This window comes from Phocoena sinus, chromosome 6 (genome assembly GCF_008692025.1).
Source record: "Phocoena sinus isolate mPhoSin1 chromosome 6, mPhoSin1.pri, whole genome shotgun sequence".
Taxonomy (NCBI): Eukaryota; Metazoa; Chordata; class Mammalia; order Artiodactyla; family Phocoenidae; genus Phocoena; species Phocoena sinus.
In genome coordinates this window covers 17,905,405-18,482,120 of record NC_045768.1, presented here as the reverse complement: position 1 = coordinate 18,482,120, position 576,716 = coordinate 17,905,405, and the positions used below count along the sequence as shown (strand labels likewise).

Sequence of the window (576,716 nt, the reverse complement as noted above, 5' to 3'; positions counted from 1 at the left end):
AAGTATTCTAATTGACACTCGGAAGATCAATGTTTGTTTGTTTGTTTCTAGTAGGAGACCTACTAGAGTTATGACTGATACATAGAATGTGATAAAACAACAAGAAGGACATAAAACTAAGAATGAATGTTGAGGCTGAATCATGAAAGGAACTCAGGGCCAGTGCAGGTGTCAGGAATGTTTTTAAATTAGTAGCTATGAACCCTGGCTGTACATCAAAATCACCTGGAGAACAGTTAAAACCTATCTATGCTGGTGGCTCATCTTCAGAAATTTAGTTAATGGTCTATACTGGAGCCCAGGCATCAGTATTTTTTAAACTCCCCAGATAAATGTAACATGCAGGTGTAGGTAAGAATCAATCATTCAGGTTATGGTGGCGTCACGGAATGTGTGAGGCAGGTGAAGGATATAACTGCAACAGTCCTATAATGAATTGCAGAGATTATTATCCTCTTGGCCATTGATATATGAACTGCTTTGGAAGGAGAGATCCTTCTTTTTAAAAGATGCCCTTTATGGTAGAAGTCATCCCTGGTTCCTGGACAGGTAGCATAAGGAAAAAAGAGTCTACTCTACATAATTAAGGTGAGAGAAAGACCAGAGACAAGATTGGCACTGCTTGGAGGAAGAGTTAGCATCAAGAGATGGGAGTGACCTAGATGGGGCTGGAGGTGAGGGGACTCTTAGGAGAGGAGATGTGTCTAATGGGTTTATTTCAAGTAAAAAGCTGTTGCCATACTACATTACTCTTTCTCAGAACCTCATAAATCTTCTGTAAAATATTTAACAAATGAAAAATGTTGGCTGTAGTAGGACTTCTTGTGGAAGCTCATGAAAGGCTAGATAGTGGTGTTGAGGCTTTCACGGTGAAAAAGAGCTACTGTGGACAACTAGCACGGTATATTCTAGGTTAGAGAACTGTGCGAAGCCACCTGGCACACCTTAGAGAACGTTCCCAAACACGACTGAGCCACAGAAACAATGAGTCAACTAATTATAAATGCAGATGCCTAGGCTCAATGCCAAACCTTATGTTAATCTGGGTTTTGATGGTGTGGCTTTTAACCAGTTCTGCAGATGCAAACTCTGTCAGAGGGTCTGAGTTCCGGCACGATTTATATGGAGGACATATAAGAATTGAGAATTAAGAAAGGAAAAAAGGATGCCTTGGATTTAGGTAATACTAGTAGGTTTGTATGGAGAGAATAAGATGGTTCAAATAACTGCGAGTCACATAAAACAAACAAATATTTCCATGTGTCTAGGCCTGGCCAAAGACATTACAAAACATCTTTTTTTTTTTTTCTTTTCTATTTCTGCTGTCCCTTGGGACAGACAGCTCTGGGCCTCATGGAGTTATGAATCAGAATTGTTCTGACATATGCACCTAATAGAACATGCATTAGCTTTAAAATTAGGAGCTCTGTTCTGAGTGCCCATGATTTCATTCTTTATTCCAAGAATATTAGCCTCGCCTAATATAGAAGAGATGTGAAATTTTCATACAAGTTTCACTGACTCTCTTACAATGGATCCACTACCCATTTAGTCTTTTTTTGTTTTATTTTTTGCCAATTCTACTCTCTCTACCTAGGAGCCAGCTCATAGAAATGATTCCCTACCAGCTTAATTTCAGAATTACTAAAGACTATTAACCATAGTGTCTTTGAGTGAGGAATTTTCATTTTAGGGTGTATATACCTCCTGCAATTAAACAAAAATGAATATGTGTGTGTATGTATTTCAAGCTCCCCTCCCTCCAGGGAGGGTGTCCATGAGATTTTCCAAGAAGGCCACAACCCGTACATTATGAAGTGTCCCTGGTGTATAAGAAAGAGCACTGCTAAATTCAAGTACTGGCCCTGACCCATGCATGCGTGTGATTTTGGAGAAGGTCATCACTCCACATCTCATTTTCCTTCCACACAGTACGGGGACGTGAATTCAAATGATCCAATGTATTTAAACAGGCCAAATAGAAAGCCACAGCATGCAGAGGGTTCCTGTAACCTCATAAACAACCTGATGTACACAGAGACTGGGACACCATACATTCCACTTGGAAGAAAAAAATCCATGAATGAAATAAATTTATGTACATTAATGATCTTTGTAACTGAAGTACTGTGTTCATATGAATTGAGTTTATTGAGTGCTTGCCATGTATAGGCAGTGTTTCATTTAAGCCCACAATCCTATTAGGTGGATATACTTATATCCACCATAGGAATGAGGAAGGAAACCTGAGAGGGGTTGAGTGAGTGTACCAAGGTCAGAGTTAGTGCCAGAGCCAGGGTTAGCAATCTGGGGGAAAGAAGTTTGTATGAAAGCTGCTCTCACTTATCTAAAAAGACAGCCAAAGGGAAGAGAAGTTGCTTTGATTCTGTGGGACTGCAGAGTAGCAGAACCCCGATCAGGAGGGGCTACACTGCGAGGCTGTGCGCGCCCAGCCCATTAGAAACATTCAAGCCGTTTGTCTAGAACATTATAGACAAGGTTTCTGATTTGGATGGAGGGATTAGGGTGGCCAGTTTTAGGGGTATCTTCCCAAAGTTGAAGCTTATGTTTGCATGATAAAAATGGTCTGCTCCCTCAGTGATGACTGTAAGCTCCTCAGGTGAGGAAACGGAACTGACATGGACTCTGACTCAGACTCCATAGTCTGTCTTAAACAAAACCACAGCCTGATTCAGTCTCAGCTCCCTGCTGACTTCAGAAACAGATGATGCTAGTAAATGCCCCAAACTCCTTGGGATGCTCACTTGAAAGGCGGTTTTGCTATTATTTTCATGGCTATGAAGAAGCTGGCCCATACATTTGTGAACTTACGGATGACATAATAACACTTCCCCCAAAAGGTGGCTGGGAGGCTCGAATGAGATAATGTATATAAAATGGCTGGACACAGTGTCTGGCACATAGTAAGTTTTCAGTAAATATTAGTATTAGTTGAATCTAGTTCTGTTCTGATAGGCACGGAGATGTGCTGCCCTGGGTCCCCTTTTAAGGAAGGTCATGCTACCCAGGGACCGGGGATGCAGTCAGCAGACAGCCTCCGCCTGCCAGCAACCCTGGACCCACCTGGCTGCAGAGAACTGCCTCGCAGAGCCTGCACCCTCTCTGAGAGAGTCTGCATCCAGAGACTGAGCCAGGCCAGTACTACATCTCACCATATTGGCCTAACGTGAGACACTCCGACAAATTCCTTTCTGGCCTGGCGGAGTCTTGGCCAGGCCTGCATGGCTGTGAAACTTCTCCCTCAATCAATCCCATATCTCCCTCTGCCTTTCACAGGTATCGATCCCTAATAAGCATATTGCATACTAAACTGCATCTCAGTGTCTACCCCCAGAGAACCCAACCTGCAACATGTGCCCACATCCCACAGACTTACGTGTAAATTGAGAAGATTCTCATTCCAGCTTCCTGGAATGTGTCACGAGAGCTGGGGTATTTCTCTAGCCTTCGGTTACCTGGTTTCCAGCAGGGAAGTTTGGGCCACATGACCTCTAAGCGTCCTCCCAGTGCTGACATTGCATGAGCTTTTATTTTCTCCATTCCTATTCTCATCACACCCATTAGGAAACCTTCTCTGTGTCTTGTTTTCTATCCTGTGTTCCCAAAGCATCCTGTGTTCACAGCAGAAAACCCTTCCACTGCATTGTCATTTTGCTTTTGCGCATCTATCTTCCTTACTGGATGGATACCTTTGGATTAAAGATGCTGTCTTTTACCTTAAAGTCACCTGTGGTACCTACTGCCTGGTCTAGAGCCTTGAAGGTGTTCGATAAATGGGTACTCAATAAATGAACCCATACAGGCATTCTCTGGGTTATTCTGACTGAGGAATACATGATGAATGGCACTCCATAACTCTCTTTCCAAATGCCCTCTTCTTCTGAACCATACCCCACTTAGTGAAGATCAATTTGTTTTCGAATTGCTGCAGGACACAAACGTGTCTAAGTGACTGGTTCAATAAATGAAGACGTGGTACTGTATTTTAGTCAACTGTCAAAATCAGGTGGTACAATACAACAAAACATCGTTCTTTCCCAACCAAACATGTCTTTTTAAAAATGAAATTACCATTGCTTTCTATTTATTTATTTTGTTTCCTTACAAGAAAGCAAGGATGAGAGCTACCAAAAGACAAAAGGTGATGAGGTAGCTGGCATGGGACTGACCACAAGGTTGCAGAAAAACTTGGGAAAGGAAACGAAATTATATGTATTAAATGCCTAATACATGCCAGGCACTGTTCCAAGCTCTTAGCATATATTTAGTTTAATAATTATCTGTAACAGACAAGAACACTGAGGAACAAATCGGTTAATGATTTGCCATGAGTCCTATGAGAGAGGTTTCAAAGGTGGAAATGGAAACTCAGACATTTCCTCTCCAATATGTATGTACATCTGTCTGAACAAATAAATGGAAATGGAGACCTGAGAGGTATCCCGATATCAAATCATCAAGGATGTTCTGTGTAGACTGTTCACAGGGTGGGAAAGGGGGAAGGGAAAGAGACAGAGAATTACCAGTAATCGTTTAACCAAATAATATTGATCTCACTTAAATGTAGAATCTAAAAAGAAAAAAAGTCAAACTCGTAACAACAGAGAGTAGAATGGTAGCTACCAGAGCCTAGAGGGTGAGGGGAGAGAGGAGCTATTGATCAGAGAGTACAAACTTTCAGTTATAAGATCAATAAATTCTGTAGATCTAATGCGCAGCCTGGTGACTACAGATGATAACCATGTATACTTGAAATTTGCTCAGACAGTAAATCACAAATGTTCTTCCCATCGCCCACCCCCAAAAATGTTGACTATGGGAAGTGAGGGCTATGTTAATTCGTTTGATTGTGGTAATCATTTCACCATGTACACATATGTCATCAAAGCATCACATTGTATACCTTAAATAGATACAATTTTTATCTGTCAAAAATAAATACATACAAACTTTAAAAGTACTTCTTGAGTAGGAAGCACTGGCCTAAACAGGAGGACACATGTAATTGCAAAGCATATTTCCTGCCCACAAAGAACTTCCAGTACATAGTTGGGAAGACAAGAGATGAGTGCATAAAAAAGAGAATTAGCTACCCAGGGCAATGAGGCAGGAATGTTCCATCCCCTTCACAAAAGTTCAGAGTCAAGAGATTGTTTCAAGTAGGGCAGTCAAGAGTGACGGGAAGGAAGACCTGTCCTCACTCCTAATTAATTTGGTGATGAATGTGAGCCATGTCCTGTTTCCTCTTCTTCTCTCTGATCTCTCCTTTCAGGGTCTCCCCACTAACGCCACAGAGCTATCAGAGGGGGGCTCATGAAAATAGAGGTCTTACCGTGACTCTCCTTGCTTAGCAGTTCCCCGCAAGGATAAAGGAGCTTGCTCTACACAGCCATGAGGTTTTTAGCAGTCTACTTACTAACTGAATCACTACAAATCCACCATAAGAGAAGAGGAAAAGAACTTCCAGTTTTTCTGAAATCAGCCCTATAGCCAGACAGGATGCCCCATTTCAAGGAGTCATGCGCACACTGCCCTGAAAATTATCCACATTTTTTTCAGTTTACTTTCAAATATGGATTGCCACGCAGACATAGAATTTGCCTACAACCATATCCAGCTGTGTACCTTGAGTATTTTAAAACACAGAATATATGATATGGAAGAATCAAAGAAATAAGGCTCCCTAAAAAACACTATCATTTCAGACAAAGGCTCTTAGCAGGAGAAAGCCTTTTAGTGAAAGCACCAGGACTCAAAAATACAAGGCTGCTTTAAAGTGGGAAGCTGTTCTGGTGAAAAACCATAGAAAAGCCAATCCTATCTGTGAAGATTTTGCATCTGGGTGTGTAATATAGACATAGTGGTCCGATTTCCTCTGCGGAGAAGGAATGTAACATTGTGACGTTTCTGAAATTCTAAACCTGAACAGGGGTCCAGAGGAGTCATTAGAGTCTGAACACACGTGCCAAGGTACGCTTTATGAATGCTAAAGCTGAAAAGATCGCGTTTAAGGACGTCCACAGGTTTCCCTCCTGGCCACCCTGCATCCGGCCTTTCTTAAAGGGTCTCTCTTGGAAAATAAAGTGTTTTTTTTTTCCTCTTTTCCGAATGGACCCACAAAGCAGGAACAGATGTGACACAAGTAACCTCTACTTTGTGCATACCTCAGAGAAAAACGACACGGACTAGAGCAGGGGATCTGGCTCTAGGCCAGAGAGAAGGACAATTGGAGTTTAGGCCTCTAATGACAGGGCTCACCTCAGTTCACTCCTTTGTACTCCTGCAGGGAGTGCAGGTGGGGAAAAGGGGCTGTGTTTATGCGTTACAAGCACAAATGAAGGATTTTCAAAAGGCTGCCATGTTCCTGAGCTCTCTGTCCTCCCTTTTCCCCACGTCACAATACCCACATTACTTTAGCTGACCACCTCTAAGTGCATGGAAGATGTGATCAAACATAATGTCTGTGGCTTGGGGCCAGATTCTGACACCCTGAGTTAGACTTCTGACTCTGCCACCTACTAACTGCTAAAAAATTATTTATGCTCTCTATGCCTCCTTCTTTATTAACAACACAAGGATAATAACATCAGCTACTTCACCAAGTTAATTTTGAGAATTTGATAGAAAATACATAAACAGCACTTCCAACAATGCCAAACACATAGCAAGGTTTCCATCCATGTTATTTGTTTTAAGCGTTAGGAATCACTTTCCATCATGTTTTATATTTATTTGGGTCCATCTCTCACTTTTCCTCACCAGAAAGGAAGGCCCTTGAGTGCAGGTTCACTTTAATATTGTACCGTCTGAACTCAGTTTCAGTGGTGTGCTGGTAAATGCTCAACAATGGGCTTTCTGAAAAGGAAGCTCGGATCTGTCGTGTTTGCCAATTTCTGTGGTGTAAATACTCCCACCATGGTTGTTTTCAAGCTATCAACAGGACATCAGCTGACTCACAAAATTCCTGAAAATTTAACAATAGTCTCTTGTGGGGCAATACAAGCCAGCTTCAGTACTCCTCTGAGTGCATGCATGAGAGACAAATGAGAAAGAATAAACATGTCAGCAAACAAATTTAGAAATTAATGATTCCCATCAGGGATTCTCAGTGGTAAGAATCAGCATGCTACCACTTATTTTCCCCGCAGCTTTACTGAGGTAAAATGGACAAATAAAAATTACGTGTATTTACAGCACACAACATGATGTTTTCATACACCCATACATTATGAAATGATTATCACAACCTAATTAACATACCCATCACCTCACAGAGTTATCTTTTTTTGGTATGGGAACACTAAAGATGTACTTTCTTAGCAAATTTCAAGTATACAATACAGTATTATTTTTTATTTTTAAATTTTATTTATTTATTTTTTTGCTGTACACGGGCCTCTCACTGTTTTGGCCTCTCCCATTGCGGAGCACAGGCTCCGGACGCGCAGGCTCAGCGGCCATGGCTCACGGGCCCAGCCACTCCGCAGCATGTGGGATCCTCCCAGACCGGGGCATGAACCCGTGTCCCCTGCATCGGCAGGTGGACTCTCAACCACTGCGCCACCAGGGAAGCCCAATACAGTTATAGTCACCATGCTGTACATTAGATCCCCAGAACTTTTTTTTTTTTTTTTTGGTCATGCCATGCAGCTTATGGGATCTTAGTTCCCTGACCAGGGATCGAACCCAGGTCCCCTGCAGTGGGAGCGCAGAGTCTTACCCACTGGACCACCTGGGAAGTCCCAGGACTTCCTTTTTTATGGATGAATAATATATTCATCTCACATTTACTTTATTCCTTCACTTATCAGCAGACAATTCAGTTGTTTCTGTATCTTGATTATTGTGAATAATGCTGTAGATATCTCTTTTCTACCATTAATTAGGTTTTAATAATCTTCTCTATCAACTTAAAAGAGGTCTCTGGCCAGAAGGAATCTTTACTGAAGATTTCTACAGAACATTGGTCCCTTGTGTTGCCCCTCCAAGAGAAGAATATTGATCCTAAACCTTGGGTACTGTCACACATTATATGTTTCTTGTGAACATTCATAATGCACATGGGTATGTTAAAGACACTAAGTCATATTAAAGAAACCAATTTCTTTACTGTAACGTAAATGTAAAGAAACATTTCCCAAACACATTTGATCACTAAAAGTGGTCTGTCTCAGTAAATAGTAACATCATAAGGAATTAATATCTCTGAAGAAGATACATTGGAAAACACTGACAGAGCTACTTTTTATAATCATATGGAAAGAAGTAAACGTCCTTAGTAATTTTTGGAGAATGTTTTTTTAAACTTGGAACAAAATACATCTTGGATAGTCATCAAAAGAAAAAGTGTATTAATAAAAATAACAGCTATTCTGTGCCAACGGCTGTCAATGCCCAATTCTGCAAAGTAGATAGAATTACCCCATTGTACAGATGACAAAATGAAGACTCAGGAAATTTAATTAATTTACTGTCATGCTGTCGAGCAGAATTCAAATCCAGCTCTTTGTGGCTACAAAGCCAACATTTTCCTACAACACAGACATGTGATGTCATTATGAAATTATGATCATCTGTTTCCATTTAACCCTTCACTCTTCAAGGCAATTGCAGTTTTGTTTTCATTTCCTTTTCTCCACAATAATTATTTCAAAATTTCTACATTCTCTCTGCCACCCCACTTGCAGAAGATTATTTCAGTTCCTTTTAGCCAACTACATAAAAACATTAAAAATAAATGTCCTCAACTGTCAACAACTTGACCTGTACATTTAGCTTTATATGTATCCATCTTCCCTTGTTCATCTCAAAAAAAAAGAAAGAAAGAAAGGAAAGGAAAAGAAAGTTTCCGTATCTGTGCTACACGATACATACGCCCAATCCTTTCTTGACTTTTCAGATCCCTTCCTTTATGCACATTTCTGTCGCATTCTCTACCTCCTCCTCCCCACTGGCTTTTTGCAACATTTTACACATGTTCAATTCTCTCCCTATAAACAATCTAGAACAACTCTTTCTCCTCCCTCTTGCCTCCCCTTCTATCTTCCAGTTTTTTCTTCCCTCTCCTTAGCCAAGCTTCTTGAAAATCTTGTCTACACTAGCTGTTTACGTATCTCCATTTCCCAGCCACTTTTCAAACCTCTCCAATTAGGTTTCCGCCACCTCTTCACTCAAACACTTTCAACAAGATCATCAGTGACCTCTCTGCTGCCGGATCTTCGGGCACCTTTCAATTGTTTACTTAATCGACCATCCTTTTCTTCTTGCGACATGCTATTCTCTTTCCTTCGTTGACAACTCACGTGACTTGGTTTCTTTCCACTTCTCTAGTGACTTTGTCTCAAACTGCCCTAGAGATTTCTCTTCCTCTAGCTGTCCTCTAAATGCTGGTTTTCCTCAGAGATGAATTCCAGGCTCATATTCCTTCTCAGTAGTCATGCCCTTCTTGAATGATCTCATCTACTCTTGTGGATCCAATTTCACTCTGTTATGCTGATTATTTCAGAGCCACATGCAGTAGAAGAACTCCTGGCTCCAAAGCACATCCAATTTCTTACATGAAATTTCAACTTGAATGACCTGCAGGTATGTCTAAATTGAAATTATTGATAATCTACCATCTCAATATGCTTTACCATACATGTTCCCTTTCAAAAGGAACTTGCACTCAGGCTTCTAAGCCAAATTAATGAATGAATGAATGGATAGTAAGGGTCAGTTTTTCTCTGTCTTATCTCAAATCTAATCCATCAACAAGTCCCTTTGATTCATCTACCTAATACTTCTAAAATTCATCCATTTCTTTCCAACACACCATAAGCATACTGTGACCCAATCCTTTTCTTCTTGGATATCAACAGCAGCCTTCTATCTGAACTTCTAACCTCTATTCTTGCCCCTCTGTAGTTCATTCTGTACTCTAAAGCTAGACATATATTTCTTTTTTTATCATTATTATTCAAATTGATTTCTTTATTGTTTGTTTTTTAATTTATTTTATTGACGTATAGTTGATTTACAATGTGTCTTAATTTCTGCTCTACAGCAAAGTGATTCAGTTACATATATATATATATAATATGTATTCTTTTTCATTTTCCTTTCCATTATGGTTTATCACAGGATATTGAACATAGTTCTCTGTGCTATACAGTAGGACCTTGTTGTTTATCCATCCTGTATATAATAGTTTGCATCTGCTAGTCCCAAACTCCCACTCCATCCCTCCCCCACCCCCTCCCTCCTTAGTAACCATGAATCGGTTAGAGAATCATTTCTAAAATTAAAATCTGATCTTTTCAGGCTTCTTTTTAAAAAGATCCTTCAATGTTACTCTTCGCTCTTCATCCGTACTTAGCATCTCAAATTTACTCTAAGTATGTCAGCCTTTGGCTGAAGCTCTTTAATTCCCCAGTATTTTCTAACACCTTCAGTAAATGCACATGTGCACACATGCTCAACCCTGTTATCCTGAGCAGTCCTTACTCAACCTCCATGTCTCAATGAATATTCATCTTCTCAGAAAGGCCTCTCCTCCTGTAGTTCCTAAGGTCTCCCTTCCACTTATTCTCACATATCCCTGAACTTTCACTGGCATAACGTTCACAAGTTTTGTCAAATCACGTGCTCCTTCTTCAATATGCTTGAGTTATGTGTTTTTGAAAAAGTACATGAGGCCTTGCAGGTGGTTAGAGGTCCGGCTCCACCAACGGTCAGCCAGGCACTGGTCCCTGTGGCACAGAATGCAGCAAGAGGTGGCTTGTGGCATTCTGCCTGGGACACTCTAGGCCCTTGGGCCTCATGCTAGCAGCCATGTGGCTGACAGGGTCTTGGTGCTCCGGCCGGGTGTCAGGCCTGTGCCTCTGAGGTGGAAGAGCTGAGTTCAGGACGTTGGTCCACCAGAGACCTCCCGGCTCCATGTAGTATCAAACGGCAAACGCTCTCCCAGAGATTTCCATCTCACTGCTAAGACCCAGCTCCACTCAATGACGAGCAAGCTACAGTGCTGGACACACTATGCCAAACAACTAGCAAGACAACAACACAAACCCACCCAACAGCAGAGAGGCTGCCTAAATTCATAAAAAGGTCAACAGGCACCCCCAAACACACCACTGGATGCGGTCCTGCACACCAGAAAGACAACTTCCAGCCTCATCCACCAGAACACAGGCACCAGTACCCTCCACCAGGAAGCCTACAAAAGGCACTGAACCAACCTTAGCCACTAGGGGCAGACACCAAAAACAACAGGAACTGCGAACCTGCAGCCTGCAAAAAGGAGACCCCAAACGCAGTAAGTTAAGCAAAATGAGAAGACAGAGAAACACACAGCAGATGAAGGAGCAAGGCAAAAACCCACCAGACCTAACAAATGAAGAGGAAATAGGCAGTCTACCTGAAAAAGAATTCAGAGTAATGACAGTAAAGATGATCCAAAATCTTGGAAAGAGAATGGAGAAAATACAAGAAACGTTTAACAAGTAACTAGAAGAACTAAACAGCAAACAAACAATGATGAACAACACAATAAATGAAAGTAAAAATTCTCTAGAAGGAATCAATAGCAGAATAACTGAGGCAGAAGAACGGATAAGTGACCTGGAAGATAAAATAGTGGAAATAACTACCACAGAGCAGAATAAAGAAAAAAGAATAAAAAGACTTGAGGACCATCTCAGAGACCTCCGGGACAACATTAAATGCACCAACATTCGAATTATAGGGGTCCCAGAAGAAGAAGAGAAAAAGAAAGAGACTGAGAAAATATTTGCAGAGATTATAGTTGAAAACTTCCCTAATACAGGAAAGGAAATAGTCATTCAAGTCTAGGAAGCGCAGAGAGTCCCATACAGGATAAATCCAGGGGGAAACACGCCAAGACACATATTAATCAAACTATCAAAAATTAAATACAAAGAAAAAGTATTAAAAGCACCAAGGGAAAAACAACAAATGACATCCAAGGGAATCCCCATAAGGTTAACAGCTGATCTTTCAGCAGAAACTCTGCAAGCCAGAAGGGAGTGGCAGGACATATTTAAAGAGATGAAAGGGAAAAACCTACAACCAAGGTTACTCTACCCAGCAAGGATCTCCTTCAGATTAGATGGAGAAATTAAAACCTTTATAGACAAGCAAAAGTTAAGAGAATTCAGCACCACCAAACCAGCTTCACAACAAACGCTAAAAGAACTTCTCTAGGCAGGAAACAAAAGAGATGGAAAGACCTACCATAACAAACCCAAAACAATTAAGAAAATGGTAATAGGAACATACATATTGATAATTATCTTGAATGTAAATAGATTAAATGCTCCAACCAAAAGACATAGACTGGCTGAATGGTACAAAAAGAAGACCCGTACATATGCTGTCTACAAGAGACCCACTTCAGACCTAGGGACACATACAGACTGAAAGTGAGGGGATGGAAAAAGGTACTCCATGAAAGTGGAAATCAAAAGAAAGCTGGAGCAGCAATTCTCATATCAGACAAACTATATTTTAAAATAAAGACTATTACAAGAGAAAAAGAAGGACACTACATAATAATGATCAAGGGATCAATCCAAGAAAAAGATGTAACAATGGTAAATATTTATGCACCCAACATAGGAGCACCGCAATACATAAGGCAAATGCTAACAGCCATAAAGGGGAAATTGACAGTAACACAATCATAGTAGGGGACTTTAACACCCCACCTTCACCAACGGATAGATCATCCAAAATGAAAATAAATAAGGAAATGCAAGCTTTAAATGATATATTAAACAAGGTGGACTTAATTGATATTTATAGGACATTCCACCCAAAACCAACAGAATACACTTTCTTCTCAAGGGCTCATGGAACATTCTCCAGGATAGATCATATCTTGGGTCACAAATGAAGCCTCAGTAAATTTAAGAAAATTGAAATCATATCAAGTATCTTTTCTGACCACAACACTATGAGACTAGATATCAATTACAGGAAAAAATGTGTTAAAAAGTACAAACACATGGAGGCTAAACAGTACACTACTAAATAACCAAGAGATCACTGAATAAATCAAAGAGGAAATCAAAAAATACCTAGAAACAAATGACAATGAAAACACGACGACCCAAAACATGGGATGCAGCAAAAGCATCTCTAGAAGGGAAGTTTACAGCAATGAAATCCTACCTCAAAAAACAGGAAACATCTCAAATAAATAACCTAACCTTACACCTAGAGCAATTAGAGAAAGGAAAACAAAGAAACCCCAAAGTTAGCAGAAGGAAAGAAATCATAAAGATCAGTTCAGAAATAAATGAAAAAGAAATGAAGGAAATGTTAGCAAAGATCAATAAAACTAAAAGCTGGTTGTTTGAGAAGATAAAAAAAAATTGATAAACCATTAGCCAGACTCATCAAGAAAAAAAGGGAAAAGACTCAAATCAATAGAATTAGAAATGAAAAAGGAGAAGTAACAACTGACACTGCAGAAATACAAAGGATCATAAGAGATTACTACAAGCAACTATATGCCAGTCAAATGGAAAACATGGAAGAAATCGACAAATTCTTAGAAAACCACAACCTTCCGAGACTTAACCAGGAAGAAACAGAAAATATAAACAGACCAATGACAAGCACTGAAATTGAGACTGTGATTAAAAATCTTCCAACAAACAAACCCCAGGACCAGATGGCTTCACAGGCGAATTCTGTCAAACATTTAGAGAAGAGCCAGCACCTACCCTTCTCAAATTCTTTCAAAATATAGCAGAGGGCGGAACACTCCCAAACTCATTCTACAAGGCCACCATCGCCCTGATACCAAAACCAGACAAACATGTCACAAAGAAAGAAAACTATAGGCCGATATCACTGATGAACACAGATGCAAAAATCCTCAACAAAATACTAGCAAACAGAATCCAACAGCACATTAAAAGGATCATACACCATGATCAAGTGGGGTTTATCCCAGGAATGCAAGGATTCTTCAGTATATCCAAATCAATCAATGTGATAAACCATATTAATAAACTGAAGGAGAAAAACCATATGATCATCTCAATAGGTGCAGAAAAAGCTTTTGACAAAATTCAACACCCATTTATGATAAAACCCTCCAGGAAGTAGGCATAGAGGGAACTTACCTCAACATAATAAAGGCCATATATGACAAACCCACAGTCAACATCAATCTCAATGGTGAAAACCTGAAACCATTTCCTGTAAGATCAGGAACAAGACAAGGTTGTCCACTCTCACCACTATTATTCAACATAGTTTTGGAAGTTTTAGCCACAGCAATCACAGAAGAAAAAGAAATAAAAGGAATCCAAATCAGAAAAGAAGAAGTAAAGCTGTCACTCTTTGCAGGTGACATGATACTACACATAGAGAATCCTAAGGATGCTACCAGAGAACTACTAGAGCTAATAAAGGAATTTGGTAAAGTTGCAGGATACAAAATTAATGCACAGAAATCTCTGGCATTCCTATATACTAAGGATGAAAAATCTGAAAGAGAAATTAAGGAAACACTCCCATTTACCATTGCAACAAAAAGAAGAAAATACCTAAGAATAAACCTACCTAAGGATACAAAAGACCTGTATGTGGAAAACTATAAGACACTGATGAAAGAAATTAAAGATGATACAAACAGATGGAGAGATATACCATGTTCCTGGATTGGAAGAATCAACATTGTGAAAATGACTATACTACCCAAAGCAATTTACAGATTCAATGCAATCCCTATCAAACTACCAATGGCATTTTTCACAGAACTAGAACAAAAAAATTCACAATTTGTATGGAAACACAAAAGACCCTGAATAGCCAAAGCAATCTTGAGAAAGAAAACTGGAGCTGGAGGAATCAGGTGCCCAGACTTCAGACTATACTACAAAGGTACAGGAATCAAGGCAGTATGGTACTGGCACAAAAACAGAAATATAGATCAATTGAACAGGATAGAAAGGCCAGAGATAAACCCATGCACATACGGTCACCTTATTTTTGATAAAGGAGGCAAGAATATACAATGGAGAAAAGACAGCCTCTTCAATAAGTGGTGCTCGGAAAACTGGACAGCTAGATGCAAAAGAATGAAATTAGAACTCTCTGTAACACCACAGAAAAAATCAACTCAAAATGGATTAAAGACCTAAAAGTAAGGCCAGACACTATAAAACTCCTAGAGGAAAACACAGGCAGAACACTCTATGACATCAATCACAGCAAGATCCTTTTTGACCCACCTCCGAGAGAAATGGAAATAAAAGCAAAAATAAACAAATGGCACCTAATGAAACTTCAAAGCTTTTGCACAGCAAAGGAAACCATAAACAAGACAAAAAGACAACCCTCAGAATGGGAGAAAGTATTTGCAAATGAAGTAACTGACAAAGGATTAATCTCCAAAATTTACAAGCAGCTCATGCAGCTCAATATCAAAAATAAACAACCCAATCCACAAATGGGCAGAAGACCTAAATAGACATTTCTCCAAAGAAGATATACAGATTGCCAACAAACACATGAAAGGATGCTCAACATCACTAATCATTAGAGAAATGCAAATCAAAGTTACAACGAGGTATCAACTCACAGCAGTCAGAATGGCTATCATCAAAAAATCTACAAATAATAAATGCAGAATGGGATGTGGAGAAAAGGGAACCCTGTTTCACTGTTGGTGGAAATGTAAATTGATACAGCCACTATGGAGAACAGTATGGAGGTTCCTTAAAAACTAAAAATACAACTACCATATGACCCAACAATCCCACTACTGGGCATATACTCTGAGAAAACCATAATTCAAAAAGAGTCATGTACCACAATGTTCATTGCAGCACTATTTACAATAGCTAGGACATGGAAGCAACCTAAGTGTCCAATGACAGATGAATAGATAAAGAAGATATGGCACATATATACAATGGAATATTACTTAGCCATAAAAAGAAACAAAATTGAGTTATTTGTAGTGAGGTGGGTGGATCTAGAGACTGTCATACAGAGTGAAGTATGTCAGAAAGAGAAAAACAAATACCGTATGCTAACACATATATATGGGTTCTAAAAAAAATAAAATAAAGTAAAATGGTTCTGAAGAACCTAGGGGCAGGACAGGAATAAAGACGCAGGCTTAGAGAATGGACTTGAGAACATGGGGAGTGGGAAGTGTTAGCTGAGACGAATTGAGAGAGTGGCATGGACATATATAGACTACCAAATGTAAAATAGATAGCTAGTGGGAAGCAGCCACACGGCACAGGGAGATCTGCTAGTTGCTTTTTGACCACCTAGAGGGGTGGGATAGGGAGGGTGGGAGGGAGACGAAAGAGGGAGGAAATATGGGGATATATGTATATGTATAGCTGATTCACTTTGTTATAAAGCAGAAACTAACACACTATTGTAAAGCAGTTATACTCCAATAAAGATGTTAAAAAAAAAGTACACGAGACCTAAAAATCCCTATATAGAGTAGTTCTAAGAAATAGTAGCAAAGGAATGGGTTCCAGGATTTCTACTGCATTTTGCAATTCTGGAAAGAATACATTTATATTATCTTTGTCAATAGTCATAATATTCAAATAACCTGTATTTATGTAATTTGCATCATACAAATTAATATCACATGAACATAAAGCAGAAAACTTTCAGTTAAAACGCTAATTTAGCATATGTGTTTTTTCTATGTTTCCTTCTGAATCACCAAGAAAATGATAGTAATGAAATTAATCAGAAACGAGATGACCTGGAAAAAAGGCATTAACAAGTTCTTGGAAGATGAAAAGTAAGTGAAGAAGTAGTAACTGACATAACAAACTGGAAAATCCTGAAACCCAAGTGCCTTTCAAAAGGGTTATTAATTAAAAAAAAAAAAAAAAAGCTGATTTGCATCACAGAACCCTGGAAAAGCTCAAAAACGGAAGGTGTTAGGTAGCTTGGAAGGTATAGGGCGAAAAGCCCAGACTAATGAAGAATCTATACAAGGAGTTAGAGCCCACGATGCTCTTGCATGTCCTGTGCAGCCAGGCAACTGTTCCTTCATGATTCTAGGAGGAGGCATTTTGTCATGTGAGGATGCAGAATGAGGGATGATTTAAAGGGAGAAGGCCAGTAAGGGAGAGGGTAGACATGATATGCCACTTTGAAAATAAGAGAATTTAGTGAATGTTCTTGATGGTGACCGCACCCTCCCTACCCTCTTTGGCCAACTAAAAGGCAGACAGGAGATTGAAGGGAGTTCTTCTCTGGGGGTACTGACTGCTCCATAGGAATAAACAGAAGATAATGACTTTTAAGGATCCTGCTGAAACAACTAGGTCATTATTAGGTCATCATACAAAGAGGGCAACCCAATAAATCAACAAACCCCACCCATTTTTATTCTTTCTCCCTAAATATAAATGGATAGTCAAGTATTCCCAGACATTAGTAGGCAGACTCTAAAGAAAGGTAAAACCCAAAATGTGAAATTATAATCAGAGGCTTAATATTTGTAAAAGAAATTATTATATTCACAATACAAGGATATGATGCTATAAAAAAATGCTCTGAACAAAAAATGTTATTAGAAATTAAAATCACAATTGCCCCTCAAAAATATTTTCAAATTGAATTGAAAAATAATGTAGAGAAAACACCCCACAAAGTAGAGAGAATAGATAAATATATGGAAAATAGGAGAGGAAAATGTTATAATATTAGAAAATCATCTCTAAAATCCAAGAAATAAGTAGTAGAGGTTCCAGAAAGAAGGACCACAGGTAGTGGAGGGGAGGAAATAAGTGTGTGTATGTATGTATGTGAAATACTTATACAAATACAAATCAAGGCACAACATGGTGAAGATCAGGAACACTGAGGATGGTGGGAAGACCATTAGAATTTTCAGGTTCAAGTTCATAAACAAAGTACTGGGGATCAAAATGTCCTCACAGTTCTCAAAATGGAGCAAGGTGTTTAAAATGGTAACGAATTTCTAACATCTGATTTTCTAGACTCTCATTCAAATGTAAAAGTAAAATAAGGACAGGTTGAAATGTGCAAGGGCTCAAAAATTAACTTTACACAGGAAGCTCATGTGCCCCATTAAAATCAGGCACCAAAATGTAAACAAGATGAGGTTGGGATTCAGAAAATAGTGGCTTTTATACTGAAGATGAGACAAAAGCGGTCCCTAGGATGATGTTAAAGGGAATGACTAACGTAAGAGCTGTTTGAAAAGCCTGGAGAGCAATTAGTATTAGGATGGTGGGCTCCAGGAGGGAGATCTCTAAGGAGAAAAAATAGATACATTATATACATACATACATACATATACAGACACACGCCAACACATATAGATGACTGATATATAGATACATAGAGTTTTAACAAAAATAATAAAAATTTTACTGTTCTGGTGGATATTTGGAGGCTTAAAAAAGTTCCTGAACAAATGGATTATTAAGATAATTTTTAACCCAAGGGGAGGAAAATTTATACAAAGAAAGGAAATAATTATGCTGTATTTCATGGCTCAGTTTTGAAAATATTTACACAGTCTAATAATATAAACACTGAAATGTTTATTTAATTAAAAGTGTGACAGAGCTATCTTGAAAAGTTAAGGGAAGGAAAACATGTGTGCTTATGTGTTGGTACAAAGGATGGGCCATGGAGCACATTGTAAAACAGTAGCCAGATCATCATAGTTAAGTCAATGGATAATGTCTAAAATTAAGACCAAAAATATATATTGCATAATTTAGAAAAATGGAAGCAAAAACCCAAAGAAATATTTTGAAAGTGTTGAAATTGTGAATCTCAGGGAACTAAGATTCGGTGATGAAAAGGGGCAAAGGATTGCTACTTTTTGCTAAAAGTTGGATAATACTCTTTGACTTTTAAAATATATTTCCATACAAATAACAAAGCAGTGAGATGGGTGGGGAGGAACACACTGGTCGATGTAAATCAAAGGTCATGTTCTTGTCTTTGAATTGGATGCTGAGTTCAAAACTGTTGATTATATTTTCATGCGTTATAGCATACGTAAAGCTTACATATATTATTCTGTATGTATCAAATACCTAAAAGGTATTTTAATGCATAATCATTTATTAAAGAAAACATACTAAAAGAAAAACTTGATAAATTTGTACAGCCACTTTGGAAAACTGTATGGAACTTCCTCAAAAAACTAAAAATAGAACTACCATATGATCCAGCAATTCCACTCCTGGGTATATATCCAGAAAAAAAAAGAAAACTAATTTGAAAAGATACATGCATCCCAATGTTCACAGCAGCATGATTTACAACAGTCAACACATGGAAGCAACCCAGGTGTCCATAAACAGAAGAATGGATAAAGCAGATATATAATGGAATATTACTCAGCCGTAAAAAAATAATGAAACTCTGCTATTTGCAGCAATGTGGATGTACCTAGAGAATATTATGCTTAGTGATATAAGTCAAAGACAAATACTGTATGATATCACTTAAATGTGGAATCTAAAAAATAATGCAAATGAATGTATATAATAAAACAGAAACAGACTCATAGATATAGAAAACAATCTAGTGGTTACCAAAGGGGAGAGGGAAGAGGGGAGGGGCAAGTTAGGGGTAAATTAAGAGATACAAACTACTCTATAAAATAGGTAAGCAACAAGGATATATTATACAGCACAAGGAATTATAGCCATTATCTTATAATAACTTTTGAAGGAGTATAATCTGTAAAAATGCTGAATCACCATGCTGTACATCTGAAACTAATGTAAAATTACTGTAAATCAACTATATTTCAATTAAAAAAAAACCCCTGAAACTAAAATACCTCATCTGTATTAAATGTTGAAGTTTGTAGAAATGGGAACATAGATTTCCCTAAGTCTCTAAAGACTATCGGCTGCAGAGTTTCCAATATGTTTATTTTTCTTTGACTAAAAACTAAGTAAATGAAACAGTAAAGTGTCAGGTGTTTTTGTTACACAAGTCTCTGGTAAACCATGGGTAAATCAATCTTTGGTATGTTTGAACAAAAGGTGCATTGTCAGACATAAGACGACAGAGACCACGGGGCTGCGAGAGGGGAGGCTGGATGCTGCATTTCACCGATGTCTGCTCTACTGCTATAGACTCTTGCTCAGGGCACCTTGGGGTTACCAGGTGCCCAGGTGTCTTGCCTCTTATCCCGGAATTTGCTGATAAAAACAGTGGGAAACTTATATCAACGTAGATCTAAACATTAATTGTCTACTCTTTCTAATGGATCTGCAAATGGGCAGATCTTATGCTTACTTATTGTTCCCTTCCCTTTTTGTCTGCAAGCTCCATGCAGCTTGGGACCTTGTGTCTTGTGCATTCCTGGATATGCCTGCCATTTGCCTGGCACATTGTGAGAACTAAATACATAGTAATTGAATGAATGATTGAACTATTGATTTTTTTTTGATTTGATTAACCTGAGGTTTGGCCTATAAAAAATTGTATAGATTATAGCCAAACCTTACCCTTGTTTACTTATCTGCTTCACTCTAAAATGACATGATGGCGAGAATATAAAGTTTAGTGACAAAAGACTACATGGTTAATTCCTGGATATGTCCTTTACTAACTGTGGCATTTTGAGCAACACTGCACAGTTTTCTGAGCCTAAGTTCTCTGATCCATTCATCCATTCTGTGATGATAATAAGACTTCTGTCATTATAGGGAGGGAATGAGTTAATAACTGTGTATTTTATAGGCTGTAAAGTAATATGTAAGTGTCTGTTGTTATCTATGACCGAAATCTTTCTGATATTTTCTGTATCTATGACAGAAATATTTCTGATATATATTTTCTATGTATTGTATCCATTTCATTCCCCTCTCTACATGTTATTTTTCCAAATTGAATCACAAGTGAGAAATTTAAGCACAATGCTGGTCTTCATGAGTTTATATTAAGAATTGTTAAGGTAGGAATTGCCACAAATATTTATATCTACCTCCTTGAGTCACAAGGCCTCAAATATGTGAACCAACTATATTTTTCCTGCCATTTTTCTGACAAGCAGACACAGAGTTGATCAGTTCTATTATAAAGTCACTAAGATATAGGGAAACACTGAATCATTTTTTATTTTCTTTTTTAAATTGCCTATGTTTTGGACAGGGCATACACTATGAAGTTACAGATAAAGTTCACTTTAACTGTTGAAGAACAAATAAACTATTATCATTAAATTACAATGAGTTCATTATTAGATCTCTATGTGTGTGGATAACCCTTCTTTTAGGATCAGTTAACCCCTCTGCAATGTAACAAAGATCAGACCTTTATATTAATTATTTAGAAGAGAATCTGATGCAGTAGAACAAGCCAAGGTTTTGTAGCAACATGCCCTGAATTCAAATTCTGACTCAGCCATTTCATCTCCTTGAGGCTGTTTCCTTCTATGGGAAAAAAAAAAAAAAAAAAGCAGCGATACTTGAAAGGATGAAAGAAATTATACAGGAAGTGCTTGATTGGCAATCAATTAATGTTAGCAATCACTGTTTTAGAGTCTGATTTTAGACTTCTCAACCCCTCGTACTCAGATATCATTCTCCAACTATGCCTGTATTTATATACTAAATTGGATTTGAGGAAAGCAGTTGATACCAGCTGGTTTCCAATAAAAAGAAATGTGGCTTGCCTGTGCGGGTATAGAGGAAGTAACATCCCCAGAAGGCAAGAGTGACTGGGCTGCATCTGTGTAGCTGTGTCACACATGATCAGAGAACCACAGATGCCAGAACTGTGCTAAGTGCTTTACATGTGGAGCAAGAACTAAAACAAAGGCAGAGACAGCAAACCAAGAGTGTCTGCTTGCCATCCCCAAACCACAAGTACGTTCAAAGGAGGACGAAGCCTGTCAGATAGAAAGAGCTTTGTTCTTCTGAAAACTTAATGGCTTTAGATAGGTATGTTTGGTATTAAAACCTGAGAAAAGCGGCCAATGCCCTGCTTTTAGGCCTTGCAGGATGAAGGGGATGAGTGGGAACAAAAGAAAGAGAGAAACGGAGAAGCCGAGAGCCTTATGACAGAGGTCTGTGCACAGCCTTCCAGGGAAGCCCCCCAAATGCTCGAGTAAAGTCTCCCAAACTTACGCACGCAAACGTGAGTGACTGTGTTGTTACAGTTAATGCAAACTGAAGGAGAAAACGATGCTTCAGTCAATGCAGTGAGGAGAGGTAAGTAGAGCATCATATCAAGGGAAACTAAAAGATCTTCCAGGGATTCGTATAAACCTTGAGCAGGACTTGGACTTCCACAGGCCAATTTGGGAGTTGGAAGCAATTTGATCAATTTCAAGTATTACATGCGTGTATGTTTGTTGGGGGACTCTTAGCTAACCCAGAGATTATGCATGGATCATAGTATTACTATCTCTGTTTTACAAACAAGGTTGGAAGATGTTTAAATGACTTGCCCAAGGTCACCCAGCTAAGTATCTGGGGCAGGGACAGCTGATATTTGAACCTATGCCCATCTGTTCCCTGAACAGAGGTCTCAGTTACCATGTCATGCTGTCTCTCTAAGACGATTCTCTGGATCATCTAGCGGGGCTTAGCTGGGTGGCTACATCATAAATCACGTCAGAGCTCTTTTGAATAAAACAAACAAGCAGGCCCCAACTGTGCATATTCTGATTCATTAAGTCTAGGTGACATCAGGGGAATCTGTAGTTTTTTAAATTTCACCAGACATTTCTAATAGGAATCCAGACTTCGGAACCTAAGATAGCCTAGTCTCTTAATACAAATATGGGAAGCTCAGGGTATCAAGTGGGAAGGGTCTTATACAAAGACAAACACTGAGAATTCGGCTTTATTCTAGAGTCGGGGATAGAGCCTATTATCTCTAGTCTGAACATTCAGTGGGAAATACACATGAGCACAAACTAAGAATCCATACAATATAGAGCTTATAGGGATCAAGTGACCAAAAAAAACGGTTTAATGACCACTTAATGATTAAATGGCTTAATCAAGTGACCCTTTCTTTGTAAAGAAACTCACTAGAAAGTCTAAGAACACTTCTGTAATTTTCTAGGTACTAATTCTATAAGGTAAGAAGTAGTATATTTTGTCAATAAAGAACCTGAGGCTAAGAGAAGAGACTACAACAGCAAACCAGGGTTCTAATTCAGTTCTATCACACTGAAAAGAAAGATTACACACTTGATATACAACACTCTCCTTTTCAAAGTGCGTATGTATTAAACCAGCTTCTCTTTAGGGTGTAAACACAGGGTCATTTTGTGCGTAATAAAAAGAATTCCTTTGGCGCTCATTCCCAGCCACTGTTGTGCAATCCCCAGTCCCTCCTAGAGTCTTGTCCAGGTACTTCTGAGGGTGATCCAAGGAGAATATACTACGTTCTCCTTACCAGCCTTCTCTGCCCTCAGTTTGAAACTAGCCTAGCAAACTGAAAAGTGAGAATGAAAGGCAGCTCAAATGAGAGAGGATGCAACTAAAATGAAAAGCAGACCCCTGGATAAGTAAGGAGCTAAAGGTCAGAGAGACAAGAACACTGATAGGGAAATATATGGTGAAATTCAGTCAGGATGAGTTTTACAGTTAAATGTCCTTTACATCCTGGAGCACAGTGGACTATACCACAGCTCTACCAATGTCTGTATAGCTGTAACTTGCCAACTGTTGTCTAAGCCTAGACCATGAGATTCCTTACAGCTATAATAAAATAAAAATAACAAACAGAATGTCTCTTCCTTCTCCCCTCTTTCCCTCTTCTCTTCCCTTTTCTTCACAGAGGCAAAAGCATGCCCTGCAGCTGAGGAAGTAGAGTTGGGATGGGATGGAGTCATGGCAGCATCAGCACACCTGGCTGCCCAGAAGTGTTCATGTGTGTGTGCAGTGGGGGAGTACATGAAGGCAGCCTATGCCTAGTGGCCAAGGGAGCAGATGGGGGAGGGGTGAAGATGAAACCAGGATGCTGGGACGATTGCTTACATTAAGCAAATCAGTCAAATGACTGAGCAAATGAGTGAATATTTTGAGAATAATGACAGCCAGTTTTCTCAATGTTGGAAAATTGATTTGGAAACATAAAAAGGGAGAAATCTAGATAGAATTCTGAGGTATTAGAATTGGAAGCCGTTCTAGTTATTTGTTGCTATATGACAGACCTTCCTGAAATCTAGTTGCATAGAACAATCACTTTTTCTGTTTGCATATCCTGTGGGTCAGGAATCCAGGCAAGCATAAGAGGGCGCGGAATGACCCTGCTCCATGGTGTCAGGGCCTCAGCTGGCGGTGATCTGACCTGGGGGCTGTAATCATCTGGAATCCCCAGGGTAGCTGAGCTTCTTACATGCTAGCGCAGGGCTTCCGTGGAAGTATTCTGGTGAACAAGGCAGAAACTGCATAGCGTTTTCTGACCTGGCCTCAGAAACCATGTAGCATCATTTCTGCCATAATCATCTGATTACACATGAGTCACAGGTTAACCCAGTTCAAGTGAAGGGAACATCAACTTACCCTCTGGTGGAAGGAGTGACAACACATTTATGGATGTTCAAGAACAGCCAAAGAGATTGCCATGAACTTGTATGTGTAGATATACATGTTTAAACATACATGTATACATGTGTATACATATATGTGCGTGTATATACATACATGCGTATGGATACATACATACATATATATTTTCCTACCTCTGTCCCTTGAGAGTTCCTAGAGCAATGACAGAAAAATAGTGATGAGCACGCAGAATACCCAGATGATCCTGGCTTCTAAATATCTTCCTCCACAAGAAGGAATGATGGGTCCTTAGAGAAATAGTTGTTTCCAGAGCTAAAAAAGGGAAAGAGATGAGCATGGGTTATCTTGTTTTGCCATAAAGTAAGGAAAAGCTCAAAGAATATGAAGCATGTCAAAAAGACACTGGAGTCAGAAGGTGCTCCCAATGACCAAAGATGGCACAATTTTAAGCACCAAAATAAACAGTGACAGTAACATATAACAACCCATTGAATTAACTGGAATTCATGAGTCCACACTTGATACAAATAAAAATATAAATAAACAGGGTAAGGGGATATTTCTTCCTTGAATGAGATGCCAACTAATAAACATAGAAGGAATGATGGAAACAGAAAAATCATGACTTGGCAATCATCACTGGTCAGCATTGATTTAGGCAGAAGTCATCAATGGATGCTCAGGCAGTGGGTGGGGTTCCGGGAAAAAACAAGATGCCAGGATAATTTCTGAATATCTACCCCCCAAGGACTCATCAACTACAAAGGAAAAATGGTGACTTCACTGTAGGGACATCTGGCAGTTAGCACTATGACCAGGTGACTGAGGTTGTCGTGACCATTGGTGGACAAGTCAACATCATGGGTCTCCTGATGCGAGTCATTGAGAAGAACACAGCATAATTTCTGTGGAGTTTCTAACAAGAAAGCGTGGCCTGTGTTAGGTCGTGAGGAAATAGTGGGGAGACTCTGGTTGAAGTCTGCTCTACAAAATGAACAGATTGTGCTCTTAAAAACTGTTAGAGAAAGGACAGAGAAAGGCCAAGCAACTGCTCCAGACTGCAGGAGAGTGGTGAGATCTATCAACTAAAATGACATATTCCTGCAGAGGTTCCTTGGCCAGAAGAACAAATAGGACACTGTTGAGACAGTGGTGAAATTTGCATGGGGTATGTCGATTGGATGGTAGTCCTGTATCAAGGTGGATTTTCTGACTTGGAGGGCTGTTTGGTGGTGAGGCAAGAGTGTCTTTGCTTGGGAGAAATACACACTGGAGAATTAAGAAGTCATGGGTGGGGGGGGGGTGTTAAATCAGCTATTCCTCTCAAATGGTTCAGAAAAAGACTAATGATAATGGGTGTGGGGAGAGAAGAGAGGACAGAGTAAAGGCAGAGAATCCATGGGTTGAATGACGTTCCCTCTTTCCAAATTCACATGTCCTATCCCCCAGAACCTCAGAACATAACCTTATTTCAAGACAGGGTCTTGAAAGAGGTAATTAAATTAAAGGGAGGTCATTAAGGTGGGCCTTAATTCACTATGAGTGATCTCTTTATAAGAAGAGAAAATCTGGACACAAGACACATAGAAGGAAGAAAGGTAAAGAGACATAAGGAGACCACCATGTACAAGCCAAGGGGAGAGAACTGGAACAGATCCTTTCTTTCACAAGCCCTCAGAAGGAATCTACCCTGCCTACACCTTGATTTCAGATTTTAGACTTCATTTTTGTCTCTCCAGAACTGAGACAGTAAGCTTCTGTTGTTTAAGCCGTCCAGTCTGTGGTACTTTGTTACAGCATCCCTAGCAAAACAACACCATGGGAAAAGGATACTGATTTCTTCGTATTGTTCTTGTAACTTTTCTGTAAGTTTGAAATTACTGCACAGTAAATTATTATTAAAATAGTGATAAGTTATAATTTTACATGTAATCATCTAGCAGCATTTTCACAGGTGCTATCTCCTTTGATCTTCACTACACCCCCAGAGAGGTAGTGATTATTAATTATTAATTGATTCATTTCACAGTCCAGTAGTCTCTGAGTAGGTTGCAAAAGGGTCTTTTGTAATGGAGAAAAATGAAGCTGAAAGAGGAAATACCATATGCTAACACATATATATGGAATTTAAGAAAAAAAAATGTCATGAAGAACCTAGGGGTAAGACAGGAATAAAGACACAGACCTACTAGAGAATGGACTTGAGGATGTGGGGAGGGCGAAGGGTAAGCTGTGACAAAGCGAGAGAGAGGCATGGACATATATACACTACCAAACGTAAGGCAGATAGCTAGTGGGAAGCAGCCGCATAGCACAGGGAGATCAGCTCGGTGCTTTGTGACCGCCTGGAGGGGTGGGATAGGGAGGGTGGGAGGGAGGGAGACGCAAGAGGGAAGAGATATGGGAACATATGTATAACTGATTCACTTTGTTATAGAGAAGAAACTAACACACCATTGTAAAGCAATTATACTCCAATAAAGATGTAAAAAAAATAATAATAATAAAATAAAAAAGAGGTATCCTCTGAGCCTCTAGTTTTGACAGCGGGAGAAGCCACTTGTTCATACATATAACCCTTTGATAAAGTTATCAGGAGAAAAGCAAGAAGAGACGTTCCTTTAGAGTATAGATTTAAAAATTGCCCTAAACCCTGTTTCCTTAAAGAAAAGACTTGGAGGAAGGATAGAAGAGAAGAGGACAGAGAGGAGAAGCAGAGAGAAGTGGGATGTAGAAAAAGGGCAGAGGAGAGAGAGGAGTAGGAATGAATACTGACTGCTTCTGCTCATCACTTGGAAGTTGATGAGCAGGCAGATGGGAGGCAAAGGAAGCGTCCTCTCCTCCCAAGTAGAGATGGTCCCTTCCTTGTCTCTCCTTCAGTTTGTTCATAAGATCTCCACAGTGTCCCCTACGAAGTGGTCTTGTCATAAAATGCTATTTTTTCTTCACTATTAAAACCTGAGGCATTGCAGCCTCTTCTGCTCCTTAGTTATAGAATCTTGGGTAAAGACGGCACCATGATCCTGCAAAAACACAGTCATATGAAGTCATTCCTGTGCTCAGAAGTCACTGGTGACTCTCAGTCTCATTCAGAATGAAATGCAAAGTCAGTCCCCAAACCAACATGGCCCTACATGATCTGTCCACCCGTTACCTCCCATATTGTATGACCTCGCTCCAGCCTCCAGAGACTCCTTAAGGTTCCTTAAACTCACCAAGGTGGCTCCAGCATTGGGGCTGTGTACGGTAGCCCCCCCACCAGCACCCCCCCTCAGCTGCAGTTTCACTTTCCTTGGTTTCAGTTACCCATGGTCAACCATGGTCTGAAAACATTAAATGGAAAATTCCAGAAATAAAAAATACATTAAGTTTTAAATCGCGCACCATTCTGAGTGGCATGATGAAATCTCGCGAGGTTCTACCAGGGACGTGGCTCCTCCCTTTGCTCAACATATCCTGCCCCTTAGCTAGTAGCCCTCTTGGTTATCAGATTGACTATCGTGGTATCACAGTGCTTGTGTTTAAGTAACCTTTATTTTACTTAATCATGACCTAAAGCGCAAGAGGAGTGATGCTGAAAATTCAGATATGCCGAAGAGAAGCCGTAAAGTGCTTCCATTAGGTGAAAAGATGAAAGTTCTTGACTTAATAAGGAAAGAAAAACATCGTATGCTGAGGTTGCTAAGATCTACCATTATAGCAAACCTTCCACCTGTGAAATTGTGAAGAAGAAAAAAGAAATCACCTGAAGCCGATGATTCTCCTGACGTATCATCAGAAGGTCAATAGCAGCCCTACATCCTTCACCCAACTTCACCTCATCACACAGGCTTTTTATCATCTTACATCATCACCAGAAGTGTGAGTACAGTATTTTGAAAAAAGACATTCACATAACTTTTATCAGAGTGTGTTGTTATAATTGTTCTATTTTATTATTGTTGTTGTTAATCTTTTATTGTGCCTAATTTATAAATTAAACTTTATCATAGGTATGTATGTATAGGAGAAAACAGAGTATATTTAGGGTTTGCTACTAGCCAAGGTTTCAGGCCTCCACTGGGGATCTTGAACCATATCCCCTGCAGTTAGCGGGGTGGCTACTATACTTGCTATTCCTCCAGCCTCCTGTGCTTCCTTCAGATATCCAGGAGGCTGGTCCCCTTACTTCCTCTCATCTTTTTTTTTTTTTTTTAACATTTAAAAAATTAAATTTATTTATTTTTGGCTGAGTTAGTTGTGTCTTCATTGCTGCAGCGAGCAGGGGCTACTCTACCTTGCGGTGCATGGGCTTCTCACTGTGGTGGCTTCTCTTGTTGCAGACCACCAGCTCTAGGAGCATGGTCTTCAGTAGTTGTGGCTCGTGGGCTCTAGAGCGCAGGCTCAGCAGTTGTGGCACACAGGCTTAGCTGCTCCGCGGCATGTGGGATCTTCCCGGGTCAGGGCTCGAACCCATGTCCCCTGCATTGGCAGGCGGATTCTTAACCACTGTTCCACCAGGGAAGTCCCCCTTCCTCTCATCTTTACTAAAATGTTACCTTCACAGCAAACCCTTTTTAAAATTTAAAGGCTACCCAACATGTCCCATTCCCCTTTCCCTACTTGGTTAATGTCCTTAGAGCTGGCTTCTGTGTAACATTCTGTGGTTTTTACTATTTGCCTTTCTTTTATACATTGCTTGTCTTTCTCACTGGAATATCTGTTTCACAAGGACAGAGGTTTTTGTTTTATTTGCTGCTGTATCCTTAGCACACAGAGTGGTATTTGGCTCAACAAATATTTATTGAATGAATAACTGGGGTTACTTGACCATCCTGTGTCTCAGTTACATGATCAAAACCAGTATAATAAATGTATGCTGGTGAGGGTGTGGAGAAACTGATCACTCAGATATTGCCGGTGAAAATCTGAAATGACACAGCCACTCTGAAAAAAGTTTGGCAGCTTCTTATTAAACTAAACATGCAATAACCATATGACCCAGCAATTGTAGCTTTGGGCATTTATCCCTGAGAATGAAAACTTATGTTCACATTAAAAAAAAAAAAACTGTACACGGATATTCGTAACAGCTGTGGTACATCTCCATACCATGGAATATGACTCAGCAATTTTAAAAAGTAACTGTTGATACAACTCAGATGAATCTCAAAATAAAAAACAAACAAGCAACAACAACAAAAAACAAATCCCCAAAGTCTATATACCGTATGATTCCATTTATATAATATTCTCAAATGGTAAACTTAAGGAAATGAAGAATTGATTACTGGTTTCCAGGGACTAGGTAGGGATGGAGATGGTGGAGGAGGCAAGTAGACGTGTTTATTAAAGGACAATATAATGGAAAAAAAAGAACAATATAAGGAACACATAGTATCAAATTGCTGTTTGACTGTGGTGGTATATATGCAAACCTATGTATGTGATAAAATTACACACATCTAAACACACACAAATTGTTACTGACCCTTTCCAGTCGGCCCGCAACAAGCGTCCTCCTGCCAGGTGGTGCTCGCACCAATGGAACGAGCTGGAGTTTGGTTCAGAAGCAAAGGAAATCTTGATTCTTTAATTTAAGAAGGCTGAGTTGCCAGCTCCGCCTGTAGAATCCACGCTCTCCCTGCCAGAGCGCACGCAGGTGGGGCTGCTTTATAGGCATCAGCTTTGTAGGAGGTCTCATCAGTGGGGGAGGGGGTGGAGTTCTCCCCTTGGCGCACGCTGCAGACCACAGTGCCGGGTGCAGCGTCTCTGCACACGGCCCACTGCCGCCATCTTGAATTGCAGTGCCGCGTACAGCGCTTCTGCGCGCGCAGCGTCTGCGAGCAGCCCAAGCGGCAGCGTCCGGCGGCAGCTTTTCGCGTTTGGAACTCTGGTCTGAAGTGCCGGGTGGAGGCCTCTGCCTGCAGCATCCTATAAGCAAGTGAAACTAGATGAAGCAGAACGGAAAACAAGCAGGCAAAAAAAAGGTTAGACTTTATTTTATTGCCTGGATTCTATTTTTGTTTCCCTGGGAATTTTGAATGGCCTTTGCTGGTGACAAAATGAATACATGTAAATCTTTGAACATCTGAATAATATAGATGTATTGTATCAATGCAGTTTCATGGTTGTGATATTGCAAGATGCTACCATTGAGGGAGACTAGGTAAATAGTACACGGGATCAATCTGCATTATTTCTTTATTTTTAGTTATTTTTTAAATTAATTAATTAATTTCGCGGTACGCGGGCCTCTCACTGCTGTGGCTCCTCCCGTTGCGGAGCACAGGCTCCAGGCGCGCAGGCTCAGCGGCCATGGCTCACGGGCCCAGCTGCTCCGCGGCGTGTGGGATCTTCCCGGACCGGGGCACGAGCCCGTGTTCCGTGCATCGGCAGGCGGGCTCTCAACCACTGTGCCACCAGGGAAGCCCCTGCATTATTTCTTACAAGCGTGTGTGAATCTCCAGTTCTCTCAAAATAAAAAGTGTAATTGAAACACTACAGTATTATTCTGAAAATATGCATTGAGTACTCAGTATGTGCGTCACCCTTCTAGGGGGATTGCGAACATTGAATGGATATATACGTGTACGTGTGTGTGTAAGTAATACAATTAGAGTGCTACTCAGCATATAATAAGCCCTTTTGAAATGTGCTATTTCAAAATAATAGTTGAAATAGTACATTTCAACTATTATTATTCCAATCCTTGAAGGCAGAGCCTCTGTTCAATTCATCTCTGATTCTCAGTATGTGTATTGTTTCTGATGCATATTGCGAGCACCTGTCAGTGTGAACCGAATAAATGGCTTCTAAAATCCCTTGCACCAACCTTCAAAGAGCAGGGGTCAATAAGAAGGGTGCTCTCAGTGGAGTCCAGAGTAATCAAGAAAACAGGAAAGTAAACAGGAAAACAATAAGACTACCTAGACTCCACCTCCCAGCTTTGCCACTAACTTATTATAAGCCCGTTTCTTCACTAAGTCTCAGTGTCACCATTTGTGAGAGGAGGGATTGGAATGGCATTATTTCCAGCCCTTAAATATACATGGTTCCATGTTTTATAAGAGAATTATTCTTTCCGAAACTTGAGCCTTGGGCCAGGAGTCCAAAGGTAATTATATACTGGCTCCAAAATTCTGGCCTCCAGTTGTGTTTGGGTAAAGTTGACTCTTCTGTTTCTGGCCTCCATTAAAGCACAGTTATTAGCAGCTGTTCTTTAGCTTTATAGATCTTTGAAGTATGTGGTAGTCAGAATATCTGTAGATGATAGCAAGCCAAGATTTTTGAAACCTTTAGGGGATAAGAAATTGTAGAAACTTAAGCCATAATTATGGTATTAATCACTACCATTGCATCATTATCCTCCAAAGCCAAGGGGAGTTATACTTGCTAAATTTAAAAACAATAAAGGCATGTTGTGATTTATGAAAACACAAAAAAAGCTCTCAAAAAAACACCAGCTTGTTTATTTTACTTAATATTTGCAATACAACCTAATGTATTTGTGTAGTGTTTTTGAGAGGACTCCTGGGTAATTTTTCATGCTAAAGGTTAGCCAAAAGCTGACAGATGTCTTTACTCAAACAGGCCAGGTTTTACAGTGCAATGAGCATTACATGTATCATTCTTGCCTGTCCTCTTACCCTTTGTCGGAGCATCTGGAATGTCCAGCCATTTCAGAGTTGAAATTCCTTATATTTTTGTACTAATTTGAGATTCCTTGAACATTACATCATTGAGTGCTTATTAAACACCTTGTATGAACTCACTTCTTGCAGAGACACTATGAAATAATTACAATGAAATATGCAATGTTCTCTGTTAATAATAAATATAATTTGTTGAGGAACTATTATACTTACAGTAACTCACCTAATTTAACTCTCACAACTCTATCAAAAATATATTAATAACTCCAGTTTATAGAGAAAGCAAACCAGATAAGAGTTTATGTAACAAAATCCTAAGTTTTTTCCAATGTGGTAGACGCTTTCAATCAAAAAATTTTTTTGAATTCAAATCAATAAATCTATGGATGCTGGCACTTAAATTATAATGACAAGAAATAGAAATCAACTAGGGCTAGAGTAATTGAAGAAAATGGGAAAATATTTTCAAAGTGCTGAAAAAAAATGGTTGGCTAGATTGTATTGTCAGCAAAACCATCCTTTAAGAATCAGGCTAAAATAAAGCCATTTTATGTAAACAATGAATAGATTATGAATAAATTCTCATAAAAGAAACTTGGAAAGGATGTACATATGGAAAAACATATTCCCAGTAATGAGGTCCATGATGCAAAGAAACAGCAAACATTTGGTCATACCCAAAGAAACACTGAGTATCTGAAAAACAGTAATAGTGTTTAATTTGAGGTGAAAAAATAAAAACCATCCAAGATGCAACTTAAATACTGGACAACAATAACACATGTATCGGGAAGGCGTGGGAAGAGAAAGTATTTTAAAGTCCATTGCGTTATTCAGCATGGGAACGAAAATATGTGTTAACTGGGGACTTAGTGTAAATTATGTATGTAATTATTAACAAAACCACTAAAACACTGGAAAGAGGAGATTAAATTAGAGCACATATGTTTAAATCCCCAAAATAAAGCAAACAAACCAAAAACAAAATCTACCAAAACAGGAGAGTAAGGTTCTCAGGCCAGAGCAAGTATGAGTGAGGCAAAAGGATGCTTTGTAATCAACAGGAATCTACTGAGGAGAACTTATCCATTCAAAAGCCATTTAAGGAAGATAGCATATTGACCAACAGACCTCCCTTTGAAAGAATTCTGTGCAGTGGGGCTTCCAAGCTCTCGTAGCTGAGGACCAGTTCTTAAGAATATAAACAATATAAATCTTCCAGTTAAAACTTGCCAAAGAGATCAGCCTACATTAGTAGTTCTCAAATGTAGGACTCAAGATTATACTTCCAAACATAGTGACTCAGTAGGGGTGTTTTTATCACACATCCCGAGAGATAATAGAGTGGAAGATTTGCAGACCACATTTGATAGTCACTATTCTGCACGAGAAAACTGAAGTTCCCCAGCAGTACTATTTCTCAATACAGATGACTACCGAGGTGCTTGGTTTATATCTCAATCTCTGGCAAAATTTGAGAAGAGAAAAAAGAGTGTACATTCATTTGAATAAGACATTACTCTTCACAATGGAAAAAAAAAAAGGATTTCTTGGCTTAAAACAACACAGCTGTGTACATTTGCTGGTTAATGTCTGTGAGTCTAATACCTCATGGGAGGCAGCCCACCTGGTCTCACCTGGTGACACCCAGCCCACAGTTCCTGCCATTTTTCTCATTTCAGAGGGACTGGGTAGGAAAAGAGGTTCTGCTAGTAAATCAAGGCCATCTTATTGAAGCCCCCAAGTCCCAATCTCGGGAGATATAGAAGAGTCAAACCTCAGACCTTCACAGAACTAAACTCTTCCTTCAGGGGAGAATACAGTTCAGAATTTATGACTTTGATGCAGACCAATAAATCGAACCCTTTCTCTGAGCACTAATTCCTACAAAATGCAGGATTTTTTTTTCTTGTGGAAAAACTGATTTTAATACATTTCTTGTGTAATACATTTCTTCCTTTAGTCAATCACATATTCATTTACTTTCATATTCACTTCTCCTTCCTCACCCATATGTATTCATTCATTTGTATTCATTCACATATTCCTGTATCAACTTATGTTTTATCAAGTCAGTCATTAACTAATTCATGACTCTCAATCACTTGATCATTTATGTTTTCACTTGTATTGTTTTTCACAGTTTTCTCATCCTTTGATTCTCCAGTTCATGTATTTGTTCATATCTTTTAATTCATTTCCTCATTCATTTAACACACACACACACACACACACACACACACACACACACACAATCTTCGTGCAAGTTTCGTCTCTGCTAGAGCCACAAGCAGAGATAAGCAATGCACCCGTGATTCCTTCTCAAGCTTTGAATTATTTCCTTTGGCTTTGTCTTTCCCAGATCTCCACCTAGAGAATGCACTGGAGAGTCCATTCTGTAGCTACAGGTTTCTTAGTTCATAAACAGGGACAATATTTTTAGTAGCTTCTAGATGTCAGTCAGGCCAGACTTGGATCAAAATTCTGTTTCTTCGCATCAGACATTAATCAGCCCAGAAACGTGAACCTAGTTTTAGGGCTCAGGTTTTTCCTTCCTATTTAGGGAAAGCCCAGTTCCTTACTGCTGTGTGTTACCTCCCTGTGAGTCTCTGCTACTCACATAACACACTTCACTTCTGACACTTTTCACCACCAAATGTGTGGAGACTTTTCCCCACACCAAGCAATTCTCTGCAACACCGGCTTGGTGTCCTGCAGTTTAATTCAGTTCTGACGTTGTTTATCTGGAGATGGCTTCAGATCCCACAGATTAAGGGCTCAGTCCCACAAGACTGCCTTCCCTGACACCCATACACTTCAGACACCCGTTGTAAGCCCAGTTTATCACTTGTGCTTCTGACCAGTTGGCTATAGGTGGGAGTTTCCATTTGATTAATTTGCTAGAGCAGCTCACAGAACTCAGGGAAACACTTACGCTTTCCAGTTTAATACGAGATATCATAAAGGATACAGATGAACAGCCAGATGAAGACATATATAGGGTGAGGTCTGGGAGGGTCCTCCCCCAGGAGCTTCTGTTGCTGTGGAGTTGGGGTGCATCACCCTCTCAGTGTGTATGTGTTCTGCAACCCCCATGCTCTCTGAACCTTGTCATTTTGTTTTTTTTTATGGAGCCTGCCTTACATAGGCATGATTGATTAACTCATTGGACATTGATGATTGATTCAACCTCCAGCCCTGCTCCCCTGCTTAGAGATTGAGGGGTGGGAGGTACTGAAACTTCCAACCCTCTAACCTTGTGGTTTGTTGCCCTGGAAGCCAGCCCCCTTCCTTAGGTTACCTAAGGGATTTTGGAAAGTCACCCTATTAACATAACAAAATAAATCTTTATGGCTCTAATCACAGGAAAGTCCAAGGGTTTTAGGAGCTCTATGCCAATAAGAGGGTCTAAGACCAAATATATATATATATATATATAGTTATGAATCAAAATATCACAGCCTCACAGGGCTCTCTCCCCCTGCCTTAAATGAGTGGGTCTTGATCATGACCTTGGTGGTGGCAGTGTAGTCCCTGAGTTCTAGTATTTTCTTAGCCTTCAATTGATCTATGTCAAAAGAAGAATGTTTACCCTAAGTCCCTCCTCCATGATTATAATTATAATATATTATGTTATAATCCAGTACAAATGACAATTGGCTTGTTTAAGCTCAAGTCTATACTCTCAAAGTGCAAAGTATTTTTCTTGATAACCCACACAACTGGTAATCGTTTAATATTTGTCTTTACTGCTAGGGAGTGTCAGGAGGGGAAAATTTCTCCTCTACACTTCTTGGTTCTTTGGCTGGATTAATTAAATTGACACAAGACAGATTAACAGGTGAAAAATACAAATTTAATTTATGTGTATGGAGGTGTCAGAGAAATAGGACCTCCAAAGTGACCAAAGCAAGCTATTTATATAAATTATTTTAACAATTATTTGTGAAGATTTAACAAAACACAGGGGTTTGCGCTTAGGGTTGCAAACTAATGAAGAAGTAACAAAGTTTGTTTATACAGTTTTCTTAGCCTTGAATTCCCTAACTCTGGTGATAAGGATGCTTTCTATCCTCCTGGTGTAGGGAGGGTACCTTCAGATGGGAGATTTATTTCCTGCTTTCAGGGGCAAAGAAGAGGTTCAGAGCATTGTTGTTGTTGCTGTTTTTAATAACATTTCACCCCACACCAGCTGTAACTGGTGTCAGTATGCCACTGTGGCATATCTTGGGGTAGGATGTCCTGACCCCCAGCAGGAGTAAGTTCTATGATGATAGCAACTTAGATGGTGCTATTCATCAATATATCCCTAGCCACTGGCATAGTGTTTGGCTACATGAATATTTTTCACAGATATAAGAGTAGCATGTGTTGTAACTGAGTAGATGCAAAAGGTCTAGGGATAGAATATGTGAAAGAAATTCAGCATCTGAGAGGTGGGAGTGATGGAGAGGGTGCACAGAGGACATGACATTTCAGATGTGCTTTGAACATTAGTAGGAGTTTGCCAGGCAACTGTGTGTGCGTGCGTGCGTGTGTGTGTGTGTGTGTGTGTGTGTGTGTGTGTGTGTGTGTGTTGGTTCCTGGTAAAGGAAACTGCATCTTCAATGATACAGAAGTGGTTGGATCATAGCGTGTAGGGAGATGGGATTGGGAATGGGGAAATGCTGGGTAAATGAGGCTGGGAAGACAGGCAGAGACCAATCATGCAATGTGTAATCCATGTTAAGGATCTTGGACTTAATTCTGAGGGCAAAGGAGTGGCAAAGAAGTGATTTACAGATGGAAGTAAACTGGACAGATTAATTTTTAAACAATTTTATTTTGGGAAGATCACCGATGACCAAAGCAAGACAAGATAAGGAGTTACAGCTCAGAAAAGATACTATTTTGTCTGTTGGGAAATGTCAGATACTAAAAACAGCTTAATGGGGCATTGTGAGCCATGCTTGTATCTAAGAACCACATTTCAGTCATAAGGGTGGGATCCATACTCTGTTTTACCTTGCCTCACCTCTCAAATATGTTAATCAGTACATCCTATCAGTGTCACTCCCTAAATTTCACCTGCTTCCCTTTATACCTACTGCCATTTCCCTGGTTCTGACTCCCATCATCCCTAACGTGAGCTATTGCTACCACTCCTTCGCTATTTTTGGAGCCTCTTAGATCTTTCCCACTAATCTGTGTCCCCCACTCGTTGTTAGAGTGAACATTCTGAATGGCTTCTTTCCTGTTTAATATTTTCCAATAGCTTCCCGTCCCCTAGAAGATCAAGTCTAAACTCCATAACGCACCTTGTTTCACAATGATGTCTCAGGTGGCTTCTCCAGCACAATTTCCCCCATCATTTGATCATTGTATTTTAAAAAAACCAGTCAAATCACCTAATTAGGAGCTCCTTCCTTACTGTCTGCCATAAGAAATGGCCACCTACTCATTAATATTATTTTTGTATCATGCACATGTCTCTTACTATACATAGTTCACTGTTGATACTTATTTGTGTGCACCTACTAATTCTGTCCTCCTTGGAGAAAAACTATGTCTTATTATTTGTAAACACTGTCTATTTAAATAGATGTCTCCCCTTCCTCCAATTTTTTTTTAATGAGCACATAAATGAACAATGATTAAAAAAATGAAAAGAATGAATCAAAGTAGAGAAATTGGGTCAGGTTCAACTAAGGTATTAAAAAAAAATCATGTGTTCTGGTATTTTTGAGCAGAGTAATATTTTCAGCTTCTTGGAAAGGTGCAGAAGACCTTTTACTCATTATTACTCATCCATTATGAATTTCAGTATTAAAAATATAATATGGTCTGATGGTTTTACTGTTGATCAACTCTAAGCATATATCTATTAATCCTTAGGGAGAAATGACTCACAGTGTTTCCAGTTATGCAGCCAGAAAGTACTTTGATTGGATAGTCACTGGGGTCAGGCCTGGAAGAGCTGAGAAATCCCAGTGTTTTCCCTCTATTCCCTACTAGCTTTTTGAATCTAATGAGAGCTACTTGGTCTCATCCTCCTATAAGGTAACTGTGGGTTCTCAAAACCAGATTAGGTGGGAAACCCTTCACAAACTGGGACTACTGACCTGAGAAATTCTATGACCAATGAACTGGGGACTTCTTCAGGTGCAATGGAGAATGTGGAAGCCACATAGGAAATGAAGAAAAACAGCTGAAAGTACTAAGAGAACGTTAGAAGGAAGGGTTGACGTGGCTGTGAGGATAAGCAGGTCTCTAGGAGGGTAACAAAATTGAGAGAATCGGGAAGAAAAGGCAGTTTGGTGTGGAATTTTAGGATTGCATGAGTGCATACTCTCGCATATCCTCTCTATAACATTCTGGAGTTGATACTGGCTTCTACAGGCAACTGGTCGTTGAGAATGGACAAAGGATGTAGTCAGATGAGAATTACTCAGACTTGTTATGTGGAAGGTGCTGGAGGTCAATCTATAGAAAGACTTTACATTGCCCTAAGTGAACTTTCCAACAACATAAGAGGTAGCTACAGCCATCCCCCATTTATAAGTAAGAAAAACTGAACTTGAAAGAGGTTCAGTGGATGGTTCTCACCTAGAAAGTAAGAACTAGACTATCCCAGAGAGTCTTGACTAGAAGAAAGGACGGGGAGGGCGTTTTCATGAATTAGTTTTTTCTTCTGCTATGACACAATGAATCCTGAAAAGATGTTACATTTTTCCTTTCTGAGAGACATTACTGGCGTGATGGAGAAGGATGCAGAGAATGGCATTGATCTGTTGGCCTTAACGGTGCTGTGGGGTCAGAAACTAACTGCTCCAGTGTGGCTGTTCTGTGTGACTTGGAAGCCCGTCTTTCTCAATACCCCTGGATTCTTTCATCCTAAAAGGAGCTAACAAGGCATGACTCACTCCATCTTTAAGTCTGTTCCAAGAATGGGGGATGTTCCCAGCTTACGTGGGATTATTGTCAAAAGAAGTGTTTTTATTTTCACGTATTCATTCTGTTACTGAGCTAATGCTGATCTGTTATCGTCACTGTAGCAAATGTTATGCAGACTCGACAAAAATATGGTTGGTGTGATATAAAGTGATAGGAACAAACATATAGAATATTTTAGGCGCCAAAGATGAATTTTAGTTTGAATTGTATAATTTAATATCCCAAAATGACTTTGTACAACTTTGAAATCTTCCCATCATTGTGCATTGCATAACTACAATATGTATCAAATCCAGAGTACAAGATCTTTCTGAATTAGCACCCAATAGTTTAATGTGACTATAGAATATAATAGAATAAGCAATACTATAACTCATGTCTTCGTTGAGACCCTAATTTTAATTAACTTTACCTATGAACCTTCTCCTGCAGATAGAACTGAAGTGAGACAAGCACACACGTCACTATTCATAAAATCATGTAAAAAATTCACTACATTCATTGATACTTTGAAACCCATATATTAGTTAAGAACCTGTGAGCTATGGTAATCCTTCCAGTTTACGGATGAAAGATTGAAGCCCATAGAGGTAAATTGATTTTCCACAAAACACTTTGTAACCACAGGATCCAGAATTTGAACTGAGTTTGAGTTCAATAATTTTTCAGCTGCATTTTGCCCATTTTCTTTGCTATAATATTTTACTTCTTTAGCATGTTTGCATTCCCTGGGAATAACAATTTAATCGGAGAAACTTATGGGAAACAGCACAATATTTAGGTGACTGAGAAGCAAATAAGAAATGATAATTAAGATAGAATTTTAACAGATAATCCAAGCTGTATGCAGAAATTTGAGGCGTTAGTCTCACTTCTACATCCTTTGGATGTGGAATTTTACAGCAGTGGCCCTGCAATATGAATGTTCTCAGTGCTCTATTCCTGCGTCAGCTCTAGAACTTTTTGGACTTTGTTCTTAGGTGCCCATCCACAGAAACCCCTGGAGATACTCTTGCTTACTGGCTTTCTGCCAGGGCTGACCACCAGCGTGACCTTGGAGATGTTTCTCCAAACTATAAATGATTAAGTCCCACCTGTGAAGATTCTGATTCACTAGATCACAGTGGCTTGAGCATCCTTAGAAGCTCTCACCCAGTAACTCTTTCAGTAGACCTAATTGAGAAACAATCCAGGAACACACATCCCACTTTTCCATTTTGCAGGTAGCATAATGGAAACCAGGAGAGGTAAGAGTCCCTCCAAAATTCACAGAGTTTATTTAGCCTGTTGCTCAAGAACTCCACAATGTAAACTGTAATGACCACATGACCCTTGATGTTCTGGTCTCTCAAGATCATGTCCGGATACAGAAACCCACAGGATACAGAAACACACAGGATTCTATGCATTTTCAAAAAGTGTAAGTGGGATTTTAGCCTAGGTCTACAGATACGTATAGATAACCTACTTTGTCCTAAGGATTATGCTGGCTTCTTCTCTGGTTTTCCCTCCTTGGCAAATGACAGGTGATGCTCAGCCGCTACAGGGGTCTCAGGAGCAGGTGATAAACCAAAGGGAAACTGAAGCCTGAGTCCTGGATGGCATTTCCTCCAGAGAGTAGTGACCATCCAGAGCATGAAGTTCCGTGGGACAAAGAGGGGCAGCTGCCACCCTAATAGCAATAACAGGTCAGTCCTCGTGGTCAGGAGCGAAGAATGAGAGGCAGAATTGAGGGAGATTTCTTAGGCTGAAGGCACGCAGGAGGCAGGAGACTTTCTTAAATCTATGCCAGCCCTGAAAGGTGCTCTCAGATGACTGAGCCTACGTGAAGAGCGCTGAGAACCAGAGATAAATAAGGAAAAAAATAGTCCTGCTTTCAAGAAATCACATTCTGCTTTGTTGCATAGGTACAAGGAACAGTGTTATGGGTTAATTAACAGAAGATTTCTGGTGAAGCTCTTCAGAGTAGGCCATGCCTGAGTATCACTGTGGAGGATGTTTTGTGGTTTACCACACAGACATGGTTAGCAGAATGAGGGCATTCCGGGCAGAGGAAAAGCATATGCAAACTGCAGAGCAGTGTAGCAGGAGGATCTATTAAGAGAGCTACAAGTCAGTGCTTGTGCTCAGAGTTGAAACACAAAGAGAATTGTTGAAGAATGGAGAGGTACCTGGGTGATGTCTCCCGAACCGCTTACATGCCATGTGAAGACATTCCCTCTGCTTCCTGTAAGCCACTGACTGGCAAGAATGCGGTGTTAAGTAGCACAAAGACAGAGCTGCTTTGGGGAATGTTAAGCTCCCTATGGGGGTCAGTACTCAAGGTTTTTAAGCATCAGACTAAAATTTATATGACTTCAAAGATCTTTTTCCAGCTATAAGATAGATAGTCTATAATATCTATTTAGGCAGGGTGGCCTTTCAAACCAGACATCACTCTTGTGGATAAGATGAGAATGAAAAAGAAGAAATAAAAATAAAGGTATAATGAGGTAGAGGAGCAGTGGAAGATGCTTAACATCAACACTGGAAATGGATGGGTAACCAGGAGTAGGGGAGAGAAAGCTACTCCAAAACATTTTATCCTGCCTGAATACTCAAAAGTCTCTTAACTGTTGTCTCCCATTTATTCTTGTTTCTCTCCGATCCAAGATCATGCAGACATCTGTCATGTCCCCGTACTGAAGCCTGGGTAATTTGAATGAAAGGGAAACCAGGTGATGCCATCTCTCTACCCTCAATACTTTAAGAGCTCCCTATGATTCTTCATGACCAAACTGTTTCACATGGGCTGCAGAGACTTTGATGTTCTGCCCATGTCTGTCTCCTCAGCCTCATTTGCTATCAGATTCCCCTACATTAGAGTGTCTCAGCATCGGCACTATTGACTTGTCAGACTGGATAATTCTGTGGGGCTGCCTAGGATACTTAGGAGCATCCCTGGTCCTCTACCCACTAGATAGTACTCGCTCCCAGTTATGACAACCAAAAAAATTTCTCCAGCTTGCCTAATGTCCCTGGGGTTGGGGGAAATTCCCCTGGTTGGGAACTACCGGTCTAGACCTTTCTTTCCCAGGTACCTGTTCATTCAAATGTACCATGCTTCCTCTCATTACAAGACTTCTGAAATTACCACTTCCTTTCTCTGAAATAATCTCCCTCTCCCCGCCCCTATGCCAATTATTAATGTCTAATCATTGCTTCTGTCCAAGTGTAATCATTACTTCCTCCATGGAGCCTATACTGATCCACCAATCACAGTGCTGTAATAACCCTTTCCTTTAGGGCTGTATTTGTAGCCGTGTGTTCATCACTGGCGTCATCGGAATAATTTCTGACTTCCCCTCCAGGCAGTATACTTCATAAAAACAGGACCCTTGCCTATTTTATTTACCATTATGTCCTCTGTACCTGGCATGGTAGAAACTCAATAAACATTTATTCAATGAATGACTGAACAACTGAACAAAAGTTGCAATTATCAGGAAAGTAAAAGCAGGACTTCCAGCCTCTGAAGTCAACAACTGTTTGCTGAGCACTGATTTTGGCATTAAGGCAGGATGCTGAGCCCTGGGACCACAGTAAAGAATATATACAGCCTTTGCCTAGGAGGCACAGCCTTGGGAAAGAAATTGACTTGTAAGTAGAAAGGAACGATACGGTATCCTAGGCGATCAGTGGAGGTCTGAACAACCTCAAGTTGGGTATATACAGAAGACTTCCAAGGTCTGCCTGTAGAGTGAGAAAAAGGTTCAGAAAAAAGATAATTCTTGAGCTCAGACTAAAGGGTTAGACAGAACTGGCTATGATGGACAAGGGTAATGGGGTAGGCAGGTATTAGAGCTGGTGTGATTGGTGGGAAAATTAGTCACAATGATGCTACAGGTGTACAGCAATCCAGCCAGCTGAGAATCTCCATACAGTTCTGAGAAATGAGCTTAAAGACTTAAAGCAGGAATAGAGGCGTGAGAATTTCTTGTGTAGGCTCAGAAGTCTGTGCTTTCTCCTGGAGACAATGGGGAGGTCACAGAAGGATGGCAAGCAGTGGGCGTGAATCAGATGTGCAGTTTCAATGTATGAGCTGAATGTTTGACCAGTAGATAGAGAGAAATACACCTTCATAACTCAGGGTCTCATTAAAAATGTTTTAAAACTTTGAGTGGCTGTGGGCCTGGCACATAGCAACTTCTCAACAAGGAAAATCAGAATGCAAACTCAGTATAAGGTTCAAGAGTGTGTAGACTCTGTTCTCACCAACAGGAGGGCAGAAGGCTTATTGCAACCAGTGAGTCCTTCTGGCCTCACTCCCATGAACCCATATTTGTTGTTAGTGGCAAGATATATACAGGGAGGTATAGGGATCAGGAGGCCAGTTCTAGACTTCAGAGAAAAAGAGGCAGACATAGGCATTTTCTGGACACTGCAGCATTCTGAAACCTGATGATTGAGTGTTTGTTTTCCCATTGTCTGCATTTCTGCCTAGTCCTCCAACATGAATAATTGTCAAGGTTTTGCTAGGCCAAAGTATATTCCAGAGAAATCGGATCTGCAATTTTGCAGAATTTCACAATGCCTTTTTGCAGTTCTGTGTCAAATTGTTTGTTTAAATCTAGTTTATTTTACCTTCTTGGTCCTGGACGTACTATCAGCTGAAATATTTATATCATTGCCTCTTAGGAGTTGTGCCTTTTCCCTTGTTCTGTGAAAAAATGTGCTGACCTGTTCTATGTGTATATGAGTAATTGTTTTTATTTTAATTACTTGAGTGCCTGTGGAAGGAGCCTGAGTTGTCTGGCCCGTTCTCTCTTTGACCATTTCTTGTCTTGCTTTCATTCACTCCCTTTTGTGGAGAAAATTCTTGCTCTCATCACGAACAATGTCTTTGGAGACCATGTGAAGTTGAAATCTTCATGCTCAATCTAGCCTTTTGAAAGGAGATGTGGGAATCATAAAGATAAACGTACCTTACCACACAATGCAGAAATCCCCTTCTCCCAGCCAGGCTCCAGGATGCTGGAAGAAAAAAAAAAAAACAATCCAAGCACATCCTTGCTGTTGTTCAGGTCTTAGTTTTGAAAACAAGCTTCCCGCACAAACATACACACACATTCCTTATTACATATAGCATTCCGTCCTCAACTCACCCCCTTCTGACCTCATTCATTCATTCAACACAATTATTGAATATTCATGGTGTGCCAAGCAGTGAGCAAAACAGGCAAGTCTCTGCCCTCACAGGGACCACAGTCTGACGTAGAAAGCAGACATTGCAGCAGTTACCACCATCATGGGGGTGGGGGGGGAGGAAACTCTACAAAAGGGGGTGCTGTCTTGTTCCAGGAAGTCATGGAAATTATGCCAGGAGAAGCGATACTCAAGCTGAGGAAAGAGAGGAATGGATGGAGGAGTCTAGCACCAGGGAGGAAAAATGTCCCAGGTTGGAGCTGGAATAACATTTGGTGAGATATTCAACTAGGGCGGTAAGGACCTAGATGGTATCTTTTAAAAATCTGGCTTCTACAACCATATGGTCAGACACACTTGTGCTCAACACCAGCTCCGACTCATCAGAGCTGTGTGATCTTGAGCAAACTGCCTAACCTCTCTCCGACTGACTGTCATTATCCGTCATTATTAGTTCATAGGGTGGATGTAAAGGTTGAAGAAGTTAGAACATGTACATTGTGTACACACCAGCTGACACCTGGTAACATCTTGACAAATAATAGGTTGTGTTGTGATTATCATCATTATTATGTATTATTATTTTCACTATGCCTTTGTTATCTTTTCCACTGTTTTTTGGTTACTGTTGTCGTCCCCTCAGCATGTTTCTGGAAGCTAGCCAACCCTGGATCCCCTGTCTTCTCTTCTTCCCTCTCCATCTTTCTTTTTCTTTTCCTTTTCCTTACCTTCTCACTCCTGTGGTTGACACCCCACCATGGTTGGGCCCCGGGAACTGGACAATGGGTAATATAAAATAATAGAGTCCTGCGTGTTATTAACTTCGTGCCAGGACCATGCTAAGAACAATTTCTGTGCATAGTTCAGTTGGAAATTCACGTTAGCATGCTCTACCACTTACGAGGGAAAATGAGCAGAGCGTAAATTATGGGTAAAATAATATTTCTCACTTAGCTGTCAGCATTGAAGAGATGTTTCCATTTCACTTTGGTAATGTGTCTCAATTTCTCTGCATTTCCATATTCATACTGCCATATCTGAAGTTAGGATTCATCTCTCATCCAAACTAGTGTGATATCATCCCCGATGTGCTCTTTCTTTCACTTTCTCTTTCTCTCTGACACTCTCCCTCTTCCTCTCCCCCACTTCCCCCCACCCCCCTTCTCTCCTTCCAAACTTGCCTGTTCCAATTCGGCTTCAACTGAAATATCAGAATGTTCTTCCTATAATATCACACTGATCACTATATATTCATGTTTGAAAACCTTCAAAGATGTTCTGTTTTCTGAATAGTGAGTCTATCAGGACACCTTGCACTGCAAGGAACAATAACAAACCTATCACATTAAAAGGTAATGAGAATATATTGCTTCACTTACCTGAAAAACCCAGAGGTGATTTGAGCTTTGGGCACAATTTGATCAGGACTTTAGCTCTGTTTCTCGGTTATTCTCTTGGTTCCTGTCCAAATGTCAGTCTTATTCTCTAGCTGGCTTCTTCTATGCTGGCAACATGTTTAAAGCAGTCATAGGTATCTTAAATCCACATCACACTATCCAGCTAGAACGAGACACACAAGTCAAGGATTTCTTCCAGTTGTTCCATCTTAAGCTGTGGCCCCCACCTAGGAAGCAATCACTGACTCTGAAGAGATGTCATAAGCTCATTGCCTTAGATTTGAGATTAAGGGCATCTCTGAGTTGAACACTGTAGGAAGGCATGTGGGGTTACTGTATTCTGTTAGTTTAGGGGAATCAGTACAAACCCCTTGCCAAACACTATAAACCATGTGGATGCAATAGAGGGTGCAATAGATACCAGAAAGGCAAACAATGATGCTACCCCCCACCCCCTGAGGATGTCACGCAAGACCTGTCACAGTCTAGCTTCAATCCACAATTCCAGGTTCCCATCATTTTTATTCTTATATTACTCTTGCCAGACTGAATTAACTGCCCCAAGTTTCCATCTGTGCTTTTGCTCCAGATGGACTTTCTCTGTGGCATGCCAAGCTCCTGCCATTCTTCGCCACAGAGAACCCTCCCTATCCTTTTAGACCCACCTTGAATGCTCTCTCCTCATGGATCCTATGATATTTTCCTCCCTCTCCCTTCAGCTGTAGTGGAGTAAAAAACACTGAATTTGCCATCATCCAATTTGGGCTTGCGTGAGGGAGCTGTCCTGTCCTCAGAGGGTGGCTAAGACTGTCTTGTTTCTTTGACTCTTTCTAGTTTCTTAAAGGACCTGCTCTCTGTCTTTCCTTTGCTTATCCAAGAAAGTACCAGTGCTTTGTTTTGGGACATTTCTCTTTAGGTCAATGATGTCACCTCTTATTTAAATACCTAAACCCTACTGAGTGAAATTTTTGAGCTAAAATTTTGGAAAATCTGGAGGGCTTCTTATTTTTTCAAAGGAATAGTCAGAGTTGTAAGTTAATAACCTATACATTATTACTTAAATGCATAAAAACTGATGAAGGCAGGCTACGAAAGTTACAATTCACCATACGTATGAGGTATTAGTATATATTTTCCTCTCATTTGCAAGTAAATCTTGTTCTGCGGAACACCTGTATTTCTGCAAAGCCATTTGTAAATCAAATATCATATGCTCATTTACATACATTTTAATTATAGAAATGAACTGTATGAATTTAAAAAATATTTTTAGTCACCTCTAATATCTCAGCTCCTTGTCAACTCATCAATAAACTGTCAATACATACAGATTGTCCCTGACTTAACAATGGTTTCACTCATGATTTGTTGACTCTAGGATGGTGCGAAAGCAGTATGTATTCAGTAGAAACTGTACTTTGAATTTTAAATTTTGAACTTTTCCTGGTCTAGGAATATGCTCTCTAGTGATATTGGGCAGTGAGAGCAGCCGCAGCCCCCCATCAGGCACACGGTCATGAGAGCAACCAGCCAATACCCGTACACCATTCTGGACTCATACAACCATTCTGTTTTTCACTTTCAGTACAGTATTCAGTACAGTATTTTGATTTCCTTTTGGGATAAATAAAGACATAAGTAGATTGACATGAGGGCATCATGAGACGAAATTATGGGTGCAAGATGTCAATTCCAGTTGAGAAGTAAGGACATGTCAAGAACTCATGGTTACCTTTTATGTCAATTCCAAACATTAGAGATAAATGACTGTGAACAGCTTTAATCATGCTTTTAAAGATGTGAGAATTTATATGGCTTTTGATATCTTTCCTTTTTGTGGACTACACTGTTTTTCTGGCAATTTCAATTTTACCAGTAATCCTGAAAAGCAACTAAATATCTAAAATCTTATTCACAGAAGTCAGTATAACATTGGGTTAAAAGTGCAAAACTAGGGACTTCCCTAGTGGTGCAGTGGTTAAGAATCTGCCTGCCAATGCAGGGGACATGCGTTCAAGCCCTGGTCTAGGAAGATCCCACGTGCTGCAGAGCAACTAAGTCCGTGAACCACAGCTGCTGAGCCCACGTGCCGCAACTACTGAAGCCTGCGCGCCCAGAGCCCGTGCTCCGCAACAAGGAGAAGCCACTGCAATGAGAGGCCCGCGCACCATAACAAAGAGTAGCCCCTGCTCACTGCAACTAGAGAAAACCCGCATGCATCAATGAAGACCCAGCACAGCCAAAAATAAATAAGTTTTTTTTAAAAAGGTGCAAAACTAGAGGGGAAGAACATGCCTCCATCAAATGATGGAGCTGTAGGAAGGACATAGGAGTCAATTTAAAGAAGTTCCCAGTGGCCAAATCTGGGATGACTTGGGCAACAAAATAGAAGATGAGATTATTGAATTGTAAGCCATGAAAGAAAATAAATGTCCATAAGTCAATGCTAGTATAGTAAATGAACAAGTGAATGAATGAATGAGTGAGTCCATAAATAAATGGAGGAAAGGGGTCACTCTTCCTTATGGTGAAGGAATGCATTAGTTTTCTTTTTTTCTGTCCTTATAAATGCTTTATTGATGTCTAAACCCATACATAGATAGAAACCATATACATACATGACAGATACCAATCACTTTTCCTATCAGGCCCAGCCCTATTGTGATGGAATTGTCCATGTCAAACACACAATTTCACTGTCTCTGGCCAAGAGACACCTAAGAAACATTGAGTCTCCCCAATTTCCAGCTTTCCTGTTCTCATAACTTTGTTTCTTGTCTTTTTCTTTTTTCAACTACAAGGCATAACTAAGCTACTGATACAAAAAGAGTCCAGAGGGGAGGGAATATTTTTAAACCATGTCAGTCTAACATAGTGGTCACATTCTGGGGACCCTTAGGCCAGATAGAGCATGCAGATATGTTGGCCTCTGAGTGTTAATTTTTTTTCAGATTTTTTTTTTTTAATATTGGAATATAGTTGGTTAACAGTGTTTTGTTAGTTTCAGGGTACAGCAGAGTGATTCAGTTATATGTATACTTGTATCTATTCTTTTTCAAATTCTTTTCTCATTTAGGTTATTACAGAATATTGAGCAGAGTTCCCTGTGCTATATAGTAGGTCCTTGTTGGTTACCTGTTTTAAATACAGCAGTATGTATACGTCAATCCCAAACTCCTAATCTATCCTCCCCCCACCCACCCTTCCCCCTGGTAACCATAAATTCATTCTCTAAGTCTGTGAGTCTGTTTCTGTTTTGGACATAAGTTCATTTTATCATTTTTTTTTAAGATTCCACGTATAAGCGATATAATATGATACTTGTATTTCTCTGTCTGATTTACTTTGTATGATAATCTCCAGGTCCATCCATGTTGCTGCAAATGGCATTATTTCAGTATTTTAATGGCTGCGTAATATTCCATTTTATATATATATATATATATATACACCACATCTTCTTTATCCATTCATCTGTTGATGGACATTTAGGTTGCTTTCATGTCTTGGCTATTGTAAACAGTGCTGCAATGAACATTGGGATGCATGTATCCTTTCAAACCATGTTTTTCTCTGGATATAAGCCCAGGAGTGGGATTGCTAGATCACATGGTAGCTCTATTTTTAGTTTCTTAAGGAACCTCCATACTGTTCTCCATAGTGACTGTGACTGTAACAAATTGCCACAAATTTAAAAGGTTAAAAAACACAAATTTGTTTTAAAATTTAAAAGTTTATAATTCTGGAGGTCAGAAATCTGAAATGGGTTTCAGTGGGCTAAAATCAAGTTGTTGACAAGAGTGCATTCCTTCCTGGAGGCTCTGTGGTGTGGGACAGTCTGTTTTCTTGCCTTTTCCATGTTCTACAGACTTCCAGCATCCTTAGCGGGGAGTACCAATCCCCCCCACAATGTCATTAAAGTCAGGAATGGCCAGTAGAATCTTTCTCACATCACATCATTCTGACACTAACTCTTCTGCCTCCTCCTTCCTCACTTAAAGGACCTATGTGATTACACTGGACCACCGAGATAGTTCAGGATAATCTCCTTATTAGCAACTATAATTCCATCTACACTCTTATTTCTTCCTTGCCATGTAACATTATAATTGACAGGGGTTTAGTACGTAAATGTCTTTGGAGGAGGGAGTTATTATTCTGTGTTTCACATACAATTACACTTAATGTAAAAGGAATGATGTAAATAGAAAATTACTATTTGGCAAGACTATAGTGATAATTATTGTATGCATCTGTGGATACTATATAGTTAGGGATGATGAGAAACAGAACATTTGAATAGTTTTAAAGGGTCTCCCCACATGTTACTTACTAATTGCAAATGGAGTTACTTTGCATGCATAAACATGGCAGATACCACCATAATCAAGTGACGAGTGAGCTATGTATGTATAATTGGAGTTCCCAAAGACAAGGAGAGAGAACAAAAAGAGTATTCAAAGAAATGACTGAAAATTATCCACATTTGATGAAAACTATAAACCCACATATCTGAGAAGCACAACAAACCCTTAGCAGAAGAAATATGAAGAAAACGACACCAAAGCATATCAGCATCAAATTTCTTAAATCAGTGTTAAAAAAAAAAAGTCTGAAGAGCAACAGAGGGGAAAAAAAACCACATTATAAACAGTGTCAAAGACGAGTATAACACTGACAACTCCTCAGGAAAAGTGGAGCTCTTTTTTGAACACAACAAATCAACGTTATTAAGTGTTGAATGAAAAAAAAAAGCCAATCTTCAATCTGGAATTTTATAACCAGAAAAAATATTTAAAAAAATTAAAGCAAAATGAAGTATTATACGAACAAAAGGAAAGCTGAACGTACTCATCTCTAGCCAAACTACCTCTAGAAGGAATGTCTTTAAAAAATCCTTTGAGCAGAAAATAATACCAAGGGGAAATTTGCCTCTATACAAAGGAATAGACAGTATTGGAGGTGGTAAATACATGTGTAACAATAAATATTTGTATCCAATTTTATTAAATTTAATTCAAATATAATTAAATGACTTTGGTTTCCCACCAGGAAGGAGTAACATATTTACCTTACTCCACTGAAACTAAACGCAAGCAGAAAACGTGAACCAGTGGTTTTGAAGACATCAGGCAATGAAGGGCAGTGGTCCTTCAGAGACAGCAGACGAATAATGTGAGCCCTGTAATGGTCACAGCTTGCTGCCTTGAGAGAGTTTCCAGACGTAGCAGCAAGAAAATGGAACACAGTCTGAGCCAGAGACTCTCTGAGTTGAGATGGAGCTCAGAATCCCAGAAGACCAAGGTGGCTAGAGTTTACAATATAAAGTAACAGAGAATTAGCTGCATAGACAGAGTTCTCTAAACGTATGCAGAGGGTGTCCCTCAGTTTGTTTTAGCTCAATATCGTTAGGACGTTAATTCTTCCAAACTTGACCTATAGATTCAATGTAATATACAAAACACTAACGTGGATTTTTGTAGAAATTAACAAACTTTCTGAAATTCAAATGAAAAAGCAAAAGACCTAGAATAGCTAAAATAATTTTTTAAAAAAAGTATGGTAGACAAACAGTACTTGACGTTAAGACTGCTCTGAGCTGGCATTTTTTCAGAATGCAAATATTGCTGATGCTTTGCCTCAGAGCTCACTTCTTCTGAGGTCATGTGAGCCAGAGACATGAAGACATCTGTTTCCCTTCAGGGGCCTCATCAGTAGCAGTTTTCTGTCACAAAGTTACACTCCATGTTTCCAAATACATATAATCTTGTTCTAGTACTGCCTGTCCTCAAACTGTCCTTTTCTTTCTTTCTTTGTTTCCATTCATGGGACTGCTAAAAAACATTGTAGATACCTTGACTGAAAAATATTGTCAACACCTTCCACAGTAGGTAGATGGATGATAGGTGGACAGGTCGGTATATACATAGATCTAGCTATCTTGGGGTAAGTGCAGGTAGTTGCTTGAACAAGTTGTCATTTCTTAGCGCCGATAAGGATTCTGGACGTCATGAACCTCAGTATCCTGGAGAGCAAGTCTTCTGTTGAACGTAATTTTCACATAGTAGCTCAAGAGTTCAGTAATTATTTCCTGTAAAAAATGGGGACTGTGAGATTGCTGATTTTTTAAAAATTTTATGTTACTGTGATATGACTACTTTGTATTTCTTTTATTTCTACATTCCTTGAATTATCGCCTAAGCATGTCCTTGCTTCTGTATATTACCATAAATCAAATTACCCTAATAATGGACACCAACAGAAACTCTAAAATAATCGTCTTATGGGATGCAAATTTAATTTAGTTCGGTTCCACAAACATTTTTGAAGCCCTACTGTATTTTTGACCCTAAGTTACACACATAAATAGTAGTGGTTTCTCTCCACAGAAAGAAACAGAATGAAAAGGAAATGCGAATATTAACTTTCATTGCAATTTCTCCAGCCTTCAGATGTAAGTTCGTATTGCCTCTAAATTTCAGAAGGTAATTATGAGAACCAGAATGAACCAACATGAAATAACGTGTGAATGTGTGATCTTTTCCAGGGCAAAAGCTATATAATCTAGGATAAAGAACGTTGGTTTGGCAAAGACAGTTCTGGATTTGAATCTTAGTTCCACACTTCCTCACTGTGGAACTTTTCCAGGCCTGTTACACTTTCTCGGCCTCTATTCTTACATCTCTAAGATGAGGATAATTATGTCTTTCTAACAGGGCTGTTTTGAAGGTAAAACGAGATAGTTGATATTAAGCTTCCAGTTTAGGACAGGACAACCTGGTCAGTGTTCAGTCCAACAAATTTTCTTCCTCTAGAATGGAACAAGGGACTGTCTGAAAGGCTGCTGATCATCAAGAGAAGGGAGAAGGCTGTCAGCAGTAGAACATAACAATTTATAAATTTCTTATTTCACAACAAGCTCTGGGACATCCATCGTCCATGGAAATAAACAAACTCTGAGTCTGGGGCCCGTTCCCAGCTGTGGAGTCCAATGCAAATGCACCTGAATGACTAAAGTGTGTTGCAAATGACTCACCAACCCCTGACTGCAATCTGGGTCCATCTGCTGAGCAGGGCCTACCACTCCCCCCAAAAGGGGCCCACGAGAACTTCTACAGATCATCTCTTGGAAAGAGGAAAGTTTGCTTCCTCTCAAGGTGTGTCTCAAGCCGTCATTCCAATTATTTAGCAGACTGTATTAAAGAAGCAGGCAGCTTTCTTCCAGAATCTTTAGAGCTCCTCAAGTTCCAATCCCTCTTTTAGCAAAACTGGTTTCAGGGAGGGGAGGTGTGACTTCCCCAAGGTCTCACAGGCAGACATCCACATCTCTTTTTCTTTAATCTGACACAGTTCCGCTTTGCAGTGTGCTGTACTCAGTAAAGTGTTTGCTGATAGCTCTTCCTTGAGAGTTATAGGATGGGAGTGGAATGACAGTGATGGTGAGCATGTCCCAAATCCCTCCAAGACCCACCCAATATCTTCACATGCTGAGGATTTTTCTGGATTCTTGGACACATGCAGTCTGATCCCTGGTTGCTAAACTACCCACACATGGCTTTTCTCTCTTCATCTGCTGTGATCTTTTGAATCCTTCTTTGCGAGAATTCAGTTACACAGTGCTGCAAATACATACTTCCATCCACTCACTTCTCTTAGCAGATAATGCTCATCACTGAGTCTGGCCCTTGTTCTCACTGACTTGGAAAGTTGCCTAAAATATTTTCTTAATACAGTCTTCTAAACAGCGAACAACACATGTGGGGAACATTTCCAAAGCTACTCACTGTGCTATCACAAAGAAAGGTGGACCTCCATTAGGCAATGTTCTCCTTCAAAGCAAACTTACACACACATACAAATGTGAATCTAGTATAACGATGCATCTAGAGGTTTGGCACATAGAAAGTGCTCAACAGTTATTTGTTGAACGGAAGACTGAAACAACTGAATAAATGTGGTGTTAGACCCACTTTCCCAAGTAACAATCACTCTTCTAGAGGATCTTGGATATAAAAGGGACATTACTGATCAAAGGGAACATCAAGAGATTCAGAGAGAGAGGGAACAACTGGACAAGGATTTCATTTGATTGTAATAGTATAATATTTATTTATTACTATTTATAATAGTAATAGTATTTCATTTGATTGTAATAGAATAGTACGTAGACTTTTCAGTAGAACGAAAATTAAAATGTCAGACATTTGAGCAGGGATGGGGATCCCATAAAACTTGTTTCTACCTACTTGTCCATAAAAATCAATGAGATTTTTATGGATTTTTAATAGTTAATAACACTTAGAGCAGTTTCTAAAATGAAAGCACATGCACACCCACACTTAGGATCTTGTACATTGAATTGTTTTCTCTGTAATCAGTAAAACACTGGGAAACGAAACTATCCACTGTGTTTTGTCTCTTTTTGTAGGGCTTTGAACTGTATATGTTTATTATACTGTAATGTGCTGAGATAAAAGTTTTGGCTTGCTATGGTAATGAGTGGAATTGGCTGCTTCTCTCACATTGAGGTGAATACAGAAATCATGGTGTCCAGAAAAAAGAGAGTGGCGGGGAAATAGGATTTGGGGGACATGACACTACTCCTTCTTTAATACAATGATAATTATTGACAAGTGTGGTCAAAAGCCAATGAGTCATCTTTATACCAAAACTTGCTAAGGAATCCCAGCCGACTCAAAGGTACATTGAAGACCTATGGCAATAACTGTCTGGGTTTTCCATTAGCGAGCCTTTCCACAAATGGCTATACTGTTTTCGTTTTGTTTTGTTGTTTTTAAATTAATTACTTAGAGAATTTTATCCTGAATTTTTAGAGAAGAGGAAGGAAAACATTTAGGCAGAAGACCAATGATAGACATGAATGAGCAAGTTTTTATTGGAATGGTTCAGAACAGGGGAGGGGAGTGAGCCATTGTGCTGGAAACAGAACTAAGTTTTGGAAGGCTGGCAGCCGGGGCCCAGCTCACTCTTGTTTGCTAAGTCCTTCCTCTCAAAGGACCTCACTTGTGCCATCTGTAAAAATGAAGGGATTTTGTACATCCCTTTGGAACATCCTTTGGCAGTATCTCCTACAGCTGATTATACGTATACCCTATGATTCAGCAATTGTACTGCTAAGTGTGTACCAACAGACACAAGTGAACATGTGCACCAAAAGATACGCACAGCGATGTTCATATCAGTATGACTTGTAATAATAAAACTGGGAGTATCCCAAGTGTCCATCAACCCTAAAACGTGTTATACTTATAAAATAGAATATTATATAGCAGTGAAAAGGAATGAGCAAAGCCATGGAAATGTGCCAGGCACAAAAGATTTCATGCTATGCGATGCCTTTCATGTATAGTTCAAAAATAGGCAAATCTAATTCATAGTGAGAAAAGTGGTTTGGGATTGAACAGATCTGGATTGGAATCTTGTACTAGAAAATTAATGGCTGTGGGGTTTTGGGCATGCTGAATTTCCTCTCAAAGTCTCAGTTTCCCCATCTGGCATAGAAAACACTTAACACAATGTGTTTTATATTAAAAATACATGGAAAATGGTAGTTCGTGGAGTTGTGTTCCAAACTCTGACATCCAGGGTTCCTTTGAGGTACATTATTTTAAGATTAGATAGGAATTCCTAAATCTGTTGCTCTAGGTATCTATCATGTCCCCTATCACATACATTTTGGTTCTTTCTTTCTTCTATTCCTCTTCCCAACCTCCTTGCTGTTCATTTTTTATTTTTCCTTTCTCCCAGTGCTTCCATCTTGGTTGCTTTTGAGCTTTCTGTGTTTCTCTAAGACCCCCCACTGACACCTTCTAAAGCTCTTTCAAGACAGAAAGAAGTGGCTAAAATTTTCTCTTTATATCTCACTCTCTCAATATATCACTCTCCTGTTTTTTGTGTGTGCATGTTACAGTCCCATGTAGGTTCATTGCTGAATTCAAGGCACAAATATGTCATGGCACAGATGTTTCATAGCATGTAAAGAAAGGTAATAGCGTCCTAAGGCTCATTTGACATGTTCTACTTGGACTGAAGTACTGTGAATCCTTCACTCCTTAGCCAGCCCTACTGCCTTGACCACCCCTCTCACCAGGATAAATCAAGTCTCCTAAATGAATTTTTTTTTTCCTCTTGGTCATGGTACTTCCCTTACCCCCTTGCAATAATTTACTGCAGTTTCTGTTCAGCAGAAAACCTTTTTAAAAAGTGTAAATCATGTCCTATCTTCTGTGTTTAAATCCCTCCAACAAAGACCAATGGAGTTGGAATAAAACATGAGTCATCACCTTGACTTACCAGGTCTCCCATGACCCGTCTCAGTACTCACCTACTCTCATCCTCTCCCTTTGTTACAATGGCCTTATTTCTGTTTCCTCGTATACATTATGCTTATACCAAACTCAGGGAGTTTGTACATGCCAAGCCCCCTATTAGAAAATTCTCCCAGAAAATTTCCTGGATAGCCCCATATAATCATTCAAGTCCAGGTATCACCTATTGAGAGAGCTTTGCCCAAGACCAGCCTAACTAAAGTAACATTTACCTCACCCCAAATTACTACCACATCACCTTATTATATATTCTTTACAGCAGTTTTCACTCACCTCATTTATGTGCCTTACTTTCTTGTGTTTACGTGGTTTTTGATGTGAATGTTGCAGTGAAGGGTGTTGATGTGGTTTACAGGTGATGCCGGTGGTATTGGTGGTACAGAGAGTAGCTATTCAATAACAGTTTTCCTGTGGTCTGGGTTTTCATCACTCCTTCTCATGGTTGAATTCAATAACTCCATGATCCAGTCAGAGGAATCCATGTGTGTAATAAAAGGAGTATGGCTTCAGACATCTTCCTCTCTTCATCTCTGATTCCAACATGATCATATTCACCGGCTTCCGCTCACTGGGTAAAGCCATTTCCCAGGCTTGATTTGAGAATGAGAACTTTACAGATTTCTCTCTCTCATTTACAGGCTTTAGTATGATCTGAGCACAGAATTCTCTCAAAAGGAAGAATATTCTTAGCAGATTTCTAGAACATTAACATGAACACCAATAGCTGAGTTCCAGTCACTTAACTTCTCCCTTGCATAGTATATCTGGGATAAAATAAAAACACCTTTTTGGTGCTTTGTATTTGTTTAGTTTATTTGTATTCTAATCCCGAGGAACCCAAGTACTCCCAACAGCATTGAGAGATGACAGTTTGCTGCCTGCTGTGTATTGTAGGAAATACATAGAAGCACCATGAATGCTTAATAAATATATGTACTCCCAAAATCTGAAGTTCTTTAAAAACTTTTCAGTGCTATGTTTACTGGATATTTACTCTTAGGCAGAGACTGCATATGTTAATTCCTTCAGACCCTCTTCCCTTCTTTAAAAGCATACATGGATTTAGGGGGGAGAAAAGAAAATAACAGATTGGCATTGAGATGTAGTATAAATATTTTGGAGTTTGATCTGCACTCAAGTCTTGGTTCAACACATAGTAGCTGTGTGAGGTTGACAAATTATTTGACCTCTCTGAGCTGCAATGTCCTCGGTAGTACAATAAGACACATAATACCTGCTTTGCTTTTTTGCTCGGTTATTGAAGGATGTAAATGAGTTTATTGAATCCTTGGGAATTCAATAATTGTCATTTCTCTTCATCAGCCACAAGATTCCACAAAAGTGGCCTTTACTTGAAATGTAGTCAAATGAAGGAGCTGGGTCTTTTTGTCGCCCCTTGAAGAGCACAATTACATAGGTAATTGCAGTTCTTTTGCTGTCAGTCTGGAGAGTATTAATCTCAGCTGAATGAAGCCTTGGTGTAAATATGCACCCACTGAGGAGTAGGATGAGTTTACAAACAATTATGCAAATATGGCTGTATGTTTTTCTCCAGACCTAACCACAGCATGAGTGGAGATTAATCAATGTGGACATTGTTGGCAAATGGAGCATTTCACTGTGTCCTTCCTGAGAAGATAAGAATTAGTGTCTGATGTTGAGTCTCAGTTCAACTGTATGAGTGGGGTCAAGATGAGGATTGGCTGAATTATCTCTGTTCTATTTCAAATAATTATCCCAAAAGAATCTAAACAGTGAAGCATAGCTGGGGTGATGGAGGTGAGAAGGATCCAAAGACAGTTTGTAAATTCCTGTTATTCCATGGTAAATATTAATGGAATTACCCATTTTATACTATCCAAACTAGCCCCCTAGACTACTATTACCTTTTATCTCTTAAATTTCAGTAAAAGAATGAATCCTGCCCTGTATGTAGAGGAGGTAAAAGATCCTTCTACAACTGTGAATTTTTTTTAATCATTCATCAAGGACAGTTGGAGAAGGAGGGGCCATTTATATTCATATCTAAATGTATTATTGTATATATTATATCCATATCTATATCGTATGTATTATATATCATAAATATTATACATAATATCCAAACTGTTGAGTGACCGAGTGACCAGGCTGAAGTCATCATTTCATTTCTATGAGCAAAAGTTTTCTTATGTGTACAGTGGGAATAAATTATATGAAAATTGTTACTTAAGGGTAAAATACTCTAAAATTTAAGAGACAATTTACATAACTTATTTCTATCAAAGGCACACTCGTTTATTTGGATAAGAATTTGAATTTATTTTATTTAAAAAAGTTTTTATTTTATATTGGAGTGTAGTTGATTAACAATGTTGGGTTAGTTTCAGGTGTACAGCAAAGTGATTCAGTTATACATGTACATATTTCTACTTTTCAGATTCTTTTCCCATTTAGGTTTTTAGAGAGTATTGAGCAGAATTCCCTGTGCTATACAGTAGGTCCTTGTTGTTTATCTATTTTAAATATAGCAGTGTGTACATATCAATCCCAGACTCCCGATCTGTCCTTCCCTCCCCACCTTTCCCTCTGATAACCATAAGTTCATTCTCTAAATCAGAGTCTGTTTCTGTTTTGTAAATAAGTTCATTTGTATCATTTTTTTTAGATCCCACATATAAGTGATATCATATGATGTTTGTGTTTCTCTGTCTGATTTACTTCACTTAGTATGATAATCTCCAGCTCCATCCATGTTCCATGTTGCTGCAACATGGAATGGCATTATTTCATTCTTTTTAATGGCTGAGTAATGTTCCATTGTAGATACGTACCACATTTTCTTTATCCATTCGTCTGTTGATGGACATTTAGGTTGCTTCCACATCTTGGCTATTGTAAACAGCGCTGCAGTGAACATTGGGGTGCATGTATCTTTTTTTGTTGTTGTTTGTTTTTTGTAGTTCTATAACTTTATTCAACAATCAGCAGTTCTCATCCACATTAACTGTCTGTAGATTTTTTTTTTCAAACCATGTTTTTCTCTGGATATATGCCTAGCAGTAGGATTGCTGGATCATATGGTAGCTCTATTTTTAGTTTCTTAAGGAACCTCCATACTGTTTTCCATAGTGGCTGCACCAATTTACATTCCCACCAACAGTGTAGAAAGGTTCTCTTTTCTCCACACCCTCTCCAGCATTTATTACTTGTTGACTTTTTGATTATGGCTGTTGGGACTGCTGTGAGGTGATATCTCATTATAGTTTTGATTTGCATTTCTGCATTTCTCTAATAATTAGCGATGTTGAGCATCTTTTCACATGCCTCTTGGCCATCTGTATGTCTTCTTTGGAGAAATGTCTATTTAGGCTTCTGCCCATTTTTTGATTGGGATTTTTGGGTTTTTTTTGATATTGAGCTGCATGAGCTGTTTGTAAGTTTTGGCGATTAATCCCTTGTTGGTCACATTGTTTGCAAATATTTTCTCCCATTCTGTCAGTTGTTTTATCATTTTGTTTATGGTTTCCTTTGCTGTGCAAAAGCTTTTGAGTTTAATTAGGTCCCACCCATTTGTTTATTTTTTAAAAGTTTCCATTACTGTAAGAGGTGGATTGAATAAGATATTGCTGCGATTTATGTCAAAGAGTGTCCTGCCTATGCTTTGCTCTAAGAGTTTTATAGTATCTGGTCTTAATTTTAGGTCTTTAATCCATTTTGAGCTTATTTTTGTGTATGTAAAAGAATATTCTAATTTCCTTTTTTTTACATGTAGCTGTCCAGTTTTCCCAGCACCACTACTGAAGTGATTGTCTTCTCCATTGTATAGTCTTGCCTCCTTTGTCATAGATTAATTGACCATAGGTGAGTGGCTATATTTCTGGGTGTTCTGTCCTGTTGCAGTAATCTATATTTCTGTTTTTGTGACAGTACCATACTGTTTTGATGACTGTAGCTTTGTAGTGTAGCCTGAAGTCTGGGTGCCTGATTGCTCTAGGTCCAGTTTTCTTTCTCAAGATCGTTTTGGCTTTTTGGGGTCTTTTGTGTCTCCATACAAATTTTAAGATTTTTTGTTCCAGTTTGGTGAAAAATGCCATTGGTAATTTGATAGGGATTGCATTGAATCTGTAGAAGAAATTGAATTTGTTAATTCATTTTTTAAACAAATTTTTACTGAGTACCTATTATGGATCAAGTTCAATTCTAGACACTGGAATAAATTATTAAACTAAAGATACAAAAACCACTGCCTTCATGGAGATTGCATTCTAGCATAGGGGCACAGACAACAGATAAATTATACATATCTGTATATGTATATATACATATATAACCTATTTATGCACACACACAAAAACTACATAGCGTATAGTACTATAAGTTTGATGGAAAAGAAATTGAATAAGATTTCCTGAGAAGGTTATATTTGAGCCAAGACTTAAAAGAGTTGAATCCCCTGAATATATAAAGATACTGATTAAAAGACCAAGTGAATATCTGTGTTGAATTCATTGAATTCTGTGAGTCTCTGTTTCTCCCTAATAATAGAACTTCCCATTCCTTTAAGACAAGTAAGCAGAATGTTTAAATTACACTAGAGAAAATGATAAATTTTCTGATAAAAATTTGATAAAATGATAAATGTGGTAAATTAAGTTACATCAGTGTGGCTTAAGTAGGAGGAAAGTTTAAAAGAGCACATACAGAACTAGGCACTAGGAACTGCAAGATCTGTGTTCTGTTCTCACTCTGGGTGTAACTAGCCTAGAAACCTTGGGTGAAAACTAACCTGAATTTTTCTGTCTCTCAGTAGCCTTTTTTTTTTTTCTCCAAAACTGGGATAATATTTGTTCTACCTATACCAAAGATATTTATGAGGATCATTTGGGTATAGCATAACTGTACCATGAAACATGTAAAAGTTCTATATGGAAGCAAGATGGTTTAAGCAAGATTGAATGAGCATAATGTCTTATTTGCCCGACAAGATCTGTTATAATCAGTCTACATCTTTTCAGTAAGTGTCTTACTACAAGTTTACTATTACAAGTACAGAAGCTCCTCTACTAAAGAAATTTCACATTATATAGGTTCATAGTATTTTTTTTCTTAAAAAGCTGCTCACCAGAACAAAAGTTACACTGACTATATCCAGGCAGATGAAATAGTCACATGAAATCATCCATACACTTTTTAATTGGTTTTAGTCTCATCCATTCTCTTTTTAATTGGTTTATGTCATATGCACTCTGATGTAGCACACTTTTACATTTTATGATGAAGACAGCCAAAATGGAAACATCTTTGGATATATATTTTAAGAGTTGACAGGAAACAATAAGATTCAGATTTAATGCTGTCAACATCTCTGGTTCTCCTGTGAAACTTCACTTTACATAGATGTTTAGCAATATTTTGGACATGTAATAGATGGACTTCTACACAGCGACTTAGAATCCAGCCTTGTCTAAAAGATCCTTCTATGCTCACTTTTAGACTATTTTGGAAATCATGGGTTTGCACAGATAGGTACTATTTTTAGGTGTATGTAGTAGGCTAGATAACAGCTCCCCCAGATGTCCATGTCCTAACCCCCAAAACCTACGAACGTTACTTCATATGGTAACAGGGATTTGATCCATGTGGTTCAGGATCTTGAGATAGAGAGAGTATCCCACGTTAGCCAGGTATGCTCTAAATGTAATCACAATGGTTCTATGAGAAGGAGGCAGAAGGAGATTTGACCTCAGAGACAGAAGAGGAGAAAGTGATGTGATGATGAAATAGAGACGTAAAGATGCTATGCTGCTGGCTTTGAAGCTGGAGGAATGGGTCATGAACCCAGAAATGCAGTTTTACAGGTTGGAGTAACCAAGGAAATGGATTCTCCCCAGAGAACTTCCCAAGGTGGCAAAACCAAGGTGCTGGCACCTTGGTTTTGACCCAGTGAAACTGATTTCAGACTTCTGAATCCTAGAACTGTAAAAGAATAAATGTGTGTTGTTTTAAGCTACCAAGTTTGTAATAATTTATAACAGCATTAATAGGAAATTAATACAGGGTGAACCTCAACTTATCAGCAGCATCCCCCTCTAGGAGATGCAATTTATTAAATCAACATTGGGCTACGCTCTGTTAAACAAGTTTCAGACGCATTGCACCCAGAATTTTGAGAGCATCTGGTACATCTTCACTATATCAGAGAGCAGAAAAATTTTTGTTCTGGAAGGGGATGAAACTAGATTAATACCCTGCTTCTACCTGGAATAATACAGTCTTCAATATGTTTCTGAACTTCTCTGGGCTTCGATATTCTTTTGTATAAAAGGGAGCTGATAATAATAATACCACAAGTCTTAGGTCAAGATGAGATGAAATAACGCATGCTCAGCACTTAGCATAGAGTTTTAGCATGTATTATGTATCAGGAACATATTAACTTCTTTTCTGGGGGCCGTGTCGGGTCTTAGTTGCGGCATGTGGGATCTTTTGTTGAGGCATGTGGGATCTTTCGTTGTGGTGTGCAGGTTTTCTCTCTCTAGTTGCGGCACGTGGGCTCCAGAGCTCATGGGCTATGTAGTTTGCAGCACGTGGGCTCCCTTGTTAAGGTGCACGGGCTCAGTAGTTGTGGCGCAAGGGCTTAGTTGCCCTGCAGCATGTGGGATCTTAGTTCCCCGACCAGGGATTGAACCCACATCCCCAGCATTGGAAGGCGGATTCTTTACCACTGGACCACCAGGGAAGTCGCTGTTTTGTTTTGTTTTGTTTTCCTTGATCACAGCAAACCCCAAGATGCAGCAATCTATTAGAAAGACCAGCATCTTCTCTAGACACAAGCTAGGTTGCCACAAACACTAAATGTAAGATTCAAAGTAAAAAGAAAACAATATTGAGTGTTTAACTTATTGGCACTTTTTTTTTTTTTTTTTTTTTTGTGGTATGTGGGCCTCTCACTGTTGTGGCCTCTCCCGTTGCGGAGCACAGGCTCCGGACGCGCAGGCTCAGCGGCCATGGCTCACGGGCCCAGCCGCTCTGCGGCATGTGGGACCGAGGCACGAACACGTGTCCCCTGCATCGGCAGGCGAACTCTCAACCACTGCGCCACCAGGGAAGCCCAATTGGCACTTACTGATTGAAAACACTTGTCCAGATGACCCATTGTTCCTTGTTCTCACTTCTGCCCCTGTGTGTTATTATAAACTCCCATCCCATAAATGCCCATGCAGAGCCCAGATGACCACACCTGTGTTAAAGAGCATCTGTCACCTGGGTGAAAATTATCATTCAGGGTTGGAGACCTGAGCTCTATCACTGACTAGAAAAATGATGACCGAAGCGTTCTTTTTTCCATATGTGCCTTAATTTTCTTGTATGTAAAATTGAGATATACTAAAGCTTCCTGTATCAGTGGGCTATCTTAAAGGTTCGATGCTACTTGAATACATAGAATTAAGGAAAATAGTAAAGCAAAGTGGCTAAAATATAGCAACTGCTCAAAAGATGACAATTATGAACAGTTATAATTGTTAGACACTGGGAATATAAAATCAATTAAAAATTGTATGATTTCTTCAAGGATTTTACAAGTCCTGGTATTAAACTTTGAGTGCTCAAGGAAATAGATGGATTGATAGATAGTTGGATAGATAGATAGATGATACTTAGATAGATAAAAATAACTGTAAGTGGCCTATGTTCTACATCAACTCTGTCCATTAGAAATATAATGCATACTACATATATCATTTTACATTTTCTAGTATCCACATTAAAAAAAAGCAAAAAGAAACAAGCGAAATAAGTAATGAGTAAACAAAATTATTTTAATAACACATATTATTAACTCACTATATCTAAAATAGTATGGCAAACATTTTGCATTCTTTTCAAAATACTTTGTCTTTCAAACATTATTGAACATTTTCAATAATTGAATTGAACATCCATTGTTAACTTTAAATTAATTAAAATTAATTACCATTTTAAAATGAGTTCCTCAGTCTTAGTACCTTTAAATGTTCAAATAATGGCTACTACATTGGACAATGTAGTTCTCTTTTTGTAAGATTACATATCAAGTAGTCTATGCCTTCTGGAAATTTATTCTCCTAGATTTTCAAATGCCATCCCGGAACTGAGCTGGGGGATTTCTTATGGTACTGTATATATTACTGACTATTACATTATTACACAGCACCCTGCAGAGCTGTGACCACTGCTTTAAAGATGAAATATTATGCACTGCAATTTTATAAAGCATAGGTTTAAGAAACATTCATTTGAAAAAAATAATTGGAAGGAATGTGGTGACAAAGGCAGAAATGTAAAGCATCAGTAAATGTAAATTGTCAGGGAAGGAAGTATAAAGTAAGTAAGGCATGTGGATATTCATTCATTCTATGGTAGAATTACCAACACTAAGCCAAGAGCCAGGAGACCTGGCTCTGTGATGAGAGTGCTAAAATCTTAGTGGGTTTTGCGGTTTTTTTTTCCTCTTCTGGCCTGACTTCCCACCTCTTGCAATATCATGGGCTGAGCCTTCAGAGACCCACAGTTACTCTGAACACATAGAGATACTGCATTAATTATAACAACAGCAGTAATATGCTAATCAATAACTAAGATCAAAAGAAGTAAATTCTGAAGGATAAGAATTAAGAGCTAGATCTAAGCCAAATGCATATGCTTTCAAGTTAATGCAATGGTTGGCTTAAAAAGGTAACAGGACAAGATAGGAATTGAACTCTCTGTAGAAAACAGGGAAGTATGGAGTTATGACTACAGGAAACTGGGAACTTTATGTGCTGTAAATAAAGCCAGGGCTCTGAAAGTATGTAGAATCCATGTAATAAGGGGACAAAATCTTCCTACAAGTCCAATAAAGTAGCAAGAGACTCATCTTCTGCATGTGCATATGGAGGGAAAAAAATGCATCTACATTGAGAAATTGAAAAATCTAGCATGTGCCATGCGTGGATTTTGGGTCAGAATAAACGTTATTCACATGGAGTAGGGATCACAAGGAGGGAAATAATGCAAAAAACACTCTAAGACCATAAACCCCATGGTTTTGGCAGAAACAAATAAAAGAAACCACACTGTGAAGACACTTCCAGGACCCAGAGGACATGTGTCTCTCATTGACAGAGGGGATAGAGTGTGGGGGAAAGACCACCACGAAAAATAAACACATAATCCAAAAATACAAATTACTTGAGGAAATGATCTACCACATGGGAGATCAACAGAAACAACAAAGCATAAAATTAATACCTCAAGACACTGAAATTACATGAACATAAGAAAGAGGCTATCAAATAAACACATTTTAAATGATTAAAGAGAAACATAGAAGGAAGCAAATTAAAAGTAGAACAAGAACTTATCAAAAATGAATAATTAGAATTAAAAAATAGATATTGTAAAACAAAAAATTTATATAATCTTAAATTTAAAAAAAAGTCAATGTCTGGGTTAAACAGATTAGTCATAGTGAAAGAAGTAAAGACCTGGAAGATAAAAAAGGTCAAGTTACCTAGATGGAAGCACAGAGATATAAGCAGATGTAAGTAAAGAAAAAAGAGGTTAAGAGTTATTGATCAGAAAATTAGAAGTTTCAGTATTTTATATTAGGAATATATTATTAACAGCCTAAAATAATATGTGGCACATAGAAGGTACTCTAGAAATATTTGCTGAGAGGATGAATGAATGAATAGAAATCCCAGAAAAAGAAGACAGATAATCCATGGCAAGAAAAAAAGTGAAAATTAAAGAGATAATAGCTCTAAATTTTTCAGAATCAGAGAGAGGTATAAGATGTAAGTTAAATACAGTGAGTCCTAAAGAGGAAAAGCTGAAATAAACATACACTTAAAAACCATAGACACAGTAAAAGTCTTACAAAGCAAACAAAGGAAAAAAATAATCTCGAAAACGGAAACTAGATGTTCAGTAGACTTAGCAGCAACAGTAGAGACTAGAATGAAATAATATATTTGACATGCCAAAGGATAGTAATTTTAAGCCAATGATTCTATAAGACCGCAAAGTTATTCAAGATCGATAATAAATTGAATATATTTTCAGCAGACTGAAGACTTACAAATCATCACAAAAAAGTGTTGCTAAAGGTTGTATTTCAGAAAGTTGCAAGTTGTATAGAGAAGGAATTAGAGATGGCAAAAAATAATAATGAATGAAGAAGTTACTTGATATGTAAGTAAACCTAAATAAAAAGAAACAGAAACAATATTAACTTAATTGAGGTAATTAGAAATAAGGTGAAAACAAACTATTCCAAAACAATAACATGAAAGATTGGGGTAATAATATGAACAAGATGAAATATTCTAGGCTCTTTGAATCGTTCAGTGGGAGTTTAAAGACATTGGTAAACCTTAGACTGTTGTTATATATGCATTTAAAATTTTAAAAGTAAATGCCAAAAAATAGAAGTGCCATATAGATAGTGTTTATGCATACATATAGTGTATATGTACCTTCACACACGTACCTTCAAAACTATTAGAGGAAATAAGAGAATAAACAAAATTTCATCAACCCAAATGAAGGCAGGAAGCAAGAAAAGAAAAACAAAGGAAACATATTGCATACAGAACGCACAGTAGAATAACAGACGTGAACTCAGAAAGTCAGTAATCACCATTTACGTGACAATATTTATCTTACCCGATTAAGGACAGAAATTCTCAGATTGGATTTTTAAAAATGACAGCTACATGTTGTATATAAGAAATTCAAGTAAAATACAAAAAATAGAGAAATGTCAGTAATAAAAAGATAGAATGAGATACACAAGCACATAGAGCCAAAAGAAAGCTGGAATAAGGAAATTAGTTTTACACAGAGCTTTAAGGCAAAAAGGCTTTTTAGGGATTAAAAAGTGCATTAGTTAATAATAAAGTGATAATCCCCCAGAATAAGACTCTTGAACATGTATGTCCTTAACATCAGAACTTTAAAATATATAAAGTAATAATTAACATAATAATGACAGTATGATACATTCATAATTATAGTGGGAGATTTTAATTTACTTCTCTCAAACTGGCAAGCAAAGAAAATCAAAAGAATAAATAAGCATATGAAATGTCCTTAAAGAATGTTTCATAAACTAGTGCACACAAGAGTTCTAAGCAAGTCCAAAGACCTGATATCAAAAAACCATATTATGTGACCACACTGCAAGCAAAATAGAAATCAGTAACAAAAAGGTAATCAAAGTCCTTCTTATACATTTAGGAAACTAAAATTAATTAAATTATCAGTTAAGAAAGCATAACGGAAACCAGGACACTGAGAACTAAACCACAATGGTAACATGCATTATTCAATCTTGTGTGATATGGCTAAAGCAGTGATGAGGGGAAATTTTATAGTCATCATTAAGAAAAGAAGATTATAAATAAATGCAATAGAAGGAGCTCCTGCCATTTATGACAACATGGAAGACCCTGGAGGACATCATGCAGAGTGAAATGAGCCAGGTACAGAAAGACAAACACTGCATGATCTCACTTATACATGGAATTTAAAATGGTCAAAATAGAAGCAGAGAATAGAATGGTGGTTGCCCAGGGACTAGGGGTTGGGAGAAAGATGTTGGTCAGAAGATATAAACTTTCAGTTATAAATAAGTTCTGTGGATCTAATGTATACCATGATAACTATGGTTAACAATACAATGTTGTATTTGCTTAGAGGGTGGTTATTAATTGTTCCCACAAAAAAGAAAGAAAGAAAGGAGGGAGGGAGGGAAGGAAGGAAGGAAAGGAAAGAGTGGTAATTAGGTATGGTGATGATATGTTAATTAGCATGATTGTGGTGATTATTTCACGATGTATATACATCTATCACAACATCAAGTTGTACACCTTAAATATATACAGTTTTTGTTAATTATACCTCAGTAAAACTGAAAACGATAAATGAGACAGCAGTGAATTTAAAAAATTAGAAAAAGTGTAGAAGAAAGAAAATAAAAGCAAAACATAAGGAAAATGAAAACAAAGAAATGATGTAATTGTATTCTTGAAAGGACTAACACAAACTAAGCTGACTCAAGAAAAGAGGGAAAAAAACGTATAACTCTAACCACTAAATGGCAAATTTCAACTCTTTTCTTATATCACACACAAGGAACAACTTGAAATAGATAGACAAATATAAGAGCTAAAACTATAAAAGTTCTAGAAGAAAACCTAGGAAGAAATTTTCATGACCTTGGATTGAGTAAAAAGTTCATAGATATGACATCAAAAGCATGATCCATAAAACAAAATTAATAAATTAGACTTTATAAAAATTAATATTTTTACAGCAAGAAAAGATTATGAAAATGCAAGTTATGGACTTGGGGAAAATATTTGCAATCTGATATCTGGTAAAGGACTTTTTTTCCAGAATATATAAAGAACTTATGGAACTCAATAATAAGATGACAAACAATCCAATTAAAATGGGCAAAATATTTGAATAGACATTTTATCAAATAAAATAAACAAGTGGCCAATAAGCACAGGAAAATATGCTTAACATTGTTAGTCATTAGGGAAACACAAATGGAAATCGTAATGAGATACCACTATACATCCACTACAATGTCTATAATCAAAAAGACAGACAACAATAGGTGTCAGTGAGGCTGTGGAAAAATGGAAATCTCCCTATATTGCTAGTAGTGTCGAGTGGTGCAGTCACTTTGTAAACCAGTATGGCAGTTTCTTAAGTTATATATAAGCTTACTGTGTGACCCAGCAATTCTGCTCTGACAACCCAGCAATTCTACTCTGGCTCAAATACCCAAAAGAAATATAAACATCTGTCACACAGACTTGCATGTGAACATTCATAATAGCATTACTTTTTTTATAAAATTATTTATTTTATTTATTTACTTTTGGCTGCATTGGGTCTTCGTTGCTGTGCATGGGCTTTCTCTAGTTGCGGTGAGCCGGGGCTACTCTTCATTGCGGTGCGCGGGCTTCTTGTTGCCGTGGCTTCTCTTGTTGCGGAGCATGGGCTCTAGGTGCGCAGGCTTCAGTAGTTGTGGCATGTGGGCTCAGTAGTTGTGGCTTGCGGGCTCTCGAGTTCAGGCTCAGTAGTTGTGGTGCACGGGCTTAGTTGCTCCACGGCATGTGGGATCTTCCCAGGCCAGGGCTCGAACCCGTGTCCCCTGTATTGGCAGGCGGATTCTTAACCACTGCGCCACCAGGGAAGCCCCCTGGAGACCTCTTCTGTTCCCTGCCAGCCAGCTGGGGTAGAGGTTCCGAGCCCTCCCCAGGAAAAGCCAACAGTCCCTTGGCCAGGTGATCAAGGTTAACATTACTAGTGACAGATCATGTTGACCTGATGTACTCCCTGATAAGATGTGATGAAATGTGCACTTCACCTCTGGACGTTCTTCCCCCAAACCTGTAATCTCAGTCTGAGTATGAGAAAAACATTACACAAACCTAAATTGAAGGACGTTATCCAAATACCTGACTCCAAACAGGTTTTTAAATTTTAGCCATTCTAGTGAGTGTGCGATGACATCGTTGTTTTTATTGCATTTTCAATCTAACATGCAGTAAAATTGACCTTTATGAATGTGCAGTTCAATGACGTTGATACACAGAGATAGATCTGTGTAATCACCATCTCAGTCAGGATAGGGAAGAGCTTCATCACCCCAGAATATCTCCCTCGGGCTCTCCCTTCACAGTCACACCCCCTCCTCTAGCCCGGCCACCACTGATCTGTCAGCAGAGTTTTGTCTTAGTGAGAGTGCCACCAGCAAAGGAGTCCCACAGTGTTTAACGTTTGAGACGGGCTTGTTTTCACTTGGCATAATGCCTTGGAGATTCATCCAAGCTGATGCCTGTATGAAGTTCATTCCTTTTATTGCTGAGTAGTATTTCACTGTGTGAATGCACAGCAGTTTGTTTATCCGTTCACTGCATAGCGCTGCCGTAACTATTCACGTAACAGGTTTCTGTGTGAACTTAAAATTTCTATTTCTCTAGGGTAAATGCCCAGGAGTGGAACTGGAGAGTCATATGGCAGTTGTATATTTAACTTCATAAAGTGTCAAACTATAAAAAAAAAAAATTATGCTATGTGAAAACAACTGGACATAAAAGACCACCTATTGTATGTTCAATTTATATGAAATGTCCAGAAAAGTTAAGCCTACAGAGAGAGACACAAGGGATATTTTTGGAGTGATTGAAATGTTCTAAATCTGGATAGTGGTCAGCCCTTTGTATTGTATTCCTAGGTTGCTCATCCAAGAATTCAACTAACCTTGAATTGAATGTGAATCAAATTTGACTGTAATGCAGATTATTTGAGATTAATTAAATTCGATATACATTCAATGGTAAAACTACTCAGTGTAGTTCCCAGAGAACATGTAATAATATGGTGGCATTCTTGAGAAGTCTCAGCTCCCACCTCTCTGATCTGGGGGAGGCAGAATGGCATAGTGGAAAAAAGATTTGGAATTGCAGTAGTCCTCCCTTATCTGAGGTTTTGCTTTCTGAGGTTTCAGTTACCCATGATCAACCGTGATTTGACAACATTACATGAAAAATTCCAGAAATAAACAATTCATAAGTTTTAAATTTTGCACCATTCTGAGTAGTGTGGTGAAATATCGGGCCATCCTGCTCCATCCAGAGTATCCCTTTATCTAGAGTATCCTGTCCATTAGTCACTTAGTAGCCATCTAGGTTATCAGATCAACTGTGAGGTATCACAGTGCTTGTGCTCAAGTAACACTTACTTCATTTAATAATGGCCCTGAAGCACGTGAGTAATGATGCTGGCAATTTGAATATGCCAAAGATAGGTTGTAAAGTGCTTTCATTAAGTGAAAAGATTAAAATTCTCGACTTAATAAGGAAAGAAAAAAAATCGTATGCTGAGGTTGCTAAGACCTACAGTAAGAATGAATCTTCTATCAATGAAAGTGTGAAGAAGGAAAACTAAATTTGTGCTAGTTTGGCTGTCATACCTCAAACTACAAAAGTTATGGCCGCAATGCATGATAAGTGCTTAGTTAAGGTGGGAAAGGAGTGCAATTTTGTGGATGGAAAACATAAACGGAAAACAAGTCCCAATTGACAGCAGCATGTTTTGCCTGAAACAAGTGGCACCAAACGTTTAAGGATGGTTACGTAGATTCAGAAATAGGTTGAGACTGGAAACCTAAAAAATTACTGGGGAAGCTATGTGTGTCTAGGAAGAAGCTGCTGCCACCATGTTGAAGTTAATTAAGGAGAGAGCATACCATCCAAACCAAGTCTTCAGCTGTGATGAAATCAGAACCTTCATTCATAAAACTGCAAAGGAGGCACCAGAGCCTGAGACATGAAAGGACAGGTGAACTCTTACATTATGTGGCATCTCACATCATCATCACCACCACCATCACCACCACCACCACCCCCATCACCATCATCATCATCATCATCATCATCATCATCATCATCATCAATCATCAGGGTCAGTACCAATATAACACAGTAAGACATTTTGAGAGAGAGAGAGACCACCTTCACGCAACTTTTATCATAGTATATCGTTATAATTGTTCTATGTCTTTATTAGTTCTGGTTGTTAATTTCTTTCTGTTCCTAATTCATAAATTAAACTTTGTTTTGTGTATAGGAAATAACAGTATATACAGGATACTATTCATGGTTTCAGGCATCCACTCGGGGTCTTGAAATAAAGCTGCTGAGGATAAGGGGGGACTACCGTATAGGTCTTAGTCATAACATTTAAAGGCTGCACAAGTAAGTTATTGATTACCTGGGTCTCATATTTCCCGCCTGTAAAATGGCCTAATACTGTTTTGGTAGTGACGATTAAGGGCTGCATTATATGGAGTAAATATATTGAAAACTGTAAAGTCCTGTGTAAAATATTAAATTGCAATTGCTAGTATGTTTAGGTAACTTCTATGTGCCAGGGGTTATTTTGAATCATATTATGTTTTGTTATCTCGTTAAATGTTTAAAAAAATACAAGTAATATCTCCATTTTACAGTGAGGATAAAGAGTTACTACTCAAGGTTATTAGACAGTATATAGCATGGTATTGTCTTCATATTTGATTTTTTAAAATTAATTAATTTTTTGGGCCATGTTGGGTCTTCGTTTCTGTGCGAGGGCTTTCTCTAGTTGTGGCGAGCAGGGGCCACTCTTCATTGCAGTGCGAGGGCCTCTCACTGTCGCGGCCTCTCTTGTTGCGGAGCACAGACTCCGCACGTGCAGGCTCAGTAGTTGTGGCTCACGGGCCTAGTTGCTCTGTGGCATGTGAGATCCTCCCAGACCAGGACTCGAACCCGTGTCCCCTGCATTGGCAGGCGATTCTCAACCGCTGCGCCACCAGGGAAGCCCCCCATATTTGATATTTTTAATTGTGGTTCCCTTCTCCTTTCCAATGTCATAGAACTAGATGAAACCTTTGTCTTTTCATGCTCACAGTATCACAGTGGCTTCCAAGTCATTCTCTCCACCTGCAGTCGCTCCCTTACCTTCATCTCAGAAGTAACATCTTTACTGTTAGACTGAAATCCTCAAAACGTCATGGCCATCATGTAATTTTCTCACCTACTGCATTTTTGTCTTTTAATTCCTTCCAAGATTACAAGGAACTTAAATAGCCATTTAGTATAATACCCTTTCTGAAACACAGAATTTCTCATTTTTAGAATTCTACAGTTTTGTGGCTTAATCCTCTTTTACTAAGGTAGATTTGCTGGATAACCAGTTAACTGGTTCAGAGAGGCAGAGGATTGAATGTGGTGGAGGACACGAAGCTCTCCTACCATGCTTTTGTCCAAGTGGTTCTATAGACAGGGAAATCCCTCTCTCCTTGTACCCACTTCACCCAGATAAGTCCTTCTTATCTTCCAGATCTTAGTTTAGTCTTCTTTACCTCCAGGAAGAGTTCTCTCATAGCCTAAGGCAGGCTCCTCTGACACAAAGTCCCATAGCTCTCTAATTTTCTTTCATAGCCCTATGAAGTGAGTGACTAACTTGCAAGTCTACAGCATGAGCTCCAGCAGGCGAACTGTGATGGTGCCACTCACCATTTTATCACCATTATCTACCGTAGTCCCTGAAACACAGAATGTATCCAGTAAATATTCATTGAATGAATGGATAAGTGAAGGAATGAATGAATCAATGAATGAAAAGAACAGACTGATTTTGGTGGCACCTTTGTCAAAAACCTTGGGAACTCTCAATTATGACATGCCTCCTAATATGCCGAAAACTTTACAGACACTACTACTGGTCCTCAGAGCCACCCTGAGGAGAAATTTATTGTTCCATTTTATAGAAGAGGAAACTGAAACTCATCAAGGCAAGTGGCTTGCCCAGATGCTGCACCATATATGAGACATACACATTATGGCACAGACCATCAAAGTTTACGTGAGGAACGTGGATGAGCTGTCCAAAGCATTTCATCAAAGGGAAAAGAAAAAGGTTTTCTGTTAACCACTAGGCTAGTGCTGTGATGAGTACGACAAAGTGGTGTTTTGAAACATAATGGCACTCTTTTATTTCACATTTTGGGGAAGGGTCTATATGTCTTGCTTTTCTCCAGAAGGTTTTGGTTTACATCTTTGTTATAGTGTAATTATGAGTAGCTTTCTCTTTCACTCTCAAAAGCCTCCTCCTTTAGAGATAGATTATATAGCCACCCTCCTTAACATGCCTCTAGCCTTTATCAGAACCCTAGAGGCATATCAGGGACTCATCAAATACCTGAATAACATATTGCCAAGCCAGGCATTAGAGTTTTATCGTGTCTCTCTCCTCTCCTCTTTGCTCCTCTCCTTCACAGTTCCTCCCTCCATCCTTTGTCTTTTCTCCTCCCAACGTTCTTCCATGCTTTTGGATTTATAGAAACCCCGCTCCTTGCCCAGACAAGCAGGTGAACTGTAGGATTCTTAGACCTTCTCATGCCAGAGGCAAATAAGGAAATTCAGACTAGTTTCAGAACTGTATCTACATCTTGAAGAATTTGGGGTTGGTTTCATTTCAGATTCTATATAATCCCAAATGTATTTGGCCAAACACTCTCCCTTGATTTTTTAAATCCCAGGTGCAATTTAAGGAAAACTGAATCCCTAGATTTAATTCACAAAATGTGAGTTTTCTGTAGGATATTTGATATTTTCTTTTAAAAATATACATTGAAATATTTTTGTCTTTCAAGCACCAGAAGGTTAGCGTTGATAGGTTTTGGCTTAAAGAATACAAACCCCAAATTCTGAGAATTCAAAATATGGATAAAAATATGTTTGACCTTCGTAGGCTGAGGTACAGACATATATGTTATCTGGGTTTGGATATGTTTTATTTCTCTGCCATCCCCCCAATTCTCTATCCTCAGTTTACAAAAAAAAATACTATTACCAAACAGTGAAAACGAATTACATTATTTTAGATCCATGGTTTGTAAAGATCTGTGCTTTAGAAAGAGTTTTTATATTCTTTTGTGTCTCATAATATCTTCTGAAATAGAATTTTTTTCAGAATTTGTACTCTAAAATATATTTTCCTACTTAAACCTTGAAATTGACTTTTTTCCTGCATAGCCTTTTATCGATTTGCTGGGGAGGGGAGGTGTTCAGGCACTTCACATCAAGGTCCTATTTCAGAGAACAGTGGTAACTTACTTTTTTAAAGAATAGTTTTAGATTTACATAAAAATTTCAAAGATGGTACAGACAGCTCCTGCATGTCATTTGCCCATTTTCTACTATTATTAGCATCTTCTGGTACTAGGATTCATTTGTCACAAATAAGAAACTAATATTGGCACATTATTATTAATTAAATGCCACCCCTTATTTAGAGTTCATCAGTTTTCCTTAATATCCTTTTCCTGTTTGAGAATTCCATTCAGGATACCACATCACATTTAGTTGGCAAGTCTCTTTAGATGACTCTGTCCCGTGACAATTTCTCAGACTTCCCTTGTTTTCGATGACCTTGACAGTTTTGAGGCGTACTAGTCAGGCATTTTGTAGAATGTCCCTCAATGTGGATTTGTCTCATATTTTTCTCATGGTTAAACTGGGGTTTGGGTCTTTGGAGAGGAAGACCTCAGAGATGAAGTGCTGTTCTCATCACGTCATGTAAAGGGTGCATGCCATCAACATGATTTATCACAGAGGGTGTTAACCTTGATGACCCGGCCTACATAGCATTTACCAGGTTGGAAATGGATGACTTTTCAACAGATTCTTCTTTAGTATTCAGAGAGGCATGGGGGAGAGGTTTGAGGTATCTGATCTCAGGTCAGGAAATATAAATTCTTAATCCTGGCCCTGCCATGGATTCCCTGTGTCACTTTTCTTCTCTGGGTCTCACTTGTAACCTATGGGGCTTAGAGAAAATGCTAAAAGGAAAAGGGAAAACTTTGGAGGTCTTCTTATGTCTTAGATTCTATGTTCTCTCCTTTTATTTTTATTGTACTTTATCAGAGTCCCGGTAGAAAGAAGGATGGGTAATTTGAGGAGAATATGATAAAAAAAAACTTTTGACAAAGGTGAGGATGGGGTATAGGGAAATCCCAAGCTTTAGTGCAGCCCTTTGGGTCTAGTGCCAGCGGGGTGCCTGCATCATACCTAGAACTGAAGGGGTGGGAGGACAGAGTACTTTGGGTGTCCTTGAGACTCAGATGCCCACACAGAGGGGCAAGGCTGTCAGAAAGGAGCTGTGGCCATCATCCAGAGAACACAGCCAGCCCATGCCTGTAAGCAGGGAGGAATCAATTCCCTGATTTCATGCTTCTTTCTCCCTCTAATCTGGATGAATCTACCCTAAAGCTAGAAGACAAGGAAAGGAATCCCAGAGAGATAAGACACTTGGGGCACACATAAGGGTGGAGAAGAGCAGAAAGTGTATCTGGAAGGAAAAATCAAAGATATGTATGTTGAACGCTGTGAGTTACAACTGAATCAATTCAGCCCAGCATATAACATGCCCAACATAATTTAATAATATAACTTTCACTTAAGTATTTGCAGAGACAGAGGACCCAATGAATTCCCGAACAGCCCATGCCAACATATCAGAGTTCTAATGACTACAGTCTGTCACTTAGTCTTTAATCCATTCATCTCAGACAATGGGTGTGATGTCTCTTCTACATCAAAATTTGAAGTATATGCAAATAGTTCCAATGGACTATCTCTCCAGCTAAATAATCCAAGTTTCTTCCAGAGTAGGTGGAAAATTAGACCAGGTTACTCTGAAGCGTCACCCAAGTCTAAGATCTGTAATTCCATGTGAATACAAACCACTTCCTTGGAAAGATTTATATCTCTAAGGTTCATTAATGTTGCACTGAGAATTAACATGAGGAGATGAAGAAAGGAGCCCAAGATTCTGAGGGATTAGATCAAAAAATAGAAGTTTAATGCCTATATCAGGGCCATATAGAACAAAACATCGATCATAATGGCAAGGGGGAAATTTAAGGCCCCCTTGTGAGTTAGGAACTTTGAATTGCATCAGATAGACAATTGTCCATTGCATAAAAATGACTCCATCTAAAATACAGTTCTAGGGACAGAAAAGGTATAATAAGTGAAAGATACTTTGCAAAAGTTGTTTTACATCTGACAAAGCTTTAATAGTTGTCACTCACATCATTGTGATATAGACATTATTATACCCATCTCAAAGATGAGGAAAAAGAGGCACACACATTAGGTACTTGGTCCAAAGTCACACCGTTCTCTCGAACAGGGCAAGACTTATATTTGACGCTCAACAAAGAAATCTTAAGGAGTAAAGCTTAATTATCTTAAGTGCTGAGCTAATCTTCTAGAAAGGACTGCCCAGCACGCCCTAACTTCTGGCACAGTTGTTGGGCACAGAGAGAAGTCAGCCAGGGTTCCTTTTTCATGTTCTAGCCAAAGAGGCTCATTTGGACACCTGAGTGAAAATAATTTTTATATTCTCTAATGACTATAACTCATTTTCTATTACTTAGTAAATGTGATGAAGAAAAGTGTTCTTGTGAAGCCAGGTAGCACTTGCAAATGGGCTGGTGTGACTTGACGGATGGATTTGGAACCCAGAGCTGGGAATAGAGTGGCTGAAAGCTGCAGATGTTGGCAGAAGCTGACTTCTTAGCCATTTCTCTTTCCTTGGATGGTGATAGTCTGGACTTTTTAATCAATTAGAAAATCTAAAAGGTGCTCTTGTGTTTTCAGTGTATGTGTAAGAATCAGCTAACTGTTGGAAGTCAGCAGGCCTTTCCTTCACTCTATCCACCTAGTTGTAGCCTCTCTCTTTACTTTGAGGACTGTCTAGCAAATGGATATAAAGTCCTGAAACCTAAGGGATTAGAAAGACTGACTGAGAGAATATCATCTATATTTCTGCTGGGAGCTAGAAAAATAAGAAAAGCCACAGCATAACTATTTTTACAAGCTACAAATTGTTTATACTGTTGAGTATTTTTAAAAGTATTTTAAGTGTTTGTTCTAAGGAAAAATTGGGTGCTTTAAGTACTATACCATGGTGGGTATAATGGAAAAGAACCCTGGTTTGGAGTTAGACAGCCCTAGGTTTGATTTTGAACGTATCACTTAATTTTTTTTAACTTTGGGCAGTTTTATTTGTACCCTTTCTATGTCCTGTATGAGAAAGGTAAACGGTTTGAAAATGCACCCTTTAGTGCTGTGGTTCTCAATCTTGGCTACACATCAGAATCTACTGGGGAGCTTTAAAAAAAAAATACAGATGCATGAGTCAACTAAATGCCTACATGTGGGACCTAGGTATTTAAAAAATACAACCCAAATGTAGAGTGAGAGTAGACAGCTAGTGCCTAACCAACCAGAATGAAAGGATCAGTTTTTCAGGGACACAGAAAATTGCAAGAGTTACTCTACACCTCCCATGAATGGGGAAGTTGAAGCTCAGGGAGATTCCTGGGTTTGTCCAGAATCACACAATTTACAGTAGATTTCAGGTCTTCTGAAATCTAGGTCAGAATATTTTCTTCAGTACTGTAAACTCAGCCTGAGTTGCTCATAAGCTGCCCAGAGCGGAAAACAGAGTTTGAGACGCGCCCTTAATAATAATTCATAATAATAATAATAAACAGTACTAGAGGCAGCCTGGCAGTGAGGTTATCCTCTACAATGGCCTGCCCTCTGATGACCAACATATGAAACCTTGAATTTGGCTTAAACCAGGAGTCACAGGCTCACGTGTCCACCAAGTTCAGGTAGGCAACTGACCTGGCACAAGACAGTACAGGGAGATGGGAGCCAGGATGAAATGGAGGGTCAGTTTTTCGAATTCAAATATTTAACAGATTTCAGAACAAACAGAACAAATTGGTAACCTGAATTCCCTCATAGGGTGCCGGTTTACTCAATCCCCACCGATGTATCACGTTGGATGCTAGATTTTAGGAAGAACTTGATAGCATTATCTGATCCAGAGTCTTGCCTTTAATCTGTTATTGTTGCGTCATCTCTTTTCTAGATCTAAGGAAACCAGAGGCTGGAGATGTTGAGTAACTGTCCCAGCTCTCAAGGTGATAGAGTGAGAACCAGAGCAGAAGTCTTTGTATTCCCTGCCTCACGCTCTTCTGGGTATTGTCAGAGCTTAAGAGCTGGAGTTAGAAGAGACAGCGGTTGAAATCCTGGTGACACCGCTTCCAAGCTGGGAGACTGTAAGTTACTTTCTCCTTACTAAACCTTGTTTTTTTTTCTCCACTATAAAAACTAGAATAATAAAACTAGTTACCTCATAATGGTAATATGGGGATTAAGTAAAAGAATGCATGTTAAACGCTTAGCTCGGTGCCAAGCACAGAGTGAGAACTCCTTCACTGTTTTTTTGTTATCATCGTCGTTGTTTTGTTGTGCAATATCACTTCCCATCCTGAAGTATGAACGTTCAGAGATCTTGTTTTTTTTAGGGACCAGATAGTTTCAAACTGGCTCTCTCTCCTCCTCCAAGCCTAGTCTCTTTGGTGTCCACATGCAGATATACTTGAGTTCACTCGACTGAGAGTTTCATATGTAGTACGTTCTAACCTGCAGCGTGGTGTTTGGAACTAGGGTATCACAGATTGAGGGTTGACTGGTATGTGACTGAGGCCAGGGACTTGGTATGTGGCCTTCCTGGGATATAACAATTCCATTTTATAATGTATCCATGAGAAAAAAAAAAAAGTGGTTATAAGAAGAAATAAATGGAATCAGAAGCTTGAAAATGTTCAGACCTCCTGGACCCTGAAAACAACAATGACATACTTTCCCCATAGCCTGAGTGAGAGGAGTTTGGCCTGGAAAACTGGCTCATCTCCTTCCGTCTTTGTCTCCAGTGTCTTGCCCCGGCCTCATTCCATCTGTCATTGTCCTGCAGACATAAGGAAGGGCATGTAAGTGTGCAGTGATGGGGGCAGACACGTTTTCCAAGCCTCTAGGCAGCCCCAAACTGTTATGAGAAGACACTCTTAGTATTTCTAAGCTGGATGAGGCTTCCAAGGGCTCAGGGACTTGGACTTGAAAGAAAACTCCTGTATCCCATTCATTGGATCCAGTCTCACGGGGAGGGAAGGGTAAGCGCTCCCTGCCCTTGGTCTTCTTCTGACACACAGCCTCTTCCCTGTCCCCAGTGCCGTCCTTGTCGATAACCACAAGGTGGCATCGCAGATTAAAGTGAAATACCGCAAACCTCCTTTGCGCTCCCAGGTGAGGCTCTGTCACTCCACACCTGGGAATTCAGAGGACATATATCCCCATCTGCTCATTCTACAGATGGTCACACTGAGGCTCAGAGACAAGGTGTAACCTGCTTGGGGAGTTACAGTGTAGAATGTAAGTCTCTCAAGTGCTAATCAGGCAGGAAAATGCATGACCCATTGTTAGGTACCCAGATAATGAAATATATCCCTTCAATTTAGCAAACTATGAAATATATCAATGTGATTTTCTAAAGAATAATTTCCTTGATTCAAGTGGGTAGAAGAAATTAGAATGTAAATGCCTCAAGGGCAGGGATTTTGTGCCTACTTTACTTGCCACATACAAGATCCTGGAATCAGTTTATAGAGTATTGATTGATGATTCCTAATACATGTTAGGTTCCTTCCTCTTTATAGTTTTTTCATCTTCAGACTAGATTTCTAGAAGTTAATGGGCAAAAATTACTTTTCTCTTGATCTCTCATTTATTCAGGTAACACGTGGTTATTGAGACCCTGCCAGGTCCAGAGGCTGGGCTGTGCCTCTGCTGGGAGCCCGGCCGTTAGTTTGGTACTGAGTAGATGCTCAGCTTTCATGGATTTACTGTTACCTCACTCACTGACTTAGGGAAACTGTGGGGTTTGAACAGGGATGTTTGAAGTTCCTTCCTCCTTCCCCCGTCTTTGGTTCCTCCCCAGAATTCAGGGTCCAGCTTTGTTTCTGATTCTTGGAGAAGCCAAGTGGCTTCTGAAGTCCAGTGGCAGAGCCCATTCCCCTGGATGGGACTTGTGACATCACTACTGTTATATTACATGGGGAATGCCGCCTCATCCCCTCACTCTCTGAGGCACCTTGGGAAAGTCATTTTTCTTTAGGTCTCAGGTCCCTGTGTCTAAAATGCACTCAAAGCCTAACATCCTATAGTTCTAGATATCTAACACCCTCCCCTCATGAGACTTGTTAGCAATTGCAACTTCTCCCCCATTGCTTCTGTTTGGGTTCCTTTGTACCAAAACATTGGCTGTCCAATGAGGGGTCCCTGACGACTGGATCTGGAATGTGTATTCTTTGGAAAGCTCTGAGGTTGGGACTTGAGGGAGAAAGAAATGCCATCATGCTGTTTTAGAAAAATTATCTTCCATCAGAGGAAAATTCAGTGATTCTCAGGAGGAAAAATGAAAAAAAACATATCATGTGCCCAGATGAAACTTCGTTGCTGTTGTATATTTTAATGCTCATATAAGCCAGAGGACCTCACTTGGGACCCTGCATTTCTTAGAGTGATGTTCAACAGTGGATCGGATTTTCTGATCCAAAATGTAAACATCCCATAGTATGAAAACCCACCAAGCTCGGAGACGGTGCTAAATTCAGTTGTCCATTTACAAGGTATGGGTCCTCTGACTGTACTCTAGGTTAGGTCTCTCCAGCCACAAGGAGTTTTGCTGACCAGTTCTCATGCTGCCTGTCATCCCTACCCCACCTTCCGTTCTCCTAGTTTAGAGCCTTTTCCATTCTTTCACTAGTTGCTCACATGACATGGTTTTCAGGCACAAATCCATCTTACTCCAGTGTCCCAGTGTCCTTTCTGAAGAGTGGCGGCCAGAACTGTATGGCCCCCCCATAGCAGCCCCCATGCAAGTTCTTCGTAGCCTTTCCTGTGCTAAGCAGGGCAATAAGGAGGTCAAGAAGACCTGGGCTGTGTCTTTGAAGAGCTCATTGTACAAAACAAAGGTATCATGTGTCTATAAACACAGAAAACAGAAACAAAAGGCAAGAGGTTTAAAGTCGTTTTCCATGGATGGGACAGAAAATAGCCCATATAACAGACACAGAGTTCTTAGCACATCATTTGTATTGTCAAGTTTCTGGGTGTTCTTATTCTGTTCCTAATATTTCATTAAAATGAGTGTCTGCATTTATTGCCAATGAATGTCACCCATATGAATATTAAAGAGAGCTGCATTCCCAGCGGAGAGACTAGTTACATCCTTCCTTTTGTTTGCCTCCTTTCCTCTTTTTAAGTCAGGGATGGCTGAGGACTCAGAGCAGAAATTTTGTTTCATTTATCCCTTTCTTTTGTGTGAATTGACACAGCTGAGACTCAGGGAGGGAATGGCGCTTGCCCTCAGTCTAGGATGGACCAACAGTGCTGGATTCTTGCTGCAGAGGAACTCATCTTTGCAGCAATGCTTATTTCTTCTTCGTGGCTGTTGCACTTGGGAGATCGTCAGGCTGAGAAACGCCGTGCTCTGGAGACAGGGTGTGAAAGCCGCTGCTTAGTGATGGGCTCCGCCTCTGTGTCTTTGGTGGCAGAGCCCTGCCGTTGGCTCTTCAAGGCTTCAGTAAAGGGGAGAATAATTCCCCAACTAATTTCAGGGGGCCTTCTGCTTTTCTTGTAATTAGCATAGAGCCCACTCTTTACCGTACGTTTACAGGACATCCTGCCAGTTGCAGAGCAAGGTTATATTCATCTTTTTGCTTCCTCCTCATGTCTCCCTGCAAGGCAAGGGGGAATATCACAGTTTATAGCCACAGGGACTGAGACTGTGAGACTGTAAGAGGTGGGTCCTGGATCATGCAGGAAAGATCAGGCAGAGAAGCAGAGGCTGATGTGAACTCGGGGTTTTTACCTCCGAGCCTTGATGAGTCTTCACGCCCTGTATCTGCCTCCCCAGCATATGCACTGTTGTGCATAATGTGATTGTTGACAGAGCTCTAGTCCCATGAACCCAGCTCATTTATTCCTCACAACCACCACATGGGATTGAGATGACTGTCTCTGCTTTACAACCAAGGCATAGAGCTTTCTTTGATTTTCTTCCCTTCATGTTTAGGAGAAATAGGACAACTGTATAAAATTGAAGGATGGAATTGTGTGTGTGTGTGTGTGTGTGTGTGTGTGTGTGTTTAATCAACACAGCTCTCCTCCCCACCTCAAGTTCTAGAAAACACAGTGGAGCAAAAAATTAGAATAAACCTAATTCCCTCTGCTTGTCTTCATTCCAGGACAGTGAAAATTTCCATTCACAAAAATGTTCCCAAAGCCCTGTCAGCTCTAAAATGTTTAAACAAAATTTACATTATTTCAATATAATCTATATCCCATGAGTAAAAACTGGAATTATGTGGTTTGTAAAGATGCTAAATATGCAAATCAAAGTTTGACTCTCTCAGTTAACTGTGATTTATGTTTGTCGGGAATTTACAATTGGACGAGAGCTTTTGAATATATTTTATTTAATTCTTCCAGCAATCATACAAGGTAGATATTATCTCCACTTTACAGACCTGGTAACCGAGGCATAGAGATGATCATACATTTCCCAATCACTGAGTGACAGATCCCAGTCATGCAGAACTTGGTCAGGTCTGCTTGATTCAAAATATCATGCACAAGTTCTTGGAATTTTCCACAAGGGGCAACTGCATCTTTTGCTCCACTGTCACTGGAAAATGTTCCTTCTGCCGGCAGTTGTCAATGTCTCAACAGTTTTAGTTCAGGGAAGTTCTTAATTAAACAAACAAACAAACTCAGGTTGCTGGAGATGGGACACAAAATAACTGAGAAATGGAGCTTTATTCATTCTGTCAGCTCAATTTGTGGTCACTTTTACATGTGAAAAATACAGATGACAGTTTCTCTATCTGTGACTTTGAAACCCTATATCATAAACAGTCCTCTCAGGTTTGCTGAAACAGCAGGAACAAGGTACTTCCAAGTTTTGAACTGGTAAGTAGTTAGGACTGAGACTGTTAAGAGTTATTAGCTTAAGTAACGTTCGCTCCACTCAGCATGTGGGGTTCCCAGATTTACCAGGAAACTTCTGAAAGCCTGTACTTGGGTGACATCAGACCCTGGAGTTGGAATAAATGCTTTGAAAAAAAATATGAAATCACCAAAGCATTTCATCCTGTATAGTTTGATGTATTTAATAGTGTCATATAATTAGAAGGGACCTTAACCATCTTCCAATCCAAACATTCCTAGAAAGGGAAGTGATTTGACTAAGATCCCATGGCAGGTCAGTTACAAGGCTGGATCTCTTGATTCCTAATGAAGACCTTTTCCTTGAGTTACGAAGTGAGATTTACTGAACCCCATCCCATTTTGGTACTAAGGATACAACAAAATTAAGTCACAGAACTGCAGTCCAGATCAAGTAGAAAACAGAGCAGTAAATAGAATTACAATACATGCAACAGGGTCTATAACAATATAGGATAATAATAATAATAGCTAACACATTTAAAGTGGAATATCTTGTATTGACCTCAGTACATGTAATGACCCCAAAAGGTGGGTGTGTTCTTGTTTTAAAGATGTGAAAGGAACCAACTATGCAGAGATTGAGTATTTACCCAAGGTTATGTCCAGTAAACAAAGGAACTAGAATTATGAGTACAAGTACAAAAAGACTTGGGTAAACAGAGGAGGAGAAATGACTATATTTAGGAGAAAGGAGTAAGTGATACCTGAACTGAGTTTTTAAGGGAAGCTAGGAATTAGCCAGGTAAAGAAGGGGAAAGGATACTAGAGACTGTGCCTTGGTATAATAACTATTTGATGGTGACTGTAATAAGGTAGAGGCATACAGTAAACCTTAGAGCGAGGACTAAAGAAAATAAAATGAGTGATATGATGTAGCCAGTACTGGAGACAAAAAGTAATCCTAAAAAGTACTCATTTACTCCAAGATAAGGCAGAAAAGGAAAAAAAAAAAAAAAGGAGTGAAGAACAAATCAGACACATTCCAACATGGTAGACTTAAACCGAAACACATCAATAGCTACATTAAACATGAATGATCTACAGATAAAAACACTCCAATAAAAAATTGGAGATCATTATATTAGAACAAGATCCAACCAATTGCTGACTACCAGTCCTGTGAGTTTATTTAACAAGTAACCCACTTTAAGTTTAAAAAAATATATAGGCTAAAAACTAAAAGTATAAAACATAAAAGTATAAGTAAAATTTATAAAAGTTAAAGTATAAAAATATATACAAAGCAAACATTTACTAAAAGAAAACTAGAGTGGCTATGCTAATATCAGTCAAAATAGACTGTAGGAAAATGGAAATTTCTAAAGATAAAGAGGGGCACTTCATAATAATAAAGGCAGTCAAGTCAGTTCACCTAGAAGACTTAACAATCCTAAATGTGCATTCTCGAAATAACAGTTTTAATATGCACGGGATCAACTGATAGGAATGAAGAGAGAAACATACAAATCCATGCTGGAGATTTTGACAAACAACACTATTAACAATCATTCTAATTGGCATTTATAGACCACTCCACCCAACAACAACAGAAAACACATTCTTTTCATGTGTACATAGACGTTCACCAAGATAAGCCATTTACTGGACAATAAAAAAGCATCAATACATTTTAAATGACTGGGTGAAAACCAAGGGTAGCATTTAGATCTGTTCTTAGCCTTAACATAAACTGATTATATCTGCATTATGTCAGTAGGATTAATAAGTTGATATTATTACAATTCAAGCCTGTTACTCTATTAACTCACTGTGTGACTGTTGGCAAGTTTCTCTGTATGTCTAAACCTCAGTTTTCCCGAACATTAATGTTTGGTATTAAGTAGACAACGTTTTCTTAAATTATTTTCCACCATTTGTTTATGAAGCCAGACCCTTGCACAATGCCTGTCGTATAGAAGGGCATCTCAACAAAGATTTGTCCAAAAAATATTAAGTGAATGAATAAGCGGTTGTTTTGATTTAAGAGATGCTTGACAAGCACTCTGCTGCATTTCATCCTTTACATTTCTGGCTTTAAAATATGCCTTCTTCCCAAAATGCAATGAATAGGGATTAGAAGTTTTTGTCCTTACTTAAGTACTTATCCCTACTTAATTTATTGTGAACTGTAATGGATATGTAGATTAAGTGCACTCTTCAGTTAGCTGCTTTATGGAGTAACAGTCTGATGTCTTTAGGTAAATGGCAGTAATAAAAGTATTTGTTGGTTGGAGCAGTGTATAAGAAATGTACAGACCTCTATGCTATACAGAATGTTATTAACGTTTGTGAAATTTCAGGTAGCAGTAATGGAATTCACCTAAAATTTTCAGATTATTAATTCATTTTGTCCCAATTTATGTATGATACCTTACAAAGTCCATTTTGCTATTGAAAACATGAATTCCACAATAATGATTATCACTAACAGTGTACCAGTTGTTTTAAGAATAAGAAAAAATATGTCATTTCTTTGCAACTATTTTTGACCTATTCTTAGGGCGGAGAATATTTAATTCAGTATTCTTCAGAGTGCATTCTGCAAAACCATAGTCCCACAGGCTGTAAATGTTATAAGGAAAGAGGGAAGGAAAGCACTGCAGTTTTTTAAAAGTTTTGGAATCATTGACTTAAACTCAGAGGACTTTAGAGATATTTAAGTATGTTAACGTGTATTATAAATTTCAAAATGATGCGGAGAGGGACCACTGTATAAAGGACTCCCCGAACATTTCAGCATGCTTGTTAGTGTCCTGTGGCTGCAGCACATCACTACAGGCTTAGTGGCTTATAGCAATAGAAAATGATTCTCACACAATTCTGGTATCTAAAAGCCCAAAATCAGTGTATCGGCAGAGCCAACTTTCCTATGGAACCTGTAGGGGAGAATCTGTTCTTTACCTCTTCCAGCTTCTGGTCGCTGTTTGTATTCCTTGGTTTGTGGCTGCATCGCTCCAATCCTGCTTGTCCTGGTCCCATTGCCACTTCCTGCCTGTGTGTCTGTTGAATGTCCCTCTGACTCGCTCGTATATTTGTCACTGGATTTAGGGCCCACCAAGATAATCCAGGACAAGCTCCTCCTTCCCCAATTCTTAACTTAGTTACATCTTTTGTGATATAAGTTAGAATTCTTTTTTTTTTTTTTTTAACCTTATATGGTAATATTCACAGGTTCCAGGGGTGAGGAAGTAGGCATATCCTTTTCAGGGCCACCATTCAGCCTAGTATACCATGGAACAATTTCGTGGAATTATTTTTTGTTCATTGATATATCACTGAGAAAATATCTTTTGAGCCACTACTATATGTCAGGTACTATTCTAGGTACAACAGACTCATCAACAGATAAAATTTTAGTAGAATAAATTTTAGAATACTGCCACTAATTAATAAATGTGATTTGAAAATGCTAAAGATTCATCAAAACATTTGAAAAGCTACATAATGAATACAATTTATCTTTTCTTTCAGTCAGAAATTTAGCTAATTTAGGATATATTGTTTGAATTTCTTGTGTTTATCAGGCACTGAGATATAGAAGTGGGTGAATAAGATACGGCCTCTACCTTCATGAGGCTTGGAGCTGCTTGGAAACATAGACATGAGCGTAAAATACCATACCCAGAGTAAAAAGAAAGTCTATTAGGAACAAAAGCAAGAAAATAAACTCTTTTTAAAAACTGAGATATCAGGTGGGCAGAATAAAATAATTGAAATAGAATTCTCATAATGAGTGAATGACAGAATGGATGCAGTGAAGAGTAAAGTAGTTCATTGGAAAATCAGATCAAAGACAATTCCTAGAAGGCATAGAAAATGACAAAAGATAAAAAATACTATTTTAAGTGAAGAAATGTGAAGGACAAAAAGGAGTATTAATCTTCACATAATAGGAGTACCGGGAAGGAAGGAAAATGGAGAGGTTGTCATATTTGAAGAAATAACAATTGAGAATGTCTCCCTTTTTTTTTTCTATCGAAGTACATTTTGTTTACAATGTTGTGTTAGTTTCTGGTGTGCAGCAAAGTGATTCAGATTCTTTTCCATTATAGTCTATAGCAAGATCCTGAATATAGTTCCTTGTGCTATACAGTAGAACCTTGCTGTTTATTTTATATACAGTAGTGTATATCTGCTAATTCCAAACACCTAATTTATTTCTCCCCCAACTTTTCCCTTTTGTAGCCATGAGTTTGTTTTCTGTGTGTATGAGTATGTTTCTGTTTTTTAAGTAAGTTCATTTGTATCATTTTTTAGATTCCACATACGAGCGATATCATATGATATTTATCTTTCTCTGTCTTACTTCACTTAGTATGATAATTTCTAGGTTCATAGAAATTGGCATTATTTCATTAAAAAAAATTTATTTATTTATTTATTTATTTCTGGCTGCGTTGGGTCTTTGTTGCCGTGCGCAGGCTTCTCTAGTTGTGGCGAGCGGGGGCTACTCTTGGTTGCGGCGCACAGGCTTCTCATTGCAGTGGCTTCTCTTGTTGTGGAGCACGTGTTCTAGGCATACAGGCTTCAGTAGTTGTGGCATGTGGGCTCCGTAGTTGTGGCTCATGGGCTGTAGAGCATAGGCTCAGTAGTTGTGGTGCTTGGGCTTAGGTGCTCTGTGGCATGTGGGATCTTCCTGGACCAGGGCTTGAACCTGTGTCCCCTGCATTGGCAGGTGGATTCCTAACCTCTGTGCCACCAGTGAAGCCCTATTTCATTCTTTTTTATGGCTGAGTAATATTCCTGTGTGTGTGTGTGTGTGTGTGTGTGTGTGTGCGTGTGTGCGCGTGTGTGCATGTGTGTGTGTGTGTGTTGGCTATTGTAAATAGAGCTGCTATGAACATTGGGGTGCATGTATCTTTTTCAGTTAGAGTTTTTCCAGATATATGCCCAGTAGTATGATTGCTGGATCATATGGTAGTTCTATCTTTAGTTTTTTAAGGAACCTTCATACAGTTTTCCACATTGGCTGCACCAATTTATATTCTCACTAACAGTGTAGGAGAGTTCCCTTTTCTCCACACTGTCTCCAGCATTTATTATTTGTAGAGTTGATGCTGGCCATTCTGACCGGTGTGAGGTGATACCTCATTATTGTTTTGATTTTTATGTCTCTAATAATTAGTGATGTTGAGCATCTTTTCATGTGCCTGTTGGCCATCTGTATGCCTTCTTTGGAGAAATTTCTATTTAGGTCTTCTATCCATTTTTTGCTTGGGTGGTTTGTGTTTTTGATATTGAGCTGTATGAGCTGTTTGTATATTTTGGAAATTAATCCCTTTATGGTCACATCATTTGCAAATATTTTCTCCCATTCTGTAGGTTGTCTTTTCATTTTGTTTATGGTTTCCTTTAATATGCAAAAGCTTATAAGTTTAATTAAGTCACATTGTTTATTTTTATTTCCATTATGGTAGGAGCTGGATCCAAAATAATATTGCTGTGATCTATGTCAAAGAGTGGCCTGCCTATGTTCTCTTCTAGGAGTTTGGTGTCAAGTCTTACAGTTAATTCTTTTAAGCCATCTTGAGTTTATTTTTGTGTATGGTATGAGGGTGTTTTCTAACTTCAGTGATTTACACACAGCTTGTCCAGCTTTCCCAACACCACTTGCTGAAGAGGTGTTTTTTCTCCGTTGTATGTTCTTGCCTCCTTTGTCGAAGATTAATTGACTGTAGGTGTGTGGGTTTATTTCTGGGCTTTCTATATTGTTCCATTGATCCATATGTTTGTTTTTGTGCCAATACCGTGCTGTTTTGATTACTGTAGCTTAACAGTATTGTCTGAAGTCTGGGAGGGTTATGCCTCATGCTTTGTTCTTTTTCCTCAGGATTGCTTTGGCAACTCTGGGTCTTCTGTGGTCCCATATAAATTTTAGGATTATTTGTTCTAGTTCTGTGAAAAAAAATCCAATTTTTTAAAGAAGTATTTCAAATAGAAAATTCTGAGTACTAAATAAGGTGGGTAAAGAAATCAACACAAAGGAGAAACAAAGAAATAACTAATTATATAGTACAATACAAATAAAAACTTCAGAAGAAGAGAGAATTTTATCCAATTCTAGAATAAAAATACATGACTTACAAGGGAATAGGAAATCAGGTTGAAATCAACATTCTGTGTGTAGTACTAGATTCAAGAGGAGAGTGGAGAAATATTTTCAAAGTGTTTTTTAAAAAAAGCATCTGTATATCGAATTCAAATGCAGAAATAAAATACAATCTTAGGCATACAAAGGATCAGAATTTTAATGCAAAAATACTATCTTTGAGGACACTTTTTTTTTTTTGGAAGACACTTTTATAGGCAGTATTACAACAAGTAGATAATTACTTATCTGAGGAATAACTGGGGAACAATATTAATTACCTTAGAAAAAGTTCTAGTGAAAAATCTCTCACATATAAAAATAGAAGAGAAAGGGAAATATATAGGAATTCAGACTAAAACTCAATATGATTTGGTGAGGTAGAGGGCAAGCTCAAGGAAGAAGAGAATGGGCTAAAAGTGTTTGTCTTGATCAAAGGAAGATATACACATTGAAATTCTTAAGAATGGACGAGAAAATGAAAACAAAATAATTACAAATTTTAATAAACTGCTTCTAACTATCTGAAAAATTTCAATAGAATGTGTAACTTTCAGAAACAGCAAAATGTGTAACTTTCAAAAACAGAAGAAAAAAAAAACTTTCAAAATCCAGCATTGGACAGTTTGAAAGGGGAAATGAAAAGGAAAAGAAAACATGGCAAATAAAAAGTACAAAATAAAGTTGCAAAAGTAAGTGGCAGTGTATCAATATAATGATGATAGATTAAATGTATGTGGTTTAAATTCACTGCTTAAAATCCAGAGATTTTCTGATTATATTTCTTATGCCAAGATCCACCAATTGGTTATCTTTCAGAGAAAATTTTTAAACAAAGGGATATAAAGAGTATGCACAAAGGTACAGAAACATGCATATGAGGAAGATGGGTACCACAGGAGGATGAGATAGCAGTTTTATAATAGATAAATATAATTTGAGATAAAAGTGGACATAAGAGTTCAAGAAATGGCTACTTAAAAGAACATTTCAAACAGGTACAATATTTTTAAACATAAGTGCACCTAAGATTGACTCAAAATTAATGAAGTAGCACTAGCAGAACTATATGGAGAAATAAATGTGGGAATACTTTGTAGGCTGAGATTTTAACATATTCCTCTAATAGATCAAGTAGATTTTAAAAATAAGAAAAAATATTTTTAAGTTATTAAAAATATACTTAGTATGTGTAAACTAAAAGATGTATGTAGAACCTATATCCAAGAAAGAATATGAATGTTTTCACAGGGAACAGTCTCAAAAATTAACATGTAAGAGGTCAAAAGTGCTACTCAATACACAGGTCAGTCAAGGCACATACACGACAAACTTATTCATAAAATATCTGTGGTTGTGGGCAAGTAGAGACCAGCAGACTGGATAAATTAAAAAGGAGAGGGTACTCATGATGGAGTAGTTACAGTCAGAAGAAATAAATTAGATGCCCTTAGAGGAATGATTTTAGCTATTGAAAACATAGTATTTATTGAATAAATTAAGAAATACAATAAAATAAAATAAACAGGAAATTCATAATTTTATTTATGTAAATGAAAAATGTATACACAAAATATTTTTCAAGGTTGACTCTATATCTAAGGAAACATCAAATACAATAGTCTGCATGCCTTGGGGAAGAAAGGGAATAGCAGGAAGGAGAGGAAATGAATGGAACATAAAATATAAAGTAAAATAAAACAAGTATGAAGCCTTGAAAGAATCAATGATAATTACCATGAAATAAAGAGTAATATTGACTCAATTATATGCGTCATCTGAGGTTAGAAAAAAAACCCCAATACAATGCAAGCAGACAAATCTGAATATAAAATTATACGAGCAGTATGCAAAGAGGGACAAAAACACAGAATAAAAACTAGGAAGAAATAGACCCATATACTTATAATATTGTGGGTGTGTAGCAGGGGTGGGTGTGTACATGTGTGTACACATGCTTGTGGTTGGTGATATATGGATGTTTTATATTTATCTTAAATTTCCCTTTATTTTTCACATTTTCTCCATTAAGCCTTTGTTCCTTACATAATCAGAAACAAGAAAAAAAACTGAAAAAGAAAAATTTGTGCCTAAGGCATCTATAGTCCATTTTGACATGTTGGTTTTTAATGTCATAACATGTGAAAGAAACACAAAATGAATTAGAAGAGATCAAACAGACAAAGAAAATGGCTGATGAAATTATTAAACCAAATAGTCAAGGCAAAGCAAAGTCCTAAATTGTTGACATACATATTCCCCAATTCTAAAAACCAGTGCACAAGCAGACTTGACTGCCTCTCAAGGCTAGTTTTTGCTGCACCATTAGCTGATTCTGTAGCATATATCAAGCAAAACTTCTTCCCCATGCTCTTCAGTTTAAGAATTAAATAAGGAGCCTTCTGTTCTCTCCTAGAGGAGCCTCATCACTGAGACTAAGTTTAAAAGGAGTTTTATTACTAAGCCTTCAAAAATGGTCATGCCAGTGATGACATGGAGAAAACCAAGACATGTGGCACTTTCTAAAGAAATAATACTATTTTTGTGTGTGTGTGCGGTATGCAGGCCTCTCACTGTTGCGGCCTCTCCCGTTGCGGAGCACAGGCTCCGGACGCGCAGGCTCAGCGGCCATGGCTCACGGGCCCAGCCGCTCCGCGGCATGTGGGATCTTCCCAGACCGGGGCACGAACCCGCGTCCCCTGCATTGGCAGGCGGACTCTCAACCACTGCGCCACCAGGGAAGCCCAGAAATAATACTTTTTAAAGGACAATTCCCTGAAGTCAAGTCTTGGCTCTTTTTAACTTTCATGAGCTATTTTTAAAAAATCAGACTTTTGAACCTAAATCAGGAAATCTAGTTGAGACCCTTGCAATTATGCTGCCTTGGGTCACAGAAAGAAAAGCCATGACCACCTTGGAATTCCAAGAAATTCACAAGTATAGAGCACTTCATCCTAAGAGATGTTGACCCACCTTTTTTTTTTTTTTTTTTTTTGCGGTACGCGGGCCTCTCACTGTTGTGGCCTCTCCCGTTGCGGAGCACAGGCCCCGGACGCGCAGCCCCAGCGGCCATGGCTCACGGGCCCAGCCGCTCCGCGGCATGTGGGATCCTCCCGGACCGGGGCACGAACCCGTGTCCCCTGCATCGGCAGGCGGACTCTCAACCACTGCGCCACCAGGGAAGCCCGACCCACCTTTTTAAATCATGATTAAAGCAACCTCATCCCGCTTCCTCTTATGGTATCCTTTGGTACAGACAAACTCCATCCACTAGGGCTGCTCTGGGCTGTAAACACTAAGAAATATTTCCCAGTGATAGCACTTGCTTTGTCTCAGCAACATGGATATCACATTTTATGTTCCTTAAAAAAATCCTTACATTTTTTCATCTTTCTATAACAATTTAATTGTTCTCTCCCTCCTCCTCCTCTGCAACCAGTGCCACCATTTTCATTAACAGGTGTATATTGAATGTCATCTATTGCCAGTAATTGGGCATACCATCTTCATAGACATGGCTAAAGCTGTAGATGCATTCTGACCCAAGATCTTCATTTTATAAATGGAGCGGGGGGTGGGGGGTGGTAGAGCGGGCGACTTCCCTGGTGGTGCAGTGGTTAAGAATCCACCTGCCAACGCAGGGGACCCGGGTTTGAGCCCTGGTCTGGGGGGATCCCGCATGCTGCGGAGCAACTAAGCCCGTGAACCACAACTACTGAGCCTGTGCTCTAGAGCCCGCAAGCCACAACTACTGAGCCCACGTGCCACAACTACTGAAGCCCACGCACCTAGAGCCTGTGCACCGCAACAAGAGAAGCCACCGCAATGAGAAGCCTGAGCACCACAACAAGGAGTAGCCCGTGCTTGCCGCAACTAGAGAAAGTCTGCATGCAGCAACGAAGACTCAGTGCAGCCAAAAATAAATAAATAAATAAGCAAACAAACAAATAAATCAATTTAAAAAATGGGGTGGGGGGGAGCAAAATGAATTTCATATGAGGTATACTATGCTAAATTCTGTACAGGATTTCATAAAATATTAGAACACCCTATGTGTTACATTTAATTAGGCCATGATATAGATGAGATAACTGAGCTTAAAGAATATAAATACATTTCACGTGTTCACAGAGTTACATGAAGATGCATGTAGGAAGTGAAACCAGATTTGCATCATGCCGAAATCAGTATTATTTCTACTGGATAGTACTGCCTCCAAGAGAAGGCAGGGACCTAAATTAGTGGCAGAGCTTGTGTTTAAGATACATTTATGTCAAGTATAATTGACTTTCCACTTTAATGCACTGACATTTCTTTGTAATATCATCTCGGCTTACCATGGAATGATAGATTATTTTTAACATCCAGACTTTGAAACATTCCCTGTGTGTTTCTTTATCTGGACAATGTGTGAAGTCTTTTATATTTTATAACTGTCTTCCAAGACTTTGTAAAAATAACTCATTCTTGTGGAGATTCATGTGAACTCATTCTAAAATAATGACTGGAAATTTCTTCCCAGTGGCATGTAGAAGATAACAGTTCAGTTCAGGAAAACTTTATTGAGCATCTGTTATGATAAAGGCACTGGGAAGTCTTTGGGGACACAGAGGAGGATAAAATAGTCACTGGCCTCAAAAGGAAGAAATACACAAAAAGAGAATCACAATTAAAGTGGACCATGCCAAAGTAGGGGTAAGCTCCAGGATCTTTGCCAGCACAATATAGAGGGGTCTCTATCCCACCCTAGGTATGCAGGATGGGAGAGGGTGGTGAATGGTATTCCCTGAAGAAAGTGATTGATGCTGAACTTGAATAATGAGAAAAAGTCAGCTGTGTGAAGAAAAGAGAAGAAAGCCCTTAGGGTAAATACTGTGAGCCAAAGATCTAGGGGCAAGAAATGCATAGGAAATTTAGAAGGTTGTGATTAGATCGATTGGCCTTGTAGGAGGCTAGTGAGAAACAAAATGGAAAATATAACAGAGGGACATGTAGAAGGTTCTGTCAGTGAGACTAAGAAGTCAGGACTGAATTGTTTGGACTAGTGTGGCAGGGAGCATTTTGGTGGGACTGTGGTCTGGAGCCATGAGATCAATAATGTCCTCCTTTAGTATACAGAGGAGGAAGCTGAGTCCCAGGAAGAGAAAGTTCCTTCCTCCAAGTCTCACGTTGACTTAATTGGCAGAGAGAAGTCCAGAATTCATACTCTTTTGTTTATTCATTTAGCTGTTCAATAAATAGTTATTAAGTGCCTGTAACAGTGGGAAGGATAATGTGTAAGGTACAGCCTTGCCCTCATGGATTTTCCTACCACTTGGTTTTTTATTTTATTTTATTTATTTATTTTTTGCGGTGTGCGGGCCTCTCACTGTTGCGGCCTCTCCCGCTGTGGAGCACAGGCTCCGGACGCGCAGGCTCAGTGGCCATGGCCCACGGGCCCAGCCGCTTCGCGGCATGGGGGATCTTCCCGGACCGGGGCACGAACCCGTGTCTCCTGCACCGGCAGGCGGACTCTCAACCACTGCGCCACCAGGGAAGCCCCCACTTGGTATTTTTAAATAACTACTATTTATTGAGCTATTACTATGTACCAGGAATTGTGATGAGCCTTTTGTTATTCCCATTTTTTTCACTGAAATAAGGAATTCTTCTGACTCCCATCCAGTAATTCTGGCTTTGGCCATGTCCTCCCTCTCCCTGTTTCCATCCTACCCCACTCTCTGGGAAGCTGGGGAAACAGACACAAATATAATCCCGTTTTCAAAGAGCTTGATCTTTCCTCCCAAGGCTCTGACACAACCCCCAGATGTGCACGGAGCAAAATGTGTGTCCCAGCAGCCTCTTCTAAGCAGCAGGGAATGGTATCACGGCATGGCTGTGCAGGTGGTACCCATTTTAACACTGGGGAGACAGGACTTTGAGGGGATGTCCCATGTTGGGACAGGATGGTTGATCCTGTAACACAGATTCCCAGGGGACTCTGGAAGAAAGTCTACATGTGCATCTAGGGTTTTGACAACGGCCCCACCTCCCAAGGCTGCAGGCCTGATGTGGAGACTGAGATATGTGTTCTGGCAGAGCACATGCTACTATTTAAACCCTCTATAGGTTTCATCTGGGACCCAAGGCTGCTTTTACAGGATTCCAGCACACAATTGGGACCACTTGACCTTCTCCACCCTTATCTCCCTCTCTGCCGATCCTCCCCCCAAGTCCTCTAACTTCTCATTAAATACTATGTTTAAAATAATAAAAGAGCATTTGGAAAGTTATGGAGTCATAGGCTCATAAAGTTGCAAGAAATCTTAAGAGGTCACCGAGCCCAATGTCTCTTAATGCAGGGAAAATGGTCCTTTTAAAAAGTACCTTAAAACATGGAAAATTGAAGTGATGTGAACAAAATCAATTATTATTTATGAAAAGTTTCATTTTTGTCTCAATGCATGGAATAGGCAAACCTCAGAGTCCATAGCAACTGGTAACACCCCGGTTAGGTTTTCCTAACCTACAGATATCCAGAGTGATCGATGAGGTTGAGGGTGGGGAAAGAAGAAACCTTTGGTAAGCAAACATGGGATCAGCAAAGTTTTTAATTTGTGCTCAGAGCTGGCTGTGGAGTGAATAATTTACAAAGTAAAGGGCAAGACTTTGCAAGTAAATGAAAAACTTTATGTAAACAAAATCACAGTGCCCCCTGACCTCTTTTACCACAAAAGATTCCGAGGGTTTTTTTTTAAGTGACTAAAATACATAGGACTCAGGATGATTAGACTCTATTGAATTATCAGAAGAATATGTCAGACGTTTTGATTTTTGATGAGCTGATGAACGTAAAGTGGTCTGTTTTGATGTTGTTATAGATGTTTGTTTCTGTTTTTGTTTTACTTTTCCCTTATTACTGGTGAGGTAGAGTATATTTCCCTAAATTTTAAGCCATTATTGGCTATTAAGTTTTTCTCTTTTGTGAATTAGCTATTCGCAACCTTTGCCCATTTTAATTGACTTATTTTTATTAATTTTCCTTGTTCTTTGTACGTTATGGACGTCAATCTTTTATCTGTTTATCTATGAATTTTTATAATTAAATATTTTTTTTAAAGACAGCTGTATCAAGCCCGTGAAAATATTTATTTTCCCCCAAAGGCGTATTAGGTTGTTACTATGTTTGGTCCTTGAAGAAGAGGATGGGGAGGTATAAATAGCATGTGGATTATGTAGGTCTTAGCCCTGCAATCTCCACGAATGGATGTGCCTGCAAACATCCACTGTCTTCACTGAAGGAAGAGCTGGAGATGTGGTTCTAGGCACCTCCCTCATCTCCTCTTCTTTCTTTGAGGACTGCAGGTTGCTGCAGCTTTTGGGAGGAAGACAGAGGGAACTCAAACCAGAGCCTCCATTTAATCTACTCTCTCTCAATGGGAACGGTTGGGAGGAGACAGAAAAACCGAAGCATAAGGAGCACCTCAACAAGAACACAAACTGAGATAAACAATTTGCAAAGCACTTTTTCATCTTTGAGTCTTCCTAGTAATTGTCTTAGTGTGATCCGCATTTTTACAGAAGGGCAAATTGAGATTAGGAAGGGTGCCTATGTTCACACAGCTAAAAATCAACAGGGCTGAGGTTCAAAATTCAGATCTTCTAGTTCTAGATCCTTTTGTCTGTTGAGGGCAGAGGTTGTGTTTTGATGAACTGTGTGTACTCTGCTTCCGCTAGTGCATCAATTCACTAACAGAGCCACACAGTGTATTTTTTGGTTAATTGTTTGTCCTATGGAAACTGCATTAACTTTCCCAAACTTTAAAGGGTGAGGGGATGGGAGCAGTGATCAGTAAATTATAAGTGCAATTCTCTATAAACTAATGTGAGGCAGGAAAGCCCAGATGTGTGTCTATAATTATTGAAGGCCATTCATGCAAGAACCCTTTGCTCAACACAGCCAGGAATTGCCATTTAAATATTATACTAATAATAATGATAATAAAGCTTGCTTTTTTTTCCCGTCTTCCCTAACCAGCACAGGTACATAGCCGTAATGTTCACTTTCCTCAAACACATATTTTTCCTATATTTATTTTTTCCTCAGAGTGAAGAGACTTCTGGAATGCTGACAGGGGCAATAGATGCTTAATTTTGGATTGTGATCTTCCCACAGCCTGTTGCCCAGTACTCAGCTCTATGAGGCCTTTGTTCATCCTGGGGCCCACACATAGCGCTGCCCTTAGAACCTGAATAAAAGCCCGCTGCTCAACCATGGCTTCCCAGATCCATCCCTGCCAGGTCCCCTCTTCCCAGGGCAATAATCCTTTTATTTATTTTTCTCACATGGAATGCCCCCCTTTCCATCTCATTTTTGCTTATTGAAATACCACATTAAGACTTGGCTCAAATGAAGAATTAAAGCCTTTCCCAACTCCTGCTCCTTTCCTTTTGCATGCACAAATGGCACCCTGTGATTCATGGCAACCAGCACACTATAGTGGCTACTTGGGGAGGCCTTGCCTACCCTGTGAGTCTGCAAGCTGTGCCCATGTTAATGCTCTTTTCCCCTCCTTGGTGAGAGTCATGGTTGTTGCTGCAGAGGATGTGCTGTATTTTCCTACACATGAGAGATGCATCTTCTGCCTGGGCTTTAAGCCACAAGTGATGACCACAAAGCCTTTTTCTACACCCTTCTCATGACCTCAGCAGGTGGGAAACACTGATCCCAAAGGGAAGAAGATCACAGAGGATGCAGGGTAAATAGGTGCTCACTTATTCCGCAAATGTCTATCAAGCACCTTCCTGTTACAGGGCTGGGAATATAAGAGTGAGTGGGGACCCCAGACTCGTGATGCTTACTATTAGGGGTTGGATATAGACAGTAAACCACAGAAATAAGTAAAATACGTAGCATGTCGGTTCGGAGAAGCGTTGTATAGAAAAACAAAGCTGGGAAAGGGGAAAAGGATTCTATGGCAATGTTAAGTGGGGTGGTCACGATGGGCCTTGTTGAGAAGAGGTCTTTGAGCAGAGCCCTGAGGAGGTGGGAAAGTGAGCCAGGCATATATCTAGGGTACATTTCCTCTAGCTGAGGAATGGCAAGTGCAAAGGCCCTGAGATGAAAGCAAGGGGGCCATGTTTGAGGACAGTCAAGGAGACTAAGGGAACTGTTGTGGAGAGAGAAAAGAAAAAGATATTGAAGTCTTGGGGAGGCTGATCAAAGAGAGCTTTGTAGGTCATTTTGAGGACTGGCTTCTGCTCTGCGTAGGATGGACATTTTAAGATGTTTTTTAAGCTAAGGAGAGAAGTCATATGATTTATGTTCCAAAAGAACCACTCAGTCTGCTGAGTTGAAAATAGGGGGACAGGGTGGCAGCAAAGAGACTAGCTAGGAAGCTACTGTAATAATTCAGCGAGAGAAAATGGCACCTTGGACTGTTCTGCAGAATAAAAGGTGAAGAAGTAAAAGAAGTGAATTCATTCTGTATTAGCTGATGGATTAGAAATGGGGATGGGGGTGTGGAGAAAAAGTGAGGGGGAAAAGTGTCAAAAATGACTCCAGTATCAGCAGGTTGGAAAGGTTATTTTCTGAGATGGGGAAAGTGCAGGAGAGATTTGTTTGCTTGTGGAGTGTATGTGGAGAAGACAGATAATTTGGTTTTAGACGTGTTAAGTTTGTGATGCTGATTGGGTGTCCATGTGGAGATACTGATCAGGCAGTTGGCTGAATACACAAGTCTAGAGTCTACAAAGCAGGTCTGGGCTGGAGAAGTATGTTTGAGATTCATTAGCAATAGGAATAGCCCCCCCCCCCCAGCCACCAAAAAAATAATTGAGTCTGGATGAGAAAAGTCTCAAAGGCTGAAACCTGGGCATTTCGATGTTCAGAAGTTCTAATGAGGAGAACCTAGCAAAGGAGACTGAGAAGATGTGAATCAAAAGGACAAGAAAGGTCAAGGAGAGTTTGATATTCTAGAAACAAGCAGAGTAGGTATTTCAAGGACAGGTTATTCCAGGGTAGTGTGTTAGCAGGTTGGTCACAGCCTCTCATGAAAGTGCAGCTGATTGCTTTGGCACTTAGGACCTCTCCAGAGAGGTTCCACGTGGAACCAGTGCATCTCAGAATAGCCTGTCAAAGGTAGAATGGAAAAAAAGCATTTATCTACTGGCAGCCTTGCAATCTTCTGTCTTCCATGGATAAAAGTCCTTCCTGTGGGCATTACCTCTGGGTTGGACCACCCAGCCTGTCTATGGAGCCAAAGGCTTTGTGGGTCCTATCATAGCTTAAGCTCCTGTGGCTCTAACTATGGCAGACCCAGTGGAGGTTATGACCAAAGCCAAGCTCTCAGCTGGGGAGAGGTCGTAGCTGGACTTTGCAACCATAAAGATGTTATGAGCCATCAGCAGGACCTCTGTGACTAGTAAGCAAGGCAAGTGACTGAGTTTCAGGAGGTATTCTTCACCATGTATCAATAGGCATGGAATATGCATAAACTGGGTTAGTACGTTTTGTGAAGGGATAGGAAGTCCTCCGTTTTGTTGCTTTGTCTCTCTCAATTCTACTAAAACCAAACTTTTAAAAAAAATTTTTTATTGGACTATAGTTAATTTACAATGTTGTGTTAGTTTCAGGTGTACAGCAAAGTGAATCAGTTATACATATACATATATCCATTCTGCTTTAGATTCTTTTCGCATATAGGCCATTACAGAGTATTGAGTAAAGTTCCCTGTGCTATACAGTAGGTCCTTGTTAGTTATCTGTTTTATAGGTAGTAGTGTGTGTATGTCAATCACATTCTCCCAACTTATCCCTCCCCCCTTAATTCCTGGAAACCTAAGTTTGTTTTCTGCATCTGTAACTCTATTTCTGTTTTGTATATAAGTTCATTTGTACCCTTTTTTTTAGATTCCACATATAAGCTATATCATATGATATTTGTCTTTGTCTGACTTCACTCTGACAATCTCTAGGTCCATCCACGTTGCTGCAAATGGCATTATTTCATTCTTTTTTATGGCTGAGTAATATTCCATTGTGTATACATACCATATCTTCCTTATCCATTCTTCTGTTGATGGACATTTAGGTTGCTTCCATGTCCTGGCTATTGTAAACAGTGCTGCAACGAACATTGGGGTACACATATCCTTTCGAATTATGGTTTTCTCTGGATATATGCCCAGGAGTGGGTTTGCTCTATCATATGGTAGCTCCATTTTTAGTTTCTTAAGGAAGCTCCATACTGTTCTGTATGGTGGCTGTACTAGTTTACATTCCCACCAACAATATAGGAGGGTTCCCTTTTCTACACACCCTCTCCAGCATTTATTGTTTGTTGACTTTTTGATGATGGCCATTCTGACCAGTGTGAAGTGATACCTCATTGTAGTTTTGATTTGCATTTCTTTAATAATTAGTGATGTTGAGCATCTTTTCATGTGCTTTTTGGCCATCCCAAACTCTTCTTACTCATCTTTCATACCCAGTGCATATGTTATCTCTTTCATAAAGCCTTCCCAAACTAGTTCAGCCTTTCTTCCTCTCTTCTTTCTTAGTGCCCATACTGGTCAATCAAGACTTGATTTCAGATTCAGATGTCCTGAGGTTTCAAGTTTTGTTCTACCGGCTACCAGCCAGGTGAACCTGATTTGACCATCTTTCCTCTCTTAGTATCAGTTTAATCATGAATAAGCTAGAAAAAATTCTGTTTGCTCACAGTTTCATTTGAAAAGACTTAATTAAGTTACAGCATGTGGTAATATTTTGATAAACCATAACATTGTATATTATTATTATTACTCCATCTTCATTTCATGTGATTGAGACCTTGAAGCCAAGGATCACACTTTTTCTTTTATCTGTTCCCCCAATTTCCAGCACAACAATAAGCCTCTCAAAGAAAACTTTTGGCCTGACCAAACTTGGAGAAGAAAAGAATTACAAATCTTTTGCTTCAAATCCTTTTTGGAACTCAGCTAACCATAAATAAATAAATAAATAAGCACATGAAAATGAATTACAAACCCAAATGCATGCCTTGCTCTGAAGTATGTATTTGACTTTAAAAACCGAGCCTCCCTCTTTTAAAATTGAAATATGAAACATTGTGTGTGATTATTTTTTTCCCTTTTAAAGACAGAGCCACAGTTGCAGAAATACTTTAATAGACTACGCGGCGTTTCCCCTGCAGTCGTGCCAGTTCTGATTCCGCGTTTCCAGATGCTGCTGTTTGTTGTGGTTCTTTCAGTACTACCTGGCCAAGGAGCTGGATGGCTTGTCTCTCTCAGCAGCTCTGGCCAGGAACACTCAGCTGATGTGTGCTCTAGGTGAAAAAGGCACGTGGGTGATTGTTCACCCTGGGGTCAGTGTGCTGGAGCCCTCTGGATCCCCATGCTCAGCACCTGTACCTTATGTGTTAGAGCCAAGAGACTGAGGAAGATGTTGAACTGTCCAAGATAGGACAGCAGGCAACAAGCCTAAAACAGATTTAATAAGAGACCTCATTCCTTTCCACTACGTTTTTGTGAGATATTTCATGGGAATTGCTACTTGAGAGCTACACGGAGCCAACCTGGGGCCTGGCCAGTCATAGACAGGGGGCTTAAAACCTTCATGGGCTGACTCCTGGTCTGTACACAGAAAACCTTGAGGAAGGAGACCTCTTCCAAGATACGCCAGCCCATGGGCTTTCGGCAGAAGTGTGGGAGTGGGCACTAGAAAGTACACTGTCTGAATACAGGGACTTGAATTCTAATTCAGCCATCCATCCACGACTACCTGAGATGAGTCAGTTTTTCTCTATGGGGCTCAGAATCCCTGTCTCTAAATCGAGGAGGCTTGAGTTTCTAAGGCATCACTTAATTCTTTTGTAAGCCTGCATTATTATGCTCTGTGGAAGGGAACGACTGTGTGATATGGGAGCACAGCTTGCAGGTTGGAGCCACTCGCCCTGGGTTCTCACCTCTACAGTCTTTACTGCCTTCTGACTGTAAGATGTTACCCAAGTTACCCCCTTCCTGAGCCTCAGTTTCCCAAAAGGTAAATTAAAGAAGGAAGCAAGCTTACGTGAGCTCTGTTTTGATGTTCTGGCATCCTATTCCACTCTACCCTGTTGTTTTACAGGAAGGCTGTACCCTATACACCATCAGTTCCCATACCAAGGGAGAAAGAAACCTGTAGAAACTTCCTAGGGGTGTTCAGGGATGCTTTCTTTGAACCCTCCTCCCCACCCCCCATCCTTTTCTGGTTACTAGAACTTCTACTCCAGAGAGAGGATTAGCTTGAAGTCTTATCTGTAGGGATGGAGGGAAAAAGGCTTACATGAGGTGAATCAGAATCTTCTCCTATCTTTGGTTTGTCTTTATTGGTGTAGGGGAGGGGGTAGTGGGTGGGCCCCAGAGGTGGACTCCAGTCCCAGGATTTACTTTCTGATTCTCCCTTTTATAAAGTGCTGTCACTTCACCTGTGTATTCAGTGCCCAGCCACCACATTACATTTTGGGTTCCAGCCCAAACATACTTGCTCAGGTTGCTCTCATTATCTAGAAAACCTACGCACCTTTTCCTGCCCCACTCCCTTCAGTAACAGATAACCATGATCATACTACTGCTACTACTGATGCTATAATAACAATAATTTTAAAACTGTCATCTACTAATTAATGATTATGCTCAAGGCAGTGCAGTGTGATTTACATCCATTTCTCATTTATTCCTCACACCTGTCCTGTGGATAGGTTCTAATCGCCCCCTCCTTTTATGGATATGGACTGAAACAGATGGAGGAAAAATGATAATGGAACTTTCAGTGGCTGAGGCCAGACTTTCATTTGGTGTCTGAGTCGTCTATCCTGCTCTAAATCTAACCATTTAATGCTTGTATTCCTTGTGTTGCTGTTGATTCGTGGAGATAGATCTTACCCCACAGTAGCTCCTAAACTTAGATTCCATGTATAAATGTCTGTATCTCTCACCTCATCTGGTGTCTGGTAGGGAATCAAAGGACAGTAATTCCAGTTGTCTCCTTTAATCATCATGGCATATTAAAGGAAAAAATGTTAAGAGACGTTAAGAATCTTCTCAAGGTCACACAGCTAATGTAAATGGCAGAGCTGAGATTCAAACAGAAGTCTGTAAGCCTATAAATTCCATGAGGTTCTGCATCACCACCAAGTACCTGTGTAAATCTCAAGCTTTTTTTTTTCTTAAACTTTGGGGGAAAAGTGATCAGGCAGTAATGGGGGCATGGCGAACTGGGAGTAGCAAGTAAGAGCAAGCTGGATCTAGAAGTTTCTGGTTGTTTCTATGTGTGTGTTTTGTTAGCAGGATTGGAGGGAGTAATGTGCATGGTAGCAGAATTGTTGCTGGCAGAGAATTCTTTTAGCATCCACTTGAACATCCTCTTTCTTTTAAGTATGTATTGATTAGAGTCCAAATACCTCCATTCTATTCTTAGCCCAGCACTTTAATTACAGTGGATTCTCAGTTAAGCCTGTTGGTTCAGTTCTCTGTCATCCTCTACCCCCAATCCTCTTTTTAACATACAGATCAGAATAATGCATTGAAATGACTTTCTTTAAAAAAAAAAAAAAAAAAAAAAGGTGCTCTGCAAGCAAAATATATGAACAATGTCATAATCATGTTGAAATTACAACCTTAATGACCCACAGAACCATTTTCCTTGACAGGCTGATTCCAGCACCTAACTTAAAAACATAGTTGGGTGTGTGTGTATAGTTATATTGTAAAATTAACAACAGCAGTATTAGTGATAATCAGTGTTAAACACTTTCTATGTGCCAGATAACATGCTAAAACAATCATATATATTATTTCATTAAATCTAACCAACATTCTATTAAAAAGTACTATTATTATTCCTACTTTGCAGAATCTGGGCTTAGAGAAGGAAGGGAATTTGCCCAAAGTTGCAGCTAGTGAGTGAAAAAGTCTGGAAACTTTCTGGTCTGGAGGCTGAATTCTTAATTATTAACATAAACTGATAGTCTTAGTGAAGAACAGGATGATGATTCAAGCACCATAAGACCATAAATTCGGGCCTCAGAGGGGTTAATCCTATAAGAGGAAACCTATCCTATTAGTAGAATAAGAAAACGTGTATGTGAGTGCCTTTGAATTTCTTTTTTTTTAATGGGTTAGGAAGATGTAAGTGACCTCTCCAGATGTCGTAGAACTTTGCAGCAGAGAGCAGACCTCAGTGATCCCTGGCAACACATATTAGCGCCTCTTTTATTTCAGTATCACTTCATAGTTATTTTGCAGAGCTCATCTAGTGCCATGATATTTTGTGAGGTAGCTCACTCAGATGAGGAGCTTTCAGCACAGAAAGTTTAAATGTCTTGCCGTAAGTCACAGAATTAATAAGTAGCAGAGCCAGGAACCAAATCTTTGTCTTCGTGTTCTAGGTACAGGACTCTTTTATTGCAAATAAGAAAAGCATTCGAGAGATTTTAAGTGCCTTGGCCAAAATCACAGTCATTTGGTGACAGATTCAAAGCTATTGTCAGGGACACTGGGTAAAAATCAGTGCAAAAAAATGTGCTTTGAGTAGCTCATCAGAAATATGATAACACCATTCCAGCCTTTCAAGAGATTTGAATGCTGTTACATGCACCAAACCGTGATCAGCAAAGATCTAAGTGATGAAACTCTGGCTGAAGGACTGATATCATGTAGCTCTTCCTGTACATGGGGAAAGGATCCAGAATTTCCCTTCCTCATAAATACTCAGAAATGAGGTCTCAGAAGATATGAGAGTTAAGATGTTAATCTTGTGCAGTTTTCTCTACAAGATTCTTAGATCCATCACTAAATCTACGCGAAATGTTAAAGCTGAACTTTATGTGTGAATTCAAACAGCGGGAACCGCTCTGTGTGAGTATATCTACCCAAATTTTCAGTCCAAATAGAATCCAGATCATAGGGGAAGAAGTCTGAGAGGCAGCATTATTTATACCACAGATTATTATTTTTTCTTCCTATTTTGTAAATTCCAGTCCAGGATGAAGCATTCAAGTTGTGGAAATACAAGAGATCAGTTTCTCTTGGTGACTGCCATTGCTAGGCTGAAATAAGAAGACCTAGCCCTGAGCTTTCTCATGGAAGCTTGTTTGGGATGTCTGTTCCAGGTTTGTTTGTAACCTAGATTTTGTGTGTGTGCGTGTATGTTTCTTATTCTATGCCGGTGATTTTTTCCAGACTGAATTCACTATTGTGGTTTCTATAGAGAAAGAGGATAGCTGGAATAAAATGCCATGGTATGTGTAGTTTGCTATTCTGTGTGGGGGGTTGGAAAGTGAAGAGGGACATAAAATAGCACAGGGCTCCTCCATCTGAGCAGAGGCTCAGTGGTGGGCTGGGCAGAGGAAGCCCTGCATTGTGAGTCAGTACAAAGGCTGGGACAGTCAAGGTGACACACCTCGATTATTTTTCTACATGTCATACATTCTGACTCCTTGTTGCTCCTCAGATACGACCAGCATGCTTCTGCCTCGGGGCCTTTGCACTGGTTATTATTTCTCTTTGAAATAATTTTCCACTAAGTTGCTCCCACGCCGTCCTCAGCTCTCATTGCAAGGTCATTTTCATTTACTCAGTGAAGCTCACTCTGACCATCTTATTTTAAAATGCATCTTTCCTCAAAATTTCCTTGTTTTTCCCCATAGCACTTATAACTTTCTAACATATCTGTCTGTATATCTATCTATCTATCTGTTTATCTCTGTGTAAATAAATAAATAAAAGGAATGTGCATGTATTTATTTGCTTAAAATAAATAAATATTTAAGCAAATAAATAAATGCACACACGAATGCCTTTTAGAAGAGGTACTCTGAAAGAGAGAAGAGCTTCATCTACTTTGTTCACCAATGAATCCCAAGCACACAGGATAGGCTTGGCACGGGCTGTAGGCGCTCAAATATTTGTCAAAGAAATAATTGTTTATTTATTTATTTATTTTTATTCCCTAACTATCCCTCCCCCCCCCCCCCGACCCTTCCCTCTGGTAGCCATGAGTTTGTTCTCTAAGTCTGTGAGTCTGTTTCTGTTTTGTAAATAAGTTCATCTGTATCATTTTTTTTCTTTAGATTCCACATGTAAACAATATCATACAATATGTCACTTTCTATCTAACTTACTTCACTCAGTATGACGATCTCTAGCTCCATCCATGTTTATTTTATATTGTTTCCTTCAGTTACTTTTCATTATGTTTGTGAAACCATTATGTTTTCATTATGACTGTAAATTAGTTTTTATTGTGCTTTTAAAGTGTATTTTTTTTTAAGTCACTGAATTTGAGAACAGGCTCAGGGGATGCAACTATACCTGCCCCCAAGTCATTTTCACTTTACAGATTCGTAATGAGTCCAACCAACCAACATGTTTGACGAATGAATAAATGTTAAACTGATGTTAAATAACCTTTAAGGAGAAAGAGTGAGGAGGCAGAGGTGCTTTGTACATATTACGTCCCGGGAGCCAGGCATTGTCATGTACCATTTTGCAAGGGAAAACCTGAAGTTTGAAAAAATGGTACAGATGAACTGGTTTGCAAGGCAGAAATAGAGACACAGATGTAGAGAACAAACGTATGGACACCGAGGGGGGAAAGCCGCACGGGTGGGGGGGGGTGGGATGAACTGGGAGATTGTATATACATATACACTGATAGGTATAAAATAGTTAACTAATAAGAAAATGCTGTATTTTAAAAAATAAAATAAAATTCAAAAAAAAAGAAATGGATACAAATGGGCATAGGACTTTATGAATTTATATAGAAAGGGAATCTAAATTCCGTGTATGACAAAATGAGCACCACCAGTTAATGAGAAAGAAACTGTTTAATGTTGAGATTAAAAAAAAATTTCTTATGCAGGTCATACAGCTAGTAAAAGGAAGAGACATCAGATTTGTTATTCCTGACCCCAAAGCCTATAATTAACTAGCAACACACTACACCATCTTCAAACTATGAATTCTCTAGAGATGATAGTCATAGATAATTGGTGTGTTGGATGTGGTAGTGTACCAGACAGATATCCTCCATTAGTACTAAAGGACTCGTGTGCCCAGACGTTGAGATTGCTGGTCACTGTCAGCTCTCCAGCTACCAGTCATCCTCCATGGAAGGTTGCAGGGTCAGCCCACATACAATGCTTCTTCCATGTGGGGTTCAAAGGTCTGGCCCGCTTGCCTCATGTGGAGCAACTCTGAGGGGTCATCCTAGCTCCAGAGCTCCCCAGTGGGATCATCTGAGGCCTCTGTTGTGACTACCTTGCAGCCCAATCCCCCTCTCTGCTCAGTTCTAGCACCTTCACTCTGCACAGGTATATCTCCCCAAAGCACTTCCTAATAAACATCTGGACATGCAAATGTCTGCCAGAGTCTGTTTCCAAAGAATCTGATCAGAGTCAGTTTATTAGGTGGTACTGCTGAGTTCAGATATTTGCACTAACAACGCCAGTAGCACATGCCTTACATCCAGTCGCAGATAGTAGGGCGTGTTGGAACCCATGGTTCCACAAAGCTTGAGGCACTCCTCTTAACTTCCAGAAGCATGTTGGAGAAAACAACTGTGGTACACAATTTGACCCTTGTGGGATCATCTGTTTTTCAATTAGCTTGATTTGAAATGTCACCAGTTTGACAGTCATCACATCTGGTAAGAACTTGCCCTGAAAGCTCCTTCATTCAATAAGTAAAGCCCACTGTGTGCTGGGCCTGAAGTTGCATTGCACTTGAGAGCATCAAAGATGCATAAACCCAGGTCCTGCTCTCAAGTAGCTCTTGGTTTAGAAAGTGATTCTCTAATGGTTGTACATCCAGAACCTCTTAAGAACTTGTTAAAAATGCCCATGACTGATCTTGGAATGGGGACCAAGAATTATTCCTACTTAATTTTTATATTCTGATACAAATCGTTCATGAACCACTTGTGGAGAAACCTGAATCCTGAAAATGGTATAAAGTGTGCACTGAACATGCATTGTTCGATCTGTTCTTACTGAGGAATGTGCTGCGGTGGGCTCTATAAAGTGTGTGTGTGCATGCACACGTATATATGTATTCTATACTTATGGAGTATAGTCCATAGTATCTACATTTACTGAGAAACCATTAGGTGTCAGATACTATGATAAGCTCCATGGAAGGATGAAGATGAAAAATTCTTGGGTCCTTTCCTCAAAAAGCTTAATTAGAACTAGATAAAAGTCATTAATTTCTGCCATCATTTATTTACCTATTTCATCAATGAATTCATCCCTTCATTTATTTAATAAATACTTACTAAATGAAATGTGCTATCAAAATGATAAATAAGGAAGTATATGAGAAGTACCTTACATGGAAATCCCAACCCTGTGGGAGGGTTGCCATCTTAGCTTCCATACATTTTGCAAAATTTAAGGCTTGGTTAATTAAAATGCTTCCTATGGCAGTGAACAAACGCACATCTGGAGGTGGTAATCACTGCTAAGACATTTGTGTTTGGATCATCTTAATTCCCTTCAGTTCACAAATCTGGGGCTGGGAGGAAGGCAGTAGTAAGAGTTCCTTCTGGTTTGCCTGACTCAAGTGAACCATTTTTGAATTTGGAGAATTTCACAATCATCAGTCAGACTGGCCCGTGCTAGCAGTTTTCTGGATTTCTGGGAAAAGCCTCTGATGTGTGTCATGGTAAGGAAATGTTCAAACAAGGAAAAGGGGTAAATGGAGAATCATGATCATTTAGAAAGAATTCACCAAGAAGTAGAGGTCTCCGTGGTGCAAGTGAGGAGTTGCACAGTGTGGTTACAGGAAATGCCAGATATGTGACAGGTGGGATTGAATTCTCCCCTCACCCCCCCAAGGCAGACGGCTTGAATCTAGCCTAGCTCTCTTTCCTATAGAGGCAGGTGGAACCACAGAATCCTTCTATAAGCACTGACTCCAGACATCCATTACCAGTTCATTATAATTGGTAGGAGAGAGGTTACCTAATACCCATTGCCAGTGCAGTGATTTGGGTTTAAGAGTGTGCAGATTTGGGATTTAGGTCCAGGTCTTCAGGCAACCAGAGGTTTTCATCTGACAGCCTCTTTGGACATCGGTTCACTAGGCTTTCCAGTGGATTACTTATCTTCTGCATGCCTCTGTGTGTTTATGAAAATCAAAGGTGAGAAGATACAGGATTCGGTTTCAGAAAAGAAAGTCTGAACTGTTCATGAGTACAGGACCCTCCTTGACATGCCTTCCTCAACCTTGTGCTCTCTCTCTCTCTCTCCTCCTGCCGCTCCTGGCCACTGGCCATTTACTTTTTTGGCCATTTTGAACTTCTGTCACTTTCCTGAATGTCCTTTCACTCTGTTCCTTGTAGGCTGTGATAAATACTGTTCCCTCTGCCTGGCAAACTTCTCCCTACCCTACTCACCTCATTCTCTATCCCTTGCCCAATCCCAGGCCACTTATCACTTGAATACATGGCGCATTTCAACTTATTCTTTAGCTTTCCTGGTCCTTCCTCTGGGAGTTTTTCTCTGATGACATCAGTCTGACTTGGACTATACTCTTCCATGATCCCCACTGGTACCCTTATCTGGGCACTAGCCTTTGACTTTGAGTGTAAAGACTATATGCTTTGATCTCCATCTTTTCTACAGTGCCTTGCATGGTGTCAACACATAGTAGGTGCTTAATAAACACATTGGAATTGGTGAATGTAGCAGCAAGCATTTGTTGCTAATAATGAACATGATGGTTATACCTCCCTTGTTTCATATGTCTCTTTTCATCTGTTTTCAGCTTTATTCCATATTTTATGTAATACACATTTATTTAATAAAATTATGTATTTTATTTAATAAAGTAGAGAATAATTTAAAAGAGAGTCATAAAAAACGAGGGACTTTTGGTTGTATGTTTATCCCATTAACATTTACTGAGTACCTTCTAAGTGCCAGAAAATGGAGAAACCAAGAAGAAAATGACACCATCGCTTCCATCAAAAAATTCAGTCTAGCAAAGGAGACAGACAGAAGTACTTGACTAAGATGACCATGAAATGAGTACTAATCATGTATTCATATTAATTGAATATCTACTATATACCAGGCCCCGTTCTAGGCAGTGAGGTTCTGTGTTCAGGGAGCTTCTATTACAGTGTTACAAGTGAGGGGTATCCAAAGAGGTGAGAAGCATGCAAGAGGAAGAAGGGACTTCTATGAGGAGGTGACATTTTTGGTAACCTGAGTGGAGCAAATGCAGTACTAACTTCTAAGGATGAAGGGATGCTTATTTAGTTATGCGATATCTAACGCACGATAGATGTGGCTGTAGGAGCAGAGTTCCTGGCACAAAGTGGTTGCTTGATAAACATGCCGTTCTGGATAACTAAGCCAAATCCAAAAATGAGTAAAAAGTGGTCCTTTCCCTCAAGATCATGCTTTCTAGTGGAAAAGAGGGTGTGGTACATGGTGGTGAATGAGAGGAGAAGCCGAGAGAAGAGTTGGAGCTCTGAAGCTCACACATTCCTCTCCTCCCACCACCCTTCCTTGTCCTTCAATTCCTTCCTCTGAAAAAGAATATTCTTGGGAGTTCTGAGTTCTCTGGTGTTACTGTTTGTTTGCTGGGTGCTCCACCTTGGCCTCCTCCCAGATGCCTCCTGCAAATGTTTATTTGTATAAATGTTGCATATACAAGGGCAGGAGATAGGGAAAGGGGTGAGCCAGAGTCATTTACGAAAGCACTTTGGCACACTGCTCCGGAAATCATTTCCTCAGGAGGCTGCCCTGGACAGAGTGCACTTATTCTCAGACCTTCTATCCCCATTTCCAAGCAGAATTGCAATTCTTATTTACAGTCAGAAGCTCCATGGCGTTCCGAGCCAAAAGCCTTCTTTCCTGAAAAGCCAGTCGTGGCCTCCAGCATTCCATTCTTACACTTAACAAGAATGCATTCCTGTTTGATCCAAACTAACCAGGTACCTGGACCAGATGGAGAACGGTAGCCCTAATTCATCTCCATCAGAGAGCATTTAATGGGCACCTATTTGGGCAGATCTTATCCCAGTCACTGAGGGCACAAGACATAGAATCCTAAAAGGGCAGGAAGGGACTACCTTTTATGAAGGACATGCCACATACTACCATGCTTTCCACACAAGACATTGTAAAATTCTTGTGAAATAGATATTATTATTCCACTTTACAGATCAAGGAAAGAGGAAGGAAGGGCAGAAAGAAGGGAGAGAGGGAGAGAGGGAAGCAGTAAAGTAGGGAGGAAGGGAAGAAAATGGAGGGATGAAGAATTTGAAGCTCTGTAACTTGCACAACTCCTGACACCTGGTGAATAGGCTCTCCACCCATTTTCCTCCATCACCTCTAATCAAGCTTTCACCTTCACAGCTCCCTCAGAGTTGTCCTTATCAAGGTTATCATTGACATCCACAGGGCTATACCAAGTAGTCAATTATCAGCCCTCATTTTGAGGTCCATCACCTATTAGCAGCATATAATACACTTCATCACCCCCTCCTCCTTGAAACACTTTTTTCACTTGGCTTCCAAGACGTACACACTCTCCTGGTTCTGCTGATGCCTCACTGCCACTCCTTCTTACTCTCTGCTGACTTCTGCTTATCAACCTGGTGTCTTGATGTTGGAGTTTCTCAGAACTCAGTCCTTGGACTGCCTCTGTTCTCTGTCTACATTCACTCCCTGGGTTATCTCATGCTTTTTCATCGCTTCAGATATCATCTGCACACCAACAGCTCTTTTTCCTTCCATTCTGGATCATTTCTCTGAACTTCAGATTGGTATATACAACCAGGTACTTGATATATCTCCTTGGATGTCTCAGACTTACTTTCATATTAAACTCCTTATCTTACCCATTAAACCCACTCCTGTGATGGACTCCCAATCTCAGTTCTGGAAGCTCCATCTTTCGCATTGCTCAGAACAACAACAACAGCAAACCCCTTCTATTTTGCTCATACCCCGTACCCAGTATTACAGGATATCTAGTTTGAGTTACCTTCAGAATACAGCCTGGTCATCTCCATGGTCACCAGCCTGATGCAAGCCTCCATTGTCTGTCACCCAGATTACTGTGTGGTCTCCCTCCCTTTGCATTTGCCCTAAAAGCTTGGCCTCAACTTGGTGTCCAGGGTGATCCTGAAAAACCTATCAGTTCCCCCTTTATAACTCTCCAGACTCTTCTCATCTCACTCAGAGTGAAATCCAAAGTTCTTAAAATGACCGACAGGGCCCTGCTCCATCTGGTCTCACGTCCCGGCCTGAACTCATCTCCCACTCATCCCGCTCCACGCGCGCTCACTCCGCTCCAGTCCCACTGGCTTCCTTGCTATTCCCCCTTCCTGGAATTCTGTCCCCTAGACATCTACATGGCTGATTTCTCCAACTCCTTCGGACCTTCACCTCAATATAACTTTTTCAGAAGGGATGTAATTGACCACTGTACTTAAAATTGTAACCCTACCCCAGCATTTTCTGTCCCCCTCCTTTGCTTTATTTTTCTCCATAATGCTCACCATCATCTATTATTTCATACAGCTTATTTGTTTTGTGGTTTTCCTCTCTCTCTCTCTCTCTCCACACTAGAAAGTAAGCTCCTCGAGTGCAGGTTTTTCTGCTGGTTTTCCACTGCTCTATGTAAAGCACTTTAGAGAAGTGTGTATGATAGACTGGGCCTTCAATTAATATTTATTAAGTAAATAAATCCCAACAAGTAAGGAAAGGGAGGCATCGGGAAGGTTTAATATAGGCAAGGGAAGCTTCATGGAGAAGGAAAAAAAGTTTGTTGAGTACTTACTGTGTACCAGGTACTAAGCTAATACCTTACATCCATTATCTCATTAAATCCTCCTACAACCCTGTGAAGTATGGTGGTGGTTGTTGTTTCCATTTTACAGAATAGAACACTGTAATGTCAAAAGGCTAATTCACCTTCTCAAGGTCACTACAACAATTTGTATAGACATCCAGAAGTCAGCTCCTTTTCTTTCTGGTTCCCGACCATGGGATACAATTTTAGAAGTCTCTCATGGGGGTGGGGCTATCCTACTTAAATTAAAGGAAGGAAAAAAATTAAAGGAAGGCATATATAAAAAAGCAAGTTTTCATTAATATTAATATTATTTTTTTCAATAACTATTATGATTTAATTCTTATAATAACTCTGTTATAGTATGTGCTATGTCCTTAAGGGAGAAGAATGAACAGAATATTCCCTGCCCTCAGTGAGATCACAATCTAGAAAAGATGACATTAATACAAAAATAAAAGTATTTTAATAGCTTTGTGCTTTAGGAGCACAGAGGAGGGAGCAATTGATTTCACGAGGATGGAGTCAGATAAGGAAGACCTCAGAGAAAGAGGACATCTAAACTTAATCCTACAGGATAGGGAAGACTTTGTAGTCCAGGCAGGGTTGCAGCAGAAGCAAAGGATGGAGCCATGGTAGAGTGGGAAAGAGCTTAGGTACAATAAAGAGAAGGTGTATATGTATAACTGAATCACTTTGCTGTATACCTGAAACTAATACAACATTGTTAATCAACTATACTCCAATATATAAAATAAAAAGTTAAAAAAAGAAGAAGAAGAAGGTGGGTCTGGGACTTCTCCCTAAGGGCAATAGGAAGCCATTGCAAGATTTAATCTGGGAAGTGGCCTTTTCAGGTCTGTGCTTAGCTGAGATCACTCAGCTTCTCATCATGGAGGATGGGTGGCAAGGAAACAAACTGGGGACAGGATGCTAGTATAGGGGGCCTAGCAAAATCTGGGGAGAAATGATGAAACCAATGCTGGGGCAGGAGAAGTGGGAATGATGGATGATGGTGATGTGGGTATGCACATTTAGAGTGTTAAAATCAGCTGTTCATTAAATTGCCTAGGAAGATTAAACAATTCTTCTACCCTGGACACAGCCCAAATCAAATGAATCAGAATTTCTAGGGTTTCCAATAGTTTATAAAGCCCCCCAGATGATTTCAATGCATAACCAAGTTGGAGAATCACTGGTTTATGAATTACTGGTATGGATGAGTAATTGGATATGACCAAAAAAGAAGAAGGAAGACAGAAAGGTAAGGTTTTCCAACCCACATGGCTTAAAGAAAGGCTATTGTTTCAATGACTTTTCTAAAGAATCAGACTGGCTACAGCTAGTACTTGATGAGTAGCCTTGGGCAAATGACACATGTCTCAGCTATAGAAAATGGTAAACTTACCTTATAAAAGTACTGTGGGGATTAAATGAGATAATGCATTTAAAGCACTAGCATGGTGCCAGGAACAATGAAATTTTTATTTCATTTATTTAATTCTTTTAGGCAAAAATGAGTCTATGGGAAAAGGAATGGTTTCCAGATGAGAGGTACTAAATTTGGATCTCAACATACCGGACTTATGAGTGTCTGTAGGATATCGAATAGTCATTTGGAAGTAATACTTTAGTTTTGAAGAGGTAGTTCAGAACTATAGGTACAAATTTGGTACTGTTTGGTGCTAATGCTCTTGTTGGCATATAAATGTATATGGCCACATGAATGTATCATGTCATTTGGAGGGAGAATAAAGTGAAGGGAATGAGTGAAGGACTAGTATATCAGGTACAGACAGATCATTTTGAACCTCAGTTTCCTTCTCTATAAAGTGAAGAAAATGGTAAATTATGCTTCAAAACATTTCTTGGAGAGTAAAATACGATAATACGGGTAAAGCACATTAAAAATGTGGGATATAGGAGGCATTAAAGTGCAAAATAGCCAGAAGAGAAAAAAGGAAACACATTTTCAAAAGAGTATTTTGTCAAGGAACAAAAGAGTCCCAAATTTGAGGAGAAGATCACCTGTGTCAAGTACATAAAATAAATCATTTGGGACCACAGTGTTCTCACTAGTATAATGAACCCTCGATGGAAGGATAATTACATAACTGTTAATTTATTGTCCTTATTTAGTTTTTTTAACGTTTTATTGGAGTATAATTGCTTTAAAATGGTGTATTAGTTGCTGCTTTATAACAAAGTGAATCAGCTATACATATACATATGTCACCATATGTCTTCCCTCTTGCGTCTCCCTCCCTCCCACCCTCCCTATCCCACCCCTCTAGGTGGTCACAAAGCACCGAGCTGATCTCCCTGTGCTATGTGGGTGCTTCCCACGAGCTATCTATTTTATATTTGGTAGTGAATATATGTCCATGCCACTCTGTCACTTCGTCCCAGCTTACCATTCCCCCTCACCGTGTCCTCAAGTCCATTCTCTACATGTGTGTCCTTATTCCTGTCCTGCCCCTAGGTTCTTAAGAACCATTTTTTTTCAGATTCCATATATATGTGTTAGCATACGGTATTTGTTTTTCTCTTTCTGACTTACTTCACTCTGTATGACAGACTCTAGGTCCATCCACCTCACTACAAATAACTCAATTTCATTTCCTTTTATAGCTGAGTAATATTCCATTGTATATATGTGCCACATCTTCTTTATCCATTCGTCTGTTGATGGACACTTAGGTTGCTTCCATGTCCTGGCTATTGTAAATAGAGCTGCAGTGAACATTGTGGTACATGACTCTTTTTGAGTTATGGTTTTCTCAGGATATATGCCCAGTAGTGGGATTGCTGTGTCTTATGGTAGTTCTATTTTCAGTTTTTTAAGGAATCTCCATACTGTCCTCCACAGTGGCTGTATCAGTTTACATTCCCACCAACAGTGCAAGAGGGTTCCCTTTTCTCCACACCCTCTCCAACATTTATTGTTTCTAGATTTTTTGATAATGGCCATTCTGACTGGTGTGAAGTGATACCTCATTGTAGTTTTGATGTGCATTCCTCTAATGATTAGTGATGTTGAGCATCCTTTCATGTGTTTGCTGGCAATCTGTATATCTTCTTTGGAGAAATGTCTATTTAGGTCTTCTGCCCATTTTTGGATTGGGTTGTTTCTTTTTTTGATATTGAGCTGCATGAGCTGCTTGTACATTTTGGAGATTAATCCTTTGTCAGTTGCTTCATTTGCAAATATTTTCTCCCATTTTGAGGGTTGTCTTTCCGTCTTAGTTATGGTTTCCTTTGCTGTGCAAAAGCCTTTAAGTTTCATTAGATCCCATTTGTTTATTTTTGTATTTATTTCCATTTCTGTAGGAGGTGGGTCAAGAAGGATCTTGCTGTGATTTATGTCCTAGAGTGTTCTGCCTATGTTTTCCTCTAAGAGTTTTATAGTGTCTGACCTTACATTTAGGTCTTTAATCCATTTGGAGTTTATTTTTGTATATGGTGTAAGGGAGCATTCTAATTTGATTCTTTTATGTGTAGCTGTCCAGTTTTCTGAGCACCGCTTATTGAAGAGGCTGTCTTTTCTCCATTGTATATTCTTGCCTCCTTTATCAAAAATAAGGTGACCATATATGTGTGGGTTTATCTCTGGGCTTTCTATCCTGTTCCATTGATCTGTATTTCTGTTTTTGTGCCAGTACCATACTGCCTTGATTACTGTACCTTTGTAGTCTAGTCTGAAGTCAGGGAGCCTGATTTCTCCAGCTCTGTGTTACTTTCTCAGAATTGCTTTGGCTATTCGGGGTCTTTTGTGTTTCCATACAAATTGTGAAATTTTTTGTTCTAGTTCTGTGAAAAAAGCCATTGGTAGTTTGATAAGGATTCCATTGAATCTGTAGATTGCTTAGGGTAGTATAGTCATTTTGTTGGTTCTTCCACTCCAAAAACATGGTATATCTCTCCAGCTGTTTGTATCATCTTTAATTTCTTTCATCAGTGTCTTATAGTTTCCTGCATACAGGTCTTTTGTCTCCTTAGGTAGGTTTATTCCTAGGTATTTTATTCTTTTTATTGCAATGGTAAGTAGGAGTGTTTTCTTAATTTCTCTTTCAGATTTTTCATAATTGGTGTATAGGTATGCAAGAGATTTCTGTGCATTAATTTTTTTTTTTTTTTTTTAATGCGTTACGCGGGCCTCTCACTGTTGTGGCCTCTCCCGTTGCGGAGGACAGGCTCCGGACGCGCAGGCTCAGCGGCCATGGCTCACGGGCCCAGCCGCTCCGCGGCATGTGGGATCTTCCCAGACCGGGGCACGAACCCGTGTCCCCTGCATCGGCAGGCGGACTCTCAACCACTGCGCCACCAGGGAAGCCCTGTGCATTAATTTTGTATCCTGCTACTTTACCAAATTCACTGATTAGCTCTAGTAGTTCTCTGGTAGCATCCGTAGGATTCTCTATGTGTAGTATCATGTCACCTGCAAACAGTGACAGCTCTTTACTTCTTCTTTTCCGCTTTGGAGTCCTTTTATTTCTTTTTCCTCCCTGATTGCTGTGGCTAAAACTTCCAAAACTATGTTAAGTAAGAGTGGTGAGAGTGGGCAGTCTTGTCTTGTTCCTGATCTTAGTGAAAATGGTTTCAGTTTTTCACCGTTGAGAATGATGTTGGCTGTGGGTTTGTCATATATGGTCTTTATCATGTTGAGGTAAGTTCCGTCTATGCCTACTTTCTGGAGGGTTTTTATCATAAATGGGTGTTGAATTTTGTATCCTGATAAAAAATTTTGAATTTTGTATCAAAAGCTTTTTCTGCATCTATTGAGAATATCATATGGTTTTTCTCCTTCAATTCGTTAATATGGTGTATCACATAGATTGATTTGCATATATTGAAGAATCCTTGCATTCCTGGGATAAAACCCACTCGATCATGGTGTATGATCCTTTTAATGTGCTGTTGGGTTCTGTTTGCTAGTATTTTGTTGAGGATTTTTGCATCTGTGTTCATCAGTGATATTGGCCTATAGTTTTCTTTCTTTCTGTCATCTTTGTCTGGTTTTGGTATCAGGCTGATGGTGGTCTCATAGAATGAGTTTGGGTGTGTTCCTCCCTCTGCTATATTTTGGAAGAGTTTGAGAAGGATAGGTGTTAGCTGTTCTATAAATGTTTGATAGAATTCGCCTGTGAAGCCCTCTGGTCCTGGGGTTTGTTTGTTGGAAGATTTTTAATCACAGTCTCAATTTCAGTGCTTGGGATTGGTCTGTTTATATTTTCTATTTCTTCCTGATTCAGTCTCAAAAGGTTGTGCTTATCTAAGAATTTGTCCATTTCTTCCGTGTTGTCTACTTTATTGGCATATAGTTGCTTGTAGTAATATCTCATGATCCTTTGTATTTCTGCAGTGTCATTTGTTCTTTTTCACTTCTAACTCTATTGATTTGAGTTTTCTCTCTTTTTTTCATGATGAGTCTGGCTAATGGTTTACCAATTTTGTTTATCTTCTCAAAGAACCAGCTTTTAGTTTTATTGATCTTTGCTAACATTTCCTTCATTTCTTTTTCATTTATTTCTGATCTGATCTTTATGATTTCTTTCCTTCTGCTAACTTTGGGGTTCTTTTGTTCTTCTTTCTCTGACTGGTTTAGGTGTAAGGTTAGGTTGTTTATTTGAGATGTTTCTTGTTTCTTGAGGTAGAATTGTATTGCTATAAACTTGCCTCCTAGAACTGCTTTTGCTGCATCCCATAGGTTTTGGGTTGTCATGTTTTCATTGTTATTTGTTTCTAGATATTTTTTTATTTCCTCTTGATTTCTTCAGTGATCTCTTGGTTATTAAGTGGTGTATTGTTTAGCCTCCATGTGTTTGTATTTTTTACAGATTTTTCTCCTGTAATTGATATCTAGTCTCACAGTGTTGTGGTAGGAAAAGATACTTGATACGATTTCAATTTTCTTAAATTTACCAAGGCTTGATTTGTGACCCAAGATATGATCTATCCTGGAGAATGTTCCATGAGCACTTGAGAAGAAAGTGTATTCTGTTGTTTTGGGATGGAATGTCCTATAGATATCAATTATATTTATATAATTGTCCATCTTGTTTAATGAGTCATTTAAAGCTTGTGTTTTCTTATTTATTTTCATTTTGTATGATCTGTCCTGTGGTGAAAGTGGGGTGTTAAAGTCCCCTACTATGATTGTGTTACTGTCGATTTCCCCTTTTATGGCTGTTAGTATTTGCCTTATGTATTGAGGTGCTCCTATGTTGGGTGCATAAATATTTACCATTGTTATATCTTCTTCTTGGATTGATCCCTTGATCATTATGTAGTGTCCTTCTTTTGTAATAGTCTTTATTTTAACGTCTATCCTGTCTGATATGAGAATTGCTACTCCAGCTTTCTTTTGATTTCCATTTGCATGGAATATCCTTTTCCATCCCTTCACTTTCAGTCTGTATGTGTCCCTAGGTCTGAAGTGGGTCTCTTGTCGACAGCATACATGTAGGTCTTGTATTTGTATCCATTCATCCAGTCTGTGTCTTTTGGTTGGAATAGTTAATCCATTTACATTTAAGGTAATTAACAATATGTATGTTCCTATTACCATTTCCTTAATTGTTTTGGGTTTGTTATTGTAGGTCTTTCCTCCTCTTGTGTTTCCTGCCTAGAGTAGTTCCTTTAGCCTTTGTTGTAAAGCTGGTTTGGTCGTGCTGAATTCCCTTAGCATTTGCTTGTCTTTAAAGGTTTTAATTTCTCCTTTGAATCTGAATGAGATCCTTGGTGGGTAGAGTCATCTTGGTTGTAGGTTTTTCCCTTTCATCACTTTAAGTATGTCCTGCCACTCCCTTCTGGCTTGCAGAGTTTTTGCTGAAAGATCAGCTGTTAACCTTATGCGGATTCCCTTGTATGTTATTTGTTCTCTCGTTGCTTTTAATAACTTTTCTTTGTGTTTAATTTTTGATGATCTAATATGTGTCTTGGTGGGTTTCTCCTGGGATTTATCCTGTATGGGACTCTCTGTGCTTTCTGGACTTGATTAACTGTATCCTTTCCCATATTAGGGAAGTTTTCAACTATAATCTCTGCAAATATTTTCTCAGTCCCTTTCTGTTTGTCTTCTTCTTCTGGGAGCCTGCTAATTTGAATGTTGGTGCGTTTAATGTTGTCCCAGACGTCTCTGAGACTGTCCTCAATTCTTTTCATTCTTTTTTCTTTATTCTGCTCTGCAGTCATAATTTCCACTATTTTATCTTCCAGGTCACTTATCCGTTCTTCTGCCTCAGTTTTTCTGCTGTTGATTCCTTCTAGAGAATTTTTAATTTCATTTATTGTGTTATTCATCATTGTTTGTTTGCTCTTTAGTTCTTCTGGGTGCCTGTTAAACATTTCTTGTATTTTCTCCATTCTATTTCCATGATTTTGGACCATCTTTACTCTCATTCCTCTGAATTCTTTTTCAGGTAGACTGCCTATTTCCTCCTCATTTGTTTGGTTTGGTGGGTTTTTACCTTGCTCCTTAACCTGCTATGTGTTTGTGTGTCTTCTCATTTTGCTTAACTTACTATGTTTGGTGTCTCCTTTTCGCAGGCTGCACTTTTGTAGTTCCCGTTGTTTTTGGTGTCTGCCCCCAGTGGCTAAGGTTGGTTCAGTGGGTTGTCTAGGCTTCTTGGTTGAGTGGACTGGTGGCTGTGTTCTGGTAAATGAGGCTGGATCTTGTCTTTCTGGTGGGCAGGACTGCATCCAGTGGTGTGTTTTGGGGTGTCTGTGACCTTATTATTATTTTAAGCAGCCTCTCTGCTAATGCCTGGGGTTGTGTTTCTGGCTTGCTAGTTGTTTGGTATAGGGTGTCCAGCACTGAAGCTTGCTGGTCGTTGAGTGGAGCTGGGTCTTAGAGTTTAGATGGAGATCTCTGGGAGACTTTTTGACATTTGATATTACATGGAGCTGGGAGGTCTCTGGTGGCCCAGTGTGCTGAACTTGGCTCTCCCACCTCAGAGGCACAGGTGTGACACCCAGCCAGAGCACCAAGACCCTGCCAGCCACACGGCTCAGAAGAAAAGGGAGAAAAAAATAATGAAAGTAAGAAAAAAAAATAAAATGAAGTTGTTATAATAAAAATTAATTATTAAAAGAAAAAAGTAAAATGTAATAAAAAAGAAGAAAAAAAAGGAAAGCAAGAAAGAAGAGAGCAACCAAACCCAAAAACAAATCCACCAATGATAACAAGTGCTTATTAAAACTATACTAAAAAAAACAGACAAACAAAAAACGGGCAGATAGAACGTTAGGCCGAATGGTAAAAGCAAAGCTGTACAGACAAAATCACACAAAGAAGCATACAGATACACACACTCATAAAAATAGAAAAAGGAAAAAAATGTATATATCATTGCTCCCAAAGTCCACTGCCTCAATTTTGGGATGATTCGTTGTGTCTTCAGGTATTCCACAGATGCAGGTACATCAAGTTGATTGTGGAGACTTAATCCGCTGCCCCTGAGGCTCTGGGAGAAATTTCACTTTCTCTACTTTGTTCTCACAGGTCCTGGGGTTCAGCTTTGGATTTAGTGTCGCCTCTGCGTATAGGCCGCCTGAGGGCCTCTGTTCTTCCCTCAGACAGGACGGGGTTAAAGGTGCAGCTGATACGGGGGCTCTGGCTCACTCAGGCCGGGGGGAGGGAGGGGTACAGATGCCGGGCGAGACTGCGGTGGCAACGGCCAGCATGACATTGCACCAGCCTGAGGCGCGCCGTGCGTTCTCCTGGGGAAGTTGTCCCTGGATCCCGGGAACCTGGCAGTGGTAGGCTACACAGGCTCCTCGGAGGAGGGGTGTGGAGAGTGACCTGTGCTCGCACACAGGCTTCATGGTGGCGGCAGCAGCAGCCTCAGCATTTCATGCCCGTCTCTGGGGTCCGCGCTGATAGCCGCGACTCGCGCCCGTCCCTGGAGCTCGTTTAGGCGGTGCTCTGAGCCCCCTCTCCTTGAGCATCCCGAAACAATGGTCTCTTGCCTCTTCGGCAGGTCCAGACTTTTCCCCGGACTCCCTCCCGGCTAGCTGTGGCGCACTAACCCCTTCAGGTTGTGTTCTCGCAGCCAACCCCAGTCCTCTCCCTGGGTTCTGATCTCCGAAGCCTGAGCCTCAGCTCCCAGCCATCACCTGCCCCAGCGGGTGAACAGACAAGCCCCTCGGGCTGGTGAGTGCTGGTCGGCACCGATCCTCTGTGCGGGAATCTCTCCGCTTTGCCCTCCGCACCCCTGTTGCTGTGCTCTCCTCCGTGCCTCCGAAGCTTCCCCCCCCCCACTACCCCCCGTCTGCACCAGTGAAGGGGCTTCCTAGTGTGTGGAAACTTTTCCTCCTTCACAGCTCCCTCCCACTGGTGCAGGTCCCGTCCCTATTCTTTTGTCTCTGTGTTTTCTTTTTCTTTTGCCCTTCCCAGGTACGTGGGGAGTTTCTTGCCTTTTGGGAGGTCTGAGGTCTTCTGCCAGCGTTCAGTAGTTGTCCTGTAGGAGTTGCTCCACATGTAGTTGTATTTCTGATGTATTTGTGGGGAGGAAGGTGATCTCCGCATCTTACTCTTCCACCACCTTGAAGGTCTCTCTGTTCTACTTTAAATGTGAGATTCCTACCATTGAAAACGGAAGTGCAGTCACTCACAAGATTTAAATACCATTTCTCAAGAGAAAAGTTATTTGCTGGTTTTAAAGCCGAACTCAGTTTCTTTCCTGGGTCCTCACTGGAGAATTCATGTGTGATGTAATGTGAGGTGTCCTCTTCAGTATCTCTAAAATGCTTTTTAAAATTAGTTTTATGAGCTTCCTCCTCGTAAAGTCTCTCTGTTTATAGTACTCCATAAATGCATATTTACTAGGGACCAGACAATAATAGTGTCTAATATTACCATAATAATGAAATCAGCCACCATTTAGCGAGCATTTATTATGTGTCAAGCACTGTGCAAAATATTTTTGTTTACATTGTTTTCATGCATCCCCAGAAGAAGGGAGAGGGCAAGAATTACTGTCCACACTTTCCATATGGTGAATCTGAGGTTCCAACAGGCTGGATGACCACCCAAGGTCAAACCACTAATAAAGTGTATGGCCAGGAAGCCTACTCACCTCCAAGGTCTGTGCGTTTAGTGCTGCTTTGCTCCACAGTTCAACCTACTGTTTTGGAAACATGGTTTTCAATATCAGTGGTTAAGGTAGAAATCAACTGATTTTCTCAATGAGGGAAAAGAGGCTCTGAAAGGTGAAATGCATTTCCTAGGGTCCCATGAGTCTTTTGACGTAAGGTGCCATGTGCTCAGCCCCTTCTGGCTGAAACTGTATTGTGTTCTGTTCTAGCAGATGTAACACTGGTTGACATGAACAGAGAACAGAGGTTCTTATGTTCCTGCCTTCTTATGGGCAGAGAATATTTTCAGAAAAGTATTGAAAATGTCAGGCAGATTGGTTTAGTTATAACTCCTGACTCCTAAGCATTCAAAAAATGTATTGCTTTCTACTTATTTTTTCTGCACAAAGCACTAATGTTACTTTTAAGGTGAGTCAGAGAAGAAGACTCTTAGTGGAAGAGTTTTCACCTAGATCATCTGGTTCAGTAACACATAATAAGGGCACACCCTCTCTGGGCGAGTGTTGTCAATCTCCTTGATTTCACAATTTACATTCTCTATCTCTCCTCAGCTACAAAGAAAAGCCCCTCCTGCACTTCAAACAGCAAAGTCCTGCTGATACCCTGCCCACATCAGTCTCCATTCAAATGCCCGCACAATGACCCCATGGTTACAGGTAGTGAGTTAACGAATCCGCATCCTTTAAGGTGTTTTTTCTTTTACTGACACAGGGAATTGGAATGACCACCTTTGAGAAAGAGGCAATGATGTGATACAGCCTATTGTCTAGACCTTTGGGACCTGCTGACAGTCCTGCTTTCGAATCTGGCCCAGTTGTTTACTTGCCATGTGTCCTAGAGTAAGTCCCTCACTCTCTGAGTCTCAGCTTTCTCGTTTGTAAAAAAGGCAAATTAATTGTACCTATTTCCTATGATAGTTGGGAACGTTGTTAGGGAGAAGGTTGTGTGTTTCCATGTGGAAGGAGGCCCATAAGCAAACACTTACTTGTAGGTTCTCACTGCCCCCCCATTTGTGTAATTGGGATGAAGAACAAGGAGTTCATAGTTCAGCACCATCCCTTTCCTCTTTAGAATCTTCCTGTCTTCTGAGAACCTGTGATCTGGTTTGCCCTCTGTCATGCAGTAAACTAGGCAGTAATGGTCCTGCACATGCCGGAGAGGCCTGGGGATATCCAGGGCTTCTGTGACCAGGTGGATGCCTCTGTCTCATTCTGAAAGAACTCCACTGTCCATTCTTAAACAGCTCTTTCAGTAATAAAGCCAACATTTTGCTCTCTCTCAGCCCAGTCCTTTGTGTAACTTGGTTACACAACTTCAGAACTTGGGAGACTCCCTAAATTCCCGGTGGGGTTTAAATAAAATAATACGGATGGAGTGATAAATACGGTGCTCTTGGTTCTGGTTAGGAGGCATGTTCGCAGGTGTACTTTCTTCAAATGTGAACTTTGTGTGGCTTAGGAGGCAGCATTCTAATTGATGCATCTGTTCCCCATTATTAATAATTAGTAATTATTGAGAATTTGCTAGGTGCGAAGTTCTCTGTTTGGCACTGTGTATAATGCAGTTGTGAAAGAGTGAACCTCACCCCACCCCTGCCAGGCTACTGGTGAGAAGAAGAAGAATGTGTGCATATTTGCACAACCAGGCAAGAAAGAAATATAGTGCAAGGGAGAGTAGATGAATTGCTAAGAGAAGCTGGTGTATATCAGGTACAGTTGATTGTTTTTATTCAAGGAGAAAGCAGTTTTTAATGTTTTTTAATCATGAAATTGATGTAAGGCCTTGAGAAAGCTCCTTATTTTCGTTGGGCCTCAGTCCCACATCTGAAAATAGAGGAGGGTCATTGAATGACACGGTCCTTTAGAGTCTTCCCAGGCTGACATGCTTCAGTCCATTCTCTTCCTCTATCTCAAGGTCTTTAAGGGCAGTAAGACAGGGGAGGATCCTTAAATAAACCTCATGGTGCCTTGGGGTCTAGGCTAGGAGGCAAGGGGAGGACAAGCCCTGCTTCCCTGTGCCCACCTTACCTCTGCGTGGTTTCATTTTATCCCAGTTCATCCCTCAGAGGAGTGATTCGTGCTTCTTGTTGGTGACATGACACCACTCATGTCCTCCTGGGTACCGTCTTCACTCTGTCTTTAGTCAAAACTAAAAGCAGCTTCAAAGAGAACCAGGTGTGCCTCTGGTCTTGCCCAGGCAAACTGTAATGAGGCAACACCAGATTTTGGTTCCATCTGTATGTAAGCAGAGAGTCACCACAAGTCCCAGGGGGAGCCCTACCTGAGGTGCAGAACTTGGCACTTCCATGCTTGCCACTGGGAGAGGGTGAAGAGTGGAGTAGAAGGAGCACACGGTGTATTCAAAATAGCCCATCCGCTTAGGTCAGGACTGGACTCCCTCATATCTGAGGCCATGTTAGGGTGAGAGAAGGAAAAGATGTGATGATCATCATAGTGGTTTTTTTAAATTTACTTAATTAATTTTTGTCTGTGTTGGGTCTTTGTTGCTGTGCATGGGCTTTCTCTAGTTGCGGCAAGTGTGGGTTACTCTTCATTGCGATGCACAGGCTTCTCATTGCAGTGGCTTCTCTTGTTGCACAGTACAGGCTCTAGGCACATGGACAATAGTAGTTGTGGCACACGGGCTCAGTAGTTGTGGCTCACGGGCTCTAGAGTGCAGGCTCAGTAGCTGTGGCGGACGGGCTTAGTTGCTCAGCGGCATGTGGGATCTTCCCAGGCCAAGGCTCGAACCTGTGTCCCCTCTGTTGGCAGGCGGATTCTTAACCACTGCGCCACCAGGGAAGTCCCAATCATAGTGATTATTTATTGAGTATCTACTATGTGCTAATTACTGATCTAAGTGCTTTATATGCCATTCCTTTTCATTCTTGAAATGACACTATGAGGTAGTTACATTATTATCCTTATTTTACACATGAGGAAACGGAGGCACACAGAGTTGCAGTAACTCATCCAAGGTCACATATCTAGTAAGTGGCCGAGCTGAGATTGAATATTTGTCCATCTCCAAAATCTCTGCCCTGTACTGCAGTTTTATATGACATCCCTCTTATGAGGTCTGTGTATGACAAGACAGTTTTTATCCACTGGCCTCACTTTTCCTTGTCTAAAAAATGGCTCTTTCCCTCAATAGAATTTTTTCTTTTTTTTTTTTTTTTTTGTGGTACGCGGGCCTCTCACTGTTGTGGCCTCTCCCTTTGCGGAACACAGGCTCCGGACGCGCAGGCTCAGCAGCCATGGCTCACAGGCCCAGCCGCTCCGCGGCATGTGGGATCTTCCCGGACCGGGACACGAACCCGCGTCCCCTGCATCAGCAGGCGGACTCTCAACCACTGCGCCACCAGGGAAGCCCCTAGAAATTTTTTTTATATCTGCTTTCTTCTCTCTATCCTGGCAACAGTGCCCTGGTCCAAAGCAATTTTCTTTCTCATCTAAAGTAGGTATTCTTACCCACTCATCTTCCACGATGAAGCATGTGGGATATTTCTTAAAAGCAACACTGGTCCCTGATCTAACCCTTACCTAATCTCTTCAGTCGCATAGCCCCTTTTACATGCAAAACAAATCTTTCCCATTCCAGTCCTGTGTCCTCCTCCAGCCTCACCCCTTGCCCCTTTTAAAAATATACTTTATTCTCTACTCAGGGTAAGTTTCTCCTGCTTCTACTAAGTGGCATAGTTTTCCCATGACCTTGTAACTTAGCATGTGCTGGTCCTTCAATCTGATTGTGCTACATCCCCAATGCACCCCACCTCAGTAATTCCTCTTTATCCTTCACTTGTAGATAGACTGCCATGGATGTCACTGCTACAGGGTGACTCCCCTGGTTGTCGTTATCCAGATTTAGGTGGCATCCTATGTACTTCCACCACAAGCTGCACAGACCTTGTTATACCTTCTCTCCTATGTCCATGTTTTTATTTCTTTATTTGCCTCACCAGATTGTCTGCTCTGTTGGAGCAAGGACTGTGCTTCTCATTATGTCCCCTTTCCCTACCTCCATTATATTTATTGAATGAATGAAGCAATAAATAAGAAACAGATGAGAGAGATTCAGGGTTGGTTATCATGGAAATTAGAATCCAGTCCCACTGTTTCCCTTGTTCTCCAAAGGTTCTTGGAAAATTGAAATATAAAAAGGCTAACATAGAGGGAACTGCAGCTCAGGTTCAAGTCACCAGTATTCCCACCCTCCTTATTGGACTCTTGCTTCCTGAAAACAGAAGTTATAGTGCCTGAATGCAGTGGGAAACTCAGCAGATGTGCTCTAAGCATGTCACACATCTGCCTGGAAGTATTAGAGCTGGCTGGATTAATAATGCATTAATAGCCCCACCATAAAATACCACAAGTATTTTAGATAACAGAAAAGAAGGCTTTTTGCCCTTGAATGCACTTTGATGTTCACTGAGAGAAGGAGAGTCTCCCAAAAGCAAGCGGGGCAAAAAAAAACTTCTAGGAAAGATTAGAATTTTGAAACTTCACCTCATTAAGAATACTGTGCAGTTTCCAGTCCTCTGAAGACCCTCGATAAATATTAATTGAGGGCTTCCCTAGTGGCGCAGTGGTTGAGAGTCCGCCTGCCGATGCAGGGGACACGGGTTCGTGCCCCGGTCTGGGAAGATCCCACAAGCCGCGGAGCGGCTGAGCCCCGTGAGCCATGGCCACTGAGCCTGCGCGTCTGGAGCCTGTGTTCCGCAACGGGAGAGGCCACAGCAGTGAGAGGCCTGCGTACTGCAAAAAAAAATTAATTGAATGTGAATTGAATTAAGTAGAAAACCTATTCATGATTTGTTATTTTCCTCAGAGCAATTTAGGGAGCACTAATAGCTGCCTATTATGTTTCAATAATAAAAATTTCTATGTCAGGTATAGAGGAGGGAAAGAAGTGAGATGAGAGAGAGGAGACATTACAATCAAACAGATCTGGGTTCAAATTCCAATTATGCCATTAAATCTCTGTGTCTTCCCTTATTCAAAGGACTTATTCAAATGAGTCTTGACCTTCTTGCCTATAAACTGAAGATATTGATATTTATTTTTTAGATATTATGATGTATTATGAGAATAAAATATATAAATATTTTAGACTCTAAGTTAGAATCTACATTAAAGAAATCACTCATCTATCCATACAAGTCATGCCAACATACCACCATGTCAACATATCCAGACATTTCCATCTCTCTCTCTTTCTGCATTTAAGTATACTTTATTAAAAATAAGTGATTGTTCCCTTCCAAGATTCTCTTTCTGGGCTAATGTCAGGGAATCGATTGTTCTATGCCACTTGAAGACTCTATTTTCACCTCCTAAGTTTTCCAGGTTTCTGAGAGCACCAGTCAGTTACATAGGGGATATATTTCTACCTCTGGACTGAAGGATTCCTGGGATTGGGGACTTTTAATGATAAAATCAGGAAAGTCCCAGACAAACTGGGATAAGTTTGTCACACGACTTCCTAGCTTTGGCCCAGTTGAAAAATAGGCTCAAGTGTCCCATAGGGAACAAAACCCACTTCAGAACTTACCACATGACAGCAACAGCTGGGAAGAGCAAGCATATCCTAAGATTAAGTTAATCCAAAAGAGGGGGAACTTCCAGGCCAGATGGAAACAGCAATTTTTAACACCCTAATTGTCCAGTAGAATAACAAGGCTCACCAGAAGCCAGGCTCCTACTGTCTCATTAATCAGGGAAGAATGGGTAAGAGTGGGAATGAGGAAGAGAAGGAAAGAGGGTCTGGCATGTTTTTCTCTTCAAGAAGTCCCTTCACCTGTCTGTGAGGAACTAGGAAGTAGATTTCTTGGTTAGGACACTACGTCTCTTCCAAGTCTCTATCTAAGATGAGCTGTGATATCGGCATGAATTTGAGACACCAGGGGACTAAGCTTGAGTCCTGGCTTCCCATGATCCCCAGCTGTGTGATCTTGGGCAAGTCATTTACTTTCTCAAAGTCTTAATGGCGAATTTAGTATATAATCTGTTTAAAAGAGCTTTGCAAAGTACTGCATGAATGTTTTGGTTTGTATCATTTAAAGCAGTAGTTGTCAACTGGTGGTAATTTCACTCTCCTCCCGGTGGACATTTGACAACATCTGGAGGCATTTGGGGTTGTCATACTTGGGGAGAGGGCAGTGTGCTATTGGCATCCAGGGGGTAGAGGGCAGGGATGCCACTCAGCATCCTACAGTACACAAGGCAGCCTCTTATCGCCTCCCAAAAGATAAATGTCCAGACCCAAATTGCATGGGTTGAGAAATCCTCATTTAAAGTTGATCTTTACTAATTGTCTTCTGCTCCATGGTTTAAAGGTGGTATCTGAATAAAAACATTCGAGGGGGGCTTCCCTGGTGGCGCAGTGGTTGAGAGTCCGCCTGCCGATGCAGGGGACACGGGTTCGTGCCCTGGCCGGGAAGATCCCACGTGCCGCGGAGCGGCTGGGCCCGTGAGCCATGGCCGCTGAGCCTGCGCGTCCGGAGCACAGGCTCCGTAACGGGAGAGGCCACAACGGTGAGAGGCCCGTGTACCATAAAAAAAAAAAAAAAAACATTCGAGGGGATTTTTTTTCCCCACATGATCAACCAGTAATAGTCACCAGTGATTAGATCCATCTTGTATTCTCTTTCGATGCATCCATATCAGGGGTGAAGATATTTGATTCCTTGATCTATCGGCTTTTCCGAATAAAGCGTTTGTTCATGTGCATATGTGTATATGCGTGCGCATGTGTGTTCAACATCCTCTTTGAATGCTGTTTGGTTTTACCTATAAAATAGTAGTTTGTGAAAGATCATAACAGGCCTGTGAAACTGTAGAATAATATTTTATTCTGGGGAAATGACACTATCCATAGCCTCTTACAGCTGTTGCGTATTTACCAGGATTCATAAAATTTTCACTTATCTTAGTTCATCCTCAGAGCACCCCTGTAAGGTAAGAAGAGCAGAAAATATCAATATTATCCCCATTTAACAAGGAAGCAAACTGATACCCAGGAATTCCATGACTTGCTTAGAATCACAAAGATATTAGGTAGTGAAGATTTCTGTGTCTCAACGCTAGAAAGTTAGCAGGTCTATATATGAAGCCAATATATATATTCCTTTGTGCTAAGATTATTTGTTTCGGTTTAACATTTCAGTTAAAATCAGCAAATGTTTGTTAAGCATGGACACTAAGTTTGGAGAGACCCAAGTGGCACAATTACTGCCATCAAATTTTCAGAGACTAGTTGAAATTTTTATCTAAATATTGGCTGGATATAATAATGTTAAGTAAAATTGTGTTGCTCTCTAAATTACTAGAAGGAACAGATGTTCAAATGAATTTGCTAGGAAAACTGTGTCATCACATGAAAGTTAATTAAAAAGTTAGCATAAATAATTAACTCGTTCCAACATGACATATGTTATATACTAAAACATGCATTTATGCAGATATATTTTGTATTCCCAGTTGGATTTTAAGGTCCTTGAAAGTAGTGAGGCTTCTCATATCACATGTGGGATGTTGCCTCGCTCATATTTGGGCCATAATTTAAAGAAAATGCTTGCAAGGAGGAGGGGCAATGACTGAATATATTGAAAAGATGGCCTAGAAAACCAAGGAAGAACTATACTGATAAAGTAATAATTATATTTAAAGTGTGTGGTGGATTATGGTTTTAAGTGTTTTCTATGATTAATATCACCCTTCCAAAGAAGTAGGACTCTTCACTGCATTGAATGTATGTATTCCCACTTATATATTAAATTTTCTGTCAGCAAGGAATGGAGAAGAGCCAAACAATTACAGGCTTTGTATTCCAACCCTCTACTTGGAACTTCCTTCAAATGTCCCCTGGGACACTGAAGTAGATTCTTCTCTTTCCCTCACTTATGGGACACAGTTGTTGTGAAGATCTAATAAGACACCTCTTTTCATGCTTAGCCATTGAGTTGACCATGTAGTATCCTAAACTGGCCTAACTCTCATCCAAGTGCCAGTACGTTAAAGGTTCTCCAAGAACCGATGAACTCATCCATCAAGAATATAACCGACTGAACAGAAAAGCAATTTAAAATAAGCATCTCTTTAAGAAATAGAAGGAGAAGGCTGGTAGGAAGAGGGGTGAGGGGAGATAAAAACATATCAGGAAAGGGGCAGGAAGCACCTCCAGTTCTTTGACCCCTCTAGTTTCTCCCTGTCAGTCATGCCCAGACTTCACTTCCTTCTTCCTTCCCCAGCTTAGATTCTGGATGGCCACTTTAAAGGCTTCCTTTATCCAGAAACTATTTTCATTTCCTTCACCATGGAACATTCACTGACCTCTCTGGGGAAACTATCCTGAATAAATCCAAAGATCTTCCTTATTGGTGTTGCCATCTGAACTCTGCTGCTGAACACTGGGAGAATAAATAATTGCCCCGTCCTGTGGACTGAAGCTACAGTAAATTCGTAGTCCCAAACCTCACTTTAGCCCTCAACACGGAAAGCAGTGTTTCATGTTATCAATCACACTGCTACTCTCAGGCTTCCTACTTTGCAGCTATTTCACTACCTCCTCTTGGTCTGGAAGCTCCATCAATTCTTTTTTGGCTCTCCACAGATAAACCCTCCTTTATAATAGAAGCCAGCACAGGGGAATTCCTTCAACATTCTCCCACAAGTCTTCAAGATAAGCTGCCTATCCATCCTCTGTCCTGTGTTCCTCCTATCACAGAAAACATTTGTTTATGTCTCTTCCTTATTCTCTAAAGATAATTCCTTCATCATAGTTCTGGTGAACTTCTCCAGTACTTTGTCCATTTAGCAACTCCTCATGTGTCATCAACCTCACTCCTCTTTCTCCCATGAACTGTTCCCATCAGCAGTAGAGTTCAGTTCACCCATGTTAAGATACTGAAGTTTCTCTCAGATTAACAAACTACAAAGAAACCTAAATCTTTATGTCTCCTTTCAAATAGTGACGTATTTTTTTCTGCCCTCTGAAGTCAGACTTCTTTAAACATTGTCTATTCTTCCAGTCTCCTCCTTTCTCATCCTTCATTTTCAATTCTAGCCATTACCATCTTTCTTCCCTTCATTCATTCCTCATCTGAATGGTATACACCAACATGTAATGTGCAATTTGTAAATATCAGTTGATGAATCAAATTTGCTTTGCCCCACCTCTCCACTATGTAATTAGCCAATTCATCAAAGACTTCACTGTTGCTAAATCCCATAAATGTTTCTCATTCCTTATATAAATGGTAATTCACAGCATATGACACTGCTGTCCCCATGTCTCCTGGTGTTCTCTTTTCTTTCTATACCAGCTCTATTGAGATACAATTCACACACCATAAAATTTACCTTTTAAAAGTACAATTCAGGGCTTCCCTGGTGGCGCAGTGGTTGAGAGTCCTCCTGCCGATGCAGGGGACACGGGTTCGTGTCCCAGTCCGGGAAGATCCCACATGCTGCGGAGCGGCTGGGCCCGTGAGCCATGGCCGCTGAGCCTGCGCATCCGGAGCCTGTGCTCTGCAATGGGAGAGGCCACAACAGGGAGAGGCCCGTGTACCGCAAAAAAAAAAAAAAAAAAAGTACAATTAAGTGTTTTTTTTTAGTATATTTACAGAGCTGTGCAACACTAACCACTGTCTAATTCCAGAACATTCACATCATTTGAAAGAAATTTCATATCCTGTAGCAGTCACTTTTAACTACCTTCTACTCAGTCCGTGGCAACCACTAATCTACTTTTTAGTTTTTTGTTTTTGTCTGTTCTGGACATTTTAAGTAAGTGAAGCAAATCAATGTGGTATTTGTTACTGGCACCTTTCACATAGAATAATATTTTCAAGGTTAATTCATACCGTAGCATGTTTCAGTGTATCATTCTTTCCTGGCTAAATAATATTCCATTGTATGGATGTACGACATTTGTTTATTCATTTATCTGTTGATGGATATTTGGTTCTTTCTTTTTAACATCTTTATTGGAGTATAATTGCTTTACAATGGTGTGTTAGTTTCTGCTGTATAACAAAGTGAATCAGCTATACATATACATATATCCCCATATCTCCTCCCTCTTGTGTCTCCCTCTGACCCTCCCTATCCCACCCCTCTAGGTAAACACACAGCACCGACCTGCTTTCCCTGTGCTATGCGGCTGCTTCCCACTAGCTATCTATTTTACATTTGGTAATGTATATATGTCCATGCCACTCTCTCACTTCGTCTCAGCTTACCCTTCCCCGGCCCCCATGTCTTCAAGTCCTTTCTCTAAGTCTGCATGTTTACTCCTGTCCTGCCCCTAGGTTCTTCAGAACCACTTTTTCTTTTTTTTTAGATTCCATATATATGTGTTAGCATACAGTTTTTGTTTTTCTCTTTCTGACTTACTTCACTCTGTATCACTACAAATAATCCAGTTTCGTTTCTTTTTATGGCTGAGTAATATTCCATTGTATATATGTGCCACAACTTCTTTATCCATTCATCTGTCGATGGACACTTAGGTTGCTTCCATGTCCTGGCTACTGTAAATAGAGCTGCAATGAACATTGTGGTACATGACTCTTTTTGAATTATGGTTTTCTCAGGATATATGCCCAGTAGTGGAATTGCTGGGTTGTATGGTAGTTCTATTTTTAGTTTTTTAAGGGACCTCCATACTGTTCTCCATAGTGGCTGTATCAGTTTACATTCCCACCAACAGTGCAAGAGGGTTCCCTTTTCTCCATACCCTCTCCAGCATTTATTGTTTGTAGATTTTTTGATGATGGCCGTTTTGACTGGTGTGAAGTGATACCTCATTGTAGTTTTGATTTGCATTTCTCTAATGATTAGTGATATTGAGCATCCTTTCATGTGTTTGTTGGAAATTGTTTTTTTTTTTCCTACTTTTTGGCTACTATGAATAATTCTGTTACGAATATTTGTGTACAAGTTTTTGTGTGGGAATATATTTTCATTTTTCTGGAGTATATTCTTAAGAGATAAATGTGCATTCAGATCTTTTGCCCTTTTTAAAATTATGTTATTTGTTTTTTTACCAATGAGTTATAATAACTTATATATTTTGGTTATAAGTCCTTTATCAGAGATGTAATTTCCAAATATTTTCTCCTAGTCTGTGTATTGTCTTTTTATTTTCTTGATGGTGCTTTTGAAGCAAAAAGATTTTAAACTTGATGAATTCCAGTTCATGTAGTTATTCTCTTTTCATTTACACTTTTGGTATCATATCTAAGAAAGGTTTGCCTAACTCAAAGACATGAAGATTTAATACTTTTAAGAATTTTGTAGTTTTATTTCTGATATTCAGGTCCACGACCCAGTTGAGTTAATTTTTCTGTATTGTGAAGGGTCCAACTTCATCCTTTTCCATGTGGATATCCAGTTGTCCCAGCACTATTTGTTGAAAAGACTTCTCTTCTCCTTTTGGTTTGTCTGAGCAACCTTATTAAAAACCAGTTAACTGTAAATGTAAGGATTTATTTCTGGACACTCAGTTCTGTGTCATTGAGCTATAGGCCTATCCTTATATCAGTACCACATTGTCTTGAATATTGTATCTTTGTTGTAAGGTATGAAATCAAGAAATATGAGTTCTTTGGCATTGTGGTCTTTTTCAAGATTTTTTTTGCTCTCCTGTGTTACTTGTACATCCTTAGGAGTTTTAGGATTACCTATTTTTCTGTGAAAAAAGGCAGCTGAGATTTTGATAGAGATAACATTGAATCTGTAGTTACATTTAGGAGTATTGCCATCTTAACAATATTAAGTCTTCCAGTACATGAATGTGGAATGTATTTCTGTTTACTTAGGTCTTCTTTGATTTTTTCAACAATGTATTGTTGTCTCAGTATACATCTTATACTTCTTTAAGACATTTATTCCTTGATTTTTATTATTTTGATGCTCTAATAAATGGAATTGTTAATTTTCTTTTTGAAATATTTATTGCTAGTGTATAAAATACAATTGATTTTTGCATATTGATACTGTATCCTGTAGTCTTGCTGAACTCACTTATTAGTTTTACAACTCTTTTGTGGATTCCTTAGAATTTTCTATATAAATAATCATGTCATCTACACATAGAGATAGTTTCATATTATTCTTTCTAATCTGGATGACTTTTATTTCTTTTCCTTGACTAATTGTCCTAGTTAGAACCTATAGCAAAAGTCAAATAGAAATGGACAGAATGGATGCCCTTGTCTTGTTTTTGATCCTAGGATTTCAGTCTTTCATTGTTAAGCATGATATTAGCTGTTGGTTTTTCTTAAATGCCTTTTAACAGTTGAAAAATTTCCCTTCTATTCATAGTTTGTTGAGTTGTTTTATGATGAAAGAGTATTGAATTTTGTCAAGTCATTTTTAGGTGTGTATTGAGATGACAGTGTGGTTTTTGTCCTTTATTAATATGATATATTACCTTGATTGATTTTTTTAGATATTAAAATAACCTTATATTTCTAGAGTCTTTGAGTAAGGTCAAATAAAGACAAGCTCTGTGAATGGGGTATTCCAGGGAGCTTCCAGGCAGAGCAAATAGTAATAATTCTCTGAGAATGGGACTTTTGGGAGATCTCTAAACTCTGTGGCTACTAGGCTGTGCTTTTCACAGCTACCATGATTATGACGCTGTTGGTTTTCATGGCTACTGTGTGGGAAGAAGGAAATAGACAAAGGACATGTTAAAATGCCACAAAGCTGCTTGCTATTGTTATTGAGATTCAGCTGTTTTTCTTCAACAGACACTTCAGATTATTGCAAGCTCTTGGTTAATTTCTAGAACTCTGAAAAGGCTGATTTTGAGTTTTTCCAGTATTCTCCTTGCTTTGATGGAGGAGTGGATTTTCAGAGGTCTCTGCTCTGCCATTCTGGAAGTGATCCTCCTAATTTCCTCTTATCTTTCTGGCTACTCTTATGAAATTTGAAGGCATCCCTCTTAATGTGCCTGACCCATTACTGTTGTTTTTGTTTATTTTTCAGGTTTCTGTATTGGACTCTCTTTCCTGCTCTCACAACTTTTATCATATTCTCAGATGTCCTGATCCATTGCTATGGCTTCACTTAGCATCTCAGTGCTAGCAACTCCACTTTTGGAACTCCAGCCCAAATAACTCGCTCTGAACAGCACACTCATACCTCTGTCTATCAGTATACCTTGGAGGACCTACAGGCATCTCAAACCCAGTCTGTCCCAAACTGAGTGCATCATTAACCTTTTTCTCCTACCTCATATCTGACACTGTGGTATATACACAGCCAAGAAAACCAATAGTTACCTCGACACCTTCCTTTCTTTAACCCCTCCGGCAAACCGAATGATCATTTTATTTGATCATCCCATTTTTGTGCTTCTTGATCATGTTACTTCTTTTCTGGCTCCTTGTCACATTTAGAATTGAATCCGAGGGCCTTAATGCTTCATGGGGTCTACAAAGAACTTCAGGATTTGGATTCTGTCATCTTTTCCAGTATCATCTCTCCCTATTCTCCCAGCCATCTTAAAATTTCTTTCCCATTATACTTTGCACAAGCTATTGCAGGAGAAATCCTTTGTGCTTTTGTTAGTTCTCACTTTTTTTTTTTTTTTTTTTGCTTATGCTACCTTGAGTTGGATCCTGTTGCTTGGAATCAAAGGATCCTAAATAACATGCTAAGCTTCTCAGTGTAGCTGCAGCATCTGAAACCTTGTTTTACTCATTATTCTAACTTCACTCATCAGTGTTTCCATACTCTTAAGCTGAACTGACCAGGCTGCTGAGACACCCACCGTTGTCCATGCTTTTCTGTTCCATCTTCTTGGTGTGTCCTCTTACCAGCAAAACTCTTTCATCTCTGCTTATACTATGCTAAGAGATTGGTACCACCCATTATTTCAACCCCTGAAGAGAAAGTTTCTCTCTGTCTCACTCTTTTTTTCTCTCTCCTCAAATAGAATTCCCCTTCTGATCACTTCTCCCGGGAGAGGAAAAATATGAATATTTACTAACGAAAATGTACATCTAGTATATGAAATTCTCTTGTCCTTGAGGCAAAACCCTTTTAGGCACTTTTAACTCTTCTGCATCCAGTATGTGTAGATTATATAACCCCTTTGAAAATTGTAAAGTCAAGTATGATGGTTATTCTTTATTCTAACTCTGGGGGAATGTAGGTCCTGGGTTCCTTATTAGTTTAAATCCACGTGCAATGATCATGGGGGCATCTCAAGGTAATACACTGTGGTCTGGGTCTGACTAGCATGTGTTGTAACCCTTTTTTCTCTTACCTGCTAGCTCCTGATTTTCATATAGTTTTTTCACCACTTAGTCCCAGTTTCGTTTTTTAAAATGTATTTATAAAATGGGGCAAATTCAGTCCAAATTCGAGATGATTGGTAGGGCTATGTGAATGGATGTGAAAAGCCTAACCCTGGATCTTATCAATGGTAACCACTCAATAGATGGCGGCTAGCTTCCTAGCATTATTGTGATTACCCAGCCTGCACCCTCTGTCCTGTTAACAGATTTCAGCCCGCTAATCTTTTGTTTCCTCACCCTAATCCTTCACTTCCTCTGACTGTTCCTTTTTGGTTCTGAGCAAACAGGCCACTTGTATCTGGATCTGGCAGATTCTGGAATCTCTGCTTGGCTTTGTCAGACAAGTTCAGGCAAGTACAGACATGTCCACGAGTTTCTCAGAAGGTTGACTTTGCCAAAGCCAGAACGCCACTTCCCCTCCCTTCCCACTGGGTCCTGTGCTCCAAGCTGTTGGACATAATAAGTTCGTGCTTTCGAAACTTCAGTATTTACACAGAGTCTGTGCCTCTGATTTACCCAGTGTCCAGCTGCTGACACTTATCTTGAAATTTCTAAGTGCAAGACTGCAATCAAAGTGTCAGGGCACAGAAATGAACAAATAAAGATGTTTGGGGACTGCCTGCTTTTCTCATGCGATTTGCAAATTTTTCTTGGCTTGTGTAATCTGAGGTGGCTGGGACCATGGGCCCCTTCATTCCTTGGCCCAGTGGTACAGCACATGGCAATGTTACAAATACAGGAGCTGGACATGCAGGAGGGGCCTCACCCCTGCTAGGAAAGCGTCCACCTCTGTGCCTCCCAGACAGCGTTGACGCATTCAGACAAGCTGGACAAAGAACGTACAGTCTACATTCCCTGGCCTTTGAAGGGAAGATGTTGCAATGTACAGGCAATTGGAGTGTTTGCCTAATTCATCAAAACATTCACATTTGCTAGTAATACAATGCATCTATGATGAGAAGGACCCAAGGGGAGCTCTGTGGATTGAGGGTAAAATGGCTCATGACTCCTAATTTCTACCATTTGGCTCAGCTTTGAAGCAGCCTTCCCTTCATTCATGAAAGTGTTGCAGTGTTGTTTAAAATGCATGGGCTTTGGAACCAGATGGATCTGTGGCTCAAACTTACTAGCTGTGGGATCTTGGGCAATATACCCTTTCTAAATTCTCTTCTCTCATCTGGAAAGTAAGGGTAGTAAAACTAAACTCAGAGTTTTTATGAGGATGCTTTGAGATAATGCGTAGTGCTTTAGCAGAGGAACAGACACAGTAAGTGCTATAAATGAACTTTTATCATTCACTTGCTTTATGAGCACCTACCACGTACCAAGCACTCTGCTGGGCCTTTCCCTTAGCATCATTTTCCACCTTAGAGTTGGTTGAACATTTGAATGGGAGTTGGGAGACAGGGAGAAGCATATTTCGAAAGAGGCAAAGAAGGCTTGAGTTTCATGCCATTATCACCTCTGACTAATCTACATGGTTTTAGACAAGAGACTTCTCTCTAAACCTCAGTTTCCTCCACTGTCAAGCAGATTAATTATTCCTATTCCACAGAGCAGATGGGACAATAATAATAATAGTAGTTATTATTAGAGCTAGTGTTAATATAGAGCTTATTAGTTTTCTAGCACTTTCTAAGCATTTCAGATTTACTGCTTTATTGAAACTTTGCAACATCTCTAGGAAGAATTATTATACACATTTTACAAATGAAAGGACCAAGGGACATAGAAGTTAAATGACTTGTCCATAGCTACCAGTCAGAAAGCAGCCAGTCTGGCTCCAGAGTCTCTTCTCTCAGTCATCACGTTTCGTATTAGGTGGACTATAAAACCCAACATAAATATGGAGATTTATTATTAAACTCTGAAAAAATTCTACCTAATGAACTACATTTTGCTTCTATGATCGTAGCGCCCAAAATGATTCTTTTTAAGGCGACTGAAACAATTGCTCTACAATGCATTTTTTCCCAACCGTTTATTGTGAAAATGTTCAAACATACAGACACATTGAAGTATTTTCCAGTCAGCATATATACCTACCATCTAGATTCTACAATGAACATTTTACTGTACTTGACTATCACGTACCTAGCCGTCTCTAGACCTCTCTCCCTCTGTCAGTCCGTCTTGTTTGTGATACATTTCTAAATGAGTTGTACTCATCGCCATACTTCACTCGAATTCTCCAGTATGCATACCATTCATTAGAATTTAATATACTTTATGATTTTTTTTTTTTTCTTTTCCAAAATGTGCTTTAGGTTCCATGTCTGGGATGAAGATTTGACAGCCTCAGAAAATCATTAAACTAACCTCAAACCATGGGATATTTTACCTTTAATATTATCATTTTATATTGTTGTTGTTGTTACTGCTCTTGTTGATTTCCACACCTGTTTTTCTTAACACTGAGGGCCAGTCTGCTCTTGAGCTGCTTTCTTCCCAGCTCAGACCTTCCATTTCATCCCAGACATAATGACTCCTGCTCAGTTTTTCCCACTCCCACCCTCACCCTCTTGTGCCCAAATCCAACCACAGTTTGCTCTCTGCCAGACCGCCATATATCCAGTGGCATTCCAACGCTGCCACAGAATTCCACATGGTATCCAAGTATCTGTCTGACCCAGCCAGTTATTACAATAACACCTTATATTTAGTGCTGGTTCATTATTTCATTCAGTAAGTATTTATCAGAAGTCTATTTAACCAGGTGACCGGGAGAGGGAGAGGCAGGGAGTGGGCAGCGGGCACTGAGTAACCAAATAACTAAATCAGTGAGCACACAGTCACTGCATGACTTCTGTGTACAGAGCGTCACCATCAAGGAGTTTAGAGTCAAGATGAAGGAAGAAAACAAAAGCTCAGGAAATAACTGGAGACCAGCTGTAGAGGGAGAAGCAAGCAAAAGGTCTGTTTGTGTGTCTGTCTGCCAAAGAGATGTAGAATAAGGATTTGATTGGGATTTCTGGAGAGGAATGAGGCTGTAAATAAATATTGGATAGACCCAGGGCCATGTATTAGTGGAGGGACGAAAGAAGGCTTTTTTGAAAGGAGGAAAGAATTATGTTAGGCAGTTGTTAAAATGTCTTAGAATATGTGGAGGAGTTGAATGATGACATCAGGGCTTTAGAGCTGGAAGGGATTGCCACAAGGATAGATTCTATAAAATTATAAAGATGGCTCTGTTGCGGCATCGAGACCTTTTCTAGGGTTGTTGAGGCTGAACTTGTTTGGCAACATGCTAGGCACCCCAAAGACAAAGGTGAGGACTGTTGTTGGACCTGGTGCGTGATCAGCCCTGCCCTTGAGCACACACGATGGCTTTGACTGAATAATAAAAAACATCTTTTAGGGCAAATTAATTTTTTAGATTGATCTCTCTCGACAGTTTAAAAACAAAACAAAACAAAACAAAACCCTCATTTCACCAAGCTCAGACACACAGCTTGGGGAGTAGAGCACAGATTGGATTTCAGCCCCCACTCATACTCTCAGGCGAGTATGACATGACAGCCCTGCCCATGTTTCCAAACAACATGACTGGGAGAGGAGAGAAATGAGTTTACCTTGGTACACCAAAAAAGGAGTCAGTAGGTGTCATCAAGGGCATGCAGGGAGTGCAGGGAGTGAAACCATCTCTCTGGGTGGCTGTGATGTTGAACAAAAGTGTTAGAAAACCTCCTGTGCTCTCTCCATCTTGAGGGTTTGGGGGCTGAGACGCTATTCTATGGTAACCTCAATTCCCCCCAGATTACACTGCCCTTTGTATACAAACAGGGTCACATTAAAGATGATAACACCTATTTTCTTCTGCATAGCAAGGAATTCCAGCTGCAGATCTCTACATGTTGACTCTCTGAAGACAGCAGCAGACCCATTTACTCTTTGTGGTACTTTATGGTGTCACCATGCGCGTCCTTTACTTTCTCAGTGCCCCCTCTTTTATGGTGGGTGATGATGAGTCCACGTGGAGAGGGGCTCTCAGCACTTCCAAGGGTACTGTTGTATTAGCGTGCTCCCAGGACTGGTACTTCCAGATGCTCTGCATTGTCAGGCATCTTCAAAATGCCCCAGTTTGACTGTGGTCTCCCTCAGAGTGAGGAGGAGATTTGCACCCATTCTGTGCCATGTTTCCTCTCCTGGGCACTGCAGATGCCCTCTTTGTACTTTTGTGCCCCACAGAACCTTTGAATAAATAGCTCCTTCAACTTCAGTCCCTGGACCATGCCAGACACATCATAGGCACCCAGTTGTTCTCACCATTCCTCTTTCCTCTTTCTCTGCAGCCTTCCCCACTCCACCCCCTCTAACCAGTGCAAACTACACATATAAATAAACACACACCTGGCCAGCTCTGCAGACATGCATGAATCCCAGTGTCAGCCTCAGTTGGGGCTCATAGTGCTACATAGTAAATCTATCACGAGTGTTTGTGAAGTCCTCACAGGATGTCCAACTGAACTGAGTTCTTGGGATACCTTTTAGATGGAAAATCAGTGGACCCTGCTGTGCAGAAATGCAGTCAAATAAGGACAAGTTTACTTTTAAAACATAACTTTGACTTTTTTTTTTGTTTTACAAAATAAAACAGTCTCATTTTAAGCATTTAAAAATTCAAACAAAAATGAAAAAAATAATGACTGAAAAATCTCACTATCCAGGCAAATATCTGCTAATTTTTGATTTTTATCATTCCAGGACTTTTCATAATTTATTTAACTAGGTCAGAAGTTTGAGAAGTACAAGTTATTTCTAACATTTTGTCGTTGTCAACCATGAACGTTCTTATAATCATATCTTTGAGGAGATCCGTGATTATTACCTTAGAATAAATTTCCCGAAGTGGAATTAGTGCCACAGACCTCCACAGTATATTCCATTTGGCAAGTTTTGCCAACTCCAACTTCACATTTATCCCAAGTCCCAGAACTGTTCACCAGTTCCGCTTCTACTGTTCTACTCCATGTCCTCTCACTCCTGGTCCACTTCCCCCTAATCCATCACCCTAGTCCATCTTCCTGTAGTCCATCACCCTAGAACTTCTCTCCCTAGTGTACCACTCTAGTTCACCTCCCCCTAATCCATCATCCTGGTCTGTCTCCCCCTAGTCCATCCCCCCTAGTCCATCCCCCCCAGTCCATCTTTCCCTAGTCCAGTCATCCTGGTCTATCTTCCACTAGTCCATCACTGTAGTCTATCTCTCCTCCTCTTTACTGCCATAGTTTGACAGTTGGTTTCTCTGTCTCTATATTGACTCCTTTAGGTTTTTTTCCCCACCTGTCAGAATGAGAAATCTTTTAAATGTAAAGGCAGACCATGTCGATCTCCTACTCCTAGAACACAGATTCAATCCCCCATCGTGGCCTTCAGTGCATCAAAGTTCTGTAAGATGTAGCCCCTTCCTATGCCTAAGGTCTCCTCTCCCTGCTACGCCCTCCCCACAGGCACATTCCTCTCCAGCTTAACTGGCCCTCCTACTGTTCCTTGAATGAAACATGCTCCATTACTGCCTCAAGACTAGCTTTTTCTCCTCCAGAAAGCTCTTTATCCTGATCTTTATATGAGCCCCTCCATTAATTCATTCTAAGGTTGTTTACCACCCATCACTCTCCCTCCTCCCCCACCACCAGAATTACCTTGTCAACACCCTGCTTTATTTTCACCATAGCATAAGTCCTCTTACTATAAGTGTACTTTACTGTCTCCCCACACTAGAATTTTAGCTTCATGAATCCTTCATCACTGTGCCCCCAGAAAACTAGAAAAAAATAACCTGCCTTACTAGATGTTCAATAAATAAATACAAATTGAATGTATAGATGAAAGATTATTCTATCAAAGTGTATGCAGAATATTAAAGTTTTAGATGTCTATTGCCGAATTGACCTTCAAAAAAAGTATACCTTACCTCTGCTCTCACTAGCAGAAAATTAAAGGAGATAGTTTTAATTTGATGTACCCAGATTTCCTTCATGTTTATTTTCTTAACATCTCCACAAAATGATGTTCTTAAAAGTGCTGTTGGTTAGAAAAGAGTACATTAGATAGTTCATCTCATTATAACTTTCCCTAGAAAATGACTCAAAATAAATGTAATATAAAATTCTCTGAAGGCACTTCCCTGGTGGCACAGTGGTTAAGAATCTGCCTGCCAACGCAGGGGACGCGGGTTCGAGCCGTGGTCTGGGAAGATCCCACGTGCCGCAGAGCAACTAAGCCCAGGCACCACAACTACTGAGCCTGCGCTCTAGAGCCTGCAAACCACAACTACTGAGCCCATGTTCCGCAACTACTGAAGCCCACACGCCTAGAGCCTGTGCTCCACAACAAGAGAAGCCACCGCAATGAGAAGCCCACACACTATAACTAGGGAAAGCCGGCATGCAGCAATGAAAACCCAACACAGCCAAAAATAAATGAATAAATTAATTAAAAAGAAAAGTTATATTAAAAAAAAAACTCTCTGAAGAGTAAGCAGATTTTTCCCCATAACTGAGCTTCCTTCTCTCTGCTTATAACTATATGTGTGAAGGGGGCAAGTAAAAGATGAAAAAAGTCAAAGTAGGTAAAACTTAAAAAACAGTTTGGTGTATGAGAAAGTTCTTGGTCCCTCGAATCAGACCTATCTGAATTCAATTTCTAGAACCACTGTTTACTGACTGAGCAACCAGGGACATCTCTTAATACCTCAGTGAGACTCAACGCCCTCATGTACAGAATGGAGATAATCATTGCTCCCCTTTCTGAGTTGCAGTTAGGATTAAATAAAATACCAGGCAGGGTTATTTTATTGAGCACATGTAGAGCAGGATCTAATGTGCTCCATGAATGATAGCTATTTTTATCTACATTCTTGTCATGTTGGTGACTTAAGCTGCTCATTATGAAACATTGAGGAGAAAGGATATCATGAGATACAAGAATTGTCCTCCAGTATGTGAGGAATCATTTTGTGAATGAAGGGGATGCATTTAGGAAAGAAGTAAAGGTACAGTTTAACAGACCCTGGGGAATAAAGGAACTTGGCTCCCCAAGCTAGATCTGTCCAGCAAATAATGAGGTTCATCATGAAGCAGTACACACCTGAAGAGGCTCGAAGGACAGGCACAGGTAAAATTTGACCCGGGATAATATCAGCTCTGAACTGTTCTCGATGCTTAAATTTCTCTATCAGTGCACCTGTGTTTTGCTTGTCAGTAACAGAGGCATTTGAAGGAAGAATTTTCCAATAGCTTCTAAGACAATGCCTCTCCATCTCCTTCTCCACCGATACAGAAACTTGGCCTTGGGCATTCATGGGCAATTGTGAGAGAAAATTAACCCCAACATTCTTACTATCTTAGTAGTTGACTGGGAGTGTGAAAATGCCAGTGTTCTGTGAAAACTCTTGTTTACTAAAATAATTTGCAGCTCCCAGGTCTTTGGTTGTCAACAGATTACAATAAGAATAAAATAACTTCTTTTATTCTGAAACTTACTAAGGGAATCCAACCCGTTGTCCCCTCTTTCTTCTTCTTTTAGCACATTCCCATCTTTAGTACTGAGGTCAGAGAACTAGACAGTTCATTGGGTGAAGACTTAACAGAAATAGAGGATTTACTGGTATCTTCCCAGTGAATTGTAGTTTCGTATTTTCTCCAAAATGCCTTGCATATATCTATACATAAGTCCTATAGTAGAACATCCCCGGGGTTTACCTAGCCTTCTCAGCTAAAACATGTGCTGTGTGACTCCAGTCCCTATAAAACTCTTGCTTACTGAATGACCTTGAGAAAGTTGCTCTCGCTCAGTCTCTAAGGTCATGATTAACAGTGCAGGCTTTGAATCACACTGACCTGGTCCAGATCCTAGCTTTGCCACTCACTAGTTTTTTGACCTTGGATGATTTTCTTCACCTTTCAGAGCCTGAGTTTCTACATCCCTAAAATGACTATTGCAATAACTGTTCATTCCTCCTAGAGGCATCATGACCAGTAATTGCCATACCATAATACACAATGCTTAACCAAGTGCCTAGCACGTTATAAGAGCTCAGGAAATGTTCCATTATTATAATAATTATATAAGTATGTCCTAGTCCTAGAGAAGCCTTATAGAAATAAGCTAGTGTCCTCAATTCTACATCATTAGTTGAATCTTTGTGACAACATGGCTGTTTTCCCAGTCACCCAAGCCAGAAATGTTTATTCATAAGCAAGGGGTCATCAAAGTCCTATCATGAGTCGGGCACTGTGCAAATTGTGTTTCAGATGCGTTTCTTCCTCCCAGGGTTCTTACCGTTTGCAAAGTCATCTTGGACTTCTTCCTCTCTGATACCCTTCCCCCAGCCAACAAGTGACTAAATTCAATTGATTCTACTACCTAAATACCTCTCCATCCCATCAGCTTCTCTCACTCCATCTCACTCTCACTCATCCTCAATTCTAGTTTCATCATCTCTTGCCTGTATCACCACAGCAGCATCTTCACTATTTTTCTCGGTTCCAGCTTCACACTCCTGCCAGCTACTCTCCAGTCCGACACAAATGTGTCGCTCAAATATCAACCTTATCCTGCTGAGAACAAAACTCAGACTCCTTGACATTTCATGTGAGGTCTTCCATCATTTGACTCCATTGGCCTCTAGCCTGATTTTTGGCTGCTTTCCTACATGAGCAGGCTCTGACCCAAGAAGCCACTTAAAATGACCCGAATATGCATTTGCTATTTCACATTTTATGCTTCCAAGCCTTCCCGCATACAGTTTTCCTCGTTTCAGAAGGCCCTTCCTCTCTGCCTACTGGGAAAAGCCACTCTTCAATATTTATTTCAAATGTCACCCCTACTGTGACCCATTCTCAGAGCGTTGATCACTTCATCTTCCGAACTATCTCTATACCTTGAATCTACTGTTTGTTTCTCTTAATTAGTCATTAGTTTTCAGGTCAGATGTCACCTCCTCAGAGAAGGCTTTCTTGACCGCTCCCTACCGCCAAAGAACCCCAAAGCCATGAATTTTTACACCAAATTATTTCTCCTGTGACTTCTTCCTGTTTACAAATACAGTTCGCTGAATCTTATGAACAAACTTTTGCAAAACAACCACATAGTTGTAAAACTATAAAACAACAGTTTTTCTCATACTACAAATTAAGAAAAATGATCATGTATTTCGTTTTTCATGCAGACACCAAGCAAAATCTTTACCATCTCAAGGTAATGCTGGACTAAAAGCATACAAACTGTTTAGACCTGTAAACGCTCCACGTTTTATTCCTACGTTAAGCCAGATCAGGAGAAAATCACATCCCTGGACTGTATTCTTTGGGCCCCCCTAAAGAATTGTCTTTATGGAATTATGATTTAACACTGTTGTCAGCGTTCATCCATGCTGCTGCTATTATAAAAAACAGATGTTTGCAGCACATCTTTTGGACTCTTGATCAAAGTGCTACTGAGAACATCTTCCAATATATTGCTCAGTGTCTTTTGTGACAAGTTCATCTCAGAAGTAAAACCCAGGACACTATATGTAACCTATGTTTTCTTCTATTAAATGCCAACGGATTGATACCCATCCTGTTTCTCTCTTTGCTTAGGCTTCCAGGAAACTCAGTGCTCATTTTGACACTCAACTGCTATAACTTGACCAAGATTTTTTTAAAATATACTTTTATTTTCTCGTTCCATTACTAACTCCCCTGCCTCTTTTCCAGATTTTAAAATATGACTTTTTCCAACTACTAGCAGGATTTATGGCCAAGAGAGGTGTGTGGTAGTAGAAAAAGCATGCATTTTAAAGTCACACAGTACTGAGTTTCAAGGTTGGCTCTGTTCGTTATTAGATGTATAACCTTAATTTCCTGTATTCTCAGTTATCTCAACTTGAAAACCAAAACATGGTGCCATCTAGGTGTGGTTATAAATATTATATGCGAAAATATGTAATATAAGAATACTTACTGCAGTCCTTGAGATGTGAGACATTTTTCACTTATGTTTGTTGCCTCCTCAAATCGTCTTGGAAAGTGGGGAATAAATGTACGGACAAATGATAAGAGGGAGAATAACAGTGAAGGCAACAAGATTGCCCATGATCAATTGTGTAACGGATGATAAGAACTTGATCTCGGATGACTTCATAGAGAAAATAAAATACTGGGCTTTAAAGGATGCAGAGGATTTACATACATGAAGACTTTTGTAGTAGAGGATGTTCTGGATGGGTGAGACTTTGGTAGGAAAGAATGAATTGAAAAAAATGAAAGCAGGCAGACCTGATCGTAAGTTTATGAACAAAAGCACCAGAGTAAGTACGACAATGAAAAGTTAAAAATTCAGAAAGTTTCTGTTGATACAATTGAGACTCACTGAGCATAGAATGAAGAGTTAATTTCTTAGAATATTAAAGGGAAAAACAAGGGTGATATTTGAAGCATTCCTCTCCCTCCTCAAAGTTTTAACAATTGAAGATACAGAAGCTGTAAACAGAAGTAGCTCTAGGAACCCCAGGATTATCCATTCACTCTTCAGAAGCCAAGGAACAGATTCACGGAATTAGAGAGCAGAGGAGCTAGATTGGGTTCTCAGTGTCACCTAGGGCTGCACATCTGAAGAAGAGAAGAGAGAGGTCCAAAGTCTCAAAACAAGATAGGGGTAGGATGGGGACCAAAATTCAAGTTCCTGCCGCCCAGTGCACCCTGGGACTCCTGCTTTGTCTGTACGCCAGGTCCTCTCCATCTCCAGGTCACCGCAATCTATCCTATCCCATCTGAGTATGTGAAAGGGAAGTTTGTTTAAGAGAAATATATTTTTATCTTCTACCTCTTGAATCGTGATCCATATTAGTGACAACTTTTATGCTGATCAGTGAGGCTGAAGAGGTCTGCATCGTGTGTGGAGCAGGCTTCTTGCTCATGTGTACGTCTGGATCTGAAATACCAGAAGAAAGGGTGTCTTGAGAGTCTGTTGTGCTGTTGCCAACTGAGTGTTTGAATTCAGATGGATCACATGCAACACTTCAAATGGTCTTCAGCTCAGTATCCAAACATTTGGTTTCTTATCTATGCTAATTCCAAATTTTCTAAAGTAGCTGGAAGTTTATTGTGGATGAGTTCATACATGCCTGAAAAAGACACAGCTGAAGTAGGTTTCACTTGTTGGGTGGGGCTGGGATTTGCCTTCCCAAATGTGTAAGAAAAATGTTTAAGTAGAATGAAGAGAAATAATTCCTGGAAATAGATTTTTTTTTTTAACCTAGAAAGAATATAAAGATCTGTTCTGGAGATGAACGGTAAATAGGTTGAGTAGTCAGCTGCTCTCTAGTGGAATGTGTTGAGGATCCTGAAGCTAAACTCTTGCAAATCACGAGAGAAGAGCACGTAGATTGGTGATGTCTGCCATGAGCTTGGAAGGTGTTGGTGGCAGCACACAGGTCAAACATAAGCCATCGATGGTCTGATCTAATGCGGTCACTCTCTAAAGTCAGAAGGTAATGGTGACTAGGTGGGTGTCATCCAGGTGCACAGCCTACATTTATGGGCTTCTCTTACATGACTTTTTATCATGCTGGGATGACTTCAGACCTGTTATCTTCCAGTTGATAAGAGAAGAGGCTCACTACTGCCCATCAGTTTCTCCATGTGTTTTTTTAACTTGAAGCAAAAACAAAACTATTAGTGAAATAAGGTCTCTTCCCATCCAAAAAAAAAAGGTCTCAGATGGGGCCCCTAGACCTCCATGTGGCCTTGTCATGGCATCTCAACTCTAGCTACTCCATTGGAAGAACATTTGGATTCCTCATAGATGTTCTCAAGTTAGAAGGAAAAGCCCAGCCTTTCCTGCCTTTCTCTAATTGATGCTTGTCTGCAAAGAGAGTAAACAAGGCCCAGATTTTTATTCATCTGTGGGGTTGTGGGTAGCTGTTTTTTTTTTTTCCCCTTGAGCCTGCCTGGTTCTATACTACATAAAGGAGAATTTTAGAAAGAAGAGCCCTGCCTAAATGCAGGGAAGAATCAGCCAGGCTAAACATGCTTGTAGCATATGGGAAGAGACTCCAGCAACGTGAGCAGTGTTGGACAGATGTGCTGAGGAGGGATGGTTAAGGAACAGAATCCTCTCCTCCATTTTTTAGTTCTTCCAGCTGACCCCACCCAAACAAAGCCTTCTTAGTGTTTCAGAGCCACAGATGGACAGAAAGCTGCCCATACTTTCTGTCTCTCAGTCTCTTATCCCCTTTCTCTCCTTAGTAGGATTTGAACCAAATGGCTTTGAGCTTTCCCCCACTAATTCCCTAGACTTCTAGGGAAACATACATCCCCACAAACATGTGTGGACAGAAATAAACATCTAATGCAAAAACTATAAACAGCTGCGTTTCAACGCCAATTTCTAGGATCCAGTGTGTTTTCCAAGAAGGGGAGGCTAGTGTCACCTAGACCTGAATAGAAACACATCCTAAAGATTTAGAAAATAAAATTCAAACAGTAGAGAGTAAGCAGCCCAGAGATGTACCAGATGGGTTGGACTTAATTTTAGAAGATCTGAACACTAGCCCTGTCTGTCTCTGTCTGTCTCTGTGTCTCTGTGTCTCTGTGTCTCTGTCTCTCTCTCTCTCTCTCTCTCTCTCTCTCTCTCTCACACACACACACACACACACACACACACACACACGCACGCACGCACAGACTGCACGTTCTTGGGAAAATTATTGTCATTTCTGGGCCTGAGTTCCTTCTCTACAAATGTTCTCTGCCATCCAGCCTCTTTGTCCCATAATAGCACTTGTTCCTACAGAACTTTGTCTTCAATTCAATTGCCTGATTGTCCTGCTGCATTGGACTGTGATCATGTGCTTGGTCTGCTAATGTGAGGTGAGAGAATCTGAGTTTTAGAGGCAGATTTGGATTAAAATCCTGGCTCCACCCCCTCAGATGTATGACCTCGAGCAAGCCATTTCTCCATGCTTAATTTTATAAAGGGAGGAAAACAAAACATGGTGATGATAATGTCTACTTACTAAGGTTCTTTTGAAGGCTGAAAGTTAGAGCACGTTCTTGTAATGTCTTGCAGTAGCCTATAATGGAAAATAATTTGAAAAAATATACATATATAACTGAATCACTTTGCTGTATACCTGAAACTAACACAGTATTGTAAATCAAACTATACTTCAATTTTTAAAAATCAGAGCACATATAAAAATGCCTACTTAGGTATAGTCTTAAGATACAGTAAATCTTAGTTTCCTTAAGTTTCCTTAATATGTAGCATAAGCCTGGCATGTAGTGGGTATTCCAAAAATTCATTTTGGAAAGAAAAAGAGAGAGTGAAACAGAGCAAGAGAAAAGAGGGGAGAAGGGAGAGGGAGGGAAAGATAAAAGGAAGGAAGGAAGGGAAAGAAGGAGGGAGAGAGAAAGAAAAGAGGAAGAGAAAAAAAGAAAAACAGGAAGGAAGAAATAAAGGTGGATAGGTAGAAGGGAAGAAGAAGTGATGGAGGAGGAAGGGAAATAGTGTTAGTCATGCCCTCTTCATCAGCCTGTTAGTTCCTACGGGGCATCTGTGGCATACTCATATCTTTACCCTCAATTCCGAGTATTGACATTAGCATATCATAACTACTCAAGTAATGTGTGCTGGCCAGATTTTATTAATCTTTAAAATGAGGATAATGATACATGTCACACTTTATATAAGGCTTCTCTAAGCATCGGATGAAATGTTGAGTGTGAAAATACTTCGTAAATATAGCAAAGGTGCTGATGATGGACCTCGGGTCTGGTCTAAGATGTTAAGCTTGTCCCAAGCCCCTGTTTGCATAATCTAATAAACTGGGAACTGAGGAGACTACTTAGTAAAAGTAGGTACAGACATATGCAGACACATTTAATAATACTCTGTGTGTGGAAGGATGAGCAGAGGAGAGAGCTGAAGACTGGAGTATACAATCCAGTTGGACAGTGGGTTTGCTGAGAAAAAATGCATCATAAAAGAAGGAGCTTGGGGAGTAAAAGGTGGGTAGAATGGGAAGAGCTGTCTAAATAAGCTCTTTATCACTTAGGAAACCAAGCAGCCCTACTGTGGGACTTCACCAAGTGAAGGAAGAAAAACATCTCCCTTAGCAGGAAAATGATGAGCTGCCACATAGGATTGGGGGCGTGGTATACCAGATGACTAAGTGTAGTCTGTGCCCAAGAAGATGTCCATGTAGACAACTTTGTGCAAACTCCACAGTGCAGAGGCTAGAGACAATGATTTATCACAGGTTTTTATGGTAGATACCAGTGTTTCATAGGAGGGAGACAACGCTGATTTAATAGACATATAAGACAACCGTCGAAGAAGTCAAAAATTATTGTGGTGGGGAAGAGAGTACAGGGGAAAATGGCAGAAGAGACCAGTATTGTTTTGTGATAAGCTTTGTTGGATTGGAAGCCAGATTTAATGTAATTATGTCTTTTCCACTCTGAAGATTCTAAAGAATAGGGACTTTAGGTTATGTAAAGTAGCATGGTACATAAACAGGATTGCTGGACTAGATATTCTAAGTTCACTGACCCAGAGTTTATATACTTCTCTGGGTATAGGAGCCATACATAAAATTTCATATCTCAGCCAGACCAGCTGTTTTCTCATTGGAGTGACTAAAGAATTGTGGATATAGAGAACCAAATCTTAAAATGGAATAGAAATTGTAGTGGGGCTGAAGGAGGAATCCCTTCCTAGGAAGGCAGTATATTCTTTATGGAACATGGATCCCAGAGCATTTTTCCATTCATAGGTGGCATTTGCTCAGACCAAGAAATATATATGTAGACCATTAATATATAGTTGTATAGGCATTGTACAGTGTGTATTTCCCCAGCAGGGAATTAAGAATGAGTTTCCTCTTCCTCAACTGTTCTTCCAGAACCGGGATGACTTTAGGAATTGCTTCTCATAAGAGACGATGCTTTTCTAGGTGCTGCTTACACTCTGTGAAATCCACCCAAAGGTGTGGGGGGCGGGGAGGAGGGGAATCTCCCAATGGTCAAGAGGATAAGTCCTAGAACATACACACCTGGACCTCAAGCAAACCTGGGGTCACTTTAGGCAACAGATACTCTTTTCTAAAATGAAGGACATATATACACTACCAAACGTAAAATAGATAGCTAGTGGGAAGCAGCTGCATAGCACAGGGAGATCAGCTCTGTGCTTTGTGACCACCTAGAGGGGTGGGATAGAGAGGGTGGGAGGGAGGGAGACGCAAGAGGGAAGAGATATGGGGACATATGTATATGTATAGCTGATTCACTTTGTTATAAAGCAGAAACTAACACACTGTTGTAAAGCAATTATACTCCAGTAAAGATGTTAAAAAAATAAATAAAATAAAATGAAGGTGGCCGTAGCTTTCTCAAAAAGGAGGCATTAAAGATGTGAAATGAAAAATAATTAGACCAGTACTTAGCAAGAGTAAGTAGTCAATAAATTGTTAACGTCAATACTATTGTTATTAGGCTGACTATTGCCTACAACATTAGGATAGAAATTTGACAGGAGGACCTCAGGGGTAATCCCATCATCCTACTGGAGGATGTCTCCATTCAATTCACTAAAATTTCTGAGCTCTTAATATTGGCAAGGCATTATAAGGGTTATAAAGGTTACTGAGACTTTCTTGTTTTTTTCAGTCACAGAAGATCAAAATTCATGAGATGCCAGTTAACAAAACTATCAGAGAGAACAAAGAGTAATTACACCCATTAATTGTTAAAAAACTGTTGTGACCTTTCAAAGGAGGGGATTATTTTACCTAAGGGGAGGGTCAGAACAGACTTCATAAAAGGGAGGTTTTCAACAGCCTTGGAAGAATGCATGAGGTATGGACACACACACATATGAATGAAGGAGGACAGATATTTTAGTGTGAGGAAGAAGGAAGTACAGAGAAACATACGGACTTGTTACATGTGACAAGAGGACTGAGAAATGAGGCTGAAAATGTAGGCTAGGAGCACACGCAGAAGGTCTTCAGAAATTCTTAATTTTATAGGCATTGGGGAAGCATCACATGCCTTTTTTGAATGGACTGTAAATTCTGTACGGATAGAATATTTAGTTTTGTGTCTGAATTTCTCATGATCTTAATGTAATGACTGGCAAGTACTCAATTATTATTTAAGTGAATAGTGGGTGGATGGGTGGATAGATGAACAGATGAATTAAATAACAGTTACGGAAGATGTGCACCCAGCTGCCTTGTACTCATCTGCTTGTTCATTCATTCATTCATCCCTTCAGTATTTAGTCGATATTAAATAAACAGGTATTTCAGAAACCGTGCTGCCTGCTGTTTGTGCCTTGTACCTGACAGCAGTTCTCCCCTCGACATAAGCCCAGGGAAGACCATCTTGCCTACCCTGTGGGGAGAGTAACTTTTAATGTAGGACACCCTACGTATTGGAAGCCAGGGATTTTTTTTTTTCCTTAGTCATTTTTGTTGAATCACTGAGTTGATTTTAATAAGGAGGACAATTCTTTAAAACTTTGGATCCCCCCCAAAGCCAATTTTTATGTTTCCCCGAGCACTGCAATTGAGGCTGCTCTGCCTGGCTACTAATACTCTAACGGAGCTGCGTGCCCTCTCGCAGAGGGGAAATCAGACATTGTGCTGAGCTGATTAGAAGTGATGGCATGGAGCTTCTTCCTGAGAACGGAAGTCCTGTAACCTCAAATACCAAGGACTATAAATCTCAGCAATATATAATGATAATTGGTTTGAAAGGCCTAATCGACACAGAGAACGGAAGCCAAGAGCAGAATGCTCAAAACTGGAAGCACCGGGCCTCCGCCTCCTTCCAGAAGGAGATGTGTCATTTTCTCCCTCAGTGCTGGGAACAGCAGTAAAGGATTTAAAAAGCTGACCTTCACTAAAGGCCAAACTGGAGGCCCTGCCTGATGGTTAGTAGGGTCTAAAATAGAAGTCTGTCTGCAGCACATTAAGCTGGGAAGCTGGTAAAAATCTGGATTCCTAGTTGTGATTTTAGACATAGTGAATCAGAATCTCTGAATGTGAGCCTAGAGGTTAGTATTTTGAACAAGTTCCTAACTGACCCTTATGCACAGTGATGTTTGAAGACCACTGCTGCAAATTTCAGTCTTCATCTAGTACTCTGTGAGATCTTCCTCAGTTTCCTGCCTCTCTGTGATAGTGGAAACACCTCTGATCTTGGGTTTAACAGACCCAAGTTCGAGGGGCTTTCAGCAAGCTCTGAATTCTTTCTCCAAATCCCTTTCTCCTGATTCGCAAAATGAACAAAACAAAGTCTACCAGGCTATGTTCTTGTAAGATCCTGAACAATTAGGCAGGATATGAAAACATGAGGACCTGGTAAAGAACCAATATTATTGGTCATGGACTTGAAACGTGCATAACCTTGGAGAATGTAAGAGAAGGATTGGGTATTATCTGTGCCTCAATTTGAGACTCGCAAAGTCAAACCTTTTTGAGCCCAAAGGCAGGTTGACAGATACAAAGCATTGGGCAGACCTGGACTTGACTCTCAGCCACATTGCTTTTCAGCTACAGAGGCTTAGGCAAGTCACTTATCCTCCCTCAGCCTCGAATTTGTCATCTGTAAAATGGGCATAAACCATCTGCCTCTTGTAGTTACTGTATTAGAGATATTTATGTAATGTATTTGGCACGTATGAATGCTAATACATGAAATCAATGATGATGACACAAGCTGGCTTGAAGTGGAACTGCTAAAGCCTCTCATAACCTTCCTTAGCCACGCCCCCATTATTTGATGTTACACAACTGACATTTTCTCTATCACGTGTAATATGTCATGCAAGTTTCAGGTGCCTAAGTTACCCCTTTCTAAACAGATAGTTATTTAAGTGCCCCCACCCCAAAGGAACTATGGAGTCCTCACTCCATAACCGTTTACCTGTTTAACATTTATGTAACTTTGAGGAGGTCACTTAGCTTCTCTAAGCATCACTTTCCTCCTCTGCACAGTGGCCATACTAACTGTACCTTTATTAGGATAAGTGTTGCTAAATGTTGTAACAGGTAAACCTTGAAATCCTAGTGCATCCTTATTAAGGTGAAAGATTATTGTCTACTCACGTCTTAGTCAAGTAAGAATTAGCCAGGTTTGGGAGATTTTTATCCATGCAGATTTTCAGGGACTCAGTCTCCTTCCAGTTTGTGGCTGCCATCTTTAACACGTTGTTGCCAAGGTCACTGCAGAAAGAGAAGGGAGACCATGGAGACAGAATGCCGGACACTCAAGTGCCTCAATGCAAAAGTGACACATCTCTTCTGCTCACGCTTCACTGACCAGAGCTGCTCACTCGGTCCCATGTAGATGCAACAGGGGCTTGAATAAAGTCCCTGGTAAGCACTCACTTCCTACCACCAACTTTACATTATGAAAGGAGAGTGCAAATCTCTGTCTCAGCCACCATTACTAAGTCATAAAGTTGCTGTGAAGATGAAATGAGAAAATACACATCGAATGCTTAGTGCAGAGACTGGTACATAGCATCTAATCAATAAACGTTAACTGAAGCCATCGTTCTTAATGCCACAAGGGTAATTTCATTCTTTGTAAACACTAGTGGAATCCTTTGGATGCTAATGACTTATTTAAATACCAGATTGGGGCTTCCCTGGTGGCACAGTGGTTGAGCGTCCGCCTGCCGATGCAGGGGACACGGGTTCGTGCCCTGGTCCGGGAAGATCCCACATGCCGCGGAGCGGCTGGGCCCGTGAGCCATGGCCGCTGAGCCTGCGCATCCGGAACCTGTGCTCCGCAGCGGGAGGGGCCACAACAGTGAGAGGCCGGCGTACCGCAAATAAATAAATAAATAAATAAATAAATACCAGATTGGCTATCTTGATGATCTATCCTGACTTTAATCTGATTTTCATTAATTCATTCAACTCACACTTATTGAAGGACTACTGAGTACCAGCAGTGAACCACACTCTCCCTTTGCCCAAGCATTACATGGAATGGTGCAGAGAAAGGACATGAACACTATGCAATTACATAAGTGGTTATTTAACTTGTAGTTGTGATGAGTTACATGACAGAGAAGTACAGAGTACTAAAAAGGTGCGTACCTAGAGGACCAGCCTAGGCTGTAGGTTAAGCAAGGCTTCTCTGAGACCTACAGAATGAATGGAAATTGACCAAATGAATAAATGGAGGAAAGATTTTCAGCAGGGGGAACAGACCTGAGCCTCTTCTTTCGGATCTCACTAACTCAGTCCTGGGGATCATTCAGCTCTGATAGCAGACCTTATGGAATGTTCCAAAGGATAATCAGTTTAAAAAATAAATAAATAAAAGCATCCTGGTAAGTGTGTCCACAAAGAACATTAGCAATTTACAAAGAATACACAACATCGGAACACTGTTAGCAGCTCCAAGGAACTTACAAATGTTGTTATGCAATTACAAACTTCCTTTTCTCTAATTTGAAATCTTCAACAAGTCTTTCTGTACATAACTTTTCTCAGCTTGATTCCAGTCACTGAATGTGTTCAAAATAGAAATACTTTTGTGATTTGGCCCACTCTTGGCTGTATATCCACCCCTCACCAGTTCTTCCAGCACCCCTCAAAATGCAGAAATATCTTAGATGTTCTTGTCACAGAATAATAATAATAAATAAGTCAGGAGGTAGCTTTTGAAGGTGATAGATAGGTTTATGGCTTAGATTGTGTTAATGGTTTCATGGGTGTATACTTAGCTCCAAACTTACCGAGTTGTATACATTAATTATGTACAGCTTTTCGTATGTCAAAAATAATAACTTTAAAAAGTGAAATAAAAATGCAGAAATAGTGTGCACATGTGGACTCCTGAGCACACACACATACACACATGCATACACAGAGTAGGGGAGTTTTACTGGGGGTGACGGAGAATTCTACTAAATAGACCTAAGGATTTTATGTCCTGGCTCTGCCATTTGCTTGTTGTGTGATCCAGACTCGTTAACACTGCATTCAGAGCCCCTCGTGGTACCCAAATCTGAGAGCTCAGCACCTTCCACCATTCTTCCCAGCATGTGCCCTCAGTTATAACCAGAGCAAGCATCTCAGGTCCCTGATGGATATCGTGCATCCGCTGTTTTATACATGATGTGAGCATATACCACCTGAGATGCTCTCCATAAGCACAGCCTCTGTCTCCACCCTCTTCCACACACACTCCTGCTCAGTATTAACATGGGTCTCGATCTCTGTCATTTAACTTTTATCTTGTATTTGCCTTATTCCCTGTGTTCCTGTTGCTGTGCTTAAGCCACTGGTAGCAGTTGTTGAGATATTTTCTAATTATTTATGTGCCTTCCTCTCTCACTAATCCTTGTAAGTTCCCTGGCAGGGGTCGATTGTGTGTGTGTGTGTGTGTGTTTCCCCAACACCTAGTGCAATGTCTGATTGCACATAATGGGCATTCAGTGCATGTTTGTTAATCACATGCCTTTTCTAATCATTTGTCCTCTCTGAGCCTCAGATTTTTCACCTGTGGAAATGAAAAATAATACCCTACTTAGTTCATCCATCCTCCTACCCTCCTATTAAATGAGAACATGCATGTACGGTGCTTAGCAAAGAGTCTACCATGAAGTATGTGGGAGTGATGGATTAACAAACATTTGAGTACCTACTGTGTCCTAGATCAGAAGCGTAAAAATTCTTTGCCGATGATTAAGCACTCTGCAAGAAGAGGCATATATTTAATAATCATAACGAGATTATTACAACATTAAGACAAATACGTGCATACGTTGCTGCTTGTTTAATTGTAATAATGATAATAATATGAATAACCCTGTTCATGCTCTTGCAGACTAACGGGAAGAGCAAGGAATGCAGAGTTTGTAAACACTGGGGTTCTGAACAAGATGATAATCCTTGATGCATAACCAGTTATGAATCCCAGGGTCAGTGAATTTAATACATTTTATATCATTGCAAATGTTTGCTCTACTCCCAGGGAAGATTAAAAAAACTATTCTTGTGTTTGGCTCAGAAGCTTGCTTCTCTCCTGGCAGTATGCATCAGACTAAATGTCACTAGAATATTTCAGCATATGTGGGTAAATATTTACACTCATTTTAAACAGATATTCCAAATTCCTTGTTGTTTTTCAGCAGAGGCCTAAACCTGGTGGTAAAAGTCAGGAATAGAACTTTTTCATTCTCACTAAGTGAGAAGGGACTTTTCGAGGATTCTTGCCTCCAGGGTGCTCTATTTTTCTCCTCCTTTCTCTTTGGGTTGAGTTGTTGGAAGGGAGAACTGGCCCTCTGCCATGGAACTCTCTACCGAGCCACTTCGAATTATTGCTACATGGTCCCTGAGAGCCAGTAGAGATTCAGCTGTGATCTCCGGGGGAAAAAGAAGTATAAAGGGAAAAAAATATGGAAGCTATGATATGAAGAAGTTAACTCTTGGAAAAATGCAAAATGCATAGTGTTATGGCCTTGGGTTGCACATGAATGGACAAGGACTTAGACCAAACTTCTGATTCTAAGAGGAATGAGAAATTATGATGGGAACAAATCAGAGATTGTACTTGTTCTTTGGAGATGTAGAGAGCAAAAAGGGTACATCAGTGGGAGGATATTGCTGGATTTACAGGTTGATAACAGACAGAGATTGGGTTATAGATGTTTTTGTTTGTGTTTGAGATGCACGAAAATGTGTATGTGTGCGTATATCTTTATGTATGTATGTATTAGCAATTTCCCTTGCTTTCTAAAATTCATCAGTAGTAGAGGCACTCATTTAGAAAAGGAAAAAAGACCTCTGCTAATAGAGCAAAGGAAGAAGCCAGGCAAAGCTTCAGTCTTGTCTAATGGGTTACCCTGAAGCACCATTGATGCCACAGAGTTGCCCCATCTTGAGGCAAGAGGATCCAGTTTTATGATCCTGTATCAGTTAATTCTTGTGCCTGCCGGGTTTCCAAGGGGTTTGAAGGTAAGGGCTACCTCCTAGGCTGTCTGAGTAACTCACCCTTGGCCAAGGGAAATTCTTTAGCTGTGAGTGCAGTGATCTCTTTGTGACTCACAATTGCTGAGGGGTGGAAGGGAATCTGTGTGGGCATCAACAGCAACTACTACATTGGGGTTGAAATCCATAGAGGGACAAGTTAGAGTCATAGAGTGCTGTAAATTCAGAGACAGAGGAACTGGTTCATTTATTCTATTGGTACATTGATTAAGCATCCATCCATTCCACTGGTAAAACTGCTATGCACCCGGAATACAAAGACCAGAGGCAGTTATTGTGTATTCTTCATCCTAGTATAATCGGTGTAAGAATTCTGCCTTAGAATCTAATAAAGGGGAGAAAAAGGACACATAAAGTCCTGATGACAAGGCAACACTTAAACATACTTGTGCACCTGCTAAGTGAGCAGCCCTACGCTTTGTATCATGGAGGCAACAAGGATGTGTAAGTGTGGCTTTCACTTTTGGGAAGGTAATAAGTGAAAAGGGCTTCATAAAATACAAGGCATGATGTACTCAGTGTCTCATAAGAAGCAGGAAGTTTAAGTACAGAAAGACCCAGAGGAAAGAGAGATCATCAACTGCAGAAATCGTGGAAATCTAAGAATTGACATTGGAGCTGACTCTTAAAGGATGGGCAGGCAGAATATGAGCATAGGTCAGTGGGGGAGAAGGTGTTCCAAACAGAAGGAGTGGCTTAAGTAAAGGTAGAGAAAAAATACAGTTTCACATAAATTGTGCTATGTGATTGCCAAATAGTGAAGTTTTGCCGGAATAGCAGGTGAAAAATAGGGAAGCAGTAGGAGGTGAGCATGGAGAAGTAGGCAGACCTTCAAATCTAGGCAGATGAGGATTTGAGAACTTGATCTTCAAAACGCTGGGTAGCTATGAATGAATTCTGAAGGATAAAAATTCATAATTAGAGCAGTCCAGTGGGCGGGTAAATTTGGCAATGCAGAAGGCAAAGACTGAAGCAGGAAAAGCTAGAAGAGACTAAAGTAAACTACATCCCAATTCTGCCTGACATACGGTTAACTGTCATGGGGTTGTTAGAACACTTCAGCACTAATAGTGAACCTTAATGTAAACTAGGGACCTTAATTAACAATAGTTTACAAATATTGGTTTATCAATTGCAGCAAATGTACCACAGGAATGCAAGATATTAATAATAGGGGAAAGGAAGGGAGTGGGGAGAGGAAGAGGAGATATATGGAAATTTTCTGTACTTTGAGGAGGTATGTGGAAATTTTCCGTACTTTATGCTCAAGTTTTATGTAAACCTAAAATTGCTCTTTAAAAATATGCAATTTTAAGAAAATCTAAAAAAAACAGAACAAAACAAAAAGACATCCCCACCACTTTTACCCAGCCCTTTCATCTGGTCAATTCTTACTCATTTTTGAGAATATCAGTTTAAACAGAGCATTTTTCTCTGTTCCTCTAATAGTTTAGATCCCTTCTAGATGGTTTCATACCACCCTGAACTTATTCTTAACTCTATTATCATCCTTATAAGGTTGATGGCTAGGAATATTCTCATTACACTGTTGTGTGAATGAAAAATGTGTTTTATTGTATTAATCCACTGAGATTATGGTGTTTCTCATAGTAACTAAAGTTGCTTACTCCATGTGTTCAAAAAATATTGAGCATCTTATGAATTAGGCTTGTGTGAGTTTTATTTACCCTACACCTGACTCATAGGAGGTACTCAGTAGATATTTACTGATTGCATGTTTCATTTAAAATTATTATTATTATTTATTTATTTATTTTAATTTTTTTTTTTTTTTTTTTTTTTTTGCGGTACACGGGCCTCTCACTGTTGTGGTCTCTCCCGTCGCGGAGCACAGGCTCCGGATGCGCAGGCTCAGCGGCCATGGCTCACGGGCCCAGCCGCTCCGCGGCATGTGGGATCCTCCCAGGCCGGGGCACGAACCCGTGTCTCCTGCATCGGCAGGCGGACTCCCAACCACTGCGCCACCAGGGAAGCCCTAAAAATTATTTTATCATAGATATGAGACATTGGTTAAGACTGAGGGCTTGGAAATAAGATAGTCTTTGGTTTAAATGTTAACTTGTCTTTTCATTTTTGCTTTGTGATATTGGCCAATTCATTTTACATCTTTAAACATTTCTTCTCCTCTGTAAATCGGGAATAAAAAGATTTCCTATGCCATAGAGTTGTTGTGAGAAGTAAATAGGATATTGTATGGTTTTAGCCCAGGTTCCCCAGAAAACAGAGCTTGATGCAAGGACTAAGCACAAATGCTCGGTTTCAGCAGGTGCCATCTCAGGGTAGCAAGACGGTGAGAAAAGTAGAGTGAGCCATGGAGGGATGGACATAAATGCAGGGTGATACACCACACTGCTGTCCACTGTTTGATGCTCAACCATGAGGAGACATGGCTGTATCATGAGACGGGGATCCCCTTGGTCTTTTGGGCCATCTCTAGGCAGTTAGTATAGAGAATCCATTCCTCAGAATGGTCGACATGAGAGAGGAAGGAAATGGGTCTCAGCCTCCCCTTCTGCCTGTGGTTTCTCACAGTTAATATCCCGTGCTTCTGGACTGCTGCATTTGGCTCTTTTGACAACTGCTCAGAAAATCTGATCTCCTACCCTGCGCTATGCATTTCACCCAAGTCTGGAAGTAGTAAAGGAAACTTGAAAGTCAGGACATGCAGCAGGTCAGTCTGGCGCTGCAGGGGCAAACAAGGGGTGGGAGGCTGACCTTCCTGGGGAAGCTGCTGGCCGGATCCAAGAGGCAGGAAGCATCCAAACCCAACCAGAGGTAGTTGGCCATAAGGGCAAGCTTGTCAAACTCCCCTCGCAAAGGAGCTATGATAGCTGACATGCTATATTCTCACATACAGTATATGGCATACAGTAAGGGCTGAGTAAAGACTGAATTTTATTTGAAATATTCATTGATCGAGTGTGTAAGTGAACAATAAAATCAATTAGAAAAAATTCTCAGCCATTAGACCTAGAGAGGATCTTAGAGATTGGCTGTTCCAAATTCCTCTTTTATAGAGGACAGTACTGGGGCTTGTGGAGGCAGATCACTTTTCGAAAGTCTAATGGCTGCTGAGCAGGCGTTCCAGAATTCTTTACAATCGCTTCATGCCGTGCTCCAGTAACTGCAATGCAATGGAGTCTGCTAAGCATAATGAAGGCAGCTATCTTAGTTTTCAGGTACTCAGAATGTGTCAAGCACTTTTCATCCCCCTGAGGTATTTGCTATCCCTGTTTCGTACGTAGGAGAACCACGGTTTCAAACGATAAAACACCCTGCGCCATTATTAAAAGGTAAAAGTCAGAAAACAAACACAACCTTGCTGTTCCTGATGTTCTTACCTTCTTTTCACTGCATTACACAAGCTGTCATGCTAGATGAGGAATTTTCCCTCCCGTGATGCTTACAAGATTCCTGTGCAGAGGGGAGATGGAAGTCCCACATAACAAGAAACAGGGGCACAGAGGGAAAGCAAGAGGAGTGAGCCTTGGACCAGCAGAAAATTTAAAACTGAGATTCCCCCTTCTCCAGCTGCTGTATTTGCCTTCTTTTTTTTACAAGAAAAAGTCCCTTCTGGGAAAGACTCACTCAACTCCGGATACTTTTCCAAGACATTCTTGGAGCTGAGACTAGCATATCCAATTTGGCGGCGAGAGGTGTGATTTTAATTAGGCCATTTCCCTCTGGGGACTGGGGGCTCTGTTGGCTGAACTTCATAAAGAAGCATGTGGGTGGGCAGCGTGTAAGGCGCTCAGAGATGAGCAGCCTTCAGGACAGGCCTCCCGGAGGGGACTGGCTGTCGTTTTGTGAAACTTTCCCTATTCCTTCTTCCTCCTAAAGTAATTGGAAATAGCTGCACCCGGGAAGAGATGTGGCCTCCTGCACATAGGAACGGGCTTTGGAGCTCTTGGGTCAGAGCCAGCTAATGTCCAGCGCATTTGTTTTTCAGCCCCAGGGCCCCTGTGTGGATCAGTCACTCAATCCAGACAGGTGTCCGCCTTCCTTGCTCCGTGGAATCCCTTTGGGTCCTAGAGAGACTGCTTGTGCCATTCCCCAAGTGAAAAGTTCATGTTCCTCCTGGTCACGAAATAATGTGGTCCCAGCCTTCCCTCCCGGGGTGTGTCCAGTGATTTAAGGCTTTTGACTTCTGCACTGGAGAACGGTACAGAGATAAATTGTTGGCTACCGACAGTGTCTCTTCCAGGCTGCAGAAAGCCAGGGCAGTGCAGCTGTGGGTGGGCTTGGTCGTTCAGGAGAGGCTGGCCAAAAGCCGCCTAGAGGATGGAAACCAAACAACTCTCAGAAAAACCGAGACTTGAAGGAGGACCCAGGAGGCATCGCCTGCACTTCTTCCCTGGTTCTTTAATCCTCCTTTGAGAACTGGACATCCACTTCCGAGTTCCAGAGAATCAGAGGGGATTTTTCTAAAATGCAAATCCAATCACATCAAGTTTCTGCGTTAAGACACCCTGGTGGGTCCCTGCACGTTAAAGTCCTTGCCACTGTATCGAGCTTTCCTTACGTTGTGGTTCACACGCATCTCTCCAGCTTCCTCTGCTCTTCTTCCACACCCACCCGCTACAGTTCCCAAACGAAATTATGCCCTTCACATACTCATCCATACCCTTCCCTGCAATTGCAATAATCTTTAAGGCTTCTCTCCTGTCAGTGGGCTCCCATGGCTTCCATCCTGAACCCCTCCTGTAGTTGCTTGGCTAAGTTTTGCTCATTATTCATGTCTCTGATTAGAAGATTAGAGGAAGGCTTCTCTGGAAAGCCTTCCCTGAATATTCCTCCCAGACTCATTGGCAAAATGGGAACACCTGTTTCGAGATCTATTTTAACACTTAACCTGCTCCATTATAATTGCCTGCTTAATTTGCCCTCCCCATTCACTGTAAACTGTGAAACTAAAGACCAGGTTTGTGTTTTGTTCATTATATTCCTTGTTGAGTGTCAGACATATTTTAGGCATTCGATAAATATTTGTTAAAGTAATAAATGAGACCCCAGAAGGCATCCTGTTAAACCTTTAATGCTCGTCATCATTTCCTGGGGATTAAATACTTCTCTTGAAAATCTGCAGAACTGGGGGGATTGGTGCAGCTTTTCACCAATAATTTACAAGCAGCCCATAAGGACTGCTGGTAGTAAACGGAGCTTTAACATTTTTCATACACACTGAGTGTTGGTAATACTTTAAAATATTGATATGAAGTATGTCAAGAACAAGTGTGGGTATCCTGTGTTAGGTCTGTCCTGTCTGTATATTTGCTCAGAGGGATACACGTGAGCAGGTTAATTAACGTGATTGGATTCTTTTGCATTCATGATACACAACTAAGAGATTGGACATAGGAATGTTGGTAGAGAAGAATGTAGGCATATTCAGGAGGTCATGAGACTCTGCTAAGAGAGAGACAGCTGTCCTTCTGTGTTTTTCCAAGAGGGAGAGTGCTAAGCTAAACCTTGAAAATGATTCAGCAAGGGTAAGAACCAGGGGACAGTCAAAAGGAGAATCTGGCTAGAGGAAAGCTTATTTGTAGTTGGAACAAGACAATAAGAAGAGTAACTGGAATAAATGAAAGTTTCAGACATAAATTTCACAAATACCTTTCCACTCTGGGCAGCATTCTATGCTTTATGGAACATGGATATACTCTGAAGGTCCCAGGGAACCTCAAAGTTGGTTTCCACCCAGATCATCAGTTTTAGCCAGAGGGATGGCAGAACATGCCATGGAGATGGTTATAGAGCTAAAGACATCCTGAAGGAAGATGGAGATGGTTATATAACTAAAGACCTCATGAAGGAATTTATAACCATAGGACAGAGTGCTGACAGTTGACTTCCAGGCTCAAATGATTGCCATGACCTAGGTTATCTCTCCCACTTGCTTCTTTCCTGTTACATGAGTTTTACATCAGGAAGAGGAGTAGAATTGGCAGAAATCCCCCAACACTTCTATTCTTAGGCACTCCTCATGGCCTCTTAACTTAGCAGAGGTGAACAATAGTTCCTCATAAAAATAATGGGCTTAATCCTCTCTATTTTCTAGTATAGTAATTCCCAAAGTGACTTCTGCAGAACATCTGTTCTGAGAAATGTTCATAGATGCTGAATAAAAAATGGTTCCAGGCCAAAAAGTTTGGGAAATTATACATGTTCTAGTCCTTTTGTAGGTAAGCATATTGTACATCAGGACATTTAGGACTTTGGTGAGTTCTTTTAGAGAAAACAATCAGATACTCCCCGTTTATTAAATGATAAAACTTTTTTTTTTTTTTTTTGCGGTACATGGGCCTCTCACTGTTGTGGCCTCTTCCGTTGCGGAGCACAGGCTCCGGACGCGCAGACTCAGCGGCCATGGCTCACGGGCCCAGCCGCTCCGCGGCATGTGGCATCTTCCCGGACCAGGGCACGAACCCGCGTCCCCTGCATCGGCAGACGGATTCTCAACCACTGCGCCACCAGGGAAGCCCAAAACTTTTTTTAAAGAAATACGAAATTAATATTCTACTGAAAAAACATTTAGGGAAAGTCTAGTACATCATCTAAGGATTGTGATTGTAGGTACTCAAATATCTTTACCCAATATTTTGTTTATAAAATTAATAGATGAATAATTTGTCTATTGACTTATCAGAATTGCATGTTAACTAGGCAGTCATCTGTTATTATAAATGTTTGTGACCTATTTTGTATCACCTCTGTTGTTTTGGATAAAACATAGTTTCTATTTTATATTAAGAACTAAAAAAATAAAGTTCACAAACATTTGTATAATGTCCTATAAGTGTAAGATGCTGAGTTATACATTAACACAGGAGATAGCCATTACTATTTACAAGGTTGTTAGTATTACTTTCTTTTATTGAACCCTTAAATATGGATCAGAAACTATATTGGGTACTTTTATAACTATTTTCTCATTTAATACTCCCAGTAGCCCTATAAAGACTATGTTATTATTATCTCCATTTTATAGGTGGAGAAACTGAGAACCAGAGAGTTTAAGAAAATTTCCCAAAGTTATACAGCTAGTAAGTGGTATAGACTGATTATGTAATTGGTGCTCTTGACCTTCAACAGACTACTGTTCTAGATCATAGAAATGAAGGGTTTATGCACACCAGGTCTAATTTTTGTTGCTTCTGGGAAAATAGTGCTTTTTATTCCATCTAAGATCAGAGTGAATTCTCTGCCCGAGCTAAACAAAGCATTAGGGGGCCTCCCAGCCTTCATTTAGAAAATAGCTTATAAAAGTAGGATGCAACAAATGCAACCCAGACTGGAGCCCTGGCTCCATAGATGAACATTATCTGTTAACTATTCTCCAAGAGAAGGATTGTTTGAATGTCTGAGAATATGCAAGCTCTAACCGAGTGAATTTAGATTTCTAAAATTTGAGGTTGGGCTTTTTGGGGTACAGTAATGGACCAAGAGTTCTGCACAGTTGTAATTAACATCCTAAAATGCATCTGAGAAGATATTTGTCATTCAAAGTCAAAACAAAATGAACCCTTGGCCAACTCAAAATTCTTAAACAGATGAAAGAGATTTTCTTGGGTGCAAAACTCCACATGGGTTATAAGGAAACTTCCCTCTTTTGACTAATGGAAGTCCTTGGTGAAGACATTTCAGGGCCGGTGAGCTGCTTTCAAACCGGCAACCCTGTCTTGAATGTCTACTGTGTGTTTCATTCTAAGGTGGACAGAATTAGTAAGACTCCTATAATCTAAACTGTCTTCTCCTTCTCTACCCCAGCAGCCAGACTTTCTATTCTAAAACACAAAGATGATCATGTCATACCCTTCTCAGAACACTCAGTGGCTTACCATCGCACTCAGTGTAATAAATCCTTATTGAAGTTTGAGGGCTTACATCGTTGGGCCTTTACTTCACCTCTCCAACCACATCTACAGAGGTATACCATGAAGAAATGTGTCGGCAAAGTAAGGCTTTGGATCCTTCTGTCAGGAATGGGAACTATTTTGAAGTTTTAAACAGAGGAGTGACATAATTAAATATTTGATTTACTTTATTTTTCTTTCATCTGTCCTGATCACATTCTCAGTGACACCGATTATATGTATGTTTTATCTCCTTTGTATGCCTTCTGTAAATATTTTTTTCCAATTCTTTTTTCTTTTAATATTTATTTTAAAATATTAAAATATAAGACCTGTGTCAGGTCTTAGTTGCGGCATGTGGGATCTTCATTGCAGTGTGCAGGTTTCTCTAGTTGTGGTGCACAGGCTCCCCAGAGCATGTGGGCTCCGCAGTTGCAGCACACGGACTCTCCAGTTGTGGTGCACGGGCTCCAGAGCTCATGGGCTCAGTAGCTGAGGCGCGCGGCCTCTCTAGTTGTGGCACATAGTCTTAGTTGACCAGTGGCATGTGGGATCCTAGTTCCCCGACCAGGGATTGAACCTGTGTCCCCTTCATTGAAAGGCAGGTTTTTAACCACTGGACCACCAGTCCCTCCAATTCTTTTTTAAAATTGCTTTCAATTCCTTTAGCTCACTTTCCTCAAGTCTGTATGCTTCTATAGCTCTAACATTACATCTACCCATAGAGATGGTGCTTTTAATGCAGGTTTCAGTGATGGCTGTATTTTTCACTTTTATTTCATTCCTGACCTTTTTGTGTAGTTAATTTATCTTATCGTTGTTGCTGTTGTGCCTTGAGTCCCTAAATCTTTTTTGAGCTTTGAATTCACAAAAAACTTGTGTTTACATCTTATAAATGCAGCAAAATATTTGGTAACAAATATTATCTTATCTGTGGTAAGATTTTTGAGGGTATTCGTCAGTTGTCAGTCCTTAAATTTCCTTTTCCCCTTTCTTCTTGCTGGTATTATTTTAGATACTATGTTGACTTTTCTTGTATTAACATCATCATTGATTAAGGTTAGTTTTTCCTTTATTGCTTTTTGTGGAAAATTAGTGGTGATGGGAGAGAATTGCCACTAGTAGGACTCACTTGCTCACAGTCTAACCCTTTGTAATATACAATACTCGTGTGTGTGTGTGTGTGTGTGTGTGTGTAAGGGTGTAAAAATGAGAAAGAAGTATTTGTTTCTTTTTGTTTTTATTGAATTTTGTTGGTTTTAGAGAAAAGAGTGGGATTAGAGATACATTCAGTTTTCCTTCTTAAAAAGCAAAATGAAGCCATGTGTCTTCAAAGATCATTCTAGCTACACTGAATAGATTGAAGGGAGGCAAGGAATGAGGTGAGGAGCTGTAAGGAGAATATTATAAAAGTGTATATAAAATAGGATGGCTGATGGCATTGGAGATAGAGTGAAGAGAGTGGAAGTAAAATCGATAAGACCTGATGATTGTTCCAGGCTGTGCCCTCAATAGCGTATGATCTTTTCAAAGGCTGAAGATATGCTTATCCATCTCTATACTCCCAAGGACCTAAACCAGGCACTGAGTATTTATTACAACCAGTCAAGAATGCATATTTTAGGGCTTCCCTGGTGGCGCAGTGGTTGAGAGTCTGCCTGCAGATGCAAGGGACACGGGTTTGTGCCCTGGTCCGGGAAGATCCCACATGCTGCATAGCGGCTGGGCCCGTGAGCATCTGGAGCTTGTGCTCCACAACGGGAGAGGCCACAACAGTGAGAGGCCCGCATACTGCAAAAAAAAAAAAAAAAAAAAAAGAATGCATATTTTAATTCCAATGAATTAAAACACTGTCCTGAATTAAATATTTTCCATTTCTCCTTAGAAACTGCTGAGATCACAGCTGGAGAATTTGCATTATACCTTCTTCTGGGGAATGTGTGTGTGTGTGAGATTTTATAGCTGTTTTTTTTAAAAGCCCTTTAATGCTTTGAAAGTAACTGATGTGATAAGTGGCTTCTCTCTAAACATGTTTCCACATTTTAAAAATGGGAATAATAAGCTCCTACTAATAATAACGTGATGGGTTTTTCCTGGGATGAGTGAGCACATGTTCAGTGTGCCTGTCACAGGCACACTGATTTCTTCTAGGTACTCCCTCAGGGAGCCCGCATTTACTCTTTCTCTCTCCTTTCTGTACAGAGGATCTCAGGTTTGGTTCGATTCTCACCTTGGTCTTGCCGATATTGCCTCTCTTTACGACAGCCGTTTCCACAGAGTTTTACAGTTATCTGTTTATGTGCTTGTACCCCCACTAGGCCAGTGATCATGACACTTTATCCTTGTATCTATCAGTACCTCTATGTAAAAGGTCTTCAGTACATTCTTAATGAATAAAATAATTGGTTCCTAATGGCAGGTCATTCCTACCATGACTGAGGATGCAAATAGCCCTCCCTACCCCCTTTCTTAGAAACACAAGGATTAAAGCGAGGCCACCCACAGCCTTTGATCCTTGAGTTTAATAGAGAGGCTCAGCAGTAACAGAAACAACCCAAATATGCCGTATTTGGAAGAGTATGTTTCTCAGACATATGGGCTTCTGTGAGCAAGAGTCACAAGCTATCATGTTTTGGTGAGTCATGAATGGCTTTAGTGTCAGACCAGTTCCAGAAGAAAAGGAGAAAATGGCTTTAATTCATGAAAGAATACATTTCATCAGAGAAGATACATATTTCAGAAGCAGAATACAGCATCTTAGGAAAACAGAGTCTCTCTCTATAAATGTATAAAATAAAGCAAAATTGCATCATCATCCAACAGCTAGATTTTTTTTTCCTCCTTTGAAAGTGTAATTTGTTACTTAGTAAGCCCTTTATTTTTATTTGGGAAATTGAATAGTTGTAACTAGCCCAATGGAATTGTGCTTTGTAAAAGTTGGCCTCCTACAAATCAATTTCACTTCCTTGTCTCTAGTGGTGCCGTAGCTCATCCCAGCAAGACAGTCAGTTGGCAGTTGTTTTCTGAACTCCTGCAAGGTTCTCAGCAGTGCATTAAATGATGGATGGCTAGAAAGTTGATGACTGAGGATGGGGAGGGGAGTGTCTACTGTTAGTTTAGTCACCATTTTATTGAAGCTGGCAGAAGAACTATTGCCCTTCCTGAAGTCTAGCAATGCTTTTATGAAAACAAGCATTTTTGTAAACTGATTTGTTTTTATAGCCAAACTAAATGCTATGAACCAAGCGAAAATTCCAGCTTGGAATTTTACCCCTTGTTTGTTATGATGAGGGAGTTAGCTGCGTTTTTCTGGAGGCTAGGTATGTACCAGGTACTTGGGATGTTCTACCGTGTAACTCTTATTTAAAAAGAAAAGGTGGTGAGTGGGGGGAGAGGAAACTTTAGCCTGGTCCAGAAAGTCAGAATTATCTTATTTGATTGATAGATTTATTCTGTTCTTCCTTGGTTAATTTAAAAATTATTAAAACTATATATTATGTATTTTACAAAGACCAAAACATTTAGAAAAGAGATACCATAGGCAGTGGTTCTCTTTTATACCCTAGATTATTAAAAGAGCAGCCACATTTTAACATTCTTATCTTTTTATTTTTTAATTTGGATTATTTTATGGTTGTAAGCATTTTGTTTACTTTTTTCTTACAAAAGAGAAGACTTATATTTTTCTCTCTCACACACACACATACACACACATTCACATACATCCTCTAATGATGACCTTCCAAGTATAATTATATCAAAATAATACCTAAAACACTCTAATGGGTCCCTGGTATACTTACATTGAAGATCTTGCCACTGCATCAAACTTCCTTTATTCTTTTGGCTAAAATTGCATTCATTCCCATACAGTTGTATAGTTACAGAATCACTGTGCCCAGCTGAGCCACCAGTTTTTACATCGTGATTACATTTCTGTTTTTGTATAGTTTTTTATTTGTTTTTATTGGAGTTGATAATTGCCTCCTTTCATAATTTGCTTAGTTTTTAAAGTGCCTGCCATTATAGTAATCTGTATTTTCAATAGAACCGCAAAGCTCCTTTCAGTGTGAACAAAAACAGTACTTAGTTCAATCAGTTCTAGTTTGTTTTTGTTTTTGTTTCTTCACTTGAATACGGCCCTTCTAGTGTTCTCTGTCTTCTGGCTTCTTTGTGGAATGGTTGTTCCCTAGGTCTTTTATCTGTCATCCTGAGACTTTTCATCTTCATCATTCTGATATTTTCCTTTTCTTCTCTTCTCCTGATTTGGTCCAAGTTTTCTTAAGAGGAAGTCTTCCTCTTCCTTGCTTTAGTCCCTCAGGTTTTTGGGAGCATATCCTCTAATAGATTCTTTTTTTTTTTTTTTTTTTTGGGCGGCACGCGGGCCCCTCACTGTCGTGGCCTCTCCCGTTGCGGAGCACAGGCTCCGGACGCGCAGGCTCAGTGGCCATGGCTCACGGGCCCAGCCGCTCCGCGGCACGTGGGATCTTCCCAGACCGGGGCACGCACCTGTGTCCCCTGCATCGGCAGGCGGACTCTCAACCACTGCACCACCAGGGAAGCCCACTGCTATCTTTTTTAAATCTTGTCAATGCCTCTCCCAGATTGTCCTTCACAGTTTATGGCCTCTTTACCAGATTGGAATCATGGGTGGAAAGAAACTCATTGAGCCTCTAATTCAGCCGTCTGCCCAGTACAAAGACACCTTCTATAGATGATTTGCCTTGTGCTGTCCATCTCTGTTTGCAGGCATCAAGGAGTAAGGACCTCAGCATATGTTTCTAGTATTGAGTAAAAATGGTTCTCCCTGTAATTTCCATCCTCCAGTTGTGGCTCTATACTAACAGGATAGGTTTAATTTCTGTTTTGAAGGAGAGCCTTTCAGAGATTTACAGGTAACTTTTAGCCCTCTTTCCCGACCTACCTACTGTTAATACTCCTCTTCTGCCAGCTAAAAGTGTCCTTCATATTCATTCAATTTAGTCAGCAAACCCGTATTGACTCACTGGCCTAGGTGAGGCACAGGGATCAGTATGTACCCTAAACACCAGGAAATAATTTCTAGTATTTTTGTCATCCCACTTGCTCTCCTGTGTCATTTCTAACCTAAAATGGGGTGGTTCCTCTTGGTTCAGGATTTACTCCTTGCTCCTCTTTCTTTCTCATGATAGATTCTCTCCATAGAAAAGCTTAGCCAACAGATACCATTTACCGAACACTTAACCCTGTGATAGGCACTACGCTAAGCACGTTTCAATCATTCCCTCCTTTAATATAAGGAAACCTAGAGGTAGATACTTTCATTATCCCTGTTTTACAGGTGAGGAAACTAAGTCTTCGGAAACTTAGGTAACTTGCCCAAGGTCTTAACTAGTAAATAGGGGAGAGAAGAGTCAGTTCCATGTCTGTCTGACTCTATAACTTGTGCTCTTAACCGCTGGGCTAATCTCTCCATGACCAAGGCTCTAAAGAGCACCCAGTGCCAGTTACCCCCAGATGGATATCTGCCCTGTTTGGATTGAATTGCATCCCCAAGAGAGATACGATGAAGTCTTAACTCAAGCTTCACATTCTCAGAAGGTACATTTATTTGGAAATAGGATTGTTGCAGATGTAATTAGTTAAGATGAGGTCATCCTGTAATTGAGTGGACCCTTAATCAAATACGACTGGTGTCCTTAAGAGAAGAGGGGGATTTGGACATAAATAGAGAGAAGATGCCCATGAGAAGGAGGATGAGATTGGAGTTAGGCTGCCACAAGCCATGGAATGCCTAGGGCTACCAGAAACTGCAAGTGGCAAGCATGGGTTCTCTCCCAGAGCCTTCTAAGGGAGCTAAACCCCGCCAACATCTTGATTTTGGAATGTGCTCGGAAACTAAATACAACCCCTCTGTCAGGCCTCTCTGCTCTGCCTCAGACTCGTTTCCTACTGTTCCTCAATATCTCTCTTTGATGGGCTCTGAGGCAGGTGGCACTGGAAATGTTGAACAGAACTTCACCACCTTGCCTGCCCCCTTCACCACCATGCTCACTTTCCAGTGCTGTCTCTGCTCAGTTCTCAGTGCCCACCTTCACACAGTCACTCACTGAAAGGTCGTCGTTTACTTTTCATCCCTGTTAAGGTATTTTTTGGGTGCCTGCTCAATGCCAGACACTGGGAGATGTGGTGGGGACAACAAAGAGGACAATTAAGGTAGCTGGTGCTGAGCTGATGCTTAGGTAAAGCTCTTCTCAAGGCTTTGCACACGTAACCTAATTTATATTTCGCAGCCATTCCATGAAGTAGGACTAGTCGTCCACCCATTTAACAGGTAAGGAAACTAAGGCACACAGAAGTTGAATAAATTGCATGGAATCACATAGCTGACCACTACCAGGACCAAGATTTGAACCCAAGCAGTCTGGCTCCAGAGTCCGTGTACTTAATGACTAGGCTTTCCTGTCTCTTAGGGGGAAACAGCTCCTGCTTTCAGGGATGATAGAGAGTTTTAGAGGAGCTAAAATATTAAAGAGATAGTTATGTGAATGACTATAATGTTATAAAATATGATAAGTGATATGAAGGGAAATTAGACAGCATTAGGAGTGAGGCTGGAGGATCAAGTTTCCCTAGAGAAGAGACACTTAGACTGAGATCCGACCAGGGAGTCATATTTTGCCAGGTAAAGAGAGCAGAGAAGAGAATTTCATGGCACAAGGAACAACATACGTGAGGTCTTGTGGTGGAATCAAACCAGACACTTCCCCTTCCTTCATGTCCCAAGTCCAGTTGATCACTGAGTGCTGATGGATCCATTTCCTGAACATTTCCCTACCTCTCTACTTCTGAATCCATTTCTTAAATATTTCTCAGTCTCTCTACTTTTCCACAATCACTTCTACACAGCAGTAGTGACCTCCTAACTTCTCTCTGTATGTCCACAGCTGAGTCCCCAGTCAGAATGACACAAGGCAGCCACAGTTATCATTAGAATGCGTATCTGATTGGGCATCTCTCCTGCTGAACAGTCTTCAGTAGGGTCCCCTCGCTTTCAAATGATTTCCCAAATATTCTCCCTAGTGCTACGGACATCTGAGATTTCAGTCTGTTCCTGAGATTTCCGTCTGTCCGGTGTCCTTTCTCAGCTCTGACAATAGCAGTCCGTGCTCTCCTCCTTTGCCTTTGGAAAGCACCTCTATACCAAATACTTCAGGAGATTATGGTGGCTCTATCAATTATAGGACCTTGCCCTCCAGGCCACAGGGGTGAGCATATGACTAAGAAGTGATCAGTTACTGTACCCCATCTCCTTAGTCACAGTGATTTGTCTGAAGCAATGGTTTTCAAAACTGAGTGTGCATCAGAATTACCTGGAGGGCTTGTAAAAACACAGATTGCCAGGCCTCACCTTGGAGTTTCTGATTCAGTTGGCCTAGGGTGGGGCCTGAGAATCTGGGTTCGTAACAGGTTCCAAGGTGATACTGTTGCTAACATTGAGGCTGAAGGTCAAGTATAGGCCAGAGAAAAGCCACAGAAGTTCATATGTACTCAATACAGGAGAGAAAAGTTCTCCCTTTCCTTTGGAATCTATTGCTACAGAGAAATTTGGAGCCATAAATGGCCAAAACCTGTCAATCCCTAACACCTGGAAAGAGTCTATCTTCGGGGTGAGATAACGTGGCCAAAATAAAGAGGAAAACAGACCTGAGAGTTAAGGAGAGTTTGTGCATCGTGATTTTAGACCCTGGATCTAATTATCATCAAAGCTAGTGTTACTTCTGTTTTTCTTTTTTATAATAATATGAACAAAAACACCCCTTGTTATACCCCTCAAGCTCTACCCCTCACTCCTGTCCCACACACGCTTTCTTATTCAAATGAGAATTACAGTATTTTTTTCAAACACTTGTAACAGATTGGCCCTGATTATAAATGCATGGCCTTCAACACCCTGTCTGATCTGTTCCCAGTCTATTCTACTCTGCCTCATCCAAATTTGGCAGCCTTTCCAATTTCCTTTGCCTCCCTGAGGACCTTCGCACATCTGTGCGTTTATTCCAGAAGCCTCTCCCCCAACCCTCCTAATATTCCTGCCCACCTAACTCCTGTTTATTCAGGTCTTCAAGAAGTCTTCTCTCACCAAATAGGTTGGATAAGCTTGGTCTAAGCACTCATAGAACTACCTTTAATTACCACACAGTACGTATGGATTTGTGTAATTAATTTTTGAATTTATGCCTCCTCCACTAGAATGTAACTTTTTTAAAAGCTCAGACCTATGTCCCATTTAAAACTCAATCAGAAAGAATAGATAAATTGTACTTTATCAAAATTGAAAAATTTTGTGCATCAAAAGACAGTATCGACAGTGAAAGGCCATCCACAGATTGGGATAAAATATTTGCAAATCATGTATCTGATAAGGGATTCGTATCCCAAGTGTATAAAGAATTTCCACAACTGAACCAAAAAATAAGCAACGTAATTAAAAAATGGGCAAAGAACTTGAGTAGACATTTGTCCAAAAATGGTATACAAATGGCCAGTAACCACATGAAAAGATGCTCAATCCCTAATCATTTGGGAAATGCAATTCAAAACCACAATGAGATACTACGTCATACCAATTACAATAGCTATTATATGTTGGAATTCTTGTGCACTGCTGGTGGGAATGTAAAATAGCACAGCTGCTATGTAAAACTGTGGCAGTTCTTCAAAAAATTAAACATAGAATTATCTTATGATCCAGCAATTCCACTTCTGGGTATATACCCAAAAGAATTGAAAGCAGACTTAGGTAGATATCTGTACCTTCATGTACATAGCGTTATTCACCATAGCCGAAAGGTGGAAGCAACCCACATGTCCATCAGCATATGAATGGATAAACAAAATGTAGTATATACATACAATGAAATATTATTCATCCTTAAAAAGGAAATAAATTATGATTCATGCTACAACATAAAAGAACCTTGAAGCCTTACGCCAGGGGTCCCCAACCCCTGGGCCATTGACCAGTATCGGTCCGCGGCCTGTTAGGAACCGAGCCACACAGCAGGAGGTGAGCGGTGGGCAAGTGAGCGAAGCTTCATCTGCAGTGGTTCCCCATCGCTCCCCATCGCTCGCATCACCACCTGAGCCATTTCCCACCCCCGCACCACTCCCGTCTGTGGAAAAATTGTCTTCCACGAAACTGGTCCCTGGTGCCAAAAAGGTTGGGGACCGCTGCCTTACGCTAAGTAAAATAAGCGAGAATCAAAAGGACAAATATTGTACGATTTCACTCACTAGAGCAGTCAAATCCGTAGAGACAGAAAACGGAATGGTGGTTACCAGGGGCCAGGGAAAGGGGAAACGAGGAGTTATTGTTTAATGGGTACAGAGTTTCAGTTGAGGAAGATGAAAAAATTCTGGAGATGTATGGTGGTCATGGTTACACACCAGTGCGCTTCATGTCACTGAACTGTATATTTAAAACCGATTACAACAGTAATTTGATGTTATGTACGCTTTACTATAATAAAAAACAACAGCATCAATCAGTAGCCTATATTCTGTGTGGCGTATAATAGGTTCTCAATAAACATTATTGAAAATGAATAAATAGTAAATGAATCAAAAAGTGATAAATCAATGAATCTATTAAAAAAAAAAGTAACTTTATAAACTTTAACATAGAAGGAAAAGCACAACCTCTTTGAAATCCAGAAATAGTTTATAAGATGTTAAATATACTAGTATTATTTTCCTGAGGAAAAAAAACACACTCAAACATACACACAGAAAAAAGTCTGTATATTCCATCCATTAACTGTGGTTATTTCTGGTGCAGAATTATGGGTGATGGACTTTTAGTTTCTACTTTATATAGTTTAGTACTCCGAAAGGTTTTAAAATAAGCACAAATTACTTCTTACATTAAGAAGTAATCAATACATATACTTTCATTTTGAAAAATAAATGCAGAGTTTGAAATGAAATGCCACACTTTCAGTGTGGTCTCACCAGAGCAGGTTGAAGATGGCCATCACTTGCTGAGTTTGGGAGGCTGGACTTCTAATTTAAGAGGGATGTATCACATGCCAGGCTCCAACAAGGTGTTTTCCGGCCTCAGATTAATTCTGGAAAGGTTAATTACTCTCACAGCCTAGCATCCCCACTCTCTGGAGATTCTTCTGGACAGAGCATGGTTTTCAGTACAAAAGAATGAGGGCATTGGAACTTCAGGAGACTACGCTCAGAAGTAACCTTTTGCATAATGGCTATTTTAACCCTCTCCCATCCATCCCACACATTGCACACAGTTTGTCTAACCAGGAAACCCTACCCAGGAAAATCAGGCCTCAGGTGGAAAGTAGGTGGCATTCAGCCTGGCAGGAAGGATGTTATTGGTGAGTCACATCCAGTGGGAGCTTGAGAAGCAGCTGAGGCACCTCCCTGTCTTGATTTTGTCAACAGTGGTACATGAAGTTCGCGCTGAAGTCATGGATGAGAATCCAGGGGCTGTTTTGGGAAAAATGACTATGCAGAGAAGAAGTGGATTCTTCAATTATGCCATGACTTTTAGTAAATGCAAAGAGACTATGGGAGTAAGTTTGGGTGTGGTGTTGTTTTGGAGAGAACATGGAGGGGTGGGGAGAAGGTTTTAGATAAAAAGAGTCCTCACCTGTCAGTCAAACATGCCAGAGGCTGGTTCCAGGTCTGCCACTCACTAACTCTGGGGTTTTGGACAAATCATTTAATCCCTTTGAATTTCTCTTTCCTCTGTGAAGCAAAGAGTTTGAACCAGGTGATTACCAAGGTATAACTTAGTGTAGTGGCAACAGCTTGATTGGGTTTCATCTCCCAGCTGTGCCACTTATTAGCCAAGCATCCTAGAGTTAGTCCTCCTGCCTTGCAAGGTGAGCCAAGAGTGCAGCCTGGCTCACTGCATGTTTAGGTGCTCATGGCAGTGCCCTTCACGCTACCATGAATGAGATCATATCCTACCCACCACACTGCTTTTTTTAGTGGCAGTTAATAATCATATGTGTTTATATATGTGGACCACCCAAATTGTGGCTAGTCATGGACGTGGTGTGTGGGCCTGACGGAGTGTGGGAGTGTGCACACCGCTTCAGGGATCATTCTCACTTATCAGCTAATGGAGACACAGAAAGGTTAATGAACTTGTCCAGAGTCATACAGTTGATAAGTAGAACAACTGAGATTTGAACCCAGGTTGTTTATTTCCGAATCTTTTGCTCCTAACCTCCATATTACACAGCTCATCCTGAGTGAAATGTCTTATGAGCACCTCATTCTTTTTTCCTGTGTATCACAAATCAATGGAAACTTAACATCTGAAAACACCTTTCAGCTGCCTTGACATTTGCACTTCCCCAGGCCTTCCTGATAAATGTTCACACTCCAGCCACTTTTGAATAATCCTTGCTTGGAGTTTGCATTTAGGAAGGATCTGCTTGAGCCATGGCACACACTGATGTGCATTTCTGAAACTGTAGGAGTTTTAAAAATATTCTAAATCACTTCCCTAAGAAAAAAAGCCAGAGGAAATGAATGAGTCGTGCTGATTCATATTTGAACATAAACATTTGTTGGGAAAACCTGCAGAGAATGTGGGCTGGGAAAATTCCTTTGCCCCCATACGATGTGTTTGTAAGTCATGGGGATTTGCCTTCCTCTGTATTTCCTGTGTACCCTTCACTCAGATTCTCTGCTGCTTCAGCCAGAGACCTAGATCAGATCTCATCACAGTCCTTTGACTGGTTTCTCCCTCCCTTCTTAGACAAAAGTCGGTGCCTTGACTTTGCCACTTATTTGTTCCAGAATCATCCATGGTTCTTCTTTCCCTACTTTGTTGTCTGACCCCAAGCCATGGACCGTACGTCACGTCCACCTATTTTTCTCCCTTACCTATCCTTTGCTCCAGCAGTACTTGACTGCTCCATGTTCATTGAACACGTTCTCCATCCTTTGTGCTTCTGTGACTGCTATTCCTTTTGCCTGGGATGTCCCTGTCTTCATCCTTCATTCCCAATTCTCATTTTTCCTCCAAAGCCTAAACTCAGTGTTACCTCTTAGATGGCCTCTTGCGTTGATTCCATCATGATTTCATCACTCAGTCCTCTGGTTGGACTCCTCTGCTTGGCTGGTTGCTCTGTTACGGCTCGTAGAATGCAAAGTTTGGGTCTGTGAGTGCCTTAATACTCCATCTAGCTGTAGCACCCTTTCCTGCCCAGTACAAAAAAAGATCACACTGGGAACTGGATATAGGACCCAGGTATTTTGACTCCTATTCCTGCATCAGGAATGACTCAGCATTTATTTGACACATATTTTGAGCACCAAGAACTGTACTCTGACTAAGGGATCTCATTCAGAGTGAAAGCCCATGGCTTTGAATGGCCTTTAAAGCCCCACGTGATCTGAGTCTTCGTCCCTGCTCTAACCCTCCCTCACTTGCATGCAGCCTCATTAACCTCTTTTCTGTTCCTTGAACATGTCCCCACCGCTGTGTTTTCACTTGCTCTTCCTTCTGCCCAGAATGGTCTTTCTGTAATACAAGGCTGCCTCTTCCTCTTCTTGCTTCAAGGTTTTGCTTAAATGCTCCTTCCTCTGTCAGGCCTTGTCTCACTACATAAAGAAAATTGCAGTCACCTCACATGTTGACTCTTCTTATCCTTTGCTTGATCTACTTTCCTCTTTAATGCCTATCGTCCTCTGGCTCACTGTATACATTTTTTCCTATTCATTTATCATCCGATTCTGCCACTAGAATATTAGGTGTTCTATTTATTGCTGAACACTTCATACGTGGGGGAAGTACCTTACACATGATAGGAGTCCTATTCCTATTTATTGAATAAATGAACGAATATAAAGTTGAACAAAATGTGCTTAGCCTTTACCCTCTTGTTTCTCATGAACCACTGTGAGGATAGGCTTGATTCAACACCCAACTGAGAAGTGTTCTGGTCTGGGAAGTAGAGACGGCCAACTCAGAGTAGGACAGCCGAGGAAAATAAGCAAGTCATTATCCTTGCCCTAAAAGAGTTATGGCTTTCCCGAAGGATAAATAGACAAATAAACAACTAAATACCAAACAATGTGAAAATGACTTTGCCAAAGGACAAAATAAGCTCTCTTTTGTGCACATCTTATCCCTCCCACTGTCTATAACCTCCTTGAGGAGTTGGTTCGGAGCTAATTCATCCCTTTTTCTTCATACCCCACCAACACTCCACCCCACCTGCTACCGTCCCCCAGGTACAGTGACTGAAGGGAGGGAGCATGAAAGTAGATGTTTGATGGATGAATGAATGGATCCTGAAACAATATGCAAGCATGTAGTCCCTCTCACCCTTAAGCAATATAAATGCCACTGGTGATTTGGCTGTGAGATGATTGTATTTTTCTGTTTATCCATTTGGCTGGCACAGTAAGGCGGGGATTTCACGCACATTCACTCACTGATACGTGGCGTGATAAAAGCAGGCATCTGCCTGTGAAGAGCAGTTCTCCATAAAGCTATTCTGAGAAAAACAGGTCCAGTAAACTGAGCTCACACCCATTACTGGAGATACCTCCAAATTTATTACTGGAAGCTGTATTAGGAGGAGAGTTGACATAGCTTTCTTCTGGTCAGTTTCATCAATGGTGATTTGGAAGGCATGAGATCATCTAAACCATGGAAGACTTGTTGCCCTCATTCACCCACTGGAAGGCTAATGCAGGCTGCTGTGACCTGAGGGGACACTGCCTGCCTTAGATGACTCCCTTGTCTTCAGATTAATAGATGAGAAAACTGGGGCCCAGAGGGGGAGGTGATTTGTACAAACTCAAACAGCTACGTTTCTGCAGAGCCTGTACTAGAACCCACCATCTGCTGCATGTGCGTACTTCCAGTGACAGAACTTAACACCCACTTGAAACTTTCAGTTTTTAAACTTTTTATTAATCTGTAGTTGATTTGCAGTGTTGTTAGTTTCTGGTGTACAGCAAAGTGATTCAGTTTACACACACACACACACACACACACGTATTCTTTTCTTTTATTGGAGTATAATTGCTTTACAATGTTGTATTAGTTTCTGCCGTACAGTGAAGTGAATCAGCCATATGTATACATATATCCCCTCCCTCTTGGACCTCCCTTGCCACCCCCATCCCACCCATCTAGGTCATCACAGAGCCCCAAGCTGAGCTCCCTGTGCTATACAGCAGGTTCCCACTAGCTATCTATTTTATACATGGTAGTGTACTTATGTCAAACCTAATCTCTCAATTCATCCCACCCTTCCCTTCCCACCCTATGTTCACACATCTGTTCTCTGTCGTCTGCATTTCTATTCTTGCCCTGCAAATAGGTTCATCGGTACCATTTTTCTAGATTCCACGTATATGTGTTAATATACGATATTAGTTTTTCTCTTTCTCACTTACTCTGTATGACAGGCTCTAGGTCCATCCACATCTCTACAAATGACCCAGTTTCATTTCTTTTTATGGCTGAGTAATACTGCGTTATATATATGTACCACATCTTCTTTATCCATTCATCTGTTGATGGACATTTAGGTTGTTTCCATACCCTGGCTATTGTAAATAGTGCTACAGTGAACATTGGGGTACATGTGTCTTTTTGAATTATGGTTTTCTCAGGGTATATGCCCAGTAGTGGGATTGCTGGGTCATGTGGTAATTCTATTTTTAGTTTTTTAAGGAACTTCCATACTGTTCTCCACAGTGGCTGTATCAATTTACATTCCCACCAACAGTGCAAGAGGGTTCCCCTTTCTCCGCATTTATTCCTTGTAGAGTTTTTGGTGTTGGCTATTCTGACTGGTGTGAGGTGATACCTCATTGTAGTTTTGATTTGCATTTCTCTAACAATTAGTGATGTTGAGCATCTTTTCATGTGCCTCTTGGCCATCTCTATGTCTTCATTGGTGAAATGTTTATTTAAGTCTTCTGCCCATTTTTGAGTTGGGTTGTTTGTTTTTTTGATATTGAGCTGCTTGTATATTTTGGTGATTAAGCCTTTGTCCGTTGCTTCATTTGCAAATATTTTCTCCCATTCTGAGGGTTGTCTTTTTGTCTTGTTTCTGGTTTCCTTTGGCTGTGCAAAAGCTTTTAAGTTTAACTAGGTCCCATTTGCTTATTTTTAGTTTTTATTTTCATTGCTCTAGGAGGTGGATCATAAAAGATATTGCTGTGATTTATGTCAAAGGGTGTTTTTCCTGTTCTTTCCTCTAAGAGTTTTATAGTGTCCAGTCTTACATTTAGGTCTTTAATCCATTTTGAGTTTATTTTTGTGTTGGGTGTTAAGTAGTGTCCTAATGTCATTCTTTACATGTAGTTGTCCAGTTTTCCCAGCACCATTTATTGAAGAGGCTGCCTTTTCTCCATTGTATATTCTTGCCTCCTATATCAGGTTCAAATCAGGTAATTCCTATCAAATTACCAATGGCATTTTTCACAGAATTAGAACAAATAATTTTACAGTTTGTATGGAAACACAGAAGACCCCGAATAGCCAAAGCAATCTTGAGAAAGAAAAATGGGGCTGGAGGAATCAAGCTCCCTGACTTCAGACTATACTACAAAGCTACAGTAATCAAGACAGTGTGGTACTGGCACAAAAACATAAGTATAGATCAATGGTAATGATCCTTAGAAAGCCTAGAGATAAACCCACACACCTGTGGTCACCTAATTTATGACATAGATATTCTTTTTCATTATGATTTATTACAGGATATTGAATATAGTTCCCTGTGCTATACAGTAGGACCTCAGTGTTTATTTTATATATAGTAGTTTATATTTGCTAATCCCAAACTCCTAATTTGTCCCTCTCCCACCCCTTTTCCCCTTTGGTAACCATAAGTTTGTTTTCTATGTCTGTGAGTCTGTTTCTGTTTGTCAAATAAGTTCATTTGTATCACATTTTAGATTCCACATGTAAGTGATATCATATGATATTTATCTTTGTCTGATTTACTTCACTTAGTATGCTAATCTCTAGGTCCATCCTTGTTCTGCAAATGACATCGTTTCTTTTTTATGGCTGAGTAATATATATCTATATCTATATCTATATATATCTATCTATCTATATATATATATATATATTACTTCCATGTCTTGGCTGTTGTAAATAGTGCTGCTATGAACATTGGAGTGAAACTTGCAGTTTTTATACTGGAGTGACTAATAAGGATAATATTTGGTTGAAAGCACTCTCACGAGGTGAGAACAAAAGTAATAAAATTGCAGAAAAATGAATTAATTCAAGAGAAGAGTTAGTGACAGTGATCAATTTGTTATTTCATTTATTCACCCTAAATTACATATCTACCAGTAACCTGTCTTGAATACTAAGGATTCAGAGTTGAACAAGACGTGGCCTCTGCCTTTCTGCCAGTGTGGTTTGGAAATGTGGCTCTTAGGGTATTAATAGCTAAAGTAAATAAAGAGGTTTGACTTGTACATTTATAATGTCTATAAGAACTTGAGAGTTGTGAGGAATGAGGGGACCATGATTCAGGGCAAGAGAGATGTCCAAGGGTCATGGCTGGCTCCTCAGATACCCAGTCTGGACACCCAGTTTTAAACTCCCCCGAAGTGTGCTTGATACTGTTGCCTAGCCAAAGTCAAGAACTAGAGTATAAGCTCCCCCAAATCAAGGTTTATGCCTGATTCATTCCTATGTTTCCAATGACTAGCTAGACTTGACAACTTAGATGATGCTTAGCACATGCATTCTGAATTGTTGGATACAGGCGTTGATGAACTTCACAAAGCAGCAGAAAAATCAAAGGCCAAAAAAAATGTGGTTTAGACTCCAAGTGCCAATAAAATGCTGTCTCAAGAAATTAGTGAGGATGGAATATCAAGAATGATGAAGTAGGGTTTGTGCTAGACTTTGATTAATGATAATCCGTCTCATCTGTTTGAATTTAGAAGGCATTTCTATATCCACAATATTAATCTAGCTTGCTGCAAGCTGTAAAGTTGGCAGGGATTATTTTTTACCCCCACCGTAATAGGGGCAACTGGCTCTTGAAAGGATTCACCCATAGATGTGCTTCCCTGCACATTATTTGTGCTTTACATCAGCATTTTGCAATTATTGGATTCTTAAGGGGTTTTCAATGTGAGCAAATTAGACAATGTGGTAAATCATTAGCAAAGATGGTTACAACAATTCTATCGTTGTATGTCCACATTTGTCAATGTGTCTTTGCCACTACTCCTATTAAGAAGTGGAGTTTATTTCTCCACCCTTTGCATTTGGGCTTGGCCATGTCAGTTACTGTGGACAGCAAAACGTTAGCAAATGTGACAAAAGCGGAAACCTGAAAAACTCTTACACATTAGAGCATATACTTTTTTGTCTCTGTTGGAATCCTGAGACCACACTATATTAGAGCTCAAGTTCCCCTGCTGGAGCTGTATCCCAGTTAACAGCCTTCCAACTGCCAGACCTGAGTGAGGCCATACAAGACCCTCCAGCTCTAATAAAATTTCCAGTCAACTGCAGCCATTAAAGTGACCACACATGAGGCCAGCAGAAGAAACACCCAACAAGAAACCAGTCCAAATTTCTGAACCATAGGATAGTGAGAAAATGAAGAAGTGTCCTAAGCCCCTAAATTTTAAGTGGTTTTATAGTGAAAGAAAACTGATGCAAAGGATATTAGTAAAGCATTGAATAAGATATAGACCCATCTTGGATTCCTTATGCCATGAGTGTGAATGCAAGGAGAACAAAACTTAAGTAATTCCCTTGTGGTACATATAGGAGGAAAGGCATTCAGTTTTCTGATGAAACTAAACAGTATAGGACTATTACTCTTCTCTTTTCATGGCCAGAGTAAGAGGATAGATTAATTTGGAAAGGTACTTCCATCTCCATTAGGAAGCCCCCATAACACATTATTTATGTATGTAGGACACTGTAGCCAGCATCCACTGAGACTCTCATTCCAGAGATCCTGATTATCCATTGAGACTCCAAATATAAGTAACTGTGTGTAAGGGTGGGAGGTAGTATCTAGAATTGATTTGGGGAAAAACATCTTTCATTATACCCACATTTGTTAAAGCAGGGGAGCATAAATAAGTCTGGTCTTAAGATATAACTTATACCTAGAATGAAATACTTAAGAATAAATTTAACCAAGGAGGTGAAAGACCTATATGCTGAAAACTGTAAGACATTGAGGAAAGAAACTGAAGATAACATAAATCAATGGAAAGGTATACCAGGTTCATGGATTAGAAGAATCAATATAGTCAAAATGTCCATACACCCAAAGTAATCTATAGAGTCAATGCAATCCCTATCAAAATACCCATGGCATTTTTCACGTAAGTAGAACAAATAATCCTAAAATGTGTAAGGATCTACCAAAGACTCAACTAGCCAAAGCAATCTTTAAAAAAAAGAACAAAGGTGGAGGTATCATGCTTCCAAATTTAAAACTATATTATAAAGCTATAGTAATCAAAAAGTATTGTACTGGCACAAAAACAGACACATAGATCAATGAAATAGAATAGAGAATCCGGAAATAAAACCACACTCATGTGGTCAATTAATCTGTGACAGAGGAGGAAGAATATACGATGGGGAAAAGACAGTCTGTTCATTAATTGGTGTTGGGAGAATTGGACAGCTACATGCAAAAGAATGAAACTGGACCACTTTCTTACACCATATACGAAAATAAACTCAAAATGTATTAAAGACTTAAACATGAGACCTGAAACCATAAAACTCCTAGAAGAAAACATAGGTGGTAACCTATTTGACATCAGTCGCAGCAATATTTTTTTGGATATGTCTCCTCAGACAAGGGCAACAAAAGCAAAAATAAACAAATGGGACTACATCAAAGTAAAAAGCTTTTGCACTTTGAAGGAAAACACCAATGAAACAAAAAGGCAACCTACTGAATGGGAGAAGATATTTTCAAAGATACGTCCAATAAGGAATTGATATGCAAAATATATAAGTAACTCATTTAACTCAATATCAAAAAACAAAAAAAAATTAAAACATGGGCAGAGGACCTGAATAGACATTTTTGCAAAGAAGACATACAGGTGGCCAGTAGTTGCATGGAAAGACACTCAACATCAGTAATCATGAGGCAAATGCAAATCGAAACCACAGTGAGATACCACCTCACCTGTCAGAATGGCTGTTATCCAAAAGACATGAAATAACAAGTATTGGTTAGGAAAGGGAACCCTTGTGCACTGTTGGTGAGAATATAAATTGATGCAGCCACAATGAAAAACAGGATGGAGTTTCATTAAAAAAAAAATAAAACTACCCTACAATCCAGCACTTCTGCTTCTGAGTATTTAAAGACAACAAAACCACTAATTTGTAAAGATATATGTACTCCAGTGTTCATTGCAGCTATTATTTACAATAGCCAAGACATGGAACAATATGAAAGTCTATCCATAGATGAAAGGATAAAGAAGAAAGAAATGTGGTATAAATTTCATAAATACATATCTATATACAAACATACTTTTAAAAAGACACATACCTTTAAAAAGAATGAAATCTTGTCATTTCTGGCAATGTGAATGGAGCTGGAGGGTATTATGCTAAGTGGAATAAGTCAAAGGAAAACAAATATTGTATGATTTCATTTATATGTGGAATCTAAAAAACAAAACTAATGAACAAACAAAACAAAACAGAAATAGACTTGTAGATGCAGAAAAGAAACTGGTAGTTACCAGAGGGGAGTGGGATGGGGGGAAGGTTGAAATAGGTGAAGGGAATTAAAAGGAAAAAGCTTCTAGCTATAAAGTAAAAAAAAGTCACAGAGATATAATGTACGCACATAAGAGGTACAGTCAATAATATTGTAACAACTTTGTGTAATGAAGGATGGTAACTGGACTTACTGCAGTGATCATTTCATAATGTGTAAAAATATTGAATCACTATTTTGTACACTTGAAACTAAAATAATATTGTATATTAATTATAATTCAATAATAATAAAAAGCATAACCTATGCCTGGTCAAAGAGATATTTTTAAAAAAGAAGCTTCAAAGGAAATGACCATATAATTTACAGTGCTAAGACACTAAAGGAGCGCTAAAAGTATTAAAACAATTACATTATTATTTTAATTATACAGTTAATTTATATTAATACATACAGCATCATGTCATTTGCAAACAGTGACAGATTCACTTCTTCTTTTCCAGTTTGGATTCTTTTCATTCCTTTTTCTTCTCTGATTGCTATGGCTAGGACTGCCAAAACTGTGTTAAATAAAAGTGGCAAGAGTGGGCATCCTTGTCTTGTTCCTGATCTTAGAGGAAATTCTTTCAGCTTTTCATCACTGAGTATGATGTTTGCTGTGGGTTTGTTATATATGGCTTTGTTAGTTTGAGGTATGTTCCCTCTATGCCCACTTTCTTAAGAGTTTTTATCGTAAGTGGATGTTGAATTTTATCAAAAGTTTTCCCTCGTCTATTGAGATAATCATATGGTTTTAATTCTTCAATTTGTTAGTGTGATGTATCACATTGATTGATTTGTAAATATTGAAAAATCCTTATAAAATCCCACTTGATCATGGTAGATGATCCTTCTAATGAATTGCTGGAGTCAGGTTGCTAATAAATGGTAATTACAGATTTTTTGGAAATATATGGGGTTTTTGCCTAACAAATTTGTTTTACTATACTGGTGGACCTTAAAATAGTACTATGCAAAAGCTATTTTCAGAAATTAAATTTCTTAAAAAACTAACATAAGTTCACATACACTTTCAGAAATGTTCTTTTTTTTTTTTAAGCACCTTTATTGGAGTATAATTGCTTTACAATGGTGTGTTAGTTTCTGCTGTATAACAAAGTGAATCAGCCATACATATACATATATCCCTATATCTCCTCCCTCTTGCTTCTCCCTCCCACCCTCCCTATCCCACCCCACTAGGTGGACAGAAATCACCAAGCTGATCTCCCTGTGCTTTGCTACTGCTTCCCACTAGCTATCTCTTTTACATTTGGTCATGTATATATGTCCATGCCACTCTCTCACTTGGTCCCAGCTTACCCTTACCCCTCCCCGGGTCCTCAAGTCCATTCTCTATGTCTGCGTCTTTATTCCTGTCCTGCCCCTAGGTTCTTCAGAACTTTTTTTTTTTTAGGAATGTTCTTTTTTTAAATTCCATGTATTGATTACCTGAAAAAAGGAAACAATTTTTATCAGTGAATATTTAGATAATATAGTGACTTTCTTTGTCATACCTATATCTAATTTGGTATCACTGATATTTTCAGAAGAATGTTTTTTGCTCTTAGTATGGTCTTTTTATGTTTTGATATTTTCTTTAAATTGTTTGAAATCTTCTCAATCTTATGGTTAAAAATTTTTTAATTTTTGACACCTTCAGTTGACTCTTTTTGGTAGACCATAAAATTGAGAAAATACTCAGCAGATACTGAGGTACCTGGGAAGCTCAGAGTAATTTCTGCTAAGTAGAAGAAATTATCAACTCTATTTTTCACATTAAAATGTGTAAATAGTTGAACCAAATAGTTTTTACAAGTACTATCTTTTCCCCTCAATTTAGCCAAATGGCTTTTTCAACAAATATTCTTATAAGACAAAACTCATCAAATGTGATACTAAACTTAGATGCTGCAAAATTGTACACCTTCTCAATTTCATTCTAGTATGGTACAGAATATAAAATTATCCAATTAACAAAGGGAGCAGCTCTTCGAAGGAAAGTCACTACAAATCTAGATACTTCCAAATGACATTTAACCACACCTTCTGCCACTGTCCACAGCCAATCATCATCATCTATCAGCCATCTCAAGACAATCTTTAAAAGTATTTTCAAATAGAGTCAGAAACTCAGTACTTAATTTTTCTTTTTTTTAAATATATACTTTTTAAAATTTTATTGATAATGAAAGGATTTATTGAAAACTTTAAAAGCATTAACAGAAAATTAAATCACTATATAGTTGTAAGTTTATGCCGTATAATAAATTATAAAAACCCCTGTAACAAGTCCAATTTGGAACAGTATCTATGGGAGGACCACTCAGTCTTTATTTTCGACGCACATTTCATGCATACATCATCTATTTATTTCTCACTGACCTGCCTGGCCATTTCCTCTATCTCATAGCCTGTGACAGAGCCCATGGCATTACTGCATGGTTCACCAAGTGACCAACAGGGACAACACTGCTAAATTGTTTTTCCAGCGCCTCTGGACACAGGAAGGATAGAGCTTTGCCTAGTCAGTCCTGTCTCAAAGGAAGTGTTGGTTATTTTTAAGTGTAGAAAGAGTCTGAAAAGAAAAATGAGCTATGGATGATTGTCATTTAGACTTAACTCTAACTTAAAGGAAGATGTCAGTGTACAGTGTGTCTCACACTCTATTAGATGAGGCCATGGTGAAACGTAGAACGCAATGTGAACATCTTCCACACCATTCCAACTAATTTAAATGCAACTATCAATAACGCTTTACTAAAAATGGAAAACCTTGCGTAGATGGTAAACTCGGACAGTAGAAAAAATTGTCTCAGGCAAACTGAGTCCTATGGTCACCTTGCTTTAAAGTGTTTCCTTTCTGGCAGATCCATATTCCAAAAAAAATGGTATTTGACTTAAAATCCTGGTTGAAAATAGTCTTATTTGACTGGCCTTGAATAGGTAAGAGAAAAATTTTAATTAGGATAAATATCAAGAACTATAAAATATTTGTATTCAAAATGAAAAATAGACCATCTTGTATGCACGTTCCACCTTTGTTAAAAATACATCCAGAAGGGAAAGTGACTTCCCTCTCATTGCATGAGTGTACTTTGGAGGAGGATGACATACAGATCATGCTGTTCCTTCTAGTTTCTTTTTTTTGTTTGTTGTTTCATTGGGTACTGTTGTTGTTATTTTAACAACAGCAGTGGATGCTCCACAGTCTTGAGGTCAACATTCAAACTCCATAGCTTGGAACTCAAGACCTATCATGATATGATCCCCATCTATTACTTTAGGGTTATCATCCTCAAGCTTCTCCTTTAGGTTCTTTCTTCTAGCCCAAGTACACTTTTCATTTCTTGTAACATGTTTCATGCCTCTGTGACTCTGCATATGTTGTTGCCTCTGCCGAAAATTTGCCTTAGCCCATGTCTTTTATTCATTTAGCAAGTATTTACTGAGTGGTTATGTTACTTCAGACTCTGTGCTGGGCATTGTGTGTCAGTATGTTTTTAACAAGTAGATAAATAAATGAATGAATGAGGCACCTTTATCAGTTTTAAGAATGGTCAGGCACTAGAGTGGGGTGAGGTGTAACGTTCTAGGTATAAGGGATCCCGTGAGCAGATAGCACAGAAGCAGACTCAGAGATTTTTTTTTCCTCTTTCTCCCTTACTCTTTGGTTTACTGCAGGAGAAAAGAACAAAACAAGAGTTGGAAAGTAATCCTTACCTCATACCATTTAATTTTTCTTACATTCTAGCTGATCACACCAGATGCCTCAATAGAAAGTAAAAAAGCAGACAATGACATGGTTCCAAATGGCAGAATCATGGGTAGAAATGGGACCATCTTTAAGGACAAGCTTAAATGTCACCTTCTCCAGGAAGCATTCCTTCATATGCAAACCTACTACAATAGGTACGATCTCTCCCTCTTTTGTCTTCCATAACACTTTATATCCACCATTTTTTAGCATTTATTTACTTTTATCTTGTATTTATAGTGATTTATGGCTCCTTCTTGAGTCCTTACATACTTTAGAATATTGTGAGCTATCTGAGGACAAGCCACCAAACTCATTCATTTTTGTGGTGCCTGCCAACATGTCATGTCCTTAGTGTTTGGCAATTTGATTGGAAAATCTAATCTATTATTTGGATGCATTTTAGCTTAACCATTTTCACTCAGTTGCTTGCAAAACGTAGAACTATTATTTCTTATATGTGTATAACACTTTCCAGCCCCTTCTTTATTGGCCTCCAGCCACATCAGTTTGGTTCCTTAAGCACACCAAATTCTTTTCCACTTAACGTCTTTCACACAAATTGGTTCTTCTGCCTGAAACACCAGTCTTTCCCCCGGTACATGTGTGTGGACACACACACACACACACACACACACACACACACACACACACACCCCACAACGCCCCACACATACACCTTCTGCATAGCTGGGTCTTTCTCAGCTTTCAAGCCTTTACCTAATTGTGAACTGCTCAGTGAGACTTTCCTGGACCACTATACAGCTAGCGCTTCAAATGCCCAGGTTCCTCACATGCAGATTCAACCAACCTCGGATCAAAATATTCAAAGAAAAATAATTCCAAAAAGTTCCAAAAAGCAAAACTTGAATTTGCCACACATAGGCAACAATTTTTATTGTATTTACATTTTATTTACAACTGTTTACATAACATTTACATTGTATTAGGTATTACAAGAAACCTAGAGATGATTTAAATTATAAGGGAGGATGTGCATAAGTTATATGCAGATACCATAGCATTTCATAGAAAAGACTTGAGCATCCTCAGATTTTGCTGTCTATGGGGGTGACTCTGTTGACTCCCCTTTCCTCAGTATACTTTCCCATGCCATGATACTCCCCCACCCCTTCTTTCAGTGCATTTTTCAGTTTGTAACTCTATACTTATTTGTTTGCCTCGTTGTTTATCATCTGTCTTTCCAACTATATTATAAGCCCCCTAATGGCAGGTAAGCCTGTTTTATTCACAAGTGTATATCCGGTGCTCAGCATGGTGTTTGGTATATAGTTGGCATGCAACATATGCTTGTGAAAAGCGTGAGCTTCAAAATGCTGTTACAAAACTTGCTGCTACTTCCAAGTCTTCCTACAATCTGGAAGTTGGAGACGGGCAATGGAAACATTTCTATTTCACACAGAAGCGTGCTAAACCATAAAGGAATGATTAACAACCAGCAGTGAATCTGTGAAGAAGCTGTTCTAATCTCCTAACTTGTAGCCCATTACCTACAACCCCAGGCCAGCTCTCCTGCTCTTTTCAAATGAGAAACAAAGTTAACAAGTACCGTTAGCATGACTTTGACCAAGGACTGCTCAGGAGACACTTTGAGGGATCTCAAATGCCCACTTGGGCAAGCTGCCTTCCATCAGAAGCAGGCACGTGTTGTGGGCTCTGAAAGGGGAAACCTTCTCTGTGTCACAGCTGAAAGCAGCACTTTGGATATTTAAAGCAATCCCTCTTTTAAAAAATTAATGACCTGAAAGAGGAGAGAAGAAGCTGCCTATGTAATACGGAAAGAGGAGCTGAATGACCACAGCCCTGGTCCCTCTCCAAATGATGTCATCATCAATCTAGATAATAAATTTGTAACAACGTGGCTGAAAGAGATGGGACACAGTTTCAGTATAAGTCAAAGGAGCTGGTGGCAGCAGAATCTAAAGGGAGGAATTTTTAAAATCTGTCTGGCCTATGGTTTTCTATTCCCTGGGTAATTAGATTATCCAGAGAGCAGAGCAGAAACCACAGTGAGCTCTGGCTCTAGGAGCCTGGATGTCCCCAGCCCATCAGAACAGGCAGAGTGGCCAGCGGGCCCTTCTCTGCTATGAGTCTGCTGAGTACGCCCTTCTAGTTTGAAAGGGGAGAAATGGGAGAACACTTGATTTGTTTTTTTCAGAAGTCATCCACTCACTTAACATGTATCATAAGATGTGATCCCAGAGAATGTTTTCCCTAACCGTATAGGGCCATACCATCTTTCTTGTTCCTTTCAGGATCTGTTCCTGGTGATTTCTCCCTGGATTGGTCTGGAGTCTGCATCCCTTACCATGTTTATGTTGATCTTGGCTGTTTCACATATGCTTTAAATGACTCGAGGGTGTCTTGTTTTAAAGTATTTTTCATTTCATTCTTAGTGTTAGAATGCGATAGAGCTCAGTTATGGTGGCAAATCTAGTCCCAAGGTCTTACGTGATCTACTGTCTAGCGATTCTCACAGATCCTCAAAGCTATAAATGTTTGATAAGAAAATGAATTAACAAATGTGTAAGTTTGTAAGGATCACTGGGATGAGTTAATTAATCAAGAAGCACGTCACTACCTCTTTTATGTCAACTCCAGTGCTTTCCTAGTCCCAAAGGTAGACTGGCAGCCAGTGGGTCCATACGTTCAGGATTCAGCCATCTCACCTGGGCACTGGCAAGTCCACTTCTGTGTATTCCCATCTTCGTCCAAGCCACTGTTGCTTCTCTCCTGGCCTACTGCAGTAACCTTGTAAAGTTTCCTCACAGTCATACTTTTTTTCTTTGGTTTCCAACAGTCTTTTAATTTATGCATAATATATTCACATGTAGTAGAAAAGTTGTCTTTTTATTTGCTTAATTGGACAGTACCGAAAAGGTATTCTACACGTTTTGTCACAAAAGAGGTTTTGCTTTTATCAGAAATGAATATTTTATATTTGTCTATGCCTTTGTTAAATTAACAGAGACATTATTGATACCTTCTAAACTAAAAGCAAAATCAGAATTTCAGGTAAACTGATCATAAAGATCATAAAAATAAAGCAACCGTAATGAAGGCCCCACAGTCATATTTGCTCCCCTCCATCACATTTTCCACAGCCAGTTTGGTTTTTTAAAATATTAATTGTTTTTTGTTATTCTCTTGCCTAAATGCTTCTATGGTTACCCACTCCTCCCTAGATAAGAACCAAGATCCTTCCACGAATGGCCCATAAAGCCCTGTGTGGTCTGTTATCTGTCCACCTCTCCCATCTTTCCTTAAAGACCCATGGCTTCCTTGAGCACTTTCTCCAGCCACACTATCTTTTCATTTTCTTCATCATGCCTTGCTTCTTTTCATCTCTCAGACTTCACACTTACTGCTTCTTCCATCTGGAATGCCAGTGTATCCTCACTCATACCTGGTTAATTCTAATTCATGCTTAGCTCTCAAGTTACTGCGTCACTGAAGTCTTCTTTTAACCCGTTCCCTCAACCAAAATCCGTGTGTGCGTGGGCACACTCACACACACACACACACACACACACACACAATAGCCTTTCTCACAATACCTTGGCATCTCCTCCCACTCAATAGAACCTTTTCCATTTATAACAGTGTTCGTTTCTATATGACCAATTGCCTAACTGATTGTAAGATGTGGACGGGGCTGTTCACTTCCCAGAGACTAGGGAGGAGCACGTGAGTAAAAGACAATTTGTCTCTGGTTTCATGGCCCTGGGAAGTCAAAGTCATGAGTTCAATTCTGAGAAGCCCAAGGATACAAAGACCATACCCCTTATCAAAGATGCTGATAAAACTGAGGTTCAGAGAGGTTAAGGGCCTTGCCTGAGGTCACAGAGTTTGGATTTAAAGCCAGGTCTGCCCAACTCCATAATCTGTTTCTTTTACACTTCACCATAGGGCCTCATCTTCTGACTATTTAGAAGTAGTTTCCCTGCAGCCTGGAAATAAAGCAACAATTCAGAGGACATACTTGGTGGATGTAGGACAGGGGTGTGATTCGTGGGCAAAGGAGGGAAAGTCATGGTGGAGAAGCATTTCACAGAAGAAAGGGGGTCCTGTGTGACAGAGTGCAGGGAAGGTTTTTTCCCTCCCTGGTTAAGGTGTAAAAATATTTCTCACTGATATTTCCTTGACAGTAAAAACTGAGTTATGGTGGTGTGTTAATATGTAGAAATATTAGAACGCAGGGTGTAAGTTGTAAGAAAAATCGAGATATCTGTCTTTGGATTATCTTGCCAAATGGCTAGTGGAGAAAAGTTTAACTTCAGATGAACATCTGACGAAACTTTCTCCACATCTGCAGCTTTCCCCTACCTACCCCCCGATACCCGCCTCAGTAAAGTTCTTCCTATGGAAATATCTAAAATTGGTAAGAAATCAAGTTCTTAAAAAAATCAAGCGACCGTTTTCCTTTTTTCACTTGTTTATATTCTTCCAAACCGTCTTAAAGAGAACTTCGTGAATTTAGTTTCTTAATGTTTTAAATGTTTGAAAAATTGTAAAATTGCATGAGTAAGAAATATGCATGAATGACTTAAACTTACTACTACACTCTTGTGAGAGAAAGGATTTGCTTAGCAAATAAATAACTTTGATATTGTTGGAAAGAATGTTTAAACACCAAAAGAGAACAAGCTATTCACAAGCACTTTACATACCAACCCCTGAGAAGCTTATTACAAATCACCTGTCTTTTATTTACTAAGATATGTCCCTAGAGACACCTACTTGGCAACTCTAGTTTAAATTAATATATTTTCTTTAAAATATAATCTGCATTTACTTTAAAACTTTGTGTGATTCAAAGCATTACAGATTCATACCGATAGATATGTATTAGTCAGAATTAGGAAAGCTTCAGAGTGTTTACGTAACGCCTTCTATTTGGAAGTCTGTTCAAGGGCTGCAGAATCTCAAGCTTCTTTTCTTTTTTCTGTCTCTTTTTTTCTGTGTCCCAGTTTCTAATGCATGACTCTGCTTACTGTAATTGAATGCTTGAATTTAGCAGAGAAGATATACAGAGCAAAAACTACATCAACAGCAAGAACAGCAGCAAAAATTGAAGTTGCATATCGAATCTTAGAGTTCAATATTTTCGGTTCTAAAAAACTAACCAGCGTTTTTAAAAAATTTATCACAACACAGTGGTAAAATGTCTATTATGTGTGTACCATTGTGTAGGCACTGGAGTGATATAAGTATGTTCTAGGTCTTCAAGAGTTTACTCTTGTTAGGGAAACAATATCTTGCAATGTATATTGATATAGATCAGCAGTGATTTTGCTCCCCCCGCCCCCAGAACATTTGGCAGTGTCAGGAGACATATTTCGGTTGTCGCACTTGAGAAGGGGTACTACTGGCCTCTAGCACTTAGAGGCCAGGGATGCTGCCCAGCATCCTGCAATTGCCAGACTAGTCTCCCACAGCAAAGAGTTATCCAACCAAGAATGTCAGTAGTGCCACAACTGAGAAACCCAGATGTAGATTTGATATCAGTTCACCAAAATGTGAGATCCTTAGGTGTAGGACTCCTGTGGTCTTTATCTCTGAATCTCTAGTGCCTAGCCAAGAGTCTTGCACATTTAAGCAGGTATTAAATGTCTGGTCGTTACATGAATGAATGAGTAAATGATGGGCAAAATTGGGGCATGAAACAGAAAGACCATGAATCTCATCAAAAAAAAAAAAAACTAGCTATGTAGGTGAGGGTCCTTTTTCATGTAGAAGTTAGTTTTCAGACCACTAGTACTACTGATACTTCCAAAATGGCAACCTTTTGTTGGGAGACCACTGTTTGCCAATACTTTTATCATATGTGCCCAGAAATAAACCGCAGATATATAGCATTTCTCCATATTCCCAGTGAGAAGACTAAGACACATTTGACGAACTCGAAAATATTAATTTTAGTGATGTAGAGTAAATAGTTAAACATCTACTTACATAGTTGATTCATTTAGATATATTTAGAATTACATATTATATTAATATGTTAATTTAGAAATATACTTTTTTCCCACACTCCTTTATTTCGTAAAACAATTGTATTCAAACTTTAGACATGCGTGTTTCAATATTGCTTGGTCATTACATCACCTTTTAAAATTTCTTGCATCTAAGTTGTTTCAGATGTAGTAGTTTTTTAAACTATATATAATTCCATTCACTCCTATTTTTTTCTCTTAAGCCAAAGGCACTCATTTATGTATGATTATGAAAGGTTACTCTTTTCTTCCTATAGATAAAATTATTCAAGATTTTCACAATGGAACCACTTAGTGTATTGCTCTTAAAAGTGCTGTCTGTAGGACTTGTTAATATGCAAATCTTTTGTTTTTTTCTTTTTGTGGTACGTGGGCCTCTCACTGTTGTGGCCTCTCCCGTTGCAGAACACAGGCACCGGACGCGCAGGCTCAGTGGCCATGGCTCACGGGCCCAGCCGCTCCGTGGCATGTGGGATCTTCCCGGACCGGGGCACGAACCCCTGTCCCCTGCATCGGCAGGCAGACTCTCAACCACTGCGCCACCAGGGAAGCCCTATATGCAAATCTTGCCTAAAAGACCATCCTCCCTCTCACCCCATTCTCCCACCCTCCTGTCCTCTCCACCCACACTTCACTCCCAGGATGGGGCAGTTACTAAATATGTGTTACATTCAATTGCCTTCTTTTGGTAACTGCTTTTGTTAGATGATTTCATAAGGATCCAACCCTAGCACTGATCAAGGTAGTTACAGGATAATGAGCCTTCCCCAAACAAAATTGGTTATTCAAAATATAGTAACTGAGAGAACATTGTAAGCCCTCAAATGAAAGGCCATTCTACTTTATGGGGCACAATTTTGAGGGGAAAACTCTCACCTGTTATTGAGACACGTACAGTATAGTTCCCCCTTATCCGTGGAACATACATTCCAAGACCCCTGTGAATGCCAGAAACCACAGATAGTACCGAACTCGACGCACACGATATTTTTCCAGCAGTACTCTGCACTTCAGGGCCATTAGTAAGCACAATAAGGGTGACTTTGAATGCAAGCCCTGTGCTACTGCAACAGTCAACCTGATAACCACGTTGGCTACTAAGTGACTAATGGGTGGCAAAGACTGAGCAAAGGGATGACTCAGGTCCTGAGAAGGACAGCTTGAGATTTCATTGTGCTATTCAGAACTATCGCAAATTAAAACCTATAAATTGTTTATTTCTGGGATTTTCCTTTTAATATTTTCATACTTTGGTTGACTGTGGATAGCTGAAACCATGGAAAACAAAACCTCGGATGAGTGGGGACTACTGAATCCCAACAGTGCATTTTCTCACTGAATCCCAACAGCAACCCCAGTTTTCCTCGTTATTTGCATCCCATCCTTATGAAGCTGCATTTTCTCACTGAATCCCAACAGCATTTTCTCACCGAATCCCAACAGCAACCCCAGTTTTCCTCGTTATTTGCATCCCATCCTTATGAAGCTCAGTGTTGTGGTCATGCAAGGTCCAGGCCATGTGGCTGATAGGAGCTGGAGCACAACCCACACCCAGGTCTCTTAGGCCTCAACGATGAACCTACTTATCAGTTACCCAAACAAGTTTTCATGAGTGGAAACCAACTGGGAAGGTGTTGCAGGGGAAAGGCAAAAACATAAGCAAAGGAGAAAAAGTAAAAATTCCCATGACACTTCCTCTCCTAAGTGCAATTTCCTTTCCAGTTGATGTCTAAGGCATTTGCTAAAATGAGTAATATTTTTTTCTGATTTTGTACATTAGACATGATTCAGTTAACACTCCTTAAAAGTTAAGAAAGATTCCTAAGAAAGGTTAATTAGGATCTAGGTACTGAATGCCATGGACTCTTGTAGTCAAAGTTAGGCAAAAATATTTAAGGTTTCCATTTTAAAACTAAACACACAAAAATAAAATTTTAAAACAAATCAAGAACCTAAAATATCACTTTCATCAAAAGCCTCTGAGTAATTTTTTCCAATGATAAGGCTATTGGTTATGGCCTTCCTGAATGTGATTTGAGTTCTAGGTTTCTTCATCAATAAAATTACTAAACCACCGTGCTGGTGTGAGGTTGGAGGAGATGAAATATTTGAAGCACAGTGCATTAGGCCTGGTTCGCAGAAAGCAGTCAGTCAAAGTTAGTTCCTCTGCCTTTGTTCTATTCTTTTCTGATCACTTCAACATTTAGACCAATAGTAATACTTGAGGAAGAGTAGCAGAGATGAGGCTGAAGATGTTGTACTGGTTATAAATGGAAAAAAAAAGAGTTACCATGAATATCTTTGTGCACTACAGTGTTTGCATTTATGTTAGTTATAATTTAAAGAAAATCTTAGAGGTCTAACCTGACTCCAATCTAGGATCTGAAACTCAATTATGGAGCTTCACCACCTTCAAAACTCCACTACACCCATTGGATCCTGGTTTCCAGTTCCATGCTGCTTAAACCTGGCCATAGGCAACCAGCAGAAGGCAACACAGCTTCCTTTCTAAATCCCATTACAGACTGGCAAGAGTGTTACATATGATGAATTTCGGATGTGTTTGAGGCAATGGTAATGAAAGACAAAACAAGACCATTGAGTTGGTAGCAAAAGGTCCTCAGAGGATATATCAGTTCCTTAAATACAGTAAAATAAATGTTGCCATTGGTCTCTAATAATTAAGAGAACACAGTTGCTGGAAAGGGTCTTCGAGATTACCTTTCCAACATAGTTGTAATGCAGATGGAAGAACAGAAAAGAGGAAAGACTCGCTCAGAGTTGCACAATGAATCATGACAGAACAAGTAGTAGAAGTCATATCTCTTGGGTCTCTCGTAACTAACCAGATATAAATACATAGATACATACGTACATAACCATTCCTTAAGAAAAGCACTCTTAGAGCACTCATGATTTCACTTTGACATCTTTGCACAAAGGCTGTTGTAGGGTTATGACCTAAATAGGAAAAAAGTGACACCACTTCTAGGACATCTGCCCCTAGTAGGTAGCATCTAAGACCCTTGCCAAGGACACCTCCGATCTCCTTGGACATATGCTGGTTCAGCTACTTGCTTGGCTGACATCAGCCTGACTCACACCTTCAGAAGCGGCAAGATGTGCACAGTAAGGAATGAAACAGACTCAGGCTCAAAGCTAGGTCAGTTTTTCCAAAATCATCCCCAAACCCCTTTAGCTAACCGGAAATTGCTGCAGAGGGCCTACCTCTGTTCTACAGCTGAGCAACAAAAATGCCTTCAGTGGAGACTCTACCTCCCAGAGGTGAGCTGAGATCACTTCTGGCAATGTAGCGCTCCCTGTTTATTTTTAGATCAATACAGTGGAGCTCATTGGTTGACTGCTGGGCACACACAAATCATTTGGAGCTACAGCTCTGAAAAAATGTCTTCTAAATAAGCGTTCTTTAATCTGTTTCTGTCAGCATTAATAATATGATGTCTACCAAGCTCTGCTTTATTGTTCATGTACACATGTATGTGTGTGCTTCTGTGTGTTGAAGGGACATGTGTAGAATAGAGATTGGCCCTGGAAGACACTTAGTAATTGTCACTTCTTTTTCATTCATAGATTTATTCCGGTTTCTTTAATAAATAACTATTGTGTTTTACCACATGACATTATCATGAACTGTTGGCTAAAATGAAATAATCAATAGAATCATTTCCATTATTAAACAAGCAAGTATTTACTGACTGCTTTCTGTATAGTAGACATTGTACTAAATCCTCGGGACATAATGTCAAATGAATAGAGTCCCAGGAACAGAAGCGGACATAACCTAGTGAGGGAGGGAGCTGTATAAAGAAAAAGGATAATACAGTATGGTCAGTGATAAAAGAAATATGGCATAAAGTGCTGTGTGAGCAGAGAGAAATGAGCCATTAATTCTGCCCAGGGAAAGTAGGAGAGGATTCCTGGAGCAGAGGACAACTGACCTGGGGTTTCCCAAGGGTTAGGAGGAACAAAAGGATAACAAAAGAGTTTTTCAACCATAGGAAACAGACCTCACCTTCTTTCTCTAGAGGATTGAAGCTTCCTGGAAAAGGGAGTCTGAGAAGGCCCGTGAAGATGCCCTAGCTGACCCATGGCCAAAAAGAGAACCTCTATGTTTCTAGCCCTCTCAGTTTGGGCATCTCTCATGAATCCAAAAATTACTGCTGTAGGGAAAAAAAAATGAAGGAACCCATGTGGGTTTGGAAGGTGCTTTCCCTCTGAATCACTGCTCTACAACACCCAAGCAGGACTTCAGGCAGGGGCAGAGTGGGTTTCCCTAGGCCCAGCCAAAGTAAAGCTTTTTCAAACCTAAGATTTAGAGGAGAAAAATGAAGACTTTGTGTGTATGATGCTGGAATAATCAACCTCACCTTTCTAAATTCAGTAGTGCTGTTAGTATTTAGACCCCAAAGGACTTGGAACAGCAGCAAAGCTGTTGGGGTGCCCAGGGGCAGGATTCTAGAATTAAGAAAGCTGTGGGTTGAGCCCCAGCCTGAGATTTTAAAGGCCTTTGTTCCATTATCAGCTCTACCACTCACTGTCTGGTCTTGAGAAAATGGCATTGCCTTTTCTAGACTTCACTTTTCCCTAATAAGATGGTAATTGGATTATGCCTTCTTGTGTGATTCTTAAATTTAGGATTCTAAGAGTCTGTTTAGACATGTTTGCAGCCTAATGGATCTCGGTAGATTTGGACCCTTCATTGGAAAGTCATCCATTTTGGCCAGATCATGATGGAAGCTATCTATGCAAGAGGCTGGTGAACCCACACCTTCACAGAGAGTGACACCGCTCAGTGACTGCGGTAGATTGCATTATTTGTCTATAATTTTTCCTTTCCTCCCTGACTTTGCTATCCTTCTCCAGAAGTATTGTCCCTGCACCCCCTGTCTTGGGCCAAATTTTATGACTTACTGGGGACAGTGGAATGCGGGCAGAAGTAATAGTATGTCAGCTTCAACCTGTGACCTGAAGAGGCATGACAAACTTATGCCAGCTTTTTGGAGCTTCTTTCCTCTGCCAGTGGTTAAGCATGCCCCAGAGAGCCATTGCTTCTTCAGTCTGGGTCCTGGCATGAACATTTTAGAGCTGACCAGAGCCCATCCTTAAGCCTAGAGCCCAGCAGAGCCCAGTAAAGCCCTGCCGTATGATGATACACAGATTACTGAGTTGCATCAACTGTGTACCTGTTAGCCTGGAATATGTTTTCATTGTTTTAACCTACAGAGAATGGGGATTGTTTGTTATGCAGCAGCATTATTTCAGCCAAAAGCTGGCTAGTGTGCTGATCCTCTTTGGATTCGACTCCGTAGATGGCCCTGCAGTGCTGTAGAGTAGTGCACTGTATTAGTTTCCTATAGCTGCTGTAACAAATATTAGTGGCTTAAACAACACAGCTACCTTATAGTTCTAGAGGTCAGAAGTTTGAAATAAATCCCCCAAGGCTAAAATCAAGGTGTTGGAAAGACTGTATTCTGTCAGGAGGCTCTAAGGAAGAATCCATTTCCTTCTCTCTTCTAGATTCTAAAGGCTGCCCGCATTCCTTGGCTTGTGGCTCCCTTCCTTCATCCTCAAGGACAGCAATGTTCTTGTCACATTGTTGTCTCTCTGATTCTCTTTTTCTGCCTCCATCTTCAAGTTATAAGGACCTTTATGATTATGTTAGGTCCATGCAGATAATTCAGGATAATCTTATCTCAAGGCCAGCTGATTAGCAACCTGAATTCCACCTACAGCGTTAATTCCTATTTACCATATAACCTAACATGTACAGAGGTTCCAGGAATTAGGAGGTGAGTGTGTTTGGGGGTGTAGGGAGGACATTATTCTGAGTGACATAGGAACCGTTGCTAATCCTGTACTCATACAAAGACAAGAGTGCTAAAAAGAAATGATACAAATGAACTATTTACAAAACAGAAACAGACTCACAGACTTAGAGAAGGAACCTCTGGTTACCGGGGGAAGGGTAGGAGGAGGGGATAATTAGGGAGTTTGGGGTTGACATGTACACACTGCTCTATTTAAAATGGATAACCAACAAGGACCTACTGTATAGCACAGGGAACTCTGCTCAGTATTATGTAACAACCTAAATGGGAAAAGAATTTGAAAAAGACTAGATACATATATACGTATAACTGAATCACTTTGCCATACACCTGAAACTATCACAACGTTGTTAATCAACTACAATCCAATATAAAATAAAAAGTTAAAAAAGAAAGACAAGAGTGGAGGGAGCATTTGCCTTGTGGCTCCTGCTGATTCCTCCAAACCCCATCCTATAAACCAAACCGAAGACTAGGTATAGGAAATGGTTTTGGTGCCCCACATTATAGACCTTCAACCTCTTACCTTAGCGTGGCTGTGATGGATAGTTCTGTGCATTTTGATTTCAACCCGCCTCAAGGGTACACTACCAGCTTCTCCACATTTCTCCCTTATGGCCTTTTCTGGAACTACAGAGGCCTGCTCAGTTCCACTGATTAGCTTTTCCTTATTCTCTGTCTCTCTCTCTCCCCACTCTTTATCCTACTTTCTGGATCACCTCCCAAATAAACTGCCTAACACCCAGACCTTATCTTAGACTCTGCTTTGTAGAAAACCAAGCTGAGACTCCATATTGGGTATTGGCTGAACGACCATGCCTCAGGGTTGAAAGAACCCTAACCAACACCCAGTCTAACTTGTGTAGAAATATCTAGACCAGCACTTGTGATTCAGGAAGGCTGTCTAGTCTGTAACATCTCTCAGCAGAGGTTGTGCAGTCTCTGCTTATGTACTTCCAGGGATAGGAAAATCACTCTTTCCTCGCGTTGTCTCATGAGGCAAACCATCCTAATGTAAGACAGCTATCAGTAAGAATGTGCTCCCTTGAGAAATTCTCTCATGACTCCTAGTTTAGTTTTTGTAATCCTTCTGTAATGTCATATATTCTTTTCTTATAAAAATGCTCAGAGACTTAGAGACCAAAAACAACACAAACTAAAACCTTCCTTCTTCATATTAAGCCTAGGGTCTTCAACAATACCACAAAAACTCAGATATCCTTACAACTGATGAAATCCTCTTTGCCAGTATACTTAAAACTTCATAGCTAAGTGGAACATAATATTTCATAAGTAAGCAAGGTAAATGTGTATCAAAAGCTGGGTTCAAAAGTCAGCTATGGGGCTTCCCTGGTGGTGCAGTGGTTGAGAGTCTGCCTGCCGATGCAGGGGACACGGGTTCGTGCCCCGGTCCGGGAAGATCCCACATGCCGCAGAGCGGCTGGGCCCGTGAGCCATGGCCGCTGAGCCTGCGCCTCCGGAGCCTGTGCTCCGCAAAGGGAGAGGCCACGGCAGTGAGAGGCCCGCGTACTGCAAAAAAAAAAAAAAAGTCAGCTATGTCACTTGTTGCTTCTGTGTGCGTGAGGAAATAAGTGTTGCTTGCCAAGCCTCAGTTTCTTCATCTGTAAAATGGGGATAATGAGACTCCCCTCAGAGGGTTGTCATGAGAAGAAAATCTATTAACATATGAACTACCTGGAAAAAGCTCTGAAATGTTGTCATTGTTCATACAAATGATTCAGTTGTTCAATTTCAGCTCTGCCTCTAACCAAGCAACAGAACACCTTCACAATAAACATGGAAGTAGCCCAAATTTATAATAAATTATGTCTTCACTTCTAAAGGACTAAGGTATTCTGTACTGAAATGACAAAGGCGATGGTGAATTATAGTGCTGCAGTTCTACTGCACCTTTGTTCTGTTTAGTTATGGACGCTATGAATCAACTTTATTACATGGGACTAAATGTTCCATGTCCTGACACTTTTCAGTCTAGAAACCCTGGTCGTTGCCACCCTTGTCCATGTACCGCTTCCCTTATGTAATAACAGTACAGCAAACTCCCCTTGAAGTTATCTCACAGCGAAGAGGAATGGAGGTTCAGAGGAGACGAGGTACTTATTGACTTGGTGAACTGGTGTCAGAAAACGGGTTGAGAATCTGAGGCAGAACGGTACTTGCCAGTGGTGCAGCAAGTACAAGGGCCCTGAGGCTGACCTTGGCCTGTTGAGAGTAGCACAAACACTGGTGTGTCTCTAGGGAACCGAGTAAGGGGGATCGTGGTAATAGATGAGAGCTGAGAGGTTAGCAAGAGTCTGCTTCTATGGGGCTTTTTAGGATGTGGGGAAAAGTTCATAGTTTATTTTTAGTAAGATGAGAAATTTTGGGAGATTTTTGAAGGGGAGTAACATGATCTGATTTCTGTTTTTTAAATCATGAAGTGTTGATAATTGACGGTGGAGAGGGAGAGTGTCCCAGGGAGACTGGTTAGAAGGCTGTTACAGTAGTCCATGCGAAAGATGATGATGGTTTGGAATAACATGGTAGTGGTAACAACAGTTGGGTTCAGGACATACTTTGAAAGTAATGCAGTTAAGATGTGGGTTGAATTGGACATAGATTGTTAGGGAATAAGAGGAATCAAGAAGCACTCCTGCATTTTGAGCCTGAGCCATGGGGAACATGGCACCATTTTGGTGAAAGTGGAAAACTATGTAGAAGCCATGGGGATGTGGTACAGAGGGAGGGCAGTGGAAATCAGAAGTTCAGTTTGGGACGTATCCCATGGGAAAAGTCCTTTAGATATTCAACTGTAGGTATCATTTATGTAATTAAAGGGTTGAATCTGCGGATAATTGGTGAGGCCACAGTATGAGAAAAGAAAATGTGGGTCTCATCAGCATATGCATGGCAGTGAAGGCCCATAAAGTCAGTGGGGCCACTGAGTGGTGGAAGTGTTCCTAAAGCAGGGGAGGCCTGACACTGAGACCCAGTCTCCCCAGGTGTGGAAAAGACAGAGGAAGCCTGTAAAGGATGCTGAGAAAGAGAGGCCAATGAAATAGGAGGAAACTAAGAGAGAGTAGCAACCTGCATGCAAACTGGAGGAATTATTTCAAAGAGAAAGTGAGTGACAGAGTCAAATGACGCTGATGGAATAACTAAGAATAACTAAGGTGGCTGAGAGCCCATATAATACACATTACCCTATCAGTGTGCCCTGCAAAAAAGAAAAAGACCTCTAACTTTATTGAAAGCATTTCCCAAATACATTTGCCCAAACCATATTTTTCTAGTTAATATCAGTTACCATGCCTGGAATACTCAGTTCATAAAATGATGTTGTGGATACGAGGAAAGGAGAAGGATTGATCACCTGTGATTCCCATTCCCAACTCTCTCCCCTTCCTCTTAAGAGGGATCCATGAAAATTGTAAAGGGCAAGATGGCGTGCATCCTTGCAAGTGTGGGTAGCCTTTTGGTCTGATGTCAGTTAGGCAAGGCCTGGTTTCTTGGGTATGAGAAGACATCACATATGAAAATACAGCCACAAGCAAAATCCAAACCACAGCATTCAGAGGTTTTCTTGTCACTAGCCAGGTCCGAACATTGGCAGTGCTGCTCCAGAGGACCTGATGCAGTGTGGGCAAGACCTTGCCTGGCCTCAGTACTACCCTCCCTTCCCGGAGTCCACATTCCAGCATTACTTAAAGAGAAGTGTCAGAAAAGATTTTTCTTTTCCAGATCATTGGCATATGTTTGCTTAGATCTATTTTGAGGGCATTAGCTCAACATTGCTGTCGTTTCTTCCCAAAGAATTAGAAGAGTATTTCAAAACCACATTTATTTTCTCTCTCTCTTTATCCCTCTGTTCTCCCTATTTTCTGTCCTTGCTCCTCTGTCCTTCTTTCTTCCTTGACCTACTTGAGTTTGGCATGGATTTTATCTGTCATGGCATGGAAAAGGCTGTTGGTGCCCAGGACTTGCTCCACTGCATTGCTGACCCTTGGCTTTCTTAGCATTCATTTACATTGCAAACCAGAGAAGCCGCAAAGGATGTAGAAACTTCTGTCAACCAACTCAATGCAAAGCTCGTGCTTACTGATCACATCCTATATATTAGGCAGGATCTTTGTTGAAGAAAAAAGGGGAAAATGATGGACAATTACTGAAAGTATGAGATTCATGTTTTCCTTGCCAATAGCTATCAAAAGGTTCTTACTGAATCCATACAACCACTCTGTAAGGGCAGCATCATTATCCACATTTTATAGTTCAGGACACTTAGGCATATTGAGGTGAGGGGACTTGCCCAAGATCAATCAGAAGTGGTCCGTCAGCCAGGCCTTCCTTTCTCTATGGACCAAGGTTTGCACTTGAGCTGACTCAATAAGGGATGGAGAGAGAAGCAGGAAAACAATGATTGTCTTCCATGAAGAAGGATAGTTTATTTAAGAACACAAGTTAATATAAGATGCAATACCTCTACCTTTTTGGTAAAAATCAGCTTTAAGCACGTCCCTCTTCTTTGTTTGTTTTTACATGATCCCTATCTACCAGGCACTAGGCTGGACACTTTGCATGATCCCTGAAAGTCAAAACAACCTTGTTGGGCTTCCCTGGTGGCGCAGTGGTTGAGAGTCCGCCTGCCGATGCAGGGGACACGGGCTCGTGCCCTGGTCCGGGAGGATCCCACATGCCGCGGAGCGGCTGGGCCCGTGAGCCATGGCCACTGAGCCTGCACGTCCGGAGCCTGTGCTCCGCAACGGGACAGGCCACGACAGTGAGAGGCCCGCGTACCAAAAAAAAACAAAAAAACAACCTTGTTATGTAATACTTCTAGGTAAAAAGAAAATGCATACTATTTTCCTTTCTCCTTTCCTTTCTTCCTTTTGTTAAAATTCCCCTCTAATGTACTCAGTGACACAGAGTATGTTAATGATCATACTGGCCGTAGACATACATACCCTAGAAGAGCATCAGCGTTTACTCCCAAGTTCTTTTTCCCAGATTGGAAAAAAGTTATCATTGTCCCCATTTGACACCTTAAAAAAATATATATATACTGAGGATGGCATGAAAAGAACCTGTCTCATCATCTTAAAACATCTCCAATTGTTTTTCCTATTTCTCAGCCAGAAGTTCTCCCTAATTTGGCATCGCAAAATGAACAGGAATGTAGGAGGAAGCTTTTATTTCTCCTAGAAAATATGATCTGCTCCTGTTTTGAATCACCTTCAAAAAACTGGATATTCGGTCCTACAGAGTTGTGTTTCCACTGCAAAATATGGGGCCGTTTACATGTTGGTGAACTGCAGTAAATACTAGATTCTTTCGGCTACCTTGTTTCTCAGCTCCTACCAGCAGCCTCCGTACCAGGCCAGTCCATATTTTAGTCCAAGGCAGCTAGCCACTGTTCCTTCCAGGGGCCCTACTCAAGCTACCCAGAGAAGGACAGAGGTGACCTCCTACCCACGCCATCTCACGAAGGGCTATGGTCTTAGTGAGTGTGTGATACCCTGGTCTTTCACGCATTCCCTCCTGGCTTCAGAAATGAGGCAAAGGGATCAGATATGACTATGGAATGAATCTGAAGTGGCAAAAAAAAAAAAACCCATACACTCACACACACACACACACACACACACACACACACACACACACACGTACATCAGCAGTCCAAGTTGTTTTTGGTAATTTGCTTATAGCGTAGTCATTTATCAAGACATCTATTATGCACACACCTAGAGAAGAATGAAAGTCATGGGCTTATTCTTTCAGGAGTCCAACTAATCCTTCTTTAATGGCTGGTACAAAGACTTGTTCCTCTCCCATCAGTTTTGGGCTCTGAAGGGCACTTACATGTTCCACTGAATTATACCGGATATATCAAATTAATTCTATTAACCAGCTTATCCTTTAAATCTTTAACCAAGCCCTGATACATATGCATTCACTGGTATAAATGACTTCAAGCAATTTCAGAGCTTGCTCGCTGGAGCCATAGCTACATTGAAAGGTGATCCAGGCTCTGACCTTACTGCATTCCTCAGTGTTAAATAATCGGCTAAATGGTTACAGCCCCTTTGCAAAATGGGGTAGTGCATTCTCTTCTTACCCCCTCCCACTCCATTGCTAGCTTGGAATTTGCCTTCAGACCAATTGCAGGACCCATGAACTGTAATGGGCAAAAACAAGAGATGTGAGCAGCAAGGTCTCCACTGAAGACTGAATGTAAAGGAAATCCAGGAATGCTGTTTCGAAATCCTGCCTTTGCCCTCATTGTCCCCTAACCCCTACCCATCTACCTGGCATATGCTCACTTTCACTCTGTTTTCTAGGAAGCTTTTCCTACCCACCCACCACAGCTCTACTTAAGGTCCTCTTCATTTTCTTACGGTATCTTGTGCTCACCTCTATCAAAAATAATCATGACAGCAGCAGCACAGTTAGTCCCCGTTTCGAGTGCGCGTTCCGAGAGTTCCGTTCAGGGAGCGCGTTCGTAAGTCCAATTTGTTTGTAAATCCAACGAAGTTAGCCTAGGTACCCGACTAACACAATTGGCTATATGGTGCTGTACTGTAGTAGGTTTATAATACTTTTCACACAAATAATGCCTTAAACACAAAAAATAAAGAAAACATGTTTAATCTTACAGTACAGTGCCTTGACAACAGCTGGCATCCAGGGGCTGGCATCAAGGGAAGGGGCAAGGAGAGTTACTGACTGGAGGAGGGAGAGGAGGTGGGAGGTGGTAGAGCTGAAGGATCGTCAGCAGTAGGAGACGGAGGTCCAGCTGCAGTTTCACTCACGCCTGATGTTGATGGAACGCACGTTCAAGGTCTTTGAAAGTTTGCAACTCGAAGTTTTGTTTGTAGGGGACTTACTGTAGTAGCTAACATTGAGTCTTTACTATATGCCAGACACTTTTCTCAATGCTTTATAAATATTACCTTACTTAATCCTTGTTACTACCCTATGAGGCAGGTATTAGGCTTATCCCAGCTTACGTATGGGACAACTGAGGCACAGAATAGTTCAGTAACGTGCTCAGGGACACAAAGCTGGTAGGAGGTAGAACTAAGACTAGACCCAAGCAAGCGGTCTAATTCAAGTATGACAACTAATACTGTTGAGTGCTAGTTACGTGCAAATGTTAAGTTGTCTATGTGCTTCATCCTATTTCATTCTTCAGGAAGTCACGTGTGGTAGTGATGGCATAGTAGCCCCATTTTACAGATGCAAAAGTACCGTGATTGCTTTGAGTCCATATAGTGAGTAAGTTTAGATCCAGGATTCAAATTCAGTTTCTCTGTTCCTAAAGCCCAAGCTTTCCATCACTATGCCTTAATATACAGTTTTGTAATTGCTTATTTATTTTTCAGTGAGCATTCCTTGTGCACAAACTCAATAAGATTTCATTTTTCCATACTGACCCCCCCCAACACAATACCTGTGATGTGCCTCTTTTTATAAATGTTTGCTATACTCACATGACATGAATATATTTTGAGGCTAGCCCTGTCAATTTACATCATCAGGGGATAGAGAACTTCATGGGGCAGGAGACCATATGTCTTAGCTTTGTCCATGTGTTTGCTCTGTTCTGCCTTTCTGAAAGTTGGTGAGCATGTAGAAATCTCCATCCCCTCCTTTCCCATGAAAGTGCATGAGATCTGCGTAGTGGAGCTCCAGTGTACATTACAGGACTAGGCTGGTGTAGTATGACACTGATATCTCCCAATATCAAGGGCGGTTTTTTGCGTGTCATGCCGGAACGGAACCAAGCGGTTACAGGTAATCAGAGTAGACTTCAGAAGAGCAAAAGCTGTAGAGTCAGAAAGTTCTACATCTGAGTCTTTTTTGGGGGTATCTTACTCTGGAGAAATGATTTACCTTTGCTCTGCTTTGGTTGCTTGTATGAAAAATGAGTAGTACTTACCTTATGATGTCCCAGGATGATTAAATGAGATTATATTCATTAAGTACTTGACACAGTGCCAGGCACTTCATAATCTCTCAGTAAGAGGTAGCGATTATAATGATTATGCTAGGCCATCTTTGCTTTTCTTCTACTCACCTCTTGGCCATTTTCTTTGCTCTCAAATGCCCAGTTGTAGTCAACGTGTTGTTCTATGAATATTTGCAGAACCTTTTATTAATGAGGAGCAAGAAACTTTCAGTAATAAAGTTTGTACTTACGGAGTCCTTGCTGTGTGCCAGGCACTGTGCTGAGTACTTGACACAGGTTAACACGTTTATTCCTCACCACACCCTGTGAGGTAGGTACGGCAGTTTCCCCCATTTTACAGATGAGGAAATAAAGGCTTAGAAAAGCTAAGCAGCTCGCCCAAGGTCATGCAGTTAGTAAGCGGCAGGAACGGGATTCTAACTGAGGCAGTCTGACTCTACAGCCCGATCTCTTACCCAACCTGGCATGCTAAAATTTCCTCCACGTAATCCTGAGTTAGGTCTCTTGTTTTTAAAACGGGTGACAAAGAAGAGCAAACACTTGGAAGGTCAAATTTACCCAGCTGTAAGCAACGTTTGGAAGTTGGCTTGACAACCTGGAAATCTGTTTGTTTGCAGGCTTTTATGAGTAACTTTGTTGGGCCCCTTTGCTAGCCGTCTTCTGTGTATTCCTTACAGATAATCTTCAGTGAACTTGTGGGTTCTGGGAAGCAGCTGGATGGTTTGCATAACTGCCTTTACACTTTTCTGGCACAGATGTCAACTGTTCTTCAATCTGACACAGATAAAACTCAGTGGCTATTGATTAGACTCTTGACACAGTGCTTGCAGTTTTCCTTCTATCATATTTGACTGCATTCTGTGGTGATGTTGGTGACCTTCTAAGCTTTCTTTGAAATCTTACTGATGATGCAATTATACGGCCTCTCAATGTGTGTCAGAAGTCCAAATTGTATGAGGCTCCTCCTGCCTCATTCTTGCAGATTCAATCCCTAATTCCAAATAGGTGCCCTTCTCAGACTGTCAGCCATCATGTTTAAAATGAATGTGGGATTTGAAAGGCTAACTTAAGGATGGGCTGGAGCCTGCATTACAGAAAGCGCTGCCAGCATGCATCTTCTCATATGTTTCTCCCACTTCCAGGAAAGCAGTATTCTGATTTTTAATAGTTCCACGTTCAGAAGGCAGTCCAACTGGAACAAGGAACACACATTCCAAAGTAGACTTGCAACTTCTAAAAGGCATTTGTATTTGCTCTACATGGCAAAATGGCTCAGTGAGAGACCAGAAGAGTTCATGAGCAAGCCGCAGTTTGAAAGATGGTGAATGTACATTGTTCTGCCTGTGATTAGGTGGGATGAGTTGTATGCTGCTGAGGTTTGGGCCACATTTAGGAGATGGTATGGCGAGTCCACTAGAGGACCTGCCATTTAGAGTGATAGCAGAGGCTTTCATACATGAGATATGGCCGAGTCGAGAAAGAAAACAACGGTAATCTAAGATTCAGGAAATTGGACGGGTAGTCTTCCATCACGCCTGGGGTAACCTCAGCAGATCCTGCCTCCTCTCTGGGACTCAACTTTATCATCTGTAAGTTGAGAACATGGGTCCTGAGATCCCTTTCTGTAGGAAAAGCTTTCTTGTTCTGTGTAGAGCCTGCAGGAGACAGCATGTTACTCCAGAGCACTTCTCAGGATGCAAAGTTGGTAATAACTAGGTGTGAGGAAGAAAGAAATGGCTTTCAGCTCTGTTTTCAAGGAGAAAAAACTCACCACTCATTGGCCCAAGGAGGCAGCCAGTATTTCCAGAAGTCTGGTGTTAACTGATCTCAAATCTGAACGCTTGTGAATTATAAGGCCAATTTTCCAATCAATTCTGGCTGAAATTCAGAACGCTTGTTGAGATTTAGGGGCTGGTGAGAGGACAGAGCTTCAGAATTGCCAGGGATAATTTCTATTGCCATGTTCTGGACACAAAACAAGTCCTAGTGATGATAATAATATTAAAAAATATATATACTGGCAGGGTTGCAGAGTAAAAGTAAGGGTAATCCAATCTGGATGTAAGGAATGCATTCAAGCCCATTTCCAAATCAGTAACAGGCAGGCAGGATTTAATCCTTGATGTATTTTTAACATCTTATAAAAAGCTGTTGCACTTGGTGCTTTATTTGTTCTTTAAAGGGGGGAAACACACTCAACAGCAATGGCAAAATTTTCCTCCAACCTGGAAACAGGTTACAGAAAGCTTTCCAGTGCTGTTAGCCAGCCCCACTAGAAGGTGGTGGTTTTGTATTTATTACCACTATTTAAGGTTAGTATTTAGGAAGTAGGACCCACCCAATGCCATGTCAGTGTAGGGCTATTCAGTGTCTCCAAGATGTCAAAATTCAATAACTGTCATTATAATTACCAGGAGTTAAGTACCTACTGTGTACCTGGAACAGTGATGCCCTCTTCACATAGAGCCCTAATGGCTTGGGACCCCATGAGGAGCTATCACTGTCCTGTTTCAGAGGAGGAAATAGACTCCGAGCAGTTAGGAAATTTATCCAGGGGCCTGTAGTTGATAGCTTTGAGGTTCGAACTCAGTTCTGTCTGATTCTGGAAGAGTTCTGTGCCAACACTGTAGGATGCCTGTGACCTATTTTCTGTGACCATTAGTTTGACACCTGGTACTGTTTGAAGCATCTGCCATGAAGCTCACACTTCACCCAGTCATGGTGCAGAAATAAAGTTGTTGGCCACTAGACTGATAAAGACAGCAGCTGAGTGTGGGAAGTTTTGTTTAAACAACTTAAAATGTAGTGTATAAATAACAGTATCTTTCCAGTTATAAAAGCAATATGTATCCATCGCTAAAATTTTGGAAAATCCAGAAAGTCACAAAGATGAAAGTAAAAGTTATCCCTCATCCTGCGAACATGAGAAAACCATGGCTCCCATTCCTTACTCTGAATTACATAATGGTTAAGTGCTCAAACTCCGGAGCCAGACAGGCTTAGGTTCAAATCCCAGTTCAAGCAATTATTAGCTGAATGGATTCGCATATATATATATATATATATATATAAATCTTTTTGTTTATTTCAAATTTTGTTTTAAAATAACTTATGAATTACATCACTTAGAAATGAAGCTAATAGCCAGCACTTCTATAACATTGACTCTGTGTCAAGTACTGCTCTAAAGCTTTATAGATACACTCATTTTAATCTTCAGAAAAACCCTATGAGATTGTCCCCATTTTCTGGGAGATGATGAGGAAACTGAGATAAAGAGAGGTAAAGGCTGTCCAAACTCACATAGCAAGAAAGTGTCAGAGCTGGAATTTGAACCCAGGAGTTCTAACTGCACAGCCCACGTTCTTAACCATTAATGATACTACTTCTGGTATTATTTAATATTATTATTGTTTCCTTCATAATTTTTATTTTACAAAATTGGAAACATACCGAACATATTGTTTTGTTATCTGCTTTCTTCATTTAACAATATGCCTTGAACTTGTTTCCAAGTCATTAAATACTTTTAGGGAACACAATTTTTTGATGTCTGCATGGTATTCAATTGAATGTCTGAAATGTAATTAACTTAGCCAAATCTCTATTGTCAAGCATTTCAGATGTTTCTAATTTTTCACTGTAATAAACAATGCTGAGATGAACATCATTGTACATGCATTCTCTGGTTATTTCCTTTGGATAAATTCCTAGAATTAGAATTGCACAGTCAAAAGAGTAGGATGCGTTTTATGTGGATATTGGTGTTTTTTTCTTTCATTTTTGAGAAATTGCAAATCTCTCTGTAACCTCACCACATCAGGAATACTCCTGTAGCAAGGGAACTATTAAAAGTCACAAAACTAGCATTAGGACACACACATTACACATAACCCAATATTTATTGCATATAAAACCAGTGGTTCATCAGAACAGAATTCTTGCTAATTCATGGTAGCAAAATGTAATAGCTACTTAACCCTACACATTGGGACAACCCTCCTCCAGATCCTGGAGACAATCAGGTTCACAGAGTGGTGAAGGGAATAGCGATTTATTGAGCAATTAGTACATGTCCACACCAAATTCGGTCCTGTAGTGACCCTGCATTGGGCGATGGGAAATGTACTTCACAGATAGGAAACTGAAAGGTATATGACTCACCCAGTGTTGTAGAGATAGTGAGAGGCTGTCAGTGTGAGGCACACTCCTGCCTGTTTTCGCTTTGCCCCTTCCATATGCCAGCACACTACCCTGAAAATTTAAGAATTCTGTATCTGGACTTGTCAGGGGGAAATGCCACCGTGATCTCGGGTTCCTGCAACTAGACTTCAGTTTTGGTCCTAGGTCTATTATTCCCTTCTGTTAACTTCAACTGAGACAGTGTAGCCTCAAACCTCACTGCACAGGTCTTTCCAAACTGTCAATATCACATTCTCTCTCCATCTCTCTTTTTTCTGAAAAGGCCACTGACTTTATTGATTTAAAAAACTCTACAAGGACAGTGACTGTTCTGCTAAAAAAAAAAGGAGCCAAATGACATAAAACAAACCAGAGGTGAGGGTAGGGGTGAGGAAAGGGGCCAGGAATCCACTCAGAAAAAATTGGTAATTGTTGACAGAAAACTGGCAGGGCAAGGAAAAAGAAGATGGATGCAAGAGCAAGAATTTCAAAAAGGTTGGCATGGTGAGGGGAGAGAACTCTCCAAAGACCCTGGGGTGCATGGAAGATGGTTAGGATAGCAGTGATCTCCTTGTGGAGGCTGGGGGAGGGGTCCTCACTTGGCTGCCAAGTTGGGTGTATATGGGGTGACAAATTCATCCTCCTTTGCATGGGACTTCTCCAGTTGTATCACTGAGAGTCCCTCATTCCAGGAAAACCAGGACAGTTGACCACCCTGAGTGGTAACTACAGGATAATCCTGGGTCAGACGTTCACAGATATCTTTTCTTAAGAATCAATCTATTCCTTCACGTTCATTCACTCACTCCGTCCTTCATGCCTGGTCACTGGACAGCCGTCTCGTACTCACCTTTGTACTCTAGCTGCAACTGAGATGGAAGAAAAATTGACTTCCATTCTTCCCTTGGTTAACTGTTTCCGAGAGGAAAATGACAGAAAAACTAATTCCATTGTGGGATAAATGCAGCAATGTAAATATGGAGCAGGCACTAAAAGGGCACTAGGAGGACACTGCCATTTAGGAATATGAGGAAAAAACTTCCCAGAAAGGGGATATCTGTGCTCAGTACCACAGGTCCTATGGGACTTGTGCCCTGGAGAAGATGATCCAGGGAGAGGGAACAGCAAGAGCAGCTCGGAGGGAAGGGTTTGGTGCACTTGGGAAACTTCTATAAAGAGTTGAGAATTGCTAGGACGTGGGATAATGGATGCATGGGGTAAGCATGGACCAGGACCCTAGTCAGAGACAGAAGGGAAGTGGGGGTGGGGGTGATGTTTGCTGAAGAAACTTGCATCCGTTACAAGAAAAGCTGCAGCTGGGCGGAGGAGCCAGGGGTACAAGACCATAGAAAGACCTCATGCAGAAAACGGGAAAAAAAAGAAATTGGGACCTGGTGTTCTGGGATTTTATTTACAAGGTGACAGTAGGTCATCTTGTTCATTTATTCTCTAATTTGTTCACTAAATTACATTTATTAAGCATTTACTATATGCAAGAAATTGTTTTAGATGCTAAAAATACAGCAGTGAATACAAACAAGGTAAAGTTCCTGCTCTCATGGAACTAGGATTCCATTAGGGGTCTAACAAACAACAAACAAATACACATAAATAAAGGAGTTCACCTCAGCTAGGAACAAATACAATGCAAAAATAAACAGAGTAATGTGACAGCAAGGGGCTGAGTAGCAAATGCGATTGGGTTGTCAGAGGAGGCTTCTCTGAAGAAATGTCATTTAAGATGCAACCAGAAGAATGAGAAAAGCTAGTTGTGCTAAGATAGTAGAAGATTGTTTCAGGCATGGGAATAGCAAGAGTAAGACAACAGCAAGCTCAGAAGGTTGGAGGGATAGAAACAAAACCAATGAAACTGGAAGCTGGGAAGTGAAAAGGAGAAGAGGCAGAGATGAAGTTGGACCATATAGACTAAGGCCTTGCAGACTGGAAGGTTATTAGAAGTTTATCGGCGAAAGAGTGGTCATTCAAACTAGGGCTTTCTACATACACGCACAGATACACACATAGCATCGTGTACATCCCCATAGACCACCATTCAGTGTCCTGTATTATAACATTCCAGCTTTATGACCATGGGAAAGCCATTTAACATACTTACTATATACCAGGCATATAGTGGTAAAGAAAACAGACACAGTTCTTATCTCCATGGAACCTTGTCTCTCTGAAGTTTGGGTTCCTGACCCAAAATAATTCTCATGTTGTAAAGATTATAATGATCAAATAGGATTACAAGAGACAAACACCAACTCAGTGCCTGGTACACAGAAAAAGACCAATAAATGTTAAGCACTTACCCCTTCCATTATGAAACCATCATTCATGAGGCCAGCTCATGGTCTTTTTCTATATTTAGCTAGTGCTATCTTAGTTCAACCCAGTTAAAAGTTTCAAGAATAGATCCCCCCTTGGAGAAGGGATGCATCCACATTTTGGTATTCTCACTGCTCCCTTAGACTTTCAAGGGCTACTGATTCATTCCAAACCCCGGTCATGATAACCCTAATTCCTTTTTCTAAAGAATTGATTACAAAGTTAGAAAAACAGGATGACCAAAGGTCAGCATGTCACTAGATGTCCCTGTGTTGGTGACCAAAAACAGTGGAACACATGTATATTCAGGGTAGAAGTTGAGGCTATGGCAGACGCCAGATGGAGAATCTTTTTGGCTATTAATTTTTGTTTATGTAGTATCTACTCACTTCACTCACTGGAACCAGCATTATGCAGAGTCATGCACTATACACTAGCTATCAGGAATGGTTACTTATTACTAGCTCAGTAGGTGGACGGGGGCATGTCATTTCCGAAGGAAGCCATTTGCAGGCTTTTCCTGCACTTATTTTCCCATGTTCAAAAATTCTTAGAAAAGTGAATGGTTGCTGATAGGTTTCAGAATTTCTTTTACTTGAGCAAGCTCCAAAGGCATTTGGAAGTTGCTTCAGCCATGCAGGTTCCCAGATTTGAACATCTAGCATCTAGCATCATCAGGCAATCACTTCTCAACCCCTACTACATGCCATATGTTGCCTGCCAGGAAGTGGTCCACAAAAATGATATGAACTAGAATTTTGTCCTCAAGTCATTTATATTCTAGTGAGCATGGCTTCCCACTGCCTTCAGGCTAAAGCTTAAACTCCAAGCAAACCCCCAGGAGGTCTTTGGCAGGCTGCCTCTGCTCCACCTTCACAAATCCTCTGGCCAAATAAAGGAATTCTCTTTCCCTGGATACTTCTTGTACTTTACAGCCACTGCAATCATGCCTCTCCTTAAATTTGTCCCAGATGATTTCCCAGGAACAATTTGATGTAGTGAAAAGAATACAAATATCAAATCCAGGTTCTGCAACTCACTTGCTGTGTGTTCTTCTGCAGGTCAGTTTCCCTCTCTGAGCCTCAGTCTCCCTAGCTGTTAAATGAGTGGGTAGGTCTGTATCATCTCCACTCTTCCTTCCATCGCTGATAAATTCTAGGATTCTAGAGCTAAGTGTAGAATGAACAGGACATCTCAAGAAATGTTCAGCATGACTTTTCAGACCAAGAAAAAAGAAACATCTTTCTTCTCAATTCTGTTTGCCCAGAGTGGTGAAGGTGAGGTCAGCCGAGCTAGTCCAGCACACTATGCATGCTATTTACCTGCTTCTGTTCCTGATGGGCCTCTAATAACACTGACCGAGGGCTTACTTAGTATCATTCATCAGCTCTCACATCCTCACCCCAGTTCCGAGAAGTGTGGATTATTATTTCCATGTTCCATGTGGATGTATGGAGGCTCAGGAAGGACACGTGACTGAGGTTGAAGAGTAAGGCAGGGAGTCAGGATGTAAATCAGAGCTCAGCCTCCTTCTGGGACAGCACAAAGCCTCCCCTATTCAGCCTGTGTCCTGTCTCTGATCCTCATGTCTGGGTCTCCATGCAGAAGTGGCTGCATCAGAAGAGCCTTTGAGGCTGAGAGCTGTGCCAGCACACGTTTACACTGATTGGCTTCCCCTCCACGGGGCGGGGCAGAGGCTAGCTCTGTATGTGATATAGGGAAACCACAACAAGGCAATCCCTGGAACTATAAAATCAAATTAAATCAGGGATTCTGGCTGGGGATTTAAACATCTTAGCCGCTCTGATTTCTCTGGAGAAGCCGGGAGACGGAGCCAACTCCCAGCATGCACTCTCTCCCCAGTCATAGCATGTTTTTTGCCTTAGGTTCTCAATCTGGTTTAAGTTGGCCATTTGGAGAGGAGAGAATTCCTGGGCTTGGAGAAAAGAGAGCTTTCTGGGCTTGGGGAAGACTTTTGTCTGCCAGCCTATTCTGCTCACCATGCTAGGAAATCTGGAATGCTGGTGGGCTCTAAGGGTAAATAAAAAGAGGGCTGGCTCCCGTTTACCGAGCATGGGCAGCCCTCCAACGAGCTTCACACCTGTTAATTCCAACTGCAGTGCCATCACAGCAATACAGGTAGGTACTTTCCTCATCGCCAATTTAAAGATAAGGGAACCTTATCTTTAGGCTCCGAGAGACAAAATAACTCATCCAAGGTTATGCAGCTGGCAAAGATGAAGCCATGTTTCAAATTCTGGATCACATGAACCTCTCTTCTTTTAAGCCACATGACAATATCACCTCCACTCCCATCCTGAAGGGAAATTTAAAAAGAACAATCCAACCTACCCCAAAGGAACCATTAGTTTACAGCTAACTGGAATTTTTTTTTTGGGGGGGGCAAGATATATGGGTAATTAGGACAAGTTTTCAGACTGACTTTGACACTCAAATAAATAAAAACTCCTAGCACAAACCATTTGGTAGGAGGAAGTGTACGAACAAAGCATAATTGAAGAGGGGAGAAAAGGAGAAATATAGAGGTATAATGTGTAGTTTATAACTGATAATATTTTATATAACATATTAATCTAGCTTGGAGATTCTACAGCAGTCTAGCAAGATTGGAATCTCAAATAATGTTAGGCGAATTATTTAACCTCTAATTCTTTCTTTTAATTTAAAGAGACAGTAATAATATTGCTACCTAACAGGGTTGTAGTGAAGATTAAGTTACTATATACAACGAGCTTAGAGGACTAGTTGACACAGTTAATGATATACATGTCTTATTTTTAAATGGCATATTGATATATAGGTTGTATGCCATACAATTCACCCATTTAAAGTGTAAAATTTAGTGATTTTCAGTATATTCACAGAGTCATTGACTATCATTACAATCAATTCTAGAACATTTTCATCATTTTAAAAAGAAACCCTGTGTCCATTAGCCGTTACTGCCTATTTCCCCAAACTCCCTCGCCCTAAACAACCACTAATTCGGTTTCTGTTTCTACATTGGCCTATTCTGGAAGTTTCATTAAAATAGAATCATGCAATACGTGGTCTTTTGTGGCTGGTTCTTTCATTTAACTCACTGCTTTTACAGTTCATCTTGTAGCAAGTATCAGTACTTCATTTCTTTTTATGGGTGAGTAATGTTCCATTGTGTGTATATACGATATTTTCCATTTGTCAGTTGATGGGTTGTTTCCAGTTTTTGGCTACTGTAAATAATGCTGCTGTGAACATTTGCATACAAGGATTTTGTGGTCAGGTGTTTTCATTTTTCTTGCATATATAGCCAGAAGGGGAATTGCTGGGGCATACAGTAACTCTATATTTAACTTCCTGAGGTGGTGCTAGACTATTTTTCAAAGCAGCTGCACTATTTTGCATTCCTACCAGCAATCTTTGTCAACATTTGTTATTGTCTACTTCTAATTTTATCCATTTTAGTGGGAGTGAAGTGGTAACTAACTGGGGATTTGATTTGCACTTCCCTAATGGCTAATGGTGTTGAAGATCTTTTCATGTGTTTACTTGCTGTGTGTTTATCTTCTTTGGAGAGCTATGTATTCAGATCCCTTGCCTATTTTTCACTTGGGTTATTAGTCTTTTTACTATAGAGTTTTAAGAGCTCCTTACATATTATAGATATAAGTCCCTGATGAGATATATCATTTGCAAATACTCTTATTATCTAAGATCATGAGTTGCTGAAAGAAAAGGGGTTTTTATTCCTTTGGATCATGAGCTTTGGCGTCAGTTCTGAGTTTGAACATCTAAGATTACCAATTCCTAGCTGTTTGACTTTGGATTGGTTACTTTGCCTCTGTAAAGTGGGAGTACTAATTCTGAAGCTTCAGTTTGTGAGGATTAAAATAGCTAATATGTGTTTGTGTATGTCACAATGCTGAGCATACAGGAAGGCATGGAACAACCGGGATCTGTTATTATGGTACAGTACATCAGAGAGTTCAAAGCATTTTTGTGATAATTGACTTATTTTCAAGACAACTGGGACATCTGATAAGATATTGATTATTAGTTTTATTTTATAACCTAGATCACTTGCTTCAGGAGGTTAAGTAATAAGCCCAAGAGACATAGCAGTTACATGATAGATCTAAAGCTCAAACTGCTTTCTTCCAACTTGAAATTTAATGCTGTATTCAAAGGACTTGGTGGGACATATAATGTTTTTGTGTGTAACCAGAGGATGGACATTTCTGGGAATTGAAGCAGCAATCCAAATAAGCAGGTTGCAAGCAAGTAATTAAAACATAACCAATCAATCAGATCTCCTGTGGGCTAAACAATATCTTCCACTCCCGAATTCTATCTTGTAATGTAAATTTGCCATTCTCTCATTAAGAGATAATGTTTATTCCCCTTCATTTCAATCTGAATTGGCCCTTTGATTTGATTTGACCAATAAAATATGGCAGAATTGATGCAGTGTAATTGCTATGAAGAAGTCTAAGTGGTCACATGTAACAACCCACATGGAAGAGACCCATGACCCTTGGCTGATAGCCCCAACCAGCAGCCAACACCAACTGCCAGCCGCGTGAGTGAGGCCATTTTGGACCAACCCCAGCCAATACCAAGTGAAGCAAAATAATCACTCAGCCAAACGAAACCCAGAATCATAAGCAAGTAAATTTTTGTTATAATCCATTAACTTTTAGGATGAATTATCACATAGTAATGGGTAGGCAAAACCACTTGAAATTCTCAGGTAAGGGAGCAATGTCAGGATACTGTTTATTGACAATTTGATATAGCTAAAGAAATGCATGCCTTTTCTACTTTACTCAGCTATAAGTAAGGTTTTGTTATTTCTGTTCTTTTCCTTTTTTATAAAGCCATTGAAGGTTTTATTTTTTCCTTTTTGGCAATATATATGAGCACTTTAATTCTAGAGAAGATATAGCTTCTAAATAGAACATCACATCTGAATTTTTACTTAATCTTTTATCATATTTTCTTTGACATTATCTCCTGAATACAATGACTGAAATTTTAAAAGGCCAAAAAATTATTCAAATGACCACAGAACACTTGTTACAATGTCCTATGACAAAATTCATTTAAAAATAACAATATCAAAAACCTTCCATTTATTTTTAACATCTTTGTTAGAGATAATTGCTATACAAAGTTGTGGTAGTTTATGCTGTATAGCAAAGTGAATATATATATACATACATATATACATATACATATATATATACATATATCCCTATATCCCCTCCCTCTTGTGTCTCCCTCCCACCCTCTCTAACCCACCCCTCTGGGTGGTCACAAAGCACCCACCTGATCTCCCCATGCGATGCAGCTGCTTCCCACTATCTATCTATTTCACATTGGGTGGTGTATATGTCAGTGCTACTCTCTCACTTCATCCCAGCTTACCCTTCCCCCTCCCCGTGTCCTTAAGTCCATTCTCTACGTCTGCATCTTTATTCCTGTCCTGACCCTAGGTTTATCAGAACCGTTTTTTTTTTCTTTAGATTCCATATATGTGTGTTAGCATACTGTATTTGTTTCTATCTTTCTGACTTACTTCACTCTGTATGACAGACTCTACGTCCATTCACCTCACTACAAAAAACTCAATTTCTTTTTATGGCTGAGTAATATTCCATTGTATATATGTGCCACATCTTCTTTATCCATTCATCTGTCGATGCACATTTACGTTGCTTCCATGTCCTGGCCATTGTAAATAGAGCTGCAATGAACATAGTGGTACACGACTCTTTCTGAATTATGGTTTTCTCAGGGTATATGCCCAGTAGTGGGATTGCTGGGTCGTATGTTAGTTTTATTTTTAGTTTTTTAAGGAACCTCCATAGTGTCTGTATCAATTTACATTCCCACCAACAGTGCAAGAGGGTTCCCTTTTCTCCACACCCTCTCTAGCAGTTATTGTTTGTAGAGTTTTTGATGATGGCCATTCTGACCAGTGTGAGGTAATACCTCATTGTAGTTTTGATGTGCATTTTTCTAATGATTAGTGATGTTGAGCATCCTTTCATGTGTTTGTTGGCAATCTGTATATCTTCTTTGGAGAAATATCTATTTAGGTCTTCTGCCCATTTTTGGATTGGGTTGTTTCTTTTTCTGATATTGAGCTGCATGAGCTGCTTGTATATTTTGATTAATCCCTTGTCAGTTACTTCATTTGCAAGTATTTGCTCCCATTCTGAGGGTTGTCTTTTCGTCTTGTTTATGATTTCCTTTGCTGTGCAAAAGCTTTGAAGTTTCATTAGGTCCCACATATTTATTTTTGTTTTTATTTCCCTTACTCTAGGAGGTGGGTCAAAAAGGATCTTGCTGTGATTTATGTCCTAGAGTGTTCTGCCTATGTTTTCCTCTAAGAATTTTATAGTGTCTAGCCTTACATTTAGGTCTTTAATCCATTTGGAGTTTATTTTTGTGTATGATGTTAGGGAGTGTTCTAATTTCATTCTTTTACATGTAGCTGTTGAGTTTTCCAAGCACCACTTATTGAAGAAGCTGTCTTTTCTCCATTGTATATTCTTGCCTCCTTTATCAAAGGTAAGGTGACCATATGTGCGTGGGTTTATCTCTGGGCTTTCTATCCTGTTCTGTTGATCTGTATTTCTGCATTTGTGCCAGTACCATGCTGTCTTGATTATTGTACCTTTGTAGTATAGTCTGAAGTCAGGGAGCCTGATTCCTCCAGCTCCATATTTCTTTCTCAGAATTGCTTTGGCTATTCGGGGTCTTTTGTGTTTCCGTACAAATTGTAAAATTTTTTGTTCTAGTTCTGTGAAAAATGCCATTGGTAGTTTGATAAGGATTCCAAGAAATCTGTAGGTTGCTTGGGTAGTATAGTAATTTTGTTGATTCTTCCACTCCAAGAACATGGTGTATCTCTCCATCTGTTTGTTTCATCTTTAATTTCTTTCATCAGTGTCTTATAGTTTTCTGCATATGGGTCTTTTGTCTACTTAGGTAGGTTTAGTCCTAGGTATTTTATTCTTTTCTGTTGCAGTGGTAACTGGGAGTGTTTCCTAAATTTCTCTTTCAGAATTTTTATCATTAGTGTATAGGAATGCAAGAGACTTGTGTGCATTAATTTTGTATCCTGCTACCTTACCAAATTCATTGATTAGCTCTAGTAGTTCTCTGGTAGCATTCTTAGGATTCTCTACGTATAGTGTCATGTCATCTGCAAACAGTGACAGTTTTACTTCTTCTTTTCCAATTTGTATTCCTTTTATTTCTTTTTCTTCTCTGATTGCCATGGCTAGGACTTCCAGAACTGTGTTGAATAATAGTGGCGAGAGTGGACATCCTTCTCTTTTTCCTGATCTTAGAGGAAAGGCTTTCAATTTTTCACCATTGACAATGAAGTTGGCTGTGGGTTTGTCATATATGGCCTTTATTATGTTGAGGGAGGTTCCCTCTATGCCCACTCTCTGGAGATTATTATCATAAATTGGTATTGAATTTCGTTGAAAGCTTTTTCTGCATTTATTGAGATGATCATATGGTTTTTCTCCTTCAGTTTGTTAATATGGTATATAACATTGATTGATTTGCATATATTGAAGAATCCTTGTATTCCTGACATAAACCCCACTTGATCATGGTGTATGATCCTTCTAATGTGTTGCTGGATTCTGTTTGCTAGTATTTTGTTGAAGATTTTTGCATCTATGTTCGTCAGTGATATTTGGCTGTGTTTTCTTTTTTTGTGTCATGGTGATGGTGGCCTCGTAGAATAAGTTTGGGAGCGTTCCTCCCTCTGCTGTATTTTGGAAGAGTTTCAGAAGGATAGGTGTTAGCTCTTCTCTAAATGTTTCATAGAATTTGCCTGTGAAGCTGTCTGGTCCTGGGATTTTGTTTATGGAAGATTTTAAATCACAGTTTCAATTTCACTGCTTGTGATTGGTCTGCTTATACTTTCTGTTTCTTCCTGGTTAAGTCTCCAAAGGTTGGGCTTTACAAAGAATTTGTCCATTTCTTCCTGGTAGTCCATTTTACTGGCATATAGTTGCTTGTAGTAATCTCTCATGATCCTTTGTATTTCTGTTTCTGCAGTGTCAGTTGTTACTTTCGTTTTTCATTTCTAATTCTGTTGGTTTGTGTCTACTCCCTTTTATTCTTGATGAGTCTGGCTAATGGTTCATCAAATTTGTTTATCTTCTCAAAGAACCAGCTTTTAGTTTTATTGATCTTTGCTATTATTTCTTTTTCACTTATTTCTGATCTCATCTTTATGATTTCTTTCCTTCTGCTAACTTTGCGGGGGGGGGGGTTGTTCTTTCTAATTACTTTAGCAGGTGTAAGGTTAGGTTGTTCATGTGAAAATTTTCTTGTTTCTTGACGTAGGATTGTACTGCTATAAACTTTCCTCTTATAACTGCTTTTGCTGCATCCCATAGGTTTTGAGTCGTCGTCTTGTTTTCATTGTCATTTGTTTCTAGGTATTTTTTGATTTCCTCTTTGATTTCTTCAGTGATGTCTTGGTTATTTAGTAGTGTATTGTTTAACCTCCATGTGTTTGTATTTTTTACAGATTTTTCTCCTGTAATTGATATCTAGTCTCATAGCATTGTGGTCGGAAAAGATACTTGATACGATTTCAGTTTTCTTAAATTTACCAAGGCTTGATTTGTGACCCAAGATATGATCTATCCTGGAGAATGTTCCACGAGCATTTGAGAAGAAAGTGTATTCTGTTGTTTTGGGATGGAATGTCCTATAAATATCAATTAAGTCCATCTTGTTTAATGTATCATTTAAAGCTTATGTTTCCTTATTTATTTTCATTTTAGATGATCTGTCCATTGGTGAAGGTGGGGTGTTAAAGTCCCCTACTATGATTGTGTTACTGTTGATTTCTCCTTTTATGGCTGTTCTTATTTGCCTTCTGTACTGAGGTGCTCCTATGTTGGGTGCATAAATATTTACCATTGTTATATCTTCTTCTTGGATTGATCCATTGATCATTTTGTAGTGTTCTTCTTTGTCTCTTGTGATAGTCCTTATTTTAAAGTGTATTTTGTCTCATAGGAGAATTGCTACTGCAGCTTTCTTTTGCTATCCATTTGCATGGAATATCCATTTCCATCCCCTCACTTTCAGTCTGTATGTGTCCCTAGGTCTGAAGTGGGTCTCTTGTACACGGCATATATACGGGTCTTGTTTTTGTATCCATTCAGCTAGTCTTTTGGTTGGAGCATTTAATCCATTTACATTTAAGGTAATTAACAGTATGTATGTTCCTATTACCATTTTCTTAATTGTTTTGGGTTTGTTATTGTAGGTCTTTTCCTTCTCTTGTGTTTCCTGCCTAGAGAAGTTCCTTTAGCATTTGCTGTAAAGCTGGCTTGGTGGTGCTGAATTCTCTTAACTTTTGCTTGTCTGTAAAGGTTTTAATATGTCCATCGAATCTGAATGAGATCCTTGCTGGGTAGAGTCATCTTAGTTGTAGGTTTTTCCCTTTCATCACTTTAAATATGTCCTCCCACTCTCCTCTGGCTTGCAGAGTTTCTGCTGAAAGATCAGCTGTTAACCTTAAGGGGATTCTCTTGTATGTTATTTGTTATTTTTCCCTTGCTGCTTTTAATATTGTTTCTTTGTATTTAATTTTTGATAGTTTGATTAATATGTGTCTTGGCAGGTTTCTCTTTGGATTTATCCTGTATGGGGCTCTCTGTGTTTCCAGGACCTGATTGACTACTTCCTTTCCCATAATAGGGAAGTTTTCAACTATAATCTCTTCAAATATTTTCTCAGTCCCCTTCTTTTCTCTTCTTCTTCTGGGACCCTTATAATTCGAATGTTGGTGTATGTAATATTTTCCCAGAGGTCTCTGAGACTGTCCTCAATTCTTTTCATTCTTTTTTCTTTATTCTGCTCTGCGGTAGTTATTTCCACTATTTTATTTTCCAGGTCACTTATCCGTTCTTCTGCCTCAGTTATTCTGCTGTTGATTCTTTGCAGAGGCTTTTTAATTTCATTTATTGTGTTGTTCATCATTTTTTGTTTGCTCTTTAGTTCTTCTAGGTCCTTGTTAAACATTTCTTCTGTTTCATCCATTCTATTTCCAAGAGTTTGGATCATCTTTGCTATCATTCCTCTGAATTCTTTTTCAGGTAGACTGCCTATTTCCCCTTCATTTGTTTGGTCTGGTGGGTTTTGACCTTGCTCCTTCATCTGCTGTGTATTTCTCTGTCTTCTCATTTTGTTTAACTTACTGTATTTGGGCTCTCATTTTTGCAGGGTGCAGGTTCTTAGTTCCCATTGTTTTTGGTGTCTGCCCCCAGTGGGTAAGGTTGGTTCAGTGGGTTGTGTAGGCTTCCTGGTGGACAGGACTGGTGCCTGTGTTCTGGTGGGTGGGGCTGGATCTTGTCTTTCTTGTGGGCAGGGCCATGTCCAGTGGTGTGTTTTGGGGTGTCTGTGAACTTAGTATGATTTTAGGCAGCCTGTCCTAATGGATGGGTTTGTGTTCCTGTCTTGCTAGTTGTTTGGCATGGGACATCCAGCACTGGAGCTTGCTGGTCGTTGGGTGGAGCTGGGTCTTAGCGTTGAGACAGCGATCTCTGGGACAGCTCCCGCCAATTGTTGTTACGTGGGTCCGGGAGGTCTCTGGTGATCCAGTGTCCTGAACTCGGCTCTCCCACCTCAGAGGCTCAATCCTGACACCAGGCCAGAGCACCAAGACCCTGTCAGCCACATGGCTCAGAAGAAAAAGAAGAAAAATGAAAGGAAAAAATAGTAAATTAAAATAAACTTTAAAAAATTATTAATATAAAAAGGTAATAAAAGAAAGAAGAGAGCAACCAAACCAATAAACATATCCACCAATGATAACAAGCGCCAAATACTATAGTAATATAAACATAAAAATCAGAAACAAATCAATAGCAGACAACAAACCCCAAGTATGCAGTTGCTCCCAAAGTCCACCACCTCAATTTTGGGATGAGTCGTTGTCTATTCAGGTATTCCACAGTTGTAGGGTACATCAGGTTGATTGTGGGGATTTAATCCGCTGCTCCTGAGGCTGCATGTAGAGATTTCCCTTTCTCTTCTTTGTTCACACAGATCCTGGGGTTCATCTTTGGTTTTGGCCCCACCTCTGTGTGTAGGTCGCCCTCAGGCATCTGTTCCCTGCCCAGACAGGAGGGGGTTAAAGCCGCGGCTGATTGAGGGGCTCTTGCCCACTCATTGCCAGCGGGAGGGAAGGGTATGGTAGTTACAATTGGAATGTGGGGTATACCTGCGGTGGCAGAGGCTGGCATGATGTTGCAGCATCCTGAGATGCGCCGTGTGTTCTCCCGGGGAAGTTGTCCCTATATCACAGGACCCTGGCAGTGGCGGGCTGCACAGGCTCCTGGGAGGGGCAGTGTGGATAGTGACCTGTGCTTGCACACAGGATTCTTGGTGGCTGCAGCAGCAGCTTTAGCACTTCATGCCCATCTCTGGTGTTGAAGCTGATAGCCGTGGCTCGTACCCATCTCTGGAGCTCATTTAGGTGGTACTTTGCCTTCTTTGGGCACATGGGGAAGGAATCCCCTCGCCTCGTGCACCCTGCAACAATGGTCTCTTGCCTCTTAGGCAGTTCCAGACTTTTTCCTGGACTCCCTCCCTGTTAGCCTTGGCACAGTAGCCCCCTTCAGGCTGTGTTCACGCAGCCAACCCCAGTCCTCTCCCTAGGGTCTGACCTCTGAAGCCCGAGCTTCAGCTCCCAGCCCCCACCCCACCTGGCAGGTGAGCAGACAAGCCTCTCAGACTGGTGAGTGCTGGTCAGCACTGATCCTCTGTGCAGGAATCTCTCCGCTTTGCCCTCTGCAGCCCTGTTGCTATGTTCTCCCCTGTGGCTCCAAAGCTTCCCCCCGCACCCTGCCTACCCCTGTCTCTGCCAGTGAAGGGTGTCCCTAGTGCGTGGAAACATTTCCTCCTTCACAGCTCCCTCCCCAAGATGCACGTCCCATCCCTATTCTTTTGTCTGATTTTTCTTTTGCCCTACCCAGGTACGTGGGGAGTTTCTTGCCTTTTGGGAGGTCTGAGGTCTTCTGCCAGCATTCAGTGGGTGTTCTGTAGGAGCAGTTCCACGTGTAGATGTATTTCTGATGTATCTGTGGGGAGGAAGGTGATCTCTACATCTTGCTCCTCCGCCATCTTGAAGTTCCCCTCTAAGGTTTTGTTTTACTGTATTCCCAGGAATTCCCAGAAAAGACAATCATATTCATCCAGCCATGCCTGTTTGCATCCATCCATCCATCCATCCATCCAACAAATATTTATTGAATGTCTACTGATTTTCTGGCATTGTGTTAGACACTGAGTATATAGAAATGAATGAATGAGAAGCCACAATCTCCTGCTCTTATATACAAATAAGGAGAGGGAACAGATACTGAACAAGTTGACAGGCTGGAAGGAAACAGGTATCAGAAGTGCTTATAAGAGAGAATATGAGGCTTTTCTACAGGTCAGGACTAGCTTTCCTATCAAGAGCCAGCCGCTTGGAGTGTGAGAAGGTGGCTATTTCTGTTTTAGTTACTACTACTTCATCATAACAACCTCTCCCCCCATGTCCCCCAGATAAAATAGTGTTATAAAACAACAATTTTATTATACTTATGAATTCTGTGGGACACAGCAAAGGGAGGATGACCTGTCTTTGCTCTATAATGTCTGGGGCATCAACTGAGCAGACTCATAAGCCAGGTATCGCTTGATAGCTGGATGCTGGAAAAATCTTGGGATACCTTCACTCATATGTCTTGAATTTGATGTTGGTGTCAGCCAAGACCTCAAATGGGCTGTCAGGCACAGCTCTTAAAGCGTGGCCTTTCTACATGCTCTGTCCACATGGACTAGTTTGGACTTCCTCTCAGCATGACAGCTGGATGCCATGAGTAAATACCTCAGAGGAGACCTATGTAGAAGCTAGGGAATTTGCCTTCTATGACCTGGCCTCAGATGTTACAGATGTCACTTTGTCACAGTGGCAAGTCCACTTAAATTTAAGGGGAGAGCACATAGGCCCACTGCTTTGATCAGAGCAATGTCAAAGTTACACTGTGAGAGGAATTTGTGGAATGGGAGAGTTGATTGCAACCATCTTTGGAAATATAGTCTGCCTGAACATGTATCAGAGCAGTGTTGTTCTTCGATATTTAACTATGGGGAAACATATTTATAGTCCTTAACTTTAACAGCTACTCATGTGCAGAAGCCACGTAAAGGTTGAGAGGTTCTAGATCTCTAAGATCCAGACAGAGTATTTCAGGAACAAATTCCAAGGAAAGGAAATATACAAGATGATCCGGCAACAGTTGGTAGTGCCAGAAAGTAAAGAAGTGCTCAAGAAATAAGCAAACGTAGCCAAAGCAATCTTGAGAAAGAAAAATGGAGGTGGAGGAATTTGGCTCCCTGATTTCAGACTATACTACAAAGCTACAGTAATCAAGACAGTATGGTGCTGGCACAGAAACAGAAATACAGAACAATGGAACAGGATAGAAAGCCCAGAGATAAACCCACTCACATATGGTCAACACCTTTTTGATAAAGGAGGCAAGAATATACAGTGGAGAAAAGACAGCTTCTTCAGTAAGTGGTGCCGGGAAAACTGGACAGCTACATGTAAAAGAATGAAATTAGAATACTCCCTAATACCATACACAAAAATAAACTCCAAATGGATTAAAGACCTAAACGTAAGGCCAGACACTATAAAACTCCTAGAGGAAAACATAGGCAGAACACTCTAGGACATAAATCACAGCAAGATCCTTTTTGACCCACCTCCTAGAGAAATGGAAATAAAACCAAAAATAAACAAATGGGACCTAACGAAACTTCAAAGCTTTTGCACAGCAAAGGAAACCATAAACAAGACGAAAAGACAACCCTCAGAATGGGAGCAAATACTTGCAAATGAAGCAACTGACAAAGGATTAACCTCCAAAATGTACAAGCAGCTCATGCAGCTCAATATCAAAAAAACAAGCAACTCAATCCAAAAATGGGCAGAAGACCTAAATAGATATTTCTTCAAAGAAGATATACAGATTACCAGCAAACACATGAAAGGACGCTCAACATCACTAATCATTAGAGAAATGCAAATCAAAACCACAATGAGGTATCACGTCACATGGTCAGAATGGCTATCATCAAAAAATCTACAAACAGTAAATGCTGGAGAGGGTGTGGAGAAAAGGGAACCCTCTTGCACTGTTGGTGGGAATGTAAATTGATATAGCCACTATGGAGAACAGTATGGAGGTTCCTTTAAAAACTAAAAACAGAGCTACTGTATGACCCATCAATCTGACTTCTGGGCATATACCCTGAGAAAACTGTAATTCAAAAAGAGTCATGTACCACAATGTTCAATGCAGCACTATTTACAGTGTCCAGGACATGGAAACAACATAAATGTGCATCAATAGATGAATGGATAAAGAAGATGTGGCACATATATACAATGGAATATTACTCAGCCATAAAAAGAAACAAAATTGAGTTATTTGCAGTGAGGTGGATGGACCTAGAGTCTGTCACACAGAGTGAAGTAAGTCAGAAAGAGAAAAACAAATATCGTATGCTAACACATATATATGGAACCTAAAAAAAGAAATTGATTCTTAAGAACCTAGGACAGGAATAAAGACGCAGACGTAGAGAATGGACTTGAGGACCCAGGGAGGGGGAATGGTAAGCTGTGACAAAGTGAGAGAGTGGCATGGACTTATATACACTACCAAATGTAAAATAGATAGCTAGTGGGAAGCAGCTGCATAGCACAGGGAGATCAGCTCTGTGCTTTGTGTCCAGCTAGAGGGGTGGCATAGGGAGTGTGGGAGGGAGACGCAAGAGGGAGGGGATATGGGGATTTATGTATACGTATAGCTGATTCACTTTGTTACACAGCAACAAGTAACAAACCACTTAAAGCAATTACCATCCAATAAAGATGGTAAAAAAAATAAGAAATTTAATAAAGAAATAAGCAGACAAACAAATCCTGCAAAGGAGCCAACTGAAAGAGATGCCTATGGCCAAAGCTCCGACATTTTGAGCAGCTAAAGAAATGAAGTAGCACTGGATTATAACCCTAAATAGAAAATAAATGTTCAGGAGTCCATACTGATGTAAATAAATGATTGAATAAATAAATAAATCAGGGAAAAGAGACAAATCTCCCACCCAGAAGGATATCAGGTAATTTATGTAGATTACCTCTGCCCTCAGGGAGGTGGAGACTGATCCCCATTCCTTAAGTGTGGGTTCTATAGGGTTCCTCCTTTCCAATGAGCATGATACAGAAAGTGGATAAACAAAGGGTAATGTACAGTGGAGAAACCTGACAAATGGTACCTCAGCCAGGTGATCAGGGTTAACATCCACAGTGATAAGTTGCATCCATAGTATGTACCCTTAATATGATGGCATGGAAATGGGACTTCACCTCTGTTGTTTTCCTCCTTCAAATACACAACCTCAGTTAATCATGAGAAAAAAACCTCAGACAAAGCCCAGCTGAGGGGCGTTCTACAAAATACCAGACCAGTACTCCTCAGAATGGTCAAGGTCATCAAAAACAAGGAAAGTCTGAGAGACTGTCATAGCCAAGTAGGACTTAAGGAGACATGATGAGTAAATGTAATGGAGTATCCCGGATGGGATCCTGGAAGAGAAAAAGGACGTTAGGTCAAAAGTAAGGAAATTGGAATCAAGTATGGACTGTCATTAATAATAGTTTATCAATATTGCTTCATTAATTATAACAATCATACCAATGTAAGATGCTAATAATAGAAAAAACTAGATGTGAGGTATCTTGCAATTCTGTACTATCTTCACACTTTTACTGTAAGTCTAAACCTGTTGTAAAGTTAAAAAATTAGTTTTAAAAAATTCCAAGAAAACACGTATATTTTAAAACCCTGACTTTCCCAGTTGAAAACAGAACTCATATAAACCACCAACACAGCAAAGTCAGTAAGTAAAGGACTCTTAATCTTTCAACATGCTGAAGCACCGGCAGCCTTTAACATTCTGATTCTCATCTTGTTCAGTGAGTGAATTGCAGCAGGGGAGTATAGGCGGTGGGCACGAAGTTGTCTGAAAACTCTTGCCCTAAGGTCTGGTGCAAAAGACCGTCTGAAGTCTGGAGCAAAAACAGTCTCAATCTATGTAAATATCAGGAAATTAAATTCCATATGTTGTGTGCCAGATGCTTTCAGCTGCCACAGCTGTGCGCAAACGGTGAGGAGACAGTTTGGATTGTCAAGCAGGAGTGTCGTTCTTTGCAAAGGAGAAGGCTGTGGCTGCCAGTTGGAGGTCAAAGGGTAATATGTACGAGTGACTTGATTCCAGCAATCTGACAAGTTAAATCACTGGACAGTTGGGAATTCCTTGTGAGGCTTAAAAGTTGGAAGAACTTGTTAAGTGTGTCATGGTCTTTGGAACCGGAGATTGCCTTTGAAATGCGTTGTTTATTTTAGAAACCACATTAAAAATGCACGTGTGTGACGAGGACAGGGATGGCAGGGAGATTTCCATGGTGATTAAATATGAATGGTCATTGTAGGGAAAAGAAGAACATCGTCAAATATAAAAAGAAAAAGATAATAAAGTGTGGTTATTATGAATAGAATTGATACATATGGGATAGCTTTTAAGCTTTCAACAGGTGTCCCAACCCTCTCTAATGCCTGTCCATTTGGTTTAAATGCTTTTTAAATATGAAGATAGCAAAAAGCCTGGGAGTGACTGATATTTCAGAAATGAGTGGTAGAGCATAAACATTTCGGGATTGAACCTAAGAAGTGATGTATAAAAGTTCCAGGTCTAGCCGTCTGTGAGAGGATGGGAAGATAGGAGACCTAAGAAAGGGACCATTTTCAGGAAGAGCTCTCAGTATCAGATTAGAATTCTACTTTGAGCTCTTTCACTAGATTTCTTAGCACATTGTTTCTTGGCTGTGAAACGTGAAATAGAGCTGAGGCATTGGCGTTTAAACCCCTGAATTTGAATTCCAGTTCTGTACCTTGTTAACTGTGACACTTGAAAAACAACTTCATCCCTTAGGACCTCGATTTCTTAATCTGTAAAATGGTACCACATCTCTCAAGTGTGGTGTAGAGAATTCAGTTAGTGAGTCCATTTAAAGACCTTGCCCCAGCGTTTGGTGCTTGCTTAATAAATAGCACCTGTTTTTCTTTCTAGGACTTATACAACATTCAAAGTGACCTTGAAAGACTAGAATGCGAATCGGGAACCAACAGAGAAGGATTTTGAAAGAGTTAGTGTGAGACTGAATTTAATCCAAAACAAATCAGTGGCACAAGGTTGGGATGGTTCTTTGGATTTAGGTATGGATTTGTGGAATGAGAAGCCTGAGACAAAGTCACATTTCCAAAGTTCATGCCGTCTGGTTAGTCTAATAGGGTGTCCAATCATTTATGTAGTCAGAACACACCAATAGCATTGGCTTTAATTCTGAACATCTCATTATAAGAGGGGTATTGAAAACCTAGAATCCCAAAGAAGACTGCGTAAGATCAAAAATATTTTCAAAGTGTTGTTGCTTGGCACAGTTGCTGGATAAGTTTGGTTTTTGTTTTTTGTTTTCTTAGCCATCGGGAACAGATGATTCATGATGTACATGATAGCCCTCTCCAAATATTTGGAAAATACCTATATAGATAACTATGAAAACCACTTAGTGGCACTTTGAGTGACAGGTCTTGAGTCATCACAAGAAATTCTCCATATCTTATTTTCTCCCGCCTTCTGAAATATCCAAAACCTCTTCCTCCATCCTCACTCTCAGCTGGTAGCCTTGCTTGATGTTTCACACACACACACACACACACAAAATGCAACCAATCAGGAGATAACGTTCACAAGCTCCCACCCTCACATCTGTCTACCTCACATTTATACCAGTAATCTATTTTCTGACCTGCTACAGACGAGGTGTTTTCAGATTTCTTAGCCAAGACCGAGATGTCTACCTCTTGAATAGACCTGTCCTCTCTCTCTCATCTAGTCAAAGACATTGCTCTGACAATTCTCCCCTCCTTTCTCCTGCATCATTAATTTCCCTTATTTTCAGGATCTTTCCTGTGAGCATGTAAAATTGGTATTATTTCTCCCATTATCCAAAAAAATGTTTGACCCTATTTTTCCATCAACAACCATGTATGTCACTTTCCTTTTATACAAAAACTGGAAAGAGTTTCTAATTTCTCTCCTTCCGTTCTCCCTTGAACTCACTTCAGTCAGACTTTTACCCACACTCCTCCACCAAAACCACTCTTACCAAAGTGATCAGTGATTACTGTGTTGCTGATGCCAAGGGTCCATCCTCTGCCCTCATCTTGCTTGACTTAGCAGCAGCATTTGGTACTGTTGATCTCTCTTTCCTCTTTGAAACACTTTATTGTCTACCAGGAAATTCCTTTCACCTAGTTTTCTTCCTTCCTCTCTGGCCTCTGGCTGATCCTTAGTTTCCTTTAAAGATTCTTCCTAATCTCTTCATTTCTAAGCATTGAATGTCTAGGACTCAAATCTAGGATGGTGTCTCTCTGTCTCTACTTACTCACTGGTTAAGCTTGCACCATTCCAGTCCTTTAAGATGCCATCTCTGTGATAACTCCAAGATTTTACCTGCAGCCTGGTGATATAACCCCTGAACCCCAGGGGTGGGTTATAACCAACTGTCAACCCAGCATCTCCACACAGATGTCTCATTTGGTATTTAAAATGAACTGTCCAAAATGGAACTTCTACTATTTCTCCACCATACCTGTACCAAACTTGCCCTCCCCATAACACCATTTTGTACATTGTGGATCATGGAAAGGCCACCTTTTTCTTTCCTAAGGCCAAAGCACTTACAATGTTTTTCTCTCTCTCTCTCTTTCTCTCTCTCCCCAGCCCCCTCCCTCCCTTTTTTCTCTTTGTCTCCAGTCCGTCCATCTTTGACTTTACCTTCTTACCATTTCCACTGCTGTCTCCTTGGTCCAAACTTCCATATCCTTTCACATGGATTATTTTAACAGCCCATGATCTGTTTAACCTGTCTCCACTCCTGCTCCCTTCAAAATGTGTTCAACGTAGCAGCTAAACTACTCTTTTTAAACTTAAGTCATAGCATGACACTCCTTACTCAGATCCCTCTATAGGTAACCTCTCCCATTCAGAGAGTGAAAGCCAGTGTCCAAATCATGGCCAGTCGGGCACTACCTGCTCTGCCCATCACCTTTGTCCCTTTGACCACCTATCCTAAGTATTCTTCTTCTTTTGCTCTCTACTTCAGCCACATTCCTCAACACTTCAAGTATCCTGTCACCCTTGAGACTTTGTGTTCGTTGTTCCATCTCCTTTGAATGCTTTTCCTTCAAGTAGTTTCATGACTTCCTTCAGGTTTTAACAGTGGTGTCATCTCGTTTTGACCCTCTCTGGCCGTTTCCCTCTCACACCTCCAACAGTTCCTGTCCTCCTTTCTTGTTTTATTTTGTTCTCCGTAATATTTTTCTAACAGTAACATAGTCTGTGTTTTGTTTGGGTTTTTCCCCTAGAATATGAGTGTCCACAATGTTTGTCTGTTGTTCACTGACACATTCTCAGCACCAAGAGCAGCCCCCTGGCTTATAGTATGTATTCAACAAATATTTAATGAACAAGTGACTGGTTGGAAGGATGGCTAGATAAGCTAGACTTCTTAGGAAGGTGGTAAGCTCCCTGTCATTGGGCATGTATCATTCAGGGATGCTGAATATAAGACTGTTGCATAGGATTGGTTATTTCCAGCTCCATGATTATATGAATGTTACAGCTTAAGCGATTTGGAGATTTGGATGTAACTATGTGGTATTGACAATTATAGAGGATAAAACAGCATGACATAATGTTTACACCCTAAAATAATCATGAAAGTGTAGATGGCATAACCTCATTTTATGGATGAACCACTTGTGTCCCAGAAGTTTCAAATAATCTGTTCTATGTTACATAGCTAGTAAGTGATAGCAGAGAGAACTAGTGAAAGTAGCTCTCTCCAATAAACCACACTTAACCGTGGGTCTGTGTAAAAGTCTGGGTCTGTGTAAAATCGTGTGGGCAATAATAATTATTTTTTACCAATGCTCCTATAGTTGAAATTTAATTTAAAGAAGACTCATTTTATATTGATTCTGAGGAAGTGTTTCTTGCATTAGGCATATGTGCTTTTTGACCTATGTAAATTATGTTTTAAAGTATCTTTTACTACAGTGTTTCCTAAGAAAGAGAAAATTTTGGACGTCGTTCCAAAAGGAGTGTCATGCTTTAATTTATTTTATATATGGAAGCAGGTAGAGCATTTGCAAAACATTCTGCCTTATTGTCCTAAGAAATAAGATCTAGATCTCAGCTGTTCCTTTTACCAAGGGTTATAGATTTGATCACAGGAAGGTGAGGTAATGAGGCCCAAGGAGGTGATGATTCAGCAGCTGAACCACAAACAGACCCTTAAAAACCCCTGAATTGGAGACCAGAGTGCTCACTTTCTTCTGTGGTGACAAGGGAGTGACCTGGGGTTTGGCTCATAAAACCCTCGTCCCTTGGGGCCTTGTGAAGAGCACAAGCAGCTTCTGTCTTTGGGTAGCTGAACCCTGGAAGGGGCAGGAAGAACAGTTCAGTCCTCAGGTGGTGGTTCCTCCCCTTAGGTACAAAGTACATTTTACTAATGCTTTGAAATGAAAAGAAAACCAAATCTTCAGCTCCTGAGGGAAATTCACCATGTTCAGTATCAGGGATGGTCACATCCTGGGTGTTGCCCCTGAAGTCTTCTTGGGATTCCACCCAGCCACCTGGCCTCGACTCCAGCCCTCATTTCCATCTGGCAACATCACTGGTCAAGCTGGCGTGTACCCCTAGTGATAATTTTAAAACCACATCTCAACCTACACCATCCATGTTGAGAGACTGAGTGACTACATCTCGCCCTGCTCCTTTTCCTTTTCCTTTTTTGTTTTCAACCCACATGGAAAATTCTCTTAAAAAGGGAAAAGTCATGGGCTTCTGACATCATTATGGAGAGTGCGTGGATCAGAGTATAGGGACTCTGATGCATTTGCTTACAGAATGTTGGGAGGAATGAGGGGCGTGTATGTGAATCACTCAACACAAGGTGAAAATATTGGTGGAAAAATCCAGCCACCTGATGACTCTGAAGTTTATTTAAACATAGTGTCCATGACCCATGTTTCCAGAGAACTTGAAACAGTGGTTTCCATTGACCACACAATCCGAATTCCAAAGAATCACATACTTAAGCGTTCCTTTATGGACTTGACACCAGAGGAGGAGGAGAGAGAAGGGACCAAAATAGTTCAGAGTGATATGTAAATAGCTTAGGCGTGTGTGTGTGTGTGTTTGCAGAAGCTTGTTGACCTCAAGGGGAATACAAAATATTTGGGGCCCGCCAAGGTATATGGTTTCCTTTTACATTACTCTTATCATATTGGGAAATCTTTCAGCCTCCCCTAGCATCCAAGACACAAAGAGCTTAAGACACAAGTTTGCCAACAAAAACTACCGTTTCCAATGTCACTCCTGTGGGGCCCAGCTCAACACCACTTGTCAAAGTAGCTTCCTGTACCCATTGCTCATCCAATGTCCTTTGTCTCTGTAATAAGCTTGGCTCGTAGTTTTAGAAGCTAACATTTTCTAACTGGGGGCTTTCTGTTGATGCTGGAGGGGGAAAGGGCAATACAACAAGGGTGGGTTTCCTAAGTGATTCTGAACTTTCAGTGTGTAATGGTCACAGAACCTGGGATTTTTCAGCTATTTTGTGCAACTTTGGAGTTTTACAGAAACCTCTCTTGGCCCTCCTCCAATTTTCTCTCTGTTTTGTTGGATGTGGTTGATCTGTTAGGACACATATTCCCAATTTCCTCTCCTCCCCTTTGTTTGACAAACATCCTCATACTATTTACCTTTTGTATTTACCCCTTATAGGCCATATTGGATTTGTGAGACCTTTGGTTTTCTGGGTTCAACTTCTTAGAACCCATTTCTTTTTTCAGTCAGACTTTATGCGGTCTTCTGTGTCTGGATTTTTAAGAGCAATTGAGGTGGGGAAGGTATAGTTGATCTCTCTGAAGAAAAAGTCATACTGTCCTGATCTACAGTCTCCATCCTACAGCTTTCCTCTGTTCTCTCCAAATTTTTCTAGAAAAGTTGATCTTTAACCTTGCTTTTACTATAACCTTGCTTTTACTCACTATAAACTAATTATATGTACACTTGATATCTTGATACCTTTAACCTTGATATCTTGAACCTTGCTTTTACTATAAAGTAAACTAATTAACTGTGAAATTTTATTCATTCATTCAATGAGCCCCTATTATGAGTTTAATTATTTTTTTCTCCTCTGGATGGTTCTTCTGCCGCGAACAATTTTCTCTCTCAAACCTGCTGCATTTAATAAATATAAATCATTTTCCCCCTGGAGATAGCCCATATTGCTACAATGAATCAACTTGAGTCTGGTCTAGAGTACTCAAATGTCACATTTGAGGTAGTCTTGGTGACCTGAAAATGAATGAATGCCATATCCCATAAGGCTTAGAACAATGAAAGTCATTGGTAACTCCAGTATAACCTCAATGATAGTTTTCCAGTATGTCCAGGGATAACCTCTTGCAACACTCACTTACTTGGTTTTATCACAAGAACGTTTTAAGTATCTAAATCCAAATTATGTCTAGTGAACACTTGTATCATTTTCAAGTCTAAATTTTTCACTCTGTGCTTTTTCATGGGTTCTCTAACTGTATATTCCACTGTTTACTGGGCAGCCCGAACTTGGATTCCCACAGGAGTTTCTAACTTGGCCTGCGTGCCTAAAACTGAGCTCATCGTCCTCTCCCTCTACTCCTATCCCAGTGGATGGTAGGACCATCCACAAATCACTTAACCAGAAACCAGGAAGTTATTCCTGACACACTTTTATCCTTTACACCTTAGCCCTACCATCCCCAGAACCCTAGAAAGGCTACCTCTTCAAACTTCCCTACATCTGGCACCTCCACTCCATCTTGCGGGTGTTAGGCCTTTTATACCATTTGTGCAATTACAGTAACCTCCTAACTGGCCTCTGTACTTATCATACCCCTTCTATTCTATTTGGTAACCACACTCGATAGCTTAAATCCTTCACTAAGAAGTTCTTCATTGTCCTCAAGAGACTTTCAAGTGATTCTTTTTGTTAGATACAAGCCCATCTCTCTCTTTGATAGCACTGCCTTCCATAAGCACTCTCTGCTATAAACATACTAAACCTCCTTTAATTTTTCGTATGAGTCGTGCTTTCTCGCTCAAAGATGTCCTTGCCTTTCTACATGCTTCTGCCTTTGCTTTGGGACCCTCTCCAGGGGCACAAATCCTGGTATCCCCTTAACACCTCTGTGCTGAATTCATCCATTATATGATTATTGAGTCTCTTCTCTATGTTAAGTGCTATGCTAGGCATTTGGGATCAAGAATAAAACACCATCCTTTTGCTTCAATTGTCAAGAGTATATAAGAGAAATAAGAGTATAAATAACTACAATGGATGGTAAGCTGGAAAGAAGAGGAGGGCATAAAGGAAACAGTTGTGGTCGACAACAACAACAACAAAAAATTGGCTTTGTAATAAAGCCAGGCGGCACAGTGACAAAAACTGGGTATCAGAGGTTTTACAAGTTCGAATACAGGTTGCTCTTACATGCCCAAGATGAGTGCATGTTTACTACAGTAACAGTTTGGAACCTTGCTCTGTGATCACAGTGTAAGCATTTGTGGGGTTTTTTGTTGTTGTTTTTTTTTTTTCATTTTGAGGAAAATAGTTTTATTCTAATGTATTTTCCATCTGGTCATCAAATATTTTTTCCGTGCTCTCTTTTTTTAATTAATTTTTATTGGAGTATAGTTGCTTTACAATGTCATATTAGTTTCTGTCGTACAGCAAAGTGAATCAGCCATATGTATACATATATCCCCTCTTTTTTGGATTTCCTTCCCATTTAGGTCACCACAGAGCACTGAGCAGAGTTCCCTGAGCTGTACAGTAGGTTCTCATTAGTTATCTATTTTAAGCATTTGTAGCAAGGACTGTTGTTAAGGGTTTTTTTGACAGTTACAAAAATAGGAAATCTTCTGTTTAGACCAGAACTTGAAGTTCATCTATCTTATCCCCCCAACAAATGCTTTAATCTCCTCAATAAAAGTCTCTACATGTGGTCTTTCAGTCTCTGCTTGGATATTTCCTATTGAGAGAATCCCACCCCAACTTTGAAGAGACAAAGAGTATTGTGTTTAGAACTCAGTGATAAGTGTTCAAACCCTGCTTCAGTCATGCATTGATCATAAGAATGCAGCTACTTCAATTTCCCTCTCTGTTCATCTCTGTATTAGAATGAACTGTAGATTACAGGGCTAGTTATTGAAAAATGAGAGAGAAAGTAATGTGAAAATTCTCAGCACTGCAACTAACACATAGTAGATGCACAATAAACAGTAGTCCCTAGTACTGTGTGATGCTCTCTCCTTTATAAAATACCTCTTAGGACTTCACTCTTGCGTCGCGATTCTGCTTTTATATGTGGCTAGTAGCTATAAACTTTGCCATCTTGCTTATTAAATCTAACTAACACCCCCCTAGAGATGCATAACCAAGTAATTTTGGCATGCAAAGTAAAATACAGCAAATGTTATTGCTAGGATTATTCAGCCGCCAGGATGTCTTATAGCGGTACTCAGATGATGGGTTACATAGGAAACTCTGGGGTAAATAAAATGAGTTTTTGCAAACTTGTAAATGGTTCATTTAACCTTATTCTTCAGGGAGGGAGAAGAAAGGCTTCACCTACCTCCTCCTTGAAAGAATGAGTGTTAAAATTTTGCGTTCAGCAGCTCAGGAAATTTTTTTTTTGTCTTTTTTTTCTATTTCACTTTTTTATAAAAAAAGATCTCTTCTTAGCCTCTGGACACATTCATGGAGATCAGAGAAAATAAAAATATTAAAGTATTTTTATTGTCTTTTACAAATCTTACCCCTGCTAGAATGTTAGCTTTGTAAGACAAGAACTGTATGTATATTCTTCAATGTACTAACACTGGCAAACTGAACAGAACTTGGCCCAGAGTAGTTAAAATAATTCTTTTTAAATATGCTGATATTCTTATGTCAGGTAAGTTCCTTAGCAAAACAGTCTTCATTCTAATGTCTTACATGGAATGGGCGACTGAAATGGGAGAAAAGGGACAAGTGTTCAGACACTTACGTATGAGGCTTTCAGCATCTTGTAGAAAAAGACAAAAAGATTTAAGGAGCAAAGTAAAGATTGGATGTCCAAATAGAAACTCATAGTTAACCTATAAAGTAGTTTTCAGCCTTTTAACATGACAATGTAGATAGATTTGCTGGCATGCAATAATGCTAAAAATACAGTTTTGGTTGAAGAAGGGTATATGCATAATGACATACCACATTTTTGTGGTATTTCTTTCCCTTTCGATTATTCTATGTGTTAACTTTATATTTTTTATAAAATCTTTTTACATGATTTTGATTAGAGAAGACTTTTCCATCAGGAGAAGAATTTCCTATCTTTTTAATTTGTGACAAATGTAGTTTTTGCAGTTGACGTTGTCCTGCACCAATTTCCTCCAGAAGGTTTTATTGACATATACCTTGCTTGACTACCCCAGTTGGGCAAGGTCATCTCAAAAACTTCTGAATGTTTAGCTATTAGTAATCAGTTGTATTGGATGTATTTAGTATATATTGTTCTCTTTGGAAAACTCAGTTTGAACTCATGTTGGGGAAAGGCCTTAAATTTCTCCGTCTAAAAAAATTTCTCTAATTCTTGCTGTCTCCCCACCCCAAACCACCCCCAGTCTTTAGAATGATGTTAGCATAAAATCCATATTGCTTCTTAAAAAAAAAAAAAAAAAGGAAATTAGCTATTCTTTGGCAGAAAAAAATAATTTACTATAAGAAGTATCTTAAATATGTGTTTTGATTATCAGAAGATAAAGAAAAATAAATTTAGACAATATTTTTTCAGTGTCAGAAATAAAATGTGCCCTTTATTGTTTTTGGTTTTTTTACTTTTTTATGGTTTACTTACAATATTAGTTTCAGGTGTACAACATACTGATTTGATATTTTTATAGATTATACCCAACATAAAGTTATTATAAAATACTGGCTATATTCCCCGTGCTGTACATTACATCATTGTATATTATTTGTTTTATACATAGTAGTTTGTATCTCTTAATCCCATTTATTGTTAATGATACCTATTAAAAAAATCTATTCAACGTTGAATGTGGGGTTTGGGGCCATACAGGGACAAATATGTCATCACCGTTGTTTTTGATATACTCTTAGACTCCCTCTCCTCCCTGGAAACCACCATTCTACTCTATGTTTCTATGAGTTTGCCTATTGTAGGTACTTCACATAAGTCAAGTCATGCAACATTTGTCCTTCTGTGACTAGCCTATATCATTTACCATATTGTCTCCAGGTCCATTCGTGATGTTGCATGTGGCAGGATTTTCTTAGCACTGAATAAATTACATTGTACATATAAGCCACATTTTCTTTATCCGTCTGTCAGTGGACATGTATTGAGTATTTTGAATAATGCTGCAATGACTATGGGAGTGCAGCTAACTCTTTGCGATCCTGATTTCAACTCTTTTGGGCATATACCCATAAGTGAGATGACTAGATCATATGGTAATTCTATTTTTAATATTTTGAGGAATTGTCTTACTGTTTTGCATAGAAGCAACACCATTGTACATTCCCACCAACCAGCGGCGTACCAGGGTTCCAATTTCTCCGTATCCTTGCCAACAGTTATCTTTTTTTGTTTTTGTTTTGATAATATCTGTCTTAACACAAGTGAAGTGATATTTCCTTGTGGTTTTGATTTGCATTTTCCTGATGATTAGTGATATTGAGCATCTTTTCGTAAATCACTTATTGGTGATTTGTATGTCTTCTTTAGAGGAATGTCTATTCAAGTCCTTTGCCCATTTTTAAAATTGTTTCTTTTTCTATTGAGTTGTTAGAATTTGTTATATATTTTGAATATTAACCCCTGATTAGATATATGATTTGCAAATATTTCCTCCCTTTTCATAGATTGCATTTTTACTATGTTGATTGTTTCCTTACTGTGCAGAAGTTTTTTGGTTGTTACAGTCTCATGTCTATTTTTGCTTTTGTTGCTTGTGCTTTTGGTATCATCTCCAAGAAATCATTACCTAGACCGATGTCATGAATTTTCCCCCATGTTTTCTTCTAGGATACTCACGCTTTTAAAGTCAATAAGTGTTAACTGAGTCATTTGATCCCAGATCTGTACTTGATGGGTCATTGATGAGAGGTGTGACAGTTAAAGCCTGTGGGCCTCTATTTGTGCACCTAGGAAATGGGAGTTGCTATCTGACACACACTTCTCAAGGTTGTTGACAGGATTTAATGAGATGCTGTCTGTAGAACTGCTCTGTAAGCTGTGAAATGTTAACACAGCAGTGAGATAAGTTTTTGTTGAAAGAAACACAGCTTGGCTTGAGGATGCTGTTAATTGCTGTTAATGGGGATTAACATTTGTGACAGTTTTTGATGGCAAATTAAATCAGTCACCAGCCTCAAGAAGCCCCTGGCCCCCAGCCCATCACTCCACTCGATTTTCATTGCCACACTTTTCACTACGTATTTGATGTTTCTTGTATATTCTTTCGTTATGTCTGTTTCCCCGTATTATAATGGGGCTGCCACATGAGTGGTGACCCTGTCGATCATACTCAGTGATCTGTTCTCAGTGCCTGAAATAGTCATGGTCACAGAGTGGGCACCTCATGTGTGATTATGGAATCAACAAACAGATGCATGAATAAACAGACTTGAATGTTCTGGAGCCTAAGAATATTTGAACAAAAGAAAAGGTACTTATTTCTATTTTCCGGATCAAACTCAGAGAGGTTGAAAATAGTTAGAAAATGACTCTAAATCCCATGTCTTCTTTTCTCAGCGTATTGTAAGTAGTTGTCTTGTGTGGTGTATCAGTCTGTTAAGGCTGCCATAACAAAGTGCCACAGACTAAGTAGCTTCCAAAAGAGAAATTTATTTTCTCAGAGCGCTAGAGGTTAGAAGTCCACAATCAAGGTGTTGATGGGTTAAATTTTTTTTCCTGAGAACCCTCTGTGATTTGTAGATGGTTATCTTCTCCCTTTGTCTTCACATGGTCTTCTCTCTGTAACTGTATCCAAATTTCCTCTTCTTATAAGAAAACCAATCATACTCCTGTAGGGCTCACCCTAATGGCTTTTATTTTAAAACTTAAGTACCTCTTTAAAAACCTTATATCAAATGCAGTCACATCCTGAGATATTGGGAATTAAGGCTTTAGTATATGAATTGGAGGCAGGAGGACATGATTCAGTCCATAACAGGGGGTGATTTGAAATGCCTGTCTAGTCCTGTTACACCTTACATGCTAATGTCTAATTATTTTGAAAGACTTTCTGTAAACATTATCACCCAGGATTCTCATACCTACAATCTGAAGTGTCCTGGGAAGATCTCTTTTTGAAAATGAAGACAAGGCAACTCTTTTCTTCTTTTTGAAAAAACATACTGATCACCTACTTTATGCTAGTCACTGTCTTAGTTAAGGGTCCAGGAGAATAAATAAGACAAGCAGAGTACTTACTTTCAAGGAGTATCCAGTCTAGTAGAGGAAGAGGACGAGTCAACAGAGAAGAACGACGCAGGGTATTCTCTGCTGTGACAGAAAGAAACATGGTACTCTGTTGGAGCACAGAAGGGCAGCTAATGGACTTATGGTGAGGTAAGCCTTCCAAAAGGGAGTAATTCCTACAGAGACTTGAAAGGCAAGGTAGACAGGCAGGGGTAGAGAGGGGTAAGTATAGAGGATTTAATGGTGGTCACCCCAAAAGATACGTCTGCTGGAACCTCAGAATTTGACCTTATTTGGAATAAGAGTCTTTGCAGATATATTTAAGGTGAGCATCTTGAAATGAGATTATCCTGGACTGGGGTGGGCCCTAAATCCAATGACAAGTGTCCTTCTAAGAGACAGAATAGGGGAAGACAGCAACAACAGAGAGAGAGGCCATATGAAGTCAGTGCAGAGAAATTGGAGTGTTTGTCTACAAGCCAAACAACGCCAAGGATTGCTAGCAGTCACCAGAAGTTCTTGTGGTGCATGAGCTTCTGGTGAGGCATGAAAGGATCCTCCCTTAGAGCCTCCTGCCAGTACCTTGATTTTAGACTTCTGGAGTCCTCACCTATGAGAGAATAAGTCTCTGTTGTAAGCGATACAATTTTTTTGGTGATTTGTTACAGCAACCCTAGGAAACTAATACAATAAGTATTCTAGACGGGAAATAGCATTGCAAAGTTTTAATGGCGAGAATCTTGGCATGAACTACAGGTAGTCTAGGCTGACCAAACACAGTGTGGATCAGTGGTGATAAGGGAACACCTGCAAAATAAGTTGGGACCTGACCTTGATGGGAAAGTCACTGGAATAAGTCACTTTCACATTTTGAGATCTGAATTCCCTTTTCAATAAAATGAGATGGTTGGGCTCAATATCTTTAAGAACTCCTTAAAATAATAGCACTTCTACAAAGTCAAATAAATAAAATTGATTTGGTATGGTAGTGAGAACATACCAGAAAGTCCAACATACGTTAAAATGTAAATTCTTACTAAGAAAACAAACAATATCTGAGGCCTCTTTCGTTTCCTTCTTTGTCCTTCCATCTAGTTCTACTTCTGCCCAGGTCTTTATTAAACCAGAAGATGGGATCTTCTGGAATCTAAGAAGATGAAGAGTGAAAGCCTACATGTGAACAGGCCATGCTGGGGTCGATTTTATTTTTCAGTGGCTCTTGGGAGCCGTCTCAGTTTCCTTCTCCATTCATAGTCCCTTGCTTGATTCCCAAAGCCATGGGGGGAGGCATAAAGCATCATCACTGGCTTGAAGGATCTCAGAGTCCAATGGGGCAGACAAGCAGGGAACAGATAATTATAACCAAAAGGGTGTAAACATGGCACTGAGGAGCAATAGAGAAGGGGCAGGAGAAATGCAGAAAAAACTTCTCAGTGGAGGTGACCTGTGAAGATAGAAACCGTGGGAGCAAAGACACAGAAGCTCGAAGCAGCATCCGTGAATTATAGCAAACATTCGAGGCAAGGAGACACAGTCACAGGTAGCCAAGTGGTGAGACAGAGAAGGGGGATGGATTCTCATGACTTTGCTGGCCATTTGAGACTTTCTGATAGCTTCCACTGTCTTGTCCGGTTCTAGGATTTCTGTGAGACACCTAAATCTGTTGCCCTCATTAGTCCCGCCCATCCTCCTATCTTTGTTCATGTAGAACTCACTATACAACCACAGACTCTCCTTACTCAATTCCCAGGTCAGTGTTCCTACACCATTAATGAGGACACTCTTGTTCCAGAGACAGAGAGCCAACTTGAATTAGTTTATGCAAAAGGAAGGAGGTGTTTATTTGTTTGTTTGTTTTTTGTGTGATGTAACTGAGAAGGACAGGAGTTAAACTGGAAAAGCTAGAATGGTTTCTCCATGAAGACACTAGCAGCTTTAGTGATCAAATTTTCCCAAGAAAAGAAAGGGGGAGATTTTTCCTTCTGGTTTCAGTTGGGAAACAAAAATCACAGTCTAGAACACTTACTGGCTCAGTGTCAGCCAGTCATTGTGTTGAGCGGTGTTTCCTCTAGAGTACACGTCATTCAGGGGACGGAAGGTGGGAGCTGGGGAAAAGGAGGAATGGCTGGGTGGCTGCTTAGAGTAGGAGTGGAAGGCATGGGGTAGGACAGCATAGACATGGACCCTGGGATGGTTTGTCGTGAGCTGTGAGGCCATCCTAATTCGTGTCACTGCTCCATCCCTTCCTTCTAATATGCACCTTTTAATACAGTGGGTCCTCATGCAGAGCCTCTTGCTGAGTCCCACAGACCTTCCTGAAACGCAGTTCTAACGAGCATGGAAGGCTGACTTTGTAATCACAGTGAATTGCGAGAAGACAGCCAGAACTGTGGGTGAGGAAGCAGGAGGAGGCATTCGCTGGAGGCAGGTAGGGACAAGGGAAGAGAGGAAGAAAGCTCCACAAAAACAGACCCATCAGGTCCCCTTAATGGAAAAGGAGATAGCTCAGCACCCCTCAGGGATGTGCTGAGAGCATCCCTGTGGGACCAGAAGACCTCTAATGTCTCTCCAAGGTAGAACAATCAGCGAGGCTGGGTTTGTGGCTTCAAGAAGCAACACCTGGGCAATCTCTCACCAGCATGTAGGATCACTCGTGGCTCTGATGGTGCCCCCACCCCCTGACACCTACATGACAGGTAATAAAAGTCAGGGATGCCTTCTCCGGAGGGCAACACAAGGTCGTACCGACCCATGCCTGAGTTCAGACCAGGTTTTTGGAGTCAGGTGGGCGTGTGTAGATATTTTTAAGCTACAAGACTCAGTGACACTAAAAGAGCCAAACAGCTGAACCTTTCTTCCAGTTTTCTGAAGACACACGTCAGTGTGCAGGTTTGAGTGAGGAGTTATGTTCCCTTGGTCCTCAGCCTGGGCCCCTCTATGGCTCTGCCAGAGGTGGGGATTCGTGGGAGGACACAGCTCATTGTGGCAAACCTCAGCTCCCTGGCATGTCTGGCTCTGGCAACCACCAAAGGTTAAATAATTTTAATAAAGTCTTAATGAACAGCTCAAAGCCTCAGAGTTATTCCTAGGTCAGTGGAGTTTAGGCAGAATTCTGGATCAGTCCATTTTGTTAGAGCCATTTACCGTCATGGTTCATGTCAACCACTTACCCACAAAACATTGGCAGGGCATTAAAATTCATATTATAGTAAGGATAAGAGTGTTCATCATGTGCCAGGAACTGTGCTAAGCACTTTGCAGACATGATCTCATTGAGTCCGCAAACAGTGCTGGGAGAGTGCTCTTACGGTTATCCCTATCTTACAGATGAGCAGACTGAGGCTTAGCAAAGTAACTTCCCCACAGGGACTAGAGAGTAAATGGCAGTGAGTGGACTCAAAGCCAAGTCTCTCATACCAACTGCAAGCCCGTGTGTTTTTGTATGTTGCTAATTTTTGCTATGTAGTATGTAGTCCTTACCCACGGATCAGGCCCGTGTTACTTATGGGACACAGAGATAAATAAAATCATATTTCTGTCCTCAAATTGCTCACAGTCTAATAGAATAAATAAGTAAAACCATTATAATATAGTAGCATATTTAAAAATGTGCTAAGGCAAACCTGGAGAAGCTGTAAAAATACTGAGGGAAGGCGATGAACCCAATCTAGGGCATCAGGGGTTTCCCGGCAGGGATGATTCTGAGCCGGGTTTTGTAGGACGAGTAAGACTTGGTCGTTTGGACAAAGCAGGAATGGAGTGATCAAGTCATAAGGAATCAAGGATTTGGTGTATTTAGGGAGCTTCCAAGTAGTGCAGTAAAGCTTGAATTTACATTAAGCAACAGGGAGCCAGTGAAGGAGTTTATCTGGGGAGAACTCAGAGCTGCATATGTAGAAGCTCACACTGGCAGCACCTTGGGCCACTGGCAGCAGCAAGCTCAGAGCTGGGACTCCGGTTAAAGTTGGGCAGCCACGCGTACTGTGTCTCTTTTGGCATCAGTGGGCATGCTGCCTGTGTGAAAACTGACACGCGTGGCCAGTGCCTGGCTCACAATGCACCTGTTTTCCGTCTGCTCATTTGCATCTTAGAGGGTCCGACTAGTCTCCTGTAGGTCCCTGCAAAGTTATTCAGGCACAGAAATTGAAAAAAATATCCTAAAGTTTGTTTTTTTGTGGTTGCAGCTGATTGAAACCACATTTGTCAGAGTGTAAGGAGGAAAATACCCCGGTATTTGAAGGCAGCGTGTCAGAAGAGGTGAACGATTAGGTGTCTTCATCTGTACTACGATATCCTGTGCTGACCCAGAAACTGGCCTGCTGGAATTCTTCCTGAGGCTGGGAATATAAGGAAAGATCCTTGAGTCATGGGAAGTCTCCCCGTAAAGCACCAGCACCTCTGGCGGGACAGTTAAGCTGCTTGTATCTTCCCATGAGCCCACATCTTTCTTCTCCCACAACTCCTATGAGTGTGGCAAAGGTTCACATCCTGCTTTGCCTCCAATAGGGGAAGAAATAAAGTGGAGGGAAAGGAGCTGGTGTGATTGATTTATGAGAAAAGAATGGTTAAAGGAACTATGTAGTGCATAGTTGGATAAAGAGTTAAGGAAAACAACAGGAACGTTTGCACCTTTGGAGAGCAGCTCTTGGGAGATGTCAGGGGAAAGTGGTACAGGTGATGGGAGACAGAATTCAAAGAAAAAAGGGAGAGAGAGAAACGAACAGGTAGTGCCTTTCTGCAGATGAGAGAGTGTATGGACATTGATTAGTTTAGTATTCACAGTCATATTGTGAGATATTATTAGTCTCCTTTATGGAAAAGCAACTTCCACTCAGAAGGGTTAAATTATTAGTCCCCGAAGTAACACAACTAGTAAACAATGCAGGTGAGTTTTTGAACTCAGGTGTGTTAGACTCCCAACCTCTTGTTCATGAACTTACCACATAAGCAGGGAATCTGTATTCTTTTTAATTAAAGTATAGTTGATTTACAATATTGTGTTAGTTTCAGGTGTAGAGCAAAGTGATTCATTTAAATATATATGTATATATCCATATTATTCTTTCGATTATTTTCCTTTAAAGTTTATTACAAGATACTGAGTATAGTTCCCTGTTCTATACAGTAAATCCTTGTTGTTTATTTTATATATGGTAGTCTGCATTTGTTAATCCCTTGCTTCCCAATTTATCCCTCCCCCACCTTCCCCTTTGGTAACTATAAGTTTATTTTCTATGTCTATGAATCTGTTTCTGGTTTTAAAATAACTTCATTTGTGCTATTTTTTAGATTCCCCGTATAAGTGATATCATATAATATGTCTTTCTCTTTCTGACTTATTTCACTAAGTATGATAATCACTAAGTATGATATCATATAATATGTCTTTCTCTTTCTGCCTTACTTCACTAAGTATGATAATCTCTGGGTCCATCCATGTTGCTGCAAATGGCACCATTTCATTCCTTCTTATGGCTGAGTAATATTCCATTGTATACATGTACCACTTTTTCTTTATCCATTCATCTCTTGATGGATACTTAGTTGCTTCCATGTCTTGGCCACTGTAAATAGTGCCACTGTGAATATTGGGGTGCCTGTATCTTTTAGAAGTAGAGCTTTCATCTTTTCCGGATATATACCCAGAAGGTGGGATTGTTGGATCATATGGTAACTCTACTTTTAGTTGTTTAAGGAACCTTCATACAGTTTTCCATACTGGCTGCACCTATTTACATTCCCACCAACAGTGTAGGAGAGTTCCCTTTTCTCCATACCCTCTCCAGGATTTATTATATATACACTTTTTGCTGATGGCCATTCTAATTGGTGTGAGGTGATACCTCATTTTAGTTTGATTTGCATTTCTCTAATAATTAGCGATGTTGAGAATCTTTTAATGTGCCTGTTGGCCATCTGTATGTCTTCTTTGGAGAATTGGCTATTTTAGGTCTCCTGCCCAGTTTTTGATCGGGTTGTTTGTTTTTTTGTTATTGAGTGTATGAGCTGTTTGTATATTTTGGAAATTAAACGCTTGTCAGTTGCATCATTTGCAAATATTTTCTCTCAGTCTGCAGGTTGTCTTTTCATTTTGTTTATGGTTTGCTTTGCTGTGCGAAAGCTTTTAAGTTTAATTAGGTCACATTTGTTTGTTTTTTCTTCCTCTATTCTAGGAGATGGATCCAAAAAAATATTGCTGTGATTTATGTCAGAGTATCCTGCTTATGTTCTCTTCTTGGAGTTGTATGGTGCTGTGTCTTATATTAAGTCTTTAAGCCCTTTGAGTTTATCTTTGTGTATGATGTGAGCGAGTGTTCTAACTTCATTGATTTACATGCTGCTGTCCAGCTTTCCTGGTACCACTTGCTGAAGAGACTGTCTTTTCTCCATCGTATATTCTTGCCTCCTTTGTCATAGATTAATTGACCATAGGTGTATGAGTTTATTTCTGGGCTCTCTATTCTGTTCCATTGATCCATATGTTTGTTTTTGCACCAATACCATGCTGTTTTGATTACTGTAGCTTCGTAATATTGTCTGAGTCTGGAAGGGTCATGCCTCCTACTTGGGATTGCTCTGGCAATTCTGGGTCTGTTGTGGTCCCATATAAATTTTATAATTACTTGTCCTAGTTCTGTGAAAAATGCCATGGGTAATTTGATAAGGATTACATTGAATCTGTGGATTGCTTTGGGTAGTATGGCCATTTTAGCTACATTAATTCTCCCCATCCAAAAGCATGGGATATCTTTCCATTTCCTTGCATCATCTTTGATTTCCTTTATCAGTGTTTTTTAGTTCTCAGAGTATAAGTCTTTCACCTCCTTGGATAGGTTTATTCCTAGGTATTTTTTTCTTTTGATGCAGTTTTTTTTTTTTTTTATGCGTTACGCGGGCCTCTCACCGCTGTGGCCTCTCCCGTTGCGGAGCACAGGCTCCGGACGCGCAGGCTCAGCGGCCATGGCTCACGGGCCCAGCCGCTCCGCGGCATGTGGGATCCTCCCGGACCGGGGCACGAACCCGCGTCCCCTGCATCGGCAGGCGGACTCTCAACCACTGCGCCACCAGGGAAGCCCTTGATGCAGTTTTAAATGGAGTTGCTTTTTTAAATTTCTCTTTCTGATTATTTCACTGTTACTGTAAAGAAATGCAACTGATTTCTATATATTAATCTTGTATCCTGCTACCTTGCTGAATTCATTTATCAGTTCTAATAGTTTTTGTATGGAGTCTTTAGGATTTTCTATGTAGAATATCATGTCATCTGCATATGAGAATTTTACCTCTTCCCTTCTGATTTGGATACCTTTTATTTCTTTTTCTTGTCTAATTGCTGTGGCTAGGACTGCCAATACCATGTTGAATAGAAGAGGTGAGAGTAGTCATCCTTGTTCTAGAATTTAGCAGGAAGGCTTTCAGATTTTCACCATTTCATATTATGTTGGCTGTGAGTTTGCCATAAATGGTTTTTGTTATGTTGAGATACGTTCTCTTGATACCCACTTTAGCAAGAGTTTTTATCATGAATGGATGTTGAGTTTCATTAGATGCTTTTCCTGCATCTATTGAGATGATCATGTGGTATTTGTCTTTTCTTTTGTTGATGTGATATATCACATTGATTGATTTGCATATGTTGAACCATCCTTGTGACCCTGGAATGAATCCAGCCTGATCATGGTGTATGATCCTTTTTATGTGTTGTTGGATTTGGTTTGCTAATATTATTTACTGAGTATTATTAGCCTCCTTTACCGAGGATAAACTGACACTCAGCGGTAATAAATTATTAGTCCCCAAAATAATGAAACTAGTAAGTGGCACAGGTGAGTTTTTGAGCTCAAGTCTGTTAGACTTCCAACGTCTTGTTCTTGAACTTACCACATAAGCAGGGAATCTGTAGTTTTGAGGTTGACTGATGAGATGTAGACCTGATAATTTGATCAAGTCTGATTTTAATACTTCAGTGCAGTTCTGTATGTAAAACTAGGATTTTAGTCTTTGCTGTATAGTTCAACCAAATAAAATAAAAATATCATTGAGGAATCAAGTCAAGAGGGAAATCGAGTCATCCTTCTCAAAGATTCTAATGCAAAACAATGAAAAACAGCCTAGAAATGATCATCTCATCTTTTGGAAGAAGAAGTGTGATACAGGGGTTTAAAAGATTGGCCTGAGGGCTTCCCTGGTGGCGCAGTGGTTGAGAGTCCGTCTGCCGATGCAGGGACATTGGGTTTGTGCACTGGTCCCGGAAGATCCCACATGCCGCGGAGCGGCTGGGCCCGTGAACCATGGCCGCTGAGCCTGCGCGTCCGGAGCCTGTGCTCCACAATGGGAGAGGCTGCAACAGTGAGAGGCCCGCGTACCGCAAAAAAAAAAAAAAAAAAAAAAAAATTGGCCTGAGTTTAAATTATATATCTACCCATCTTCAAGCTGGATGATCTTGATCATGTTGTATGTTTTTTTCTCTCTCAGCTTAAATTATTTCATCTGTAGAATGGAGATGGCCTTTCCTACCTCACAAATTAGTCACTAGAATTAAATGGGACAGTTTTGTAAAAAAAGAAATAACTAATACAGGGCTTGGCAAACAGCAGGTACTCAGTAAATGCCTAGTGGCTTTAAATTGTTGTCAACAGCATGAAATGATGATGATATTGTTGCTATTATTGCTATCGCTGTTTCCACGGCTACTATTATTGTTGCTGCTTCTAAAGTCTTCTGCCTCTAATAAAGAAATTCCCTTGATTACTTCTGATGGAAATCGAATGTCTAGTTCTTTCTTTGATTCTCCCCCCCCCCCCAACACACACACCCCTTTGGCTTTTTTCCACTGAAACAGAAGGAGACGTCAGAGAAGAAATACACACACAGGCACACAAATGCTTAACAGCCAAAATGGTGGAATGCATCTGCCAAAAATCTACAACTTTATGCCAGGGGCAAGCATGTGACTTTATTTTCCCCACTAGGATGGACTTGTGCTGTCACAGCAAAAATTGATCTTCTGTTTGTGGGAAATTATACACAGTTCCCTCTTGTCTGTGCTGGGGAAAATTCAAGTCCAAATCTTTGCTCACAGATTCTGGCAAGTGGCTTCTGCTTTATATCTGTTGTGTTTTTTTCCCCACAAATATTTATTGAGCACTTATTATGTGCCAGGCTCAGGGCTAGTCATGAGGAATATAACACTGAGCAAAAGCCTACTTGCCCCCTGCCTTTGTGAAGCTTTTAGTCTGGGGTGTGGGGAGGAGGGGAAGATAAGTATGAATCAGATACTCCTAAAAACGTGATTGCAGCTAAGATGAGAAAGATAAGACTTGAATAGATGAAGAGAGAGGGGAAATGTCTCGGTCGTCGTTATAAGAAATGCTATAAACCTCAGAGAATAAAAGATTGACAAATTGAAGAGACGTGATCTGAGTTAGAAAGGGTCTGGGGCTTTGATGTCTGACCTGGGGTACAGTCCCAACATTGCTGCTTATGGTTTAACTGAGTCCCTCTGAACTTCAGGTTTCTGATCTGTTAAATGGAAATAATCCTTGTAAGGCTTAAAATAAATAATGCATAGGAGTCTGTTCTCTGTCTTCGCAGCTCTCCATGCCTCTGCGCCCTCGTTAACTCCTATACACATGTAAGGTTTAATTTTAAACATCTTTTGCTCAAGAACATCTTCTTTGACCCTCCTAGTCTAGGCTAGATCCCTCAATCATATACCACAATAGCACCATGGCCTTGCTCTCTCTGCACTTACTACGCTGATCATAAAATATATTTTCGTGTATATAACGGTCTAATGTCTGTCTCCCCCGCTTAACCTTTGATGATGGGGACCGTGCATCCCCAGGTCTAGGCACACGGCTAAGCCACAGTAAATTTCAGTTTGTTTGGAATAAAGTTGAACAGTTGAATGTGCTGGGGAACACAAGCCTGGCAGAGAGCAAGCCTTTAGTAAGAGGAGTTGTGATTGTTGTTACATTGTTTGATGTCAGTGGTACACAATAACTGTGCATAATGGAAATCACTGTCAATAGTAATAAAGGTTAACCATGACTTAGGTTTATCACTGTGACTCCCCTGTTATCTTACAGTTCAAGAGTTTGCCTTCATCACCTTCTCGGAGACAAACCTTACCTGAACTTCTTCCACTTTAACTGTGTTATCCTGTCTATCCTCACTTCCCGACCATACTCCACTTAGTAGATGCTGAGGCCCCTGAAGGCAGAGTCACCCTATTTGTTCTAATATGTGAAGTCCCTGGCTCAGTAAACTTGTGAGATGGAGTCTGAGTGACCCCAAATCACCACTGATTATAAATTCTTAAAACCTTGCACTGGCCTAGCACTTACAGCTTCCAAAATACCCATACTCATCTTTTTACTTAATCCTCACATTACGCCCATTTGTTTGATAAGAGAACTGAGATTCATTGATGAAAGTGGAGTCCCCATATCCAAGTCCCCCTGCAAATGATTTAAATTGGGAATCTCAAACCAAATGCCCTCTAGGTGGCTGAATGGAATACAGTATGCTGGGCGGTGGTGCTGGATGGTGGAGGACCCACACCGCAAGAGGAGCAGTGCCCATCGGTCGCTGGCAGGCAGTGTTGCCAGATACACCGTTTTAAAAAACAACGAGAAATCTGGATTTTTATATGAACGTCACCACTTTTAGTGTTGGCGTGTGATTCAGATTCTTTTAAAACACATTGCAGTCCAAACAAAACACAGCCACGGGTCGAATTCAGCCCCTTGACCACCAGTTTACAAGCTATGATTTAAACTTTAGGATCTTCCAAAATAGTTTGCGTTGCGCATCCCAGAGGGTAGAGTCTCAGAGCTGGGCAGTCCTTGGACTCGGTGGATACAACTGGGTGGCTCCCAAGTCTAGTCCACTGACTAGCAAAATGATAATAGAACATAGTGGGCTTTTTAATGTCCTGACTTGGCAAAATTAAAGACATTTTGTACTCCACTCTTGATTTTCTTAAAGTGTGCTCATCTGTGAAATCCAGAAACAAGTGGTTTAGCACAACCCGCACTTTTTATGGAAGAGAAGACAAAGATCCGTGGATGTTAATTATATGAGCCCAACCATCAGGTTTAGGAGGACTCCCCTCCTGTGTAAGGCATCTCACTTTGCACAGCTCTCAAAGTGTTCAGAACTCTCTACCTCCTGACTCTGCTGGCAAAACTGTCACCTCCTTAAGGGCAGGAGTCCTCTCCTCCTTGCCTTGTGTTATCAGAAGGGATATGCATACAGTAGGTGCTTTTTCAGTACTTGTAGCTCAGATGTCTGCCCCATCCTCTCCTGTGAAGTTCTGCTCAAGTGTTCACAGTTTTACTGAAAACCCACATCTTCAGCAAAAGCCTTCTCAAATCCCTTCAGTTCAAATATTTTTCCTTCCCTGTGTGCCTATGAAGTATTACTGCCTCTCTATCGTTACTCCCGCCCTGTGCTAAAGTTACCTTTGATTTATCTGTTCCTGCAGAAAAGATTGTAAGCCAGTGGTGGGCAGAGCCCATGTCTTATTCAGCTCTTCATCCTTCCCACAAAGATGAGCTCAGTATCTTGTTCAAGGAGAGTATTTAACAAGTATCTATCGAAGTGCTTTCCTTTCAATGGCCGAGCATAGTGCTGGCACATGGCAGGTTTTTAATAAATGTCTTTTGATTGCTGTTCCCTTTTAGAAGTTAACACAATTCCGAGAATATAGTAGGCACTCAGAAAAAAAAAAATTTTTTTTTAAACGAATTAATGGAAAAATGCCCTGTCAGGCTAAACACAGAGACCTTTCTTGAAAAACTCCAGGGAATTTTCAGAAAATTACCACCTCAGTCCAAATACCCCTATTGTGAGATGTGAAGGGGAGGGGAGTTTGGTGCTAGGGAGTCTCTTGATAGTTACTTGAGGCAGGGCAGGGGCTAGAGTGAATGTTCTGTGGTAGAAAGTTAAGAAGGCGTTTGCTTGTGGGGCCATGCAAGTCTCAATGAGGCCCTTGTAATGATGAAGTGAGCGCCTTACTTGCCTTCAGCTCCCCAGTTCCAGCCTATCTGAGGTGTATTATTGGCTCCGGTATTAGTCAGCTCAGTCTGCCATGACACAGTACCACAGAGTGGATGACGAAAACAATAGAAAACATATGTTCTAATAGTTCCAGAGGCTAGTAGTCCAAGGTCATGGTGTCAGCACGGTGACACACAGCACGGTGTCTGTCCTAATCACCTTCTCTTATAAGAACACAGGTCATACTGATTTAGGGCCTATGCGTGTGACCTCATTTTACCTTAATTACCTATTTACAGTCCCTGTCTCTCAATACTGTCTCATTCTACATACTAAGGGATTAGGACTTAAACATATGAATTTGGAGGGGGACACAGTTCCGCCGATAATAGCCCCCCCTAGCACCACAGCTAATAACTTGTTTGATCTCTCTGAGATGTTTTTTACCTTGGGAAATTGAAAATTGTAATGAAACCATTAAGAATGTCCAAAGAAGGTTATGTGGAGTAACGTACGGAGTATGTTACTATACGGAGTAACAATACTTGCTCCTGCAAGAGATTAACAAAATCCCTTCTTCCTGCCATCCGTCCCTGTACCATGCCAGTACCTTCGACTACATCTGTCCTCTACCTGTAGCATCAGGCAAAGAAAGTTTATGATATGCTAGACATCTCTGTTTATGGTATATGAGTTTTGTGATGCAAACAGGTGGGGAAAGAAGAGAAAGGCCCAGAATCATTTATGTTGTCCATAAAGTACAGTTACAGACAGTACCTAATTTTAAATGCCCATAATTTCTTGTAAAAAATGATTTAAATTATAACAACTCCAGAAATAACTTTAACTGAGGGATGACAAAATGTTTCATTTACTGGAGGAGATTGTCAGTGGATCCTAGCAGGTTGAAAGGGACAGAACTATTTACCTGGATCATCTTTAACTAGGATAACTGCTAACTATGCTAAAAATATAATAATAATATTTTTTAAGTATAAGGACAGGACTGGGAACCCTTTGAAGTTAAAGATTTATATAGTTTTGTGTAGTTCAGAATATTCCAGAAACATGCTGGTGTGCTTTCTTAGGGCATGCACTATTACTTGAGCCATTCAGGTAGTTCTCAGAATCTCCCCTGTCTTTCTTTTGGAAGCATTGGAATCAGTGCCTCAGCTCCTGTGGGCCTGTCACTTTGGGGCAGGCGGGATAGACTAGGAGGGCAGTAAAGCCAGTACGAGGTGACGAGAATGGCAAAAAGAGAAGGATCTTAGTTGGGAAAGAAGGTTGCTGCATAATGAAGCTGGCCAGGTCCTATCAAGCAGTCCACCTTCAGAGTTAAGCCTCACAGTGAAAGCATCATGAAGACATGCTCTCTGAATGGGCAAACCAGGCAACCTCCTTGACCCACAACTTTACTTTCCTGTTTTCTAAACCTTGGAATCTCTGTGTTACATTCTGAACAATATTCCAAAGTTTATTTTCTGTTTTATCAATTCTTTCTTCAGTGGTGTCTAAACTGCTGTTTAACACTCTTCTCTGGCTTTATACACTTCCGATTATCAGTTTAGTTTTCAGTCTCTAAGTTCTCTTTTGAAACATTCTTTTGCTTTTATAGTGAGCGATATATATGTGTGTGTGTACGTATGTATAATTCAGATTGTTTGCTTATCTCACGTACTTGGAGTTGCTTCTTCATCTGCTGTCCTTTGTAGCGGGCTGTTTCTACACATGATTATTAATATTGTTTTTGGCCTCATACCCTGCGGATGTTTTGTTTTTGTGTCCGGAGGGAGAATTCTAATTGTGATGCTCAGGGCATAGAGGTCAAGCCCTAGTCCTGCTCAGAATTTCCAGCAACAATTTCAAGGAGGTTATCGGGTTTCTGAAGTGGAGATTGGATTGGAAGCATAGTTAATAAACTGGACTAGAGTCAGGGTCCCAAGAAGATCTGTTGGGCCAAGTTCAGCAAGATATTCGAGGACAACAAAGAAGCTGTGCTCTGCCTGTGCAAAGCTGCCTGCAGTTTACTGAACTTGTCCGTTGCTTTTCTCCCTTTGAAGTCTGGCACTTATTTTCCTGCCCAGCCCTTCGCCTTTCTCTGGTTAATTGCCTGCTACTAACCCTTCAGGTCTAAATCTCAATGTTTTTGGCTCTGGGGAGTCTTCCCCCATTACTGTCTGGAATAAATGTCCTTCCATTCTACCACAGTACAGTGGTGTCCTATACTTTCCTCCATCATGGTGTTCATTACACTCACTCATCCTTACTGTCTCCCCCATCATTCGGTAATTTCATTATTAAGTAAAATTCTTAAGGCTAAGTATTGTATTCTAAGATAATGATTTTAAAATAGCCACTGTCTGGAACACTCACTATACACCAGAAAGCTAAAATAAGAATTTCACATATACTTTACCTTTTGCTATTCACAAACTTACAAAATCAGGCATTTTTATCTCCACATTAAAGATGATGAAAAAGAGGCTCAGAGAGGTCAAGAAACTTTCTTAACATGATTCAGCATATAAGTGACAAGTACAGGATCCAAATTAAGATCTGTCTCCCAGGCTTGTGTTCTTAAAAATGTGCTGTATTGTCTTTCCATATCTGTATCCCCATTACCTATAGAGTAGATGTAAGATGCATATTTAGTGAATAAATCCATGTGAATTCCTGGGTACTGGAATAACAAAACTTTCCAGAGGAAAAGGAAAACGGGAAATGCAATGTTCTGGTTATATATTGCTGCATATGAAACTACCCGCAAGCCTCAAAAAACAGCTCTTCTATTTATCTCATGATACTGGGGGTCATTGTGTACGGTTCGGCTGGGCAGTCCTTCCACTCCATGGGGCATCACCTGGGGTCATTGGTGGTACTCAGCTGATGGCTGGTCTGGTCTGGAGGACAATTTGGTGGAAGAGTCTGCAAGGCTGGGCTTAGCTAGGTCCCTCTCTCTCTTCATGAAGTCTCAAGGCATCTCTACATGATCTCTCCAATGGAGAAGCTACAATTGTTACATGGCAGCTCAGGGCTCTAGGAGACCAAGGTAGAATCTGCCTGTCGTCTTCGAGGCAAGGCTTAGAACGGGCACAGCATCACTTCCACCACATCCCATTGGTCAACGCAGTCACAGGCCAGCCCTGATTCCACGAAAAGGGGAAACAGACACCGTGTCTTAGGGAAAAGTGTCAAAGAATTGGTGGCCATCTTTATTTCATTACGTTCAGTGGCTTAAATGACAAAAGTGGTGCAGTAAAAATATATCTATACTTTGATGTAGGGGTACATAGTGCTCATCTCTGGGCTAGATCAGGTCTCTTATTATCCTCTCCCATAGCACCCTGATCTTTTCTTTTCTTTTCTTTTCTTTTCTTTTCTTTTCTTTTCTTTTCTTTTCTTTTCTTTTCTTTTTGTCCTAACTACTCGACCACCAGGGAATTCCCCCCCACCCCGATCTTTTCTTCCCCTGTCCTCATCACAGAGTATGCTAATATGTTTTACTTGAGATTACATGACTGAAGTCTGGTTCCTGCTCTAAACTGTTAGCTCCGTGAGGGACGGAGCATTTCTGTTCTGTATGCTACTGTACACCCGGCAGTCAGCACAGGGACGCACACACAATGGGCACTCCAGAAATATTTGTTGAATGGATGGACAGGTGGGAAGAAGAATGTGTAGATGGTCCTTCTGCCCACTGGAGAAGGTGATTAGACCTCATTTCACCCTTTATCAGAAATTATCTTTGAGGGCTTCCCTGGTGGCGCAGTGGTTGGGAGTCCGCCTGCCGATGCAGGGGACACGGGTTCGTGCCCCGGTCCGGGAAGATCCCACATGCCGCGGAGCGGCTGGGCCCGTGAGCCATGGCCGCTGAGCCTGCGTGTCCGGAGCCTGTGGTCCGCAACGGGAGAGGCCACAACAGTGAGAGGCCCGCGAACCGAAAAAAAAAAAAAATTATCTTTGAGGTTCCTTCGAGCCCTGACATCCTGTAATTCACCAGCTTGTCATATAAGATGACTGCAAGGAGAGCAGAGGCCAATGAAAGGATAAAGCTGCCAAGAAAGCTAATGAGATCTCAGGCTCTTAGGAATGAAAATGCTGAGCCCAAAACAGTATGCTGTGCAGTGTTCTGGCCTCTACGTGGAAACCGCCTCTGCTTCTGGGCAGCACTTTTAGAAAGACTTAACAAATTAAAAACTGCCCGGGGGTCACTTGCTGGTGAGTGAAGGGCCCAGGTGTCATAGAGAAGTTGAGGAAACAGGGAATATTTTTTCCAGAGAAGAAGAGACTTCAGGCTCATCATACATGTATGTAAACATTTGAGTTTCATTCTTAAGGCAGAAGAGGTAGACTTGTCCTGTGTACCCAGAAGGCAGAACCATAACCAACTGATGAAAATTATATGAAAGGAAATTTCTGTCCAACTGAAATAAATTTCTAACCAGAAATTTATGCTGTAAAGTTTGGAGAGACATTGCCTGATAAATGATGTAAAGTTTGGAGAGACATGGAGTTCTCTAACACCAGAAGTATTCAAGAAAAGATACCTTTTGCCTAAATATAGATGTCAAAAAGAGAATCAAAGCACAACTTATGACTGGACCCAGTGACCTAAACTGCCAAAGAATGATGCTGGGTGGTATTAGTGGATTTGGAACCAGGGGACCAGGGTTCCAATGTCAGCTCTACCTCTTTGATGTGATTTCAGGCATGTAACTCTGTCTCTTCAAGAAGAGGCTGGTGAGAATTAAATAGGATAATCCATATAAGTGCCTAGCATGTCAAGTGGGGCATAGTAAACTTCTAACAAATGGCAGTATTTTTAAATTATTTCTATAGTATTATTGCATGAAGGGAAGAAGATGATAAATATTTTCTGAACATCTGCCTTAAACCAAACCTTACATATATGAAACTCTCTATACGGATATATTTTCCTTTTCATGACCCTGTGATGTAATTAGTTGTTAAAATTCCCCTTCTACAAATGAGGAAACTGGGACTCAGAGAGTGGAAGCAACTCACCCAAAGTCACATATTTAGTAAGTGGAGTTTAAATCCAGATACTGTCACCCCAGAGCTTGATATTTTAAAACTTATCTAATATAGCCTTCTGCAAGTATGTTCTCTTATCCTAATGATGTCATTTTTGTTAAGTATTATGCAAAAAATTGTATTATTTCCTCCACTAGGCCAAGACTTTCGGGGGCTAGGAATTACACTCATGTGCTGTTTGTACTCTGTATCTCTAGCTCAGTTCTTGGCCCACGAAAGATCTCAGTTTTTCTTCTCAGATTTCTTATCGTATATATTTGGGGCTGTTGGAGGCTAGACATTGAAAGCCTACAGTCCATAGCCATTAATATTTTAATATTTCTTTTGGGTGACCCTCACCCCATCTACCCAATCTGACCAGGCAAAGGACCTCCCTCCAAGTTCATCTGCCTGTGTTTCCAATTCAAAGCATGTGTAATTCAGGGTAAGTTGAGGGACACAAGCTTGTCTGTTGCTAATTATGTGGCTTTTCATAAGTTATTTAACAGCTCAAAGCCTCAGTTATCCTATTTGCAAATTATGTACAATAAGCCCTCTCTTACAACAGTTTTGCAGGGATTAAATGAGATAATGTAGCAGAGGCAAAACTGTGTGTTCAGCAAAATGTTTCGTTTTCTTTCTGGGAACATAGGTAGTCTTCCCAGCCCCTCTGTATCTAAGTGACAGTATCAGTGCTTACATGTAGTCAAAAGAATGGAGCAGTTGTGATATGGGCCAGTTCCAGCTCTAGACCTCAGAACCTTCTACTCATTGTTACGTCATGAGTTGCCAGCTAGATGTAAAAAAAATATCCAGTGGGAGACTCTGAGGTCCTGGAGGAGAGCTGAGATGAAAGGTACCACTCAGAGAGAGGAATGCTGCTGCTCCAGCCACACTGGACTGTGATAAAAGCAGTATAAAAATGTTTATTTAGGGCTTGTTTATTACAGCAACTAGTAGTACTTGTTGCTGTATAAGCACTCCCTAATAAGCTTCGATTGTTTGCATCTTATTTTTCATCTAACAATATGCCAAAGTAAGGGCATTGTCAAGTATTAATTTCACTACAATTTATAAAGCTTCTCATCTATGTGCAATAAATATGTATTTATTTGAATTTTGCAACTCTCTAGAACTGGCAGGGACACACTGCCTTCAGTTTTTAGTTAAAGAAATTCAGAAAAATTAGGAGGAAAGGAAAACTCCTCTTGTATGTGTGTTATCTGTGAGCCTAATCGCCAAGTAAATGCTTCATTTAAAGTGCCTCATCCCTGGTAATGGAAATCGTTAATACTATTTAAACATTTCAGATGAGGACACATACTCAGAGCAGGACCCAAGTTTGCACAGCACAGTTAGTGATAAAGTTAGAAGTTTAACCTGAGCCAGTGTATCTTCAAAATCTATGCCCTCTGAACATGCAGACAGTCTAGCCTCTCCAAGGTCACACAACTAGCCTACCACCAGAGCCCAGAGAAGATTACAGAAGTGTTGAGTCCTAACCCATGTCCTCTTTCACAATTCCACACTGCCTTCCTCTGCAGATAAAGGAGCTACCCAGTCGTAAGTGGTTACCATAGCCACCCAGAAGATAGGAATCTTTTCCATCTGCATCTCTTCTCAATGAAAACATTTGTAGCTATGGCTGAGTGAATCAGTCAATCAGATTTCAAATACTTAGAATTAACTGTGATGACCCCTTTATAAAATCAAATAAACAAAAAAAGAAATACGCTTTTTACATCCCAATAAATAAATGTATCTTCCACAAGGGAAAACGTGGGTGCCATTTGCCATTGAGTAATATGGCAACAGATGGAACTCAGCGTGAGGCACAGAAATCCATGGGTGTTTCCTGGTGGAGATGCTGTTTGCCAGAAGAAAGCTGAATTGTGAGGCTGTTTTGTAGCAATAAAAATAAACAACGTTATTCAAACATAATTAATCTTCCTCAAAATATTCTTCCTTCCTTGGTGTTTTTGTTCTCGCCAGTGTTTGGAGAATCTCTCCGTAGGTTTGAGTCACCGAACACCTATTTTGATTTTTTTTAACGTTTTATGTTTAGAGTCAGGTGTGTCATTACCCACTGAGAGCTTAGTCATCCTTTCTTGGGGTCACATCAGTGCCTCCGCCCATCCCTAAGTCTAGCTTTTCAGCCTCAATTACCTCTACATCCTTCTATCCACCTTTGACTGCAGCTCCTTCAGCTGCCCAGTGATCCCTGTATATGGCTTGTATCATCCCATCTTTATATCTTTGTCAGTCTTCCCTCCCTTCTGGTTTTCTCATCTTTAGAGCATCCTAAGAAAATCTCTCCATCTTTCCACATTCTCCCACCTTTCTAATACAAAAACAAAAACATTTTATTTATTTGTGTGTTTTTTTAAATAACTTTTTACCTGCACATTTCTGTAGATGTTCATTTATCTTAATTCTCCAATTCCATTTGTTTTTAACATGAGGTAAAAAATAAGGGCATTTTTAAGATTTGCTGAGAGACAAATGGCAAGAATGCAGGAACCAAATATGTTTGGAGCACTTGAACTGTGCCTGGCATTATGCCATATACTTTACGGATCTTACCTTACTGAATGCTTACGATGACCCTGGGAAGGAGACGGGCATGTTCCTGTTTAACAGTTACAGAACACAAGGCTCAAAGAGTTTCAGGAATTTCCCCAAAATTACCCAGCCATAAAATAAGTGGTCCTGTGTAGGATTTAGAGGCAAAGAGATCTTGACCCAAATCCAAGGACACAATTATATTCAACTTCTGTCACTGAGCAAACCAAGAACATAAATACCAATAGGATTGTTAAAGAAAAGAGAAACATACATATTTAACTCTAAATTTCAGAAGGACCCACATTATCTATCCTTAGTTTCATGGAGACTTGGATTCTAAACAGTGTCTACCTGACCTATCAGTGCCTGCTTGACAAGCCAAGCATTTTTTTTTTTTTTTTTTTTTTTTGGTCTCTCTGCATCTGAACCAAAAAAAATGTAGAGGTTGGTTAATTTGATGCCCCCTAGGAGACCTGACCAACTTCTCCTTCTGTCTATTACTTTGGAGTTTAAATAAGATTAAACCCAGTAAATTCCCAATAGTCAAGGAGGAAAACGAGAAGGAAGAGAGGGAGAAAAAAGAAAGATGAGAAGAAGAAAAATTGTACACGATTACTCATGTTCTACAAAACACTTTCTAATTCCGTTTTTTATTACCTGAAATTCTTCACCTGTCAGGAGTGTGAAAGTATCCTCCTTTGGGAAGTAGGAATATTTCTGAAGAAAGGAGTATCTCACATACATATTAGGTATATTCGCTAATGGAAGAACTCATCACCACTTACAGTGTTACCAAAGGGATTGAACTGAGGCTGCTCAGTTGTTGGGATCCAGCTGCCATCTTGCAGGAAATACAGAGGACAAGGGAACAGGATGTTTTGTGCCCTGAGTGTGAAGCTAACAAAATCCAGACTGTGTGACACTTCTCAAATGCCATAGGTTTTCCCACAGATGAAATGTAAGGAGAGTCAAGAGGTAAAAGGTGAACTATAGATTAAAAGTCTCATTAAATTTTTAAAAAAATAATGGGCAAGACTAAATCATAATGTCTTGGGATGCACACTTGGGAGACCAAACTATAAAGAAACAGAAGGAAGTGACTAGAAGGAAGTCAGGTTAGTTGTTATTTTGTAGGGGAGGGAGAGAGGGTTGATTTGCGACAAAACACAATGTAGGGCTTCTGAAGTAGTGGGTAAAGTTCCTTTTTTTGAACTGCGTTCTTGTCACAGAGGTGTTGGCTGTATAATGATGAATTAAGCCGTACATTTGTTCTGTGTGGTTTTCTGTATTTGTGTTATATTTTTCAATTAAAAGAATAAAATATCCCATTCAGTAATTCCCTGAGACTCTAACTAGAAAATTGAAAATTCATCTTAGCCAAGTATTGAATTCAGTAATAGGGAGATTTCCTCAATCTATAGAACATAAACAGAAAAAGGTAAAGCAAGAAAATATTTCCTCTTGTGAAATTTGGAGTCACATATGCCTGGACTCAAAGCATTCATTGGATCTGTGATTTTGGCTAAGTTTTCACCCCTTCACTCTCTCTGAACCTTACTTTCCTCATATTAAGGTGGTGATAACTAGATCTTCTGAAAGGATTTTTTATCAGGATTATATAAGATTACATGTAAAAATAAATTAAATAAAAAATGCCTGAAATAGAGCCCTCATGCAGGAAAGCCTCAGATGGCACCTCTGCTTATTAGACACAAGTTTTAAAATATTAATCTTTTGACTGTGAAATGGGTTCAGACAGGACATAAGTTGTGAAGATATTTAAAATATTTAGATATTAAATGTGAAGATATTTAAATATTTAAAGCTGGAGAGCAGATTTAAATATTTCAGCTCAGGAAGCAAGTGATGATCCAGTGCCCAGGTATAGATTCACAGGGCAGCCAACAGGAACCTAAAATAGTTATCATCAAATGGAAAACAGGCACCGTATGAGAGACCCTTGCCAATAAAAATGGTACAGACACGAGAATAAAACTTAATTTTCTCTTCTGAAGTAGATGTTTGCATTTCTATCTGGGGGCCAGAGGGGAGTGCTACCAGATACTACCTAGCAAAGTATTGCGTTTGGTGCTCCTTGAATTCATGAAATAAATAGTCAACTTCTTATCAGGTCTGTTGTCTACTGTCTTTCAAACTCTGAGAGAGATACATGGCATGGGGATGTCAACTCTTATTCAGTATCCACTAAATGTCAGATTTTGTGCTATATGTTAAGCATGCATTATCTATCTTTTTAAAATATATTTATTTATTCACATTGATTTGGCTACACCAGGAGGGATCTTTAGTTGCAGCATGAGAACTCGTAGTTGAGGCATGGGGGATCTAGTTCCCTGACCAGCGATCGAACCCGGGCCCCCTGCATTGGGAGCACTGGACCACCGGGGAAGTCCCGCATTATCTGTCTTAAAACACACACATACAAACTTAAGAATTAGATATCATGGTTCCATTTTAGATATGAAAAAAACTGAGGCTCAAGAAGTTTAGACTACTTGTCCAAAGTCATAGAACTAGCAAACAGGGGATTGAAACTAGATGTTTATTACGACAATTTCTAGGCTATACTGTTTAACTTAACATCTCCAAAAATACATACATAAATAAATACATACATATAATAAAATGTATTAAGCACAGAAATACATATAACACAATATGTATTTATATAGATTAGCCCAAGGCCACCCAACAACTAGATAACCAGATGATAGAAGCGAAGATTTGACCCAGGCGATCTGATTGAAGAGACCTAACCTATATTCACACTACTGTGGTGCCTCTAAATAGAACATCCTCTCCTTCCTTGGGAAATCAGGAAAGCATAACTCCAAACCAGAACAGAGATGACGAAGTAGTGAAAAGAATATCTGGGAGTTCAGCAACCTCAGCTCTTATTCTGGCTCAGAAACTAAATGTTTGCGTAACTGGGGCAAGTCATTCATTCTTTTTTTTTTTTTTCTGTATATAAGTATTTTATTCCAAGTCATTCTTTCTTGACTCTCAGTCTTGTCAGATTTTTCAAAATGTAAGGAGAATACTGGGAAACCCCTGAACTTCTATAGGGTCTGTGAAGGAGTAGGGGTGGAACCAGTTAGATAATGCCATGAGAGAACTGAAGAGGAACTAATATAGCGCTTAGTAGGGTCCCCCCCGCCAAAGCTTAGTATCGCATCTTTCACATATATTATCTCATCTAATCTTTTCAGCAACCCAATGAGGTAGGTATCATTTCCCCATTCTATAGATTAGATAAGCAAGATTTATGAAAACTGAATAAAAGGATTTGAAATTCAAGTCTTGTTGACTCCAAAGTCAATTGTTGATCCAAACCCCCCCCCCCCCCCCCCCCCCGCAACTCCGGAAGAGGAGAATTTCTTTCTAAAGCCTCAGAGGTAGAACAGTTCTGCATGATGAGAAACTGAGCCCCTGACACTGCGTCAGAGTCATCGGGTCTTAGATTAACAGTAAAATTTCCATGGCCCACCACAGGCCAACCTCTTTAGAGTAGCCTGGGTTGTGTCCCAGAAATATGTGTTTTAATGAGCTTTTTGCATGATGCTTATGAATACTGATCTTATAAAGCACTTTGTGAAAGGAATAGTGAATGGAAAATCGGTAGCCTCATGCTGTGAACACAGAAGTAACCAAGGTTAATCACTGGGGCCGTGGAGGAAGGTAAGATATGCACATATGCATAAATGTGTGTGAGTGTGTGTTTATGTGTATGCGTGTGTTTGTGTAAGTATGTGAGGGGTGGGAGTGCATGCATGCCTGAGTGTGTGTGTGTGCGTGCGTGTGCGTGTGTGGTGCTAAAAGACACTGGGGAGAGGAAAGAAAAGACAATCCTGTGTCTAAAGGACTGATTCATATATTCACTCAGATGTCCAGTCTTCCCAGATTATATCTTGAACCATTCTATTCAAAAGCTCATCTGTCATCATTCTCCATCCCTTCATCCTGCTTTATTTTTCTCTCTAGCCCTTACCTTATCATATGTTACTTATATTACTTCTTGGTACATTTACTTTTTGTCTCTCCTCCATTGAACGTAAGCTGCATGAGGGCAGGGACTTTGTTTTGTTCATCATCATCTAAACAGGGCCTGGTATGTTGTAGAATCTCAGTAAGTGCTTGTTGAGTGAGTGAATAATAGATGGCCTTCCAAAGAAGCTTAACTTAGTGAGTTTGAAAATCATCTGGGGCTGGCCATTAAGAGAAGGATTAGGCAAACTTCCCACCAGATCAGTAGGAGGGAGAGGATTCCAGGGGAAGCAGCCCAGTGAAAGAACCTAGAGAAGTCTCTACCACCTGGGAACCTTAACAAGATAATTCTTCTCTCTGAAAATTAGTTTTCCAAGGAATAAGCATCTTTAACTCCTGCATGGTTTGGGTTAAGAGAGTTAAATGTGCAAATGCTATAAAGGATCTAGCACAATGCTGAACACGAAGGAGAAGCTTAGCACAAGTTCATTCCTTGGGGAGACACTATAACGAAGTAAGCAGTCTAGAATGCAGCTCTGAACTCATTTTGCTCACATTCTTGTTCTGGCTGCACCATTTCTTTACTGTGGGACCTTTGGAAAGTCACTAAATCTCTTTCAGTCTTTGCTCTTTTATCTGTAAAATTTGACACAAATGATACCTATCTTTAGGGTCATTGGGAAGAGTAAATGACTGGCCATAAAGTAAGGCCAGGGAAGGTTTCCTGGGCAGGGTAATACATGAACTAAACCTTGAAGGATAAATTGGAGCTAAGTAGGTGAAGGGCTGAGATACAGTGTCCCAGACAGAGGCTCAGCATTGCCAAAGGCATGGTCAGGAGAGTGAGCAAGGCATGTTTGCATAACCAAATCTAGTTCAGAGCAGTTGAAGCATTGGATCTGAAGTGAACACTGGTAGGAGATAAGGCTAAAATGGTAAAAATGGGCATAATCTGAAGGATCTTTCAGATAAGTCAAGCCAAGTAGGGAGCTCGGTCTTTATTCTAAGAGCAATGGAGTGGCATTCAAAGATTCTGAGGAGGGGAGTAATTCCTTTCATTTTAGAAGATCATTCAGGGAGAAATGTGGAGAATGAGTTAGTGAAAAGGCTAAAGGCCAGAGAATAGTTAAGGGATAGTCAAAAACATGGAGGTGGGGGACGGATGATGGTGGCCAGAAACAAGGCAAATATACCAAGGAGAGCGCAAGAAAGATGTGAATAGAGCAAGAAGGCATTAAGAAGATAGAATCACAATCAAGTGTTGATCACAGAGAGATTTTCTAAGATAGGTTGAAGGCAATCTTCATAAAACTTGTGTAATTTTCCCAAAATAACAACTCAGATTTTATCAGCAGGACTTAAATGTTGGCAATGATAGTTACTTGTGCAGGAGGAGAGGCAAGAAAGATCAAATTTTTGAGTACATTTCTCATGCTCCGTGAGGCAATACAATGAACTTCATTTAATATTTACTATAACGTTATGTGGTAGATGTTGTAAGCTCGAGTTTACAGATAAGTTTGAAAACATACCAGTTTTGCAAAATATGAATGGGGGAGCTGAAGTTCATACCTAACTTTCTTCAACTGCAAAGCCTGTATATTTTTATGAGTGTAATGTTTCAAAGGACATAATAAACACCTTCAAGATTCTAAGGTGCTTCCCAGGTGACAGTCATTCAACAAAATTATTAGCATCTATTATGTGCCACTGTTTGTACTTGGCGTAAGCATAGGTAGTGATAGACTAGATAGATTCCATGACTTTAGAGAGCTTTTAAATGTGTATACATAAAGAAAATGGAAGGTAATTTAATGTCTTAGTAGAGTAATGGTAAACAAACAGGAGGAGCAAATTGAGTTCTAGGAAGATCATGAATTTGGGTACTGCCATACCGAATTTGAAATGCCAGAAGAAGATTCTATGTAGGGATATCTAGGATATAGGAGTAATATATTTAGAAATAAGCTACGTGGTTGTGGTGTTTGAGATCTTAAGAATAGATGGGTTTGCCGTGGATAGGGTAGGGTCTAGAATAGTATATTCCAATACGCTCCACGATCTTTACTGGGGATTTCCTAAGATGAAAACAGGGTAGGTAGTGTATCCCAGAGTTTATTCATCATAGAATCCTTTCAACAGAGAACCTTTCAGAATTAGTGTTCCATAGAACATACTTTAAGAAATTGTGACCTAGACCAGCAAAGAGAAGGTACTCCGTTGATGAAGACAAACTAGGTTTTGCTCCAGTAACAAGCAACGTCCAATTCTCAGGGTTTTAAAATAACAAAGGTTTATTTATTGCTTATTCATTATCAGTTGGCAGAGGAACTTTATGAATTGCTGTCACTCAGGGATCCAGATTGGTAGAGCAGCCACCATCTTTAATGTTATTGGTCTTTGCAGCAGAGGAAAAAGACCTCTGGTGGGTCTCAAGTTCATCCATTAAATTCCCTGGCATGGAAGAGGCATATATTACTTTCCTTTACAACTCATTGTCCAGGACTAGTCTGTGTTCCACTTGACCACAAGAAGATTGGGGGGGCTTCCCTGGTGGCGCAGTGGTTGAGAGTCCGCCTGGCGATGCAAGGGACGCGGGTTCATGCCCCGGTCCGGGAAGATCCCACACGCCGCGGAGCAGCTGGGCCCGTGAGCCGTGGCCGCTGAGCCTGCGCGTCCGGAGCCTGTGCTCTGCAACGGGAGAGGCCACGGCAGTGAGAGGCCCGCGTACAGCAAAAAAAAAAAAAAAAAAAAAAAAAAAAATAGGGAATGTGATCCTACTATGTGCTCAGAAGGCTTATCCTATCATACGATTAGAATTATTTGGTGAGCACCAGTAACATCAATCCCAAGGAAAAAACCTTGAGGAATTTCTCTATGTATAGACCAAGAGTAAGAATCTTGAACAAAGGGGTAACGAGAGAGGTAGAGTGAAGGATTTCCGAGCATAATTCAAGAAACAGATTTTCTTGGGCTCTGATATTAAAACACTCTTTACGGGCTTCCCTGGTGGCGCAGTGGTTGAGAGTCCGCCTGCCGATGCAGGGGACAGGGGTTCGTGCCCCGGTCCAGGAGGATCCCACGTGCCGCGGAGCGGCTGGGCCCGTGAGCCATGGCCGCTGAGCCTGCGCTCCGCAACGGGAGAGGCCACAACAGTGAGAGGCCCGCATACCGCAATGAGAAGCCCACGCACCACAACAAAGACCCAACACAGCCAAAAATAAATAAATAAATTTAAAAAAAACACTCTTTACAAGCTTTTCTTTCAAATTTCTTTCTCCTTGGAAAGGGCAACAGGGATTACTGGAAATTCTGTGTGGTCTAAGTTTGGCTATGATATTCTAACTTTTCACCATTTCTTCTTCCCATCTAAGGTCACATCTTTTTGGAGGGAGGTGTTGATTCACCATGTCCTGAGTCCTCACCTGTGTCACTCTTTCTTCCTGAAATCCCTCCTCTTTCATGAACTGTTTCTAGTTAATCAGGTTTTCCTTTTTCTCGTGGTTTAAGGAGGTAAGAGAAGACTCATCCCATTTGACCTTTGTGGGTTTCACTCCTGGTGTTCTCTTGCTCAGACTTTAGTGCACGCCTTCCAGGAGCCCCACCCCTGACTAGTGGATGACCTGTCCTGCTGTCTTTATCCCACGCCAACCACCCTGATCAACACATAAACCAATTTTTTCACCTTACTTAAGGTAACATGACATAGTGTAGCACACAGAATTTGGAGTCAGATATACTGAGTAAAATCCTGGCTCTACCACTTCTATCCCTGTGACCTTGGGTGAGTTACTTCTCCCCTCGTGAATCTTCCTTTCCTCATCTGTAAAACAGGGTCAATGACACAAAACACCACAGACCAGTTGTGACCTTCTTAGGAGAAGACGGTAGTGCACAATTATCAGGTCCTGTATCAGCTGACTATCGCTGTGTACCAAACAGTACAAAAACTTAGTGGCTCAAAATAAAAACAACTTACTGTTTTCCCCAAGTCTTTAGATCCACTGGAAATTTCTGATATGGCCAGGCCTGGAGAACCTCAGGAGGGCTCACACTTGTGTTTATAGTCTGCAGGTGGGTCCACTGGGTCTGGCTGGTCTAGGACAGCCTCACTCATCGTTTAGCAGTTGGCCAACTGTTGACTTGGACAACAGGGGAGACGTGATCATGTGTCTTTCATCATCAAGCAGGCTAGCCTGCACTTGTCTTCATAGCAGCTGGCAAGGATTCAAGACAGAAAGTAGAAGTGTGCAAGGCCTCTTGAACCTAACTCCAAAACTGGCACAAGGTCATTTCTGCCACATTCTTTTGGCAAAGCAAGGCCCAAGACTAGCCCAAATTCAAGGGTTGGCAAGGTAGACTCCACCTCTTGATGGGGGAAGCTGTCAAGTAGCGTTACAAAACGTGTTGATACAGGAATGAGTGAGACATAGCTGTTTTTGCAAGCAGTCCCATCTTCTTTCTTCCCCTCTCAAGTCTTTCCTGTCCTGCTCTAGTTCTGGTCCAACTGACTGTGAGCTTCTTGAAGGCAGGCATGACATATGATACATCTCTACGTTCCACATTTCCTGAGCATCAAATGAACACCAGCACTATCATCACTACCATCTATCAAATGTCAAACTCATTCCACGTTCTGTTTTAATCACTTTTCAATGTATCACCTTGTCCTTGCAACTATTCTATTTATAATTGTTACTCTTCTCTGTCTTCCCATTCCCATGCACTTAGTAGGTGCCCAATAAAAATCTCTTAAATGAACCTTTTGTTCCTGCCCCAAGCTATTACGTGGGGTTAGCACCTACTTTGTGTTTCCAGGAGATGGGGCCAGAAGTGGGAACGATGAGTCATTCATTCCCATCTCTGACTCCTCCCAGCACCCACTTCCATGGCTCACCTGTCTCCCCTCCAGTTCACCCCACAGACGCATTATCCTGGGTTGAATTCATGAACTCTTGTAATATTTCCCATGCCCTGAAGTGCCCATATTACTCATTTTGCTCACCCACACACCTCCTACTCCCCTCCACTCATGTCTTTGCCCCACTCCTCCCAGCCTTTTGCTTATGTAAGTTTATCATAGTTATTTTTCAGAGAGAGATACTATAAACCCTTATGCTTAGTCATAAATAGCAATAAAAATAGCAATGTCTTTTTATTGCCAAGTACTTGTCCTGACAGCTCATTTGATTTCTGGAACCACCCTGATGGATATGTGAGGCAGGTACAATAGTCCCTATTTACAGGCATCAAAACCGAGGCATGGAGAGGTTTTAGTGGATTGCTCAAGGTCACATGAATACAATGATGTTCAAGATGAAAAGAAAACTAAGGATTTATGACTGATAGACCAGCAATAGTTCAATCCTCTTATCATTCAACCTCATCTATCCTGCAGTTTCTCACATTTCTCCAGCTTTCCATTCTGTTGTGCAGCAATGCTAACCGAATATAATCAAGGAATACCTAATGGATGTTGACTACCTGCCAAGCATAATTCGAAAATGGAAGGCATGAGAAGTCTGTCCACCTTAGGAGAAACACTGTGGTGTTGTATACGAGTGTTTGGATTGCGGCAACACTGATTTCTAATCACGTTTCTATCCCTTGCTCATTTTGCAATCTTGAGCAAATTGCATAATATGTTTGATCCTCAGCTTCTTCATCCCTTAGAAGTGGGCATTAACCTTCACAGCACAGGTTTATTAGAAAGATTAAATGAGATGATGCAAGTAAAGCTCTAACACATAGGAGCCATTCTGCAGGCCATTATCGTTGTTGTTGTTAATAAATACGGATGAGGTAAGAATGAGTCACGTTAGTCGATTGCTCAGCTCTCTCCTGTTCAGTCTTTGTCACACGTATGTCTCTGTTATTCATTACGTGTTTGTCTTCCAAAAGTATAAGCCTTTTCTATTCTACATGCCTGATTCCAGGATGACCTTTCTAACTCACAGGGGTAATTTGGAACATAGGTGATGTATTTGGGTCCCTTAAGTGTCTTTCTTCCTCTTATGCAAAAGTGGATATGAGCTAGAAGGAATGGTAACTTAGGATAATATCCAAAAAACCTAGGGAGACAAAACAGTGAGTCCTTGATCTCTGGACTCAGTTTCTGAATAGTAAACACAGCAGCCTGGACCATGGTGCTAAGGAGGTCAGTTAGTTCAAACCCTCATGATCTAAAATTCTTTGAAGTCAATTTTACACGTATGGTAGCTTTCTTACTTTTTGAGATGTATCAAAACCCACAAAAGTTAAAGACAGAATCTAGACAAATCATAAGACTCTGCCTCAGGTGTTTCATGTTCCACAACACTGTAACAATAAATCAACATCTTTCTTATATTTGTTTTGTGCCTTTTTATTTGCAAGCAGGTTTGTGTTTACTTCTTTCTTACTTAGCCCTCTCGACACTGTGTGACAGTTAAAGTGATACTGTAGCTCATTTGTAAAACTAGAGGTGAAGAAGTTGGACTCAGAGGGCTGAAGTAGCATGCCCAATTTATTGAGTTAAGCATCGGAGAGCTGGCAGTCATACTTCAGTAAAGTGGTTTAAAAAACATAACTGGACGTTGAATGCACCGACACCAGTGTTTTTCCGTCCCAGTCCAGCCACCTCTCTACCCCAATGGCTGTGCTGCAGTAAGATAAGATGGGATCAAAGCTGGTCTAATCAAGGCGTTTGCTTCTACACTCAGCTATGCAGGAACACTTTAAAGCATGGCTTTTTTCCTGAGGATTGGACAGTTGGAAAGAACTGAATGGAACCCTAGAAGACAGATCACTCTGATGAAGGAACAAGGAAGGGACTTAATAATTCAGTGAAACTTAATGGGCTATCAGAACATGCCAGCAATCTGTTCCCATTCTCAAACCAGATGCCACCAAGCCAGCACTCTTCCTGTCTGCCTGATCCATTTGGGCAGTCTTACTGGGGGGCAAAGGAGGGTTTTTCCTAGAAGGTGGAGAAAGGTTTCTTCTGAGAAGCTCAGTGTGAATGCTGGGACCTGATTTGCACAGATGTTGGTGGGACTCGGTGAGGCAGTAAAAATCTTAGGGACTTCCCTCCTTTTGGACCCATTGTTATACACCAGAGCAGCAGAGATGTCCTAGATACAGTTTCCTGGCCTCATCACAGCTAGCTCGCATCTGTGATGTCATGATGTCCATTACTATTCTGGAGGTCAGATTCCCATCTGTAAAACAAGGAGGTTGATCTCTTGTCCCTGAACTTCCTTTGAATGGATTTCAGTCACTTAGTAAAGTGAACAGCTCTTGTCAGGGCTCCTTTGGGTGAGACAGGCTAGTTGTATCACTAACCTTGAGCAGATTAGTCTAACTGAGGCTATTTCTTCATCTGCCACTTAGCTCCTAGACTGTTGAAAGGATAGAGTCAGTTCTTACACGTAAAATTCTTTACTGCGGAACTTAGCACCAAGTACTCAGATTTTAGCTGCCATTGTTATCATGATTTGCAGTCTTCATTCTTTTTTTAATTAATTTTTATTGGAGTATAGTTGATTTACAATGTTGTGCTAGTTTCTGCTGTACAGCAAAGTGAATCGCGTATACATATACGTATATCCACTCTTTTTTAGATTCTTTTCCATATAGGTCATCATAGAGTTTTGAGTAGAGTCCCCTGTGCTATACAATAGGTTTTTATTAGTTATCTATTTTACATATGATAGTGTGTATATGTCAGTTTACAATATCCAGGACATGGAAGCCACCTAAATGTCCAACGACAGATGAATAGATAAAGAACATATGGTACATATATACAGTGGAGCATTGTCTTTATTCTGATCATTATACCTTTTCTGCTGCCCCATGAGCCTCTGAGGACAGAGAAAGATGTGAAGCAAAATAGCATCCCTGTGGACTTCTTGGGCCTCCAAGAAAAATGGATATTTTCCATCCTCGGGGCTATCGATTAATAATATTTTCTTTGGAAAGCAGCTCCCCCAAAGAGAGAAGTATTTAATTTCAAGCATAAGAAAAAAGAAGGAAACAAAGATTAGTCACAGCCTTAAAATGTTGAGACACCGTCAATGTTATTATCTCAACAGCCAGGTACCCGGCGCTTCCACAGCTATTTAACATGATGGGGAGTTGCTGACAAGCTTCTCAGCAGAGCTCTCACTTGCAGGTGTACAACCACGGTATTAGCTAGGATTTTACTTGAACAACATGCTCTTCTCATGCCTAAATGGAAGGGCTTTTACTTTCAGGGTCCAGTGGCTGCTTAATATGGAAATGCTGGTTTTCAGCTGCCCATACGTCTCTGCTGGTAGATCACCCAAGAAGATCTAAGCTCCCCTTCTCTAACACACTGGGGTGCTTACGTTCTATCAGATGGAACAGAGTCAAGTCTCTTTTGGTTGGTCTCTCCTTTCATTTTGCAGCATTTTATCACCAAACAGGCTCAGTTTCTTACTTGTCTCATATCCTTCTATTCAGATGGTAGAAACAGTGAACTGGAACTGTGTGTCTCCTTTTTTTATTTGGTTATCAACATAAAACATACTATACAAGAAAATTCAAGCAACATAGAAATTTGCCCATGAAAGTGTAAAATTCCTTAGCCAACCATATACCCCAACCTCTACAAGCCCATAACCCCAAAGATTTTGACTATTAATGGTATAATGTGTAACCTTCCATACTTTTGTCTATAAATTTATAATTGTAATTAGATGAGGGAAAAAAGCTGCTGTATTTGGTAGGATTCATTGTATAAAGAGCATTTGTCTGGGAATATGTTAAGAAAGAAAATAGGAGCCCCTAGTATGGCTAGAAGAGTTTGGGAGGAAACATATAAACTCAGCAGTTAGGCTGCTACCCTGAAGGTGGAGGATGGGCTGGGAGAGGGCTGGAGGAAGGGAAGGAGGTGACATTGAAGCCAGAAAGATGGCAGAAAGCCATACTTGTTTCAATGCCACCCTCTAGGCTCAATAATAACTCTACAAATCTTTAGCAACATCAACCCTAAACAAGAAGAGACTTGGATATGAGTGGATTCTTGGGGATATAGGTAAAAAGATTGAATTTTGTATCCCAAGTTCAAATGGAAGCAGCATGAGTATATGTAGAAACATGCATATGGAACAAAACATGGGGAGAAAAGTCCTGAAACTTGCAGAAGCTGTGGGGAAGATTTTTAAATATTAAGACATGGAATTTAGATTAGGACCAACATTAACTGCTTCAGGAATCAAGGGTTCTAGCAAGGAGGCAGGGTGGGATGGGTTGGGAGATTGGGATTGACATGTATTCACTGTTGATACTATGTATAGAATAGGTAGCTGGTGGGGGCCTACTGTATAACACAGGGAACTCTACTCGGTGCTCTGTGGTGACCTGAATGGGAGGGAAATCCAGGAAAGGGGGGATGTATGTATGTGTGTGGCTGATTTGTTTTGCTGTACAGTGGAAACTGACACGGCATTGAGGAGCAACTGTCCTCCAATGAAAACTAATTAAAATAAATTAAAACTGTTAAAAAAAAAAGAATCAAGGGTTCTCAGCTGCCGATATGCTATATTATACGTGTGTATATATGCATATGCACGTTTACACATGTATGTGTGCATATAATACACACACACACATATATATATATGTACTATTGTTTTGCAACTTGCTTTTTCACTCAGAAATAGTGATATTGATTCATTGTATTTCAGAAATATTTAGTGATTGCCTGCAATGAGTCAGGCACTATGCTACAGGCACTGGAGAACAGCCATGAAGAATCTTTCCGTGGCAGCACCAACAGATCTATATCGTTCTTTTTAATGACCACATCAAATTCCTCAGTGGAAAGTTCTGTTTTGTTTTGTTCTGTTTCGTTTTGGTAACAAGTCCTCTAGTGATAGACACTGAGGTTATTTTTAGTCTTAGATATTGTACACAGTGCTCTAGTGTACTGATATATTTGTGCAAATATATATGTGCAAATGCTTTTGGAGGTAGCTTCCTTAAGGAATACTGGAGGAGTCGGGGCACATGCATATTTTAAAATTAAATCAGTGCTGCCAAACTTACCTCCAAAAAGCTAATGTCATAAAAAGTTTACTGTATTAAATCTCAAAGAACTGAAGACTATTGTAGAAGCAAAATCCCTGTTAGATCCTGTCAAGAGTACTGATGACAGTAATGCTGATGCTGGTTAACAATTATCATATTCTTACCGTGTACCAGGTTTTACTCTGTACCTTTTAAACCTTGGGGGTGTTTGTTACACATGAGATAAAGGAAGCTCAGAGAAGTAAAAGTAACTTGCGTAAAGACACATGGCTAGTAAAAGGCAGAGCCAGGATTGGAGCTCTTTTCTTTCATACTGCAAAGCCCACTCTTCCACTTCAGCTGTACACAAGGGTTTGCCATGCACTAGTGTTATGTGTTCCACTAGGGAAAACTGCATAATAAACGAAAGGGTTCAATGACCAAACAATTTTGGGAAACATTTTATATAGTCTGTACGTTTTTGAAAATTCACAATATTCATTAACTAAATAAATCCTCTGGAAGAAGATTTTACCAAGCCAAGCAAACATTTCTCAAACTTATTTAATTATAGAACGCTTAAATTAAAACCTGTCTGATCTAAGGAACACACTTTGAAAAATGCTGTGTTCATTGTACAGTGTCTTTATGACTTATCCATGGAATCTCAGGAGTTTTTGAACGGTGTTTAACATCACCTGCACTGAAAGATTGACATGGCCTCCAACCTTTGCCGGCCAGCCATTTTCATCTTAAGACACTCCCGTTGTTAGAGAATTATGTCTTGTGTATTTAACCGACATATCCCTGTGACAGGTAATCACTGACTCTAATATTACCCCTCTATAGTTTCACATAGTGTATTGAATGCTGCTTACCCCTTCAGATTTCTGAAGCCAGTGGTCACATCTTGGTCCATCCCTCATCATCTTATCCCTACACTTCAAGGTCCAAGTTTTTCACCTGCTCTTATCTGGGTGTTTTGTTTTTCTCATTGCCTCATTCTCTAAATGATTCTCTCTTTAGCGTGTTACTCATGGTCTGTTTTGTCATTAAAGTGTGATACCTAGAACTGTACACTCCTTTCCAGATGTGGGCTGATCAGCATAGATGAGGACAGAACCAGACTTTCCCTCACCCTAAACGTTCCATTTCTGTCGACACACCCTAGTTTGGGACAATTTTGGTTTTGCAGCTGCAGTACACTAGGAATTAACAGTTCAGCCTCCTAAAAAGCTATTACTTTGAGGGAGCAGGGGAGAGGGAGGCTGTTGACCGTGGCAACTTCTGAAGAAAGCAGGTACATAAGTGATTATGAAGTTTTTTTCAGTATGTTTCTGACCCCAAAGGAATATTTTGCCTAAAGAGATCTCTCTATTCTTAGAGAAGTCGATAAGTTAAGGGGTGGGGTGGGGGGGGAGGGGGGCTGGTCTGGGGAAAGACCTAAGAGTAAAGGATAATTCTAGGAATTATTTTGGCAAATTTCGCAGGAAAGAAAAAAAAAAATTAAGGCATACACCAAAAGAAAATAATTAAAAATAAGAGTAAGAAGAGGGTATAACTAATGTTTCACACGTCTCCTCTTTTAAACATAACATAAAAGAGAATATGATCCCTACTTTAAATGTGCAGAAACTGAGGATTTGAGAAGCTGAAGACTCGACCAGTTCTCATCAGCTGGTAGGTTATAGAGTCAAGATTTCTGCCTAAGTATATTTGATCCTAAAGCCCTAGAATTCTATAATTCTAAGACATTTTCCTCAGAACCCCTAGGTGAATCCCAATGGTGCAGGGAAAGAGCGGCAACAGTCAGTGAGCGGGGGGCGGAGGGCGGGGCGTGTGGTCCTGGGCAAGGCGCAACTTACAGACACCTGAAATAGCCATGAGCAATTGTCCAGTAAATCAGCCCCCTTCACAGCCTGCCAAAAAGAAACTCTCCCTCGGTTCCCCCAGCATGAATTAATTCTGAAAATCAAAAGCCTTATAGAGAACATGTTGGAGGCCTCCTATTAGTCTACCTTGAACTATACTTCTGAAACTCTCTTGTACCTTCTTTTAAGTTCCTCTGATCCTGGGGTTACCCCTGCAGTGATAGAGAAGCTACATAGGGCTTGCTGGTGTAATCTTCCTGTGTACAGGTTGGGGTTGGCTAAGCTATTCTTGATACTATCAATCATATAAAGATATACCATTTATTGAATGCTTATGTGCCATGCACATCCCCCAATGATCAAATCATATTTTCAAGTTTTATTATTGTCATTTTAAACATCTTTAAAACAATAGCAACAATGACAAATCACAAAGGAGCAGGCAGAAGCTTTGGGAAGTGATGGTTAAGGTTAGTATCTTGATTGAAATAAGAATTATTATTTCCATTTTTTATCTATAAGGAAACTACAAAGCCAACTGGCCCAGATTCCCAGAGTAAATAAGGAGAGGAACCAAAATTCAAACCGAATCTGTCTGTAATCAAAGCCTAGTTAACCCAATATTTAACCTGAGGCTTCTCAGACTTTGAAATGTATTGTAATCTAGGCTTTAAACACATACCCCAGTTCAGATTCCGATTTAGTGGGTCTGTGTCAGCCACGGGATCTATATTTTGACAAGCACCACCAGGTAATTCTGAGCACTATAGTTGCAAAGAAAACATTTTGAGACTATAAAGAGAGCCCTTTCTTGGTATGAATTTTCTCCTTTCCCCAAAATGTGAATGTGGTCTCCTTCTAATTAAAAAAAAAGCTGAAAAACTGAAACAAAACAAACAGAATATCCATGTCCAGAGAGAGGAAAAGTGAATGAGGTTAGGATACTGTAGGAGGACGAAATTGTCTTTCCTGAAATCATGACACTCAGTGATTTCTGGTTTACCTTAGACAGTGGGTTCTTATCCGAGTGATCTTACATTTCTTTGTCCTACTGGCTTCCTGAATTGCTAATTGGAGCATTCCTTGGACCAGAGACAACACAGTGGCAAGAAAGAGGGAAAGCAGTGACTGGGCAGGGGCTTGGTTGACAGATCAATTGCCTCTTCCCTCCTGCTCCCTTCCAGACTCCTGCAACCAAGCGGAGTGAAGAGAACTGAACAAAAGGGTCCGGAAGATGAGCAGTTTCCTGTGGGATATGAAATATATAACTTAGGCATTGCCTGGAAATGCCATAAGAAATTAATATTTGTTACAGAAACAGCAGGGCTGCATTAATATTTTAATGGCGAATAAATATTTAATCCAAAACTCTGGTTGGAAAGCGGACAAGATAACCATGGCAGGAACAGTTACACCACCCAGTTAGAGATGTTAATGATTCATCGCCTCTGCCAGTGGTGATAATGCCACACAGTGTATCCATTATACAATTCCTTTGAAACATTAGTAAGTCACACCTCAGAATCAAAATCAGGAGAAATGTTGTTTATTCTCTGAGAGTCAATATGAAGCATTGGACAGAGCAAATCTTTAGAATCACGGGAGCCTGGAATTGGGTTCCACGTCTATGGTTTACTGACTGAGCAACTGGAAAGAAGTCCATTCACCTCTTTGAGCTTTATCTTCCAGGTGAGATCAGCACCTACTTGGTAGGATTGTTGGCTGCATACATTATTCACTCAATTGTTTTCTTTTTTGGTTCTCCTTAAAATATGGTCAAAAATATGGTTAAAAAAATTGAAGGTGGTTGCAGTGTCTCTTAGTTTAGCACCATGTCTACTTCTCAAAGAAACACATGAAATTTTCATTTTCCTGCTTCTCCTGGATCCTTTTGTCTATCATCATTATTTTTTTTTTTTTTTTTTTTTTTTTTTTTTTTATGCGTTACGCGGGCCTCTCACTGTTGTGGCCTCTCCCGTTGCGGAGGACAGGCTCCGGACGCGCAGGCTCAGCGGCCATGGCTCACGGGCCCAGCCGCTCCGCGGCATGTGGGATCCTCCCAGACCGGGGCACGAACCCGCGTCCCCTGCATCGGCAGGCGGACTCTCAACCACTGCGCCACCAGGGAAGCCCTATCATCATTATTTTTCAGTGGAAATTTTTGTAAGTAGTTTGGGGAAAACTATCTCTCTAATGAAAAATCCAATTCTGTGTCTATCATCAAAAAATCTACAAACAATAAATTCTGGAGAGGGTGTGGAGAAAAGGGAACCCTCCTGCACTGTTGGTGGGAATGAAAGTTGATACAACCACTATGGAGAACAATATAGAGGTTCCTCAAAAAACTAAAAATAGAACTACCATACGACCCAGCAATCCCACTACTGGGCATATACCCTGAGAAAACCATAATTCAAAAAGAGTCATGTACCACAATGTTCATTGCAGCTCTATTTACAGTAGCCAGGGCATGGAAGCAACCTAAGTGTCCATCGACAGATGAATGGATAAAGAAGACGTGGCACATATATACAATGGAATATTACTCGGCCATAAAAAGAAACGAAATTGAGTTATTTGTAGCGAGGTGGATGGATGTAGAGACTGTCATACAGAGTGAAGTAAGTCAGAAAGAGAAAAACAAATACCGTGTGCTAACACATATATATGGAATCTAAAAAAAATGGTTCTGAAGAACCTAGGGGCAGGACAGGAATAAAGACACAGATGTAGAGAATGGACTTGAGGACACGGGGAGGGGCGAGGGTAAGCTGGGACAAAGTAAGAGAGTGGCATGGACATATATACAGTACCAAATGTAAAATAGATAGCTAGTGGGAAGCAGCCGCATGGCACAGGGAGATCAGCTCAGTGCTTTGTGACCACCTCGAGGGGTGGGATAGGGAGGGTGGGAGGGAGACGCAAGAGGGAGGGGATATGGGGATATATGTATACGTATAGCTGATTCACTTTGTTATACAGCAGCAACTAACACAACATTGTAAAGCAATTATACTCCAGTAAAGATGTTTAAAAAAAAAATCCAGTTCTATCTATGACCCCTAAAATTAAATTAAAATACATCGATAATATTTGTTTTTTAAATACACTAAGGTGCCTTTGTGTCGTCCCACTGTTAATGGTCACATTTACAAGGTAATTGCAGGGAATCAATAAACTTCTCCTGTCAGGTAATTGTCCCTCCTCGAAGGCTAGACTGTGGCCTTGTAGTGCATGGTTGCTCTCATGTCTCCTCTGTGACCCCACTAAACTCTATTAGCTTCTTTATTTTGTCACTTGGGACCTTCTATAGTTTAATAGTTAAACACATGGGCTTTAGAGCTCGATAGCTCTCAGATACAAGTCTCCACTTGGCCTGTTATTTGTAGCGTGATCTTGAGCAAGGTCATCAGTCAACCCTCTAGTCGGGGGGCCTTCATTGGTAAAATTGGGACTGACATTTACCTCATTGCTTCCTGAGGATCTATGAAATATACATATAAAATGAAAGACACATTTTTAAATATAAGGTTGCAGTCAAGAGTTAGCAGTACAGTACCAAATACTGTATTCTTTCTGAGAACAATAAATGTCAATGGCTTTAGGTTGTAGTATTTAAATGCAGTGTGGTAGCTGCTTGCCTCATGACCCAACTTAGAAACCAGCACATTGAATATAATAAATTGTAAAAGCTGGAAATTTTCTTTCATTGCTTTTTAAAAAATTTTTTAACGAATTGAGGTGTTACTGATCTTATTTCTTTTTCTCATACACACTCTAAATACAAAGTATTCTAGTAGTTAGGTGTTTCTCCCAGTCTTGGTAGCTGTCTTTTTCTGCCATATGAACCCCAAGACACTGAATCTTATTTCTCTGCTCCTTCAAGGGGTTATGTATAGTGATGGCATCAGGCCCTATTCAATCCTCACTTCCCTAAGAAATTTAATAAATGAGGACATTAAGAAAAGAACAAAATTGTTGTCTATGTAGAAAATCCCGGTGACTCTACAAAAGAACTTCTTGAACTTAGGTGAGTTTAGCAAGGTTGCAGGATACAAAGTCAACAGAAGAAAATCAATCATATTTCTATATTCTAACAATGAGTAATAAGAACTCCAACTTAAAAACATAATATTATTTTTAGTTCTAAAAACCTGAAGTTTTAGGTATAAATCTAACAAAACATGTACAGCATCTCTATTAGTACATAGCTGGAATCTACAAAACACTTGTAAAATTTTTGGAAAATACCTTCAATGGAGAGACATACTATGTTCATGGATTGGAAAACTCCACAAAGTAAAAATGTCAGTACATCCCAAATTGATCTATAGGATTTCTGTCAAATCCTCTGAGGATTTTTGTAGGTACAGACAAGCTGATTCCAAAACTTATATGCAAAGCCAAAGTAACTAGAAGAGCTCAAATGATTTTGAAAAAGAAGGACAAAGTTGGAGAAATTACACTACTTGATTTAAAAACTTATGTTATGGTTACAATAACCTATGCAGTGTAGTGCTGATGGAGGGATAGCCACATAGATCAATAGAACAGAATAGAGAAACTAGAAATAGATCAACACAGATATGCTCAACTTATTTTGGAAAAAAGTGCAAAAGCAATTTCATAGAGGAAAGATACCCTTGTCAACAAATGGTTCTGGAACAATTGGATACAAGAAGCGGGGGAGAGAGGGAGGGAGGGAGAAAAAACAATAGGAAGAAAGGAAGGAGTCTTGAACTAAGCCTCAGATCTTAACACAAAAATTAACTCAAATGGATCATAGATCTAAATGTAAAGCATGCAACTATAAATCTCTTAAAAGAATGCATAGGAGAAAACTCCTGTTACCTAAGTCAACTGAAAAATTCTTGTGTGATTTCAAAAGCATGATCCACAGTAGAAAAAAGAAGTTAAATTAGACTTGATAAAAGTTAAAAATGTTAGACACTGTTAAGAGAATGAAAAGACCAGCCGTAGACTAGGAGAAAACATTTGTAAGTCACTTATCTAACAAGGAATTTGTGCCCAGGATATATTAAAAAATGCTTTAAACGCAAAGAGAAGAAAACAAGCCACCCTACTAGAAGATGACCAAAGACTTACGCAGTTGCTCCACTAAATGGAATATATAGAAGTCAAATAAGCACATAAAAAGATGTTCAGCATCATTTGCCATTAGAAAAATGCACGTTGAAATCACAATGAGGGACTTCCCTGGTGGTCCAGTGGTTATGACTCTACGCTCCCAATGCAGGGGGCCTGGATTCGATCCTTGGTCAGGGAACTAGATCCCGCATGTTGCAACTAAGAGCCTGCATGCCGCAACTAAAGATCCTGCATGCCACAACTAAAGACCCACCACTCTGCAACGAAGATCCTGCATGCGGAAACAGATCCCACGTGCCACAACTAAGACCCGGTACCATCAAATAAATATTTTTAAAATAAAATAAATAAAATCACAATGAGATGCCACTGCACACTTAATAAAATGACTAAAGTAAAAAGTCTGGTAATAATAAACGCTGGTGAAGGTAGCTCATACATTGCTGGAGAAAGTGTAAATTGTTACAGTCACTCTGGAAAACTGCCGAGCAGTTTCTTACAAAGTTAAACATACACTTACCATGTGACCCAGTAATGGCCCTTCTGGGTATGTACCGTAGAGAAATGTCCCAGTGTTACACAAAAGCCTGAATGTGAATGTTCATAGCATGTTTATCTGCAGTGTCAAAGCTCTGGAAAAAATTAAGTGGACAAACAACAGAATGAATAAGCAAACTAATACATTTATGCAATGGAATACTACACAGCAATAAGAAGTACAAGTGATTGATACAGCCAACAACTTGGATGAATCTTAAAGTCGTTAGGCTGAATGTAAAAAACAAATCTTAAATTATTACATACTGTATGATTCCATTTATATAACATTTTTGGAGTGACAAAGTTATAGTAATAGACAACAGGTCAGTAGTTGCCATAGTCAGGGTTGGGGAAGTTAGTGTGACAACTAAGGGGAGTTTTTTGAGGGGGATGATGAAATAGTTCTGTGTCTTGATTGTGGTAGTGATTATACAAATCTATGCACATTATAAAATTTCATGAAACTATACAACCCAAAAAAGTGCATGTAAAAAACTGACGCAGTGTGAATAAGGTCAGTAGTTTAGAAGTGTTATGCCAGTGTCAATTTCCTAGTTATTTTAATGTACTGTCACTATGTAAGATGTCACCATTGAGGGAAGAAGGATGAATGGCATGTTGGAACTCTCTTTACTGTTTTGTTTTTTTTTTTTGCCGTACGCGGGCCTCTCACTGTTGTGGCCTCGCCCGTTGTGGAGCACAGGCTCCGGACGCACAGGCTCAGCGGCCATGGCTCACGGGCCAGCTGCTCCGCGGCATGTGGGATCTTCCCGGACCAGGGCACGAACCCGTGTCCCCTGCATCGGCAGGCGGACTCTCAACCACTGCGCCACCAGGGAAGCCCTCTTTACTGTTTTTGAAACTCCTAAAATACAAGAAAAAAAGATTGAATATCTTACTCATTGTCATTTAACTCTAATTGATTTTTTTTTCCTTTTTACCCTGCTCCAATGAGACCATAAGCTACTGTCTTCCAATAATCTCAGCAGTTCCCCTCTCCCTTTGCCCAGCTGTCACAGAGAAAGTTTTTAACAACAATAAAAAAGTGCTACTTCGGTAACTAAGCTAACAGTAAGAGCACTGCTCCCTGTCAATAGTAGATCCTCTCCTTTGATAAATCTTCACGGAATGTCTATTATGTGCATAATGTCACAGTATGTGGAAAGACGGGAATAAAGGTATAGAAGAATTTATCCAGATGAAGAACCAGGGAAGTGGAATAAGACAGACCACAAATTATTATTATACAAAACAGAAAGTCATTCTTGGCAAGGAGAAAAATACATTGCAAAGCAGGTTCAAAGTAGCAATAAATTTTAATTCATATATTGGAGTTCTATGTAGAATTTCACTGGAAGAAAAAAGATGTATCCACTGGTAAGAAACTGGGGGGAAAAAAGACCAAAACCCACTGTGATAGATGACGTCAGTGAACTACAACAAAACTTTAAACATTCATCGTTCTGTGCCTCCTTCTGGATAGAATTAAGTCATGGAAAAAACTTCTGTGAGCATTCACCTTTTTGTTTTTCCTGGAAGAGTATTTGAAGGATACATGGGAGAGAAGGCGTGATGGATGGATGCAAGATGGAGCAAAACCCAGCAGCCTGAACTCAGCAGTAAGAGTCTGTAGCTGTGTTGAAGTTTCCGCTTGGTCAGGGAGGGAAAGCAGCCGTACAATTCCCTGCCAGAGGCTGGACAGAATGCCTTACATGTCTAATTTCATTTAATCCCCACAAGAACCCTAGGAAGCGGGACTTGTGTCAGCAACAACAGAAGTCACCTCTGCTGTCTTAAGCAACAGACCTTTGCTGGGCAGCAGACACAGAGTCCTCTGTGGGCCTCTACCACCTATGGATGCAGACTGTACTCCTGGACGTCTCTGCTTCACCTGAGCATCCTCTCTCCCTCATTCCTTCATACGTGAACCACTCACTCAGCCTCCAAACTCCAAGGCAGAGGCTTCCAATCAGCCAGATCCAGGTTATGCCCTGCAGACCAGGACACCTAAAGGGATGCATATCCCCACATTGGCTTCCCTACTTCCCTCCAAGACTCACAATGAGGTCCCTAAAATTGGGAACAATTTTATCTCAATGGTAGACCAAATGATAATTACTGTAGGTACCATCATACTAATTTTATAGATGAAAGCACCGAGTCTCAGAGAAGTATAAAAATTGTCCAAAGACTACATAGCTAGTTTTTAAAAAAAAAAACACTTTATAGATGTATGATTGACATGTACGAAGTGGTACATATTTAGTGTATACAACTCAGTGAGTTTGGGGATAAGTTTACAGCCATGAAACCATTACTGCCATCAAAGCCAGAAACATAACCATCCCCTCCCAAAGTTTACTCCCACAGTATCATGACTATTATATTATTATTGTTATTATGGTAAGAACACTTAACATAAAAGCTACCTTCTTAGAAACTTTAAGTGTACACTACTGCATTGTTAACTGTAGGCTCTATGCTATAGTGTAGACCTCCAGAACTTATTGCTTATATAACTGAAATTTTGTACCCTTTGACCTCCATTTCCTCCTGGAGCCCCTGGCAACCACCATTCTACTCTTTGCTTCTTTGAGTTTGACTATTCAAATTCCACTTATAAATGAGATCATTACAGATGTGTCTTTCTGTGTCTGGCTTATTTCACTTAGCGTAATGTCCTCCAGGTTCATCCATATCCCAAATGGTAGGGTTCCCTTCTTTTTCAAGGCTGAATAATACTCCATTATATATATGTCATGTTTTCTTTATCCATTTATCTGTAGATGGGCATTTGAGTTGCTTCCACTTTTTGGCTATTGTGAAGAATGCGATTGCGAACATGAGCGTGCAGATATCTATTTGGGTCCCTGTTTTCAACTCTTTGGGGTATATATATACAAAAGTAGAATTTCTGAATCATATGATAATTCTATTTTTAACTTTTTAAGGAATTGCCATACTATTTTCCACCTTTTACATTCCCATCAACAGTTAGCAAGGTGTCCACTTTCTCTACTTTCTCAACAATTATTTTCTGTTTTGTTTTGTTTTCGATGGTAGCCATCCTAATGAATGAGGTAGGTACCATTAGATAATTTTTAGTGCATGTTCAAGACTGGCTCCCAGAGTCCCCTAGCGGGATAATAATCCCAGTTGCCCACATGCAGTGGTAACTTGCTTATTCATTTCCTTCCCTTCCTTGTCATACTTCCCTGCCTGTCTACTGGTGTTTCCTCGTATTACCTCCCAAATAAACAGCTTCCGCTCAAATTCTTACCTCAGGATCTATTTCTGGGGATCTTGAACATATGTGAGATGTTTTATCCCTTATAGTACTGCTTGACACCACCTACCTTGATCAGTTATGTTAGACTAAGTTGCTTCTCAACCTTAGTTTTAATTACAAACGATTACTTGTCCCCACAAGCAGTCTGGGGTCAGTAACTTCCTAAATACTATGAACATAATCCATGAACATAATCTAGACTCTTAAAGAAATACAGGATTCTTTCACTCTATCCCATAGATAAGAAACCTTCCTTTCTTGGGTATACTCAAAACTCATAAAACTTCACAACTTCAGAGCAAGTGGGAGCTCACAGAACTACAGAGCAGTTGTTTTAAAACTATGTTCCATAGATTCCCCAGTGCTTGGGCGACTCTACACATGTATATTGCTTTTGGTACAGCACTCTGGTCACAGTTTCTCCAGTTATCTCTATTAGAAAATATCCAGAATCTCCAAGGCAAGTTTGGTGGGTTTTTTTTAACATTGTTATAAATGTCCACATATCTTTGTCAATCGGGACTTTATCAATACTGTGTCACCATGTGATAGCTCCAAATTTATTGATTCTTATATTAATCAAGACACTGAAAATATGAAATCATTTCCAGGAAAAAAAAACACAAATTGCTGTTTTTTTCTTAGGTATATGCTGGGGGTTCGAATAGAGTTTGATTAAACGTTAACCAACAACCAGTAAGGTTTCCATAGCCATAAAAGTTTATAAACCATAGATCTAGGTCAAGTCCTCATACAATTTATAATTTCCCTCCACAACTTCTTGACATGTGTGCTGAAACATGACAAGTTCAAGAAAGCATCTACCTCCTGGGAAAGTCTGCTTTATTTTAAGATATTTCTGATTGTCATGAACGTTCCTGTTTTTCCCTCCTGTTGAGATCTGCCTCCCTGCAACTTCCACTCTTCCATCTAGGAAAGATCTTGTCTGCTTACTCTTTCAAGGCAGCCTCCAGACTTTGTTGGTGTGGCCCAGTGTTCTCATACAAGCAGGCAAGAACCCTTGCAAGGATTTGAACCCTTGTACCTTTGACACCCAGTGAGGAGAGGGTCCCCCTTCTCTTCCATTGGCTGGCAGCAAGCCTTTCCTCTCCAGTCCGTCTGTAACGCATAGGAAAGTGATGGCAAAGATATGGATTTCACCAAACTTAATCAGAGCCTTAAGCGAATCAACAGGGGTGGGGGTAAGAAGGGAGTTAGGGGTGCAGAGAAGGGGTTGCAACTTTCCAGTCCCACAACATATGGCAGTAGTTTTGCTGAAAGCTCAAGACAGTATTTATTTCCTGCAGCGACATTGCCCCAAGAGGCACACAGGCCACATTTCTAATACGTGAACCCTAAATCCAATTTTTCAGAGCTCCCCCTCTTCCTCTGATTTTCCTCCCCCCACCCCCCCAACTCCCCTCCACGCTAGTTTCTCCTCCTTATTTTTTTGAAGACTCCCTGTTCTCCTTGAAAGCTGGGGCAGAATGAATGGAATGTTTTGATTTACTACAGGCCCCCTGAATTCTATTTTCCCAAATCAATTAATTTCCACACATTCTGACAACCAAGGGGCAGGAGCACGAGCTGAGGCGGGTAGCGGTTTGGTGGTGAGAGGTTAAGGTATAGCAGGGGGCGAGGGCGGTGGGAGACTGGAGCTCCCTGGAGGGGTGTAGCCAGGGGAAGATAAATTACCCCTGTGCTCGGTGTTGAGAGAGAAGGGCTGGGGGAGAGCTTGGTATCCGAGATGAGCACACATGAGTACTGGGGGCGGGGGGTGGTCGGCCGTCAATCGGAAGGTTAAAGAAAATAGAAGGAAAAAAAGGCAACTGTATTCCAAGAAGATAGGGAACCGGAGAATTAGGCAGGCTCCTAGCTCGCCTGCTTGCTGGGGGCCGTAATTATGTCGTGTTGCTTGCCCCTTTACTCCTGCAGCTGCATCTCCATCAGAGGTGGTGAGTGGTTATTTCTCTAGAGCAAAGAGTCAAGAATTCTGGCAGGAAAGATGCAAAGAGGAGACTTTTTCATCTTCCTTTGTTTCTTTCTCTTTCAGTCTCTTTTATTTCTCCTCCTTCTTTCCTCCCTTCCCTCCCATTTCCCATTCTCCCTCCTCACTTCCTTCCTCCCTCCCTTCTTTCTTTTCTTTCTTCCTCCTTTTTCTCATTCTCTCCCTTGATCACTCTTCCAGAATGTACTAAGCAGCTATTTTGTGTGAGATTCTATATTATGATAAGACCAGAGTTCTAAGACACCATACAATTCAGTTGAAAAGACATTGCCTCATCAGGAAGCTCTGTGCTAGATGCTGGAGATACTGGGTCTAAAAAGAAGAACACAGCACTGACTGTGACCTCAAGAAATACATTGTTATGTAGGGGGAGATAGACATGTCATTACTCATTTGTTTATTCTTCGAATCCCTATGTGAAGTGCTGGGACTTTTGACTGGTTTTGAATCTATAACATGTAGGACCATGCCTAGTCTCTAGCTGACATGCAATAAATATCCAATGATGGAAACAACTACATTTATTAGAACGCCTTTGATGTGTCAGATATTTTGCATGCTTTTTTGTTAATCCTTCCTCCAGCCTCATAACAAAGATGTGGTTATTCCCATTTTACAGATGAGAAACAGAGGCATAGAGAGATTAGGCAGTTTGCTAATGTTAAACACCACTTAGAGGTAAAATTAAGATGCCGATTCAGGTCTGCCTGATGCCAGTACAGGATATTTTCCTACTCTTCCATGCCTCTTTCTGCAAAAATTTATGAATAATAAAACCCCAAAACACTAAGTATTCATTTCCAGTTGATGAGATTACAACGTTCCTAATTCAAAAAAAAGAAATCATAATTGGTAGGAAATCTAGGTTGTAATGTATTTTGCATTGCATGAACTTTATAAGTCATGAACACCCAAATTTTACTGTTACAGGCTTCTACCTGCATGAATGAAGGACCCCACGTCATCCAGCTGCAGGGTCTTTCTAGTTTGTTTTTGGTATCAACATATGCTCAGTAGTTAACTCCTGTTCCTCTGTTCTGGTCCCTTTGTTGGTGTCTTCTGCACAAAGTCGCTTGGGGTAGTTGCTCACCATTAACATGGCATTCATGACCCTGAAAGGGAGTAATGTGCCCCCGCTGAGGATAATGTATCCCAGGGTCCCACAGAATACATCGCCAAAGACTAACACTCTAATTCCACAGCATGCCCAAGGTGGATCACAAGGGAGGCTCTGCTCCTGCAGTAACTGACTCATCTCATGTCTTCACCACCATCTCAACCATCAGTAGGAGCTCCTCGAGTTGCCAAACCTGGCTGTTTTGTCTACAGTGCACCTTACTTACATCAGAGCCAAGCTGTGCTCCAGTTAGAAATAAGGAGGTTACTCTACTCCTCAACTCTGCACGGCTCCATCACCTGAGCCTGAAGGAAGTTTGCTTGTATGCAAGAGATTGACTGCAAAAGTATTCACTCCCCCCTGCATCAATATCCTTTTATAGTAAACCCACTAACTCTGGGTTGGGCCATGTGACTGACCAACGAGATAATGACAAACTTGATGTAAGCAGAGGCTTGAAAAAGTGCTTGCAAGAACATGCCTGGGGGCTTCCCTGGTGGCGCAGTGGTTGAGAGTCTGCCTGCTAATGCAGGGGACACACGTTCGAGCCCTGGTCTGGGAAGATCCCACATGCCGCGGAGCGGCTGGGCCCGTGAGCCAGAATTACTGAGCCTGCGCGTCTGGAGCCTGTGCTCCACTACAAGAGAGGCCGCGATAGTGAGAGGCCCGCGCACCGCGATGAAGAGTGGCCCGCGCTTGCCGTACCTGGAGAAAGCCTTCGCAGAGAAACGAAGACCCAACACAGCCAAAAAGTTAATTAATTAATTAATTAATTAAAAAGCCAAGCATTTGAGGCCCTTTAAAAAAAAAAAAAAAAGAAGAAGAACATGCCTGGAACAGACTGCTGGAGAAGGAGACGTGTGAAGCAGAGGTAGTTGGCCCAGCTAAGGCTATTGTAGATTTGCCAACACTCAGCTGATCACCTGAATCCCATGAAGGTCAGAATAACTGCCCAGTCAACTCAGACTTGTGAGAAATAACATGTTTATTTAAAACCACCACTTTTTTGCAGTGGTTTGTTATATAGTTACAGCTGACTTATTTATTTATTGTGAGTTATGTCTCACAAATTTTTATTGAACAGATTGCTTAGCTCTTGCCACCAACATTTCTCTCTAAAGGGTCAGAACCCACCTGAGAAAGAAGCATCATCCTCTACTTTCCACCTCCTGTACTGCCCTCTCCTCTCCGCCTTTTTCCCCAGAGATCTGCATATGAAACTAACCTCTGGTGCTATCAGGAAGCAGATGACCTGTTGCCCATTCTGCCCTCCTATTCTTTACTTCTCTCCCTTCTCCCTTTCTCCTGTTTCCCTGTCTCTCTCTTTCCCACACTCACCAGGGTACCAACCTACTTGCTCCTCCTTCACTAAGAGGGAAAAAAAAATGAAATACAAAGCACTCAGATAAATTACTTCATGCAAATAGTTGCCTATGGGTCTACCAAATCTATCACTTCATTAGGCATACATAGACAAGGCTGAAATCCCTTTAGGCTAAGCCAGGATCTCACAACAGAATAAAGAAATATATGTAAATATAATTGATATATACTAGTATATCATACATACACACAGATGTGACTTGTAGGAATCAAACACACAGTAAGATTAAATCAATAAGAATAAGCAAAGGAGATTGTGAAGATTAAAGTCAGAGAAGATTGCATTACTCAAAAACACAGTGTTACTACTGAGAGCAGGTGTCACTACTAATTTGGCCACTATCACACATTAACATCACACATACCTTCATACTTTTTCTTAGTGATTCTAAATTAGCAGGATAATAATTAACAATGGTTTTGTGCCTGCATCTTGCCTTATAATTTTGCCAAGTATACCTGAGAAGTTTCGACCTTCCAGGAATCCATTCTTGGTACTTAGTAGGGGAACAGCCCCAGATTTGTCAGGCCATCCTAGTGGCATCAGAGTAAATCAGTCCTGCTTCTGCTTGCATGTTTCCAGGAAGTTTTTTTAAGTTCCCTGATACCTGCAGACAGGCCCTCTTTTCCTCTGATCTGTAATTTTATGTTACGTATGACAGTCGACATCAAGAACAGCATACCTTAATTCTGTAAAAGCCAGGAGAAAAAATAGCCTCTGCACTTCACGAACAATTTCAAATCACAAGCAATGAGCTTGTGAAATACAAGGACCAATTCTGAGCCTGTAAGTGCAGTAAAACGAGCACTGGGCTAGGAGTCAAGAGGCACCAGTTCTAATCACAGCTCTGCCCCAACTGACTTGGCGAACTTGGACAAGTTACTCCAGGCTGGAGTTTAGTTTTCTTGTCTGTTTGTCTCTGAAATGCAAAGTTGTACTAAATGTTCTTTAGGACTCTTAACTTCAAAAACAAAATGAGTCAATCCTGAGGTTCTCAAACTGTAACGCAAAACTTGAAGCGGCACTGCTTGAGAGGTTAGCTATTGGAATCCATCACTGGACTCCAAGACACCATGATCTTTTGCCTGGACCACTGCAATAGATCCGGAATTGATATTTCCGCTTCTGCTCTGTGTTCCTACAATTTATTCCCCAGATAGAGTCCAGAGTGATGTCTGTAAACACAGATGACATTGTGTTTGCATTATCCATTGAACAGAATAGAATTCAAACACCTACAAGGCAAAATCTGGCCCTTGCTTTCACCGTCAGCTTCACCTCCCACCATGCTCCCAGACTGGAAGCCAACAAGGAAACAGCAACTTCCATCTTACAGCTACATGGAACTAAATTTGTCCTGTAACTGAAATGAGCCTGGAAGTGGATTGTCACCCAAGAGACCCAAGAAGGAACACAGGCCTGCTGACATCTGAATTTCGACATTGTGAGACCTTAAGCAGAGCCCACTGGACTTTTTGTGAGCCTCAGCCAAGCCAAACTGGACTTCTGATGTACAGAATTGGGAGATAATACATTGTAGTTTTTTAAGCCACTAATGGCATCATGGTTTTTTTTTTTTTTACAGCAGCAGTAGAAGACTAACATAAGAGAGCTCATCTAAGAGGAGTCCGTGAAGAAGGAGGTCCTCAATCCTCCATCTCTTATGCCTGATTTTCCATTCTTAGAACTTTTTATTCTTCTCTCAAGTAACACCAATCTTAAAATTCAGATTAATCCCAGCTTCTGGATGAAAGCTCAGGTGATGATACTGACCTGTCATGCACAGAGACAGCAAAATCAAGCTCTTAGATGTACCAGGTTGAGTTCCCCTGGAGTCTTGGGACCGATGTCTGGTACCACATTTGAAGATGGAAAGGACAGGTGGGACATGTTCAACGTGGGAAAGAGCCTGAAGATTATGAAAAGGAAGGCAATGATCATTTTGCCTAGAGAGAAGGGAGCTCAGGGGAGGGAAATGTTTACAGGTTCAGGCAAACAAGGAAACAGACTTATTTTGGCATCAGGGAAGAAAAATTAAACTGATGGGTACATATGCTGGACAGCTTAGGGCCCAGAGAAAAAAAATGCTAGCCATAAAAGTTGTTCAGTGCTGCCTTAGGAAGTACTTAGACTGAGGATGTTGTGCTGGGAGAGCCCTGCCAAACTGGCAGAAGTTGGAGCACTTCCGAATCTTGGGCCAACCTTCTCATTTTATCAATGAGTGATCCAAAGCCCAGAGAGCACGACTTGTCACGTGACCTTCAGTCTTTTGCCACGACGAAATTCTGTTTAAATGACCTGTTTTATGGGATTATGAAAGGCCCATGGGAAAGACCATCTCAGGGACAACGCTGCGGCTCTTCAGGAATTGTCATACCTTCCCCTTCTCTCTAATTCGGACTCCAGCTCATGGTACATTTACAGCGACCTAATCCTCTGCTCATATGCTTTAAAAAGCAAAACAAACAAACAAAAAACTTACAGGATTTCCAGTTCTTGTCTGACCCCGCAAATAAAAATCCCCAGGCTTCACGGACATCTGGGACTTCTATTTCCTTTTGTACTGTGTCTTGAAAAGGTATTTCTACAGCAAATCAAGATGCTTAATCAAGTCCAATCAAGACGTTCAAATCCTGTTTTACCTACTGATAGGGATTCCAACCTTCATCTATTCACTCAGTTGAAAACATTGGTTCCTTCCATGTTAAATATAAGCATTATAGAAATGAACAAGATAAAATCCTCACCCTCTAGTAGCTTCACAGAGGAATGACGTGGGAAGGGACCCCTGTACCATACTGTGTCATAAGTGCTATAGTGTGGGACTTTCCAAGGTGAAGGGAAGAGGAAGTGCAGAGTCCTGAGGCATCAGGAAAGGTCATGCCCCACATACAGTTTGATTGTTGCACAGGGAGCTTAAGGATGGATGGACTGACAGCAGATGTGGATGGGAAGTTTGCCTGAGACTGTGCGTGCCATGTTGAGGAGCTTGTATTTTATTCTGAAACTAATGTGCATTAGGGGGTATTTTTAAAGGAAGGAAAGGGCATGGTGATATTTTGCTTTTAGAAAAAGACTTCTGTTACAAATGGGGAAGACCAATTTCCCATAATCCCCATAGTAACATCCAATTTTATATTATACAAAAAATTATTCCACTCATTACAGTATGTTCAGTGGGCTCCTCTTTTGGCTGCATAATGTAAGCTACTAGATTTCAAACTGTATATATATATATATATATAATCAGTGGTGATTAAGCAATTTTTATAATATTTGCACATTCGTATTCAAAGTAGCATTATTCACAGTCGCCAAAAAGCAACCCGAGTATCCATCGACAGACGAATGAATAAACAAAATGCGATGTATACATACAAAGGAATACTATGCAACCTTAAAGAGGAAGGAAGTTCTGATGCGTGTTACAGCATAGTTGAACCTTGAGGATATTATGCTGAGTAAAATAAGCCATTCACAAAAGGACAAATATGGTACGATTCCATTTAGATGAGGTACCTAGACTCATCAAATTCGAAGAGACAGAAAGGAGAATGGTGCTTGCCAGGGGCTGGAGGAGGAGAAAATAGGAAGCTATCATGTAAGAGACACTGAGTTTCAGTTGTAGAAAATAAAAAGTTCTGGAGACGGATCGTGGCGATGGTTGCGCAAACAGTGAGAATATTAATGCCACAGGGCCGTACATTTGAAAATGGTAAATTTTGTGTTATGCATATTTTATCACGTTTAACTATTCTATAATATGTAGACAAGAGGCAAAATTCATATCCAGTTCGGACAGAATTCTGGGGTAAATTTCCACACTGTCCAAGCTGTCAGTCACTGTCTTCATTCCATCTTCCTCTGGATTACTTCTCAGCTGCATTTCTCCCCTTAAAAAATGATATACCTGTCCTCTTCTGGTTCATATAAAACAGAGACCTGTTCTACTGTTTGTCAAACCCAAATGACCAGAAGGTCTGTGAGATCATTTCATACAACCCACATATTTATTTGTACCAGGAGACAAAATTGGGCCAACTCTTGTCCATTTCATTCTGTTGAATCAGGGAAATTCCATCTCTCTCCTTGCGTGTGATCATACTCCTAGGGCCTCAGGTACACGGACAGTCTGCCAGAAGTCTCCCTCGTACTTGGCAAGAGACCAGGAGCTCAGACATCTTCGAAGAGAGGGAGAGGGAATGTCTGAGGATGGAACCAGCCCCGAGACCTCTCTGGACCGCTCTTGGTTGGAAACCAGGGAGGATGTTTGCTGCAGAGTAGGAGTCCAGGAACCTAATGCCTGCTGAGATGACACCAGAAGACAAACCAAGTGAATAAATGGAAGGTGTTGTCAGAAATAAATGTCATGAAGAATTAGAGGAAGGTAGAGCAGCCCAGGTGCCACAGAAGGAATGCTAAACTGGAGCCAGGTGTCCTGGGTACAATCTGCCCTTTGATTTGGGGCAATGATCTTCACCTCTCTGAGCCATAGGAGCCTTACTTGTAAAATGAACACAGTACAGAGTTATACACATAGGAAATGAGATGATCCTTCGGGTATGCTAGCACGAGGTGGTCCAGCTCTACATTATGTGCAGGTCTCTCCTTAACACACATCTGTGCATCTCTCCTGCAAAAGCTAATATCACACATTTCCCCCATATATGTCGCTGTCTTGCTGAATTTTAGCCTACTGTGTGCTAGATGTCATGCTGACTGCACATCTTAGATCCCATTCTTGCCTTTACTTTCAATTCATGAATTGCTTTTGGGAGTTCCCTCTGACTTCTTCTTTCAAGTCCATCTTGTCTTGCAGGTTTTGAACCATACCTTGGAAGAAAAATTGTCATTGAAGTCCTGACTATGGCTAGCACAGGTCAGGTCTCCTAGAGGTCTTCCTTTCCTTACTCGTTCCTAAGTGGGCTTGCATATTAAATTTTCATGCTACTCACTCCACTTACTTATCTGCTGAGGGCATCATATCGGGTGGGGGACTAGCCAGGGCCTTAATAGTCAGACAAGATGATCATCGTTTCATTTCTCCAAATGATTCTGACTCCCTCTTGACGATTTCTTTAAGTGATGCCTTCAAAGATAATTTTTTTTTTTTTTTGTGGTACGCGGGCCTCTCACTGCTGTGGCCTCTCCCGTTGCGGAGCACAGGCTCCAGATGCGCAGGCTCAGCGGCCATGGCTTACGGGCCCAGCCGCTCCGCGGCATGTGGGATCCTCCCGGACCAGGGCACGAACCCGTGTCCCCTGCATCGGCAGGCGGACTCTCAACCACTGCGCCACCAGGGAAGCCCCAAAGATAATTTTTAAATGTACATTTAGAAAATGTTTATTCTTTGGGGGAAGAAGCAATCAGTAGATGATATTTGCTCCTGATTATGTCCAATAACCAGGGACTGGCTTTCAAGGATTTTAAATGTGGAGAAGACCTTTGAGATCATTTGGGCCAGAGGCGGTGAACTTAAATGTCTGCCAAGGCCAGAAAGGGAAAGTCAGATATTCAGGCAGTTGTACAATGATGTGATAAGAGCTGGGTTGGCAAGTGAAAGGATTCACGAGAACACAGAGGTGCGGAGCATAACCCAGCCTAGTGGTCACAAAAGCCTTCCAAGCCTGAGCAAGAGTTACAAAGGAGAGTGATGGACTGATGGATGACATCGAGGACAGCATATCCCCTGGAGTCTGTAACCAAACCGCACATTCCCAAGGGGAAGAGGGAAGTTATCATTTGACCATCCCAATAGGTGGCATTTTAATAAATTGCAGCTTTGTGTTTTGGGAAGAGACAAAACACAGTTGATTTCCTGTCATTAAATACATTGAGGAAACTGAAAGCCCATTGGTTGGGGATGGCATTGAATGAACTCAGTCTCCAAGTGGGATTCAAAACGCTGTCCTGGTTGACAGCTTTTTGGGAGAACAGACTTTGGAACTGAACCGTTGGTGTGTGAGGCCTAGCTCTACCACTTACTAGTTTGTGTGTTCCTGGGTGAGTTCTTCTTACCCTTTTCTGTGCTTCAGTTTTCTCCTTATAAAATGGGAATCATAGTAGTACCTGATTGTAGGGTTGTTGTAAAGATTAAAGTGTAAAATTGCAAAAAGCACTTAGAATGGTGCCTGGTAGCTGCTAGTCATTTAATATAGTCACAATTATAACTATTATAGAGGTTGGATTCAGTGATCTTTAAAGTCCCTTCCAATTCTGGGATGACATGATTCCACAGGGAGATCATTAAATCAGAAGGTCTATATATGCATTTGCAGTGGGGATGAGGGGATGGGGAAAACAAATGAAAAAGTTAAAAACAACTCTAGTGATCAGGAACCCACCTGCTGGATTCAATGATGCTTTCAGTGAGAGCTCTCCATCCTTTTTAGAAGTTGAGAATTGTTCATAAGAACAGGAGAGAGAGATAGGGAGGGAGAGAGAGAGAGAAAGGAAGAGATAAAGAGGAGACAAGTGATGAAAATTTCCAGTCTGGAGGACCAGAACTAGTTTGTTTGTTCATTCAACAACCATTTTGTGATCATCTTCTATGTGCCTGGCATTGCCCTAGATGCAGGGATACACGAAGGATTAAGATGCAGTGAGAGCACTAGTGCTCAAGGAAATTGGGAGAGATTGAAGTAGAATGGAAACGTGCCATTAGTGCCACCTGGGATGCATCAAGGTCTCTGTCATCTGTCATTTGAATTCCCTTGACAGCCTCCTGACTGACCTCCTTGCCTCGCATCTCGTCCTTCCTCACCCACTCTCTTCGTTGCATAGCAGAGGGCTCTAGACGATGCAGATCCGTGCCACTCCACTGTTTATTTAGTGTTGCCATGGCCTACAGGATCTTACAGCATCTGGTCCTGGTACACTTCTCCTGGACCCCTTCTTGCCTCTCCATCCCCACCCCCATCCCCACACTTTCTTCCCGTCCTTGAACCTCTCATAGCTTACCTCCAGGCTTTCACAGTACTGTTCACTTGATGGCAGCAGGTTTCCCCTGACACAGCCTGGCTAAATCCTACTCATCCTTCAAGCCTTGGCTTAGATTTCACTCCCTCCAGGAAAACTTCTGGGATGCCCTCTGATATATGTCCACACACACACACTCTCACAGATCTAGATTAGGTGACCCTCCTCTGAGACCCCTCAGTGCCCTGTACCTCCCTTTTGGAACACTTATCATAAGGCTTTCTAACGTCCCTTGTCTCCCCTAAACGCTAAGCTACACACGTGCACCTACCATGGTTGTCTCGTCCACCACTTGCTCCCAGCGTATCCCAGAGTCTGTAGCACAGAGTCAGCGCCCAGAAAATGTTTGGTGCTGTGCCTTTCCGTCTAGGAATGGCAACCCAAGACCATGACCGGTGAGCTCCCCAATACCAATCTCTCTGTCCCCCACCACTGATCTGACAGCCAAATTCCCCTCCCCTGTGACCCTCTCCTTCTGCACAAATCTTTCCTCCTCGCCTTCTGTTTTACCTCCCATCAGTTTTGGAGCCAGTCTTTGCTGTGCTAGACTTGTGTTCACTTAGAAGCCATGGCTAAACATGGCCACACCAATCCTGGCATCCAGGCCTCCAATCACCCAGATCCTTGGTGACCTGAAAACAAAACCTCTGGGCAACTGACTCATCTTGGTTTTCTTTTCATCCACATGGTTTGGCACCAGTTAGGACTGCTGAAGGTTGGTCACTGAATCCCTGATGCCGTGACAATTTTCCTCTTGTCTCTTGAAATCATCAAAGACTTGTATACATGGGCAAGGCTTTTTTAATCAGGGAACAGCTGGTTGTGGTGGGGGATCTATTTGTTGCACCCACTATTAATTAGTAACATCTTAAAAAGTGGAACCAGTAAAGGGAAAAAGGAAAGCTTCTGACTGGGAGGAAGAATTGGTAGCCATATGTAAAAGCTGTGGGCAGTGAAGGCTGGATTCACATGGCATGATTGAGGATTCTCAGGTGAAAGGCAAATATTTCTCCTCCATGACTTTAGAGGATGAAGTTGTGATCAAAAGTTTCAGGGAAGATGATCTTAGACTATCTTTTCGACAAAAAGGACTGATTCAGAAGATATTTTTGTTGTTGTTTTTCAACAAACATTTACTATACACCTGTGTATTCTGGGCCTGTCCCTCAACAAGGCACGTGAGGAGCAGTTATAAGACAGAGTTCTTGCTCTCAAGGAGGTTACAGTGAAATGGAGCAAAATTGACAAAAAACCAGAAGATGCAGTGATTAAGTGCAACGACACACATGTGCATCGTGGGAGCAGAGGATCGAGGCATCTTTTTTGGGTTTCAGACGTGGTACTACCACTTGCTGATGAAGTGATCTTGCGTAAATCTCATAACCTACCTGGCATGATGAGAGTGGACCTAAAAGGATTTAATATAGGCAACAGCATTTTGTAAACCTGCAATCGATTTATTGGGGTTAATGTCCACCATTAAACTTTACCAGATTCACACAGGGCAATCTTGTAAGTTGTTGCGCTTCTGGTCATCAGAAGTATTTAAGGAAGCCAGATGGCTTCCTGGATAAGGAATGTTTAAAGGGAAATTCCTGCAATGGGGAGAAGCCTATAAATGCCTGAGGATCTCTTATTTACAGCACCTTGTTGTAAATAAGATTAGTGAATTTGATTCTGGTTCTAGAACATAGAAAGTGTGTCAAAGTCAGGAAGCCAGCAGCCATCTGACACTGAAGAATAATCTACCCTGACCGACAGGGTCAGGAGGGCCACCCCTGACCCCGCGCTGGCCTTGGCTTCCCGATCAGAAATATTTCATCCGAGGCCTCCAGCAAGGAGGAAGGACACTTTCCCTCTTCATTCTCCAGTGCCCCTTGATCTACTTCCAAAGTTCCTTTTTCTAAAATTTCTGCAACTCCTCCTCCTGTCTTATCCTTCTCTCATCACCAAGTCCTGATGATTTTACTTCCTAAACATATTTTGATCATCCTCCAGGCATTACCTTTGTTCGAACGTCATCATCTCTCACATTAGTCCTTTGGTGTCTAGTCTTGTCTCTGCACTTCCAGCATCCACCATATTCTTTGAACAATAGCTAGAGTGATCCTTTAGAAATGCAAATCTCATAATACCAGTCCCTTATATGAAACCATTCATAATCTCCCATTGGCCCCAGGGTCAAGTTCAAGCTGGCTGGACATCTCATAAGGGCTTTTGATCAACACGCACACTATGCCCTGGTCAGCCAAGCCAACGGTACCTTTCAAATTGTCTGTCCGAGACCTTCCACAAGATCTTTGCGCGTGCGATTCCCTCCATCGGGGAATGTCAGCCCTCTTCCTATATGTTTAAACTTGTGTTTTCTTCCTCTTTCAAACTTTCCCCAACCTCTGCCCTCTTCACCCCTCATCTAAGTTAGAATTAACCATTTATCCCTTGAGGAATTCCAGTACTCCACGTGCACCTCTACTGGAGCAGTTTAAATGCTTCATTGCATGCATTTCTTTACAGAAGTATCTTTCTCTCTACACTGTGATGTCTCTGAAGCCAAAGACTGCATTCCTAGTTGCCTGACATCGTGTTTTTCAATTAAGAAGTGAAACTGCCCAACTTGATGTTAAAAAATAATCAGCAAACTTACATATTCATTCTTAGGCTTTTTGCATTCTGTAAGAAGTTGCAGACACTGAGCATTGAGCCAAAGATAAAATCAAGCAAATGTTAAGATTTACCCTCTTTCTTCAAGTAGCTCATAATCTCCGGACAGGAACCTGCTAATTAGACCACATGATTAGTGTCATCATGGAGACCTGAAGAATAATCAAGTGAGGTGAGAGTTTTCATTTTCCTGTGCCCCCCGAGGGCATGGAAAGCATGGCTGTCAGAAGCCCCATCATGAACAGAACCTGTCTTCAGCAAGAGATAGTCCCATGTACGTTTCTGTGGGATGAGGACACAGATTAAGGATGAGCTGCTGATCTTTTAACAGAATCTCGACTCTCCCCATCAGGTTTCAGATGGCAGGCATACGGGCTGTAGCCCGTGCTTCTGTCCCCCTCTGTGGAAGTTGCAAGCCAGTAGCGCTTGGCCCCACCGGGGACCCTATCATCACGAAGGAGAAGGATTCAGGAGCATATCCAGCCTTTGATGGGTCACCATCTGGAGCTGTCAGATTTCTTTCCCCCAGGAAATAAAGGCGTTGTTTGGAGCTTATTAATTCAGAAAAACAACAACAACAAAATGTATAATTACCTCAAAATTTTATCTGGGTGGGGTGAAAGTTGCAAGACCCATGCATAACTTCTGTGAGCAGGTAGCCGTTCCTTGAGAACAATGTGAAGGGCATAGTAGCCATCCTACAAGGACGAAGAATACTAATGAGTACTTTTTAAATGACATGTTAATCTGTTTCTTCTGCATTGTAGAGATGAGTAACTCCTTGGATCAGAACCACACCCTTTGCAGAAGTCATAGAATTCCTAATATCATTCCTAGTGTCATTATTATGACTGACAACCGGTTGGGCTTATTCATTATCCTAAAAAAATTTCTAGGCTTTAAAAGTGTTTCATGAGCATATCCCACAAAAAAAAAAAAGATTCAGCTGGCCTAGTGCTATCTACAGGAATTAAGGTAGAGTAGACTGGGCACTTTTGTAGGACTCAGGAATCCTGGGATCTTGTCTCAGTTAAGCCCACGCTTAGTTGACATCCCCACCCCCCCCCCCCCGCTTCCTCTATTTTCCAGTCTCTAAAATAGGGATGGGAACTATTGGACAAGATAAGCTTCTTTCTAGTTCTGCCTCCCTTGGCATCTGTTTCCACAGGTTTTATTAACTCAGTTTCATCTTACTCAACAGTGATAGTATAATAAAATATTGTAAGGAAATGTTCAGAGGAATTTCATTAGAACATCAGAATTTTCATACTGATGAGATCAGGAATATATAGCTCTGAGTTCTGTGGCACTTAGACCCTACAGTCCACTTTAGTGAAGTCTGATGTTCATTAAAGTGTTTGAATTGTTCCCAAAAGTAATGACAACCATGTCAAGCAGGTGATAGAAAATATCTATTATACAACTACTATGACTGTAAGGGATCAAATCAAGTACACAAACTGTACTTAAGCAGACTGACTAGTTGCCATTGTAGCCTGGATCGGTACTCAGATTGTAATACTGACAACGATGATTCCTGTCTGTCTCTGTATTATGTTCAGAAGACTTTTAAATTCGCACGTGGTATTTCTTAGTGGATAAAGACAGCAAGCTATGCAGGGCTGAGTCCTCTTCTGACAGATACTAGCTGTGTGATTTCAAGGGATAATAGTTGTGAAGCTTTTACAGCGCAGTGTCTGGCATAAAGTGAGTGCTTGGTAAATGTGGGATTAACTGCTGTCATTTACATGTGACCTGTGAGGCAGGCAGGAGGTGGAACAGTTACATTCATGTCCCAAGTGGCCCACTGACCAAGTTTGCTTTAGGCCACCTCTCCTTACTCTTGAATCTTATATTTTGTTCCTATGATGGCATGTTACTTAAGAAGAAAGAGGGAAGGTGTATGTGAGAGAGACAGAGAAAGAGAGAAAGGAAGAAAAGAAAGAGAAATGAGTCCAGTAGCATTCCTTGCTGGTGGTCCCAAGTAAGCAGCGTTTCATTCTACAGATCTGAATGTCAGCACCTCCTGCAAAGGTTCTATTGCCATTATCAAACTAATATTTAGCCTCCCTGGTAACAGGCAAAAGGACAGACCTGTATTTATAGCAGAGTATGATACCTGGGCAGAGAGTTTGGGAGCCATGTTAGTGGACAAATCAAGTTCACACCTCAAGTTCGCTTGCTAAGGGGGTGTCAGGGGGTGTCTCAGTTTCTTTTCTGCTTTCCTGGCAGGGCAGACACAAGAGGTGGCACAGAGAAAATGACAGGTGGAAATGCAGAAATTATATATTTATTTGCATCAAATTCTAGGTTCCCAGGTTAACCTTCCCTAGTCCCTCAGGAGTCTGAAATTTTTTTTTTTTTTTTTTTTTTTTTTTTTTTGCGGTACGCGGGCCTCTCACTGTTGTGGCCTCTCCCATTGCGGAGCACAGGCTCCGGACGCGCAGGCTCAGCAGCCATGGCTCACGGGCCCAGCCGCTCCGCGGCATGTGGGATCCTCCCAGACCAGGACACGAACCCGTGTCCCCTGCATCGGCAGGCGGACTCTCAACCACTGCGCCACCAGGGAAGCCCCCTGAAATTTTTTAAAAAAGAAAAGAGAGAGAGAGGAAAAAAAAAAAAAGTTGCAATGAAAATAAAGAATGTCATTTCTCTTAATTCCCTCATGAACTGTAGACTGAGAATGAATGAGTCCATTTGGATAGAATGGGATCCCTTGGAACACATATCTGTGGTTGAAATTGCTCCTTTAAAAGTTGCGTAACTCTCCGTCTATCATTCCATGGGTTCCAGGCATTGGCAACAGGCTGGCTGCGGCGTGAGATACAGACACCAAAGGCAGACAGCCACATCACTGAGCACAAACTCTGGTCCAGGCGCTGTGCCAGAGGCTTTAGTGCACTATCTCATTCGTGCCTTGCCTCACAACACTGCGAAGTAGGCAATTCTAAGCCCATTTACAGATGAGGAAACAGAGACCCAGGGAGAGGTGAGGTCATTTGCCCAGGAGCATGCATCTTGTAATGGACAGAGCCAGGAATTAAACCCATGCTTGTTATGCTCCAAAGCCTGTTTCCAAGACACGAACCCTCCCCAGATCCTTGCATCCTGCTTAGCTGGAGAGGGCATTCACATAAGACTGCAAAGCTAGCAAGCCGCTTCTGCAGGAGATACTCCCATGAGCAGGCTCTGTGGATATATGGAATCGTCTCATTTTTCTAACCACACTCTGGAGTGAAGGAGGCGTTGTTATTCCCATTTCTCAGGTGGTGAAACTGAGATGCAGATGGTTAGAGTGATTGTCAGAAGAATAATGGTGGGATGGCTGCTCAGGTGTTCAGAGGACTTTTCCTGTGGGGTTGGCCTTGAAGGTGAGGCGATGAGGGTCTCTCTTCTCCTTCTGATGACTAAAAATGGAAGCATTAGTGGAGAGTAATTAAGAGCAAAGTCTTCAGGTCAGTGCCTTTGGCTGAAATCCCACACAGCCCCCAAAAAGTCAGTTAGCCTCTCCTGGTAAACCTCAGGCTCCGCATCCGAAGAGAACGACTAAGCATCGTGCTTATTTCAAATGGGCGTTGAGGAGATTGGATGAGTTCAAGCTTAGCCGAATGCATTGTCTTAGCAAACACCCTCTTGGCGAAAAGAACGTAGGTTAGAGTTTTGGTTTGGACACATATCTTCTAGCCAGGTGGTTTGGGGTAAACTGCTCCCTTTTTCTGAACTTGGATTTCCTCATCTTTTAAAACAAGCAGAGCAAAACCAACCTAATTGAGTTGTTGTGAGAATATGTGCCCGCAGGTCCATGCGTGGCATACAGAAGGCACTCAACAAGTAATGCTATTCTTAATGGGTATAGATTGATCTCATCAGAAAGCATTGCTGGATTGGTTTCCCATGTCTTCACTGAACAACAATTAATTGCATGCCTTCAATCTCAGATGATATAAAAAGTGGCCAATTGGAGAGTGATTCTGCAATTTCTAGAAAAAACAGAGCCCATTGGACTTCAAGACCTAGCCCACCATTCTGAACTGTGCCAACAGTAACATGGAGTGACTCCACAGTGCCCATGAGAATGAGGGAAGAATCGAGTGGAAAGGGCTCTTAGGGGCACATCATCCAGGGGTCTTAACAGGATTCCCATTGGAATCAGGATGATGCTGGTCAGCCCTCTAAGATCAGACATCGGTTATCAAAATGGAGTAACGACTGGTTGGTCACAGACATCAACCAATCAGAAAGAACACTGGCCCTAGAGAACAGAATGGACAGTGGTCCTAGAGCACAGCTGTACTGGTGCATGTGTGTTGGCTGTCAGACTGGGGGCTGGGTAATTTTCTACCTCCAAAATCGATCAAGTTTTCCTTTTGATAGATTCTCAAAAGGAAAGGGAAAGGACTTGTCTAAGGCAACAGAGAAATTTAGTGGCAAAAATGAGAACACGGCCCAGGTTCTTGGCTCTCACAAGAACTCTTCAATCAGTCTAGTCTACCTCATGGTCGTCATTGAACACCACAGAAACAGGTCCAAGCACAAACTGATCACTTCTCAACATGACCCTGCACGTTAGCTTTATATGCCCCTTTCTTCTGAAGAACACAGAGCTCTCCACATACACTAGGGCCATTGCCTAAGGCTATTGTTGTTGTTGTTGGTATCTATTAATTGTTTGAAGTTAGTGCTTTCATATGTGGTCCAGGTCAGTCGATGGTCTGTCTGCTCTCAGGATTGAGTGGTGTTCTCTCTCGATGTTCATTTCAGTAGTGTTGCCCATTGATTTCACTGTGGAGGGCTGGCCACTGCTGGTTCTCTGTATCTGTGGATTTAAGGCCAGGCTTGGGGCACTGCACAATCTCCAACTGTTTGAAAGGAACTTTTAAATTTCTCATTGATGTCGTTTATCCTAAAGGTTAAAAACTTGGGCTTCGGAGGCAAGCATACCTGGTTTTTTGTTGTTACGAATTCATGGGTGTTCTAAAGCTCCTTTTCTTCTCTGTAAAATGGAGGTAGTCATATTACCTGCCTCTTAGTGTTGTTACAAAGATTAAATGATGTTATATATAAGCACTCACACCACTTATAAGCAAACAATGAATTTCAACTATTAGAGACAAAGATGATAACTTGAAAGTAAAAAATCGTGTTAGACAGCTAGCCAGACCTTGGCACAGTGCCAGGCATATAGTTGATAATTGATAAATAATTGTTGAATGAATAAGTAAATTATCATCATCTGCATTAAGAAAAGCAGGATAATAGTGGAAAAAATATTGGCTTGGGAACGAGAAAACCAGACAGTTATCTCTTTAGAGTGGTTTAGATGTGTGAGTTTGGGATAATCTCTTCCTCTCTGAGTCGTCTTCTGCAAAGTGAGAGTGCTAGACTTAACAGGAGGCAAGGCACTTTTAATTTTAAAATATATATTTTATATATATATATATATATATATATTATATATGTCAATGGGCTGATGTAGCACATACTAACATCATCCTCATATTCGATCTAGGTAGAGTTATGTCCACGTGACAAGGTAAGTAGCAATACAAGGTAATGCATGATAGTGCTGGCTGAATGGTTTGAAGATTAACTGATTGGTGGAGGGTGTGAGTGAGCTCTCCTGAAAGAGCTACAGCTTTCTTCAGCTGGGTTTTAAGAATGTGAAGGACTCCACATATAAGTGATATCATATGGTATTTGTCTTTCTCTGTCTTACTTGCTTCACTCAGTATGACAGTCTCTAGGTCCATCCATGTTGATGCAAAGTGGTACAAATGAACTTATTTACGAAAGAGAAATAGAGTCACAGATGTAGAAAACAAACGTACGGTTACCAAGGAGGAAAAGGGGGAAGGGATAAATTGGGAGATTGGGATTGACATATACATACTACTATATATAAAATAGATAACTAATAAGGACCTACTGTATAGCACAGGGAACTCCACTCAATACTCTGTAATGGCCTATATGGGAAAAGCATCTAAAAAAGAGTGGAGATATGTATAACTGATTCACTTTGCTGTACACCTGAAAGTAACAGCATTGTAAATCAACTGCACTCCAATAAAATTTTTTAAAAAAATAAATAAAAGGTACATGCAAACGAATAGAAAATAACAACGACAACAAAAAACAACAACAGAAAAGAATTTGAAGGACTCAAGCTGAGTTAAGATGAAAGAAGCAGGGCATTGTTCTGGAAGTCACACGTAGGCAGGAGTTACAGAGGTTCCCAAAGAGTTCACCCAGTGTTCACTGATCTCATATTCAGCATAAACCATAGAGAGTTCACCCCATGGGGGATCTCAAAAGGCAGAAAACTCAGGCTCGTCTTTTTTTTTTTTTTTTTTTTTGGTGCACCATTCCTCAGGCTCATGTTTAAGAAGCTTAAGACCTGTCACAGAAAGCAAGACAAGGACATAAATCCAACAGTATAGGAGAGGAAACAAAGCTAAATAATCCTCTGGGAATGATTTATTTTAATATTTAATAAAGAGTAATGTTATGGAGAAGGTGACATTTGCACTAGATTGGAGAAAAGCACGTAGGTTAGAGTTTGGGTTTGGACATATATCTTCTAGCCAGGTGATTTGGGGTAAACTGCTCCCTTTTTTCTGAACTTGGATTTCCTCATCTTTTAAAAACAAGCAGAGCAAAACCAACCTAATTGAGTTGTGAGAATATGTGCCCGCAGGTCCATGCATGGCATACGGAAGGCATTCAACAAGTAATGCTATTCTTAATTGGTATAGATTGATCTCATCAGAAAGCATTGCTGGATTAGTTTCCCATGGAAAGGTCTTCACTGAACAACAATTAATTGCATGCCTTCAATCTCAGATGATATAAAAAGTGGGCAATTGGACAGTGATTCTGCAACTTCTGGAAAAAACAGAGTTGAAAGCATTGTCCATTATGTGACTTAAGGCCTCTTCTCAAATAAGCCACAGGATACATTTGTCCTGGAATTAAGCGGAAGGGTTTATCACACATTTTATTTTCCATTCAACAAAAAAAGGTGAAACATACCAAATGAAGAAAACTCCCACCATTTGCGCATTTCTGATTTCTCACAAAGCTTCCTTTTCCGCAAGATTATGGAGATATTCTGATTCCAATTTAAAATACACAAAGATTAAAGGTAGATTGGGGCAGGCACCTGCCAAGCAGTTAAGAATGTGGACTTTGAAGTGAGATAGACTTGGGTTCAAATGTCATAAAATCCAACCAACTTTACTGAGCCTCATTTTTTTTTTTTTAATCAGCAAAATGGGAATAAGAAAAGCTACAGATTGTAGTTTTGAGGGTTAAATGAAATCATCTATGTAACCACTCAAGGTAGTATCTCTCATAATACATTCTAGGTAATTATTATTAGTGAAGAGAATAAAGGATAGAATTCATAAAATTATTTGTTTTTCTACAAATAGAAAAGAAAATGCAGTGTCAAGCAGTGATCATCTTCAACTAAAATTCTCAGCTTAAGAAATGCCTTCGGCATCTGAGTTAAATAAAATGAAGCTCTTTGGTGTGCGTGAGCCAAAGGACCAGGGTTGGAGTCTAGAAGTTGCTGTTTCAGCTTCCTGGTCATAAATCTGCAGGAAGACTAGAAGAGAACTCCAGTTCATTCCAGGGCCACCACTCGGGGACACAGAAGTTTCAAAAACTACAGAGGAAAGCATCTGGAGCTCGCCAGCTGCACCTCCAGCCAGAGCGGTCCCTAACCCCCATCTAGCCGTCCCCACCTCAGGCATGGCAGTGTGATCATCGGTTCTCTTTTCTTTGTGGCTTTGTGGAACAGGCAATTATTAAATCCTGAGATTAATTTTTGTTTTCAGATGGAGCTTGGATATGCTAAAAAAAAAATACTCAGGGCTGAAAGTAAAATGTATTTTTTAACATGATTTAAGAAGATAGAAGGATAGGCAGAAAACTGCTGAGGAATTCAGATAAATTAGGTTCAAACCTACCTCCTAGTTTTGTGGAAAGTTAAAACTCAGTACAGTGCCTGACACATAGCTGGTGCTCAGTGCAGACGAGTTGTTATTACTGCTGGCATGATTCTTACAATTGTCAACTCTAGTTCATGTGTTAAATTAGCATAATTAAACTACTGTACGGGAGGAAGTAAAGAAGCTAATGTTTCTCCAGCACCCACTGACATATGTACTCGTCACTATGCAATAGGATGCCCATCCCTATCGTCTCATTTAATCTCCCAGATAACCCCATGAAATCTGTGAAAATGAAAAATGAGATTCAAAAGGTTAAGTGATTCTTCTTAGCCCCCAGAGCTAGAGCACAGAGTGCTAGATCCAGATTGGCTGAGTTCTCTACTGTTTATTTAGTCTCTGTGATCCAGGATTGTTTTTCTTTTCCTCCTGTAAAATGGGATGATTATCGGACTTGCTCTGTCAGCTTGTTCTGAGGATTAGATGGACTCATGCCTATAAAAAGCATTTAAATATTGCTTGGAACATAGTGCATACTCAATAAATGTAAGCTGTTATGAGAATTGTTCTTTAGCGAAGGTGAGATGTGAATCCAATTCCTTCTCCAAAGCCCACATTCTTTTTAGTGACCATCACATGGGCAGCCAGTGAACTTCAGTATATCTGTCTGGGTGTCCACAGATGCATCATCTGGGGAAGGGGAGGCTGGCAAAATAAAGAAATTATGCATTTACGAAGAGCCTAGTATGTTCATAGCACTGACCATATTGGCATCATAGGAAGAACTAAAGAATCATAGAGAAGCAAAAATATATACATACATACATCTACACATGTATGTGGATTTACAAGTCTGTGTGTGTGTGTGCGTTTTTTTTTTTTTTTTTCCTGAACCAGCAGCCATAGTTATGAGCAAAGTGCTGGACTAGGCATTTGGGGAAACACAAATATGAATGCAACAGACTCTGTCCCACACGAAAAGGGAGACAAGCAGATAAATAATTAAGTGTGAGAGTTGGCTTTGGGGATGTGCCCAGAGAAATTCAGAGGAAGTTTTATGAGTGACCAGAGGAGGGAGCCCCCTTCAGAATGGTGGGGGAGGGGTATGGTGATATAACTGGCCCTTGAAGATCCTTACCCTAGATGGGTTCTAATCTTGTAGAAAAAAAAACATAAACAGGAACAAAGGAGGATCCTATCTAATCAAGTTCCAGATTCTACCAGACAGACAATGCTTGCCTCGGAATTCTGAGGGGAAAATAATCCTTCTGCCTTGGAATAAGAAATAGGTGGGGCTCAGGCTATAGATGAAAGCTGACAAAAGCCTCAGGGGCCGTGAAATTTAGATCCTTGGAAAGGAAGAAAGGTTGCTCATTTAATGAGCTCCTACAGTGTATCACACAGCCCAGCATCCTCAGGACAGCTCCGTGATAAGGTCACTGAGATCAGAGAAATTGAGTGACTTGCTGAAGGCCATAGGAACCCAGGACGGGGTGACTCTGAAATGCATACTTTGAACTGGCCTCACTCATTCAAGCCCTTCTCAAACTTTACGACTCCACTTAGATGTTGCCCTCCAAATTTCCACTGAACCCTTATACCTCCTTGGCAAAATGCCTTGCTTTTAGTTACTACCAAATAAAATGAATATTGAAGGAGTATATCCTAAGAGTGGAGGAACAGTTCTTTTTGTTCTAAAAAGTAGTTTTTAGAATGAAATTCCCCAGAAACAAGGGGCCTTTTGGGGGGTGGGAGGGAATTGACCAAATATGAGATGATTAGATGGGAATTATTGCCATATTCCAGTAATTAGGGGCTCCATTACATTTCAGATTTGGAAGTGATCTCAGGAATCTTCGACTCCTGGTCTTTCATTTTACATAGGAGTAAACTGAGGTCAAAGAATTCACAGTCAGAATTAGAACTCAAGTCTCCTAACTCTCAGATGATTGCTCTTTGAGCACAAATGATGAAAGGAGACGGGCCAAATCCACGAGACATTAAGGGATGGAGTAAAAGAGGGATGGCAGCGTTCGATACATTATTTGTTATATATAGATAAATAAGAACGGAATGCATAAGCCAATGATAAGGGTGCGTCATGAACCAAGGGTTACATTTCATCCAGTTCTATTCGCTCAGTTAAAAACAAACACATAGGGCTTCCCTGGTGGCGCAGGGGTTGAGAGTCCGCCTGCCGATGCAGGAGACACGGGTTCGTGCCCTGTTCCGGGAGGATCCCACATGCTGCGGAGAGGCTGGGCCCGTGAGCCATGGCCGCTGAGCCTGCGCGTCGGAGCCTGTGCTCCGCAATGGGAGAGGCCACAACAGTGAGAGGCCCGTGTAATGCAAAAAAAAAAAAAAAAAACATATATGTGTACATAGATACATACAGGCATAAAAGTAAGTGTGGCTTCCAAGACAGGTGGGATAGAATAATAAATGTATGTTCCATGAAAAGACCAGTGAAAGGCCTTGCCAACTGCTTCCAACACATTTAGGGGCTGAGGTCCAGAAGCTCAAGGATCTATGAGACTTGGACCTGTCCATTCCTTCCCATCATGCCTGCCACAGGACAGAAATGGTGACTTGGCCTCCCAGATTTTTGTTTGTCTTTAAGAACCTAAGGAGCACTTGGTCCTTGACAACAACAGTGGAATAAAATGGATTTATATAGCATTTTTATAGTTTACAAAATATACCCCAAAGTATATTTTCACCTCAAAACACATTTGTGAAACACATATCCCATTTTAAAGGTTCGGAAGTGCAGGGCTAGCTAAGCGACTCGCTCCAGATACATGGTGGAGTGAGTGGGACTTAGAACTGTAAGTCCCGTGTTTTCACTCTTGGTGGGAGAGTTGACAAAGTCCCAAATGTCTAGGAATATTCAAAACTATTGTATAAAATGACTTAGAAGCCCTTGGAAGGAATACAGTTTCCAAATACCTAGTAGCCACAATTGAAGTGAATTAGTAGTCAGGTTCCAACCTCTATTGAGAAAACAGGGGGATTTTGCAGAATATGATATATGTAGTTCAATATAGGTCTTATTATTATTATTGAATGTCAATCTTATGACTTTTATAAGTGACTTGGAGTTGCAGAAAGTGAAAGATTTGCCTAGGCAAATTCCTTATCCATGGCATTATGCACCAAAGATCATCTTCTTTCAGCCAGTCTCTGGAAACATATTTAGGATATAATGCCATTTTCATTTTATAACGGGAGAAGCTGATTTCACACATTCTTAGTCTAAGACTATATGGCAAGTTCTTCCCAAACCAAGATCTGAATCTGGGATCTCCCGTCTTCAGAATGGTGCCATGATCCCTGCACACCACATTCCGGCTTTTATAGGGGATGTCTGAGTCATTTGCTCATTCTACAAATCCGCATACTTTCACCAACACATATTCTCCACCGGTGTTCACTCTCTCTGAAACATGCAAGAATGACCCCAGCTCTCAGGCAGGGTCTGGAGCAGCCCTGAGGACAGGAACACATACAAGGGAGGAAAGTCGAGTTAATTCTTCCAGCTCACTATCCCCATGCAAACCTCACACAGCATATTTTTATCACTACATTATTTGAACAGACCGGTAACTAATAATTTGTAATCCACCACTGCTAACTCATTTTAACTTATTAAACACTTGGAAGGGAAAAACAAAAACAAAAACAAAAAAAGCAAAAAAAAAAAAAAAAAAAAAGGAACTGTTTTGCCATAAGGGGGAGCCTTTGAGTTCTACAAAGAGGGGGAAAAAAAAGAACAAAAATATATTACATATATGTCCCAGTTCAAAACAGATCTACAAAGCAGCCAATGGTTAGATCCTTACCTGTGACTTGAACAATGTCAGAGCACCTGAATTTCTTAGGTCGAAAAAAAAAAAGGCAAAATAATAGGTTTTTTTATTTTTTATATAAAAATAAAATAATTTCTAACAACCAACAGAATATTTTTAAGAGTATTCAGGAGTATTCAGAGACCTAGTTGTGCTGAGTGTACAGCTTCGGGAAGGCAAATGCCTCAGAAAATGCCTTTCCTGGTTGCTTCTGATGATTCAGTGAGGACTTTGGGACAACATTTGGACTACCTGAAGCCAGAAGCACCCGGGGCTCAGAGAAGAGGGGGACGTTCATCATTGTATAACTTTAAGGGAATTCTGAGAGGGAAAAGGAGAAAGGGAGAAGAAAAGGAGAGGGAAGGCAAGAGAAGGGAAAGAAGAAGAAGGGAAAGAGGGAGAGAGAGAAAGAGAGAGCATTACAACAAAATCTGAGAATCAAGTTTCAAGACTCTTTATGTGCTATAGAGAAGGATGAGGTTTACCAGCAAAGTGCAAAGGGGATCCTGAGAGAAGAGATAGATTTTTCTCCCGCCAGGAGGAAAAAAAAAAGGGTGGGGGGGGGGAGTGAAGGAGGGAAAAAAGCAAGCAAACCAAAACAAAAACAGGAATGTGTGTTTTGAGCAGGAATGAGGAGAGCTGGGAGGACTATAAGGGGGTGTGTACAGAATTTCATTAAATTGTTACTTTAAGATTGTCTTCTTGAAAAAAAAAAAAGGAGGGGGTGGAGAAGCGGAGCGAAGGAGGCAAACGGGAAAGTGGAGGAAGGCTGGGTAGCTCGGCCTCTCCAAACTGATTGATTAGTCATGATCCCCGCAGTTTTAACTGGGACTCATTCAATTGGGAAGGTGGAGCGCTCGGGAGCAGATTAGCATACGCTTGTTTACTCATCTTCTGAGGGATTTTTCCCCCCTCTTTCCTTTCATTTTGTGAAGAAGGAGGGAGGGGAGGGGGGACGGGGGGGAGAAGGGGGCTGTGGCTTGTGTTATAAAGGACGCAAAAAATAAATAAATTAGAGCATCTTTTGGGGGGAGGGAATTCAGCGGATCAGTGTCTTAGAGGAGCTTTTTTTTTTTAAGAGCGAGAAATCATATAAAATAAAATGAAATAAAACAAGGAGGAAGGCAACCAGCTGTTAGAGGGGGGAATAAGGCAGATAAAGGAGCGGGGAGAGAAATTAATTGCCAACCAGGAGGAGTTGGGCTGTATTTTTCAAAGGTGGGGGGAGTGGAGCACACACCTTGAGGAGGAAAGCGAGAAAGAAAAGAAAAAAGCAAGTGGACGGGGGGGCTCGCCCAAGAAGGGTGAAGAAGCGAAGAAAGTCGAGGCGCCGAGGCTCCTAAAGCTGGCAGCTCCGGGCGGCGGTGCAGGGGCGAAGGGGGGGCGGGGGGGACCGTCGGACATGCGGCTCTGGAGTTGGGTGCTGCGCCTGGGGCTGCTGAGCGCCGCGCTGGGCTGCGGGCTGGCCGAGCGCCCCCGCCGGGCCCGGAGAGACCCGCGGGCCGGCCGCCCCCCGCGCCCCGCCGCCGGCCCGGCCACCTGCGCCACCCGGGCGGCCCGCGGCCGCCGCGCCTCGCCGCCGCCGCCGCCGCCGCCGCCGCCGGGCGGTGCCTGGGAAGCCGTGCGCGTCCCCCGGCGGCGGCAGCAGCGGGAGACGAGGGGCGCCGCGGAGGAGCCGAGCCCGCCGAGCCGGGCGCTCTATTTCAGCGGGCGAGGCGAGCAGCTGCGCCTGCGGGCCGACCTCGAGCTGCCCCGGGACGCGTTCACGCTGCAAGTGTGGCTGCGAGCGGAGGGGGGCCAGAGCTCTCCGGCGGTGATCACAGGTAGGCGAGGGCGCCCAGGCGGGCGCTGCACCGGCCCTGCGGCCCCAGGGGCGCGCGGGTGCTTGGGCACTGGTGGCGGGATCGTTGTGGGCTGCCGGGTGTGTCTGTGCGGGAGCCGCTGTGCCGGCGGCGCGGCGGCTCCGGGGCGAGCTGCGAGCCTCACTTTACCCCATCTGCGGAATGGGCGCACTCGGAAGGCGTCTCCGCCTAGCCCCGCTGGAAGAGCGCAGGGAGCGCTCCCGGCCTCCTGGAGACCCGCAGTTGGTGAGGGCTGGTCTCCGGGGAGCCTCGTGCGCGTGAACCGTGTTTTGGATGGTCAGAGGTACTGTCTCCGTTTGGGATGGAGGAATGACCCAGTTGGGATGCATGTGAAAAGTGGCTAGGGGACCGTTGATTTCTTTGGCTTTTTAATGGAGGTGACCCTCCCCCTTTACTTGGCCCCGTTACCCTGAAAGCCTACAAGGACAAGGTTGTTGTGATGGCCAGGACTTAGAAGTCCTCAAAGTGCCCCCAAAGTTGCTCTGTGGTTGCTGCCTGCCTCTGGGATTCACCCCCTTACCCCAGGCACACACAGACACGCGCACACATACTGCCATCCCATGTCCTTGCTTTCAAAGCCTGTCACTCGGGGCTGGGGTGAGACTTTCCTCAGGCACACCCCGCCAGTCCTCCCCCAACTAGGCTGAGAAACGGGGCGCTTTTCTCATTTGGGACTTTTACGAGCCCATAATGAATTTGAGTTCTCCCTCCTCACACACACACACCCCCACCCGCCCAACACACACACACACACCGTTCTACAGCACAGCCCGTAGTGAAACCGGACACTTTGGGAGGGTTGCAAACCTTAGAAATGCACCAACATCCATTTTTCCCCCCTCCTAATGAATCTGTGGCAATGCCTTTAATAAAACTGGGGGGCGGAGGGGGGCGGCGCTGGAGGAGAGAAGGAAAGTTTTGCCTCTTCTGGCTGGGAGATTCCCTTCCTGCACAAACAGTCTTGCCATGTCCTAGGACGTCTCAAAGTGAGAGTAGGGGTTCCCCTTTCGCTGCAGCCAGGAAACGTGTGGAGGCGTTTTGCGATCCCACCCCCTTACACACACTTTCTTAGAAGGGAAAGCTCTGAGTTCTTCCGGCAGTCCGCTTCTTTCTATTTTGGCGTGGACTTTCTCAACCGTTGCGCTAACGCTGTCCTATTTACATCAAGTCCATTTAGGGGACCCAAACTCTGCTGCTATACCAAGAATATGCCCCCAAAGCTCCCACTCTCCCGCTACCAAGCCGAGAGCTAGAAAGTGACTTTCCCCCATACCTGACGTCATCACATGCTTCTTTTTCCTTTTCTTTCTTTTTTTTTTTTACTCGCCCCCCCCCCCACCCCAGGAAGGAGAGGGAAACTGAGCTTATTCACTTTTAGCCCTCAAGCCCTAGTCAGCCAGAGGGGGTTATAATGTAGAGGGGAGATGTTATTCATAATAATAATGATGATGATTATAATTCAGGGCTGTGGTATGTTTACTTCTCTTTCGGAACATAGGAAAAACACAGAGCCTGCAGATTGGAGGGTTTTTTTAAAAAATAAGTAGATCTGATTTTTCCTAGTCTCTACCTGCCATACCAGTGATTTGGAAGGCTTCTCCTCCAGAGGGGAGAGTGCAGGGTTATATAGGTATCATCAATGAAAAGGTAGTAAATGCATTTTTTCAAAAAAAAAAAATATAGCACCTGGGATTCCACAGGAGCCTGCTTTATAAATGTCTGTAATTCAGACAAGGAGCCTCTCTTCACACACGCTCTTTTGAGGACTCATTCGCTCTCTCACACAAAGATAGTGCAGTAAAATCCTTTAATTGGATGGGGGACGTTAGGTTATTATTGCTTGTATAAAATGCCTGGTCCATTTTATGTGTGGAAGTAACATTCCTCTCAAAATGAGGAAAAAAAAAAAAAGTCACTGCTGCCGTGTAGCACCAGAAAGCTCAGAGCTTTTCTCCTGAGGATTCTGGTGGATTTTTTTTTTCCCTCCCCTAGTTGAGTCTGAGCCAGATTTGCGGTGTGTAAACACCTGGCCTTGAGCCAGAAAAGACTCATTCTGCGTATCCTCCACACGGTACAGACTGTTGGACTAAAAAGAACCTGCTTCTCCTTGAATTAAAAAGCAAACAAACAGAGGTTCTTTGCAGAAGCACTTTTTCAGCTCCTTCCTTCGTGTAAGTTCAGGCTGGGAGAGGCCGGGCCGAGGTGGGCAGTTTGGATGCCGGTGCCAAACCGTGTCCTCCCGCTGCGACCTCGGGTGCCCAGTTTGCTGCCTGACCTCTGCTGGCTCTCTCTGGCTGGGCGTCACCACTTTCGTAGGAATCCCTGGTCACCTGTCTTGAGAGAGCAGGCATCTCTCAGCAGGGACCGCGCTGCTATTTCAGGCAGAGGGTTGCTGCCTTGCTGTCAGGCCAGGCTGCCTTACATCACTCTTTGCTGCAGGATTCAGTTGGGTTTCGTAAAGGTCTAATTTTATGGTGCTGTTAACCGGGTTTGTCGTCTGGCAGAGGCAGGCCTTGCTGCTCCTGGTAGGCGGGCTATGCTCCCAGATCCGCCTGGGATGCTATTTCTGCCCCGGTTCAAACTTCACTGACACCAGTTCAGACAGGCGCTCGGAGAGGCAGAGGGAAGCAGTGAAGGAGCAGTTTGCTTCTGAAGCTCAGAAAACATGCCTTTTATTTTTTCCAAAAGGGAAGGAGAGAAATATATATAAATACATACATATATATATATATTAACAAATAAAACTGGGAAGGCTTATGCATGCAAAAACAAAGCTAAAGTGAGAAAGTGCCTGTGTGCAGGAGTCTGAGGGTTGAAGAGCCCACCAGCGATGGATGGTCTGAGGGTTGGAGAGTCCTTTAAGGCTATTGTGAAGAGGGTCCTTGGAGGTTACCCAGGCCAGTTCTCTCTTTGGCCGAACAGGGAGACAGAGACGCGGAGAGGGGAAGGATGTGTGCTGGATGACACAGCTCCCCAATGCCAGGAGCTAAGATTTGATCCTGGGCATCCCCACTTCCAGACCTTACCCGCTACACTGCTGAGAGAATGTGTCTGAGAAACCCTGTCACCTCCGACCCCTCACAGACCCACCACCCAGCACAGCCGTCAGCCTCGGTGCTCGGCAATTTGGGCTCCCTTTCAAGTCTGGGGGCGGGGGGGGGGGCTTCCCGACACATCCCTTCGCCTTTTACCAGGCAGGATCCAGACCCTTGCCCCTCATCCCCAGCTTCCCTCCCCCACCGTACCCCTCCAGTTTGACAGAAAGAGAAAAGAGGACGAAAAAGAAAACAATAGAGTCAATTTGCTGCTCCATGGAGCGGAGGCCCCTGAGTAGCAGTTAATCTTGTTAAAGTGTCTCCTGACCTGTTAGATAAGTGAAATGTGGACCCCACAAGCACTGCCCTCCTCCCACCCCCACCCCTCAGTGATCCAGAATCCCTGTTCAGAAGAAGAAAGGGATTTACCTGAATCCCCTCCAGCACCTCCGCTTTCCGTGCTTTTCTCTTGCGTTCTAAATGTTGGACTGTTGAGTTCAGCGACTACTCAGAAGAGAGTTTTTATTTCCTCTCTTCTGCGGCCCCTGCTTCCCGCAACCCAACCAACCCCCCAAAAAGAGTGCCTGCATTTCCCCAACTTCAGAACTGTAACAGGGAAGGCTAGATTTCAAGAAGTTCATGTATTAACATGGTTCTCCCCACAACATTCATAGTGGCACCTGGGGTCTAGGATATTGCCATGGGGTGAGAAGCCAGTTTTAGTAGCTGGGTTGCCTCTGCGTGAATCTACCTCTGCCCCTAACTGGTTGTGTGACCTTGGGAAAGTTAACTGATTCCTCTGGGCGTCAGCTTCTTCATCTGCAAAGTGAGCGTAGCACGGGTACCTGACGCATTACATGAGCTCATACGTGGACAGTGCTTAGAACTGGACTTAGTGGATAGTAAGTACTCAGTAAACTGTGATATTATTGGACATGATTTTCCAATGACCTCAGCCTTGGCTTTATGGACTGAGGACACTTAAAGGCAGGAAGGAAAGCAACTCTTCCTGGGTGCCTCCGAGGTGCCGGGTACTGCGCTTGCCTTGTGTCTGCGAGTTTCATCCTCACAACCGCCCTGGAAGGTGGACGTTGTTACCTCTGTTTTCCAAATGAGGAAACAAAGTCTCGGAAAGTTGAAGCGACTTAGTCCAAAGTCCCACGGGCTCTTGCAGTGGACAGAGCCCAGATATGAACTCGAGTCTTAAGTGCCTGTTTCTTCTTCAGCAGTCTTTTTGGAGAGAGAAGGAATGACCCCCATTCCCTTCTTTAGACCTGCTGCAGAATGTCGCCACTCTTTCCTGCATCTCTTTGTGCTGACCATACGCCTACAGATTAAAGGGGATAAAACATGAATCCACGTCTCACATGGAGCTCTGGGTTTGACCTAGCAGATCTGTGTTTCTTTTCACGTCAAATTATCAGGCAGACTGGGCTTGGAATTTCTGTTGCCAATGACTTGCTGTGTGATTTGAGTCACGTCACTTTATCTCTCTAGCCCTTGCTTTCCTCCTCTGTAAAATGGGCATAATGATATCAGGACACTGAAGTGGAAAAAAAAAGGCAGAAAGTACCTGGCACAGAGCCAGCTCATATTAGGGATTCAGTCAGTGGTAGTTGGATCCAGTAAGTAACCACCTTCCCTTTCCCAATATGCCAGCTTGGCCTTCAGAAAGTTTGTGCATTGTTAGGGCTTTCCCTCTTAAGTTGCTGGGGAATCTATCTAGAGTAGACAGTGTATCTTGGGGAACAGTTGGACCCCTTCAAATCCCTTTCTTGAACTTTGATTTCCTCTTCTTTGACCTACTTGGATGACCCCTTGGTGATAAGAGCCAGAGGAGGTCCAAAACCACTGGACCAATGAATAGGAAGACCAGTTAGCACCCAGAGGGAGAATGCACCCTGAGGAACAGAAGCCAGACAGTGGTCACAGTGGGGTCCAGGTCACAGCTGTGTTGTCACATGCCTCTTGCTCCTTCCCCAGATGCCCTCCTACTTCACGCTCCCCCGGTCAGCCATTCACGTGGACAGATGGGGTAATGGAGGCTGCATTGCCCTCGTCCCTCTACACAGGAAGGCAAACTTGAGGCTCAGAGGTGCGGGGCTCAGGAACACGGGATTTGCATGGTCAGCTGGGAATGGACTGAATCAGGCAGCTCATGGTACAACAGGGAAACTGAGGACCAGTGTCACGAAGGGGCTGAGCACTAAACTGTATTCACAAACTGTCCCTCTCAAGGTAGCCTGGGAGATTGTTTCGTCCAGTAGCTCCCGTCCCTCAGAGCCCCGAGAATCATCAGCTTTTTAAACGTCCTGATGCCCAGGCTGCATCCCAGGGATTCTGATGTCGTGGGTCTGGGGTTGGCCTGGGCACTGGTGTTTTTCAAAGCCTTCTCAGGTAATGTGGAAGGGCCACCAGTGGGGAGAATCACTGATCCAGTCTGAGGTCTCCCTGCTGTGCAGGTGGAGAAACTGAGGCCCGAGGGGGGAGTGGCATTTCCTGCTTATCCAGCTGGTTGGCGGTAGAGCTTTGAGAGAACTTTAGCTGTCCCAATTCCGAGTGGCCAGACACCAGAAAGGACCTTTATTCCATTCCCAATTCCCCTGCTGGCCCTAAATGCCTAGGAGCAGGGGGGCAGGGGGTGGGGGGTGGCACTGATATTCCATTTGTCCAAAGCTGGTCCTATATGTGAAGCTACACCCTCTCCTTCTGGTGCCTCCTTTAAAGTGCAGACAGTCCTAGAAGGGGGTAACACATGGAGTTCCATGCATCTGATTTCAAATGGATGTCTCACTGTGCTTGAGAGGGGAGTTTTCTTCTGAGCAGGAATAAGGAGTGTAAAGGAAGGAGGGAAGCCCAGCCGTGAGGCATTCCCCACTTTGCCCTGGGCCAGTCCTTCGGAAGGCAGGCAACTGTTCCTATTATTTCAAACCCCCTCACCTTGAGATCACTGTGAAACCAGCACTGGCCGCAAGGTGTCTTAGATGAGGATGCGAGATGCTCCCCAAGGACCCCAGGTAGGAGGACCCCCTATACAAGCGGCTTGTTCCTCGTCTACCTATCACCCAGGACTTAGGAACCTAGCGGGTGCCTGCTTCTCCCCTCACCTGCTGCCCTTTCTCTGGAATTTAATTTCCTTTCCCTCAGTGTCTCTTATCTTTTTCCTTGCTGCACTGAGGACTCTCCTTCATGCCTTGATGCATTTACTGGAAATGCTCAGCTCAGAGCTGACTTGTGGGTCTTGGCCCCTTGGCTCCTTTGAAAACCTGGAACTGGGACCTAGGAGCTCTGGGCTCAAGTCCTGGCTTGGTCTCCTGTGAGCTGTGTGACCTGGGGCCTCTGGGGAGAGAGTTTCAGGTGTGGTTACATTCAACATCCGTATCTTGCGGGTTGTCACGGGAACCAGGTGAGACGATGACAGGAAAAGCTCTAAGCCAAGATCAGAGCCCAGTCCATAGGTCGACAGTGGTTGGAGGACCCAGAAAGTGAGAGGTGTGAGGGGTTTGTACAATCAAGGTCATTCTTGGAAAGGCACCTTTATTATCATTATTCACACTGCAAATGATAAACAGTGATCGAATTAGCGTGACCTCACTGGAGTCCTTTGATGTTGGAACTTAACAGGTCTGCCTTACTTGCTGTGTGACCTTGACAACTTAACTGCTCCTCTCTGTGCCTCAGTGTTCTCAGGGTGCACACTGAGGGGTAGCAGTGGAATAGGGGCTTTCAAACTGTGCCCCACAATCTTAGGAATGCCCTGGGGAGAGGCTGAAGGGGAGTACTCTGTCTCCCCGCATCTCCCCTTCACCTACTCTGCCTAAACTGTGTGCTTCTTCCAGATTTCTTTGGAAGGAACGTGCAATTTCTCAGTGATAGAGTTTGAATGGACCTGGACTGACATTGTTAACTTTGCTAGGCATCTTAACAGTACTGTGATTATATATTTCTGAAGATCCTAATCTGTTAGAAATGCGTACTGATGTATTTATGGGAAAAATGACGTTATGTCTATTTTGTTTGTATAAAGTGTTCCAGAAAAAAAAAATAGGATGTTGGGAGGAAGAGTGGTAGATGAAGGAAGATTGGCAGACTGATGATTGTTGAAACCAGGTGACAGCAACGACAGGCGTCAATACTTTTTTGTCTGTCCCTCTGTGTGTGCTTGAAGAATTCCATCATAAAAAGTTTAAAAGAGTTTGAGAGCCACAGGAGGAGCTGAAGTCTTAGATCCCTGCGTGTTCTGTGAGCTGATAGGTTTCCAAATGCATTTCTGCAACTTGGAGCGGGTTAGGGACTCTCCCAAGGTCACACAGAGAATAACTGAGAGTCAGCCTGCAGTCCAGGCTTCTGACACTAGGAGCTCCCTCTGCCCTTCTCTCTGCACAACTGCAAACTCAGGTGACTGACCATCCTGGGAGAGCTTGAGGGGAAGGAAAGGAAGGACGGGAGTCTTAGGAGGGGCATGTAGGAGGGACAAGTGGAGCCTTGCAGTGCAATAAGAAGTTTTTGAGTGAGGGCATTCCTTGCCGTGTGGAACCCTTCCACGCACTGTGAAGCATTTCACATCCTTGGTTTTGTGCATAAGAATCGCCTAGGATCTCCTAATCATTGTGACAGTCCAAAACACACTGTGACCATTGACACGCTCAGGCAACAGGGGAAAGGAACATATGTTTACCGAGGAAGTATTTTGTAGTGATTGATGGTAGAACTCAAGAGTCAGAGTGCCTGTGTTTGATTTCCTGATTCTCCCACCTGCCAGTTGTATGACCCTGGGCAAGTTACTTAATATCGCCAGGCTTCACTTTTGCCCCTCTGTAAAATGCGGATGATACTGGCATCTACTTCATAGGGTTATTTTGAAGATTAACTGGGCCTCCATGTGGAAACCGCTTAGTAATGGAATCTAGACGATGGGTAAGCACCCAGTAAACGTTAACTCATATTGGCTTTATGTGTCCGGCCTCACTACACATTATCTTCTAATTCTCTCAATAACTCTATAAATTAGACATGTTTATCTCCTTTAGCAGAGCCAGGAATTGCCTTTCCCTCCCTCACCATTCAGGAAAGGCTTACTCCTATCATCTTAATGTAAAACAAAAACTAAAATGAAAGGCAAACAGAATAAACATTTCATTGTTTCCTATTACAAAAGCAATGTGTGTTCACTGTAGAGAATCTAAGAAATACAGATTAGAAACAAAGGACAAAGTAAAATTTGTCCATCCCTGCCCAGGCATTCAACAAGTATTTGGTGAGTTTCTGCTACGTGCCAGGTACAGTTTTAGGTCCTCAGTACAGAGCAAGGAACAGAAGAAATTATCTCTGACCTCAGGGAGTTTATATTCTGGAGTGGGGGGTTGAGGAGGAGACAGAAGATACTTGAGTAAGCGAATAGATCGCGTAATGTCAGGTGAATGTTTATGAAGAAAAATAAAGTAGAAAAGGGAGTTGTGTGGGGCTGGGTTGTAGGATGAGGAAAATTTAAATAAGGTGGTCAGGGGCTTCCCTGGTGGCACAGTGGTCGAGAGTCCACCTGCCGATGCAGGGGATACGGGTTTGTGCCCCTGTCCGGGAAGATCCCACATGCCGCGGAGCAGCTGGGCCCGTGAGCCATGGCCGCTGAGACTGCGCGTCCGGAGCCTGTGCTCCACAACGGGAGAGGCCACAACAGTGAGAGTCCCGCGTACCGCAAAATAAATAAATAAATACATAAATAAATAGAGTGGTCAGGGAGGCAGCGATGAGAAGGGGCATTGCAGCAGAGGCCTCGGCGCAGACCCGGGGCTGGCTGGAGGAGGACTCAGGGCTCCAAGGAGGAGCAGTGCGGGGGTTGGGGGTGTCAGGCCCAGGCCAGTTTAGTCCGTAGCTTGCTATGTGACTTTGTGCAACTTATTTTCCTTCTTGGGCCAGTTTTCCTCATCTGAACAGTGGGAGTAAGGAGGAGTTTATCTGTCTTTGTCCTTGAGACGCATCTAGCAGAGATTCCCTGAGATTCTATAATCCCCATCAGGACTGTCCTAAGACAGATCCTCAATGTTCGCAGTAGCTCCGGTGCTCTTCCTTTTTGAGTGCAGCTTCTTCCGCTCGGTGGTGCCTGTGCCCCTCAGGGACCAAGTGCCCACACACTTCCTGCTTCCTCTCCCCCAGCTACACTCATTCTTGAAAAAGGACATGGTATCCCGTCTTACTAAGGTATCATTGACTGATACCAACCTAGAATGTTGCTCTTCCATGGGCATATATTCTTTAATGTCTCCTCAAAAAGCTTCCTATCCAGGGCTTCCCTGGTGGCGCAGTGGTTGAGAGTCCGCCTGCCGATGCAGGGGACATGGGTTCGTGCCCCGGTCAGGGAAGATCCCACATGCCACGGAGCAGCTGGGCCCGTGAGCCATGGCCGCTGAGCCTGCGCGTCCAGAGCCTGTTGCTCCGCAACGGGAGAGGCCACAACAGTGAGAGGCCCGCGGACTGCAAAAAAAAAAAAAGCTTCCTATCCAAAAGCAAAGTACCAATGGGTAGAATTTCAGTCAAAGAGTGACTGAAGACATTATGTAGGGAATATTGGTACTTCCTGAGAGCTGGAAGCCATCTCGTTAATAATATTGCCAATAAGAGCTGCCATCAATGTTTTTTAGAAACTCACTAAGTGACCTTCCCAGTGATCACGTCTTGGCTAATGGTTAGAGTACTCAAATTTCATCATTTCTTACTCTATTGAAGCCGTTCCAGGCAAGTTCCTGGACACTGGTGTAAGCCACTGGCTTTTTCGTCATGCTTATCATTTCAATCACATCACTTCATGATTAAAATACTAAAACTCTGAGTCTGTAGCCATCTGTTTGCCTATTTTACTTCTGGGAATCCCTAGCACTGTCATCCCCAGATTTTTCTTGCAACAAGAGAAAGAAAATGTTTTCCAGTATCATTTGTCACAAACCCAGGGTCCATAGAACCTGCAAGAGTAGGAGAGGCGACCCTGTTTCAGTTTTGCAGAACCAGAGAAGGTCCCCGGTTCTAGTCCATTTGAAGGGAACAGAGACAGAAACTCTAGGAGGTGGGGTGGGGTGGTGGTCACAGCTTGGGATATGAGTATCTGGGTAGGGGGAGCATATGACTAATTGCAGATCCCTGATCTAATCTTTTGCCTTCAAGAAACTGGTGGTCTAACCTGTACCTATCACCTTTGTAATCAAGAACCTCTCCCTATATCTGTCCCACATCCATCTCTTCTTAATTCTTTTTGCTCTATAAACATGAAATGTGGCTGAGCAGAATATAACCAGATGTGTTTGTAAAGAGGGGGTTATTTCCCCCCATGAGATTGGAGATCTTTCAGCTACAAAGGCTGATGAGAGTACAGAGAAAGGTACGATAACAGGCCAATCAGGAACAAGGTGACCTTGCCCTAAGAGATGCAGAGTACACAGAAATCGTAAAAAGGGAATATATACTCTACTCTGTTTGGTGAAGAAACATTCATGTAAGTCCAAAAAACCAAGGTGTGTGAGAGTCAGAATCTAAACCATTTATTTCAAAGATGAGAAACCAAGGGGTGGTGAAGAAGTGACTTGTCCACACCAGTGACCTTGCTGGGTAAGATCCTCTGTCTTCTGAGTCTTTGGCCAGGGCAAGGTCTGCTTCTCTCCTGACTTGGCCTGCTTTTCCGTGGAATAAGTACCATCTCTCTGATCATCATTTATCTCCAGACTCTGCTGGACTCCGGACTTATAGATCCAGCTGTCTACTGGAAATGTCAGCCTGCACTTCAGACTCAACATATCCGAAATGGAATTGTCTTTCCTCCGAAATTTCTTCCATCCTCATCTAGTGTCATCTGCTCTAGATATATCTCCCACCATGTTTATTCAGTCATCAATTCCTGTCTATCCTGTCGTCTTCACATTTTTATAGCCAACCTTCCCCCTTCTTAGCTTAGGCCCTCTTCATCTCTTGCTTTGACTTTTTCCTTAATACTGTATATGCCCACTTCTCTGAGCCTCAGCTCCTACACATCCTTCAACTTCCCACAGTCAAATCTTTCTAAAATGCAAATCTGACTCTACTGCCTGTAGCTATAGGCCTTTCAGTAGCGCTGGAATTATCTACAGTTCCACCAGATAGACGCCTTAGGCTTTTTTCCCATCATTTTCATTATATAACATACCTCCTAAATCCCCAGGCACCATTTTGCAGGACACTTAAGCCTCTGTAGGATTCTGCTCAATGTTCCCCTCTTGTGGGAAGCCCTTTCTGACTCTTCGCTAAGTATAACTGGTTCCCCCCCGTCCCTCATCCATCTATCTCTGCTATACCTTCTGCACACGTTTATCGAAACACCTGGAATTCTTTATCACATTTCATTCTCTGCATATTTGGGGTCCTCTCCACTTCTCCACTGCCTAGCCAAGTGCCTGGCTTATAAAGGAACTATAGGTATTTTTGTTTAATGAATGCATGACTGGATGAGAGAACCAGCTAAATTTCTAATGATTCTGGGAGAAAGAGCTTGGGCATGTTGCATTACGTAACCCAAAGCACATGACCTGGCCCGTGCGTCACACTCAAAAACGTTACACAGTGGTTAGTTCCATTTCCCCTTGAGCAGAGCAGTCAGAAGGGAAAAGATATTCGGCCTTCCAGACGGGGTGGGGGGGGGGGCAGTGTATTTAAATGCCTCCTCAACTCACATTTTGGCCTTTCTAATCCAAGCCACGTTTTAGCCTGGGTCTTGCCCTCTCAGCCCTTCGCCTGTTTGCAAAGCATTTGTTTTGTGTGTGAACTGCAGCACATAATCCCAAGCTTTGCTCTCCTCTCAGATTTCACCCCTCTCCCCATATCAGGTGCTTTTCAGGGCTCAAGTGTCCTAGCAGTCATATCTGTTGCCTGCGTTTTCATCCATTTCCCTCCTTTCTGATCAGCGGGCCTTCTTCCCCTCTGCTTCCCTTGATCTTGTGAGACCTTGTGGTGACCTCGGGATCTGGAATCCTCCATCCGCTGTTTATGTACCCTTGCGGGGAGAGCACACATTCTCAGCAGTAATAAGAGTAATAAAAGCAGCTAGCTTACAATGAGCACTTACTATGTTCTGGCGCTGTGCTGAGTGCTACACTCTGGACCTGTTGAACTAGGTTTAGAAAGTGACATAACTTGCTGTAGGCCTCACAGCTTAAGGATGGTGGAGCTGGGGTTCAAGAAAAGGCCAGTTTAATTTTATCTCTATCCACAGGGCCTAGTACATTGCTTAGAATACAGTAGCTGTTCAGTAAATGTTCCATCAGAGGATGAATATAGGAGTGAATGATGAATGGATAGATGGATGGTTGGATGGATGGGTGATGGTACCCCCAGTGGCTAATGCAAACATCTAGAGATTGCAGAACAAAAAGGGAAGGAATGGAGGGAGAGAGACATGGAAGGAAAATTGGAATGAACATTATAAGACTTTAAAGAGATTGGCTAAGAAATCTCTTTGCTGTGCAGAATATATTTTATTTGCCAGTGACTTTTGAGCAAACAGACCCTTTGTGTCCACCAGAGCATTTCCCAGTCTACCAGGAGATAATACACTTTCAAAGATTCTCTCTGCCAAAAACATTTCTGGATTCCTCTTTCGGGAATCAAAGCCTGGGGCATGTTCCCCCAAATATTCTCAAAGGAAATACACTGTCACCCTTTGAGGATGGACCTGATACATTCTGAACCAGCGTGGGACCTATGCAGGTTATCGTGCTGCCTGAACTATGGGGTTCTGAGCAGAAGAATGACTCTGGAGTTGACGAGGCTGATTTGTGATGTGCTCTCATTGGAGCCGATTAGGCCTCTGTAGAGCCAGTGGTAAGCTCTCAGGATGACCCCTTTACAGAACAGCCCCACTGGGCTGGTTAGAGCTGATCTGCTAGAAACAAATATGGTATCTTGTTCATCCCTTTCCCAAGACATTAGTTTGCTTTTTAAAATCTGCTCAGTTTATAGATGGAGAAACTGAGATCCAGGCGAGTTAACTTGTTAAATTAAGCTAAGTTGAGTGAGGTGAAGCAGCAAACTGGTAGCAAAATTGAAAGTAGAATTCAGATCTCTTGGCTCCCAAATCAGTGCTTTTTCCACTTGACCAGTTTGTTTTCCTCTACAGTGTTGGATTATGGTTGCATCTGTGGGTTCACAGCAGCGAGCTTATTAGAAAATGTCGTACAGCTGTTTATTAACTTTTCTTAAGTATTTCTTATGTGACAAACCTCTGTCCTAGGCATTCTGTGAAGTTCAGTGGTAAATGGCAGTTTATTTAGAGAGGTAGACCTCCCTTCTTTCCTTCCTTCCTTCCTTGCACCCACCCATTTATCCATCCATCCATCCATCTATCCATCTATTTGATAGATAATTATTGAGCGATCTTTATGTCTTTGTGTATTACACATCAAGCAAGGAAATGGGGATTAAAAAGGAGAACGGGGCACAGTTCCATCCCTTGAGGAACTCCCAGTGCTAGTGGCAGAAGCAGACTGGTAAACAGATACATGACATGGTAACCGCTATAACTAAGCAATTAATAGAGTCCTGGAAGAGCACAGAGGCAGAAAAACCGTGTTGTTGCACACCCTTGTTTATTATGGGGGCTATAATGTGCTCTGAGATTTCAGAGGCATAAGAGATCCCTTCCACCTGGAACGGTTGGAGAATTGTTCACAAACAATGAACATGTTCACATACGTGTAGTGCGTGCCTTGCCCTGCATGTGGATATACCATGCATGCCATTTTAAATGTAGAGACACAAATCGAAGTAGAACAATAAACACTTTTTGATTCGTGTCTCAGCTGAGGACCTTGACTTAGAGTAGCTTTTAGGAGTATGACACTAGGAAATGATTGGACAGTTCAATGTCACCATCCACATCCAATCCAACAAGCCCTTATTGCATTTATCACTCTGTTGTGGTGCCTTCATACACGTCTGTCTTTCTCCACTTGTCTCCAAGCTCCTTAGGAGCAGAGACCATTTCTGTCTTCATCCCTGCTTTATTCCTACCTGTCGCACAGTACCAGCCATGCCGGTGGTGCTTGGTAAATTTTGTTAAATGAATTGGAGATGGCTCCAAATAAGGGCAGAAAAGAGTGTGATTGAAAGTGGGTGCTGTGAAGGAAAGGTGCTTTGAGGAATGATACGCGCCTTAGGAAGGACCAAGCAATGTGGACAAATACGTTATGAATGATATTAGCCGTTCGATGTGGCTCTGGTTTCTCTGAGCTGACCCGTTACCTGTATATATTCTTCCCACCTTTCCCTATTCCTGAGCCTCCCTTCTTCCTGCTGAGCCAGCCAGTGTACCATTCTGTTGGTTTTAAGTCCTCTTCCCCATGGTTTCCTCTCAGCTTCTCCAATCCCATCCCTGGAGAGAGCTGCTAAAGAACCAGGTGCAGTTGTGTGGGATGTGCCCATGCTGTTCCTGCATCCCTCACCTGTGCCTTGGAGACCTCCCAGAGGATATGAAAGCAGAGTGATGGCGAGAATCATGTCTGCCATGCTCAGTGCACCTTCCCGGGGCCTGGCACATTGCTGGGGTTCAGCAGATATTTGAGTGAACTTCTGGATGAATAGATGCTGTAAATTTGCAATGCATCTGGTCCTGTCTGCTCAGTTCACAGATGGAGAGAATCTGATTTCCAGAGGAGGCAAGGAAATGATCCCAAGTTCCATTCCAGATTCCGGACAGAGACCATTCCTTCTTTCCTGCCATATTGTCCTGGAATTTGGGCTCAGCTCTCTTGAACTTGGTCACAAAGATTTCAGATCATTGAATCCTATAGTTGGATAGGGCCCAAAATATCCTTTTTACAGCTGGGAAGTCTAAAGTCCAAAGAGTGGAAGAGATTAGACCACCCCAAGGCTTCCCAAAAAATTTAAAAAAAACTCTATGTGTCTCTGTAGAGTCGACAAATATGTAGTATGTGCCCAATACTCTTAGAGTTGCAGCACTGAGAAAGACAGAGCAGGTCCCTGCCCTCATGGACTTTCCGTTCTTGCGAGGAGAGAAAGCCGGTAAACAGGAAAACAATTGTAAGGGCTTGTATATTAATAGTGACAAGTGATAGAAGTGGGTGCTATGGAGAGTGACTGGAGTTGAAGAACATTGCTGTAGGTGACCAAGCTGAAGCTTGAACGACAGATGGGGAGGAACAAGCCATATGAAAAGACAAGTGAAGAGAGTTCCAGAGTTCTAGAGTTCCAGAGTTCCAGAGAGAGAGAGAGAGAGAGAGAGAGAGAGAGAGAGAGAGAGAGAGCCGGAAGAGCTAACACATAGACCATGAGGCAGGACAAGCTCAGGATGTTGAAGGAGCAGATATTCAAGCCATTGGGAGTCATGTGTGTCTGGAGCTAAAGGCAGCCCAGGTCATAGAACATGGATTATAATCTAGATGAACTAGGCAGTTATCAGAGTTTCAGACAAGGAAGTTACAGGATCTGGTGTATGTTTTCCAAAGATCACTCTGACCTCTATGTGGAAAATGAATGGCATGAGACCAAGAGTAGAATCTCAATTATACCACTATTGTGGTGTGAATTGATTGCTGATATTATTACTTTAGTTATGACTTAGTGTTTTGATTGATATCATTACCATTTCCTTACTAGTATCATTACCAAGTACAATACCTGAATAGCACTAATATTTGAGATCAATAGAGGAGGTGGGGGGTTCCTTGCACTTTGTCCCAGGAGGACTTGAAGAGATTTGTGAACCCAAGACATTTTCTGTAAAAATTTGAGGCTCTGCACAGTTTTCTGGGGAGAGGGTCGAAAGTTTTCATCACTTTCTAAAAGCGGTCTATGGCCCCCAAATGATGACTTAAATGCCTAAAACAAGGGGGCATATGAGGTCATTTCCTGAAGCCTGGTCCCAGCTCTAAAATCTGAACATTCTAGGAGATCTGTGAAAATGAGAATGTTGATGTGGAGTTGTCATATCAGACTGAGGAATTGCACTTTCCTTCATCTGTACCCTTGCTGGGGTAAATAGAATTGGGGACTTTTTTTCCCTCTGAGGAGTAGTTTATTCCTTAGAAATATAATCTACAACTTTGTTTATTCAAACTCTGGTCTCTGAGTTTCTCTGAGTTTTAAACCAGGCAAGTTCACTTCAAATGTGGCCTTAGGTGGTCCTGATCATAATTATTCACTGTGAATTTTACCCATGAATCTGTGAATCCAAATATCCATCTACTCATCCATCCATCCAGTCATCATCCAACCATCCACCCACCTACCCTGCTTCCCTCCCTCGCTTCCTTCCTTTTCCCTTCGTCCTTCTCTCCCTTCCTCCCTCCCTCCCTCTCTCCCTCTTTACCTCCTCCATACTTTGATCTCTCCATCAACCCATGCCCTCACCAATCTACCCTTCCACCCATGTCACCTTCTATTACCAGGCTCTATGCGAGGGCTAGGGCAAGAGTTTGGAGACTCCAATTCTTATTCTTCTGCCACTGTGAGTCCTTGAAAAAAATCTCCTGAGAAACCTCCATTGCACCCTTCACTTCTACTAGAGTACATTTTGAAAACCTCACTCCGGAAGCTGAAAACTGCTTTGAGAAAAATTAGCTATGCCTGCTTAGTTACATAATTATAAGTATTTCCAGTAGTGCTCCGAGTCTGGATCTAGACTCCTGGAGGCTTCTTTATCAACACTAATATTTTAGATCAATAACAGATTCTACCCTTGGGTCAGCAGGTAGTGGGAAACCAATAGAGAATGTACGATAGAGGCAGGCCTCCTTGGGAAAGGACAGGCTTTATAAAGGGAGCAGAAAAGGGGGCTAACCGTCACCTAGCTCCTGGGACTCTCTTTGCCCACAAACCCCAAAGCCCTGGTATCGTGATTCTGAGCCTTCATGATCCGCGTGTGCCCCTGGATGCATGATGTAGCAGGAAGCCCTCGTGGCATGGGGTTGTTTCAGTTTCCGAAGCATTCGACATGTACCTATCGTATTCCCACTCGCCTTGTAAAACAAGCATTTTCATTTAATACAGTGAGGTCTTTGTATTCTCAACAACAAACACATGGTCTAAGGCTCGCGGACACAACCTGCCTTTTTCTCTAACACTCTCCCCCTCACCCAACTCTGTCCGCCCTTACAAAGCCCAGCGTCAGCAGAAATACCTGTTTACAATCAAGGGCTCCCGGAGAACAGTATCAGTAGCTCAGACGAACCTCTAAAACACGCCCCCAACTCTGTCCTTGGAATCCCTGTGAACAGGGTATATCCCTGGCAGCAGCTTTTGTGGAAGGCTTCCTGCCTTTCCATCTTTCCATCTGTCTTCATGTCTGGCTTCCTCTGTCTCCTTCCACTTATTCATTAAAACCGTGAGGATCCTGGACTGCAGAGGCAGTTGGATGCTGGTTTGGGCCTCATGGATATTTGGAAAACAGAGCCCCGACAGGGAGTGGCTTGAGAACAGCAAGGCAGACCCACACACATCCAGCCTGCCGTGTCATCTGAAGCAGAAGCTGATTGAAGAAGGATTATTAATTGGGTGGATATAATAGTCACATGACGATCATACAGCTCTAGATAATTTTTCTAGGATTATCAGCAACTGAAGCAATTCTTCTGTTACTCTCTTGAACTTGAGTCGACTATAGCTCCCTATTACCTACACATGGTAATGATAATAGCTAACATGTTTAGCACGTAATGTATGCCAGACACTGTTCTGAGGAGTTTGCATGTATTAACTCTTTAATCCTGGCAAGGACCCTTTGATATAGATACTATTATAATCCCAGTTTTCCATATAAGAGAACTGAGATATGGGAAAGTTAAGTGACTTGCCGAAGGTCACACAGCAAGTACTGGGTAGAATTAGTCCCCAGAATCCAGGTTCTAACCATTCCTCCGCAAACCTCTCCAGATCAGGTCAGAATTCTTTAGCCTCACATTGAACTTCCTCCTCAGACATTGTTTCCTACCATAACATTTCCTAGTTCCTTATGTCGGAGGTCCTCAACCTCAGCACAGGTGACATTTTGGAATGGATTATTCTTTGTTGTGGGAGTTTGTCCTGTACGTCGTAAGATGTTTAGCGGCATCCCTGGCCTCTACCCACTAGATGCAGAAGCGACTCCCCACCACCCCCAGCTGTGGTGATCAAAAATGTCTGCAGAAACATCACCACATATTCACTGGTTGAGAACAGTTGTCTTATGTGGAGTCTTCTGATTAAACAGAATTTTCTGGTGTTCTTAGAACACTCTTCCCACCTCCATGCTTTATCACATTTAGTTTCCCCCTTGAGCTTGCAGGGCCCTGGGCCTCCTCACCATCAGTCTTTTCTCTATTCCAGAGTCTTTCAGTTCCTCAACATCTTTTACAGCCAGAGAGGAAATACTAACCTGTCTGGGTTATTGATCTGCTTGTTTTTACGGTTTTCTGTTTAAAAAAAATTGTCACCGATTCCAAACTTTCTATTTAAAATCCCCTGAAGATTCCGCAGGAGTCTTGAATTAAAAGCTCAGTTCATTCCATGCATTCAACAATTGTTTATTGGCTCTACCTTGTGTCAGGTCCCAGGCTAAGCACTCAGAGTATGAATTCACAGGAGGTAGAATACCTGCACCTCAAGAGTTTATGTGATAGGCTATCAGAGGTGGAGAAGAACTTAGAGATTCACTCTCCACTCTCTCCTAGTTGAGCAGATGAGGGAACCAAGCCCCGGAAGGTAGATGATATTTCATCAAGGTCAATTAGAGACCAAGCTTAAGGCTGAGCAAGATCATTCTCCACCTAGCGGAATAAAATTTAAATTCTGAAGTCCCAGGCAGCATCTAAATACAATTTATCCATCTGGAGTTTTAAAGAGCTCCTTTGAGTCATAATTTATGATTTTCTAGCAGATATCAAAACAATAGAAAATTCCTATCTGAAAAGTCTATCAGCCTTCTTTTCAAAATTTTGCTTACATTCCATGCTTTTCGTGGTAAGTCTTTAAGGCTGAATGGCTCCAGATTGCCAATGAGCGTTGGACAGGGAGTCCTGAGATAGGAGTCCTCGTTCTTTCAGCTCTGTGGCCCTATCGATAAGAGCATCATGAAATCCCTAGCTAATGATCCCTACCCCCATGGACTCTCTTTCTCAAAACCCACCAATGATTCCCTATTGTCTATGGAATAAACTTCAGATCTCTTGGTGTGGCATTCGCAGCCCTTTACAATCGAGCCTTAGACGCCCCTCGCTATCCCATTTCCCTTTATGTGCACCCTCAGTTCCATCAAAAGCAGATGTCTTCTTCATCTCCAGAGTCATCTTCCGGTGACTTCACAGCTCTTGCCTTTGCTCATCCTCCGTCTTCTGTTAGAGGGTCTTTGCCCAGCCTCCTCCCTGCTGCCACCAAATTCCTGTTCCTTGTGCAAGCTCAGTTCTTGTGTCACTCGTCCAAGAAAACTTCCCGGATCCTCCTTGTCTGATTCAAGTGTTCCCTCCGCCGAGCTCTTTGGCTTATACCTCTACTAGAACTTACTCGATTATGCTTTCTTTATTTATAATTAAAAACTCCTTCTCGTCCTCATGTAGTCAGTTTTCCCTGGCTGGGCAGCATAATTCAGAACTTAAGTGTGTGAACCCTTGAGACTAATTGCCTGGGTTTGAATCCCATCTCTGTCATTAGCCAGTGAGTTACTTGGGCTCGGGCAAGTTAGTTGGGCTTCTCTGAGTACCATTTTTCTCATCTGTAAAATGGAGATGACAATACCTCCCTGCTCGGATGACTGTGAAGGGTACCTGGGCTACTCCACGCAAAGAGCTAAGCACAGAGCCTGGCACGCAGCAAGTGCTTAGCAAACATCAGCTGTCGTTGCCCTCCCTGCTTTGGAGAGTAATTCCGGATGGCACCAGCCCGGCAAAGCAGGGATCTGCCTGTCTGGCCGCGTCCCTTCCTTATCTCCCTTCGCCATCTCTCTCCCTGAAAGGCTCACCCGTGACAGGGTGGCCGGATGAGGTGATGGCAGGCTTGCCCCAGAGAGGAGCTTTTGTTTCCAGAGCTCAACCCATACTGTCTGGGGTGCGTTTTTACATAACTTGCTGTGGGCCTCTGTCACTTAAGAAATTTACATCTCCCACGTGGGAACCGTCCCCATCCCTTTGAGCTCCTTGGATTGGCTGCAGGTGCTCTGTACCTCTTCCGATGCTATTCCGTAGATGCAGACCCATCTTTTGTAGAGATGGACGCAAGGCCAACTCATCCATTAGCTGCAGTTGGCACAGTGCCTGAGGTCCACAGTACTTTCAAGGGGCCCATAAAAATGGCTAAATTTCTTTTAAAATCAGAAGAAAAAAGCTAATATAATAATAATACATATGTAATAATGAATCCACCCTCTTGATTATATATATCTTGATACCGATACAATCATAAAATATAATTATGTATATTTAGAGAGGAAGGAAAAAGTCCCCAGGGCCCATGAAAGTCATGATCCCAGCCTGAATGAAAGGAATTTGCCCAAGATCGACAGTACCTTAGTGGCAAATCAGGACAAACGTTCATGTCTCATCACTCCCGATTTAGAACTCTTTTCCCTGTGTTTAAGAAAAGCCCTGGAAGTGATTTCACCACAGTCTTCTTTCACAGATGAGAAAAGGAGGCCAGAGAAAGCACGACTTGACTCAGGCCACACAGCTTAGTCATATGGCAAACGGCTTTCCCGACTTTTGTTTTATACTTTTTATTTTTGGGGGTGCATCGGGTCTTAGTTGCGGCATGCCGGGATCTTTCGTTGTGGCGCGGGCTTCCCTCTAGTTGTGACGCGTGGGTTCCAGGGCACGTGGGCTCTGTAGTTGGCCGCACGCGGGCTCTCTAGTTGAGGCTCATTAGTTGTGGCGCGCGGGCTTGGTTGCCCCACCGCGTGTGGGATCTTAGTTCCCCGAGCAGGGATGGAACACGCGTCCCCTGCATTGGAAGGTGGATTCTTTACCACTGAACCACCAGGGAAGTCCCCTTTCCTGACTTCTCGTTGTTCTTTTTAGTATTTTACACAGCCAACCTAATGCCCACCCATGCCAACCTCCTGTTAGATGGATGGAAAATTTGAGGGCCAGGAAGTAGAGGGGCTTACCCAGTGTCACAAGGATGCCTGTCCTGCCTCCAAGTCAGGACCGTTATTCCAGTATTATACAGATGGGTCCGAACCTCAAAATCTTCAAATTGGGTTTCTTCACAAGTCTTGGCATATATTTCATTTGTTCATTAATTGGTTCATTCACTCACTCATTCATCCATTCAACAAATGTCTACTGAAGACTAATGTCCTAAACACCCTGTGAAAGCTCTAGATTCAGAGTGGTAAACAGATATGTACTCTTTACCCTCTCAGAGCCTCACTTGCCCCACTTGTGTGAGAAGAATCACAGTTTCTTAGAGAGTTCTGGGAGAAGCAAATGAAATAATTAAGATCCTTTGTACACTTTAAAACTCCAAAGAGTGTCAAGAATGCTTCCTGTATTGTTATAACTGGCAGAGTGTATAATTAATATGAAGAAGATTAAGACATTGACTGTATGAGGAAATAAATATTTAATTAAGAAACAATTTCTGCTTATGCTTATTCATACACAACATAAGACATTGGTTAAGCATCTGGCTTTGGAGTCAGAGAGCTGGGTTCTAATGCTATTCGTGTTATTGCAAGTCAAATGACCTTTGCCCAGTCCATGCGACTCTGAGTCTCAGTTTCCTCACCCATAAAATGGGGCCAAGAGAACTTATCTCGTAGAGTAGTTATAATAATCCAATGAGATGACGCACATTGAAGTCCTTGGCTTTGAACATGGCACATCATCACTGGTGGCTGTTTATTTCTCAGTAGGTTCATGTGGCTTGGAGTGGCATTAGAACAAATCAGAGTCATGATCCTAGGGATAACGTAAAGAAGCAGGTGTGGTAATAATAGGTCTCCCTCATTGCATAGTATCAACTCTTATTGTATCTACGTTGCCTCAACAGAAGGACTGGCATTAGCATTAGGGAACAGCAGGTCTCTCACCAGAGAGTATAGCTCAGTGCCTCGAATGTCTAGCCAGGGCTTGATGCAGTGGATGCCCGGTGAATATGTGTTGAAAGAATCGGTGAACGGATAGATTAATAAATCAGGCAGGACTCGGGGATGTTGATTTATGGAAACGAAGAGCCAAGGATTGCACGATGGAAAGCCTCAGACACCTCTAGGCTCTCTTGGGGTCAAGGGTACTGAATAGCTCTGTGGGTTCCTGCAATCCAGATCCTGCACCACTGGGTGGAAAGGAAAGGGAGCTGATTTTGGCTCACGCTAGGTGAGCACTGAGAAATGCCCAAAGGTGCAAAGGCCTTCTTCAGGTGATCAGAAGTTCTCTGATTCTGGAAATACGTGCAGTCACTTGTAGAGATGTACAGGTGATTCAAGCAGGAAGTTGGGTGGTAAAGGTCATGTAATGACTTTTAAGGGAACCTCCAGTCCCGACTATGCCTGATTCCATGAATGCGAAGAGTAAGGGCTTGGGGCTGCTGTGAGGTGTGAGGGTGGCAGGAGGCTTCGGTCTTGACAGTTTTCTGGGAAGCAGTGCCATTGCCTCTTAGGGTTGGTGAGTGAGCAGGGAGAGCTTGGAGGTCCTCAAATCACTGAAAAGACCGAAGGTAGGCGCTTTTCTCCAGGGCAGCTCCAACATCAGCACCGCTGAGTCCACCAGGGGCTGATTTCGTGCGACAGTAACTTTTGAGGGTGAACAGATGAAAACGCGTGACTCTTCCTCATCCTCCTGTCTTTCTGTCCTCTTCATCCTCTACCCCCACCTCCTCCTCTTTCTTCTTTGTCTTTTTCTCCCTCTCCTCCACCCACTTCCTTTTTTTAAGTTGATATGCACCAATTTCGATGACATTGTGTGAAAAAGAGAGCGATGAACAGGTCTGTATTCCAGAGGACAGTGTCGGAAAGGGTAACGTTTAACAGCACAGAAGAAGGGGGAAAAAAATGTTCCCGATTCTGAGGAAAAGGAACAGCCGTTTATTATTAATACCAATTAAAAAAGTGTAGCTAACATTTATCATGTGCTATGCAAATGAGTATTTGTATTCTCGTACTAAATACTTAAAATGTCACTGTGCCTTAAGTACTGCTGTTATCAGGGAGGTGAAGGGGTTCTGCCCGTGGCTGCATAGCTAACAAGCAGCAGAGCTGGGGACTCCAGTGCAGTGCTTAATGCTTGGTATGTTGCCAGAGCCCACGTGCCAAGTCTGGGTACATTCATTATCTCATTAGTTACCCCTACAACCAGCAGAGGTAGGTAGTATCATCCCCATTTTGCAGATGAGAAGACTAATACAAGGAGAGATGCCTTGACTTTCCCAAGTCACACAGCTAGTGGATGGCAGAGCCAGCATTTGAATGTACATTCATTGGTCTCTAAAACGCTGACCACTCTGTTTACACAGAGCCTGATTCCATGTGAGCAAAGGAGGCCGACTGGCGAGGAAAGATCCAGAGGGAAACACAGGGGCACCTTGAGCCCTGCAGAGCACTTTGCCATCCCAGGCACATTATATAAGTCTGTGTATTAATACAGCAAATGGATTTTTAGGAACCCTTAGACATATTCTTGTTAACCTTGCCTTACATCTGAATGGCCTTAAATAGTTTACAAGGAAGTATGCGTACATTTATCTCCTTTCTCTCTCAAAAAAGACCTTTGAAGTATATAGGATAAGACTTTTTAATCCCTGGAATACACATGGGAAAACAGGCTCAGAGAGCTGAATGAGCTCATCCAAGGTCACACAGCTAGTAGAAAAGTGAGTGTCAGGGGGTTTTCAGGTAATGGTTCCCAGCAGGGAAGAAAAAAGAACACAGGCAGAGAGCAGACACGGATGCTACCGTGGTTGCTGGTCATGCTGTTCCTCCTGGACCTGCAAAGGCAAATGTGGCCCCACCTAGTCACCTGCACGGCCAACGTACAGGAGGCGCCTGAGCTAATCCTGACCTTGTGAATTGCTCCGAAGGGTCACTCTTGATGCTCCAACCTCTCTCACACCAGGAGACAGGGATGTCCAGAACTCAGTAGAGTGTGGATAAGCCTCCAGCCAGGCGTTGATATGATTTATGCCAAGCCCCCTCCTTCCACTGAGCCTAAGAGCAGTCCTTTGAGCCAAGGTGGGCCTGGAGGGATGAGGATGCTGAGGAGTAGCCCCTCAGGTGCCCACCTCGGTGACGTCGCAGCCCTCCTCTGAATGCCTGGTGCCGCCGAGTCCTCCAGGGTCGTTTCGGTGGTCCCCCCCCCGCCCCCCACAACTGAACCAAGTGCGGGGACCATGGGTGTACTTAACCCAAATCTGTCTGTTTTAATCACCCTCCTCTAGACAGATAAAAGCTTTCCATAGGATTGCTCTCTCAAGCATTTCTCTGTGGCTTTGATACCAGCCATTAAATCATGGAAGGGAAAACAAAATGAAACCAAACAAAAAAAGGACCAGCTCCAACCTTTAGCTTTTAATTTTTTTAGCCTCCTGAAAGAAACCAGATTGTTGACCTAAATTCCCCCTTTTCATCCCCACATCCTCTCACCTCTGCTCGTATCCCCCTGGCTGATGTTCCACAGCTAGTGGACACCCGTAAGTTGGAGGGCCTGAAATGGCCTTCCTTTCCCTCCTCCCTGCTCGTCCATTACCTTACATCTCCCTCAGTAGGAACCATGGCTGGGACGTCTGAAGGACTTGCGATCTCAGAGTCACAGGGAGTCTGAGATGGAAGGGACCTTTGGGGCCATCTGATGCAACCCTCCTATTTCACAGGCAGGGTTTGACGGTGCCCTGGGAGGGGGGGGTTGCTTCTTGCCCGTCGACCCACAGCAGTGAAGTGGCAGAGCTGGAACACAAGAACCTTGACCGTGGGCTAAGAGTTTTTCCCATTGAAGGAAAGCATGCTGGAAGAGAGCTCTGGCTTTAGAGTCAGCCCGCCTGTGATCCAGTGCTCTCTAGCTGGGATCCTTGGAGGGAAATCACTTAGCTTCTCTGCACCTGTTTCTTTCTCTGTCAAAAGAATATCAGTAAAGCCCACTTCACCGGTTTATTGGGAGCACTAAATGGGCTGTCTGTGCTTAGCAGAGAGACTGCTACCTAAAGGCGTTTAGCAAATTCTTGTTACATTATTAACATTACAGTTGTCCCTTGTTATCCACAGTGGATTGGTTCCAAGACCCACCACAGATACCAAAATCTGCAGATGCTCAAGTCCCTTATATAAAATGGCATAGCATTTGCATATACTCTACACACATCCTCCTGTATACTTTACATCATCTCTAGGTTCCTTATAATACCTTATGCAATGTAAATGCCAGTGCACGGCGAGGTCCCCATAGCTGAGGTCCTGCTCATCTGTGGGGGAACTGAACTTGAAATCAGGAGTCTTGAATTTCAGTCTTTCCTACCACTTAGTGCTGTGTGACCTTGGACAGGTGACCAGACCCCTCTGAGTCTCAGTTTTCTCATCTGTAAACAGCACCTATTATACAAGGTGCTGTGAGGGTTATGTAAGACACCTTGGCCCAGAAGCAGCTATGTACATGCTCAACACACAGCAGGGGCTTCAGAAGTGCACATTCAAGCTGGAATACAGAAACATCCCTCTCTTGTGAGGAAAGTTTCCTGTGTGGTGACGACACCACCCATTTTTGTATCCTCCTAATACACTTTGCCCTGCTCGCAATAGGAATCGAGTTAAGTTGAGGCAATGTGTTGTTACCAAGAAGGATTCTGAACTGGGCATGAGGCAGTGAGAGATTTTAGAGAAATTTCAATGGGAGAGCTTAAAAAACTTGTTGAATGGTCGTATTATAGTTCGCTAAGGTTACCATAACAAAGCACCACACAGTGGGTGGCTTAAATAGCCGAGATTTATCCTCTCACAATTCTAGAGGCTAGGAGTCTGACATCAAAGTGCCCGCAGGGTTGGATTCTTCTGAGGCCTCTGTCCTTGGCTTGTAGATGCCCATCTTCTTCATCCTATGTCTTCATACTGTCCTCCCCTTGTATCTGAATTTCCTCCTCTTATAGGGACAGCAGTCATAATGGATTAGGGCCCACCCTAAGTGACCTCATTTTAACCTATCTCACTGAAGACCCTATCTCTAAACCAGTTCATATTCTGAGGTACTAGGGGCTAGACTTCCAACATATGAGTTTCAGGCGGGGCGGGGGCGGGGGGGGGGGGGGGACACGTTTCAGCCCATAACAGATGGAAAAGAAGATGGCAGGCAGCCAGGCGTGTGACGGCAACCTCGAAGGAAAGATGAAGAGAAAGAACATTGCAGTATAGAGCCCGGACATTGACACAGAGCTGGGTCAGAAACCAACAAGCAAGGAGGCTAGTGACGGAGGTTCAGTTGCTGAAGGACAAGGCCAGGAAGGCATCTCAAACTCCAGATAGACAACCAGGCCCAGGCGAATCTTGGGTCCCAGTGACGTGCGACAAGCCAGATAGAACAGATGAAGCACTGGTAATAAAGGACCACTGATTCTCAGTCCATTTCTTTTAGGTCCAGGCAGAAGAACGACACAGAAAGCAGCCTCCTGGCTTGCAGTTCAATTCCACTTGCTTGTGTTGGCGCTGCTGAACTTACAGAAGTATTTTTGGAGGGGGGTGTGTGTCCTCAAACAGCCCACAGTAAAGTGTTTGGCAGTTAGCACTTAATGCAGTGATGTGATTAAGAACCTGGGCCTGGGAACCCTATGGACGCAGATTCTAAGCTGTGTTGCTTTGGACAAGCCACTGCCTTTTTGAGCCCATGTTTTCTCTGCAGAATGGGCTGCGTTGATAGTTTTGTTGGGAGGATGAAGTAAGAGAATTAAGCACTTAGTAAGCACGTGGTGCTTGGTAAGTTTCTAAGCAAAGGGTAATGTGCTCTTATAAGGAACACAGCAGGAGAGAAGCGTCCTTCCTTCCCTCCCGTCCTTTATTTTCTACTTTCAGTGACAGACTCTATGGGGCGCCTGCAAGGTACCAGATGCTGGGCTGGATGCTGGGCATTTAGAAATGAACCGAACAGACATACTCAGGAAACAGACATTGAATGCGTCATTAGGGAAGTGATGAGTTTTTGGACCGGGAGGAGGAAGATTTATCTGTACCCGGGCTGGAGTGCTGCGGTCACACAGCACTGCCGTGGGGTAGTGACGTTACAGTGGCCCTGAGACGGTGACCCCACGGCCCATGGGATTCTCCCAGTATGGCCCTGGTATAGGCTTTGGGAGATTCTGCCTTTGGACTTGCCTCCTTCATACATGCTCTTCAACGCGGGGGTGAGATGAGACCAAAAAGAGGCAATAAAAATAAATAAACATCCAGCTTCTGCTGGAATATGAAGCCCTTTTCCCAGGAAACCTAGCTGCAGGAAGATAGGAACACAGTAGAGAGGCCAGCTGACCAGGGTTCAAGCGACAGGTGATGGTCATGAGACCCAGGGCAGCCCCTTTCCTGGTCTGGGCCTCTACTTCTCCACCTGTGCAGGTGCCCCAGTCGCCTCATTGGCTGGTGAATGGGCTCTGGCACCTTCGCTGCCTGCTGCTTCCATGTGCTTATAGCTCAGAGGCAGGTTTATGCTAATTCGATGTGGATGGTGTGCAGGATCGCCTGTGGCCTTCCGTCTCGCCCCCTGCGGATGCATCCCCTGAGATCAACCTCTAGTACCACACAGATGGTGCCGACTTCAGACCAACTCTCACTGTTTCTTTCACTGTGTCTCTCTGTCTTCCTGGAGAACCATGGGGAAGGATGGCATGGAGGTGTGGTGGGGTTCACCTGTGTCTTCCCGAGGGCAAACACTGTTCCTTGTCCGGTATGGAGACACACAGGGGACGATCCTCCAAGCATGCAAAAATTGGCAATGACATGAGGCGTCCAGTTCAAATCAACACGTGTTTTTGAAGCATCTCCTACTTACAGGGAACCATTCTAGCAGTGAACAAAAGAGCTCTTAAATTGTAGCGGGGGGATCATTTACTCCTAACCCCTCCTTTTTCAGAGAAGGGAAATGAGACCTGGCAGCATAAGAGGTGGTGTGACTTGTCCCCAGGCAAGGTCATCCAGCGAGCTGAGCCCAGATCTCTGGTCCCAGATACCCCGCTCTGGGCTGGTGATACATCAGTGCCTCCCTTCCAGCCCTCTGAAATGTGACTATTGTTGATTACGTTATTTTTGTACAGAAATAAATCCCATTCACCACTACACCCCACCCCCATCCCTCTTGAAGTTCAGTGATTTCCTTTCACCACTAACGCTCCAGGTAAATATTTCCCTCTGAACTTCTGAAGCCACTTCTTCGAGGTCCTCATTTCCCTTAATGTGCTTCCTCTTGGTTCCACTGAAAAGAGAAAAGAGAGGGTTCTCTTTGCCCTTCCTCTCTGCTTCCTGGGGCTAAGCCACCTCTTGGTCCTTCTCTCCGTGTCACAGAGTCTAGCCTTTCTCACTGCTACCCTCTTATCTCTCAACTGCAAACGGAGGTGGCCAGATCCCGGGTCCCCAGCCCCCGGGAAGGTCCTGAACTGAGGGCACCCTACAGATGTGTAAACAGTTTACCTTGCTAACCCAGCCAGCCGCCTTCCAAAGGCAACAGGAAAACCAGGACTGAGAGCCCCTGGCAAAATAAAAACCTGCAGAGAGAGAGAAAGAGAGAGAGAAAGAGAGAGGGAAAAGGATCCTGTTTCAGATGTGAATTTTCTCATTAGAAGAAATTTCTGTTTAAGGGGGAGGGGTTGGCCAGGGGAGGAAGAGAAGGTGAGCTGAGAGGTGGGATGGGGGGCCCAAGAGGGGGGTGCTCCAGGGGCCTGTGCGCTGCTGCTTCCCGTAGCCAGCAGCAGACCTGGGGGAGCTCATTCCAAACCTGGAGACAGAGCTTTGGCCTCGGTCAGTGGGGAGGTAGCTTTTAACATGCAGGCCTCATAATGGTAGCAAAGCCAAAGGGGATTTATGATTTCTAAGTAGAGTTTGCCAGTGGATTTGGGGAGGACTTGTGCTTTTCTGAGCCCTCATCCTACCAGCTCTTGATATATCAGTCAAGATGCCTTTAGGGTACTCTCTCTCTCTGGTGTTTCTGTATTTTGTTTTTAGTCATTTTCTACTTTTCATCCTTGACATCACTCCCAGACCCTCCAGCATCTTAAAAATGGACTCCCGTTTGGACAGTCACTGTATGCCAAGGGTAGTATAGCCACTATGTCTTTTAAGTATGACAGCATACGTAAAGAGAGGTACAGATGAGGGAGTTCAGGTCCACAGAGGTGAAGCGATCTGCCCCTGATGTACGGCCGGTGATTGCTGTCATCAGAATTACCCGGAGTCCAAAGATCCTGCTCTTTCTACCTGACCAAGAACACACTCTGTCTTCCGGTTCTCTCTGTCCTTTATCCAGGGAGACATAAATCAGTGCCTTTAATTCTGTTTGTCCTTTTTCTCTTCTCCCACTCCGTTTAGAATCATTCATGTGCTCATTCATGAGACACTTGCTGAGTGCCTGCTGTGTACAGGGCATAGTGCAAGGTTCTGGACAGGGTACAGATGACCCAGACAGAGCCATCACTCTCAAGAAGCATCCAGTCTAGGGAAGACTCCAAAACCAGAGGACAAGTGTCTAGTTTCCAAAAAGTAAAATGAATTCAGAGGAGAGAATGATTGCTCCTCAGAGGACCATCAGGGAAAGCTTCTTGGTAGAGGTGGTTTTTGTTTTAGCCATTGGGAAGCTTGGGAACACAGAAAATCAGACTTGACCAAGCATGTGGGGGGAACCTCATTCAGTCCCCTCCTTTTCCAGGTAGAGAGCCAAGACCCAGAGGAGGTACTTGGTGCTTCATCAAGGTGTGAGAGCAGGTTGATGTTGTAGGAGACCCTGGCCATTACGTGAAGGATTGTAGGACAGGAGTGGTGGTAGGAGAGGTGTAGGCAGACTTAGATGCCTGGCCAAAACTACCATCTATGTCAGCTGCTAACAGAGAGAGTTAACACAAATTCTAAGGCCCCAGTGACCACAGAGGAGTACAGGCTGTGTGGGCCTCCTCTACCGATTTTGCTGGAAGCCGTCTGTGCTCATTTCATGAGTGCTAATGGCAGATGCACACTCAAAGTTATGGTGACCGCAACAATTCTCCAGCTGAAAGTAGGGACTGTGCTTCTAAATGAGCATCTTTTATTCATTCTCCTGTTCCTCTCTTTCTCCTCCCACCTGGCCTCATACATCATCCAACACTTAAAATACACGCTTAATTAGAAAGTCTTCTTTCCCATCCAACTGGCTGTCCATGCCAAGGACACTGGGTATATTCCAGAAAGACTGGGAATGGGGGTTGGTGAGTATAAAAATAATTAGATCCAGAGAGAATCTGCTAAGTGACTTCCTGAGGTTCCCAGAGTAAGTCTAGAGATGTCTGGCTTGGAACTTTCCCAAACACCCAACTAAACCTTGGGACACCCCCAGGCAGGTGGTTTGATCCAGGTAGATCCCTGGTGGCACTGATGAGGGAGAGGGAGGTACCATAGCGTTAGTCCCTAGGACAGTGGACCCAGGGTCCGATGGATCTGGGATCCACTTACCAACCAGTTGACCTCAAACCCATCCATCTCTTTACTTCCTTCAATTTCTGTTTCCTCCTCTGTTAATATCAGCACCTTGGGGGTGCTACACGGATTAAATGAATTAATGCATACACAGACCTTAGCACAATGCCTGACCTGCGATAGAGGCTTGGAAGATTTTACTTAATGAAGGCATCCCCAACATCTTTTTCTGTTAAGAGGATGCTTTTTATTTTTTGAAATATTAGCATTAGTGTTAGAGAAGAGCAAGCTTGAACTGGCTCTCAGGAAATTTGTCAATGACTCTATGTAACCTAACAAATGCCTTCCCTTCGCTGGGTCTCAACTTCCTTACCTTTCAAGTGAAGGAGTTGGAAGTGTTTAAAAACCTTTCCAGCTCAGATAGTCCGCCTGTCTTTGGGGGTGAATGTCGGGGCTAGCCAGGACTCCTGTTACAGTTAGAAGCTTTACTAGTAGCTTTGCAGCCCTTGACCCTCACTTCTCCAGGGAACCTTCCCAACAAGCCACCACCGCTGATCATTGATGAGTGCTGGTGGCTGATGTACGCCCAAAGCTATGGTGACGGTAGTCAGAGCTGTCCTTCTAAATGAGCATCTTCTATTCATCATCATCTCTTTGATTGTTCTCTCACCTCTTCCTCTCACCACCTATGTCATTCTACACTTAAAATACGCTTTTAATTTAAAAAGTCCTCTTCCCCATCCAACAGTTTTGCAAAATCAAAGGTTTTCAGATTTTAGTTATTATCACTGTTGTTTTCTTTAGCTCAAGTACCTATTCTGCAAACAAATATCTTTCTGGTATGCCCCATACTCAGAACCAAAAACAGTGAAACCACATGGGTTAAAGTTGTGGTGAGAACCTCCCAAAGGTAACTCACCTGTGCTCTCCCTTCCTCTAGCCCTTGCCTTGCCCTAGAGGTGGTCCCAGAGGTTTGGCTAGTCACTGCCAGGATCCCACTGAGCACGGTTTGAAAACTTCCTGGTCTAGGACATCCTGATATAAATTTTATCAGAGAGAAATAATTTACCCTCCTCCTTCCTCCATCCTTTATTTATTCATCTTTCTCTTTTGGGGCCACATAGGGCTATATGACAAATGTTCTTATGCCTCACGTGACCGAGGATGGGTCGTGGGCATTCACACCGTCAGTGACCAAGGCAACAGAGACCCACGCTACTTTTTCTCCTTGAAGACAGACCGGGCCCGGCAAGTGACCACCATCAATGCCCACCGCAGCTACCTCCCAGGCCAGTGGGTACACCTGGCTGCCACCTACGACGGGCGGCTGATGAAGCTCTATGTGAACGGTGCCCAGGTGGCAACCTCTGGGGAGCAGGTGGGTGGCATTTTCAGCCCACTGACCCAGAAGTGTAAAGTCCTCATGCTGGGAGGCAGCGCCCTGAACCACAACTACCGGGGCTACGTGGAGCGCTTCAGCCTGTGGAAGGCGGCCAGGACGCAGCGCGAGGTCCTGCTGGACATGGAGACCCGCGGCCTCCACGCTCCTCTACCTCAGCTCCTCCTGCAGGAGAACTGGGACAACGTGAAGCGCGCCTGGTCCCCCATGAAGGACGGCAGCAGCCCCCGCGTGGAGGCCAGCGGCGCCCGTGGCTTCCTGCTGGACACGAGTCTGGAGCCTCCTCTGTGCGGGCAGACGCTGTGTGACAACCCCAAGGTCATCTCCAGCTACAACCAGCTGCCGCGTTTCCGCCGGCCCAAGGCGGTGCGCTACCGCGTGGTCAACCTCCACGACGATGGCCGCGAGAACCCCATGGTGAGCCGCCAGCAGATCGATTTCCAGCACCGGCAGCTGGCCGAGGCCTTCAAGCACTACAACATCTCCTGGGAGCTGGAGGTGCTGGAGGTGAGCAACTCTTCCCTGCGCCGCCGCCTCATCCTGGCCAACTGCGACATCAGCAAGATTGGGGACGAGAACTGCGACCCCGAGTGCAACCACGCGCTGACTGGCCACGATGGCGGGGACTGCCGCCACCTGCGTCACCCCGCCTTCACCAAGAAGCAGCAGAACGGGGTGTGCGACATGGACTGCAATTACGAGCGGTTCAACTTCGACGGCGGGGAGTGCTGTGACCCCGAGATCACCGATGTCACCAAGACCTGCTTCGATCCCGACTCTCCGCACAGGTAAGAGCCGGACTCCTCCCTCTTTTGATCCCTGCGCGGCTCCTGACGCCCAGTGGGGTTGCGGGAATCTTCCAGTTCACCCAGAAGATCGACCAAGTAATCACAGGGACTGTACCCCTTACCAGAATATTTATGGAGCGCCTCCTGTGGGCTGAGGGAACTCTTAGGACCCTGTCTTTGCGAGGGGCTCAGGGTCTGAACCGGGCCACCTGGGCTGAGGACACATATCCGCATCATAAAGAGCCGTGCTGTCCAATGCTGTAGTCACTGGCCACGTGTGACTGTTTAAATTTAAATTAGTGAAGATGAAATACAGTTTAAAATCCAGTTCCTGAGTCACACCAGCCACGTTTCAAGAACCCAGTAGCCGCCCGGGGATAGTGGCTACCACACTGGACAGACTGATAGAACCGCTTCCATGACCGCAGAAGGTTCTGTTGGGCAGTGCTGGTCGAGCTGGGATTGGCTGGGGCCAGACAGACTAGGTTCAGGTCTATTTCCTCGCTTTGTGACCTCTTACAAGGTATTTCCTCATCTGTAAAATGGGTATCAACGGTATCTACTTTGTCAAGCTGCTTTGAAGATTGAATGAGGGCACGTAAAGCACATGTCTCTTCTAGGGGCTAGCAGGTTATATACCTCTTGATAAGCGTATGTGTCGTTTCTTGAACAGTGAAAGGTAGCGTGTGCCGTGTGTTCAGGAGGTCCAAGAGGAACAGCTAACTTGCAGCCTGACTATGTTGGGGAAGGCTTGGGTGCAGTTGGACACCGGACATCAAGTTGGGGGAGAGAGGAGGACACTCAAGGCAGAGGAATTGCATATACTGCTGAGAAGAGGGCGGAAAGGGGAGTCTTCTGTCTAATGCCTGACTCAGCCTCTGCCTCGCACTACAACTCGGACCAGCAATCCCAAAGAAAGACCCAAGGGGGAGCCATGGGTGATCTGTATTTGATGTGGGACTCGGGGGAACTAGTTCTAAGCCAGAGAGACAGTCCATATCAACTTTCCTGATTTCCCAGATTCACGCTGAACTTTTCCATTCTGTCCAGCTCGCAGGACCCTGGACTTGCTGATGGCTCGAGCACATTTGCCGACCTCTGCAGGTTTTCTGCTGACTCTCCTCTTTATGTCTCTCTCACAAGAGCAAGGGCCTCCCATGCATAGACAAAATACCTATGTGGAAAGGAATGACGATGCTGGGAGGAGAATGTCGTGCCTGGCACCAAGCCACAGAGCACGTCAGCTCAGCCTCCTGGCACCGGGCGGGCCCCTGGACTCTCACCTTGGCTCAGAGACAGGAGCAGCCCATGTGGGAAGAAGCCTTGGTGTGTGGCTAGTTCCTTCGAGGTCACAATGCACTTTCATCTCTGCTCTCATTTGGGCTTTGACAGAATTCGATGAGGAAGACTAGACAGGGTTAGCATTTGCATTTGACTGATGGGGAAATAGAGGGCCTTGGAGAGTGAAATGACTCGGCCACGGTCCCAGGTCAGGAAAGTCATTTGGCTAAATCACAAATGCAAGCCTTTCGAGATTAATGCAGTGTGTGCGCTACTGAGCTAGACCCCAGGAGTTAACTGGTGTGCCCAGGCAGAGTGGGTGGGGGGGAGGCCTAGGGGCCAGGAATACTGGAAGTCATTCACTTATTTGTACATTTATTCATTCATTCGTTCAGGCAACAAATGTTTATTCAGCACCTACCAAGTACCAGGAAGGTGGGTACCCTTATCCCTGCTTTGCTGAAGGAAATCCGGGATTCAGAACACAGAAGGGATTTACCCCTTAGCTGAGGTCACTCAGCTAATAAACAGAGAGCTTGGATTTGAATCTTGGTCTGTTGACTCCAAAGCTCCCACTGAAGGGTGGGGGTGGTATTTTTAAGTCCAAGGAACAGTAAAAGGCAGAGTCAAAGGACAGGGCTGACGGGCAGGGTGGCTTTCCTGAAGCCTTGGGAGAAAACTGCTGAGTATGATTGAGTCAGGACCGAGGGCAGCTGGCCTTTGTGGCGGGCACTCTGTGCGTGGATGCAGGGGCCACGGGACCCCAGGTCCCAGATAGCTCACAATCAGCAGACACAGCTGGCAGGCACCAGCGGCCTCCTCGTTTCTAAGTCACGGGGCCCCACGCCTAGAATGTCGGTGAGCAGCCACGTGCCAGCGCTGTGACCACCACGCCAGGGCCTGTTTGTTTGCTGGCTGGAAAGTCATGTGTCCTGGGTGAGCCCCACCGGGAATGTGTCATCTCCTGATGGAGCTGGGGCGACAACGTTCTGGCTGAATCAGCTCTCCCGTGTGCAGAGAGAAACCTGTGGAAGTTTGTGGAGAAATACTTGCTTTGTGACTCAAAATAAAAAAGAGGGAGGGAAGGAAGGAGGAAGAAAGGCAGGGAAGAAGGGAGGGAGGGAGGGAGGAAGGAAGGAAGACACCTGTAATAGAAAATTAGATTGACATTGTCTAGGTGATTTTTTTTTTTTTTTTTTTTTTTTTTTTTTTTTTTGTGGTACGCGGGCGTCTCACTGTTGTGGCCTCTCCCGTTGCGGAGCACAGGCTCCGGACGCGCAGGTTCAGTGGCCATGGCTCACGGGCCCAGCCACTCCGCGGCATGTGGGATCTTCCCGGACTGGGGCACGATCCCATGTCCCCTGCATCGGCAGGCGGTTTCTCAACCACTGCGCCACCAGGGAAGCCATGTCTAGGTGATTTTTAATGAACAGCTGAACTTATTTTTTACCCAAGATGTACTCCTGCGTTGCCCGCCCCCCTCAATGGCTAAAGACAATAAAGACAATAATTCAGTTACTACTTCTCAATCTATGGTGAAGAACCAGTTTTGTTTCCTATGCGTTGCAAACCAATACTTTTGTAATATACAGAAAAAATGAATTGCTATAAAATGAATTCTTCACCCCAAGTATGGTGAAGCATTGTCAGAGTTCTCCAAAAGTTCCTAAATGCCTTCTCTCCACTTCTGTACTTATTGTGACATAGACTCGTGAGAAGCAGTTCTTGCACTGCTTACTTTGAGTAGCACTGATTAAAATTCACCATTCTGAAAATTTATATAACGGTTCCCTTGAGTAAAATAAGATCCACCAGTAATGCAGCTGGGCAGATTGGCAGACTCCATCAGAGAATTACCAATTCTTCTAACGCATTTGAGCTCATTCTTTATCTACTAGTCCTTGGGCCCCTTAGTCCACGTTCTCAGGAGTTCATGTGTTACAGAGGAGCACCCAGTCCTAGCAGAAGGCTGCAGAAGACATCAAAATGGTGTCCAGTGTCAGACCTAGGAACATCCTCAGAGATCAGTGGGTCCAAATCCGTTTTCCCCCGTAGAGGGAAGCTGAGGCCGAAGCTGACATGGTTCATTAGTGGTCAGACTGGGGCTAAGGATGCTCTAGATTTGTAAGTCCTGGTCGTCTGCCATGGCACAGCTTCTCAGAACTACCCTGACATTCTTGCCATTCCCAGTACCTGCCCCCGTCATGTTCTGTCCTTGCTCTCTTCTTCCCTAATATCCCTGAGCATTTGGGGTTTTTTTGTGTTTGTTTTGTTTTGTGGTATGCGGGTCTCTCACTGTTGTGGCCTCTCCCGTTGCGGAGCACAGGCTCTGGACGTGCAGGCTCAGCGGCCGTGGCTCACGGGCCCAGCCGCTCCCGGCATGTGGGATCTTCCTGGACCGGGGCACGAACCCATGTCCCCTGCATCGGCAGGTGGACTCTCAACCACTGTGCCACCAGGGAAGCCCTCCCTGAGCATTTGGGATTATGAAGTGCTGAGTGAGCGAGTTTGGAAGAGAATCGGATAAGGGCCTTGGGTTTTCATGAGCCACTGCAGAGCTGTTAGAGCTACAATGGCCATGAGTTTTCCTAATTAAGGACAGCCAAGTGAGGATGTGTACAAAGAAGGGGACTGGGGCTGCGAGGGCCCCAGGAGCCGTATTGTATAACCACTTGAAGATGTTTGGCTTGGATGAGAAAGTTCTCTCAAGGCCATGACCGTAGGGCCATAACACATGTACTTCAAGTCTCCAAAGGCCTGTTCTATGGAAAAGGGAACAGAATCATACTATATGGTTTCTAAGCCATGGCTGGGACCAAAGTGATGCAATTATAGGAGGCAGCTGAGTAGCAGCTAATGTCATCCCTGATCAGGATGGTCCTGCCTGGGGAGTGCTTCTCTGCAGGTGAGTGATTTTCCTTCCACCTGAGGCATGCACAGTGCGGTTGTAGCCAGGATTACAGCAAAGGTGGAGAAGGTGGCCTTGATGGTCTTAAGGTCGACCACTGCACAGCCCAACTTTTTGCTGCTGTCTTATTCCAAGTCATTTTAGGGAATTAAATGGTGACTGAGAGAGAGAGAGAGAGAGAGACAGTCTGCACCAGTCAGGGTCCTAGCAGGAAACAGATGGCATATTCAAACGGAATAATTCAGTAGAGTTGAAGGAGGGGCTATTTGGGAGGAGGGGCTATTTACAACAGTGCAGGCAGGGTTCAGGACAACCAGCAAGGCAAGGGTCAAGTACAGTGGGGACCCATTTCCATCCTTGGCCTGTAGAGGCAAGAGGAGGAAGTAGTTACGGAACCCAGAGAGAGTGGCTGAATGGCGAGGGTGTCCTGGCAGCAGCTGGGACTCTCAGCAGAGAAGAAGAGACAGGCTTCAGCCCCCCGGGCCAGAAGGGACCCAGAGACGTAAATTTTACGTGATCATTCTCGAGTCTCCTGCCAGCGCTTCCCGCTGGGGAACCACACTGGAAGTCATGAGGCAGAGGCATCTGTTGATGAAACACCAGGAGGCCAGCCTCTCAAGGGCACAGGGCAGGGTGGAGAGGGGTAGGGAGTGGATGTGGGTGAGCGAACAGAACACGACCAGAACACAGAGAAAGCCAGTCCATGCAGAGGGTGCAGCCTAAGCAAGGAGGAGGGGCTTGGAGAATAAGGAGTCATTCAGTATGGCTGGGACCAGACCATAAGCAGAGAAGGGTTCAATTTGTCTCATGGAAAACTCTAGCCAGCCTCTCTCCCCCCGTTCATTTCCTTCTTATTTTCTTCCTTCCCTCCCTCCTTCCTTTCTTCCTTTTTTTCTTCTTTTCTTTCCTCTATAAATACTGGTTGAATGTTCCTTTTGTGCCAGCTCAGTCCCTGCTCTTTGGGAGCTCACCATCTAGTGGATAAGACAGATGAATAAACACACCACTGCCATCACTGGTATGAAAGAAGGACCCCCAGTCTCAGCCAAGAGGAGCTGTTGGTGGGGGGAGTATAGGTCTTTTTATCAGACTGGACAGTTAGAAAAAGACATTCCAATGAATCTTGGCCATTCTCTACAGTAGTGGAGAGGAGCCAGGTAGGCAGAACTTCATCTACAGCCATTAGAAATGTCTACAGACAAGTGAGAGTGTACTTCACACATCTTTTTATAAATGAAATGGAAAACCTGGATATTAATAGAAATCCCCAGTATCAGGAAATCCAGGGGCAGCTGACACTTTGGGCTGTACACACCCCACTGTGGGAAGGTGTTGCAAAACACCCACCAAGTTCCTGCGTGGACCCCTCCAAACTACGAGCTCTGGCGCCGTTAGGTGAACTTCACCTTTGTCCTTGAACATCTATTCAGATGGAGTAGGACAGAAAAAAAGAGACTTCCCTTACACCCTGATGGCTCACAGGGAAACCTTTTCTTTGCCTTCTCCTTATTATTATTTTTAATGTAGCAAGGGCATTCCCCTGGGGCCATGCTAATTTTTTTTTTTTTTTGGACCCAAGTTGGCGTTGCTGGAATCTTTGGAAAGGGCTGGAATACGCCTTGAGGCAGCCTCCTTGACCCCTCTGCTGACGTCGGTAGTCCTCGGTCTCTTCCCCTGCCCCTTATCAGAAGCCATTAGATGATTTGCCTTCTAATGAGAAACTCTGTTGGGGTCTCTCACTTCTTTTCTGGAATGATCTCATGGAACATATACTTCCTTCTCCCCTGGTCCCTCCAAATCTGGCAAAGTTGGGTGGAATCCAGGACTCTGCGCTGAAAGGAGCAGTGGAGTGGTCCAGCCCATCTTGCTGTAGACGCGGAGAGTGAGCTCCCAAAAGAGGCAGCACTGACCCACACCTCACAGAGACAGTGGGGCCCCGGGGTCTCATCTCCTACTCCCAAGGCATTTCAGTCCACTCCATCGCCTTGATGTCTTAGCCAGCAACTTGAAACTTGGAAAAGATCTATTTAAGATGGTCCTGGGCTTACTCGTCATCCATATTTTGTTAAGGCACTTCGATATCCAGGGTACTGTGATAAATGCCCTAGGGATCCAAGATATAATCTGTGTCCTAGAGGTACTTGCACGCTGTGGTTTAATTACATTTTGTTACAGTCATTCAAGAGATGGCAAGAGAGCAGATGATTCAATTCCAAATGAACCACACAGATAAGGCTTACATGAACTCTGAGAAAAGGCAGGTTCACCATGGTTTGGAGAGATTAGGAAAGGTTTTCTGGCGGAGAAGTTTCCAGCGTTCGTAGGCTTTGGAATGATAGAAAAGAGCAAGGTGAGAGCAGAGGGATTGAGGTGGGAAGCTGTGGGGAAGATATAAGAAAGAGGCGGGTCTGCTTGGGACTTCATGCAGGTAGATGCTCCCTTTTGATCATCAGGTTGTAGAGCTCCCACAGTCAGACTGATACAGAATGAAAGAAGAATTCAGGGGAAATAGATTCGAGCCCTGAGTTGGCAGCTTCTTAGCTATGCAGTCTCGGGCAAATCTCTTAATCTCCCTGAGCCTCCATTTCCACATCTGTTGAAAGGGAATGATAATAATATCTGACCGCCAGGATCACACAATTGCCTTGAGGGTCACATAAAATAAAATATCCCAGAAAGAGTTCTGGGAAGAGTTAACCAGCACGCAGATGAAAGAAGGCATTGTTATTTTTTCAGTAACTTTGTTCATTCTTTTCCAGTAATCATGTAAGAGAAATTGCTTGGAATTTTATAATCAGAATATCTGAGTTTATTTAACGTGACTAACGTTCATTAAAGCAACAGCAGGAGTCAGGCCTGGTGTGGTGGAGAAATGATGGGTGTTGGAGACTGACCAGGGTTTGGGTCTTGCTTCCTTGCCTGACCTTGGCCTGTCTTTCAGTAACAGTTGCTGAGTTCTCATCGGTAACAATTGGGTGAGAACAGCTATCCTGTGGGGTGTCATGAAATTTAAATGGAGCCATGGTGTGTGACACACCTGAGACAGTGCCTGGCACATAGGAGGTGCTGGGGAAATTTCTGTCCCTGCTCGCACGCGCACGTGGGCTCCTCTCTGCAAGCTTGGTTTTACAGAGACTACAGGCTGATAAAGAAGGTCTGGCTGAAACTGCAATACAAACACTGAGGGCATTTACCCAGATTACTTCCATTCTTAAAATGCTAACTTTTTTTTTAAGGACTGGCCACAGAATTGGTCTCTTTAAATGAAGACCACATAACTTATACCAAACTCATTGAGCTTGCACACGAGTTTACTTTGAAAACACCCCAAATGTCTAACTGTGTTAGAGGATGCATTTCCGCAGCATGGAACGGTCCCAGGCAGCGTTGGGATTGGTCATAGTGGGTGGTATGCTGATTTGGTTGAAGTTACTAGATTTTTTGACCACGTCTAGCCCACATGTGTGCTTGAGTGTAGATATACAAACACCCTATCCAGGCCCCCTCATCCACATGGTCCCGTTTTCTTTGATTCGGTCTGGGTTGCCCTCCTGCTTTCCTTCTGAACAAAGTCTACCTTGACTCACAGGTTCCATCTGTGACCCTTGTGCACATGTGACTTTGGTCTTTGAGAACAGATGGGGGGGGTGATGGAGAGCAGGGGAAGAACTGCTCGTGGCCCCTAAAGTTGTGTTTAATGAGGCGCTCACAACAGTGACCTATGGGGAAAAAAGGGGGATCAGGCAGCCCAGCAAATAAATAAGAATAAAAGTTTCAGAGACACAGTGGATGTGAATCCAGCCACTTAACATTTCTATGACCTTGAATGAGTCTCTTCCTTTAGCAGAGACTCAGTTGCCTCCTCTGTAAAATCGGGAATGAAAGGAACGCTGGGTGGTTTAGAGGGTGCAGTGAAATTACACCCGGTCAACCCTTTAGGACGGCGCCTGGCACTTAGTGGACACTCAGATAACAATGGTTGTTTCGGGATTTCCTGTCTCTGGGAAATCTTCTGACCTCTGACATGCACATCCCCAAACTCCCAGCCCCTCTCAGATCCTGAGGCCCTCACTAGAACCTCCAGGCCGGAGTGGGAGTTGGATATGACCTAATCACTCTGTATTATCAAGGGCCCTTTGATTTTGGCTCCTGTAGGTTCCATTTTTAAAAGCTTTTCTTTCCTCCAAAAGCCACGCTAAATGCTAAATGCTAATGTATTCACTTTCTGGAGAGGTAGGCAGCGGGCCACATGAAGTGTATGCATTTCCCACAAAGAGCAAAGGCACGTCCGGGGTCCCAGGATCCCACTGAGTAGTTTACACGCACACGTCCTAGGGAGGGAGCTGGAAGCCAGGCAGGTGCCCACAGCGTGCTCAGGACCCCCTGGGCAGTGTAGGATGGGGCTCGTTTTCCACTAGCGCCTGGGACCCTGGCCACAGCGCACCCATCTCAGAGTTTACACGTGAAAGTTGGAACCTTTTCTCCAGGACACACCAGGGAGGCCCCCAACATGCCAGGGTTGGAGCTACTCCCTCTCTCATGCCTTTCCTAGAGGTGTGTTTCCACCCCCAGTTCCCTGGACAGAGGGATGGAGCTCGTGGTACCCTTTCGAGGGCCTCAGAGGGAGGCAGCTGGGTTTTGTTCCACTCTGGGTTTGGCTCGGTCAGCACCCTCATTTTCCTTTCCGCATCCACTGGTGACACTGACTGCTCATGACAGCCTCAGCGCTCAGTTAGACGCCCTTCCAGGTTAGGAAGCAAAGCGGTTGGGGGTGTGAGGGTGGGTTGAACAGACACCGGTACATTTTGTTTCCGTGAAACGCATTTCCCTACATTGATTTCAGCCCGGCTGGTACCTTCACACTCACCGCTGGCCGATTTTCCACCTCCTAAGAGGGAACCCCTCACACCTCCGCTCTCACTTTCTGCAGACACAAAACCACTGTGTGGACAGCAGTGCGTGTCGCTCACGGGTTTGTCTGCAGACCTTGAACAGGCTCCCGTATACCCGTTTTTATGGAGGGGCGTTTTCTTTCTCCTTCCCTCTCTGCTTCTCTTTCTCTCTCTTTTCCAGGTTCTAGGTTGTTTTGTCGGTCTGGTGGTGGAGGGTGGAGAGTGAGGGGATTAGTGTCTCTGTTTCGAGCTTCTGACGTCTGTGATTCCAGCCTTTTTTGAGCTCAGCCAGCCACAGCTGTCAGCCTTGAGCTTGGCTTCTCGCTGCTGAACTGTGTTTACAGCCACCGAGGGCAATGGTGACTGCCACTCCACCAAAGCCTGGAGTATCTCAGAATTGTACAGAGGGTGAAAGAGCGACATGAGGGAGTTTGCCTGTGGCTTGGCACGGCACGAGGAAGGAAGTGACTAGATCCTTCCAGTAACTTCGTAGCCAGCATGCAGTAAGTCACTTCTATGACTTCAAATTCTGCATCTGTAAAATGGGAGAATTGGGATAGAAGAGTTCTGAGGTCTGTTCCTGCTCAGACATTATAATCCTGGTACCAGGCTTGTGGGACTGGAGCTAGAGTAAAAAAAGGCCGGGGCTTGGGGCTTCCCTGGTGGCGCAGTGGTTGAGAGTCCGCCTGCCGATGCAGGGGGCACGGGTTCGTGCCCCGGTCCGGGAAGATCCCACATGCCGCAGAGCGTCTGGGCCCGTGAGCCATGGCCGCTGAGCCTGCGTGTCCGGAGCCTGTGCTCCACAACGGGAGATGCCACAGCAGTGAGAAGCCCGCGTACCGCAAAAAAAAAAAAAAAAAAAAAGGGGTGAGGACTTAATATTGAAAAAGGTACAAATGCGTTGACGCTGAAGGCATATTAGGGCAATAAGACGGTCCCTACCTTCAAAGTGTTTGCCAGCCCCTGTATCTAATTGAGTACGACGTGTATGCAGAAACACTGAAGGAACAATTTCACTCTGTGGCAAGTTGAAAAAAACATCCTACTCCTGTCACTCAAGTCATAGCAGTAGCCTAAGGAAAGAGCCCCACCTTGGGCAGTCTGCATGTCTGCTGTCTTCTTTTCCCTCAAGCCCTGAATGTGGCATCCTCTTTCCAAAAATCAATTTGAATTTAATTCTACTTTCGACTGCCTGACATACAGTGTCATACTGTCCAGCGTTATTTCCCCATATGTGACCTCTGACTGTCACATGACCCTTTGAGAGCTGTCTCTTTTTTAACCCCTCAAGAGACCCAAATTTGTGGCAGTCACTAGACTTGTTCAGGATCATCCAGAGAAGGGCTACAGCTCTTACAACAACTGTATAGTTCTCACTTTAGCTACCTCTGTGATTTGCTGAAGGCTAGGTGATTTGTATGGGCCCAGACTGAAATCCAGAAGTTGCCCTATTGACTCGTATTGATGATAATGTTGCAATTCTTGCTCTGTCCTCCCCAAATATAAAATTGTTGGGTCACTCTTCACATCACTTAAGTTTTACATGGCTAAAACTTAGAGCGAGACTACATGGTCTACTGAGATATGCCTGTACCTAGAACTCCGTGGCTGCTGCAGCTTACAACATCGAGGTGATTTGTCTTTATTTAACTGCACATCAAGCGTAAGACCAACCACAGGGCTGTCAGCAAGCTGTGTATATTCTTCTTAGTGTGGTCAGTTGTATTATTTATCAATTGTGGTTTTGATCCTCCAAGAAGAAAGCCAGGAGGTGGAAAGAAATAGCTGAGAGCCCTGGAACTGCATGCTTCTGTTGTGAAAGCAATAGTTCGACATGCACTTATCACGTTGCTGTCCTGTTACTTTTGAACACACCATCACACTTGGACTGTCGGTCTTCCTTACTGATCAGGGGATTCTTCGAGTTTAATGGCTTCTCTGAAAACAAGTAAACTCGGAGTCCCTGGGGCTATCAAAGCAGAGATTGTAGAGCCCCCAGGAAAAGATGTTAGGAGAGTGAGCGTTCACTCGTGCATGTGCGTGTGTGCGTGCACGCACACGTGTGCACAGGCATGTCTGCCATGCGCAGGCACAGCGCTAGGTGCTGGGGGTACAACAGTCAGCATTTCACAGGATAGTTGTGACTCTGCCCTCCTGGAATTTCCTGCAGGTAAATAAGTAGCTAGTTGGATAAGTGCTGCTGTGGAGAAGTCCAGGGTGCTGAGGGAAGAGCGGTTGGGTACTTGACTCATTAGGGGTCAGAGTCGCTTCTAGGCTGGGTCCGAAAGGATGGGTCATGTTAACCAAGTGAGTGGAGCTGAACTTTCCAGGAACCAGGTGTTCTGACACTTTGCCTTCTGCCCCAGAAGTCTCTAAAAGCCATTTTCAAAAGACAAATGAAAAAATAGGAGCTGAGTAGTTCCTAGTGAAAGGTATTCATTTTAAATTGGTGTCCTTTACTCTGAGATTATTTTATTGTTTCCTTTAGAGTCCTACTCCAGTACCCTTTATTTTATTACGTGAGGGTCAACATATATGAGGGTTTCACCTTTTGAATGTTTTATTTATTTGTCAAAATTAGAAATTGCTACTTTCACCTCATTTTTTTTTTTTTTTTTTTTTTTTCGGTACGCGGGCCTCTCACTGCTGCGGCCTCTCCCGTTGCGGAGCACAGGCTCCGGACGCGCAGGCTCAGCGGCCATGGCTCACGGGCCCAGCCGCTCCGCGGCATGTGGGATCTTCCCAGACCGGGGCACGAACCCGTGTCCCCTGCATCGGCAGGCACACTCTCAACCACTGCGCCACCAGGGCAGCCCTCACCTCAATTTTTTAAGATGATCCAAAGATCTGAGGACCTCTCCATTAGCCCACCCTGCCTCTCTGAATCAGCACCTCCCTCTGCTCCTATCCAAATCCTCAGGGTTCTCGATCCCCCCCATCTGCATTATGATCCTATTGTGCAGAGAGCTTCAGGCCAGTGATTTTCCTAAGGGTTGACCTTGACCTTCCACGTGACATGGCAGAGGGCACAGCCCCAGAGTGACAGAGCTGATGGGCCTAGAGTTTAGGGCAGCAGTGGTAGGCGTGGGGAGAGTGGAGTTGATGTGTAGAGTCTGAGAATCATGAGGGAGGGACACTCCAGTAGGGCCTCATCAGGAGCCAGACCCATCGTTTCACCTCCTCTCACCCCCGCCCCGACTGAACGTCAAGTCGTTCCCCGTGCGTAAATGCCTCTCCTTCTCAGGTATTCTCATATCCACCCACTTTTCTGCAAGCCACTGCCAATGCCTTTACTTTTATCCCTCTTCTATCTAGTCCGTCTTCCACATTCTTCCAGAAAGCTCTTTGGAAAGAATGAACCAGATCATTTTATTCTGTTCCATAAAAATCTGCCAGGGTCTCCTTAAAGCTTTCAGGACGTTGCCCATCTTCCATAACCTGGTATACAGGGTCCTTCCTGATATGGCCATTGCTGAGCCCTCCGGCCTCATCTTGTGAAGTTGCTCCCATGCTCCCACCTGTGAAACCTCACCAGAAGACTTGTAGTGTCTCAGTCTTCTTAGGCATTTTCAGGCCTCTTGGCTTTCTGGAGCTTTTGCCGTTTTCCCTGTTCCCTACACTTGGTCCAGGGTTTATTCTTCCTGTGAAAACCTCAGCGATATCTTGTCCCCGTTCACCTGGATAGGTGTCATTCCTCTGTGCTTCCATCACATTCAGCACTCCCTCTGTTATAACACGTATCGTAAGAGAAGGTAAGAGAATAGTAGTTAGAGTCTGCGGGATCCAACAGGCTGGGGACCATATCCTGAATTTCACATCTGTGAGTGAAAGGGAGGATCTTGGAAAAGTGGTGTCACCCCACTGAGCCCTGGTTTCTTCCCCTGCAAGTTGGGGATACTCATACTTAACACATAAGGTTTTTGTAAAGCTTCAAAGAGATAATATAGAAAAGGACTTCAACAGTGCCGGTGTATAGGAAACTCCCCCAAATGGCAGGTTTTATTAGTATTATCACATTGTGTTGTGATCATCTGATAATTTGTCTTGCTTCCTTCATAAAACTGCTAACTCTTTGATAGTGAAAAGTGTTTCTCATTCATATTTTATGCCCAGTTTCTAGCTTAAAGTATGGTATATGATATAATCTCAATAAGTATTGGAGAATGAAAGAGGAAAAGACTGAATAAATAATATGCAAGGAGAAAGGAAGTTCAAAAGGAAAGAATGAAAGCGGGCAGGCAGGCAGGGAGGGAGGGTAGAGGAAAGGTAATGAAAGAATGACTTATTCAGTAAAATAATGAAAGAATGGTCAATTTTTCAGTTGATCCTTCATTGGTACTGTTACATTTTTCTGAGATTGCATGTCAAGCTTCCATATAAAAGCTGTTATTTTTGAAACCAATCATTCAGGATTCCGAGAATTTAGTAAACTCTCCAAGCATTTTTTTCCTGTGCCTCTTCTTACAAGAGAGGCAGCGTTAGGCATTTCTGACAATGAAACTAAGCAGGAGAATAAAGTCCAGATCATTAGGGCCCTTGGGATAAAAGTACAAAATCCAAGTTTTAGAACTGGTCACAGTTTGGAGAAATCTTGTTATTTGGAACAAGGATATGGATGCAATAAACATTTTGAGGTTTATCTTGCTTTAATGACTTGCTTTGAGTGGCTTTGATCTTTATATTTGATAATCACTTTCAAATGGTCTGGTGTGTTCTGGAAGAGTGGAGGAGTGGTTCACGGACTTGAGATCCTCCTTCGGAATGACGGACTGCAATCAGAATTGGGAAGGAAGCAGTGTTACAGGACTTTCTCTATGACGTGTAGAAGCAGGGCAACTGCCTATGAGGATGATAAACATACTGGTCCAATGATGGGAACGAGGGTTCACTGATGGAAGGGAGACACCGTGAGCATTGGGACCTAAGATCAGTTTCCTCGAGCTCCATGGAATTGTGCATCTTGGGGCCTTTTCATGAGTTGGGCACTCTTTTTTTTTTTTTTTTTTTGCGGTACGCGGGCCCTCTCACTGCTGTGGCCTCTCCCGTTGCGGAGCGCAGGCTCAGCGGCCATGGCTCACAGGCCCAGCCGCTCCGCGGCATGTGGGATCTTCCCGGACCGGGGCACGAACCCGTGTCCCCTGCATCAGCAGGCGGACTCGCAACCACTGCGCCACCAGGGAAGCCTGAGTTGGGCATTCTTTTAGGGACTTTCTTGTGTATTACTTCCTTGGATTTTTATATTCCACTTTCTAGGTTGAATTTTGTCATCCCCATTTACAGATGAGGAAATTGAGGTTCAGAGATTGAGTCCTTTCTCCAAGGTCACAGGGCCACTTGGTAGAAGAGGGAGGATTTGAACCCTAGTCTGCCTGTCTCTTAAGATGTGGCTTTTTTCCAAAAGATAAGTAAGGCCAAGGATGCCGACAGTCAGATAGGTCTTGGTGTGTAATTCCAGAAGAAAATAGTAAACACAAAAATATGCGTCACCAACTTTGACATACGTATGCCCCACTTTCATGTCATGGATTGAAGAATAGACTTAAGTCAAGAAGCTTTCTATCTTGAATTCTACCTAAGAACATTTAATTATGAACGTAACAGAGAGTCTTACTGTGTAAGACTGTTCTCTACATGGGCTACAGGGAGAATAAGGGTCCAAGGTATTCTATTTAAATGTTACACTCTCATATTTAAATAAATTTCCCTTAAAAATAAAAAAGATGTGGCTTTTTCTGTAGCACTCTGCTGTCCTTTCCCTTAACTTGAAGGAGTTGTGTCCCCAGCCTCTGGCTTGGAAGTGGCCTGTCCTCAGCTAGGAGCATCTCAGACAGACCCTCCTCAAACGGAGGGCATCAGCACGTGCCTGACACCGTCCCTGTAACCCACCTGCACCTCTCAAGGGCCCAGGGAGCAGGACTTGGGCAGGGCTCCTCTCAAAGATCTCAGCTCTCATTTCTGCAGAGTCAGTTCGCTCTGAGTGGGAATAGAAATGGGTGCTGGTCAGTCTTGATCTGGGCTCACTGGACTCCATACCTCTGACCAACCATCTTGAAAATGGGAGAGCCAGTGGATTATGCTTCTAGAACTGGAAGAACTTGAGCCTCTCGTGATTCCATTCGAGGGATTGTTGTTCTGCGTTTTGAATGTAGTTCCCTCTTGCTTCTCGTTCAATACAACAGGCCCTGATGGTACAGTGGTACCATCTCAGGCCGGTGCATTTCGGAAATATGTTGTTGGCACTCACCGGCGAGTGCGATGCGTAAAGAAAATGTTCTAATGACAGTTGAGTTGAGAGAGCTTTGATCTCCCTCCAGAACTGCTCTCATGGCTTTGAAATGCAGTTTTGGCAGAGGGATAAAGTCTGGGCACCTTGGCTGCCCCTCCCCCGAAACTGACATTCCAGGGGACCCACAACCTTCGCAGGAGGAGCCAGGTACAAGAGCTGTGCAGGAAGAAAAGAGACACCAAGACATCTCTTGACAGGCAGCTGGGGAGAGGATCTAAGTGAGGAGGGACTTTCCAACTTAGCCCAACGTTTCCCAAACTCTATTGGTTATGCTGTTATTTGATTTTTGGCAAAGGCAGAGGGGGGACGGGGGGAAAGGATTACGGTCAAATATGTTTGGGAATACTTCATATGCTCTCTGTCTTATTATTCCCATTTTGTATATTAAAGGCTCTGAAAATTCTCGCAATTAAAAAATATAAGTATTTAACCTTGTTTAACAGAGCGTGTCCAAAGCCATCTGACTTGAAAACCCTTTTCCTTTAAATATGCCTCTGCTTCTTGTGGATTTAGCCTTCTATAGACCGTGATTTGGAAAACACGCATAGTTCACACGCCCACTGAATAGATGGGGACTCTGAGCTTCAGACTAGGCAGCTGAGCATCATGGGAATGGGCCAGAAATCCAGGCAGTGTAGGTTCTGCACAGGGTGTCCAGCTGAGGAGGAGGGTGGATGCTACAGTCCTTCCCATGCCTAACTCTCCAAGCTGTGCCCCCTTGCAAGGAGCTAGGTCCCACCCCCACCCCCCGAAGGGAGAGGTGACTTTATTAGTTGGTGCAAAGGTGCTGTCACATACAGGCTAGTGAAGAGAGGTCTACACCCCTTATTTGATACCTTGGGAAAGTCGCTTCACTTGCTTGAGTCGTGGGCTTCCTCATCCTGTTTTGAAGCTGTGCAGTTTACAGGAGAGATAGGTGCTCAAACGCTGCCAACCAGAGGTAGCTCTGTCTCTTGAAGGAAAGTTTTGGGGAGACACAGAGATGATAAAGACTTGACTTCTACCTGCTTGAAGCTTACTGCAGCCTGATGGGGAAGACAGTGACGATAACACAGAGCAGGGCGATAGGTACTAGAATCCAAAGTAGGGGACTCTGGGGAGGGAGAAGTCATCTTCAGCTAGAGGTGGTATTGATGATTTTGATGTTGCTAATAATTTTCATTGTAATTAATATAATAATAATGCAATAAAAATAGCCTAGGCTAGTCAATGAGTGTCTTCAAATGTGCCAGACACTGTGCGAGGAACTTTTTCTGCACTGCCTCTGGTCCTCCTGACACCCCTGAAGGGTGGACATCATCGCCCCATTTTACAGGGGAGGGTGGTCAGGAGTGGCCACATGGTATACATTACATGTAAGCTGAGCTTAGCAGGGAGGGTAAGATTTTAAAAGGCTGAGGTTCAGGAAGAGAGCTCATAAGGCAGAGAAGAGAAACTGATGGACACGCTTCATGAATGGGCATGATTGGGGAAAACCAGAGGTTCTCGGGATGAGGAAACCGTAGTAACTTGAGTTGGAGTTTGTGGGAGGGAGAAGAAGATTGGGTGGTAGGGATGAGACACTGAAAGCCGAGATGGGGAGAGCCACCCGGATGGCAGACTGTCAGTTTAGGTTTCTTCCCGGTAGGAGGAAATAGGAGACCAGAATATGGAGGGGACTTTGTGCCAGCGTGGCGCTCATTTCATCCCTCTGGTATCCCCATGAGCTAGCTGAGACTCAGAGAGGCAGGGCACCTCGCCCATGGATCTAGGTCTGTCTGTCTGTCCAACTGAGTAGTACCTGCACATAAATTAATAAAGACACAGAGTTTGGGATTTGGATTGATTTGGGGGTGTAGTTTTTTTTTTTAAAGAGATTTCGCCAATTTATAGTATACACAGGGGGCCAAGCTCCCCGCAGTGGCAAAATGGGAAGCAAGTGGCCCTGAGCAAACCCTTTTCCTCCTCTTATCAACCCATCTCCCTAAACCCTAACGATCCTTCTCACTTTGACCTTCTCTGCTTCCTCCTCCATCCATCAACAGAGGGAATAAACAAACCTTAAAGAGATGGGGGAGGAAGGTAAATACATGGATTCCTGTCCCTAGGATTTTCCCCCCGATACTTTTGGGAGACCCCCCAGCTTGGCTCTGAACCGGTGGGAAGACCTCAGCCAGCAGAAGGAAATCTTTTGGCCACAGAGCCGTTTTCCTTTGTGTGTGTCCCCGCCCCCCCCCCAGCTAAAAAAGAGCCGGAGAGGAGAGGAGAGGGGCCAGTGGGATCAGGGGCCTGAGTGGCCCCTCTTTTGGGAAATGGGGGCTTCTCAAAGTGTGAAGGAAAAAAAAACACCCACATACAAGCAAGGGAGAGGCCTCAATATCCCACATCTCTGCCTTGGGCCAGGATGAATACCACCCCCTGAAAAGATTGGTTTCTGCAATTATATGAGAATAAACAACCAATTAAAACATCTCCCTGCCCCTGCCCCACCCCTGTCTTCCTCTCTTGAAGCTTTCTCAGCCTGGAGCAAAGGGACAAAGAGGTGACTTTCTCTAATAGCATTTGTGTTCTCTGCCTGAGAGAACGCTTGATGGAAATGGACAAATCAATTAGAAAATAATAAATAATGTGGAAAGGGCCGATCCAGGAAAATTTTGGCTTCCCTGTGTTTTCATTCTCCTCCCACACATTGTTTCCTTTCACAGTGGCCCTGAGTGAGCTTGGACTTGAGGGTGAGGTTGAGGGAAGAATTGGACACATCTAGATTTGGACTTGGCCTTGTCTGTATTTATGTGATCTCTGAACCCCTGTTCCTTCATCTGCAAGATGGGGATAAATAATAGGAATTGCTAAACATTTCCAGGTATTATTCTAAGCTCTTTACACTTTCTTTATTAACATCCTAAATCCTCAGAACAACTCTATGAGGTAGATACTATCATCATCCTCGTTTTGTGTATGAAGAAACTGGGGTGCAGGAAGTTAAGTAAATAGCCCAAGGTGACCCAGACATCCAGTGGAAGAGCTGGATTCAAACCCAGGACTCTGGCTTGAGAATGAGCCAGGCTACCCTCTCTGCTACGTGACTTAAAATACTGCAAAGAGGGCTGCCCTGGTGGCGCAGTGGTTGAGAGTCCGCCTGCCGATGCAGGGGACACGGGTTCGTGCCCCGGTCCGGGAGGATCCCACATGCCGCGGAGCGGCTGGGCCCGTGAGCCATGGCCGCTGAGCCTGCGCGTCCGGAGCCTGTGCTCCGCAACGGGAGAGGCCACAACAGTGAGAGGCCCGCGTACCGCCAACAAAACAAAACAAAACAAAAATACTGCAAAGAGATGGGACAACAGGTGGAGCTAGCACAGGGGCTGGCACACAGCAGAAGCTTACTGCATGCTGTCTTTCTCATTCCTCATCCCTACTCGGCTCAGAGAACTCATTCAAACTCCTTATGAGGCTTCTAGCCTAAAGAGCTGAAGGTGGGATCTCTGGGGAGAGGAGGTATAGCGGCAAAATTTCGGGTCAATGTTTCAGCTTCCGTGGCTGTCCTTGGAATTACTAGTCAGCTCAACCTATACACAGATGTGCTCTTTCTAGGCCTTGCTTGTGTCTCCAACTCATGCTCACCTTTGTTGGAAAAGCTGCGAAAATTATCGTCACCTGACTATCATGGGCTCTTGATCAGTGGGCGGCCAGGAGTGCACTGTAGGTCTCAGACATATCCTATTGCCGTCGGAGTGGAGGTGTAGGTCTGTGACGCATAGAAATGTCCTGGGCAGCACCGGGCAGCTGTCATTAATCCCAGTATATTGATAAGGAAACTGAGGCCTCATAGGAAGGAAGTGCTGAAGCTGAGACTGGGACCTAAATGGTTTAGATTTTCTCTTTCCCAATGTAAATTCAGCTCCATCAACATCTCCTGAGTGCTTGCCCAGCGTCAAGCCCTGTGCAGAGAATTGGGTAAACAGAGATGAATTAGGCACACTCCCTGCCCCCTGGGAGCCACAATCAGTGGTAGATACAGACAGGTAGAGTATTTGGAATGGTGTGAGAGCGAGTACTCATAGGAGGTAGATGAGTACAGAGATGGTAAAGGGGGTGGAGGTGAGATGGGACTCAGGGAAGTCTTCCTGGGGGAGTGGTACCAGAATGGACTTCGGATTTGTTCATCGGGGGATAAAATGGGAGCCAAGTCCCTGACAGAGGGGACAGCGTGATTACAGGCACTGAGGATAAAGCCACTGCATCTTGGGGGGGGGCCGGTGGGGGGTGCTGACAACACGCAGTGAGAAATTTGAGAGAGGGAACAGAGGGAGAAGAAGCTAAAGGGGGAAACAGGGTCTTGCAGGCCCTGCTGGGGATCTCTGACTTTACTCTTTCACATGTGGGATCCCCTTCTGTGAATCCAGGAGGGAAAGAGAAAGGCAGCATCATTAGTGTTCTACTGGCCAGGCTCTGCACCAAACCCCCGTGAGAAACCAAACTCTCCCAACTAGCTGTGTGACCTGAGCGAGGTACGAAGGCTCTGTAAGCCTCTTTTTCCTCCTCTGGAAAATGGGGATAATAATACCACCTACCTCGGTGTTATTGAGAAGATTAAAGGTGATAATTCATGTAAAGTCAGACCACATGGAAGGGCCCAACGAACATTAAATATCATTATTCAGGGCTTCCCTGGTGGCGCAGTGGTTGAGAGTCCGCCTGCCGATGCAGGGGACGCGGGTTCGTGCCCCGGTCTGGGAGGATCCCACGTGCCGCGGAGCGGCTGGGCCCGTGAGCCATGGCCGCTGAGCCTGCGCGTCCGGAGCCTGTCCTCCGCAGCGGGAGAGGCCACAGCAGTGAGAGGCCCGCGTAACGCATAAAAAAAAAAAAAAAAAAAAAATATCATTATTCAGAGGCTTTATCTCACCTACGACATCACGCTGCCTGCTTGCTTATTTATGTATGTTTTTATTCATTGATTCATTTCCAACTTTACTCAAGAAATGCTTACCAGCTGTTCACAAGGATTCCTAAGAAAGAAGATGGCAGACATAAAATGGGGCTGAAAGAAGCACGTGGGTGAGCAAGATCCCTCTGTCAATTGAGAAAACGATCCATTAAATAATATGCCTCCAAGAATATACAACAGAGAAAAGGCAGCCTCTTCAATAAGTGGTGCTCGGAAAACCGGACAGCTACGTGTAAAAGAATGAAATGAGAACACTCCCTCACACCGTACACAAAAATAAACTCCAAATGGATTAAAGACCTAAATGTAAGGCCAGACACTATAAAACTCTTAGAGGACAACATAGGCAGAACACTCTATGACATAAATCACAGCAAGATCCTTTTTGACCCACCTCCTAGAGAAATGGAAATAAAAACAAAAATAAACAAATGGGACCTAATGAAACTTAAAAGCTTTTGCACAGCAAAGGAAAACATAAGCAAGATGAAAAGACAACCCTCAGAATGGGAGAAAATATTTGCAAATGAAGCAACTGACAAAGGATTAATCTCCAAAATTTACAAGCAGCTCATGCAGCTCAATAACAAGAAAACAAACAACCCAATGCAAAAATGGGCAGAAGACCTAAATAGACATTTCTCCAAAGAAGATATACAGACTGCCAACAAACACATGAAAGGATGCTCAACATCACTAATCATTAGAGAAATGCAAATCAAAACCATAATGAGGTATCACCTCACACCAGTCACAATGGCCATCATCAAAAAAATCTACAAACAATAAATGCTGGAGAGGGTGTGGACCCTCTTGCACTGTTTGTGGGAATGTAAATTGATACAGCCACTATGGAGACCAGTATGAAGGTTCCTTAAAAAACTAAAACTAGAGCTACCATACGACCCAGCAATCCCACTACTGGGCATATACCCTGAGAAAACCATAATTTAAAAAGAATCATGTACCACAGTGTTCATTGCAACTCTATTTAACAATAACCAGGACATGGAAGCAACCTAAGTGTCCATCGACAGATGAATGGTTAAAGAAGATGTGGCACATACATACAATGGAATATTACTCAGCCATAAAAAAGAAACGAAACAGTTATTTGTAGTGAGGTGGATGGACCTAGAGTCTGTCATACAGAGTGAAGCAAGTCAGAAACAGAAAAACAAATACCGTATACTAACACATATATATGGAATCTAAAAAAAAGAAAAAAAAAGTTCTGAAGAACCTAGGGACAGGACAGGAATAAAGACGCAGATGTAGAGAGTGGACTTGAGGACACGGGGAGGGGGAAGGGTAAGCTGGGACAAAGTGAGGGAGTGGCATGGACATATACACACTACCAAACGTAAAATAGATAGCTAGTGGGAAGCAGCCGCATAGCACAGGGAGATCAGCTCGGTGCTTTGTGACCACCTAGAGGGGTGGGATGGGGAGGGTGGGAGGGATATGCAGGAGGGAGGAGATGTGGAGATGTATGTATATGTATAGCTGATTCACTTTGTTATACAGCAGAAACTAGCACACCGTTGTAAAGCAATTATACTCCAATAAAGAGGTTAAAAAATGATAATAATATGCCTGTGACTGACCCAGAGCTTTATCATCCCTATTCTGATGGGAGAATCACACTCCACAAGGGAAGCGGTCTTATTTATTGTGCACCTAGGATATGCCAGTCTCTTTCCAAAGGCCATTTCTTTCTCTCTCCAACCTATGTTTGTTCGGTGTATTAAAGAGCTGATGATCGTAGCGTGGGGAATTAATTTACTTTCCGAACACGTCAGTCTATATTCTAAATATCTACAGTGGCAGCTACCGCAAATGCCATATCCCTTAGCCTATTTTATGGACAAAGAAATAGAGGCTTACGGAATGCAGAGTCATCCATGGGAGGCAGATAACGCCCCAGCGTAAAGAGCGTACGTTTCCAAGCTAGACGGAATCGGCCTTGAAAACCAGTTCTGCAACTTCGGGCAACCTGTTTCATCACTTTGGACCACATGTTGCTTATCTTGAGAACAGAGTAATAACACCTCCTTGCAAGGTTTGAGTAGAGATGCAAAGTAGGCCTCCTGGGACAGCTTTGTTTTTGCCAAATACGTGGTCCGAGGTCCACAGTGAATGAATGAAGTAGGGAAGACGCCAAGGCTAGAATACATGTTATCTCTTCCATGGTCTGTTCTCCATCTATATCCGCATTCTGTTGCCTTCTCATCAGTCCATATAGCAGAGTCCTTAGGGGCACAGATGTTGACTTTAGATAAATCTAGGTTTTAAACTGAACTCTGCTCTTGTTTATAAGCTGAGCAGTCTTCAAGTTTCTTAAACTCACAAGGACTTAATTTTTTCATCTGTAAAATGGGATTATCTCACTTACCATAGAAGATTATTGGAGGCAGTCAGTGAGACGATGTTTATAAAATGCTTAGCCAAGTGCCTGGCACATCGTGACTCAATTAATTTGGGAGTACCTGTTATTTGAATACTACCCTTTTTGGATGGTGATGACAGCCAAGGTTCTTTTTCTCTTACAGAGCATACTTGGATGTTAATGAGCTGAAGAACATTCTTAGACTGGATGGATCAACACACCTCAATATCTTCTTTGCAAACTCCTCGGAGGAGGAATTGGCAGGAGTAGCAACTTGGCCGTGGGACAAGGAGGCTCTAATGCATTTAGGTGAGAATTAGAAACTTCTTCAGGAAGAAATTGGATTAGTACAGGAATACGTTTAGTAGTAAGGATGATGATGATGGAGATCATGGTAGTGATGATGGTGAACAACCTATTTACTTATCACTTTTTAATTTTTCAAAACTCTTTAGCATTCCTTATGTTTCACACATCAAGTGATGCTTTGAGAAATATCACAATGTTATTAATCCTGTTCTACCAGTGGAGAAACTTAAGATCCAGAGAGGGAATGGGACTTATCCAAGGTCACAAACAAATCAGCGGCAGGACCACAACTGGAATTTAAATTTCCAACTCTCTCCATCTGTTGCTTTCTCTTTATACCCCCTGCCTCTTACTTCATGCAGATATCTTCTCTACCTAGTAACCACATTGTGCTGGCCCAGCCAGTGATGGGTTGACTTGAAAGATGCCAAAGAGGCAAGAGAGAGTTCGTAAGAACTCCCTGTTCCTCCATATTCCACCCAGCAATGCCACCAGGAACTCTTCTTACGTTCAAATTATTCAAATCCATAAACAAGACAGACGTTTACACAAACCAGTCACCAAAAGTCAGAAATGACAGTGGTTTCTGAACCAGGCCCTGTAAGCAAACGTTGTTCTTTAATTTTAGTTTTTCCATGCTCTATTCCAATACACGTCTATAGGTAGACATGCATTTTTCAACTTGTGCATATTTGAAATCATAGCATACATGCATGTGTTCTTTTTCACTTAATATTCTTTTTTTTCACTTAGTATTATGCTATCTACATTTTCCCATGTTGAAACAGTCTTCAGAATTACTTCCCACCCAACTTTTTTTCATTTAACATCACAAGAGGAAAACATCTCTCTAGGTTATGTCCAATTCTCTAAAGACAGGGTATTTTTTAATAGCCACATAATGTTCCATTGACTGAGGGCACTGCCATTTATTTGGCTATTTTCCCCTTGTTAGAGTGTTCCTATCATTTACACCAGTGAATAGTGATGACTCAGTGGGTACCTTCCTCTGGGAATGTTAGGGCTCAGCAGAGTCATGGTGCTGGATCTTTCCTCAGGCCTGTCTGGTCTCCTGGTGATACAGCCAGAGTCCAGCAGCTGCTCTAAATCCACAATATCTTAGAGATAAGGGACTCTGCAACTTCAAACAATAAAGTTGCGTTGAGTCAAACTCTAGACTTAGTTCCCTCCAGACCACTGTCTTTTCCTAGTTGTTTTTAAGAGAGTGAAACCAATTTGTGTGTCTGTGTGTGTGCACACACACATAGGTGTGGTTGTGTAAATAGATAGAAACAAAAATAAATATCCAGTGGTTCTAACTGGGTGGATTTTTATGCCCTAGGAGACACTTGACAATGTCTAGAGAAAATTTTGGATTTTACAAATGGGGGAATGCTACTGGCATCTAGTGGGTAGAGGCCAGCGATGCTGCTAGATCTCCTACAATACCCACAGTAAAGAATTATCCAGCCCAAAATACCAGTAGTGCTGTTGTTGAGAAACCCTGAGATAGATGATGGGTGGGTAGACAGATAGACAGGCAGACCTAGACAGACAGGGACGAGGCAAAAGAGAGTGTGCAGCTTAGGCAGGCTGAAGCCGGTTAGCTCATGTCACACGCCTAACATGGTGTATGGTAATTTTGCTGGTTCAGGGCCAAAATACATGGTTGTTCTTAGCTGTGACTTAACAGGATGGCCTTAGGCAAGACTCTTTCCTTCTCCAGGTCTCAATTTCTTCAGATTTTAAAGGAATAGGTTAGACTTAGAGGGTCTCCAAGGACCCTTCTCAGTGCTGAAATTCTGTCCTCTTGGAAAATCAACCAAAAGGGTCATGATCAGAGTTTTAGAAGGATTGAACAGCAGGCTTCTAAAATTAGAGGAAAATACTCCTGATAATACCGTGAATCTCAGAGACTGGCTCAGGACCAGGAATACAGAAGGCTATAAATCCATAGCATGTTATAGTATTTCAGGATGATGTCAGCCTCAAGCTATGTCACCTTTTAAGAGAAGCAGTGGAACAGGGCTCAAGCTCTGTGCTGTCGCTCTGTGAAAAGGGGAGCGTTGGGAGGGGATGAGGTGAAACAGACAGAGCCAGGCTGGACATTAAGTCTGCAATCCTGTCATTATCCCCGGAAATACCTGAGGGGTCCTGCCAGCCTCCCATTCCCCATTTACCTCAATGTTAAAGCTTCATAGAAAGACAGAGAATCATTGGAGCTATCCATCATAGCTGTTTATTTTAGAGCACGCCAGAGATGCAAAGTCACTTTCCCAAGATGACACAGCCAGTGCAAGACAGAATGAAGATTGCAATCCATGTCAAGCTAATTCCAGCTGGCCTCCAGGCTGCCATCTCCCCATCCCTCTTTTCCTGCCGTTATGCCATGATCCCTGGAAAAAGCCTTGGGTGGGAAGGTGATTATGTTTCATATCATGATTGACAGAAAATAATTGAGAGAGATTTCCTGTCTCAATTTCTCTTCCTCCCTGCCTCTGCCTCCCCCTTCTCACATACACACGCGCGTGCACACAGCCCCACACATCCTCTCATACATCTTTATCTTTGTGCTGGAAGGCTCTGAGCAGTTCAGAATTAATAGACTCCATGAGCCCCATGGCTGAGCAGCCTCACCCTCCCAGCAGTTCAGTCCGAGATAAAACTACCCCCATGCCTGCTCCAGGCTTGCCAGCACAAATCAGCAAGGCCCTGGCTCCTCTCCATTCTTTCATAAGATCCTGCTCTGCACACAGTCACTGCTTGCAGGTTGCTCAGACTTGCATCTTAACCTTCCCTTAAACACACTTGGATTTCCTTCTTTTTTCTTTGGCCACTCCGCGTGGCTTGTGAGATCTCAGTTCCCCGAACAGGGATCGAACCTGCGCCCCCAGCAATGAAAGCACCGAGTCTTAACCGCTGGACCGCCAGGAAATTCCCCACACTTGGATTTTCCAGTTGAAATATCTCTCTGCCAGCCTGTATGTATTTCTCCAGTGCCTAAAAATGAACATAGAGCCATGCTATCCATTGATTTTCCTGACATCTGGTTCATCTATCTGCCCAAGTGAAGCAAAGCTCAGTCTTTTAAGACGTGGGGTAGATGATTGCTTCTCAAACTGGAACGCACAGGCAAGTCCTCTGGGGCTGTTGTTAAAGTACTTACTCTTGATTCTGTAGGTCTGGGGTGGGGCCTAAGAGTCTGCATTTTTAGTCACCCTCCAGGTGATGCTGGTACTGCTTGTTCTTGAGCTACACCTGGAGTAGCACGTGGTTAGACAGTAAGTAGGGCACTCGCTGTGTGTCAGGTGCTATGCCGGCTGCCTACGCGTGATTACTTAGGCCTCACAAAACATCTTTAATTGGGTCGGCATTCAGCAAATATTCAACATACATTTAATGAGATGCCATATTCTGGACCCTGTGGTGAGCATCAGCCGTGGAACTCGGGTTAAGACCCCTGGCTTTGGAACCCAAGGATCTTGGGTTCAAATTCCAGCTGCCCATTTACTAATTCGATCATGGGCCAGTTACTTCACCTCCCTGTGAGTCAGTGCCCCTCTTACTGCGTTGTGAGATGATTCAATGTGATTATACACATTAAACACTGAGCACAGAGCCTGAAGATACATAATGAATGCTCAAGAAACAGTGGCTGTTTTGACCAGTGTTATAATGGTGAGCACGCCATGGTGCTGGACTTTATGAATATTCACTCTCAAAGGGTACAGAGCTGCAGGAATGGGATTCAGAGATGGCAAGTGATTTGCTCAACTTCACAGAGTTAGTGAAGGCAAAATGAGAACCGGAACCGAGGTGTCTGGCCATGAGGGCTTCATTTAAGCAAATGCCTGTAGAGTGTTTGTGAACCAGGGCATGCCACGCTTCCTAAGGAGTTGCAGCTGAAATGTTGGCCAGCCCAGAAATCAAAGCCCTTGGATTCTAATTATGCCACTTCTTCTAAGTAGTTTGAAATCCCCTTGGTTAAGTTGCCTCACTTTTTTAGGCATCGGTGTTTTCAGCTGAAAAATGAAGGGATTGCACAAAATGACTTTTGAGACTCCTTCCTACTCAATCAGTCATTAACACCACAAGTCGCAACAGCTCTCAGCAGTGGAGTCATAGGGTGGAGAAGCCTGTGGTTACTTTGGGCAGCACCCCATTTACCCTTGGTTGATTTGGGGATACCTGCATCAGGAAGCAGAGTGCCCAGTTTGCCTAATCCTCTGGCTTTCCCCTTGCAGGTGGCATTGTCTTGAATCCATCTTTCTATGGCATTCCTGGGCACACCCACACCATGATCCATGAGATCGGGCACAGCCTGGGCCTCTATCACATCTTCCGAGGCATCTCAGAAATCCAATCTTGCAGTGACCCCTGCATGGAGACAGAGCCCTCCTTTGAGACCGGAGACCTCTGCAGTGACACCAACCCAGCCCCAAAGCACAAGTTCTGCGGTGACCCGGGGCCAGGGAACGACACCTGTGGCTTTAACAGCTTCTTCAACACTCCTTACAGCAACTTCATGAGCTATGCAGGTAAGGCCCACACTCTGCAGGGTGCACGGGGCTGGGTGTCAGACGTGGCCTCTGGTCCTGGCTCAGAGAAGCCTTGAGCAAGCTGCTTGCCTTTTCTGAGATTTCTTCATCCCAACAATTCCTTATCCCAAATAATCAAGATAATATTCCTTCCGTGAGCACCTCGTGGATACAAGGAAGATGTTGTATCTGAGGGCTCCTCGGAAAGATACTTCAGGCAGCTCACCAGGACTGAAAGTAGGGAAACCTGCGCAGAAGGCCCAGCTCTGCCACAGGGTCACCTGATGCCTTGGGGTCTGTCACGTGCCCTCTCTGGGTCCCGCTTCTCTCAAGAAAATGGAATCTTTGGAACTGACCTCCAAGGTTCCTCCTAGTTTTGCAGCTGGTGGTGGTTGAAACTTTATTTATTTATTTATTTGAAACTTTTTTTAAAACACAGAACTCTCACATGCTCCTTTAGTGTTTTATTATAGAAAAAAATAGAATGCTTTTGGTTTTGCAAATATGAAATTATTACATAAGTTGGTTATGTTTTTTTCCTAACTGCATATATCCTTTCAAAGCCCTTTTTCATACCATCAGTAACAGCGTTAAAGACTCATTCTTTGGATTCTAGGATGCCCTGTACTTCCTTTTAGTGTATATCAAGGCCACTTCCAGCCCTTATAACATCTTTGGCAAATCAGAAAAAGATATCCCTTCCTTAGGGCAGTCACAGCCCTCACTACTGGCCGCCTAACCAAGAGCTTTTGGCTAAGGCACCACCTGCAAAACTGCACATGGTAGTAGCCCAGCATCCAATTCTATTATAATATTCAACTTAAGTGTTCCTTTCCACCAACCAAAAACAAGCGAGCTCTGTGAAGGCAGAGCTTGCCTCTAAATACATCACTGTATTCTCAGTACCTAGCACAGGGCCTTGTGCTTTAAAAATGTTTGTTAAGAAGAAAGGGAGGAAGGAGGGAAGAAGGGAAAGAGAAACGCAGGAGGGGAGGAAAATGAATAAATTCTCTAATAACAGGCATATAAAATTGATTCTTATCAATAATAATATTTCTGCTTGTAAAAAAGCTTACTGTTCATAAAGGACTTTAATATACACCATCTTATTTAATTCTCACAAGAAACCTATGAGGTAGGAACTGTCACCATTTCATAGGTGACAGTACAATCCATAGGCTGACTGAAGTCTTTGGCCCCAGGTCGCACATCTGACTCAAAGTTTTTTGTTTTGTTTTTTTTACAATGGAATTGCTTAGTTAACTCTCTAATTTTATTTTATTTTATTTTTTTAGCATCTTTATCGGAGTATAATTGCTTTCCATTGTTGTGTTAGTTGCTGCTGTATAACAAAGTGAATCAGCTATACATATACATATATCCCCATATCTCCTCCCTCTTGCGTCTCCCTCCCACCCTCCCTATCCCACCCCTCTAGGTGGTCATAGAGCACTGAGCTGATATCCCTGTGCTATGCAGCTGCATCCCACTAGCTATCTATTTTACGTTTGGTAGTGTATATATGTCCATGCCACTCTCTCACTTTGTCCCAGCTTACCCTTCCCCCTCCCCGTGTCCTCAAGTCCATTCCCTACGTCTGCGTCTTTATTCCTGTCCTGCCCCTAGGTTCATCAGAACCACTTTTTTTTTTTTAGATTCCATATATATGTGTTAGCACACGGTATTTGTTTTTCTGTTTCTGACTTACTTCACTCTGTATGACAGACTCTAGGTCCATCCACCTCACTACAAATAACTCAGTTTCGTTTCTTTTTTTATGGCTGAGTACTATTCCATTGTATATATGTGCCACGTCTTCTTTAACCATTCATCTGTCGATGGACACTTAGGTTGCTTCCATGTCCTGGCTATTGTAAATAGAGCTGCAGTGAACATTGTGGTACATGACTCTTTTTGAATTATGGTTTTCTCAGGGTATATGCCCAGTAGTGGGATTGCTGGGTCGTATGGTAGTTCTATTTGTAGTTTTTTAAGGAACCTCAGTACTATTCTCCATAGTGGCTGTACCAATTTACATCCCCACCAACAGTGCAGGAAGGTTCCCTTTTCTCCACACCCTCTCCAGCATTTATTGTTTGTAGATTTTTTTTTAATTTTTTAATTTAATTTTATTTATATTTTTTATACAGCAGGTCCTTATTAGTCATCAATTTTATACACATCAGTGTATACGTGTCAATCCCAATCCCCCAATTCATCACACCCCCACCCCCACCCCCACTGCTTTCCCCCCTTGGTGGCCATACGTTTGTTCTCTACATCTGTGTCTCAGTTTCTGCCCTGCAAACCGGTTCATCTGTACATTTTTCTAGTGTCCACATATACGCGTTAATATACAATATGTTTTTCTCTTTCTGACTTACTTCACTCTGTATGAGTCTCTAGATCCATCCACGTCTCAACAAATGACCCAGTTTCATTCCCTTTTCTGGCTGAGTAATATTCCATTGTATATATGTTTGTAGATTTTTTGATGATGGCCATTCTGACCAGTGTGAGGTGATACCTCATTGTAGTTTTGATTTGCATTTCTCTAATGATTAGTGATGTTGAGCATCCTTTCATGTGTTTGTTGGCAATCTGTATATCTTCTTTGGAGAAATGTCTGTTTAGGTCTTCTGCCCATTATTGGATTGGGTTGTTTGTTTTTTTAATATTGAGCTGCATGAGCTGCTTGTATATTTTGGTGACTCCAAGTATTTTTTTTTTTCTCGTTTACTCTCATGCCTCTCTTCAAATGAGACCTAGCTGATGGCTGAGTGGGATATTGAGCACTTTGGGTGGCTTTCGAGCTCTGTCCCACAGATACGCCTCGGGGGGCTGCCCTGAGTGGCTGTGTGCCTCTAGGTCTCCATCTCTGCTTGAAACAGGGGAGCCCCCTTCCCACAGTTTTCCGTTTCTGTTGGAGTTTTGCCTCAGATTGCATTCGAAGAGAGGATTCCCCTCCTGAAACCCAGTGAATTCGATGATTGCCCGTGGGTCTTCCTGGTTTTCCATTTGCGCTGATGACCTCTGGGGGCCTCTCCAGTTTCAGGTTCCTACAGTTCACACCTGAGGTCTCTTGAAGGGTCAGTGCCTACCCGTGGCACCGTAAATGGTCCTTAGTTTTGGGTCTCTAAAAAAGACCCGAGTACTGGGTATTTCCTCAAAAGCAGATTCCTGCTGGGCTCCCATTCCCAGCCAAGCCTGCATCTCACATCCGGTGCCCTGTCCTCTCACAGGGCCCTGCTTTCGTTCCATTTCTATAGCACCTTTCCTTGGCCAGCTCAATGCACATGGAAAATAAACAATAACATGAGTTTGGAAGTTTGCCGGCCTCTTAGGGGTCAGGAGCTGCCACTAGCTACCAGACCCCCATAAACTAAATCTTTTTTTGTTCCCCTTTGTACAGATCTAAAGGGTGATTGATTTAATGTTGTTTTTTTAAAGGAACCCCTCAGCTCAGTGACCCATTAACAGCAGAACTAATTCACTGAGCTACGATAACAAACTTACACCCGCAAAAGCATATTCAAGGCAACCACGAACTTTGAAATGTTTGTTTTCCTTACGATCTCTGATAGATGAGGTGACAAAAGCAGCTGGATGAAATTCAAAATGCAGACCAGGATCGGGTTCTCAGGGCTGGGGAGAGCAATGCACAGGGGGTTTGCAGTCAAGGCAAGAGGGTGGAGACCTTGCCGGCTCAGCTGCTCCGAGTTCCTTCCTTCCTGGGTCCTCCAACTTGCTGCAGAGCTGTGTGTGTTCTGTGTCTGCGCTGCCCTGTATGGTAGCCGTTAGCTGCTTGTGGCTGTTGAACACTTGAAGCACGGCAAGTGAGACTGAGGAGCTGAATTGTTAGTCCTAAGTAATTTTAATTAATTGAACATGGCTGGTGACAGGTCTTCAGAAATTACTGAGTACCTGTGGTATGCCAGACGCTGTGGGAAACACTTCTTAGGCTTGTCTCATTGAATCCTCAAAATAACCCAATGGAGTAAATGCTATTACTATTGCACCCATTTTACAGATGCAGAAAGTGTGGCTTAGGGAGTTTAAGTCACTTTCCCAGGGTCACACAGCAAAAACAAGGCACGCCTTCTATTGCAGAGCCTGCATTTAAGCAAGAATTATTTGGCTCCCTTTCTGATACTGGGGAAGTTTAAGAGAGTCCCAACTGCTCAGATTAAGCAGACACCAGGCAGGTGATGGGGCAAGCCAGGTCGAGCACCGGGTGAGTGCGGTCACGTTGAGCTGTTGGATAATCCCCAGGCAGATAGAAGGGCAGCGGCTCAGATTTTACTTCCTGAAGGTAATAGGCCACAGGGAGCCAACCAAGAGGACCCTCCAGGCCCTGCCTCCTCAAGAGTGTGGAAACCAGGCCTTCCCCAGCCTTTGGGAGCAAGTGTCTTGTCTCCGTTGTTCTGTGTGTCTCTTTTAATATGCACATACGTTTTGACCCAGAAGTCCCACCTCTAAGAATTATATCCTAAGGAAATAAATCAGTTGATGTGTTTAAAGGTTTAGTCCTAAAAATGTTCTGAGCAATGTTTATTCTCCAAATATTAATTAGACATTTACTGTCTGCCAAGCATAGAAAAGAAGTGCTTTTATACGTGTGAAAAAACAGAAGCTTCCTACAAGTCCAAAGACAATGGGTTGCTGAAGTAAATCACAAGGTACCCGTATGATAGAACGTTCTGTGATCACTGAAGATGCGTAGCAGATGGCTGAGGGCCACAAAGCAGAGTCACCTAGTGGTTCAGAGTGTGAAGTGTGCAGTGTGGGGACCAACTTGAATCCTCTGTGTGCTAGCCTTTGACCTCAGGCAAGTTACTTCTCTCTGGGCCTGTTACTTCATGGATACCATGGAGGTTAATCACCCTTACCTTGCATGACAGTAGGTGTGATTGTACAGGTGAAGGCTTTAGATCTGTCCTTGGTACTATAACTCGTGCTCAATAAGTGACAATTAGTAGGATTATTTGTTCAGTTTAGCGTGAAAACAGCCCAGAGCCTAATGTATAGTGTAAAACCTGGAATATATATCATATATGATCACAATTATATATATGATGTTTGTGATAAGAATTACAGAAATTCACTGTAGGTATTCACATCCATCTACACATACATATATGTGTATACTAGATATTAATTGTATTATCTCTAGGTAATGTTTACGGTAGCGTTTATTTCTTTGCAGTATTCTAAGCACATTCCAAATGCTCTACAGTGAATATAATCACTTACTGCTGTTGCTGTTATTATCATTATCATTATTTTTAAAACAACAAAAAGGCAGAGACTTTTACAAAGGGCAACTCAGTTATTCACGCGCTAGAAATGGGTGAGCTTGTTAAATGCTTTCATCAGCTGTAGGAAGCAGTTAGCATCACGATTCCTTATTTTACAGCGGGTAGAAATGAGGCTGTCAGGGGTCAGCATTGTGCCCAAGGCTCCACGGGGAGTGGAGGCCCTGAACCTCCATGCTCTGTGCCCTTCCAGCTACAGATGGAAATTGTTCTTGAGAGCAGAGTTTGATTAGAAAACTCAGGGCACAACTTCAACAGCATGCGGACTGGTGCAGGCCCCCAGAATACTGATATCCCCCCAAAGTCCTTTCTGCTTGGGGACAACGTGGGGACAGAAGAACAAGATGGGTTGGCTGGTCCTAGAGACCAGGATCAAGTGGCCACAGATATCAGGAGGGAAAGCCCGTGATGGCAGAAAGCTAAGAGGGGCTGACCCGAGATGTCAGCTAATTGAGGCAGAGCCTTTATGATAAACAGAAACCCTTACCTCACCCAAGATTCTGGTAGCAGTTCAGTCTCTAAGCGATCTACCCTGGGAGGGACATTTTCCGACTAAAGCTTTAAAGTTCAGGTACAGTTCTGTTCTCCTACCAGGTTCTATCACCTGTCCGTTTTTCAAACTTTTTTATTGACAGACATGGAAACGGCTAATGTTTAAGTTAGAAAAGGAAAATATGCTTCTTTGGGGGAAGAAAAGCAAACAAATCAGAATGTAGAGAGGAAAAACTTTGCAGTTTTTCTTCTTCCTTCATCTTGATAAATGCTTTATACGTTCCAGCTCGTGGAGTCCACACCACAACTCTAAGTAGTGGGGTTGATTTAAATGTCCCCAATTTACACACAAGGGACCTGAGTTTTAAAGTTACTTCCTTGTTTTGGAAATGACTGATTCGAATTCTCTTCTGTACATGTGCCTCAAGGTACAGAGTCATCCCCCTATTGACAGGTGGATGTGTTATGTCTAATATTTTTACTATGTAAATGATGCTTCAAAAGACATCCTTGTACGTATGTTTTCCCTCGAGTTTGTTCATGAGTATCGATCTGTTGAATTCCTAAATGGGATGTTGTGAGATCAAAGAGAATGAATATTTTACATTCTGTTATTTTTTCCTGTTTCTGGTTTTCCAGCACTCACCCACCTTAGTGCATATGCACGCGTGCACACACACAGACGCTATTCCCGGTCCCGAGGCAGTGCGCATTCACTGAGCATTGGTCATACCTCTTGATGTTGCACTTTTCATAACCCTCGGCAGTGTTCTGACATAAGCACTCTTGTTATCATCATCATCTCCACTTTACAGATGGGCAAACCGAAGCACTGAGGGCATAAAGTCATTTGACTCCAGATTCCTGACTCCAGGTTCCTCATGCATGAATCTAACTACAGAACCCCTACTTCCTTAGCCATCATGTCCTTCTCCTGCCTGTAACCCATCCAGTGGCTTTTCCAAAGCTTTCAGGATGAAGTGCAAAGTTCATAGTAACAAAGGAAAATGCACCTGATGATCTGACGCTTCTTAGACCATCAAGTGCGTTCGGACTCTATTCTCCAGGCAGTGGGGACCCATAGAACGTTTGGTATCCAAGGATTTACATGGGGGTATCTGGGCTTGAGAGTGATTTGTGTAACTAGCCACTCTTTTACAGTGTTTTCCAAAGGACACCCAATGTATGAAAGACTTCCCCAGGGTGCTGGAAAGGAGACTGTCAAAAATTGCTAAGGGGATCAGAGGCAGCTTCTGTGTATAACCTCCTTGTACCCCGTCCCTTCTCAAAGCTGGATTCTCAAGGTCATGTCCAACTGACCGGCACCTGCCCAAAGTTATTTTCTGTTTGTTTGATAAGGGGAAGTGAGTTTATGCTGCGGGACTCCCAGTGGCGGGTTTGTTTTAAGATCTGGCGATCTCCGTGCTCCTCTGTCTGGGGCCCAGCTGCAGAAACCCTGACCAGGCGGACACCTCTGGGAAGTGGTGTTTTTGGAAACCAAGCCAAAACAGCGCCTTGCTCTGCCCCTGGGGCAGCTGAATAAAGCTGTTGGAGGGAGAGATGGGAGTCCAGCTTCTTCCTTGGGGTGGGGGGTTGGGGGCGGGTGTGGATAAGTCTCGGGTCATGGCCTTCATTCCGCATCCTAGAAAAGAGAGACTAGAATTGAAGGTCGTTAGATCTAAAGACATTAAGAGATTGTATTCCAGCCCCCCTCAGACTCAGGCTCCACTCCTGTTTATCAAGCACCTGCAGGATGCTTTGCCCAGACAAGGTCTCATGTACCCTCAGAAAGAAGTTCTCATATTGATTAGAAACGTGGCCTTGGAGTCCAGACTGCCTGGGTTCGAATCTCAGATCTGCCCCTAGCTCTGTGCTCTTTAAAAAGCAGGTAGACCTCTCTCAGCCTCAATTTCCTCCTCTGTACAATGCAGAAATCACAGTATTTACTCTAAAACTAGTGGGAGGGTTATATGTGTCCAAAGCACAGTGCCCCATGCCTGGGAATTTCCCGGTGATAGCACTGTGCAGGAGGCGTCACTGTCCTTGTATTCCCGCCGTGGACACTCGGCCTGGACTGCTTCTGCGTCTGCCTGACTCCTGGCCCGTGCTTGCTGCATAGGACACGTTGGCTCTGCAGGCCTGAGCTCCCCCTCCCGCCATGCCTCCGTTTTCTTTCTCGGTCTTAGCTGTGCAACCTGGTTGCCCTCCAGTTCCACATCCAGAAACCTCTCCGGTTCCTCCGCCTTCCTCTACATGCCGACTCCTCTTCATCAGTAGTCAGTGTCACAGACCTGAACAGCCTTATAACCACCTTGACCCACACAGCAAACTGACCTTCACTCTATAACTAGGCAGGTAGCTCCTTGAGGGCAGGAATGTTTTATGTTTCCTTGGCCCTTGGCTTAGAGCAGAGACTATGGAATCGATGCTCAGAAAGCTTGTTTGAAGGCCAGTATCACTGCATCAGTAAACAGCACAATTAATGAATGAGTGGATGAATGAATGCGAAGGCGTGAGTGAAGGAACAAGTGAGTGGGTGAATGAGTGAATACACAAGAAAATGAGTGGATGAGTGAGAGAGGTTGAATGATTGGTGGGGAGCGAGCGGATAAGGGAATGTGTGACTTACTGACCAGGGGATTTGGGCCCCGTGGAAAGCAGCTTGTCTTGCCCTTGTCCTTATCCGTGACCTCCCTCTCCAGGCTCAGACGTGCCTTTTCAGTTCTATCCTCCCTCCCCTTCCTCCTGTTCCCTCTCACCTGTCTCCAGAAGTGATGACTGCACTAATTTGTTCACAGACCATTAACTCTTGAGCACTGGAAGAGGCCAGCTCTGAGTTGGCAGGGGCTGGGGTGCTGGCTCCCGGTCCACCAGGAGACATCATGCTCTTGCCTGCCCGCCCGTGCAGCGAGGTTCTTATCTCTCCCTCTGCCCGCTTGCAGATGACGACTGCACTGACTCCTTCACGCCCAATCAAGTCGCCAGAATGCACTGTTACCTGGACCTGGTGTACCAGAGCTGGCAGCCCTCCAGGAAGCCGGCGCCTGTCGCCCTTGCCCCCCAGATCGTGGGCCACACGACCGACTCTGTGATGCTGGAGTGGTTCCCGCCCATCGACGGCCACTTCTTTGAAAGGTGAGTGTAGCCCGTGAAGTGTTGATGCCCCTCTCTGTCTCCTGCCAAGAAGAGGGAAACTTGGAAGGGAAGCAGCCTTGGAGAGGGATTTCGCTGTGTTTCTTGTTCTCGATCTTGTTTAACGAGTGCTCGCCACGACTAGCACAATGACTGGTCCATAGAGGCACGATGTAGATTTGGGGGTCAGGGAATACATGAATGATTGCTAACAGAAATTCATGAGTAATGATGCATATTTTAAGTGGTGAATATTTAGCTTCATTTTATCATTAAAAACATGGAAACCTCTGTCGCCAGAACTTCCTCTGCGATGGAGGTACTAGTCTCATCGCCGTGAGCTCGGGAGTTGACGTTGCCTCTGGTTAATGGGCTAACACCTTCCTATACGTATAGTATATGAAGGGTACATTATACCTGAATACGCAGGCATATATATACATATATATATAAATTTATTTATTTAATATATAATTTTTTTTTTAAGGCTTTTAGCTTTCTCTTGAATCAGCATTGAGCTGAGCAGGGCTCAACACTGATTTTTTTTTTTTTTTTTTTTTGGCTGCGTTGGGTCTTCAGTGCTGCGTGGGCTTTCCCTAATTGCGGCGAACAGGGGCTACTGTTCATTGCGATGTGTGGGCTTCTCATTGCGGTGGCTTCTCTTGTTGTGGAGCATGGGCTCTAGGCGCATGGGCTTCAGTAGTTGTGGCACGCGGGCTTGGTGTAGTTGTGTCTCGTGGGCTCTGGAGCGCAGATTCAGTCGTTGTGGCACGTGGACTTAGTTGCTCTGTGGCATGTGGGATCTTCCCGGACCAGGGATCGAACCCATGTCCCCTGCATTGGCAGGTGGATTCTTAACCACTGTGCCACCAGGGAAGTCCCACATGTATTTTTGTATAATTAGAATCTGTGCCTGTGCCTAGTGTTGTTTTATAGAACTGAAGGTAGAATTTTTAGAAGAGCAGAGGATGATAAACTGAGGCACAAGATACCTCAGTTCAGCTCCTGTCTGCCACTCACTAGTGGTATGGCCTTGGGCAAGTCACTTTCCCTCCCTGAGTCTTATTGTCAGCTGAAAAGTGGGTCTAATGATGCCTTCATGGCCTGAAGGTGGGAACCTGAATCAAACGGTTTCTCGTGCTGCCTTTCAGCATCGGGACTCCCTGAGGAGCTCAAGCTTTAGGGGATTTTAAAGGGTCATGAAACGTACTGCGATGTTGACCTCTATTTTGGTTGGAACTTGACTATAATTTTGGGTAGATTAGTCTATTGCCCCCCTTCCAGCCCTTCTTGGGGATGTTTTATCCAATAATGATGATACAACACTGATGATGGTGGAAATAATAACCAGCTAGTGATTAATTATTACTCTATGGTCGTGGTTGTCACCGTTTATCAAGTGCTTACTCTGCACTGGATTCTGTACTAAATGCTTTCCATACAGTCTCATTTAATCTTTCCAGTAATTCTATAACAGGGGAACCAACTTCTGCATTTGCCAGATGAGGTAGGGACTGGCGCACAAAGAGGTGGAGAGCTTTGACCAAAAGCCCATAGCAGGTGGTGGGAGCTGGGCTTCGAGTCACATTTTGCAGTGTCTTATCCGAGGCTCTCATGTTCTTTCATTAAGTCTTTCCAAACTTTGAATTGTGAAGGAGGTGTTACCCCTCCCCTCAAAAAAGGCCACAGAATGTGGCAAGGAGCTCTCACAAGTATGGGTGTATACGTGTGTGTGTGCGTGTGTGTATGCAAAAAATATATTAGATCGTGGCATCACATTAAATTCGGGCTCCAGTTTTCCACACTACTATCAGTCCCTGAATCTAGAGCCTTCATTTGACAGCTGGATGGATGTGATCACGGGGAAAGGAAGTGCACTCCCTAGGCCCTCTGTAGAAACCCCCCTTCCTCTTCCCCAGCCGTCCTCACTGGGAGCTTAGAGCTGGGGTTGGGAAACCTCATGTGACACTTCAGAGCAGGCTTTCCAGCAGCCCATAGATTTATTTATTTTTTCTGTGGCAATGAGGAGTATCAGACTTTTGGTCAAGGCTTGGCCTCGATTCCACTTGAAAATGGAAGTTTTGTAAATGAAGCTTCCTGTGTATGTATTCAATTTGTGTTTCATAAAGCAGTTTTTGTCCATTAAATAAATACCATCTGATTGTTGGAAACCTATTGGAGGGCTAATTGTTGTGTAATGAGATATGTCTCTATTACATAGTGCCCTCAGCTTCAATCAATATGTTTTTAATAACCTATAGTCAGTTGGTACTTGAGGCTCATACAATAGCTATTCTGTTCAGTCTGAGATTTCACAGCGGAGTTATCATATGTTAAATTAAAACTGACATTTTAGAAACACGTCTAATTAGGGTTAACAGCTACGTAGACCATAGTCTATGGCTAAAGGAAATAGGTCAACAAGTTCAATAAATTGTTGTAAAGGAATGGAACTGTCACCCTCCCATACACACGGAGTTCCTACTGATGGAAATCGGCTTAGTACAAAGTGTGCGAGCTTTGATGTCAAGTTGTCTGTGTTCCAGTCTCAGCTTCACCACTCCCAGCCTATGGGACCTTGGGCAAGTCATCTCCCTTCTCTGATCCTCTCTGGCCCTCTGCATCTTGTTCCATAAAAGGTGCTAACCAGGCTCACTTCCCCTGGCTTTTGTGGCGAATTCCACAAGATGACCTCTGCGCTATGCCTAGCACACACGCTCTGTGTTCAGGAAATACAAGCTCCCTTCTTGTACAGTTTTCCAGAGCTGTTGAGCTACTTGAAAAGTTCTCTTTCCCTGAAAAATCTCTGGTGTTTTCCACTACATTCATCAATGCCAACCTCTCGCCCCTGGCCATCCTCGTGTCCTCCTGCTGTTCCTCACATCTGTGGTCTAAGAGAATACAAGGGTTTTCCTTAAAAAAACATATTCAGATCCTCCCACAGCCTGTGTCCTCACACATGGGCAACTGAATAAATAATTCAAGGCCACCCCTGGCTTTTTTAACTCCTTTATTTTTATCTGTCTTGCAAACATGTGTTGACTAGATGGTTGCGTTTTTCCGAACAATGGGCTGTGGTGTATTGGAAAGAATGCTGGACTGGGGACCAAGAGACCTGGGTCTGAAGTCTTTGCAGCCTCATCCATTTCTTCTTCCTCTTCAGCCTCACTTTTCTGATCTGTCAGCTCAAGGGGATCTAGCCTTGTGCAACCAAGGTTCCTTTTCCAAATCTCAGAACACAGAAAATGACTTTTGAGTAACTGTTTTCTCAGTTCTCCTAAGGATGGTACATAACTAGTACCATTTTAGATGCATAGGAGAGAGGTTAATTCATTATGTACAGTGGATGCCTTAGACAAGCACTGTTCAACAGAACATTCTGCAGTGTCCAGTATGGTGGCCATTAGTCAACTGTGGCTGTGGAGCAAGTGAAATGTGACAAGTTTAAATGAGGAACTGAAGTGAATTCTACATTTATTTAATTCATTTAAGTTTAAATAGCCACATGTGATTAGGGGCTGCTGTATTAGACAGCACAGATTTGGAGCTTTAAACTTTGATTCTCATGGAACCTGGGTAAGAAAGATGATCTCTTCCTGTGTTAGCATCCTGTATTTCTGTGATTTCGGTGTGTGTGTGTGTGTGTGTGTGTGTGTGTGTGTGTGTGTGTGTGTGTCTGTCTGTCTGTCTGTCTGTCTGTGTAGATACAGGTGCCCACTGAAATCAAAGAAATGCCGAAGATTAGAAACACATACTGTGCGCTCCCTGAATGTATGTAGGACATTGCCTGATTTTGGTAAAGCCCATTTTGACTCTGTGACTTTCTGAGCTATGATTTTGGTTACTTTGTCCTCACGCTTCTCAGTTTCCTTAACTATAAAATGGGAACATCATCACCCACCATACTCAGGATCACCCACCTTTGCTGTTTAGTTACTGACTTTGCTTTTACTTGTGCCCAACTTATTCTTCATTCACCATTCAGACTTATCATTTTAGAATGTGAATTAGGTCACGTCACCCATGTGTTACAACCCTCCAGTGGTCTCCCATTACTTCTATGTGTAATCTAACGCGTAGTCTACGGCACCTCCCATGATCTGGCCCTTGCCTCTCTTACTGCTCTTTCCTTCGTCTGTGACTCTTGCCACTCAGGTTTCTTTAAGGCCCCTTATGGACCAAGCCCTTCTTTCTTGCTTAGGTCCTTTACATACCTTTAGACTGAACCTGGAATGCTTTACTCCCACTCTGTGTCATTCTTCACCATACCTTGACTAACACCTTCTATGATTATGCCAATCTAAATAAGCCCAGCACGCTCCACCCCATTATTCTCTCCTACATCATCTATCAGCTTTCCTTCTAGAAAGGCTGAATCTGTACTGTTATATCTATTGATCTGTTTGTTTAGGGACCGTTGCCTCTGCTGGATGGAAAGCTCTAATGAGGGCAGGTACCACACCAAATGTACTCACCCTTGGATGGTTAATGTCTGGTAGTTGTACGGTGCTAACAACCGGCGGCTGTTCAATGAGTATCCACTGAATGAATAGATGAAATATTGAATGAACACATGAACTGGTGATCGAACATGAGGCAATGCACTTGGTAGAGCTCTGTGTAAATTAGGCACCTTTATTGTCAGGTGGATGATGGCTTATTCACTCATCAGAGTGTTTATTGGGAACCTACACTGTATCAAGAACTCAGTGAAGCGCAGGTGACTATATGTGTATCATCTAAAACAGAGCATCGAAAGAAGTAGAAAGGCTCAATTACCATAAAGGTCGGCGCGACTCCTGATTCCATACAAGGATGTTTGTAATCTCACTGTCGTCATAAAGCCAGTCCTGTGACTCTGAGTTGCTATGCATGGATTGTGGTCATTGTAATGGAACCAGAGTGGTGCTGAGCACCTCTCTCTGCTCTCCTCATCCCCTGCCTGCAAGCATATTTGTATAATCATCATTACTGCTAGTCCAGGAGTGCCTTATACATACTGCAAATATATAGAAAGTTCAGAAAACCAGAAGGAATAAAAGGAGGGAGGGAGGAATCATCCTGTGTTCTACCACCTAGAAATTACTGCTGATAATATTTTGTTGCATTAAGATTATGAGAACAGGGCTTCCCTGGTGGCACAGTGGTTGAGAGTGTGCCTGCCGATGCAGGGGACACGGGTTCGTGCCCCGGTCCGGGAAGATCCCACATGCCGCAGAGCGGCTGGGCCCATGAGCCATGGCCGCTGAGCCTGCGCGTCCGGAGCCTGTGCTCCACAGCGGGAGGGGCCACAACAGTGAGAGGGCCCGCGTACCGCAAAAAAAAAAAAAAGATTATTAGAACAGCATTGAGATGCTGCTATAGATACAGTTTTGAATATGACTTTCACTTAACATGATAGCTCATGCATTTTTCCATAAAATTTAGTCATCTCTATAAGTATTTCTTATAAAAACTGCTTTTACCATTGCACTGAGCAGATCAACCTTAGGCCATTTAATCGCTCTCCTCTCACTGAATATCCGTGGGCCCATAACATCTCCACCTGTGTATGGTTTCACATCTACAGTGATAAGGCTGAGGATGCAGGATCTGCAGTTTGAGGGTCTAGACTAGGTTCATCATGGGTCTCAGCAACATACTGGAATGACTGGTATTTATCCATCCATCCATACCTACGTTAAACCACGTATGTTGACCACCATGTAAGTAGGTAAGCAGGGACGTGAAGTGTTCAGATTTAGGTTTGGGGTTGAGCTCCCTGGCAGCTGGGTGGAGGAGGGATGAGGACCACCAGCAGGCTGTGATGTTGACAAGCATGTGAGCCCAGGGGCTACGGAGGTTCCCTATGAAGCAAAAGCCCTAAGGCTTGAGATAGGGTTCCTCCACTGTATCTGTCAGGTAGCCAAAGTATAGTGATTCTCCTAGGAAAGAGGTATTGGAAGGACCATTGCATTTTGAGAAATAATGGGTTGGGCTATGACATTTCTTGACATTTTCCCTTTCCAGTCCCTCTGTAGGAGTTGCTCAGATTTACAGAGTTTTGGGCTCACTCACCCTCGTTACATGAGGAGAGGGCTTATCCCCCTCCCTTCCCAGCAACTGTCTCCTAAACAGGAGCCAAGTCTGGAGAACAAGTAGGATCCCAGAGTCTGTTGTGGCTAAAGGGAGATTGAATCCAGACACATAAGACACTAGATGATAGGGAAAGCCACCGTAACATTCTACTTCTGGGGCTGGGCTGGTCCCATTGAGGGATTGGCTTGCCCCTTGGAAAGCTGCTAAAATGAATTAGATGGCATGGTTAGGAAACTGTTTTTGACTGTAAAATCAAAGAGTGACTCATCCAGCCCCAGAATGTCAGGGCTAGAAGATTCTTTAGGCATCATCTAGTTCAGCCCACTCATTTTCAGGTGAAGGAACTGAACCACGCCTTCTTCCTATTTAATACCTAGGATACTGGATGGTTCCTGCATATGGTAGGTACCTGACAGATATTGTTAAAAGAATATAATTTGAGGTCCAATGGGGCAAAAGATTTTCTCACAACCACACGTCAGATCTTCAAGAGAACTTTAAATGATGGATGAGATGAAGATTAGTGCAGGTAGTAAGTTGATTCTGTTGATTCTGGACTGTTTAGAATTAAAGTGTATCCCCCATCAGAACAGAAGCCACTTAGGCCCAAACACGGCCCTCGTGGGCAGTGGGGAAGAATTTCACTCATGGTCATATTCTGGAAGCTCTGGGAAGACTGGAGAACATAGATTGGTTGTAACCTCCGCCTTTGGCTTAGTCAAGCCAGGGACTCATTCAACTGTTCCTAAGTCGGTGCATTTTCCTTGGCCTCCTAGAGAATTGGGATCAGCCTGTGACCTTTGCCTGGAAGGGAGAATCCTGGTGCAATATGCCTTCAACGCCTCCTCCCCGATGCCCTGTGGCCCATCAGGACACTGGAGTCCTCGGGAAGCAGAAGGTAAGCCAGCCTGGAAGCTCTTTTGCTGGTTGGGTGTGCAAAGAACACTTTCGATATAGGTGGAGTTTTATGGTTTTAATGGTTTTTTTCAGGTACTATCTCATTTGATCTGAAGATCGCCCTACAAGGCCAGTCTTTTTTTTTTTTTTTTCTCAGCTTTATTGAGGTATAATTGACATATAACACTATGTAAGTTTAAGGAGTGCAGTGTGATGATTTAATACATGTGTCTATTTCAAAGTCACCACGGTAAGGTTAGTTAACACATCTGTCACCTCACATTTCCGGGTTTTTTTTAAGTGAGAACATTTAAGATTTCCTCTCTAAGCAATTTTCAATACAGTATTGTTAACTGTAGTCACCATGCTGTATATTAGAACTCCAGAATTGATTCATTGTATCAGTAGGAGTTTGTACCCTTTCGAAACCCTACATCAAGGCCGGTATTCATGCATTTGTTCAACACAAGTCTTTTGAGCACCTGCACTGCCCTGAGCATGTCATGCCACTTCACATATGAAGAAACAGATTCCCTGAGGTATTAAGTAAGTGCCCAAGGCCACACACCTGACAAGACACAGTATGTGCATGTTTATATATGCCCCAGACCCTGACAGCCTGTGAGGGCATAAATAAACAAGGTCACGTTAGAATCAATACACATCACTAGCCTTTGATTCTTCCGCAGTTACTTCTGGGGTACCCAGGGCCTTCTTACATGTGTCACAACTCTTCCTCTCGGTTTCCTTCCATGAAACCTCCTTTTCAGGATCCATTTATCCGCAAGGCACTAGCAGGAAGCACCTCATGACTGCCACGGTTGCGGCTCCACCCATGACCAGACCTCCCCTGCACAGGGACGTCTCCCAGGCCTCCCCAGGAGCCAACAATCTCTGTGCTACCTTACAGTACAGCTCACTGCCCCTCAGTTTTCTAGAGAAATTAAGAAACTGCCTTTCACCCAATGCTTTGTTGCACTGTCGCTTGGCCCTGAAGGAAGAGAGCTTGCAACTTAGAGAATCTCATGGAAAATTGCCTATTCCGTTTCCTCCTGCAGTGTCTCTTTCTTTGGGGCACAGGTCTAGTCCCTGAAGCCAGGCTGGCAGAGACCCCTCAGTCCTCCGTCTCGCCCTCCATTGCCTTCAGAGACTTCCACTTAGAAGCCCCCTCTCTGTCCTTCATTCTGCTATGCAGGTCAGCTCCTGCCAGCTGTCTTTGGGTGGGGACCCCAGTCCACCAGAGGGAGCAGAATCTGACTCCTCACTGAGGTTCAGTGAGAACTCCCCCGTCTCCCTTTATATTTTTAGAAAGAAGGTTGAAAAAGAAAAAGCCAGAGATAGAATAAAGCAAGGGAGAGGGATCAGAGAGAAAAGTGAGGGAGAAAAATGACAGCGCTGTGCTCTGTTATCTTCTAAAATAGCTTAAAATAAAAATGAGAGTCGAACTGGGGAACTCTAAACAAATTCATCCGGAATGTAAAGCCAGAGAGATGCCTGGGAGAAACCCTTAGCTCAACCTCACAGAATCACAGGCTGTCAGCCGTGGAAGGGATGCCTGGGGTCATCCAGCCCCAGGTCCCACCCCGGGCAGGAATCCCCTTTGTGCCCTCCCTCACCGAGGCTCTCCCAGCACCAGCTCGTGTATTTCCTTGGCCTTCCCATTCTAGCTCCATCTGTTAGAAAGTTCTTCCTAAAATCTGCAGTGGTAACTTTTTCACCCAAACTGAACCCACGTTGGGTTCTCACAGAAGAAGGTATGGGTCTCTTCCATGCAAGGAATGAACCCATCTCATCTCTGCCCACCATAGGGACTGTGCTGGGCACATGGACTGGGCAGAGCTGACTGTCTAATAGGGGAGTCAGATGAGTACGTGGGCAATCACCATCGGGTGTGATGAGGCTTGTGCTGTGTAGGGGGCCTCGCCCCAAATTGAGACTCATGCCACCCAGGAAATGTTAACACACCAGTGAACAAGGTACATTTAAGAATGTGAGAGGGGCTTCCCTGGTGGCGCAGTGGTTGAGAGTCCGCCTGCCGATGCAGGGGACACGGGTTCGTGCCCCGGTCCGGGAAGATCCCACATGCCGCGGAGCGGCTGAGCCCGTGAGCCATCTGCGCGTCCGGAGCCTGTGCTCCGTAACGGGAGGGGGGGCCACGACAGTGAGAGGCCCGCGTACCGCAAAAAAAAAAAAAAAGAATGTGAGAGGAGTTGGATATGTTTAGAGCACTGATTTTCTCAGTGTGATCTGGAGGCTTATGGGGTTCCTAAGACTTTGTAGTGTGTCCTCAAAGTCCAAAGTATTTTCATAATAGTGCTGTACCACTGTTGGCCTTTTCCACGCTCACTCTTTCCTGAGTGTGCAGTGGAGCTTCCCAGCAGCTGCATGGCATGCGATGTTTTACTGCTCTGACAGCTAATGGGGCACATACTTACGTGTCCTTGTGTTTTAAAGTTTCTCAGTTTTAATCCCCAATGTGGTAACGTCTGATAGATATAATGTACATAAACGAAAGCTCCTCAATAATGGGGTAAGAACTTAAATGGGTCTGGAGTATGAAAAGGAAGGTGTGGGTGAGGGAGAGGTTGGACTGGGGTGATATGTGTAATGTCCGGATGAGGATGGGTTTGGATTATTCTGAGGGCAGTGAGGAGATGCCACGTGCCTTGGCAGGTGCCTGGAATATGGTGAGGTGTGCTTGTTAGAAAGATCGTCTGGGCTGCTCTGTGGCGAAGAGATCGGGGGGAGGAGTGGATGGGGGAAAGGGCGCATCCAGGTGGCTGTTTCAGGAATCCAGCAGATGGATGGCGGTGGCCTGGATGAGGTCAATGGCGGTGATACTGGAGAAGAATCAATGGAATTGAGAGAGATTTGGGAGGAAGAAGTAGCAAGACTATAGCCTGAGACTTTTCTGGCTAAAATCATCTTGGTTTGTTCTACCACTTGAACGAAAGAAATAATTTCCTGGTATCTCCCCACACCTCCATCCAACCAAGCTGTCAATTGGTTAGGTCTGTTCCTGGTTCACCCCTCACCCTCTTCAAGCATGATATGCAGAGTGGAGTCCCACTGAAGTGCTGAGTGCCCCCTGTACCCTGAGCTGACCGAGGCCTCCAAGGAAACCCAGCAGCCCCGGGTTTTCCTTCAGGATATGCAAATTTAGTACAGGCAGGCCAGGAAGAGGCTCTGTTCTTTTTTTAGAGCGTCCTATTACAGGCTGTGTGATCCATTTGGCTCAGACCCTTTTAATATTCTTAAAGAAATAAACTTTTCCGTGAGCCAAACTCTGCAATTTATTTCTCAACTCATTTTCATCCTATTTATCTTTGCGTGTTTAAGTTTTTGGACTTCCCAAACTAACATAAAACTCCCCAGTCTGAGCGATGCCAGAGTATCTTTGGGGTTGGGGAAAGAGCATGGGTGTGGGGGGGGCTGATGAGGATGGGATTTTGGTCTGAGTCTGGCCATCAGTGTGCTCTGTGCCCTTGAGTGAGTCACTTTGCTTCTCTGAAGATAGCATCTTATCCGTAGAACAAACGTCCTTTCCAGCTGTGATATTTTATTATCCGTAGAACAAACGTCCTTTCCAGCTGTGATATTTTAACTCCATATTAACAGGATAGAAAATTCTTCATTTAACAGATATTTACTGCACATTCAGTATGTTCCATTAACTCCATTTCATGAACTTCAGGTAAATATAATCACAGAGATTCTTGCCTTTGGCCACAGAACATGGTTGTACCAAGAAGAAACCTATTTTCCCTTCTCTTGAGCAAAAACTATATTTCATAGATGAATATTTTCTGAGGTATTCAATACCATGATACGCTTGTAGCTCAGGAATTAGATAGCTAGATCTGATCGACTCAAATTTCAGTGAAGATCATTTATGCAAGCCTATAATACATTGCAACTCCTGGGTTTTCCATGAGAGATTTAACACATGCCACTGGCTGTTTTCATTCTTACTTGTGTGAATATTTTCCCCATTTTTCTGCCCAGAATATTTCAGTGTGCTAAAGTATTCATCTAGAAAAAACCTGACACCAAGTTGTTACATTTGTGTCAACAGCTGCAGTGTATATACACAAAGATATGTAATAGATGTCTGTATAGATCATCATAAATGTAAATTTAAATCAGCATAGGTATGTATAAATATATCTCACATCACATATGGCCTCATCTCTAGCGGACAGCTTATATGAACATGTAACTCTTCATTTTGTCAGCATATATACAAAAAGATGTGTATTGGAAATGAAGTAACAGTTCCTTTGTACTTTTCTTCCTTCCCCCTTCCTTTCTTCCTTTCTTCCCTCATCCCTTCCTCTCCTCTCCTCTCCTCTCCTCTCCTCTCCTCTCCTCTCCTCCCCTCCCCTCCCCCTCCCCTCCCCCCTCCCCTCCCCTCCCCCCTCCCCTCCCCTTCCCCCCTCCCCTCCCCTTCCCCCCTCCCCTCCCCTTCCCCCCTCCCCTCCCTTCCCCCCTCCCCTCCCCTCCCCCCCTCCCCTCCCCTCCCCTCCCCCTCCCCTCCCTCCCCCCTCCCCTCCCTCCCCCTCCCTCCCCCCTCCCCTCCCTCCCCTCCCTCTCCCTCCCCTCCCTCCCTCTCCCTCCCCTCCCTCCCCTCCCTCCCCTCCCTCCCCTCCCCTTCCCTTTCCTTTACTTTTCTCAACCCTTCTCCCAGATTTATCACCACACATCCAATTAGTTTCCCAGCTGCATCTATTTTTCTTCCGTAGGGACACTGATTTGTCCTCATCTCTGATGTTCCCTTTGTACAAGCAGCAGTTGTGTATTATCTGAAGTAGTACAGCAGTTTCTTAACTGTTTTCACTGGACTAGAAGCTCCATGAGGGCAGAGACCATGTCTGCAAAACCTGTTTTTCCAGTGACTATAGCCTAACACTGGACACAGACCAGACAGTCAACAATTATTCCCTGGATGGATGGATGGAGAGTATCTGTGACTCCAAACATTGGTTTTTCTGAAAGACAGCTTTCATTTGCTTGCTTCAAATTCTTCAGTAGCTCCCAAGCTCTCTCAGCATAAAGTTCAGTTTCCTTAAAGTGATGTACAAGACCGTTCATAATCTGGGTTCGGCTTTGTATGCCAGCCTTACCACCACTTACTGCTTTCCCATTGCACTCAGAACCACAGTCATCTTATTGCACATTCTCTCTCAACTGTTCTCTTTGCTTGGAATATCTCCTTTTCCCAAGCTTTCCCTTGTTAATTCTTCCTTATGTTTCAAAACAGAGCTAATGTACTTGTGAATATGTTCCTCTGTTAAATATCTCATCCCACTTGAGTATTATAGCACCCCTGTCGGGTAGGCATCATTAGAGTAGGTGATACTGTGAGAAACTGTATAGTTGATATTTTAACCCATCTTTCATTCCTTCAAGGCTTGGCATGATCCCTGGACCAACAGTATCCCATAGTATCCTACTCCCCACCAAGGAATTACTTAACCATCTCAGGCTCTGTTTCCTCTACCGTAAAATGAGTTTCATAAGACCAAGGTCATAGACTTATGGCCAGGATGAAAAGAGCTGAGGCATGTAACGTGCCTGGCACAGTGCCCAGCACACAGAGAATGGTCAGTGCATGAAGACTGGTATTATTTAAAGGGATTGCTGCTTTTTTGATGGCTTGGACTCAGTGCCCCTTGAGGCTCTTTTGTACATCTAAAAGTTGGTCTCTGATAGCACACACTTTGCACATATTTCTAGTCCCGTTTACTTACTTGAGCATAACGACCAAGCTCACTTTCTTGTCCCTTGGAAAGCACTTGGTCCCTCTGTTGATTAACAATGAACCAGGGATGAAAGCGTGAGCCAGACAGATTTGTCATCTTTGCTCTCCTGTGGCTCCCACCACTGACAGTCATTTTCTCTGAGGAAGGGAGAAAGATTGCTCCATTACTTGCCAGTTCCAGGAGAGCCCATGGTGGAGGGCGGGGGGTGTTCACCTGGCACCTGCCGTGGCACAGCAGGCTCCAGTACTCCATGGAGACTTCACTTTCTTTTGTAGCTCCATATTTGAACAAGATAGAAGATTCTTCACTTAACAAATATTTATTGAATGTCCACTGTGTTCACTATTTATGTGCCAGGCCCTGTATTAAAGACTGAATATGGTATTGAGTGAAACAGAGCTACAAAACAGAGACACAAATGACAACTATCTTATAGGATTTTGATAAGAATCAGATAAATAAATTAATGGCTAGGGAATGTGCTCTGTATGTATTCAAACGCTGCCCTCAATAAAGCTTTTTGAATGAATAAGTGATACAGGAGTACCAACAACCCAGAGTCAAAAGAATCAGGAACTCTTTGGGTGGAGAATCGATAAGAAGAAAGGCTTCAGCCTAGGTAGGGAGTCTTGTTTGTGCCTTTGACTTAAACAACCGGTCTCTTCTATCCAGCATTTGTTGCAAGTAATAAATGAACCTGGCCAAGGAGAGGTGGAGGGAATCTTGTAGTTACATCCATCTCTTCTTGTTCTGATGTGTTATATCTAAAAAGTCTTTTGAATTTTCCTTGTTCTCCACCCCCCAGCCCCCTTGCTCCCATGTCTTTTTCTCTTCTCTTTTCCATCTCCACTGGACATCTTCTCTCTTCTCCCTTGGCTGGGCAGAGGCAAGGAGATTGGAGGCATTTACAGCTTTCACTGGAATGGCTTTTCCACCCAAAATGGCTTTCTAGTTTTCATACTGTGGTGATTCCTATTATGCTGTAACATTATCAAAACCTTTTCGGACAAAGATTGATTTTTCTCCCTTCTGCTTTAGAAATGTCCAGCATCTCCACCCCCCATCAACCACTGATGCTAAAGAATGTGGCTGATAGCACAACCTGAGAGCCTTCATCCTACCCTCACCAGCTGATGTGTATCTCTTGCTAGACACCCTTAAATAAATTAGAGCCAATCACTGCATTGAGTCCTGATTACTTTTCTCAGCAGTGCAAAGGAGAGCTCTCTGAGGGTCTAGGACTAATGATCTCAGCAGAGAAAAATTCAGAAGTCGCTGCAGGCTGAGATCAGTGGGGATGAGGCATCGTCTCTCTGGGGAAAGAGTAGAAGAATCTCTCCTTCCTTCTCCCCCCTCCTAACCATCCCTCCCCTTCCTGAGTCAGACTGGACAGAGCTCAGAGAAGCTCAGTGGTATGGAATGACCTCATGTGGAGAAGGGGAGGAAAAGAGATAAGATGGCTCCAGGGCTGTCTTCCAGCTCTGTCATTCATGGTTCTAGACAGTTTCCTCCCAGAATACTCAGCCCAAGGGGCAGAAGCTATCGTTACTTACCTCCTCTTCACTGGAGGTTTCTGGCCCTTCTGTCATTCCAAGCAGGTTGTACCAAAGGCAGTGCCACAGGGATGCTAGTTTATTTTAGTGGCTCTTCCATTCAGTCTGGAGAACAACGAGGAACTTCAGGACGAGACAAAACTAGGCTCTAATGCTGACTGTTACACTTCAAGCTGTGAGACTCTGGTTAGTTCACTCCACATTTCTGAGCCTTAGTTGCCTCATCTCAGAAATGAGATCTTGCAAGAATTAAACAGGTTCAGAGGACATAGTGAATGTTCAGCAAATGTGTGTTCCTTCTTTCTTTCCATCTGAGGCAGAAGAGCCTACAAGTAATAAATGAGGCGGGACAGTTTGGGCACCGACACAATCATAAGACACTTACTTGAATGTAGTTTTGACCAGATGTCTGGTGATCTGTCCAGATCTGTATTGCAGGTGTGGGGATGAGCTGGGTGCTGTGCACACAGCAGATTCACCAAGACACTGAGAATCTTCCCTTTCTTTTTACCCTCTCTGTGAGTTCTAGTCAGGCCAGTGTCACCAGAGGTCTGCAGGAAACTCTGAGGACGAACTCATCCCCTCATCTCTTGTCCACAGGTCATCCAGATGTTGAACAACCCTGTAAGTCCAGTGTCCGCACCTGGAGCCCAAATTCAGCTGTCAACCCACACACAGTCCCTCCAGCCTGCCCTGAGCCACAAGGCTGCTACCTTGAACTGGAATTCCACTACCCCTTGGTCCCTGAGTCTTTGACCATCTGGGTGACCTTTGTCTCCACTGACTGGGACTCCAGTGGGGCTGTCAATGACATCAAACTCTTGACTATCAGTGGGAAGAACATCTCCCTGGGCCCTCAGAACGTCTTCTGTGATGTCCCACTGACCATCAAACTCCGGGATGTGAACGAGAAGGTGTTTGGCATCCAGATCTACACGTTGGATGAGCACTTGGAGATAGATGCGGCCATGTTGACCTCTGTTGCAGACACCCCACTCTGCCTGGAGTGTAAGCCCTTGCAGTACAAGGTGGTCCGGGATCCTCCTCTCCAGGTGGACGTGGCCTCCACCCTACACTTCAATAGAAGATTCACAGACATGTAAGTGCACTCTCTGGATCAAGTGGGTGGGCTGTAGAGGGATGTAAGGAGGGTCAGAGAGGCCTGCACTGGAAGGAGCTTCATCACAGCCAGACTCACTTCTAGGGATTTGTAACCTGGTGTTGGCTGTAGAATTGTCTTAACAAGGCAGAGTTGATATGGTGGGAAGAACAGTGGACAAAGAACCAGGAGTCCTGAATCTTGGTGGCAGCCGTAACATGTAAACTCTAAGCCTCTCTGACCTCTCTGCAGCGTAGTTTTCCCAACAGTAAAATGAAGGAGGCTGGATGAGAGCAGCAATGAGAAAGTCGTGTATTACTAATGAAAGTACAAGAACCGAAGTTTGCTAATGATTTCCCTCTTATATTAAATTGAAGAGTATTCATGCATTGTGATTGCTTTTCCAGTGGGTGAGAAGGGGGTGAAGTTATAGCAGGTTGGCTGGGAATTGGGCATGTTCCTGGATATTTGCATAAGATTGTTGCTGGAAGGTGAACATAACCAGTAAGAGTCCTTGTTTTCCAGTGTGGAAGAGAGGGTCATACCCACTGGATCCTTAGGAGCCTTTGCAGCTCTAGGTCTCCATGATTCGTTTCGGGTACTCATTGCTTTGATGTGAGATACTGTTTGTCCTTAATGTTCCTTTCTCAGTCCACCTCTCTATCACCTCTTCCTCAGATATCCTGAGGATTTATGTTTTATGAGAGGGGCTGCCTTACTTTGAAGCCATTAGTGCTTTTCCCATATGCCAGACAATGGGCTAAGGTCTTTGCATCTCTTACTTATTTCATCCTCCCCACAACCACAGCCCTAGTCTCCTTCTCATTTTACAAAGAAGGAAACTGTAGCTTAGAGATAGGAAGTCACTTGTCCAAGATCACATACTTAGGAAGTGGTGAGATCAGGATTGGAATTCATCCTGACTCCTAAGCCAGTGCACTTAACCACTGTTCAATTAAAGACGTGATTCCAATTTCTGCTTTCATCTAACAAATGAGAGAGCCTTAGCTACATCTAATTTGGGTACCAAGAGTCTATGAAGTCAACCACCAAACATTGGTTGAACCTCTTCTATGTACAAGTGACATGGCTGGGGAACACTTTGAGTATTGAAAAGAACAATAGCTCAAGAGTCAGACACCTTGTGTCTAGCCCCAGCCAGTCCGCTTACTAATGTTAGCTAAATCAGTCCATCTCTCTGAGCTTTGATTTCCTCTTCCGTGTGATGAAAATGTTGAAGTCAACGGTTTCTGTGGGCCTTTTGTGGCACTTTCTTTGGTTCTAAGATGATACAAGACACAATCTCCGCTCTGTCTACTTGAAAATATTTGCTAAGCCAAATATTATTAATAGAAACCAAGTTCTGGAGGAAACTTTTAATCTTTCTAAAAGACAGAACCGCTTTCAAACACTTTACCAGCACTTCCTGTTACAATGCTGGTAATTAACGTGCACATCACAAGCAAAGCCTTACCCATTCATTGACTCAGAGATGGAGAACACCTGTGTAAGAACTCGGGGGAGCACTTGGTTTGTGTTTGAGAACGTGCTTAGAAGATCGTCTTGCCTTGAAAATATTCTATAACCCTGTCTCTTTCATCTCGTCACTTGTCTAGAATGGTAAAGTTCTATAAATATGCATCCACTTAACATTTCTGTATAAAACAATGAGGTGAAGGAAGAATAGATGTCTTAAAACCTCAGCTTAAACCCAGCTTTTCTTTTTCAGCCTTGAGTTGTGAGCCTGTGAGCGCTGACACAGGTTGATAAGTGTGGAATTGTGGAAATTCAACTGAAGAAGGAAAAGCACCCTGAGTTCTGTTCTCAGCTAAGTCACCAAATTGCTGTGCATTCTTAGGCTAGTCACTCTTTCTGGTGCTCAGAGGCCTTCAGTCCATAAGGAGGAAGTTGTACTAGACTAGTGGTTCTCAAAGTCAGTTGCACGCTACAAAAATTGGGGGCATTTTAAAATCACCTCCAGCTCACTTGCATCCCCGCCTCCTTCCTCCTCCTGGTCCTGCCCCAGGTATTGATCTAATTGGTAAGGAAGATAAGGCCTAACCATTAGGACTTTAAAATCTCACTGGATGATTCCAACATGCAGCCAAGTTTAAGAATCACTGCACTAAATCAGGCTCTCACAGTGTGGCCCCGTACTGGCAGCATCTGAGAATTTAGAAAAGCCATGTTCTTAGGTCCCAGCCCAGACAACTGAATCAGAAACTCTGAGTACAGGACCTTTCCAGATGATTCTGATGGTGGTTGAAGTTTAATGGTTACTGCTCTAAATGATCTCTAAGGCCCAGGAATCTCCAAGGTCTCTTTACTCATACGAGTGACTACTCATTCAATTTACAAGTTTGTATTGAGAACATTCTGTGTGCCAGAGTCTGTGCTGAGAGCTGTAGATTCAGGGATGACTCAGCCCTTGCCACTTTCCTGTAGACACTCACACTTTAGTGCTGAAGACCTTAACCACTTGGTAAAAATGCCAATTCCTATGCCAGTTTGCTTCCAAAACCACCACTATTCAGGTCTACGTTGTGTACCACTTGTTCTTTCATTCTCAACAAATGTTTCTTTGGTTGCCACTGTGTTGCAGGCACAAGGTCTAGACTGAGGCCTTCATTGACCTTCCTCTTTGTCTTTCTTGAGTCCCAAGGAATTTATTGGAGACCTGGGCTGGGCCAGGCTCCACTTCCTGACTTGAAAGTTCTCTGAGACTCTGAAAAAATAAAATATCATTCCAAGTCAACCTATCATTTCAGCTCCTTTATCTCTTGGTAAATCGAGTTCTAAACTCCAACACAAATACCTCTTTGTGTGTGTGTGTATGTGTCTGTGTGTCTGTGTGTCTGTGTGTGTGTGTGTGTGTGTGTGTGTATTTTACTGCTCTCACATTTTTTCCATATCAAATAAATTGGCTCTTAGACAAGTTCTATATAAAGACTGTTTTGGAGAAAAAGAGGAGAGAAAAAAAAAAATGCTTTCTTTTTCTTCCCTGACTCAACCCATTACATGATTCCCTTTGACCTTTGTCTTCATTTTTTCTCTCAACAAAAATATTTATTCTTTCTGTTATCTATACTGGAGATAGTTTCCCAAGGTATGACATTGATGAAGGGAGAGGCTTCTGTGCTTACCCAATGGATGCTTCTCGTAGACTGATTGCTTTTGGCCAGTACAAGGGAAAAATGGGGACTGTCTCCCTTAAGTGGAAGCCTCTGCACTGAGTGAGGACTGACACTGACAGAGGAAAACGGAACCAGTGCTGACCCTGCTTCTAACTCACTGTGTGACATGAAGACACATTGCATCACCTTTTGGGGCTTTATTTTTTCTATCTGTAAAATGAGGGGACAACATATGAAGCTTTTCTCTGTGGATAGGAGTTGTTCTTAGGTGACTTTTTTTTTGGTAGTAAAAGGGACTCAGCAGAGATTGTTTTTCTCTGAATCAGTACCCAGCATGGACCTCACCAGTTCTGGATGGCCTAGTGAAAGGTGTAGTTTGTGAATAATTATGATAACGATAATAATAACAATACCAATAACCACTTATTGAACACTGACTCTGTTTTAAGTGCCTGACACATATTTCTGAGGCAGCTGAAGCTCAGAAGAGTGACCTATCCAACCTAATACAGCTGGTAGTGGCAGAGCCAGGTTTAAAACCCAGGTCTAATTCCAAATTCCACCTTCTCAACCACAATACCATACCACCTCCTGCTCTAATAATGCAAAGGCAGAATTTTAGAGCTCAGACATGCATCCAAGCTGGCTACAGTTCAAGATACAGGAGGTAGGAGGCAGGATTACAGCTCACAGGCCACCGACCCACAGTCCCTTCCTGAGATCCACTCTTGGAAGTCTGGCATCATGAAGTACACGGCCAGGTCTTTCTGTGTCTGGCTGGGAAGAAGGAGCAAGGATGCTTCTGTTTCTAAACTTGACCGCCAAGTGCTTCTGCACTGGGCACCATGCTACTTGAGTCTGTATAGAATCTCCAGATTTCTCTAAGAAGTAAAGACTCTGGATAAAACTAAGCCCTTTTTTTTTGGCTTAGAGGAAGTGGGATATAAAGCAAACCAGGAACAGTGAATAGCAGCTAACTGTCAGTATTCATCTGTTCGTCTATCCATCGTTGACTCATTCAGCAAATATTTACTGGACGTCTGTTACACACTATGCACCATGTTAGGACGTGATGGTACAGTGGTGCCAGGACAGGCATGGAGTCTGCCCACGTGGTGTGCCCACTCTTTGGGAAGAGAGGGGGTTAGGAAAGCAGTAGCACTGCAGTATAGTAAATGCCCTGATGGAGAAAACAGAAACAGAAAGTCAGTGGTTTCTAACCGAAACTTGGAAGAATTGAGCTGTAATTGAGGAATATAATCTCCTTGAGGACTGGATTTTTGCTGGTTTATCTGCTGGTGCAGTCCCAGTGCCTAGAACAATTCCAGGCACAAAGTCGGCACTCAGTAAATATTTTTGAATGGCTCTTGAGTAAAGAATGAGAAGGAGTTTAGCAGTTGAAGGGAAATGGAGAAGCTGTCATTTACTAAGTACCTACTATGTGTCAAATGCTTAACTAAGGGCTTTATTTAAGTAATCTCATTTGACTTAATCTGTACAACGACTGCAGCGTAGGTGCTCCTATCACCAAATTACAGATAAGAACCTGAAACTCAGAGATTACACAGCTATCAAGCTGTGTAACTATAACTGGGGTTTGCACATAGATCCATCAGCTCCGAAGCTAGTGCTCTTATCCATTCTCTAGTTGAACAACTGTGTTTGTGTTGCCTACTTTGTTTGTGCCTCTCTGTTCTTAGAATCGTTGATTTAGAGCTAGAAATATTCTTAGAAGTCATCTCTCCCAACGAACTTCTTGGTGTGTCCCAGTTAACTAATCTATTGATTCTTCTTTCACATTCAGACCTGTTAAGCTGCCAACATAATCTCTGTTTCACCTCACCTCCTCAGTATTCTCAATATAAGTCTTGGGGTAAATGAATAAACATAAAGGAAGGACACATTCACATGATCCGGGTGGAAATTGTTGCGGATATGAGTCCACATTTTACAGATCAAACCTCAAATCTCTTCCTCTGGATTCCACGTACTCAGAAACCCCTATCAGTCAGCTCAGAAACTTTCTAGTTCGCTCATCCGTTCATTTTCTCAGTGAATATTTTTTGATTTCCACCGTGAACCCGAGTACTTTCAAGGCACTAGCGACGCAGTAGTGAACAGAGCAGAGAAGATCCTTGCTCTCATTGATCCCCGTGATGTAGTTGGAAGAGACGAACCAGAAAACACTACATAACATCTCAACTGGGTAGGATTTAGTAATTTTAGATAGGTGGTCAGGAAAGGCCTCTGTGAGGAGGTGACATTTGAACAGAGACTGGCAGAGTCCCCTAGTGACTCATAATAGAGGCTGGGTGACCTGCCATCATTGAGATCCTAGCCTGTTGGGAACACAGATGTCTTATAACGTGATCCTTGCCTGGTTCAGATTCTTAAATACAAAATTTAGCAGGCTCATTCGTCAGAGTCAAGGGTCCATGAATGCCTGTCAGGTAAATGAGTGAAGAGTGAGTCAGCGGTAGAACCTCTCAGAAAAAGGGTCTCTTGCTTCCACATCTTAGCCGTAGTGTTGACACATGATGCCATAGTAAGCCTCAGAGGGTTGGGAAAGGTTAGACCAAATCGGGGTCAGCTGAAGCACAGGTGGCTCCTCCGTGCTGTTTCTGTTGGCTCTCAAGGTGAGTCGCCATTTCATTTTTTGTCTCAGCCACATTTCTTTCCTGGCTCTTTCTGTATGTCACCTCGTCATGCATTCTTTGTTCTTGTATGTATTCATTTTTTTCATTCATTCATCAACCAAATAGTGAAAATCTAATTTAATCATATTCAGTGATACTTTCTTTATTTCACAGGTATTTACTAGGTGTTTACTGTTCTGTGCCGTGCTCTATGCTGGAACTAGAGATCCCTAGTCTCATGAGCACACAGTTTAAAGGGGGAAACGGGCAAAGAAATCAGGTGATTATACTGCAGCATGAGAAGTGTATGGTGTGAAGGTCACAAGAAGGGTATATAAAACACAAGAAGGGCATCTAACCCAGCTTGAGACGGTTGAGGAAGGTTTCTTGGAAGAAGTCATGTCTAAGCTGAGACCTGAAGGATGAATAAAAGTTGATCATGGAAGAAGTTTGCCATAGGATGGATGGTTGAAACCCAGTGGATGCTTAGCGAAAATTGATAAATGAATGAATGCATACACGAAAGAGCAAATGAAAGAATGAATGAACCAACCTACTCTGCTTCATGGCAGAAGAACATGTTCGGTCTCAGATCGAATGTAGAAATGTAGCAATCTGAGCTATCTGTCCACTTTGGTCCCTAAATCTACTTCATCCCTTTTAACTGCTATAGAACATTCCACAGTAGGAATGTGCTGCAGGTTATTTAGGTGTATCCGTGGTCATGACTACCCAACGAGATGGAAGTGCTTTGTCTTTGCCCATTTGGTAGGTAAAACATGGCTTCTCATGGGTGTTCCTGTGCTTGTGCATCATGGATGAGCAGCTTTTCAAATATCGACTGGCTGTTTGCATCCCCTCTTCCGTGACTTGTCTATTAATATCTTTAAGTGGTGTCTGGTTGTTAAGCTTTTCACACCTCAGTTTTCCCATCTGCTAAATCGGGATTTTAACGTCAGCCCTCCTGCATATCCATCAGTGTTACTGGAATCTAGGGTAGAACGGGTAGTCAAGAGGGAGCTAGCATTTATGAAGAAGTTACTCTTAGTAATCATCTATTCATTGATATATTTCTCAAACGTTCCTTGGATGGGAACCATGCCACATTCTGAAGATACAGTGGGTACCAAAAACCAACCCAGTTTCTGACCTCAGTGGAGTGTGAATTTAATCACTGTGTTAACCACCATCACTTATGCAGGTAGCACTTACTACTAGCTGCACTAGCATCCCTACTGCTGATAATTACCATGTAGTAAATACTTCATATATGCTCAGTATTTTTATAAGCCTACCAATGAGGTGTAGTTATCAGTATGCTTTATTTTTAGATGGGGAAGGTCAGACTCAAAAAGGTAAAGTCGTTCATTTAAGGTCCCACAGTTAATAGATGCTCGAGTCAAGTTTTACATCTCCCTGCCTGACGCCAAAGGGCATGCCTGGCAAACTATAGAGCATAATCATTGCTATGACAGGAAAAGGACAAGGTGGCATCTTGATGGATGGAGAAAGTAGATGTTAAAACGAGCTTTTCTTGTTTCCAGGAAGCAACAGAATAAACACACAGAAGAGAACTTTTTTTTTTTTTTCATTTAGGTTTTGAATATTTAAGTAGATGAGGAAGAGGTGTGGCACAGCGTGGGCATGGTCAGACCAGCATGGTTTCCAGGAACCTGTTGTGGAAATGCACGCTCCAGGCTGGACCCCTCTCTGAGCAGGGCCTTTCCCCACACCTTTCCAACATGGCCTTGCCTGCGTTCTGATGTCCATCAGGACAGATGAGCAGCATCAGGATTGATAGCTGTTTCTCCAAGTCCAGAACAAATTCTTCTGTTCCTAGCCCAGGCCAGCAGTGTACATGGTCAGCACAATCTTCCTCCATTTTTGGAAGCCGGGCATCACCCACCTACAACTCCCTCTCGTCAGTCTTAGGCCAAGTACCTCTCAGAATGAAATACAGGTTCTGGGAACATTAGGGTAAACAAAAGGGTTTAGCAGAATCCACAGATCTCTGGGGTCAGCAGTAGCCGTAGAAGTGCTGACTGTCTCCAGGTACCTTCACGATTTTGAAAGTGTGAAGGGCCCCTGGTTGGTGCTAACACTACTGAGATCACTTATCTAAATTTCTGTGGATCAGTGTGATGCATTCCTGGACCATTATAGTGTCTCTTCTACAGATATGAATTAAGACTCACAGAAGTTAAGTGATGGACCCAAGCCTCTGTTGATAAATTTGTTCATTCATTTGTTCAGTCTTTTAAGCATAAGTGCCTTCTGCGTGTCAGTCTCCATGCTGGCACTGTAATTGTGAATCTTATCACTGGATAGGAGGGCTGGTCTGAATAATAGCCCAAATAAAAATATAATTACAACCTGAAGATTTATTATTATGTGAGGTTATGGTAGAGCATAATTCCGCCTCAAATTAAGGGGGGATATACAGAAGACGAGACTGGAGTTGTAAGCAGGGGCCCTATTGTGAAGGGAGTTTCTGTTATGGAGTTTGGATATGTTCATTGGGAAGCAGAGGACTAAACCAATCAGATCTGTGTTTCTATGAAATTGCTCTTGGTGCTCTGTAAAGAGGGGATTGAGGAAGAGTGGGAAAGTCCATTTAGAGGTTATTGCTAAAGTACAAGCCAGAGATCATGATCATCTGCAGGAGAAGTGGATGAATTGGGGGAATGTTTGAAAAGTAGAACCAACAGGACTTGGAGATGTATTGGATGCAAGGGTTCTGAGAAGGAGCTGTCCAGTGACTCCCGGGTTTCTGGTGTGAGTATCTGGAATGAGGGAAATGTTATTTCCTGAAATGGAGGAATAGATTGTAATTTAGTGTTTTGTTAGTGGGTGGGGTAGATCAAGAGCTCCTTTGGAACACAATGAGTTAGTGAAGTCGGGTTGCAGCGGGTGTCCTGCTGTCACCTGCTTCTTTGTTCCTTTGCCTCTCTCCCTGTGGGTAGGAAGGATGGACTGGACTTGGTTGTATGGGCACCAGTTCCTGATTTTTAAGAAAACAAGTAAATGAATGGGAACGAGAAGGAAAATAACAGCCGTCAGAGTAATTACAGATGTGGGAATAATGGAGGAATTTATCTCACACTGGGCATTGGCAAGAGGAGTGGACAAAATCCATTCAGTCTGTGCTCAGAGATGATGAGAATCCTCAGGACAGAACATAGTGGGTTTGTGTTGTATCTGCTAAAGCAGGAACCTCAGACATTACTTAGGAGATGCTGGATTTGGGGTCAGCAGATCTGATTCTCAGGCCAGCACACAGCTGTCTTGCTGCGTGACCCTGAGCAGATTCCTTCAATGCTTTGAACCTCAGCTCCTGTCCCTGGAAGAAAGTGGGTGATGATTCCTAGCCATACAGTCTCACAAAGGGTGTCCTGAAAAACTAATGAGCTAATGGACTTGCAAGAACATGATGCAATGTGGGGGAACTATAAAGATGTAAATGTTCATGATTCTTCCTATTGTTTGGTTTTCATTAGGCTTGTTCTTGGCCAGGCCAGAGAGTATGTGTGAAAGACAAACACACAGACATGCACAGACACACTCATGAAACAGTTTCCCGTTCAACTCTACACAGAGTTCAGTGCTGGATTAGAAGAAAGAAAAGACCATTGCACTTTAATCTCTGTAACTGAGCTAAAGAAAAAGAGAGAAAACCCATCAAAGTGCTGGCCCTGGAATCAGGAGACATGGCTTCAAGTACCGATCTCCTGAGATTTTGCTATATTACTGGGTCATGATTCCCCATCTGTGGGCCCAAGTCCCCCTTCTATAAAATGAAGGCCTAGGTAGATGACTCTGAAAGTCATTTCCAGCTCTGACATTCCATTCAGACCCTCCTGGAGTTCTTACCTGCCCCGAGTATGTCTAATTCAGTAAGAGTAGAGGGACCAGGCTACATGTCCCGTGCGAGCTCAGAGACTGGCCGTCTGTAAAGAAAGCCTTCCAGGTGCACTGGGGCCCTCAGAGCTCCTTCTTGACCTACTGTCTCTCTCTCTTAGGGCTTACCGATTGTTTCCATTTGGGACAATTTCAGAATGTACTGGTGTATTTTTCCTGTTCAGCGGCATTTTGACTTGACAGTGAGATACCAGAGATGGGAACTAGGTAACATTTGTCATATTATCTTCAGCTTCTTTGGAAGGACAGGCATGAAGTAGATGGTCAATAAACAGGTCAATAAAGGCATGAATGAATGAATGAGTAAACGCTTTGGCAGATCAATAAGTGGTCAGAAATTTGTGGTAATACAGATGATAGCTGGTGTATTGGAGGTCTTCCTTTAAACGTCTGAAATGGATGCGTTACCAGAGGGGCAAAAGGATCAAAGAAAATCTTATCGCATGGTCTCTTCTCCTCTTGGGGCCGCAGTCCCCCTAAAGGGAAGGGATGGGGCCAGACAATGTCAGTCAGTCTACCATCCACCCCACAGGCATTTATTTAGTACTGTCTTTGTAATGGGCCCCGTGCTGGGCAATGGAGAGAGATAAACGGGGCAATGAAGAGCAGTCCCAACCCTCTGGGAGCTTCATCTAATTCATATGAGAAGGGGACACCTAAGTGGTAACAAAAGTGAGAAAGAAAAAAAAAAAAAAAGTGAGAAAGGTGTTATGATAAGAGAGGCACAAGGGCTAGGAAATCCTCACTCAGCTAAAAGGTCAGTGAGATCCTCCTGGGAAAGGTGGCATCTACACTAAGGCTGGACCATTTAGCCAGGGAAGGGAGGGGGGACTGTTTGCTCATGGTGGCTGAGGGGTCAGTTTTGAGGAGGAGAGTTTGAGCAAAGAGGCCAGAGGGGTTGAGAGGAGGCCAGCAACGTTGGTTCTAGAATGCCATGCTGACGGGTCTGGGCTTCATCCCGAGGGTGGTGAGGGGCTGTTAGGGGTAAGAGAGAATCCTGATCAGGTTAGGTTTTAGGACAGCTCTTTGGCTGTGTGGCTATCTGGGCAAATGTAGGGATAGAGGCACAGAATGTAAATGATGAGGGAGGTAAGACAATGTTGCCAGCACTGAAGTAGAAGATGGCCCTGGTCTAGGGTAGTCAAGGTGGGAATGGAGAGAACTGGATGGGGCTGAGCAGTATTGATGGGATGGATGTACCCCACGACTGGTCAGAGGGAGGACGGAAGTGAGTGGGTCCTAGAAGTGCCTATGTTGTTGGCGTCACTGAAACGCATAATGTGGAGATAGAGGGATGTTTGGTTTGGGATGAGAGGAGGACGAGTTCAAAGCTGTCTTCCCATTATCAGTCTGCGAATTGGTGGGGGCAGACAGCTACAGCTTGCTTTGAGCCATATCATTTCTGTGTACAGATTCAGGAGCAGGTGAGGCGAGCTTGTGCATGTGCAGGTGTGTGTGTGCATGCGTGCATGACTCGTGTGTGTGTGTGTGTGTGTGTGTGTGTGTGTGTGTGTGTGTGTCTTGGGGGGTGGGCAGACAAGACCTGTGAGACCACCTGTTTTCATCATGCATTGATTCTCGAAGTGTTGTCCAGTGTTCTCAAAGGTCCCCTGTGGGGGTCGTGGGGTTAATCTTCCGCCACACTAATACCTATAACGTTACGAGGCATGGGCTTTGTTTTCTACCCAGGATTAATCATTCACTCATGGGCTTTAATACAAGCCAGACACCACCTCACTGTGCCTCACGCAAAGCAATGCCAGTGCCCCCTTCCATTTTAATGCTGCTTTCACGTTCTTGTTGTCAGAGTGGGAAGTAGGTTTTTTGCCTGAGCTCCAATATCCTATAAACTGAAACGTTTGAATTCTTCCATCCAACGATGTTAGTCACAAAATGCCAGGAAAGCTGGACTCTGCCATTAACGTTCTACATGACTTGCGGCAACTTATTCCCTCCTTCTCTGGGCTCTAGCATCCATCCCACAGTGAGACGCTGAGCAAACCAATATCCAAAGCCTGATTTCTACATTTTTTGTGTTTCCTTCTTGAGCTAAGGTCGTTGTATACAAACTCAGTCCCCAAAAGTTTTCAGCAGAGAGAATTCCGAGGTGCTCACACCTCCTCCTGTCTAGGAATTAGACTCAAAACCTCTCAGGCCGGGAAGGAACATTGAAGCACTGACACTACAGATGAGAGAATTGAGCCCAGAGAGGGGAGGCCACTTCCTCAGTCACACAGCCCTTTGATGCCAGAAGAGGGAATTGAACCTAGGTCTCCTGATACCCAATCTAGGTGCGCCTTCCCCCAACATCGCGGAGTGCTGGAGTTTGGCCAGACCTTGGGATTCAGCTTTGAGCTCAGCTCTCTCTGATCATGAAGAAGTCTCCGTTGGCTGCTCAGGGTGAAATCATAGCGCGCTGACATTAGTAACGTCATGGCAGCTGGTGCTGGTGAGGGGGGTGGTATAGGAAATGAGAGAACGCATTTGGCCAAACTCCGGGTCCACGTGACCCTCCAAGAGCCCTCATTTCAAAACAAACTCAGTCTTTTAAGTTCAAGTTCTCCCCTCTCGTCAGAAACGTGACTTCCTGCTTCTAAGAAGCCAGGCTTACAAAAGGGCTCAGAAGACTTCGCGGACATCAAATAGCTCTTACAAAATAGCGTTTTGATGAGTTAAGTGTAAATGAATCAGAAACATAAGGATTACATTTTCCCCAAGCGCACATGGGTTTCAAAATTCGAGGGGAAGTGTAGTTTGCTAACTGCACGCCGACTTTCACCGAATCCAAAGCATTCATGAGGAGGGTGGGGCTAGGGGGGCGAAGAAAGAGATGCCCAGCCCCCAAATGGTTTTAGATGTGATGCCAAATTCGAAAATGCTGTTGGGCTCACCCTCTGCCAGTAATAAAATCGCTGGCCACCCAGAGAGGCCACAGGAAGGAGAAGGGAGGCTGCTTTCCCCACTGGCCCCTGGTCCTCAACAACTGTGTTCAGTTAGTGCCGCTCAATCACCAGCTGTCACTGGGTCCCTCTGTTGACTCCTGGCCCCCGTGTGGCCTCCATTTTCACCCTGTGCTGCATGCCTTGTTTACCTCCGACTATATCTGGTGTTTTGGCTCCCAGGGGTCTTGGCGACCGGTCAGTTTGTCACAAGCCCCTGCTCTGCAATCAAGAGACCTGTCCATCATCAGCAGGGGTGTTTGGGGAAGCTGTCACACATCACCTTTGGTTGCATGCAGGAAAAACAAGAGTCCCTTGTAGTTCTTTTCCTCTCTCCTTTCTTTAATGCTATACAGGTGTGGCGTTTCCCCCAAACTGGTAAATGTCTTCCCTTCAAATCTCAGCCTGACACAAATAACCAGTTAACTCTCAGGGCTGCTGTGACCTTATCCCAGGATTTGAAACTCTGAATCTTTTATAATTTCCACATTGTCCCCCCATTCTTTCTCTTGGATTTTATTTCACTGCACCAAGAAAGTAGAAAATCATTTCAGTTGGTGGTAAAAGATGATTAAAACAAAATAACAAAGGCCTTGGCTGCAAACTGTTAGTTTTATTAAATGTGCTACTGAGTTTTAAATTGGTACCAGGGCAAATCTTTGTACAATTATATCCAAGGCTGCTGGACTTAATCAGTTGCATGTATACATTTGCTCCTTCCTGAGCCTTATACAGAGTGAGGGCGGCACTGTCAGTCTGAAAAGAATGAGCTGTGTGTTACCTGTGTGACAGGGGTGGACCCTAGCCCCATTGGGAGGGATACACATGCCCAGTGGATTCTCAGATCCCTGCCTTCTCAGTCCTCATTCATTTAATCCAGACCATGGGTTGGAGCTCACAGTGGTCACCAGGGATAATAGTGGATGGATATTGTGAGACCAAAGTCCATTTTCCCAAACAAAGATTCTTTTCTTGGCAATGGAATCTCACCATTCTGAGATTAAGATTTCATTAAAGCAAAGCTTTAATTTCCACATGAATGGAAAGGGCCGCAGTCTACTGAGGTGGCGGTGGAGGGAACCCAGGCTGTCTAAAGCCCTGGGTGCCGGTTCAGTGTCTCACTGCTAACACATCTAAGTTCTGACTTCTATAGCTGGAGGTGTGGGACTTGGGAAATCATCGCATCCAGTCCCCTGCTTTTACAACAGTGGGTTTCCATCCCTCAATGACTCAAGCCCTAACATCTCGCCTCAGAACCCTCCACCATCTACCTTACACTCTCAACTGACCATTCTCGTGAAACTTTAGCACTTCCTTTGGCTTACCCTGCAGGCCAGTCTTAATGCACTGTTCTTTATCTCAGAAGGTTAACCTGTGTCCTGTTGTGTGCTGTTCCTACTGCCTAGAATACCATGCTTATCATTTACATCTTGATATGTTCCCCACGTGCACTGTCTCCGACTATTGATTCCTTCAGCGGGTATTGTCGGAAACCTAGTCTGTGCCAAGCGCTGTGCTAGGTACAGAGATGTAGCAATGAAAGGCTAATGTTTTTTTTTCTGTCCTTAGAGCGCTTAATGTACACCATGGAAGACAGGCATCTGATTACAACAAAGGGTGTGAGTTTTATAATAAAGTATGGGAGGATATGGACACCTGTAGAAGGGATCAACCTAATCTAGGTGTCAGGACTCTCCCTTTCTCATCCTTCTAACCACGATTGGACCCTCCTCTCTGTTGGTGCTCTTCAAGCTCTGCCTTGAATTATAGTCAAACTGTACTTGGCTTATCCTCTCTTTTGCCCATTGAACTATTTGAGATCAGTGATGGTGGTATCCTCTTCATCTTTGGAATGACTCCTACCAGAAGCTCCATACATGCTTTTTATTTGAATTGCCCAAGGAAAGCAAGGTCCAGAGAGGAGAACTAATTCATCGAAAATCACAAGCAAAGTTAATGGAATAACCGTAGTCATTTTTCCTGACGTGGTCCAGGTGACATCCACAGTGACGTCAAACTGCCTTTCATGTTGTCGCTTCCCAAGGCAGAGGATATCCTCTATCTTCTTCAAATAATCAACAACAGCCCTCTTCCAATAAAACATAAGACCAAAGTACCTCTCAACCTAGAACAAAAGTAAAGTGTTCTCTGAAGAATCCAGGGTGATACCCAAACAAAATTAGAATGAAGGAGTATATGGTTATCACATGTAGGAAAAAACAGTGTTTGGAACCTTTATGAACGTTAAGAAATTCTTTGGAGAAGACTACACGCAGCTTCAGTCATTCAGTGAGGAAGGATATCTTGTTGTCAGTTTTAGTTCTTTTCAATCAGAATAGAATATGACGACGTCGAGCACGGTGCCAGAACGTGGTAGGAACTCAGTGTATTCCCGCACCAGTCCATCCCACGGGCAGATGTTTGGTCTTTCTACTTTTCCCCCAAACCAGTTATCTATACTGCTACTAAGACGGTCTTCCACAAAACAAATGTTATTATGCCCTTTGACTCAAAAGCCATTTCTGTCCTCCTCCTCATGGCTTGGCTCCTCCTTCCCCCTCCTGTCCAGCCAGGATGCCTTCTTTGAGGAGTTCAGACTCCTCCACAGCCTGTGTCTGATGTTACGCGTGCTCCCTACAGACCCTACACTTTTTTTTTTTTTAAACATCTTTACTGGAGTAGAATTGCTTTACAATGGTGTGTTAGTTTCTGCTTTATAACAAAGTGAAACAGTTATACATATGTCCCCATATCTCTTCCCTCTTGCGTCTTCCTCCGTCCCACCCTCCCTATCCCACCCCTCTAGGTGGTCACAAAGCACCGAGCTGATCTCCCTGTGCTTTGTGGCTGCTTCCCACTAGCTATCTATTTTACGTTTGGTAGTGTATATATGTCCATGCCACTCTCTCACTTTGTCACAGCTTACCCTTCCCCCTCCCCATGTCCTCAAGTCCATGCTCTAGTAGGTCTGTGTCTTTATTCCCGTCTTACTCCTAGGTTCTTCATGACCTTTTTTTTTTTCTTAGATTCCATATACATGTGTTAGCATACGGTATTTGTCTTTCTCTTTCTGACTTACTTCACTCTGTATAACAGACTCTAGGTCCATCCACCTCACTACAAATAACTCAATTTCTTTTTATGGCTGAGTAATATTCCATTGTATATATTAGGCTGCGTTAAAGCCATTCATTTTAATGTCTTTTCTTCCCCAAAAGCCTGTGAGCATCCTAAAGGCAGGACTATATTTTACTGATCTTTGAATCCAAGAAACCTAGGAAAAGCTGGGACAACCCAGTGAATGCTATTTGGATGAATGAATGGGTGAACAAATGAAATGATATAAATATATTTATCCAGAATTTGAAAAAGTAGTCAAAGCCATGAAAGTAGTTAGCTAGCATAAAGCTGACTAGCTGGGTTTACTTCTCCTATGCGCCTTTTTTCATGAACACTAGAGATGAAGTGGTATTGACATACTTGTGATCTTATATTCATAGAAAATTGTATGTATTTGTGTATGATTATATATGAAAAGATACATGAAGGGTTGCTGACCAGAATGTTCTTGATAGCTGCCTCAAGGTGATGGAATTTGATATAATTTTACTTTATTTTAATTATTTTACATAGTGCTTTAATTTGTTAAAGCAAGTATAGGTAACCTTTATGGATAGAAAAAAACAGAAAGCAGTTGGGATAATATACTATCCCTTCTCAATTAAAAAAAAAAAATCGGCTCTCACCTCACAATATGTAAGTGCTTAAGCTATTTTGCTCTATAATTCTACATAAGAAATAAAATCTACTTTAGTCTGAGTTGCAGCTTCCTAAAAGACTTTAGGACTATAAGGGGGAGCTTGCCTTATCTTCAGATAGTTGCAGTGTTCTGTACTTGATTGGATATTAATGCCTTGCTCACTAGCATGTACTTACCCAAGGAGGCATCTCAATATCTTGGAAAGGTCAAGAGTTCTAGAGTCAAACAGCATGATTTAAATTCTGCTTTATAATTATTATCTCCCTGACCTTGGGCAGATCACTGAACTACACTGAACCTCAACTACACAATGCAAATGATTTCTACCTTAGAGGTATATTTTAGAAATTGTATGTGGAAATATGCTGGACTAACAAACTAAAAATATTTCCAGTACAAATCTCTATTCCAGATAAAATACAACTGATATAACTAGCATCCTTTAAAATGCATGACTGAGATCAGAGAAGTCAAAAAATGTGTTGCTAAAGGCAAAAATAAAATAGAACTGAGAACTAGACAGGTAAGCCCTGAATCTAGTTTTATTGATGTAGTTTGGATAAGGGAGAGCCATCAGTTTTGGCAACCGAGTGGATTGAATATGCTTGCTTATTCTAGGAATGGAGATTTGGCCCTGAAACTCTGCAGGGTGGGGACTTATAACTAAAGGCTTCAAAATAAGGTTAGGACCTCTGAAAGCCTACATGCTTAGTGAAAGAGTATACTGGGGAAAACATATCTATGTCTATGTCCTGTACCTCAGAAAGATTTGAAATTTGAGTTTACACTGCTTAGTATGGTCTGGGAATGCCTAAACTGAAAAACTAACTAGAAAAAAAAAAAAGAAGAAGAAGGGGGCTTCCCTGGTGGCGCAGTGGTTGAGAGTCCGCCTGCCGATGCAGGGGACACGGATTCGTGCCCCGGTCTGGGAAGATCCCACATGCCGCGGAGCGGCTGGGCCCGTGAGCCATGGCCGCTGAGCCTGCGCGTCCGGAGCCTGTGCTCCACAGTGGGAGAGGCCACAACAGTGAGAGGCCCGCATACCGCAAAAAACAAAAAAAAGAAGAAGAAGAAATCGTTCTAGACAAGTAATGTTCCAAGGGTACCTAGAAGTTATCCTCTGAGGGAGGATATAAACTTCACCTTGGGGACACATGACTGTCACAGATTAAAACCCAATGAACATGAGTTGACACGTCAAAATTAAAAAAACACAAAAATATAAGAGTAAGGGTCAGAAATCAACATCAGAGTTTTTATTAAATTTTGACTTTGATAATAAGTATGCATATTTGTATTTTAGTATAACCAAAAAAAGAAATATAATTAGAAAATATAGTCTGCAAAAATTAGATGGACGGACTAAGAAGGGCTAAAGAGTAGAAATAAAGAAATCCAGTACACCCCAATGAAAGCGAGAAAGGGGGAAAATAAATAAGCGGAGAAAAATAATGATAAATGGAAAGCACAAAGAAGATGGGAGAAATAAATCTAATATACTAGTCATTACACTAATCAGATTAAAGTCGACTATGAAAGTGAAGACTCTCAGGTTGGATTTAACTAAAGCTAAGTTCACTGAAAGGTAAAAGGTAAAGGAATGCAAAATATTTGCCAGGCAAATACTAACCAAAATGTTACATTAATATTATCATCAGGCAAAGGAAACATTAAGACAAAAAAAAATTCTAAGATAAAGAGTTCACCATATAAAGATAAAAGGAAGGTATATAATGATTTTGAGCTTGGATATACCAAATAACATGACCTGAAAATATATAAATCAAACATGACTCTTACCTAAAAAAAAAGTGATAAACCCATAATATTATGATATTTTGACATACCTTTCTCCATAATTAATAGAATAAGCAAACTAAAATAATGATATAGATGATTTTGAACAACACAAAAAATATGTCATCTGATAAAAATATATAGGACCCTGCTACTGAATTAAGTATAAATATTTTCTTCTAGGATATGTAGAACACTTTTTTTTTAAATTTACCATGTCCCAGGCCAAAAAATGGATCTCAGCAAATATCAAAGAATCAATATCACATAGAACAGTATTTCTGTCCACAACACAGCACATAAATATATAAACAAGTGGACAAGTAAATAAATGAAGAAGATAAAAATTTTTGGTCAATTAAATGTATGACCAAAAAGCAAAAACCTTACACAAGTTAATAGCAGACAGAATTTATCAATGTATTAAAAGCCACACACTCAAACAGACACACGCATTGTGTCAAAGCTGGATTTTCCTAGAATAAGATGAGACTTTAAAGTTAGATGGTCTATGACTGTAATTCACAATACCAGCATATGAAATGATGTTTTAAAATAAAATTGTCTTACTAGATGCAGAATTTTAAAACTCTTAATAAAATCAGGTCCCTTCATGATAGAAAACAAAACAAAACTAGTAACACCATTGGTTCTACCTAAACCAACTTGGCGAGAAATACCAACAAAATTTCTGAGGATTGAAAAGAGAGAAACTTGGGACTTCCCTGGTGGCTCAGTGGTTAAGAATCCGCCTGCCAATGCAGGGGAAAACAGGTTTGATCCTTGGTTCAGGAAGATCCCACATGCCATGGAGCAGCTAAGCCCGTGAGCCACAGCTACTGAGCCTGCATTCTATAGCCCGCGAGCCACAGCTACTGAGCCCAAACGCCACAACTACTGAAACCCGCGCTCCTAGAACCTGTGCTCCACAGCAAGAGAAGCGAACGCAATGAGAAGCCCGTGCACCGCAAGGGAGAGTAGCCCCCCCGCTTGCCGCAACTAGAGAAAGCCCACAGGCAGCAACAAACACCCATCGCAACCATAAATAGATAGATAGATAGATAGATAGATAGATAGGTAAATAAATAAAACTATCATTATCCTCATCTGTAAGAGACTACAAAGAAAAATTAATAAGAATCAACAAATTACTGGAATGAATAAAACAGTCTATGAGAACATATGAATAGAATATCAATTTATAAATTATTTTTTGTCAGCTACAAGACATGAGGATACAAGTATAGATATACATGCACATGGATGCATACATGTGTGTGGATGGATAGATAGATTAAAGCTATCATTTACTGTAGTACTGACATCTATAAAATGCTTAGAGTTAGGAATATATCCCTAATAAAAACTCATCACAATTTTTATGAAGAAAGCCTTAAAACTTTACTGAAATCATAAAAGAAGACCTAAATAAATAAAGAGATAAACTGTGTGTATAAATGGGGGATACAATGTCATAAAGAAGTCTTTTATCCTCAAATGCATCTATAAACTCAGTGAAATTGGAATTAAAATCCCAACAGGCATTTCAAAAAATTAAACTAAAATTTCACATGAGAGAGCAAAAAGGGTCTTTTGCTAGAAGGGTCTTTTGCTAAAACCAAAGTATAGAATGGACTTGTAGCATAAATCGACTTGTTTAAAACTATGGAAATTAAGACAGACTGCTATTGATAAGATAATAGAAAAAAATAGACTAATGAAACAAGATAACCCAGAAAAAAAAAACTTATCTAAGTTCTGAATGATATATGGCAAAGGCAACATCACAATTCAGTAGTGAAAGGATTAACTTTCACATAAATAACGTCAGACAAATGATTCATCCCTATTTGGGGGGAAAACAATCCTTACCACACATCATTTAAAAAACTATTTGTAGTTGATTGAAGCCATACATGTAAAAATAAAACTTAAAGCTATTGAAAGGAAATAGGGGATACTATTTTAATACCTTGGAGTAAAGAAACGTTTATTCAACAAGCCATGAAAAGGACAAATCAAGAAGGAAATGATTTAAAAATTTTATTCAACAAAACAGCCTAAACAGAATGAAAAAAACAAATCTAGGAGTCACAGACTTAGAAATGGTATTTGCAGAGCTTTTCATTACAACGGATTAGTATCCAGTAACTATAAATGCGTGACATATCAATAAAGAAAAAGAACCCAATTTAAAATAGGCCAAAGTGATGAACAAGCAGTCAGCATGCTAGAAACATATGTGTTCTGCAAACACATGAAATGATACTCAGGCTTGTTGGTAATCAGGGAAACGCAAAGTAAAATAGTAATTAAATACCATTTAATACCCATCAGATTGGCCAAAAATCGAATGTTTGATGGGATCAAGTGCAGCCAGGGACCTGGAACAATGGGAAATCTGCTGGTAGGTGTGTTAATTGGTACAATGATTTTGGATAATAATTTGGCAATATCTAATAAAGCTGAAGGTGCAATTATCTTTAACCTAGCGGTACCACTTTAGATATATTTCCTTCAGAAACTCTTGCTTTCTGTGCAAAGGAACATGAACGCAAATGTTTAAGGCAGCATTATTGGAAATAACAAAAAAGATTACATAATAATGATACTACTACTAAGAGAGATATAACCCAGGTGCCTATCAGGAAAGAATGGTCAGATGTAGTATGTTACGTTCATACAGTAAAAGACTTATGTCAGTGAAAATAATGAGCTAGATCCACGTGCAGATCTATTGATCATCTACGTGATCAATATGTATGATCTCAAAAGCAATGCTTGGTTAAAAAAAAAGCCAGATGCATAATAATAAATGTAGTATTAAAACATCTAGGAGGTTCAAAACATGCAAAACAATACGTACGTTCAAGAAGTATAAAAACATTCATGGGAGAGAGGGAAATGGGGTACAGGAAGAGCACACGGGTAGGTTGAAAACAAATACGTAAAACAGTATATTTTATTTCTTTTACACCAAAAATAAAAGATACGGAGAAAATATGGCAAAAGGTTATAATTTGACAAAGCTGGGGAGTAAGCGTACAGACATTTGTTATAGTAGTCTTTGTACCCTTCTATGCGATTAATGTATTTTCTATTTAAAACAATTGTAATGGTATGTGTAAAGTCCCTTGGCACATCATCTCAGGCTCAAAAAGTGATCGTTTCCTTCTCTTCCCATTCTTGGCTGGAAGATGGTATACAAAGTGCCCAGGCATTACCCTCTCACCCTTAGTCCCAGGCAGCACTGGAACACTTGGGCTCTTCCTGAGCCAGAGGCATCCTAGGTGCTCCCCCTACCGTGTCTCCCAGCTCAGTCAATCTGGGTGGTGGATCCTAAACTGTACCCATTCTCAGTGCAGGATTTTAACTGCTGAGGCAGCTCCTAGCTTGTAGAAAATCTCAGGGCAGAAAGATGCAGCACCTCATTCCTCATTAAATTAGAGCTGCTCGTCACATTCTTCCCAGATTCCTATTTTGTAGATGAAGAAATGGATGCTCAGAGAGGGGAAATGGCTTGCCCATGGTGAGTGAGTCAGTGGTGGTGTTTAAAAGGATGTGTGTCTCTCCTGACTTCTAGAACTTTCCAACTGGTCTTTGTATGGATACTCTACTTGATTCCAAAACTAGGTCTTCTAACTTCTATTCTGCTGTATTTTCCAGTTTATAACAGCTGTGGCTTCCATCTCCAGATAGCACTGTCTTGGGATGGAATTAGACTTGGCTCAAGTCCCTGCCCTCTGACAAAAGCAGTGTGACTATAGGCAGATAGCTTAACCTTCCTAAGTGTTAGTTTCCTTATCTGAAAACTTTTCATAGTAATTATTCAAGGGACTGTTGTTTTGATTAAATGATAGTATTCATATGAAGGCATAGTGCTTGGCATATGATAAATAGGAAACAAATGGAAACTACAATTGCTATAATTATTGCAGAAGGTGGAATATCAAAAAAGTATAACAGTTTAGTTACACAGACTATTTGGGGACATAGAATGTGATAAATGAATGCTATAATATGGAAACAATAGGAGGCCAATAAGGAGGAATCAAGAGGCTCAGAGAGGGGCTTCCCTGGTGGCGCAGTGGTTGAGAGTCCGTCTGCCAATGCAGGGGACATGGGTTCGTGCCCCGGTCCGGGAAGATCCCGCATGCCGCAGAGCGGCTGGGCCCGTGAGCCATGGCCACTGAACCTGCACGTCCGGAGCCTGTGCTCCGCAACGGGAGAGGCCACAACAGTGAGAGGCCCGCGTACCGCAAAAAAAAAAAAAAAAAGAGAGAGGCTCAGAGAGAGTTTCCTAGAAGAAGCAAAATGGAATATTTCCATTGTGCAATGAGGTTCTCCCTCCCTCTTTCTCCTATTGTACTCTCATAGCTCTCATTTTGTCTTCACATTGGTATGGGAGAAGAATCATATATCTTAATTAAAAGATAGAAAAACAGACCGAAAGAAGTAAAGTGACTTGCCTGTAGATTTCAGAGGGGTTTTTAATTGACCTATCATGATATTAATTACATACCATAATTTTAAGAAATAGACGTTTTTGCCAAAAGGTAAGTCATGGGGGTACTTAGGCTCCTTAATAACATACATATTCTTAAGATGATGATTTTATAATATGTAACTAAATTTTCTATAAGGTTGTGCTCCAAATTTGCTACACATTAGCATCAATACATTTTCTGAGGAGAAATACTGAAAAATCATACCACTTAGGAATGTCAGTATTTTTGTTTCTAATTGCCAGAAATGCAAACCTAAGGCAGATATGTCATTTGAGACATTTGTGAAACAATGATGGTTAAACATTAAAAAAAGAAGTCATACCAAGGCTGCAAATAAAACAACCCTTCAAAATAATCTCATCACGTTTAAATACTGTCATTTACATTTACTAGCTAAAAACATGAAATTAATGTCAGATGCAGTGTGAAGAATTAATGATTAACTACTAGTGGAGGTTAGCTTTTTAAATAAAGATAAAATAAAATGGCCCTCAGAATTCTATGAGAGAAATCAGAAGTGATGAAGCTAATCATGTTTCAGATGAAGTGGTAAAATTTTAGTTCCAAACAAAGAGTAAATAGGAAGTTTCAGCTTGGTAGCATGCTCCCATCACGGCACTAAGTGGGGAGATGTTGAGCAGGAGAGTAGCTTTGGATCTAAGAATATTCTGATGGTGTTGGAAAGACTGGAAAAGGGAGATGCTAGAGGCAGGAGGGCAAGCCAGAGGCTGCTTCAACCATCAAGTTTGGGATGTAGGTGGCAGCAGGGGTGCAGAGGGAATGACATGGAAGCTGTTGGGTGGGGGAAATTGACAAGGCTTAGGGTCTGCCTGGATGTGGGAGGCTCAGGAGGGGAAGGAGTTCAAGTGACAGCATAAGACTTTCCAGATGGTTTTCAGAGCAGCTGAAAGGAACAACTTGACATAAATGTCCTACTTTTAGACCAACCATGAAATAGGTCCTAACCTCCAGCAAAGCCTTCAGAAGCCACTACCCTGTCCTTCTGAAAGAACTCTCTTCTACCTTAGGCTCTTGAGAAAAGAGCCCTAGTTTAGCATTAATGGTAACTTTAACTTGGAGAACATGTAGTTTTATCACAAGAATTCTTCAGTGGAAAAATATAACCTTTTTTTTTTTTTTCCTGCGGTACGCGGGCCTCTCACTGCTGTGCCCTCTCCCGTTGCGGAGCACAGGCTCCGGACACACAGGCCCAGCGGCCATGGCTCACGGGCCCAGCCGCTCCGCGGCATGTGGGATCTTCTAGGACCGGGGCACAAACCCGTGTCCCCTGCACCGGCAGGCGGACTCCCAACCACTGCGCCACCAGGGAAGCCCAATATAATCTTTTTAATAGCATTTGTATCCTGTTCTTTCTTCCCTAGCTTTTTATGAAGGGAATGACTTGGGCTTCTGTTTTCCTATCTGAAAACTTGGGATAACAGCCCCTGCTTCAAAGAGCCGCCCTCCGGCTTCCGTGAGATAATGACGCATGTGGCACGCACACACAGTTTGTAAGGAGGGTTATTAAGGTTTCTCTACCAATCAGATATGTTCTATGTGATGCTGGTGGGTAACAAGGAGGACAGTAGTGGAAGTTACTGGGGGACAGATTTTGCCCCAGGGTAAAGACAGACCTTCTGGGATCCACAAATTGCAGAAGTTGAGAATAGCCACCTAGAGAGACAGCAAGCTGCAGGCAATGAGGGTGTTCTACCCAAACGATATGGTGGAAAAGAGACTTTCCATCAAGCTATGGCACACATGATAGATGGTGGCCTCATTCATCTTCATGGGTTTACCAAACCAAGTTTGTATATAGTTATCTGTCACTTCTCCCCTTCTAGGAAAGAGAGCACAGCATAATTCCAGTGAGTGAGAAAGTTGCTAATTCAGCAGTAGTTGTAATGGGTTAACATTTGTTAACTATCTATCAATCGCTGGGCACATAGGTGCTTTATATATGTTCTTACATTCGATCTGTGGGAAAAGGCTGTGAAACTAGGTTTATGGCTAATTTGAAATAGGCTCCTGCCTATGACTTCTCAGCTAGCAAATGATGAAGTCAGGGTGGAAACACATGTTTGCTTGCCTGACAGTGGTGTTTCCTGAGAAGGAGAGGAAGGGGAGGAGGGAGGGCAAGGCATGGGGAGGAGGAGAGCATTCACAAATATTAGCAGAGCACCTAAATATTATCATCCATAAATCATTTGGACACACACCACAAATGAAAAGCACAATGTAGAGAAGTAATTTTCACACTCTCACGCTTTTCCACAGAAGTGCTCCATCTGCTTCAGACAGTGACCATATGCCCCCAGTGGCCTGGGAGGTAGCCTGAAGAAACATCTTTATTTTATTCCGTAACACGGCCATGACTGTTTAATATAAAATGTACCTCCATATTTTAGAGAAAGTTAACATACAGTAGAATGCATGTCATCTTTATCTTGTACCTTCGTGTTTCCCCGGGAACATCACTCTTCCCCCTGCCACAATATTCCAGCTTTAGAAGCATTATCTGAAAATGTGTACATTCATTAGTCTAGAGGTGGTTAAAATATCCAGTAAACTTTTTTAAAGGCCTATAATTATATCAACAAATTAGCATTTTGGAGGTTTACAAGGCACCAGTTATTCATACATTCATACATACAGTATCTCAAGATTTTTATGCATGTCATCCACTTAGTTTTCATTGACAGAGCACTGCTGGAATCCCCAGGGACTTCTGGTCTACCCTCAATATTCCGGTCTGCTCCAGCACTGCTGAAACAAACTCTTCTTTGGGTAATAAGCCCAACATTCTCAGGAAGGCTGTGTTCCTCACCAGCCTCCTTCAGTGCTCATAAACTCCAGCTCATCACCGTGTTGAGAGTCAGGAGACGCTGTCTGACTGTTGTCGCTGCACCTGCTATCTTACTGGACTTAAACAGCCCTAGCCCTCAGAGCAGCTGAAACAACAGATGGGCAGGAGAACTTGAGATGTTTTTGACACTGTCCTTTTGTTTATGGAATCCCCCCCTCACCCCAACTCTGGAATCTGATAGGAATTCTCTTCATGACCATTTTGTGTTTTTTCCCATGACACATTTTTATTATTAAAAAGTAAGTAATTGGTGCAGAGGGAGATGAAAGAGAATAACATTTCCTTTTGAAAATGGTCAAAAAGGAAATGAGGATGGTGATTTGGTCATGTGGATAAATATACCTTTGCCTTGGAAGATAATTGGCAGTAGCCAGATTCCTTTGATGGCAGGGGAATTCAAGCAGGGAGATGAGAGGGGATAAGAAGGGGAGGGAGGTAATCTGGTATAAGGTTGAGTGTGAGGAAGGTAGACCAGGCATTGCTCTAGGAGGTCTTGAGAGCAAAGGGGAGACGCAGTCTAGGCAAATTGGAAAGCTAGCAGGAACCAATGCCTGGAATTGCGGTTCCAGGACAAGATGCCCCTTTGTAAGGAGTGAGATTGTTAAAACAAACCTGAACTAGGGATTAGGGAGGCAGACTGCAGGATATAATTTAATGTCATATGGTTGTAAGCATTTTGCTTGATCTCTCTATGCCTCAGATCCGTCATCTGTAAAATAAACATGAAACTACTAGTACACATGTAGTGTTGTTTTGGTTCTCAAATGAGAAAACACATGGAAAGTGCTTGGCCCCGGTCCTGACATTCAATTAATAGACGCTGCTATTATTATTAATTTAGTCAAGAGTGAGAGGTACAGGGAGGAGCAAGTGGAAGGGAGATGGAGGATCACTGGATGTGAAACATAAGGAAAGGGCTTGCTTGCTTGTAATGGGGTTTCTGCTCAGATCTTAAAAAGAGGGCAATAGATCAGACAGTGCCCACAGAATCTCACATGGTGCTTTCCCACCTCTGTGCCTTTGCTTCTCCCATTTATTTTTTCCTGGATGGCGTTCTCCCAAACACCTTCATTATGGGGCACATACCATACAATTCTTATCCACCAGGGTTATTGTAAGGGTTAAATTAAAGATAAAAAGTACCTAGTAATGTTCATGGTACTGTGTCATTTTAGGGACATTTAGATGCTACATTTTAGTGTAGTCCATCATGCATGGGAGAGTGCCTTAATCACAGTAGACATGAAAAATTACTGGATAACTAACTTATATGTGGAATCTAAAATATGACATAAACGAACATATCTATGAAACAGGAACAGACTCACAGACACAGAGAACAGCTTTGTGGTTGCCAAGGGGGGTGGGGGAGGGAAGGGTTAGGAGTTTGGGATTAGCAGATGCAAACTAGTACACATAGGTTGGATAAACAACAATGTCCTACTGTATAGCACAGGGAACTCTATTCAATCTCCTGTGATAAACCATAATGGAAAAGAATATGAAAAAGAATGTACATATGTTTGTAACTGAGGCACTTTGCTGTCCAGCAGAAATTAACACAACATTGTAAATCAACTCTACCTCAGTAAAATTAAAAAAAAAAAAACAAATAAAACTGTTGGATAGTTAAATGTGCATGTGATATCAAAAACAAGCAAGACTGGTAGACATGTACTCAAGGGGATCCATTTTGTTTGTCCCCAGCCTCGCATCTGTATAGTTAATAGTCGTCTTTATGTTTTCCAGGGATCTAAATCTTGGCAGTGTGTACCAGTACTGGGTCATCACTGTTTCAGGAAGCGAAGAGAGTGAGCCATCACCTACTGCCACTTACATCCACGGAAGTGGGTACTGCGGTGATGGCATCATCCAGAAGTAAGTAAGCCTAACTAAAGAGAGGAGTGGGAGCGATGTTAAGCAGGCCAAGACACGGTCAGGGTGCCAAATAGAAGAGCTTACGGGATACTCTTCAGGGTTGAGCTGTGAGTTACGAGGGATCCTCAGCAGTCTGCCAATTTGTCTGCAAGCAGCTCGCTGGCCTCAGAGAAAAGCAATGATTCTTTTTTGAACAAACACGTTTCTCAAGCATGTAATACAATATAAGATTTCCATAGAGCTACCGTTATGCACTTACTACCAGTATGCTCTTGTTCTATGTGTACTACAAGGATTCTAATAGTTTTTTCCACCCCAGGCCACATTCACTTAACAGGACACAGGGCACCTAGGTTCAAACACTTTTACATTCTTTGCTAGTTACCATTTACATTTCTTAAAACTGCATGTTTATTTATTATTTCTGTTGTATTGTGTTATATCAACAATTTACAAACTGGGTCAGAGCCTTATAAAAACAGCAAACTGTTTCAGCTCTCTATAATGTTGAAACCGTGATGGTAAACAGTACTCCGGAGTGAATATTGAATGTGATTATAAGTTCAGGGAGGCAAGTGTAAAGATTCCACACGAGCAGCCAAAAAAGGAAAAGTGTGATTAGAAGATATAAAGCTGTGTGTCTAAAAAATGGATTTTATTGGATCGTCAGTCCATCCATCCCCTGTCCACAGGGCAAGATGTCATATGCAACTGAGAAATAGTTGCAAGAAGCCATCAAGACTTTTGCATTGTTGGGGGAAAAAAAGTAAATCTTTGAGGTTTTTTTCCTCCGGAATAAGCACGGTCACTAAATTGAATGGTTTTCTTCCTAGAGATGAAAAAGAGACCAAGAATCATGCACAATTAAGTTCCTTATTGCTAAAATCGTGTTCTTTATTGTGAATATAGTTACTAGTCACACTATTGCTAAGGGACTTTTAAAACTATTGGCAGATTTAATGATAAATGTTACGTATGGAGATGACACAACAAGCTATTGGCAAAATTCCTTCATTAAATGGCACTGTTGGGTGTCACGTAATATCTGTGCAACATGAAATTGCAATGACTTTTTCTGTAGGGGGAGGGGCGCTCTAAAGAGAATTTGTTTCACAGTTGGATGAAACCACTGATGTACAGGACATGAATCGGCTAATAGGTATAGTTCATATGTGAAAGAGAAGAGCTCGATGACTATTCCTTTTAGTTTATCATTGACACTAGTGCTTGAGGTCAAGAGCAACTTAATTCGGTACTGATGATTTTGCGGTGTGTAATATACACTGGAAACCTGCTATGGAATGAAAGGACCAGATAGGAACAAAGCAAGGATGACACAGTGACGCAAGGAAAGAGTTTGTACCAGAATACCCATCTGCACAGACATCTGTTATTGGCCAGCAGTTTGCTTTCTGGTCATGACTCAGCATTGAAGGGAAAAGTAGATGTCGAGAATATGATCAGATGCGGGCCAGTGAGTTACAACTGCCCAACTTACTGTGCAAAAAGATAACAGTATGTGTAAGATTCTGCACCCCCATACACACTGAAGTATGCCAGCTGTTATGAGAAAGGTACTAAGTCAAGTTTCTGAAATAACGAATGACTTTTTTTTAATGTTGACATTGATAAAGGCCAGTAATGATTATTTGCACAATTTCAAGTGGCTTGCTGAAGTGATGTATCTCAGGGATATATATTCATGTCTTAAATGCCCTGCATGTATAATTTCAAAGCTGAATTATCTCAATTTCCATACGGAGGAGATAATATAAGGATTTTTAAGGGTTGAATTGCGATGCAAACCACCTGATTGCCAAGAATTTGACTCCTCAAGCATGGAAGATAAAACTCCTCACTTGTCAGAGAATGAAATTGATGGCGTGCTGTCATGTGTAAGATCCTCCTCCAAATGCAACAACCAAACATGAAGATATGGTTTCTGGTGCTTAATGTAACAAAAGTGGGCAAAGGGAAGATAGTCACTGTTTTCTCTCACATTAAGACATCGACTTCTAGCTTTTTTTTTTTTTTTTTTTGTGGTACGCGGGCCTCTCACTGCTGTGGCCTCTCCCGTTGCAGAGCACAGGCTCTGGATGCGTAGGCTCAGCGGCCATGGCTCACGGGCCCAGCCGCTCCGTGGCACGTGGGATCCTCCCGGACCAGGGCACGAACCCGTGTCCCCTGCATCGGCAGGCGGACTCTCAACAACTGCGCCACCAGGGAAGCCCTGACTTCTAGCTTTTGATGCAGCTGTTGTCTGATGGAACCCTGAGCACCTGAGTCTCCAGGGAAGGTGCCCTGTCATCTGTGGGTACAAGACTGAGCTACGTATCCAGAATATCCAGGAAACAGTCACGATCATTGCTGACAAACCATAATTGTGATTTGGGATTTTCTAATTTAGCACGAGGAATAAAAAAAGAAACTCACTAGGTGTAGGAAGTGATCTATGGTTCAGTCTGTCCATTTTGGAATCAGATATAGGTACACTGGTGAAACACTGCAAACAGTATTATTCTTGTCACTGATCTGAAACTACTACTACTACTACTAGTAGGAGGAGGAGGAGGAGGAGGAGTAGTTTAAATAGTTTTCTTAACAAAGATTTTTAGTATTTTTTTACCTAGAATTACTATCCTGCATAGACATCAAATACGTGTTGAATTACCTGCAGGTACCAAATAGTTGTTGACATACTTGGTAGAAAACTGAATGCAGCTTATGGATGATTCCCTAAGCAAAAACAAAACAAAACAAAAGAAACTTTGAAGGAAAGAAAGGATGCCGTCTTCACTAATTGGATTTTTCATGGGATGATACATGCTAATTTACTATACATATGCGAAGGAGTTTACAGCACTCAGTGAGGGCCCTGATGAATGAAAGCACTGGATGAGTCTTATAATGATAATTATAAATATTTATTGAGACTCCACTAGGCAGGAGGCACTGTGCTACATTATGATCTCCTTGGGTCCTTCCAGCAACCACGTGAGATAGGTCCTATTACCATACTTTACGAAAGAGACAACTTGCACACAGAGACTAAAATGGTTTTCTGAAGCTTATACACCCAGTAAGGAGCAAAACCAAGATGTGAGCCCAGGGCCCAGGTTCACATCTGGATTTACCATTGCCTTGCTGTGACTGACAGCCCTGCAAAACTGACAAGTGAAGGAGTAACCACGTGCTATCGGCTCTGTCCCAGACACTGTGCCAGGAGTCAGGGTGCTAGGATGACAAAGCCTCTGTCACGTCCTTTGGCATCTTAAAGCCTAGGATAGAGTGCTCTCAAGTAACAGGCAAAGGCAGTCAGTTTGACAAGTGCTCTGATAGATGGAGCCCCTTGTCTTTGGACTCAGAGAAGATGGCCACCCACTCCAGCCTGGGAGGTCAAAGAGGGTTTCTCAGAACCTGTCTATCTAATGATAGATCTGTCATGCCTAGAAGATATTTGTGGTGACCCTAATGTTTTGCTTAAACCAATAGAACATATTGTTTGGGTGGTGAGGGAACGGGTTAGAAGTGTTCTTTGTGGCTTAGGGAAACCAGCCCAGGTTAAAAAAAAAAAAAAAAAATCTCTCCCCAGATAACCCACGAAATAGCTAAGGAGCACAAGGCCACCACCAATTTCCAGTGCAAGATTTGCTGGCAGAGACTGGAATATGGGCCCAGCTTGGAATATATCAGTAGAATTCTTTTCTCATGGGTTTGCAGACAGGAGAGAAATTGGGTGGCTCTTCAGAGATCAATGCAATGTCCTAGTCATTGTAAGGATTGATTACAAGGCACCATCCTGCTACTCTGACACCTCCTAAAAGCAACAAACATTTCCCAGTGTAATTGCCCGGGTGAAAGGCAAAGTCTGAGGCTTCGTCCATGCTGGAACAGGTCCCAGCTGGTCTCTGGGGATGAAGGGGTGACTGCCACACACTCTGCGGAGACCCCCCAGGACAGGTGGGTGGGCATGGGAGCTGTGACTCTCTGAGCATCTACTGTATGTCGCACGCCAGGCCAGCCGCATTAAGTTACATTCCATTTTTGCACCAACGCTAAGGAGTAGGTGTAATTATCTCCATTTTAGCCCATGAGAAGACTGAGATTCAACGCCCCGAACAGCACTGTCCAATGGATTTTTCCGCAATACTGGAAATAGGTTCTGTGCTGTCCAATATATTTGCCACTCCCTACATCCAGCTATGGAGGACTTGAAATGTGGTTAGTGTGACTAAGGAATGGAAAGTTTAATTATTTTTTATTTTAATTGATGTAAATTGTCAAAGATAGAAATATCAGGGAGAGAGAGAGATTAAGGGACTTGTCTGAGATCACCCAGTTTGGAACATGGGGCTCTAAACCCAAGTTTCTGTTACTAAAAGGATGAGAGGGACTTCCCTGGTGGCTCAGTGGTTAAGAGTCCACCTGCCAATGTAGGGAACATGGGTTCGAGCCCTGGTCTGGGAAGATCCCGCGTGCCGCAGAGCAACTAAGCCCGTGTGTCCACAACTACTGAGCCTGCGCTCTAGAGCCCGCGAACCACATCTACTGAAGCCCGTGCGCCTAGAGCCCATGCTCCGCAACAAGAGAAGCCACCGCTATGAGAAGCCCACGCACCGCAACGAAGAGTAGCCCCCGCTCACCACAACTAGAGAAAGCCCGCATGCAGCAACAAAGACCCAACGCAGACAACATGCAGATAAATAAATAAATAAATGGATGGGAGTTTTCCAGAAAGTGGTAACCCATCCAAACTTTCAGTCGTTACTCCTCCTTCCCTTTCCCTAGGTCCAGTTCAGAGAGCATTGCTCATTTTCTGCCCATCCTAACCACTGCAGAATCATCCTTAGGTGACGGAAATAATTCCTCAAAATAAAACGAGAGGAGGCATTTTTATTTCGTAACAGCATAGGACACAGGCCTCAGAGTTCTTGACACTATGCAATGACACACCCAGTGGAGAAGGCAGTGTTTTCTGATCTAAGGATCAAACCTGAACACATGGGTGGAGAAAATCTTTACCTTTAAGTGCACTGGGGGTATGGGGATAGGGCTAAGGCAGGGCATCGTGAAGAACATCGTGAAGAACAGCAGTTATACCTTAGAGACTCCAAAATTCTCTTCAAATTCTCAATTTTAAAGTGGAAGTGATGGGTCTTCCCGGGTGGCGCAGTGGTTAAGAATCCACCTGCCAGTGCAGAGGACTCGGGTTTGAGCCCCGGTCCAGGAAGATCCCACATGCCGCGGACCAGCTAAGCCCATGCACCACAGCTACCGAGCCTGTGTGCCATAACTACTGAAGCCTGCGCGCCTAGAGCCCATGCTCTGCAACAAGAGAAGCCACCACAACGAGAAGCCCACGCACCACAACGGAGAGTAGCCCCTGCTCAATGCAACTAGAGGAAGCCCACATGCAGCAAAAAAGACCCAACACAGCCAAAAATAAATAAATAAAAATTTTAAAATAAATAAATTTAAAAAATAAAATGGAAGTGAGATTTCCCAGACACGCTGGAGCAAAGTCTGTGCATCCATTTGTTCATTCATCCTCCTGTTACTCCCATCTGACTTGCTAACTTAACTAAGGAGATCTCAGCAAATGGGTTTGAAGCAGGAATTCTACTTTGTCATCAGAAACACAGTAAGGCAAACATAACAGAATCTCACAAATTCACCTTGTACGCATCTCATTTGGAAGAAACAGAAAACTCAGACAGGGAAAGGGACTTGCCCGAGGCCTCACCAGAAAGTTCCTGGCCCCGGAGAGGGACTTTTCCATGTCCAGCTGTGGGTCTGAAGCTGATCTGACAAATTTCCCCCTCTATATCCATTCTGCAGAAGCCAAGGTGAAGAATGTGATGACATGAATAAGATCAATGGGGATGGCTGCTCCCTTTTCTGCCGACAGGAAGTTTCCTTCAATTGCATCGGTAAGTCCTTGTCCTTTCTCTGGGCCTGGCTGGGGAAGTGGACAGCGCAGAATGGCTAGTCAGTTACAGTAACAGCAATAGTTATAACTAAATGAGAATTCACTCCTTTATATTACACATATTTATTGAGTACCTCCTGGGGGCCAGGCACTGTTGTAGGTACTAGTGAATACAGCAATGGAAACAAACAAATGGCAGGTATCCCTGCCCTCATGGAGCTTCTGATCTCATAGATGATGGTGATGATGGGCAACCCTTTTGATCAAGCTTTATCTTACATACATTATTCCTTTTCTTCATGCCAACTTCCAGGTTAATTATTAGCATAGATTTTTAAGGCTTTTATTCTTACTTTAGAGATGAGAAAAATCAAAAGCCAGAGAGATTTAAAAGTAGGTCCAGAGTCACACAGGTTAGGATTGAAGACAGAACCAGGACTCGAACCTGATTTTGTCCGATTCTCACACACAATCTCAGTTCATTTTGCTATACAGCCTCTAGCCAGGATCTAGTCTCTCTGACTTGAGGAAAGAGAAATAACAGACCAGCAGACCAGCAGACCAGCCTGTGTTTAGAAAGCAAATGTCCTTTTCCCACCTTTATGGAGTCAGATGGGAAATTTGTTTTCCTCTGCCTTCCCCAGGAGTCTGGCTGATCTTGTTGTTTTAGCCCCACTTGGGAGGCCCTGGTCAGCCCGGGGCTGTTAAACAGACGGGGGCTGGGGGGCAGGGATGGAATTTTGAGCTGGCCCAGATGAGATCATGCTTCCTTTAAGATGCAAATCGATACCTGAAGATCAAAGGTCCCCTGGCTAATCCCCTGGGCTGGAGGTGAAAACTAATCACAATTCATTTGCAAGTACAAAAGAGAGAGGTGTTCCATCTAAGGAAGGGATGAAAACGTCAGTGGGAAGATTTCTCACTGAAAGGCAATTTTCTAGGAGGACTAAAGGGGAGGAAATGTCATCGGTTCCTCGCGTTTGCAGCACATTGCAGGCGAGCTTTTAGACCTTTCTTCCCCTGGTATATTGTGAGCTCTGTGAGGTTTTTACCATGTATCATTTACCTTGTATTCCATTCTCAGACACATTTATTGAGCACCTACTATCTCCTTGGCAATACGTGTGGGCTGAGCAACACAATAGAGGTGTCCCGAAACTGTTCGTGGATGGAAAGAAAGGAAGATATGGAGGGAGGAAGAGCAGGACAGTTTCCGGTCAGGGCCTTGGGTTTTTAAAGGGCAGAAGATTTTTTTTTCTCTCTTCTCTGTTGATTTGAGTATGATTCATAATAAAACCTTGATATGAGCCTAGTGGTAGGGTGGAAAGAGCCTTGGACTAAATTTAAGAAAACCAGGATCTCTGGTCCCAGCTGTGCTGAGAACTTGCTGCTTAAAGCTGGCCAAGTCACTTCCCTAGACTGGACCTCAGCTTACCTCCCATAAATTGAAAGGATTGGGTTAGGTGGTCTCTAAGAGCCTTATCTGCACTTCTGTTGTATGGTTTCCAAAGTGTGTGACGATTTCTCATAATCGTGAGTTCTGCTTGAACCACCTCTTGCCTTTGCCATCGTCCTCATGGCGCCCAACATCACTGTCAGATCTTGCTGGAGGGTGTCCACCTAGTTTACTGCCACTAAGATGGCATGTGACTTCAGCGCTTATGGGAAGAAGGTACGATGTGGTTAAGTTAGGATATGGTACTGTCCATGGAACAGATCTGCCAATTACAATCCTTGGGCCAGAACTGGCCTACTGCCTATATTTGTAAATAAAGTTTTCTAGAACACAGCACACCCATCTCTTATTATCTATGGCTACTTTTTTGCTACGACCCTAGAATTGAGTGGTTGCAACAGAGACCCTGTGGGCCAAAGAGCCTTAAATATTTACTAACTGGCCCTGTACAGACAACATTTGCTGGTCCACGGATTTGGGGGTCACTGATACTATTGGTTGCTGGAGCCTAGTGCAAAGAGGAGGTGAAAGTTATGATGTGGTTCACCATTTCTTAGAAAAATAACTGAATTTTATACATACAGTGGTAAGGCTTAGGAGACTGTGAGTCCAGTCCTATCTTGCTTTAGCTCTTTGGGTATTCCTTCCCCACCTACACTTTGGCCAAAATGACTGGAATAGATCATGATTTTCAAGCTGTGTTAACTGAAAGGCTTAAGAGGAGAGGAGTGAAGATGAGGGAGTTACCAAGAGGATGAGACTTGGAGCCTCATAGATCCACTTTATATACTGTTACTCTGTAGTACATCCTAGGCGTTCTGCTGCTGCTGCTGATATGCACTGAACACCTGTTGTATGCCGAGCACATTTACAACTCTCATTCTCCTAACGACCCTTTTAGTGCCTGCTTTTCAAAAGAGGAGGCTGAGGCATGGGGAAGTGAACTCAGGATATGCAGTGAGGTGGTAGAGCTGGGACTTCCACCCAGAGAGTCTGACTCCAGAGCTAACCGTGCTGAGCTTCCTGCAAGATATTTTTTACAGGACAGCTCTTGGTCTTGTAGGGCTTTGGCGGTGAGCAAGGAACATGCTACAGTGGAGCAATTCCTGTAATGAATGAATGGAATGGAATACAGAACTGTCGGTGGTGTGGATGGTGTCCAGGGAAGGCTGTCTGTTCCCCCTGCGTATTGAGTTTGGTTGTGTTAGGGGAAGGACCTCAGCTATGCACCCCCCAGCTCACCATTTAGAATTCCATTAGAGAGACACAGAGATTCAGGACCTTCCAGGAAGAAAGGAGTCTGTCCAGAGATCCCATTGCCTAGGAACTATATTCCAAGGACGAACTCCATGGCTTTGAGTCTAGAAAGGCATCTTCCTCAAAGAAGAATAGTTGAAAACTAGACAGTGAATCTGTGGCTCCCAGAAGATCCAGGTTTAATGAGTCACAGAAATGAGACTGGAGTGTGGGAGGCTTGGCTGGGGTGGATGCTGTTCTCATCGCTGCATGTGTCAAGATGGTGATCAAGATGGTAACCGAGAGAACAGGCTTGAATGAGACCGACGTGTTGATACATGGCTGGGACCTTCGCTAAGCTTCAGTGTTCTCATCCAGAAAATGGTAACAGTCCTGGGACTTAATTGTGGAAGATATTTACCAACATTTGTGGACACTTATTATCTGAATCCCTTTCCTAGATTTAGGGAAAAACTCTCCTTGTTGTAATAACAGTGAGGCAGAGCCCCACGACAGAAGTTGGTCATGCAAGCATCTCCTCCTCCCAGCCTCCCTTGTAGCTGAATGTGGGCATGTGACCTACACTTTCCCCCTGACCCCCAATCATACACACCAACCCAAGACTGAATTAGAAGACATAGGGACCCTGCAGAAATCATTTTGATGAAGATGGCGGGAGTGGCCACAACCCATGTGTTTCCAAAGTACCAATGACAGCATCTAGTATTAGTGCTGAAATGACTTCGTGTGGCCACAGCTCTGAGATGGCTTCACAAGAGCAGTCCTGGGGGCTAATCCTGAGCTTGGAATCAGGCTTCAAAACTCTCTCCAGCCCTCCTAGGGAGACTTCCATAAGTATCCAATATGCTGTGGATAGATGTTGCTTGTTTGCTTGTTTTGCTTAAGTTAGGCAAAGTTGGTTTCTGTTGATCGTCACTTAGAATCCCTACTGAGGCTTGTTGCCGTAAGATGCTATGAGGGTTAGCCCCATTCCTAGCAAGCTGCACACAGACCGTTACGCCCGTGTGTGTTGAGGTGGGGGTGAGTGTCAGCCGCAGCCCCCGTGTACGGATACCCACCAGGTGGCATGCCTTATGCCATGCGCCTTTGTTTAATGTGAGCCTATGTGAGGTCTCTTATGTCCAGATGAGGGATCTGAGACCTACTAGGATGCCTGAATTTGCCCGAGGTCACACGGTTCACAGAGCTGTGATCCCATCTCCAGACGGAGAGCCTCAGCATTTTCTACTCTGCAGCTCTGCCTCCCCAGCTGAACGATTCCCTTCCATCCTTCCTTCCATGTCTTCTTCGTCCCTTCCTTTGCTTCTTTTTTATTTTTTTGTCACCGACCATTTAGTCGGGCTAATGTTTTCCCTGGCTTTGGTCACACCAGTGTGAGGGTGGGTGACAGATTTATGGTGGTATTCTCATTCACTTCGCAGGAGCCCACACATCCGGAAGTATTCCCAAGGTGCCAATGTGTTATTATGCAACACCCTGGGACTTCCCTTTCCCACTTTCCCACCCCCAGAGCCCTCATCCCCAACACATAATAAGTTGCTTGTTAAAAGGAACACCACCCACAAGACCTCTTAGGCAATGAGGCTACATCCCCAGCAATGTGGAACTTATCTTGTCCTTTTCTCCCCTTTTTAAAATATAACATACACCAGGCCTGAAGCTTCAGTTAAAAAATGTGGTATCAGTGAAATGATAACTCCCCACACCCCATCCCAACAGGCTCTGGCTGGAGGCATTGTTCGCAGCGTTGGGAATTCTGTTTCTAAAGCACTGAGTCATAAACTACAGACAGGCTGCTGATAAAAGCTGAAGGAGGGAAGGTAATGGTCAAATTAGTCAGACAAAATGTGAAGCATCCCCAAAAGGGGTTATACTCAGTAATATATCTTGAGCGGGTGCTGGAAATGTGCTACCTTCGGAGATGGCGTTTAATCCGTTACAGGAGATGCGGTTGTGGGGGACTTCTCATGCTGTGTTGATTTAGCACCCTGTGTCTTTCAGGAGAGCTGGGTCCAGGTCTTAGCTCAGACTTGAGAGCCTGGGTTGCAGCTTTGCATCTCACCTCGGAGCCTCAGTTTCTCCCTTTGTGAAATGAGAGCGATCGTGCTGAGGGCCCTAAGACTTCTTTCCCTGTCTGACAGTGAGGAATCCTCCATCTGTCAGACATCCATTTAAGGGCTTTGGGGTTTCAAATCCTGCTTGATGCTGATATATAGTTAAGAAAACAAAGCAAACGGACCCCCACGTTGTCTTTCCCAGACACACACACATACTCCCTGCCTCTTTTTCCAGCTCCCTCCCCTCTCCCCTCCTCTCCCCCATTCCCTGCCATTAGCATTACTTTGTCTCTGGTCCAACACAGCATCTCCAGCCCTGTCCTAGAGCCAGGGCCAATAACTCAATTATGTGTGAGCAGATAAGGAGGAGGAGGGATCAATCCACTTCCCCACAAGTCACTGGGAGGGGCGGGGGTCACCGAGCCTTGTGGCCCCTCTGTCAGGCCGCCCTGGCCTGCTCCGAGCCAAGGCGAGAAAGGAAAACAAGAAGATGAATCGCCATGTCTTCTTGGTGGATGTTCTGATGAGACTTTAGAACAACAGTGACTTAAAAGGAAAACAGCATCTGGTAGGGGGAGGGGGAGTGGAAACGGAGGAAGAATGGCCTCTGCTGGGAGTTGCGTTTATTATTATTTTTCTTTCTAACAACATGAAATCATAATAGATGATCCACCTCTCACCTTAAAAAAAAAAATTGAAATTGAAAAAGAATAAAATAAAACTTCTCCTGGCTGCACGTAGTCCTTCAGACCTCCCTCTGTGGAAAAAATATAGTGACTTTCGCCAAAATACCTTCTTGAAATAAAGCTTCTTTTAACATGAAGACAGGTCTCTAAAAGAAGAAAAGAGAAATGTTAGTGGTAATCGTGGGAGTGGTGATGAAGGTGATGATGGTGATGATCTGTCAGCTAGCATGGGTGACATGCTTAGTACTGGCATAATGACACATTCCGTAATGATTAAGAGCATGGATTTTGGGTGAGAAGCCAGGCCCAAACCCATTTTATCTGTGCCTCAGTTTTCTCATCAGTAAAACGGGTTAGTTTTACAGTTGTTGTGAAGGTGAAATGAGGCTCTGTAGGTAAAGCATTTTAAAACAGTGGCAACGGGCTTCCCTGGTGGCGCAGTGGTTGAGAGTCCGCCTGCCGATGCAGGGGACACGGGTTCGTGCCCCGGTCCGGGAAGATCTCACATACCGCGGAGCGGCTGGACCCGTGAGCCACGGCCGCTGAGCCTGTGCGTCCGGAGCCTGTGCTCCGCAACGGGAGAGGCCACAACAGTGAGAGGCCCACGTAGTGCAAAAAAAACAAAACAAAAAAAAAACCAGTGGCACCTAGTAGGTGTTATATATGTGTTTGCTAATGCTGTGATTATTATTGTTATTAATATCATTAATTTGAACGCTATATCAATCTTCCCAGGAACCCTATGAGATAAATAATGTTATTATCCCAGGAGTGTAGAGGAACACACATGAGGTTCAGAGAGGTTAAATAATTGGCCTAAGGTCACACAGCTAGAAAAAGCAGAGATGGGATTCACAGTACCTAGGCGAAGTCTGCGCACTTACCCATGAAGTTATTTCACTATCAGGCACCAAACTGTACCAGCTTCTTTGCTTAGAACCCTTTCTTCAAATGATTCCATTTACCCTTCCAGCAGCTCCGTTTGGTCAGAATAAGAATGCCCGTTTTGCTGCTGAGGAAACTGGGACACTGAGGTGAATTGCCCTAACTCACACGGACAAGGGGCTCAGAGGAGGAGACCTTACATCCCGTCTGCCTGCTTCTAAAGACCGTGTCCAGTACCCAGATGAACCCTCCCCAAAGCAGTAGATAGCCTCTTTTTCACTATTTCTGCTTTGTTGCCATTGACACAGCAGGAGACAAAAGTGAATGCATATATCCTTCCTGTGCCTTTTCATGAGTCATGAAGACGACAATTTTCAGTTATCATCCCCCTGTGAACATTCCACTGCCCAAAGCCCATGCCCTTGACATTGCGCCATTCCGTGTTTTGGGTTGTATTTTTGTTTTTAAGAGCTCACCCTCCATTGAATATGGCCACACTGTTTTTTAGCCTAGGAGGAGTTTGACACTTTGTCCCGTTGTCATGGCAATGTGTTGGCGACAGAGGAGGCCGAGTTCAAAGGTCTGTTGGCCACTCACTGAGTCTCAGTCTTCTCTTCTGGCAAACAGGCATAATCACAGTGCAGTTATGTTTAGAGAAAGATGGAAATAGCGCCTATAGAGTGTCTAGCACAGTACCTGGCAGTTAGTAGACATTTCTGCTATCTTCCCCTTCCTCACTTCCCATCTCAGCTGGGGATGCAGAGGCCTCCTGTCCATCTCCGGGAAAAACGGTCCTGAGCTACGTCTTGCCATCATGAGAAGTGGCTGAGGCCCCTTGATCTCAGTCTCCCCAGCTGTAACGTGATGGGGGTGAGCTAGATGAGCTCCCCCAGGCCCTTCCAGCCCCGACCTCCAGAATTTAAATCCCAGGTCGTTATTGTTTTTAAACTGTGCATTTTAAAAGAAATGAGGGCTTGGGGAGGAGAAAGGAATTCCTTTACCCCGGAGGGTCAGAGGGGGTCACCGAGGGGACAAAGACGTAGGGAAGGGAGGTGATGGGGCGGAAGACTGCTGTGCAGGGTGGGCTCAAAGATCTGCAGTCCTCAACCGGGAGGTCTGATGGACGCATTCAAACACCCTAGAGTCGGCACCAGTTAGGATCAAGCCTGCCATCCAGCCTCAGACCACGGCTTACCACCTCCTTTAGAAGCCCGGGAGGCCTACCCCACAGAGAGGCCATTCAGGAATGAAAAGAAACAGGATGGCCTCAGATGCCAGAAGGGAGGAATCCTCGCCCTTCGTCTGGGTTGGCCTCCTGACTCCCAGGGAGGGGTCAGGCTTGGGAGGGCCCGGAGCTTTCCTGAATTCAAGGAATCAAGACCAAACTTTGATGTGCGCATTTGAAACGCAGCCTCCAAGGCAGGTGAATCTGGTAGCCAAGAACCGGGGCTTCTTTGTGGCATTTAAAGTGACCGGAAATCCACCTGCCCATTCAGGTGCCTTGATGTGCATCTGTGCAGTCAGGACCCAGGTAGCCCAGGAGAGGGGAGAGGCCTGGGGGGCAGGGGCCTTTCCTAGATCCGGACTCTCTGCTCTTTCTTGGGGACCGTGCTGGGTTGGAAGGGACATTCAATATTCATGAGCTGTGATCTCCACTTGAAGGGAGTGCCCTGGGGGAAATTGAAATATTAAGCAAGTGAGGGATGTAGGCCTAATTGTATCCTCCTTTTCTTTTTTGGACAGAGAAGTAATGTGCTTAAAATAAAATGATGGATGGGCAGTCAGGACCCTGTGAAACCCCACTGCTGTGGTTTGCAGGATAAAGCGGCTGTGTGCTCTAACATATGCCATCAGAACCAGCCAGAGGGTGGGGCAGATTGGCTGCTGGGTCACGTCATGCCATTTATTCACACGTTTATTGATGGCTGCTGTGTGCCAAGCACTGTGCTAGTTGCAGGGGAAATGGCAGTGAACAAGGAAGGCCAGGGAGGCCAAGGAAATGACACTAATGATTATTTAAATGTAATTGTTGGAAATGCCACTGAGTGGAAATACATGTGGGTTTGTAAGTGAGGGAACTCCTCACGTCGAAGGGCTAGGAGAGGCCTCCTTGGAGACAAGACATTCAAGCTGAGACTTGAAGGTTGAATAGGAAGTGGACAAATTAGGGTGATGGAGTGAGGACTGCAAGAAGTTCAGACTGTTAAATCCTCGAGGCAGGAAAGAGCTTTTGAGGGGGTCAGAGAAAGTCATCATGGCTGGATGGTAGTGAGGGAGGGGAGAGAAGAGGCTGGATGCTGCAGGCTGTACTCCTCCGGTCCCTGAGGACCCCAGGGAGGCTGCTGCTTCCGGCATGAAAGGAGGAGAAGGCACGTCCTCTGTGTGCAGTCTGTACTTGCAGCCACGCCCCTGTACTGGGCACAGGAGGCAAACGCATGCTTGCCTAGATCGGGGGTCAGAAAACTACTGCCCGTGGCCAAACCCCAGGTGCTGCCTATTTGGGTAGATCGGGTTTGACTGAAACACAACTGTGCCCCTTGGTTTAGATATTTGCTACTAAAGAGACAGAGTTGGGTAGTTCCTAGAGACCCTGTATGGTCCACAAAGCCAAAATATTTACTATCTGGCCTCGTACAGGAAAAGTTGCTGACCAACTGCTGGCATAGATGGATGAGTCTGTAGGTGGGTGAAAGAATAGCCAATTAGGGAGGTCAAGGCGGATGAGAGACAGAGAGGTGAGAATACCACCTCATCCATCTCGCCCCTCAGCCTGTAGCAGCATAGCCGTAATTATATTCACTCCCCACTTTTTTTGTGTACACGTCAATTTCCCTCACCCTTGAAAGAAGTCATCCTGCCTATCCCTGTGTTCCCAGCATCCAGCTAGAGCCAGGCATTGTCTGATGCACTGAATCAAATGATACTTCAAAGCAGAAAAGAGTGGCTAGAGGAGCCCAGGCAGCTTACTGCCTAAAGCTTCAGACAGTGGCCTGGATCCTCCCTGGGCTGTAGAAAGGGGCACGTTCATGTTTATTAAGAACCCACTACATTGTCTCATTTCAAACCCACAGCATCCCTGACAACCAGGCATTCTCATCACCGCTTTCCAGATGACACAGCAGAGTCCCCAGTGTTTAAGTGACTTTTGAGAAAGTGACCTCCATTCAGTAAATGTTTATTGAGCTGGAAAACCAACACAAGAGGACACAAACTTTCGCAAGTGTCACATCCCATGCCAGCAGTGTGCCACACACAGGGCTCTCCTCTCTCATCTTTCAATCTTCTCGGGGCTGCTGGAAGGCAGGGATTATTACTCCCATTTTACACAAAAAGAAACTGAGGCTCAGGGAGATGAAATGACTTCTTTAAAACAGGTGATTATTAAGTGGCAGAGCTGGTATCTGAACCCAGAACTGCCCAACTTCAAAACTAGAGGAGCCAGTGCCCTCCTCCAAAATACCAGAGCTTCTGAACCAGTAGAAGTGATGACATATGGATATGTGTTTCCAGTCCTATTCCATCTCTTCATCTCAAACAATAGTCCTAACAGTAGAAATTGCTCGTTATGAATTTAATGCTTTTCCTCTGTTAACTCCTTTGACTAATTGTGTTGATCCTATAGATAAGGAAAAAGCAGAGAGATGTTAAGTAATTAACCAAGGCTCCCAGTAAGGGATTCCAGCCCTGGAAGTCTGGCTCTTAAACCCTCAGGTTGTAAGACGGGAATAAAGACACAGACCTGCTAGAGCATGGACTTGAGGATATGGGGAGGGGAAGGGTAAACTGGGACAAAGTGAGAGAGTGGCGTGGACATATATACACTACCAAACGTAAAATAGATAGCTAGTGGGAAGCAGCCGCATAGCACAGGGAGATCAGCTCGGTGCTTTGTGACCACCTAGACGGGTGGGATAGGGAGGGTGGGAGGGAGGGAGACGCAAGAGGGAAGAGATATAGGAACATATGTGTATGTATAACTGATTCACTTTGTTATAAAGCAGAAACTAGCACACCATTGTAAAGCAATTATACTCCAATAAAGATGTTAAAAAATAATAATAAATAAATAAATTACATACACACACACACACACAAAACCCTCAGGTAGAACCACTAATTTATGCTACCTCTTCATCATTAAGATTATCTAATAAAAATGTGTACTCTCAAGAGCTGAAGAGCCTACCAGCAAACAGATAATGAGAAGGGGAAACAATGCAAGGTGCAAAAGGAATTTCACGTGACAGAAGGATCGGGGTCTCTTTAAGAAACGCGTCTGAAGTGTTTGTTTACAGATCATTAACTCCTCAGCAGAGGAAGAACTCAAAGCGATTTTTTTCTTGGCTGCTCCTGATTAAGTACCAAGGAGAAATTAAGATAAAGAAAATCTGAAATTATAATAATTTTTAAGGGACTGGATTTTTAATTCGCCGGGAAGAAAGATAAAATATTCCACACCCAGCGTCTGCAGCTCCCCTCACAAACTCTAGGGTTGCCTCCTCTGGCCTCAAGGCAACAGCCTCAGGGGTCCTGGAAAGACAGCTGGAAGCAAATGTGATCCATCTCACACTAGTGTTTGTCTCTTTTAAGCTCCTGCTGCATACAGAGCTATGTACTAGGCAGGGTGCGGATGGGAGTGACAATTGGCCTAAGAAGAAGTCCTTCATTGGAGGACTCCAGAGGGCAGTGGTCCTTAAAGATGTGCAGGGATCGGTGTGAGGGGGCCCCAGAAGGAGTGGGAAAACCCCTGGTTGGGGGTGGTGAGTCTGTGAAAGCTTCCTGGACAGCTGGGCTCAGTAAGATCAGGTGCAGGGTCTCTGCTGATAAAAGTAAAGGTCCAGAATGCGGGTTCTTCTGCAGCACTGTGAGTAGACCAGTTGACCTGACGCAGCGGCACAGGGGACCGCTTCTAGCTCCAGGCTTGGTCCCCAAGCATCTTTTGCCAGCTGTGGAGCGGGAGCTATGTTCCTTACTTTATAGGGTAGCTGTGATATAGTCTTTCATACATTCATGAATTTATTCGTCACATATTTGTTGAGCACCTCTTGTGTGTCAGGTTCACGCTAAGGCACTGAGGATGCCAGATCTGCTGGGCTTGGGACAGATCCTGTTCTTCAGAAAGTGATCAATATATCAGTTTGAGTAGCTCAGTATGGTGGTTCTGTGCCCAGGCTCTGGAGCTTGGTTGCTTGGTTCAAATCCCAGTTGTGCCACAAAAAGGAGTTTCCTCATCTGTAAAACTGCAGTATTACCATATTGATATGCTACAGAGCTAGAAAGCACCCTAGGAGTGTTCGCCATTAATGCTCTTTGAGCTTTATTTTACTTTCCTGCAAAGCAGAGACAGCTGGAATGGTCAGTCACTCCTTCTCTATCTCACAATACCACCCATGGTCCTAACTCTGACAAGGTCCACACGTTTTAGAACATTAGCAGAAGCGGCAGGCAGTACCAGTGGCTTGGGTGAACTCTGTGATAACCCCCAAATCGAGCTGCTTTTCAAAACCAAGTCCCAGTTTCTGCTGGCTTCCTTTCTGGGCGGGAGCCTAATTAACTAGTAGCTGGAAAGAACTGCAGGTAGGCCACCCCCCAGGCAGAGAATTCAAAGGGAAGTGGAGAACTGTGTAAATAACACTGCTTTAAGGGGCATTTAAGCCAATGGTCTTTGTTAAGGAAATTGATGGCTTTGTAAGTACTGCCTCTGAAGGGAGTACTTGAGTTGACGGTCCCTCATCTCCCCTCATAAATTCCCTAATGGACTGTGGGCCCAGAGGCTGGGCCCGCGCCTGTTCGATCCCTTGCCAACAAAAACTCAGATTCCCCTTGAAAAAAAAAAATTATAAGGTTTAACCAAAACATGAGTTACTGAGCCCTTGCAATTTAACTGGCACAAGGTAGCCGAGACAGATTGTTTCCTTTAGGGAAGGGAGACTCCTGATTCTTCACAGAATTTTTTTTCATGCTAGATGCCCGTGCTAGGCATTTTCTATACCGCTTCTCATTTTCATCCCCCAAACGTCTGGGAAGAGTCATTATTTCACCAATTGCCAAAGAAGAGACTGGGACTCAGATGAAGTGCGCTGCTCATCAACACCCGGCTAATTAGTGAAGAGCAGGGATGTGCCCGCAGCTCCATCAGACCCCTGAGCCCCCAAGTACCACAAAATCGCAGGGCATCTCAGAGAGAATCAGATCAGCCTGTCTCATTAGCTCCTCCTCAGCCTCCACATCCACACAAAAGACATGAACTGGGCAGCAGGGGTGGACGGGAGGGTATGGATTTTGGAATCACAGTAGTCAGGGTTTGATTCCTGAAACCTTAGGTAATGCCTTACCCTCGTTACACATCAATTTCCTTGTCTGTTAAATGACGATAATAATAGCACCAAATACATAGGACTCTTCTAGGATTAAATGACATTACATAATTAAAAACATTTAACATTGTGCATGGCACGGACCAGGTCATCCATTCATTCACTTAGCAAATACCCTTATTGCATGGTAGCTATCATTTTTGTTTGTTTTTATTGAAGTATAGTTGATTTATAATGTGTTAATTTCTGCTGTACAGCAAAGTGATTCATATATTTTTTTTTTTTTACTTATATTCTTCTCCATTATGGTTTATCACAGGATATTGAATATAGTTCCCTGTGCTAGACAGTAGGACCTTGTTTATCCATTCTATATATAATAGCTTACATCTGCATGGTAGCTATCATTTTAAGTAGAGAAGTACAGTAGAAGTAGGCTTCTGCTGGAAGATAAAGAGAGGGTTAAGTAGCCTCTCCTGAGTGAATTGCTAGAGGGATTTTCCAGAGTAGTGTCTGGTTAAATATGGATAAAGGATGAACGGAGGGAGACTAGTCACAGGAAAAGCAGGGTTGTGAATCCGGGGGGAGCTTCCGCACAGGTGGGGAGGTGAGAGGGAACATGGTCCGTTCAGCCTGCCTGGAGCTGAAATTAGATTACATTAGAAAGAAGGCTGCAGAAAGCAGGCAAGGACCAGATTACGCCTTGTTAATTGTCATCAAGCCTCTATCAGAAAATGCTGAATGAAAAACTCAGTACCTTCTGAGGTAGCCAATTTCATTTTCAGGGCAACTGTAGTTCGTTAGAAGAGTTTTTTGCTGTGTCCCCTCGGAGCCTTCTCTCCTTCAGGTTAAGCAACTCCATACCTCTATGAGCATTGCTTAGTGATGGTGCCTACCTTGGGCCCCATCCTCTGACCATATCCTAGTTCATCGGTGGCCCAGAACTGACCTGTCCAGCCATCTCTAGGATCAGGGGGGGCTTCTCTGACCTCTGGTCTAGGATCGACTGTCTTCTCAGTAACGTAATCTGCAATTTCACATTCTTGTTTGGACCAACACCTTCTCCAGTTGGTAGAAACTGATCTCAGAGAGACTGCTACTCTTTGGAACTTTTTTTGAGCATGAATAGTTACGCTGACCCTTATCTGTCATCTCTGATGAAAAGCAACAGTGGTTTTGATTGATATTTTCAAATATTTCAGGTTAACTCTTAAGATTTAGAACCAATTCCCCTTCTTTTCTATCTTTCTTTCTCCTTCTCTCTCTTCCGTCTTTCCTTCCTTCTTTCCCCTCTTCTTTCCTTATTGGGAGGAAAGGGAGAGACATATACACACATTTCTATAAAAAACAAAAAAAATACAGTTCGATAATACAAACCAAACACATAGATTCAAATTAACATAAAATCTTCTCCAGGAACAGAAGAGTGGCCTACCCCATCATGCAAGATAAAGAAAACTTACCTCAGTGCACTTCCGGCTCTTGACTGGGCTTCTGCTCTTTAGAGCACTGCAGCATGTGTTATAACTTGGAGAATAAGGAAACTGTGGCTTGAAGGCCTCATCTTTTTGGTCTTATCTTAACCATCTGGCAGGAGGACAGTCTTCAAGGCTGGCCAAACCGACCAGGGCTCAGGGTGAGAGGGATCCACTTTGACACTCCAGTTTCTTGCGTGGGAACCCCACCAAGAACCCAGCACACTGTGGTCACGTTAGTCACTACAGTTATGCCAGACCGGGGTAACTGGCTTGGTTTTCATGTGGTGCCTTCGATTCCTTGGCTACTGGTAACATAGCATCCACTTGTCCAAAATTCTGTCTTCTCTGACATCTTGAGGATGCCTTAACAGACCGGTGGGCTAATTGTTTTGCAGGATTGAAGAATAGGTATGCATACATGCATACACTGACTTTTATTTGAATGCACTGTTTTGCTTAATGCTCACATACATGGATTTCTCACAGACCAATTTCTGTTTAATATTGCATATTCCCAATATTTATAGAATGAGCCTTAATTAGCCAATCCAACCCTTGGCCCATAACAATGAACTGTGCAGCATCCAGCGAGTTACTTAACCTTTCTGAAACTCTGAAACTTTCACTTGCTGTATTTGCAAAAGGAAGCATGTAGACTAGATAATTTCTAAAGACTGTTTTTTTTTTTTTTTGCGGTACGCGGGCCTCTCACCGCTGTGGCCTCCCCCGCCGCGGAGCACAGGCTCCGGACGCGCAGGCTCAGCGGCCATGGCTCACGGGCCCAGCCGCTCCGCGGCATGCGGGATCCTCCCGGACCGGGGCACGAACCCGCGTCCCCTGCATCGGCAGGCGGACTCTCAACCACTGCGCCACCAGGGAAGCCCCTCTAAAGACCTTTGCAGTGCTAAACCTTTATTCATTCATTCATTCAGCAAGTATTTCCTGACTGTCTTCTATGTTCTGGGATTGGAATGCAGTAGTGGGCAAAACAGCTTGTTTCTGCTCTCTAGGAGCTGCCATTTTGCTTTAGAGAGAATGCAATGATCAAGGAGACTTTGAAGAAGCAATATAATGCTATGTAGAAAATAAAATAGACTAGTAGAGTAGAGAGAGACTGGAGTGAAGTTAGCATGGTTAGAGAAGACCTCATCAGGCAGGTGATGACCGAGCTGAGACTGACTCAGTGAATTGGAAAGCCCATGTGATGATTTGAGAGATGAGTTCTAGATTGTACCTGTGATCATAAAATGTAGAACAACAACACGCGTGAGTGTTTTCCACAACACTCTTTTATCTGGTCATTACAACCACTTTCTCTAATGGGTAGGAAAGTGCTATTGTCATTTTCTTTTAATAGACAAAAAGAATGCCCCACAGTGATGATGTATGTTGCCCAGCACCAAACATAATCTGGTGACAAAGCTGAGCTTCAGACGTTGATTTCCGGTCCCTTGTTCCATCTGCTTTTTATCATGTCCTCTTCTACATTCTTCGGAGAGTTCTTCTGTTCCCTTCTCTGTTTTAATTTGGCTGAACCCATTTCCCCATCTTCAGACTTAAAAAAGGATTTAATGATTAAAGGAAAGGTACAAAAATCAAGAAGCAAATACATTTTATTGTTTTTTTAATTTATTTATTTTATTTATTTAGTTTTGTCTGCGTTGCATCTTCGTTGCTGCGCGCGGGCTTTCTCTAGTTGCGGCGAGTGGGGGCTACTCTTCGTTGTGGTGCACGGGCTTCTCGTTGCAGTGGCTTCTCTTGTTGCAGAGCTCGGGCACTAGGTGCGCGGGCTTCAGGAGTTGTGGCACGTGGGCTCAGCAGTTGTGGCTCGCGGGCTCTAGAGCGCAGGCTCAGTAGTTGCAGCACACAGGTTTAGTTGCTCCGAGGTATATGGGATCTTCCCGGATCAGGACTCGAACCCATGTCCCCTGCGTTGGCAGGTGGATTCTTAGCCACTGCGCCATCAGGGAAGCCCGCAAATACATTTTAGAATGAATCAATTGAAGGGAATCATAAAACAGTTTGATTTAACTTTCTTTTTTACTCAAGGGGAAACTGTAGCCCAGAGAGGGAAATGACTTGGTCAAAGCTATGGGTATATTAGTGGACATTTATTTTAGACTCCAGTTCTCTCGACCAGGCTGCTGATCTTGAGGAAGTGTCCCATTCTTCCTCCCTCCCTCCCTCCCTCCCTCCCTTCCTTCCTTCCTTCCTTCCTTCTTCCCTTCCTTTCTCTCTCTCTCTCTGTTTGGTGTGGACTGATGAGATCACATTAAAACCACTGATACTCCATTTGTAGTTTGCTATCTTTTATCACCTTTTTCTTTTAACCATTTTTTGTCGACTTCCTGCATATGAATGTTTCAGATTATTCTTCTGCATTTATTATTAGCCTATATCATGCAAAACAAATCTCATTTTGTTACTTCCTGCTCATACTTTTAAAGGCCTTTGGGTCCTAGGTATCACCCTTCCTCCTGTCCATGCTAAAATGCCTGTTTCATGGCCACGGTGTCATTCACTGCGGTACTGAATTTTACCCCTCTTTCATATTATGAGATCGCGCTGGCAACCAAAATAGACCCAGCTGAAAATCATTCAGGGCTTTGAACATTCTGCACATTGGATGTATTGTCATTTATTAGGATCACTATCTTTGCTTACAATCTTTTAGGCCATTCAAAAAACTATACTAAATTCAAGGTGATGTAAATGTATCTTCAGGTTTCAATTCATAAGGCCATCAAATATCTTTATTAAATTTCAGGCTAGTGTCTACCACCTTTTCTCTCCAGATATTCCATTTCTTTGCAGATTCAGTCAAGAAAGAAAATAAAACAATATGTAGGACAGATGGTGAGATGTCTTATGGGAGAAAAATAACATGAAGTGCTTTACATAGAATTGGATTTTCCTCCTCAGTATGTGCTAGGATTTATAATATGATATTATAATTAATATTTTCATTAAAACCTTTCTACAGTACAATCTACTGAAACAGATTCAAATCAGGTTTGAGACTTCTTCAATACAATCAATAACAGAGGTTCTGAAACTCGAAAGAACTTTGGCTATGAGACTGGCATTGTCTTAAGAATTAGGGGTGCAAATAGAAGTGTGATTGGGGCCAGCCCAGACATATCTTACAATCCAAGAGCTTGGACAATCCACAGTCACTCATTCATTCATTCATATGTTCATTTATTCTTTTTTTTTTTTTTTTTTTGACCACATTGTGCTGCATGAGGGATCTTAGTTCCCTGCCCGGGGATCGAACCCACGCCCCCTGTAGTGGAAGTGCGGAGTCTTAACCACTGGACCGCCAGGGAAGTCCCTTATTCATTTATTATTCAATATCAATTACATAATATGGAGAGGCAGTTTTCTTGATCCTAAAGAAAGGGGAACGTTTTGAGATAAGCTTCCATGAAACTTATGTCATCTAGAAGGAGGAGGACAATAATAAATACAATTTACTTTTAGATAGTGAATAATACTGTGAAGAAATAAAATAAGATTGCGTGCTACTTTCTAATGGGGATGGAAGAGTAAGATGTGAGCTTACTGTAGGTAGGCAGGGTTTGTTATTTGAGGAAGTAATGTTTGAGCTAAACCCTAAGTGCAGAAAAGAAGAGATTGTGAAAAAAAGCCAGGGGAGAAAAAGTGTTTCAGGTAAAGTAAATATCAAGTTCGAGATTTCTGGAACAATAACAAGTTTGGCTTATTTAAGGAATAGATACTTGTTGAATGGATGGATGGACGGATGAGTAAATGAATGGAAGGCAGTGAGCAAGAAGGATAATAGTAGGAGATGGTCAGATAAAGTGGGGACTTGGCTGTGATACAGTCTTTGGATTTTGTTCCATGCGAGGAGTTTTAGGTTGGAGAGTGGCCTGATGTAGTTTATGTTGTTAAAAGAGCACTCTAGCTGTGCTCTGGAGGAGGGAGGGTTGGGAGCAGACATAGAAGAGACTCTGGTGAAATAAGCATTGCCATAGTGATGGTGGCTTGGATTAGGGTGGTAGTGATGGAGCAAAAGTGGATCTTTTTGGAATATCCTGAGATAGAAGAGTCTACAGGATGGGCTCATGGACTTTATGTGGTATTGGAGGATGAACTGAAAAAAATAGAGATGACTCAGAAGGTTTTAGTCTGGCCATTGTCAGGCAATGTTATCATTTACTAAGATGGGGAAGAAAGGACTGTGGGAAGAAACCATTACTTTTATTTTAGACATGTTGATTTTTTTTTTTTTTCTTTTTGAAAGAGGTTTCATGTAAGTTTATTACTGGGTGATAGAATTCTTTTTTTTTTAATTTTACATCTTTACTGGAGTATAATTGCTTTACAATAGTGTGTTAGTTTCTGCTTTATAACAAAGTGAATCAGTTATACATACACATATGTTCCCGTATCTCTTCCCTCTTGCGTCTCCCTCCCACCCTCCCTATCCCACCCCTCTAAGTGGTCACAGAGCACCGAGCTGATCTCCCTGTGCTATGCTGCTGCTTCCCACTAGCTATCTATTTTACATTTCAGACATGTTGATTTTGTGATGACTTTAAATAGATATTTAAGTAGAGATGGCATTGCAGGCAGCTGGGACTCAGAGAAGAGGTCATACCTATAGAGATGTTTGAGTCATCGGCACATCCATACTCTAACATTTTTATTTAAACACTGGGACTGGATGAGAGAGAGACTGTAGATAGATAAGGAAAAGAGGGCCCAAGACCTCACCCTGAAAGGTGGCAGCGTTTAGCAGAGGGAAGCAGAAGGCAGCAAATGAGTCTGTGTGGGAAGAGCTGAGAGCCAGAAGGGATTAGGATGGCATGGTGGTGTGGGAATCCCAGGAGGGGAGTACTTCAAGAGGAAAGGAATGGGCGATTTCTTCACATGTTTCAGGACTGTTGGACGTCATAGTTAGTTTTAGCAATGCTGAGGTCAATGGTGACCTTGACAAGATTGATTTCTGTGGGGTGGTGAGTTCAGAAGCTAGATGGGAGTGAACTGAAGAGTGAATTGCCGGAGAGAAAGTGGGAAATGCAAGTTTAGATAACCCTCAGTAAATTTCACTGTGAATCATGGAAAGGGAAATGTGAGGTAGAAGACAGAATGGTAAGGATATGTGAACTGAAGGGAGGCTTTCATTTTTTTAATTTGTAAAATGTACATTGCTCACTTTTTTAATTAACAAATTTTACATAGGCAATATCCTGCTTTGCTGGTTTGGCAAAAGAGAATCGTGGCTCAGGGAATAAAGGGAAATGGCTTGTGCTAGACAAGTAGTGATGCAGAAGAGTGACAGGTCAGGCTTCATGGGGCTGAAGATGCTAGAGTTAAATCTTGATGGAAGACGCGAAGGCAAGGACTACTAGCCTTTCAGCCTAAGGAAATAAGGGGAGTGGAGAGCTCTGAGGCGTGAGTTCTGGGAAGGAACTCTGTGCTTTTAGAGCGGAGGTGTGGTTGGAAATGAGAATAGACAGGGAAGTTGGAGCTGGATTACAAAAGGACTTGAGTGCTAGATGGGGAAGCTCAAATTTTGCAGGAGTCAATTAAGAATTTCAGACATGGTCAGATTTAGGTTAATCACTCATAGGCTGCTTTATGAGAAGGTGTTGAAGTGGGGAAGACCCAAAGCCAATTATGAGAGTGTTGTAGGGGGCGAGTGGACAGAGGGGAGGCTGTCCTGAGCGTGCTTTCTGTGGGCGTGGAGCTGGAGTGATCATTTGAGACTACGTCCAGATTCACTCTTCTTTTCCTAGTGCTTTGGGTTTGCTAGATGGCGCCTGGTTGTCCCACCGAAACACAGGAAGGAATTTCTGGCCCGCTTTGGTATGTGGCCAGCCCTTGACGGAACCAGAAGCCCACTTAAACTCCTCAGATTCAGCAGACCTACTCGACATCTGAAGCTTGTTAGCAGATTCATGGTTCTTTAGAAGCCCTTCACCACCCTGTCTTTTGTACTCTGGACAGGCTGATCTGGTGGTGAAGGTTAAGAACAAACCTTGGTTTGAATAGAACTAAGTGAGGTCAGCAATGTGGGTTTGCCTTGAAGCCTTTAAAAGATAGGCAATATAAAATCCAGATATTCTGTTCCAGAGGAAACATTTACCAGTACAGCCGCCACCCTGCCTCAAGCTTCCCCTTTGTAAGCCTTCAGGGCTTAAGCACTCCACCCAGTTTCCCCTGTTCCAAGAAGCTATTATTTGGACACAGCGATTGTACATTTTTTGGTCTCTTTTTGTTGTTGTTTGGATGAGTTGTTATGTGGCATGAAGTTTGTTGTGGTTGGACCCATCCTAAACAAACAACTGAACTTAAAAAATACTATTTTTTCTGGTGTTTAAAAAATAGAAAAAATAGCAATCGTTGGACTAAAAGAGAATATCCTAATGCCAATCCTGTTCTCTTAGCTGGAAATAGAAACAGATGCTAACTTCTCAAAAGCTGACCCATCTTCATAAACAAGAAGTTTAGAAAGATAGGTAAATCTACCCATCCTTTGGAAGGCAGGCCACTAAAACAAGTGCGTGTTCAAATTCTTTGTATCCTCCTTGAGTCCTAAACCAAATCCATCTCCTATTACTCATAACTCTCATCTCTCCACCTGCAGGTAGCCTTATTCTTGTCTCAGTGGGCTCTTGACTTAGTAACCCCATTAGCTTCTCAGACTTGTTATACTTAGCCCATACCAGGGGCTGTCGTGAAAAGTGAAATCAGAGATTCCCAAAAGTAGTATTGAAACTTGGTTAAAGATAACAAACCATTTTGTTCCAGAATTATATACTGGAAACCCGATCTGGTAAGGTGGCACGGTGCAGTAGAAAAGGATCGTATTATGGGCTTAAGAACCAACGTTCTGGCAAATTTTCTTCTAAAGCCTTCGGAAAATTACTTCAACTTTGCGAACCTCAGTTTCCCCATACATAACATGAAATAATCACGTTCAGCTCCAGAATCATCATCGTCATAGACCATTTATTGATCACCTGTTATATATTAAATGCTTTCCCTGCATTTACCATTAGTCTATAAGTTCTGTGGGATCCTCAGGGTTCCAGTGGTATCACAAATTACCAAAGTTTCTAATCAAGGCAAGTTAATCAGCGTCCCCTAGTTAGGTTGAAATAGTTCCGCTGTAAGTTATTTTCTTTTTCCTCAGGTTGTTGCTCCCCGCTGGCCCCCTTTTTTTTGGTTGACTTGGTTCCTTGCTGTTTATATTGAAAATAGCCCATGCACTCTCTTCAATCATTTCTATTCTTGAAGATTCCTTAGGATCTAGGGCTGGGTAAACAAAAGTAGACATTTCTAATTAAGAAGACTTCTCCTCCACCCCCTACCTCGCCGCAGTATCATCATGGTTAAGAATAAGTCCCGTTCCTTTAAGACTCGTGTCACTTTCCATCTCTAAGTCTATTATGCTGTTTGAACACACCCAGCACTTTGTTGAGGCAGTCTAAAAGGTAATCTTGTTTTCATTTTACAGATGGGGAAACTGAGGCACAGGGAGATGACATAACATGGCCATGCTTATCCAGTAATCAGGGACAGATAAGGAGCTTGAATCCAAGGCTTCTGACTTCAAGGATGAGAACTCTTAACAATAGGTCAAATGCCAACCTTTGCTTATACTTAAAAGTAAACTTGTTTCATCTCCCTGAGACTTGGCTTTCCAAGCTTTCAAACAGGGGTGACAATTCCTGCTTATCTCAGATAGTGTCCTTCAGACATGCTTCAGGAGTGCAGAGGCCTGGCAGTTCATCCTGATGCTCCAGACAGATGGAAATTGAAAATTAAGTCATTGAGAATCGCCATCAGCTGTGTCTGTCCGGTTACAGAGTGTCCATCTGCCTTGGGCTCTTGGAGCTGAGCTCATCTCTGGCAACTGAAAGCTCAACCAGGGAAGACAGACCTGGCAGTGTCTCCCCACCAACATCAAGTCTCCTAGCTGGTTAGAGCAGATTTCTAAGTGTCTCACTACGTGAAAGAGAGCAAATCTGAAATGAGGAGTACCCCCGTATCAGGGGGAGGTGGGGTAAGATGGAGAAATTGGACTGCCCAGTGGAATTCCACTGTAAGCTAGTCACCACTGGTGTCCCAGTTCCTTTCCCTTCACCCCGAGACCCAGTCTAAAGAAACGTTTCAAAGGGTACAGAGCCTAAACTATATTTGGACGAGAGTATGTGCATCGAGGGTGCTGGATTTTCCTCATTCATTCATTCAACAAGTATTCGTTTCCACAGTACCCCTCCCTGTGGGATGTATTATTACCAGTGCCACCTAGCTACTACCTGAGAAGGCAGGGGGCAGGATGCTCAGCGGACGTTGGTATTGACTTCAAGCTCTTTTCCCTGAAACCTGCTCAGCTCCCAGCATAAAGTATTCAAGAAGCACCAAATAAAATGGTGTAATGAAAACAGGAAGGCTGGTTTTGTTTTATTGTTTTGTTGTTGCTGCCTTTGTTTTTCCTGGCCACACATTTGTATTCCATTCCCCACCCTCCTTTCTTCAGTCCTGGGGGCATGGGAGTAGAGTGGGAGAGAGAATTCCCCAGATGAAGGCTGGCAGATGCAGCTCAAGGGCCCCTGGGACTCTAGTAGCAAGAGAAACTGAATAGCAGAGTGCAGGGATGTTATTCAAAAAAAAGGGACTCGCAGCAGCTTTGTCAGCAGAATCTTGGGGGAGAAAACAGTTCTCTCTCTCCCACTCCCTCACCCTTCCTCTCTTCCTCCCTCCCTCTCTCTCCCATTTCCCCCAATTTCCTATCCCTCTTTTAACCCTCCCTCTGCCTATCTATCTATATATCAACTACATGCTACATATAACTGCCTATCTAAGTACATATTTACCTACCTATGTCTACCTCTGTCTCTCCTCCAGAACCTCCAGGGTCCACTGGCTCTAAGCAGACAGATAGATTGAGGTCTTCAGCATAATCAGGAAGAAATTAACCTTCACAAGAACTCAACTCTAGCCCCAGTCCCTGCCACTCTGAGGTCTCTTTGATGAGGGCATGAATCCACTTATCTTAGAGAGCAGATCATGGGTGATCTTATGATAATCTTACCCTATTTGTCTTCATATTCGAGGAAAAGAAAGGTGGTCCCAGGAGTCCGGCAACCCCGTGACCTTATCCTCAACAGGGTGTGCCTTCATTATTCTGTAGATACGGTGTGCAGGGGGAAGACCTCTCTGCTAGATATCAAAAGTCCAGGATCCTACTTCTAGCCCTACCACCAACTCTCTCTGTTGTCTGGAAGCAGATGCCTTACCTCCTATGGCTCTTAGTTTTCCGTTTGATAAAATAGGTGAAGGGGCTGGGATTGTACACATCATCTCACGAAACCACTGCAACAATGCTGGATAAATATTATCTCCGTTTTTTTTTTTTTTTAATGAGGGAAATGAAGTTCAGAGAGGTTAGGTTATGTAAGCCCTGTGCTGCTTGTATATGGCCGAATTCGGATTTGAACCTAGTTTTGTCTGATGCCAAAACCTATGCCCTATGCAGTTCCCTTTCTTGGGTTTCTAGAGAGTAAAGTCTGGATTGATGGCTCATCACTCTTGGATTGGGCCTGAGTTTTATTATATGTAAGTTGGCTCCATTCACCAAGAGGTTGGAGCTACTGAGAAGTGCTGAGCCTGTATTCTTTCCATGCTTGAACTGCCGGGCATGCTACTGGTCACTGGAGTCCTCAGCTGGCTCAGACTCATCCTTAAATAATTGAATTATAATGGACTGATTTATTCTGGCTCTTTTGATAGTATTTCACTATGTAAACTGTTTGCAGAAATAAACAAGGGATTTTGGAGCTTGGAAGGGGCTCGACATTCTGCTGCCCCTGAATTCAATGATTCCTTTTTCCAGATAGTCAGCATCACAGAAATCCAAGTCTTATTTCTACTTGACCCGGGCTCTTTCTATTTGGGGGAATGCTGCTTGAAAGGGTTTCAAGTGAGTACTGATTTTATACGCTGATTCAATTCAGCCACTTAGGAATAAATTGAACCCTTAGGAGAAGAGTATTTTTTCTCTTGACCATTATTTAATTTTATTTTTTTAAAGGGTTTTTTTTTTTTTTTTTTTTTTTTTTTTTGTGGACCATTTTTTTTTTTTTTTTTTTTACGGTATGCGGGCCTCTCACTGTTGTGGCCTCTCCCGTTGCAGAGCACAGGCTCCGGACGCGCAGGCTCAGCGGCCATGGCTCACGGGCCCAGCCGCTCCGCGGCATGTGGGATCTTCCCGGACCGGGGCACGAACCCGCGTCCCCTGCATCGGCAGGCGGACTCTCAACCACTGCGCCACCAGGGAAGCCCGATGTGGACCATTTTTAAAGTCTCTATTGAATTTGTTACAATATTGCTTCTGTTTTAAGTTTTGGTTGTTTGGCCGCGAGGCATGTGAGATCTTAGCTCCCCGACCGGGGATCGAACCCACACCCCCTGCATGGGAAGGCAGAGTCTTAACCACTGGACCGACAGGGAAGTCCCTTGACCGTTATTTTAGAATAAAGCTCATTCCTGTCCATTTCTTATGAAAGTTGTATGGCTATCTTGAGAGGTTGTCCTGGCTGGGACAGTGATTTCCGTATTACAGATGGGAAGCCAGTGACGCTAATTGTGCAGAGTTACATAGCTAATATAAGGGGCAGAAGCCAAACCCTGGTTAGAAATGGGGCTTCACGCCATCATTTTGTAGTAAGTAGGGGAAGGATGGCCTAGATCAAGCAGTATCCTCAGGGTGACCATATGTTCTGCGGTATTTAGATTTTCTCAGGATATGTGCGTATCGCCTGGACAGTTTTTACTAGCTTTCTCTCTCACTCTCAAAGTGCATTATTTGGACGATAAATTATAAGGTCACTCCAAAACACTGGATAGGGACTAGATTTTGAGGTGCTCACTGCCTTTTGAAGGAGCTGCTGTATGTAAACATGATGGCCACACAGTGGGATAAGTGTAAAGATGGGGATCCTTGTAAAATAGGAACCCACATAGGAGGGGGCACTTAGCTTTTCCTAGCAGAGTTGGGGAAGTATCACAGAACACCTGACATTCAAGTTATTAAAAGTTGGGCAGAGTGATCTCTTTTGGACGGCTACCTCCAGATTTCTCCTTGTGTGTGGTTCTATATTGCAACACCAAGAAACGTGTACTGTGTATGTCCTACTTACTTAGAAGGCATCCAGTTAATTCTGTGCTTCTCTGATCTTTGTTCTTGCAGCTAAGTGAGCATCATTGCAGCCAGCTGCAGCTTTATATTGTCCCAAGCAGAACTCCTTGCTGGGATTTGAATTACGTGGGAGCTTGAGAACTCACTTGGCCTTTAACTGAAACACCTACTATATCCAACAAGGCCCTAGAAGCCTAGCACATTAGACAGGAAGGGCTCCTGGAGTCTCAGTAGCTTCGTCCCCTTCAATGATGATTGAGCCCAGAGAGGGAAAGAGATGTGTCTAAAGGAACAGAGCAATTTAGTTACAGACCTGGGACTGAAGCCAGAGTCTCTCACGTATCAGTGCACTCTTTATGTCAAACTGTAATCCTCTTTAGAGTTAAATAAACCTCAGTTTGAGACCATGAAGTTCTGTGGTGGCAGATAACATACCCAGAACTTGGACAGTGGAAAGCCTGAGTTTGAAACTAGGGTCTGGCATGAACGCACTGAATGACCTTGGGCAAGTTATTAAAGATATGTGGGATCTCGGTTTCCTAATCTGGAAGACTAAAATAATAATTTAAATAATAACATCTTTCTCACAAGCTTGCTGTGGGGCTTACTTGGGGTAATGAAGGTGGAAATGTTTGTCAACTTTTGTTTGTGTGTGTGTAGTAAAAATCACATAATACAAGGTCTACCTTCTTAACAAATCTTTAAGTGTACATACGGTTTTGTTACCTATAATCACAATGGTGTACAGCAGATCTCTAAAACTTATTCATCTTGCATAACTAAAACTTTATACCCATTGAACAGTAACTCTGAAATCTCAACCCCCTCCTGCCAGCCCCTGGCAACCACCATTCTACTGTCTCCTTCTATGAGTTTGTTTTACATACATCATATAAGTGGAATCATACAGTATTTGTCCTTCATGTAATGTCCTCCAGGTTCATTGATGTTGTCACATATGGCAAGATCTCCTTCTTTTTAAAGACTGAATAATATTCACCTGTGACTCTCAGTGATGGGCTTGGCCATGCTGGTGGCGCTGCTGATCTGATTCCATAGCTGCTGATGACAGATGAGGCCAAAGAACAAACATTGATCTGGTCTCTCCCTTCTATGTCTATCTCCTGTAGATGAACCCAGCCGGTGCTATTTCCATGATGGTGATGGGGTATGTGAGGAGTTTGAACAAAAAACTAGCATCAAAGACTGTGGTGTCTACACGCCCCAGGGGTTCCTGGATCAATGGGCATCCAACGCTTCCGTATCCCATCAAGACCAGCAGTGCCCAGGCTGGGTCATCATCGGCCAACCAGCAGCATCCCAGGTAAGCTCCCAGCCACACGTAACATTTCCTGCAGACATTCTGAATCTCTGCTCTGCCCCTCAAGGTTGCCCATCACAAAGAACAGTGTCATTGGACATGGCCACTTGATCATATCTCTAGCCAAATATAATTTTTTTTAATGCATATATAGGGAATTCTGTAGCAGTCCAGTGGTTAGGACTCCACGCTTTCACTGCCAGGGGTACGAGTTCGATCCCTAGTGGGGGAACTGAGATCCTGTAAGCTGTGCAGCGTGGCCAAAAAAAAAAGCGTATATAACTTTATCATATTTGTATCAAATATTCCTCCGTAGGACTGTACCATTTTATATTCTTATCGGGAATGTATGAAAGTGTTTGTTTCTCTCCAATTTTAACAAGAGTGTATTGTCAACTTTTGGATTTTTACTGTCTCCATAGGTAAGAAAATGTCATCTCACGTTGTTTTAATTTGCATCTCTTTTACTACAGTGAAATTGAGATTCTTTATGTGTGTATCATGGTCATGTTCCTTTCTTTTTCTATGAGCAGTCTCTTTATCCCATTTTTCTATTGGGACTTTGGTCTTTTTCTTCCTGATGGTTAAAAGTGGTTTATTTACCAGCGAGATGAGCTCTTGTTTGTGATGTATGTTGAAAATATTTTTGCCCAGTCTGCAGTTTTTCTTTTGACTTTGCTTTTAATGCTTTTTTCAAAATTTTTTATAAAGTCATTTTTTTAAAAAAATTGTATTGATACGTAGTTGATTTCCAATGATGTGTTAATTTCTGCTGTACAGCAGAGTGACTCAGTTCTACACATATATATTCTTTTTCATAGTATTTTCCATTATGGTTTATCACGGGGTATTGAATATAGTTCCCTGTGCTGTACAGTAGGACCTTGTTGTTTCACTATTCTATATATACTAGTTTGCATCTGTTAATCCCAAACTCCCAGTCTTTTCCTTTCCTACCCTCCTCTCCCTTGGTATCCACAAGTCTGCTCTTTATGTCTGTGGATCTGTTTCTGTTTCATAGAAGTGACATCATATGGTATTTGTCTTTCTCTTTCTGACTTACTTCACTTAGTATGATAATCCCTAGGTCCATCCGTGTTGCTGCAAATGGCCAAATGCAATCCTGAGGTCTCATGAGACCTGTTTGTCAGCAATTGGACATGGAAGGGTTAAGGGCAAGAAACACCAGCATAGTAGGCGTACTGACTGTCCTCCTGTGTCCCTACCTATTGTAAGTTATATTTGGGGAAAGCTCTCCATTTTGGATATACCACTGGAATTCAGTGGGATAAGAATAAATTCTTGGGGTGAGTCTCACTTTCGAGGGGGGCAGAGTGTCAAGTTGTGTGCTCCTTGAGCACTCTCCCGTGAATTAACAGTGCCTCTACCATGAATTTGCTGTGTGGCTTTGGGCTAGTGTCCCCACCTCTCTGGGCCCCATTTTCCCCATCTTTAAGTTAGAGAGTAGTTGAGCTGGATGATCTGCAAGGACCTTCCCAACTCTAAAAAGCTGTGACTCGTTCCTTAGTCCCCAAATGCACTAGTTATGTCCCAAGGTTCTTCCCCAAGGGACCGTCAGGTTAGTTGAGGGAGCAAGAGTGTTGGGGCCACCAGAGCTGATGTGATTCTCGGGATGGCCATACTGTCCCCAGAGCCCCCTTTCCAATTATCCTGCTGAGCAAGCACCTGCCTTCTTCCGAGATTCCTGTTTCCCAGAGACACGACTCAGTGCTTCCTACTGCCTGGCCCCGTAGCCGTTTCTGAGGCCGGCCTCCCTCCTGGCCTTGCAGATGAGCCATTACTCCTAGCCAGTCCTCTCTAATATTGCTTCCCTGACTCAGGGTCGGTGGGGTAGTTGGGGGGAGGCCTGGTTTCTAGATGAAAGAGAAATGTGACCTTCTGGGGCCCAGTGAAAATAATCTGAAGAGGTACAAAAGGAGTCCAAGCTCACTTACAGTGTTTATTTGATCATTGTTTCATTTATCTGGTTGTGTTTACAGGCATTAGATCCTTTATTGATTCATTTGCTTCCGACTGCCCCAAGGAGGATGGAAAGAAATGGAAGCGTGGTATTCCCTGACGTTTCCCATGTGTAGTGCCAGCCGGGTGCATGAATGAATGAACGAACAAACGAATGAGTGAATAAATGAGTGCTTGTGTAGGCCTCGTCCTGCCCCGTGCCACCTCTGTATTTGCTGTATCCATCTCTGGTTACACCCAGGCTCTGAGCTCTAATTACCTGTTTCTGTGTCTGGCTCCCCCTTTAGACTGCTAGTTTTGTGAAAACAGTTTTGAGATTTTATTCACTTTGTTCCCCCATCTTCAAGCACAGGTCTACATAAGACCAGGAGTTCAGGAGATGTGTATTTAATTGACTGTAGATACACACACACGCTCACACACACACACACACACACACGCACATTGCTACCTCTCTCACACAGAGTGTCCTGCTTCAGGAACAGCAGGGCTGGCCAGCAGTAGAGCCAGGAATTCCAAATTCAGCACCTCCATCCAGTTCCTAGAAATGTTTAAAAAACATCTTTCAAACAAGGGTATTATTAACACACTCAGAATCTCACATGAGCAGGTGTTGAGGTAGCAGCTGTGCTTAAAAACCACCCAAAGTTTATTGCTACTAATGTGAGAAAAGGAGAGAAAGAATTTTCCAGTCTTAGCATTTGAAAAGAGACTTTGTGGGGCAATTATTCCAGTCTCCTAAGGAGGGGGCTGTCAGGAATCATGGGTGATTATCTCTCCCTAAACAAAAATCCAATTAAAAAAAATCATTATAAATACTAGCTCTTCGATCTACAAAGAGGAGATGAGGAAACAAAATCATCCTATTGAATTATTCATTGTAACCAATTTTATTTTAATGAAATCGACTAGGTTCCATTACTCTGGGCTTGGACATAATCTTTGTTACAAGGAGACTTCAGCTGTAACTAAATTTGCAATAATGAGATCAACTCACTGGAGAATACAGGGTCAGGGTAGGGGATGTGTGTGCCGTCTGGGTGCAGGGCTGGGCAGGGCGGCCTGGAGGCCTGCAGAACAAAAGTCCCCCCAGTTCCCTGTCTCAAAGCAAGTGCCTAGAAGTCATTCACACACCGCCCCCATGCACAAGCCAACATGTGCGCACACACACACGCAACCTGCATAACTCTGAGTAAAGGCTCTTCCTGGAGTGTAAACATAGCTCCCTTCTGACAACAGAGAAGAGGAAGGAGTCTAACCGTGGCCTTCATTACCCTGTACAGTGATTAGAGGAGGCTGGTGGTTAATTTTCACCCTGTCAGGGCCTCCAGTGAAGAGGTTGATGGCTTGAGAGAAGGAGTTGGGGGGTGTTAGACGCACTGTGTGCCCCTTACCTTCCCTCAACACAATTATACACTCGTCCTTCTCCTCCCTCCTCTCTCTCTCTTTCTGTTTCTTCTACACACATACAGACAGGCACGCACACGCACAAACACAGGAACACCCTACAGGAACAGGCCGTGTAGATGCAGGGGCTCCTATCCAGAGAGTGAGTACCAAAGCACAGGGTGGAGAGTGGGGCAGGGAACCAGTGGTTGTCGAGGTCCACCAGCCACTGTACTGGGCCCTCATACACACTTCATAGCCAACCCCCTCGCCATTCTTCAAGGAAAGAATTATTACCTACCTCTGAGAAACTAAGGGGTGGAGTGTTTTCTCCAGGGTCACACAGCCCATAGTGGAAAATCTGGGATTAAAAGGAGCTCGTGGAAGGTGACATTGGGCGCTTGGGAATATGCCGTCCTGTCCAAGAGCTGCAAGTAACTGGATTCCTGCAGAATATCGCTGTGAATCAAGCAGAAAGAGTCGTGGATGGACAGATCTTTGTGTTGGTGGTACTGTGCATGCTCCATGAAGTGCTTGAATTCTCCTCCTACAGACTTCTCCGGGCACTGCCCACACCTTGAGTTCAGGACGCTCCCTGTCCCTGTCTCAGTGGCCCTGTTCCTGGTAGCCTGGTGTTCGCTACGACGCTCCATCAGGTTGGGGAGTGATGAGATGGCCTCAGGTGTGTCCATTTCCTTTTTACAAACCAGTCTCATCCCACTCTCTCTTTCCCTGATGCTGGAAGAATGATAAGTGCAGGTGTTTATGGGAGGTCTGTGCCGAGGCCTGGGCTGGAGCCCGCGGAAGAAACCAAAGTAAAACACCCAACCCTGACCTTGTTAGCGTGCAAGCCTTGAGCGTGAGGATGCTATCGAGAGGAGCAGCCCTGTCAGAGTAAGCGGGCAAGTGATCACTGTGGCGACTGAAGAGACACCTCACTCTTTGTGCTAGATGAGTTTAGAAAATGGTTAAAACTTCCGTTTCCATTTTTGTGTGAGCCCTCCATTTCTCGTAGTTCCCAGTCTCTCTTGTCCATTCTCCTGAAACAAGATTCCCAGATTTGGTTAGAGCCAAGCTCCTCCACCCCGAACATTGAGTCTTCTATCCAAATGTTATCAGAGTATCAAAACCTGCCGGCTCTGCGCAGTGAGCTGAACGTTCTATAAGAAGGGACGTTCTTGGGGTATCTTGGCCATGCACCTTTCTGGCCCAGCTGGATTTCAAGAGTCCCTGAGACAGAACAGAAATGGAAACGAGTCGGAAGTACTGGGTTATCTCTCTTCTGGGAACCTCAGCCCGATTGGGTTGAAGTGCTTGCAGAGATCTCGTCTTGTTCTCGTTTTGTCTCCACGTCTCACCTTTCTCCGGTGCTTTACACCATAGGCTGCCAAAGTGAGATGTAGATATTCCTTCATGCTGCCCCCACCGCCTGCATTTCCACCCAAGCCCGTTTCCTCCGGTCCAAACAGGCCCCTCCCTCCCTCTGCAATGGCCTAGGGGGCATTGGAAGCATGAAGGCTGTCAGAATGCACAGCGCTCTCCCAGGGATTACAGACCTTCGGTCAACCAGCCAGTGTATTTGCTTGATCCTTTGAGGGTAGCATTTAGACTAAGCATTTCCAGGGCTGTAGCTTAAGGGCCAAAGTTAAGAAAACCTTTCTAAGAATGAGAGCTATCCACAGTGAGATGAAGTGCCTTGTGATACAGTGAGCTGCCCATCACGAGGCACTCAGGCTGAGCTGGTGATTCAAGGAGATTCCTGCATTAGGAGAAGGACGAGGCCTGAGCGTCTCTCCTTGCTTTGTGATTGATTCTGACTTTGTATCCACCAACCCACGGTGAGGCATATCAGTTCTTTTTTTTTTTTTTTTTTTTTTTTTGTAGTCTCATAAAGTCAGCTTTATTAGTGAATATACAGAGGCAACTCCAGATATCCCATTATTTAGGATTAAGAATATTAGTGGCTTAATCATTCTGGCTTCGCATTTTGTCCTTTTATTTTCTTTACATCTTTATTGGAGTATAATTGCTTTACAATGATGTGTTAGTTTCTGCTTTATAACAAAGTGCATCAGTTATACATATACATATGTTCCCATATCTCTTCCCTCTTGCGTCTCCCTCCCTCCCACCCTCCCTATCCCACCCCTCCAGACGGTCACAAAGCACCGAGCCGATATCCCTGTGCTATGCGGCTGCTTCCCTCTAGCTATCTACCTTACGTTTGGTAGTGTATATATGTCCATGCCTCTCTCTCGCCCTGTCACAGCTCACCCTTCCCCCTCCCCATATCCTCAAGTCCGTTCTCCAGTAGGTCTGTGTCTTTATTCCTGTCTTACCCCTAGGTTCTTCATGACATTTTTTTTTCTTAAATTCCATATATATGTGTTAGCATACGGTATTTGTCTTTCTCTTTCTGACTTACTTCACTCTGTATGACGGACTCTAGGTCCATCCACCTCATTACAAATAGCTCAATTTCGTTTCTTTTTATGGCTGAGTAATATTCCATTGTATATATGTGCCACATCTTCTTTATCCATTCATCCCGTGATGGACACTTAGGTTGCTTCCATGTCCTGGCTATTGTAAATAGAGCTGCAATGAACATTTTGGTACATGACTCTTTTTGAATTATGGTTTTCTCAGGGCATAAGGCATATCAGTTCTTTGCCACCTCACTTTGCGTCACTATTACCTGTTCCTTGGCATGTCCATAAGATTGTGTGCCTCTATTAAAATGCAAATCATAATTTGTCTTTAGGGATTCATTCATTTGATTAAATGGAAATATATATGAAGCCTCCGCTGAGAAATGTGAGTAGGTAGAGAACATGGGCATTCATGGGGTCAAGTGGAAATCGTGCAGATGTGGCTTTGCCCTCGTAGCTTTTCCTCTTACTTGGGAATCTTGAGCAAATCACTCCTCCAGGGACCTCAGTTTTCTCCTCTAGAAAGAGGGAATGATAGCCTCTACTTGGTGGGGATTAAGGGAGTAAATGCAGAGAAAACCGTTCTGTTGTTGTTCGTTTTCCACTCATTGGGTAGTGCAAATGTTAATTCCCTCTTCCATTCATGTTAGGCCCGCCGCTGCACACCCTCACATGAGAGCCACCCACGGTGACCCACACAGCACAGAAGCTCAGTCAACATCTGGCTGAGTGAATAAGCACAGTTGCCTTAAGAAATGCTTCCTGCGTGCTCAGGACTGTACCAGGCATTTTGAGAAACTCCAAGGAAGTGCTGGTCCTTTTGTAGCCCTCAGAGTGCTCACTATTGCACGGGAGAGGTGTGTCCAACTGGAAATAGCAGCCAGGACCCAAGAGTATGAGATTTAGAGGGAGTTTCCCTGAGGAAAACACCACACTGCTATCAGCTTACTCAGCCAGCAGGGATGAAAGCCAGCATGCAGGGATGGAAAAGTCCTTTGCCCACTTTCAGAAGGTCCTGGACAAATTATAAAAATAACATTTCCCAAGTTCATCCAGGCTCTGCATCAAATTCCTTGAATCCTACTTAAACTGCTACAAGAATAGGGGTCACTGTTCTCACCTTACAGTTTGGGACAGTAAGGCTCAGGGAGCTGAGTGACTGACACGTTTGGGGGTTCGTACTTCTAAGAGACAGAGGCAGAACCAGGATTCAGGCCACTATGTTCATCATAGGAGCCCAGGTGCAGGACGAGACAGCTCACGCCTGCTGCCATGGCTGACACAGGAAAACAAGTGAAGAGAGCAGTCTTTTGCGTCTTTTCTTACGTAGTGTGCTTTCAAGGAACACAAGGAAAGTGGGAACCCCCCTCTCCAGGACCCCAAATATTGCCCTACTGTTTCTGCCATGCTTCCTACATCTCTATCTAAGGGCAGTCGTTCTTTTGGGTTAAGTATTGCCCTCTCCAGAAAGTCATTTAAAAAGCATACATGAAAATACGGGAGAAACATAGGAAATGTTTTAAGTTGCCAAACGCTGAGTGTAAAAGAAAAAAAGATTTCTTAGATTTTGGATCCAATCCATGTCTGATTACTTCTGGGCTATGGGAGAGAAAATGAAGAAAAGCACAAACAGGACAATTGTAGATGGAAGAAGAAACTTTGCTCCATTTACAGGTTTGTCACAAACCATGTGCTGTACCCAGGAAACCTTGAGATGTCAGTAAGGGAATCGCAAGATGTGTGCATTCCTTGATGGCTCACCCGGAGAGCAGGGACCATTTATCTGTGTCTTCTGCATCCTTGTGTCCAGAGGAAGGGAGTAGAAATCCACCGGGTTCTCTGGACATAAGGGTAAGAAGTCTTTCCACAAGCACCCACAACGTAGTGTAGGAAGTGCTGGGACAGGGGAACCGAGGGGAGGGTGGGAAGATATTTCCATTGGGAGTGATTGCTGAGCTGTGACTGGAAGGTTAAGCTCCAGTAGGGGTAGGAGAGGGGTGTGCAAGGAAGAGCATGTCAGAGAGAGAGAGGCAGACAGAAGGAGACAGACAGACAGATAGACATGCAGACATCCAACAAAAGGCCAATAAGAAATTCAGGGGAAGTCAAGAGAGATGGGCTATGAAAATGATGCGGGGATGTCCTTCAGATGCTTGAAATTTAGCCTTTATCCCAAGTTCGAGGGGGAGCTTCTCAGAGGTTCTAAGCAGGGGGCCAACAGATCAGACGTTCATTTGAGGATGAAGACTGACATCTATGAACACCTCCTGGGTGTCAGACCCTGGACGAGTGGGTCGAAGCACATTTTGAAACTGAGAAGTTTTGCTTCTCGTCTCTCAGAATGAAGAGCTGCCTTCAGTGCGGGAGGTGAAGGATCTCCCCTGTGCCACTCTTTCTTCTACTTCTTTCTTTTCTTGCACCCACTACTGGTATTGCATTGAAGCAGCCCCACTTGGAAATTTTGCATGGACGAACAATTGTCTGATGCTGTTGAGATGATTATATCGGCAAAGGGCAGGGGGCAGTCGTGGTCTCAGCACCCAGTGCTGAGGTCACTGCTGAAACGTGTCCCTTCACCGGCGTGTGCCGGTCTTCTCACTGGTGAAATGGGACAGCATCTGCCAGTGGAGGGAGAGGAGGGAGGCCAAGGGGATGTGCCGAAATGTCAGAGAAGATTCCAAGCAGTTTTCCCAAATACCCAAGGGATCTGCTTTCTGCTGGTGGTTTCTGAATAATTTTTCAAGAGCACATGTGTGAGTCATCTAAGGAGACGGAACAGAAAGTCCCATGGTCTGTTACAGTCTGTCCCATTGGTGTGGGGCACCCAGAAGTCCCTCCAAGACAGCAAAAGCCAGCTCCTGCATCAGACAGGAGCCCCCTGCACTGGTGGCTCTAACTCCCTGAACTTGTCCTGGAAACGGGGGCTGGGAGGGACTCTAAATCTACCAAAGTGTTCAGGACCCAGCAAAGGACTCTTAACAGACTCTCCTCCACCCCGTCGCCTTCTCTGCCTCCTTAACTCCTTCGCTCTTTCGATATTTATTCAAACTTATGAAATGTCAGATGCTATGATTGGCCCCCCAAAACTTTGAGTGATGAAAGTTTTATAGAAGAAACTGAGATTTAGGATCATCTCAGCCTGGCTTCCAGTTCTGGGGTCACCAGCTCTGTCACTCTGGGCAAGCCGGTCCTCTTTGCTTCTGCCCAATCTCTTATCTATAAAACAGGGGTGATAGCATCCATATGGCAGATGCTTGTCAAGGATGAGACAGTTGATCCACAAATGTGGTTTTCCTTCTGATGGCAGCTGAAAACTTTTTAAAGAAATGCTGCTTTCTGCGCATGAAGCTTAACAACTGTGGGATCCAATTAGGAACAATTGAGTTTTTTGTTGTTATTTATTTATTTTTTTTTTGTTGTTGTTGTTGTTGTTATTTTTAAAGGAACACTCTTTGGGACACAGAAATCTAAGCAGAGAGAGAGACTTTGAAAGTCTCTTGGTCTTACTTCACTTAATTAAGATTTGGCTTTGATTAAATAACTTCCCTAAAGCCCTCCATCCCCTATCTGTTATGAAAGGATTCTGATGTTTGGGTTCAAAACCCACTATAATCTTCTTGTGAACCTACTATGTCCAAAGCATCCTTTTCAGCAGGGGATTGGGGTTGAGATGAATAATTCAACCGCTGCCCTCACGCCGTCTGTAGTGTCCACGGAGGAAGGGGAACACTGGAATAGGTACCTCTAAGAAGAAAAGAAGAACTTGGGCAAACTGCTGTGATACGTGGACACATGGAATAACCCTTAGAGGGACGTACACTGAGGGGGACGGGTGTGCGTGAATACAACGCCTGGCGTTTGCAGCAGACATGCATGGGTTACCAGGGAAGGTGCCACATGGAGCAGGGAAGGCTCTCACTTGCCAGTTGACTCTTGTCTTGCAGCCCAGGAACAAGCAAGGCTTTGTGGTTCGGGGCTGCTTCCACTGGCTCTTCACGGAGAGCAGACACAGCTGGGCCAGTTTACTCCACAGCCCCTCTAGGAAGACCCCCCCCAGGCCTTTGTGTTCCCTGCTTCTCCAAGCCTGACCCACTCCCATCTCACTGTCTGTATCGTCCGCGTCATCTCTTCCTCCTGATCCATTCAGGACCAGAGTCCTGCCTTCCATCCCTGCCATCTACTCAGGCTCCCTCAAGACCCTTCTCCATCCTCGTCTTTCATTTTCTTTTTTTTTTTCAATTATTGTTGTTGTTTTAAGCAGGGGCACCGGTGTTTAGCCAGCATGGCCTTTGCTGTGTAATTTAGTTTCGTGTGCTGTACCCAAGAAACATGTAAAATATGTAACCAGCGCTCGCTCTCAGAGACTGTAGTGCGCGCGGGAAACAGCAGCCGGCCGAGCTTGCTGAGCCTGCTGCCTCGGCGGCATTGGATTCTGTCCCCAAAACCATGTGCTCATTTCTCTAAGTCTGGAAGTAAACGTTCTCAAGCCAGGCCCAAAGGATGGGGTTCCGAGGGGAGTTGGATGCTGGTTGTGCATAGGATTTTGCTTTTGGTGTGTGTGTGTGTGTGTGTTCATTTGTTTGTGTTTGTTCTTCAAACCCCCTACCCCCCACTCTCCATCCCAACATCCTTACTTTTTAAATTAACCTGCATATGCTATGTATAGAACCAGACCAAGACCAAAAAGGGCTTTCTACCCTCTCCGCCACCCTAGGCACGGATTTCTTAAAACGTACCTAACTCTTCAGCCAGATCTAAGTGCCAGATGCTCCTGGATATACTAGTGCCTGTTCATTTTTCAGGGAGAGATGGACTGAGAGAGGGAAGTGCAAGGCACCCGTGCTGAGAGGTATGCTTCTCTGCCAGGGTGGTCCAACAAAGACTTCCCTGGGGCTCCTGCCCACCCCGGAACCCTTTACCCAAACTGGCCGTCTGTGTGCAGCTGGCAGAAGGGATGCTGGGCCGATGCCTGCATTTCTCTCCATCCTGGGAAAGAGCATGAGTTTGGGAGAGATCTGGTCTGCTGGCAGGATACCGCTCTCAGGAATGTGGATGCTGCTTGGGTGATGCCCAGGTCTGCAACGTAGCCTCCTGGGGCAAGGGGTCCGGGAAGAGAAAAGCAATGCAGAGCAATGTAAGGAAGGAGATAAACCGACATACATCAGGGACCTATGGTCAGGAGTTTATATTCCAGAGAAGGCAGAACTGTGTCAGTGTTGAGAGCCCGGGCTCCAGCTCAGCTGTCTGATAGGACTTTCAGTGACGATGGAAGTAGTCTATATTGGCACTGTAGCCTCTAGACACCTATTGTTTTGAGCCCTTGAAATGTGGCTCAGGAAAGTGAGGAACTGAATTTTTAATATTTTTTTTTTTGGCGGTACGCGGGCCTCTCACTGTTGTGGCCTCTCCCGCTGCGGAGCATAGGCTCCGGACGCACAGGCTCAGCGGCCATGGCTCACGGGCCCAGCCGCTCCGCGGCATGTGGGATCTTCCCAGACCGGGGCACGAACCCGTGTCCCCTGCATCGGCAGGCAGACTTTCAACCACTGCGCCACCAGGGAAGACCTGAATTTTTAATTTTAATTAGTTTAAAATTAAATAGCCTCAGGGAGATACTGAGCTACCCTAATGGAGCAGGTCTAGAGTCTATCACATCCCAGTGCTGCCACCTATAGTGAGATCTAGGGTAAGTTACATGGTCTCTCGGCCTCAGTCTCCTCATCTGTAAAATAGGAAAATCAAGTGGCAATTGCGAGTATTCCAGAAAATTGCACGCATAAAACACTTGGAACATTGCTTGGCATATAATAACTGCTATCTACATGTATTCAATTCAGTTATTGCATTAAACATTTATAACCAATCTGTGTAGTAAGAACTGTGTTCCCATTTCACAGATAGGGAAGCAAAGCCACACAGGGTCCCCTCGTCCAAGTGGTGAAACAGGAGGAAAGCCAGTGCTTTCAGGCTCCACAGCCCATGCACTTTCCAGGATACACACCACTTTCCCCAAGAATTTTTTTTAAATGTGTGGTCACTGCTGTGTGTTCCAAGATGAAGAACAAGGCCTGGCACGCAGTAGGCATTCGATAAATACTTACAACTAGGGCTTTCCTGGTGGCGCAGTGGTTGAGAGTCCGCCTGCCGATGCAGGGGACACGGGTTCGTGCCCCGGTCTGGGAAGATCCCACATGCCGCGGAGCGGCTGGGCCCGTGAGCCATGGCCACTAAGCCTGCACGTCTGGAGCCTGTGCTCCGCAACGGGAGAGGCCACGATAGTGAGAGGCCCACGTACCGCAAAAAAAACAAAATAAAACAAAAAAAACTTACAACTAAATCTGCACTTTGTTCTGTTAACAGCTTTGTACAGAAAGTAGGAAACAGCTACTGGAGGCCAGGCCCCAGGAAAAAGGCTCTACCCTTTTGCCTCTTATTATTCTGGTCTTAGAGATGTTCTCATGACTAGATTTCTATGGATATTGATGGAAACATAAAGGGCTGTCTGTCTGGCTTGAGAGTGTATGGTTCGCTTTCAGACAGGCCTCCCAGTGAGAGGCCCAGCCAAGGAAGGTGTGAAAGAGCAAGAGAAAGAAGGGAGGAAGGAGAGGTGGGGGAGAAGGGAAGAGGAATACAAAATTAAGGGAACTATACTCAAAATTTTGTAATAGCCTATAAGGGAAAAGATTCTGAAAAAAAAAAAAATATATATATATATATGTACGTATAGCTGAATCACTTTGCTGTACACCTGAAACTAACACAACATTGTATTAACATCAATTATACTTTAAAAAAAACTATTAGAAAGCTACAGTAATCAAAACAGTATGGTATTGGTATAAAGATAGACAAACAGATCGATGGAACAGAATAGAGAGTCCAGAAAATAGACCTCCTAACATAAAGAAAACTGATTTTGACAAATGGACAAAATATTTGAACAGACACTTCACCGAAGAAGATGCTCAATATCATTAGTCATGAGAGAAGTAAAAATTAAAACCGCAGTGAGATATTGCTATACATCTATTAAAACGGCTAAAATTAAAACAGCTGACCATATCGAGTGTTGGTTAGGATATGGAGGAACTGGAACTCTCATACACTGCTGGTAGTAATTTACAAAGTGCAATAACTTTGGAAAACAATTTGGCAGTGTAATCCAGCCATTGTATTCCTAGGTATTAAAAGAAAACATGTCCATACTAAGGGTCGATATATATATATATATATATATATATATGTATATGTATATGTATATTCATAGCAGTTTTATTCATGATAGGCAAAAACTGAAAACAAACCAAATGTCCATCAGCTGGTGAATTGGATAAATAAACTATCGTATATACATATAATGGAATATTGCTTGATAATAAAAATAATGAAGGGAGAGATGAAAAGGAATGACTAAACAATAATAAATGACAGTAATACCAATGACATAATAGTACTAACAATAGTTGATAATAATGATAGGAACAGTGTGAATGGTCCAGCTCTCAAGGCGGTTACTCCATGTCAGGACCTCTACCCAGAGGTTCACACCGTTTTAGCACATTTCTACCCACCAACCCCTCTACGAGGTAGTGGCTAACTTTCACTGGTTTACAGAGGACTAAATTGAAACTCACAAAGGTTAAGTAACTTACCCAAGTTTCTACAACTAGCCTAGGGGTGGGGCAAGGAAATCTAGAATTCGACCCCAAGACTGTCTTCCTCTAGAGCCAGGAGGGAAGAAGTAGGAAGGGATGAAGAAGGGAAATGTTACGTGAGTTTCTGGCATGCAGGGCTGTATGTAGATACTGGCATGTGCAAGAGCTCTTTCAATCCTGAAACAACCCTTCAAAGTAGGTGCCATCATCTGATTTTGCAGTGGAGGAATTTAGGCTCCTCGAAGTGTTCAAGGTCATGATGTCAATAAATGGCAGAATCTGAGATTCCAGCCCACATCTTTCCAAGTCAATGCGTGTGACTTGCACTGCTCATGGAAAGTTCAGGAAAGTGGCAGGTGTAGGATTGTTGAGGAGATCACATTGTGGGTTCCCATGGACAGCGTCTCAGAACAGCTGCTCCAACACCCTGCCTTTTTTGCAGATGTGTGCTGCCTTGTCCAAGGGCACCACTAGGGGAAAGCATCACTGCAGATAGTCTCTGTTCCTCAGAGGAATCTGCTGGTGGGGTGGTGGACACTTACGTCAGCAGTATCTATTGGGCATTTGATGGGCAAAGCCCCCAGTTTGCATATCAGGGTCACTATCCCTACCTCTGAAATCTGGAGAGGGAGGCCAGAGAGAAATGCCACCCTTCTCCTTAAGAATGAGAGCCCTTATTTGAGCTGGAAGGTCAGCAGGACACCGATAAAAGCATAAGTGATCCCTGTCCTTGCATGCGTCAGAACATTGCATCCTTTAGAGGCTCTTCCTAGGAGAAATCAAACTGAAAGCAGCCCTGGCAAGATGACCGCCCGCTCTTCAAAAAGCAAAGAGGAGAGGCAATCACTCAGTGGTTTCCAGGGTGATAGGAGGGGATCAGAAAACCCTGAGGTCTGCAGTAAAGGGCAGAACCCAAGGACAAGGCACCTTGGCATCAGGTGGGGTTCCCTGCAGGCAGTGTGACTCATACTTCATCTTGGTCACAGCTTGGAACACACAGCTATTGATTAGGAAAGCAGGAGGAGAGGAAGAAGGGGAAGAAGGAAGAAAAAACACGAAAACAACCTGGAAACTCCTAGTTTTATGAACTTGAGGAAGTCTTGTTCGTTTAACACACAGATGTTTTTAAGTGAAAAATCACTCCTTTGACCTTTCTTGAGTAGGCCAGTGTGGTCAAGACTGCCATTAACCACTGCTCAGCTATCCTTAGCCAAGGGTTTTGGTGACCAGGCACCAAGCTTGGATGTGGTCACCACTTTCCTGATTAACCCATGGACATCTCAGGGCTCCCAGAGTAGGCAAAGAAGAGGTCTGGTGGTTTCTTTAAAAATCCTGCTTCAGTTGAGTAGCTCTGAGCTGAGTGTTGGAGATTTCCAAGCTTCAGTGCTTTGCTCCTGAGTTGGCGGTGTCTCCCAATTCCACTCTAGAGCCAGTAAAGAGGGCATTTTAGAGTGAAGCTAACTGGATTTGTGTTCTCAGTCTTTGGTATCTGATTTTCTAAACAGGAAGTTTTGGGGTGCTGGATTTAGAGCAGACAGCATTGGTTGCTCCTATTCTAGAATTATGACATCCTGGTATTCTGGCCTAGAACCGGAAGTGTTTCCATGCTCAACGTCCTGTTTTAGAACTGACGATGCCTCTGGGCTCTGAAATACAAATGACGATGCTTCAGGATTCATATCTGAAGCTGGCAACGCCTCAGGATTTTCATCTTGTGCTGGCAGTATCTCTGCGTTTCGACCCAGAGTTGAGTGAACATTCTGGTTGAAGCTAACAGCATCCTCTTGATCTGATCCAGAGTCAACGCTGCTTTTATATCCTGTCCTAGAATTCGTGAAATGTTGTTAATTGCTTTCAGTACAGATTTTTTTAGAAAGAGATTTGGAAACACAGAAAGTTAGCAATGTGTTTTTTAAAATATAATGTGCTCAGAACTGTGTTTGCAGCAAGATTCTACATCTTGAACTTTATCCTTCATGCCTCTGTTATTGACATCATCTGGGAAACTGGGTTTGTCATGGCTCAGCTGTGGTCCAGTTTTTCTCCTTCTCTTGCCTTTTTTTCTCCAGCCCCTGCTCTTCAGAGCCCACTTGACATTAAGATTCTGCGTTTCAGGCCCGGCCCGTGGGCATGGACTGTCCCTCCTTTTCCATGCCCCTCTCAACCTGAACGGACCTCGAATACGGAACCCACCACGCTGTTTTGTGGGTATTTGCTGGGACAATCCTTTACTCTCCATCACATCCCCCCAGGGGTCTGGGAGCTCTTTGGGAGAAGGGGTTTTATCTTTATTGCCTTTTTTCCCCCTCTGGGATCCATTTTCCTCATATAGACCATGGGAGATAAAGAACCTAACTCGTAATAAGTGCCGTGTAAGCGTACATTGAATGAGGGCGTGAATGAATGAATGAATGAGTTAATGAGAGAGAAATACAAGAAAAAGTTGAGCTTTGGCTGGAAGAAAATTTGTCTTCCACAAGAAAACTGAGATCTCTGGGAACCCCCAAACACCTATCCCTCACCCCTAAAGAATTTTAAGAAGATCCTGCAACCCACTCTTCTAACCCTGTCAGCATCTTACTGTCGGAGGAGACCGCATGTGCCATGAAGTCACCCACGGACCGTCTGGCCGGGGATCCCGTGTCCCTCCTCTGCTGCGGGAGATTACGTAAGCTGGACAGCAGCCTCCAGATGTTAGCAGTTTCTGCTCATTTCTTTCCTCCCTTTTCAGCAACAATAATAATAATTAAAACAAACACAGGCCTCATCCCCTCCCCGCACCCCTGAAATTACAAACAGGTGGGCCCAGATGCCCTTCCCGTCCAAAGGCCTAGTCTCTTAAGTCCAGTTCCGAGCCTCGGCAAGGCCTGCCCTGCCCTGAGCTGGACAGCCAGGCCAGCTGCCCTGTGGCTAGGGCCTCAGGCCCCAGAGTGGGTACATGGCCGTGTCATGAGAAGGGCCCACGCTGGACTTTCCCTCTCTCTGGCTCCCACCCCCAAAGCCTTGGCCTCCAACTTAAATGGATGTATTTTGGAGGACTAGGTGGCTTAAGAGATTAGTAATGAGATCCCAAGTCTTTCAGTGCTGGGTCAGGAGTTCAGAGGCGGGCCTGGGTGACTAGTGAATGGCGTAATTACGGGGAGATGGGAGCAGGCCTGCGGAGGGCCCGTGTGAAATGAGCCCGGCCAGGCCTTTAAAGGGACGAGTTGTCAGCAGCACAAAAGCCGACCGCCACATCCGACACTAATCACTCTCCCCTGTTAGAGGATTTACTAGCTGGAGGAGTCCGAGCCCCCTGCCCAGTGCCTCCTCAGAACGGGTGTCTGGGTTCCGGTGATGAGCACGGCCCGATGCCCGGCTCTGCTGTCTGTGAGATCAGAGATGATGCTGACCCCACGGGGTGGAGTGGTGAGAACTCTGCGTTTCAGACAAAGTCAGTGGCTGACCTGTGTCCTTATTTTAATTATGGCTACCACTGCCATGGTGGTGATTATTTCTTCCTCTCCCTTGGCTTCAGTTTTCCCACCGGTAAATGGGTAATAGGAATCGCCCTTTCACAAAGGACACAAGGATGGGATTGATGGAGGTGAAGGCAGCTGGGTGCTCACCATCGCCACTGTTACTGTTGCAGTTCTCAACATCACCACTTACGCTAGGTGGGCCTGTTTCCTCATCTGTATCGTGGGAGGTAGCCTTACAGTAACACAGGCAGGAATCAGACCCGGACTTCACATTCCTGACAGGTGCGGCTTCGGGCTGCCATTATCCCCTTTGGACCTCGGGCTCGTTACCTGTAGGGTACGTGAGGATGGCAGAAGGAGGAGAGGCTCTGTACTTGGGACATAGTTGCTGGTCATAGTTACTGGTTTAAGTGTGTTGGCAAAGAAACACACTTTGTCTTTGCCGTTTATCATGGATGCTTTCTCAGGCCTCTTGCATAAATGTTTCCCTTAGAAGAGAGTTGGAACATCCAATTTCTGTCCCCTAGAAATCCTGAGCTTCTGTCTATAAAATTAAGCCATTGAGTGAGCAGTCCCCATCAATCCTATGACTCTGAACCGTTTCTTTTCTAAGAAGTTTAGTTTCTCCACCTGTAAAAATGTCAGTATGCTGTGGAACAGTGGTCTCTTAAATGATCTCTTTGCTCCTTTCGCCTTGAGAGCCTAGGCTTCTTTTCCATGACCATTTGATCAGGCCAGGAGTTTGAACCCCAAACCACAGGATTCCAGACGTGTGGGGAGGTACAGGCCAGGAGGGTATTAGACCCCTGAGGAGTGTGAAATGCCCGATGTGTTAGGGACAGACCCTGGGAGCAATGAGGTACTAATCACCCCAGAGCGGAGCCCCAAGGCCGGAGGGCATCTCATGCTGGGTTATCTTATCTGGAAGTGTCTCCTGGGTGGAGGCCCTGAGGTCTGCTGCTATTTCCAGATCACTGGGTGAGAGGAGGAGGTATCCCTACATTCCATGCACCGGCCCTATGCACAGGAAATACCTCTTTGCTTGATTGTCTGTCCATGCCAAATAATAAATCCTGAAATTGAAAGAGGCAATCCAGCCCTCCCCTTCCCTTCTATCTTTTTAAGGCAGGTATCAAAGGGGAAACTGCTCTAGGGGCCTAGGGAAAGTGATCGTTATTTCTAATGGTCAGTAAAGAAAGCCTGGCTTTTCTTCCTTCCTTTCTCTCTCTGTCTCTCTTTCTCTCTCTCTCTCTCACTATTAAGTGTGTAAAAAGGAGGTTGGAGGAGGGGATTGAAAGTGTGTGTGTGTACCCACGCACACACATGTGTTATATAATGTTAACCCTCGGTTGCCCTTAAAGTTTTTTTTGTTGTCGTTGTCATATTCAGAGGGTCAGTTTGGAGTAAGGGGCATAGGAAGGAGGTCAGGATGGGCAGAGGGGTGGGGAGAAGAACCCAGGTGGGAGAGGACTACAGTACTCCCAGCTGGTGAGAGAGGCCCTGAGCCCGAGTCGGAGCGTTTGGGTGCCTGTGTCCATGTCACCTTAATGGAGACCAGGTATGTGGAGCACATGTTAGAAGCCTGATATATAGTAAAGGATCAATAACATTTATTGTGGTCTTTGTTAGTTCATTCAACTAAACCTTTGTTTAGCGCCTACTCCAGGCCTTCCTCTGCTCTTAGGGTTGAAGATATAACAAGTAAGACCTCATTCTTGCCCTCAATGAGCTAACAGCCAAGTTCAAGGATTGCACGTAGGGCAATCCTAACCCATCATGAGTGGCTTAACGTTTTGTTAAGATGGTTTCAGAGGTCTACACTCAGGGGAACAGCAGGCACTGTTTAATGATATCTGTGCTGGGCAAGAGATGGGGGAACGGCAGCACTGATCCCATGTGTTTGCCTCAACCGGTCCGCTGGGCTCAGGGGCCATTGTACTTCCTTTAGCTATCACTAAGGAAGGCACTCTCCTCGAAGCTCATGCATGTAGACACATGGACAGACGAGAAACCACAATGCAGTGTGTTGCACAAAGGCTGTGACAGAGTTCTCGGAAAGTCCAGCCACAGGGTGGGAAGAGGACGGACTTTGAGTCAGACCACTTGACTTTGACCTCTCAGCCAGAGGGGAGTGACCAGTGCCTTCCAAACCTCAGAGTCCTTATCTCTACAAGAGGGACAAAAAACGCCTATTCCTCAGGGTTATTATGAGGGCCAGAGGAGATAATACACGGGCAGCGCCAGTACTGGGAGGCTGTCCTTAAGAGTTGGTGCCCTTTCCCTCCCCCACAGGAGCTCTGAGGAGGGGGCAGTACGTTCCTGAAGGAACTGCCACGCCAGCTTTACAGAGGTGGCTTTATTTCACGTGGACCCCTCTGTGTCCCGGTCTCCTGAGGCAGACTTTCCCTCCTGCAGTTTTCATATCAAGGAACCCTGCCCACCTCTGCAACCTTGCAATTCTTGGGGAAATAACTTGGCATTGAACCTGTAAACCTGAGGTTAAAATGTGGCCTAAGTAGAAATATTGGGAAACACTGCCTGGGGACCGTGTGTGTGTGTGTGTGTGTGTGTGTGTGTGCGCACGCGCGCGTGCGTGCTCTCTTGCACGCGTGTCTACGCTAATGTGTATTGTTATTGTCGGCATGCACCCCACCCTCCCTACTCCCTATTCCTTTTCCTCTCTTTTTCTGTGAGGCCCATTCCCAGGTCCCTTTGAATTGAAAGAGGAAATTGGAGAGGATGGGCTAGAGGTTTGACAGGCACTTCCTCCCTCCTGTGATTGACAAAAGGGCATGTAAATCTGTAAAAGTGAAATTCAATAGAAACCTCAAGGCATCTCCCCTGTGTGGGAAAATACCAGAACTCCCACTCCCCCTCTTCTCTCTCCATCCCCCGCCTTTGTGTACATCGTGTGTGGGTGGAAGATAAACTGGATTTAAAAAACCCTTTGAAAGCAAGACATCGTTAACTCCTCTAATTGAAAGCAGTCTTCTGCAAGGGAGGAGGTTTGGAGGTGGGTGCTGGCTGTAGTGGCTGGCGGTGCCTGGCCTGGACGAAAGGGCCCACGTCCTGGGGCCGCAGACGCCTCTGCTGCTGTCAGCGAGGCCCCAGAGGACCCTACAGCGTTCTTTCAAGCCAGTCTCTCTGTTCCCCACTGAGCTCTATCCCCCACCTGTCTATCAGATGTGATGGCAAGAATCGGATCCCTGAGGAGCTTCCCAGCTCAAACATCCAATGATGTCAAAACTTTGGGAGAAGAACTTCCAGCTCTTTTGCAGCATATGCACAAAAGGAAAAGAAAACAAAAAACAGGAAACGCATTGCTGGAATGGCTGCAGTAAACTTTTAGGTTACTTCTCCAGTTGTCTTAGACAGAAAAGGCGGCCATGATATTCGTTGGCTTTTGGCTTCAGAGTGTCAGAGACATGGGATCCATGAGTCAGCTCAGGCCCACAGGAGGGTCACACTTCACTGCAGGATCAAGACTCTCTTCAGCAGCTCTTGCTGGAAGAAGCTGGACATCAAAAGCTGGCAGAACGTCAGAACAGAAAAGCCCTTTGGGGATCCATCTTACTCTGTCCTACAAGTGCGGAGAATGAGTGTCAGAGGAAGCCAGCCATTGAGTCAGCTCTAGGAGGCAGGGCCCGGAGCCTGGCGGTCTTGGGCTCTTTCAGCCGACAGCCCCACCCCAGGGCAGAGCTGTAAGGCTCTGCTTTTGTCTGCTGAAGAGGCTTCCCGGAGAAGCAACAAAAAAAATTCCCAAGTCCATCCTCCGGAACAGCCCTGAGCAATGTGTAGGCAGACCCTTTTCAAGTTGCATCTACAGGTAAGAGTGGAGTTTGCACCTGGATTTGAATCCTGGTTCTACTACCTAGTTGTGTGACCTTAGGTGAACTACTGGGCTTCAATTTCCTTACCTATTAAACGGGGATAATATTTATACTATATTTATATAATATAAATATATTTGTAATACATTTATAATATATATTTATAGTATAAATATGAGTATATTATAAGTATAAGCATATTATATTTACGTTATAAATACAAGTATACAAGTATATATTTATATTTCCTTACCTATTAAATGGGTATAATATTTATATTTATATAATATGAATATATTATATTTGTAATATATTTATATTTATATTATATTTATATTATAAATATATTACATTTATATTATAAATATAGGTGTATTATATTTATATTATAATATATTTATATTTATATTTCCTTATCTATTAAGTGGGTATAGTATCAGTACTATCTCACAGAGTTGAAGGTTGTGTGATCTCGTGCGTATGGAGTCCTGGAAGCAGTGGCCAGCATAGAACAGCCAGTCGGTACGGTATACACTGCTGTGGTTATTGTTGTTCACTGGGTACCTCTTGTGTCCTGTGTGCTGGGCAATCTGCTAGGATTTATTTGAGGATAAATAAAACATGGTTCTCACCTTGGAAGCCTTCAGGGTTTAAAGGGATAAGACCGCGCTCTAAACAACTATAATCCAACTTGACAAGTGCTGTAACTGAGGTATATATAAAGAACTATATGGACACATCAGAGGGAGCGATTAATTCTGCCTGGGGGGTGAGCCAAGGCTTTCTGAGGAGGGCTGATATTTGAGACTGGCTTTGAAGTGTGTGTAGTATTTCACGGAATGGGCCGTCCACTGCAGTGGGGTGGAAATCTGGGCACAACGTCACAGTGGTGGAGTCCACGGCGTGTTGGGGGGAAGGGTCCTCCAGCGGGAAGCGAGCACCACGGTGTAGTGGCGTGGATGCCTGCCCGCTGCGTGAGGCAGGAGCGCAGCTGGCTGTGAACCTGAGGATGTGGCTGGAACCAGCTCCCGAAGGCCTTTGTAAGCCGTGTCTAGGAAATTTTCCATCCTGTGGTCCACGGACCGCCGTGGAAGGTGTGATAAGTGGCAACGCGACGTGATGAGTTTTGCACTCTGGAAAGTTAATTATGGGGACCTTTGGAGCAGGGAGAGTGCAGTGTGTGGAGTGACTAGAGACGAAGAGAGTGGTAATCGGTACCCTCTTCTCCATCAGCGGAAGCGGAGGTTTTAACCAAGACAGCAGCAGTCGTGGTGCCATGTGATTGAGTACACAGAACGTGAGAACTGATGCTGATCGGAGTCCAGCATCAGTTCTCATACACAACTGGATATATGACCTTGAAAGAGTTAGTTAAAGCTTCTTTGCCTCATTTCCTCATCAGAAAAATGGGATAATTCCAACCTTACAGAGTAATTGAGAGGATTAAATGATACTGTGACCGTGAGACCTTGGTGGATAGTATTACTGTGGGTGTCCTTAAGCGCCGGGGGCAACCACTACACCTCATAGATGGGGAGACAGGTTGGGAGAGATGTCCAGCTAATAAGTGACAGCCAGAAACAGCCCAGGTCCCCTGTGTCTCTTGTTTGGTATTTGAAGTAAGCACAGATATCTCTGAAGATGACAGAGAGTCTAAGGGAGTGTGCTCAAGTTGAGACCTTCCCCCTCAAGGTCAAGGGGAAAACGGGGTTGCTCACTCCTTGGTTCCTGCAGGCCCTAAGATGGGGATGAAAGGCAGTGACCGTCTCAGCTTCCATCCAAGACGTAGGGCTGGGCTTCCTGCAGAAGAGAGCGACACGAGCACCAGAATTCCTGCCATGAATTCTTGGGGGAGGGGTAGAAACCTCACTGGAGATGGTTCTGCACAACCAAGGTGGGATATAGAGGGTGCAGAACATAGGTGAGGGCAGGGCATCAGTTCTGGGAACCAGAAAAATGTGTACTTTCATATTAATTTTGCCACTTACTTGCTGTCTTGTATTGTGCAAGACACTTGCCCTCCCTTGACCACTGAAAAGGGAATGGTCTCAGCAGATGACCTATTTAAGTCCTTCTAACTCTAAAACTCTAAAATAAGGAAGCGTGTAAGTGTGTTGCTGCTTAGAGAAAAGAGGAGGAGAAAGTGCAGCCAGACACATTCCCCTGGCTGTTGGGAAGAATCCGTCCAAAGGTAAACTGGGCTCTTTGTAAATGGAAGTGAGTTCTCTGTCCATGAAGTAATCAAGAAGATGCTGGGTAATCCCTCCTCCAACCCTGAAAAGACCTGAGTGAGGGTGCTTGCAAGCCCAACCACATCTGCTCTTTGCCTAGCAATATTATATGAATTTCTCTTTTTGCCCCTTCACTGGATCATTTATTTATTAATGTATTCAGTAATTCAGTAAATATCAACATCTTAGTCATTCAAAACAATATTTGTTCTATTTCATTTTATTGTGATGAGAACACTTGAAAAGAAATCTACCCTCTTCAGTTTTTATGTGTACAATACAATATTATCGACTATAGGTACAGTGTTGTACAGCAGACCTTTACAATTTGATCATCTTGCTTCAGTGAAACTTTTTGTTGATTTATACGTTGAATAGCAACTCCTTTTTTTCCTCTCCCCACAGCCCCTGGCAGCTACCATTCCACTGTTCGATTCGGTGGGTTTGACTATTTTAGATACCGCATGTAAGTGGAATCAGGCAGTATTTGCCCTTCTGTGACTGCCTTGTCACACTTAGCGGGATAACCTCAGGATTCGTCTGTGTAGTCATATATGGCAGGAGTTCCTTCTTTTTAAAGGCTTAATAATATTCCACTGCATGCATACACCAAATTTAGTTTATCCATTTATCTATTGATGACATTTAGGTTGTTCCCACATCTTGGCTATTGTGACTAATGCTGCAATGAACATGGGAGTGGGCAGTGCAGAAAGATCAGTTTCAGCTAGAGGAGACCCCCTCCTTATCTTTCTAGAAGAACCTGAAGCCTAGAGGCTGCCAGTATGTTTCTAGAGCCTCCGTGATGTATTCCACAAACCAGTGAGTGATGTATAGGGAAGGAACAGATCTTGTTCATAGCAGCATGACAGAGAGGCTAAAAGTGTTACTCTTATCACCCCCGTGACATCTCTGGGGCTGGGGGCGGCAAGGTAGAGCCCTTGGCATCATGTGAAGGATTTGTGTGTCAGAGAATGGGAGGGAGAACAGAACGGCTCTGCCTGGGATTTGAGAGAGGTGCAGATTAGGAAGGGAGAAGGAGTGGGAGAGCTTGAAAAGGTCACTGAAGAAACTGGGCGAAGGTGATGGTGAGTGAGGAGGAACTTGGGGTGATGGTGTGAGAGCTTGAGTCCACATGGGGTGTGCGATGTAACTCTCCTCGTTCCCCCACAAAATGTTCAGTAAAGTCTACACTGCTCAGTAATATTTTATGGAATTGGATTTGCTCTTTTAGAAGGTGCAAAAAAGTGGGTGGATGAAAGCAGGGCATCCCCACAGAATCAGGTACCTGGGGATCACACTTAGGTGTGTGACCATCCTTTTGGCCAAAGGCAAGGCTCTTTTCCTCTCAGAGAGAGCCTGGTGTGCCATAGGTCTTCCATAAATGGCTGCTGAATGAGCAAATTCATGCAAGGTCTGTAAAAGCTGGGGGCTTGTGAGTGTTTGCAGCCTCCCCGCACCTCCCCAGGAACACAGATGGTTTTAAGATCAGCTGGGGCTTTGGGCAAAGGTTCAGCTGGATTTGTTTGTTCCTCTCTGATCTACTTTGACTGTCCCTGGTCAGGATCGCAGCCAGCCTGAAACAAACACAAAACTAAATAGGAACCCAGGAGAATAAAATAACAGCAGCTCGTTCCTCTGAAGTCCTGTCTGGTGCTGATGGAGCTGACAAGATAAGAGGAAACCAGGTTTAAGTAGCGAGAGGGCTTTGTTCAAGTCCGAGCCTTCTCTGACTGTGAATGCCGTAGTTGCAGAGATAAGCCCCCTGCCCTAGCACTCCAGAGATGTGCTCCACCACTCTCTGCTGGGGGACAGGCAGCTAAGAACACAGGGGAAAGAATTCCAAAACGATACATGTCAGATTGCTGGCCTGGGTTTCAAATGCCATAGATAGTTTATGCGGAGTCTCGCACTGTTGTAAGAATGTAACACAATCTACTGGCAGAGCTGCATGAGCTCAGTCTCGGTTGTTTTCGAGAAAAAATAAATAAACTTGAAAAACGTCTTCCAGCCCATTAAAGTGGCTTGTTTTACCCGTAGTCTTCTCGGTATTAGGCTTCTAGAGATGTGAGTAACCGAAGCCGACACCTAATTCCTGGCCAGTGAGATGGCTGATTCTTGGCACTTTTACTCTCCTTAGGACGTTACCTGTGACATTCAGGAAACTAATACTGTATTCCCAGGACCCACTGACACCTTGGGGAGGGGGGAGGGAAACTTTGGCGATGAACAAGTTTCAGTACTTTTCAATGTTTTTAAAGCAGTGAAGCTCTCATGAAACATTACAAGGCAGCTTGATATATAAAGCAGTTGAATGAAGATACTCTGGTTGAAACAGTGGAGCAGAAGCTAAGTACATCTTCTCACATCCTGACCCTCAGACTGATACCTCCAAGCAACCCTAGGAATCTATAGGCAACACCTTGAAAACCTATGACCCAATCCAACATTCAGATGTGAAAGGTAAACCGAGGTCCACAGAGCGGAGATAACTAGCCCACAGTCACACATCAAATTGTGAGGGAGTTTGAACCAGAACCAAGTCTCTAATCCAGCTCACCATTGCAGAACTTCCCAGGTGACAAAAAAATTTTCTTCTTCTATTTGAGGTTTCAAGAATAAGCTGAAGATGTTAACTTTAAGGGAAATTGGGTAAAGCATATATGGAACTCTTGGTATTACCTTTGCGAGTTTCCTGTAAATATAAAATTACTCCAAAACAGAAAGTTTATTTTAAAAAGAAGCATTGCATCTTGCAATTGTGGATCACAGTGCAGCCATGTGTTTCAGCTTGGCTTTGATAAGTGAATCTGATGTGTAACTTTTCCATGCTATTTTTAATTCTTCTACACTCATGTATATGAATCCCTGGGTATAGTCTCGCTTTCCATGATTTTTATAAAGAGCGTCATAACGCACTTACACCTTGTTCTTTTTTAGTCACTCAGTGTTATGCCTTTGCAGTCTCCCCATGTTGAGATCTATGAACTCACAAATAGGGCTTCCGTTTTGCTTGGCCAGGGTCCCTACTGAACCAGGTGTTAAATATTGTTAGGATCATCACTACATTTGAATCCCATTCAGTCCTCTTAATATTCTTTTGCTTACAGAATCCTATCATATGAATATATCATATTTTATTCATCCCTTCTTCAACAGGTGAACATATAAACTCTCCCTAATCTTTTGCTACTATAGACATGGCTGCAATGAATACGGAATGCATAGTCTTGACCCTTGTATATATTTTTTTTTTTTTTTTCCCTTTTTTTTTTTTTTTTTTTTTTTTTTGCGGTACGCGGGCCTCTCACTGTTGTGGCCTCTCCCGTTGCGGAGCACAGGCTCCGGACGCGCAGGCTCAGCGGCCATGGCTCACGGGCCCAGCCGCTCCGCGGCATGTGGGATCTTCCCGGACCGGGGCACGAACCCGCGTCCCCTGCATCGGCAGGCGGACTCTCAACCACTGCACCACCAGGGAAGCCCTTCCCTTTCTTTTTGTTTGTTTTACTTGTGTACGTTTGTTTTACATGATTGAGATCAGATTATCTCACTTTTTTTCATAGCTTATAAGACCTTAGAGTTCTTTAGGTTGGCCTTACATTTTAGATCCGTAGCCTGAGACCCGCAGGTGTGGAATGGAATGACAGGCCCAAATTCCTGGGGCAGGTTGGACAGAGGAGCCTCATTAGAGGTCCGAGGAAAAGCTCTAATGTGGGATGACCTTCTGCAAAAAGTCTGACCAATCTCAAGAACATCTCGGCTCTTCCTCTCCTTTTCCATCCTAGCTCTTTTCTAGTCTAAAATTTATAGTAATGTATGCATACGTGATTCCTTGATGAATGTCTGTACACACTGTCACTCTAAGCTCCGTAGCATCTGACCCATCTGCCGTCTTGTCCCAGAGTGCTCGGCAAATGGCAGTTACTCAATAAATGTTATTGGAATGAATGAATGAACCAATGGAATGAAAGGACGTTTGGATACACAAGATACTCCTCAGTTTGAACAATACTACTTGTCTATACATGCTTCATGTTTCTTTTAAAACCATTTGATATATCTGTCATTGAGAATGAACGTGTGTGTGTGTGTGTGTGTGTGTGTGTGTGTGTGTGTGTGTGTGTGTGCAAATCTATACAAATGGTAGAGCTGATTTTCTTTGGGGAAAGCAAATGCTCGCATCGTCATAGTCTTTGTTCTCTCATTAATGTAGCTCTGAGCACAATTTACGGATTTGCTCTAAAGTGGTCTGCTTGGTATTCAAGAGTCTGTGAGATCCAAGCCCCTCAGGCCTGCCTTTGATGCCCTTTCCCCAAGCTCTGTTATACCAGGCAGCTTGTCACTAATCATTCTGGGCTTCTGCTTTCCTCTGAGCCCTTGCTTCTATTCCCTGCATGTGCAATGCCCTTCCTTTCGTAGCTACCCTGTTCTTCCAGCCCCAACTCAAATGTCAACTCTTCCAGGACTCGTCCCCACGAGAATGTCTCTGGCATCTCTACCACCAAAACGTGTTATCTGTCCTTTCCTTAATAACATTGACGATTTTCTCTTCTACATTAGAATGTGGGCTCCTGGAATAGACTCTTGTCAGTTCATCCCTATTTCTTCCTGCAGTGTCAAGAACAAAATAGGTGGATAGTAAAGTTTTGTCGCGTTGAATTTAACTCAACCTCTGAGACCCTCTAAAACATTTGTTTCCCTTTATCTTTTTCCAGGTGTGTCGAACCAAGGTGATAGATCTCAGTGAAGGCATTTCCCAGCATGCCTGGTACCCTTGCACCATCAGCTACCCGTACTCCCAGCTGGCTCAGACCACTTTCTGGCTCCGGGTAAGTCAAAGCTTTGAGAGCCTTAGATTCTCCAGCAGTGGCCCCCAGGAGGCACTGCCTCCTGTGACCCTTTCTCAAGGTGGTTTTGTCTACCCACTGAGGATGTTAATTGTAAGGACAGAGAAGAAAACACTTAGCAGCGGGACGCTTCCTGGAATGGAATCCCTTAGTTGCTCATGGGATGCCTTCAGTCAGTCTTATTTTGGCCAAGAGTTTAGATACCATTTGTCTGCCTGGAAGACCATCATTGTTCAAGGCCTTTTAAACTGCCTTCTCCTTGAAGTTTTCGCTGACCCCCACAGAGAGAAGGGACTGTCCCTTCCCTTCTGGTCCTCCACGCGTGGCCATCTATTGGATGGCTCTTGTCAAGTGCCATGGTATTCCGTAGCTGTCTGTGGGCCCATCTTCCTGACTGTGGATTGTGATTGTTTCAAGTTTTGATTTGTGTGTTACTGACCTACATTGAACTCCACCGTCCACAGAAATGCAAGAGCATATATCTTATTTACCTTTGTCTCCTCGGCACGTAGTACAGAGGTTAGTTAGCGTGGAGAAGTGATGGATAATGATAAGTACCATTTTGCGTGGTTTTAATGTATGCCAGACCCCTTATTATCAGTATCTTACTGGAGCCTCCCAGCCATCCTGTGATGTAGCTATTTACGTATCCATCACTTGGAGGTGAGGGAACTTGGGCCCAGAGCAGCACAGCCACCAGTGGACATCACACAGCTTGGAAAGAGCAGAAGCTACGTTAGAGCAATCTCTGACCTCAGAGCCTGTGCTCTTCACGCTGAGGTTTCACTGCCCACCTGTTCCCACCATGGGACCGTGATAAGTAGTCCAGCTCCTGTAATGGAAGATTCTCCTTCAAAGCCCCGCCCCGTGGCTGCCTCCGCGCCGCACGCCTGGCTGCGTGAGTGAGCCTCCTGTGTCCTCTGCATTTCAGGCGTACTTTTCTCAGCCGATGGTTGCCGCGGCTGTCATTGTCCACCTGGTGACCGATGGGACCTATTATGGGGATCAAAAGCAGGAAACCATCAGCGTCCAGCTGCTTGACACCAAAGACCAGAGCCACGATCTAGGTGAGCGTTGCCCTCGGGTGCGGCGTGCTTTCGGTACCTGCTTCCGCACGTGCCTGTGCGTGGTTGTAAGCATCGGCTGAGGATGAGCGCTTTCCTCCCCTTTCCTCTTTCTTGCTTCTCTATTTGCCATTCTGGTTGCCTTCAAATCAGGATGTGTTTGTGTATCCAGAGAAGCCCGAATCTGACAGGTGTGGGCATAAGGGGTTCACGTCAAAGTCCTCCTTTCAATAGCTCCCTTCTACCCAACGCCTTTACCCTCAGGCATCCCGTGAGATCCTCAAAAGACCCTGGGAAGGAGACTGAGTAAAGGTTCTTTCCCGTTATGTGTGTCATCACCCGAGACCCAAAGAGAGGCATCGAGAGGCCCGGGTCACGTGGGAGGAGCCAGCAGGAGAGCTGGGGAGCCAGGCTTTCAGAATCATCGCCTGCTGTGCTTCACCCTATAGCCGTGGTGTCCGTCATAGTAAACGAGCCATTACTTGAGATGTTGTGACCCGTGCAGAGCACAACACCCAGCGCTCAGGAAGTCCCATCACCCCCTCCCACACTTCCCAGACACCCTGCCCCGTCTACCTCTGGGCAGCCAGGCCAGGAGTTTGGAATTCCAAGCCAGTGCTGAAGTCCAGGCTTCAAAGCTGTGCCCGCACCATTCCACAGGGAGCTCACTTCAAAGACCCATAGGAAGCAAGCATGCGAGGGGTCACTTCGGGGTCAAGCAGAAGCCAAGGCAGCAGGAGGGGGTTTGTTTTGTTTTTATGTTTACTTATTTGGTTAGTTTTCAAGGCGAGGGGGACCCTTTAATAAGGAAGAAGAAGAAAACCCTGCTGGATTTCTCTGGATTCCCGGGAAATGTCCCTAAGTGAGAAGCAAACATTTTCATAGCGGTCCTGGCATCACAAAGGGCTCTGCGGAGAGACTTCCAGAGGAGCGGGGAAGAGTCAGGTTCCAGCGAAGATCCTCAGACCCTGCTAGCTGATGCCTGGGGTGTCCACATGTCCCTCCCCGCTGGGTCTCCTGTCCTGTGTCCTCAGCTTCCTGGCACCCCTTGCGGAGGCTCTGCAGCTCTAAGACAGTGGACCACACAAGGGGACCCGCAGGCCTCCCAGGACATGGTTAGGATCATCCCATTCTTTAGATGCAGGCACTGAGTGAGTGAGTGTTAGGGCTTCGGTGGATTCACATAGTAAAGAAATGGCACTGATGTCCGTCAAACACCGGAGCCAGCTTCAGTTTTACTGAACTCCAACCCACCCCATCATTCCCTTCCCTCCCCTTCTGATGTACCTTTTCTCCCGTCCCTCTCCCTCCCCCCTTCCTTTCTTTCTTTCTTTTTTTGCGGTATGCGGGCCTCTCACTGCTGTGGCCTCTCCTGTTGCGGAGCACAGGCTCCGGACGCGCAGGCTCAGCGGCCATGGCTCACGGGCCCAGCCGCTCCGCGGCATGTGGGATCTTCCCGGACCGGGGCACCAACCCGTGTCCCCTGCATCGGCAGGCGGACTCTCAACCACTGCGCCACCAGGGAAGCCCCCCACTTCCTTTTTGAAGCCCGGGGACTTCTAGAAAGAACTGAGAGCTTCTGAGTGAAGCAAGTTTGGACTTTCCTTGGACTTCATATGGCTTGCTTTTCTGTTTCCCTCTGGAAAGCCACCTCCTGGTCGTGATTCTCTGTCTCCTCTTTGCAGAGTGGGTACAGAGGTCCTTACCTCACAAGAGCTGCTCCCAGATTCCTAGATTAAAAATGAGAGTAGGCTTTTTACGCCGGGAATGACTTATTTCTGTGAATTATTTCCATCATTTATATGACAGACCGGGAAGGCAGCCTGAAAACTAGCAACTCAGACCAGCAAGCCCTCATGCAATGTGGGAGGGAAGTGAGGGCCAGTGGTGCTTGGCCAAGGGGTGGCCATTTGGGGGAGGGGGAGGAGCTGTGAGCCCTAGGTGAAGGGAAAGCTTAGGGGGCAGTGAGGCAAGGGGATTGGAAAGATTTGGAACCAAGAGAAAAAGGCAGACAAAGAAACTTTCAATCAAACTCAAAATCCCCACTGGCCACCCAATGGTGCTTTTGTGCAGTGACATGAAAGGGTCTGGGGGCTTCGGGAAGGGCCCGTTGGGGAGGGCGTGACTGGCCGTGAGTAATGAGCCTGGCCCCTCGGCCCTCTGTTTCCCCTGACAGGCCTCCATGTTCTGAGCTGCAGGAACAATCCCCTGATTATCCCTGTGGTCCACGACCTCAGCCAGCCCTTCTACCACAGCCAGGCGGTACGTGTGAGCTTCAGTTCACCCTTGGTCGCCATCTCGGGGGTGGCCCTCCGTTCCTTCGACAACTTTGACCCCGTCACCCTGAGCAGCTGCCAGAGAGGGGAGACCTACAGCTCTGCCGAGCAGAGGTAAGGCACCCTGGGTCGGCTCGCCCTGGGCCATTTTGTAGCCAAGTGGAGAAGAAGGGGTTCTGGAACCGGGCAGCCATATGTGTTGCAGTAAAAAGTCTGTGTGTTTCTCCCTTCCCTATCCTCTGGCCTCTGGTCAACTCTGCCTTTGGGCTCGGGAGGCCCACGCGTCTCTGAATTCCGGGGGTGCGGGAGGGCAGCAGGAACATGTCGTGGAAGGAAGACCTCCTTCACCTGGCTCGCGGTCCCAGAGCTGGCGGCGGCCTGCAGGATGACCCTGGGAACATCACTTTCCCTCTCTGGGCCTCAGCATCCTCCTTGGAATGAAGAGAGGAGAGGTGGTTTAGCTCTCTTTCAGCTCTGAAATACTGGAATGTTCTGTTTCCTAAGTAGCACAGGCAAGAGTCATAACCCTCCTAAATTTAGGGGGATGCTGGGGGACTACTGTTCGCTTCACCCCACTGCACTGTATATTTCAGGGTTGGGTAAACCTCTGTGTCTTCCCCACACCTAGCTCCTGAGAGATTCTCCCAGTGGTCTCGGGGTCTGTCTTTTAGCCGCATGACATTGCTGCATCAGTACCTTTGATCTGGCATCTGTTAATGCACCTGGTTTGGAGCTAAGAGAGGATGCTGTTTCCTAGAAAGAATATGAGCTTTAATGATACTCTTACCTAGGTTTGAATCTGCCCCTTCCTGACTGTGTCGTCCTTGGTTGGACAAGGCACTTCACTTCTCTGAGTCTCAGTTGCCTGTTTTGGAATAAAACCGGGTAATAATATCTACCCCGTAGGGTGGTCGTGAGGATTAAATGGTGCACTGCAGGCAAAAGTGCTCTTACAAACTATTAAGCACTGTGCAAAGATAATGTACTGATAGAGAGTATTCATCACCACTTGCTGATGTGATGGTGGTGCTTTTCTGCACAGAATTCTGCATGAAGTTCTTAGATTTGAGCTGGGAGAAGCCTCGGAGCTCTCATCTGGTACATCCCCAGTGTCCAAACTTCCATGTTACCCTCTGGGTTTTCACAAGCAGAAGGACTGGTTCAGGGTCCCGCATCATCTCTGACATTTGTTTTAAAGAGTTGGGGTCTCTGTGGTCTCCCCCCGAGCAAGGCCCTCTGAAAGGCAATTCAGCCCTGACCTGTACACCTGGGAGCAGGAGAGGAAAGAGGAGTGGGGAGGGGGACCCCAGCCTTTCCCACGCCCCTGCTACCACAGAGGACACAAAAGGTGATTGCAAAAGCCACATTGTTTTGCACCCACCGTCTCTAGCTTCTGTTGCGCAAAGTCTGTGGCAATCCTTCGGAGGCAAAAGAGCTCCTTAAATATCACTCGTTGTATTTCACCCTGAGAGGGCTTTTTCATCCCTGGCTCGCCAGGCTGTAAAAGTAAGTTAATTCTCAGAACCCAGGGAAGCAATGTCGATGGAAAATGCAAATCCATCAGACCTTCTCTGCAATGCTTTCTCATCCTTAGCCAGTCACCAAGACCATCCGCTAGTTCACTGAGCCCAGCACTGGCTTCTCTGAATCGTTAATTAGCAGTTCCCGTGCCCAGAGTAAACAGTAAGAAGTGTCTAACCTTGGAAGCAAGTCCGTCAGTGAGTATGTGCTGAGTTCTTTGCTCCGCTGTGGAAAAGCACTGAACTGGGGCTCAACGTTCCAGGCCCTCCTCCTCTCTGGGCTTCAGTCTCCCCGCATGTGAAATAACGATGGCGATGGGTCCGTGTTCTCTGTGGTTCCTTTCAGTTCGAACAGTCTGTGATTCTCAAGAGCTAGGAGGGATGAGAGGGAAGAGGAAGGGACCCACACTGGCTTCATGGTCACCCCTGTCCCGTGAGGTATGGACAGAGGGAGCGAGTCACGGCCATCCAGGCAGTGGGAGGTACAGTCCCACTTTGTCCGCCCCGAAGAGCCACACTCTGCCCACCAGGACCAGGCACATCCAGGAGAGAAAAGGATTTTTCATGGCTGCTCACTGATGAGCATTTAGTCAGTGAGATTGAGTTAAGTGATGGAGATGCAGCCATCTTGGGATTATCAAAGTCTATGTGTTCTCATTCCAAGGGGCTCTGAAATTATATATTACATATATTGTTTTGTCCTGACGCTAACCTGATCCCTGAAAGCTGCGAGGCTGGAAGAGATTCTTTGGTTCTGCGTCCTCATTTGAGGATGGGAAACTGAAGGTCCAGGTGGGGGAGGTGTTTCCCAGCGTCGCCCAGTGGGTTAGGATGCAGAACCCAGTGGCATTGGAATCCAGTTCGCAGGACTTGCAGGTCAAAGCTCTTCCCTTCTCCTCAGAGGTGTCAAAACAGCTGTGTCCCAGAGGCCAGACTAGGCCACAAACAACTTGTGTTTGTTTGGCCCTCATTCGGCTTCTTCTTTAATTACTTGTAGCATTTAACTATCAGAAGAGTAAGTATTAAAGCCCACAGTTCTTCCTCCTCTTAAACACATCAGAGGATTTGGAAACACCAGGCCCTGGGTCCCGCTCTGGCTGGCAGGTGGCCGCCCACTGGCCACACCCCTCTCAGCTCACCTGGCCATTCAGATGGTCAGCCAGACCCGCAGCTGCTGACTTTGCCTCCCAGGGCTGCACCCCCCACATCACCAGCTCGCGGTTGAAGAGCCTTTTAGGGTCCCTTCCCGCAGGAGCCTCGTTACTGGGCAGGAAAACGAGTCTTATCTCGATCATTCTCTCAGCCTCGCTTCTCTAGCGATCCCGAAGCTGGTGTGCCAGGAGTAGCTTTCCCTTCGTTTTCCGGTGTTGAGCGCGCTGTCCTTCTGGCTGTCCCCATCTGAGCAGCTCAGAATGATTTATAAACAATCTGCCTGTTATTATCTCCACAGCCCATGGCACGATTGCAGCTAAGCAGCCACAGAAGTTAAGCCGTGGGTCAGGGGACAGAGCCAGGAGAGGAGCCGTCACCAGCCCTTTCATCTCTGGCCTTCTCTGTCGCAGTTGAGGGGTACCTACTATGCCCCATTATGCACGACCGGGGGCCCTTTCAGTTGACCGCGGGGGCAGCAGTTGGAGGACTGACTGTGGGATCACTTAAGGACCTACCTCTACATGGAACTTGAGTCTCTAAGTAAATGAATTAAATATGTATAAGAAGAAAAGAAAATTCATAAGTATCTGGTTATCTCTGCATGGGGAGAGGGGGTGTTTCCACCTTCACCCAGGTTGTGAGCATTTTTTTGGTAAAATTTACCTGTGTCCCTTCCCCCACTGGCCTCAGCCACTTTCCTCCCTTCTGAGGAAGGTCTTCTTTTTTCCCTTTCTTTTGTTATTTTTATTGACAGCCCGTCACTGGTATGAAATCCTCCCCCGACTTTTTTTTTTAATGAAGGCAGAGCCTTTTGTTTTGTTTTGTTTTCCTCGTTTTGATTTTTGTTTTTGTGTTTCAGAAATGACAGAGCTGTGTCAGGGAGTTATTTGGGAGGGGCATTTGGGGTAATGTTTATCATTTTTGGACAATGTGTTCACACAACCCTTTCCAACTAACGAACGGGACAGCAAAGGGAAGAGCAGGGATTTAGGGACAGACAGGCAGATCCGTGCTGGAATCCTGTCCACGCCGAGTGCCTTTGGACAAGCAACTTAAACTCGCTTAGTCTTAATCTCTTCTTCTCAAAAATGGGAACAATAATACTACCTCATGGAGTTATGGTGAGGACGCGGAGAAGATAATGAAGGTAAAACACAGCTGCCGATACCTGTTACTATTCATTCCTTTTCCCCTTTCCTTCTTGTTCCTGTAGGCCAGGTTTAGACAAATGTGCTGAAAAAGCAGGGACTCCGCATTCCCTAAGGTGTGTTCTGGAGGACACTAGTCCTAAGAAACATGCCGCAAAGAAAGGTTATCAGAGCTTGGAAAATGCTGCGCACACGAGTCCCTCCTGAAAACCCACCATGTGCAGTAGAACGTTCAAGGTTCTGAGAAGTCCTGCAATGAAGGAAACTGACTGGTCTCATTGACCCAAAGCATTGACCTCCCCATTAGAGCATAGGCCTGTTTGGTCAGGTAACTCATATGACCAGTGACTGTTTTCCTTCGTAGTAGAAAGAGCCAGAGGAGAGAGACCACCTTCTCATGGAGCGTCATAGTTGCTAAAGCATTTCTCATGCCTTGACCTTTCAGCTCTGCAAACACGCTGAGCTCCAACCTGTGCTGGACCTTTGCACATGCCCTTCACTCTGCCTGGAATTCCTTCTGCCCCAAACCTTTGTATAGCTAATCCCTTCGTCTCATCCGGGTGTCCCCGAGGAGGCTTCCCCTGACCCCTATGTGCGTGGTGTCCTGCCCACCCCTCATTCAGGTGTCCCCGAGGAGGCTTCCCCTGACCCCTATGTGCGTGGTGTCCTGCCCACCCCTCCCCTAACAGTCACCCTCTATAATGTCACCTGGGTTTAGTGCCCTTACGGTATCTAAAACAAGCTTATCGATTACTTTTTTCGGGCACATGTCCTCCCTCCTCAAATACACACGGTGACAGGACTCCTCCACGGCAGCCCTAGCGTCTAGAACAGCGTCTGCTGCTCAGCGAGAGCCCCAGGCAAGTGTGTTGAATGGATGAGCCAGTGGCTGACATGTCCCCTGGTTTTGACAGTCTTGAGAGGTGGATCATTTTGTCACCTCCACTTGACAGAGGAGGAAACTGAGGCTCAGGGTGTTACATAACTTTCCAAGATCAAACAACTGATAAATGGCAGAGCTGGGGCTCCCGAATTTGCCCACTTGCTAAGCCCTGGGACATTCTTTCCATTCTAGGAAACCAAGTTTTCCAGTTTATCCTTTTCCTACAGAGGAGAACCTTAATAAGCACAGAAGGAGGGAGGGTGCTGTTTTTATCCTAATGTCCCCGTAGCCCAGAGAAGCCCAGAGCCATTGTCTTTCAAAAAGAGTTCCCAGAGCCCCCCTGGTGGTCATCAGATGGGAGCCCAGGGACCTCCTGGGAGTGCAGGGCGAGAACGGCCAAACTGTAAGGTAAAGGTCAGAAGACTGGCTTGGAAGCTGGTAGCTTACAGAGTAAATCTATTTAAATTGGAACCATGTGGCTCTTTCCCCCAGCGCTTACACAACGTGAACAGATGCATTGTTTGGTGTCAAAGCCCCTGCGTTGACTCCACAGCTACAGTCTCCACATGGAGCCCCGCAGAGGCTGTCAGGGGCAGGAAAAAGGGCGGAGAATCAGAACAGCTCAGCAAGTATCACTTAATCCCACTCACCCTGCATTTCTGAAAGGGGAGGCGGTATGTGGAGACTGCAGAGCTCACATCGGTGCGGGTTTGAGACCTGAAACTAAGGCTTGCCCTTGTCTGGGTATTTTAAAAGTGAATTTGTTTGTGATAAGTTTTAGAGATGTTAGCGCCTCACACCCGCCCCCGCACCGCCCACCCCACTTATCCCACTTTAATTCTTACCATACTTTTGAGCAGGGGATAGAGAGTGGGGCTGAGTAACCATGTTCCTGTAAAATCCTCAGTGGGGTATCCTGGAAACTGGCACCGAGAAAAAAGTTGGGAATTTCTTCTTAAGTTGGTTTGAGCCACCCACCGCTCCTTGTGTCCTAGATAGAAACAGGAAAAAGAAAACTTCGAGGCTGTGGATGGCAACCTAGCTGTCTGTGCATACCGTATGCCAGGCGTTGTGTTAGACAGAGTCAGAGGGGCAAGGTAGAGAGAACTGCCTCCTGGAAGCTTTCAGTGTTCAAAATCAACATGTCAGGGGCTTCCCTGGTGGCGCAGTGGTTGAGAGTCCGCCTGCCGATGCAGGGGACACGGGTTCGTGCCCCGGTCCGGGAAGATCCCACATGCCGCCGAGCAGCTGGGCCCGTGAGCCATGGCCGCTGAGCCTGCGCGTCCGGAGCCTGTGCTCCGCAACGGGAGAGGCCACAGCGGTGAGAGGCCCGCGTACCGCAAAAAAAAAAAAATCAACATGTCAACGTCTGCAAAGTGCTTAAGAGTTATTGCAAGACACTGCCACCATTTGTTTCTTGCTATTTAGGAAACAGCTATTTCATGCAAGGCATTCTTACTGGCAGTGCGAAGTATACTGAGGTGAAACAGGCATTATCTCTACCCTCAGGGAAGTTCTAGTCCAGGTGTGAGTTGAGGTTAACAGCAAGGACTTTGGAGTCACACATCTGGATGGGAACTTAAACAAGTAACTTGATCTTGCCGGTCCCCGATTTTTCCAACTGTAAAATGAATAACACTTAGCTCATAGGGTTGCCGTGAGGATGGGTGAGCTCATGTGTATAAGCAGTCAGTGAATGGTCACTAATGTTATTAAGCGTCTGCATGACGGTAGTACGAGGGGAAAGATCACCTAAGCACAGGGGTTTTATGTTTTTTTCCGTTTCCTTAAGGGTTAGCACACATTCCGGCACGTGGTGAGCACCCAGGACCTGTGTTTTCAACGCATGAAGCAAGAGACCAGGCTTTTAGAGAAAGGAGGGCCCAGTGAGGCAGGGGGAGCTTGCCTGGGACACGAGAAAGCTTCCTGTAGAAACTTAGATGGAGCTCGGACTTGAAGATGAACGGCGTGATCTCTGTACAACTTTTCTAACAATTCATAAGTCACTTTACAGTTTATAAAAGACTTCTACTTTCAGTACCCCAGTTGAATCTCATGGACCTATAGGTTGGCCGAATTTGAGAGTACACTGAAGCTCAGAGAGGTGATGTACTTTGCCTGAGTTACACAGCTTCTAGGTAATAGAGCATAGATTTATTCATACCATTAGCTGCTACCATTTATTGAGTGCTTTTATGTGCCAGCAATTCCACTCTGTGCTTTTGCTGAACTATCTGATTTAATTCTCACAGCGACCCTCGGAAGTGAGTACTATTATAAAATATGAAGAGGCTTTCCTTCAACTCAGTGCCTGGCAGATAAGAGACTCAAAGAATACTTGCCGTAATCATAATGATCCCCATTTTGCAGACGGAAAAACTGAGGTTCTGCAAGGTTTGAAGATTCATAACGTAGAAGGTTTTCAAGCTTCAAGGATTTGAACTCTGGTTTGTCTGTTTCCATAACTTGTGCTTTTAGCGATAAACTTTGACCACTGCCTCCAGAGTCTTGTTCACTCTCTGTGTCTCCAGTTTCAGCCTCCGGAGGTTTGGAGAGGAAGCCCGTGAGGTTTTGTCTTCCAGCTGGAGTGCAGTCGTCCTGCAAGAAAGCGCCCACTCACCCTCTTGTTTCTTTCCTCCTCAGCTGCGTGCACTTCGCATGTGAGGCCGCTGACTGCCCGAAGCTGGCTGTGGAGAACGCTTCTCTCAACTGCTCCAGCAGCGACCGCTACCACGGTGCCCAGTGCACTGTGAGCTGCTGGACGGGCTACGTGCTCCAGATACAGCGGGATGACGAGCTGATCAAAAGCCAGGTGTGCGCAGGTGCCGGGCTCAGAGCCCCTCTCCAGCCCAGGAAAGGCTGAGTGGATGTGGAACCTGCTCTCTGCTGAATCCTCAGCACTTAAAGTACTGCTGCCCCATAGTAGATGCTCAGTAAATAGGTGTGGATCGAATGAATGAGGGAGTCAATCTGGGATTTCTCAGACAGTGGTTCTGTTCAGAGGAGCATACAACATGTACCAGAGTCCCCATATAGGTTGCAAACCTGGAAAACCGTGGGCTGAGCGTGAATTTTGGACTGAAACCGTCACAGTCAGAACTCTGCTACAGTCAAATGGGCTGCCTTCAGAAGAGGTGAACCCTCTGTCAGTGAGGTGCTCATTCATTCATTCAAACATCTGCACTCCGGGAACCAGATACTATAGTAGGTGCTAGAGAAAAAAAGATCACTGAGGTAAACCTAGTTCCTCCCCTCAAGGAGCTTAGTGACTAGCGACCACGAGCAGAAGATGAGTGAGTGATGGCCTCACAGTGTGCTAAACACTGTGAAGGGAAGTGCAGGGTGTTGTGGGAGCACAGGGGGAGTCAAGGAAAGCTCCCTGGAAGAAGCGACATGAAAACTGAGAACTAGAGAGACAGACAGAGGGGCGCGTGTTGTGGGGAGGGAAGGAGGCAGGCTCTAGGCACAGGCAGGAATGGTATGCGGATGCCCGTTGGTGAGAAGGAGCGCGCCACAGACAGATGTTTCTTTTGCTGAACTCACCCAAGCAGTGAGGCTGGAGGGGCAAGCAAGGCCCTGTTAGCTTGGTCAGAAGTTTGAGGGTCATCTTTAGGGCAGCAGGGAGCTGTTGAAGGAAGTGGCGTGGTCAGATCATGGCGGATAAAGGTCCTTCCAGCGGCCCACCTGGGTGTGGCTTGGAGTCTGGCAGAAGACTGGCCGCAGGGAGAGCCATCGGGAAGTCATCAGAAGAGCGTGTGGGAGGGGGATGAGTCCCGCATGAGGGCAGTGGCAGCGAGTGGACCGGAGGTGTCGCAGGACGTTGCTTCGGCCAGTGTGGCCGTGGGGTCTCGGGTGGGGGAGGGGAGCGGCAGTTAGTTAAGTCCTGAGATTTGGGGATTCCAGGTGCAGCCTCCTGGGGGGTCCTGCCAGCGGACTCCCACTTCGCGCTCCAGGTACACAGGGCACGTTCCTCGTTGCTGGGAACATCTGTTTGCACAGTCCCCGTGGGACCTCTGGGACCCTCAATTGCTTGTCTTAGACACCTGCTTCTGTGTGTCAGACACGGAAGGTCTGAAGTCCTGTGGAAACAATTAAGCCGGTTTGGGCAGTGAGGGACCTCTCCTCCCTTGGATGTGTGCTTAAGAGGGGTAAAGTGTCCTGTGCTTTTAAAATCCCAACTCAACGTTTGGCATCCCCGATCCCCTGGGATTTGGCAGCTCCCTCCTTGAATGGAGGCCTCCATGCTGGCTGCCGATGCTGGTCCCTCCCGTGGCTCTGTAGCGTGGCCTCGCCCTTCCACCCCTAGCCCTGCCATCTTCTAGTCTGGGTCAAATCCCTGTCGACCCTTTCATTTTCTCAGGCTCGTTCCTTCTTCACGTCTCCCTCTCCCAGCTATTGAACCATCACATCTCAGAGTAGGGAGTGGCTCTTAGAGCAATCCTTGGGTTCAACGCCAAAGGGACAACTCGAGGAAAGGGACCTGCCCACTATCTCATAGCTCAAAGGACCAAATCCAGCTCTCCATTCTCCCCTGGCGATGCCCACTCTGTGCCAAGCACTAGAGGATGAAACACACAGTCTCCTCCAGGGCCAAGAAAAGATACGAAGATCAACAGCCAGTGTCCCACTGCTGTGCCACGTTTCAGAGGCTATTTCGTGAAAGTAGTCCTCAGGCCCCGAGAGGTCTGAGCCTTAAGATTCTCAGCAACAGAATGGAAATAATGATCTGAGAGACTCTCCAGACAGCAGTGAAGAGCCTGGGCTCAGTTCCCAGTCATCCTTTTTCCAGCTCTGTAACTTGGAGCTAATCCCGTAATGTCTCTCAGCCTCAGTTTCTGCAGCTGTAAAGTGGGAACTGAAACACCGCCTTCAAACAGTTGTTGGGATCATGCAAAGGGAGCTAGAGTTAAACGCTAAACGTTGATCCCTGGACGCCTGGCAAGAGCCTGCGCCGTAGCCTGGGGGAGAAGGGGGTTTCGCCACGTTTTGGGGGTTCCATCTGCCGTTCCTCACTGTGCCCGCCCCCGCCTTTCAGACAGGACCCAGTGTCACGGTGACCTGCACGGAGGGCAAGTGGAACAAGCAGGTGGTGTGTGAGCCAGTGGACTGCGGCGTCCCGGACCAGCACCACGTGTACGCTGCCTCGTTCTCCTGCCTTGAGGGCACCACGTTCGGGAGCACGTGCTCCTTCCAGTGCCGCCACCCAGCGCAGCTGAAAGGTACCGCCCTTCCTGTGGGAGGCCTGGAGGCTGCTCCCAGGTCCTCCAGCTGGGGCTCAAACACCAAGGGGTGGACAGGGTTTTATCTGCGCTTCTGATTCCTTTCTGCCCATTGTATTTATGCAGACTGCCTTGCTGCACAGCTGAGGGGAAAGTGGAGTATGGATACGTATGGCATCTGTAAGATCTTTCAAATCTTGCAAAAGAGGAAAGAGACAAGAAGGAAGGGAAGGAGGGTAGAAGGAAGGAAAAGATTCTAAGAAAGTAACATTTGGAACTGATGTGACTAGTTCACTGCGTAGGTTTAGGGCCCAGTAAGCTTAGGAGGTAAGTATTATCACTATTCTCGTTTTCACAGAGGAGGAGATCCAGGCTCAGAGAGGTGAAAGAACTTGTCCAAGATCATGCTGTTAGTGGGGGCCTCCGCCATGGGGCCCAGGTCTGTCTTTTTCCAAAGGCCACTGCTTCTCCTTAGGAAGGGCTAGCTCAGAGAGGAGTGGTTCTGGGCGGAAAGTGCTTACAGGGATCTCGTGGGCAGCGTGCTAGGGGTATTTGGGTGAGTAAGGCATAGTCTGGCGAACTGGAGAAGAGAACTTATGTTGGAAATGAGTGAGAGGCTGGCCTGGGTGACCTAGACTGTCAAGACTAAAAGGGCTCTTTAAACTAGTCAGGAATAACTGATTATTGGAAAGGTGGTGAAACTGAGGTCCAGTGAGAGGAAGGAAGGAACTTGTACAAAATCGCAGGGCAGGTTAGCGGCATCATCAGAGCGACGCTCTTGGCTTCTAGTTGCGTATTGGATTTGGACATTATACTCAATTCTCACAGGTGCCAGGACTCTCTCCTTTGCTTGGTTTATCGGAGGAAACATTGCCCCTTTATCAGACACCCCAAATGATATCTCACTAAGCAGGTGTCCTACCTTGGGGTTCATCATTCTATAGAGTGGGAATGAGTGGACTTCTGTGGAGTGGTGGGGGGGGGTTGGAGGGAGGTGTGTAAATCCCCTTCAACTTAGATGTCACATTGCAAATTCATGAGTTTCAGGCATTTTGATGATTAGAGAAAGTCAATAGTGTCCCCAAATTTTCAAGGAAATATAGAACTTCAAAAGATTACCACACATAGTAAGACTCAATAAAGTGTATAAACCGTGGCTGGATAAATTGATGAAAGTAATACCATAAGAAGTGTTTCTTTTAAGAAATGAGGGAAGGACCCGGCAATCTCACTACACTGCCCCAAAAGCAAAGCAGGAAGCACTTCTGGGGTACGTCCTTTAGGGCCCCTCATTTTTTTTTTTTACCCAAGAAGATTTGAACGTAAAATCATTTTATCTGAGCTGCTATAGAGATTGAGATCTGAGAGAGGTGAAGAGACCAGTGGAAATTGTAAACCCTCCATCTTTCAGGTTACCTGAGCCCTTCCCTTGGCCCCCATTTGCCCAGAAGTGGGACCTGTTAATAACTCCAGACTAGGAAATCACACTTCACCTCTCAATCAGAGGCCCTTGGGAAAGGGAGGTGTATAAATTAGCATTGATTATTACAGCCCTCATTGTGGCTAATAATAATCCTTAATCAAAATGATTCAGGCCCTTCTGCCATTGCTCCTCTGCTTGACTCTGGTGGAGGGGGTGACCCTACCATGTAGACATGGCCCCAGGAGGACCGCCATTTTGATAGGTGTTGATACCCACTTTGCTCTTCCCTTGAAAACACAGGGCAGCATCTCGCCAGTGGCCACATTGACCCACCAGGACCCACTGGCATACCATGACCTTGGTTCTCAGCATCATCTGATGTTCAGATTCCAGGTTTTGATGCTTTCGCTTGGATCTTTTGGCAGCAAAAACTGGGCAGAGGTCCTTTTACCTCTCTCTCTCTTTTTTTTTTTTTTGCGGTATGCGGGTTTCTCACTGTTGTGGCCTCTCCCGTTGCGGAGCGCAGGCTCAGCGGCCATGGCTCACGGGCGCAGCCGCTCTGCGGCATGTGGGATCTTTCCGGACCGGGGCACGAACCCGTGTCCCCTGCATCGGCAGGCGGACTCTCAACCACTGCGCCACCAGGGAAGCCCTTACCTCTCTCTTGAGCTTGTTAATGATGCCTCCCTTCTTAAGCCAGAAGATAAAGAGGTGATCAAAACAAAATTTTACCATATTTCTTGTTTGCTTCCCTTTCCTCCCTTCGTTTTTCCTTTCCCTGCAGCGTGATTTAAGCAAAAAGAATGTGAGCTTTCGTCAGACAGACTGGGATTCCACCCCTGGTTCTGCCCCATCTGATCTTAGGAAAGCAATTTCACATCCTTGAGCCTCAATACTCTCATTTTAAGATGGCTGTAAGAGCAGCCACGTTGAAGTGTCATGTTGAGAATTAAAAGAAATGGTGTGTACAAAATGCCAGGGCCAGAGAAAGTGCTTAGTAAATACTCATCTCCAAGGGGCACCCTTATGAGAATCCCGGCAGTGGCTACCCTCTCGGCCCATGACCCCTTTGTCCCACGGAGGCCTTAGTTCTGGGAGCTGTAGAGACGCGATCCATCCTCTATGCTCCTCTCAGGACCTGGAGGTTAGTGTTCTCAGTCAAACAGCCACCACCCAGGAGAAGCACTGAGTGTGGCCCTAAAACTGCTATAATGCAGGTAGCACCACAAACTCCCTTGTGCCTTAGAATCCAGGTGTACACAAAATACCCTGCGAACTCACAGCCCTAGAATCACTCCCTCCAAGGTCCTTTATCAAACGACCACTAAAAGCACAGACCAAACCTACAGACGTGCATGAGGGAAAAAATACTACTCTCAAGTTTAAAAAAAATAACTTCAAAATCATAAATGTTTAATTAAATGGCTAAAATTGCAACGTTACTTCCATGACCTAGTCAGCCTCACCTCAACCATGTGGGGTGCCCTGGATATCAATTCTGGAGTGGGGCTTCTGAAGCAAGCATGTGCTCTTCCTACAGAAATCTTTCTAGGGCCTTCCCTGGCGGTCCAGTAGTTAAGACTCCGCGCTTCCACTGCAGGGGGCGTGTGTTCGATCCCTGGTGGGGGAACTAAGATCCCGCATGACGCGTGACACGGCCAAAAAAAAAAATCTTTCTAAAAGACCCACTGTCTACTTCTGTCTAACCTCAGATTTCAAGGCAGTCTATTCACTAGTTTGCAGAAGATACCTAATACCATCGAGCATCTTCTGATTTCTTTAGACTCTCCTGAAGATAGGGACGTGAGGTGAGTGCCCACAACCTGCAGTGTCCAGGCTCCCGCCCAACCTCCGCTCTGTTCCTCACCCCTTACCCTCTCCCTCAGAATCCTGGCCTGACCTCCCTTCCTCTAGGAATTTCACATCCTCTCTCAGGCAGAGACCCTTTCATCTTTCTCAGAAGCAGATAGCCAGCCCTGGAGGATTCCGCTTTATCCCAAGGGTCTCATTGGGGCATCTTCCTCATAAAAACAGGGTCACCCCCAAAGAGGAATTCTCATACCACTCCTAAGAGAATGCTGCTTTCTTGCTCTTATCATCCTCCTACTTTGGAGATAACAGGGTCTAGGATGTCACTGGGTCCAAAGCACCACGAGGTGCTAATGATAAAGCACTACCCAGACGCTTCCTGGGGGCCTGAGGAGCACTGTGGAGAAGACACGTGTTCAGGATCACACAGCTGCTTAGGAAGCCGCCTTTAGATATGAGCAGTGGTAAGAATACAGACCAAGCAGCAGTTTTATCTCTTAGATAATTCTTCCTGTCTCCCTCACTCCCTCACCCCCACTCTACTCTGAATGGTCGCTCAAGCTTCAGGAGTCCAGCCTAGTCTTACTTCAGGGTTCTTAGCTGCTGCCCCAGAATCCCTTTGGCCTTTTCTAAACCATGCCCCTCAACCCAGAACTCCCATCAAACCCTGAAACAGAGGGCAGAGCTGGGAGAAGCCTAGAGGTCACCAAGGCCAGTCATTTCACTGTGCGGTGCACAAACTGAGGTCCAAGACAGGAGGGCATTTATGCAAGGTCACGTATGAGTTACCATCAGCACTGGGGCCACAAGGTCACCCAGGGGTCCTGACCCTAGAAATGGTGCCCTCTTGCTAGGTGCGCCCGTTCCCACCAACCTGGTGAAATAATCCCACTTTTGCATTCCCCAGCCCCTCCTACATGGCAGGTGTCCAACATTCCAGGCTCTTTGCTCCCTCTTCTTAGGACATTCTCCATGTATTATCCCTGTCTGTGACTGCATCTTAGCACATTCTTTTTCTTTGTGTCTAACATACATGGGGCCTCTTGGTAAAGAAATTCGGAAGTGAGCGACACCCTTCTGGACAGCGGGGAGGGGGAGGGAGTGGTGAAATCTTACTCTATGACTAGTTTTGATTTTGGCATACTCCATTCGTCCTCAGTCCTGATTCCATGCGGTTTTCTCTAGACAGCAGTTCCTCTTTGGCCATGCTCTTGGGTACAGGCTCTGTAGCGGGGTCGAGAGAGCACGCAGGAGTCAGACAGACCTGGAGTGAGCCCCAGCTGTAGTTTGAGCAGCTCACTTTCCCACTCAGGGACTCACTTTTCTCACCTACAAAATGGGATTAATGACAAACTGGGTTATTAGGAGGATCAAGGAGATGGCGCCAGTAATTCTTCCTAGGCCTGCCTCATAGACTCAATTACAGACAGCTATTGGTAGAATTCCTTTCAGACATTTAGAGGGGGAAATGGACCATTTAATAATCAAAACGTGATCTGACTCACCCAGGCTGGAGCTGAGAGAGCCCAGTTTTCCTGAGCACATGATGCTTTCTGGGACTGCCAAGCCCAGCTCAGATTTTCTCTTTAGCTCCTTGGGATTCCAGGAGCCTAGAAATGTGCTTTCAGGACTAGAATCGGCAGACGATTGCATGCTTCTCTTGGTACCTCCATTTCTCCTGCCTCAGCTTCTCCCTGACTTTATGCAGCCCTGGCAGTGGGTGAGGCCTCTTCTGTATTAGTCTCCCTTGTTCTTCTTCTTCTTGTGCTGTCACTTCTGTCAAGATCTGTTTCTTTTTTTTTTTTTTTTTTTTTTTTAATAAATTTATTTATTTATTTTTGGCTGCGTTGGGTCTTTGTTGCCGCACGCGGGCTTTCTCTAGTTGTGGCGAGCAGGGACTCCTCTGTTGCAGTGTGCGGGCTTCTCATTGCGGTGGCTTCTCTTGTTGCGGAACACGGGCTCTAGGCGTGTGGGCTTCAGTCGTTGTTGCACACGGGTTCAGTAGTTGTGGCTCGCGGGCTCTAGATCACAGGCTCAGCAGTTGTGGCACACGGGCTTAGTTGCTCCGTGGCATGTGGGATCTTCTTGGATCAGGGATCGAACCCGTGTCCCCTGCATTGGCAGGCGGAGTCTTAACCACTGTGCCACCAGGGAAGTCCAAGGTCTGTTTCTTAACAGGAGCAATGAAGCTGAATCTCCTCCCACTTCTACCTTTGGTTAATGCAACCTCCTGAGTGCTGGTTTGTCCTTATCCTGGTCCAGCTAGCTGCATTTTTGTTTTCTTAATACAGTGGCCAATACCCTTCCACATCCTAAAATATTAGAGCTGGACAAGAATTTAAAGACGGCTTTGGTTTAGGGACAGAGAGGTTAGGTGACTTGTTCAAGGTCACACGTAGATTCATAATACTCCACGCATTTAACAAATGGATACTGAGGGCTTACTATGTGCTTGCCACAGGGTAGGTTCTGGGAATAAAAGAATGAACAAGACCATGTCCCAGACCTTAGGATGTGGGCAGTGCCAACACTGTATACAAGGCATTAAGAAAAACCAGACATAGGTCTCCTGGCATTTCCCTCCTTGTATTCTATTCTAGGTTAATTTCAATCTTAAAGCCACTCTCAAAGAAATGGGGTCTTCTAGATACTCTTTAAAATACAATAATAAAGGGCTTCCCTGGTGGCGCAGTGGTTGAGAGTCCACCTGCCGATGAAGGGGACACGGGTTCGTGCCCTGGTCCGGGAAGATCCCACATGCCGTGGAGCGGCTGGGCCCGAGAGCCATGGCCGCTGAGCCTGAGCGTCCGGAGCCTGTGCTCCGCAACGGGAGAGGCCACAACGGTGAGAGGCCCGCGTACCGCAAAAAAAAAAAAAAAAAATACAATAATAAAAACAGATATATTTCTTTTGACAGTACATTTATAATTATTTTAACACTCACTAGAGATTGAAGTTTCCTTCGCCTGTAGACAGGCTGAGCAAGATTCATTTTCCTGACTTTAAAAGATGAACAAACAGAAGTACAGGGTCACATAACTTTCTGATATCGGCACTCTTCCCCTCAACCAGGGATTCCAGGCTCAGAAATGCCTTCACCTCGTGTCCTGAGTCATGTTCTCCCAGGAAACACAGGGAGAGGAATGAGAAAAGGAGGCATGGAAATGATAGAAGCGTCAGGATCTCTCCTAAAGCCAGTTACCTCTGTGGGCAGCTGGAGCTCAGTCCCGCTGGGGAAGAGTGGGAGACAGGGTAGAACATTCCTCTGGAAACTGTCTTGTTAATGCCCCAGCTCCTTCACTGGTTGAGTGCTACGTCCGGGAGCACTGACACCTCAGTTCTGTGAGCTTGCCCTGTGTGCAGGAGAGCCTCCCTGGTCAGAACAAAAGGCCTCCAGTGACAGATGGCTGCAGGTGCAGTATAGAGGTCAGAGCCAAGGGCATGGACAGCGGTGTCCTACCTACTTTCTTCAAAGCCCCAGGGTGGCTGCAGGGTGGCGGCCACAGCTTGGGCGTGGAAATGCTGATTCTGCACGGTTCAGCGCTTGCTGTGAGGTGGGGCGTGTCCATGGTCCTGAATCGCCGGTTCCTGCTTTAGCGTGTTTCTTCTTTTGACTGTGGTGCACGGCTAACTCCTATTTACCCTCTCCCAGGATGCACATTTCTGGTTTGCATTTTCTCTCTTGATTAACGTTTTGCGATTTTTATGTTAGCTTTTGCCACAAAGGAACCATCACTTCCGCTTTGCGATCTATGATTTGCATAGCTGGTAGGGTGTACTTTTAAAGCACCTCAGCCCTTTCTCCAGAGGTATTTTATCCTTCTTGGGAAATTTAGGGAGGGTGTGCTTCCCTTATCTTCTGTGACTGCCCTCCCCACTAAGTGCTTGCTAAGCCGGGGCTCTCCCAAACACTGCCCCCGTCGCAGGGGCCAAGCGAAAAAGCACTTTATGGTCTCTGGTATCCTGGAGCCCTCTCTGCTTCTGTGGAAGCCAAATGAGTCATCCTTCCACACCCTTTTTTCTTTTTACTTGGTGTAGAAGTATCTGTAGTTTGCAGTGTCACAGTTTATCAACGTGGAATCCTCTGTGGGGCTTGCAGACCCTAAACAGTCTTGTACTCCCCAGATGACTCACACAGACACAGGAGGAGAAAGAAGAAAGTGAACGGGGAGAGAAGCAACAGAGGAGCGTACATACCCTCCCACCTTTCTTCTTTTTCATGCTTTATTTCTCTCCATAGTGCTTTCCACCTTCTAGCCTACTAAATAGTTTGCTTTTTTAGGATATTTTAATGCGTTCCTCCCTATTCCACTAGAACATAAGCTCCAAGAGGGCAGGGTTTGGGTTTTGTTTTGTTCACTGCGTTGTCCCAACGTAGACAAGAGTAGCTGGCACAGAGTAGGCACTAAATAGATGCTTGTTGAATGAATGAAGGCTTCCATGCGACCCCTGTGGTCCTTTCAGGTCGACTACTGAAGGCAGAGGTTAGGAGGGAGAGAGGGGGGAGGTGAGGAAGAAAAGAAGGGAGGGAAGGAGGGAGAGAAGAAGCAAATAAGGAATTTGACAGCACATTTTCTTTGGCAGCGCAGCTCGTAAATGTTGTTTCATCTGATCTTCTCATCACCCTGAAAGGCAGGAGCAATTGCTTTCTCTCTGTAGCTAGGAGACTTGGGGCTTGGCTCTCTCAGAATAGACCCTGACAGCTCCGCTGAGCAGGTATAGCCAACTTGCCATTAAAACCCACAAAATCAGCTTGAAACCCCACTTCAGTCTTCTACTAACCAGGAGAACTTGGTCAAGTCACTTGTCTCTCTTAAGTCGCTGTTTCCAAATGGGAGTCATCCTACTAAGAGCACTGTGGTGAGAATAAATGAGATCACGTAGCAGAAGTACTCAGTACGTCGTAAATGATCAGTCTCGTCCCTGTCACCCCTCTCCAACTTCCAAATCCCGGAGCCTCCCATGTGATTCCAGTCCTCGTTGTCAACACCTTTCAAGAACAACGGGGAAGAGGAGAGTTTGGTTGAGAGATCCAAGTTTCAGGTCCATCTCTGATTGTCTTGGGGAGGTTTGGGGCAGGCTGTGCATCGATAATATATGACCTGGCAGTGAAAAGCCTGACTCCCCGTGTGTTACTTTTATGTGTAACGTTCCCCATCAGGCCAGCTTCCCGATGGCAATCAGCACGTCTGTTGTATCTGGCACGGGCTACGGGGGACGTGCTCATCTCTCAGCCGCTTTGGCAAAGCTTCACTGAATACTGGGGCCTGAAAAGAAAATCAAGCCTTCAGATACCACAACGCTCTTACTTCCAGGCATAGGGGGGGCTAGGACAACTACAGGGGTACAGGGCTCAGAGAGGGAGCGGCAGCTAGAGGTCACACAGCACACTGATCCCAGAGGTCGGAGGTGATTCTGATAGGAGCTTGCTCTGCCACTTAAGAGGGGGCGAGGGCCTTCATCTCTGGGCTCGAATGTCCATGACAAAGGAGGGAGGATGGACTGAAGGATTATGGAGTTCTCTTTTCTATGCAGTATAAGAGGTTTCAGAATCAAGTCAGGAGCCTTGAATTTTAATGCACTGTCGACATGGGGTACGTCACTCCCCAAGTTGCATCTCCCTTTTTTTTGTGTGTGGCAGCTCTTTCTCTCCCTAGGTTCCTCAGTTGTAAGTGGAAGGGTCTGGAATTATATGTGAAAGATCCTCTGGTTCTTCAAGTTGGCTTCAGTCCAGGCAGTGCCTGAATTGGGCTATCAGAGACCACGCTCCGCACCCCACCCCGACCCCACCCACCCCCCGCTAACCCTGCCTGCCTGTGTCCTCCAGGCAACAACAGTCTCCTGACCTGCATGGAGGACGGGCTGTGGTCCTTCCCAGAGGCCCTGTGCGAGCTCCTGTGCCTGGCCCCACCCCCAGTGCCCAACGCAGACCTCCAGACGGCCCGCTGCCGGGAGAACAAGCACAAGGTGGGCTCTTTCTGCAAGTACAAGTGCAGACCTGGATACCACGTGCCCGGCTCCTCCCGGAAGTCAAAGAAGTAAGTGGGGCTGCAAAGGCAAACTCACACGTGCTTGGGGGGAGGAGAGCCAGGTCTGGCTGTCTGGTTAGAAGGAAGTGCTCACTTCTCTGCTAGAGACGGTACCCACCATTCCTCGCATTCTCTTTGGTGGGAATCTAGAAGGATATTGTTAACAGCTGCCTGCCGGCTGTGTGCCCTCAGGCAACTGACTTCACTTCTCTGGGCCTCTACTTTTCAGCAATAAAATGGGGATGATAATAACAGTTACCACATAAGATTGCTGTGAAAAATGAATGAGGATGTATACGTAAAGTGCTTGCAAAGTGCCTGGTATATAGTAAATGGTGGGTACTGATACCGTCCTTGCGCCAGGATCCATCAGAGGAGATGGGCCAGCAGGGCTTGAATTTTATTTCAGTCCACAGGTAACTCTTGCTTGGCCCTGAGAAAGGAACGTTTACCTTAACCCCTACCACCCAACAGGACAGGCAGGGAATCAGGAAGGGGAAAGGGAGACGTGGGGCTAGCCGGCTCCAGAGAAACATGGGTGCAGAGCATGGCTCCAGCCATTTGGTCCTTGAGATGTCTCTTCTTTTATCTCTTCCTTGAAGACGGGCCTTCAAGACCCAGTGCACCCAAGATGGTAGCTGGCAGGAGGGGGCTTGTGTTCCGGTGACTTGTGACCCTCCTCCACCGAAATTCCACGGGCTCTACCAGTGCACTAATGGCTTCCAGTTCAACAGCGAGTGCAGGGTCAAGTGTGAAGACAGCGATGCCGCCCAGGTGAGACTCCTTGAACTTGAGGTCTGTACTTAGGTCCCGCTCCTCTCTGCTTACCAAAGAGCGGCCAGTGTTTTAAGAACCACGTCCTCGGGCTTCCCTGGTGGCACAGTGGTTGAGAGTCCGCTTGCCGATGCAGGGGACGCGGGTTCGTGCCCCGGTCTGGGAAGATCCCACATGCCGCGGAGCGGCTGGGCCCGTGAGCCATGGCCGCTGGGCCTGCGCGTCCGGAGCCTGTGCTCCGCAATGGGAGAGGCCACAACAGTGAGAGGCCCGCGTACCGCAAATTAAAAAAAAAAAAAAAAAAAAAACACGTCCTCTAGGAGACTCTCTGTGGATGCCAGAATCGTATAATAGCAACATCAGCAGCGCAGACGTAAGGAGCTGGGTTCTCGCTGTCTTTTCTTTGTAATCTCTCTGAGCCTCGTTGTCCTACCTGTATCACTGCATTTTACTGGTTCAGAGATTCTTAGCTCTGAACCCCTATGAAAGAAATCACGTGTGGAATCCCAGTGTATGAAGTCGATCGAGTTAAGGAATGACCAAGGCTGTTTGGCCAACTTTCTACCACCATCACCACTTACGTTGGTCCCTGAAATACTTAAAATCATGACTTTCACTGTCTTGAGACATCAGCTGGCTCCTCAAGCATAAAGAGAAAGGGAACCATATTTAGACTAGATGTACAGTTTTGAGAATACTATGGAAGAAAGAAGGACAGAGGGAGATGGAATTTTATCTCAATCCACATGTAACTGAGACAAAGTCCAGCACTCCTGCCGGCCCTGCGGAAGGAGTTCTGTGAACGCGTTTTCCTTCCTCCTGACACATACACCCCCACTCCACCCACTAAGACGGGTCGGGAATCAAGTGTGGGAAAGAGAATGACGAGCCAGCTGGCTCCAGAGAAGACCTAAGTCCACAAGGAGCTCCAACCCTGAGAGAACCAACCATTTAGGGTTGACACCTCAAGCCCCATGCCTCACAGGTGTGCAAGGCCAGGGTTCAGCCAACTGGGCCGCAGTGCAAGTTTCTCCCGCTGTCAGTCCTTAGTCTTTATTAGCATCTACCAAATACCAGGCAGTGTCAAAGCGGCATCCTCACCTCATCTCACTCCCGCTCCCACATCCAAATAGCCACCAAGTCCTACCCGTTCTCTCTCTCAGTCAGCTCCTGAAGTGTTCTCATCTGGCTGGAATGCCACCACCCTGACTCAGGCCACCAGCTAACTCTCCTGGGCCGCCGTGCAGCTTCCTGACCATCTCCCTGCTTTCTCCTTGCCCCTCCAGTGTATTGTTCGCATTTCAGCCAGAGTGGTTTGTTTAGAGCACAGATGTGATCGTAACAGTTCCCCTGCTCAAAGCCCTTTGTGGACCGGCGACCCCCATCTCCCTTAGGATAAATCCCACCTGTGCATTCAGGACGTCTCCCCCATCACCAGTAAGACGGATCTCCCCTTCACCTGGGCATTCTCTGTGAAAAAGCCCCTGTCACCTTTTCCAGCCACCTCACTCCTAACCATCCTTCACCATTCAGCCCAGGTAGCCCTCCTTCCAAGGACCTTTTCCTGACCCTTCCACTGTGGGCTCCATGCCCCTCCTAGGGGTCCCCCCATTCACAGCATCGACCACACTGCATTGTAATTCATTTCACCTCCCCCTTCCCCCCCCCACGCCAGGTTCTGAAATGCCTGACCACAGCTTTAATCTTCCCTGTGTTTTCAGCACTTGGGACAGTGCCAAGCACCTAATAGGTGCTCAGGAAGTGACAGGGCATGAGAAAGAGCTGCAATGAACATCCAGGCCAGTCTCCTCATTTTCCAGACGAGAAAGTCACTCACCCACCCAAGGTGACATAGCTGGTGTCGGCTGAGTCCGAATCGGAACCCAGGCCCCCCCCCCCTCTCTCCCTTACGTAAAACTGTTGCTAACAGTTACCAGAACTGCTGAGCCGAATAATATTCTGGCCGTGGTCACGTTATCAAACCGAAACCCAGTCTGCCCGCGGCCTGCCAAGTACCTTTCCTGGCCAGTTTGTATTTAAAGGAGAGGAAAATGTAAATTTATCAGATGACTCGAGCAGTTCTGTTTGGCAACTGGCAGAGAGGCCAGACACAAAGGAGCAGAGGGTATTGCTTGCCGGCTAGAAGAATGAGGGAACGCATGCCAAATGGGCTCCTAATACAATTGACGTTTCTAGTTTGTACTGCAAATGAATTTCCTCTACCCTCAGACCAGGGGCCTGAGAGCCAAATCTAGTATTCACCTCAGATCCCCTCTTGCTGCCTGTGAGCACAGCTGAAACGCACGGCACGGAGGATCTTGAATCAGGCAGCTTGTATGGAGCGAGAATTCTTTGCTTTCCAAACAAGTTCCAGGTCCTGGCGAGAGAGGACAGGGACCGTTGCAGGGGAGGTTCACATATACTCCTTCCCACGGCCACTACAAGTAAATTAGCAAATCAAACCTCGACTTCATTCATTCCTTGGGAGCCAGTATGAGGCTGGATCTGGACTCTTGAGTGTGAATCCTGGCTTCACCACTTGCTAGCTGGAGGACTTGGGCAAGTTGTTCAACTCTTTAAGCTTCAGTTTGCTCATTCATAAAATGGGGGAGGGGAAATAATACTGCCTACCTTATAGTTTATTTGGGAGGGTTAAACGAGGTAATGAAAGTAAGGCATGCCTATGAGTAACCCCTGGAATTGTAGAGTGTACAACCTATGCCACCGTGCATGGCAGCCTTGGGGAAGGCACAGATGAACTAGCCTGCCTTTAAGGTCACTTCTAGTGGAGAGATGCCACATGCATCATGTGTGCCACGTGGGCTCTTACAGAACCTGGAAACAAAGGCAGTGGCTTGAAAGTCAGCCCTCTGTCGGTAGCTAGCCCCAGAAAGTCAACCATCATGCGTGAGGCCAGGATATAGGTTGGGGAGACCAATAGGAACCATAGGAACCTGACCTCTAGCTCACATAAACCTGTAGAACTTATAGACTCTCTAGATGAGCGCTACCCTGTAGAACCTTCTGCTACGATGGAAGTGTTTCCATGTCTGTGCTGTGCAGTATGGTGGCCTCCAGCCACGTGTGGCTATGGACCGCTTGAAATACAGCTAAGTGACTGAACAGCTAAATGTTACATTTTACTTAATTTTAAATCATTCAAATTTAAATGTAAATAGCCACACGTATATAGTGGCTACCGTATTGGACAGTTCAGCTCTAGAATTTATAGTGTTATTATCCCTGTAAACCAAGACAGAGAACCTTAACAATAACAGCTTTTAAAAAAAAAAAATTGTTTTAAGTATTTCCTGACTGCCAAACTGAAGCCACAGATTTGCTCTCACTTTGACACTTCATAATAAACTTCTGAAAAAGAAGCGATATGCCCATCTTGCAGATAAGGGAAGAAAGCTTGTGAAGCCAAGCTCTTGCCCACTGTTATGAGTTAGTAGGGGGTGATGACTGGCTCCAGGGCCCTGCATTTCCCACTGTCTCCAGACATTTCCAGGGCAGGGAGTGGCAAAGGACAGGGATTCCGTCTCCAGGCGACTGGAGAGAAGTGCTAATTGTCTGAGCGTTTAATCTAACTCAGATGCCCCTGAGCTGTCCGAGGGGATAACACAGCGAGAAGCACTGTGGGAGGCTTTGTAGGTGATTAGGGGAGTGGGCTGTCTTGGGATGGGGACAGGGTCTGTGGGAGATGCATGCACAGGGGCTGCAGCAGGAGAGGAAGAAGCTAAAGGTGCTTTCGGAATGAAGTAATGCACTCAGTGGTGGACTTTAGCAACACTGCGGGAGCCAGAGAGGAAGGGTGGGAGTGGAGCCAGGGATGCACCCAGTTCTTTGCACGGATCACAGAGGAAGGATGTAAAAGCCTTTCTGCCACTAGTGGTGTGCAGCTGGCCCTGCCTTTCTGGGTCTGCTCTGGACACAGCACAGCTCTCACATGTATAATGCCTCCCAGAGCAGGGGCAGCTTCTAGTTTCAGGGTTGTCACATGCTTGCCCGAGGACGCAGGGCTTCCCAGAGGAAGTCAGAGACATCCCAGGCCCATGTGATGTTGGAGGTGGGCCAGACCTCAGAGATTTTCTACTGCAACACACTTACCTTATAGATGGGACCACTGGAGCCCAGAGAGGGGAAGCAACGTACCTCAAGTCACACAGCAAGTTATTGATACCAGCAGAGTCAGATCTGACACACAGTCTCCTAACCAAGTCGTTGCACAAGCCACATTTTCTGCCCATCCTTACTCCTGGAGCTGCGTGTCACCCCTGAATCTCACTGGGAGGAAGCAAAATGCATGTAAGGCCATTGACTGGACACATAGGCAAAGAGTGAACAGCAGCTGTGATTTATTGAGCATTTACTACATTTCAGTCTGGGCTAAGTGCTTTACACAGACTACTTCATTTAAGCCCCACAGCATCTGGCATTACTGTCCCGTGTTGAAGATGAGGAAGATGTGGTTCAGTGAGGTAAAGTGGCTTGCCCACCTTATACAACTAGGAAGTCCAGGTAGAACGGAGACTCCAGTTGCTAGGTCAGGCTGCCTCCAAAGCTTAACTGTTTATATCCTGCACTGCACCTTGCGGTTCTGCCTGGCTCTGATGTTGCCATGTTTCTCTCTGCCATTATTTTGTTTATTTTCATTTCTGCTAAGTAGAGAAAGTCTAGGTCTCCCTCTCCACTCATCCCCCAGCCTCTCCTCTCCACCTCCCCTCCCCTGCCTTGTAGTAAAGCTCAGAGGCTTACAGGAAGAGGTCTGTCTCTGGCCCCGACGACCGGCGTGACTTGGGCCTGCTGCCTCCCTATGTTGGTGGCTGCCATTTCTACAACGTGGGTGACGCTGGGGCTGATTCTGAAGTTCCCTTGGAGACAGTGCAACAGGGTGGTTAAGAGCTCAGCTAACCCTTAGAGAGCTTGATGTGTGCGTTAAGCTCTAAATGCTTCACGTAACCTAACTCACTTAATCCTCGTGGTGACTTTCTCAGGCCGTGAACTGCAGCCTTATTTAACAGTTGAGGAAACTGAGGCAGAGAGGAGTTAAGGAACTTCCCCAAGTCTACACAGTGGGAACGTTGCAGAGATGGGATTTGAACCTGGGCAGCTGGCTTAAGTCCATACTCTTAACCATTACACCAATATCATTTAAAAACTCATCTTTCACTTCCTAGCTGAGCCTCAGTTTCCAAATCTGTAAAAGGGACATAATTTCTACACTAACTACATTGTTAAAAGCATTTTCAAATGTGCGTAAAACACTTGGCACATACTAGGTATTAGATACTATGTTATATGCCTGCGGCTCTTTGTGGACCTGTGTAGCTGAAGAGGGGTCGAGAGAGCACAATATGCCCTTTTACAGATGGATGCACAGGCACAGAGAGGCAAAATGCTTTGCTGAGGGATGCTCAGCCCCCCTGGTGAGAATTTTCACCCTGGCGTGCAGCACTGTGTGTGTGGGTCCCCTGCCCGTGGTCTCTGGTCTCCCCACATTGGGTCCTCAATGTCAGGTCATCTCTGAGCAAACTAGACTCAACATCATGGATCTTACTCTGAGGGTCCGCACCGGTTGGTAGGCAGCCCTGAGTGCACCAAGATCTATTCCCAAAGGAGGATTCGAACATCTGGAGAGGCTCCAGGAGGTCTGCCATGCAGAGGGCACAGTAGGGGCAAAGGGATGGTGGTGGGAAGCAAGAGAAGTGTGCAGGAGAGACGGGTGACCCCAGACTAGCAGGAAGGACATGTGCGTAGCAAGAGATGGGGGCTGGACGTGTCGTCTGGGTTCCACTGTAGAAGCCCGCCCTGGACTGCCAGCCCTCAAGTAAGCCTTGTTTGGAAGCCCAGCCCAGAAGGATCCCGTCCTCTGTAAGGCCGATCTAGTCAGCAGCAGCAGGTGCTCGATGACCTGGGCAGGAGGGAGAGAGTCGAGAGGTAGCAAGACCCATAGCTTTATGCTCCCACCTTCTATAGTGGAGCCTCCCCAGTCTGAAATTCCCTGAGCAGATTCCAGTCAGTTCTAATACATTCTCTGTTGCAAACCGAGCTCTCCAGCCAGCTCTGGCCCACATAGTGCTGAGGTCTGCAGCCCTTCAGGGGCTGGAGGCCAAATGCATCACAGGCCCAGGCCAAGGCTCCAGGAAATTGGGGTCAATTTCCTACTCCCATGAGGGCCCAGCCGAATCACGGGGCCTGGGGCTCTGGGAGGGAGAGTCGGGGTTCTCTGAAGCCACATGAAGCTGCCTACGCTTTCCCTGAGCTCACATGGAACCTCTGGGTGGACTCGGCAATCATCCCACAGCTGCGTGCTCGGGATGGGCCACCCTTCTCGATGGCCACAGAGGCGTCCACCACAACTGGACCCTCCTCGTGCTGGTCCACGTGAGGCCCAGAGAGGGGCCCCCTTTCTCTCTAAATCCCCTCTCCTTGCAGCTGTTTTCTCAGACAGGGGAGCTTCCGCCTGCATCAACCCTTTCCAAGAGTTTATTTTTTCATGTGTGCACTCATTCATTTATTTCCGTATTTGTTCGTGATTCATGCATTCATTTCTCTTCTTGTGTTTTAAACAAATTCCTTCCATAACTGTCACCTGTTGACTCCATATCTTGTTAAACGGTTCTTGAGTGAGCAAAAATACTGAGTGACGAGTGAATGGACCAAAGGCCAGGACCTATTAAGTGTTGTGCAAGGCCCTGGGGATGCAGGGATGACTAAGGAGCTCATCGTCTAGGAGGGAGCAGTGGGGATAAAGAGGCAGTGGGTGTCAGAGACCTTCAGGTAGTGTTCTGTGCAGGACCGGGGTGGCGTTAGGACAGGATGGCTTGTGCCAGAAAAGGTCTGTGCCGGTGTTTGGGCAGGAGGGCAGGGGAGAGGGACAGAGCAGACAGGAGGAGAAGCACGGCCGTGTGGCACCTCACGGGGTGCCTTCAAGAATGCAGGCGACTGATGGAGTTCAAGGTTAGCGGTGGTGCCGTGGGCAGCGGGGAGCTGGAGAATCAGGCAGAGTTAAGGCTCTGAGGGCTCTGGAGGCCAGACGCAGGGGCTTGAGTGACAGCTGAAGGGCATGGGAGCCATTCCGCAGACATTTTCATTGGCGGAGCGTGGTCAGCTGCTCTGGCCTCACGTAGAGTTTCTCTTCTCATCCTAAACGTGAAAGAGGGAGACGCTATACAGCTTGTTCTCACACAGGAGGCCCCACTGTGCAGAGACTACCCGTGGTTCTCCAGTTCCAAGGGGTAGAGTCCAGACTCCATAAGTGGCTGTTTAAGGCTCCACACCTTACCTGCCGTACCAGCTCTTCCCGATTCCCTCCCTCTCGAACTTGCACGTGCCCTTTGGCCTTGCACAGGTGTCCTTCCCTCCCTGTTCTGCCTGATTCCACACAGAATCTTGAAAACTCTTTTCCGTATGTCACCTCCTCTCAGAGGCCTTCCCAGCTTGCCCCTCACATCCGGTTATTCTCGCCGGGTGCACACAGCGCAGTCACTGAGCACGGTCCTGAACCCAGAGTGGACACTAAGAAACGGTCTTTGGATTTAGGGGTGGTTCTGAAATTTCGACAAAGCTGGACACCTCCCGTTAGAATCTTAGATGTGCAAAGCGGTTTGGAGGAAGGACGACGTCTGCAGGCTGCACTTGCCCGTGACTTTGCAGAAGATTGAGAAATGGGAAATGTCGCCTATTTTAAAGAATCAGAGGGGAGGGCGCAGACGGAAGTATCCCGCCCCCACCCCCCCCCCCGCACCCTCTTGATGCCATTATTGCTGGAATGGAATAGAGCAGAACGGAGGACGGGAAGGGGAAGGAGAGGAGGGAATCCCTGGAAGAGAAAGCTCCTCAGCGGAGCCAAGGTCGCCTACTTAGCACGTGGCAGAGCCCTGGCCTGGGACGCTTTCTCATCGATTGAGAGGAAACGAGCTTTGGTGTATGCCTGTCTCCTTCCAAACAGCGCCAGGACCCATGTTTACTCACAGTACACGTTGGGGGTGCACGTGGGTCCCACCTTCTCAGTTAAAAACAAACACACAAGCAGAACACATTTCTCCGATTGAAATCTCTGAAACAGCACTGCTGAGATTTAGGAAACCTGGGAGTTAAACTGTCCAGGATGCTTTGAGCAAGTTTGTTCCCACACTGAGTCCTCAGCTTTCCTGTCTGTAAAATGGAGATATTACAGTTCCTCTGTCTGAGGGTGGTTGGGGTTCCACCACTGTTAAGAACTTGTTTTTTTAACATTTTCAGAGCTCTGGGGAGATGCAACACTCAGAGGCTTCTTCTGTGGAGGGTGGGGTCTCTCTTGGTCCTGACTGTGCTTCTGTGACGTTCAGGGGCATGGGAGCAACGTCATCCACTGCCGGAAAGATGGCACCTGGAGCGGCTCCTTCCACGTCTGCCAGGAGATGCAAGGCCAGTGCTCAGCCCCGGACCAGCTCAACAGCAACCTGAAGCTGCAGTGCCCTGCAGGCTATGCCATCGGTACGACGGGCGTGTCGGGTTGAGCAGTGGGAGGGCACGTCCTTCCAGGAGCTCGGGGCTCACGCCCTGCCGAGGACTTGGGCAGCCGTGCTATGTGAGACCTTGCATGAGGCACTGGGGAAATGAAGAGGAATGAGACCAGACCCTGTCCTCCCAGAGAGAGAGTTCAGGGCAGGGATGTTGGCAAAGCAGTGTTGGGTGAGCGTGCAGTTCCACTGGAGTACAGAACAGCTGACCGGTGCCTCCGGGGACACAGAAGGCTCCCAGAGGAAGGGACGCTTATACAGGGATTTGCAGGAGCTTGTGGGGCAAGAAATGGCACTCCAGGCAGAAGGGATCGCGTGGCAAAGGGAGGGAGGGAGGGATGAAAACACGCGTCCTGTTTAGGGAAGCAGTCGTGGTCCAGCGTGGCAGCCTTTGTTATTAATCTTAAAGTTTATGTAATGCCGGTCATTCGGAGTACCGACTGTGGGTCAGTGCCGCACCAAGCACTTCAGAGGCATTGTCTCGTTTCCTCTCAGTAACCTTTAACAGATGAGGAAATTGAGACTCAAAGGGATCTTTGCAACCTCTCCTTCTCCAAAGCCTGAGTCCTTTCCACGGCATTCCAGTTGCCTCCTAAATAAGGATGAATAGTGTTTTCAGAATACTATTTGCGTGGTGATAGACCAACTTGCCAGTGAAGGGAGACAAACTGGGGTTTGATGCCAGGAGTTTGTCTGGTTGAAAGCAGGTGTCTGGACAGACGCGTTAATCACAGGCCTGCGGCTTTCTGGGGAGCTGGGTGTGCATTGAGTCTAATCTCAGTTGAGGGCAGTGATACTGATGACCTCTTGGGCTGATTCCCTAATTGACCACGATGAAAAGCCCAGGGAATTGGATGTCCTTTCTCATGGCCAGTCCTGGGACAATCACCAGGGATGTCTGGAGCAGAAGGTTATCTGTGCAGGCACTCACTCTCAGCCACACAGAGTCAACGTGTTCCTCACCTAGTAAAACGAGTTACCGTTTCATGTCCAGAAGGGAGGCCCATGGCTGGAGAGCAGAGGCGTAAGGGGGCCTGACCACTTCCTTTTGAAGATGGAAACGTGTAGCCTCCAAGTGCAGAGGTTCTTCACCTGAACTCAGAGTAGGGATCAACCCTCCTGTGTCAGTCCAGGACGGGTCAGAAAACACCCACGGACATGGTTCTGTCCCTGCTGATTCCAGAGGTACTTTAAGATATTGCCGAGCCACCGATCCAAAGGACCCTGACCAGGAGGGTTGCAGAGAGGTGGGGTTTATAGGGCCTGCCACTATAAGCTTTCTAGAGAGTTGGGGCAACAGGTGTAGCAATGGCAAGTAGCTTTGGCTCTTCCATCCCAAGGCCACGGCTTTCTCCTCTCCATCATCCCTGAGGGGTGTTCATGGCTCTGGACACTTCTGTCTGTGGTGGGGTCCCTGTCCCCAGCTCAGTCAGGGCATGCGCGTGAATACTCAGTCACACTCACGACTGGCCTTGAGCAGCCCTGGGAGAAAAAATGCTGACGAAAAACAGACCTCCTGCATGTCTGCATCCACCGACACGTGCAAGCACATATATTCATATACGCACAAATGCTTAACCAGATGTACACGCACACGTCATGTGGTGAGCCCATGCCTGGCACGTACACTTCAGCGAGACACCACACACATTCGCCACCCATAAACCTGCATGTAGCTCGCACACACATACACTAACACACCTCGTGGCCCCTTTGAACCTGTATTGTGTGTACCTGTCACAGGCACGCGAAAGTGAGCCAGAATACCTGGCTCTCTGCTGGCCCACAGAATGGTCAGGAGGGAGGGGTAGCATTTGCTTTACCCACTGAGCTTCTTCATGGTCAGAGCAGAAAGGGAAAGCAAGCTGTCTGACATCGGAACCCGAATCTCCTTCCCTTCCTCATGCTCCCACGGCCATGCAGATGCCAGTTTTATGAATACGGTGACCCGGGATGGGCGGTGGGCAGGTGAGGGCACACGGGGAGAGCTGAGAGAGTAAAAGCGGCCTGGGGCACTGAGGGGGTGGCGAGAGGACGGAGGGGAGAGGCTTCTCTCCCCCACCCCCCAGGCTGCTCTCCCTCCTACCGCATTCTGAGCCCCTCCCTGGGCAGAGCCCACCTCACCAAGGAGAGAGACTCGACCAAAGGCCTGGTAAGCAGGGCACGGGTGACATATGTGCCCAGCTCGGTGGCTGGGGCCCACGTGCTGGGGCCACCCAGAGCAGCTCTTCCAGGGTCCCTCCCCGAGCAGCCTGGGGAGGCTTCTGTGGCAGTGAGGGGTCCTCAGAAAGTCGTTACTGCCACCAAGGCCGCTGCCACCGTCCCTGCTCCTCCCGGGAAGGGGAGGCGGGGGCCGCCGAGATCACCAGTCTGTAGTGATGCCGATTAGGGCTCATGTATCACAACACAGCAGCCTGGTCCTGAGGCCCAGAGCCGCGGCATGGGGGAGGGAAGTGCCGAGGGGGAGGTACGGGGCAAGAGAAATTAAGACGTGGCTCCTGCGTAAGGCGGCGGTGGCCTCCTGTGTTGACCAGTCTTTTCCCCCCTTTTGGGATAAATAACCGTTGTCTACTTCTCAGAGGCTGCATCTTCTTTTCTCGAAAGGATTTTATCATCGCAGCCTGGTTTCATCCTTGCTCCCTAAAATCTTCAGAACTGATCTCGTGACAGACACACACCACCGAGTGTCTCTGACTGCTTAGGGATCCCTCTTCTTCTCGTCACTCACCTTTTTTGTCTTTTTGTGTGTCCCCCGTTTCTTTTCTTTCTTCTGACTCTTCACCCCTGTCTGTCCCCTTCCACTGCTGCCTTCTTTTCTCTTCCCTCTGTGTCTCCGCCGTATCCATCGCTGGGCTTGGAATTCAGAGAGACGTGGGCTTTCATTCACGGCCCCCTACTCGCCATCTCTGCGACCCGAGCTCGCACGCTGCACGCTGTCGCCTCTGAGACGGATGCGATGACACTGGGTGTGCAGGGGAACGAGTGACGGGTGAAAAACACCTGGCAGGACCGGGAATATCCCCATCCCCACCTTCTGGGCTCAGTGGCCCCATGTTTAAATTAAAGAGGTTCCAGAGATTGTCCTGAACCCGCCGCCCCACCCTTGCTACCTCTTCCGATTCTGTGAGTTCTGTGAGTCTCTTAGATTGAAGAGGGTGACGAGGTAGGTGGCACCAGGAAGGGCACTGGATAAACTATATATACATATACAAGTGTCTATGTACGTATAGCTGCATGTATGCGTAAACATGCATACATACTGTGTACACACACACACACACACACACACACACACACACGTTTGCAGGGAGCCTTTAGAATGGCTCACAGCATAGGATGTTTTTCAAGAGAGTTGACTCTTGTAAACCTTTTAGTGTTCAAGGGTGGTCTTGGCCCTAAGGCAGGGGAATGACCTCCTTAGGGCCCTGGTCAGATTCTGACACCTCAGTTCTTTGTCCATATGAATGAGCACTTTTTTGGGAGTCCTGGGGACATCCCAGGGGATGAGCTTGATTTTTAGGAGACTTCAGAATCAGTGAGGTCAGGACAGAGAATGTATGAGTCAAATTACAGTCATCTTGCTAACCCATAGCTTGAAAGTCAGCTGAAGAAGTCCCTGGACCAAGGGCTTCTGTGTACTAACCCTGTCCCTGTCGGTCATGGCGCCTTCACCGACTCACTGCCTGATTCATGTTTTCATCCCTGTATCCACTTCCTCAGTCATTTATTCATTCACTCATCCATCTAGGTACCCACTTCCTCCACCACGAGACGCCTCATTCAGCATTCACTCATTGTGCCAGTCATCCATTCATTCATTCACTCTCTCATTTCCTCAACCACCTATGCACCCATTCACTCTTGTCCCTTTCACTCACTTCACAGATACTCACTGAGTGCCTGCCATCCGCCACGCACAGTGCCAGGCTCTGGGCATAGAAGGGGGAGCGCGGGCAGTGCTGGCCTCGTGGAGTTACAGTCGAGCAGGGAAGAGAGCTATTGGTACAACAGTCACCAAGCCAACGTGACAAATCTGTGCTGGGTGCCAGTGAGAGGGTTTGGCCCGTCAGGAATGGAGGTTTTCTCCGAGCAAGCGACACGTGGATTGAGGTCTGAAGGGTCATTAACTGGTCATACGTTCGTGGAAGAGGGGCAGGGATGGTCTCGAGGGCACAGAGGGCGCGAATGCAGGCAGTGTGGGAGGAGAAGTATGGGGCCGAGACGTTGACGTTGCATTCACAGGCTCCCCGTTCATTTGGTTGACGCCTGCTGAGCAGACCCTGTGTGTCAGGCACTGGGTTAGGCTCAGAGAGGAACTGATCCCATCCCTGCCCTCCCAGGGCATCCCTGTTACTGGGAAAAGGAGGGAAAGGGGGTAAGCCCAACACCGGAGTGAGATTCCTCAGTGCCAAACTCTGCTCTCACTCAGCTGCAGAAATCAGGGCAGGCTTCTTGGAGGATTTGAGCTGGACTTTGAAGAACTGGTAGGATTTGACCGTGCAAAGGCAGATCGGGGGGACGATTCAGGAGACAGGATGGACAGGAACAGAAGTACAGAGACGAGGAAGTGTGGGACTCCCATGCGAAACCGAGCACAGTCCGGTTAGTGGGAGGGTGTGAAGATGGTTAGTGGGAGATAAGGTTGACCAGACCGTGGGAGGCCATGGGTGCCGAGCAGAGGGATCTGGACTTTGTCCTGGATGGATGTGGGGAACCTTCGAAAGGTTTCTGAGCAGAGGAAGAGCAGGACCAACCTGGGCTGAGGGCTGCTGACCGTGGTGGTGCGTGCCAGCTGGACTGGAGACGAGAGAACGGTCAGGGAGACCAGAGGTGGCGCTGCTGGGGCGTTCACTCCTGCCCACTGCCCTTGAGGGTGGGCGTCCCCACTCACTGGGGACCAGGGAGCGGCAGGGCCCGCTCTGGGGGTGGGGCAGCCCCTGGCTTCAGGAGACGGGGGCCGAGCCATCACCTCACTCTCGGCTTCCCCTCAGGGTCGGAGTGTGCCACCTCGTGCCTGGACCACAACAGCGAGCCCATCATCCTGCCAGTGAACGTGACCGTCCGTGACATCCCCCACTGGCTGAACCCCACGCGGGTGGAGGTGAGTGACGGGGGCCACCCCCCTGCGGCTCAGGGAGGGAAATGACCTTGTTGACCACTTATACGCTCTGGTCCTGCATTAGTCCCTCTACATACGTGAAAGCATCTAACGGTCACATCTGCTCTGTGGAGTGAAGACTTGTTCACCATCATTTTTCCAGCCCTTGAGTGTTTAATACCTTCCCTCTGACAGGCCCTGTGCTAGGGATCTTTTATGTACTGTCCCGCTGAATCCTGATGACAGCCTAGGAGTTAGAGGACTAATGTGCCTAGTGTACAGATGAGGAAACTGAGGCCCCAAGAACAGCTGGGTAGAAAGAGCAGAGTCAGGTCACAGACCCGTGTCTGCCTCACTGGAGCGTCCTCACTGGTCAGGACGGTGCTCTTGGCTTCTCTAATATAAGCTCTGGGATATTCCATAGCCTAGGCTTCTGGTATCTTTCTCGTGCCTTGCTTATTTGGTGGAAAGCAATTAATATGTGATACGGGGAACTAGTAACACCAATTGTGTACGAAGCACCTACCGTGTTTGTGCACCCGGAGCTTAGCATACGAGGTCTGAACGAGGTTCAGACCCCCACTGGTCTCCCAGGATGGTTATGTGGAGTGAGGGCCACTGTCTGCATTCTCCCCTTGTGGACACTGAGACCTCAGGAGCGGGCAATGGCCCAGGGTGAGGGCTCGACCCCAAGCCTGCATCCAAGGGCTGTGCTCTTCCCACGGTCAGGCTGCTGGAAGGCCATGTTCACACTGGTGCTGGCCGCTCCCACATTCCTGGGTGTCACCCGGTCACTCGGGACCCCACTCTTGTCCTCCGGGGCAGCACGATCCCAGGCCTCATGTGCCAGCTCTGGGCACTGGCCCCTCACGCTGGAGGAAGTGAGAGAGGCAGGGCTGCAGGGCGGGTTCAGCCTTTCTGCCGGGGCGCCGGAGGCCTTGCCGTCTGCCCGCCCGCTGCAGAACCCGAGGCCGGGTGCACTGTTTCCCCGATGAGCCGAGAGCACGGCTGTGAGGGCTTACGCAGCACTCTGCACCTGTGGGCCTGGCCCTGGGCCTGGCCAGCAGCCCCCTGCGCTCCCGTGCGCCCCAGGGCTCTCCACCCCTCCTTCGTCATCCTCCCCACTCCCGCTCTCTGCCCATCTCCAGCTTCATTTCTTCTCCTGCCTCTTTCTTCACGCTCTTTCTCTCCCTTCTCCTGATACCTCTGTGACCTGGCTCTGCCTCCCTCCTGCCCACGTTCTTTCCCTCCATCCCCACTGTTCTCTCCATCTCTCTCTGTCCGTCTCTCTGCCTGACTCTCCCGGACCTGCACGAGCGCACCCTGCGCACCCTGCTTCCCTCACCTCACCGAGCACCCCATGTACTCTGATGGGCTGTATGTCAGAGTCTCAAGGAAGTTGGAGATCATCAGATACACGCCCCTCATTGTACAGATGGAGAAACTGAGGCTCAGAGAGGGAGAGGACTGGGCCAGGTCAGCCCAGGAAGCAGAGGCAGGATCTTGACCGGGAGCTCCTTGCACTCCATCCCGCCCTGCCTCTACTCCACCCTGACTTCCACCCAGCAAAGGCAGGGACCTACACTCTACACAGAGCACAGGAGACCTCGCTCACATCCCACGTGCCTGGGACCCACACCGGGTTCCCCGACCCGGCTCCCCCTCAGGCCTTTCCTCGCTGCCCCCGGGTGAATTCCCACCCTTCCCTCTGTGAGCCCCAGGCACTAAAGAGTTCAGTTATAATTCACTGTGAAATAAATCTAGGGATTTGAAAGTCTACAAAGCGCCCCCCTCGTCAGTCGCCCACCCGCTGCCTGCCTGCTCCAGCCCCCCACCCAGTTCCCTGGTCTGCCGGCCTTTATTGATGCCGGCCTACCCAGAGAGCCATAACGAGGTTCAGACCTCCACTGGTCTCCGGAGGCCTCATTATCCAGGAGGAAGAAATGTGCTAGAAAAAGGGAGGAGGGCGAAGGGCAGAGATTGAGGATTTCCAGGAATCAGGCAGAAAAGCTGGCCTCGGCTGCACCCTTGCCCCTTCTGTGGTGAGAGCTACAGAAACAGAGCTGCTGGTGCAGGCACTGCCAGGCCAAGGCAGGCCCTGGATCGCTCCTCTGCTTTCTGAGGGTTCACCTCTGAGCACCAGCACAAGGTAGATGGTCAGGACCGAGGTTCCGCGCCAGCTACTGTCACATTTGTCCCCAGCATAAGAGAGTGAGAGATGACAGCTGACATTTAATGGATGCCTGCTGTGAATCGAGCATTGGATCAGACACCTTCCAGCCTTGATTTGCACGCGCGCGCACACACACACACACACACACACACACACACACACACACACACACACACTATGAGGCGGGAATTAGACTCCATTTTTTCAGCAGAGGAAATGGAATCTCAGAGGTAGAAGCCACTTGCCTGCGAGGAACTGAAGAGGGACCCAGGCCAGCCTGATGCTGCCGTGTACTCCTCCAGCTACCCCTGCAGCCTCTACAATGATAATAATAAAGGCAGAATGTTTACGATCGCTTACCAGCCGGTGAATAATTCACAACTGGCTCTCCACAAAAGTACACCCTCTGATTCGTAGCACCTGCCAATTCCTGAGGCGTAAATGTTCTCACCATAGCAGATTTCTGGGTTTCCAAGTGGCTGTCACTCAACACAAGTAGCAAGAGATCAGCACTGTTGCCTCTCGTAAGCCCACGCAAGCCTGCTGCGGCCCACCACTGGCACTTACCGCGTGACAGGCTCTGTTTTAAGCACTTTACCTGTATTGGCACGTATGACGAGAATGAGGACCACCTAGATGAGTGGAATACCAACACTGAGATCACGTGCAGGACTGGTGACCTTCGTGAAGGTGGGCCCGTGCTCACCTTATTTACCCTGGTGCACCCCTCAAGCGCCCAGCACACGGTAGATGCTCCCTCAATGTTTATGGTGGCTGAGTCAGGTGACCAGGGTTCAACACCTGCTTGCTATACGTGCCAGAGTTGCCCCATCTGTGAAACAAGAGCTAGACTGAAACCAAGAGTCACAAACTCACACACCGACGGGAACCAGACAGGTGCGATAAGCGGGTGAAGCAGGCCAAGCGTGTGATTTTGTATCTTAAATACTGAGTATTGGGACGATGATTTTGTATCTTAAATACTGAGTATTGGGCTGGCCAAAAACCTTGTTCGGGTTTTTCCGTGAGGTGTTACGGAAAAACCCAAACAAAATTTTTGGCCAACCCATAGCAGTAGCAGTAGCAGTAGTATTTACAATAAATACATCAGACAGACACAGAGGGACTTAAAGAAAAGAAAACAACTGCCCATGTGCGTACTGCCCAACTTAAGAAATGAGATATTACAAATGCAGTTGACGTTTTTCCTGTTGAGATTAAGCTCACATGCTAATCTTAAGCATTAGACTTGATCAATTTTTATGTTTGTGTCCACTCTTGAAACCCAGATCAGGGTGGGGACCTTTCCAACTCCCCAGAGAGGCCTTCCCTTCTCCATGGCAGGCAGTACCCACACCACGGAGATACTGGTTTTGCTTATTTTTGAACTTCGTGTTACTGGAATCTTAGAGTATATATCTGATGAAATTCTTTTTAGGCATATGTTTTACCTTCATAAAGAAAAACACTCTGTCCTTTCATTTCCTTTAAGTTCTCCCCCCTTTAAAGCCCCCTCCCACGTATGCAGTTTTGAAAGCAGTAGAGATACAGAGAAACCTTCCTCTAATCTAATAAGCAAGACAGTGCAAACTCTCAATGATAGATGGAAACACCCCTCAGGCTCAGTGCTGGAGAGACTGCAGGGAATGGTGGAGACTGTGGTCAACTGTGGAAGACACACGCTGGCTGCCAAAGGGGGAGCCTCTAGCTGAGTGTGACAGTGTGGAAATGTGGGTTCAGTGTGGCCAGATTTTCCTTTTTTTCTTGAGTACAAGAAATCTGGAGTTTTTAAAATAAGAAGTCTCTCATGTTTTATATATTGGCAACTGATTCTGACTTTTGTTAAGCACTCTGTGTGCCAAACCCAACATTTCTGTGGGTTGTATAGCCCGGAAGCTGTTGGCTTACAACCTCTGGATTGAGACAGACTCTTCCAGGCTGGACATCCAGAATCTGGGGGGCAGCTTCTCTTCCATCAGCTCCTAAGGAGCACCTCCAATCTGCCCTGCACTGCCCCTGCTCAGGGTGCCGAGAAAGCTTCCCAACGGGAAGTGCCACTCACAACCGCAGAGGCTTATCGTGCCTCTAGGTAGCTGGGATCCTGGCTTTTTAAAGAGCTTCTGAAAAGGGGGATGGAAGGAGGAAAGAAAAGAAGAGAAGAGGGCTTCCCTGGTGGCGCAGTGGTTAGGAATCCTCCTGCCAGTGCAGGGGACACGGGTTTGAGCCCTGGTCCGGGAGGATCCCGCATGCCGCAGAGCAACTAAGCCCGGGTGCCACAACTACTGAGCCTGTGCTCTAGAGCCCGCGAGCCACAACTACTGAGCCTGCGTGCCACAACTACTGAAGCCCATGCGCCTAGAGCCCGTGCTCCGCAACAAGAGAAGCCACCGCAATGAGAAGCCTGCGCCCCGCAACAAAGAGTAGCCCCCGCTCACCGCGACTAGAGAAAGCCCACGTGCAGCAGCGAAGACCCAGTGCAGCCAAAAATTAAATAAATGAATAAATAAATAAATTTATTTAAAAAAAAAGAGAAGAAAGGGAAGGAGGGAGAAGGAGGAAGAGAGGGAATTAAGGAAAGGAGAGGAAAGTACCATTTATTGACTCTCTGTGACATGTAGGCACTGTTTGTGAGGCAGTTCCATATATACCCTTCACTGTATCTTCACACTCCAAGGAGCTAAGTATCGTCACCATTTTACAGATGAAGAAGCTGAGGTTCTGAGAGCTTGTCACTGCCCAGTTCACATAACTCGTGTGATTGAATCAGGATTAGAACCCAGGGCTAATTCTCATGCATTCGGGTCTGCAAGGAAACTGCCTTACACGTTATACATAATAAACATACGCAGTACATCAGACAAAGGATGTGAAATTCATTCCTTGAAGAGAAGGCATCAGTGTGGGAAACCCTGCCGAGAGTCTAAAGGTCAGAGGTGGAATGGTTCCGATTGAATACGAAGTCCAGCCTATCCACTGTGCAGAAGGAGCTGTCCTGTGCCCTGGAGGGGAAGCCCGGAGACGGAGGGGTGTGTGCAGAGACCAGCGATTCCTCGTTCACTCCTGGGCACACTCAGACATTCGCTCATTCGGTCATTTGGTCATTAACTCATTCAGTGAATATTGATTACGCACCTCCAAATGGTAGATATTCTTCAAGCAAGGGATACAGAGTGGAAAATGCCTAGGTTTTTAAAAAGCTTACCCAGAAGAAAGCCAGAAACTCCATAACAGATAACAAAAGCAAAAATAAATTCCATAATTCACTCATAGAAGGTCCTATACATCAAGGAAAAATCAAGGGGAAAAGAGGACTCATCCCAGAAGACATCAGAAGGGGAGTCAGGTCTGGGCCTGAGGGTGAGGGGGTCCTTTTAAGATACTTTCTCATGTCTTAGGCTCTGCCTGGGGCCAGACTTCTCTGGGCTTCAGCTTTTAAACACTCTGCCTCAACTACATTTGTCTCAAAGCTTCTCTACCTCTCTGAACCTTGGTCTTTCCATCGGTCAAAAGAGTAACCTTTTTTATGCTTACCAGTTCGGGGGCTGGAGGAATTTGAAGGAGAATATAGTTTTCAAACGATAGACGTGGAAGTAAGACAGATGTGAGTTTCATTCCTGACTGTCATTACCTATATGTATGACTTGGGGAAGGTTATTTAACTTCTCTGTGCCTCAGTTTCCTCTTGTGTAAACCAGAGTCAGAAACCATATGTAAATACTGTATGGTAATCACTTATATGTGGAACCGAAAAATAATGCAGATGAATCTATATACAAAACAGAAACGGACTCACAGACATAGAAAACAAACTTGTGGTTACTAAAAGGGAGAGGGAGGGATACACATAGGAGTAATCTCATACACATAGGAGTATGGGATTAACAGATACAAACTACTATACATAAAATAGATAAGCAACAAGGATTTACTATATAGCACAAGGAGTTATGTTCAGTATAATAACCTATAATGGAATATAATCTATAAAACAATAACTGAATCATTTTGTCATACACCTGAAAAAAACGTACCTATCTCATAGTTATGGTAAAAATGAAATGAGATAAAAGCACCGAGCACAAGGCTTGGAGCACAATATACCCTTAATAGAGGGTTTTGTGTTGATGAGAAGGATGATGGTGATGGGGTTGTTAGTGGTACTGTGACAGTAAGGATGGTGGCGGTGGTGCTGGTGGTGGTGGTGCTGGTGGTGGTGATGATGATAGTGATGGTGATGGTGATAGTGTTATTGATGACGATGCTGGTGTTGGTCGTGGTGGTGATGACGCTGGTCCTGGTGTTATTGATGACGATGCTGGTGGTGGTCGTGGTGGTGATGATGCTGGTCCTGGTGTTATTGATGACGGTGGGGGTGGTGGTTGTGATGGTGATGACGCTGGTCCTGGTGTTATTGATGACGGTGGGGGTGGTGGTTGTGGTGGTGATGACGCTGGTCCTGGTGTTATTGATGACGGTGCTGGTGGTGGCCGTGGTGGTGGTGATGCTGGTCCTGGTGTTATTGATGACGGTGGGGGTGGTGGTCGTGGTGGTGATGACGCTGGTCCTGGTGTTATTGATGACGGTGCTGGTGGTGGCCGTGGTGGTGGTGACGCTGGTCCTGGTGTTATCGATGACGGTGCTGGTGGTGGCCGTGGTGGTGGTGACGCTGGTCCTGGTGTTATCGATGACGGTGCTGGTGGTGGTGCAGATGGTGTTGATGCTGATGGTCATTACAGCCAAGAAGAAAAGACGGTCTATTCTTCCTGTGCAGCAATGCAGAGAAGAAAGCTGTCTTACAAAACCTGGTCTGAAAGGGCTCTGACTGGGCTAGAGGTCCCACTGGCATCAAGAGGAACAAGGCTGGCATTTGAGGGGCCCCTGGGATCTCCCAACATATGGTATAAACAGCCTAGTCTTTCCTTCAGCTCTTGCTGCCTGTCCCCTTTCCCAGTCCTCCGTGCAGACAGAGGGGCCCTGTAGTGAGACAGGTGGGGCGTGCAGCCCCGAGGAATAGTGGAAAATCCAAAAGACTTGGAAAGATAAATAGGCGCACGCAGATGGTATAAAAGTCCTTTTTCTGAACTCACGTCAGGTAAACCTCAGCTGACAGAAGCTTGTGCAACCACACCAAGACACTCCTACGGATGGATTAAATTAGCTCTCAAATAAACAGGGGGGAGGAATGGGCATCGAGTCCCTTGTGGATCCTAATTCTGATGTTCTCTACTACTTGAACCATTACCTAAGTGCCCCTCCAACATCCCTGAATTTTGGCCAGGAACAGACGTTCAGACCCAGAGATGGAAGTCTGGTTAAAGCTTCTCAGAGGATGAAAGCAGGTGATGCCCTCTGCTTCTGGCCCCCATGGCTAGGAAGCAGAGGGGCAAGAAAGTAGCTGAGCTGGAAGGAAGGGACACTAGAGTTCTCACTTTCCTTCACTTGGTCAACATGTATTTGTTTGCTGTGCTCCATCCTGGATCTGGGGGGAGACAGATGCCCTCTTACCTGTAGGAGTTAGTCCTGGGTTGACCATTTCTACATCATTTATCTCAGTGCTTCACCACAACAAGCCTATGACATTTTCAGTACCCATTTCACAGATGGGAAAACCTAACCTCAGAGTGGAAATTTCAAGTCAGATTTGCAACCATGTCTTTCATGCCTCATTGCTCAGTCTTCCCCATACATCACCTTCTTCTGTTTTAGGAGAAGGTAGACAGTGTCAACAGAGGCAGTAGGGGCTAAAGAGTAGATTTCACATTGTGAGACTGGTTGGCAGATCTTCAAGTTAAGTTGTTTGTCCAAGATCTTTAATTAATTCAGTCTACACTAAACTGGTCCTCTGAACTAGATGCTCTGCTAGGCATCGTAAATGCTCTTCTGATGCTCTAGAAGAGAGGAGGACAGGTAAAGAAAATAATTGTCCCTTGGTAAAATCATCTCTATCTTGAAATGGATCCATTCATTTATAACATAAATATTTGCTGGTCGTCTTCCTTGTACCAGGCACCATTCTAGGCATGGAAAACCCAAGGGTGAACCAGAGATGCTGTGGGGCAGAGAAGAAAGGTACCCAACCCAGCCAGATCTTGGAGTCACGGGATTCCAAGTTCACCAAGAAACCTAATTACACTTTTGCTCCCATATACGTCTGCCCTTGGGGAGAGAATGGGCTGGTCACATGGATTTTCCACATTCTAGCCCATGTGAACGTTCATTTCTTAATCAAAATTAATCAACTGGCATTCAGCCAGCAGAGAGAGCCCTGATCATAGAGACTTCCAGGGCTGCTCCCTGGCACAGTCACCTGTCATCGCAAATCTAAGCATTTGCCTCCAGGTTATTTTAATTTGCTTTTATTTTATTTTTTTTAAGAAAGCATTGTAATATGGCATGAAAAGTAAGGCATCTAGGGCAGAATAGAAAAAGGAGCTTCTAAGATTGTTATGTTAGCCCTAGTCCTGATGCTATTTTATCTTCCTAGTTTTATTTATATATATATATATATTTTTTTTTTTTTAATATAATTTATTTATCTATGGCTGTGTTGGGTCTTCGTTTCTGTGCGAGGGCTTTCTTTAGTTGTGGCAAGCAGGGGCCACTCTTCATTGCGGTGCACGGGCCTCTCACTATCGCGGCCTCTCTTGTTGAGGAGCACAGGCTCCAGACGCGCAGGCTCAGTAGTTGTGGCTCACGGACCTATTTGCTCTGTGGCATGTGGGATCTTCCCAGACCAGGGCTCGAACCCGTGTCCCCTGCATTGGCAGGCAGGTTCTCAACCACCGGGGAAGCCCTCTTCCTAGTTTTATTTATCTTTCTTTTTTCACCCACTTAAAAAGAAATTATTGTGTTGGATTTTATGTTATGAGCTGCCTTAAATCCTTCCCAAAACAATTGCTTGGTTTCAAGTCTTGGTTCCTTTACTTAACAGCTATGGAGCTTGGGGAATTTATTCTCCTTATGATACAAGATTAATGCCCACCCCACTGCATGGTGGTGAGAAATAAATAAGATAATGAATAAAGTAATTAGCACCATGACTGCACTCAATACATTTTAGTATAATAATAATTATTATTATTTTATTACGGGAGGCTATAAGTAAATACATATATGTATACCTTAAGCTCTGCCTGAGAGGGCTGGGAAATCACCACAAAGGAAGGCAGTCTTTTCTTTTTTTAATTCTAAGTTTATATATCATGTATTTCTTTTAAAATTTTTATTGGGGTGTAGTTGATTTACAGTGTTGTGATAGTTTCAGGTGTACAGCAAAGTGAGTCAGTTGTACATACACATGTATCCACTCTTCTTTAGATTCTTTTCCCATATAGACCATGACAGAGTATTGAGGAAGGTAGTCTTGAACAGAAATATAAAAGATAAGTAAAGATTCTCCAGGTGACAAGATGAGGATGGGCTTTCAGTGAAGGAGAACGGCAGGAACAAAGTCACAGAGATACGAGCGTGGGCAGCCTCAGGAACTGGGAGCCTAGCCCGCACGGCCTGGTGGCAGGTGGATGCAGAAAGAGTTCTCTGCGTCTCCAGGGTTCCGAACCAAAGGTTATTTCATGCATCCTCCAGGCCACTGCTCTCAAACTGTAATGTGTATCAGCATCACCTGGGAGGCTTGTTTCTACAATGCAGAGTCCCAGGCCCTGGCCTCAGAGATTCGGACTCTTTAGACCCAAGGCGGCGCTGAAGAACCTGCCTTTTCCGTGTGCCCCCATGTGATCGCGATGAGAGTGGTCCTTAGCGCCTACTTTGGGAAGCCCTGTTCCACACCATTCTTCCATCTTCCTGCTGTAGCCACACGCACGCACGTGTACGCACACCGGCACGCGCACTCACGTGTGCACACATGTGCACTCTACCCTTCCTCCTTCCTCCCACCTTATCCCCGGCTCTGTCCGTGGGGCAGACGTCAGCCAGGAATTTTCTGAAGTGCCTTTCTGATCGTGTCTCGGTCCCCCAATTCTCCTTCTCCTCAGCCCTTCTTCCTGCCAGGGAAATACAGAATCGTGACACCTACGGTGAACACAAACATTATTTAAGTCTTATGGATCCTGTTATTGCAGGTACCTGGGCAAATTCTCCGTGGAAATGCCAGGGTGAGGCCAGCACTTGGAAGATCCAAGAAGAGGGGTGGGTGGTTGAATGTGGTGCCAGCCCCAAACCCGTCTGACCTCTTTCTCCGTCTCACTGCAGAGAGTTGTCTGCACAGCTGGTCTGAAGTGGTATCCTCACCCTGCCCTGATTCACTGTGTCAAAGGCTGTGAGGTGAGTCCCTCAAAATGGTGCTACAGCCATTGCTGTTATGGTTACGTTAATCATGACTTCCATTTACTGTACCTACTAAGTGCTGTAAATATCCCTTTGACAGACTTCTCGGGCAGGAATCAGCAGTCCCACCTTATAGGTCATGGAACTGATGCACAGAGATATCAGCAAACACACTCCAACATACATTTAGTGGCTAACAAGAGTCGGGATTCCAAGCCGGGTGTTTCCGGCTCCGAAGCCTGTGTTCAACATAATACTGCTTCTGTAAGGGAGGCTGGGAGGGACGAGGCCGTACTCATTTAGCAGCTACACTATGCCCGGCATTTTACCAACATTGCCTTATTTAACTCTTACAGAACCACATGAGGCAGTTTCTGTTTTTTCATTTCTACTTTTCCTGCAACCGTTAATTGCAGACCATTTCCTTCTGCCATACGTCTTTGTCATTCACGCGTTCTTCAACTCCAGAGGTAATTTGGACACCTTAGACTCAACCACTGAGCTGAAGGTGGAAGATCCCCTCTGACCCTTCAGTTCTCTCACTTGGCAGTGGAACCATTCCTTGGAACTTGGCATTTTGGAGCTCTGTCCCTGGGTATCAGTGACAAGCTTGGGGAGGGGCAGGGCCAGGGCACTTGGCATGTCACCTGTGTTCTCGAGGACATGCTACTGTCCATGGAACTCAGAGACATTCTGTGCACCCCTATGCCCCCTGTGAATCTTTTCAGCTGGCATGGAAAGGAGGTCCCAAATCACATCCAGGTGGATGTCCAAATCTCTGTGGTGCCCCCAGGCCCCCCTCAGGAAAATCCAGGTGAAAAGGACTAGATTGTGCTCTAGAAAACCTTGTATTTGATGAAATTCTTAAACTGTCACAACCAGACTGTTCTTCTAGATGATGGGGAAACTGACACCCAGCCAGCAGCCGGGTCTAACATTTGATAGAATGCCAACTGGCACAGCTCTTAATGCCATCTGCCGTCCTCATTTGTTGTGTAGACTGGAAAAAGAGGGCCAGAGGGGGGATGCACTGGCCCAAGGTTACCGCACAGCATACCAGACACAGAGTCTCCTGACTTCCAGGCCCGTGATGTCTCTCCTCCACTAGGCCACCTTCTGCCCATGAACCGTCCCCTGACCTGTAAATGTCACTGGGTCACACTTCTTTCTGTGTATTGCTTAGGGAGTCCCCAGGGGCATCTTCTCAGGGCACAGGACACTGCAGTCTTTAAAAACTCCCGTTCTCTCAAGATTCAGCAGGAGCGACAAAACCAAAGCCAAGGACCTGAGACAGTTGCTTCCTTACATCTCTCTGGATCAGTCCAGGATTTCAGAAAAAGGAAGCTTGGATTACCTGGGCACTCGTTCTGCTGAGTTGGCGGTCTGGGCAACCAGCGTGACAGCGGAATTCAATCCCTTCTTTGACTCAGCACTGAGGCCTAAGAGACCCACACCTGTCAGGCTCTGAGCTCTGCCAGGGATGCTTATCGCCTTTGCCCTTGCAGGTGCCCCCTCGTCTCCTTTCCTGCTTAACTTAGAGCTGATAGTTTCTCTCTTATCTGGGGCTGAAAAGTATGCTTAGAAGAGATACAACTGCTGGGTCCAGGGAGGAGCCATCAGCCTGGAATGTCTGCAGGAGCCAAGATTGATAAAGGGTCTTGGGGCCCTTTAGGCCCCTGCTCTCTGCCCCAAGCTGTGTTCAGAGTAGTCATTTACTTACTTGTTCATCAAAGCTTCACTGGGTGCCTGGTATGTGCCCAGCACTACCCTAGGTACTGAGAGTACAATGTTTTTAGTCAAGGGAAAACAGTACTGTGTTCTCCCTGACTCACGTGGATATCTTCTTGCCCTTCATCCATCCATCTGCCCATCATTTTACTAGATAAACATTTAAGGAAGATACGTTTAATAAAGTTTTGCTCAAATTGCCAGCATTTTGCTAAGAAGTCTAAGATATAAAAATGGATGACGTACGTTCCCTGTCCATAAGGAACTTACAGTGTAGTAACAGAGATACGGTTAAAGAAGAATTCTAAACTGATGTACCAAGAGGTATAACCAAAGCGGTGTAAGAGGCTGCAGAAGCACATGGCCTCCCGGGGGTTGTAGGGAAGACATTTTGGAGGGGTGATGTTTGAACTAGATCTTGAAGGATGAATTGTTTTCCAAAACGTACTATTAGTAGAAGTAGCGGCATAAGAAATACCAGAGACGGGAGCAATCTCTAGGTTATAGAGCTTTTCACATGTTATTCTCTCCCTCTAGAAAGTCTCCCTTCTCCACCCCCCACCTAATTAACTCCTACTCATCATGTCAGCTGAAACGTCGTCTCCTCAGGGACTTCTCGTGGAGTTCTCTCATTAGGTCAAATCCTTCTACTCTTAACAGCATCACATACCTTTCCTCTATAACTCTTATCGGAGTTGAAATTGGCCAATAGGATAAGTGATCATGTGAATAAAGTCTGCCTCCTTACTAGAATGTAAGGTCTTATAGTAGCAGGAGCTCTGTCTATACTGACTATTACATCCTTTTTTTTTTTTTTTTTTTAGCACAATGTATAACACATAGTAGGCATTCTGTAGATAGGGTTAAATAGAAGGTGGATGGATAGATGGGAGGATGGATGCATGGATGTGGCAGCAGGAAAGGGTACATAGAAGAAAGCAGCTAGTAATGAGACTGGAGATATTTTTCAGTGACCAAGTAAAAAAAGAATCTTTTTTATTTTTCCTTCTTCCTCTTCTTCTCCAGCTACTCCTTTACCAAGCCAGTTCCTGTTATTTTTTTAAAAAGGACATTTGGTTTCCTTTATTAGTCTTTATATGTAATGTGAGAAAGAACTTAGGGAACAGAGCCCACAAACAAATCTTCTAAGGCCCAGAAAGAGCAAAGGGTTTTATCCTCTAGTTGTTTGTGCCTCTCTGCTTTAAGACGCATGTGCTAATGTATTCATGATGGCAGTCAGGCGGCAGTCACACCTGTGCTCACAGCCATGTGCGTGTGTACCCACAGTTGAGTACAGCTCTCTCTCTGTTCTTGGCTCTACCTTGCTAAAATCTTTTTTGGACCCTAATAGGGCAGTGATGAAATGGCATCATGAGTTGGGGGCACAAACACTGTGAATTTGGAGCATAGATGCAAGAGACGGGGATGCCACACAGTATGGACTCCTTGTGAACTTGGCTCTCCCCATGAAAAACCCTTGTGGGTTTTTTATGGGAGCCCACAAAAAGTCGACGAGCCACTGAGCATTAGAGACCCCCAACCCGAACTTTAATCAAAGGGGCTTCACTTTCATCTGCTTTTTATATTAAAGGGTTACACAGCATTACCTTTGATGAGGGGAGGGGTATGTTCATTGCTTTGAGAAATCAGTGGTCTAATTCTGCCTCTTTATTTCACCACTGTGAGTCCTGAGACCCAGAGAAGATAAGCCACTTAGTCAAAATTACCAAGTAACCAACCAGTGGCTGAGGTTTGGAAGACTAGAACCCAGGTTTTCTAAAGCCCTGCCAACTGCCTTTCCACTACACCAGTACGATTACGATCTGTCCCTAAAACATCTTTAAAAGCCAAGTTGTGCCCAGCATTAAACTCCAAGGCGGCTGGGAGACAGAGATGGACGGGATATTGGCCTTGTCTTTGAGGAGCTCACAGTCTTGCACCAACTACAGGTTCACAAGCTGTAGAAGACAGCGTGCTAAGTGTTCAGGTGGGAAATGCAAGTGCTGGGGGGTTGCAGAGACCCCTGACTTTCCCCTAAGATGACTCTGGGTTCAGATCAGTAATAATTTTACTCCGTCATCTTTTCCTCATCTTTCAAGCATGACAGAGTTGGAGGAACACAGGGAAGAAAAGAAAGAAATCAACATATGCTAGGTACAGTCTAGAAGGGTAAAAATAAATGAGAAACCAACTTAGATTGAAATCACTACTCTGCCTCTGCCAGTTGCTCTTGGCCAAGTCCCTTTCTTGCTCTGAGCCTCAGGGTCTTCATGTGTGAAGTGGGAAGAGCAATCAATGCCTACCTTACTTGTTTTATTTGAGAACAAAAGGAGAAAGCAAACATGGAAAGTGTGTGACATCGAGTATATCTGTACTCCTGTGTTAGAGAAGAAAGCACCCATAATCATACACCAACCATCATGCCAAGTTCCTAGTGATTCTTACGTTCAGTCTTTACAATTCTTGAGTAGTTTACATTCAGCTTCCTAATATATTTGCACATATATTTATTGTAAATTATGTTTGTAGTTACCTGCTACCAGGAAAAGTGGGGGAAAGGGGGCTCAAATTTTCATACCATTTCCTCAAGTGAAATGAGCCCCCCGCTTTAGGAGGGCATAGTGGTCTATCCTGCTGCCTTTGCATACCCAGCATATAAGAGTATGTCTCCTAGCATAACCATAGTTTGGTTGGGAAAAACTTGGCTAGATAAGGGTCTTTAAAAATGGTAGAAGTGAGCTTCCCTGGTGGCACAGTGGTTAAGAATCCGCCTGCCAATGCAGGGGACACGGGTTCGAGCCCTGGTCTGGAAAGATCCCACATGCCGCAGAGCAACTAAGCCCGTGCGCCACAGCTACTGAGCCTGAGCTCTAGAGCCTGCGAGCCACAACTACCAAAGCCCGTGCTCCTAGAGCCCGTGCTCTGCAACAAGAGAAGCCCACGTGCAGCAACGAAGACCCAACACAGCCAAAAAAAAAAAAAAGTTAGGACTGGTAGTTTGTCCAAAAGGGTATAGGGATTTGAAGCCAGGTAGGCTGACTGTGGAGGTTTGTGAGAAGATGAGATACAGCTAAGTATCTACGGAGGCCAGCCCCCGTTTACTCCAGCATGCTAACCAGGCCTCCTTTCCTCCCTGCCTCTCTCCTCATGTACAGCCCTTCATGGGAGACAATTACTGTGATGCCATCAACAACCGAGCTTTCTGCAACTATGACGGTGGGGATTGCTGCGCTTCTACGGTGAAAACCAAAAAGGTAGGCCAGTGTGCCCCCCTCTGCAGCCACCTATGCAGGCCTCTCCAGCTTACTGGTCCAGGATCACCCCTACGTGCTGGACAACCCATTGCCCTGGTTGTGTCAGCACTCACCTACAAGCTTTATTGTATTACGTTGCATTGTATTTTTCATTCTTTCAGTCCGTAGTTGAGCTAGTATCATGTGCTAATCCCTGAGCTAGATGTGGAGGTTCGTGGATGATCTTTGTAGATGTAGTCCCTTTTCCTCAAAGCTTAGAGTCAGCTATGGAAGCAGACAAACTAAAGTGCAATACTTTTTAAAGGAAAGGACAGAGTTCTCTGAGGGCCCAGGCAAAGGGTTGGAGAGAGCTCTGCAGAGGGATGTGCATCAATGCTGAAACTTGAGGTAAGAGGAGAAGGGGCAGACAGGTGGCCAGGAAAAGTGTCTGGGGCAGGAGACCGGCATGTAAAGTCCTAGAGAGAACACACATGTTCAGGGGGTATGGCTAAAGTCTAGGGGAAGAGGGAAGATGGGACACTCCCAGCAAGGTCAGTTATGGCCTTTAAGCATTTTACAATCTCTTCTGTTGTTTACACCTGTAGAATTAGGGGGTGTGGTCTTGGTTGCCATTGTCTTCCTTAGGGTATTAGGATGTTACAGGAGTGATTCAAGTATTTATAGTGAAACTGGAACATCCAGCTGAGATGCATCTCACCCACCCACAGAAGAGTGGCAACCTCTACTTTCCTCCTGATGAGAGCTGGGACCAGAGTTTGGGGCCCGAGCCGAGAGTTGGGAGAGAGGTGGCCAACCTGGCCAATGTGAGTTGAAAAGTATTTCCTGTGACAAACGAGCTCATGGGGAGCTACTTCTTCCTTTCTTTTCTTTTCTTTTCACATCTTTATTGGAGTATAATTGCTTTACAATGTTCTGTTAGTTGCTGCTGTATAACAAAGTGAATCAGCTATACGTATACATATATCCCCATATCTCCTCCCTCTTGCGTCTCCCTCCCACCCTCCCTATCCCACCCCTCTAGGCGGTTACAAAGCACTGAGCTGATCTCCCTGTGCTACGAGGCTGCTTCTCACTAGCTACCTATTTTACATTTGGTAGTGTATATGTCCATGCCACTCTCTCACTTCGTCTCAGCTTACCCTTCCCCTGCCCCATGTCCTCAAGTCCATTCTCAAGTAAGTCTGTGTCTTTATTCCTGTCATGCCCCTAGGTTCTTCAGGACCTTTTTTTTTTTTTTTTTTAGATTCCATATATATGTGTTAGCATATGGTATTTGTTTTCCTGTTTCTGACTTACTTCACTCTGAATGACAGACTCTAGGTCCATCTACCTCACTACAAATAACTCAATTTCATTTATTTTTATGGCTGAGTAATATTCCACTGTATATATGTGCCACATCTTCTTTATCCATTCATCTGTCGATGGACACTTAGGTTGCTTCCATGTCCTGGCTATTGTAAATAGAGCTGCAATGAACATTGTGGTACATGACTCTTTTTGAATTATGGTTTTCTCAGTAGTGGGATTGCTGGGTCATATGGTAGTTCTATTTTTAGTTTTCTAAGGAACCTCAGTACTGTTCTCCATAGTGGCTGTATTAACTTACATTCCCACCAACAGTGCAAGAGGATTCCCTTTTCTCCACACCCTCTCCAGCATTTATTGTTTGTAGATTTTTTGATGATGGCCATTCTGACTGCTGTGAGGTGATACCTCATTGTAGTTTTGATTTGCATTTCTCTAATGATTAGTGATGTTGAGCATCCTTTCATGTGTTGGTTGGCAAGCTATATCTTCTTTGGAGAAACGTCTGTTTAGGTCTTCTGCCTCCTTTCGGATTGGGTTGTTTGTTTTTTGATATTGAGCTGCATGAGCTGCTTGTACATTTTGGAGATTAATCCTTTGTCAGTTGCTTCATTTGCAAATATTTTCTCCCATTCTGAGGGTTGTCTTTTCGTCTTGTTTATGGGTTCCCTTTGCTGTGCAAAAGCTTTTAAGTTTCATTGGTCCCATTTATTTATTTTTGTTTTTATTTCCATTTCTCTGGGAGGTGGGTCAAAAAGGATCTTGCTGTGATTTATGTCATAGAGTGTTCTGCCAGTGTTTCCCTCTAAGGCTTTTATAGTGTCTGGCCTTACATTTACGTCTTTAATCCATTTTGAGTTTATTTTTGTATATGGTGTTAGGGCGTGTTCTCATTTCATTCTTTTATGGGTAGCTGTCCAGTTTTCCCAGCATCACTTATTGAAGAGTCTGTCTTTTCTCCACTGTATACTCTTGCCTCCTTTATCAAAATTAAGGTGACTATATGTGCATGGGTTTATCTCTGGGCTTTCTATACTGTTCCATTGATCTATATTTCTGTTTTTGTGCCAGTACTATACTGTCTTGATTACTGTGGCTTTGTAGTATAGTCTGAAGTCCGGGAGCCTGATTCCTCCAGCTCTGTTTTTCTTGCTCAAGATTGCTTTTGCTATTCGGGGTCTTTTGTGTTTCCATACAAATTGTGAGACTTTTTGTTCTAGTTCTGTGAAAAATGCCACTGGTAGTTTGATAAGGATTGCATTGAATCCATAGATTGCTTTGGGTAGTACAGTCATTTTCACAATGTTGATTCTTCCACTCCAAGAACATGGTATATCTCTCCATCTGTTTGTATCATCCTTAATTTCTTTCATCAGTATCTTATTGTTTTCTGCATACAGGTCTTTTGTCTCCTTAGGTAGGTTTATTCCTAGGTATTTTATTCTTTTTGCATTGGTAAATGCAAGTGTTTCCTTAATTTCTCTTTCAGATTTTTCATGATTAGTGTATAGGAATGCAAGAGATTTCTGTGCATTAATTCTGTATCCTGCTACTTTACCAAATTCACTGATTAGCTCTAGTAGTTTTCTGGTAGCATCTTTAGGAATCTCCACGTATAGTATCATGTCATCTGCAAACAGTTATAGCTTTACTTCTTCTTTTCTGATTTGGATTCCTTTTATTTCTTTTTCTTCTCTGATTGCTCTGGCTGAAAGTTCCAAAACTGTGTTGAATAATAGTGGTGAGAGTGGACAACCTTGTCTTGTTCCTGATCTTAGTGGAAATGGTTTCAGTTTTTCACCATTGAGGACGATGTTGGCTGTGGGTTTGTCATATATGGCCTTTATTATGTTGAGGTAAGTTCCCTCTATGCCTACTTTCTGGAGGGTTTTTATCATAAATGGGTGTTGAATTTTGTAGAAAGCTTTTTCTCCATCTATTGAGATGACCATATGGTTTTTCTCCTTCAGTTTTTTTTAATATGGTTTATCACATTGATTGATTTGCGTATATTGAAGAATCCCTGCACTCCTGGCATAAACCCCACTTGATCATGTGTATGATCCTTTTAATGTGCTGTTGGATTCTGTTTGCTAGTATTTTGTTGAGGATTTTTGCATCTATGTTCATCAGTGATATTGGCCTATAGTTTTCTTTCTTTGTGACATCTTTCTCTGGTTTTGGTATCAGGGTGATGGTGGCCTCGTAGAATCAGTTTGGGAGAGATCCTCCCTCTGCTATATTTTGGAAGAGTTTGAGAAGGATAGGTGTTAGCTCTTCTCTAAATGTTTGATAGAATTTGCCTGTGAAGCCATCTGGTCCTGGGCTTTTGTTTGTTGGAAGATTTTGAATCACAGTCTCAATTTCAGTGCTTGGGATTGGTCTGTTTATATTTTCTATTTCTTCTTGGTTCACTCTCAGAATGTTGTGCTTTTCTAAGACTTTGTCCATTTCTTCCTCGTGTCCATTTTATTGGCATATAGTTACTTGTAGTAATCTCTCATGATCCTTCGTATTTCTGCAGTGTCAGTTGTTACTTCTCCTTTTTCATTTCTAATTCTATTGATTTGAGTCTTCTCCCTTTTTTTTCTTGATGAGTCTGGCTAATGGTTTATCAATTTTGTTTATCTTCTCAAAGAACCAGCTTTTAGTTTTATTGATCTTTGCTATTGTTTCCTTCATTTCTTTTTCATTTATTTCTGATGTGATCTTTATGATTTCTTTCCTTCTGCTAACTTTGGGTTTTATTTGCTTTCTCTCATTGCTTTAGGTGGAAGGTTAGTTTGTTTATTTGAGATGTTTGTTTCTTGAGGTAGGATTGTACTGCTATACACTTCCCTGTTAGAACTGCTTTTGCTGCATCCCATAGGTTTTGGGGCATCATGTTTTCATTGTCATTTGTTTTTAGGTATTTTTTGATTTCCTCTTTGATTTCTTCCATGACCTCTTGGTTATGTAGTAGTGTATTGTTTAGCCTCCATGTGTTTGCATTTTTTACAGGTGTTTTCCTTTAATTGATATCTAGTTTCATAGTGTTGTGGTCAGAAAAGATATCTGATACAATTTCAATTTTCTTAAATTTACCAAGTCTTGATTTGTGACCCAACATGTGATCTATCCTGGAGAATGTTCCGTGAGCACTTGAGAAGAAAGCGTATTCTGTTGGTTTTGGATGGAATGTCCTTTAAATATCAATTAGGTCCATCTTATTTAATGTATCATTTAAAGCTTGTGTTTCTTTATTTATTTTCATTTTGGATCATCTGTCCATTGGTGAAATTGGGGTGTTAAAAGTCCCCTACTATGATTGTGTTACTGTCGATTTCTCCCTTTTATGGCTGTTACCATTTGCCTTATATATTGAGGTGCTCCTGTGTTGGGTGGATAAATATTTACAATTGTTATGTCTTCTTCTTGGATTGATCCCTTGATCATTATGTAGTGTCCTTCTTTGTCTCTTGTAATAGTCTCTATTTTTTAAAGTCTATCTTGTCTGATATGAGAATTGCTACTCCAGCTTTCTTTTATTTTCCATTTGCATGGAATATCTTTTTCCATCACCTCACTTTCAGTCTGTATGTTTCCCTAGGTCTGAAGTGGGTCTCCTGTAGACAGCATATATACGGGTCTTGTTTTTGTATCCATTCAGCGAGCCTGTGTCTTTGGTTGGAGCATTTAATCCATTTACATTTAAGGTAGTTATCATATGTATGTTCCTATTACTATTTTCTTAATTGTTTTGGGTTTGTTATTGTAGGTCTTTTCCTCCTCTTGTGTTTCCTGCCTGTAGAAGTTCCTTTAACATTTGTTGTAAAGCTGGTTTGGTGGTGCTGAATTCTCTTAACTTCTGCTTGTCTGTAAAGGTTTTAATTTCTCTGTCGAATCTGAATGAGATCCTTGCTGGGTAGAGTAATCTTGGTTGTAGGTTTTTCCCTATCATCACTTTAAATATGTCCTGCTACTCCCTTCTGGCTTGCAGAGTTTCTGCTGAAAGATCAGCTGTTAACCTTATGGGGATGCCCTTGTATGTTTTTTGTTGTTTTTCCTTTGCTGCTTTTAATATTTTTTCTTTGTATTTAATTTTTGATAGTTAGTTAGATTAATATGTGTCTTGGTGTGTTTCTCCTTCGATTTATCCTATATGGGACTCTCTGTGCTTCCTGCCCTTGATTGACTATTTCCTTTCCCATATCTGGGATTTTCAACTATAATCTCTTCTAATATTTTCAGTCCCTTTTTCTCTTCTTCTTCTGGGACCCCTATAATTCGAATGTTGGTGCGTGTAATGTTGTCCCAGAAATCTCTGAGACTGTTCTCAATTCTTTCATTCTTTTTTCTTTATTCTGCTTGTGTTAGTTATTTCCACTATTTTATCTTCCAGGTCACTTATCCGTTCTTCTGCCTCAGTTATTCTGCTGTTGATTCCTTCTAGAGAATTTTAAATTTCATTTATTGTGTTGTTCATCATTGTTTGTTTGCTCTTTAGTTCTTCTAGGTCCTTGTTAAACGTTTCTTTTATTTTCTCCATTCTATTTCCAAGATTTTGGATCATCTTTACCATCATTCCTCTGAATTCTTTTTCAGGTAGACTGCCTCTTTCTTCTTCATTTGTTTGGTCTGGTGGGTTTTTACCTTGCTCCTTCATCTGCTGTGTGTTTCTCTGTCTTCTCATTTTGCTTAACTTACTGTGTTTGGGGTCTCCTTTTCACAGGCTGCAGGTTTGTAGTTCCCACTGTTTATGGTGTCTGCCCCCACTGAGTAAGGTTAGTTTCAGTGGGTTGTGTAGGCTTCCTGGTGGAGGGGACTGGTGCCTGTGCTCTGGTAGATGAGGCTGGATCTTTTCTTTGTGGTGGGCAGGACTGCATCCGGTGGTGTGTTTTGGGGTGTCTGTGATCTTATTATGATTTTAGGCAGCCTCTCTGCTAATGGGTGGGGTTTTGTTCCTGTCTTTCTAGTTGTTTGGCATAGGGTGTCCAGCAGTGTAGCTTGCTGGTCGTTGAGTGGAGCTGGGTCTTAGCGTTGAGATGGAGATCTGTGGGAGAGCTTTCACCATTTGATATTATGTGGAGCCAGGAGGTGTCTGGTGGACCAATGTCCTGAACTTGGCTCTCCCACCTCAGAGCCACAGGCCTGAGCACCAAGACCCAGTCAGCCACACAGCTTAGAAGAAAAGGGAGAAAAAAAGAAAAAGAAAAAAATAAATTAAATAAAATAAAAAAGTTATTAAAATAAAAACTATTTAAAATTATTAAAAGTTAAAAAGTAATAAAAAAAAAGAAAGAGCAACCAAACCAAAAAACAAATCCAAAAATGATAACAAGTACTAAAAAGTATACAAAACAACACACAAAAAAACAACAGACAGATAGAATCCTAGGACAAATGGTAGAAGCAAAGCTGTACAGACAAAATCACACAAAGAAGCATACACATACACACTCACAAAAAGAGAAAAAGAAAAAAAAAAAATATATATATATATAAAGGAGGAAGAGAGCAACCAAATCAGTAAACAAAGCTGCCAATGATAATAAACTCTAAATACTAAACTAAGACAAATGTAAAACCAGAAACAAATTAGATGCAGAAAGCAAACCCCAAGTCTACAGTAGCTCCCAAAGTCCACTGCCTCAGTTTTGGGAGATTTGTTGTCTATTCAGATATTCCAGAGATGCAGGGTACGTCAAGTTGATTGTGGAGATATAATCCACTGCTCCTGAGGCTGCTGGGAGAGATTTCCGTTTCTCTTCTTTGTTCGCACAGTTCCTGGGGTTCAGCTTTGGATTTGGCTCCGCCTCTGCGTGTAGGCCACCTGAGGGCGTCTGTTCCCGCCCAGATAGGACAGGGTTAAAGGAGCAGCTGATTAGGGGGCTGTGGCTCACTCAGGCGGGGAGGAGGGAGGGGTACGGAATGCGGGGCGAGCCTGCAGCGGCAGAGGCTGGCATGCTGTTGCACCAGTCTGAGGCGCACCTTGTGTTCTCCCAGGGAAGTTGTCCCTGGATCACAGGACCCTGGCAGTGGCGGGCTGCACAGGCTCCGGGAGGGGAGGTGTGGATAGTGACCTGTGCTTGCACACAGGCTTCTTGGTGGCGGCAGCAGCAGCCTTAGTGTCTCATGCCCGTCTCTGGGGTCCGTGCTGATAGCCGCAGCTCGTGCCCGTCTCTGGAGCTCGTTTAGGTGGTGCTCTGAATCCCCTCTCCTCGCGCACCCTGAAACAATGGCCTCTTGCCTCTTCGGCAGGTCCAGAATTTTTCCTGGACTCCCTCCCGGCTAGCCGTGGCGCACTAACCCCTTCAGGCTGTGTTCACGCAGCCAACCCCAGTCCTCTCCCTGGGATCTGACCTCTGAAGCCCAAGCCTCAGCTCCCAGCCTCCGCCCACCCTGGCGGGTGAGCAGACAAGCCTCTCGGGCTAGTGAGTGCTAGTCGGTACCGATCCTCTGTGCAGGAACCTCTCTGCTTTGCCCTTTGCACCCCTGTTGCTGCGCTCTCCTCTGTGGCTCCGAAGCTCCCCCCACCCACCCCATCCCCCTGCTCCCCGCCTCCACCAGTGAAGGGGCTTCCTAGTGTGTGGAAACTTTTCCTCCTTCACAGCTCCCTCCCAGTGGTACAGGTCCTGTCCCTATTCTTTTGTCTCTGTTTTTTTCTTTTTTCTTTTGCCCTACCCAGGTACGTGGGGAGTTTCTTGCCTTTTGGGAAGTCTGAGGTCTTCTGCCAGCATTCAGTAGGTGTTCTGTAGGAGTTGTTCCACATGTAGATGTATTTCTGATGTATTTGTGGGGAGGAAGGTGATCTTCACGTCTTACTTCTCCATCATCTTGAAGGTCTCTGAACTATTTCTATTTTTATATTCATATATATTCTAAGCTGAAAAAACATTTGATCTTATCTCTCATTTTAAAGAGGGGAAACTGGTTTTGAGATGTGAAGGGCAAAGAATCACAGTCATTTGGGCTATAGAGCTCTGTGATGATCTAGTCCAAACTTTTCGTTTCCTTAATGGGGGCTCTGAGGCCCGTAAAGGAGGAATGATTTGTCCAAGGTAGCAAAGTGAGTGATAGAAATAGAGCAAGGTTCCTGGCTTCCTATCCTAGTCCCTTTATACTGTAGCGTCCTTAAGAGAATTTGTTCCTTCAAGAAAGATGCTCTGATTCTAAAATACAGGGGTGAACAGGGCAAGACCCAAGACACACACTCAAATCGGAGAACTGTTACTGTATCTCCTGGTTGGCTCCAGACTTCTTTAGTTGCATTTTTTGCTGTACATAGTTAGTATACTTAGTATATGGTTGTGATGTACAATAATTTATGTAATCATTTATCTCCAACTTTGATTTTAACTTTTAAGTTATTTCATTTTCTCACAATGATAATGATGCTGATGAACATCTTTACATGGAAATATTTTATAGCTGTAATTATTCATTTATAACTGATTCTTGGAATTAACATGAATAGGATAAAAGTTGTCAGCATTTTTGTAATATTTTAATTTTATTGACAAGGTTGATTTACAAGGTTGTATTAGTTTCAGGTGTACAGCAAAGCAATTCAGTTATACATATACATATATTCATTCTTTTTTAGATTTTCTCATATACGTTATCACAGAATATTGCAGAGTTCCCTGTGCTGTACAGTAGGTCCTTGTTGGTTATCTATCTTATATATAGTAATGTGTGTGTGTTCATCCCAAGCTCCTGGTTTATCCCTCCCCCCCCACATTTCACCTTTGGTAACCATAAGTTGGCTTTCAATATCTGTATGTCTGTTGATGTTTTGTAAATAAGTTCATTTGTATCTTTCAAAATTAGATTCCACATATGAGTGATATCATGATATTTGTCTTTCTCTGTCTGACTTCACTTAGTGTAATAATCTATAGGTCCATCCATATTGCTGCAAATGGCATTAGTTCGTTCTTTTTTATGGCTGAGTAATATTCCATTGTATATATGTGCCACATCTTCTTTATCCATTCCTCTGTCGATGAACATTTAGGTTGCTTCCATGTCTTGGCTATTGTAAATAGTGCTGCAATGAAAATTGGGGTGCATGTACCCTTTCAGATTATGGTTTTCTTCAGCTATATGCCCAGTAGTAGGATTCCTGGATCATATGATAGTTCTATTTTTAATTTTTTTAAGGAACTTCCATACTGTTCTCCATAGTGGTTGTACCAATTTATATTCCCACCAACAGTATGGGAGGGTTCCCTTTTCTCCACACCTTCTCCAGCATTTATTTTTTGTAGACTTTTTGATGATGGCCATTCTGACCAGTGTGAGGATACCTCATTGTGGTTTTGATTTGCATTTCTCTGATAATTAGTAATGTTGAGCATCTTTTCATGTGCTTTTTGGCCATCAGTATGTCTTCTTTGGAGAACTATCTATTTAGCTCTTCTGCCCATTTTTTGATTGGGTTGTTTTTTTGACTGGGTTGTTTGTTTTTTTGACATAGAGCTGCATGAGCTGCTTGTATATTTTGGAGATTGATCCCTTGTCAGTTGCTTCGTTTGCAAATATTTTCTCCCATCATGTGGGTTGTCTTTTCATTTCATTTATGGTTTCCTTTGCTGTGCAGAAGCTCTTAAGTTTAATTAGGTCCCATTTGTTTATTTTTGTTTTTATTTTCATTATTCTAGGTGGACCTAAAAAGATCTTGCTGCAATTTATGTCAAGGAGTGTTCTTCCCATGTTGTCCTCTAAGAGTTTTAGAGTGTCCAGTCTTACATTTAGGTCTTTAACCCATTTTGAGTTTACTTTTGGGTATGGTGTTAGGGAGTGTTCTAATTTCATTCTTTTACATATAGCTGTCCGGTTTTCCCAGCACCACTCATTGAAGAGGCTGTCTTTCCTCCATTGTATAGTCTTGCCTCCTTTGTCGTAGGTTAATTGACCAGAGGTGTGTGAGTTTACTTCTGGGCTTTCTATCCCATTCTGTTGATCTGTATTTCTGTTTTTGTGTCTGTACCATACTGTTTTGATGACTGTAGCTTTGTAGTATAGTATGAAGTCAGGGAGTCTGATTCCTCCAGCTCCATTTTTTTCTTTCTGAGGGTTGCTTTGGCTATTTGGTGTTTCCATATAAATGAAAAAAAAAAAAACAAAACAATTTTGTTCTACTTGTGTGAAAAATGCCATCGGTAATTTGAGAGGGATGGCACTGAATCTGTAGATTGCCTTCGGTAGTATAGTCATTTTGAATATATTGATCCTTCCAATCCAGGAACGTGGTATATTCTTCCATCTGTTTGTGTCCTCTCTGGTTTCTTTCATCAGCGTCTTATAGCTTTTAGAGTAGAGGTCTTTTGTCTCCTTAGGTAGGTTTATTCCTAGGTATTTTATTCTTTTTGGTGCAATGGTAAATGGGATTGTTTCCTTAATTTCTCTTCCTGAGATTTCATTGTTAGTGTATAGGAATGCGAGAGATATCTGTGTATTAATTTTGTATCCTGCAACTTTACCGAATTCATTGATGAGCTATAGTATAGTAGCTTTCTGATAGCATCTTTAGGATTTTCTGTGTATAGTATCATGTCATCTGCAAACAGTGACAGTTTTACTTCTTCCTTTCCAATTTGGATTCCTGTTATTTCTTTTTCTTCTCCGATTGCCATGGCTAGGACTTCCAAAACTATGTTGAACAGAAGTGGTGACAATGGACATCCTTGCCTTGTTCCTGATCTTAGAGGGAATGCTTTCAGATTTTCACTGTTGAGAATGTTTTCTGTGGGTTTGTCATATATAGCCTTTATTATGTTAAGTTTCCTCTATTCCCACTTTTCTGGAGAGCATGATCATAAATGGGTGTTAAATTTTGTCAAAAGCTTTTTCTGCATCTATTGAGATGATCATGTGGTTTTTATTCTTCAGTCTGTTAATGTGGTGTATCACACTGATTGATTTGTGGATATTGAAGAATTCTTGCATCCCTGGGATAAATCCCACTTGATCCCGGTGTATGATCCTTTTAATGTATTGTTGGATTTGGTTTGTTAGTATTTTGTTGAGTATTTTTGCGTCTATGTTCATCAGTGATATCGGCCTGTAATTTTCTTTTTTGGTGGTATCTTTGTCTGAGTTTGGTATCAGGGTGATGGTGGCCTCATAGAATAAGCTTTGGAGTGTTCCTTCCTCTGCAATTTTTTGGGAAGAGTTTCAGAATAATAGGTGTTAATTCTTCTCTAAATGTTTGATAGAATTTGCCTGTGAAGCTATCTGGTCCTGGACTTCCGTTTGTTGGAAGTTTTTTAATCACTGTTTCAATTTCAGTACTTGTGATTGGTCTGTTCATATTTTCTGTTTCTTCCTGGTTCAGTCTTAGAAGCTTGTATCTTTCTAAGAATTTATCCATTTCTTCTAGGCTGTCCATTTTATTGCCATATAGTTGCTTGTAGTAGTCTCTTATGACCCTTTGTATTTCTGTGGTGTCAGTTGTAACTTCTTTTTCATTTCTAATTTATTGATTTGAGTCCTCTCTTTTTTTTCTTGATGAGTCTGGCTGAATGTTTATCAATTTTGTTTATCATCTTCTCAAAGAACCAGCTTTTAGTTTCACTGATCTTTGCTATTGTTTTCTTCATCTGTATTTCATTTACTTCTGCTCTGATCTTTATGATTTCTTTCCTTCTACTTACTTTGGGTTTTGCTTGTCCCTCTTTCTGTAGTTAATTTAGGTGTAAGGTTAGGTTGTTTGAGATTTTTCTTGTTTCCTGAGATAAGATTGTATTGCTCTAAACCTCTCTCCTAGAACTGCTTTTACTGCATCCAGAGGTTTTGCACCGTTGTGTTTTGTTGTCATTTGTCTCTAGGTATGTTTTTTTAATTTCCTCTTTGATTTCTCCAGTGATCCATTGTTTAGCTTCCGTGTGTTTGTGTTTTTTACAGGTTTTCTCCCTGTACCTGATTTCTAATCCAGTAGCGTTGTGGTTGGAAAAGATGCTTGATATGATTTCTTAAATTTACCAAGGCTTAATTTGTGGCCCAAAATGTTATCTATCCTGGGGAATCGTCCATGAGCACTTGAGAAGAAAGTGTATTTTGCTGCTTTCAGATGGAATGTTCCATAAATATCAATTAAGTCCATTTGTTCTAATGTGTGTCATTTAAGGCCTGTGCTTCCTTATTGATTTTCTGTCTGGATGATCTGTCCATTGATGAGAGTGGGGTATTAAAGTCCCCCACTATTACTGTGTCACTGTTGATTTCTCCTTTTATGGCTGTTAGCACTGGCTTATATATTGAGGTGCTCCTTTGTTGGGTGCATATATATTTACAATTGTTATATCTTCTTCTTAGATTGATCCCTTGGTCATTATGTACTGTCCTTCTTTGTCTCTTGTAACAGTCTTTAAAGTCTATTTTGTCTGATATGAGTATTGCTACTCCAGCTTTTTTTTGATTTCCATTTGCATGGAATACCTTTTTCCATCCCCTCACTTTCAGTCTGTATGTGTCCCTAGGTCTGAAGTGTACAGGTTTTGGTTTTGTATCCATTCAGCCAGTCTACGTCTTTTGGTTGGAGCATTTAATCCATTTACATTTAAAGTAATTATCGATACAAATGTTCTTATTGACATTTTGTTGATTGTTTTGGATTTGTTTTTCAAGGTCTTTTTTCCTCCCTTCCTCTTCTGTTCTCTTGTCTTGTGATTTGATGTCCATCTTTAGTTACGTGTTTGGATTTCTTTTTCTTTTTTGTATGTGTATCTATTGTAGATTTTTGGTTTGTGGTTCCTGTGAGGTTTTGATATAGCAGTCTTTATATGTACAAGATTGTTTTTAGTTGCTGCTCTCTTAACTTCAAATGCTTTTCCTATATCCTGCATTTGTACTCTCCTTTTCTCATTACTGCTGATTTTTATATCATATTTGTGTGTGGATGATTTCCTACCTTTACTTTATGTTTGCATTTACTCATGAGCTTCCCTATTCGTAATTTTCTTGTATCTTTTGGTGGCCTTTTCTTTTCTGCCTAGAGAAATTTGTTGTAATGCTGGTTTGGTGGTGCTGAATTCTCTCAGGTTTTGCTTGTCTGTAAAACTTTTGATTTCTCTGTCGAATCTGAATGAGATCCTTGCTGGGTAGAATAATCTTGGTTGTAGTTTCTTCCCTTTCATCACTTTAAATATATCCTGCCACTCCCTTCTGGCTTGCAGAGTTTCTGCTGAAAAATCAGCTGATAACCTTATGGGGGTTCCCTTGTATGTTTTTTGTTGCTTTTAATATTTATTCTGTCTTTAATTTTTGTCAGTTTGATTAATATGTCCCAGCGTGTTCCTCCTTGGGTTTATCTTGTTCAGGACTCTCTGCACTTCCTGGACTTGAGTGTTTCCTTTCTCATGTTAGGGAAGTTTTCAGCTATAATCTCTTCAAATATTTTATCAGGCCCTTTCTCTCTCTCTCTTCTCCTTCTGGGACCCCCCCATATAATGTGAATGTTGGTGTGTTTAATGTTGTCCCAGAGGTCTCTGAGACAGTTCTCATTTCTTTTCATCCTTTTCTTTATTCTGTTCCACGGCAGTGATTTCCATCATTCTTTCTTCCAGGTCACTTATTTGTTCTTCTGCCTCAGTTATTCTGCTATTGATTCGTGCTGGTGTGTTTTTCATTCCAGTTATTGTATTGTTCATCTCTGTTCGTTTGTTCTTTAAATCTTCTAGCTCTTTGTTAATCATCTCTCATAACTTCTTTGTCTGTTCCTCCATTCTTTTTCTGAGCTCTTGGATCTTTACTGTCATTACTCTAAACTGTTTTTCAGGTAGGTTGCCTATCTATCTATCTCCTGTTCATTTAGTTGTTCTTGTAGGTCTGTGTCTTGTTCCTTCATCTGAAACATTTCTCTGCCATCTCATTTTGTCTAACTAACTTTGGGTGTTTGTGGTCTCCTTTCTGGTGGTTGCAGGGTTATAGCTCCTCTTCTGGTGTGTGCCCTCTGGTGGTTGAGATTGATCCTGAGGCTCATGCAAGCTTCCTGGTGGGAGGAACTGGTGTCTCCCCACTGGTGGGTGGAGCTGGGTCTTGTTCCTCTGGTGGGCAGGGCTGTGTCAAGTGGTGTGTTTTTAGGTGGCTTTAGGCACCCTGTCTGCTGATGGATGGGCCTGTGTTCCTGTCCTGCTGGTTGTTTGGCCTGAGGTGTTCCAGCACTGAAGACTGTAGGCTGTTGGGTAGGGCCAGGACGTGATGCCAAAATGGGGACCTCCGGGAGAGCTCACACCAATCAGAGCCTAGGAGAGCCTATTCTCTGGGGCTTCTGCCACCGGTGTTATTCTCCCTCCCACCCCCACCCAGTGAGCCACAGCCAACCCCTGCTGGCCCAGGAGACCCTCTAAGACTCGAAGGTAGGTCCAGCCCCAGCTCCTATGGGGTTACTGCTTCGTGCTGGGTCCCAGTGTACATGAAACTTTGTGTGTACCCTCCAAGAGTGGAGTCTCTGTTTCCCCCAGTCCTGTGGAGCTCCTGCACTCGAGTCCCACTGGCCTTCAAAGCCAAGTGCTCTGGGGCTTCTTCCTCTTGATGCCAGACCCCCAGGCTGGGAAGCTTGATGTGGGGCTCAGGATTCTCTTGTGGGAGAACCTCTACAATATAGTTACTTTCCAGTCTGTGGGTCACCCACCTGGCAGGTATGGGATTTGATTATCTTGTGAAACTGCCCCTCCCGCTGTCTCATTGTGGCTTCTTTGTCTTTGAATGTAAAGTATCTTTTTTGGTAGGTTCCAGTCTTTTTTATCAATGGTTGTCCAGCAGTTAGTTGTGATGTTGGTGTTTTCATGAGCGGAGGTGAGCTCAAGTTCTTCTACTCCACCCTCTTTTCCAGAGTCGAGGGACTGCTTTTAGTTTGGACGCTTGGGGCCTCTTTCCTCAGAATATGCTGTCCGTTATTCCCTTGGTATCGGGTATGCAGGTACAGCGGCCCTTGTACGTTCCTGGGACACTGGCAGTAGGGCCTGGTGCCTGCTCGCAGATTTCCTAAGGGTGGGTGCTGAGTTCTCCTGGGACATCAGGGACAGGGCCAGGCTCCTGTGTGCAGGTCTCGTAGTGGTGGCCTGTGCCTGCCTCTGGAGCCCACGATGGCAGCAGTGACTCGCACCTGCCCCCAGAGCTCCTGTAGGTGGTGTCCTGTTGCCTGGGAGTGCTCACAGGGAAAGAAGCTCTTACGGTGGTCCCGCCCCTCTCCTCATGCATTCCCCGCCCCCCCCCCCCCCCCCCCAATAATGGTGCCTTGATTCTCTGGTGGGCCCAGTCTTCTTCTGAGTATACCCTTGGTTGCCACAGTCCAGCTCCTTCAGGCTGTTTCCAGACGGCCAACCCTGGTTCTCTCCTTGGGTCTGACCTCTGAAGCCTGAGCTTCAGCACCCAGCCCCAACCTGCACTAACAGAGGGGTGTTTGTTTTAGGCTACGGATTGCAGGGCAGTGGTGCCGACCTTCTGTGCAGGTTACGCTCCATTTTGCCGTCCGCAAACTAGTTGCTGTGCTCTCCTCCTAGGCTCTGAACCTCCCCCTCCATCCAGTCTGCTCTCCCGGCAGGGGAGGATACTTCCCGGCATGTGGAAACCTTTTCTCCTTCACAGCTCCCTCCCTGGGGCTCAGGCCCCATCCAGAGTCCTTCTTTTTCTTGTTCCTCTTGTCCTACCTGGTTTTGTGGAGGTTTTCTTGTCTTTTTGGAGGTCTGAGGTCTTCCGTCAATGTTTGGTAGCTGTTCTGTGAGAACTGTTCTACTTGTAGATGTATTCTTTAATGTTTGTTTCGTGGGAGAAGGCGAGCTCCACGTCCTACTCCTCCACCGTCTCCATCCCCCCCTCCAGGTGTGAGCATTTTTAAGGCCCCTGATACCTGTTACCAAGCGAATACAGTGTGTCTCTTTCACTCCCTTGGAGTCACAGCCATTTTAACAGTGAACAACGAGGTTTGTGTTTTAGAAAGTTTGTGTAGAATTACAAAATGTTATTCACCTGACACCATCAGCTGGAGAAAGAGCAGCTCCAATTAAAATAATTTTCCTACCAACTATAACTTACATACTAAAACATTAAAAAATAAAACTAATTTTAGTGGGAAACTTCCTTAAGTGGCTTGTTATTTCTAGGGAGTACGTGGTAGGGACACGAAGTCATGATTGAGGTTCAGGTGCAGAGTCCAAATTATTACAGTCATTTGAATAGATGCATATAGATATATATCTCAAATGGCCATTTGGACTCTATATTTCTATACTGGGTTCAGCTGCAGCAATTTCAGGCTCCAGGGCCCTGAGATGAGTGCTGTCTCTTTACTAAGGGACCCAGAGTTAGTTAGCTTTTTGCTGGCTCTGAACATGCTCCCTAGTCTTTCCCCCCCTCCCCCTTTTCTTTTCTACTCACATTATAAATGCAATTTTGGATTTTTGCGTTAAAAGATTACCTTCTCCCACTTTAAATTGTTGCTTCTTCCTGTCGGCCTAGGCCTCAGAGTGCAGGTGACCAGGCTCCCTCCGTGAAAGGAGACGTGTGTTCATGGAGTATCTCTATGGGCTGAGCACTGGACCAGGTTGTGTGCACATGGTAGAGTCCAGACAGACAGCATACCTACCCTTGTACAGCTCGCAGTATGTTTTGGGAGCCAGATTTTCAGCAGTGAGGTATACAGCTATGTACTTGATTACCTTTGCAGAAGGGACAATGAAGGAAAGGTGTGGGATCTTTTGGAGAACAGTGTGACGGTCAGAGAAAGCTCCCCTGAGGAAGAGACATTCACACTGAGTCCTAAAGAATGAGTAGGAACTTTCCTGGTGAAGGTGAGTAGTGGTTAGGGGCAGAGTGGAGACAGCTGTTGGAACTATGTGTGACCTGTGTATTAGAGAGCCGGATGACCTCTCTCATGGTGCACGTGGCTTTGTCACAGTTATTTGTTGTTCAGAAGTGTTTGTTTGGAACTTTCTTCAGATTCAAGACTCCTGGAAATCTGACTTCTGGAGAAGAAAGGTGATTTGAATTAAAGTCATATTCCTACAATTTAAATTTCCCAACCTAACTTCTACGTAAACTCCAACTTCTTGGAACCTTTCTACTCTCTCATCCACAACCAACTATCCTTGCAGTGAGCTGCTGTACAGAGGTAGATAGTTGATAATAAGACGGAACACCCCTGAGTGAGTGGCCGCACATCAGACACTGCCAGACGCTCATCCTCTGTTATCTTCCTAATGCTCATGTCAACCCCAGCCCCATTGCACAGGGGAGCCAGTTTGGGTTCAGACTACTTACAAGACTTGTTTGCAAATGCCAAGGCCCAAATTCGAACCCAGTTCTATCTGACTCACAAGCCCAGCTCTCTCTTTCTCCTGCGTGGGGCTGAGTCTCTCTCAGAAGAGGAAAGCAGGTGGGGACAGAGCCTTGTCCTCAGTGCACCTGGGCATGACCCTGCCCGTTCCAGTTGGAGACATTTCACTCTGGACCCAGACAGCCAGGGAACCCTGGGTATAGGACCCCCTCCCCTTGAGAAGGAGAAAGCAGCTTTTCTCGGGAGCAGCGACAGGGTGGGAAATAGCTGAGGCTCCCAGCCTTAGAACCAATCAATCCTGACTACCCAGACAGGAGTTTCCCCTGAACGCAACAAAGTCCTGGTTTCTGTCTCCCGCTTCCACAGCAGGAAGCTCTCAGGGCAGGAGAGGGGCCAGAGACAGGCTTCCTTCCTCTCCTCCCCCTGTCCTTCACCTGCTAGCCTGTTTAATTTCCACCTGTACCCTTGGCCCCAGTTCCATGTTGTGGGAAGCCCCCTGCCCGGAAACTCTGAGCCTGGTGCTCAGCGTCTCACTGGCAGCGCACAGACTGACTCCATGCACCTTCCCAAGTGACAGTAATTGAGCACTTACTTACCATGTGCTTGGCCATGGGTTAGAATCTCTGTGCGTGTTACTCCATTTAGACTCCAGAACCATCCAACAAAGTACACATTTGAGACTCAGGTGGAGTCACTTGTACAGGTGGCTGATCTCTGTGTAGGATTTAGGATTTCCTGACTCCAAGCAAATAATAGTAGTTACTGTTTTTCGAGAGCTCACTGTTTACCACGCATAGTGTCCCCTGTTCTTACATGCGTCACGTCATTTCATCACTACAGTAGCCCTGTTGTAGGTGTGGTCTCTTTTATCTTCACCTTATAGATGATGCAGCTGAGGCTTAGAAGGGTTGAGGCCACACAGCCAGTAAGTGGTCGAGCTGAGACACAAAGCTCGGGACTCTGCACCACACAGCACCTGCCTCTAACCGCCGTTCTGAGCATCTAGTTACAGTGGGCTTGCACCGTGCCCTTCCTTCAGTGGGTGGGCCTCTTGCTTTCCTGGTCCTCCTGGCCTGGGTCCTAGGTATGAACTGCAGCCCCAGAGCTAAGCACTTTCTCCTGGACTGCCTTCCTGCCTCCTCTCCCCCTAAACCTCTCCCCAGTCCCCAGAGCTGGGGCCTCCGCCCGGTCACTTGGGCCAGAATGATGTCTGTCTGCTCTCTCCAGCCTTCCTCCCCTTGTTTGTCTGTATAGACACCAGCTGTTCCCCACGTTTGCCTTGTGGGGTGACCTGGGCCCCGCTGGCCGACAAGAGCAAGACAGTGCAGGAAACTCCATCCGACAGGGGTGACCAGCTTCCTGCCCAGACACCTGTGTGCAGCTCAAGGCAGGCAGGAAGGGGAAGGGGAGGGACTCAGCTGCTCACATGCCAGCTTATTATTTTCCTGTTGGAGCCCTGAGTCTAGAATACAGAGCAGATTTCCAGAACGGTTGCTTCAACAGTTTCCCCTTGTAACAATAACAAAAACATATTCATTTCTAATTGAAATCATTCTAAGTAAGCATGTGTTGGGGGGGTGTAAGGGAGGAAGGAGAGACAACCTTAAAATATTGGACATACCAGGGCTTTCTAAGGCGTGGTGGCCTGGAACGCTGGCTACGGTCATGTCTCGGGCGGCTGCTAAGAGACTGATTCTGGAAGATGTCTGGGGAGTCGGGATGTAGTCCCAGTTCGACAACTTAGCTCTGAGGCCTTGGGCAGGCCAGGTTCATTAGGTTTTTCTCTCTTGATGTTTGGATTAGATTCATGTCTAAGGACCCTCCACAGGGCTTCCTGAGTGAGGTGGTGAGTGAACAGGAGCTTGAGGGCTGATCAGGGCTGGGCTCAGGGCAGAACGAAAGAAATAAGCCCAGGAGCATGTTTCAGCACAGGACGGCGCACCCAACTGATGACATCAAATGCAGTGTTGCCACACGCCTTCGCTAATCTAAGTGAAAACCTATTTTCTTGAGAAAGGGCATGGAACCCAAACGTAGTCCATTGGTCCAAGGAGGCTAGCGATTCTATAAGATATGGGAAGATAACCAAAAGCATGAGATGGAAAGCAGCCGTCTTAGCAGAGCTGATAAAGGGTTGGAGGTTGAGTTGCAGAGTTGGGGATATACATCAACAGGTCTAACATCTCAGCTTAGCAGCCAGAATGGTCATCAGAAAAGAAGTCAGGCGGCCTCACACCTCTATGCACAGCCCTTCCGTGTCCCTCCGTTTTACCAGAGTGAAAACCAGTCCTCCTGATGGCCTGCGTGCTCTGCCCATCCCCAGACCTCTCTGCCCTCACCCCCCCACCATGGGTGGCTTGCCCCACTTCACCCCAGCCCTCTGGACTCCTTGCCATCCCACACACAGGCCAGGCATCCTCCTACCTTCCAGTCTTCACCATTAGCTGTTCTTTTGGCCAAGAACATTCTTCTCCATTCATCCTCATGACTCACTCCAAGTCTTTGCCCAAGTGTTGTGTTCGCAATGTGCCCCACCCTGACCACCCACCTTACATCACCTCTGGCACTCCCACACCTGTTTACCTTGGCTTCCATGCTTGCTTCCTTCCGTAACACATCGCTCTGGCACATACTGTAAAATGTATTTATTATTTATCGTCTGGCAATCTCTATACCTCTTGGCTGCTGGCATGAAAATCTCATGAGAGCAAGAAGGTGCATTTATTTTGATCACTGTTATATCCCAAGTTCTGGTGCACCCCACTGCTGAGAACCTGCTGTGTGATAGACACCGTGCTAGGCCACGAGCGAGATGGACCTGAGCCTATCCATGCTGTGTTCGTATCTTGGGGACCAGTGGCCAGGCCTTAAGAGCACAGTAAATGCTAATGGAGACACAGCAATTGAGGAGCGTCAGTGTAGCTTCCTAGAGAAAGGCAACATCAGGTGAGACATGGAAGGTGCCGTAGGTCTTACTCAGGTAAAAGAAGGAGGAGGAGGGCCAGAGATAAAGATGAGAGAGATGAGTATTTCTGGTAGAGGGCAGGGTCTGTGAAAAGCCCAGAACAAGGGAACACATTAAGGAAACCCTAATCCCTGAATATGGCTAGAGCACAGTGCAAGAGGGGAACGGGTGAGAGGCGAGACTAGGGGCACGAGCAAGGCTTTTATAAACCATGCTGTGGAATTGGAACTGTATCCAGGGAGCAGTGACTTTTAAGCACTGAACCAGCCTAGAGGATCCTAAAAGGCTTCCTGGAAGAGGGGACGGATGTGCTCAACTTGTAAGATTAGTAAGCGATAACAGGCAAATGACTAAGCAAAGTAGACTAATTTCCTTGTCCAAAATTCACTGCTTTCTGGAGTATTATGATTTCCCCCGTTTGGGGTGTAGCTTTGACTTTTTCCTGTGGGTGAATTAAACACTCATTTCAACTTGATCCTATGAAAGGAATCAGGCCTTTCTATCCCCCCAAATTATTATCCATTGTCAATGCCATCACCACTGTCACCATCACCAGCATTATTTACTGAGCACATACTATACACCATGCACTGTGCAAGTGCTTTTACTTGAATTTTATACTTTATCCAAAATACTTCTCCGTGGCAGGACTGTTATTTCCCCCATTTTATAGACAAACTGAAGTCCCTCCCGCCCCCGCTTCCCCTCCGGCCAAAAGAAGTAACTTGCCTACTAGCATACGCTACTACATGACTAACAGTGCAAGGAATCAAAGCCAAGTCTCCTTCTCATCTAGCCTGGTGTGTTCCTCCACTTTACCCATGCTTTTTCTCCATTCTCTCCTCCACTTATCCACGTTTAAACAAGCTTCTGTGTTCATTGACTGCTGCATGCCCCGTGCCAGACACAGATCTACCCTTCCCCAAAGGAGCTTGCAGGGGAGCCCTCCTCAGCATCAGGCCTTGGTCTACTTGATGTCATCAAGTCTTTCCACCAACACTGTGAAGCCCCCCAGACTCACTGTGGTAAAGTGACTCACCCAGGACCCCACGGTGGGTGGGTGGACAGCCAGGTTTTCTGACCGTCAGTGCAGGATGCCTCCTGCTGCCCTACACTGCACAGTCTCTGCCTGTGACCTCCCTGTTGAGTCTGATTCAGAATTCAGCCTCAGACAGACCTTCAGCCAGGGCCCTGTGGCGTTTGCCAGGCCGCATTCCTGAGCCGCTCACACACGCGGGTGGAGGTGTTATCCTGGGCAGCTCACCCACTGGGAGAAACCCCTGTGCTGAGCACCATCTCCAGCCTAGAGGAAAAAGAGAGAATCCTGGCCTTTAGTCACCGACCTGGGCTTGTTGACAGAATCCCAGAGTGGGTGGCCAAGCCGTTTATGGGACAGCCTGGCCACATGGTGCTGGGAATCCCAGATGTAAACTGGCCACCGTGGCACTGGTGCCGTGGGTGGTAGGTTTTCTTGGGAGGCCGTCTGGGGGATAAGGTGGGGAAGCTGCTTGGGGAATCAGGGCATCTGGGAATCGGGCTGAGAGCCAGCTTTATCGGGATGGGACTCTTCTCTCCATATCAGTTTCTCCCTCTGTGAAAAGGGGACCCTGACTCCCATTCTACCTGCCCCGTGGGGGTGGTGCCGAGGGGCAGTTACAAATGGGTGCAGATCCCAAGCCCCCTGCCAAACCAGTGACTCACCGCTTTGCATCTTCGTTTCCTCTAAGACGTAAAACGAGGATAGTAAGAATAGCTGCCTTATTAGTGTTGCTGGGAAGAGTGAGTAACTGGGTGCCAGGCACAAAATAAGGGACGAAAGGCCAGTGGCTGTGAAACAGACCACGCGGCAGTCAGCCGGGTCGGGGTGTGAAGAGGTGCCTTCCCCTTACTCTCACTTGCTGACAAGCTCTCAGTGTTTGCAGCGGGGGAGGGTGGGGGGTGGTTAGAATCCTGCAGCATCTACTAAGTGAGGCCCAGGGCAAGTTTGTTTCTTTTTAAACATGCTGAAGCCTCTATTTTCCCATCTGTAAGCCTTCCGAGGTTGTGTGGAACCCATGAGCTAGCACGTGGGAATCACCCAACACGCAGACAGCCTCCGGAGGGGCCCGTGTGTATGTGTGTGTACAGTGGTGTTCACAGCCTCGAACCTGGACAGACAGGCTTCCCTGTCTCTTCCAGGTCAGACCTGGGAACACCTGGGGGAGTGGGCAGGGCTGGCGATATCCACCCTCTCTTCCCCATTGTAGGCCCTCGATCAGTGAAGTCACCTGGGAGGAGAGGAGCCCCCCACCCCCACCCCGCCACCCCCAGGCAGGCCCTGAACAGGCAGTTCACTGAGAGGCTAGAGGAAGGGCAAGGTACCGGTGCGGGTCCTCTGCACGGGGACCTCCATGAGCTGGTCTGGAGGCAGCATTGCTTCACTGGCTTCTCACCAGAACGCTTGTCTCACAGAGGGGAGTCCAAGTCTGCAGGTGCCAAGGACCTGCCGAAAGCCGTGCAGTGCTGCCTTCCAGGCCCCTAGCGAGGGCTCAGTAGACGCAGCTGCGTTTACAAGCGTGTGGGGGGCCACAAGGAGAACCTGGATCTTTCTTTTCCCTGAGACCAAACCTTCTAGACTTCGTTGTGTTCTGACTGAAATTCCTTCTCTTAGGTTCCAGACCCATTTCTTTAGGGAAACGCTGAAACTCCCTGGGCTGGCCCAGGGAGGAAAGCAAATGGTCACACTATGCTCTCACAGCCAGACTGGCCAGACGGGCCTGAGAAGCTAACGGGTGCAGGGCCCTGCCAGCCGGTAGCTTTGGAGAAGCCAGTGGAACTGCAGATGGCAGAAAGGGGAACGTGCAAGACACAAAGCGGTGGAGAAAGTCTGCATTTCTCCATCTCCAATGCCCAGGGCATTGCCTTCTGCCTTTCTCAGACTGTGAAGGATTTTCAGACAGAAGGGAAGGTAGAGCTCATTAAAATCAACTCTCAATGTACAGATCGACAGGGAACCTGAAGCCCAGAGAAGGGAGGTAACTTGTACAAAGTCACACAGCACATGAGTGCAAGAACAGAGGCCCCGTGACTTGTATTTTTCCCGCGTATATTTGTGCGTTCATATGTCGCTCCATCCGTGGGTCCACTGAATGCCTGCCATGTGGTAGATAGAGACTCAGTTCAACAACAGACAGACATGGTCCCTGCCCGGACTGCCCTGGCACACAAGCGCAGAAGTGATTCCGCACAAGAATGGTGTAAGGAGAGGAGGCTGGGATATGGGATGAACATGATGGTGCCGTCTCTGGCCAGACTAATGAGGGAGGAGGTGGTGCTTGAGATACTACCTGGCACAGGAAGAGGAGCTGGCCAGGAAAAGGGAGGAGCAGGAATGGCTGAAAAAGCAGGAAAACACCAGTAAATAAAGCCACCGAGAGTGAGGGGACCAAGGGAACCAGGTGAGGTCTGAGAAGTGTGTGGAGACCACGCAAGGCCTTGAACTCTTGCTAAGGACTTTGTGTCTTATTCCGAGAGAGAGAATCTGTTGCATATTTGCCTGTGTGAGGCGCAGCGGGAAGCATGAGACGTAGACCAGATGTGAAGCCGTCCCTAACGAATCGAGGAGCCCAGTGGGAAAGAGTTAGTTGCAGAGAAAACTAACTGTGCAGAAGACATGAGCGGTAACTGGGTCATCTTAATGTTAGCATGGGCAGGAGGATGGGTTTTTGCCTCTTTCATCCTTGCTCACAACCATATGAAGTACCTTTTTTTAAAAAATCATTTAAAAAACGATCTACCTTTTGTAGACGCAGAAGCTCAGGGTGATGGCGGTGAAGGGGTTTTTCCCAAAGTTGTTCAGCGAGTATGACGCAAACGAGGATGCTAATCCAGGCCTCTCGGCTCACATGGTGGTGGTCTCCCCACTGGACCTCAGCTGTGAGATTTGGACGTGGCTCTGCCCTCAGTTTCCCCACACGGACTAGAGGGTTTTCTCTAAGGTCTCTTCCAATTCTAACATGCTCTGCTCGTCTTAGAGGTGAAGAAGTTGCAGAGGAATGCTCTAGATGAGACGGTACCACCTCTGCCTAGGCATGGAGGCTAGGAAGTGTCCTGAACAGGGCACAGTGAGCGGTTGTAAGCAGCAAGGCAGGCTCTGCATGGAAGCAGCTCCGGGGATACTCACCATGGCATCACGCACCTGTGAGCTTAAACTGAAAAGAGAAACAAGTGCACTAGCCTGAGCAGTGAGAGAGTCAGAGAGAGATGGAGAGGCGAACAGGCCTGCATTCGTATTCTGTGGCTTAGGCCCCGGGGAAACGAGAATGAACACGGCTGACACAGTCCCCGTCCCGCTAAGCGAGACGGCATGCGGCACGCACTGCCTGCTAGGGGTTTCCCATTGGTTAGTTCATTACCCCTCGTCACCACCTCTGGAGGTGTGTGCTTTCATCACTCCCATTTCATGACGGAGTTACCTGAGGCTCAGAGAAATTGTCACGTGCTCAAGGCCACACCTCAGTTAGGTGAGAGAGCTGGGGCTTATGCTTCAATCTTCCTGTTCATTTCTACATTTTAAATTGTTGAAAAGTTGCAGGGTGGAGAGAGGTTGGGAGGGGGAGAGGGAGGGTGGGCACAGGGGCAGAGAGAAAAAGAATTACAGAGAATGAGCCCACAGGCTAGAGAGACAAAGATGCTCTCCAGGCCTGTGTGAGCACTCGAGACCCTTCCCCGGGCAGGAGGCAAATGAGGTCATTAAATCCGTCTGTGCAGATGGGGGACCCTCTGGGGGATGTTATATGCAAATGTCATGATGCAATGAGGGGAAATCCGCTCGCGTCAGCCCAGGCTGGGGCTCAGGCAGGGACAGCACTGTGCTCTTTGGAAAGACAGATCCTCCGCTGTGTGGGGAGGACATTCGCTCTACTGGGCTCTTTCTCACGGTTTCTAGAAAGGACAGCCAGCCCAAGGTCACACCGCGTGTGAAGGGATGGACTCGGAACTGAAACGTGGGCCTCTCACTTTCTCTTTTTAAATTTCTTTTAATTTTTTTCTAACCTTCATAATATATACATATATCGAATTGTCATGTTGTATGCCTCTCGCTTTTTCCCATGCTGAAATCCGCTCCCGAGATCCTTCAACCAAATTTTCTGCAAAAGTCTCTCTGTGAAATGTTCCCCACCAGGATTTAAGCCCCCTAGAAGGTGGTCTGAGCTTGCTGACAAATGCTTTTGTTGTTTTCATCATTGCCTCTCAAAATCAAAATTACCGATATATGCAGAGAGTTATGTTTTCTTAAAAGACCTTGTCACATCCTTTAGATCACTTGATCACCACAACAGCCCTATAAGTTAGATATTCCACTGTACAAGTCTATTAACCAACTCTGGTGTAGTACATTGCAATTTTTCACCCATGATTTCATTCGGCCCTCAGAGTCCACAGTGCAAGGTCTGTCTTATTCTACTGATTCCACAGCTAGGAACCTGGGGCTCTGGGGGAGGTTGCTTTTTCTACTTTAAATACTAGATTTTTCACTTATTACTTTGGGCAAATGCCTGCCCCTTTCTCCGCCTCAGTTTCTCCCATAAAAGGGTGATTGTTTTAGTGTCTATCTTACAGAGTTGTCAAAGGATTCAGTGTTTCCCTGTTCGGAAAGCATTTAGCACTTTGCCTGACCTGTAATAAATGCCCCTGAAAATGGGAAGTGCTATGAGAATGACCATGGTGACCTTGATAAAAGTGATCACAGGGCTAGTAAGAAGCAGAGTCATGTCTTGAATCTGCTGCTCCCCAAATCCAGTGATCTGCCCTGTGCCCTGTGCCGCCTCTCTGGAATTTGCTGCTCCGGCCTCAACCACCTGGCTCACTTCTTCTATCTTTCTCTCTGCAGGTCACCCCCTTCCCTATGTCTTGTGACCTACAGGGTGACTGTGCTTGTCGGGACCCCCAGGCCCAAGAACACAGCCGGAAAGACCTCCGAGGATACAGCCATGGCTAAGGAAGGACAAGGAGTTGTCAAAGAATTCCCAATGCCAGGACCCGCATCCCTTTGGTATTGATTTCACAGTCAGCTGCTCAACGGAATGGCCTCTCCACACCAGGGATCCTTAGCACCCAACCGGTCTGCCTTTAATTTCACCCAGGAAGGACTCGTAGTGGGGGCACGTGAACCAAGTCTCGCCATGCTGAATGATGGAATGGAATCCCATCCCAAAGTCTTAGACGGATTGCATATACGGCGTGCAGTCCCTGAGCCTCCTAAAATTCTAACCGTTTGTCACACGACCACAGCAAGAAACATGTATGTAGGAGTTACGTATCTAGGAGTGCGCCCACCTGCGGTTAGTAGGTGTGCCTGCGTACGCACCCGCGCGGACACCCGCGTGAGGGCAGCTTTAGAGACTGAGCAGAGAGAGACCGGGCCAGACTCAGTCTTTCCTCTCCCAGGCTCCTAGCCGACACTGTCCTTGGGAGAAAGAGAGTTACAGAAACTGCCAAGACCAAGTGTTGAAATGCTAAGATAGCTCACAGCCTGTGGCTTACAGTATGGAAGGTGTGCACAAGGGTGCAGTCCTTCGGGATTGGACGTGAAACGGTCTCTGATCACCTACCTTCTAGGGAAGTAGGACCCAGGAAGAGGTAAAGAATCCAAGGTATGCAAAGCCCCCAAATTCTTCCGCTGCCATGGGGGATTTTACCCCAACTCCAGGGTTCGAGGCCAAGCTGGAAATGGCTTAGGATTGCAATGTCAAGGTATTATAACAGCCCCCTGCTTGAGGCTTGAGGCCATAATATCCCTCCCATTCCCCAAATCTTGCCTTGGGACCACATTTGCTGCTACTTTTCCGGCTGCTCTATCCTATACATTGAGTACCCCAAGATGGTAGGACTAGGTTAGGAAAAACCCCACACAACCAAACAGTCTGCCTTAAAAGTGACCCACATTTTTCCACAGCTCCTCACCTCTTAGCCCTTCTGCAAGAGAAGACCCCTCATAGGCCCACGTGGTGAGAAGTGAAGTCCCCCATGGGTGGGCTTCTCGTTCTGGAAGGGAACTGAGGGACTTAAGATGCTGGAACCCTCACTGAGAGTCCAGAATGTCTAAGCCAGTGTTCGCTCTTAGAACCAAGTGGAACAGTGTTAAATTTCTATGATGTTGGAGCCCTCCAGAGGCTGCTGGAATTTTAGGGACTCTTGAGTGATCATCCTTATCCAAGCCTTCCTGCCCCTCCAGGCTAGAGCAGGCTTTGGGTCTGAGGACCTCACTGCTGCCCCGAGTAGCTAGAGTCCTGGGACAGACAACCGTCTTGGATGGGATCTGTCTGGACTGTGTTCCAGAGGGGCTGTCAGACGGAAGCCAGAGTTCACAGCCTCGGTCCCCAACACCCCAGCACGGCCATCGTGCTTTCCACAGTCTTCCAGCTCCCGGTACCCCAGCCACACCCGTGGTGGGGCAGCCCTTCCCTCTCTCCTGTGCTCAGCCTCCAAAAGTTAAGAGGAAATTAGCCAAACGCGCATAAAAGCCTCCACCTCTTTGGGGTCCTCTTTGCCTCTGTTCAGCCAGTTACCTGTCCACTCCTTTTGAATGAATATGGGAAGAGATGAATCCAGAATGAGGTGGAGAGAATGCTTAAGTTTGACGTGATTTTTGAAACTGAGAAAGTGAGGTGATGGGAGTGTCTAAACTAGATACATCGCGTAAAGATTGCTACAGATCATCTCAAGTCTAGTGAACCAACAAAAACAAAGTTTAGCATAGAAATGGAAAATACTAGGCACGTGGGCTGACCCTCCTCATTCCTGCATCTGACGCAGGCGTTGTTAATCAGCTATAGCCCTTTTTCCAGGGACCAAAAATAACTTAGAAACCTTCTTACTGTATCACTCCCAACAGCAATTACCTACTGATCAAGAACACTTGAGAAGATATCTGTTGGCCATCTGTGGTCTGTTACATTAAGAAATATATCAAGGTGCTTTTTGCACAGGTGCCCACAAATAAGGATGCAGTGCTTAGGTAGTTTTGTGTGGCTTGTACCATATTACAAACTCTGAGATTGAGTTCTAGGCTCTCCACTGTTAAGGCCTGGCTCAAATCCTTTATATTTCCTCTTACAAACTTATATCTCATTTATATTCAGGGCATTTCTTTTCGTCTAATTACCAGGGCCAATCCTTGGCAAAATAATAATAATCATATAAGCATCGATCCCATTTTGTACCCCTCCCCAGTATCTTGGAACTCTTGCCAACTCTTAAAGCCGCTCTTTTACCCTAGCTGAGTTATCAACGTGGGTGGTGCTAGCTAGGAAGGAACAAGCTAAGAAAGATAACAGAGTCAGCCCTCCCAGTTGCTTTTTTTACATCAGTAAGTAGTGCAAAGCCTTGGAGACCCAAAGACAACATTACTAACGGTGGGGTGGCAGGAATCACAGAAGAACCTCACCAGCTTCCCTGAAATCGACTCTCATGCTCTTTCCTCCTTCACTTGCACACACACTTCAGCTGAGAAGAGTTTCCTGAAGGTTGACTTCTACCTTCAGATTCTTGGGTTGATCGAGCCCTTATGAGCAAAGAGCCTTCCAGTCTCCTCCTTGCCATCATTCAAACCTGTTACTCACAAATTCATATTTGCCAAGGATATTACGTGGGAGAGGCTGCTTGACTGACAGTCAGCCTTGGGCCCACATGCAAGGTGTCATTAATAGGCCCTTCTGAAACCTTAGTGGAGGACAGTCAGCTCTGTTCATGCAATGCACTGATTCTCGGTTTCATTTCCTTTCTGGGGATAAACTCAGTGTCTCATCCCCTGATCATCATCTCCAGTTTAGGACAGTGGAGTACTCACAAGGAGGCAGCTCTGAAACACTGTTGTCTGTCAGCAGCTCAGAGGTCCTAAAGCACTTGGAGGTTCTGAAGATGTATTAGCTTCTTCAGAACTTGGAAGTTCTGAAGAAGTATTAGCCTGTTAACAGCAAGAAAGAAAAAGATAAGGTGGACAGTTCTCCAAGCCTTCTCTTAGGAAGACTTTCCAAGCCGCAACCCTACTGGCTGCCAGAGGACTTGCATTACCCCCCAGATTCTGTGCCAACCACCTTTGAAGGGAAGACTGTCCTTGGGAAGTCCATTCTGGTGGCTGAATTGGGGTGTTATGAAAGGGAGAGATCAATGACTGTACATAGTAAGGCTCTGAAGATGGAGGGTATCAGCTGCTAGTCCTGGCTTCAGCATGTTGAGTCACTGCCTAGACAGTTCTCTTGGTCTTCTTCCCACCTTGGCCAATGCTTCAATGCTATTTGTTGAAAATAATTCTTTGAGACAGATTTCGGCTACCTCCCTTCCAGGTTTGATTTAACTTGGTTCTAACTGTTAATTTGTTATAGGTCTTACCTGTGTTAAGGAAGGAAAGAAAGGAAGAAAGAGAAATAGAGAAAGGAAGGAAGGAAACCATAAATTCAAGTGAACAGTTTGGTTTTTTTTTTTTTTTTCTGGAACTACTTCAAGTGGGAAAATAAAAAGAAGAAATTGATGGTGACAGGGCTGTACAGATAGAGATTAATAGAAGATAAGGAGATTAAAAGTAAATAAAATGCATGATTAAAAATAAGAATTAAAAAAAAAAACACTATTTTTGTGCTTTCTGAAGGACATTGTTTACTCTACAGACTCAGTAGGTAGACACAAGCATAAAGGTTTCCCTAGCAGGAGTAGAGTGGGATTTTATATTGCTGTCTGTTTTTTTCTGTACATTGTGGTAGGTCCAGGAAATAAGGCATCTTTCCCCTTAATATGTAGTTGTTGTTTGGTGGGGGGGGGGGGGGGGGGGGCATTTTGTCTATTTGTTTGGTGTCAATCAGTGATAGCAGGGAATGGGGAGGGCTTGAAACTGGTTTTTCCAAATATTAAGGGGACATATTGTGTCACACTTTTCACATTATAAAATGTTTGTATTTACCATTAGAGCACTGGGCTTTATAAAGTCTGCACTTAGAATCACACTGCACAGTCCACTTTCCTAAAAAGCTGCTACATGACCAGACAGGTAATTCCCATGGTTTTTGAGAAACAGAACAAACAAAGCAAACAACAAACATAAAACCAAAAAGCAAAGGAATAAAAGCCTGTTCTTGTAATTTGCTCAAGTTTCGCCAAATTCCTACCCGTTGTTCAATCTTTAAAAGAAATGTGTAATAGCCAAGAGAGGAATTGTGTCCCTAGAGTAAGAACACAGAATTCTTGACTCCAGGTAGCAGTTTGCTCAGTGATCTTGAACAAGTCATCATATTGCTTCTCCATTTGCCTCAGTTTCTCCAGCTGCAAAATGGGGATACTACTACTTACCTACCTCACAGTGGGAGGGCGGGGATTGTGAGGCCCTGAGGTTTTAAAGGGGCTGTGGCAATCTGTGAGAGCCAAGGCTTGACACAAAGTCTATGGGTTACTTTTCAAGAATGCACAGGCCCATTGGCCACTTAAGAAAGACAGGGAGTGCTCATTTGATATATCAAGGAATAAAGGTGGAGCTCCTAGATTAGAATCCACCTTAAGAGAGAGGCTTGCATTTGAGAATATTTCACTTGTAGAGAAATTGGACTTTCTCCCCCTTATTCTGGCCTTTACCGGTTCTATAATTTGATTTTAAAAAAAGCAAGAAAGAGAAAGAAAGAAAACAGTGACTTCCTACCGTGTAAAAGTCAGCTTACTGCTTGTTCAAGACTTCTGGGCCATTTCCAACTTTATAGAGGAAGGGAGTCCCTAAAATCACTTTTTCTTCTCAGACTTAAAATTCCACATCGAGTGTTCCATTAAAAAAAAGATACAGCATTCTGAGTGCAAAGTCGGGGCTTCTTAAACTCTACACCAGCAGTCATTGAGGAGAAGTTTGAACAATTATTGACTTGCTTCCTTGGGTCTCTATAATCAATAACCTGTCCGCAGATATCTATCTATATAAAGATATTATATATAAATATAAATTTACATATATATGCACATGTATATATAGTTGTACATATATGTGTGTATATATATACTTAAATGTAATATTTACAAAATAAAACTGTGATCTCGTCTAGAGAAAATGTATTCATATTACAAACTGCTCTTCCATATTTATGTATCATATTATACCTTTTTATTATTGTTATAATTATTATGGGTATTTCTAATTATTATGATGTTGAAATCTGTTTCACATCTTCTGGAAACTACCAAAAAATGACTTTCCATTGATGTGCTTAAAATCTGTTCTCAAGAGAATTCTACTGGCCTACTATAAAAAAGAAAAAAAAAAAGAAAAAAGAAAATCTAAGCACCAAAAACAAAACACAATTCCAATCCTTTTTCTGTACCTCACGCGCATAAATTTGCTGCTCCTTTTTTGGGTTTTATTTTTTCCTGTTTATGTGTTTTTATGGATCTAAGTTAAGTCTTTCAGCAATATATAAAAATGTAAATAGTAAACTTTATTTATTAAGAATGTCATCTTTTTTAATTTATATTTACACAATTGTTCATCTAATTTATTTTTTCTATACGGTTTTAAATACTCAGACATATTTTGCTGTTCATGATATTTTTATCCTGTTCTCATGGATTTGTTTTTCCATACTGTTTTCTCTGGTCTCAATTACAGGTTAGATCTCACAAACAAATAATGTCAAAGACAGAAATATTTTGCCACTGTTGATTACTATACCTTAAAGTTCTATATTATGAAAATATATAATAGCTTGTATGCTTCAAAAGTAGTGGTGTGGTTTTTGTCTCTTGTGGAAATCTAAAAGACTCTCACATATACACACTAACATGGAAGAGAATCCCAGCGCCTAGAATTAGAAGATCAATGGTAGCAGGAAGTTGAAACTAATATACACCCAATCTTCTACAGAAATAATTCCTGAAGGCATCTATCTACACTTTGCATGTGCAAAAGTTGAAAAACATTCTTACATGTTATAAGAAAGTTCAGTTTCCAGGGAGCTAAAACGAGTATCACTTCCAGTCATGTCTAATATTTTTGATGCTCTCTCCAATGATAAACGTCAGCATATTCATTATTTTCATTTATTTTCTTCGTACTATAATTGAACACTCAGTCATCCAGTTTATCAAGTGAACTGGCAGCTGAGACCAAAGTATTGCTGTTTTTGAGCTGCCCACTGGATCTCATTTTTCATGAGATCACTTAGTAGCTACGCAATCTTTGGAAAGCTATTTGATTGCTTTAAAATTTAGTTTTCTTATCTGTAAAATGGAAATAAAAGTACCCATCTTATGAAGTTGTTGTTGGAATGAACTAAGATAGATATGCAAAGATTTTAGAACTGTGCCAGACACAGATTATATTAACTCTTGTTATGATTATTATGAGATACAGCTGCTTATGACAAGTATTAATAATGCACTAATTTTTCTAATATCGACTTGTTTTTTAGAAGCATAAAAAGATTCACTAAAGCATTCAAGTACTTGCACAGGCATTGCATGCACTGTACACCGAGCTATGGGCTGGCAGTACCACCATAATACAGGTTTATCTGCTGATACTTGAAATGTTGAATTCTGCACAAAAGAGTAGTTTGGGGACATCATTGTGAATGACATAAAAGGGCAGGGGGAGAGAAGTCAAGAACTACCCATAGGTTTTTTGGACTCATTACAAACACAAGCCACTGGGAGACACGAGGGAGGGCACCAAATAATAAAACAAGAGTCATTGCTAA

The 576,716-nt window shown here is 43.1% G+C and overlaps 1 protein-coding gene across 1 annotated transcript; it reads left to right on the top strand.

The window, feature by feature from the left end:
- Positions 1-317,890: 317,890 nt before the first annotated feature.
- On the top strand, positions 317,891-575,273 carry PAPPA (pappalysin 1). Its single transcript, XM_032634984.1, has 22 exons — positions 317,891-318,640; positions 350,398-351,460; positions 374,304-374,449; positions 378,694-378,987; positions 387,737-387,929; positions 394,781-394,902; positions 402,817-403,315; positions 430,623-430,751; positions 436,590-436,681; positions 463,123-463,316; positions 491,004-491,117; positions 492,067-492,202; positions 494,376-494,589; positions 501,822-501,990; positions 504,214-504,397; positions 513,457-513,667; positions 514,261-514,432; positions 522,766-522,913; positions 527,931-528,040; positions 538,419-538,490; positions 543,377-543,475; positions 569,882-575,273. The coding sequence occupies exons 1-22, from the start codon at positions 318,220-318,222 to the stop codon at positions 569,987-569,989; spliced, it is 4,890 nt and encodes a 1,629-aa protein (XP_032490875.1). The 5' UTR covers positions 317,891-318,219; the 3' UTR covers positions 569,990-575,273.
- Positions 575,274-576,716: the final 1,443 nt, after the last annotated feature.

Bases quoted from the DNA above. Each gene is read 5' to 3' on its own strand.
- PAPPA (XM_032634984.1), top strand. From the start codon at position 318,220: ATGCGGCTCTGGAGTTGGGTGCTGCGCCTGGGGCTGCTGAGCGCCGCG. The intron at 351,461-374,303 runs GTAAGAGCCGGA...TTTCTCTTACAG, and splicing joins GATCCCGACTCTCCGCACAG to AGCATACTTGGATGTTAATG. The intron at 430,752-436,589 runs GTAAGTAAGCCT...TCCATTCTGCAG, and splicing joins GGTGATGGCATCATCCAGAA to AAGCCAAGGTGAAGAATGTG.